This window comes from Colletotrichum gloeosporioides (assembly GCF_011800055.1).
Source record: "Colletotrichum gloeosporioides strain Lc1 chromosome Unknown consensus_95, whole genome shotgun sequence".
Classification (NCBI taxonomy): Eukaryota; Fungi; Ascomycota; class Sordariomycetes; order Glomerellales; family Glomerellaceae; genus Colletotrichum; species Colletotrichum gloeosporioides.
The window spans coordinates 1-461,929 of NW_025544740.1; the positions used below are offsets into that span (position 1 = coordinate 1).

Here is a 461,929-nt window from a genome sequence, read left to right on the forward strand (position 1 = left end):
TACTATAAAATATATCTCTTCCTATTAATAAATTAACTAAATATAGCTCCCTATTTTATATTACTAATATTAACTACTAAATAGATAATACCTCTATTAAGCCTATAGTTAAGTCTAATAAAAATTAGAGATAATATAAGCTTATATTTTAATTTATCTATAGCTTTTTATTAGTTAGAACCTTATATAAATTTAATATCTTTCTTTAAAAGCTTTATAAAGGGTTTAGTAATAGTTAAAAAGTAAATAACTTATATTTAGTAAAATGAAGTAATTCTAAAGAAGGTATATAGTTCTATAAGTCCTTTATAAACCTCCTATTTAGTTATTTTAATAATTTTTAACTATTCTAAGTATTAACTATTAGTACTATATATATATCTAATAATAGCTATAATAATTTAAGCCTATTAGGACTTATCTACTAAGACTAAACACTCTACTAACTTAAAGTTAAATAGTACTTTATTAATATTTTAGATATACTTAAAGATAAATTTTTATATTCCTAAGTAACTAAATATTTCTTTATTATTATACTATATTATAAAGCTTTTAATAGTAATATTATTAAAGAAAGCTTTATAATAGTAAGAGATTAAGTTATATAAGATTTTTATTATTACCCTTATAAACTAAGTAATAGAATTAGTAGTACCTTATAATAAAATATATATATATAGTAATCTAATTAATATAATAAATATTATAAAATTTTAGCTCTTTATATTTAATAGAACTTAGTTATACCTTAAGAAGAAGTTAAGTAGAAAGAGAAGCTAATATATAGTAAAATCTTCTAAAAACTTATCTCTTATTAGAGGTAAAGCTATATCTTAAAATATAACTTTATTAATCTAAGTAGCTAAATTAATTAAATATATTTTCTTATCCTTCTTTTTTATAAAGAAGAAGAGGTTTTAATATAATATATAACTTTCCTCTAGAATACCCTTCTATAAGTAATCTTTAAGTATCTAAATAACTTTAACTTTAAGTACTTTTAGGATTAGTATACTTTAAACTTATTATATTTTATATAGAATAATTTAAATAAACTATAGTAGAACTATTAATAAGTAGATAGATCTATAATAGGGGAATTCTTATACTATAGCTATCTCTTTATTCTTCTAAACTTATATAAATAAAGCTTTCTCTTAGTTAATTAAGTATAATATAATACTAAATAGCTTATTTAGTTATTCTTAAGTAAAATACTCTCTTATTAAAATATTAGAGAACTTAAATATAATTAAGTTTATAAAAAGGTTTTTAATATATATTTTAAGCTTTTCTTAAACTTTAGTTTATATTTTAAGTTTTTACTTAAAGTCTCTTTTTAAGATAGTACTATCTAATAGTATATTATTAATAGAGTAGATCTTCCTATCCTTAGTTTTATATATAATATTAACTTTAACTATATAAAGAGGGTTTTAACTTCTATTTAAAGTTTTATAGAAGAGTATTATTTTTACTTTTATAATAACTTTACTTAAAAAGTTCTTACCCTATTAAGAGTAATAGAAAACTTAAGTTTTCTCTTAAGTAAGTCTAATACCCTACTTATTATTAGACAACTCTCCTTCTTATATACTCTTCTTAGTAAGCGCTATTAGTATATACTACCTCCCTCTACTAACATCCTTAACAACCTTATTTCAGCTACTTCAATATATTCAGTATAGTAGCTGCCTATAGCGCGACCGCCCTACTAGTACCTAATCCCCCTAATCCTCTATTAACACCTTTCTAATTACTAATAAAAGTAATACTCTTCGCTATAAGATCTAAAGTTACTAAAAAGCGCTTACTAACTAAGAAGCAATATATAGAGGATTCACTAGAAGTAAATTAGCTTATAAGAGTAAGCTAGCCTAACTTTAATGCGCTTAGTATAAGCTAATAATAATAAGTTTAATATAATATAACTAACCTAATTTTTAATATAACTAAAATTAAAGAGATCTATTACTAATAATATAAAGTTAGTAATAAGATTTTTAAAATACTTAAGGCTACTATTAATAAACTCCTTATTAATCTAAGTAATACTAAAGCTATAAAACACTTTATATAGCCTCTTAAATAGATACTTTTTTACCTTCTAAATAGATAAAATAGTTACCCTTACTTAGATTATAACTCCCCCTAGGATGCTATATAAGATAGCTTTAATAATACCTCTATCCCCCCTAGTAACTATACTAAAGCAGTTAGTAATAGCCCCTATCTTAACTAAAGCTATATAAAGGCGTTAGATTAAGGAATTATAACTTACCTAAATAGCCTTTAAAAGGGAACTAGAGGGCTATAACACTTTAATAGAGATTACTAAGTCTTTATCTACTATAGAGAATCTAATAGGTCTAGAAAGGTTAACACTATAATACTCTATAGAAGACTTATAGAAGGTTATAATATTAATATCTTAGATATTAAAAAGATTACTTAAATTCTATCTAGTTTTATAGTTACACTAATAAATAAATAAATTAGATTAACTATACTTACTTATAATAATAAGCTTTTAGAATTACTTAATATAATAAGTATTAAAGAATCTATAGTTTAAGCTATATATACCTTCTATAAAGTTAAGAAGATAATATATAACTACTATACTAACTAATATAAGTTAGTAAAGGATTTAATATATAATAAGATATATACTAAAGCAAAATAGAAACTAGTTTAATACTTCTCTATAAAAAGTACTAAATACCTAGAAAAATATAAGGGTCTAGCTACCTAGACTAGAAGGGCTTAGGGATAGTTTAGCTAAACTAAGCTAAAAGGATAGAGAACCCTGTGGAGATAGGGTATAGAACCCTCTATAGCGAAGACTTAGTGAGTACTTACTAAAGAGTTAGAAAAGAAGATCTTAGAAGAAATAAGTAAAAATAGCATAATAATATTATACCTACTTTTTAGGTACTTCTTCTATTAGTTTAACCTAACTATAGCTTATAGCTTCTAAATACCTTTATAATTCTTTTGCTTCTACTCTACTTTAAGAAGGTTAGTAATAATAATAGCGCTATACACCTAAGTAACGCCTACTAATTAGGCTGAGGAACTTACGCCTAGTATTTACTGAGCGCTAAGTAAGATAGCCTATATAAGCTTATATAGGGAAGATAACCTTAGCAAATAATTAGAGGATAATATAAGTTAATAAGAGGAGGTAAGAAGCTATACTTTAAGTAAAGCTAGGGGCTTTAAAGAGGATAGGCCACCTATACTAAATATTCGCTAAAAGGATAATAAGTATATATAGGAGAATAGGGAATATAAGACCCCTCCCTATAGATTAGATAGGCTATAGGGCTAGATATCTATAGCTACTACTTATAGGCTAGCTTAAATTAGAGGGCTAGATAAAGCTACTAGCTAAATACTAATATAGCAGATTATAACTATAATAGCTAACTAGTATAAACTAATTATTATTATATTAAGTAACTAAGTGCCTACTAAATAGTTACTAAAGGTTTATAAGAAACCTTTAAACTATAATATAGCTTACCTCACTAGTAAATCTATTAGTATAAAAAGGGAAGATTAGCTTATTATAATAGAGGAGGCTTATAAGTACTACCCTAGCTACTCTAATAGCTAGTATATCTAATAAGCTTTAAGTGTAGTAGAGTATACCTTATAAATAGAATAGTAAACTTATTAGTAAATGCTTATAGATATATTAGGGAAGTAGGTTAACTTTATATAGGAAGACTTTAGAGTTTTCGTGAGAAGGTAGTATATAGCGCCTAAACTCTAAGAATAGAACTATTATAATACCTTAAGGTGGTGCTACTAGAAGGAGGATAAGAAACCTATTATATACTAAGCTTATTAGGAGTCTATTAACTAAGCCCTTAGTAAGCTAAATATAGGTAATATAAAGGCTTATATATTTTTTTAGGGTTTCACTAGGACCTTAAAAGATAAGCTTTTTAAGTAAGATATTAATTATACTAATATGTACACTATAGCCCTATATATATAGAGATTATAGGAGATTTTAGAAAGGAGATACATAAGAAGGCCTGCTAGCTATTCTAAGTTATATAAGTAACTATACTTAAGCTCTCTAAACCACCCTCATAAGAGCAGCTTATAACCCCCTTAGTTAATAAACCTAAGGGAGCGCTATCTAGAAACCTTATCTTAAAATAACTACTTAGTAAACCCCTATATAAAGTTTAGCTCTAATAGTAAGCCCCTTAATCTTTAGGGAACTTAATACTATAATTATAAGAAATATAGGTATATATCCTCTAATTACACTAAACTACATATATAGCCTATAAGTAGTAACTAAAACCTAAACTTAAGATAGGGTAGAATTAATACTATTACAGTCTCTTATATAAATAATACTAAAGACTTAGGAAATAAATAAGTATAGAGGTAACCTTAAGGGGTATTATACTAGAAATCACCTTAGTTCCTATAGGGCAGACTATTAAAAGTTAAGTAATTATACTCTAAGTATATAATAAAGTTGAACTATTAGTTAATATAGATACTTATACTATAGTAGACCTTATATAAGAAAACCTTATTAAGAAACTCTCACTAAAGGAGGCTACTAATGTTATAGCCTTAGAGCTAGTAGACTTTTAAAGAAGACTAACACTTACTAGTAAAGTTTATTAGCTTACTTTCTTCTTAATTAATAGCTAAAGCTATCTATAGAAGATTTAGAGAGCGTTTATAGCTAGCCTATATCCTAAAGGAGTAGGAGATATCCTTCTATCTAACGACTTAATAGGTAGAGAAGGCATCTATATAGATACTTACGCTTATACCTAGTTATATAATTATATCTCGCTTGCTAAGCTAGAGGTAATAGCATAAGAGATTATAGAAAACAGCTAGAAAACCTATATAATATACTTAATAGGAGCCTTAGCCCTAGACAAAAAAGATATTAATACCCTAAGCAAAGGCTTGCTAGATGAGGGGCATAAAAAGAATATCCCTAAAGAACTTAAACCCTTTACTAATATTTTTAATAAGGAAAATATAAAGAAGGTCCCTAAATTAAAGGGAGTAGTATATTACATTAAGCTAAAACCTAATAAAGAGCCCCTATATAGGCTAATATACCCTATATTAGTAGAATAGCTGCAAACTCTTACTAAATATATTTAAGAAATAGAGGTAGCTAGATATATCTACTACTTAACTAGCTCTACTAGAGCGCTAGTCTTATTTATACCTAAAAAGGATAGCAGCTTATAGTTATATGTGGATTATAGAGGACTAAATGAAATTATAGTGAAGAATTAATACCTTCTACTACTAATTAGTAAGCTCCTAGATAGGCTTACTAGCATAAAGTTTATTTCTAAGATTAATTTAAGTGAGGTATATTATAGAATTATAATTAATAAAGCAGATAGATAGAAGACTATATTTAAGATCTAATATAAGCACTTTAAGTATATAGTAATACTATTTAGGCTTATAAATACTCTAGCAACCTTCTAAGTATATATTTACTAAATACTTACTAACCTTCTAAATACTTATTATGTTATATACTTAGATAATATCTTAATCTATTTAGATACTAAGGAGTAATATACTAAAGACCTCTATGCAGTCTTATGTCGCCTAAGGGCTACTAAGCTATTTGTAAAACTAAAGAAGTGTAACTTTTACTAAATAGAAATAGATTTCCTTAGGTTCTATATTACCTAAGATAGTATTAAAATAGACTTAGATAGAGTCTAAGTAGTTGCTAAATAGCTAATACTAAAGTCCTTTAAGGATATCTAAGTTTTCCTCAGTTTTTATAACTTTTACTATAAATTTATTGCTAGATACTCCTATATTACAGCTCTTATAAATAGCGTACTAAAAAGAAGTTAAAATAGTATAAAGTTAGAAGCTTTTATTTAGATAGGGGAGATATAGATTATATTTAAGATACTTCAGAGAGTATTCACTAAAGCCCTAATATTAAGATATTATAACCTAGCGCTAGAAACTAGGGTTAAGACTAATATATCTACTTAGGTAGCGTTTAGTATGCTTTTATAGAAATATAGTACTATTTAGCACCTAGTAGCCTTCTAGTTAAGGAAGCTTTTAGATATAGAAAGATGCTAGGCTATAAGGTAATAAAAGCTCCTCGCTATTATAGAAAGCTTAGATCACTAGGCGTAATACTTCTAAAGGCTCCCTAAGAAATTCTTAGTACTTATAGATTATATAGCACTAAAGGGGGTGCTTATTATACCTATACGTAATATTTGCAGAAAGCTTATATAATAAGTCTACTACTTATTAGCGTTTAATTTTAAAATTTAGTATAGATTAAGAGTTATTAATTTAGTAGATAGACTGTTATAATACCTTAATTATGTAGTAGAAGACTTTAGGGTGGATAATATACTCCTTATTTTTAAGAAGAAACTAGGACTTATTAGCTAGCTATTAGTAATAACTTACTAATATATTACTAAGTTTAAAGGAACTATAGCTACTATAAGAACTTATATCTAGGCTATTTAGCAAAATATATAAGAACCTTACTAGAGGGCTAGCTTTAAGGTTAAGGGATCCTTACCTTTAGGTTAGCACTACCTTATAAAAGGTACTAATAAGTTATTATATTAAAGTATATATATTAGTGTTATCACCTGCTTAAAATTATATATAGATGCTATACTAACTGCTCTATGAGAAGATAGTGATATGCTAGAGGACTTAAGGGGAGCTAGGATTATTATACTAGAGCAGTATATCCTATATACTATAATAAGGGAGCTTATTTAGGATGAAATAGTATATATACTATAACTAGGTGTAAATCTTAAATAGATAGTTAGAGGACTATAGGCTAAAGACTACTTCTATAGAGAACTTATAGTTAAGGTTTACTAAGACACTAGGGAATACTAAGGGTACTAACTTAATAAGAATAATATCCTTTAGTTTAGAAGAAGACTTATTATTTTAGAAGAGGGATCCCTCTACTATAAAATCCTAAAAAACCACTATAATATACTTAGATTAAGGTATATAGGGGTAAATAAGATAGTAGAGCTAATCTTATGAAAATTCTATTAGCTATACCTAATAGAGGATATATAGCGATATATTACTAAGTACTTATGTTACTAGGGAGCATATATATTATAGTATAAGCTATATAGACTACTATAAACACTAGAATTACTAGTATACCTATTTTAATAGATTTCCTTAGACTTCTTAACTAGCTTACTAGAGAGTTACTAAGATAATAGGATTATATATAATATAATCCTAGTGGTTATATATTAAATAACTAAAGTAGTATAATTTCTAGTGATAACTAAGTAACTAGATACTATAGGTTTAGTGAGGATCTTATACTAAGAGATTAAATACTAGTATAGTATACTTAAAGCTATTATTAGTAATTAAGATAAGTTAATTACTAGCTAGTTCTAGTGAGACTAAACTAAGGCTTAAGATATAGAAGGGTATATCTCTACTATATAGCATCTATAGATAGATAGCTAGACTAAGAGAATGCATTAAACCCTAACTATATACCTCTTAAAGTTTAGTAAAAGCTTATATAACTAGTAGGTAATACAGCTAGTTAAAGCTAAATTCTTATATAATAATAGTAGATATACTACTATTAGTATATTACTATTTAAGGCCCTTATAGGTTACTACTTTTAAATAATTAATTACTGCCTGCTAGGTGTTAAAATTAGAACCTAAGGGGTTAATAAAAAGCTTAAGAAGCTAATAGAGGTTTACTAAAAGATAGTTAAGAATTAGTAATATATAATAGAAGTATAAGCTAAAAACGTAAATACTAAAAGGAAGGTGTAATTATATAAGGTTAGAGATATTATAGGGCTCTTAATAAAGAACTTCTACTTTATAAAAGGTTAATAAAAACTTACCTTACGATTTATTTCTATACTAATTATAAAGGTTATAAGCCTTAACGCCTATAGAGTGCAGCTCCTAGAAAAATATAATAAGGTATATAATATCTTCTTAGTTACTTTACTAGAACTATAGTATAGCTAAAAGCTTACTAAAGGATAGCTTCTAGACCTAAAAGAGGACCTTAAAGAATAGGAAGTTAAGGATATTATATTATAAAGGGATATACTAGTAAGCCCCCTATATTTAGTTAAGTAGAAAGGCTAGCTAGTAGAATATAATACTTAGGAACCTAAAGAACACTTAGCGAACACTTTATGAATCTTTATAGGATTTAAGAAGTAATAGTATAAATTATACTATAAGTAGGATAATAAGTAGTATAGAGAAATAAGGAAAAGTTAATTAACTATAGAAAGACTTTAAAGAAAATTACTCTTAAAAGTAATATATAAACCTAGGGGTATCTAACTAAAAACTCTAAAGAAAAGCTATTATATACTTACTAAAGATCTACTAAAAACTACTAAGAATTATNTACTAAAGATCTACTAAAAACTATTAAGAATTATCCTCTAAGTTACTTAAATCCTCACTAGTATTATTACTATTAGGACTAATATCTATATTATTCTCACTATTATTACTCTCACCTTCTAATAACTTATCCTTCTCCTTAAAACTAATAAGATTTTTATAAATACTTATAGAGGAAGTACTAATATCTTTATAAGTATTAGGTTAGGGAGTAGGGCTAAAGCTAATATATTTAAGGATTATAACTAAGGTATACTTATAAGAATTATAAAGTATCTAAGAAGCTTAAACCTTAGAGGGATCCTAAATAGGTAGGCTAGATATATAAAGGTTATTACTTAAGAGATACTTCTCTAGGATATTATTAAGCTTATTAAGGAACTAAGCTTAGTTAAAGATATAGCTTTTATCTTAGAAGTACTAAGGTAGGGTATTCTTAAGCTGAAGATAAGTCTACTTAATAAGGTCCTTATCCTTCTTTTAGTAAGTATTTTATAAAGAAACTATTAGCTATTAAAGAAAAACCTAATCTAAGGGATTATATACCTTAAGCTGGATCTTAAGATATACCTAGGTGTAGTTAGTAGTAGTCTCCTCAGCATTTATCTATAGTAGTTAGTTATTATACTACTTAGAGTTAAGCTAAAGCTTAGTAAGGTTTACTAACTACTTATAGAGTAATAAGAGAAGCGCCTAACTATTTATAATTACAATATATATATAGTAGATCTTATACTAATAATACTTACTAGCTTTAATTTAAGTAGTATAATGCTTTACCTAGTTTTAGAAAATTTAAGTGCTATTAACTAAGTAGTTAAGGATCTAGTTATACTAATAGTTAGTCTAATACTTTAGTAAAAGGTTACTAAATACTTACTTTATAATACTTAACACTATATAAATAATATATCTAGTAGGTAGTATTACCTATATTAGCATAAATATATACCACTCTAGCAGTCTAGTAGAGCTATAAGGTATAAGAGATATAAGGCTTACTACTACCTAATTAGTTATACTAGTAGGTATTACTATTTTTTACTAAGTTATTAGGCTTATATAATACTAGAATATAGGCGATTAAGGTCTTAATACTTATAATAATTAGATATAAAAGTAGTATTAGAAAGGGAAGGCTTTATAAAGGCTTAATAAAGCCTTATAAAATATAAAAGCTATTATAATATAATATAATAAAGAGGAAGAAAAAAAACTAACCTTAAGTGGGAAAAAGGGTATTACTTTATAGATAGATATAAGGTATTATTAAATAGTTAGGGAGGTAGCTATAACTTTAGATAGTAAGAATAGTAGTTATTTATTATAATAAGTACTACTAAAAGTGAGAAGGTAAGTATAGTAAATTAATAATAGTAGTTACTATTTAACGTTCTAAATAGCCTTATAATACACTTATTTTAAAAGGGGGATAAATAGGATAAAAAAATAAAGTTATTATAAGGCTATTATTTAGAGAGGGTTTGCTAAGTAAAGAATAAAATATTTATAAGTAAAGAATATAAAACCTATTAAAGATAATTTCTTTCTTTAAGGAATAAGAGAGACCCCTAATAAAATCCTATTTAGTAAATAATAATAGCGCTAAGGGATGAGGAAGCCTTAGCGAATATGTAGTAGATAACTACTATATAGATAATAGAGACGACTTATAATAATAATAGTAACTATAAAAAAGCTTACTATAGATAATAGAGGTTCTCACCTACTACTAGTCTTATTCTATAGCAGGGACTACTATAATTAGAAAGGGGATAATTATAAAGGTCTAACTACCTAGACTAGAAGGGCTTAAGGATAGTTTAGCTAGACTAAGCTAAAAGGATAGAGAACCCTATAGAGATAGGGCATAGAACCCTCTATAGTAAGGACTTAGTGAGTACTTATTGAAGAGTTAGAAAAGAAGATCTTAGAAGAAACAAGCAAAAGTAGCGCAGTAATACTATACCTACCTTTTAGGTACTTCTTCTATCAGTTTGACCTAATTATAGCCTATAGCCCCTAAATACCTTTATATACTAAATACCTAGAAAAATAGACTTAAATTATTATATTTAAAAAAGAAATCCCCCCCTTTAAGGCTTTTAGCTCTACCTTTATAGAAAAAATAAAATAATACCTTATATTAAAGTAATATATAACTTACTTTAACTAGCACTACTATAAGGACTATAAGTATATATAGCTATATAGCTACTATAGGAAGCTAGAACATACTAATAATAATAAATATACTACCCTAAAGTAATATACTAACTATAAAATACCTCACTATAGTACTAACCTTAAATACCTATTAAAACCTAAGGTAGTTAGTAGTAAACTCTAAGCTATAGTAAAAGCTAATAGGCTTAAATACTACTATAAAGGTGTTAGACTCTTTAAAATATTATAACGTAATAGGTTATAGAGACCTAAGGAAAGGAACCTATTAACACCTATCCCCTCCCCCTCAAAATAGCTATAGAATATAGATATAGCTAGCCTATACTATAAAACAGCTATAAAACTCTCAGACTTTAACTACTACTCTAATAATAAGAGGTAAGCTAATAATAGCTTAGTAGCCTCCTCTCTATAATAGCTCTTAGATATAAAAACTACTCTATAGCTTAATATATACTAGAGGCTTTATAATTAAAATTACCTAAAAACCACTAATAAATAAATCACTTAATATCTTTTAAGTTAATATTTAGAAAGTAAAAGTAATATATAATATTACCTTTAGATTTATTAGTATAGCTAGCGCTAACGTTATCCTCATCTAGGAACCCTAGTATACTATACAAAAGAAGAAGAATAATAAGACTAAAATACACCTATAATACTATATATATATACCTATCTATAATTAAGATTTAAAGAAAACCTAACTATAAGTTATTACTTATATTAAAAAGACACTACTAACCTTAAGCTCCTTTGATATTACCTCTAAACTACACTATAACTTATTAGGGGTGAAGGTTAAAGGTTAATATATCCTTAATATATATTATAAAAAGGGTAACTAAATAGTGCCTAATACTATTATATTATAAGAACTACCTTATAGTACTCTAGTTATAAGTAACTTTAACTACCTCTATAAGATTTAGTAATTAGGGGTAGACCTTACTTTTAGTGCTACTACTTTTATAGACTAGCTTAACTAATCTTAACTTACTCTACTTAATAAACTAAGTATTCCTACTTATAAAGCAGGTAATACCCTTAACTTAGCGCTCTTAAATATCCCTTATACTAGATTATAAGTAGCTAAACACCTCTTTATAAGCTTAGACTACTATATTATTATTATAACCCTCCCTCATTTAGACTTTAGTAAGCCCCCTCTAATAGAGTAAGCTAAATATAAACTTAGGCCTAAAGAACTCCCTCTTTATACTAAATATATAGTAAAGTATATTTAGCTTCTCCTAGATACTATAGCTATATATAATAAGCTTAATAATATAGTAAGAGACCTCACTACCTTTCTATAGATTATACTTATAGTAAAAAGTAAACGCTATAGAAAGAGAGGTAGAGGTAAGACCTAATAAATAAAAAACTATAACACTACTTATAAGGATTAGAAATAATAATATAATATTACTTAGAACCTAAGAGACTTAGAGATAAAAGTAGTAAAGAAGATTTAAGATAAAATAGTTATAGACGTAAAAGTGAATATATAGACTAGCTAAGTTAAGGGTATTAACTTAGTAAAAGTATTATATAATATTATAAGCTAGCTGAACTCTAGGAGCTAGTTTTAGTCCCCTCCTCTTTAAGGTAATAACAGTTTTATTACTAACCCTAATAAGAAGACCTTATATCTCAGGTAGAAACTATTAGAGGTTTATATAGTAGATAATAATATTTAGCTATAAGCCTCTACTATCTCCTACTAAATAATCCCCTTTAACTTAAAGGTCTACCTAGAGGAGGTATAAAGTACTATCCTAAGAGTAAGTAATACTACCCTAAGTGCTAATAGTATTACTATCTTAATACTTTCTATAGCCTAGCTATATATTAAGTTATATATCTATAGACTTTTTTAAGCCTACCTAATAATAAGATACTACCCTTACTTATAGTAAGAAGCTGAGGTATTATTAATACTAAAGCTAAATAAGGATACTAGTACCTATAAAGGCTAGTAGCTTATCTTACTACTCTTAACTATAAGAAAAGGGCTTAAGAGACTTATTATAAAATATATAGTGTAACTTAGTATAAAGTATAGAGTACTTCACCTATAAGTTATAAGCACCTTACTAAAACGCTCTTTAATAGATATTACTAGCGTAGTAATATATAACATTAAGGTAGCGCTTAATAGGGGATAAATAGTAACCCTTATTACTATAGATATAAAGGGCGCTTTTAATACTATCCTAAAGAATAAGTTATACTAGTAGCTTTACTACCTTAGCTAGCTAGAGAATCTTATATCTTAGGTCTACTACCTAAATAATATACACCTAATAAGTATCTACTATAAGGAATATAAGACTCTAATAGCGCTATTAGCCTATAGGCTACCTTAAAGCTCCCTAGCCTTACTAATACTTTACCTTAATTATATTAATAGGCTTTACTATATTAACCCTACTAAAACCTAATTTAGATATATAGATAACTATAGTATCCTCTATATTAGAAATAACTTAGAGGAAATAACTTAGGCTATATAGAAGATCCTAAATAATATAATTACCTAGGGAAAAGAGAATACTACTAACTTTAATCCCTTAAAGACTAAACTAATCTACTTCACGTAAAAATATAATTAGCCTACCCCTACTATTTAGTATAAAGACCTAACTATCTAGCTAAAAGAGGTTATAAGATAGCTTAATATATACTTTAATAAGAACCTCTAATTTTATTACTATATTTAGAAATAGAAGAGTATAGCTAAAGTAATAGTAAGATACCTAAAAAGCCTAAATAAGGTCTATAAGGGCGCCCTACTAGTATAGATATATAAAGTAGTCTATACTATAATACTCCTTAAAGTATATTTTAGTTTTAAGATTTAGTACCTTAGCCTTATTTAGCTAGGTGTGAAGTTATAAAGGGATAATTACTTAAAAGTTAGTACTAAATAAAAAGGACTACTAGAGGGACTTTAGGTTACAATTAATATTATACTAAGAGGAGCTATACTAGCGTAGTATATAATATTAATAAAGGCTTATACTAGAGAGACTAACACCCTACTAATATACCTCCTTCTTAATACTATAAAGATAAAATTTATACTTTATTTAAGAACGCTAGATAGGAATTACCCCCTTATTATATAAGTGTAGAACTATAACCCCCTATATTAAGCTAAGAGGCTTATTAGGCTAACTATACTTATAGAGATAATATTAAGTATTCTACAAATTATAAGATTAGTACTATCTCTAAAGGATTTCAGCTTTATAGCACTACTAATAGAGGTAGTTAATAAGAAGATAGCTACAAAGTAGCATATAGAATAGCTTAAAAGCCTACTACTAAGATAATTAGTAGTTTATACTAATAGCTTATAACTATCCCTAGAGAAGATAAGCTTTAGCTTTATAGTTTTCTATAATAATATAAGTATCTATAATAATAGTTATAAACTCCCTAAAATAGAAGTCTTTAATATTAAGGTAGAAGGAGCTAAAGCTAGCTTAGCTATAGCACTCTACTTACTAAATAATAAAACTACTACTATTATAGTATACCTAAATAACTAAGCTATAATCTATTACTTATAAGGGGTGCTACTAACCTTATTATAGGAAGCTATTCTAAACTTTAGATAACTAGTAAAGATTACTCTAATACCTATAGAGATCTAATAAACCTTTAAGCATAAGGATATACTAAGTAATAAATATACTAACTTCCTAGTGAAGTAAAAGTCTACCTAACCCTCTTTAGACTTATATATATAGCTACCTATAGTAGCTTATATAAAGTAGAGATTATAAGAATAGTAGCTTAAAGCCTTTAAAGAATAATAAGCCTAAAATTAGCCTAAATATTATATTAAGTTTAAACTTAACGTCTCACTTAAACTAACCTAAAAGCTTAAGACTCTAGTAAGAAAAGAACTCTACTAGCTTATAGTAGTATAAAGTAGCTATAAGGACTTTATAGCTTACTATAAGCGCTTCAACTACTAAGATACTTATCTCTACTACTTATATAGAAAGGAGAAAACTCCCTCACACCTACTTTTCTACTATAAAACAAGTAAGTTTAAACCTTAAGTTACTAAGGCTAAATATACTACTATAAAGTTAGGATAAGAATAGCCTAATTTCATAACGCTACTCTATTACTCTTAATTCTTTACTGAAATCTATCTAAGATATAGATTAGTTATAGATAATATTTAGCTAAGGCTAACTTCTAATCTCTAGCCTATACTTATAACGTAATAAACCCCTATAAATATTTATTAGACCTTTATATCCCTACTAACAAAATGCTTATTAGGGGTAGATATCTTAAGGGTTCTATTAGTTTAGTTATACTACACCACCTCTTAAACTATAAGACTTTAGTAATAGTAGTTAGTATCTTAACCTTAGAGGGTATTAATATTAGTTTACTATCACCTTTAACCTAATAAAATAGTGCCTACTATTAATATCTTAACCCTAAGGAGGTATTAGTATTAAGCATAAATATTACTATTCTAGGAACGCTAGCGTTATAGAATCCTACCTTAAAGTTAATTTAGTATATACTTCTAAAGGAGATAAAGCATCCTATATAGTCTTAAGCAACCTAGAGACTACTCTATACGTAATAACACTACAATAAGTCCTTTAGGCAGTTTTACTTTACTAAACTTACTATAACACTACTATAATATAAACCTTCTACCCCCTTCTATATAACCTATATATTTACACTTCCTCAGATTATACCCACTAGAACCTTAATATTATAGTTAGCTATCTAACAGTAAGGTCTACTAATAGAAGCTAGAGATTAATATATTATAACAGTATATAGAGGTTATAGTTTAAGTTATAGGTTATAGGCTTATAGTAGATTAAGTCTTCAGAGGCTAAAGTGATTAGTCTTAAACTTAATAAATAGTTTATAGTAAAAATAAGCTAAAAGTATCTATAAAGATAAATACTAAGTTAATTACTAAAGAGCTATAAAAGTCTAACTATAAGCTAAGCTTAAGTTATACTATATATAAATCCTAAATAGCCCTCTTATCCTTATTACTATTCCTTAGTTTAGTAGAGTCTATCTTATTAAGTATAGCCTCTATATCTTTAGTATATAAATCTAATCTCTTATCTTATTATTATATAACTTATACTATAGTTCTTCTATTTCTAAGTAAGTCCCTACTATTTCTATAATTCTATAGTATAAATATCCTATCCTAGCTGCCTAACACCTAAGTAGGTTAGTCAACTATTATCTATATATAACAGGTCGTAACACTTAAATAAAGCTAGTAGAACTATAAGACTTACTTTATATATTAAATTACAGGAGTTCTTAATATACTATTACTTATTCTCTTTTCTAGTTACCTATTTTCTTTTCTTATCTTTCCTTAGAACCTATCTAAGCCAGTATAGCTAGGACTTATATATATATAAGTAGCAAGCAAGATCGCCAGCACAAACGCCCTATACCCAAAAAGGGACGTAACAGGCGTTAAATAATAAAAGAAAAAAAAATACTTATTATTAGATTTAGAAATAGCTATTAGTTTATAAACTTTAATTAATAAGAGCTATTCTAAAAGTTTAAGGCTAAACTTAAATTTAGTAAAAGTTACTTTATATAGAACCTTTTCTTAGTATTTATCTTATTTAGATCTATTTATAAAATTAAAATAGTAAGTAGTATATTGAACTTTTTAGACTATCTAAGAAGCTTTAATAATATCTATTATAATAAAGTCTTTATATTAAAAAGCTTTATAGTAGAGTATAATATATTCTATAGTTTTAAACTATATAATAATATTATTTTAAAGAAATAAAATATTTACTAAATTACTACTCTATTAATTTAAAAACTATTTATAAGACTTCTCTAGCTTATTAAAGAATATAATATTATTTAGTACTCTTACTATATTTAAGATCCTTTTAGTTATAGTTAATATATTAAAACTAGCTTTATATACTTCCTCTATTTATAATAAAACTTTTTTCTTTTTTAAACTTACTTTAGATCTATAATAGTTTATTAATATCCTCTAATTCTTATAGGTATAGTTTAAGCTATAGTTCCTAAGTTTAATAAATTTAGTAATTATAAAAATAACTTTAGAGGTAATAGCTTATTAGATTAATATCTTAAGAATCTACTAAAAGAGTTTATTCTTATAATTAAAAGTACCTTTAATCTTATCTCTATTTTTAAGTTTAGTTTATATTACTATATCTAAAGATAACTACTTAATATTAAATATCTAAATATCTTCTTAGCTATTAATCTTATAATCCTCCTCTATAATAAGATTTAAAGTTCTATCTATTCTTAATTCTAATAAACTAATTATTATATTAAGTATAGTAGTAATAGCTTTTAGTTTCCCTCCTTTTTTAAAATATAATAGAAGTTCTAAATCTTATTAAATATATCTAAGTTAGGGATAATATAGAAAAAGAGGGCTATAAACTAATTAGTAAAGAAACTAAAGGTATATTTTAATAAATACTAAGTAGTATAATAGTAAAAATTACTATTAATCTATCTATCTATATAACTAAGCTCTATCTTAATATAATAGATAAAAAGGCTACTAAAAATTAAGCTTTTTAAGGTCTTATTAGATAAAGTAATAAAGAAACTTATATTAAGTATATAATAGTTACTAATATATATATCCTCTATAATAATACTTATAAACTATAGTTTTAATATAATATCTATAAAGTCTCTAATTATAACTAAAGTTAATATAACTCTATTTTAAAGTCTATTAAGGTTAATATAATCTTTAGATATAATATTTACTATAAAGCTAATATTAATAATTCCTAATTATTCCTTAGCTAAGTAATATCTAATTTAAATAGCTACTTAGAAGTAAAATATAATAAAGTTATATATAGTAACTATATACCTTTTATTAGAGTAAGGTATAACTCTAAATTAAAGTTATTAGAAGTTTTCTATAGCTAAAACCTTAATATTAATTAGTTTAAAGCTTTATAGTATTAAGATATCTACTATATTTATATTAATATAATAGCTTTTTCTAATAAGTTATAGCTTTTCTATTAGTATATTAGTACTACTTTTTATAAATCTAAGATTACTATTTTTAGGTTACTATAAATTTATAAAGGTATTTAGGAGCTATAGGCTATAGTTAGGTTAAACTAATAGAAGAAGCACCTAAAGGGTAGGTATAATATTACTGCGCTACTTTTATTTACTTCTTCTAAGATCTTCTTTTCTAACTCTTTAGTAAGTACTTACTAAGTCCTCGCTATAGAGGGTTTTATACCCTATCTCTATAGAGTTCTCTATCCTTTTAGCTTAGTCTAGCTAAACTATCCCTAAGCCCTTCTAGTCTAAATAGCTAAACTTTTATAATTATCCCCTTTCTAATTATAGTAGTCCCTATTATAGAATAGGACTAGTAATAAGTAAGAACCTCTATTATCTATAGTAGGCTTTTTTATAGTTACTATTATTATTATAAGTTATCTCTATTATCTATATAGTAGTTATCTACTATATATTTACTAAAGCTTCCTTATCCTTTAGTACTATTATTATCTACTAAATAAGATTTTATTAGGGGTCTCTCTTATTCCTTAAAAAAAGAAATTATTTTTAGTAGGTTTTATATTCTTTATTTATAGACGTTTTATTTTTTACTTAGTAAGCTTTCTCTAAATAATAGCTTTATAATAACTTTATTTTTTTATCCTATTTATCCCTTTTCTAAAATAAGTATATTATAAAGCTATTTAAAACGTTAAATAGTAACTACTATTATTAATTCACTATATTTACCTTCTTACTTTTAGTAGTACTTACTATAATAAATAACTACTATTCTTTTTATTTAAAGTTATAGCTACCTCCCTAACTATTTAATAATACTTTATATCTATCTATAAAGTAATACCCTTTTTCCTACTTAAGGTTAGTTTTTTTTTCTTCTTCTTTATTATATTATATTATAATAACTTTTATATTTTATAAAGCTTTATTAAGCCTTTATAGAGCCTTCCCCTTTTAATACTACTTTTATATCTAATTATTATAAGTACTAAGACTCTAATTACCTATATTCTAGCGTTATATAAGCCTAATAACTTAGTAAAGAATAATAGTACCTACTAATATAACTAATTAGGTAGTAGTAAGCTCTATATCTCTTACGCTCTATAGCTCTATTAGACTACTAGAGTAATATATACTTACGCTAATATAAGTAATACTACCTACTAAATATATCGTTTATATAGTGTTAAGTATTACAAAATAAGTATTTAGTAACCTTTTACTAAAGTATTAGACTAACTATTAGTATAACTAGATCTTTAATTACCTAGTTAATAGTATTTAAATCTTTTAGAACTAAGTGAAGTGCTATACTACCTAAATTAAAGCTAATAAGTATTATTAGTATAAGATCTACTATATATATACTATAATTATAAATAGTTAAGTACTTCTCTTATTACTCTATAAGTAGTTAATAAACCTTATTAAGTTTTAGCTTAACTCTAAGTAGTATAATAATTAATTACTATAGATAAACGCTAAGGAGACTACTACTAACTATACCTAAGTATATCTTAAGATCTAGCTTAAAGTATATAATCCTTTAAATTAAGTTTTTCTTTAATAGCTAATAGTTTCTTTATAGAATACTTATTAAAAAAAGGATAAAAACCTTATTAAGTAGACTTATCTTTAGCTTAAGAATACCCTACCTTAATACCTCTAAGATAAGAGCTATATCTTTAACTAAGCTTAGTTCCTTAATAAGTTTAATAATATCTTAGAGAAGTATCTCTTAAGTAATAACCCTTATATATCTAATCTACTTACTTAAGATCCCTCTAAGGTTTAAGCTTCTTAGATACTTTATAATTCTTATAAGTATACCTTAATTATAATCCTTAAATATATTAGCTCTAGCCTTACTCCCTAACTTAATACTTATAAGGATATTAGTACCTCCTCTATAAGTATTTATAAAAATCTTATTAGCTTTAGGGAGGAGGATAAGTTATTAGAAAGTAAGAGTAATAATAGTGAGAATAATATAGATATTAATCCTAATAGTAATAGTATTAATAAAGATTTAAGTAACTTAGAGAATAATTCTTAGTAGTTTTTAGTAGATCTTTAGTAAGTATATAATAGCTTTTCTTTAGAGTTCTTAGTTAGATACCTTTAAGTTTATATATTACTTTTAAGAGTAGTTTTCTTTAGAGTCTTTCTATAATTAATTAACTTTTCCTTATTTCTCTATACTACTTATTATCCTACTTATAGTANTAATTAACTTTTCCTTATTTCTCTATACTACTTATTATCCTATTTATAGTATAACTTATATTATTACTTCTTAAATCCTATAAAGATTTATAAAGTATTTACTAAGTATTCTTTAAGTTCCTAAGTATTATATTCTACTAGCTAGCCTTTCTACTTAACTAAATATAAGGGGCTTATTAATATATCCCTTTATAATATAATATCTTTAACTTCTTATTCTTTAAAGTTCTCTTCTAAGTTTAGAAGCTATCCTTTAGTAAGCTTTTAGCTATACTATAGTTTTAGTAAAGTAACTAAGAAGATATTATACGCCCTATTATATTTTTCTAAGAACTACACTTTATAGGTATTAAAGCTTATAACCTCTATAATTAATATAGGAATAAATTATAAAGTAAGTTTTTACTAACCTTTTATAAAATAGAAGTTCTTTATTAAAAACCTTATAATATCTCTAACTTTATATAATTATACCTTCTTTTTAGTATTTATATTTTTAGCTTATACTTCTATTATATATTACTAATTCTTAGCTATCCTTTAGTAAACCTCTATTAACTTCTTAAGCTTTTTATTAACCTCTTAAGTTCTAATTTTAATACTTAGTAAGTAGTAATTAATTATTTAAAAGTAGTAACCTATAAAAGCTTTAAATAGTAATATACTAATAATAATATATCTACTATTATTATATAAGAATTTAGCTTTAACTAGCTATATTACCTATTAGTTATATAAGCTTTTACTAAACTTTAAGAGGTATATAGTTAGGGTTTAGTATATTCTCTTAATCTAGCTATCTATCTATAGATACTATATAATAAAGATATACCCTTCTATATCTTAAGCCTTAGTCTAATCTTATTAGAACTAACTAGTAATTAACTTATCTTAATTACTAATAATAGCTTTAGGCGTACTATACTAATATTTAATCTCTTAGTATAAAATCCTCACTAAATCTATAGTATTTAGTTACTTAGTTATCACTAGAAATTATACTACTTTAGTTATTTAATATATAACTACTAGGATTATATTATATATAATTCTATTATCTTAGTAATTCTCTAATAAGCTAGTTAAGAAGTCTAAAGAAATCTATTAAAATAGGTATACTAGTAATTTTAGTATTTATAGTAGTCTATATAGCTTATATTATAGTATATATACTCCCTAATAATATAAATACTTAGCGATATATTACTATATATCCTCTATTAAGTATAACTAATAGAATTTTTATAAGATTAGCTCTACTATCTTATTTACCCCTATATACCCTAATCTAAATATATTATAGTAGTTTTTTAAGATTTTATAGTAAAAAGATCCTTCTTTTAGGATAATAAGTCTTCTTCTAAACTAAAAGATATTATTCTTATTAAGTTAGTACCTTTAGTATTCCCTAATATCTTAGTAAACCTTAGCTATAAGTTCTCTATAGAAGTAGTTTTTAGCTTATAGTCCTCTAACTATCTATTTAAGATTTATACTTAGTTATAATATATATACTATTTTATTCTAAATAAGCTCCCTTATTATAGTATATAAGATATACTACTCTAGTATAATAATCCTAGCTCCCCCTAAGTCCTCTAGTATATTACTATCTTCTTATAGAGCAGTTAGTATAGTATCTATATATAATTTTAAGTAAGTAATAACACTAATATATATACTTTAATATAATAACTTATTAGTACCTTTTATAAGGTAGTACTAACCTAAAAGTAAGGATCCCTTAACCTTAGAGCTAGCTTTCTAATAAGGTTTTTATATACTTCACTAAATAGCTTAAATATAAGTTTTCATAATAGCTATAGTTCCTTTAAGCTTAGTAATATATTAGTAAGTTATTACTAATAGCTAGCTAATAAGTCTTAGCTTCTTCCTAAAGGTAAAGAGTATATTATTTACCTTAAAGTCTTCTACTATATAGTTAGGGCGTTATAATAGTCTATCTACTAGATTAATAACTCCTAATCTATACTAGATTTTAAAATTAAACGCTAATAAGTAGTAAACCTATTATATAAACCTTTTATAAATATTACGTATAGATATAATAAGCACCCCCTTTAGTACTATATAGTTTATAAGTACTAAGAATTTCTTAAGGAGCTTTTAGAGGTATTACGCTTAATAATCTAAGTTTTCTATAATAATAAGGAGCTCTTATTACCCTATAGCTTAGTATCTTTCTATATCTAAAAGCTTCTTTAACTAGAAGGCTACTAAGTACTAAATAGTACTATATTTCTATAAAAGTATATTAAATACTACTTAAATAAATATATTAGTCTTAACCTTAGTTTCTAGCACTAAGTTATAATATCTTAATATTAGAGCTTTAGTAAATACTCTCTAAAATATCTTAAATATAGTCTATATCTCCCCTATCTAAATAAAAGCTTCTAATTTTATACTATTTTAACTTCCTTTTAGCGCGCTATTTATAGAAACTATAATATAGGAGTATTTAGTAATAAATTTATAGTAAAAGTTATAAAAACTAAAGAAAACTTAGATATCCCTAAAGGATTTTAGTACTAGTTATTTAGTAACTACTTAAACTCTATTTAGGTCTATTTTAATACTATTTTAGGTAATATAGAACTTAAGGAAATCTACTTCTATCTAATAGAAGTTATACTTCTTTAGTTTTATAAATAGCTTAGTAGCCCTTAGGTAATATAGGATTATATAGAGGTCTTTAGTATATTACTCCTTAGTATTTAAATAGATTAGGATATTATCTAAGTATATAATATAGTAAGTATTTAGAAAGTTAGTAAGTATTTAGTAAATATATACTTAGAAGGTTATTAGAGTATTTATAAGTCTAAATAGTATTACTATATACTTAAAGTACTTATATTAGGTCTTAAATATAATCTTCTATCTATCTACTTTATTAATTATAATTCTATAATATATTTTATTTAAATTAATCTTAGAAATAAACTTTATACTAATAAGCTTATCTAAAAGCTTATTAATTAGTAGTAGAAAATATTAGTTCTTTATTATAATTTTATTTAGTCCTCTATAATCTATATATAACTATAAGCTACTATCTTTTTTAAGTATAAATAAGACTAATACTCTAATAGAGCTAGTTAAGTAATAAATATATCTAGCTACTTCTATTTCTTAAATATATTTAGTGAGGGTTTATAGCTATTCTACTAATATAGAGTATATTAACCTATATAGAAGTTCTTTACTAAGTTTTAGTTTAATATAATATATTACTCCCTTTAATTTAGAGACCTTTTTTACGTTTTCTTTATTAAAAACGTTAGTAAAAGGTTTAAGTTCTTTAAGGATATTCTTCTTATACCCCTTATCTAATAAGCCTTTACCTAAAGTATTAATATCTTTTTTATCTAAAGCTAAAACTTCTATTAAGTATATTATATAAACTTTCTAGCTATTTTCTATAATTTTTTATACTATTACCTCTAGTTTAGTAAGTAAGATATAATTATATAACTAGGTATAAGTATAAGTATTTATATAGATACTTTCTCTATTTATTAAATTATTAGATAGAAGGATATCTCCTACTCCTTTAAGATATAAACTAGCTATAAATACTCTCTAAATCTTCTATAGATAGCTTTAGCTATTAATTAAGAAGAGGGTAAGCTAATAAACTTTATTAGTAGGTATTAGTTTTCTTTAAAAGTTTACTAGCTTTAAGGCTATAACGCTAATAGCCTCCTTTAGTAAAAGTTTCTTAATAAGATTTTCTTATATAAGGTTTACTATAGTATAAGTATCTATATTAATTAATAGTTTAACCTTATTATATACTTAGAGTATAATTACTTAACTTTTAATAGTCTACTTTATAGGAACTAAAGTAATTTCTAGTATAATACCCCTTAAGGTTACTTTTATACTTACTTATTTCCTAAGTCTTTAGTATTATTTATATAAGAAACTATAATAATATTAATCCTACCCTATCTTAAATTTAGGTTCTAGTTATTACTTATAGGTTATATATATAGTTTAATATAATTAGGAGATATATATCTATATTTCTTATAATTATAGTATTAAGTTCCCTAAAGATTAGGGGGCTTACTATTAAAGCTAAGCCTTATATAGAGGTTTATTAAGTAGTTATTCTAAGATAGGGTCTCTAGATAGTACTCCTTTAGGTTTATTAATTAAGGGGGTTATAAGCTACTCTTATAAAAGTAGTCTAAAGAGCTTAAGTATAGTTACTTATATAACTTAGAATAGCTAGTAGGCCTTCTTATATATCTCCCTTCTAAAATCTCTTATAGTCTCTATATATATAAGGCTATAGTATATATATTAGTATAATTAATATCTTATTTAAAAAGCTTATCTTTTAAGGTTTTAGTAAAACCCTAAAAGAATATATAAGCCTTTATATTACTTATATTTAGTTTACTAAAAACTTAGTTAATAAACTCCTAATAAGCTTAATATATAATAGGTTTCTTATCCTCCTTCTAATAGTATTACCTTAAGGTATTATAGTAGTTCTATTCTTAGAATTTAGGTACTATATACTACTTTCTTATAAAAACTCTAAAGTCTTCTTATATAAGGTTAACCTACTTCCCTAATATATCTATAAGTATTTACTAATAAGTCTACTATTTTATTTATAAGGTATACTTTATTATACTTAAGGCTTATTAGATATATTAGTTATTAGAGTAGCTAAGGTAGTACTTATAAGCCTCCTCTATTATAATAAGCTAATCTTCCCTTTTTATATTAATAGATTTATTAGTAAGGTAAGCTATATTATAGTTTAGAGGTTTCTTATAAACCTTTAGTAACTATTTAGTAGGTATTTAGTTATTTAATATAATAGTAATTAGTTTATACTAGTTAGCTATTATAGTTATAATCTACTATATTAGTACTTAGCTAGTAGCTTTATCTAGCCCTCTAGTTTAAGCTAGTCTATAAGTAGTAGCTATAGATATTTAGCCTTATAGCCTATTTAATCTATAGGGAGGGGTCTTATATTCCCTATTCTCTTATATATACTTATTATCCTTTTAATAAATATTTAGTATAGGTAGCTTATCCTCTTTAAAGCCCTTAGCTTTACTTAAAGTATAGCTTCTTACCTCCTCTTATTAACTTATATTATCTTTTAATTATTCACTAAGGTTATCTTCCTTATATAGGCTTATATAAGCTATTTTACTTAATACTTAATAAATACTAAGTATAAGTTCTTTAGTTTAATTAATAAGTATTACTTAGGTATATAGTACTATTATTATTACTAACCTTCTTAAAATAGGGTAGAAGCAAAAGAATTATAAAGGTATTTAGGAGCTATAGGCTATAGTTAGGTTAAACTAATAGAAGAAGTACTTAAAAGGTAGGTATAGTATTACTATACTACTTTTACTTACTTCTTCTAAGATCTTCTTTTCTAACTCTTTAGTAAGTACTTACTAAGTCCTCGCTATAGAGGGTTCTATACCTTATCTCTATAAAGTTCTCTATCCTTTTAGCTTAGTCTAGCCGAACTATCCCTAAGCCCTTCTAGTTTAGGTAGCTAGACCCTTACAAAATTAGCTTTATATTCTTTATCTTATTTCCTTATAAGTTCTTTAATACTTACTTCTTAGCTTTTAACTTATATATAAGTATTAGCTAAAGTTAAATTAATAGTAACTATATTATTATTATATATTTAGTCTTAATATTACTTTATATATACTATTATATACTAAAACTTAAACTATCTATATTCTAGCTAGTTATCTAAGAGAAACTATTTTAGTAGAGTAATATTACTTATCTACTTTTTACTATAAAAAGCTATAGTTTAAGAGTAAGTTTCTTTTAAGTCTAAGAAAAAAGTTATTTAGTATAGCTCCTTAGTTTCTTTATAATAAGTAGGTCCTTATAGCTAAAGTTATAAAAAAACCTATATAATTATTTTATCTTTAATTACTTTTTTAACTTAAGTACTTCCTATAAATATAATACCTTATTAAATTAAAATCTAATTTATAAAGTAAACCTTTTTTACTAAAGAGTTATTATATAAAATATATTAGAAGTTATTATTCTTTATTTTAGTAATAATATTAACTTCTACTAGTTTCTTATCTCTTATATAGTTAATATTAATTATATAGCTATATATATACCTAATATTAATATAATTAATAGTAGTTATTAATACTTATTATTTAACTTCTTCTTATTCTCTCTAAGCTTTATTTACTATAACTATAACCTCCTAATAATAAATAGATAATTTTAAACTAAATACTTACTCTAAGTAGTACTTATTATAGAAGTACTTTATTATTACCTCTAGTTAGAAGTATACCTTACTTTAGAAGATATAAGTCTAAATAGTTACTAAGTTAGATATTAAGTTCTTCTATTCTTTATTAATAATACTATCCTAAATAATATTATAATTAATATAAAAGCTAATATATTATCCTCTTAGGTAATATACTACTTTAGTATTCCTTAATTTATTTATAATATTATATTTAGTTATATAATATCTATTTATTCTATAAAAGTAGTAACTTTTAATTTTAAATATATTATATTATATTTAGTTTATAATAATTAAGTTTATAAATTAACTAGCCTCTCTTTACTATTTATAACTCCTTTATACTATAAATACTTAGTTTATATCTATAATATAACTATTCTATACTAATTTAAACTACTAACTAATATTTATACTTAGTTTCTAAATACTAGCTATAAGTACCTTTATCTATTCCTTAATATCTTTACTATTAAGAAATATTTAGTATATCTACTCTTAAAAAATAGTAACTTTATTAAAGTCTACTACTTTTAAATTACTATATTACTACTAAATATAAGTAATTTATATAAACTAGTTAATAAGTTTAATAAAACTAATAATTAAAAGAGGAGTAGTTACTTTTATAGCTTTCTTTCTATTAATATATATATAAGAGGTCTCTCTAGTTACCTATTTAATAATTATATACTTAATACTTAGCTAAAACTTCTAGAGTAGGTTTATAATATTATAAAAAAGAGCTTTTATAATAACCTTAATAGCTCCCTTTAGTAGATACCTATAAATAAAGTAAATAAAATCTTAATCTTAATATTTTAAGAGTTCCTTTATAATAACTTTATAGTATAAACCCTTAATATAATTAAAGAGAGCTATAATATTAATAATATCTATCTTAAAAAGGGGGAGCTTATCCTTAATTACTTAAAGTTCTTTATTAAGGTCTTAATAAAAGCTTTTATCTATAATATTATATTAGTTAATAAAAGTAGCTTTAGTAACTTCCTAATTATTAAGGTCCTTAACTAGTAATTTAATACCTTACCTTAAGTCCTTAAAACTATAGAGGTAGACTTTTATTAACTTATCCTTATTAATCTAATAAGTATTATAAAACTAAAAATTATAAATTTTAATAAAATCTATAATATTATTACCTATAAATATAAGAGTATTCTTATTTAGAAAGGGATTTATTATAATTAATATAAGATATTAAAAGTATAACTCTATTAGTTACTTAATAATTCCTATTAACTAATCTATAGAAATAAAATAAGTATTACTAATAGAAACTATAGGTTATTACTAAACTCTATAGGTATTATTATTTAAAGTATAATAGGGATTAATACTAAAAGCTTATTCTTTACCTCTATTAACTCTAATATAGAGGTAAATACTATTAGTAGTATAGTTAATTTTAGTAAAGTTAATATTAGTAGTTTAAGTTTATAAACTAAAAAAGCTATTAAATAAGCTATCTTTAGAAACTAAAGTTACTTTAGCTTAATCCTAAATATTCTTAAATACTCTAGTTTAAATATTAAATATATTAATAAACTTACTTTTAGTAATAAGGTTATAAGGAGTTAAGATATCTTTATATAATATTTCCTTAGTTATTTTAAACTATATTTTAATTATAATAGTTATTAATAATTAAAATAGTAAATATATAAGTTATTATTTTTAAATAATTAAAGGTATTAGTTTTTTTAATTNTTATTTTTAAATAATTAAAGGTATTAGTTTTTTTAATTTTAAGTATTATTATTACTTTTTCTAAAAATATAATAAAAAAAAAGGAGATAAGAGAAAAAAGTATAACTAAATAAGTAGGTATTATACTTCTATTTTTATTAGTTTTAAACCTAATTAGCTATATTATCTTAGATCTTTATAATTAACTTTATATTCCTTTTTTTAAACCTCTATTAATTAATCTATTAAGAGTTATATAAACTACTAATAGTTTTATAGTAGATTTATTCTATTTTTTTATAATAAACTTATTAATTCTTAAAAACTATTTTATCTAAATATTATAAAGNGCTTTATATTCTTATTAGTTTAAAAAGCTTATTAAGTAGATCTAATTTAATTTTAATAGCTTATAATATTAAAGAGTAATAAGAGTAAAAATAAATAAAAATCTAATACTCCCTATTATATAAGCTATAATACTTTTAAGGTCTTTTTTAAAGTCTTTTTATATCCTTATATTCTTATTACTAAAGTTATACTTAGCTATTATACTTCTCTACTTATTATAAATTAAGTCTATAAATAACTACTTAACTCCTATTAATATATTATATTTCTTAGTATTATATAGTTAGTAATAATAGTTATAGTTATTATATATATTATATTAATCTATTTATTTAATATAAGAGTAAGCTTTTCTCTAATACCTCCTATAAATATCTAAAAGAAAAAAAAATCTACCTCTAAGTACTATTAAAATAGTTATAAGCTTAATAGCTAAAAATTATATAATATAGTAGTATATATATACTTAAAAGTATATAAAGCTACTATAGCTATATAACTCTATAGTTTTAAAGTTTATAATCTTAAAAAAAAAAAAAAAAANTATATAACTCTATAGTTTTAAAGTTTATAATCTTAAAAAAAAAAAAAAAAAACTTCTTATTTATTTTATAGGTCTAAAATAAAAAGAATAAAATTAAAAATTTAAAAATCTACTAAAAAATAAGTAAATTCTACCTCTAATCTATAAGGATTAATAATAATATCTAAGCTAACTTCTTACCTCTTAAAGGAGACTAGTAATCTGACCTCTAAATGCTAAAAACGCTGAAAAATCCAGTGGGCCTACTAAACCCCATTCTAGTACAAAACATATTTCTTTACCGTTGTATCTGGCTGACAGAAACCAGGAGCTATAACACCGATCCCTGGAACTACGAAGGTGTGATTAGATCCGCAGTTGCCTTGATTGACAATGAAGCGTCGTAACTCCATTGTCCCGCCAGCATTGGAGTTCGTTACCTCCATCGACTTCAGAAGTTGGGTCTGGATGGGGGTGTTTGGAGTCTCCTGGCAGGTCACGTCGGCCGAGAGACCCTGCTGTATGAGGGAGTAGTTGAATTGTTGGGACCGGTTTGCCATGGATGAGTCCCAGGACTTGAATTTGACATTGCTGAAGGCTGAGATGCCCCCAAATCCAAGCGGGAGCACACCGCCTGTTGACCCCTTGAACAAACTTTCCACGACTCGGACAGAGGCATTGTGAACCCCGAAAGACTCCTGCGCAGCGGAAACTCCAGCAGAGATGACAGCAATCGGATCATCCGCGATGGGGCATGTTGGAAAACGAATTGAGCCGGTCGACGAGTTGTACGTATACCTGGTGCAGCCGTAGACCTTCCTTTTTGGTATACCTTTGGAGTCAAAAGAGTTGTACCATTTCCAAAACTCAGGTGCGGTAAAGTCGAGTTCATCTCCCACAAGAGAATCACTGACAAGAACTCTGGTTGGGGTTAGAAGGGCTGTAAAGGCGGTAGTAAGAAGCAGCGCAATGACTCAGTTCACCGTGGTGAAGCCAGATAACCAAAGACGTTTGATGTCCAAAAGAGGTTTCTGATTCGCGCACTTGTTCCATCTTAGAAGCAGCATGGTTAGCAAGCCATACGTCAGCCGAGTGCAGGAAGAAACCCTGCCTTCAATAGTAGACAAAGTTGATCCCACGCGGGCCTTCTGCCTAGCCATCAGAAACAGAACACTATTGAGAAGGAAAATGAGGATCGCCGCGTCAATGGTCCCACACGCAGTTCAAATAATAGTGCTCTTCTTTGGGTTCGCCAATAACCATTGGCCAAAATTGAAAGAGTACAGGAGAGGGGCATGGGCACTGAAGCCCCAGAAAGCAATTGCTAAAATGCTTAGAGCTATGAGAAGAGAGTTGTAGATCAGGTACCAGAGAGGGGCGTTGGTTGTGGATCCTGGACGAGAAGCCTGAGTGACAAGCTCTGTCTCTGTTGTGACAGGATACAGGGAGCCAGCCATCATCTGAAGTACACCCGATATCTGAATTGTGAGCCTGCTTGAAATTGAAAAACCGCCTTCGTTTCTATGCATACTAATACTGAAGTACCAAGGGAGCGCTAATCTGCGGCTGAATCGTTCTGGCTGAAGCTGAGCATCAATTCCGCTTTAGTTGTCGACGCCCTTGCCCAGAAAGAGCCAAGTCTCGGACATTTCGATCACCTTATCATGGCACAGACCCTAGCCAGATCGCTTGGGACGCCACAACGGCACTAAGATCTCGGTCAAGAATGCAAACGCAGACACATGCAAGGTTCATCTACCATTGACGGCCAGACGTGACCTGAACTCAATTTGTGTTCGTCTATATGGTGAATGTTCTCTGATTTACAGGGTAGCTGTCCTTCTCATGTCCAAGCCGGCTCGGCGAGTCTTTCAACGCATAAGTACCTAGCCGTGAGTATAACTTTACCAGCTGGACGATGTTCCATAATAGTCGATGAATACATACATGAATCTTGGAACCCCCGATTCTTCGGACATAAATCTCAAGCCGTCAGCTTCCCAAACTCGAGCTCCATGGTTATCAGTTAGGCCGTGGGGGTTGCCATGGCAGGAACAGCCATATCGGCAATGGGTGCAGCAGTGCGCTTCATGCCCGTGGGACCACAAGTGCTGACCTTCAAGCCAGCGTAGATAGACGAGTATGCCGCCGGCAGAAGCTCATCAGGCTGACCAGCCGGAATGGTTCCAACATAGGGGTTGAAGTTGTAGATGCCGCAGGGGCAGTGGTCGAGAATCTGCATGCCAGCTGTTCCAGAGAGCACCGTAGATCCACCACGAGCGAGGCTGAATGAGATAGTGCCGGGCTTCATGTCAACGGAGAACTTGGCTGCGCCAGCGGGTGCTTGTACTGTTACGCTGGTGCCTCCGACATTGATGGACACAGAGCCTGCCTCCTTCAGAAGGGTGACAACGAAGACCTTATCCTGCATAGTCTCCCAGCCATACGGACGACCCTTGAAGTAGTTGCCAGAGACGTTGTTAGCGTCCGCCATGGTGGTATCTGTGGCATCGCAGTTGAGGCTTCTGAGGGTAGGTCGGAACCAGTAGACAATCTGGTCTTCTGATATGTACGGCTTGACGTCACTTCCACCGTTGTGGAATGCATTGATGAATGGCTTTGCCATGTCGAGCCAGCCGTTGTGGGGAAATCCGTAAACCCATTTCGAGTTGCCATCATCCCCGTGGGGACTGTCAAGACGACCTACGTAGTGGCTCTCGCCGTAGTCGTTCCAGGTGACGATCTCAAGAAAGCGAGGCTCAAGGGTTAGGATTTCCTGCCAGCGGTCATACCAGAGGGTGTCGGATGGGAAGACCCAGTTTTTTGAGTAGGGGACCTCTGGACCGAAGTGGGTGAAGAACCAAGGGGATACTGGCGCAATGTAAGGCTTTCCCTTAAGTGCAGCGATGTAAGCTTGATCTCCCTGCTGGACGCTGACATTTCCGTAGCCATCGGGTGCCTTGTTTCTGCCATTGTTGGGCCACCCAAGCCAGTTCAAGGCGCCATCGATAGCGCTGAAGTCCGTGCCGTACTCTGGGTGGTAGTTGGGTGCCCAGAAGACACTGACACCAGCAGCGCTGCGCATGGCTGCGACATCCATACCGTCTCCGGCAAAGGATGAAGCGAAGACCTTGCCATCAACGATAAGTTGTGCCGGCCGGGACGCGTACTTGGCAATCATTTGACCAACGCGTGTCGCCTCACTGGTTCCGTACCAGTTGAAGTCGAAGGAGATGAAGACCTTCATGCCATTGTTGGCAGCTGATTGGTAGGCGAGGTCCAGTTGAGCTTCGCTGTAAGAGTCTGTGCCAATGTTGAGAGCAAAGGCGTCAATACCAGCTGCCTTGGCGTGCTGCATGTCGGCATCATACTCGCTGGGAGAGCTTCGAGCACCGACGATACCAATCTGTGGACGGCGGTTAGTACCACTGAAGACAACTGAGACTTGAGAGAATTACCATGAAGTGACAGAAAACCAGCTTATCGCCACCAGATTGGCGCTGAATGAGGACATCATCCGAGGAGGGTGGGACAGCAAGGCCGATCACCGGAGCAACGGCTGTTGCTGCCAATACGGCTTTCAGGATACCTCTGAGGAACATCATCTTGGCTGATGTGTGCACTCAAATGAGAATGAGAGAGAAGACAGTGGTATGTACAAAATGGCTTCCAAGACAGCTTTGATATCAGAGTCTGAGGACCTACAAACCTTTCTTTCGCTATTCCTTCAACTCCTTCTTTATACAATGCAAACAGTCATGATAGAAACCTGCCTTCGAACCGCCTTCGGCAAGATCTGCAACAAACAGGACTGCCGACATGTAAAGGTCCGATGACAAGCCGTTGTAGGCCCGGTTGAATCATGCCGCTGGCCTTGGTCCTCCATTTTCGCAACAAAGTGTTCATGAGACAGCAGGATCTTGCTTCATTCGTCTTTGTCTGATCATGCTTCGCAGAATCACTATACCAATAGGAAGTTCTATATGCTACGTTGCTTGCAGGCAATACATATCGCATGCAGCCTTAAGAGAGTTGAAGCCATGAACAAAAGTCCACCGGTTGAAAGGATGAAACTCGGATGAGGCACTTTGACGGTTGCGAACAGCGCCAACGTGTTTGTCATCCGTGTGCAACATCACGGCCCACACAACAAATCAAATAAACCCCTGTTTGTCACACGGTCTCGTTGAGGCCCTCATGCCAGTGCCTTTGTTGTCTCGAGATGCTGAATGGACCTTCTAACATGCATGACATTCGGGCCGTGGGGTCAACCAGTCTCCGAATACAACCCTACCGCCGGCCCATATGTTTTCTCCCTTCGGGAGTTGGGCAGGTCATATATCTGGGGTGCATATGCAGAGCTCGGTATGCTGTGGCCAGACCCGTGCCGCATATTAGCGAGTACCACATGACGGCTGTCTCATCTCCTGCCACATGGTGTCGAGACCCGACAGTGCGGAGTAGGCCCAATAGCACGTCAATCTCATTCTCTGTTCCGACGCAGCCTCCAATCAGACATCTGAAGCAGAAGCTTAGTAGAAGAAAAACGGGCCATGTGCATGTCGCATCATTCCGACGTCTAGTGCCACGTAGATGAGATGACAGCGTCGGCGAAAGTCGGGGTCCCTTTAAACCGACGTCAACGAGCTCACCGAGTGTAAGACCAACGTAGTAACCCTGAACCAATATTAGTCTTGGCCAGCCGGATGCAGCCCAGCTCCACTATGTATTTGTTTATGACATGACGAGGAGAAAACCAAGGGATGTCGGCCCACGAAAACGAGACATTCGTCCGTACGCATACGGCCATTGCTGATTCATCGCATCGCAACTGAATTGTAATAAGCAGCAGGGCTAACCCGCCACTCATCGTACAAGTCTAAACCGCCCTTTAGCAAATGAGGTTGTGTCATGGGATGGTTGTGGAGGGTGCATCTGGTTTGGGGAAATCACCCGTTTTTGCATCCATTTCTCCTGGTTGGTCGTCAAGTCTAATGCTGGGACCCAATCACTACTGCCACCCACCATCCTACAAATTTTGCAGATTCCAGCCATTCAGCAGTGAAGTAGCCTTGAGTCGTGCACCTCATTGCGCTCACCTGGATCTCTCATATGATCTTGAAGTGACGAAGGCCGATCTTCACAAGCAATAATCACTGTCCCGGGTCCAAGTCAGGAAACTGAACCTAGATCTCGTTGTTCGGTCCTATTAACGTCACATCAAGAATGATTGATTTCATTCACTGCCAAGACGTATGTAAACGCGGCAGTGGCGGTCTGGGAATCACATATGCAGTCAGCTGCTTCGTCAAGCCACCTCAGGGACAAGATCTGCGCATTCAAGTTCAGCCAATAAAGAAGTCATTCTGCTTCCCTCGGCATCACTAAGGAATGTTCTGGCACCCCTCAAGGCGGTAAGGTCGTCGTCGGCTTTACCCATTCTGGAGCAATATCCTATTGGCTGTGATGGTTCACAGATTGAACATACTGTAGAATAACTCCGTAATTCAAAGCCTGGTAGCAGGAGGAGCAATACGAGGAAGGTAGATATCAATCTACCTCCGCTTCTCCTTTTCATCCCATAGGTGGAACAGTACCATGTCGTGTGCGTGATTTCAATTAGTGCTGCAATACATCAATATACAGGACAGGCTACTCGATCTCCAAGGCGGAGTCGATGCCCTACTGAACATTTGATTAAATACATTGCACTTGGCTCCTTTTGTTTTCCCAGGAATGAACTACCTCGGCTTTTAAAGTGTATCCGAAACTGGGGCAGAGTGTTACTGCGCCTATCGCAACCCGAACATCTTACCTAGCTTCTTCGTCTTGGACTTATGACTCAGTGTGGGCGTTGGGCTCTGTGGGAATGATAGTGCCCGGGGCACTGGGTCTGGAGACGAGCATGAAGGGTCTTGAGAATCCAGTTGTGGGTCAATGCTGCCGACGATGAGTGAGTCGGCATCATTTGAATCCCAGGGCTTCCAATCAATAACATCTTCCCTGTACAACGAGATGATGTTAGCCAAAAGTCTAACGATAGGAGATGAGAGTAGTTGAGCTTACCCTGCCGACTTTCCAAGTTCATCGTCAAGTGACTGCAAACGTTGCAGCGCCCTATCATCGTACCCAAAAGACACGAATTGAATTGTAAACCATCGAAGCTGCGACTTTTTCAAGTCCTTCTTGAGGTTCTTGATAAATTCGGAGATGGTGGTCTCAACGTCGTTTAGTGTGTCAGATCCCTCCCATAACCCGTCCGTGAGAATTATGAGTGTTTGCTTCTTGCGGTGATTGTCGTACTTGTCGAAGATTTTCAACAAGGTCGTGGCCATGTTAGTCTTGTTACGAGGATGCATGCTCTGCTCAGCCGCTTGCAAGGACTTGCGAAACTTTTCGGGTATGCTCCATTCTGTGGCGCCAAGAACATTGTGCCTTTCGCCGGCGGTGAACATCAAGTCTAGTCCATCCTTATCCAGGGTACCGATTTTCATCGCTAATGCCAGAAGCGTCGTGGTGACATTATTCCAGTGGAAACTCATGCTCGCAGCATTGTCTACCACGAATATCTATGTGGTCGCTGGTTAGTAGATGATGAGCATTTGTGGCCCAAAAGGCTGGCTTACAACGTCCCTATCTTCAATAAAATTTGCAAGAAAGGTTTCTTGAGGAACTTCTCGTTGCAAAGTAAACCATGAACCTCTAGCTTTGTTCCATAACCCAAGTAGACGGTCATATTCCTGAACGATTGGGATTTCTTGTCGGCTTCGAAACGTGTGTCTGCGTGGCACTGGGCCAGGAGAATGGGTGTTGGAGTGAAGTGGTCCTTGTATTGGTGATACCGGAGTTATCGGACTGACAAGGTCTGGGATTCCGAAGGACGTTCCTGATGCTGATTCACTTGGAATAATGGGCCGAATGGCGGAAGACGCAGCATCGAGCTCGACTGTTTGGAACGGGAAGGACCCTTCTACCTCTAGAGCGCCACGTTGCGCTCGGGAGCTGCGTGTTTTGAGGGGCGGAGGCACAGGTGATGGCTCTTCATACAAGGCGTTGATCTGTGTCCATTTCTCAGTTGTCATAGGATTGACAGTACTCCTCCTCTGATAATGACTTTGATCTGAGCCCAATAGCCCCGATGTCACCAGATCAAAATTTTCTGCACCTTCCGCTTCGGGATGTATGATGGTTGGTATTGGTGATGCTGATCCCTGGCTGATCGGTACGGCGTTCGATGAAGCTGCGATTCGGGGGACCTCGGATGAGGTTATGGGTGTCAAACTGGGCGCAAGAGGCCGAGGTTCCGTTTTGTTGACTCTATGCCATGTAGTCTCATCATTTCCAGAGAGCTCGTGAATGGTTTCAGTATTGTAGCCGGATCCAATGACCTCTTCTCGATTTGCGATCTTGCCGCGAAGAATCTTGTCAATGCGCTCTGACTTCTTCACGCGACTGCTTCTCGCAACTCCAAGCCGTGAACCGTTGGCCGGCCCTGAGGCCGTGTCTTCCTTTCTGCTGCCATGGTCATTCGCTGTAGACCGGGATCGTGGCTCTGCGGACTTCGGTGCTCGTTTATCAAGCTCAAGAAGAGCGCTGAGCGTTTCAGGTGATTGACGTCTGAGAGCACCGACGTTTAGCTCGTTTTGATATTCGGTCTTAGCATCGATTATGACTCGATCCAACCTCTGACACAGGGCGGCTGATTCCAACCGCTTGTCGGGGTCCTTGTCCAGCATCCCGCTTTCGACAAGGTCAAGCACGCGACAGGTGATGGTGTCTGCTTTTCGCGAAGAACTCCGAAGATATTCGTGCCAGTTGATAACGGCAGGCAGGACTTGGATGCCATCGTGGAATGCGTCGCTGCAGTTGGAAACGTTCACACTAGAGTCTTGACTGTGGCGCTGGCGAAGTCTTTTGTGGGCCATCGCTCGCATCTCACCATAATTTTCATACCCTTGGGAGCCGAGGACCACCCAAGTCGCTACCGCAGAGAAGACACACCCTAAAGACCATGTGTCAATTGTTGTTGAATGAAGCCTCTTCGCCTCTCCGGCTGGCTTGTCTCGCTCAGGTGCCCCTAGAACGCTCAATTAGCTCCTGCCTATCAAAGTTATCAAACGTATCAGGGTGACCTGTACCATACGTTCTGGTGCCCCCCAACATATGTGTTGTTTGAGGCTTCCCAATAACACTCTTTTCGAATCGCGTGAAACCGAAGTCGGCGAGCTTGAATTCGCCTCGCACGCGCAGAATGTTATCTGGCTTTATGTCTCCATGCCATCTGCGAAGCTGAAATGTCAACTACAAGCTATGAAACATGATGATTTTGGGAGGTGCCTCTGGGAGGTTTACATACCCTACGTATTTCTGGACCTTGTCTCCACGTACACGCTCTAGCTGGTGGATTCGTCCCAGAGTTTTCGCGATTTCAAACAGACTCCCCCAAAAGGCAATAATCTCCTCATTAAGAACAGGGGGTAACGTAGCTGCCAAGTACTCATCGAGGTCTTGCTCTCCGAACTCCAGCATTATGTGGCGTGTGACACCTTGTGCAGATACGCCGTCGTCTCCTCGATCATGGCGAGTGTATTCTCCCAGATAGGTGACCACACCGAGAGACCTCGGGTCTTTGGTGCCGTTGAACCCCTTGAACGCGTCACTCTCCAACTTGTAAATGTCATCAAAACCTTTGAGATATGTCTTGACAGCAAATTCATAGTACTTCAAGTATGTCAGGCTGAAACTCGGATCGTAAGCTTGGGACCCAGACTCACTTCTATGCCTGTTTTGTGATCTTGCTTCCTGGGCTCCAAGATCTGCCGCAAGTTGTCGGACTCCACCAGGTCAACATGAATCTTGTGGTGATGTACTTCGGCAGTTCCTCCCTCGTTTATGATCTCGCAGCCAAAGAATGGCAAGATGCTTTTCCCTTCGATGCCTACCTCGACCATGTCCAGGACATTGAGTGCTGGGTGGAAGGCCCAACGTTGGCGTTCAAAGTCTCTGGTGACACCTGCGTAGCCTGCGCTTTTGTATCGTTTCGGGAGTGTGACTTTGTCCTCCTTCAAAGCCTGCTCGATGTCGGTGTATAGATGAGACAAGTTGTGGAAACCGAGGTGGCTGTCCGCTATTGAGTTGCGGAATATATGAAGCATATGGCCACACTCCAATTGCACCAAGATTGCGAATAAGATGGGGTCGCGTTCAACATCTTTGTCTTTCAGAGTAGGAAAGAATTTCCCAGTAGAACTTTCTCGATTGTCGTAAATCGCGGAAAACAACCGCGCAGCTCTACTCGATGTTGCGTTGCTCCCTTTCTGAAGGAGCCATCGGGAAATTTGCCTTGGAAAGTAGAATTCTTTCCCCTCGAAGTTCGTTCTGCGAATACCATCACTCTGAAGATAATAGAGAAACTCTGTGTGGATGTCGTTTGGCAGCGGTGTGCCATCCATGCTTACTAAACTTCTCAGGGAGCGTTGAGAAAACGGCTTGTAAAGCTAGGTGAAACTAGTCGAAATGCCCAACATTGACAACCTGACAAGCGTTCGATGACTTCTCGATAATAAAGAGGTGAGACGAAGTGGAAGGACAGACATAACTAGGACAGATGAATTGGCCGGCAGTGCAGCGCTCTACTCAGACGATATTGAGGCTGAGGCGGAAATGGGAATGTTGGGGAGGGGGCTGAGCTGGTCGCGCTTCACCATGGTCATGACCGGTTCTCTGTGTTGTTAGTGGTCTCAAAGTGCACGCGAACCACCCGTGACTGGTTTGCGCTTCACCGCTACACAATCAGGCGTACAAGGCAGAGACCTTCTGCCTGCTTCAGGCCACCACCATGTTTGATCCCAGAATTGCCTTGCGGCTACTGTCTCCATGGAAAATGAACGATTGGTCAACCGCATGCGTGCCTATGCAGCCGTTCGATAAATGCTGTGAGACAAAATTGCTGACATGCAGCGCCGCGACCGTCACCATCGTGCTTGACAACGTGCCTAACAACACGGAGGCTGATCAGCTCAGAATGTATCGTTTGGGATGCCGGCCTGCAGCCTCACTTATTTGCCTACGCCTCCACTTCAATCGCGTCTCATTCTTGTGACCATTGGATGCGCCAATGCCGGATAGTATTTTTGTCACAAACGCACCCAGGCGCAATACTTCATGTAAGGTGACACAGCATGTCCAAATTGTACATTTACAAAAATAAGCCTGAAGCGAATGGCAGTACGTTCAGTGTGAGATGTCTAATATCTTAGATCCCCAATCTTTGTAATCTCGCCCCCCTCATGGGCATCCACTGTTTCCGGTGCATGCCATACCAGCGTCTTGATCTTTACACGAGTGGCTCCAAAGACGGCCCTTTCGCAACTGAATTTCCTTCACACGATTTGAGACGGACTAAAGGAAGTGCTTTTGATCGGTACTAGCGGGATTGAACGTGGCCTCCAGCTCTTAGGTCGCCATGCTCGATTGACCCATGTGGGGCGTGCCGGCGTACTCATGAATGGTGTTGTGGGACCGATTCCGGCCCCGGTATGCCCGAACTCCCCGGTGCTGCTGCTCTCCTCCTGGTCCCTGGACGAAACGACGCGGGCAGTGGGAAGCATCCTCCCTCGAGATTTGCTATCCGCCCATTTGTTTCCGTAGTATGCGACCAAGAGCGTCAGAGAGGTGAGCGGAAGAGTCACTTGCAGCCATCGTTCCATTGCAATCGGCGAGAAAGTGCCCTTGGGCGAATCTGAATCTTGATACTTGATGATGTCCGTACTGAAAAAGGTCTGCGATTGACGTCAGTAAGGCAACAGCGTTGCACGCATGGTTAGGTTTTCCTTCAGCTTACCGACACAAATGTTGCTGGCAGGTAAATTAAGGTCACGATAGTGACAATTCTCACCAAGATTGCTTCTTTCTCCATGTTGTGATTCAGCCGCTCTAGCCGGTGTTGTTTGATCAGCTCGCCCCGGTCTCCAGTTAACTTCACTAGTGCTTTCGCTCGACTAATTTGTAGGGTGAAATCATTGACCATGTTGTATAGCTGTGTGCAGAACTCGTCAATATCATCTGTGCAAAATGAGCGTAGGTCGAAGTCTTGATTCTCATCCAATTTTGTATAAAACCGCATGAGAGACTTCATGACCTCGATGTTCGACTCAAGCACCGTGATAGACTCGCTGATCTTCTCCTGCCATATCAGAAAACGTTGGATGTCTGCAGCTGTGTAGATCGTGTAGTGATATCCACCTGTTGTTGGCGCCAGCAGAGCCATCTTGGTCTGAGACGTGTCCATGAGCTTGCGAGCCTTTGAGTCGTATGCTTCAGAGATATGACTAACCTCAGTATCAACAACCTGTTCAAGCCACTTGATGTATGCTCTCCAGTCTTCTGTGGACCAACGACAGAACATCAAATGAGCTGAGAGGCTTGATCGGAAGCATTCTATTGCATCACCGAACGACTTGTCTTCTGGCCGAGCGTTATTCCCTGTCAACTCTTTGAATCGTTCTTGTACATCTAGCCCTCCCTTGACAACAATCCAAAGGGCATTTCCGCCTACGACGTCGAACTTATGGTAAAAGGCAGCTGGGCGAATAGAAAAGTCTGGATTCTCGGGATCTTTGGATTTGGCCGTCACTCCTTTCAGGTTGTAGCATATTTGGTACTGTCTTCCAGAGCGACCGAGGCTACTGATGCAAGATCTCCCGTAGGACTGCTTCAGACAACGTTGCTCTCGGAAACTGCTGAAACTGAGATCGCGAGGTTCACTCTGGAGTCCATAAACAAGCAAGAACTCCAGGATATCCGGCATTACCTGATGAAAGGTGAGAATTTCCGTCAACATTGACCGAGTGATATTGAGACGCGCGCGCGAATTGCGGCCATAGATGTAGCTATCAGATTATTAATCCTGCCAATAAGAAAGAAACATGAAGGTTAAATGCAGGTTTGTTACGCACATAAATCGGCACTTTGGGTCTTTCTTAGCCACGCCCAGTAGCTGATTCGACGACCCACGTCCGATTTGCCGGACTCCTAGCCATTGTGTAAGAGTGGTTGGGGAGTGAATATTTCGCTTCGACACGTCTGCCAATTTTGTCAGTTTATACGCCCCATCCGACAAGCACTCGGGAGATGGCCATGTCAAACCTTCTCCAGCCCCATCATTAGTCTTGAGGTCTCGGAAGCATACGTCCACCTTCTCAACGTCTCTTTCACAGAGATCGTCTGAGGCCTTATCCAGTCTCTCTAGGTATCTCGATAGTGCAATTGGGTAGGTGCTAATACTTCTTTGAAGGAGATTTTGCGGGTATCTGTCTCTTTCGTCGTAAGATGCTTGAAATTCCGCCGGTAGGGGATTCACAGGGTCCATTGAAGAGAACGATAATGAGCTAAGTTGACGAAGAATTCAATGAGATCCAGACTTTTTCGATGCTTCAATGATCCCCTGTGTTGTAGTTATGGCATCAACTTTGATAGCGCAGCCGCATAGTCGCAGTTGTTACGGTATCTTCACTGCCAGGGAAGGGTGCATCACCGAGTCGCTGGCTTATCTTTGGCGCACGCATTTGCGCAAATCCCATGTCTAGGACTTCTGAGAATGCCCCGTAGGACCCCTCCACGTATGTGTGCCATAAGCTGCGGACGCCGCTTAAAGTGCACTTTGCCTACTCAACAAGGCGCATGACCATCACATTCCGTGTCTTGCACCACATCATCTGCATCCGCCCCAGTCAGGCGCTTTTAGACGTGGCTAGGCTGACTCTGTGTGGGGCATCCCCAATCATCCCATTGCCACATGCAGTCTTGGCATCCATGAATACATACAGCCTGCGTGGTTCCTGTCCCAGAGCCTGATCTCCCTACGGCCCGATTTAGGCAACTAGAGGCTGCCTTGTTTCAATACATCTTTACAACCTCGTTGTCGTATGATCGGCTACTTTTGGGGCACCTATTTCTGTATGTCTACCCAAAAAAAGAAGAACAAGGAAAAAACAAAACTCGGCTTTGGCGTTGGAAGTCTAGATAATTACAGTGGGCGCACATGGTGTCGGTCTTGTCTGTCGCATAGATAATGCAAGGTTCTTTTCTTTCCGATCGCATGCCACCGCCATTGGTTCCAGGGCACCATCACTTGAGGAGCGGTAAACCAATCAATGGATTCAACAACTCAAGGCCCGCCCATATGATGAGCCCGCCCCTTGTCTTAAAAACTTATTCAACCTTCGGAGTCCGAAAATGAGGGTTTCCGTTGAGCTGATTTTTGATTAACATCTCGCAAGGCGGCAAGTTCGTTTCGATCTTCCTGTAAGCTCTCAGCGTCACTCTTTCATAGATAAGCAATTGGAGTATCATGGACATACCTTCGTGAGCCTTTCTGGTACTTCGAAAACCCACCGGTCACCCTTCTAGCAAGGCACAACGTAGTCAGCAATAGTAAACGGCCAGTTCGATGAAATTTACCTTTTCACCATCGTCTGGAAATTGCCGTTCCGGCCATTTTGTTTGCAAAAATGCCTTCAAAGTATCCCATGTAATCTCGTAGGATGAATAGTAATCATACAATGAGCTAGAAACAGTGGTATCTTGAGACTGTGTACTCTTTCCGCTGTACATGGTGTCCGCTCTATGTTTCTTTCGACTAAGCCGTGATATGAACGAAGATTGGTGCGAATTATGGGTATGCCGGCGTGGAAGTTCAGCAGGATGCTGTGAGGAAGACATGGCGCCGGCCTATCAACGGTATGCCTTAGAAGGGGTATGGAATCCCACTGAAGACAGTGAATGGAGGAGTCGTATGTTACGCGGAAACGCTCAGTAAGGTTGATTGACGCTGAGGTAGTCAGAACTGAAATGAGTGCGATGGCGAAGTCAGTTCTTTATGGTATTTCGGCTATGCTAAGTCTAGTGGGACGCGACCTGTCACCGAGCACCGGGCGAGGCTGCCGAAGGGTGCCTAGCCGCCTCACTTATTCGCCTTGTGTGGCGTTTAAACAGACCGAGAGCCCTTGTCCGCCATCTGAGCTGTCACGTAGACAACCATTAAACCATCTTCCCAGTCGCAGAGCCGCATACGAATGCATTTTGGGGGATTTTTGTGTTTGATGACACTTCCTTCTGAAATGTGCGTCGGCCAGAATTTACTGTAGGTAAAAGCGGTATGTATCAAACCATTCCGTCCGGGCTCTTGGCTATGTATAATTCGATTTTCTTACCGAACGGAGCACTGGCTGAAGTACCTCCACTGGATCTATCCGCTTTGTAGATATGATAGTACGTGAATCTAGTATGAATGTGTCACGGAACAAATTCCATGAGAGTCGGCTAAATATCATGTGATGCTTCTGACAAGAAGTTGCCCTCCCAAGGTACGACCGAGTTCAGATTTTCGATTAATCTGATTCAGCTGATAATGTATTCCAGGTACTCACAGAAGAAGTGACTGAATTCTACACAGTTAATCCGATGCACGCGATATCTCTTTTGGGGCACTTTTGGGGCACTTTTGGGTGTACCATCTAGTGCCTGTATTGGTGTTGATGCCAGTGCTGCCATTTAGAGGGAGCGCTTATTGCCTCTTGTAGCATGCGCCGTCTCCGTAGCGGAACCTCGCGGAAAGCCCAGTTAACCAGTTCAATGACACTCATAGAGGACAAAACTGATGCGTGCCTTAAACCTTCATCATGCTGAAGAGTTGCTTTTGAGGATCCACGCCACAGGCTTATGCAAGGAAAGTCATGTGTAAGTTCATTATTCTTGAAATGTAGTCCCCGGTTGTTGTTGGATGAAGCCGCAAGAGATTCATGGACATCAATGGGATACGGCTGAAAGCACGAGGGCGGGTTCATTTATGATCACGAGATTTGTAACGATACATTTTTGCACATGTTTAATCAGTCTCGGACCGAGTAACAACAACCACTTGTCATCAGCTAGCCCAGGCTGAGATCAAATGTTAGTACTGCACCCATTGAATGAGCACACCCGGCCCGATGGGAACTCTGCTCCCTGTTTATTTCCCATACAACATTCCACAGTTACGTCCGAAGTAAGCGGGGCATTCGGGTCCGTCTCCTTTCGTGGCGTTTCGTGAGACTGTCTTGGGCTCCCTGCGCCTTCTTCTCGGCAAGACCCATTCTAGCAGATTCAAACCTGGCTGTCGACCAATCACAGTATACGAAGTATTGATCAACCAGTCGATTTAAAACATGACAGCACTGCAATAAGCCCCCTTGTTATGAAGATCTCACGCACGAAACTCCCTTACTTTCCCCACATATCCCCAGGTTAACTGTATTTGTATTTTGCTGGACCGTCGCCATCCAGCCATAATGATTTGACTCGTTTTGGAGCTGTGAGGTTCCAGTCTGTTCGCAATGAAGCCTCTATTGCTCGCCGGTTCCCTGGTAATACCAAAGATCATTGCAAGTGCTATTGCACCTCAGGTGGATCAGGATGATCCATCGACAGTGTGCTTTACATATTTCTCGACTTATCTAGAGCCAGTGTTGAGTTCAGTCTGCTCTAATAGCACCACAACATCATCGGTTGGGACGGGAATTGAAGCGTCCACCAATCTCTCAGATGGCGTCTCCGAGACTTTGTCTGCGTCGTTGGGTCCTTCGCTCTCAGCATCGCCATCCACGATACTGACGGGCATATCGACAAGGCCATTTTCGACAGGAACATCTCCACCTCTGCAACCGCCTTCTTTCCTTCTCTCATCGCCATCATCCTTCACCGCCTTGACATTCTCACCTTCCACACTGCTTACCGATACATCCAGGGCAACGTCAACAGGACCAGCTCTATCTCAACAACCCTCTGCTCTCGCCTCCTCATCAGGACTTCTCTCATCGTCATTCACATCTAGATCCAACGTCCCAGCTTCGTCAAATCCACCCCAATTCAGTACCACCAGCTCCAACTCTGTTCCCTTATCGTCAGAGTCGGCCGCGACCGTTCAACCCTTGATTTTTCTCGTTGTTCCAGGCCCAACACTTGTAAAGCGAAGCCTGAGAAGGAGAGTCCTAGGGGGCTTTGTGGTCGAGAATACCAATGAAGATAGCAAAAATTGCAACAACGCAAAACCCTACGACTTGGCCTTTGGACAGCTCTCAGTCGATGGTGTACCTGTTTTCTATGCTGGCGAGAGCTATAAACCTCTCAATGTGGGAGGAACACCGCCAGAAGATTCCGTGACAACTACATTCAGTGTTTCCGAAGGGGTTCTTCGGTTCTCAAACCCGATCCTGCCCGTCGATCAGGCAAGCTTCTGCCAGGATCGAACTGCACAGGTCTATATAGCCTTTGCTTCGAGGCCGCCTAACTGCGACCCAGTTTCTCTTGTAGCATACACAGGTGAGATTGATTAAAGCCCGAAATTTCTGGACGATCACCGAAGTGCTAATTGCAGAAATCTCTTAGTCGAACAATGTCAAAACGGCCAGATCGTTGTCCCCAGCTCGTCTAGTCAGGACATGGACAGTTCGAGATTGTCGGCCACGACCTCAAGCCTGATAGGATCCTCGAGCAGCCCAACAGTCAGTTTAATTACCATAGACCCAACCAGTGGGCCTCCAGGCAGCTTCGCATCACCTAGCACACAGTCGTCAGTCTCAATCACTACATTAGGTTCGATGGCGACGCGGAGCCCGCCCTCAAGCCTTTCATCGTCATCGCCCGTTCGGAGTGCTTCGCTGTCCTCTTTTTCGGCGTCACATTCCCTGTCAACATCGCCTTCCTCATCTCTATTCTCGTCGTCGTCGTCGACAGCGAGCTCTCTTACTAAAGCGTCAACAGCATTCACCTCGGAGAGTGGCGTAAACCCCACCTCTACCGCAATATCAACACCGCCTTCGGCAATTGTTTCTAACCCCCCTTCAATTAATTCATCTACATCAAGCCTCAACAACAGATCTTCACTCCTTACGATGAGTCCATCCAGTACTATCATCGGCTCTTCGTCCATCATGAGCGATTTCTCTTCAGCAAGTCAAACAACACTAATCTCGCCCTCATCACCTGTATCGAGCCTGTCGACCGTATCGAGCTCTTTCACACTATCAAGCTCCTCCGCCACAGTGACTCCTTCACCAGTCTCGAATCCCTCTGGGGCGTCTACATTGAGTGTATTGCCTACGGAAAGCTCTCCGTCTAGTACGGGTTCTTTGCCTGCCTCGACATCATCGCCAGAATCAAGTTCTTCGCTCGTACCGAGTTCCTCGCCCACAATAGATTCTTTGCCTGGTTCGACTTCCTTCCCAACGACAAGTTCGCCAGCCGTCACAAGTCCTTCAGTCACATCTACTTCCTTGCCTTTCACTAGTTTCTCGAACACAACGGTTTCTTTGCCCATTTCGAGTTCTGTACCCTTCTCAAGTTATTCAAACACGACGAGTTTGCCACCTATATCCAGCTCTCTGTCCGCCACGAGTTCTGCCTCCTCTTCGATGAGCTCAACTTCTTCATCCACAGGACCTGGAAAAACCTTTTGCGCTACCGGGAACATGATGATCAGACGAGCTAATGCTTACAAAAAGCGGAATCCGTCTTCCAACTTGCCAGAAACGCTTCAAAAATATTTTCTGTGGGTTCAACCACGTAAAAAGCTCGGATTCTGGATAAAGTGGCTCAGATGATAAGGTTCCGAAAGAATGCGACCCGAAAATATTAAAATAAATCACGTACAAAGAATACCCGACAACCGTTGGGAACTTAGTAGTAATAGTACAAAGATAGAAACGTCGTACGAATTGATATCGTCCTATAGCGGCCGTGCCGTAGGCTGTTCTGGAAATTCCACATGCATGCATAAGAAACTCTTTTCTCCCTTTTTTTTCTTTTCTTTCAAAGATCGCTTTTCACCAGCGCTAGCCGGTCATCAAATTAGGGAACTAACCCTCTTTGTTATGATGATGGTTTTAGTTTGCGTATTGATGTCCTTGGCCGCCTTGTGCAGCTCGTCCTACAAGGATACCAAATGATTCCGAATTTGAGCATGACTGAGAATTTATGTTCTGGCGCCCAATCCAGCCGCATGCTATAGAGAGCAGGGTGAGCCAGGCAGGAAATCGACTTGTGGAACAGGTCATTGTTATCGATACTTACATGGCCGTAAGAAGAGCTAGTGGAACGAAGTGCAACAGGGAGTTTGGCACTGTGTTGCTCTAGTGGAGCGAGCAAGAACATACGGGCAAAAAGAAGTGTGCGAGTGTTCGTCGACAATCATTCTTCTCGCTTTAGATGCACTGAGATGTCGAAAAGAAAACCGTCTCAGGAAATGTGGTCTGTTCCATTTCGTCTTTTCCTCTTCTCCTTTCCTGTTCTCCATCATCCCATTGTGAATCTCGTTTGTCCGATCACCCTTGTCGACAGAGCATGCAGGGAGGAGGGGTTGCGTGGACTATTAGCGGCCACCCTGCATGAACCCCGCTTCCTTCTTGCCGCCTAGGAGTAAGCTTATCTTAAGAACTGCCTCTTCCCCCGTTTTCAGACTTAAAGAACAGCAATTTACCCACTCATCCTCTTTTCAATCTGCGCAACAATGTTCCGTCGCAAGAAGAAGACGCCTGCTCGAGAGCCTGCCCAAGCTTTCGGCTACGACCGAGATACCGTCGTCTCACTCGTGAAGGGCCACTACCGCCTGCTCGTGGACATGGGCCATCTGCACCCGGAAGCCCTTCAGGCGCCACCCGAAACGGGATGGGCCGATGAGGAGCTTAACGTCGACGCGCTGCGGACCCTGGGCCGCTCTGACAAGGTCATTGACCTTTTACGACATCTTCCGTATCCACGAGCGGGACCCCCCAGTACTGACGAAGCGGGCGACGACGCGGTGGTCTACTATGAAACGAAGGTACTGTCCTACCTCAGAAACAAGTGGCAGCCGGAAAAGGACCCAGACCCAAATTGGCATGAACGGCCTTTTGCCATGCTTGGGTTGGCGCCTTTTGACAAACCATTGCCGCCGCATATGGTATCCTTGACATATGACGAAGCTGCAATCGGAGTGATTTGGCTCATCGATACGGAAAGAGGTTTGGCTTCTTAATATTCATCTTTTCTGCTGTATAGTATACTAAGAGAAGTGCAGGATGTGTCTATCCTCAGGGCGACGATTACTACCTGTATGATGACGCCCCTGCCGAGGCCGAAGGAGACGCGCCATGGCTCAGCGCAAAGGCGGTCTCATTCCAGACCTTCTTCGAAAAGATGCACAAGGATATCTCAAATCTGAAGCTGGTCCCGGCACCTGCTGCGGGAAACTTTGGGGCTGCTATTCGAGCGGTGAATGACCCGGATGCCAAGGTGAGCCCCAATCGCGAATACACAGCTCTACCCTGCTGCGTGTGACATCCAAAGGCATTGATTACTGATGAATTTCAGGCAATGAAGAAGTTGTACCGTGATTACGGCTGGCCGGACGCCTTCAGAAAAGATGACTTTCTCAGGGCTGCCGTTCCTGCTCGCGCAGCCATCTTGGACGACGAGTACGACTGGTCAGACGCGTAAATCAGGTTTTCTGCTCAAACAGAACATGCACTAGCGTACTTTCGCATCGATGTAGATAACCTCATGGTAAAATTCAGGTTGCAAAGAAGCAGATAGAAATTCATGTTACAGCGAATCCTCATACTTGAATCCGTGCAGTGTCCAGATTATCAACTAACAGCAATACAATAGTAATACGTCGGCCAAATCTGCGACCCGCAGTTCTCTCCGGCTGGTCCAAGGACAGGGTTCAACGCGAACAGAACCGACATCTCGATGCCGTTGTCAGTTGCTAGCTGCCAGCAAGAAGCGCCGTCCCCAGCCTGGGCGAATTTGCTGCAATTGTCCGGAATGCCTGCCTGCGTGTTCGAAGGCTTGGCCGGAGCGGTGGTGGTCGCCGGCGGCGCCACCGTCGTCGTCGGCGTTCCTGAGCCGGTAGCCACGCCGACGCAGTAGTAGTACGTAGGCCAGATCATGGTACCGCAATTCTCACCCGCGGCGCCCAGCACGGGGTTCCAGCTGTAGAACAGCGCCAGGTCGATGCCCGCGTCGGTGGCGAGCTGCCAGCACCCAGCACCGTCGCCGGCCTGCGTCCACTTGTTGCAATTGGGGTCTGTTCCCTCGTGTTGCGGTGTCGGTTTTGGAATGGACGAGGCTGTCGCGGATGCGGTCGTTGCCGGGAGACTTTGCGTGGTGGTTGGGCCGGTGGTGCCGTCGCCCGGGACGCCGACGCAGTAGTAATACCCGAGCCAAATCTGGGTCCCGCAGTGCTCGCCGTCGGTGCCCAAGGCCGGGTTGAGTTCCCATAACCTGGTCTGCGTGATCTGCGCGTCGTTGGCGATCTTCCAACATGAAGCAGCGGTGTTCTCCGCCTTGACGAAGCGGTTGCAGTTCGCCGGGACGCCCTCTTGTTTGCGATCGGCCGGGACGGTGGAGGGGTCTGTGATAATGGGGAGAAGCTCGGTGCTCCCCGGACCACCGCGGACAGGCCCGTTGGAGTCGTCGGGGATCTGGTCGTCAGGCGGCTTCACCCAAGTGCCGCCAGGTCGTCTGGAAGGTCAAGAGTTTCAGCGGCCGAGCGCCAAACGGTTGCAAGCTCATGGGTTCTAGAAGTACGGGATACTTACGAGATGCATAGGTACTGGCTTTCAGTCAGATGATCACAGGCACCCATCAGGTTAGGATTCCAGGTCATAAGCTGTGCAACGCTGATCGGCTCCGTGTCATTTGATATGGCTTTCGAGATGGTATCACTGTTTCAGCGATGAAAAAGTTAGCAACCCGTCAAATGGATCTGGTGTTAAGATGCAAGATCATGGTACAGACCAAGTATCTCCGGTGTTGACGCGGAGTAGCTCGCAGGCTTCCGGTACACAGACAAAGTCGTATGAGTAGCAATCTTCCGCATTTGTTGCGAACATGAGCTGGCCCGTTGCGACACCGTACTCCTCAGCGAGTTCATTGCAAGCCTCGATACCGTCTAGGCTAGCGTACCGAGCATCGACTGCCCGCCCGGTGCAGTTTGTCGGCACCACCGGTTCGACTGGCTCCGGCTCCGGTTCGGCTTCGTCCGGATCCTCTTCTCCGTCGGGGATCTCTTCATCAATGCCGGGGTCCTCGGTGTCTTCTTCAGGGTCCCACGGGGACCCGTCATCGCCGACGATGGGAGCGCCCGTGGACGGAATATCCGTGGGCTCCGGGGCCGTCTCGTTGAGCTCCGTGGCGTAGGGGTACAACGGGACGGCGCGCGTGGCCAAGGGGCCGATGCTTGTCTGGCAGACCGATTGGATGTCCTGGAATTCGCCAACGAGATAGTCAGAGTGGTCGGTGTCTGGGAGGAACTCTGACGTGACGCGGCGATAGAGCATGTTGAGGAAACACTCGGAACAGAGCAAATCATCATCGTATAACGTTGAGATGCGGCTGTTCTCAGCGGACACGTTGGCCGGGTTAATGCACCACGGGTCCGCCGGACTTGCTGCGCAGTCGACTTGGACGACGTCCGAGCCGGTCCAGTTGTAAGACGCCGGCAGGCACCATTTGTTGTTCGTATCTCGGAGGCAGGCCATCTCCAGACCCTCTGCAAAGCGGAGACTGAGCGTCTCAGCCGGCACGGCACGGTCGCCGACAACGAGCCAATCTTCTGCGCAAGCGGAGGCCACGGTCTCTGTCCATGTCCGGACGTTGGTCTCGCAGCCTGGGACGCACAGGGTGCTAGCATCCTGTTCAGTCCAGTAGACATCGTCGACTTTGACGGTCCACCCGAACAGGTCCTTGTCGCATGGCAAGGTGGCATTGCTGGCGGTATTAGTGTCGTCTGGACCGACGTAGGCATTTTTAGGGGGAGACTCACAGAGCCTTGACGCAGTTTTCGCTGATACCGAGCATCTCAGCCATCGGCTGGGCAGGAACGAGCGGATACAGTTGGAAACCCAGCTCGCCCAAGGCGAATGGCAAAAATGCCAGCCTAGTAAGGCCTCGCTGAATTGACCACATCATCACAGACGAAAGAGTGACAGCTTGTGATAGATGAAAGGTGGGCAGGGCAACGACTGGTAGGTTAAAATGGGTAGGCTACCCAAGTTTTAATAAGACTCTTCTTGTCGCCATTGACAATAGTTTTGATATTCCCGCTCGCGCTGGAAGCGTGGAAATGCGTTGGGCATGTCCCTGGGTCTCCGTCAACCCTTGCCTCGGCTGAGCAGATTGAGACATTTCTCGCCGAGAGTCTAGATCTGGCCCCAAATAGGCACCGATATCATCCTTGTGCCCTCAAATACCACATGTGACCCATGTGTGTCTCGTTAGACGGACGCAATGGTAAGGGGTTTCTGTCCGTGACTTGTTTTCTGGATGATAGCCATGCTGTATCTTGGTCATGAACCACGAGCTCGCATATCAAGCTCATTGCCAAGGACATCTGGGCCGACCAAAACCAATACCAAGCCCATGGATTCGAATCCTGCTCGCACCCTGCATTTAGAAGCATGTGCAACCCGTCGGTAAGAAAGCGAGCGCAGGGCTGGACCGGGTTGCATTGAGCTGATTCGACAATTTTAACTATAAGCACTAGGCGCTGCAGGTCAGATTTGACTCGTCCGAAGCTTCTGCAAGGGTGTCAGACATCGCAAGGGCATTCCCGCCCCTAGAGCTGCGGGAACCGATTCACCTGCCGATTAAGGCGCATGAACCCCTGCATTCGGGCGCCGCCGGCAGACGACCAAACGGAAAATCGTGACCGACCGAGGGAGATGGGTTCTTCATCTTCAAGTAGAGGATGAATAACATGAGAAAACAGATGGAAAGCTCTTAAATGACCATGAACATCCGCACGAGTGACGAAACTCTTGACGTGCGCCCATCCACAGTCATTGCCGAGTTTCATTCATTTTACATTTTCTCTGTAATCTCTTCTGCTGGGTAACCTCTACAACCATGCGGTTCCTCCAGGTTTCATGGGTCACTTTGGTCCTGTCCACTCTTTCACGCCATGTCGTCGCAGAATCTTATTTCGCCCTCAACTCAGCTTACGGTCTTTTGCAGGACACTGTCGCTGCTGAGGACCTAGAGCTTCCCGTGGGAACTTGCAACGCTAACACGCCATGTGTGAACGGTGCCTGCTGTAGTGGTGTAAGTTATTGGTCTTCTTTATGCCTATCTCCGGTATGTTAACTAACTCTTCTGTCTTCCCACGTAGAACGGCAGCGGTCTGTGTGGCTACTCTCCAGCGGAATGCGGTGCTGCCAACTGCACTTCCAACTGCGATGCCAAAGCCGAGTGTGGCCAGTATGGCAAGCCTGGGAAACAGATTTGTCCCCTTGGAGTATGTTGCTCCGAATTTGGGTAAGCCATTCTGTCGTCATATCCTTCGGATTGAGTCTGGAGGTGGGTTAACATCGCTTGCGATAGCTTCTGTGGCTCAACCTCGGAGTTCTGCGATGCCGGCTGCCAAAAGGGCTTCGGCGGTTGTGGTGATGTGAAGCGGCCCTCCTGCAGCAAAGACGGCGGCAGCATCAACAAGCGCTCTATAGGTTACTACGAGTCCTGGGCCAACACCAGAGCCTGCAGCGCTGTCTCCCCCGAGGACCTCAACTTAGACGGTCTCACGCATATTAACTTCGCCTTCGTCTTCTTCGACCCGTCTTCATTTCAGATCGTCCCCATGGACAAGAACGCCGGCACCCTCTTGAATCGGTTCACCAAGCTCAAGGAAAAGAAGGCTGGCTTACAGACCTGGGTCAGCGTCGGCGGATGGTCATTTAATGATCGTATGTGCAATTGCTTCTTCTTATTCGTCCCCCTCATCCAAGACTTCTGCCTCTCGGTTCCATTCCCAAGCAGGTTTCATTCCAAAGCAACCATCCTGACTTGATTCTCTCTCATAGCTGGCCCTTACCAAAAAGCCTTCAGTACAATGGCATCGAGTGCTGGGAACAGGAAGATGTTCATCGATGGCCTCATCAAATTCATGGAGGTGAGAGTGTAGTCTGCCCGAATAGCAAGTTGGCGCTAATACTCTTTATTACCCAGAGCTATGGCTTCGACGGCATGGATCTGGATTGGGAATACCCAACCGCTGGTGAGCTTTCCCAGTCGTAAAGGCCCGAGCAACCTCATCAAACTAATTCAATGCAACAGATGACCGTGGTGGCACCGCAGATGACACCGCCAACTTCGTGTTGTTGTGCAAAGAGATCAAGGCGGCGTTCGGCACTCGCTTTGGCTACTCCATCACTCTGCCAGCATCTTACTGGTACCTGCAGAACTTTGACCTTGCCGGCATGCAGCCATTTGTTGATTGGTTCAACATAATGTCTTATGATATTCACGGCGTGTGGGATGCCGCCTCGAAATTCGTTGGTCCTATCGTTGCTCCGCACACTAATCTCACGGAGATCGATTTGGGCTTAGATCTTCTCTGGCGCGCGGGCCTCAAACCCGAGAAAGTTGTTCTCGGTCAAGGGTGTATGTATTTCTGGTTATTGAAGACTTCCATAAACTGACCTCGATGTAGATTACGGTCGCTCGTTCACCTTGAAGGATCCCAATTGCAACAAGCCCAATGGCGTTTGCCAGTTCTCAGGCGGAGCCAAGGAAGGCCCGTGTTCCAAGGCGTCTGGCATTCTCACCTTGCAAGAAATCTTTGATATCATCAAGGAAAAGAATCTGAAGCCTCAGTTCGATGAGAAGGCAGGAGTGAAATGTGATTATATCCCCGGCGTATGCGACGAGGTTTGATATCCATTCTGACAGGAGGACAGGGATTCATTGGGACAGTGATCAGTGGGTGTCATATGATGATTCTCAGACTCTAATGATGAAGAAGTCATTTGCAAACTCTCGTTGTCTAGGTAAGTAAAACAGATGGAAGGTGGCCTGCGCTGTTGGTGAGATGAACAGAGCTGATTGGGTCAATATTATTGTAGGCGGCTCCATGATTTGGGCTCTGGACCAAGTCGATCAATCGAGCAAGAGTCTGCAGTATCCCGAAGACTGGTCGGACGAAGAAATCTCTTTTTCGGAAGACATGATCGCCGACGAAGAAGTCAAGGGTGTCTGCTACACCACCAAGTGCGGCGAGTCTTGCCGAAAGGGTGACCATGAAGCATCGCAGATGAACGGGCAGCCAGGGCTTTCCACCATGGATCGATGCCCCAAGAACAAGTTTCGCCGACTCTGTTGCAACAAGGGTACCACCATGGGCAAGTGCCGCTGGAGAGGCTACCGAGGACTTGGCCTTGCGTGCACTGGAGGCTGCGCTGATCTAGAGACCGAAATTACACAGAACACCAACCATCACAGCGACAAGGAGGACCAGACCTGCAGCGGAGGCACCCAGAGCTACTGCTGTGCAGGCTTCATGCCACCCATCAGCAAGGAGCAGATGGAAGAGAAGATCAAGGACGAAGCAGCTGACGCTGCAATTGCCGCGGCTGAAGCGTTGGCTCTAGAAGTCGCCGCCAAGGCATTCTGCCGAATCGCGATCACGGCGGCCCTCACGCCCTTGACCTTCATTCCTATCGTCGGTAAGTTCAACAGTCCACTTCCGTTGCGCCGAATATGTTTCTCCGCGGAATTGCCTGCTAACGACTTCGCTCTTCGTTAGGCTGGATCATCCGTCTGGCAATTCAGGCTGCCGTTCCTGCACTTGCCAACCTCTGTGCCAAGGGCATCGTTAAGGGTGGCAAGTCTGTCTTCAAATTCCGAGGCAAGGACTACGACGTCAAGCTGGATAAGCCACTCACCACCAAAAACGACCGCGGCGACCGAGGCAAGTCAGACAAGGCGGATGAGAAGGATGGCCACTGCGACCTGAAAGACAGCAAGCGTCTGGCCAAGCGCGCAGCTCTCCGTCCCAAATCGGAGACGTCGACACGAACTATCCAGATGCGTCAGACAGTCACGAAGACGTGCAACGGCGCGTTATATCCCCAGCCTTGTCTGCACTATCAGTCCGTTATCCAGAACCAGAACGGCATGGCCGCCCTGACCTGCACGACAGCGGCCGGCGGCGGCGGCATCAGGCCCGTCGTTGAAAAGTACAGCAAGGACCATCATACTAAGTGGATCAATGGGTGGATGCAGTCTGCAAACATCAACTGCCAACGCGACGAGTACCCTCCGGCCGCTATCTGGCAAGGCCGCGACATGAGACAATGGATCCGCCTCGTGCCCGGAGCACAAAACGGAGGTGCCGGTCAGCTCTTCAGGGGCGTCTGTCCCGCCAAGTACAAAATGTCGCCCGAGCAGAACAAACGCCTCCTCAAGGTCGTCCGCAATTGCAAGCGCCTTGTCTCCAAGTATGTGGTGACCCGGACGGCGACGACGAAGGTGATGAAGATGAAATTCATCAATATGCCGAATCTCGCAGACGACGGTATCCCTGACAACCCGTGCTATCCCAAGACCCTCATTGATGACCCGGGATTCGCGCTGATGACCAACGACCCCTGGTACAACGCCCACCCGGCCAGCAAGCGAAACACCCGCTTGTATCGAAATGCGCCTGGGGCCAATATCATCGCTGGCAAGACCAACCGCCCGGGCTACAACAAGAGAGACGACGAGGAAGACTTTGACCCGGAAAACTTCAATCCCGAGGATGTGTGGGTGGACGAAGGTAACTCTACGCGGAAGGCGACCGATGGGGAACTGCTTGATCACCTTGGCTTTTTGCGCTGCGAGAACGGCGACTGCGAGGCGGAGCTTGGCGATCTCGGGGTCAAGTCCCTGCCGTTCATCAATCCCAGCTCTACTGTGCCTATTGAGGTTGTGGCGTATGCTACGCCGGCGGACGCTCTTCCTACATCACTCGCCAACGTGCTAGAGACGGCATCATCGATCCATGAGGAGGCAAGGTCACTGATCACCCCAGCACCGCAATTGGAGTACGAGTACGAGGTGGAATATGAGGACTGATTTATCTCAGTCGAATGTGGGTGTATATTGCACATGTGTATTGTCATGACAGATCTACCTGCCTGGCCACTTCTACCTGAACTGCTGTTTGCTCTTATAATCACCACTTTCCTATCATCATGAGTCCGTGTTAAGAGTTTAGTTGAGATTAACAAAGGTCTCGATACGATCACCACTACGACTGGGATAAAATGACTCTTCAGGGAAACCGTGTAGCCACATTCATGATGTATCTCACTTACCGACTCGTGCAGCCGCGGGTGAACCAACTTTCCCAGCATTAGCAAGGCTGTTGAACAGCGATGGTGTGGCATTATAGACTGCCGGGAGATCGAATACGAGGGAACGGCTTTCAAAGCAGTTGCTGGTTCGGCGGTCTGCTGGGAGAACATGCATGCCAATGACAGCTTTCATCGTGACGTTCGACATGCATCTCTGCCGGTGAACCTGGTGAGAAATTTTGATTGAATTTTTGGTTTTGGGATATGGACTGGAGGCCCTTTTGAGTAGTCAGTCTAGTGCGAATGGTATTCTCATATATGACGTGCTCCAACGTTTTGATTACTCCCTTGCCTATCATGCAATGCCCATGAGCAGCGTCTTAGAAGCGCCATGCTTCCATTTGATGCATAATAACCGCGGAAACCTGACTGGAGATGTGCGACTTTTACTCGATAAACCAGCAATACATTCATCTCATGCAGCTATACACTGACAGAATCTCACTCTCACAACATTTGCATAGCTACAAGTGATGGTCAGATGTCACGGTTAACAAGGGAGTGATGACCCGATTCAAAATGATTTCATTTGCTACAAAACCTATTCCAATCAAACTCTTGATCGTTCCTTTCCCTGATAGTTGTGTGAAACACAGTTCGAACTTCCAGCCCGTTAGAATCCACACACGTGTTGCTGGTTCAACCCATTTCTCAGCTGCTCAGCCATGATGACCTCCTTTGGCTGCTGCTTCTTTCTTTGCTCTCGATACCTTCGATGCCTTCGAATTGGCGGATTCTACTGAATGCCACGAGTCGAGGGACTTCTTACCATTTGGACCTATGTCACCTCTGTCCTGACGCAGGTGATTCAGATCGTGATTGTAGTCATCCTTTTTAGTGTTGACTTCTCCTCTTGATGCTCTGGAGCCGGGGAGCTTTGGTTGGCCCTCCTTCGCTTTTAGTGCCTTGCTCTGCCTGGAGCGTTGAGAGTCTAGGGAGTTTTGGCAGTTTCCACCACATTTTTTAGCATTGAGTCTGTCGAGGTTGTTGATGTATTTTGCGTCGTTTGGTTTCAGTTGATCCCTGTGAAACTTCTTGTCGTCGGCCTTGATCTGAGCTTTCGAGGGCTTTTTGTCCCTTGGGGCGATGGAAACGGCATTGTTGAGAGGGACGTCAGTTATCTCCTTGTCGTACTGCTGATTGGACATCCCGGCATCTTGATCATCTAAGCCAAGCACGGCCTCGTCCCTAGGTTGAAGGTCGGGCTCATCTGTGACTAGGTAGGACGTCAGAACCAGTTGCACAGGTCTTGAGGCTCTTTAAACTTTACCTTCGTCCCCTGCTATAATATCAACAGCAATGGGGAGTTTGCCATGTCTGAACACTGGCGCCCAGTCGTAAGGGACGTCAGGGGAGACGACGGGGGAAACGTCGGGGGAGACGACAATAGGACGTGCAGCTACAGAAGCTGCAAGAGCCTCCGAGAGGACAATGATAGTGAAGAGCATTTTGTAGAGTTGGATTTCACCTGATCGTGAAATGGCAATGTAAGGTAGCAGACGGGTAAGATACTTTGCAGAGACAGCAAACTAATACGATTAACCGGGTGGGTTCAATGCTGCTTAAATCTGTTATACCCAGATTCCTTTCTGTTGAGAAAAGGATAAGCTTCATTTCATGCATGACTCGCTCCCACGCGACCGAGGAAAGCAACGACTTGAAGAACAGCTAACCATCCGGTTAAGATTCTTATTAGCGCGGATATTGAGTTAAGCTAGGGCTTTTGCGTTGTTCCTGACATAGAGTTACGCTAGAGCAGCGAGGACAAAATGCGGCATTTCTAACGAGCAAAACCTGGCGAAATAGCATGTTCAGAAAGAAAATCAGTTCCCTAGCAAGCTTTCAGCCAGCTGTGGTGGGGTGGCTGGTCTCGCCCGCCCAGAGTCGAAACTTTAAGGGATGAGCTGGTATTTGAGAAGACCATAGAAGCCGAGATAGGCGTATTACCCCTCTCCATCCCCTCATTCACCAATGATCCTCGTTGGCCCAATTCTCCGCAGTCCGCCTCAAAGCAGTCGACATCACAGAATTCAACGACATCCCTACCCTCACTCCGCACGCCGTCAATGCCATCACAGACGGGGGAGGACACCCCACGTAAGATATGACGCGGTCGATAACTTTGTAAGCAGCGGGCTGGTCCGGTATGGCGCCGAACAGGCGATGGGCCGATAGATCGCAACGTGCGGCCTTGAACGATGACTCGGAGCTTGGCTTTCGCTATCATAGTGGGGTTCATGGATGTGCGGGGGATTTCCGATCTGAACTTCAGGCTTTTATCACCCCGCAAACAAGAAAGGCATATCAAACTTACGCCTGTCCAGAGAACAGTAAGCCCATCTGGATTTCTTGATCGGCCGCCGAAAAACGGCCGTCGGAAATCCAGATCAGTACCTAGGCTCGAACTCTTGTTTTAAGCCTTACCAGCCATATGGCCTCAACTGTGAGCTTATCATTCTTGCATGATCCACTAGCACAACCTGAGTTCGCGGGCACATGTGTGGAAATCTCCGAACAATGCTTACTTCCTGAATACTGCAATCTAATTTGTAGGCAAGAAGATGTGGGCCAGCGTGGTGTAGTGACATGTACATGGCAAGGTTTCGAGAGCCCAGAGTCGCTAGTTCAATTCCAGCCACTGGCACACAAAGTCCATGCCTCATGAATCTATGGCCTGTAACGACTCTCGGCCCACGCTGCTTACCCTGATCGCACGATCTGGGGGCGGCGGACTCGGCTGCACCTGAACGACAGAGTAGCAAACTGAAAAAGACGAGATTACTCGGAAAAGGGGCCGGCATGGCGACAAGCCAGCAATTGATCATGGGCATATCTAACGGTTTAATGATTGCTTCCAGTTCAGGAAGCACCTCCCAAAACGAGGCATGTACTCTAAGCTGCGTAGAACTCCTCGCAGCTGACTCTAACCCGAGTGACATTCGAATATAGGTGGGGAGACAACTTGTATTATTGACGAAATCTGAGATCGACCAGTTCGCAGCCGCATGTACCTGAACAGAAGCTGCTCCGTTTTCTTGAGCACATATTGTTGACCATTTCCTCACGAACGAGCCTGAACATCCACTCTTTTCTACCGGTGAAGTTCCCATCCCCAGTCCACATCATGCACGCTAAGCTGCCTTGTGTGGGTTATTGATGGTGATAACGATTTACTCCTCGTTGACAGGGATCGCTCGGCGGTTGCCAGAGGGTGATTCCGGGGCTTTACTCGTCAGTATGCTATCTGTACTGGCGGATAATGCGTAACCTACGACCGTGGAACTCATTGCCAGAGTGGGCCTTAGGATCAGCCAATTTGACCACTTCGGGGGCGGCAAGAACAAGGCTGAGACCGCTCAAGAGAGCAAAGAGGGTGAAAGTCTTGTAGTTGTAAGAGTGTGTGCCGGGTGACGAGTAAGTTGCTCGGGGTGAGATTGTGATGAGGAGAAGAAGTCTTGGAGTCATGGAAGCTTTTGAGGGTCTTTTATATCAATCAAAGGATACGTGTCTCGATAGTTCTGAGAAGTCGGCATGGGTTTCTAGGCTTTGACTGGAATTTCGCCTTCTCAGTTGTAGCATAGAGCCATCAGCTATCTCGACTGTCAATGGGATAGATGCCGGGTTTGTGGTACCTCCCTCAACGAGCACCCATTCATCGTCGGGTGATGACTTCGAGCTGATCGTGAAGAGCTCCTGCTGGACCCAAGGTTCAAATTGCCACCTCTATATTGCAGCATTCGTGGCCGAACGCTCTTAGAGACAAAGACCGGGAATTGCGCCATGTTACCAACAGGCAGTACTACAACTGGATCGAACCGCGCGCATAAACACAAATACGAAGTTGTGGGTCTAACTGCGACGCAAACCTCATGGCACGAAGCAAGACGCGCGTCCTGGTCAGGACCCTCGTATCCAAAAGCTACTGTTGCTGATAGCGTTGGACCTTCGCAAACAACTCATTCAGGTGTTTATTGTCTTCACAGGGGTCTTTTGCAACCCTCTAAGCAAGATAACGCAGCCTGAAGATGAGAATCAACATCACACAGCAAGCGTTGTCACATGCATTGTGTCAAGTATCAAACTCTCATCGTAACCGATAAGATGGTGATGTTGACATGCACCAATGACGAAACAGGCTTCAGGCAGCACACGGTGACACAACATAGGCCTCTGTGACTCAAGCCCTGTTGCCGTTCAAACATGACTTGGCAAGAGTTCGATTTGCCACTTCATCGCTCTTGAAACGCGAAGTTAGCACTATCAGGAAAGATACGACAATGCAGAGTCGCTGCTGGCCCAATCAAAAATCTCATGCGGTCTGAATAACACCGCTCAAAATCGGTTTTGCACGCCTTCGGGGGTTTAGAACAAAGGAGCCTGTTTTCTCATAGAATACTCATGCACAGAGACGGCGTTGAGAGGAATTCACGGCCGCAACCTCCCATCTACATATTCTGCTTGCCGCTGTAAGTGTGAAACTTAGTAAATGCACCCTCTTCATAGAATGATTCGATGGAGTTCAACAACTCAGCAGTCAGTGCCTTAGATTATGTTGTGGTGGATTCGGTAAACGTGGGGAACCGAGTTTTTCGTAGTGTATGGTGGCAACATTATTACTCCCTGAGACACTCACGATTCTCGTCGCGTCTCCAAAAAGGCCATGTTTTCAGATCTCGAGCGACCAGTCCATTAGAAAGCCGAAGTTTTGGCTGTAGACTTTCACTAGTTCCCCGCAACAATCGGAGAATCAGGGTAATAGTAGCTAAATAGGTTTAAGCCAATTTTCTGCCTTGGACGAACAGGCAATCCATCATGCAACGCAGGCAATTTGGGAACACAGCCGCCAGGACAAAAGCCAGCAATGGCAATAAGTGAACATGTCATAGTTTTCCAGCGCAAGTGGAATTTTCTGCTTGAGCTTCAAAGAAACTGTTGCAAAAGTGGAACCACAATTGCTAAGCAGCAATTGCGCCTTATCCTTCGCAACAGAAACTGAGCCTTTCCATTTGATGCCAGACCTTATCCTTCCAAACATGCGAATTTTTGCTTACCAAAACAGATAGACCTCGATCAGAGTTTGGTTCCATGTTCCATTCTTTGAAGGAGGCGTTGACTCATGCGGGTCTCAACGGGTGTTGGGAGATCACCTCGTCGAAAATAACCTTCAGAAGTTTCTATTGACATGGCCAACTATTGAGAGGCAACTCGATGTCGCAAATGACATCGCGCCTGGTCTCGATACATAGAGAGTCTTCGCCCCCACGGACCCGTTCCGCAAGGCCTTCTCGACCTGCGCGTACAGTGGGACGGGGGTTTCGTCAGCGGGCGCTTGAGCAAACGCTGGCAGGGGCTACCTGCAGATAATCCACCGGTCTCCAGTGCACACAGCCAATGTCACAGGTGTCCAGGCATTGAACTACCTCGCACTGTTGTTCGCGTTTGGCACGCATATTCAAGGCGCAATCGAGGATGTTGGACGGCAGGTGACTTTGCGAAAACAAAGAGGGCTGTAACTGATTGGTAACACCGTGCTATAGCCTCCACACATCGATTTGTGCCCTCAGCTCAGTGTTCATATTCTTCTCGGTTTTCTGGTGATCAGGCGCGAAAAGAGCGAAGGCAGGCTTGAAAGGCCAAATGCCGACCTCATGCCATTCCAATTGTTGGTGTTGATGAAGTAGGTTTGAGGGACAGGCCATGGCTGGAAAGGGCAAACCCTTTGGTATGGAACGTACGCCGAGGAATATGGAAAGTATGTAGGTTGAATCAATACTTCATCTTCGTTGATCTCCCCGTTCACCTGCACATAAATCGCCGCTCGCCCGTCGCAGGAGGAAAGTAAGGTGTGCAAATTTCAGTACGGATGGTAGTAATTGAAAACTGAAAAAAGTTTCTGTTGTAAACAAGAGAAATTGGGCATCAGACACCGCCTCTGATGCAATACAGATCAGATCTAAACATTCCACGGCATACACAGTCCGGTATTGGGGTCGGGGACTTGTTTGGGCCCGTGGATGCAGTCAACGTCCTTCCTACCCCAACATGTAGCGCCTTTGAAATTGTCCCATGCCACGAATGTCCCCTTGTATTTTGTCTGGACGTTGTTCCACGCACGCCATACTCTTAGGTCTCCTCTGAAGAGTTGTAGGCCAGCAGGGCACGATGTGTCGCCATCAACCACCGAAGGGCTTCCCTTGGCCCATCCCGCGCAGTCCGGTCCCAGAATGAGACTCACGCCCTGAGAGGCTACGGCAAGAGCATCGGTCGGATCCTTGGCGCACACTGATGTGTCACAGCCAACTTGAAGGCACTCAGCGCTGCCGGAGTCGTCATGGTAGGCGTCTCGGGCTGTCAGCTTTGTTGGATCGATAGCGGTCGCATTGCAAAGATGCAAGAAAGCCAGACAGGCTAGTGTGATTCTGGTGACTTTTTGTGAGCAGAGAATGTCTTTCGCTAATGAATTGTCAAATAGTCTGGGGAAGCCTTACGACTGAAACGGAGACAACATTGGTAAGTTTTTTTTCGTGTTTCTCAAGCAAAAGATGCCACAATTGCAGGAGACGAAACAGAAACAGGAACGTTCGCCATTTCAGTTATTCTGGTCCCAGATTTCGTTGGCATCGTGTGTCAGTCAAGATTCCTTGCTTTTCGTCGGCAAAACCGAGCATTTGCGCAACATTCTGTCTCTCAATTTGTCAAGGTTTTCGGGTTGCCAGATCAATACGCCATTTTTGTCTTGATTCATTTGTAGACTGGAGTATTGTTAGGCGAAGACCCACAGAGGCCAAGATTTACAGTATTTACATGACCTGAGCACCCTGATGGTCGAGGCCCAGGCGCTGGTTAGCTTCTGCAGTGCATTGACTTTACGGATTGCCCCGAGAGATTTTCTTGTAGGCGATAGCCAACGGTGATATAACCTTACGTCGTAAAGAGGTTGAAAATTCTGTCTGCTATATGAATAGATGTTTGCTGCGGAGCCGCAAACGAACTATTGGCTGCTATTTACGCCGAGGATGTGAAGATCTGATAATCTAATCTCGTCTGATTGAGTTTTCGGATTTGTCCGTTACTAAGTCATGTTATGAGGGAGTTTCTTACGCGAGAAAGCCGAATTCGCCGGATATGAATGATTTGGTAACGTTTTTCCGCAAGATCGACGGCGATGAAGAGGGTTACTCCTTGTTCTAGCAATGAAGAATGAAGTGGCTTTCAGCGACCCAATTCCAGAACAGACACAACGCTGGCGTTAAATCATGTAGTCAGCCCGTCACTACACCCAATGAATTTTCAGTCGACCACAGTTTGGCCGGCTCTCTTCTTTCTTTGACTCGTCAATTTTCCTTCCATCATGCAGTTGACGCGCTTTGTTGTTTGGTGCGCCTCAGTCACAGCTGTCGCTGCGGCAGTGGATTGGAGGAATACCACTTGCACGGGCACCACTGTCGACGCAAAAGCCCTTCCCAATGAAAGATGGGCAGCAGCAGGTGCCACTGAGGCTTTACGTGAGGTCCTTGACGAGTGGAAGAAATACAACTCCGGCCCAAATGAGGTCAAATTCGAATTCAGCCAGTTTGTGTCTTGGTATTTTGGCGGCCCGGAGCTGTGGAGGTGCTCTAAGTTACTAGATGTGCCCTGTTCTACGTCGTTGACTTGCGAGGCAACCAAGTATCCCGCTGGCCATCTGATTCTCAACTCCTTCTCCAAACTTCACCAAGTAAGCTGAGCTATCCTCCAATGCTTTCCGAACTGCGGGATGTCGAATGAGTAGATGCTGACCAGAAGCGCAAGTTTCATCGAAGATACTATGAAGGTCTCGATCAAGCACAGCTTGACATTCAGTCTGAGATGGATCTCTTCGCTGAGAAATTCTCAGTTCCTCCCAAGGAGAGCGACTCTACGGCTAGGATGCAAAGAATCATGCTCAATGTAATCTATGGAGTTGTAGGCATCGCACAGTCCTACACAAACAATATTTGTGAGCAGTCTTCCTTCAATCTTCATAAACCTCTTTTAGTTATTTCAGTCCTTCTGACTAACCTTGCGCCAGTCGTCTACTCGACGATGTTCCAAGGTTTCCTTACGCAAACCATGCGTTCCCAGATTACTACCACAAGTAGTTACACCATTTTCACTGGCTGGGCGGTTGGCAAAGATTATCTTCTTCCGTGAGTGGTCCACGACTCCACCAGCAAAGCCAGAGAATACTCTTTGTCATGGATTGACACTGACCAAATGGAAACAGTGGCGGCCAGCCCACACCTGCTTACGGCACATTGTCTGCAACGATGGGTGACGTGTTCGACGCCTGGAAGGCGGCTGAGATAGAGTACCTCAAGACTATCTTCACACCGCAAGATAATGACACCACGGAATACATCATTGCGGCGCTTGACAATGGGTTGATGTCCGCCGCGCCCGATGACATTGATTTCAGAGAAATGTCGAAAGTGATCAAGAAGCTGTTCTACCCCAACCTGATGCTGGCCGCATGGCAAAGTACACCTTCAGCTCGCAGGCCCTTCATCTTGTGGGTCGCACACGTTTCCTCCCTGCGTCTTACCATTGCTGACGAAAGTGACAGGAAAACAAACCTCCCCTGCAAGATGGGCAAGGGTGAGAGAGATGACGCTCTCTGGCCATTTCTGCCCGCAGACGCCCATGAGAGGGCTGCCGCATGCTACAATGGCGCGCTGTTCTACCTGCTCGATATTAGGAACGAGGGCGTTGAGTTGAGCATAGGTCAGCCCTCCATCAAGCCCAGCGAGAACAACCCTCTCACGGCTTTGTTCGGTACTGATACCATGGATGGAAAGCAATGGGGAGGTGTGACCAAGGAGGACATTGTGGCTGCAGTCTACGGTGGGTGGCTTGAGGGTGGCCGAATGAACAACAACTTCAGTCCTAACTACACCAACATCCAGCCGAGTGAGGGGTCACCCTTGTGGTTTGGCAACGGCATCAGGCTTCCAGGGTATGTAAAAATGCCTCTGTGCAACAACCTATACACGATTATGGCCAACGTCGCTGTTGGTAAGCCGGAGAGCGACCCATCGTGGCCTTGCGCCGCGCTGCCTGTCATCAAGCCGTCATAGAGGTTATTGAAGAAGAGCCCTCGGCAGCTGTTGTGTAACATTAGCAGTACCTTCATACCCATCCCAAAGTCTTAGTCTTAGCTTTTTCTTCAAAATGATTAAAAGTAAATGATGATCTTTAGCGAATATCTAGTATGCTCTTGTGCTACATCGATGTGTTTTTAAGCTTGCTTATTCGGCAAACGAAGGATGATTAATGCTACTATCCCCCGAAGTCACTTTTCCCGGTCATGGAACTAGACGACGACGACTAGTTTGTGGGGTAGATGGTACGCTTCATCGGTCAAATCAACGAAACTTTATGGCTGAATCCTTCTGCTTTGCCCGGCTCTGGTATGCTGACGCCGAATCTGACGATTTCCATTCCATGGTCTGAGACATGTCAGCCCTCTCCTCGGCCCTTCTCCCGAGAGGCTGCTTATGCGATATAATATTCCGGAAGCAGTAAAACCCTACTCCGACTACCCTCGCGGATAAAAAGTTCAAGCCTTCCGCAAGCCACTTGAGCCTAGGCCGAGACTCCTGGGACCGAGTTAATTGGTACCTTTGGGATTGGTATTTTAGGGCGGCTGTCATTGTCATTGCGGGGGAAGTCGTACAAAGTGTATAGCGGTTTGCTTCTTCAAGACATATCCGTCATTCTTGTGTCCGCCAAGGGAGCGAATGGCTATTCTGTCTTACGCCCGTGACTATGGCGGTGAGGCTGGCACTTGGCGAGGTGGCGAGGCATACGACCTGTCGACACCCGACAGCTACCCAATAGGGCCAAAAAGATGGCATCATGAGTTGTGTTACCATGTTTGTGAAAACGCCACCAATCCATGCCCTATGACAGGTACCTTGTGGGATACAAGTGCGACGTCTATAAAGCCAAACAGGTATCTACCCACAAGAAGAGAAGAAATCATCACAAACACAAAATTATTACCTTCACAATTTCATCAATCTCAATCAGACTCCGTCTCGCACAAAATGCAGTTCTCATCGGTTGTTCTCACTCTCATTGCTGCTGCGGCAAAAGTCCAGGCGTCCCCCCTTGCAGAACGCCAAAGCCCAGGAAGACCCAACGCCGACTGCTGCGGCTGTGACTTCAACAACAAGTCTCATGTCTGCACGGTCCCTCCTCCAGGCGGTTGCTTTACCGCTGCCGTCATCTGCCCCTTCAACCCGAACCCTGAAACAGAGGAGATGTGCTGCTGCTGCGACCCGAGCATCCCCGCCATGAGGTGTAAGCCAGTCGCCAAGAACCAATGCTTCTGTCCAGCAGTGGCGTGTCCTTTCTCATGGGATCCCATTTTCTTGCCCGCAAACTCTCAGGTTTCGGCCTCTTCCTAAGCGTTCACAGTCTCTAGCAAGTTGTGGAAGAATGCAGCAAATCCTTCGGCGTGGTTCTCTAGTTGGATACAAGTACTTTAGGGTAGTTTCTTTCGAAACTTTGGTTCAGCTTTTCTCAAGGTTGGCTTGGGGATCGGTTTGACGAGGATGGGGCGGGCTCTTCGTACTGAGCCCGTGGGCTTCCTTGTATCGAAAAAGCAGTGCCTCAAGCTGTTATCTGACGGAGAATTTTCCTTACTCATTATTTTCAATGACAAGCTAAACACAAGCTCTGAAGTAAAGACTGAAGTCAGCTTGCAATCATACTTATAGAAGTAAACCTTTCATCCTCTGGTGGCCCTCGTGTGCGTGAAAATCCATCTAAGTGGTCGTTTTGAGGCGTTTGACGCACAGCGGGTTCATCAGACCAAATGAAGGAGGTAAATCAACTTGATCTAATGAAGACTATCATGTACGTACGTCAGAAGGACATCAAAAAGCATCTTTTCGGGCTGCCGTAACGTAAGAATTGTTAGAATGGGTGATATGCAATCCCTTTTGGCTCTATCATGCTAAATATCGTATGGACGTTTGAGAAGCAAAATCCGGATCCTGGGCATTCATAAAATAAAACCTCAATCCACAAGGAACTCAAATTAAGAAAATCCTTTTCTGGTTGTCTGCCGCTCATTTCTCACAGCCTAATTCCGATGTCACTGACTTTTCCAAGACTTCGGGAACCATCGGGGACTTGGCATGAAATGCCAAGTTGACGAGATCAGCGCCTGGACAACTTGTACGAGCTTTCTCTCAAACAGGCAAAAGTGTCGAAATGTCTAAGACATCCTCTCATCATAACACGGACTGCAAGAGATGGGATCGGATAAGAAATGGCTGTTTAAGCATAGTGAACTCCTGATACGGATTTCAACGTTCGCAATTTCTGTTCATATTTCCATAGCCTCGATTCTTCCGCTACATCTGCCCCTTGCTCAATCACAGTTCTACTTCATCAACACCATGCAACTTTCAAAGTTCCTCGTTGTTGCCACCACCATCATGGGCAATATTCAAGCCGCATCCCTTGGAGGCCGTCAAGACGTTTGGCCAGACGCAGACTGCTGCAGTTGCAGCTACGATATTGAAGGATGGATTTGCAAAGTTTCTGGTGCAGATGGCTGCAGTGCCATACCGGATATTCGCTGTCCTTTCAGACCCAATGAGGAGAAGATGCTGTGCTGCTGCTGCGATCCTACTCCAGGGAACGAGTCAACCAAATGCTCGCTCGTTGACCGAGATGCGGGATGCAACTGCCCGGAAGTCAGGTGCCTGCATAACTTCGGCAAATACATGCTTCCGCCCTGGGTCCAGGGTTGATGTTACGTGGCTCTGGATAGTGGCATCTTTGAAGCCACAGGTCGAAGACGCAAGAAATGATATTTTGAACGTTTAAGTCTTGTTTCTTCTTAAGAAAGCTGGTATCAGAGGGCTGGCTTTTCACCTTGTATAGCCTACGACAATCCAATCTTTCTTCCCTTATTATTGTCTATGGCATAGACTTTCCAGTCCCATCGGTCTTGCATTAGTCAACCTGTAGCACTCGCTATACGAAATCACTCACATTCCTTAAGGTGCCGTGTGTTACTGTGTTGCGTTTTTACGCGGGCTTTGACAATGTCTTTGAAGATTACTAGGTCCAGAATCACCACCTTCTGCGTTTTGAAATGCACACGTTAGTTATAGGATATGTGTCGTGCGATAGTGAAATTGATGACTGGCAGATTTCGCGGAGATTACCATTCACGACTGTTAGTTTACACCGGACGGATCGAATGTTGCACACTGTTTTGTGTACGACTTCGATTTGCTCATTTGGGCTAGATCTTACTCAGCCTGTAAATCAAAAGTTGATTGTCTGACAATAGCTCTAGTAGCCTATAGGTTTATCGGCGCTGAAGGATTCGAAGGGGGCAGTGCTCGAGGCTTCCAAGACATGAACCTTGAACGACCTCGGCCTTCGGGACTCCAGCAGTAAAGTTGACGGATTAGGTTATTCGTTGCAATACGATCGTTCCCACTCGATGGATGTTTACACGAGATTGACGAATCCAGTATAATGAATCAAGCAACTAAACGAGAGCACTTGTGGGACTTCTGGCTGGGGAAAGCTTTCCTGATAGCCTGTTCAAGAGGCTATATAAACCCGAGCAAGCATACCAATTCGTCAAGATCAAATGTCAACAAACACAGCTTCGCAAAATATCAACAAAATCACAACCTCCGCTGAAAGTTCCCTCTTTACGTACCCAGCTTGAACGAAACTCCGACACCATGCACTTCTCACGCATCGTTCTCGCCATCACTGCAGCTGCTAGCAGCATTCAAGCCTCCGCCATCGCAGGCCGTCAAACCGAGGTCAAGCCAGACGCAGACTGTTGTACTTGCGACTACGACCTCAAGCTCATCACCTGCAAAGTCTCCGACGCGCCTATCTGCAATGTTCCTGACACTCGCTGTCCATTCCGACCCAGCCAGACGGAAGAGCTCTGCTGTTGCTGCGACCCGAACGCGAACGGACCCGCTATGAAGTGCGTGGCTCAGGAGAAAGGTGCAGGTTGCATCTGTCCGGCAGTTGTATGCCCTTTCAACTTCAATCAGTACATGCTTCCGAGCTGGTTTCAAACTTGATCTGCTTCGTCGTCGGCCAGCGGAATCATGCTAGGCGCGGGAGGTCCTTCAATAATATCCGACCACACTGAAGTATGGTTCCTCAACGCTCAGTATCCGGGATTATCAGACAATTCCAGAAAACACTGGCTACAATAGATGCATATATCAGGCAAAGAGATGAATAAGTCTAAGTCACTACCTGGGATTCTTCTCTCGATTCACTTATCAAAACAATTTTGCACTTATATGGAGTAACAATTTCGGGCCTCATGATATTGACATTGGATGCCGTACACAAGCCGTGTCTGATTGAATACTTTCTTCAGTCGACCTGTCTACTACTAAGTGTGCAATTGACATGATTCTCGCACTAACAACCTTGGTCCTACCCAACTTACTCAACACAGGCCCATGAATTCTCGTTCTTGTAGTCTCCGCCTTGGAAAACGTTTCGACGGGGCCATCTGCAGTGTCTGCGCTTGAAGTCAACACCTGCACTCTGCGTGCCATTGACGAATGCAGTGCCCAAAATAGCCTCCGGAGCAACACCCTCTTCTACCCAGCGAACGATTGCCATTAGGACATTCTGCTCGGGGTCAAGGCCTGCATTGCTCTGTGCCTGATTACCGATAAAAGTGGCACCCGGACCGCCGCCGCAGTGGGCCATGCCCGTAATACGGAAGAAGCGGTAGAACTCATCGAGGGCTGAAGGCTCAAGGCCCATGCTCTTCGAAACGTGCTCATAGTATCTGGGGGAGTTGTCGCTCGAAATCGTGCCGTCGACCAGACCGTGGTAATGCAAGAGCTTTCCGCCCCGTTTCTGGAAGGGAGAGAGATCGCGGTCAAAGGTCTCGATGTTGAAGAGGTTCAATGTGGAGGAGGTAACGTAGTCTTCGGGCTTAAGGGTCATGGGATCCCAGTTGGAATCGTTGAAGATGGCGTATTTGAACCAGTCCGCAGCGCCGAAAGGCTGCCCGGTGAAGTAAGTTTGCGGGGCACCCGTGAGCTCGGCGCCGGGCTGCATCCGGGGATAGATCAGGCTACCGGCGGCATCAAGAAGGGGCGAATAGATAGCACGCAGGGTTTCGATTTGTTTTTGAGTAAGGCAGTCTGTTGAGTTGTATCCCTCGCAGAGCAGACCATCCGGCTTGTAGTCGCACAAGTCAGGCGATTCAAGAATGCCATCGGCAACGCCATCGAGCTTGTCGCACTGCTTGAGAATGTCGTCGTGGATTGTGGGCCACATCGTCATTGGGATGAAGGTATCGGCCCCTTCAAGTCCGGTGAGGGGGAGGAAATGGCAGGACCACGAGGTAAGGTTGTTAAAAGAGAACGCGGGAGCACCAGCTACAATGCCGTCAAAGTCCTCGGGGAATGCTTGTGCTTCCTTCATGCCCTGGCGGCCACCGGTTGAGCAGCCCAGGTAATAGCTCTTCGTGTGAGCTTTTCCGTAGAACGACTTGCTGACATCTTTCCCAACGACGACGCCCGTGTGGAGCGCTCGGTAGGCAAAATCCTCGATCACGTCGGGATTGTTCAGAAATGAAGCGCCACTTGCGCCGTCATGGCCGTTGTTGGTAGCGACAGAAGCAAAGCCCAAGGAGCTAGCGTAGTCGAGATCCTCATACTGGATACATCCACCAAGGCCACCATTGCCAGTGCTGAGAAAGCGGCCAGTCCAGTTCTGAGGAAGCCAGGCCTCAAACTTGAAGCCGGATCGATTCGAAGTGGCGATCTGAGCCGTAAGACGGCATAGATCCGCTGACACGGTTTGGGAGGGGCGACTACAGCTAGCATCAGCGTTGGGAAATTTCAGCGTTGTTCCCGCCGCGACAAACTCTGTCGAGACAGAAGCGGCTCCGGGGATGGAGGTAGCGTTGGCGAAAGAAAGACATTGTTGACGGAAAGGGAATGTGCTGTTAACGGGGCTGGCTACCAGCCCTTGAGCTAGGACGCTGAGAAGAAAGAGAGACAGCATCCTGAACAATAGTAATGACTGTGAGATGAACGAATCAGAATGATGAAGGTCTTCAAGCTGATGATCGACAAGAAGGCAAGCCACGACTGTTGTATATAAACCTCCAGCCGCTAGGGCTGTATTCACCAGACATCGGGCGGAACAATATGGCCATGAAGGACAACGCCCCATTTTCGGGGAAACCGACACTTGGCATACATCTCATGGTGCCACAGCTAGTACCTCGACATCACGCTCCAAGTGCGCCAGGATATTTACCCTGCCCATCCCATCGGCTATCTTAAGGACTGAGCCACAATAGTGCCCACTTGTGAGCCAAATTCAGAGTAACCAAAGTCTTGTCGATGAACATACTACGCGGCGCATGTGTGTTCGTTCGGCCCGTACCGGGGTTATTGCGTCATATGTCAGCCGACGGGATACCTGATAAGAAGTACGTAAGGTATTCAACGGTGGAAGCTTGATGGGGCAGGTGGCTCCGACAGGTGGTCCTCAAGATTGATAATCATGGAATAGACCTGAAAGATGTTGCCAGCCTATACATTCACCAGGAAGCATTGACTAGTTGATGAAAGGTGCAGTAATATCCCCGAGGAAATGATAAGTCAGATAAGACTCTATTCTGGCCTGTTTCATATCAAATCGTCTCCAAGAAGACGGCTTTACTGGACAGTATTGAGAAAAACACTCAGACTTCTCAACATCAACGAGTATGGGTGGCTAAACTTTCTGCCCTCGGCTGCTCTGCGTTTAAGTCTTGGGTATGCATCGGGTCTTTTTTAGACCCGTGAGATCGTGCTAGAGGCCTGGACCCCAGCATAAATGAGGGGATCCTTCAAGGGGATTTAACCTCACTGACACAAGCTTAAATCCGCCTGCATTGCCGCCGGCAGGTCAGCCTCTTTCGGGAGCCGCCGGCAGCGGGGTTACGTGGGTCACTACTCCGTACGCCCCGTAACATTCTACGTTGTGCGGAAATTACCAGTTTGCAATCATAAGGCATAAAGGGGGTGTCAGCCACCTGCAGATGGACGATCGACACGGATATGGGTCGCCATTAAGGGCAGGTCCTTGCTATTTCGCTTTCGGAATGCTGTGTCATTGGGCTAAGTTTAGAAACACTATGTCTACCACGCAATACAATTTTCACGTTGGGTGAAAAAAGAAAAAAAGAGGAGAGCGTACAGATTCTAAAGGATGATGAATCCGTATTTGGTATTGAGAAGTTGCTTCTGGGTTTGAGTGATGGTCGGATATATAGCAGGAAGCCTTTCTTTGCCGCGAGAATTCCACCTATTCAGCTCGTCAAATGAATGTGTCACCCAAACTGTGAAATGCCGTCTAGATAGCTAAGCAATGTTGCGATCGACTGGTAAAATTCCCTAATTTTGGCATTTGTATACCATTCCTAGGAGGATACCCTATCGGGTATGCGGCTAAATCTGAATAATCCCAGTATCTGTGCAGATTCTTCAAAGGCTGGACTGAAAATACTATGCGATATGACGTAGAATATCAAGACGTTACCTTCGAGGCCTCTACAGCCAGACGATATTTGTGAAGGTTGATCGCGGACGCCGTATACTCCAGCTTCCGAGCACGAGTTGGACGAAGACCATGTTAATATTCTAGGTATTTCAGAAAGTATTCATGGACAAACGTCACGAATATGATTCGCAAGACAAAACGTCAACGTTAAGATATGTACACGCAAATCGAAGATGCTTTCCGAGTCCTGACCCGTCGCGCATCCAGTGTTGTACAGCCGCCCACAACCTAGAAATTAGATCTTACACATTACACCGCGCATTCGCTGAGAAAACCCAATTTTGTCCCCTCCGTCTATCATTCAGTCTCATCCATGACGATCTCTGCCCTTTTGACCCGCCTCATTTTAACACCACCCATCTTAGTCGCGCTCTCCTTGGCTCCGTCCTTTTTGGGCGTGTCCTTCTTGGCTGCCTCCTGAGCTCCCTTTTTCTTGGCTACTTCATCGTTGACTATGCCAGGGTTCTGGTGGAGTCCGCCTCGAGAAGCCCAGTATTGGTCCAGCTTTCGTACAATGTCGCCGACATCACCGTAGGGCTGGAGCTTTGCCATCATGACAATCTTCTTCGTGATGGCGTCCACGGTGAAATCGGCCTTGGTGATTGGCACGGCGCGCCACCTGCCTTCCATGGGATCATTGAACGCCGTCTCCTTGTACCCAAAGTCACTCAATGTCGTCACGTCGAAGGCAGCCATCATCTGATGGTCTTCGTGGATGAGATTGTGGCAATGGAACATGTAGACGCCATCCCACGGCGCATAGTGGGCTTCGACACGGACGACCTCGCCGACGCCGACCCAAACGACATCCTTCAAGCCGGCTTCCTCGTACGGCAGCACACCGCGGTCGGTTGCCCACTTGCCAGTGCTGGTGCGACTTAGGATTCGGAAGTCGACCATGTGGACGTGGACGGGATGCAGGAAGCCGCCGCCGGCACCGTTCTCAATCTCCCATATCTCAACCGTGCCGCGAGGGACGTTTGCCAAGATGCGGTTGGCCTTGTCGCTGAAGACCACGTCGTTGATTTTCCAGAGCTCGTCTTCTTGGTGGAACAAGTAGTAGTGGTCAATGAGGTCTGGTAGCTGAGGCGGGAACGGAACGGCGCGCAGCTCCCCAGGTACAAGGGCCTTGTCGACGACAGGCGTGGGGCTAACCACAAACTGCATGACTGGCGTCAAGTAGTCTTCGTCTTTGCCCTTGCCTTTCCTGCCTTTCTTGTGTCTTGATTGCGCTCCGATGTTGCGTTCGTCTTCCGTCATCATGGTGATTTTCTGCCCGGCAAAGGGGGTGAAATCGAAAATGACTTCCCAGCGCTCGGCCATGGCTTGGGCGAGGTTCTTGGTAGTGACGGGGCTCGTAAGCAAACCAGAGTCCGAGGCGATGACCTGAAACGGGATTGGGATAGGTTCTTCGTCCTCGTCTCCCAGTTTGTAGAATGAGTAGATAAACGCCCTTGAGATTGCGGAATTGAGGAGGCGAAGGCGATATTTGCGAGGCTCTACAGCGAGGAACGGCCACGGCTGGCCATTGACGTGGATGACGTCTCCCAGTAGACCTTCCGTCTCCCCAGCCGGGGAAAATAGCTGACCATCATCCCCGTATTGTTTTGACGTGATGATGAGCGGGATGTCATTGACGCCGTATTCATTGGGAAGGCCCAGCGCGTCCTCCGCAGGGTCATGGATGATCCACATGCCTTCCTGACCAAAGTAATCGTTCACGGCTGTCTTGGGGGCGTATTAGCCCTGCTACTTAGTATTGCTTGTCAGAACTACTTACGACGTCGACCGCATGGTCATGATACCACAGGGTACGGCCGTTCTGGCTGTTGGGGTAGTAGTAGTCTTTGTACTGTCCTGGGATGATAGTGTCCTCTGCCCAACCATCCCACGGCGATCGCTGCGTGGGGGATTAACATTGCTACCGGAATTCCGGGTCGCAGTTCACTCACCGTGTAGGATCCATGAAGATGCATCACACTTGGGTTGACTGCCTTGTTGGACAACCTCACCACCGTTTCCCGCCCTCTTGGAATTATGTACGTTGGTCCAGGCGACATGCCATCATATCCTATGAGCGAGACCGGCCCTCTGTCGGGATAAATCTTCTGCGTAAACGGAAGGATTTCCATCTCGTAATAGTCAATTGGCTTGTTCGTGACTGGATTGTTGACCGAGCTGCCGTGATGTCAGTGATGTCCAGCCAGCAACGAAGCTATACCTACAACTTTGGCTGCTTTACCGGAGGAATCGGTAAAGGGAGCTGGAAGAAGGTCGTATACTCGGGGCTGATCCAGTCTGCCAACGAGCCCCCAACCAGCGCCATCAAGGCCGCGGCACGAGAGGTTCTGACAAGCATCTTGGAGGGCAATTTGCAAAAGCTGGCGACAGGGAAAGGCAAACCGAAACGCCGCAATAAGATCTGCGCCTACCTGAAGATCCGCACTAAAATCATGGGGCGGCGACCTGGTTATAAGGCGAATCCATTGCACAAAATTTGGACGACCGTTTCTAATCAAGCAGGATGACATCTGCCCAGTGGCGTCGCGACGGCTTCCATGGTATGGTCGCCTTGGCCTACACGAGCGGGCCAGTCCGAACATACATGGCTGTGGTAGTATAGATGAACTCTTTATGTGCTGCGCTTAGACATCGTGACTCGATGTTCAGGACGGAATCTCAAGTGGCCGGAAGCCTTTATTCGTATTCGAAAAGTCGGCAGTCCGACGCTCCTTTCCTGATAGGTGCAGGGGGTGCCGAGAGACCTGTCGGCAGGGGGGCACGGGTTACGAGGGACCTACTTTAATGGTTCAGATACGCTGAGGCTTTTGAAGCTTGCTCTCCTCAAATTCGATATCTTGGATGATTTTCGGAGTTTGGTCAAGTACGGACTGCCGTATTACTGCGAAAGCCGTCTCTCGCTCGACAGAGAGCTTTCATGCAGCATTCAGAGAAGTTGTAGGGCTGTCGAGCAACCCGAAAAGATGGTCCAACTGCCATTCCCGCAGACTGCATTGCATTGCTTCCCGCACCGGGTATGCGACAATATGCCTGGTGACGTTGGGTGTTTCCTAGAAAACAACCGGAGTGGGCAACCCGAGGCAGCCGTTGTCGTTCATCTGAAAAGTCTGCCGGGAGATCGCCTGTAGGCTGGGGCACTTCCCTGTCCGCACGTGCCCGCACTTGAGGTATCCCCGAAGACAAGACATTAGACGCTATTTCAGAACCTTCTTTGCGTGCGGTTTTTATCCAAGACGGGTGTGCCGCTGTAAGAACTCGGGCCTCCTGGAAGCGCCGGAGGGGACGTGTGCTGGCCCACTGACCAGAAAGACGTTGGTTATTGCTGACTTGGGCTGCTTCTGGTAATCCAAAGACACGGCATCCTGGACATTTCCTTGAACACATATGTACGTTTCGGCGAGGAGACAAACGGCATTTCGTCACTGTGGTTCTGGAAGTATTCGGTTGCATACAGCCTCGAGAGCCGTCGGTCAGTTGACAGGGGGTGACAGCAATCTGACATGATGACAGCCCTCGTCAATTGAGATCCACGACTGAACGACCTTGAATGAAGCGCTTGCGGCGGTTAACAGACCTTCATGCATCGAAAATTGAAAAATCAAAAGCCTCAAAGACAGTTGCAAACTCAGACGGTCCCTTCAAGCTGGGCAGATCGGCGGCCTCGTGAGGAACTGTCGGCTTCAGAGAAAAGGCCCCGGACTGGCGTGTTTGCTGATCTGGCGCAACTCTGCTCGCAAGCTGCCCCAACCTACCCAAGCAAGCCTTGACCGTTTTGAGAAACGTGTTGATAGCGAAGCAAGAAAGGTTGCTGAGCTTCGGAGTCGGTGAGGACGAGCCATCACCTTAAAAAAAAAAAAAAGAGCAGGACGCGGACCAAACCCAAAAGTGTCGCGGGGGGAAACGAGGAAAACAAAGACCCAGCTCGGGCCCCCCTTTCTCCACACCTCCGGGGCCCACATGTTTTCCGCGCCGTCGCCGTTCCTGGTCCGATGTTTAAAAATGTCAGGAAACGTCAATACGCAGCCACTTTGGCCTCCTATTTCGACCTCAGATGGTTCCCGCGAGCAAAAAGCAAAAGAAGGGCCTGACCGGGGATTGAACCCGGGACCTCTCGCACCCAAAGCGAGAATCATACCTCTAGACCATCAGGCCAGTTCCAACACCATCACAAGCGGAAGTGGGTTTGCTGTTGCCCAGCAGAAACCAGTTTAAGATCTGTTAGAGACGGAACAGAATCCGAGCTTCCTATTCCGGAGAAGGCGACTCACCTGCAGTGTTGTCTTAGGTAAAAGTTACCCAACCCGTAGAGCGGGCATCATTATGTCTCTACAGGCCTGTTTGCAGCTGAGTCTGTTCCTCAATCAAGCTGGCTGAGCCCAACGCCAACCTGGATGGACTCAACGTCTTAGCGCGTCCTGACGTCGTCTGGGGAATTTTGACTAACAATGGAGCCGTCCTTCTCAAAGAGAGGACCAGATCAACCCCCAGATTCAACAACCGACGTTAGCGGCAACCGGCGTGACCGAAAATAACTCCATTCGCCGATTGACGACGCAGGAGCCGTCCGTGGAAAGGGCCGACTGCCGGGGCGAGACATGGGGCTCTTATCTAGCCGTGCCAGCAGCAGCAAGCAGCAGTCGACCGGCGACTTCTCATCCAGCCGTGGTCGACGCGCGCTGCCTCGCTCGAATCATGCAGTCGGCAAGTCTCCGACAACGGGTGCGACGACATGTTGCTGACGTGTTGCCAACCCCCCGTCTCACACGAGCCGCATTGAAAGAAACATCGGAAACGCGCCGCTGGAGTGGTTGCATACAGCATGATGGAAAAGTTTCTCCCCCCGAGGCAGGGGAGCCTGGACCCCATCAGTCCCCGACAAACGGGGCCGAGGCCGTCCTCCTGCGTGGATCCAGCGCCGATACCCGCCCGGACCGGCTGTCGGCGCTCCGGAGAAGAACACCCACCACCGACCCGACCTGCCACCCTGCCTCCCTATCATCCACTTCGCCGACAAAGAGCCAAGTTTGCGATCCACCGCAAGCCATCGTGGATCCACTCCTAGGGCATTAGAGTAGTATTTTCTTGGTCCCCGAGCGCTGAAGCTCGTGCCGGCATCATGGGGAGTCCCCATTGGGGACATCTAGCGCGCCCCGTTCCCCGCGAGATCGTGCTCACTGCCGCGATGTTTTGCGCTCCAGATCGCCGAGATGTGCCCTGTATGTGTTTTGCTTTTCTCCTGCGCTTCTGACATGGAGGGACCCGGGCTAGAGATGAACAGCGGTTCAAAGTAACTTATCGTCCCGTCCAAGAGCAAACTCGAATCTGAGGTCTAGATCGCCGTGCCACCCCAACAAACGTAAGCATTACCTTCCCCGACCTGCTGCCAAGTTAGCGCCCCCCTTGTCTCCCCGATAACACGGGCGCCAAGGCGGCTGGCGGTGCGGCTTCTAGAGCGGTATGCCCTCGAGACAGCCGTTGCTCCATCTTATAACCAGCCCAAGTCACCTTCAGATCATACGCAAACCGGCACACCGCCTCGCTGCTCATCTGAAAGAAAAAGCCTTTTGAGAACAGACTCGTTCCTATCATCGTTTTGTGTGATTACTGACAGCCTCCCATGAGGTTCTATCTGGTATTTCGAAACCAACCTTCGGTACAAGGCACGCGGAAAACTTTGCCACTTAGAGAAGAGAGTCATGGCAGCGAGCAAAGCCGGCTCGCTGGTAGCGAAGGTCCTCGGCATCGACCTAGAAGCCAGCACCCGACATCAAACACGAGAACTACACGAACATGTCACAAACGACATCTCACCATACGAGCCATATTATGAGGAGGACCCGACAGTAAAGGAATGGCTACTGGAGCACGTGCCCACAAAGGATGGATCGGTCCGTTACGTCAAGAGCCTGTTTCCTTTCACGAGGTGGATTCTGAGGTATAACACTCGTTGGCTTATATCGGATGCTATTGCAGGTAAGTAGCACTACGGCAACTCTATGACCGTCAACTTATACCCAGTAGGTGTGACACTTGGACTTGTGGTCATCCCACAAGCAATGGCATATGCCCTTCTCGCACGACTCAGCCCAGAATATGGTCTCTACACCTCCTTCACCGGCGCAGCCCTATACTGGCTGTTCGGGACATCGAAAGACATTGCAATAGGAGTAAGTCCCAATGCCAACATCCTTTTCGTCAGACCATACCTAACAACCATCTAGGCAACAGCTGTAGTTTCCCTCCTAGTTGGCAAGGTCAGCGCCAAAGTCCTCGAAGAACACCCCGGCGAGTTCGCCCCCGAAGAAATCTCCAAGACCCTCGCCTTTCTCGCCGGCGCTGTCCTTCTAGTCTTCGGTCTTCTGAGACTTGACTGGATCATCGAATTCATACCCCACGTCGCCATCTCCGCTTTCGTCACCGGTGCCGCTATCACGATTACACTCAGCCAGATACCGTCTCTTTTGGGGATTGATGGCGTCAACTCTAAAGCCGCCGCATACCGAGTCTTCGTCGATACAGCACGTGGTCTGCCCCGCGTCAAGCTTGATGCCGCCATTGGATTGACAGCGTTGGTGTTGCTTGCCCTTATCAAGTGGTACACCGAGCGTATGGCGAAGACGCAGCCGAAGCGCCGAAGGATGTGGGAGATGCTGTGTTCCCTTCGCATGACCTTCACCATTCTACTATACACTCTCATCAGCTTCTTGGTAAACCGAGGACTGGGCGACGGCGAACACAAATTTCGCATCACCGGTACTCTCCCAAGAGGCTTCACCCATGCTGGTCCGCCGTCACTTAACCCAAAATTAATCTCTGCACTCCTCCCGGACCTCCCTGCCACCGTGATAATCCTCGTAATCGAGCACATCGCGATTGGGAAGTCATTCGGTCGCATTAACAACTACACAGTCCAGCCTTCACAAGAGCTCATCTCGATTGGCTGCACTAACCTCTTCGGCCCCTTCCTCGGGGCCTACTCTTCGACCGGGTCATTCGGAGGCACTGCTATTCTCTCCAAAGCCGGTGTCAGAACGCCTTTGGCCGGCGTCTTCAACGGATTCATTCTCCTCCTCGCTCTTTACGCTCTCACCTCCGTACTTTACTATATCCCCATGGCAAGCCTGGCTGCCCTGATCATCCACGCTGTGATCAATCTCGTCACCTCACCTGACCACATCTTCAAGTCATGGCTCATGTCCCCTCCCGACGTGTTCATCTACTTCATCGGCGTATTCATCTCCATCTTCACCAGTCTGGAAGACGGCATCTACGTCACCGTCGCCCTCTCAGCCGCTCTGCTCCTCCTGCGCCTCGCTCGCGCAAGGGGCCGCTTCCTCGGTCGCGTCCGCACCTACCGCCATCCCGACCGAAGCCCTGCCGAACACCACGACGTCGACCGTCACTCAGTGAGCAGTTCACAAACTCTTCACCACAGCCGGTCTCCCCCGTCCCCTCAACTCCCTGCGCGAGACGTCTTCCTTCCTCTTGATCGCAAAGACGGTACAAACCCAGAGGTACATGTGGGAGAGCTCTACCCAGGCGTGTTCATCTACCGGTTCACGGAGGGCTTCAACTACCTCAACCAAGCACAATACGTCGACCGGGTAATTGAGCACGTTACCCAATCCACCCGTCGCACGACGATCCCTCACTACGATCACCCCGGCGACAGGCCGTGGAACGAGCCCGTCCCTGCTGCGACTGTCGAGACCGACTCAGAGTCTGCGGCCCTAACAAAACCTTTACTACGAGCCGTTATCCTGGACTGCTCCGCCGTCAACAACATGGACTCCGGGGCCGTCGAAGGTCTTATCGACCTCCGCAACCAGCTCGATCGCTGGGCCGCGCCGGAACCTGTCGAATGGCACTTTACAGGCTTGCAAAACCGGTGGACACGCCGAGCCCTGTCAGTGTCAGGTTTCGGTTGCCCTGCGCCAGGGCACTTGAGTCGCTGGGAGCCCGTGTTCACCCTGGCAGAACTTGCCGGCCAGCCCCCGATGATGTGCGATGGTGCATCGACTGCGAGGAGCTCAAGGGCCGTTTGTGTGACCAGCGACTCGGAGCAGTCATCTTCGACCTTGGAGGAAGGAAGCTTGGCTTACAAGGAGATTGGGGGCCGACTTTTGGGTCTAATTACTGGGATCAATCGTCCTTTCTTCCACCTTGATCTTGCCTCGGCTGTTGAGAACGCAGTTAAGAGTGCGGCTGGGAAGGACCGCCATCTTAGAGAATTGGGTCATTGATGTTTAGAATCACGGGTGTGTTGCAGGAGTTGGGAGTTATTGAGGCGAACGTAGCTATATTCCAGCAAGGTCGGCTTCATCATCCTATTTTCGATTCATTTTTAGAGATACTCCATTAGCGACAATTACATGGATTGAAATAATGATCATTGCCTCACACCGAATATTTGTGACAACATGAAGGAAGCATCCGAATGATTCCTTTCGAAAACAGATTCGTCTCTTCATAACATCATACTTATAGAACTTCTACACAAAAAACCTAGACCACAGTCGTAAACACCTGGATTTTACTCTTGCTTCCCCATTTCGCCTCGATGCCAGGAGCAATGAAGTAGATGTGTCCAGCCTTGACCTGGAACTGCTTTCCATCCGCCTCCAGGACGCCTTCACCCTCGGTAACGATAGCGACAGCAGGTCCCTCGCCCGGCTTAAGAACCTCGCTTGGGTTCTTCTCGTCCAAATCCGTCCGCAGCATATCAAACTCGCTCAGCGGCGGGCGGTACACCACCGTCCGACCCTGCCCACCCCTGGAGCTCTTCTCCCCAGGCAACATGACATCGCTCTTACTGTGAGCCTTGAAGGTCAAAGTCTTGCTGAACAAGTCCACATTGTTCCGGTCGCCGGGTGGACAAAAGCCAGTGTTGAGAACGTTGTTCGACCGCGCCATGCACTCGACGATGTCTCCGGACAAATACGCGTGGATGCCATCTGCGGGGATGTACAACGCCTCACCCGCCTCCAACGTCAGGAAGTTCATGCACAGTAATGCGACGAGCGTTCCCGGGTCGCCCTTACCGTACTGCTCCTGCAGCCTTGGCAATAGGTCTAGCACGTATGCGTTGCCGCCGAGCTCGTCGCGGGGCGTGTCGGCCAGTGCTTTTGATGCCTTCTCGACGGTCGATTCTTCGGCCAAAAGGATGCGCCGAGTTACTTCCCGCAGCGTCTCATCAGACCAGGTCTTTGTGCCGTCTGGGATGAAGTCCCTGAGCGCGGGGATGTTGAAGATGGGGGAGATTTGGTCGAGGGGCTTGAAGCCAGCGAAGACTTCAAATTTGCCCAAAGCTACAGCGATCTCGGGCTTGTGGTTGGAGTCGGTAAAGTTTTCCGGGTCTTGCTCGTGAAGCTTGCTGGCGAGAGATTTGTTGGGGTGGATTTGCAGCGGGAGGGCCTTGGCGATTGAGAGGATCTGAGTCGCGTGTCAGCGTGTGCCAATTGCAATGGCCTCATGGGTAAAGGGAGCCGACCTTTGGCAGATATGGCAGCTGGCCATCAAGCTGCTCAATGACCTTCTTTCCCAACAGCTTCTCCTTGTTCTTTTTCAAGACGTCGCTGAGCAGCTCCTGTGACTCGAGAACCCGGGCAGGGAAGTCCGGGTAATCACCAAACCACATCTCTGAGTAGGCCTCACCATCCTTGATCTTGAAGCCGGTAGGGGTGTTTTCACACAAGCGCGCGGCGAGGGAATCATGGCCCTTCTTTCCCCAATCGTAGTTGTTGCATGTGCCGCTCAGCTGGAAAACGGTGCCGTGTGAACTCATGATGGCGGTATTTGATGTCCTTGCTTTGTCTAATGATGTAGTGGGATATTCTACACAGAAAATCGTTTACTGCCCAGATGACAATTTCGTCCGCGAGGTTCTATCGGCTCCGAAAACATCGCATCACCCAGACGCGTTCTAGAATTCCACATGAGTGACCGGCCTGTGACGTCGGGAGGATTGACGCAAGAGGCTCGTCATAGACGACGCCCGGCGCGCGCCCGGTCCCACCGCCCTGGATCTCGGCGGGCCGTGGCGAACTTGCACCCGAATGGGCCTTCTCAGCCCACCGCTGCACGCCGAAAGCGCGTTTCTTAGTGGGACAGATGTATGCACCTCATCGTGATCTTGAACGATCTAATCACAACATCATCGTGAAATTAAAGTCCCAATGATTAATTCGAATCAAGCTAAACATGTTCGCAATTGTTTCTTTGCATTACACTTGCTCTGATTGGCTCATCCTAGACAGGGGGGGCATACGTCGAGCTGAGCGGAGAAAGTCAAGTCTGACGTTAAAGCCGTCCAAGTTCAGATGAAGCCGAAACTCTCTCCAAGTGATTGACAGGGGCTTCCCCATATCGGCTCATCTGTTTCCGTTCTATTTTTTTATGATTCTGGCCAGTGTAACCCCTGATCATCACGCTTCATTCAACGACCAGACAATCGACTCTACACTAAGACTACACTACACGTGGACTGTTGCCGAGACGGAGAAAACCCACAGAGAAGAGCCGATCTTGTCTCATTCTGAGGTGAAGTCATCACAAGATTTCGCAGAGCCAGTGAAAGTCACATGAGCAATTCGTCAACACAATCACTCGTTGAATTATAATACAGTAAAGACAGACTTTCTTCTCCACTATTTTTTTGTTCGCGAAGGAACTGAATGCCAGTAGAAGTAATAATAAAGTTTTCACTCATCACATCGAATCTCATAGTAATCCAACAAGTCCGGGAAACCCATTCCAGCTTCAGGGTCCTGATGATCGCCCGTCTCATCAACGTTGTTCTCCCCAGAATTGTTCTCGCCGCTGAACTGGCCATCCTGACCACCTTGCCCGTTGTGATCATCCTGTGAAGATGATTTGGCATTGTTCCCATTCCCCTTCTGAGCTCTATCATTATTAGAATCTTTCATATTAAACACCGCACTGGCAGAGTTGTTGCTGAATGGAAAGGGGGACCTAAAAGATCCTGTGGAGAAAACGGCGCGCTTGAGCGTTCTTGGCGGCCTTGTTCGCCGCCTTGCCGTTGGCTCCAGCGTTGGCGTTGGCGGCATTGCCAGCAGCGCCGTCCTGGTTCTCGCCTTGTTGCTCGTTGTTGCCCTGCTGCTCGTTGTTGGTGCCCGCGTTTCCACCGGCAGCACCGCCGGCAGCATCATCCGCGGCGTCCTCTCCGTTAGCAGCACCACCGGCAGCATCGTCTGCGGCGTCGTCTGCGGCACCGTTGTTGGCGTTGTTCTGGTTGCCGGCGTTCTTGTTCTTCTTGCCACCGGCAGCGTTTCCGGCATTGCCTCCAGCAGCGTTGTCAGCAGCGTTGTCCGCGTTGTCAGCAGCGTTGTCCGCGTTGTCCGCGTTGTCTGCATTGTCTGCGTTGTCTGCGTTGTCTGCGTTGTCTGCGTTGTCTGCGTTGTCTGCGTTGTCTGCGTTGTCTGCGTTGTCTGCGTTGTCTGCGTTGTCTGCGTTGTCTGCGGCACCGTCCTGGGCATCGTTGGCGTTACCACCAGCAGCACCATCGGCGGCGTTGCCATCAGCAGCATCATCAGCAGCGTTTCCAGCGTCCGCAGCGTTACCAGCGTTGTTGTTGTTGTTGTTCTTGCCGGCCTTCTTGTTCTTCTTGCCTCCCGCGTTGGCGTTGTCAGCGTTGCCAGCGTTGCCAGCAGCGTCATCGGCGGCGTCATCAGCAGCATCATCAGCAGCATCATCAGCGGCGTTACCAGCATCCGCGTTTCCAGCGTTTCCGGCATTGCCACCAGCGTTCGCGGTACCGTTGCCTGCAGCTGCGTTGCCGGCGTCGGCAGCAGCTCCGCCATTTGCAGCCGCGTTCTTGCCGGCGGCCTTCGCGCCCTTTGCCTTTGCTGCCTTCGCGGCCTTGGCCTTCTGCTTCTTGCCTCCAGCAGCGGCACCGCCGGCGTTTGCGGTACCGTTGCCGGCGGCTGCGTTGCCGGCGTTGCCAGCATCCGCAGCGTTGTCCGCATTGCCGTTAGCAGCATCAGCGTTGTCAGCGTTGCCAGCGGCGTCCGCAGCATCGTTGCCATCAGCGGCATCGGCGGCATCGTCGTCGTTGCCCGCGGCCTGCTGCTTCTTGCCCTTTCCGCGTCTGAGCTTGAGCCTGCTGGCCTGAGCACCGGCCTCGAAGACGTTGATCACGCCATCTCCGTTGAGGTCTGCGGGATCTCCGGCGGCGGCGGGGGTGCCGTTCGGGTTGTTCCTGTCAAAGGTGCTCTGGAGCTGGGCGATGAGGTCGCTGCCCTGACCACCGTTGGCTCTTCGCTGGCGCTGGTGGCCGCGGAGGGCGTCAGAAGTAGTGGGTGCGGCTGCGGCGAAGCCGGCCAGGAGGAGGACGGCTGCTTGAGAGAACTTCATGTTGTCTGGGGTGTAGAGAGTATGAAGAGATAATAACAAGAGAAGGTGAAAAAGAATGGAAATAGAAAATTGCTAACACGAACTAGACTACTACCCGAGTAGTTGAAAGAATGAGACTGGCTCAACTCAAGAGAAAGAAAAAGGGAGAAGAGGAAGAAGTAGTTGTTGAGGCGTGAGAGGTAGAGAGGAGAAGCAATTCATTGATTGTCGGCCAAGAGCCCAATCTTTATATTTCTTCTTCGCACCCGTCATCTGCCATCTGACCTCAACCCCCCAAGTCCCGGCCTCTTCACGCCATTCATCCGTTGTCATTGCGCCAAAGTCTCAACTCCCAACAACAATTCAGCCATGTACAGCCATGGTGGGCCCAAATCCAGGCCCATCTCACTCGGGATACAACCCCCCCGTGAAACATTACATCGAATCCTCAGACCGGTGGCATGTGCCAAGCAACCCGACCGTAAAGAGAGTTGTAAAAGGCCTTGGACCTGCAGTTCTTCCCATCAGCTGGGTGTTGCTGCCAAGTTCTCCGCGTATCCATGCTGGATCCATGATGGCTGTGTGTGTGTCTAGGATGTCAAGGATCCTCCGCACTCCACCACTCGCCTCGGAGCCAAGTCTGACGGGACAGGGCACATCAACCATCCAAAACGTCAAAAAGTCCCCACAAAAGTTTCGACGAGTCGCATCAGTCTCAGAGACCTCCGTCGTCTCATCGTACAAAAAAGTCTTGGCTCCGTACCACGCCCCCAATCACTCAATCTTTCTTACCCTTACCGCGTCTTGGGGCCAAACTTCACAGCGAAGAAATGGCCCCCCACTCTCGGGTTGACTGCCCACTCCTTCTAGATCAGTTTTGGTAGACAAGCAACAGGCCAGGATGATCGTGGCGGCTTTCAATTTTCATCTGTTCTCCTTCTTAACTAATCCCGTCACTAAAATAATCACGTCATCTGTCATCCGTAACCGGGCGTCAAGCTCTTGAAACACTTCCAGACGTGATGAACACTGGGCCCCTAGCAGCAGCGCAAATCGTGCAATAGCACGGCGCCTAGGTACGAGCCCAGAATAAAGCTCAGGATAAGCTTGATTGCCATTAACGAAACGGGGAACCAAGGCTCTGGGCCCCGGGGGATGTGTTAGCACATCGGAAAGTGGAGAGTTTGATCGGCCTGTGAGCAACTCGTGAATGGCGCTGACGGCTCGACTTTCTGTCTTTCCCGCGCAGCCGTGTCGCAGGCGCCAGGTGAGGGCTACCCCTGTGTGTTTTCCCCCGTGAGCCAAGCTCCTTTTTCTCGCCAAACCAAGCTTGTCCCTTCCCCGTGATTCTAATATTGGAAGCAATGTACGGCGTATAGAGTAGGCGAGTGCTCATCATTGTCGCTCACAGTGAAAATCAGCGATCGTCATCCCACAAGTCCCGGTTGATCATGTTCATGGTGCGACAAGTCAAGTATGGTCGAGACCCATCGTTGCATTTGCCATTATGGTTGCGAATAAGCTTGAGAGGGCCTAAGACGGCAGAGTTTGTGTATTTGAATCAAAGGGGGGGTTTTCTTCAGCGGATAATACAATTCGCTCATTCCCTTCCCTTTTGAAATAGACATTATGAAATAGTATTGTACAATCATGAAGAGGTAATTCGTCAAGGTGTGTAAGTGAAATACACGTAGTGGGGGGCAGTCTCTTAGACTTGGACTCTCAACACTTAGAAACTGTAGCAAAGATCCCAAAGAGGCACGCGGGTGTGGTACAACTCGGCACTCCAGAACTTAGTCGCGAACGCTGTGAGATTGAAATAGAAGTCGGTCGCAAGCTCGACACCATTCTTCTCGGCACAGATGAGCCCGTCCGAGGGGACCTCAGCGCTAGCTGCCGGCGCGCTGGTGAAGTTGCCCGCCGCACCCAGGTTCTGCTGTCCGCGCAGCTTGAAGTGGTTGTCAAAGCCAGGCGTAGCAGTCAAACCAGAGCTAAGGTCGACGAGGCCACCGAGCAGCTTGATGGCCAGCTCCACAGTCACGTCCGCCGAGGCGTCGACACGCACGTCCGCGGCCTCGGTGATGTTGGCGTAGCTGCTGTACTTGGGTTCCCAGCCTGTGGCGCTGGACTTGCTGCTGTCGAGCAAGTCGAGATGGACGTTGCCGTCGGGCAAGTTGACGCTCAGCCCAGCAGTGACACCTACAGCCGCAGAGACGTCGAAGTCGAGGCCGACGGCGAAGGCGACGCCCGGGCCGAGCTGGACGACCCCTGGAACTGAGACGAGGGAGTAGGCGAGCTCGTCGGGGGCGTACTTGAGCTGGTGGCTGTACGCGGCAGCAACATCGACGGAGAGGCCCACGGCGGAGTCGAAGGTGGTGTCCAGGTCGAAGTACAGCGCCTCGAGCTTGAAACCCCAGAAGTTGTACTTGAGGTAGCCTGAAAAGGTAATGGAGGAGGAGAACCACGCCTCGTCGGCGGTCACGTTGATGTACTGGCCGTCGCTGAAGAGGACGGTGTTATCGGCGAGACCCTCGGAGAAGGAGATAGAGACGCTCGGATCTAGGGTCAGGCGTTTGGAGAGCGTGGCCGCGGGCAGGGAGGAGAAGGACATTTCGCATTGGCCGGCAATGTTAGTCAGCTCCTCCTTGGAGGCGGCGACGGTGATGGAGAGGTCATCCCTGCTCGGCGTGAGGCCCGTGGCCATAAAGAAGCCGCGTTCAAACTCGGCGTCACAGTTGCCCATATGATTCGTGATGAGAATGAAACCCTCTTCAGACTCGGACCAGTCCTTGACCGCCTGGTCGAAGGCGTCGGCGCCAGAGAAAGAAACAGTGAGCTCGTTGTCGTCGCAGACGACGCTCTTTACGGCGTCAACCTGCTCCAAGACCACGGCAGGGTTGTTGAGGGCGAGGGTCATGTTGATGGAGCCCTGCTCCTCGGTCTCGGTGGCAGAGTAGTAGAGCGAGATATTTTTGGCCGGGACGATGTTGACGGGGTCCTTTGTGTCGATGCCCGGCGCGATGGTGGGACCGAAGGTGTGTGTGGTGTTTTCGGCGGGCCGGAGAGTCTCGGGCTTCGCGGCGACGGGCTCATAGGCCGGGATGTCTTCAATAACATGGGCGGCTTGGGCAGTGACCTTTCCAGTTGGGACAGGTGTGGCGATGGTCTGGAGGGTCGTGGAAGGGGGAAGAGTAGAGTACACCGGGAAGTTCTCGGGCTCTTGCTCGGGCATCTCGACGACGATGTAAGTGACGCGCACAACACCGTCGTCGTGGCAGCTGCATCCCTCCGCATGAGCGGCTACGCCGGAGGCCAGGAAGAAGGCGGCCAGCAGGCGGCCGATGATGTTTGAGCGGGCCATTGATAATGAGTGTGGGTATCTAAAATAAAGAAAATAAAGAGGGTATTCGAATTGTTGCTGAGGGTATCAAGAAAAGAGAGGACGCTCAGAATCTGAGCTGGCTTGGCAAGGGTCAACGAGTGACTGGAGGATCGCGAGATCACCAACAAACAGGTGCTGCTGCTTCTTCAACATCAAGGGGATTTACGGGAGAGGCGGCCACTAGGCCTTATATGAGCACTCGCAGGATGCACATTGTCTGCCCCTTCCACCCTCCATGTTCTCACGACCACCCCCCTTTCAGATGATGGACACATGGTAACTGAGATTGAGCTGCCGCTAACGGCGCATGGCGCCGGCAATCAGAGCCGCGCATTCTCTGCTCCAAGAGCTCAAAAGGCGTGTGGCTCACATCAATGGACGGCTGAATGGGGATAAGACGCGGTAGGAGATGGCGTGAGGCCCAGTCAGGACCACGAGTTTATCTGGTACCCTTCCCACGAGACCGGGGTTTTCAGGGCAAAGAGGAGGGGAAGAGGAGGATTGGTAGATGACGAATGCAACGTTCCTGCATTAGCTTCTCATGATTTTGGGGTGTCGTGATGGGCGCAAGGTCGACGACAAGACGGATACTGGCCGCGGGCGGGACTTGGTGCCAACTCGGCGGACGATTTGAGATGTGATTCAGACGGGGAATACCGTCCATCTGCTCAATCGGTAACAAATTGGCACCAAAAGGGTCTTTTTGGGCAGAAGACGAGGGGTTCGAGGGTTGGTGATGGAGTTGTGACGATTGCGCCGCCGCCGCCGTCAGGTAGGAATCAGGTGGACGAAGAGGGCGACTTACATCTCGAGCTAGACTGCACCAGGGGTCCTTCCCGAAGAAGACGTCGTCAGCGGCCAGGGATGGCATCTTTCATACCTTCACAGCACATCATTGGCCCATGATTCTAGCATATCGTGGGCTGTAGATTGAATCAATGTGAATCCCGCGCATCCCGCTGTCTTGGACGTGACGATTGGGGCAGCTCCCATTACCACTTGAGCCAATTAGGGGACAAACGGCCGCGATGGAGTGCCGCTTCGCCCCGTGTTCCCTGCAGAAAGCGTGGCTTCTGCGTGCTCTTTGGTCCATTCGGGCCATGAGGACCCCTCAGCTGTCAGCGATAGCCCCCAATAACGGCGCATTATCGGCGTTGCTGACAGGAGAGGCCCCTGGAGGCAGCATGTGAGTTTGTGTGTGGTGTTGCAGGGGGGGCTCGGACGCAGGAACACAGGGAGGACCCGCTGGATGTCCATTCAGGGTGTTTAGGCCGCCTCTTAATTCTCTAGAAGAGGATGGCCGATGCTTGGACGGCGGTTTTTGAAGGGAGTTTTCCTGGCGTCTTTTGAGTTGCGAAATCTAATTGGTTGTCAGCGAGGAGAAAGAGGGGAAGGGTATCATCTATGGGGAAATATTGGCCACCGATGCGGCGATTTACCCTCGGTGATAGAGTCCGAATGCCACTCTTTCATTTCCCGCCCTCACCAACACGTGTTGGGACTTTATCGTTTCTCACAAAGCTTCACGACTCGCTGGTCATGCTCTATCACATCACAACTCACAGGGGGAGAAGAAGACGACATTGCCGGCTGCCGACCACATTTCGCCCTCGCGTTCTTCCCAAAAGCATTCATCGTCTTCCCAATCCGTCTTTTGAAAAATCAATAGCTTCCTTCGGCCTCTTCCGAGGCCCCAGTGGCCCGCATAATAAAGCCAAGCAACCGTGGAGCTGGCAATTCTCACCTGACGGTTGATGTGCGAGTCCGAGTGCTTCGCACCCAGACAAAATCATTCACAAGGGGCGACGATGGACAGGGAAAAGACGTCTTGGATGCAAAATGCTCCCGACAACCGGTGATGAACTGAGTTGGTTCAATTGCTGAAAATCGGCCACTGGCCTTGACTCGCGTCACTACGTCCTCCGTCTTCATCCAAGCGGACGAAGACAGAGACTGCAGGACGCAAGTTGGAAAAATTGTGTACAAATCGTACATAGTATGTACATGAATCTCATTCAAGCCCAATCCTTTCACCTTTTTTTCAAAGAGTGTTGTGCTTTTTGCGGCGTCTTTCTCTTCATCTTACAATCCTCCGGGAAGCAAGGTAGGCCTCACCACGGCAGCTAGTGACGCGTAGCCTCTCCCCCACATCCCTTCTCCTAACCCCTCATCTTCCTTCTCCTCGCTCCTCGATGCGAGTACCACTTAACGTCTGGTAACGTAGACGGTGTGGATGGTGGTGCGGTTGACGCAACCCGAGCCGCTGGGCTTGCCAGCGCCCTTCGTAGGCTTGGGGCCCTTGCGAGTCTTGGTGCGGTGCTTGCGGGTCTTGGTCTTGGAGGCACCGGCAGAGGACGGGGCCTGGGTGGCGACGGGGTCGGCAGAGGCGGCGGAGGTGGCGGGCGCGTCGGGGATGGTCTCGACGGGCAGGCCGGTGCCGGCGGGAGCCGAGGAGACAACGGGGTCAGCCGAGACGGTCACGAAGGAAGGCTCGGGGGCGCCGGCGGGCGCGGAGAAGGAAGAGGAGGCGGCAGCCTGGGTCTCAGCGGGGACGGAAGCGGCGGGCTCGGAGGAGGGAACGACGGCCGGAGCAGAGGCGGCGGGAGCGCTGGAGCTGGGGAGGGCGGAGCCGGAGATGGTGGAGAAGATAGGCTCGGGGGCGGCGCCGGAGGCGAACGTGGGGTCAGCGGAGCCGGCGGAGGTGGCAACGGCGTCCACGGCCTCGGTGGAGGAGATGGCGGGAGCGGAAGAGGCAACAGGGGCAGCAGTGGAAGCGGCCGCGGAGGAGGCAGGGGCGGCGGAAGCGCTGCCGCCGGAGCCAGAGCCACCGCTCATGCAGGCGAAGGACATCTTGGAGACGGGAGAGCCGGTGACGGGGCCGTCGAGCTTCCAGTCCATGGAGACGTAGGGCCAGCAGATGCGGCCGTCGGACATGGTGACCATGTCACCGGCGACGTAGGTGTCGTCAGCGGAGACGGCCTCGCCGACCTTCTTACCGTCGCTGCCGACCATCTGGAACTTGGTGCCGGCGAAGGTACCCTTGCAGCCCATGGCGTCGAAGTCGCAGATGGGGTTGGAGATCTCCTCCCAGGTGACGAGGGCCTTGGAGCTGTCGAAGGCGGCGGCGTGGGCGTTGGAGCAGTCGTTGGTGCCGGAGGTCATCCAGTTGACCTGCTTGTCACCGTCAGCGGCACCGACCTCGGAGGTGGCCTGGTCGCCGACGAGGGTGTTCTTGTCGGAGAAGAGGGCGATGGCGACGTTGCGGTTGTTGGTGCGGTTCTTGGAGGTGGTGTAGCCGCTGCCCATCCACTCGTTGGCGGTCAGGTCCTTGGCACCGCGGGAAACCCAGGAGAAGATGTAGGAGTCGGCGCCGATGAAGCGGGCCAGGACACTGTAGGAGCCGGACATGCCTCCCATAGCCTCGTTGGCACCTCCGTTGATGACATGCTCGTTGGAAACCTTGACGCCGTCGCTGGTCATGCCCTGGGTCTTGGTGTTGAGCCAGATGGCACCCTGGTCCTCAGCGCAGAGGGACGCGAAGGGGGCCTCGTCGGCGGCCTCGAAGGCGATACCGGTGTTGTGGGAGCAGCCCCATGAGGAAGAAGCACCGGCGATGTTGGTGAGCTTGCCGGTGGTGTCGACGTAGCGGATGGCATCGCCGAAGTGGCCGGTGGCAGAACCCTCGTAGGCGGTGACGACGATGTAAGCAGCGTAGTAACCGGCCTTCTCGGAGAAGACGAGGTCACCGTTCATGTCCGGGGACATCATAGCCTGGCCCTGGTCGACGTCGGGGCCGCCGAGGTAGGTCTTGAAGGTCTCCTTGCCGTTGGTGTAGCGGTAGAGGACGGCAACGGGGTCAGTGACGCCGGACAGCGCCTCGTTGGTGAGGATGGCGAAACCATCGTTGTGGGCAACGAGACCGCCAGCCTCCTTTCCGCCGGAGATGGTCACCAGGTCGCCGGTGGCGGCGAAGGTGGTCGGGTCGATGGGCTGGACGTGGACACCGGTCTCGGAGGAGTCGAGGTAGGCGAGGTAGGCCGACTTTCCATCGGGGGAGACGGCGAAGGGGGTGCGGCGGTGGTGGGGGTAGCCGGTCCAGTACGCCTCCTTGATGGGGTTGAAGGACTTGCTGAGCGTGACGGAGTCGACGTGCTTCTCGAGGGAAGACGAGGTGAGCTGGCCGACGGCCACGGCCGCGAGACCGAGAATGGAGAGGAAGTGCATGTTGCTGATCGCTTGCAAAAGCAGGAACTTTCAAAGTCACCCTAGAAAAAAAGAATGGAAATCGGTCGGATGGTTGGTTGGCAGTCGGATACTGTTTTCGTGATGTTTCGTTTGGTTTGCTGCGATAGGAACTAAGCCTATTGGAAAGAATGAATGAACGAATGTGAAAAAAAGAGTGTCGGTTGGGCAAGGATGGTCAACAATCCCTTGAGGCAGAGAAGAAGAGAGAGAGTCCTATCTGCGAACGAAAGGTGTGGTGTTTCCCTCCATTTAATAAGTCGCCAACAAGTGAAATGGAGCCTCCCATCAACATCCACAAATGTGTGGGCGGACCGCCTCGTCGGACAGTGACAGCGACCGACAAGGCAAGGCATCGGGAGGGGAGCAAGGCAAAGCCGGGTCCAGGGCCCGTCCGTATTGCTGCTGGCGCAGCCGAGTTGTGCCCCCTCTCTGTGAATAAAGTGAGTTGTAAGTCAAGATAGCACGATCCTGGGCTGGTCAAATCTCCCTGGTCGTTTCACCACCACAAACGCGGCGGAGGGTGCAATTTCGCCTCTCCCCACCAGTAGCCCGGGGTGGCTTCGAGGTCTCTGCCATCTGGGCTTCTTTGGGCTTGGGGCTTGTCTGCCAGAAATACCAACCGAGAATGGCTTTAGCTCGGAAACCGGGGGTCGGGTCATTGTCAGAACATCAGGTGGTGGTGCTTGCTTGCTGACTTGACATTGACATTGACAAGCGATGGCTGTTGATGTTGGGGATCCCTCATGCTGACTTCATCTCTACTTTGTGTTAAACTCCCGCTGTTTCTCTGATGGCGACGGCTGTCTCGTTTCCCTCTGACCGGGTCTGGGTATCGAGGGACCTTATTAGAGTACAGAGTAAAGTTCTGTTCCCTGAGTTGCATCAATCGCGGCATTGCACATCGCCGGCGCCATCCCGAGGCCTTAACACCCGATCTTAATTCCTCAACTTCAGACGATTAGGCCCGGAGCAACGCGGTGGTAGGGGCCGGCCAGGCGAGTTGTCCAGGCTCTTGAGTGTCCTCGCTTGCGCTGTAGCGCCCCCTCGCGGTCCCTGTTTTTACCAAGAGCTGCAGAGCTTCAGAAAAAGCAGAAAAGAGAGCGCCTCCCGTCCCTCCTTAATTCATGTCAAACGGGTGGATTGGCGCCGTCGTTTTCCACCAATGGGTCACCCCAGCACTTGGGTCTCGTTTCAAGCCCTGGCCCGACTCTGCTGCTGTTCGTGCTGTTCGTGTACCTAGGCTTGCTGTAGCTTCTACAGGTTAAACCGATTGAAGATGATTTCCTAGTATTTTCCGGAAATCTGGGGAAAGAGATACTGTAGCATCATCCAAGCCCGGCTCATTGAAGATGCTGCTTCCTGTTCATCAGGCGTCGTTGATAGAACAGCATCTTGTATCTGTTCTCACAGTCATGTCGTTCGATCCTCTGCTCCTGACGGGAGGAACCATGAGAGGAATCGCGGTAGGAATCACCCTTGTCGCGGCTGTCAGCGCCGCCCGGGGTCGCCTGGGCGGTTGGCTTTACCGAGTCGCATCTTAATTGGCGTTCGTTATTGGCGCTATGCACATTGGGATGATGACTGATTTTCTCGTTTGGCTACGAAATTCTGGAGGAGCCCATCGCAAATCGAAATGATGATTCGAGATTGACCGTGACCCGATTCCGCGGATGCTACGGATATGCCTCAACGAACGCCGTTGAACACGGCGATGTTGTTCTAGGAGGATTCCACTGCGTCCTCTTGATGTCTGTCATGAGAGAATGACAGCTGCATGCATCGTGTCACAGCACGGCACTGCCCAAGACAGACGCGCACTCTCCTGTCTCTCTCAAACTGCTAAGCGCCGCCCTTGATGCTTTTTCCAGCACTCTTCATATATCACCAACACGCCTCCGACGCAACCCCGGATTCCTGACATCAAAATCCACAGACAAGACCAGACGCCAAAAACTTCCCGAACCATTCTCTGTGATTCCATGGGTCATCCTGCAGGTAGCCGCTGCGCTCATTCTCTCAGCTAACCGCACTACGGAGCAATTCGCCTTGCAAATCATCCCCAATCAAAAGAAACCCATCAGCCCAGGTCCCCAATCTACACAATCTAATTGGCATCAGCATTCTCGCGCTCCCAACAATCAAAAATCCCCGAAAATCTAGACCGTCACGTCGACCCCGTCCCTCTTGTCAGCTCTCAGTGCAATGATCCTCTTCTTCCAGACAAGACCCCTGCATCATGTCCATCCAACGACAGGACGAACCTGCAAGCAGGGATCTGAGAGAAGCCCATCCCGCCCCTGACGCTAATCCCGAATCATTTTAAAAATTTCCCGCCAAGCGACTCCAGTCTCTCCACCATCAACAAAGTTGTAACGTCTCCGTGGCCACTCCCACGGCTCCTTTTCCGTCGCAGGGCTTGGCGCCATGAGGAGCGTGCATCGTGAGCCTTTTGCCCTCCATGGAACGTCATTGTTCCTTACGTCGCATTCTCCCGGTCGATCAACCATTTTCGTATTGGTGTGCAGTTGCATTTTGGGTTATCCCATGATCGGCCGGCCGGTGATGATTATCGCAAGGAGCACTCCTCCTGCACGGCCTTCCGAACTTCATGCTTTCTGGGAGATGCCGGATTACCCAGTGATTCAGCTTCCTTTTGCCGGAATGGCGGGGGCTTTTCCAGACCCGGAGGCCATCAGCATCCCGTTGCTCATCTCACCGCTGCTCCCGGTATCCCAACTGTCCAATCTTAGGAAACATATTAGAGTTTCTCCGCAGGCTTCATTTGCCCTCAGCAGATGTGGAATCAGTAAGAAAATGTCAGCAAACAACTTGACCTGCTCTTCGGGGCGAGAGGAGGAAAGTCGCTCCGTAGACTTGCGTAGGCCCCCCGTCGGTTTCGTGTTTGTGGCTTCTCTAACCGAGACGGGTGGGAACGTCAGCCCGGCTAAGAGCAACTCCAGGCGAGCCACTGTACTTCTCCCACTCCACGCTCCAGCCCGACTCAATCTCTGTAGGCAACCGAGGGTATGGAAGATATTCCCGCGAATCAAGAGCTCAATTCCAAGTACGGGCCTCATAGTGGATGATTATGTCCTCAACTTCGTCGGTCAGTTGTTGCTTGAATCAGTCGACGATGCCAAAACCCACCGCGAGAGATTGCTTCGCAAGTTGCCCGCTAAGCAACGAAAGCTCTCGATTCACTCATAAAGACTTGGCTTTCGATCTTCGGGATGTTCCCGTAGTTCCGCACATCAACTGAGTTGGGTGTAAGCGAGACAATGGGTTCCCCGCTCCCCCCTTATTGCTGCGTCCGTCCTTCAAGCTGCAACACGGCCTATCCTAGTCTCGCCATCTTGGATATCAGTCATGGTTTCAGCGAGAAAGGCCCGTCTTAGCTAATATTCGTATAGCTGCAAGGCGAAGCCCGGGTGATTTGCAACTTTTGACGACATCGAAACGCGGAGGGACCTTTAGCATGATGAGCTTTGGAAGAATATCCGATTCACAGACGTTGCTGCAAATGATCGCCCATCAAGCCGTTTGACTCGGTTTCTAGTTGACTTCATAGGCTGTTGTATATCTCCTTCGATCCAAGTCTAGAATGTATTGCGTTTAATGCCATCAGTTCCAAGATATGTCAGCCAAAAACTTGCACGCAACCGGGCATTCTGGTAGCTCTTGTGATCCAGAACCGTAAGCGACCTTTCTTCTAGTTAGATGACGGGGCATCAATCCCGGTCACCGGGCTCCCACCAGTCTGATAGCCTCATGGATGCCCCGCGTATCCCCGAGTCAGCGAATCTAGAAAATCATCACATTGCAATGATGAGAGTGGTGCTTCCAAAAGTCCCGCAATCTTAAGCCGCATGGCCTGTTCTAGATTTCTTCTGCTGCAAATCCCCATGTCATTGCGCTGATTTCTACTCCGGCTGAACGGCAAATTCTTCAGTTGTGTGTTGTAGATGGCATTTAGTACCCACGCATTGTTGCCTAATCATGGCTTGTCGTCATGTGATAATATACGCTGTGAGGGAAGGCACGCAAATTTCAAGAGCAATAGTATTATTGATCAGTATGCTTACCTATTGTCTTTGTTTCCTTTATTCACCCAGTTGCAATTGAATTTCAAGCAGAATATGTGATTATCTTCACGTTGAGTTTTAACATCCAGCAAGAATTCCGTAGCCCAACTTGCGAATATAGAACGTGTTATGTTTATCGTAAAAGTTCGAGAGAAATAGGCAGCATGGTTGTTGACTACCGTCCTAATGAAGCAGTTTCCCTTGATTTACCAACTAAAGGTTCAACTTCAACCGAGTCAACAAACTTACGTCATGGAAGCACGATAGACAAGAAGATGTTATGGCAGGATTCTACATCCTTAAGAGTTCACCGATCCTATCCAATTGATTATGACTAGTCCATCCACTGAATGACAATTCTCCGTTAAATGCTATACTCAGTCCGTGGCCAAAAGCCAGGTGCAATCCCAACTTCCTCCTCCTCTTTGTCCTCTGCCAATTTCTCCGGTGACACATGCGCAGATGAGGCGGTGTAGCTACATGTCACTTCTGAAGCCTTGCTCATGATAGTGGAGAACCTGTCTCACTCAGAACGATTTCAGGTTCTAATGTTGACAGGGCTCCTCCGCATGAGATCGTATTGCTGGTCTCCTAGTACTTTGATGGATGAATGACCTTTGAGTCGTGCCGGAAAAATTGCAGATCTGTTGAATAGCGGTTGATAGAGGTAAAGACTGAAGAAGCCTGCGCGTCGTCTAAACCTGATCTGATTAGACTTCTATCTTCGTTATTAAGTTTCCTGAAATCGTCCGGACGATTTAACCGAACGCCTTCTTGGTTTTCACTTCTTATTATCATCATATTGAACACTTTGCTTCCCCTGCTTTCGGCCCCAGGTCATGATCAGCGACGATGGCAGACGATCTGCCAGATTTTTAATGGCCACTTCACAATGACGGCTTGGTGTCAGTAATATCGACACGCAGCCTCGATAAGGATGTGTAGCCAAGTCGCAGAGCTTTCCGTTTCAAGGCACAGTTGCAGAAAAGCTGCAATATTCCTGCAGTGCGACGCTTGTTCTCTATACCAAAGCCAAGTGATGCAGCTTTTCAGCAATTGATTGCCATTCTGTCCAATCAATGATTGGACAGAAGGCTTATGTGGTGCAGCTTGGTGCATAACACGAGGCTCTCGCGTTCACTAACGACGCATGGCATCGTGCCACAGAGCTATCTCCAACAGCACGTGTCGGTCTGATATTGGGTATATTGATCAAAGGCCCGCAAATGCGACAACTAGGCAGGCTGGATCACGCCATTTCTCGCCATCAGAACTCGGCTGTTGCAACTCCGCGAAGAGAGAATGAAGGGATGGGGTTAACTGGTGAGGTATATTTAAAGCCCGCTTGGTTACTGAAACGCAAAGCCTGCAGTAAAAGACCTCTTCCACAGCTTTCACTTAGACTACTTCATTCGAACTTTGGTCTTTCTTCATACTCTTCCAATTCAAGCAGGGCGAATTCGTTGACCCTCCGGTGTTGTTGTGTTCATCCACGATGGCCGACGAGCAGGCAGAAAATCTTTTTCATGCACCAGACCAGGATGGTATTGGCAACGGGGATGGTTCGTCACACTATGATGCAATTACGCTCAAAGCTGACGGCACAGTAGCTCAAACAGCCGAGAACTCCGAAGGCCATGATACCAACAATAACGACGGAAGCCCTAGCACGGCAAGCAATATCACTGACCATGCCGAGCGATGGTGGATGCAGACCAGTGATAAGAAGCGCTTGTTCATCTGCTGTGATGGCACATGGCAGAATGCTTCCGGCACAACTACTCCATTGACAAATGTCGCCAAGTTGGCACGCGCTGTGTTTCGTTTGGGCGAGGACGACTACGAACACGCCGATCCTGAAGAAGAGGCAAGTGTGCGCCAACTGGCGAAAACTGACCCGGACGAGCTTGGCAATAAAGAGCCCAGAGACGATGAAGCACATGTCGGTCTTGTTCGCCAAGTCATATACTACTCCGGTGGTATCGGTGGCCAAGCCGCGCTGAACGTCGAACGTGGCTATTCGGGACTGACAGGGAAAGGTATGTTTTCCGTATACAGGCTGCTGCCAACGATCAGTCATTCACTTGCTAACATTAATCGCATAGGTCTGGAAGCGAACATTCTGAATGCCTATTGCTTTATCTGCAACAACTATAACGGCTCTTCTGGGAAGGATGAAATCGTTCTTGTCGGATTTTCTCGTGGTGCCTTCGCCGTCCGATGTCTGGCTAACTTCATCGATAAGGTTGGCCTGCTTCGTCGTAAAGGCCTGACATTTCTTCGACCTCTTTTTGATTCTTGGAAGAGGTGGGGCCGGGCTAATGGAGACGATACAACCCTCGAGTCGCAAATGAACGCGCTTAGAGAGCTTCTCATACCGGATGTGAAGATTCATATACTTGCTGAATGGGACTCGGTCAGCGCTATTGGTTTGCCTCTTGGCCTGTGGAGAGAGAAGTTTTCGTTCGTTAACAAGAAAGTACCTGGATGCGTCAAGCATGCCTTGTTTGCCCTGGCCCTAGATGAAAAGAGGCGAAGCTTTAAGCCGCGGCAGTGGACCGCAAAGGCTAGTCCTCAAACAGAGGTCCAACAGTGTGCATTCGTTGGCTGCCACTCGGATATTGGAGGAGGGAATGCTGATCCCGGTCTCTCCTTGATCTCATTATTCTGGATGATTTCAAAGATCCAGGCTACCAGCCACGCGGCATTCGACGACAGGACTCTGCTGCAATTTATGTTTCCGCATCAACCCAAACGCTCTCTACTGGATTGGAGAACCCCAAAGATGGAGTTGAAGAACTTCGCTGGAAGTACAGGTGAGCCAGATAAAGTCGCTGAAGAATGTGACAACAGGCTGACCTTTATGCAAGGACCGGTCCACAAATCACTCCGTAGGTGGTGGTGTATTCCTTGGGCCTTATCACTCGGGCTGTTGAATGGAAAGCGTGACAAAATCCTCCATAAGGGTGAGGATGAATGCAAGTTGGAAGTGCATTTCACGGTGAATCTTCTTGGCAAAAGTAGACTGAACAACGTATATCGATACGACAACAGCAGTCCGCCTGCATCTTGGTTGAAGAAAACCAACAACGAAACAGTGCTCAAAGAGGCTGTCATATCCAGCCAGGAATCTAAGCTCTTGAAGGATTGAAATCGGCTCGCCAATCGTTTTCAAAATAGCATGCCTTTGGAAGATGAAGACGATGATGTGAACTGGACACAAGTGGCCATAGATCTGGGATGGAAGGAACCTGTTGAAAATATTGCGAATGAAGCGCTTGTTACTCTCATTGAGAGTGAGTTGGAAGCGAGGGGAATATAACGAAGGTGGTTTGCAACAAGTATGGTCAGCAACCAAGACAATCACCAAGAGAAACCACGATGTTCTTATTATTGTCCAATTTCTACCCCCCCTCCCCCCTTCTTAACGTACACCTTCTTTCTGCATCTTATGTCTGCAGTCTCTAGCTGCAGTGGTCTAATACGGCAGCGAAGCACACGTTAAGTACGTATGAAGTATAACGCCGAGCAGCTGCGTGAAGGGCTATTACCGGACGATAGAATGCCCGTTAGTTGAGCCTACGCACTCGATGAGCTGATATCACCGAGAGAGGGCCGCATCTCGGGCGCGAGAAGACAAGACCTGCTTTGGGGATATGCCATGATCCAAGTTTTGTTTCCCGTGGCAGAAAATATCCAAGGAAAGAAGACGGCGCGTGGTGATGCCCAATTAAAGAAGGACGCCGAATAACACCGCAACCAGTCAAAACCTAGAACATCTCATACCATACTGTCAGCCGCAATGTAGCCCTCTCTCCTAAGCTTGTGATTCTTCTCACGCAGCCTATCGCCGGGACCGCGGCGACCTTTCGCCCCGAACGGGATGGTCTCCTGCGTGAAGGATTGGTACGTTAAGCAACTCACTTTCTATTCCTGCTTCTGTGTCAGGGGGAACACACACACACACACACACACACACAATCGATAACCAAACTGACACATCCTTGACATCACCGACCCAACCCACTACGCACAGTACCAAGTCTTCACCAGCCCCGTCTCCCCCTTCTCCCCGTCCGGCGTGTTCAACGCCTCCTTCCCCGACTACGGCTTCGGCTCGACCAGCACCACCGACGGCATCTCCGAACAGCGCACCTAGAGCGCCAGACCCGAGGACGGGGTGGAATTCGACCTCACCTTCTCCACCTCCGCGCCCATCCTCCTCAAACGGCGGCCTCGGCTTCTTCAAGTCCCGCAACAGCACCGTCTATGAGTGGAGCATGCCCGCAGGCCTCACGCTCGGCTGGATCGCCGTCAACGGGACCCGGCTCGCCGTCGACCCGGCGCGCTCACTGACCTGGTACGACCGGCAGTGGGGCGGCGCGCCCCCCAGGTCGGTCGTGGTTCGAACTTCACCTCGAGAACCCCGCCTAGGAGGCCTACGACGTGCCCATGTCCGTGTGGGTGTGGGTGGAAGCCGGCGCCGCATCCGGGCTAGCGACGATCAGAGACGAGCGTGACGTGCGGAAAGTCGTGCCCGTCACGTCGCTGGTGCCGTCGAGCAGGACGTACACCTCGCATTCGTCGGGGGCCGTGTACCCCCTGGACTGGACGCTTGAGCTGGGCGACGCGACGAGGCTGTCCATCTCGAGCGTGAGGCCGGACCAGGAGATGGTTGCCGAGGGCGGGCTTTTGCCGACGCATGGGGGATATGTTACCGTCTCCGGCGTGTATCATGGAACCCAGACCATCAAGGGGTATGGACTCGTTGAGTTGGAGATTGTCACTTCCGACGCTTTGTGAACGGTTGGGCCATGATGCCGCATGACGAGTAGCTCCCTGAGTCGACCTGTATTTCAATCGGCTCGAAGTACATACGGTAGCATTTGCTACGTGAAGCCATGCTTTTCAAGTCTATCGTATTGTTGCGTCTTTGACCTATCGACGGTCGATAGACATTATCCGACTCACCCACACTAACCATTCATGATGCTATCAAATTAATTCGACTTCAAGCAAATGAAAACCAGAGTATGAAAAGGCGAACGATGCACTGAAACCATCATCTTACATTTCTCCGTTTGCATAGACCAGAATGCTACGACACGCCACACCTGCGAACCAATTACCCCGTCTAGATATTCGAATGTACTCCCCGATCTGACTCCCAGTTCCTACCAACTCCTAATTGGAATGGAAGGCACTGCCTGAGGGCACTCGCTCAGCAATTCCGAGCGCCTCTGAGTCCAGTTGGACTCGATAGTCCTCAAGTCCATGTACATAAATGGGGCCTTTGGTACTCTCAAACCCATCTTGTATCCGGCCCGGCACAAACATCCAATCGTATAATTACTCTGGCCCGTCGCGCAAGCCCAATCAAGCGTGGTCGGCAGGTCGTCGGTGGGATCTTGACGAAAGCGGCTCGGGTCTCGGGCTACGTCAAACTGGGGCATCCTCGGAAGCAACATATCCACGAGTATCTTCTTGCGTTCAGTCATCCTTCTCTGCAGCTCCGGGAGCAAATGCTGGGCCTTCATGTGAGCTGAGGGCTCAGAGCTTTCAAAGGCATACTTTGGGTTCAGCTCATAATTTGGAAGAGCGCACATTGGCAGCTGGTTTCCATCATCCCAACGACGGATGGCGTCTCCCAGACCGTAGATGTCCTCTTCTTCCTGATCAACGCGTCTTACCATTGTCTTCCAGGCACTGTCAAAGCTGTCGTGGAACGGTTCTTGCAAGGCATCTCGCTGGTGCCTATTGTAAACGCCACCGAGGACAACGTCAAGGGGCGAGAGGCATTCGGCCGTATACTTGGTCTCAGTTTTGGCGCCAAATTCAAGGAGAATCTTGATGGCTATCTTATCAAGCCAGAATGCTGCGTAGTGAAGCGGGGTGAAGCCTTCAAAGTCAGCCTCGTCGGGGTCAGCACCGTGTGTGAGCAGCCACCGGAGCAGCTTGTGGCGGTAGAAGTTCAGGTCTCCAACTCGGTGGTCGAAGCGGTGGCTCAGGAGGGCGACGAGGGGACTGACACAAAAAGGCTCAATCAGACTGTTAATTTGGTCCTTGATGTCACATGCGTTCCACATTGCTTCCGGTATAGACGGGTCGTCAACGAGGGGCTGCATGAAAAAGAGCTGAAGCGGGGTGTATTTTGCGATAACTCTTGTGTGGCTTTTGTGCTGTATCATGTACCAGAACTCTCGGTCTATCTTGCCAATACGATGAGAGTTGCGTGTGACTTTGTCTCGGTTGGCAACCCAGTGCTCCCGCTGAAGAGCCGCCTGGCCATGGCGGGTGAAGAGATATTCAATGGCGCCCCTGATGGCTCCGCTGATCTTGGCCTTGTCCCCTATCACGGGGTTCTTGTGCAGACTTTCTGGAAGGAAGAGGTCGTGAAGTGGCGATGCCTGGAAGTATTCGCCTGTAAGTTCGTCCTTGTAGTCCTCAATGTTGTGATTTGTGCCCATGGCATTGGCACCGTTATCGAGGAGGATCTTAATATGAGCAAGATTAAGCTGTCGGCAAGCTAGGTTCAATGCCGTCTGAGGAATCGAATCCTGCAGGACGCGGCTGACAGAGTCACCGATATCAATCAGAGTGTTGCGCTCAGGGCCGCCGCCAGTGATCTCGTTGACATCGATTCCCTTGTTGATTAGTTCCTGTACAGCTGATCCACAATTCTTTTGGCGAAGACACACGGCGTGTAACGCGTTGAGGCCGACTCTGCGAGGTGTCTGTACGGAAGCACCGACCTGTAAAAGCTTGCGAATCATTTGCGCAGAGACGGCATGATGGAGGACGGGAATGTTCGGACCGTGGGAGGTTTGGCCTCCATGGTCTAATTGCGCCCCAGACTGTATTAGGGTGTCTACTAAATCGACGTGATCCTGGGCAACGGCATGAGCGAACATTCTTGTGTCGGGGTTGGCGATGTACTGGTCTTGGGATTGAGGCCGGGCTTCTTGAAGTATCAAACGGAAAATTTCTACTGCGTTTTCGGGTGCCAGCAAAGCCAAATGAAGAGGTGACCTGACGCAAAAACGGTTGACGCTCATCGCATTACGGAGTTGCGTGGTGAAGCTTTCGACCAGGGGAGCAACTTGCCACCTTTGTTCCAACCCCTCGAGGTCTCTGACATTAGCGCCGGCATCGAGGAGTAGCTGGACGCTCTTCAAGTGGCCCATGTATGTCGCGGCCATGACGGGGGACAATGCAGCGTGACCGAAGCCTGTTGGAGTGTAGTTTGGATCCGCACCCGGTTGCTTCAAGGCGTTACTCAGTAACGTCGCATATCCTCTCGAGGCAGCGAAGTGGATGGCCAACGGATTCTCGCTGGCAGCATCCCATCTGAGAGCGATGGATAGAATCTTTTCGCGAAAGTACCGGGAAACTGTGCTGGCCCGGAGCATGGACAGAGTAGGACATTCCTGCAGGCAGACTGTTACTTGCCTCACCGCATGATCGATGTTTTGCTCAGCATCGTCCTCGGCCAGAGAGCCGTTAGCTTCATCTTGAACCAACTGATTTTGAAACGAATCGCTCATGATAATTAATCCTAATTCTTCGGCGATGCGCAGAAAAAGTTCGGGAGGTAATCTGACTTGGAGATCGCCCATCGCGCCATTGAGGTCCCGGACCCTTGTCATAATGTTGTATGACATTGTGTGGGTTGGTCAAGTGCGTTCTAGTTGGTTTTGGATAGTCGAGTCCGAAATTCTGTTGTCGTTAATGCTGTTGCCCGACTGTAAGATGGGGTAAAGGCAGAGGTTATATGTTTAGCTGTCCTCAGACACCGTTCAACATGCTTGGAGACTTCAAAGAGCATTGTACAATGACCAGCGTATTGTGTTGGTCGACGATTGATCAAAGAACGCCTTGTCCGAGTTTCGACGGCGTGATTCATTTCTAGGCTGCGTGAACTGGCTCGTAGCTGACGATGTACTCGCACCGCAGCGGAGACCGACATGTTGCTTCTTACATCATATCGCGATTGATATCCTTATTTTGTTTTCATTGTTTCCTTTCTCTTTATGTTCATATCAAAGAGTTACATGTATTTTTTACCACTTGGCGTCCTTGCTGGCGAGGAAGCCCTTGAGGATGCCGACAATCTTCTCGAGGGCGGCGAGGTAGACGCGGAGCTGGGAGGCGACCTTGTCCTGGTCGTCACCGAGCTTGGCGTAGAAGTCCTTGCGGTAGGGGCAGGCGCTCATGGCAGCGCTGAAGATGGGCTTGACGAGGAAGCTGTGGTGGGGCTTGAGGGTGGTGCTGTAGGCGTTGCGGAAGGACTCGGAGAGCTCCTCAGACTCCTTGGCGACGTTCTGGCTGAGGGCAATGCAGGTGAACTCGAGGCCACTGCGAACAATGCCGTTAGCTTCTGTCTTTCTCCTTTTGTCATGGGTTGCGCAGGGAGGCTTACCGAGTCAACCAGAGGAGACCCTCGGTGGCGACGTGCTTCTTAGTGGCCAGCTCGTTCTTGACAAGCTCCTGGAGGTTGGCGGACTCGCCGGGAGCGGCGAGCTGACGGTCACGGATCTTCTGTACGTCGGAAATAGGTCAGCCATTGTTTGTTTCGACTCGGAGGTGTTGTCGGATGTGTAGAGGCTTGGAGACAGGGAGACGGCAGGGAGAGCGTCGTCAAAGAGGGGTGCTCCGTACCTTGATGTTGCCGCCCATGTCGCTCTTAACGGGGCCGAAAGCGACACCACCGAGGGCATCTGTGGAACAGCTCGTCAGAAAAAGGAAGCATTGAGCGCGAAGTGATTGTTGGACTTACCGAAGATGGTGGTCAGAGACTCGGCGGCATCGAGGAACTCGGAGGTAGCAATGGCATTCTCCTTGTCGGCGTCGACAGGGACGTCGACAAAGGACTTCTTGAAGGTGTCGAGGTAGGTGCCTCCGGGGGGGATCTGAGCAGTGGCCATTGTGTCTGTTTGATTGTTTGGATCTTGTTTGTTGGAAAGAAGGAAGTAAGAAAGAAAGAAGCAAGACGGAAGGGAGAGAGAGCGGAGGGAGGTTGTTGAGGTCAATGGAATCGGGAAAGTTCAAGCTGTCCCTTGAAACTGCACCGGCACCGGGAATCGAGGGGCGGTCAAGCAAGCCTGCGGAAGCCACGCACCACCACAACCAGCAGCAGCTCACCTCATAGCGGGGAGCGGGGACCTCAGACACCCTGGACGATGGAGGTGCTGCCATGTCCAGGGCCTGGCGACCCCACTGGAGCAATGCAGCAATGCCACTGGACTGGCATCCGGTGTCTCTCTGCTGTGAACAGTGGACATTGGACAGTGGACTCGCCTGGCCTGGGCCGCTGGGGCCATTGGAGAAGGGCGCTAGCGACCGAACTGCAGCTGCTGGAGTGGGGCGAGGGGGCCAATAGTCGCTGTCCAGCGTCCCTGATACACCGTACAGTGCCAGCTAGATTACCCCTCATTCCTGCTCATCTGCGTAGAAGCACCTCTCTGAGAAACAGGCCACTGTGCATGGACGCATACGACACGGTGCAGCGCGGGGTCGCGGAAAAAGGAGACTGCGGAGCTCCGGCCAGTCGGGCGGCTTCCCTCTGCCGTGCCGCCGGCCCAGATCAGGGTCTCCCCTCGCAGTCTCCAGTCCCGATCATGAACTCACCATCGTGTTCCTGAGATTCCCCTTGCGTGGCTTCGTCTGATTTAGCGTTCGTTTCTGCGAAGCTCGCGGGTCCTCGCTGTGAACCTACCTTTCGAACAATTGAACTCTGCTTGCACTGCGGGACGAACCGCTACAGCTCCCACTTCGCTACCACCTCACATCACAGCGCGATTACACTGACATTCGAGACTCGATAAACGCAGACATCGCATCGTTCACCATGGCGGTGGGGTCGACGCTCCCATCTGTGCCAGACACGGCGCAGATTAAATCCACAGAAATTGGGGGACGGGCACCGCGAAACATCGTCACCAGCATCAACTACTACGACGACCCTGGCGACGGATCCTCTCCGCCCCCAGTCGTCGTTGGGGGGTAAGACGCTTTTCGTCGTCTCCCCGAACTCTCTCAGTGGTCTCATGCATACACTTGTGCGGTACGGATAACTCATGTCTCGTCACCAGCCAGAAAGTCACAAATGAGCGGAAAATGATCCCTCACACCATGACCGTCACCGACGTCACCGGCAACGAGGACACCTTCACCCTCGACTCCCACGGCTTCCAGTACCTCCGCCACGCAAGTGTCGAGACGGAGTTCACAGACGAGGAGCGCATCAAGAATGTCTACTATCCCGAGGCCGAGAAGCTCTACAAGGAAATGTAAGTCCATATTTTTTTCACGTCTTCCCTTGCGAACCCTTCCTTCTAAGTGGACGGAACGGTGGGAGCGGTGTAAGGAACACCGGTGGGCCGCAATCAAGTCGCAATCAAGAGAAGATACCCCCATGCTCACCAGGGTGGTTCCTCGTCCGAACCATGCAGCACGGGTGCCAGCAGAGTCGTCATCTTCAACCACCAGATCCGCCGCGGGCCGGCCAACTGGCACTCCCTCGGCGAGCGCAACACGGAGCAGCGCGGGCCGCTGCACAAGGCCCACGTCGACCAGTCCTACGACGGCGCCCTCATGATGGCCCGGCACCACCTCGGCGCCGAGGCCGACGAGTTGCTCGCGCCCGGGCGCCACCGCTTCCAGATCATCAACCTCTGGCGGCCCATCAAGCCCGTCCGCAAGGACCCGCTGGCCGTCGCCGACGGCAACTCGGTCGCCGAGGCGGACCTCGTCGCGGGCGCCATCATCTACCCCCGCCACCGCGCCGAGACGTGGACCATCAAGGCAAACCCCGCGCACCGGTGGTACTACAAGGACCAGCAGCGGCCGGACGAGCCGCTGCTCATCAAGTGTTTTGACTCGGACACGTCGGTGGTCAGGCGGGCGGCGCATTGCGCTTTCCGGGACCCGGAGATGGACGGCGAGGAGCACCGGCAGAGCATCGACATACGGGCGCTGGTGTTTCACTGAAGTTGCGTGTTGACTGGATTACATGGCCATGGCAATGAAGTGAACAGAGAGCGACTTAGACCTGTCTTACTTTTTTACCGTTGAAGCAAACGGATGACAACGGTGTTTCCTGTGAGACGCTGGCGGAAACGAGGCGTCCACGTGGGAAAGAATACACGATTTCAAGACACCCCTGTTTGACCAGCACGTGGAATGGGCTACAACGGCGATGGCCGATCTGCCCGCGATGATGTTCAACTAGGGTGTTTGCGCTAACCGGGCAGGTCTCAGACCTCGCGTTCCCCAGGTTTAGAGAGTTTGACTCTGCGTCGGAAGCTACGAGTGCCCGCCTGAGATGACAGGAGCTTGGCGAGAGCCTCATTTTAACAAAGCTGTGATGCATCACACCTGGGCCACCTTGAAGCAAAATCCAAGTATTCGAGACGTATCTTGTGACGGACATGATCAAGAGACGTGCTTCCTGATAAATCCCCATCATCCAATAGATTGCGCTTTGCGACAACCACATCAACATCTGCCGAGTTGAAGCCAGCACCCCATCCGAGCGTGCATGGATAGCCTCCCCAAATTGAGCCGCCGCTGGATAAGCTTGTATTTCGGCAAATTTTGCCTCATCGAAAAGAACTAGAGCCTTGCCATCCAGAGTGCCGGTGACTTCACAAGCCAGGATGGCAAGGGCGATGGTGTCGCCGAGGCCAGTTCGTTTGGTGATGTGACGTCAGAGAGCCTCGTCAATCAAGTTCGGAGAGGCTCCGTCGTGCTAACCTCTCCTTCAGGCAATTGAGATGGCACCATCGCTTGCCACGCTGTGCGATGACTAGGACAAGCCGGTACTCGGCACCTGCAATTCTTTCTGTGCTCTTTCTTTTCTTGGGAAATGCTTGGAAGGACCGGTGGAAGCTGCACATGCCGGGAAGGTACCTTCTTACCACAACAGCAGCTGGTCCTTCCTCAGCTCAGCTCGGGTCGCTGCCTTATCGATATGTCGTGGTGCCCCGCTTATCCTGTCTCATCAGCCAACCGGTGTCTGCCGTTGACAAATGACGTCAAGACGAAAATAGAGCAGCAGCCCACCTGCCTTCCCACTCTGCCACCAGTGACGGCGTTGCTCTGACCAATTCCAATTTGGGTTCGGCTGCTCTTCCCTGCCACCGGCGCATCGAGCGCGGGGCTCTTGTTTTTTACGTTAATTTTGTTTGACAGCTGTTCCGATATTTGGTTTTTCTCTCGGCTCAGTGCGAATGCGGCAGGTCCAATGACTTTGGCCTAACGTCTGGCCAAAGCTATGCCACGAACAACTGGAGCACGCGAGCCTTTGCTGGGCTGAGAAACGCTGCAAATGCACGACGAAAAGCCCCGCCGCTGCTGTCACCCGTCACACTCACCCCTCCTTCAGCTGCGAACTGCGACCTGCGACCTGTCCCAATCCCTCTTGGAGTCCGAGTCTGTTCTCTCAGCAGAATGCCCAGCCACCAATTGCCATCGCCAATGGCCCTGGAGGAGGCGCAAGACGCGCGGCTTCGCATCCCGCCGGGGCAATCCGTACCACCCCTCGGGATCCTGCCCTACCGCACTCTGCCCTTTTGCCTTCCCAGTCTTGGCCCGATGGAGGGTGAGCTTCCAGGTTTGTGGCCCAGGTGGGAGCCTCTTGGTTGGTGGTGTTCCTGAGCACAGCGTGGCATCGAGGCCAGGGGCCAAGACCACCACCTTGGTCGAATCTTGCATCGGATCACCGCGGCTCTGTTTGGCCTGCTTCATATCGAGAGAGAAGCAAGCAGGCAATGCTTCCTCAAAACATGACAAGAATCGACCCAGCGGATCGTCAGATGCCCCGCCTCTAGCTCGTCAAATGGCACTCTAGCCTTGTCGCCAGCGTCGCCCTGTCTCACCACCAAAACCGTCCCGGTCCCAGCCCAGTCCCAGCGCCGCCCACACTTTTAGCCCTTCTGCGTGCCCTTCCAAAGTGGAATCCTGCTTTTCTTCCTTGCCTTGCTGCAGTCCGCTCCTCCTGCTTCCGGCCGAGCTATCTGACCTCACTCCCGCCCACCTGGACTAGACTCTCCGCCGTCCCCGTATGACATAGCCCTTTGGTTTCAAGCTTTCCCATAAGCTTTCGTCGCGCGCCCTCCTCCATTCCCTCTTCCGTCTTCCCGTCTTGTCTACTCTTCTCTGCCATCTCAAGCCTCACCCAAGCTCCAGCCCAAGCTTGCCGTTATCCCGTGTTGGCTGGAATGCAACGGCTTGCTCACTCCACCGCCCCTCGCTATACCCCGCGAACCCTGTGATACCCCTCCATACCAGTACGAATTCATGATCTAGACACTAGCCAACGCCCATTGATACCCGTTTGCCGCCGTTCTACCCGTCGCCAAGATGTTTACCACCGATCACAAGGACGACAACCCTGAAAATGAGAGCTTCTTCCACAAATTGAAGAAGCCCTTCCGCGAGCTCGAGGAGAAGCTCGAGGGAACCCACCTCCACGACGCCAAAGTCCACCTAACCCACAAGAAGCACCAAATCGGCAAGTTTGCCAACCTCGTAAGCTTCCATCCCCGTTTCGGCCTGCTCAATTCGCAAGCGCCAGGCACGAATTAACCCGTGCGCGCACCAGTTCAACGCGAACCACCGCCACGACGAGGAGCACGAAAAGGCGACCGACGACAAGCGAGCCAAGATCGCCGAGGAGCACCGCTTCAAGTCCTTCTTCCCCGAGCGCGACGGTAACCTCATCAAGTGGTATGTCGATGGCCGCAACTACTTCTGGGCCGTCTCCGAGGCCCTCGAGCAGGCCAAGGAGACAATTTACATTGCCGACTGGTGGCTGTCGCCCGAGCTGTTCCTCCGCCGCCCACCGCACTACAACCAGGAATGGAGACTGGACAAGGTCCTGAAGCGCCGCGCCGAGGCGGGAGTCAAGATCTTCATCATTGTATACCGTGAGGTTGAGGCTGCACTGACGTGCAACTCGGCGCACACCAAGCACGCCCTGCAGGCCCTCTGTCCCGAGGGTACCCCTGGCTATGGAAACATCAGAATCATGCGCCACCCTGACCATAACGTCTTTGAGAACGCCGCCGACATGACCTTTTACTGGGCCCATCACGAGAAGTTCATTGTCATTGACTATGCGATGGCTTTCATTGGAGGCCTCGATCTCTGCTTCGGTCGCTGGGATACTAACGACCACCCGCTTGCCGACGTGCACCCCGAAGGTGTGCAGAATGAGGTCTGGCCTGGCCAGGATTTCAACAACAACAGAATTATGGACTTCCAGAATGTGCAGGACTGGAAGCAGAATGAGCTGAGCAAGGCGCAGTACGGACGCATGCCATGGCACGACGTCTCAATGGGTGTCGTTGGACCCTGCGTCTACGATATTGCCGAGCACTTCGTCCTGCGCTGGAACTTTGTGAAGCGTGACAAGTACAAGCGCGACGAACGATTCGACTGGATCCAGCTTCAGAACCGGCTGGATGAGGATGAGGATCTTGTGGGAGTCCAGAGGCCTAAGCACCCGGTGGGCGACTACGTCACTCATCCTCTCAGCGACCTCAGCTCCAAGAATTTGGAAAACCGCGGCACCATGCATGCCCAGGTTGTCCGCTCAAGCGCCGACTGGTCCAGCGGTATCCTGACGGATCACTCCATCCAGAACGCCTACTCTGAGATCATCCGCAAGGCCGAGCACTTTGTCTACATTGAGAACCAGTTCTTCATCACGGCCACTGGAGACCAGCAATCGCCTATCCACAACACCATCGGCCGCGCTATTGTCGATGCAGTTGTCAGAGCTGGCAAGGAAAACCGCAAGTTCCGCGTCATCATTCTCATCCCTGCCATCCCCGGTTTCGCCGGTGACCTCCGTGACGATGCTGCTACCGGTACCCGTGCCATCATGGACTACCAATTCAAGTCGATTTGCCGTGGGGAGCACTCCATTTTTGAGCAGTGCCGAGCCCAAGGCGTCGACCCGAGGAACCACATCTTCTTTTTCAACCTGCGCTCGTACGATCGATTGAGCAGAACCTCGGCGGTCGAGAAGAGAGAGAAGGACACTGGCGTTAAGTATTTGGAGGTCCAACGCGCTCAGGCCGAGGAGGTCATGGGTGCTGGGATTCACGGCACCAAGGACCCAGTCGCGAACGAACGCGATACACACATGGGCTCCGTGAAGGACCAGTCTGCAAACGGGCGCCCTCAAGAGGCTAAAGACGCGCTGGATGCCAAGAAGAAGTTCGAGGCAAGCTTGGGCGAGGACGGACACAAGACCGTCTACTCAGTTGCTCATCATGCCATGGCCAACTCGGGCTCAATTGAGGAGGAAATCTGGGACGACGAGGACCCCGAGACTGAGATCCGCAACTGGATCCAGGAAGAGCTCTACATCCACTCCAAGTTGCTCATCGCCGATGATCGTATCGTGGTATGCGGTTCCAGCAACCTGAACGATCGCAGTCAGGTTGGCCACCACGACAGCGAGCTGAGTATCGTCATGGAGGACACAAAGCATGTGACCAGCACGATGAACGGCCAGCCGTACGAAGCGGGATGGCACGCAACATCCCTGCGACGCTATCTATGGCGCGAGCACCTCGGTCTCCTCCCTTCCCAGGAGTTGGACGGCAGCAAAGACATCAACGCACGGCCTCCCGGCAAGGACTCGCCCAACGACCCATGGGACCGCGACGACAGCTGGAAGTTTACCGAAGATCCCCTCAGTGACGAGTTGTGGGATATGTGGACGACGAGAGCCACCAAGAACACCGAGATGTTCAGGCACCTGTTCCACGCTGACCCCGATGACCACAGTAAGTACACGGAATCTATCACTCTCAAGGCAAATCTAACTCGGTCACAGTCAAAACCTTTGAGGACTACGACAGATACCTGCCTCCCAAGGGACTCAAGTCGGGCCACATTTTCGACCAGTTCATGCCCGCCGCTGACGCGCGAAAGAAGATCGACCAGATCAAGGGTCACCTCGTGTGGTTCCCGCTCGACTTCTTGCGAGACGCCGAGATGGCTGAGAAGGGTCTGCAAGTCAACCAGTTCACAGAGAGTGTGTACACGTAAAAGTCGCGGCTTTACACAGGGACAGATTTGGGAGGAAAGAGATGGACACAATATTACTACGACTTATGGCTTAATGTATAAATATGAGCGTCGGTTGACGCTTCGGCTGGTTCTTTGGAGCCATCAATGCAAAACAAATTTCTTCAAGAACTCGTCCTTAGTTTGGGAAAACTAAATGCTGCTTCTCAACATGAGCAGCCTTTGTCACCCCATCCAAACCCTCCACCATCCGAGCGATACTCTGATAACTAGGATAGAGTCGGCCCATCTCAATGCCAGCTTTGCATCCCCATCGGTAGAAGATATACAGGTTGAAGTCAACCACGGTCAAACCCTCACCCACAGCGAACTCCCTCCCCACCAACCTCTCATCAATCCTTGCATAACACTCATTGATGACCTCCTGCGCTCTCGCAACAACCTCGGCCTTCGCCTCCTCCCCGTGTACAAACCTCTCAGGCCGCAACACACCAGCGTAACCTAGGCTATGCAGCGTCCCCGAGAGCCAGCACACCCACTCGTACGCCTTGGCCCGCTGCACCGCCGTCCGGCCGAAGAGGTTCTGTTCCGGGACGAGGGAGGCGATGTAGGTGAGCACGGCGGGCATCTCTGTGATGACCGTTTCATCAACGACGAGACACGGGACGTAGCCCGTTGGGTTGATACGGCGGTACTCCTCGTGAGTGAGCGAGCCGTCGGCGGCGCGGTAGCGGCCTCCGATGCCGTCGGTGCCGCCTGGCGTGGGCTCCATCTCGACTGCGACGAAGGGGATGGCGAAGTGGGTTAGAATGCTGTGCGGGACGAGGGAGCAGGCACCGTTGGTGCGGTAGAGGATGATCTTGGGGATGGGCATTTTGGCGGCGTGTTTGATTTGGGATTGGTGAGGGTGGTTCAATGAGTTTTGGACTGGCATTCAGTATCATCTTTCCTCTCATAATTGCAGATTTTGACTTCTCTAAATACACATCAATACATCCTCAGCCATCGCCTGCACATTGCGCCCTTCACAAATCAAATTGTGACGAGATGATTTGTTGTTGAATAAGCTGGACGCAAATAAGATCCGTCGTGTCTTTGTACTACAAAACCCAAAGAGATGACAAAATCAGCAAGACGGAAAAAGGGTCCGACCCGGAAGGATCGTAGACTATTTTAGTTCCAGTTTACTTACAATAAAGGCGAGCTCTTCACCGAGAACTCACCGAGATCCTTACCGGCATCCCTCGGTGTATGCGGGGTAGCGGGGGAGCCCACACCGATCCCACACTGCACAGTGCCACTTTAGCCGCAACTGAGCGGAGGAGTCAACGGAACCCCTCCATTGACTCACTTTTTGGGTGAAATTTGGCCATAAGTCGACCACGCCGCACCCTCCACCGTCCGCCCCCGACGACCACGAATCCTCGATTACGAACGTTCACGAAGCGATCGGGCACTACTGCAGAAACAACAATGGCCTCCGCACCCGAAGCGCCGACCGCCGCGGTCCCCGTCGAGGCCGTGGAGCCTGCCGCCGCCAGCACCGGCGGACAGAAAGTCGATCCCTGGAACGTGTCCGGCGAGGTGGGCGAGGATGGAAAGGTCAAGGCGATTGACTACAAGGTATGCAACAACGTCTGCGGGAGTGTGTCGATTGGGCATTTTGTGCTCTTGTCGCGACTTCCGGCGGCTTCGTTCAACCGTCAATTGTCTGCAATGTCAGAAGCCAGCCAACTGACGAGGGGCCACGCGACAGAAAATCGTCGACGAGTTCGGCACGAAACTGATTGACGACGCCCTCCTCGAGCGCTTCGAGCGCGTCACCGGACACAAGCCGCACCACTTCCTGCGCCGCCAGATTGTCTTCTCCCACCGCGACCTCGACCTCATCCTCGACCGCTACGAGAAGAAGGAGCCCTTCTTTATCTACACTGGTTCGTTTGGAGCTTGGGGAAGACAAGGGAGGCAAATATGAGGAGGGGTAGTTGCTGACGAGGCGGTAGGCCGTGGACCGAGTTCCGACAGCATGCACATTGGACACGTCATCCCTTTCCAGTTGACAAAGTGGTTGTCGGATGTTCTTGATGCGCCGCTGGTGGTATGTTGTACTCCTGTTCTTGAGGATTGGAATTGGTTACTGACGTGGGGCAGATTATGATGACTGATGGTACGAGGTCCAATGGCTAGCGAGGGAAGTTGTCTAACTCTGTGTGTAGACGAGAAGTTCCTGTTCTCTGAGAAGAGGACAGTCGAGGAGGTCATGCACTACACGAGAGAGAACGCCAAGGACATGTGAGACGGAAAGCCATCTTCTCCTCGTACGGACACTGATAGCAACAGCATCGCCATCGGCTTCAACCCCGAGCGCACCTTCATCTTCTCCGACTACGACTACATGGGCGGCGCCTTCTACAAGAACATCACCCGCGTCGCCAAGCGCATCACCGTCAACACTGCAAAGGCCGTCTTCGGCTTCGACGACTCCTCCAACATCGGCAAGGTTCACTTCGCCTCCATCCAGGCCTCCTCGTCCTTCGCCAACTCCTTCCCTCACATCTTCGGTGACGACGAGGCGCGCACCACCCAGATCCCCTGCCTGATCCCCTGCGCCATCGACCAGGACCCCTACTTTCGCGTCACCAGAGACTGCGCCGCCGGCCTGCGCTACGCTAAGCCCTCGCTCGTGCACTCCCGCTTCCTCGACGCCCTGCAGGGCCCCGGGTCCAAGATGTCCGCGTCGATCGAGAGCAGCGCCATCTTCATGAAGGACACGCCCAAGCAGATCCAGAACAAGATGAACAAGTACGCCTTCAGCGGTGGCAAGGTCACGGCTGAGGAGCAGCGTGCCGAGGGCGCTGACCCCGATGGTTTGCTCCACCCTCCCCATTTTCCGTAACCTTGTGTCTAACAGAAACCGCAGTCGATGTCTCCTACCAATACCTCCGCTTCTTCCTCGAAGACGACGCCGAGCTCGCCCAGATCCGCGAGGACTACCGCACCGGCAAGATGCTCACGGGCGAGATCAAGAAGCGCTGCGCCGAGGAGCTGGCCAAGTACTGCACCGCCTTCCAGGAGCGCCGCGCCAAGGTCAACGAGGACACGGTGGACCTCTTCATGGCGCGCCGGCCGCTGGTCTGGGCCGGGGCTGAGAGCCTCAAGAGCCTGCCCATCCGCCCTGCGGAGGGTGCTGGTGCGCCCGCGGAAGGCAGCGACGGCAAGATGACCAAGAACCAGCTCAAGAAGCTTGAGAAGCAGAAGCAGATTGAGGAGAAGAAGGCGAAGAAGGCGCAGGAGAAGGAGGCTGCCAAGGCGACTGCCGAGGGGGCGTAGAAGTGAGAGATTAAACGGTTAGAAGGTGCAAAATATACCCAACAAGATTTGAGTTCTTGCGAGTTTGGTTCTTGGATTGTGATTTTGATCTTGCAGCTCTTTAGAATGTCAGATGACGCATCTTGACACTCGAAGGATCACGTTCCCAGTCACTTACAAGCCAACCCTCCTACAATTACAACAGTACGGACGTCTCTGCAAAATCGCCGACGCATATCATCGTAGGCGTTAAGATTCGTCCGTCGGCGTTTAGCCATCTCACCCCGGATCGCCGATGAGACGTCCGTCACGGTGTAAGTCGTGTATGACAATGCATAAGAGCAGTGAGTTACTGTAAGACAAGATACCTTCTCTGCCTGAATCCGGTTGCAAGTGCCCTATATAAATATAGCCCGTATGATAGGTGGTCAGAACATGAAATAATCTCGTCTTCGCAGCATCCACCTTGAACCACGACCACGACCATCAAAACACCACAGCAATGTCTCTCAAAGGCAAAGTCGCAATCGTCACAGGCGCCTCCCGCGGTCTCGGAGCCGGCATGGCCCTCGAACTCGCTCAAAAAGGCGCATCCGTAAGCTTCCCCCTTCCCATATCCCTCATCATCACTCACCAAAACACCAGGTAATGCTCCTCTACACCTCCGACTCCAGCACCCCCAAAGTCACCGCCCTCCTCGCCCAAATCGCATCCCTTCCACACTCTCCCCCCGCCACATCCTGCCAAGCAGATCTCTGCCTCCCCTCTGCCCCGTCCACCGCCGTCGCCGCGCTCGCCGCCTGGCCCGCAGCCTCAGGCAAACTCGACATCCTAGTCAACAACGCCGGCACCGAGCTCAACGCCCCTCTCGGCTCCATCACGCCGTCCGACTTCGCCGCCGTCTACGACCTTAACGTCCGCGCCCCACTCCTCCTCACCCAAGCCCTGCTGCCGCACCTTAACCCGCCCGCGCGCATCATCAACATCTCCTCCGTCGGGGCGCGCGCGGGATTCGCTGGGCTGGGGCTGTACTGCTCGTCTAAGGCGGCGCTGGAGGGGTTGACGCGGTGCTGGGCTAGGGAGTTAGGGGGCAACGGCACGACGGTGAATTGTGTGGCGCCCGGGCCGGTGCAGAGCGACATGCTGGAGAATATACCGAGGGAGATTGTGGAGATGCAGATGGCGCAGACGCCGGTGGAGGGGAGGGTGGGCAGCGTGGAGGAGGTGGCGAGGATCGTGGGATGGTTGGCGGGGGAGGAGGCGGCGTGGGTTAGTGGGCAGGTTGTGAGTGCTAGTGGGGGGTGGGCGATGTATTGAGGTTTATGTTTTGAGGCTGGTGGTGTAGCACACACAAGATTGTTGCTTGTCTTGCGTGACTACGACGGCAAAGCCTCGTTGGTTGGGACTGGAGGAGAAAATTTTACTCTATTTGGGCAAGGTGCGTGAAGCATTAATGAGATACCATGTGGGCGAAGGAAAGTTGGCTACGTTCGTGGTGGGATTCCTGACAATGTGTGGATTCCTGACGCCAGGCCTTTGGTGAGAAACCACGAGTTCGCTCTATAGTTCACTGCCCTGACATGGCGATAATGGCAATTCAGGTATAAAGGCCAGACGTTGTAGAGAGTGTAAGCCTTTTAGTCTCTCTCCCTCAGAGTCCTAACAGTAATCCCATTGTAGACAAAGCAGATGATAGCCATAGAATCTCAGCTATTCAGATTACAAGCTACCATGTTGATCAATATGGCCAGACAAAGATTTGCATAACTACAAATAACCACACCTAATACGCTCTCAGAGAAGAAACTGACGAAGAACGAAATTCATGTTCAACGTTTCGTGAACAAGCATACAGTCGCGCATTGCTGCTCAGGAGCACTTAAACACAAGGTTGCTCATTGTAGCCTGATGCATATGCACCACCGCGAGAATACAATCCTTTGCGTCTGGCATGTCTTGTGATTGAGTTTATTTCGTACGTTACTAATATGATGATCAGGGCGTTACGCATAAGGAGGGCAGATGGCTGGGAAAGTCAGACATTCAAAGAGCTGGACAAGGTGGCTGTATTGAGCCAGTTCACCTGGAAAATTGCAAAAGCCCCAGCATCCAAAGATGTTCATTTCTGGGGGAAGTTGAACGTAAAAGTCGTACTGACAACTCCTGTCTCAGTTAGAAGGCAAACCAAAGCAGCCCTGGAGCGAATCGGTAAGGACTCATGATATATTTTGTTCCAGTCAAAGCTCAAATTTATAAAGCGATTTGATTTCATGTCGCATTGCTTAGATAGCCAGGCAGTGATGTTCTTCCGCGATATGATGTTATGAAGCGCCAAGAATCGTTTACTGTGTGTCTAAAGCTTGCGAGAAGACTGGCTTGAAATAGTTCTCATACCTTGGAAAGTATTGGAACACCGGCACTGATCATTTTCGCCCGTTTATTCTTTTAGTGACGATTTTCTGCTTTTTTTCATCAAATTTTAGGGGTATTGAATGCGTCTAACAGTGCAAGTAATAAGGTTTGGCCAGCCATTCAGAAGTTTACAAAGGCGTTAGATGTCCGCCGTAAATTTCCTGGGTTTGAAAATACAGTCCACGATGTCTCTGTTACGCAACAGCAGATTAGATCAAATTCAAACGCTGAGTTTTAACTTCAGAATAGTTGCTGAGCCTCAAAGCAACTGTATCTTCAATCTCTTAAGCATTCAGCCGGAAGTAATAAGGGGAAGAGGCTATGGCGGAAATCAATGAAACCTGGAAGGCGGTTAGCCATGAGGCATTCGAGGCTGCACACACCCACGTCGTGCCAAAGTTGGAAGAGTCTCGATATGTTGTGCTAATACCTGACACCAAGAAGCCGTACATTCGCACGGGCGGTTCAAGATAAACGACAAAGCCTCATGGCCCTTGAGTAGTCGTAATTCAGACACAGTCGGTCCTGTTCTCGGCATATAAAATCTCTTGTAGCACGAAGGAGAGCATGAACCAGACTCTTGTCAGCTTTCTTACCCGTGAGGGGAGCTCTGTTCTTCGCGAGACTGGCAGGATGACAGCTGACAAAGTCTATGTCTCTTTCCTGGCTATTTGTTTTCTCGGGAGCCTCCCGTCACCTTGTCTGAGGTATCAATCCGAAGTTGGCGTCAGTGTTAAGGGCTGAAGATCATGGCGCTGATTGTTCCAATACGACCTGATGAAAAGAGTTCAGGAATCAGGCTTGATGGCGAGACGTCTAGTATTCCGAGGGAGACTGGGTTGTTGCGGCTGCTGTTGAGGCAGCTTGTGTTACTCAGCTTGTGGTATTTGTTACAGATCCGCAGCTCGATGTCCTTCTTTGCGTTGAAGACGCTAGGGCAGCTTTCCTTAAGGTATATTTATAAAAAGGCCGGTTTCATAATTCCCCCGAACTTTCAACTCACCGCAATACTTCCTGTCTGAACACGTGCATAATTGCGTCGAAGTTTTCACTTAGAGGAATAACATACATCATTCATCTCGTCATGCAAATCCTAAATGAAGCATACTGAATTAAAGGCATACTATGATCCTTTTTAGGGCATTTTGAAGAATACTCTGGAGAGGGAAATAGTGCACAAAAGCGGGAACATATCTGGAAACAACATAAAACATATACTTATTTATTACTCTGCACGAACACTAGAACATGAGCGGACTTTCGTGCTATATCCTAGAGATAATTGTATTGTCTGCGTTATAGATACCTTCCATCTTAACAGGATGCTTTTCTATTAATCTGCCGTCTGAGATACATCTATTCTTAATGTGAAGCGCAGGTATAAAAGGTGTCCCATCATCATATCATTCAAGATTTGTTGCTAAGAATAATACTGATACTTAAGCGGAGGTCATTAAGCTGTATGCTTACCGTTATTAATAGGTCTTGGATTTTCAGTCTTCAGAGGAATATCAGTTGTACGCATTGCCCAGCCTTAGGTCCTGATGTTGTGTATGTGATCTTGAATGTTCTTTCTGAGACTTGATGCCCATCATTTTCCGTCTCTTTCGTCATCCTACAAGTATTCAAGGCATTATGGTTCGACATATAGAGTCTCACGCAGCCAAAGAGCGACGTACTCTGAGTCGACGGTAGCACTTGTGTTGCTTTATGTTCGAAGTCTGTCCAACGATTTTGTCCACTCAGAGATGCTGTAACGCTACTGTGGCAGAAGACACTGTAGCATTCCTCAAGGGCTTTGCTTTATAGTCAGATTGTCAAGCTTGCTTGGAAAAGTCCCAAGTAATCAAATAGCCATCTTGGAATGAAGGGCCCCAGAACAGGCTGAGCACTACACATGAATACTGGCGTGATTCAACAGAACAAACTAGAGGCAGAGAAGAAAACGAACGCCCGCAACCCATTCATAGAAGTTCAGACATAGAATCTCAGGACAGGTTTATGTCACGGCAGCGATGGGAAGGCTTTTGCAAGCAAACGAAGAGATGAACATTGGTACAGAACCAGGAAGTTCGAAGCGTTCGATTGCCTTGTCCAAAACCAAAGACGAACGACTGTCGGGGCGAACAATTGAATTGAAGCCTAGAATTGGTTCGGCGCCTTCAATGAAGCATGGCCTGAAGACAAGCACATCGTGGAGGCATGTAAAGCATACCTGAATTGTGTATAAAAGGAGGGCCGCCGTGAGATTCAAATGGGCTTCCACGCGGAGCAATTAGCCAGTCAGAAACGACATCTTCATCGTGTGCAATGATTGAGCGGATGTTTGGCCTTGCAACACTTCCAAAATTACTTGTTGCAAGTTGTTGTAACTTCAATGCTGTCTTCCCCTTGCTGTCCATATCCATCCTGTCCGAGGTATTGTGGAAGAATAATGCTGCACCATGCATTCATCGAGCGCTGGTGCCTGTCCGGTGACTCAGGTCAACGGCGTAGGAAACAGAAGCGGCTATAAATGACAGACTATAGAAATGATCGCAATCTCCTGGAGGAGATCATTGGCAAAGCAGCCGTCAGGATCGCTCCGTGTCGGCCAATATAAATATGTACCTAGGCTCCCTGTTCCATGTACTGCTGTGCGGGACCTGTCACGGAAGCCCTCCTGAATGTCACTGTTATTCATGCCAAGAGACTCCGGATCTGCGATTACAGCTACACCTACGCCATCTGCACATTACCTCTGAAAACGAGGCTGTAATATATTACATCCCGTCCGATACTGTATTAGATGCGGTCTCTCAACATCTCAGAGCGGTTAAATATTATTCTAGATAGTGGGAGTAAACGGGACAACAACATCGGCGCCCTGGCGTCACCTTCTAATGCCTTCGCCAGCACCTATGCAAGGGTTCATTTACCCTGATTGAAGTTCATGCTGTAGCCACCGGTGGCCTCGTCCTTGACCATCTGAAAGTTGTCGGTGCTGAGCCCAAACGGCTTGAGAATGCCGTTACCCAACTGCATCCCGGTTAGCCTCGTTCACAATCTGGAGCCATCAACACTTACGTCCTTGAGCTTCCCCCACATCTCCGCTGTCTCCTTCTCCTGTGCGGCCTTCGTCCTCGGCGGCAGCACCCTCAGCTGCGTCTGCACAATCTTCCGATCCGCAGGCGCCAGATTCGTCATCCTGGAAAGCGCCTTGTAATCCTCCTCGGCGCCCGCCAGGTTCTGCCACCCGCCCTCCTCGCTCCGCGCCCGCGCCCGCCTCATCAGCGCCTTGGCCCGGATCCGCAGCACATCCTCCTGGCGCTTCTTCCTCGCGGCCTCCTCGGGGTCGTCAGCCCCCACCGGCGCGGGGGCGGCCTTGCTCGCGCCGGAGCTGACAATCTCCTCCTCGACGTCCTCCTCCTCGGCGCGTTCCTTCTCGCGGCGCTCCTGCTCGAGGGCAGCCTCCCTGTCGATCCTGTCGAGGCCGTCGAGGGCGGCGGTGGCGCTGGAGATGGCGTCTTTCCACTGCTCGAGCTTGAGGTGGCAGGCGGAGATGTTGGAGCGCAGGACGGCGAGGTCGTAGTCGAGGTAGTTGGGGCAGACGGCGACTGCCTCGTCGTACTTGTTGATGGCGGCCTCGTATTTTGAGGAGGCGAAGAGGGCGTTTGCTTCCGCCTTGTTTGCGTTGGCCTCGGCGAGGAGGGACTGGGGGTGTTAGCTGAGATGTTCACGAGGTTGGATGAGTGTCTGAAGTTTACCGCCTCCTCTTCAGGTGAGAACTTCTCAATTTTTTCCTCCTCGTCCTCCTTTTCGACCGTCTTGCCCTTGTCCTGGGCCTTGGCCTCAGCTTCCTTTGGCGGCATCCTGGAATATTCTCACCCGTGTGGCTGGCTCGTGAGGGCGAGAAGTGCTGAGTGAGAGAGGCCGGTTTTAGGCGGAGTACAGCGACAGAAAGAAGACGGTGGAAATGTCGTCACTGTCTCGCCGGATCTCCACGTGGAACGGGGCGTTGGACGTTGGAACCAGTGGGGGCAGCACACTGAGGCTGTTCACATGTTTTGGGGCGCAACCAGCCACTAAAATCGACCCCTCTGTCAGCGGCCCTTCTGGAATCTCAGCAGCTCAGCCTTTGGGGAACGGGGCGCCGTACCCGCTGTCTCGCGGGATCTTTTAGCGAATGAAGTCGCCAGATGGTGGCAGGTGGACAGTGTGCGCCGGCGCATAGACTGTGTCTCTCACGAAGAAGTCAAGAATAGTGTTGTCTCATTGCAGTTTTCTTCAATTTTAACATAGAAAGCTTGAGTGATTCTAATTTTGAATTCAAGTGTGACATGAGGAAGGGAGGAAAATAATAAATGCACTCAAGAAAATAAAGGTAAGAGCAGAGTGACACAGCGCAGTTGCTGCATCTGCATCCATCTGCCCCACTTTGGTCCCTTTGGCGATTCATATTTTTTTTTTAGGAAAGAGCTGGGTGGGCTGGATTCAATTGACCCCTCCATCCTCCATTGTCGGTGCCTTCCGTCCCGCTCCTCACCCCGCTGTTCCTTCCTGCCGGCCCTGGACCTGACCTGCACCCGCACCTGCCTTTGTGACTCTCCATTGTTCCCGGTGCCTGCCTTCCTCAATTCACCGTTGCGCCCTTTCCCAGAGAAGGAACCAAACAAACGGCCTCCTCAGATTTTTTTTTATCCAGCCTCACCTCACCTTCTTCCACTACAAAAACCCCCACCTCCAACCCAAACCCACCACAACTTCTTCCTGCTCCTACCCCTCCATCACCAACAACTTCCTTTCGCGCGACAACAATCCGCCTTCCATCTTCCACCTCGCGCAACCCAATTGCACTCCTCCGTCTCTTCTCTCTACCTTCACGCACCTTCACATTCACAAAAGCCTTCCTCAACCGTCACAATGGCTCCCCGCACCGAGTAAGTCCCATCTCCCTCCTGCGCGCGCTCCTCCCCTACCCATCCTTTGCGATCCGCGACAATGGCAATGGCTGACATCCCCTCCCCTCCAGCTTCCCTCCCATCCGGGCCTGCCTCTTCGACATGGACGGCCTCCTCCTCGACACCGAGGACCTCTACACGGCCTGCATCAACATCATCCTCGAGCAGCAGGGCCGCCCCCTCCTCCCCTGGTCCATCAAGGCCAAGCTCCAGGGCCGCCCCGGCCCCGACGCCACCCGCCTCTTCCACGAGTGGGCTCAGCTCTCCATCTCCGAGCAGGAGTACCACCAGCAGCTCTCCGCCCTCCAGCGCCAGATCTTCCCCACCACCAAGCCCCTCCCCGGCGTCCCGGCCCTGCTCGCCAACCTCGGCCGCACCCGCTACTGGGACCTCAAGCCCGCCTCCGCCTCCAACGGCGCCGACAAGGAGAACCCCCACCGCGTCCACATCGCCCTCGCCACCTCCTCCCACCTCGCCAACTTCAAGCTCAAGTCCGACCACCTCACCGAGCTCTTCTCCATCTTCCCCTCCCACCGCCGCGTCCTCGGCGACGACAAGCGCATCGCCCCCGGCCGCGGCAAGCCCAACCCGGACATCTTCCTCCTCGCCCTCAAGACCATCAACGACTCCCTCCCCGCCGGCGAGACGCCCATCACCCCCGAGGAGTGCCTCGTCTTCGAGGACTCCGTCCCCGGCGTCGAGGCCGGCCGCCGCGCCGGCATGCGCGTCGTCTGGTGCCCCCACAAGATGCTCCTCAACGAGTACAAGGGCCGCGAGAAGGACGTCCTCGCCGGCCGCACCGGCGAGGCCGGCCAGGTCGACATGCACCAGGTCGGCGAGGTCGACGACGGCTGGGCCGAGTACATGGACACCCTCGAGAACTTCCCCTACGACAAGTTCGGCATCACCATCCCCCCCGTCGAGGTCGACGACGAGCCCTTCATGAAGGAGAACGTCGGCGAGGTCCTCGTCGAGAAGGCCAACGGCTCTGCTTAGATTCGCTTTGCGCAACATTCTTCATCCAACGAATACCAGGACTCTGGCAAGATCTGGCTTGGCATAGCAACAACATGGCAGGCTTGGGTCACCGCCGTCTTGGCTCGACTTTTTCCTACTTCTTTCCTTTTTGAGCAAGCTTTTTTTTTTTTACGAGAAAACGGCATTAGACAGGGCACGGATTACGATGATAATGGGGCGAATGAAAGACAGAAGGTCTGGCATGGGATTTCCAATAGAGAAGAGGATTCTGGGAAAGGGAACCACTTTTTTTCTTCATAGACTTGGCTTCTTCGATCACGATCAAGGACGAAAAAAGCATTTGGCATTGCGATAGAATTCTCCCAGTGGATTAGAGAAAGCAGGCACGAGAAAGAACCAAGCCCACCCGCATCCGAATGATACCACAAGATATATGCATACAAAATAAACAAAGACCCTTTCTGCCTAGATTTTCGTGAAAAAGACAGTAGCAAACAAACACAGCCCCGGGTCCCTTTTGTCATTCGAATTTGATGACATGAAAACGAATCCTGATGGTATCGATGCCCCTTTGGAGCATTGTTCCTCCTCCCTCCATCCCTTAGTATGCCGGAGCGAAAGTCCACAGCTCACTCCTCAAGAGCATATCTTTCCTCCCCATTGTCCAGTTTGCCGGAACGCCAGATGCTACGATTGAGGGGATTCCTTTTAGATTCCGCCCCGTAGGAGATAAAAATCTCATCCACACCGCCCCCCTTTTTCGCCGCAATGATGCCGGCCGTCCTGTAAAGCCGTATCCCCCGCCTTTGTAAAAAAAAAGAAGAAGCCTGTATGGAGATGTAGAAGATGGAATGAGTGGTAGAGAGGTCGGGAAAAGACGAGCGGTTGAAGATAAAATGTGTGGTGGGCTTCGGCCGTGATCATGAACCAGGCATCCAGTGCCGTTTTTGTAGTTTAGTATACTTGTCATCCGCAGGTTGAAATGTGAGATCCCGCTCGTCTTTTCCGCGTCGCTCTCCAAGAAGATTATGTAGATATAAAAAGGGTTAGACACGCCCTGGGGTCGGGTTGTTGCCTTGTGTAAATAAAGATGCGCTGGAAGAGAAAGGTAAGCAAGAAAAGGAAAACCCCAATCAGAGGAAGGTCTGCGAGCTGTACGAGTTGGACCGGTTCGGCGGCTCGTACCAGTTCTGGTACGGGTGATTCGGCAGCGAAAAGTCCGCGAAGCTGAGCGGGTTCACGAGCGCCTTCATCGGCGCCGCGGGCGGCTGGCTGCTCGCCGCCGTCATCGCGGGCGGTGCGCCGCCGCTCGTGCTGCTCGCGTAGTACTTCCCGCCGCCGCCGCTTCCTCCTCTGGGGTCCGGGTGCGCCATGACGGGCGTGCTGCCCCCCGCGGGCGAGGGCCAGCCCCACGACTTCTTGAGCTCCGAGTGGATCTTGCCGAGGCGCCAGCCGGAGGCGGCGTGGATCTTGTCGAGGATCTCGAGGACCTCTTCCTGCTCGCGCGGGTCGGTGAGCACGGCGGAGGCGATGGCGAGGGAGCGGATGGCGACGGAGGCGACGCCGCGGTCCTTTGTGTGCGCGACGATGCCGCAGACCTGGTGCGCGTGGTGCAGCTGCAGGGCGCGCATTTCCTCCGAGGCCTTGCCGGGCTCCATGGGGTTGGTTTGCGCGAGGAGGCATTGGGCGGTGTGGTAGAAGAGGCGGCCGATGATGGCGGCGCGTTTGATGAGCCTGGAAGAGTGGGTGTTAGTACATGGGTTAGTTAGAGGAGGGGAGGGGCAGATACGCACCAGACGTTGGGGAAGGCAGACTTGGAGTTGGTCTGCGAGGGGTAGAGGTAGCCGAAGGGGTGCATCGTGCGCGGGCACGCGTTGTTCCACTTGTCGCACAGCCGCTTGAGGTCCTGCCACTGCGCGAGCCGGTTGCCGAGGCGGATCTGCTCGTCGTGCGGGCTCGGCTCCTGGAAGCGCGGGATCGTGGCGCGGAAGTTGGCGATCTTGGCCACGATGTACAGGATGCGATGGACCCACAGCTCCTCCGATCCGAAGCCGTCGCCCGACGCTGCCGCGGCAGCAGTCGCAGCACCGGCACCGTTGCTCTCGGCGGCGAAGTCCACGTCCAGCCCCCACGAGTCCGGGTCCCACGATGTCTGCCAGTTGAAGGCCAGACAGGAAAGCACCTCCATGCCGATGTTGAGCCAGAAGCACGCCGCCCCAATACCGCTGGAGCGCGCGTCCCACTTGCACTCGCGGATCAGCGCGCGGGCGCCGGCGATGTGGTTCATGCGCTGGGCGGGCTTCTCGGACATGATCTCGTAGACGTTGAGGACGACGGCGGTGGTGGCGCACTCGCCGGTGTTGCGGTCGGGGTTCTGCAGCGAGCGCAGCAGCTGGGTGGTGGCGGTGTCGTAGTAGAAGAGGGCCTTGTCGTCCTGGTAGGCCGGGTTGACGAGGGTGAGGTGCTTGACGCCGCAGGCGAGGAAGGCGTTGAGCAGCATGGGGGACTTGAGGGCGTGGTAGGGGATGAGGCGGGAGAAGTGTTTTTCTTTGTCGAGCGAGTCCATCCAGACGCCGACCTCCTCGACGAAGACCTGCATGTAGAGGATCTCCTCGGGCGAGTTGAGGTACTCGCGCTCGCCGGCGGTGGCCTTCTCGCTGGGCGGCGGGGTCATCATGCCGTCGGGCGCGAGGGCGTTGGCGCCGTTGGCGGCATTGGGGCCGGCGGCGGCGCTGTGTCGGTAGGACGGCGGCGGGGCGGTTGGTTGCGGGACGATGGACGCGGCGGAGGAGGCGTCGCTGTCGCGGTGGGTGTGGGAGCGAGAGTGCGAGTGGTGGTGAGAGTGGGAGTGGTGGGCGTTGTCGCGGAGGGCGGCGAAGTGCTCGTAGCCGGCGTACGGGTGAGGGCCCGGGTGCGCCGAGTTCTGGGGGGTGAGGTAGGCGGTGGCGGACTCGCTCTCGCGGCGGTGAGGAGGGTAGTCTGCGGCGCGAGGGGGCTCCGGGGGCCGATGGGCGGCGTGTGGCGGGTAGGGGGCGTAGGAGGGCGGCAGCGAGGGCGGCGGCGGGTGGTGTTGGAGGTGAGTCCGGGGGGAGACGGAGGCGTCCGGGCCCGGGGCGGCGCGGGCGTGGGGGAGGAGGTGGCTCTGGTGCCGGAGGGTCTGCTCTAGATGGCTCGGCTCAGGCCGGGGGGCGGCGGCGACGGCGACCTTGTCGAGGTGCGCGTACCGGCCGAGTCCGCCGACGTATTCTGAGGCGATTTGCCTTGACTCATCTTGGAATTGCACTGTGGGTTGAGTCGCGTTAGCCTGTGTCTGCCATGAAGCTTACGATTCCCTCACACCACCCCGAGTGAGGTGAGGGGATCGGCTGTGGGGTGAGTGAGAGGTAAGATGGGGGTTCCGAACTTACCCGACCACTCGACGGTGGGAGGCATGTAGGGCGGTTTCTTGACCTGGACGTCTATGAAGTTGAGCCGCACGCCGCGTTTGCATTCTCGATTGCTCTTGCGACAATTTAGACAGTCTGGTAAGCCTTCGTCACATTTTAGATGCCGTTCCCTACACGTTAGACAGCCCGTCCGTACTCGTTTGGACTTTGTGGCGGTCGCGGCAGCGGCGGCGGCGGATTTCTCGGGGGACTTTGCGGCGACGACGAGGTCGCGCGAGGGGGTGAGGGAGTGGATGCTCGCGCTGCGGCGGGGCGGGATGTGGGAGCTGGGCAAATTCATGGTGTCGTATGTTTGGTGGTGGTGATGGGAAGAGTACTGGTGGTTTTGGTGGTCTTGGTGGTGGTGATGGGAAGAGTACTGGTGGTTTTGGTGGTCTTGGTGGTGGTGGTGGTGATGGTGCTTGAGATAAGAAGACTGCTGCTGTTGCTGGTGGTGGTGGAGTGGTGCTGCTACTTCGTTGCCGAGGCTAAAGTCGGTGGTGAAGTCGGAGGAGAAGCCAAAGGAGAGAGAAGAGACCTGGTCGTCGTTGTCGTCAATGTCCTGGGGGCCGTCGAGGTACGGGTCGTGGACAAAGTCGAGGGGCGGATGATGCTCAAAGGGGTGCAGCACCGCCGGACCAAGGCCAAAGCCTGGCACGAGGACGCCTGCAGAGGCGTCGTATGCCTCCAGGGCTACCGAAAGGCCCGTCTCTGGTGAGTAGAGACGGTGGGGGGATTCAACGAGGGCTGGGGACACCCAACGGCTTGGGCGACGTGGAGGGCGATGCGGGCGTCGTTGTGGGCATTAACTTGGTGGAGGCTGAGAGGTGAGTTTGCCGTCGGAAGGAGAGAGAGCGAGAGACTCTGACTCGTCGCTATCGTCGTCGTGATGGTCGTCGTTGTCGAGGTCGCTGTCGTCGGGTCACTCACGATGAGAGTGAGTGTGCGTGTGTGAGAGAGAAAGAAAGCGGATGCGCGCGCGCGAGCGGGGGGCCGATGTGCGAATGAGCGGCGAGAATGATCCGCTGTGCTGTTTGCTGATTGAAGGACGGGCTGCTGGCTCAATGGCGGGCAACTGACTGGGAACACTGATCCCGTTGCGTGAGAGACGTCGTCGTCGGGTGGTGATGAGATGCCAGATGCGGCTTGTCGATGAAATGGGATGCGCAAGCGATGAGTTTCCCTCCTCTCAATGCGGTCGCTGCTGTGCTGTCGTCGTCGTTGAAGTCTTCTTCGTCGTCGTCGTCGGGGGCGCGATCGGAGAGCGACACAGATTCACTCACAGGGGGCGGATGCGTTGCGGATGCGGTGCGCGCGATGTCGGTTGTCGGTGAGAAGCGGAGAAGAAACGGTTGGTTGGTTGGTTGGTTTTAGTGAGCGAAAAGGCGAGTCGAGATGCAAAGTGCAGTGGGAGGGAGAAAAATGAAAAGTCACAAGCTTCCGCGCTGGATGGAGTAAGGTGAGGTAAGTCGAGACCAGACACCAGAAAGCAGAAAGCAGTAGCTGGATGGATGGATGGAGGGAAAGACTGAGCGGCAGTGGCCCAGATTGACTTGACTAGCGCAAGATGGCCGAGGCGTGTGGTAGTGTGTACTAAGTAGTCTTTGTGTGTGTGTGTGTGTGTGTGTCCAGTGGGTGTCTCCAGTGGGTGTCTCCAGTTGTTGTAGGCAGTGTGTGTGCTGCTGAGAGTGAGTGTGGTGGCCCGTCCTGGGAGGTACCCTCTTCCAGGCCTTGGCCCTTGGTTTGGTTGGTGGCTATGTCTTGAAGGTAAGGTACTTTGCTGTAGGATGTAGGTAATGGATGTACCTCTTCCCGACGAGGACAAGGACGAGGGAGGGGGTGAGCCTTGGTCCGTTCTCGAGGCCGCTAAAGGCACCGTTTACACATGCAGGAATCCCGGCCGGGGGAGGTGTGGGTAGAGACCGAGAGCATGTACCTTCTTCTGTACCCAACACAACAGAGTTCCTCCTGTTCTCTTTTCGGATGTGTCCATGTATCGTCTTCTCGTTGTATGTGTGTGTGCATGTGTTATGTGCTGTGTGCTGTGTATTGTGTGTCCCTTGTAATTCAGGTAACAACCAGACGAGATGGACGCAAAGGGAAGAAAAGACGAAGAAGACTGCTGTTGCGTCGAGTGTGTGATGTCGGGAGTTTGTGTGGTGGGTGCTAGAAGTGGTGGTGCGCACCCGTCTTCTATCTCCGCGGTTGATGGCGGGGATGTGATGTCCAGGCAGATGCAGCAGTATTAGGCGAGGAACGGAACGACGGCAGAGAGAGAGAGAGTCAAGAGAGAAGAACATGAGAACCGTGAACGGCTCGCGTGTTAATATGGAGCAGAAGAAAGCGCCAAAGACGATGGATCTGTCTGTCCATCTCTCGGCCGCGCGGATTCCCTCCCCCCAGGTCAGGTTCAGGGGTCTGCTGCTTCTGGGGTTATGGATGTGAGCAAGACACCGAGCATCAGAGAGGGCCAAGACACGTCTTGCTGCTCGAGAGTACACGGAATAAGTGTACGTGTATATGTCGCAGACAGCAAGAGATGTGATGCAGAACTGGTACACGGCCGCCAGGATGAACGTCCTCTGCTTCTCGATGTTATCGTCGAGTCTTCATGTGGACAGCAGTGCAAATGTTCGGGCGTGGAAAACAAAGTCGTCCAAGATTCAAATTCCAGGAAAAGCATTCAGCCAATGCCGGTTCTCGGGCGGCAGCGGGTAGACCAGCGGTCACCAACCGATGGACGTCGTCGGAATTGAGTGAGTCCAGAACTTTTTTTAACAACCAGGCACGCAGCACGCAGCAGCAACGGAACAGCAGATCAGGGCAGGCAGGCCAGACAGATCCAAGGTCGGGTCGAGCTCGGGTCCTTTTTTGAGGCGACGACGGGGCGTGTCCCTCGTCCCTTGCACCCTCAGTCTTCCTCAGCGCCTTTCAGGTCGTCGTCAGGTACCTCTCCAGGGGGATGGATGGATGGCAGACGGGCGCGCATGTGGGGAGGCTGAAGAATTGGCAAAGAGGATGGGGAAAAGGGAAACGAGGCGCCGATGGCGGGTGACATAGGGAGGGATAGATCGGCAACGACAGCGTCGCTTGCCGCAACTCTACGGGTGCGAGAGCGACTGAAGAAACTCTGAACGGCTGAGAGGCACAGAGGGAAGGAGATTCCGGGGGCCAAGGTTGAGGCGACGGCGTTGCGAGGAATGATGGGGTGTAGTTGTGGGCGTTGTGGGTGTCTGTGTGGCTGTGAGCAGAGAAAAAAGGGGAGACAGAGAGAGGGCGGAAGATACCTCTTGAGACTCACTCACACACACACTTGTGCTGTGGAAGGACGAGAAGAGAGAGTGAGTGATGCAACCACACAGGGGCGTGATCGCAGCAGACGGCCTCTCGCTTGATTTAGCACTTTTGGCGGGAATCTTCTAAAACCGGAGCGGTCCCCTGGGTTCCACTTTTTAAGATGGAAGAAGCGTTTGCCGATGGGTGACAGACGGGCTCGAGTCTCTTGTCTGTGGCTGGAATCGTTGCATGTACCTGTTGACGATGGGAGGGCTTGTGTGTTGATGCTGGACCCCTGGACCGTTGTCGATATCTGCACTTCTATTAGATATTCGCTGTCTTTCTCGACATGAATAGAAACTCTACTTCAAAAGAAACATCAAGAGAGAAGCTGTGAAAGTGGCGATGACCACCATCGTTCGATTGCTCCATAACAATGGCCAGAGCACCGGAAAACCCGCCATCGGAGCCGATATCCGAGAGTGAATGGCCCTCGACCGGCAACGCTGCGCCGCGCCGACCTGTTCAGGGTACAGCGCCGAGATGGCGACGGTATCCCGATACTCCGTTCGGCCACACAAAAGAGACACCTACAAGAGGGCTGTCTCCGTGAACACCAAATCGCCAACAACTACATCGCCATTGTCAATGATGCGTAATTGTTGTATCCAAAGAAAAGGGAAGCACGACAACAGAAACAGATCCCCCCGCGATCCCATGTTCCTCGGACAGCACACAGCCACACAGCACACACACTCTGTCTCTTCTAATCCTCGATGTACCTCGATACATCCCGCTCCCACACGCCCGTACCTTGCGCGGGACGTGTTGCAGATCCGCCTTTCCGGGGTTCCAGGTGCCGCTAGAATTGCGCTCGAAGGAACGCAGTGCCACACACCACACCGCACAAACGCCAGCCATCGTCAAGCCAGTACTGACTTTCTACCAAGACGTAAAGTGACTTGGGCCCTGACATTCACCACCCCCCGGACCCGTCACAGTCACAGAAAGGCTTCCTTCCTTCGCTGTGAAGTTGCTTTTAGCATCCGCCCTCCTTTTCAGCCGCCTCCCTTGCCCGTCGGAGATGCCTCGCCGTTGGCAGCGCCCGACAGAGCGGCACACTTTCACAGCGGCCCGAGGCAAGCCAGCAGGCAAAAATATACTAGCAAAACACTCTGCTGCTGGGGGTCTGGCTTGAGGGATCATCCGTCCGTGTATCCGCCCTCTAGGACATTCTTGTCAGAGACCTGCTTCGGCTTCTCTTGCTTCCCCAAGATCCCGCCGAGCTCATTCGCCGCATACTCTTTCCCTGCTTCGGGCCCCAGAACGCCCAGGGAATATCAGACGCAAGAAAGCAAGCAAGCAGGCGGCCTTCCTTACTACCATCGTCAGTGCGTCCCTTGACAATGCCCAGGCGTGTAATAGCCACTGCTGCATGGTAAATGCACTGCATCATGAGCCAAGTCTTTCCCGCCTTCAGGTAGCATTCGCCGAGCGCCATCACAGTCGCAAGTACAGCAGCATGCAACTCTTGGCCTTCCTTCAGACCTTCCTCAGCGCTTGGCCTTGAACCCCCTTTCTTGCGCGTCTCTCTTTTCAGGGTATTAGCGGTTGTGGATTTTCCTCTGATAATCTGCGCGTCGATGATGGGGCTCATCTGTGGCATCTGTTGCCGGCCTCGCCCAGTTCCTTTTGCTCTGCTTCCCCACACGCAGAGGCCGCGCAATAACGTGCTCCAGGCCCCTGTCACGATCCAAGCGCCACGAACCTCGCCCATAGTTGCATTTCTGCTCTTCCAACGCAATTGACGCTCGCTTGGTGCTGCTTCCGAGAGGAAGAGAGCAAAAAACAATGGACGCCAAGTTGGATGATCATCAGAAATCGGTCGGCTCCTGTTGCGCATTTCGTTTCCGCGTGGGGCGCTCAGCTGGCTGAGGTTCACTCACCCATCCACACTTGATGTATCGTGTTTTGTACCTTGCCTGAAAGTGCCCATTCATTACGCCAGCAGGACAAAACAATATACCCGGTCAGTAGCTTATTTGGCCCGGAAGAACGACGGCTGCCCACAACACGAAGAGTGCCTCCACTTCTCCCTCCCAATCATGCCACAGACGTCTCCTCCCCGTGCCATTATCTCCCCGCCAGTCCTCCCCCCGTAAGCCGTCGTCGTGCTCCAGGCCCCGGCCGCTCCGCCGCCGCTCGGCGCGGTTTGATCGTCACGGTTCCCGGTAACGGGCACACGCGGTCTGTCGTCAATGTTTGTTCCTCGTCCCCCCTCCCTCACTTCTGCCGGGTGGAGGGGCACGTTGGTTCGATCGCCCAAAAAGCAAAGCGAACAAAACCGGCAATTGTTAACTCTCGCTTCTTACTTTTAGTCAGAAGTGTTTCTGGAACGTCCACACTCTGGTAACTATAGCCCATATATGACAAGGTTCCCGCGACAGGATTAGCAAGCCCGAGCGAGAGGAAAGGTCAAGCAGAAGGCAAATGTAAAATGCAGACGGCTCGGCCGATGAGGCAGGATCGTCGCGGCGGGTGAGTTGAGCCGAGCAAGGTCGCACGTCTCGACTCTACTAGATTTTTTATCACCATGCCACACCATACACCGTCGCAGTAGCATCGGACCTTAAAACCATTACCTGTCAACGAAGATGCCCAATAAGCATCCAGACACGCACTAAGCGTAGGGCCAACAGAGCCTCCGACGTAATAATCGCCAACGTTTCGGCTTTGAATCTCGCTACCTTTTGCCCTGCCCACACACGTCCTGCTGTCTGTCTGCTCGGCTGTCGCTCATATCGAGTATCAGCCTTCGCGGATATAGGTCTGGGCGAACAAGGTTTGTTCCCCGGGGAAGCTTTTGCCCATGTTTCGTTTGGTCCTGCATTCGACGACGGCCCCCTCCATCCACTCTTTGCGCGGGATCCTTTTTTTTTCTTTTCTTTTTTTGATCTTCCAAGAATAAACTGAAGTAAGGTTGAGGCCTTACGTCGGCTGTCGTTGCCCTTTCTCTGGAGACTGTTTTGGGGATGCATGCTTAGGTAGAACCCCTGCATCCCTCTTTGTGCCCCCGTCTGCTACAGTCTGGCCTAGAAGAGGAAGAGGTCGTGTGCACCTCACCATCACCCCTTGCTGTTGCTGTCAGAAAGATTAAGCAGCGTATCCGTACCGAGGCGACAACTCGTCGTCCCATCAAGGCCCGGCTGTCCACTCTGCCGAGGACAGTCCCCTTAAATGCCAAGAGAAATGATGTTACTGGATGGGCCAAGCGCCGCGCCGCCCAGCACCCAGAGGGGCCGCAGCAGCAGCAGCAGCCAGCGCCGCCCCAAAAGTGCGAAACGCCGCACCAGACGAACCGGAATGAAACATCAAGCAGCGGCGGGTGCCGTCATTACTTTTTCTTTACTGTAGTGTGCTGCTGTAGCTGGCCTCGCATCTTGACACTCAGAGTCAATCTGCGCCCTGATCCGAGCTTATGGGTGGCTTCCAAAGTTCGGCAAAAGGAGGAAGGGAGCTGGGCAACGCTGTGCATTCTAGCTTTCGTTCTGTAGCTTATTTTGGTGTGCTTTTCTTGGCAGGCTGGAATGGTAGCACTACTTCGTAGAGGATGTGGTGCAAGCAAAAGCGAGATCGTCGTCTGATGACACGGGCAAAAGGTAGACATGCAGACAGACGGACATGTTACCGACAGCCTGAAAGCGAATGCGTGCTAGCCAATGAAGACGGGTGATTCAACTTCGCTGGCTGCAATTTGGTGAGAGAACCCTTCGTGCCCACCCGGTTGACAAAAAAACCCGCACACTGTAAGCTACTTACACAGAAGACTAAAGATACTATCGTTCTTTTATACGTAGTATACTAGTATAGAACTAGAAATAAAATCTTTTAAAATAACGATTCTACAGAATTCCTTCTAAAATATTTTCATAGATTTATTCTATTATTTTTATACGTTATTATAGTAGTGACTCTAGTGGTGTACTTAGATAGCTGGTACAGTGTGCGGGTTTTTTTGTCAACCGGGTGCCCTTCTCATCCAGCGAGTTTCTTAGAATCAAGAGACGTGGTACAAGTAAAAGCCTGTCTCAGGTGTGCAGATTCAAGCATAACCAAGAACAACAGCTATTTTCAGTCGTAGAATAGTACCATCAGCAGCCAGGTCTCTGTCCCACCGCCGCCGTACACCGCGGACCGCGGGCCGCAACCAACAAAACACCAGTTCCTCAGCATGCCAACTCGTTCCAGGCCGCGACCGTGACTCCCACCAGAACAAGCGCCAGATGCGATGCGATGGAGATGCGATTGCGATACACGGCCGTCGTCATGCCTTGTTCCGCGATGTTGCTCTTCCATGGGGGGCCCGTAGGCTGGTACCTTGTTCTTCCCCACCCCACGCCCAAGCACGACCAGACAGACGAAAAGAGAGTCCGCCACAGGGGTCTCATTCACTCACAACATGGGGTGGGTGGTGGTGGGTTGAAGCTGACACTTCTTCTGATTCTCAGCGGGAAAGGATAAGCTTCTCGGGAAGTTTTTGCCTTGCGCTCACGGGTAGCATTTCTGGGGCCTTCCCGACGACGACGGTCGGGATGGATGGCGGAGGGGTCTAACCCCCCATGTCTTGTTGCAAGATTTGACGTCGGCTCCGGACTTCGCCTCTGCAGCAACGATGCGACTTGCCTTGCCTTCTTGAGGGTGCCGAAGCTTGGAAGGGGAGACGCCAAGTTTTGCTTGGACGTTTTCTTGAGATTGTGTTATCCCAGGGCCAAGCTGTCAACGGGGGCGCAGAGTCAGAGAGGGAGAAGAAGAAGAGAGAGAAGCCAGCTGCAACCGACGCCCAGGCTGATCGGGCAGCTTGGCGGGACAAGTCGAGACTGCCCTTTCTCGTGACACTCGTTCTCGCACAGGATCGTGACTTGGCAACTGGAGGAGGACTCTGGATCACCAGCAATCAGCTGGGGCTGGGGCTGTGCTGTTCCTGTGCAGAGTTACAATGCATACAAGTCTTCTTCCTCACGAGTGTTTCTCGACTCTACCCTTCGCTGGGTGTATGTAGCACAGATTATCGGCCGGGAGATTGGCTGTCATCCCCCCGTGGATGCAGCCACCTGCAACGACCCGGGCGCCTTCTTTCGATCTGCTGCGTGCTTTCGTCTGAAGTAACCCAGGGAGAGGGTAGCAGGGTGGACGCCACCACCACCCCATTTTCTCATGGGGTGGTGGGCTGGAGCTGGGAAAGTGGGAAGTGGGCGCGAGGCGCGAAGCAGCACATTTTGTCAACATCTGCTACATCTCAGCCTGTCCGCCAAGAAAGTGTCTCCAGGCGTGAAACAGGAGATTTGACAAATCGTTTCCATAGTCGCAAGAGAGAGACAGAGGACGACAGATACTGAGGGAGTTGAGAATCGGATCTTGATGTCTCCTTCTCACTCATGCCTCAGTGAACACACAAGCTAGAGAAACACGATCACGTCGGAGGGAGGGAGTGAAGAGGGGGGCGTGGGATCGCGACCTTGGCCAAATCGTGCAAAGAGGGCCACGGCAATCTCGCATGCCTCGCGTCACACGGGGATTCTCTGGTGCCATGTCGTACGAGGGATTGACCTGGCATCATTGCTGTGTATCCGTAGCCCGCTGAGAAGGGCAATGACTACGTGCTTACTCGCAAGACACACAGTAATGTTGTGCGGGCTGGTAAAGAAGCAATCAAGTGGACAACTCGGGGGAAGATAGTCGGCATGGGGAGCCTGGGAAAGGGGAAGGGTAGTGACAGCGGGAAGTATGGCGAGGTTATTCAGTGGATAAGGTAACCGCTGGAAATCTCCGACCAGACCTTCACCGAGCTCACCGAGACGGGGCTGGTCCGAGGGGGTGAGCCTCGGTGAGAAGCCGGAGAAACCTCTGGGTGAACCATCTTCCGCGTTGGCCGATTAGATAAGATACTGCCTGCCCCCCACGTGCCGGCCCCACAGGAGCTCCCTCACCGAGCCCCTCACCGATACCGCCGAGGACCACGACCTCACAGCCATCTCCACCAAACCTCCCTCCGTCCCCAAAAATCCGCCGCAGAAACCATCACAGCGTCGCCGACTCTATAAGCCATTGCGCCTCCACAATGGCCGCAAATCCCCTCTTCCCCCCGTAACCACCGTAATCGCCAGCTCCTCACAATTCCAACAACCCAAAAATCATCCAAAATGCTCGCCCGCACCCTCCGCGCCGCGGGCAGCACAAGCCCATCCCGCAGCTCCAGCATATCCTCCCAGCTCCGAACAGCCTGCTCCTCCTCCTCCGCCTCCTCGGCGCCAGAAACGGTCCCCTCCTCCCCGATCCGCGTCTTCCGCAACGTCTCCGCCCTGCGCACCTGGCGCCGCCCGCACCTCCTCAACTACCGCTCCGTCGGCCTCGTGCCCACCATGGGCGCCCTGCACGACGGCCACCTCTCCCTCATCCGCGCCGCCGCCCGCGAGAACCACCACGTCGTCGTCTCCATCTACGTCAACCCCGCCCAGTTCGGCGTCGCCGAGGACCTCGCCTCCTACCCGCAGACCTGGGCCCGCGACACCGCCGTCCTGCGCGACCTCGACCGCGAGCTCGCCGGCGACGGCGCCAACCTCGGCCGCGTCAGCGCCGTCTTCGCCCCCACCACCGCCGACATGTACCCCGCCGGCTTCCCGGGGCAGGAACCCTCCAGCAAGGGCAGCTTCGTGACCATCACGCCCGTCGGCGAGGTCCTCGAGGGCGCCTCCCGGCCGACCTTCTTCCGCGGGGTAGCTACTGTCTGCATGAAGCTGTTCAACATCGTGCAGCCCGAGCGGGTGTACTTCGGCCAGAAGGACGTGCAGCAGACGGTCGTGATCCGGCGCATGGTCGAGGACTTCATGCTGCCGACAGAAGTCGTCGTCGGCGAGACGATGCGCGAGCCCGACGGGCTGGCGCTCTCCTCGCGCAACGTGTACCTCGGCGCACGGCGGCGCGCGGTCGCCACGGTGCTGTCCCGCGCGCTGCGGGCGGCCGAGGAGGCGTACACGCAGGGCGGCGCGCTGGACCGGGACGCGATCCTCGGCGCGGCGAACCAGGTCGCCGCGGGCGTGCTCTCGCAGCAGGCGAAGCTGGCGCCGGCGGAGCGGGTCATGTTCGAGGTGGACTACATCTCGCTGGCGGACCCGGACTCGATGCAGGAGATCAACACGGTGGTGCCGACGAAGGGGGCCATCCTCAGCGGCGCGGTCAAGATGTTGCCTGTGGAGGAGCCGCAGCCTGGGGAGGATCTCGGACACAGCGGCGGCCCTTCGGTGCGACTTATTGACAACATTATTTTGAAGCCAAATACCCAGTAGGAGTTCAAAGATTGGTGCGGAAAGAGCGTGGGAAAGCGCGGGGTGCAATGGACACTTATATAGACTCGACGACCAAGAATGCCATTTTTGAGGACTAGGAACACATTACCGCAGCCAAGCACCTTCCGGCGCAGCTTATTATGCTAGCCAGTCTCGGCAACAAGTCATATATGACTCACTGACGCGACCGCCCAGCCTAATATGCTGCGCCAGCAGAGGTCAAACGCTCAAGCCGGCCATCTAAGAGGAAAACAAAGGACAGGATGAGAACATCGTAATCATATCATACCCGCTTTACACGTTTACAGTAATACAAAATTTACAAATGTGCCCGGTTCTCCAGTGACCTACGCCTCCTCTGCTCCTTGACGCTCTTCTTAAGTTGTCTTGCGTCCTCCATACTAAGGGTCGGCGACGCCCCCTTTTTATCCCCAGTCTTGGCGGCCTCAAACAGCTTGCTGCCAAGGAGGTCCGTCAGGCGAAGCACACGGGTGCTAACGGTGGCCCCGTCGCGACGGTTCTTGCCTTCACGGCGGCTGGAGGCGATCTTCTCGGTAAAGTCCCAGAGACGACCCGAGGCGTTGAGGGCACCCGTCTCTGGGTCGCGTGTAGGACACCATTCGGGGTCGAGACGCAGGCGGGGTGGGACCTTTGGGTCCTTGGATTTGACAACTTGCAGGATACCTTCTTCCTCGAATCGCTGGTAAGCGTTCTTGAGGGTCTCCTTATTCACGGCTTCGAAGTAGCTCAAGTCGCCCTGATGGTAAAGTGTCTTGCCGAGCTGAAAGTGGGTTAGTTGATGGTTCCATGCTTGCCTGAATTTGACTTACCACTTGTGCACTGCTCTGGGCTTTGCCAACCTCAATCCAGATGTCGTCCTTCTGGCCGAGAGGTGTTGCCAGGCCCATGAGAGAAACCGCGGCGAGCCAGCTGGCCTCGATAAATGGCCAGATCAGGAAACAGTAGAAGTCGTAGTTTTCCCGTCCGACCATTCTCTCGTGATCCGATAGGCCAACTACCACAACCTTGCCCTCCTCGTCTCGGTGAAGCTTGAGCACCTTGTCCGCCTCGAGGTCGCGCAACGTCTTTTCCAAGTTCGCTGCGAGACCATCGCTGGGGAAGATAAACTCGCCGCGGAACAGAGAGGAGAGGAATTGGATCTGGTCCTGAAGCTCCTTGAACGAGATATCCTGCATGGTTGGGCCACCTCCCTGCTTGACCTTCATATACATCGCGGCGCTCACTATAGCTTCCGAGATGAACAGATGAATGGTCATGTTTCGATAGAATGAGAGCTGGAACCTGTCGACGGCATAGTAGGTAGGCTCTGGAAGGTCTGTCACGACGCCAACCAGATCCTTGCCCAATACCTCCAGCCCACGCTCGATAATGTCAGAGAGGGGTGCGTTTCCAAAGTGAGCAACACGGCCGCCCTTTGCCCGGACTCGGTCAGTGAGCCAGTTGACGCGACGTTCAAGCTCCGTCTTGCCTACGCCTCTACCTCTAAGGGTGAGCAGCACGGTACCGATTAGAGCAGTGGGCATGACTACGGAAACATCGTTGATGTCTGACAACACCTTGTAACCGAGTGTGCGCAGGAGCTTCTGGCGGATTGCGGTGTTCTCGGGGTTCTTCGTATCCAGGTTGAGACCGGTAGGTAATCTGGACAGCCTTACGAGCTGCTCATTGATGAACCCACGCAAACTCCAAGGCTCATGGAATCGGACATCGACTCTGCCGAGCCTTAGGGACAAAACAGATGAGCCTCCAGAGACGAAATCTGCGAGATTTTCCTTCTTCTTGGGCACGCCAAGCAACTCAGTCACATAGCCCTCCGTCTCAATGACCTTGTCGTACTGTGTGCTGACCGGGCAGATGACGGCATCTTCCACTCGCCCAGACAGGATACTGTCGAGGATGAAGTTGAGAATACCAAACTTTGGAGGCAACAGCTTGCCTGTCCTTGAACGGCCACCCTCAATAAAACACTCAAAGTTGTAGCCTCCCTGCAGCAGAGTGTCGATATACGTCTGCACCAAGGTCGTGTAAAGAATATCATCGCCGAACGATCTCCGAATCCACATGGCACCGGCATGTTGCAGGAAGCTTCCGACTAGAGGAAAGTTGAGGTTGTCTCCAGCCACGACAACCGGCAGGCCGAGTCCTAAGCGGTAGCAGATGAGCTGCAGCGAAACATAGTCGACATGCGATCGATGGCAGGGCAAGAAGATGATGCTCTGCTTCTTCCTCTCGGCCTCCTCCGCCACCTTTCGTAGCCTCAGAACCTCTTCGCTAGAGACGTGGATGCCTTGGTGATATGCGCGCAGAGTCAATTGCGTGACCAGGTAATATGCGCTTCGGATAAAGGTCTTGCTTTCGAACTTGCAAATCATATCGTCCGTCATTTTCTCGGCCACCTCCTGAATTCCAGTCTCGATGGCGGCCCGTCTCCGCGCGCGCTTCAACTCGAAGTCCTTGTCATTCTTGTTCAGCAGGCCCTCCTTCTCCTCGACAGCGATGCGCTTCTCGGCTAGGTCGGTGATGCGCGACTGCAATAGTGGCGCCGACAGCACGGCATCCTTGATCTTGTCGCTGAAGCCCGAGTAGAAGATGGGCTGGCCGATGGCATTGTCGTAGGCGCGCCAGCCGGTGCCGGAGACATATAGGGAAACTTCGCGAAGGAATCTGGCGCATCGGCTAGTTAGTGTTGTTCCTGGATTCACAAGGGGCCAAACTACATGTGGACATACTGCAGAGGTTCGGAGCGGAAGCGGGCCATGTGCTTCATCAGGGCCTCCTCCTTCTCGTCGTCGCGTTGGGTTTTGATGTAGCCGCTGGGCTGCAGGGTGATTTGGTCGCCGAGGATCTTCAGATCCGGCGCGGAGTCGTCGTTTTTAGCCATTGCGGTGGCGGCTTGGGGTATCGTGGGGCAAATCGGGTATCGTCAAGTCGTGTCGAGTGCGTGGAATGGAATTGGTTCTATGTGGTCCGAAGCAGTCCGTTCAAGGTCCTTGCCATTGCCGAGTGTCGGTCGAGGAAGACGGGATCCCTTTTCTCGAACAGGACTGACTGCAAATGACGTTGGAGATTGACGGGCTACCCAAGTGAGTGTGGTAGTAGTGGGAAATGGCGGAGGAAGAGCGTGGGAAGTGTTTTGATCGTCTCTCCTCCCAGCAGCTCCTTGCTCCTTGCGCCGAGCGTAGCCAGAACCAAAGAGTCGCAGTGTCATGCCGCGGGACATTGGGTGGACCGTTGAGGTCAAGTGCCACCCACCCGGACCACTGATCCGCGTCCGCGCTTGCTGCCTCCCACCTGCTCCCACGCTGTCTCCAAGCCGAGCTCGAAGCCCTTGGGCGGCTTTAGCGTTTTCGGCATGTGAAGACAGCACTGCCAATCCTTGCCGCTGCTGCAGGTGCCACTGATGGATGAGCCAAGCAGCGGGCAGTGACAGCAGCAGCAGCAGCAACGGCAACAGTGACTGGCCAGCACATTGCCAGCCGGCAGGCCATCCTGGTTCCCGCCCCACCACCCAATGGAAATGGAACCTGGAGGCACTAACATTTAATTTTATTTTCCGCAGCTTCTCCGGGAAATCGCATGCGCCTGGGTCTGCAGAAGCAGCCTCGTCACAGTCATCAGTCGCAAACGACGCCAACCGACTCTTCGCCAGAACAGCAACTGCCGGAGCGTTGTCGCGAGGGCACAGAGACATCATGGCTCCCTCAAATCAGCCCATGACCCAGGCCCTCCTCGCCCGAGCGCACTCGCCCGATACCGTCAACCGCATCTTCACAGACAAGATCCAATACCGACCCCTCTACCTCAGACCAAGCTCCCCGCCCCCGTCCAACCCGAGATCAGCCCGCCGAAAAGCCCGCGAAGAGGCTAAGAGAAAACAAAAGCTCAAACCCAAGCCGCTCTCCGCGCGCGACCGACGGAGACGCGGCCTGCACGACGTGCCCCGCGATGGCCAGAAATACGCCGTCTTCGAGCCCCTCCACCGCTTGTGGCTGGGATACATTGAGGAGATACTGGGATCCGAACTCTACGGCGGAGGAAGCGGCGCCGCTGCGAAGCTGAGCGCCGCCGAGTTCCACGGCGCCGAGGTCGAGGTCTCTCGCAGCTCGTGCCCGAGCCGTGTCGGCATCAAGGGCATCGTCATCAAGGACTCCAAGTTTTCGTTCGAGGTCATCACACGCAAGAACGAGATGAAGATTGTGCCGAAAGAGGGGACCTGGTTCAAGGTCGAGATACCGGTGAAGGAGCCTAGCCTCGGAGTTGATGCCGATGCGACGCCTGAGGAGGGAACCCCAAGGCGATTTGTCTTCGAGGTTCTCGGCGACCAATTTCTCATGCGTGGCGCGGATCGGGCCAACAAGAAGTTCAAGAACCACTACTTGAAGAACATCTGACGCAACGCCGGAATTCCTCATTGCACGAGATACGATATACCCATACAACAGCTACGGCTGAGCCGATAACGAGGATGCGGGCAGCGATACGTCTGCGGCCTAGGAGCCGAACAGATACCGTTGCAGCATCCACGATTGGTCAAGAAGGCAGCGCGCCAGTCAATCATGACGTGCTAGCTCTCACGGGACCTTGGACTGGGCCATCAGCCAAGAAGCATCAGCCCGAGATGGGAGGACAGACTGCGCTGAGGATTAAATGGGGGAGAAATTTCACGACATCGATACTCCCTACCTTTAAGAGGAAGTAGATAGATGCCTCATTGGAGGATTAGCAAATAAGCTTACCACCGGTGACGGTGAGAATTCAGACCACGAAGGCTTTTGATAGTCCTATCCTAATACGGCATGCACAAATCTATGGAGTGAAGTATTGTGTCGGATGTGATGACCTGGGTACCGTTTTCCTGCTACTCAACGGATTCGCAGTAGGTGAAGGTGAAAACGCAGTCCACACCTTGGAGAGTGCTATGCCTAAAGGGACTAGGTAACAGTGGACGGAGAGGCACAGAGACCATATTATCCCATGTTCAGCACCGCGAAACTCAAGGTGCGATGCTACTGCATTACTGAAAATTATATCAATCAGAGACAAATGTCCGAGAGAGGGTAGGCAATTTGCAGCATTTTATCTATTCTTGAGTTTTACAAATTATTTTGAAAGAGCAATTAACAGGTGAGATGTCACTCAGACCGCACGAGCTTCACCATTTCAAAGTCTCTAACGCCCAATGGAAACGGTTCCCAGCCAAATCCAGCGAAGTTTCGACTAGAATGAACGTAGCCAAGATAATAAATAGCAAGCAAAAGTTCATCTGCAAAGACAACGCAGGTCAACAGGACCAACATTGGGGGAAAAGGCAGAGACTCAAAAATATATGCGCTCGCGTGTACGGAATTTAACCGCCTTGACTCCCCGAGGTGGGCTCGAACCACCAACCTCCAGATTAACAGTCTGACGCGCTAGCCAATTGTGCCATCGGGGATGAGACGCTTCTTGTTCGATGGAGACGTTGTCACTGTGGGGTGCTAAGTTGGGCAGGCCGCTAAAGCCTGTGGTTGTTGGAGTTCTCAGCGGGTGCGAATCCTCTGTAGTGGAGCCATCTGCACCTCGCCGCGCGCAAAGTTAGTGGGCGCCCTTCCGTATCAGGAGCTCACCATGTGAAAGTAGCCAACGCGGTGTGTGTGTTTTCCTTCCGCATGCAGCAGATCATCAGCAGCTGCAGCATTCCGCATCGTGAAAACAAAGCTCTGCCAGGACCAAGTTCAATCGTCACCGTATTCACCAAGGGTCTTAAGGCATTTCCCTCGTGTTCCCTTTTCAAAACAAACCATTGGGGAAGGCAAGGAGCGAATCAGCCGAGGGAATACGACAAGGCCAAGTGCCGAGTACATCAAGCAGCGACAGACCCTAGACACGATGAAGCGCATCACTGAGACAGGAGAAGAATGTCCAGAGACAAAGGCAGCCAATTGCTCATTGAGACAGCGTGTGTCTTCGCGGGAAGGCACGCCAGGTTACCTAATGGCGGCTACCTGCCTCCAGAAAAAGCAACGCGACGCGTGCGACGCCGCCTATGACATCAGAACTCCTCAGACCTCTCCCCGTCCGCGCGCCTTCCTCTCTGCCGGCCAATTCCTCCCCAGCACTTGCTTCTCTTCCTTGTGTTTTCGTTTGGAGCATTCCATCTGACCATTCGACATCAATCGATACCCGCGGGCAATAACACGACACCCATACTACCATACCCTATCCATCGTCAACCCACCCACCCACGTCCAACATCATGGTCAGCACACGTGCAGGAGAGCACGCCAATGGCGAGGCTGAGGCCAATGGAAAGGCCCAGGAGACCGCTGAGGCTACCGCTGGAGAGAAGCGTGTCATCGATCAAGACACTGCCGAGGACCCGCCTGATGCTAAGCGGGCGAAGAAGTCCGACGATGGCGCCCGTCAGACCACCATCGAGGAGGCCCTCGAGAAGCAAGACGATGCCGAGTCAAAGAAGCCGGAGGAAAACAAGCCTGAGACAAAGCAGGAGAATGCTGACACTTCTGACACCGAGATGAAGGATCGAGATGAGACTGTTGCAGAAGACGCCAAAGAGGTTGCCGAGACCCAGGCGGCCAAGGACGTCGAGGAGGCGGCAGAGGAGTCCAAGGCGGAAGAGTCCAAGCCGGAGGAAGAGAAAAACACCGAGGAAAACAAGGAGGCTGTCCCGGCCAATGATTCCAAGGTGGAGGCAAAGAACGAGACCAAGGAAAAGGACGAGGTTGCCGGTTCCAAGAACAGGGAGGAGACAACAGAGGAGACCAAGGCTGACGAGAAGCCTGCAACCAAGGAAAGCAACGGAGACACTGCCGAAATTCCCCACGCGGACAACAAAGTTCCGTCCAACGTCCTCGAGAAGGGCATCATCTACTTCTTCATCCGCGCCCGGGTCAACCTTGACGAAGCCGAAGAAGTTGACGATATTGCTCGAAGCTACCTCATTCTTCGCCCCATCGCTCCCGACTCCAAGCTCGGTGACGGCCCGATTGGCGATGCCGGCAACACCCGTTTGATCGCCCTGCCCAAGAAGGTCTTCCCTGAGAGCGGCCGAGACCGCTTCATGATGTTCGTCGAGAAGGCAGGCGCTTCTTTCGCCGAGCTGAAGGAGCATTTCCTCTCCGGTGACCAGAACGAAACCAAGGCCGGCACGTCGCAGGTCCCTGCCGCCACTCCTGTTGGCGAGGGCGTCTATGTCATCACAACGACCGGCAGGGAGAGTCACCTGGCTTACATGCTCACTCTGCCTTCCAACATCGGCGAGGTCCAGGAGGAGCTTGGCCTCAAGGAGCAAGGCAGCTTCATCTTGAGCACCAAGAATCCCAACAAATCCGGACCTGCGAACGCGAGCATCCCAGAGAATCCTGACTACCCTGAGAAGTAAGTATTGGCTGGTTTTAACAGACACGAACGGCGCTGAAAGAAAGCTCTAGGATCAACAAGGAGTTCCGAGACCTCCGATGGATGCCTACCAAACCCGAACACCTTGACTATGCCAACGCCCAGATCCTCTTGATCGGCGAGTCATCGGGGATCAAGAAGGCAACAGAGCCTCGAAAGAAGGACGTGAAGGAGGGCAACGAGGAGCCCGAGAAGGTTCTTGAACAGATCGAGGATGAGGATACGAAGCGGATGGAGAACCTCGCGGAGGACGACTCTGGTGCCATCTTTGCTGACCTCCAGGCCCGCGCCAAGGACTACCCAAAGTTGCAGACAACATTCTGATTTGTCGTGGATTGTATCTGGTTTTACTTGACAAATGAGTATTCGGGTTTCGGGGTAGCATAGGGTTCGCTGCTCAAAGGAACGTTTACGCAGACCCTTTTACTGTTAAGCTTTTCAGTTATTCGGAGCGAGCTTGAAGGTAGCTGACTCAAAAGTTCGGTTCATCTCACTTACAACTTATATGCAGGTGATGAAATTGCCCCTCAGTCCCAGCTGAAGGCCACGAGACAGATGAGATGCCGAGGAAACCGTGAGGCGACATTCGCGAGGCCAGCTGAGTCCTCAGTCTGAACTTCAGTCGAAAGCATGCTGTTTACGGGGAAGAGAGGTCCACGCGACGTGCCTCATGGAGAAACTCTTGCTATCGGAAGCTCGTGACACACATTGACCACACATGTCGTCCGCGGAAAAGAGAGCTTCTCGAACTCTCAAACTATTCCAACTCAGTAACACACCGCCTCCTGAGCATCAACTCGCCATCATCAGAGACCGAAGCACGCGACCCGTGCTTACATACTTTTCCCAGCTTGACTCGCCCGCCATGTCCTGCATCGGAGCCGCTGAATAGAATTCGAGGCGGCATTGCCTCAGATCCCCGAAACCGCGTTCCCAGTTTTTTTTCTTCCCTGGTTCTGGACTCAACAACGATCAGACGAGATCTTTCAAGCGTGCAGCTGCCGCCGCCGCGGTCGGAGCACCCAACGCTTCGGCGAGCACGACATTTTCCCTTCTTTTCTCTTCCCTATCAAGCAGGCGAGCCAACAACCCTTAGTCACAACCGGTTAAGCGGATCGTCTCCAGACGGAGGGCAGACCAGCTTACCGCCCCCGAGACCTGTGACACTTCGTCGTCGTGCGTATCTTCTTCGGGACAAATGCTGTCTTACCAGTTGGGCAGATCTTTGTGGTCCCGGCTGTGTAGCGGCCCGGACGCCACATCGGAAAGGTGTCGACGAATGATTCGCGCTGCTGCGTGCCTTTCCGCATCCCGTGTTGGCCGAACCTCGTTTCCCCGGCGGTGCGGCATTATTCCAATCGACATCTGAACAAGACATGCGCCCGACTCAGCATTGTTTCTGGAAACGACCTCACCTGTCAAACGTGTTTTCCCCCATTTCGTAATGTTTCACCCTGCCAAAAACCTGGCACCTTCCCCCGGTGTACTAACACGCAACGGAATTCGTTCGTGGCACATCCCCGACAGCCGCCGTGCGAGCCGTTGCGTAACTCCCGCGTTCGCAGCTCGTGTTTCGTTTTGCCCTCGCTCTCATAAGCAGGACAGGCATATGGTAACTTCACGTGTGCTTGCATGACTTTTCTTGCGACGCGGAATTAGCTAAGTAGGATCTGCTCAACAAAAATATAAACCGGAACCTTCTTGCTCTTGGCTTTCTTCTCTGCAAATGCAGTCCGAGTTGTTAGATTCCCTCCCAATATTAGTCATCTCACAGGTTTCAGTCTCATAGTTGTTGCCCTTCAAAGATGCTCTCATACTTTTGGAAACAGCCTCCAAAGGGCTTCAACGCCCAAGAAGCGCTCCAGAGCCAGGCCCCCGGCCACTGGCTCCCAAAAGACCGCAGCCTCATCGCGCAATGGGTCGCGGAAAAGGCGAAGCAGGCGCGCGCGATCAAGCACCCGGAACCCCTCGACCCGACCCTCGAAGCCTTCAAGAAGCTCGTCCAAGACGACGCGCACCTCACCAAGCTCGCCAACAAAATGTTCACCGAGTCGTCCCGCAAGTACCCCCAGGACCCCGTCGGCCACAACGCCATCAAGAAGTTTGACGACTTCGTTGCCGTCATGAACCTGGTCCTGCGCTCCGGGCCCGAGTTCGTCACAAAGTCGTCCCCGTCGACCGCCATCGGCCTCGTCGGGTGCCCCATCAACGCGTTGCTCGACTGGCCGATGGGCACCATCTCGGGCTACGAGTTCTTCTTGCGGCCCGAGGTCAACGCCGCCATCGCGGCGATCCTCAACGCGTGGGGCAAGTTCCTCACGACGCCCGAGTCGCGGGGGTGCCTCGATGGGTGGCTGTCCAAGGACGCGCGCGAGATGATTGCGATGAAGGCCAACAACGGCAAGACGAGCCACACCTTCGAGGAGCTCTTCGAGTGCAACCCGAGCTGGGAGTACTTCGGCTTCGGGTCGTGGGACGACTTTTTCGTTCGGCGGTTCAGGGAGGGCGTGCGGCCGGTGGAGGCGCCGGAGCGCGGGGCACGAGATGCGCGGTTCCCGGACCCGACGCTGGTGGTCGCGAACGCGTGCGAGTCGGCGCCGCTGCAGGTGCGCACGGGGGTGAAGCTCTTCGACACGTTCTACCTCAAGGGCCAGCCGTACTCGCTGGGCAACATGCTCAACTGCCACAAGAAGACGGCGGAGTTCGTGGGCGGGACGGTGTACCAGGCGTTCCTGAGCGCGCTGAGCTACCACCGCTGGCACGCGCCGGTGAGCGGCAAGGTGGTCGGGATCGAGTACGTGCCCGGCACGTATTACAGCGAGAACTGGTCGGAGGGGCTGGCGGGGGCGAAGGGACAGGGCGGAGAGGACCCGGCGGCGCCGACGTATTCGCAGCCGTATCTGAGCGCGGTGGCGACGCGGAGTATTATGTTTATTCAGGCGGATAACCCGAGGATTGGGCTGATGGCGGTTGTGTTTATTGGTATGGTGGAGGTGTCGAGCTGCGATTTTGTGGTGAGGGAGGGGGAGAGGATCGAGAAGGGGCAGGAGATTGGGATGTTCCACTTTGGTGGGAGTTCGTATTGTATGGTGTTTAGACCGGGCGTAGAGTTACAGATGGTTAGGCCCGGGCCGTGGGATATGGATCGCGAGCACAACTTTGCGGTGAAGAGTGCGTTGGCTATTGTGTCATAGATGATAGATAGACCGTAATAGAGTGCTGGTTCTAGATTAACGATCCGCACACAGCTTGGATGACTTTGGTACACAATTTGGAATTATCACCGCTGCTTCTTTCGTGGTAGTCGTCGCTACACATATCCATGTCTCTATTCTTGTCGTCGTCGTTGTCGTCGTTGTCGTCGTTGTCGTCGTTGTCGTCGGTGTCGTCGTTTTATGTTGGACGGAGTGGCAACAAGGTCAAATCCGGCTCGGAAATTGAGACTGATAGTTAACCCTCCCTATAATGGAGTTGTTCGTACGTTAAGAAGTTCCTTTCATGTACGTGTCCATGATGTCTCTAATTACAAGCCTCTGGTAGACACTATCACGTAGCCAAGTTTCATTATCTTTTGAGTTTTGCTATCCGGGCGGGTAGAGGGCATAGCGGGCGACAGAGGCGCCGACAACGACGACGACGACGACGACAAGAATAGAGACATGGATATGTGTAGGGAGAGGATAGGGATAAGGATAAAAGGGACGGTGGGGAAAAAAGCAATAGTTAAATTTTAAAATATTAAAATACAATAGATAACTAGGCTCAGTATAGATACTACGTAGCTATCCGCACGGTTAGCTAGAGGTATCCGCCCGGATAGCAAAGCCGTATTCTTTTGGTAGAATCGACCCTGAAGTTGACAGGGTGAAGAGCGAGGAAAAGAATTTACGCGATTCTAGAATCTACTGGAGCTTGACTTCAATTTTGTCCAACTGCGAGACACAACTTTCAGGCATTCTGCCGACGCCCACTCTCTCAAAGACTGTCAAGCTTCCGGACGTCTTATTAACCTGTGGCGCAACAAGAAGGACGTAGCATCTTAGGTCGGTTGCTGTGGAACCAGGCTTAGGGCGTGCCAAGATCACGCACTTTAAACCTGGTGTTTGACTGTTGTATTGAGAAGGAATGTCGAAAAAAAGGTCGTCGCCAGCTTGATATGTATCAAAATCTCGCGCGATGGCATTAATGGAAATGATACTGCTGCCACCTCGGCTGCTGCTGTTGCTGCTGTTCCTCGTCGCGGTGGGGACGGCCATCATCCACGGAGAACGAATGTCATTCACCTCCCAGTCAACGCCGCCCCATGTGGGCTGCAAATAGTCGATTACTCCTTCATACGCCATCCACGACCAAGTCGGGACAAAAATCTGTCGATCAGACTGAAACCGAATCTTGTTGAGCGTTCCGCGATCTGGTCGATGCCAGAGAAGACTTCGGAAAAGAAGGCCCTTTCCGTCATCGAACACACCATATCCCCCTTGTGTACAAAAGAATCGCATAAGTATCTTCTCAAGACCTGCGATCGCAAACGGTCTGTCTTGGATCCTAGAAAGCTGTAAGCTTGAGTATTGCTTGTAAAGCGCCTGAGTGTGATAGATAATTTCTCCTCGGGAAAAGCTTTTAGAAGCTCTAGGAAACTTCGGATCTCCGAGAAACGACGCAACATCGCTTTGAATTTATGCTAAATTAGTTCAAATCATTTCTTGTGGCTGAACGCAAACGGTGCAACATACCTCTTCAACTTAGTAAACGTCTCGCATCGAACGCCAGCACCGCATTCCCAGTACGTCTGCGTTTCGGTGAAGTAAATCGTTCGCCGCGCCAGAACCCGCTCTTGCAATACCCAACCTCTTCGATTGAGCGAGCCATCAATGACGTCGGCTTGAAAATTATCGATTTCCTCGCATATGTGATACATGTCTTCACCGCGGTTGAACGTAATGTAATCTCGTTCGAGTCTCTTCCCCAGGAAGCCGTCACATTGACCAGTCGCCCGGCTCGCAGCAAGAACACAGTACGCCGAGCTGAAGATCTCATGCATGCTTTTGGACTGCTTATGGAAATCACCATCGGGACCTTGGACGATACATAGCGAATCTATCCAAAGATACCGAACGCCAAGCTTTCGTGTGGTGTAAATGGCGTCTCTGAACGTATTTGGAAGTTTGTCGTAGTCGATTCCCTCCATGTGCTGTGCAATGTTGCTGGTATTAGTGCAGAAATGTGAATGCTCTTCTGGGTCTCCCCATGGATGTGAAAGTGCAAAATATTTATCTTGCAAGTCCTTCGTTTCAACAAGGCGTACTTTGAAGTCTTGGACGTCAAGTAATTTATCAGGCAGATAATATGTCTCGGTCGATCGACAATTCTCATGTGCTGGACTAATGTCGCAGTCGTCAATCCATTGTCTGATTATTTCGAAATGTACCTCGTGGCGAGAAGGGAAAATATGAGGATATCCAACTTGAATTTTGCTCGACCTTCCTGAGACACCTCCTACAGCGCTGTCAGAATCTACCTTCGTCCTGATACATGTTCATGGGTCGACTGAGGACGGAACTAACCAGGATTGCGCACTAAGCTGAGAAGCGGCGTCGGGACATCATCAATCTTGAGGATAGATCCAATCCTATAAAGCCTCATGTGTTCAGAGGCACCTGCCTTTTCAGATGCTTTTAACAAGAGTCTGCAAAACCCGCAAACCTGTGCATCTCGTCTCAGATGGGATATTGTGTCGGATAAGCTGAAATCTGACGACAGAATGTCCAGTCTTTCACACCTGCGGCATAAGTCTCGTATTCGAGCGAGACTAAGATCCAGATCATGATTACCACAGTATCGAATGATGTGTTCCGCAAGTGTGTTGTCGACGTAAAAGTCCCAAGTGTGGTTGAGCTGGGGGCCAGAAGTTAACAAGAGATACCGCCAGCTCCCATCAGGTCATAGTTGTTTGGATAACTTACAGCCTATTCAATTTACATTAGTAATAATTCAGAAATGCAAGTGACTCGAACAATAGATAAGCTTCAAACTTACAAGCTTTGTTTGGAATAGAATTAGCCACATTTTGTGCTTGAGCTTCAAACCTCCCTCAAATTGGTAATACGCACTTACCTTCTGTATGGTATGTTAGTGAATATCGTTGGTAATCAGTTTAAGCTGCTATTCGAGAGTTCGATTTTTCATTTTTATTTCTATTTTCAACTTACGTACTTGGTATTGTGTTAGCGGATGTGTAGTTTGCCACTGGCTCTATCTATTTACTCACATCTTCCTTTTCAGTACATGTTAGTATAAGGACATTCAATGCTTCGCAATCTAGTAACAACAAATAAATAAAATTCTAGTTAAAACCACTCACTTTTCTACCAATTCCTACTGAGGGAAATCGAACTCCCAAGTTGTTTCTTTTGGCAAGAAAATAGTCGTCGTGACCAACTCCTCGGTTCATAATCTCCTGCAATAACGAGACTACAGCCGCAGCGCGGGCCCTGAGTGGCCCGACCGGAGTCGGGTTGGGGAAATCTGCTGTGACACTAACAAAACTTGTATCGATAGCGACCCTTGTGTCTTTGTCGCCTTGGAGAGAAACAACCAAAAGCTTTTCCCTCACAAGCGCAAGAAGATCTTGGATTGCTGTCCTAGCAGAACATTCCAAGTCGTTGCTGATATAATCCATCCAAGCAAGTACCATTGGATGAACTTCAGCTTTGGTCCTATTTTCCCCTCTTTGGATAAAATAGAAAGACCCTGTGTCGGCCAGAAGGCCGTCGATGAATGCCTCTAGCTCCTTGCAACCATAGAGAAGCCAGATAATGTATTCCAGAATGATACAGCCCAGTGACCATACATCGTAAAGGCGAGACCTGGCTTCCAGTGGGCTTGTGACCGTTTCGGGAGGTTCGTATCGAGTAGTCCCATACTTCGTGTCGGTTGGGGCCCTCCGAACGTCCGTTACTTCTGTATGGCGCTTTGCGAGACCCATATCGGCAATCTTCAAACGTCCAACAAATGTTCCGTCTTTGAATCTGAGGACATTTTCTGGCTTCAAATCGCCATGACGGTAATTACCCTCGCCCTTGAAATGGTGAAGTGCTGTCAATGCATCCGCGAGGCCACGCAGCTCGCTGATAGATTGTCGGACTATCGCAGGGGTGATATCGGGTCGAGGGTTTTCTTTCCAGAACTCTCTCAAGTTTCCCCCATCAGCCCATTGAAACATGAAGTAGTGTCTTGCGTCGAGCGAAATTGCAGCAATTCTTTCAATAATATGATCGTGCTGAAGGCTCGCAATGTCAGATAACGCATTCGCCTCGAGATGAAAATTCATCTCTATCTCTTGACGCAGATCCTCGTCATTGTCAGTCGTAAGAATCTCTTTGACAGCAACGCGAGCTGAAGTCCCATCGGCCTGGAGTATGTCAGACAACGCGTTACGAAAATAATAAGGTAAGTCGTCTATGTACCCTAGCGTCCAGCCTTTCTAGATGGCTTCTGTGAACTTCTACCTCGTAAACGCTGCTGAATCTGCCTCCTTTGACGACGTTGTTGACCCAAACGAACGGGAGAACAACGTCAACAGGCAAGATGTGATGGAAATGATCTCTGGTGAATATGGGCGCCAAAAACTTCCACTGGTGTTGATAAAAGTTGCGAACTCGCATTGGAGCCCATGTCCTGCTTATGATCCGAGGTCGGAGTTGATTGAAAGGGAATGGGAGCTGTGCTGGAGCATTTCTCATCGTTTGATCCGTCCGAAGATCTTTAATCGGCAGGCACTTGTCTGAGAATTCAAGAGACTGAAAGTACGCCATAGTCGCAACGAGCGTACTTTCGCTACCGCCCAAAGCGCAATAGGCCGTCGCGAAGACCTTTTTCGCATTCTTATTGATAAAATTGAGCAGACTTTCGTCTTTCGGATCAAGAATGTCTTTCTCATAAAAGAGTTCTTGTTTCAGGGCTTGGGGGTTGATGAGCTTGTCAAGACATCCTTCCGGCAGGAACTCCTGTTTCGTGTCAAACTTGCTGCGCTCTAAGCGTTCAAGAATCTTGTCTCCGAGACTCGGAGGGGGTTCCTCAAAGGCCGATTGAAAGTCACTGTGGGGTGGTAAGGGGCTTTCAATCGTCGCCATGTCGCTGAGTACGCTGGCCAGAAGGGCTGCTCATTCGTGTCCAAGAAAACAGTAGAAAGATGAAGAGGCAAAGTGAGGGGATTTCCGTCATGAATCTGGAGCGCGGGGCGGAAAACCGACGTCCGACGGGCATTATAACAGGCGTGACGCAATGCATAGCTTGCGTCTACACAGGCAGGCTATCGGTGTCTCAGAGCCGGCATGGGCGACGGATGATGCTATTGGTGGTCAACTACTAATGAACGTGGAGACGAATGGCCCACCCTCAACATGAGCCTTAGCCAAGAAGGAAAAGAAACACTACTCCCGCAAGAATCTGTCTTGCGGGAGCTCCTCCCACGTCGGAACTAGTTGGTGTGGGTAGGCGCTCTGCAGTCATCGCCGGACCGGGGCCTCTTGCATGATTAGCCGTCGTTCAGCGATTGGTCTACTGTAATTGTTTCCGAGAAAAGCGGATGCTGCCCAGAGAGCCATCGCATCACGCGTTTTTCGTCTGCACTTACTCTATGTTGTTGCCACTAGTAATGCTCCTACTTTTGTGACCTTTTGTTCCTTTTTCAGCCCCAGAGTGCAAAGAGGCTTGGCGCCTAATGAGTGCAACATAGTCACGATTGAAACATGTGCCACACTCCGCCTTGTCCTGGTTGGGTAGGCCAAGACAGCAAAGGCAAGCTGATGGTGTGATGTCGTTAGCATGTCAGGCTCGAGGCAGGAAAATGCTAGTGAAATGTAAGGCAGGCTACGAGATTCCACACCACCCAAACAAAGGCAGTGGGGATGGTTCGCCCACAAGGCGACCACAGCGAACCACTCTCGACCTCAGTCATCCCTGGGAACCCCCAGATCTCCAAGATGGCCTGTATGATGGTGTGTGTTTTCTTGACAGATCGACTTCTTCACAAATGGAGCAGTCGCACTTCCCATTTCACCCAGGTACTTAATGCATTAAAGGAAGAACCTAGGAATTGACACCGCAGCCTTTTGTGCCACTCCATTGTTGCTGGACCATTATGCCCATCGGCATATTAAAACACAAACATTCAACCCACGGTGACGCTTTCGACACAAAGTCTATGTCTTTGTCGCACCTCTTGTGCCATACGTCGAGTCATTGCGTCAACTGCATACATCCTATATTGCGACTGCCTTGGGACTCCGCTATGAGCATGTCTGTCATGATCACCTCCAATAAGGAATGCAATGATTCGCTATATTGGGGATGGGCGTGCAACTCTGACATAGTTTGTTCATAAATAATTTAAATACAATGGGATGGACAAACGCTTGTAGATGTACAGAGGATTCTGGATCTCGAATCTCATATCAACAGTTGTAATGATCCTCCCCTGAACCTATAGAACGTCTTCGACACTCAAATTCGTGAAGCAAGTCTCACCCACCTAGCATCCAAGCGACGAATTCGAGATAGAAACACGCAAGGGTCCATATGTCGTATGATTGTTTGATGAATTTCTTCCTCAAGTCGCACTAATGGGGGCGGTAGGTCGGGGGAATTCGGAACACGACTCCGCCTCTTCAACTTGCTAGAGCGACTGTTTACTTCGGACAGGCCGAAATCTGAGATTCTGAGGGTTCTCTTGTGGCCGAGTGTGGTGTGAGTAGGGAATCAAGGTATATTCTCAGGCTTGATGTCACCATGCCGCCCGTACAGTAGCCCAGGCCTTCCAGAGTCTTTACCATCGACCAGAACGACATTTGGCGCTAGACACTCATTCTTTGGGGGCTCTGTCTGATCCTTGGCCCCGGTCTCATACTGATGAAGTCTGGAGAGGCCGTCAACCAGTCCGCTACACCGGTCGATCATTTAGGTGACGGTGCTAGCGTTGAGTACCGGCCTTTGGTTCTCGTATTCCCAGTAAGTTTTCAAACCAGCTCCTGCCCAAGGGACTATGAGGTAGAACGTCCCATCTCGTTCGAACATCGCAAATAGAGAAACGAGATGTTGGTGGACATCTCCACTTAATCTTTTCAGGATCTGGACTTCTTTTTGGAATGCATGCCTCTTTGCTTTGAGAGTTTAGTTATTTGATGGTAAAAGTGTTCGGTGAAGGCTGGATGATATTAGATGGAGAAGAAGCATGTTAAGTTGGGGCTGATTTAACCTCTGATGTGTCAGGCACATTACTTACAGGACCATTGAGCTTGCGATGGATGGTTTAGATGGATGTCGGCTTGGTAAATTAAGTTACAACCGCCCCGATGTCTTTCTCACTGCAGCTTGGGAGGGCCAGTAAACAAGAGCCCCCGCGTCACAGAGTATCCAAAGGTTTTCAAAGGCCACCTTGTCCTCTTGACCAGACCTTAGTGTTTCATACAGCTCCAGGGATCCGCTCAGATAACGATCAACAAACTGGAGAACCACCCTGAAGTGTGGGAGCGCCGGTAGTCAAACGTAGGACCTTCCGAGCTGCTAGGTATCGGTTGCACCAGTATACGACGAGTCTGACTCCACAGGCCCTGTTGGATCAATTGATGGAAACTAACATGCTAAACATGGCTATCTCAAGACTTGAACGAAGGAAACGTTAAAGTTGTCACCAACGAGGCCAACGAAGAACGCGTTTGCAACGCCCTACACCGATTCTACGCAAACAACCCCCATTTCAACACCGTCAATGGAGGGCGTGAGTCCATACTGTTCCGTGACACTGATGAGCGAAGTCACTGACTATGCAAGTAGTAAAAGAGTCGTTTCCAAGAAGACGATAGGATGGCCTTGAGGTCAGAATTCCCGAGCAGAACAACAAGATTGTCGAAGAATGGTATGAATCTCTGCAAGAATTTGCTCTAGTTCAGAGAAACATGTCATAGAATGCATGCGCGCTGACGTTGGCCGGTTAACGCCCGAAGACAGAGAGAAAAGCCAATGGATCATGTCTACACCGAAGGTTTCCAACTGGCTGCGTCTCGATGAATCAAATATCCTAGGCGTCAGAGCCAAAAATGTACCAGATGCATTATATCACCCGTTGTCCTTTACGGCAGCTCTCCTAACGGAAACACTTCAAAGATCAACTGAGTTTCCGGTGTTGTCTTTCTTCTGTGAGATTCGGACGAATGAGAAGTTCGACCGAGTCCTGTGCGGAAAACAAGCGATTGATGAAGAAATCGACCGAGAAGCCAAATTATGCCATTAAACTGTTCCGTGGACTTCTTGAGCTTCTCGAGGATGATGATGTCGTCTTTACCATCCTTGATTCTTGGTCGCGATTGTTGGGGGATAGAATTGAAGCTGACAAGGTCATCGAAAAGCTGTCTCAGACCACGAAGATATTTCCTCGTTTGGCGATCAAAATCCTTGTCCTAGACCCTCTGCCATCAGATTCAATACACGAATCGGCTGATTCGGAGCTTTACCTCCCGGATGAAATCGACGGTTGGAAGAATCATGTATCGTTAAGCTTGTTGAAGGCAAGTAACGAGAGAATGTTGGAGGACTTGAAGGATGTCCGGAACAGGAAACGCGAGTTGGATGAATCCGACTCAGAGACTTATAATTAAGACTAGTAGAATAAGAAGTATTTATTTATGTCAACGTCACTCAACGGGGTCTTTGTGCGCAAATTATGTGTCTTTGCCGGTCAGCCAAATCGTCCACACCGTTTGCGCCGCAGACTGATGAAAGGGCACCTACATGTTCCAATATCCATGTATGTTCGTGTTCCTGACCTCCTTCTTGGCTTCATCACAAAGCGCCGATACCTCGGCTGGATCCCAGCCTTTTACCCGTGTCAAGAGAGCCATCGAAAACCCTTCGAGTCCCATTTCGAGATTCGTGCAATGCCAGCGACCGATCTCCTTCAGCTTCGGATGTTGTGGCCACGTATTGAATGGCCATCGGGCTGTTCGACGTCGGATGTCGACAAAACCTGCTCGTAGAAGGTCAGGAATGCATTTTGGAGCATAGTCGAGCGGCCGGCCTATGGATCTTGCGGCTTCAAAAACAGCAACATGCCACCGCCACAGAGCAGAGTCCGTCGTAATGGTACCGTCATTGCAAGACATGGGAAGCTCGAGGTCTTGCATTTCGAACCAGCCTCCTGGATTAAGGTTACTGCTCTTATGTCAGTGTCTCTTAAGCTTGTTCAGAAAATACAGAATGCCATGTCTTACTCAAATGCCTTCCGGATGATGGATGGAAAGTCAAAAAAGCTTCCCGCCATGGCTCGGCAGAATATAAAGTCGAACGGTCTTTTCCACTTCCAGTCTTTTTCTAGGTCATCGATTTCAAAGCTGCAATTTGATGGCAGACTTGGGTCACTACAATCAGTTTACCTGCGGGTTGGGAGGTTGGTACATCCGTAACCTACTATTCTGGTTGAATTGCACTTAGGTCAACACCGATGACCTTATGATTGTTAGTGGGGAAGATCATGCCACGTGAGAAGGGTGATTGAGATCACTTACCTCAGACCCAGGGTATGCATCGGCTTCAGATACTGTTAGTTATGGTCACTCACCTCGTACAGTTTGTAGAGCGAACTCACCGAAATCGATGGCCCACACGCCGGTGCCCGTCCCCATGTCCATTACCCTCTTCGCCTTATGCTTCTCAGGGTTGCAAGCCAGCTCTCCATTTAAAGTGATCAACCAGATGTGATGCTGTAGTTCTGTATGCAATCAGACATCTGCCTCGACAAACCAAAAAAGAGGAAATGTGATGCTCACTCAGCCGCTCAACTTCAAGCTGCCGAATGCTCTTGTTAGAACAGATCGGACTCAGAAAATAATCGAATGAAAAATCAAGATACATCGTCGTTTGGGTAAGCGTATTCTGTGTCTCGTCAGTGAATCGAGTGGTCATGCCATCGTCCATGAACATACTGCCTCGGCTCATGGAATGGTACGTCCGCCCATTCTCAAACTCGTAGTCAAAAATGCTAGAGCGCAATGATATCAGCGAAGGTGCAGTCTACGAAAAATTAGCAACGTCGACGAAAGTTTTGAACGATGAGCTCATGTCCGTCCCACCTCGCTGAAAGCCGAGTCAACGTCGGATGCGGCCTCATCGAAATCCGTGTCGCGCTCCTGAGCATGTACGTCATTATGCCGACCTGATGTGTTCATGATTCAGAACATGGAAGAACAGTAAGAAAGATACCATTGTTTCTTGGTCACCATCAGAGATATTCATTGTCACAATTGATCGGCTCTCGGCCGCGATCCGAAATGGGTGGTTTCACACGGTCGCATTAGGCGGTGTCGTCGATTTGAGAAGCATCAGTGCGGGGGGCTTTGGGAAAGTGTCGAAATTCGCGGACGGATCACCGGGTAAATGGGAAGGGCGTCCAGTATTCTGCGCCGCTGCCATGCGTGTAAAAACAAGGGTTGTGTGCTGCCGATGGCTCAATTAAGCCTCTAGTGGGTTGCATCATTGTGCTCTCTGCGTTGGTCGGGGTACTCAAATGTTCAACCTTGGCGTTGGGCGCTGGCTGAGAGGGCTGAAACTTCTGTTTGCAAGGGAGGCAATTGCTTCTTGGTTTATCTTTCTGTTTTCCTGGATACGCAAATGCTTTAGATGAACCAGAATTGGAGAGGAGCTGGGAGGAGGCAACTTGAAACTTAGCAAAGCCGAGCGTGTCTGAGGGAATATGACTTGCAACGTCCGCATCCTTCCCAACAGACGGGCACCTCAGGTGTTCTGAATTGTCTGGCCGGTTGGCCCAATGGCAAGGCGTCTGACTACGATATATCGTGGAATCAGGAGATTGTGGGTTCGACCCCCATGCTGGTCAAAATCTTTTGGCTGTTGTAGAGAAGAGCGCACGGCTCGGCTCTTTCCCCCCCCTTTTTTTTTTTTTTTTTTTTTTTTTTTTTTTTTTTTTTTTTTTTTTTTTTTTGAAAGTCCGAGGCCGGGTACATGCGGGCGCTAGACGGGGCATGAGCCGGCTTGGGCCCACATTGAGGACTTGAAGACTGCTGCTTGTGATCAACTTGGATAGCTTGTGATGACGTCTTATGTAGAATGTTTTGTTAAAAGGCTGCTTACGAATTTGGAGTTGTTTTCCAAGTGGATGAAATGCGAAGCAGTCTATTTAAATCAGTGAAACCAGCCGTATCTACGCAGTTAATCCCAAAAGCCACATCTATCTATTCTACGAATGCGCCCGGGAGTAACAGCCCGAGTTACAGCACCCCCTCGGTCAGAACGTGACATAACAGCTCACATCCCGTTCGCCTTGCATGGATCATCTACAACCATCTCATCAATGACCTGAACACCGGGACCTCCAGGCGCTCCGAGCATAAGCATCTTCCCACCGTTGGCCTCTTGCCAACCAGCCTTCTCTGGAGCATCCAGGTTCTGTGCGAACCCCAACCACAAGTCCTGCATCGCTTCGCTTGTCTGGACTTCATGATTCGAGGCAGCAGCTATGAAATCACCCCTCGTACCAAAGATCTGAGGCAGTTCAGTCATGTGGTACGCGCCGGCCCAGAAGTACGGACTGATATCGGTAAAGTTGCCGCTGTATAGGTACCGGTACGTCTTTCGCTTGGTGGCTTCTCTCATCCCAGCGGAGTGCGCAGCTGGGCATTGGAAAAGGGCGAGCGTAAGCATCTCGGAGAGAGTGTCGTTGACACCCATATGCTCAGGGTCCTTTGGGAACGGGACCATGATGTTTCCTTCGCGCAGGTTGGAGCCAAAGATTGCGGGACGAGCACTGAGAAACCCTTTGGCGTAGCGATCGGTGTAGTTGGAAAACACCCACTTCTCGTCCGGAGTTGCGATGAAATTCAGAGGTGGCGTTGTCATGGAGTCGGTGTAATGCGAGAGGAAGTTGATGATGCGCTCAGTTGGCTGAGAACGCATGCAAGCCAGCTCAGCATCCGGGACAGGAGGGCAGCCGAGTTCTTTCGCCACAAATGAGAAGTTGCTATGCGTGGGATCGAGTGTGGCAAGGCCAGTGGAAGGTGGAATCAAGACATTGCCGCTGTCTTGGATGAAACCCCTAACGATAGGATCCGTAGGGAACGCAAAGTTCTGCGCATCTGTAGACGCAGCACCGGAGGACTGGCCCCATAGAACCAACTTGTTCAGGTCACCACCAAATGCTTCAATGTTGTCCCTGACCCACTCGATGGCCATGCGCTGGTCCATGAGACCTAAGTTGGACTGCTTGAGGCCAGCGGCATTGGGGAAGCCAAAGATGTTCAGACGATACTGCACTGCCACAACAATGTGACTCTTGCTGCGCTGGATCCATGCCGGAGGTTGCTGCAGAGGCACAGACGAAGATCCGGTTTGCAGTCCGCCGCCATGGATCCAGATGAAGACCGGCAATTTGTCCCTCTTGTTGACGTCCTTCGGAGCCCAAACTGAGAGAGAGAGACAGTCTTCGCTGATCGGGGCGAAGATGTTGTATTCGGTGACAGCATCATTGATGATGTTATGCAAAGTGCTCACAAACTGAGGGCACGCGTCAGGCGTCTTGGTGGCGTTGAAGGGTGCGTTGCTTGTATATCGTTGAGGTGGGGAAAAGCGCAATTTGTGTACCGCCGGCTTCCCATAACGAATGCCTAAGAACTGGCGAACGTCGGGATATGTTGAGTTGATGAAGCCCGTGATTTGACCTGAAGTTGTCTTTACCACTATACCATTGCTTGGTGTTGGCGATGCGTTGGCAGCATCGAGTAAGAACCCTAGAAGACAGGCCGGAAAGTATGCGGAGATTCGCATGTTGGAATATCCGATTGTGATCAAATAATTTGAAGATGTAAGCTGTGGTCTGAGAAGCTACTAAATTTTGCTGAAAAGTAGTTCTGGTGTCTGCTGACCTCTTGATCTTCTTGTTTTGCAAAACCTAGCCCCCAAGATGCAACCCCAGTCTTCTTATATCCCGTTACCGCATTGTGGACACGGCGTGACAGATACTTCTGTTGTTCGTGATACCTCCATCGCGCATAGCCATAATCTGAATATCCGAAGGCAGCTGCGTACCGGACATAACGTCGGGAAGGTTGAATCGTGATTGGCTACTAGTCGAGGTGGTAAGAATTAAGAGAGCTTGTCGCAGATGGCGCCCTACTTTAGTGTCAAAGATCCTGAGTGGCTCAAAACCTTAGGTTGCTGACGCTGAAAATTTCATGGTTTGAGCCGCGCGGATAATACCAAAATCCTGCAAGTTGAGAGTGCGCAGCTCCTGCCTTTTGGCTGTGCCGATCTGCCGATTCCTAGACCTCGTGGCCGTGGCCGGGTTCACAGCCATCTGTCTCCGCGCCACTTTCGTCAAATGAAAGCAAATGCGCCGCGTTCTCCGATCCTTCTATCGGAGTTAAATTTCAAAAGGTTTGTCACCAAAAAGGTAGTCTCGTGGGTTTGATAGCGAGGCACTTAGGCGGTTTCACTTCGTCGAATCGAATTGGCTGTGTATTACGCAAAGGTATCCTTATAATTAGGTATTTTGTAGCACCGAAAGTTCTTGTGAAATTCATGCACCTGGTCTCGCTGCCGCGGAAGCAATCACTCGCCGCACATTGTTGCCTGGTAGCACTATAGATGAACGATACACTGCGTTCAATCACGATGTCCAAATTTGCTCTTAGCCGCACGGACGACAAAAGAACGCCTTCAAAAGAAAGATGTCCTGTCAATTATCTGGCGTATCATTCGATCACGTCGGGTTCGTCTCAATCACCGTCGCGGCCAATCGGGTAGATCTTCGGTGCCGGAGGTGACGGGATGACTGAAGTTAGCTGGAGTTTGGAGCAAGCAATACCCAACAACCAGAGTTGCGGGAACATCTTCGAGACACCGTCATGGCAAGTCCCGCCCTAAATTTCCTCATGGTGCTGCTGCTTGCGTCATTCAATCCATTCGGCCTCTTGTTGTGTCCCGTGGTGCAGTTAAGCTCCGGTCTCCACAAGCACAGCCGGCCCCAATTCTGGATTCAACCCAGGCCAATCAACGTCAATATTTGCAACACTTGCTTTCTTTTCGGCGTGTAGGAAAAGTTCGCAATAATTTGGGGGTCTGATATTGTATGTCACGTTGTAGACTGGAATAGTATTGGATCTGAACTCTAAGAAGTCGTATTGATGTTGGGCCCAGAACATCTGGCAACTAATGCGAGAGTGGTGAGTTGGAACCACATCGTGTTTTGTTTCTGTAGAAGGCCGAGTTGAGTCGTTATATTCCAATGAATAGACTCCAGAAAATTAATAGTTGTGTTCTTTCCGGCGGGAATACCAAATATCAACATCAATTGGGGAACTACCATCCCCAGGCTTCGGAGCAAACATCCGTCCTATTCTATGTAGGGATCGTTCTCAACCTTGCAAATTAATAAAGCTTAACCGGCTACTTCTAAGACCAGCCGTCCACTCCGTCCGAGTACAAAATTGCGACTTATGCCAAATCATTTAAACACGCATTTCCTGCCACTTATTCCAGTTTTCTCTTTGAAGACCTCTACGCAAAGAATCAAGGTATTGCATCGCCCGATCATCACCACAATGAAGTTCCTCCAGGTCGCCACCTTCATGGCGTTGAGCCTCAGCGGGGTTTACGGCGTTCCTCAGATGCGGTAAGTTTATATAACAACTACGTCCACGCTTGGCTTCTTGACTAACTCCGGGTCAGTTCCGGCAATGAGGTAACCGTCGAATCCCGAAGCCTGGGAAACTCCGACGCGACTCTATCTGGAGGTTCCCAATCGGCCGAAAACAAGGAGAAGAGAGACATCGAGGTCGTCAGCCGTCCCAATGGGCCGGCACCGCCCTCGAAGGGAGATCCACACGGACCCCCGAAGCGTTCCTTGGTCGGGCTTGTCAAGCGGCCTAATGGGCCAGCGCCGCCTTCCAAGGGCGATCCTTCAACTCCCCCTAAGCGAGATCTGGGACTTGTGAAGCGACCCAACGGCCCTGCTCCGCCGTCTAAGGGTGACCCGCACGGTCCGCCCAAACGAGATGTGACTGAAGAGGCTACCCAGGACGAGTGAGATAACTTGTCGTTTTCATGGGCCCTTCGGAAGCCAGAATGATAGCTTGAGGGTTCAAGAATGCTACTAGCAGCACGCGATCGAAATACAATTGTTGAAGCATGTTCCTGAGGAAAGCCGTGTGTCTCTAGTCATCTCTGTGTCAGTTATCAGTGATAGTAGGGGCTTCGTCAGTTTCACAGTCTGCACATGAGAGACTTTGACGTGATGATTCGACTTTTGTCTCGGTAAAGAACCCTGTATTGGGATTAAATTGGCTATCATATGTTCATAAAAATCAGAATATCTGGACTAGGGGCTGTTGGAAGCTGTTAAAAGCACATCCAACCAATTTTCAAGTTCAAACGGCCCCCCATTGTGAAGGTCTCTGAAAGCTGTGGATGCCTTAAGTCCGTTGATCCGGAGTAACAGGATACTGATCTTGTCCGTACGTTGAGTTTAGCGTAACAGACCCGACCACATCGCCGGACTCCAGCCGTATTGAAGTGTCCACAATACCATTTGACAAATTGTCTCGCGTCAAAGACAGTTGCCTCGACCCTCGAATCCAGTTTCCGTACCCTCCATAACCCGAGCGTTGACCGAAGCACAGATTTACACCGGTGCCCTCAACGCTTAGCCCGTTGACAGCGCCGCTCCACTTATAGCACCAGCTATTCCCGTGGTCGTGGCCGCTGAAGACTGCAAGCATACCCGGAGTCGCAGTAACGGCTTGCATGAAGGCCTTATCTTGGCCGCCGTAGCTGCACGTGTCCTTGTTGGTGCCATCGCTGCACCATCCTTCGGACTGTCGAGAGAGGGGGTTATCTTGGTTGATGCCGGGCTCCTTGGCCGGGTCGATGCCTTTCGCCTGCACGGCGCGTGAGGCATCTGGTGGAATATGTACGAACGCAAGTGAGGTAATGTTCTTCTTGTGTTTATTGACCAGGTCGGAATTGGTAGACTTGAACCATGAGACGACGCTCTCATCCACCCAGTTTGGGTTACCGACTTGGTTGCCTGACGAATCCTTTTGGAGATACTTGAAGCCACCCCTGCTATCGAAAAACCAAAGGAGAAGCTCTGGAGCGCAGCTGTCCTTGGTGCAATCCGACGCGTACACTGGGAGGTAGTAGTTGGAGACGCCAACATCGCCCGAGACCATCTTCTGAGTCCTGGAATTGACCCATTTTCCCTCTCGGGCGAGAATGTCACCGCCAGTCAGATTAAACTGATAGTCATGATTGCCATATGTACTGCTCCATGGAAGATTGCGATCTAGCATAGGCTGGACAATCTGGTCGAGAACGAATGAGGCATTTTCGAGAAATGCGTTCTCGCCAGTGATAAGATCGCCATTCAAAACAACGAAGTCTGGTTTGGCCTTGTCGAGAACATCGTTCATGACTTTCACAGTTTTCTTGTCTTGGGCTGGACCGAATGACCAGGCATCTGTATACTGTCAGCGATTGCAAATTCTTTATTGCCGCTCAATGAACAGTATAAGCTTACTCTCTCCAAAGTGAAGATCCTCAAAAATCGCAATCTTGAAGTTCCCATCACTGCTGAATTGAAGGGGCCTAGAAGCTTTGTCGTTCTGCCTCGTTTCCAGCACCGGAACCTGTGAAGACAGGCCTGCCCAGAGGGCTACTGACACCCAGAAGCTGAACATCGTGTCATGCACTCAGCGAAGGCCAATTTGAGAGCAGCCGAGTAAGCGAGTGATATCAGTCTAAAAACCTTCATCCTTCTCACAAGACCTCTCGGTATATATGTTGTCATCATCTGATGTTTTTGGTCGCTCGCACCTACAGAGTTGGTGAGCACTGTTTCACGAATGCAGCCCAAGGCCATACAGATGTACAGAACTGCAGGTGTGTACGGAAGGGAGGCTTGGGTTTTGAACATTCATGGAAGCCGTGGAACCCGCGACGTGGGGACCCTTTCGGATTTCCAGCCGCAAACGCCCAACATAAACTTTGACTGCCAGATATGGGGTCAATTCAATATCCCAACCGAGAAAGACACTCCGTGATCAATTGAGGGAGCTGTCAACTATCAAAACCTGATCTAACCTAAGATACCATCTGAAGTACGGACGTGCAGTCAGCAATGTCCGATCATCCGTCCTACGCTCGGGGCATTGGCAGCTTTCAAGTTGGCGTCCGACCCCGGTCAAAGAAAAGTGTGGACGCTCGGGGCCGAAGCGTGGGGTCCAGGCGCCGGCGCAGAGGGTGGGGAAACGGACATCCATTGTCAATTCATTCTCAGTCAATGAATAGGATTTGGGATAAAGCCAATCTTTGTTAAGCGGTCTAGGCAGTATGACTGCGGTGGAAACGAACCATTGTGTTTTCAGTTACTAGACGAACTAAGCTGCATGCGATTGCTCAGTTCATGTTGAAGACCTCCCTCAAGAAACCAGCAATCAACTCGGTGCTCTTCGCATCGTCGGGGGGCATGATGGCACTGGCGTAAAGCCCGCCGACTCCCTTTTCACGATTGACAAACCACACCAGATTTGGAATTCCTGTCATCACGAGAGTTCCACCGGGCAGACCTTGCGTATCTTTCTTGACAAAGTACGCTCCTGGAGCCTGCCCCACCTTCTCGGGATCATACGGCTCCCCAGTCAGGCGGCCATACATCATCTTTATTCCAATCATCAGCATTCAAATCGCTTCAATCCAAGCCCTGGGGAGAGACTTACCGCTCCGTATGAAAGCATCTTAGCTGCCGGTGAATCGGGGCTGACCTGGGACGAGAATAACTCCGCCAGGTTTTCTGGTCCAAGTAAGCTCGGCGTCTCTTTGAGGAGATCGGCTGTGAGCTTTGCGATGTCTGGGACCGTTGAGACGAGTCCCATGGCGCCACTGTCATCCTCAGTCACCCCGGGGTATGGTCCCGTCATCGGCACGAGTGTCCCATCTGAAATCCTCGTGCTGGTCTCAACAAGGTGCTTCTGAACATCCGGGCTCTTGTCCGGATGGAATGTTGTGCTAGTCATTCCCAGAGGATCAAAGATGTTCTTCTTCATATACTCTCCAAGCTTCATCTTGGTCAGTCTTTCAACAGCAATGCCGGCCCACTCGACACCGCCTCCATAGGCCCATCCTTGGCCAGGCTCAAACAGGAGGGGAATAGTGTAAGCTTTCTTGGAGTCTCCCGAAAAGGCTTGAGGGTGCTCATCGCGTGACATCCGCCATGCTTGAAGACGCGGATCAAACAGATCCACACCTACTCCGCTGGTGTGAGATAGCAAATGACGAAGGGTAATCTTTTCTTTGTGGGGTGTGAGAACAATGTTGCCTGTCTGGTCGTAGCCAAGCACACCGAAGTCCTTTAGCTCAGGAAGAATATCATAAATGGGCTCATCGAGTTGAACTTCGCCGCGCTCAACACATTGCAGGGCTGCAATAGCTGTGATAGTTTTGGTGATGGAGTAGATCCAAAAAGCACTATTGCTGTCGATCTTGTCAGACCCGATAGCGCTTCTTCTACCGTAATATTTCTCAATGAAGGGCACTCCTACAAGGAGTGAGTAAACAGTCCCCTCGATTGTGTTCTTGCTAGTCCATCGGATGGTCTTACCGGTGCTGTTAACAGCCAAAACGGCTAATCCCGTGACTCCGTCGGCGTCTGGGTGCGTCTCGGCAGCGCAGGTGTCCTCGAATGAGATTGACATGTTGATTGATGAGAAGGAAAGAAATCAAGCTAGTCTAGCTCAAGGATTTTCAAGTTCGCTGCGATCAGTGACAGTCAACTTATGACTTGCCTGGTTGATTCGCGACTTTTGGCATTGGCCTTGACTCCGCGGATCCATTAACGACAGCCCTCAGCAGTAGGCTGAAGTAACTTCACCATGTCAACGGCAATCCCGCTTAGTAAGTATTGTAGGTCAACCAAGATTGTAAATCTTGCCTTGGCCTAGGCATGGATTTATGAGGCGGTGCCGGAAAGTATCATGGTGCGAGTTCCGGCCGAAATCCGGGGCCGTGCAGCTTGCAGGCGGGGGTTCCACCTAACCGAATCATCGCCATGGAAATGACGATACGTGGGTCATGAATTGGCTAGAGCCATCCTTTTGTTGGGCCGGCGGAATTAAGTGGCACAAGTTTTCCGTGTAAGAGATGCTTGTTGGATCAACGATCGGAGCCGGCGGCTGCATCGGGGATGGACCATCCTCGATAGTCTATTTGGTCTTAGATATGTACCTCAACGACCAAGTGCTTGAATCTTGTGTCATTTTAGTATCAAAGACACTCAGCAAACCGTTTCTCAATCGATCTGCTTAAGTGAAAGCTTGTCTTCTACGTCCACGCCAAAACGCCGTCCACAAACAATATGGAAGCCATCGCGAGCCGCAAGCGTATTAACCCCCCTCGGGATGCAAGCCCAAACGCTCTCGCCGGGAAGGTGGCTCTCATCACCGGATCGTCCTCGGGCATTGGAGCTGCAGTAGCTAGAGAGCTATCAGCCCGAGGTGCCTCGGTAGTGATCAACTATGGTTGGCCAGATCTGCAGGGTGCCGCCAACGAAGTCGGAAACAGCCTAAACACCCCTTGGATAGCTGTTGAAGCAGATATATCCACTGTAGACGGACCTGCTAAACTCGTCAAAGCCGCCGTCGACAAGTTCGGCAAAATTGACATTATCGTCAACAATGCTGCCAAGGCGACGCTTGCCAAGGTCGAGGACACCACGGTCAATCTCTGGGATGCTACCATGAACACGAATGTTCGGGGCGCATTTCTTGTAACACAGGCCGCTTTGCCATACTTACCTCCGAAATCCGAGGGCGGCGGCGGCAGAATTATCAATATCACGTCCGAAGTTGCTACATCACCCGAGATCCTTCAGACGGCCTACGCAACTAGCAAGGGGGCTATCGCAACTCTCACCAGATGTCTCGCTAAGGATCTCCCGCCAACCTACGGTTGCACAGTCAACGCAGTGTCGCCCGGTATCGTTAAGACACCGCAATTCCTCGGCGAACTTCAGAAGATGGGCAACGCATTCCTGACTCAGATCTTTGATGCGCGGACTCCAGTAGATGGATGGATTGGGTTGCCTGAGGATGTTGCTTTCGCTGTCTCGTTTCTGGCCGAGGAGAGAGCCAGCTGGATCAACGGCGCGAGCATAAATGTTTCCGGTGGAATGTTTTTCGATTAGTTCCAGGTGTAGGTTAAGTCGAGTAGACCGACAGAGCAACGTCTTCGTACAAATGCCACAGACGCAAAGTTTAGACATGAAAATGTAATGCTGTGATTCAACCTCGTGAAAATAATTTTGATCGCAATTACGGATGACTTGCTGAAGGCCATGATGCATCGATCCACCCAATAGATGGCTGCGTGTTATACAACTCTGTTAGCAGATCATGTTCATCCAATGAGCTGAAGTCTGGAATGGCCCCCGAACTATGACCATTAGCGGAGCTCCATGCGTTGTCTGCATCCTCTTCAGCAATCGTTGCAAATGGATTTGTCCACCAGGGCACCGCAACTCTGTTTTGTTCCGATGCTTCCAGTACCTGTGAAGACCCTTGCGCTGAAAGTGGGCTTGTCCCTCTTGCTGTGGACTGTGTTGCCTCCTGTACTACATTTGAAGTCTGAGTCCGAGAGTCGTTCCTGAATGTTGGCTTACACAAAGCCATGAACCCCTCAAACAGCTTTTGAACGCCCATCAAAGCTGAGTTTTGTCCGCTGAATTCTCGAAGGCCATTTGTAACGTTTGCTAGTAGTTGATAATCCTGTGCGCTGGAGACACTGACTGCGTGGGTGAAAAGCACGAAGAAAGGATAGAGTGGATAAAAAAGCACAAGCCTAGTAGTGTTAATAAGGATTCAATTACCGCAGATTGATAACTCACCATGAAACAGAAACCCTAAAGTTATGAATGTCTGTAAGAGTTTTGGCATGCAACAGCATATCATTCAAAGACGACAGCGATGTTCGAGCGAACCCAAGGAGTTGTTGGTGCAACCCAACGTCTTCCGCTAGGTATGGATGGAGCTTAACCACAGAAGTCATGACGGAATGGTAGGCGAAGTCTACTCCCATCCACTCGCCTCTCAAGTAGCTATCTTTAGATTGGAGCTGTGTGTTGTGAAACTAGCGTCATGTCAGAACTTTGGCGTCTTCTGTGCCAGCAGTATAAAGAATCGTCTCACCTCTCGAATAGTTTCTTTGATCTTCCACATTTCCTGCTGCATGCCTTGAACCCTGGAGAGCATGTCCCTCGAGTTACTTCGTTCTCTGGAGCCATGAACGATTTCATTTTGGATTTCGGCAAGCCGTAAGTACACATGGAGCAGGTGTGTATGCGGTTTTGCTGGATCAGGGCCAAGTAGGTCTGTAGTATCGAGATTCATATCAGGCAGACATGCTGTACGATTCATGCTCAAAGCCAACGCTTTATCGAACATGTAACAAAGAGAAAGTCCGTATCGCGCTTCTTCAGACCCGAATTTGTCAGATGGTGCTGATATGAGTTGCGGGCCGCCAAGAGCCATGCATGTGCGACAGGCAGCAGTACTCAATTGCCAGCACTTCTCCAGCTTGCCAGAGAGTAGCATGTACATCGTCTATGCGCCGTCAGTCTTTGGTAACTATGTACATACTCACTGGCGCTTACCCCTGATAAAAGTGCCTGAAACAGCGACATACTTGGGGGGTCAAGAACCCCAATACGATGCAGGGCTATAAGTATGTTCTTCTCATACTGTTGCTGCCTTTTGAGCAGATGCGCATGCATCAGAGTGCCGGGCTCTGAGTTCGTTGCCCCGAGATAGATCCAAGCCAGAAAGTTGACATTGACTGTATAGTGGAGGTAAGTTGCACCTGATACGTTCTTCTCGATCAAGTCGAGACCCTGTTTCTCAAACGTTCTCGGTGAGATTACACTACCCATGTCGAGTATGAAACACAATCCAGCCTCCTTTCTCGGGCCTAGCAATTAGTCAGTCACCTGCTTCTTCCCATCGTCGTAACTTCCTTGAGGGAATGAACTTGCTGTTCAACATGAAATGAAGGGTCTCAACTGATGGATAGTGATTTTCATCGGAGAGGTCGGTGGGTTCCGACGTGTAGCCATCCGGGTCAATTGCGAGTGCAGGGAGGGTATTGTTTGTTGCGAAAGCCAGAGCCGACTCCAACACTTGCCGCTTGCTCTCGTCCAGTCCAGCTCGACTTTGAAGCTCTGTTTGAATATGATGCTGAGCCTGCACAGTTGCAGGCCCTCGTTCAGTGCTACTGGACGAAATTGACTGCCTCCCATGTTGAGATACCGGTGTCTTTTGACACTGTGGTTCGGTACTTAGATCCCTAGTAGGCTCTGGGGCTTTTTGTAGTCTTGCTGAAACGGTTGCAGGATTTGAAGTGATTGAAGGCGCTCTAGGTGACTGAGATCTGCGCCAATTGGGAAGATAGGCCGCGGTTTGAAATCTGCGTTGACTGTGATTGTACTAAATCAGAGACGGGTCGGGCTAATAACATGGGAGCCAAGCCTTCAAAGGTTAGGTTCATCACAAAACTGACATTGGATCGGCTGTGTGCTTGACTCTTCTTCTTGGTCGTCTTCGTAGACATGGAGAAGATGCTGCCACACAGTTGGCACAGGGGTCATCTCTATCACATTTGATCTTACACGGTAAGTTAGCCTGGTAGTTAGCCAAAGTCAGTATGACTGAGGCTCTAACTTACCTTCTTCGAGAAACACAAATCACACTAAGCCTGGAGTCAGCATGGGGTATCGTGGACCACGTCATTGGTGACTTACAGCCCGGTTCCTCGGCCCGGCTTCTTCAGCCACTTGTTCCAAGTCAGCCATCATTCGCGGGGAGGTTACCGGCAATCGCCGGAATGGTGGCTCGTTTCTGGAAATCCAGATCCGAGGGTGCCGCGATTACGGTAGATGCGGCACGGTACCTGCGGCGTGGACTGGATTGAGGAAGTTGGTGGGAGACACTGTCTCTTCCGGGAAGCTGAGCTGATGTGATGTCGGATTTCGGACGGAAAACAGTCCTGCAAGGGGAGATGCAGGAGTAAGTTGTCAAACGCTATGGCCTATGTGGGTCCATATGACCCGTCCATTCGCGGACCTGGTGTTGACGGGATCCGGTGTTCCGGTGGGATACGCTCATCATCATGTTGCAGGCGACCACCAAAGAGCTTCAAGCTCCTACGGGACAAGGGAACAATTTTTACTGCAGACCTTTTCCAGACAGACGAACGGTCTAGGTCAGGTTCCAATTGTCCATGAAATGTGGAGATTTTGAACAACGACGGTCTCAGGTACCACTAGAATCTATCAGCTGTATCATTCACATCAAAGACCGCCCTCGAGTGGCAGCAAATTCCAGCAAATTAGCCACACATGTAAACCGGATTTCTGCTGGTCCAAAGATATTGATACTATGTAGTTTGGTCTGTATGAATTATGCCAATTGTTTCAATTTCCCGCATGTGGCCAACTTAACACAGAACCTTCAGCATGAGCAAGTGCTTGCGTAGTCACACAAATGTTCCACGACGTTCCCGAATCAAAGATTGTGATTCGTCCAACCGGTACATCAGCCTGGACGCCTGACTACGGCGCGCCCGTTCGGAGTCATTCAGGTGCATCACAACGTAAGCTCTTCAGTTGTCAAGCGCTCCGACAGATGCACCTCAGGCAGCAGCTGCCAGTCTACTGCAGTTGCCCTGATCTGATCAAAAAGCTGATTACTATACGAAGCCTTGTTAGGTAAGAACTTGTATAGTTTTCAAGAAGCACAAGCAGCTCTGAAAGTCGATCAGTCACACGTCCTCCATTCTGCAATGACCTTGCAACCAATTGTTCTCGCAAACCTGCTGACCATGAGAAATAAGCTTGGATTTTTGAGATCCTTCTTTCAAAGAGACACTCCAGCAAGAATGAACGACGAGGGCTGATAATGGCGGGGGGCTGCTGCACGTGTAAGGGACGTGTCGAGGCAAAGACGAGCCACAGGGCAATTTGCTGGGAAGATGGATACGGCCGGAAATACTGTATAAACCCGAGGCCGATACGTTGAATCAATGTGCAGGAAACAGCGAGTAGGAGCGATCGATGGGTGAAGCCTCCATCAGGTCTTCGGTTTCGGTAATAAGGTTTGATGTTTCAATCGCCCGAATGCTTCCTCAGGATGCGTCGAGCTGTACTCGATGAGATTTCAAAAGGGAAGAAAGAAAGAGAATTCATGAGAGAAAACCGTTACACAGGGAGATGAAGCCTATAAAAGGGCAACATGACTGTCATACATACACGATCCTCAGTCCCTCACAGCGTGCAACCTAGCTCCTCTCATGCCAGTCGTTTATTAAGTATCTTGTCTCTTCCGCTTACGATCGTTTTGGTGACCGGTGGCAACCACGGCATAGGTATCAAAGTCGCCAAGATGTTGCCAGCCGAGAATTTAGCCGACCATGTAGTCATTACTGGGCGGCGAAAAGATGCGATTGAGGAAGCTGCCCAAGAGCTTCAACTTAAAGGAAACTCTGTCGAGCCGCTAGTTCTTGATTTAACCTCAGATACGTCCATTCATGAAGCAGTGGCTTACCTGTCCAACAAGTACGGCTTCCTCGATGTCTTGATCAAGAATGCAGGCATCAGCGGCAACTCGCCAATGGGACCATGGGCGCGCAACGAGTGGCTGAAGGTGATCGACACCAATGTATTTGGCACCTTCGCCGTGACCGACAGCTTCCTCCCGTTTCCTCCCACTGCTGGCTAAGTTGACAAAGACCAAGCGGATTGTATTTGTGTCGTCAGAACTCGATAGCCTCGCATTGAAGACCGAATTATCAAAGGCATTCGTGCTTCCGTACAAGGTATACGCCGCCAGCAATACAGCGCTGAACATGATGGCTGTCAATCTTGCCGCGCAGTATGCACAGGATCTCACATGGAAAACCAACCTTGTCGAGGCGATTGCGGGACCAGATTTCCCGACTTTCAAGGACCTCAAAGCGCCGCAGCGGGTGCTGTGAGCGTCTGCCGCTTAGCTATCTTGGGACCTGATTGGAAGACGGGGACGTTTTCGAATTGTGAGTGAACCATCTCATGGTGAATATTAGGAATCTAGTCGTTCAATACAAGATGAGCCGGTGGCCGTCACTCAATGGGCAAATGAGAAAAGGCGGTGTCTGTTTCGCAAATTATCCCCAGATGATCTTCAAATGCAAGAGTACGTGTAGCCATTTTCGCCGCACTCATGATATCAATTACTCTGTCTTGGATGTTTACATTGACATTCCTCTAGCTTCAAGTTGTTGTCCTTTGACTTTCTGTCGTTTACACACACTGTGCTGGTGTGAATCGGGATCAAGGTCTCATACACAGCCAGACAATTCAGGCCTGTACCGAGATGAACGTCACACAGATTCTGTGTTGAAACTAGTGGTTCAGTCACAAGATCTCCATGATGTTTCTACTTCATATCACGTCAGCCGTTCCGCATTCAGCGTGATAGAGATATGGATTAACTATAACACATACAAGGTCAGTACACCGACCGGTAAAAGATAAAACCTAGGACACCTTCAGAAGGTCAGGTTTGAGTCATCCAGATATAAACGAGACACCTCCCACCGGACGTGATGCGCCGTTTGATTGTCATTTTAGATACCGAGAGCTTTTTCATAGTACCATAAGAAGGAATAAATAACGAGGGATGAGTCAAATATCTTGTACTAAGAACATATTACCCATTCTCGAGGCCTCGAGTAGAAGATGACAGAGACATCTTAGACCACGCAAAAAGTCTGTCACCCTCTCGCGTGTAGATTTGACCGAGATTGGCAGCAGTTATCTGTCAATCGACAATACAGTCCCCTTCCATTAGTGTTTGCGTCCGCTTTGCATATAAGTATCAAGTCACCCAATAACAGGTTGCCGGCTAGCCAGCGGACATCGTCGATTTTCTCCGATCAATTGCCACAACCGCCAATGGCCCCGCCAGACACTCCATCAGTGTCCTTACCCGAACCTCTCGAATCTGCAAATCAACAAGACAAGAAAGACCACTTTTCGGAACTGATGCCTGTAGAATTTGGGGGCCTTGAGCTCTCTGGGCCTGTCAAGGGTACCCCTGGTCATGGCCAGCAATTCCTGAATGTCACAACTGGTGATAACAGTAATTGCTCAACCCACGTTCAATCGCAAGAGCGTAGAGAGAGTCTCGTCTGTGGCATCAGGAAACCATCGTTCTGGTTGGGTTTACTCTGCTTGGCGCTCTTGGCCGGTGTTGTGGCTGCATCCGCCATTGCAGGATCAAAAGCGAAGGATCTGGGCCTAATGGAGCAGAGTTACAAAGAGTACGGCCCCCATGTTGACTAATCTGACACCGATGTTTACGGTTGATACGCAGGCTCCAAGCTTCAGTGTCTTCGCCATGTTCACCCCTTTCAACAAGCGGAAACATAAGCTGCATTCCAGTGCCCAAGCAAGCTACACCAGTACCAGGAGAGGCCTTACCGAATTGTACAACGCTCACTCCTCGCGAATACAAAATACCAGACTTGAATATTACGTTCATACGCAAATGCTCGACCGACTATCCAGAACATGACATTGGCCAAGTGTCGCTCACAACAATGGAGGATTGTATGAATCTCTGCGCGGCATTCAAAATTTCTGTGCAAAGCGCGTCGGGGCCCTGCATTGGTGTCGCCTGAAAAACCAGTGGAAAAAGTTCAGATAGGCAGGGAGAGGATTATAACTTTTGCTACTTGAAGTCTAAGAAAGATCGCAGAGTTAAAGGGGGCGGCGTTCCGACCATTGAGTCGGCTTGGATAAAAGGGGCAGAGAAGAACAAAGTATAATAGGCGACTGCGTGTAGCTTTTGTAAAGAACACCTCAACCTCTTTCGGAAATGAACATCCTATATTTTCCCAATTTTTAGATTATCGATTTTCCCTCGCTGAATCTTTCGGATTAAGACCGGGTTCGACGGGTTAGGAAACACCTGGACATGTTGTTAATAATCGTGTGGTCAATGAACAGGACAGCGATCAGGCTTATCTCACCTGGTTCTCGAAGTGCACACTCTTGTGCCTTCCTTGGCCCTCTGGATTCTTGATATCATAGTTCAGAAGGATGAAGGCAACGATGAGCTTGATTTCGATATCGGCGAGAAATCGGCCGGGGCAAGCTGTCTTTCCGTAACCCCATCCCAACATATCTTTGCGAGCACTGACGTAGTGATGCTTGGCACTGGTCTCCTCATCCTCGTGACGCTTCCTCAGAAATCTGTATCCATCAAAGTTGGTTGCGTCTTCGTAGAAGTCGGTATCGCGGTGGATTGCAAAGGTGGGGAATTCTAGCTTGGTGCCCTTGGGAATGAATGTGCCATCTGATAAGGTGACATCTCTTGTTGCGCGTCGTTGCAGGGTAGCTGGAAACTTCAGTTAGTATTTGTCAATCGGGAAAACGTGAGCTTCCATACTCAGATTAGGTGAGTTTAGACGATGGGCTTCACGGATGAAGCTGTCAAGCCTGTGCATATCCCACAGAGCTGCCTTTGAGAGAACACCGTCAAACTTGCGCAGAGTATTAACAACCTCCTGCCTCAGCTCCGGAACATACTCGGGATGAGAAGAGAGTTCGAACAGAGTTTGTGTCAAAACGGCGGACGTAGTGTGAATGCCTCCAACTGCGAGATTCATCTGCTCCTTGAGGTGCATGTCGATGATCGACGAAGAGGTTCCGGCTGCCTTGCGCGACATATGATACAAGACACTCGTCGGCTGTGGTTCGGTTGATCCTTGGTTCTCTCTCTTGTTGAAGTTCCCAATGGCCTCCACTAAAATTGAGCGCCCGTCACTCAATTGTCGTTGAATCTCTGAGTATTCCGGCAGAAATCTGTGAACCAACGGTCTCATGAAGCCAGGCCAGAATTTCAGCTGATGAGCATATAATATGCCAGACTGGACATACTCCGTAGTTAGGGTAATCCATGTATCGTTGTGTGGTGCCTTGTTGTCAATCATAACTCTGGCGGTGAGAGTACCGAGCATGCGAAGCATCTTGGGATATATGTTCACCGGAGTCCAGTCTGTGAAGTATCAAACGTCAGAAAAAGCGTGCTTTACCAGAAATAGTAAGGCATTACCTTTGTTGTCTCCTAGAGCATCAGGAATGTAGCCTTGGATAAGTTCAGTGAACTCAGGAATGAACTTTGCTGTGTGAGTGTGACCATTAGCACATGCTGGCGTCATAAATCTCCATGCAAAGCCACTCACGCAGGTGGGGAATGATTTCTTTCTTGAAGGTAGTTAGAGAGAACTCCTTCAGCCCTCCCATGTAGGTGTAGTCGATAAGCAAATCCTAAATAGATTAATCTATCAGTCTTGCCTATTTGGATTTACCACAGCCACGCCACTTACATGATCAAGGGAGTTGTGGAAGCTCAACCCAGGCTCTTTGGAAATCTCTTCCACATACTGATGAGGGAATACAAGCTTAACGCCTGAAATTTGCTTGTAAGCCACACCGATTTTCAACTGCTTCACGGATATACACACCATCGGCAGTGTCGACACCGAAGATACGGTCTTTGAACTAAGGCAATCATTAGCTCAACCTTCCAAACCGGCAATTGCCTCCTACCTGCTCATATCCCTTCTGAACAATTCCTGGGGCATCAAAGCTGTATTGAGCTTTCCGTTTTTTGGCGTCTTTCACATCGAATCCTACGAGAGGAACGTTGGGTGTCTTCGGCATAGAGTTGCGGAAGGCTACCAGGGCGGCAACTCCGCAAAGGATTACCCAGGCCCAGACTGCTGGCGTAGCCGCCACGAAATCAGCCATGGAATGGTAGAAGGTTGAGATTGACATTTCAAAAGTCAGCTAAGTGTTGGAACTCATGGAAGATGCCGTGATCCTTAACATGGATTCTTTTCCTTTTAATCAAGTTTACATGGAGGATCATCGTGTCATTGACGACATGACAATTTTTCTCCTTTGGCGCAGCAACCTACTCTGTCGCAGAATTCTCATCGCCACCCCGGAGTCCGCAACTCGCCGTGACAATTACAGATCGTGAATCCCTCATTGGTGGGCAAGACCCTGGTTTCGATGACAATGCGGCCACCCTGGCCGGATGATCGACCACTTCTAACGGGAACGGAAGATCAACGAGCCAAGACACAATGCTAAATCTCCGGCCAGATTCCCGCGTGCAAGGGTGAGCAATTTCCATGGATGCGGTGTCAGCTTGTGAGTTCCGATTTCCGGAATCCGAAATCCGGGTGGGGCAACCGGAAAGGCCGGCGACACGAAGTTTAGCTTGGGCCATCAAAACTCACGGAAACAGATGGCTTCATTTTGACCGAGATGTATGAACTAGTTCATTCAAGCCGAGTGGGATGGAGGCCGATGAGAACTTTGAGTCATGAGATGTCAAATCTCGTCATTCTAAGTGTGGAACATGTGACCTCATCAAGCCCGTGTACTAGGCATCCCTCTCTACGCAAATGTCATCTTCAAGAAGTCAACCCAAACGCGACTGTTCTGCTTGAAACCAGAGTAATCAACAGATTTCACCAAAATGACTGAGCACACGCCTCTGCGAGTCGTCATAATTGGAGGCGGCATAGCCGGCCTTGCAGCGGCTCGAGTTCTCCGCGAGCAACATGATGTCACCGTCTACGAGCGCAACGCGTCCGACACAGCTGAGGCTGGAGCAGCCGTTGGTCTTGGACCTAACGGCACAAAGATGGCAAAGTCTTTGGGACTTACCAAGGAGTCTCTGAAGGCTGTTGTGTCAAGCGGCTTTCGCACTTTCGACCAAACTGGAGCTTTACTCAAAGAATCCCGAATGGACTGTGCCAAGGCTTTTGGTTCAGAATGGTGGATGGTTCACCGGCAGGATTTGAAAGACGCGCTTTTTGAGGCTGCGACCGGCGAGGGATTGGAATGGCCTGGGAAGCCAGCAAAGATCGTTCTTCAGTCACGTGTTGAAAATGTTGACCCTGAAAATGGTTTGATCCAGCTGGGGGACGGATCGATAGTTGAAGCTGACTTGATAATCGGTATGAATCACTCTCGCATTGTTTTATAGAGACTAACATGACTCGAAAAGGTGCTGATGGCATCCACTCAAAGACACGGGCAGCTGTTGTCGGGCTGGAACATCCACCGCCAGTGCCAGCCAACATCTCACTGTACCGTTTCACAGTTCCTCTCTCCCAGGTAACGGAACTTCTTGGAGAAATACCAGATGCTTTGAAGTCTGAAGAGGGAACATTCTTGGCCTCATTCATCGCGGCAGATGGGTCTAACAGGAATGCTGTGATCTATCCGTGCAGAAACAGAGAAATCATGAATTTCGCCTGTGCTGTCCCGGACTCTATTCTTAAACAACAAAGTCAAGAGTCATGGACTCAAAATGGCGACCTTGAAGAGATGATTCGCCATTTTGAAGACTTTCCGCCATGGTTGCACACCATAATGAGGTAAGAAAACAGCCAATTCTTCACTCTACACTGCAACCATGCGTCACGTGCTGACTTATGCGACCTTGAAGGAGTCTGTCAACTGTCAAGCTTTATCAGTTAAGAGACGCTGATCCTCTTCCTTCTTACACAAGAGGGCACGTGGCACTTATCGGAGATGCCGCTCATCCTATGGTACCTTACCAGGGTCAAGGTGCAAATCAAGCACTTGAGGATGCTGAAGCCTTTAGACTTTTCTTGCGACCAGGTCTTACGTCAAATGACCTCGCTGGGTTATTGAAGACATGGGATAGTGCGAGGCGACCGAGAGCTTCTCAAGTTCAACTGAACTCAAGGGTTGCAGCTGCCAAGGTTTCACCCGAAGTCATCTTGCAGAGAATGAGATTCAACTGGACGTATGATGGAATCGAGGAGTTACTCAAGTCCAAGGATCATTAAGTGCCATAAATTGTTGTGACAGCAGTTAGGTCTGTAATGTACTGGAATTACAGGGTCTGCAGATACGTCACAACCTTGTTTGTTCTTATACGTTGCAAACTGACTGGGCTTGGGACCAAGTCAATTAACGATTTCACTGGGGAGATTATTTGACTTTTGAGATCTTGTGATTAGATAAGTAGTCCTCTCTCACGTGGTGACTTTAGAACGTTGGTCGTTATTGTCGAAATCTCTGCCTAAGATGTTGTTCTAAAGCAGTCGGCCTACGAATATGTTCCAACGACACAGTATCCTTCATCTTCCAAAGCCCCTGATCAGCTATGAGTGCAGCCGTTTGAGGTAGATATTCAAAGTATCTTGCCCTGCCCTTCTCCCTGCGCTTGCCAGCGACCTCGTTCGCTAGATCCACCAAGTCACCCTGGCGCCTTACTTCGACATAGGTTCCAGTTGCTTCCTCGTATATCAACGCTAGGTCCTCGATGGTGTGCTCCCCGGATCGTATCCTGAAGAAACCTCCCTTGCCTTCCCTGACGCCCTCTCCGTTTAGGAGGATCTCGATGGTCCAAGCCGCTGCATCATCCTGCTCTGTCCAAGAGTGAAGCTGCTTGTTTCCATCTCCCCAATACTTCATGACGGGTATGTCTCCGGTAATATCAAATCCGCCGGGTCCGTATGGAGTGTATAGCAAGTCCGCAAACACCCCTGTAAAGATGTACACCGGGTTGATGGGGCTTGTCATTGCCGCTTGTTGCTCAAAAGCGATGTGCGAGTCGTAGTGCTCGAATTCTCCAAACTTGATTCTCGTCCAGTCATTGTTCCAAGAGGAAGCGATGAATATTTTGACCTTCGCACGCTCGGCAGCGCGCAGGAGTAAAAGATTCGCATCGAGGTCGAGCACAGGATTCGGTGTGTAAGCACAAATGACAGCATCAACTCCTGTGACGGCTGCGTCTAAGGCCGGAATGTCGTAGTAGTTCTGGCTTGTGACGAAAGACTCCAGATCCCGACGAAGGTCCGTCTCCAGTTTCGTGGGGTCACGGCCCAAACCCCGAACTGACAAGCCGCGCGCCCTAGCAGCTCTCGCCAAACGACGCCCTAGGCTGCCGGTGATTCCCGCAATGAGAACGACCATGACGAAACAGTCTGGCCTGAAAATGAGAGTGGCGCGCGACTTCGAAAGACTTCAACTCTGGACAAACCGACTTTCGACATAAATAGCTCCTCATTTGGTGAGGTCATCGGTTTCGCAGACGTGGATGGATGTGAGAACAACATCGGCATGGAACTCTCTCGGTGACCGCTCGGGCACTGTTGTTGTTGTCGGCGATCACAACGCAGAACTTTTCTGAGTCAAATTCTGCAAAAAAAAAACAGCGTCTTTGGTACATCAAATGGCCGTTTAGCTGTCCGAAACTCAACTATGCTGATAAAACGGTGCTGGCGATTTTCGTTGTGCACCCTCTGTTGCTCGATATGCGCCGTGGTTTCCGCGGAGCCCGCGGGCTTTGGATCCTTGGGCTTGCGGACGTGTGCTTTTTATCGCTTTCGTGTGGTCCGGCTTTGTTGAGTAATCGTCGTACCAGTTGGCTACCTAATGTACGAATTACGGTCGATTGACTTAGGCGAAAAGTGCCCCTTTGCATACGGGTACGAATAAGTCGTAATTCTCGGGTTTTCCAGTAATATCTCAGGCCCTTGACACAATTGAGACCCAGCTTGGCATTTAAAGACTCCACGACGCGACCCCTTCAGAGATTATGGCTTCGGTTTCGGTATCGGGAACCAAGTTCCGGCTCCCACACTGGGAGGTCGGCGATTTTAGCGGCCGTCGGACGGGACCTTTCGCCGATCGTCCCATGGCTTGTTCCAATGAGCAGAGAATCTCAAAACCAAGAACCGTCTTGTCAACAACGTAGACTGTTATTTTAGCGCGATCCCACGTGTGTTCGATCCCATTCGGCAAGACAACTATCGAGTTTATTCACACTGCGCTGCCAACAGGGCGCCATGTCACCCCGAGTGTAATGGAGCTTCACCCTTGCCATGCATGTACTGTTCATTAACCCGCTGCCGCAGATGTCTAGAAATCATCGAGACTATTAGGTGTCGTTTTCTCACACCTCGTAGAACACCTTAACATGAATCGAAACGCGCTGGCGGGCGCACAGAACCTCACTTCGACAAGACCAAAGACTTGGCAAGGGTGTGGAAGCACGGACATGCTGCCGGAGCATCCCCCGAAGAGATCCACTTGGACCACTGGATGGGGTCCAGCACCTCGCGGAGCTCCGCGGCCACTATGGGATCGGAGAATCGGTCTTTACACGGGAAAACATTTAAGTACAACACCAGGCGATGCTTTTTTTTTTTACTCTATAATCGTGAATGATCCTCTCTTTACCGGCCAAAAGCCGAATTTCCAGACATTGATACGCCAACAGAAGCGCTTCAATGCCCATAATGAGCCCGCTTGGGCAAGCTAGCGTCCCGCGCCAATTTGGAGCTAGGTCGCTCTGTCGTGATTACATCACCATTGAAACATGTGTTCATCCGATGTCATCGAGAGGGGTTGCTTGAGCTGCTAGCACACCTACTCTCTACTGCTATTTCGGACTTCTCATCTTCAAGGATTTGTGCAAATGAGCAGTTTAAATCATCATGTCCGAGATTCAAGACTTCAAAGTTGATATTCCGCGGGAAGAGGTTGACCGGCTGCGACGCAAGCTCAAGGACACACGACTACCAGGTCGACCAGTTGTTCCTGATGCTGGTAAAAACTACGGTAAAATCACTGCATATGTGAACATTGAACTTAAGCCTGACTGACTATGACTCCTAGGGCCTGAGTATGGCTGGGCTGAGAATCTGTACAATGCCTGGACCAACGATTTCGACTGGTATGAAGTCCAGGAAGAGATGAACAGGGTTCCACACCACATCACCACCATCGAAGACTTGAATATCCACTTCGTTCATGCCAAGTCGGACAATGCCAACGCGATTCCCCTCCTCACCATCCACGGCTGGCCTGGCTCGTTCTGGGAATTTAGCCAGGTCTGGGAGCCGCTCACACGCCCGAGCAACCCTGACGAACAGGCCTTCCATGTGGTCTCACCTAGCATGCCTGGCTTCTGCTGGTCGTCTTGGCCACCACGCGCTGGCTGGAAGCTTCAGGACAACGCGCGGGTCTTCGACAAGCTGATGAAAAAGTTGGGATACGACGAGTACATGGTTCAGTGCGGCGATTGGGGATCCTTTGTAGGTCGTGAATTGGGGGCCAAATACACCGACTCTTGCAAGCTCGTGCATCTCAACTTCGCCCCGAGCCCGATGCCTGAGGGCGTGGAATACTCTGAGCGAGAGAAGAAAGTAGCGGAGAGAAATGAGGATTGGCTCAAGAACCACATGGGCTATGCGGTTTGCATGAGAAGCCGAGTGAGTATTTGCAATGCAGGCCCTTTTCCATCGAGCTCCTAAAGCTCATTCTAACGCATGCATCTTAGCCTCATACCATCGGAATTGCATTGCACGACAACCCGATGGGTATCCTGATGTGGGTTGGCGAGAAGTACAACGAAGCAGCCAACCCTGAGAACCAGAAGAAGCCCTTCTGGACGAAGGCGATCCTAACGACGGCATCGCTGTACTTCTTCACCGGATGCATCCTTCCCTCGACCTTGCCTTACTTCGAGAGTCCGACTCATGACAAGTTCCCCGAGTTTGCACTCAAAGAAGAAAACCGGATCAAGGTTCCCTTTGGATACACTTCGTTCTTGTGGGACACCGAACCAGGTTCGAAGCGCGCTGTGGAAAGAACCGGCAACCTAGTTTTCTACAAAGGTGAGTAAAAAGAACAGGTCAGAAAGGCTATCATCTGGTTCTCTAACTATTCGCAGAACGCGATGATGCTGGCCACTTCGCTGCTCTGGAGCATCCTGAGGGTCTCATGCAGGACGTCCGGGAGCTGGCCTCGAAAGCCTGGCCTAACAAACCAGAGACAGAGTCGGTTAGTGGGGGCTTCAGGCCTTCTCGCAGGCTGGTAGACTCCCGGGTTCGACCTGAATATCTGCCTTGAGCGATGGTGCATGTTCATACTGATTTCTGGACCATGAAGAATGTCGGAACTTAGCTGAGATTAAAACAGCACCGAAACCAACGACAAAAATGCGTTTTTCTAGTCATCTCGCTTTTCTCAGAACACCTGGTTGTAACGTGTGGCGTTTCTTTTCAGTGCCCCAACCTCTGTACTCGGCAGCATCAACGCGGCTTTAGTTATTCCCGTGGCCACTAGCCCAGCCTGTTTTGTCTGTGAGGAACCTACTGAGACATCTGGGCTTGCCATACGTCATGAAATTTAAGCCAGTTGAGATAGGAATACACGCATTGCAAGACAGCCACAGAATTATCGGCCTGGGTCTCTTGAAAGTATCTATAAAAAGATAAATTGGTCAACTTTCAGCCGTCAATTTGATGTCTTTGGAACGCCATTGAGGGGCGGTAAAATCGCAAAGCTGTAGCAGACCTAGCATAGCCAAGCTCTGTGCCTCTCAATCCTTTGGCAGCTCTAGGCTGCCACAGTGCTGCCTGCAGACCCCTGAAGCTACACTCACGACTAAGTGGGGGCTGCCTTCTCATATATCAAGCCAGCTGAACTGCACTTCTGCGGATGACAGTGAGGTCGAGTTTCTTCTCCTTGTTTACACCTATCACAGCAATCACACCATGGAACTGAACGATTTCCCGACGGAGGTTCTGGGTCTCATCCTTCGATCGCTCTTCGACGAGAAGGGTGAATACGGCGAACTCACGTATGGCTACCATGACATCGCCAACGCCCGATTGGTGTGCCGGAAATGGAACACGCTTGCGACACCTCATCTCTTCGAGACAATCACACTCGTACACCATGATGCCCCGGAAGCCGACTTTGACGAAGACGAAGATGTAGAAGAAGCAGACAGCAGCGAATTCCGAATCTGGAACAAGATGGTCGACAACGACACCATCCGCAACGTGGCTCAGTGTGCGGTGATCAGGAGTGCCCCCGAAGATTTGGCAAACGACGGTGACTGGGAGATCTGGGAGGACTGGAAGAACAAGGGCGAGTTCCCACGATTCACTAATGCTGTGGCCCGCATCACTGAGTTGAAGAATTTGCGAATGTTGCATCTGCGCTTCTCCGACAAATGCCGAGGGGAAACGACAGACTCTAGGGGTTGGGATGATGGGTGGGAGGATGGCGTTGAGCCTCTTGGTGCTCGATTCGCAACTCTCAAGACGGTCTTCAACGCGATGGCAACCCGGGCTAAGGATTCAGATGCTACCAAGATCCGATGGCTGAGACTGGAGAACGTGCAAAATACTTCGCTTGAAAGCCTGGTTGCGCCGGCAATGGCAGACACCGTCAAACACATCAATCGACTGGATCTCCTGGTTCTGGAGGAATGCAACGAACACGGTCCCGACCACGACCTTAACTGCAAGGAGCGGTGGCTATTTGAACCTCACCTACAAAAGGAGATCTTGCCCAAATTTTCCGACTCTCTGACGACATTGACTCTTGGGTTTCAAGAGTACTGGGGAACTGCGCCTGGTCACTTTGATGGCAAGGGACTGCAATTCCCGCGTCTCAAGACGCTCAACCTCGTCAACTTTGTCATTTCTCACCATGACCACTTCGACTGGGTCTTGGCACAGACCTCCTTGACAACGCTGCGGTTGTTGAACTGCCGCATTGCCTCTCACCTGCGTATCTATGACGAACTACTGACTACGTCGGGCACGCCTACGCATGATTGGGAGCGATGCCCGGATGGCGCATTTGGTTTCACGTACAACGACGACCGTGTTTACACGTTCTCAGGGAGGTGGGAAACCATTTTCAACGGCATCCACACAAAGCTCACGAATCTCACCGACTTCTACTTCAATACTGTACAGTACTTGAATCACCCTTTCAGACGTTTGGAAAACATGGATGACATGAAAAACCGTTTGTTCCCCAACCGTTACATTGTCTTGGATGCTGGCCTCCTCCCTAGCCCGTGGATTGAGTCTTCTGAGGTCGACGGCAAGATGGAATTTGGGAATAACGACCCTACTCCAGTTGCGCCAGACAGCACGGATAACCGCTATATTACGAAATGCGAGCTTAATGTTGGGAAGGAGTTATCAATGTATGATTTTCGAGCGTTTGACTCGTTGATCAGAGCCACGTGGAACAGGAAGAATGGCTGGGATTGGTGGTCAAGAAAAAGCTCTCCACCGATCACTAGACCAACTGCAAAGCCACGTCCAGCGTTTGTGTTCGGTGCCTAAGTTCAGTAGGTTGGATTGCAAGGTACAGCAATAGTTGAATACAAGACTGTTTGTATTGATGAAGATCAAAGCGCTATGAAGATGCCTCATATATGACTTCCTCCACTAGTTAATGTCTGGCCACAACCCTATTTAGCTGTACCAAACAATGTTGGCCGGACCAGACGACAGGCCGAGGTGGGCAACAGCTGCTGCAGTCGTGGATGAGCCACTAGCATCAATCTTCCATACTTCCAGGAAGTTCGAGCCGCTGTCCGTGATGCCAAAGTAGTCCTCGCTGAACTTGGCAGGGGAAACTGCGTTGGCGGAACCACCGCTGTTCGTGGTGGGGATGAGGAAGAGCTGCTCGGCGATGGCGCCGGTGGAGCTGTCGAGGGCAAAGGCCGAGACGTATCCCGGGATACCAACAGTGCGGGATCGCGTGGCAGCGATGAGGTACTTGGGCGCGGTGGCGCTCGAATTGCTGCTGGGAACGGAGAACATGACCTCGTCGGCCCAGTAAGAGGAAGAGTTGGTGTATCCTGTGTTGGGATTAGCAAGCTTGTTCAGCAAAACCAAAGTGGATGAAACATACCGTCGGGCAGCAGAGGGTAGGTGGTGTTGGTGAAGGTCAGCTTGCCAGTAGTCGCGTCACGCTTGTAGGAAGCGATCGTGCTGGCCGCCTCGTAGACGACGTAGACCCAGCCTCCGTTGGGGTGAACAGCGAGATGGCGGGGATCAGAGCCCTCGGCAGCAGCAAGGTACTGAACCTCGGTGACTTCACCGGTGGTGTTGTCGTAGGAGTGAACCCAGACAGCGTTGCCCATGTCGTCGGCCGAGTAGATGAAGTCGTTGTTGGGGCTCATATCGGTTCCGTGGACGCCGGCGGCGCTGTCGTAAGTGACGTTCGCAGTAGCCTCCTGGAGGACACCATTGTCGTCGACTGTGATGGCCAAGGAAGAGCATCCGCCTCCGTAGGGGGTACCGAAGACGGTGTAGGGGGCGTCGGTGGACGAGGTGATGAAGTTGGCGTTGGAGCCTGCTGGGGGTCAGCTCAGGTTCTGGCGTCAAGTTCAAGACTGGACTCACAGTTTGACGATAAGCTAACGTTGCTAGCGTACTCCAAGCCAAGGTCGTCGGTGATAGTGTAGCTCTGGAAGTAACCTGTAGTACCGACGTAGAGGTTCTTCAGGCGGGACTAGACAAGTTGTTAGCCGTGCCGCTACACCAACATATGGAGCACCAGCTTACATCAAGATGGATCCACTTTGATCCCGATGACGCATCGGTGGTGATGTTGTTAACGAGGGTGAGAGAGGAGGTCTCATCGTCGAACTCGACGCCGACGATGGTGCTGCCTGAGAAGAAACCAGAGTAGAAGTAGTGAGTGTCAGCCAGAGCCGGGACGGCAGCCGCGGCCAGAGTCAGTAACGTAAACGAGCGCATGTTGATGTGTCTGGGGAGTTGGGATGAACAGGTCGGTCATGATCATCTGGGCATCTTGGCAACAAGCGAGATATATACAGAATCTGTCAAGATGTTTCTACCGTCGAAATGATGATTGCCGAGGGCTTCACACCGGGACAATCACTATCCCACATCACGGCGTAACTCAGCCCCATAGAATTAAGGGATGTTGCGCGGCTCAATAAGGTATACCAAGCTTTCCTACTTGGGGTGTACAAGTCTACCAGTCGGAAGATCCTTGTGGAGAACGCCCCTTTATTGTAAAGAAACAGAAACTAGAAGAAAAACATAGCAACAGGAAACATCCGCCTCCGCGTACAGCGCCTCCGCGTACAGCAGTAAAGGAGGCGCGTCCAGCCAACTAGACCGCCAAGAATAGACCAAGGTGTGGCTTCTCCCATGGTGACGAAATTCAAGGGGATTGGCCTATGATGGGGTTACGCTGCCTACTGACAGGCGCACGCGTAATCAGGATCTTCGCCCAATCTGATTGCAGTAAGGGGCCGGTAGGCATCCCACAATTCGGGCAGGGTAAACAGGTCGTCCCGCCGCTAGGAAATGCTTGTTTCAATCTAAGTGGCACTGCACGGCGTCGTCTGCGGTGGGCAATTCGTCAATTTCTTAGAGTTTTTGTTCCGGGGTGCCGCCCACATTCCGCAGCGGTCGGCCGGGGCGGATGGCACGGAGCTATCCCTTCGGGCCATTCGTCACGGTCATGCCGACTCCCGTCCGCTGCGCCTGATGGAGACAAAAGACAGCAGAGAAAAAAGAGAATGGCGAACAAAATCTACTTTAAGACGAAAGATCTTCCCGAAAACATCTGCATTCTGTGCCATAGCCACCATGTATGTTACCCAGGGTGCATGGCCCTCTGGATCCTCTAGAAGCTGGAAAGCTCAAACCAACTGTGCTTAAAGAACATCTTCTTGGCAACAGGTACCATTGAAGAAGCTTGATACAACAGTGGATATGAATTAGATAGAGGATACGTGGTACTGGACAGGTAAAACTTGCGTCCAATAGCTCTGGCCCAACCCCTGAAGCGACCCTAATTCACCACAAAGTATTGAACATACAAACAGCGGTCCACCATGTAACCATGGCACCACATGCTACTCTCGGGATCCCGTTCGCCTTCGCAGCTCCTGTCGCTGTGGTGCCTGTTGCAGAGGACGAGCTTGTCGTTGAAGTTGAGATGCCTTTGGCGGAGGATGTCGAGGTGCTTTCCGCGGAGGATGTTGGCCTCGCGAGAATCAATGTCGAATTTGTCACAACCGGGCATTGCGGAGCTCTTGTCTCCACCGCATCCTGCGCTTTGTGTACCAGTATGACTGGTTGAGTGGTGATCAAGGCATCCGGGTACGCTGTAGAGCCTGTCGAAGCAACATCTCCTACTGTGGTCGGATACGTAGTCTCAGTCCACGTGGTCCATGAAAACTCTTCAGTTGTTATCATCCTACCATGGTAGGTGTATGTAACGTTGACCTTTGTAGCAGCGGCAGGGCGGAGGATTACAGAACAGGCAGTATTTGCGGTGTACAGGCTCCTGGGTACTTCGGAATAGCAGCCAGGGCCGAACGGCTGTGCTGTGTAGCCGCTGTGTGACGTACATCAATCAGTCATACTGTCCAGACGATGAGACTCAGAACGAGTTTGGGCACTGCAAAAGAGACAAGTTATGGGAAAGCGCAATTCACTCACCATGGACAGCACCAAATTCCGGTTTCTCCAGGCTCGAGAGCAGACATGACCATATTGGGGACGGGGTTTATGTAGGGGGTCATCTGAGACAAAGTTTGGGTCTCGGTAGAGCTTGCAGTCTTGGTGATCGTTAGGGTCGGGTCGGCAAAGACGCCGCTTAGGTCGTACGAGGTGGTATCGTATCTGATGGCCGTTCCGGCAGGAGTCCATGCGGATGGGCAAGCAAGTCCTGGTGAGTGGTAAAGAACAAGACTGCTTGCAGCTGTGTCCGTGCCGTTGAAGAGTAGATCGATAAGCACACCAAGGACGTCGGGTGCACATTCATCGTAGGGGCCCGGATCTTCCAGAGCGCAGTTTTCTTGCCAAACCCCCCGACCAACATCAACGCCATTGCCAAGCTGGACAGTGACTGGTCTGGTGGCGCATGATGGTGGAGCGGTCCAAGTTGTTGTCACAGGGCCGGCATTCAAAAGAATACCGCCTTGAACGGTTGACGAAGGCATCGCCGCGGTAGAGTTGGGTGACCTGTTCAGCAAAGCTTCGAGAGGGGAAACATCCGTGGTTCAAACAAACGCGGTCATGATTTTCTGCCTCGACAGAGCACCCCTACTTAAAGGCTCTGAGTGAGGTTGTTGACTTTGCTGGCCGAAGGGACTGCTCAGTGCTGAAATGCTGAGATGCGGCACAGTCCACTCATGTTCGACCTGTAGGGCTTAGCCTGAATATCAGGGAGGCCCTCGATTGCTGAACGTGCTAAGCGAGTGCTGCACGCTATGCTTAAGTTGGTTATTGAGACGTCACTGGCTCTGCGTCACTTGAATTCCAAGGAAGTTGCCTATGAGACCTCACACCAATTGATTCCTACTGTGTCTTTGCACTAGACAAGGTAGGAAACACTGCGCACTTCGTATTGGTCAGCGTTCGAAAAGGTCAGCACCAAGTCGTCATGGTCTCATTTGATATTATCCTCAAGCGCCCAGTTCAGACGACCCGGATCGACTCGGGGCAATCGTCTGACATTGCGCCTCGGTTGCTTTCGCTGTGAACTCGAAACACTCAGTCGTCGGGCGTCTGCATTGTTTCGGTCCAGTCTCACGGGGAACTTTTGAGTCCATCCTTACTCGCCTCACGGTATCTACGAAATGGGTTTGCCCCTTATCATCACGGCATGCACCTCGACGGGTGGAAAGCATTTGATGTGCGTCGTGATAGGCCGATGCTGACATCACGTGTGATACCCCCGCCTCTGTCAACAGAGTACACGTCTCACCGCTTGCAAAATGTCGCAGTCTGGAGCCTCACCGTTGGACAGTAGGTCTGGAGCTTGAAGATGACTAGATCGACTGAAGATTTGGTTTACGATCTTATGCAGTTCGCTATGCAGTATGGAACAGAGAGTGTTTAAAAAGCACTTGGGCAAGTGCACCCACGTGCGCGAAGCCACAACTTACCTCGAAATTCTTAGCTATGCTGTAAGCCGGACGCAACCTGCCGCAGAATTTCCCGTTGATGCATGTCCAAAGACTGACTTTCTCTTTTAACACAGGGTGGACACAACGAAATCTTTAGGGGCACTCTTTCTGATGACCAATTAACGAGATTCTTTCGCGCAGAGGTTGGTGTCTCTTGCCGTTCACAGCTACTTAACTTTCCCGATATACACTCCATAAAGTTGGGAATACACGTCTGCTAACGTTTAGAGATATTATTAGGACGAATTCGACCCAAGTTCTCGCGTTGGCGATAAGCAACCATCAAGCAGCCTTCGCTTTGTGTGAGTGGGCTCAAGCCTGTCCATCAATCATTGACGCTGATTCGCGGGATACTCTCGCTATGTAGGTTGCAAATCGGTGCAAAAGACCCGGAAACATTCACTCCCTTGACTCTTTCATTACATCCCAGCCTCTTCGAGTCGATGCTTAGAGACATGAGGCTACCTCTACAGGCTGTGGAGCTAACGAGCATTGTTGGGCATCTTTTTTGGCATCGCTATACCATGCTGGATGGAGATGATCCCCATCTTCGTAAGCGTTTTGTCCTATGATACACTGCTGCAATTTTGATGCTATATTGACAGCATATTTCGCAGAAATCATCTGCGGCAAGCACGATATACGCAAACAAGGTACGAGAAGAGGCTGGCAATTGATCTTCTCCTACTCCTTCAAACGACGAGAAGTCACGGCATTTGTGAAAGGAACCCCGACGTCTGTCATTTCAGAAAGCATTGATGACCTCGAAAATTGCGTCAATGAGGCCTCACATCCTCTTTTGTTCCCAGTCATAATTCCTTCCCATCTCATCTCCATGCAGACCGAACTTAGTCAACGAGAGGCCCGCGACTGGATCAAACGACTGGAACGCGCTATCCGTATGGATGAAGCCACCACAAGACTCAGTTATTCTAAGGACGGCATGATTGATCTCAGGGCCATGGCAAGCGATCTAACGGAGTGCCACGTACAGGTCTTACTTAACCGCCCGGGCCCATACTTCAAGATACTCGGTGCGATGGATGACGCCATGCAATCGTTTTGGACTAATATCCCGACCAATGAAAAGACGGAAGACATGAAAAGGCTTCACTTCAGTTTTCAAGATCGTTTGAGCCTGCAAAGAGCTCGGCTCGTCGGTCTTGATAGCTATGCCTCCGTTTCGATTGAACGTCTGGACATCCAAAGGACCATGGTCAGTCCTCATAACTGAGAATGCTTGGGCTGTTAGCTGACAGGATGCTCATAATCAGGTTTCATTCATAACTGCTGAAATCGCCCAGAAGGACTCAAAACTCAACCTCAAGATTGCCGGCGATCAAAGGCAGCTGGCAAACGACAGCAAGAGCGATAGCAAGACCATGAAAGCATTATCACTGCTGGGGGCAACATTCCTGCCAGGCACTTTCCTGGCATCCATTTTCAGTATGACCTTCTTTGACTTTCAAGAAGGTAAGATAATCCAAGGCCAGTTACGACTCATGCAATTGGCATCGGACGCTAATGATGAAGTCACAGGATCTTCCCTGTCACCGAAGATATGGATCTACTTTGCTTTCACAATTCCCTTGACGGCGTTGGTTCTATTCGGTTGGTTCTTGTGGGAATACAACAGGAAGCAACCGAAAGTAAGTCGCTCGTTAATTTCTGACATAAGAAGAACCGATACCGAGTTGGCCATCTTGTCAGAGCTGAGGCAGGCATGATCGCTAGATAGAACTGTCAACGCATCACAGTAGGTTGGACACGATATTTTAGCTTCTTTCTAAACGCCAGCTCGCTTCGCGACTGCATTGAAGATCAGTGTCACCCTAAGACTGTTATATTCTTTTGTAGATAGACTATGAATCCAGACATGACTTTGTCGCCTGACGTCGCTATGAACTCCCTATGACTAAGTCAAGAATCGTCAGGTTGGGGCCAGTCCATGCCTTTCTACCACGGATCAACCAAAGAGCAACTGCTAGCAGTAACACAAGTACCATAACTGGGCCACAGTAGTTCATGTTCTCAGCGGTGACGGGGATGGTCGATGGGAACGGCAAGAACACTATGACGTAGAGGGTATAAGTCAATGCAAAAGCATTGATATACAAACCGAATGGGCCGAGATTCCATTCTCCAAGTTCCACGCCTCCAACCTTGGACACGCGAGCGTATATCATGCTGCTAATTGCGATGGCATAGCTGATGTATAGAGCCATGGACGACAACGAGGTAATTGCGCCAAATGCGACGTAACTAGAGCTGCCAATGTTGAGCAGACATAGAGCACAGACAATTAAAACGGTGACGATGATAGCCCGGACAGGTACGCGGTGCTTTGGGTTGACATAGGCGAGGTATGCCGGCATTCCGCCATCTCTCGACCAAGCCCATGTAAGACGGGAGACCGAGGCGATGTTGGCGAGGTTTACGCTGAAGGAAACGACGAAAAGACCTATGATCATTGCCGTTGTAGCCCCTTTTGATCCGGTGGTAGTCAGGAGAATGGCGAGGATAGGGGAGGAGGCGTTGAGGGCATCATCGACAGAACCCACGGAGACCAAGATGACACAGACCATGATGAAGCCCAAGCAACCGTTCATGAAAATGGACCAGAACATAGCGCGAGGGACGGCCGACTTGGCCTTGCGAGTCTCTTCACTCATGTGGATTGCACTGTCAAATCCTGAAGCACCTGTCAGTTCAACTTCCTCAAGACCGTGTACAAGGAACTTTACCAGTGAAACTCCAAACGCAGGTTAACATTCCCAGGTTCCATGCAACGTAGTTGTCCGTCCAACCAGACGCGAAATTGGTTTCGAGGAAAAAGCTGCTGTCATGTCGGGTGCCCATAACAGACAAGACAACGACGAAGACAACAAAGAGACAGACGTGGAGCACACCAGCGACGAGCTCGACCCAGGGGATGACCTTGAAGCAGTACGTGTTCATCAGCCCCTGCATGACGCACATGGCAATGACGAGCACTGATGTGTGCCAGCCGCCAGGAACGTAGTTCTCGTGATTGAGTTGGATCATAGATTCCAGCAGTATTATAGTGACGTTCGCAATCCCGGCTAGTAGTGAGACGTAGCCAAACCACGTCGACCATCCTTGGATCCAAGTGGCAAACCTCTTCACTCTCGCCGGCGCCAGATGATATGTCCAGTGGTACTGGGCCCCAGCAACCGGCTGGATAGAAGCCATTTCACCGAGTGAGGCCGCCTGGGATATAGCGCCGAAGAAAACGATGATGAAGCTGAAGATGAATGTCTGTGGGCCTCCGTTATACAAGGCGAAGTACATGTTCCTAAATAGTTCAGCCACGTCCAAAACTCGTTGAGTGGGTAAGACCTACGTGCACATGCCCTCCCATAAGGCCATGTATGTTAGGGAGAAGGCGAACAGCTGCGAGAATGAAAACACCCTCCGCGTTCTCGTCTGATTGTACACATCGGATCCATGCTTCGACTCGGTCGTATTGATCTTGGTTGCGTCCTTGCCGGTCGGCTGCATCTCGATGCCTTCCGTTGAAGACATGTTGAGTGAGTGACGTTCAGCAAACCAGATCCGAGTGTTGGGCTGGAAGAAAAAGTGTGTCAGACAGAGGTCGGTCAATCTCTGAGGCCTGGAGTTGCGAACCCTTTTCTGGGATGACAGGATCGGGCCGGGATAGCATGGGCGGACGAGAAAACTCAAACCAACTGCTGCGCCGTTCGCAGATAAATATCGCTGATGATTGAATGCAAGGGGGGCTGCAAGTCTGAGACCCAGCTACGTGCAGCATTGCAGAAGGGTTTGTCGAACCGGCGGAGGTGGTCCGAAGGCGAAGCCATTAATCGAACGACAGTAGTGCAGAAGCCAGCAAAGACCAATGACAGCAGTTCATCTATCACTTGTCTCCAATCATACGTTTTTTCTCAGTCTGCCGGCATCGGTCCTTCTCAAGCCTCTCAGGCTTCTCAGCCGATTGATTCATCTCTCGACGGGTAGTCATCCCCGCTAAGTGTAGCCTTGGTTGTGGGCTTCGGGCTGGGGGGTTACATGCGGGGGCAACCTTCTCATCTTCTCACGGGCCACGCCGGCTTGCCGAGACCCATCCTGATCATCGCCTTCGAAGGACCCTGGATCGCCGGGAACAAGGAGACTGCACCGCGAGCGAGATTCTCATTTCAGATCATCTGTTTGACACGATTCACCAGCTCAGATGCGCGACTAAAGATTTCCGCAATCGCTGAGGCAGCATGAACTAGCACCATGCCGATGCATGTTTTCTCTTGCATAGCCGAGGGAATGCCACGACTCGTTCCTCACTGGAAACATAGCGATTTTTGAATATACCTCATCCAAGCAGGAGGTTGGCACGAGCCGACTCTTGAAAGCGCATCGGCCGCTCTAACGACTTACAACACGCTGGATCTGCGAAGGCACGACATTATCAAGTGCGAAGGCAAGCATATTTGTCGTGCTGTAGATCATAGAAGCTGTCTGCCGATGGTGCCGGGCCAAGACTATGACCGAAATGAAGAAGCCCTGTTCCAACAGCTGTTGTTTGTTTCTCCAACTCCACCTGCGTACATATCTTCATCATTCTTCGACCCACTCGGGAAACTTCTTCTTCAACCTTGTCGAATACAAATGGTACAGAACCGAAATTTCAGATGGCATGGTTTACGTGTCCAACACTTGAACTTCCGCTCCCAAGATCATGGGCAACCTGCCTGTAAGGAGAGTTAAAATAAGTCATCCAAACAAGCAGATCGGATCGAAGAAAGTCAGAGTGAGACCTGACCAGACAATCCGTACAACCCTTGTCAGGACATGAAGGAACCCTGGCGTGGTTTCTCCCACTGTTGTGGAACTTTCCACTAAACGAATCATCCATCCCCTCGGGACGGCGAACAGAGTTCGTATGGTACCGGGATGCAGAAGCCTTACGATCCATGGGGCACACTTATCTCGATTCGTGTCGAAAACTCTCTCCGATAGCTCAGTAGAAACGTCTCAAGGCACCATCAGTAGCCGGCCTTGCAGCTACTCTGATCCTATGCTGTAATCTGCCCAACAATCACAAGCTGGGGACACCTTGTAGCCAGCACATCTCCCGGAGTAAACTGTCCACTGTTCAAAGTTTAATGGGCAGAAATTTCGTCCCAATATCTGCACCACCGGCGATGAACTTTATGACAAAGATTCCAGGTGGGGGCGGTGGAAACTGAGAGGGAATTCACTATCTGAAGTAATCGCGTTCTCCCCGTGCCAACGTCATGTCGTAGCAGCGTGCAACATCATGCAGTTCGATCACCTGCCAGCGCCGCCCTTCTACGCGTTGAAGGAAGACGACAAGGCTGCACTCGCCGTCGTCGCTGCCTTGGTATTCCTCATCTACGCCATCATCGGCATTACACTCAAGCTCATCATCCGTCTCAACATCACATCCCTCAAAGCCCACGATGTGCTTTTATTGATATCTGTAGCCCTGCTACTTGTACAAACCACATTCGTCATCACGGCCTGTAACCACGGGCTAGGACGTCACCAAAATGTTCTTCACTCCACCGAGCTCAAAGCATTCTACAAGGTAAAAGAGTCCCCAAGTGTGCAGACCGTTGAATCTAACAGTTTTCTGATCTAGTTATTCTACGCATCGTCCATCTTCGCAACTGCCACAGCAGCGACGACCAAACTGTCGTTGTGTCTGCTCATTCAGTCAATCAATAACCATGGCAAATTCAACATTGCCAATCACCTACTCTTCGGTGTAGTTATCGCCTGGATGGTGTCTGGTATTACAGCCGAAGCTCTTCAGTGCTCACTTCCGAGACCATGGCTTGCCATCAGCCTGGAAAACTGTCCTAGGCGAGAAGTTGTCTACCTCTACAATGGAATAATGGACTTAACCACCGACGTTGTGCTCTGCTTCCTTCCAGTCGCAATGATGTGGAAAGTCCAGACCACCCTGAAGAGAAAGCTGCTGGTCATTGCTTTGTTTGGGACTCGGATCATGCATGTTCATCACCCAACTCTTAACTGCGACATTTGCTAACTCTGTCGTCTTCAGTGTTCCTATTCTATCAATCCCAGGACTCATCAGCACGCACAATCTCGTCACGGACTACACAGACAGCACTTGGCACGCTGTACCGCACGTCATCTGGCTGCAGTGCACACTGGGCCTTTCAGTGATGACAGCCTGCATCCCGAGCCTGAAAGGAGTCATCGACAGTCTCATGGGCTCGACGTCTGTGGCCACGATTCAGGCGCCTTACCAACTGACCTCGTCAGGCGGGGGTGAGAGTGGCAGGCTCCACGCCACAGCGATCGGCGGAGGAACCAACTCGCGATATGGATCACATCTGACCAGTGGAGCAGCGAACTCAAGAGCTACACGAAGCAAATACCTACGTCCATCCGATTGGCCAGTTGCGGCACAAGGACATGTCCACGAAAGTCGGAAAGACAAGGAGGAGGGGGCTTACAGAACCGAGAGTAATGAGGATCTGGTACCACAACGGCATGAGAGCCGATCAAGTTCTCATGGGGGATCATACAAGTCCTCAGAGGCTGGCTATCAGTTGTAAAATCTCTGCTGTTCCAACTGGAGAAAAAGATCGCTTAGGAGTTCCTTCAATTGAGTCTGCTACTTCCACCATGTTTAGGGAGCGGACACGAGGCCACACCGGTGTAGAAACTGGCGTGATATTTCAAAGGCAACCCCAGATCCCAGAGTCCTGTCGGAACCAACATCATTCGCAGCTTTTACCGCAATGAGAAAGTGGAGAGATCGTCGTTCATTTGATAAGATTTAATACAAACCCCGGGATTATGTAACAGTCGTCCGAGGCAGGCCTTCCGTGAGGACTCACGCCCGAGAGACCCCGAAGTTTTTATTCAATTAGTCTTCGCACATACCCAGATAGCTCCCCGGCGGATAAAAGTGGTGACTATTCTTATTTGTCTCATTTATCAACCATCTCCGTTCGACAGGCCTGAGAGCAAATGAGATGCGCGGCGCATTTGGTGACCCTTAGTAAGTGGTGCGATCTTGGTGGATCACCAGCGGGTCGCTTGTCCCAGCCATCAGTTCTCTGCCGTCGGGTGAACGGCTGTTTGTGTAATTGAGGGGGCTTTTTGTATCTTCTTCCAGTGTGAAATGCCTTTTGTTTTGTAAGCCCGGTTTTTTTTTTAGGTTTTTTTTTTTGGGCTGTGCTTTGCTGTGATCTTTGGCGCAGTGAAGTAATTGACAACCGATTTTCCATGAGGTAAGAGGCCACAGGGGTTGGAGCTCAGCCTTACTAAGTACATCGCAATGAAACCAATCACCAACCACCAACTTGCAAAGACCCTGAATCACAGAAACTCTTATAAATGGAGTATCAGGCGACTCATCAATGACATCATTATCAATAAATAATAATTAGGTGTTGCCTGCGCTGAGTGGTGAACAGTGGTTCTCAGATTCATGATGTTGTGGCTGTTGATACAGCACCATGTCAACAAGCATGAGAGCTTCAATATCCATCTTCAAATGAGTCTCTCTCTCTACTAACTCGGAATCGCTTTCAACGACTCCTCATCGTGTTCCCTGCTACACTATTCGATGCATTCTTCACAACATCTTACATAACATCCCCCTCACATTCCATCTCTGACGCAGCGGCCATCATGCGTCCACCAGTCGGGTTCGGATCTCGGAATGCATGGCGTTGTGGCACACAGCATCTGAGGCGTTTTTAGTGGAGATGGGAGACCCCACAGACCCGGTCCGTTCACAGCTGTGAGCAAAACTTTTTCTCGTCCGGCTTCATCAGCCGCTGTGACCGGAACTCTGTTTCTCAATTTGTCCCCATCAAACACATCTTCTCTCCCTTCAATTCGCACGGATTTACCATTCCGGCGACGTCGACCACATGTACCAGCACACCCTCTCCTAGAATTAAGCACATGCGCGTAGCGGTTTAGCCGTCCATCAACCTAATTTCATCTGCGTTGCTTGTCTGTCCCCCTTTGCTCTTCAATCCCAGTCAAGCCAGCCACGTCCCTTTTCTTTTCCACCAATCTTCTTACCTCCGATCCGCTCCGTTACCCCACGCCCGTCTGCCGCCCTATTACGGTGCTGCTAATCGGGTCGCCCGTCATGGACCACCGCGATCGCGACCGCGACCGCGATGAGGACGAGTACCGGACCGGCGAGACAACGCCGCTGCTGGCGGACCAGCCGATCCCCAAGTCGGAGCCCGTCACCAGTAGCTGGCTGACCGAGTCACGGCTGCTGTGTCAGTACTCACTGCCGCTCATCGCCACGTATCTACTTCAGTACTCCTTCACGGTCATCACCACCTTCGTGGCAGGTCATCTTAGCGCCGATGACCTCGCCGCCGCAAGTATTGGTCTGACGACCATGAACATCATTGGACTGGCCATCTATGAGGGTATGGCTACCGCTCTCGACACTCTCTGCGCCCAAGCCCACGGCTCCGGGCGTCTCACTGCTGTCGGACTTCATGTCCAGCGCATGCTCATCCTGATGGCTATCGCCACCATTCCCATCGGCGCTTTTTGGATATTTTCTCCGAGTATCCTCTCGGCATTCGTTAAGCAGCATCATTTGGCTATCAAGGCCGGTTCCTTCCTGCGAGTCAGCTTGATCGGAATTCCCGGATACGCCGCGTTCGAGGCTCTGAAGCGCTTTCTCCAGGCTCAAGGCGACTTCAAGAGTGCTATGATCGTCCTCATCATCTGCGCCCCGGTAAACGCCCTGCTCAGCTGGCTCTTCGCTTTCAAGTTGGACATGGGCCTAGAAGGTGCCGCTCTCGGCCAGGCCCTTGCCAATGACCTCCGACCTATTCTCCTGCTCATGTACATCGTCTTCTTCGGCCAATGGTCTCACCAATGCTGGGGCGGCTTCTCCCGGAAAGCTTTCCAGGAATGGGGCACGCCCGTCAAGCTGTCAATCGCAGGCTCGCTCGTTAACGTCGGCGAATGGGCTGCTTTTGAGATCTTGACCCTCAGCACTTCATACCTCAGCACCGAACATCTCGCCGCCCAGACGATCTTGACCACGATCTCGGTCGTCATGTGGCACATCCCCTTCTCCATCTCCGTCGCCATCTCAACTAGGATAGGCCACCTCATCGGCGCCGGTCACGTTTCCATCGCCCGCCGGGCAAGCAGCCTCTACGCCGCCGTCTTCACCATCGTCGGTATGATCGATGGCGTCATCCTCTTCCTCTTCCGAAACCAACTCGGACTCGTCTTTTCCGAGGATGCCGCCGTCCAGGAGCTGGCCACGAAGTCCATGCTGGCCGTCGGCGCCTTCCAACTCATCGACTCAATCATCTGCGGATGCAACGGCGTCCTCCGCGGTCTTGGTCGACAGTCTGTTGCGGCCTGTGTTGTCTTCGCCGTCAACTACATCGGGGCTGTGCCCCTGGCGGTATGGCTCGAGCTGGGATCCCCTGCGATGGAGCTTGACGGTGCCTGGATCGGTCTCGGCGGCGGTATGGTGCTCATTGCCATCATAGAGTGCATCTACATGAAGGTCATCAGATGGCAGGATTGCGTCGAGAGCGTCCGCGCCAGAGAAGGGATTTAATATGGTGCCATTTGCGATAGAATAGCGCTGTTTTTCATAGACCAGATAGTTACAAATCAGATACCCGCAAGCAATAGACAAATCAAAAGTTGAGTAATCAATCTAGAACCGTCTGAGAACCTGTATGATCGGTGAAGTCGACCACCGGCATCAATCATGATCCCAAGGGGTCATTACATAAGCGAGCATAGACAGCGATGAAGGTGGGTCCAACTGATTCAACCTGCATCATTTGATTACCTCATTGGCTCCTCTTTGTATCTTTACTGCCTGTCCTTTTTTGGCATTCGACCATCACACCGACCGAAGCCTCACCAACCTCACAAGGTGCCAATACCCACCGTGACCTCTTGCCGAAACAAGGAGTTTCTTGGGCAAGCTTCTTGAGGCCATGGCAGGTATCCAGGACTCAAGTCAGGCGGTTGTGCCGTCGAAACCCCCATGCATCGTATGTCACAACCTAGACCCGAACCAGTTCCCCAATCTTCAAGATGACTACCCCGGCTTCAAGCCCGAAGCCGCTAAACATTGGTTCCGGGTATGGGCTTCGATCGTGAAGCGATCGAGTAAGGCTGGCTGCCACTTTTGCTACATCATCTACCAAGCTTATCGACGATTTGGGCTTGACAAGATGCAGAGTCTGGACCCAGACTGGGATCAAGAGACGAGGATCTCGATCTACTTTTACAAAGTCCTCATGGTAACCTTCGTCTCCGAGGCTGTCCAAGGGCCCGATGGTATGATAGACGTTTCTCAGCCGATTCTTCGGGGCCGATGCGACCTTTTCGTCAAGCCAGGTAGGTGATATTCTGACGGCTTGACCATGACATATTGGTAACATTAAACCCAGATAAACCATCTCCCTGGCCATTGTTTAAACCTGCATATGAAGTCGCTCCGGTGCTTCACTCCAACCGGCGACAAAAGGTCGTTAAGGGGTGGCTTTCGTCCTGTCTCGCACAACACGAGCGTTGCAGCAAGCCGTTTTGCGGTGGTAAATACGACACGGCGATTGCCCCAAAGAGACTCTTGGATCTCGGAAAGAATCCTCGAATGGGAGTGAGATTAGTAGACGCATCCTTGGACACGAGGCCGTATGCAGCAGTCGTGCACTCCTGCGTTGAACAATTGGAACCACCCCTGGCACCTACGCGGCGGGAGAATCTGGAGGAGAGAAAGCAAAAGATCCAATGGTGGCAGATCCCAAAGGGGATTCAGGAAACCCTTATCGTGGCTCATGAACAGGGCATAAGATACGTCTGGGTCAAGGACTTTTGCGTTTTGCAAGACGATGACGATGACGGCTACTGGCACATTTATCGAGAGGACATAATCTTTCGCGGCTCTTTACTCACCATTGCCATCACTGGCCTCAAGGATCTTCGCCATAGCAGCTTTGGCCCTCGGACAGTTATCTCTAACGATGTGGATCCCAAGAAGACGCCCGAGTGCTTCCCAATCCCGGTAAACCATCGCGGCCGCGACTACACCATTTACGCTCGAGACTCCATGTATCATGCTCACCAACTTCTCAGGGAAGAGCGCCATTACTACGGTCGCCGCACTCTGGATGAGATGATTTCGATATTTGGCAACGATTCTTCCTTTCAAGGCATCGCCCTGTCCCCGAGAGTTCTCCATCTTCGAAATTCCGAGATGGTGTGGGAATGCCAGGAAGACCAGCGTTGCGAGTGTATGGCGGAAACCCACAATCATCAACGAGATAGAAAGATGCAATGTACCTGGGATAAAATCCCAGGGCACTTGATGTTGAATGGCCTGATGGTTGATGAGGTTTTCCGCGGTGTCATGCACCTGCCTTATGAGAGAGAAGACAGACAGTTGACGTTAAGCGCTTTCTTCCGTCTTCTTTCTCAATTATCTGCCGAAGAAGAGGATCCGAAGTCGCGTGTTCATTGGGTTGCCGGCATCTCAATGTCCGAGGACAATGCTGCCAAGTTACCGTACGACCTTCTTTGGAGCGTCGGTCGCCTTCATGATGATAGCGGATGGCCCATACAACATAGGTATTCGCCAAAAGCGCCACCGAGCTACTCTCCGATGAGGTCCACGCCTTTCAACGCACCCTCATGGTCGTGGACAAGCATGAAGTTCAGCAAGGGCGAGAAACTGTTGACTGCAAAAGATATCTGCTGGCCAAGCTCGGCCGGGGCGCTGAGCCCGGACAGAGATTTCAGATTCAACAGCGTGGACCTAGTTTCGCGCAATGCGACAGTTCGACATCATGTCATTGGATCCACAACATACTTCACAGACATGCCCTTGCCTTCAGACGAAGTGTTCAAGCCTCATCTTCTTCACTTGCAGGGAAAGATCATGCCCGTGGAGCTTGACTCGGAGTATGTGACAGAAACTAGCCATGAAGACGCGAAGATACCGTCGTTCAATATGTCGACAAAGCACATAGGACTTTACCGGCCCGACTCTAAGCCCTTGCCGGGTGCGGAATTCCGACCAGATTGCGACAGGTTGGCTGAGTTATACCTCTCTCATTTACGCGCAAGGCAGCATTTGGACCTGGTGATCCTGCTCCTCGGCAGCGTAAGGGCCTTCTTCGACGGACGTGATCCTCCATCAGATGATGTCTCCGGTGAGGGCCAAGGCATGGATGTTGGGCTTGTTCTCTCTGAAATTTGTGATCCCGAATCTGGGCAGCCTGTGAGGAAACGTCTCGGCGTGTTCACGGTGCCACATACAATAGAGGGGAGGAGTTGGTTTGAAATTCTCAACATCAAGCCAACGGCCGTAAGCATAGAATAAAACCTATCAGGCCGATGTACCTAGACCTCGCTTGATATACCAAACCCTTATTGCCAATGCAGCCCTTGGTGGTCAAGTTCATTTTCATACGACATATGTTCCTCAAGGCCCTGTCACACGCCACACTCAATTGGTAGTCATGCATGGTGTTATTGTTCGCTTTATACCGACTACCTGAAAACCAGGCCTTGTCGTATTTCCTCGGTATTGAAATCTCTCTTGTGTAGATTCTTAGCACTGTCGAGAGATGAGGCATTGACATTCTCTCCATCGTCATGGGGAACGTCTAACTCCTCTTCCTGCATGCGTGGTAGGCCATCTGGCCAGAGACTGATGCTTTCCCGCCCATCATCTGAGATGCAGTCGAGCTGCAGTTTTGTCAAGGGGTTGGTGATTTTACTCATAAATGATTCCCAGGAGCCCTGTCTGATGTGCACGAACCGCAAGCTCAGGTCCTCGATGTCTGGACTGTTGGCCAAAAACTTGAGAAAAGACGCTTCGCTGACCGGAACCATGTCGAGAGTCAGCTGCCTCAGATTCTGTAACTTTACTTGGTCTGCAACCAAGTCAAACAGTTCGCTGTATGCAAATGTCTTCCCCTTCAACGTGTTGTGCAGATGTATCTCCAGCGTCTTGAGATTATGCATGTACCCAAGCAATCCAGCGAGACCAGGAAAGTTCTCTTTGGCAAGTGCCCTGCGGTCGGTGGCACTCAAATATGGAATGATTGGGTAACTACCCAGTCGGAGCGGGACCTCTTTGGGGTTTCTCCTCGTACCCAGGCTAATTGACAATTTCTCCACGTCTTTGACGGCCGCTTCGAATTTCGAATTTTTTTCGCTTAGCTTTGGCAGAAGATTGGTCAAGAAAACAGTCTGTACCACACTTCCGTACGACACCGGGGAACAAAAGACTTTCAGCTCGTTGATGGACACACCGCTGCGGGCAACCGCAGACATGACGATTGTAAGACCCACCCCAGCCCGCGCAGTTTCCGACTGAAACTCCCGAGCGTCCGCCGGTTGCCACTCTGGGCGTCGTTGCTTCGTTCCGCATTTACGAAAGCGTCTCTCTTGGGGGCTGATTTCTAGGCAGCCCAAAGCGCCAACGTTTCTCAAAGCTGTGGCCAGCTCAGCAACAAGCCTTTCGTCGTCATTGCCGCAATCCATAGCAGCGAACTTTGTGGCATGGACTGTGATATGTTTGACGGCTCGAGAGACGGTCTTGCTGGACGTCCGTTCGATGAGATGCTCTAGGTCCCGGGGCGTCAAGCTTGTAGACTGATTGGAGTAGAAGCGCAAGAAAGGCGGTATCAGACATTGTGCAGCGGTGAAACGACCCGCGAGGCGAAAGCTTTTAATCGAGTCGAGGTCGAGGTTCTCGACTATTCTCGCAATGAGCTCTGAGGGGAGGCATCGTAGTTGTCCGTTACTCGGCGCCCTGCGTGCGACGATGCGCGCAGTTTGCCCTTGCGTTCTGACCATGCTGTCGCTCTATGTGTAGACTTGGTCTACAGAAACCAAATTTCTTCCTTCAGGAATGATTTTCGAACTTTTATATCGCCGTCGTTTGAACGGTGACTCAACATAGACGATCTGCGACTAACAATAACGTGAGATTTTAGGCGAGCTGTAGGCAAACTTGTCACCGAATAGGAATAGTGCTGTTAACCTACAAACACCGGATTCCTGCCAATGCGCTCGTCCGTGCCGCCCCTGCGGCCCAGCAGCCTTGCTGTTGCCTGGGCTAGGGCGGTCTGCCACAGTCACTTCACGATGTCGAACGACTCCTCTACTCAGGGGAACTGGCTGGACTCAAAAGCCAAAAGACGTTTTTTTAACTGCCAAATTGAATCAATAGCGTCACTATCACACTCATTTGTCGTTCGCATGGCGATGCCTTCCATCCATTCCAGCCCTATCGAGTTCACACATGAGCGTTGGCCGCGAGAGGAACTTACTCGGAGGTCTTGAATGAAGCCGAAGCCAGCATCAAGAAGTGCTCGAAACGCAGTAGTATGCCGCGAGCACTGGACCTCCGATTCAAGCCTAGGCCACTTTCATCCTTGCTCCGATAGCAAACATGTGTGAATGACGATGATGAAACCCGCGGAACGCTCGTCGTCTTTATTTACCAGCTTCTACCGTCCTTATCAGGACCGCCATCGGGGTGCGGGGCCGATGCTCGGACGATAGCAGACCCTTGTCCGAAAACCGATGTCAGCCCCGGCCACCCCATGTTCCATGTTCCGACGGCTGTCATTCTTTAGATCTTACTTATCTTAGACATGTTAATGCTGGCGAACCATTTGCCGCTGATTGCGTAGTCATCCTCAGATTTTCCGTAATCTTTCTTACCATGGATCGGATGAACAGCGCCATCATCATGGACAAAAGTCAGGTAGAGGGAGCTAGGACGACAAGGTCGAGAGTTCGCGAGCAGCGGGAGGTTACACTGATAAGCCCCGACGTCTCCGGTCTTCAACCCCGCACTGCCAACACGCGGGGAACTATTGCCAGGCTCGAGGATAAACAACTAGGACAGCCTGTCGAACCGCGAATATCTCCGCCGCGAAAGTAGTAGGAAAATCGTCATCTCAAGCAATTACGTATGAGAAACACTCTTCTGTGTGATTTCGAAGAGGCTGGCCGCGCCGATAAGAGATCAGATGGCAGGATTATGTGCGTCTTACTATCCGTGGTTGCAGTCTGATAATGCAAGACAGCAGCGAGATGTCCATCAGAACTCTTGGCATGCAGATTAGATTAGATACCGCACTTTGGATCTACATGGACTCGGCAGGAAAGATGGGCTTAACGACACGAATTTTGCTAACTATTCCTCGTAGACACTCCGCCAAGGCACGTATCTTGACCCGGCCCGGGCGACTGGTGAAGTCCGTCCCAAGGGCATGGACCGGCAAAACTTCCGTAAGTATAGAGGCTTGGCAGCATTTCTCTCGTCAATACTTACTATCAGTAATAAAAGATCTCTGAGCCGAGTCTTCTGAAGGGCATTGCGACTTCGGACCACAATCGTTCATAAAAGCTACCATCTCTCGTTCAGTTCCCTGGTCTTCTCTAGTACGTACACCAACCTCGGTGTGGACAAAAAAGCTCGCGCAACTTTGCCATCACAATGTTCTTCAAGCAGCTTGCGCTAAGCCTCCTGGCTTTGGATGTTCTGCCAGCAACAGCCTCGTCTGGGCCAAGTCGACAGTTCAAACGAGCAGCCAATATCACTACCTGCAATGTCAACGAATCGGCACCCAAGGTTCAGGCGCCCAAGACTAACGTCTGGTCCCCAATCTCGCCTGAAGACAATCTGGCTGTCTGGAACCTCCTTCATGACCCAGCCGCGGGCCTAAATCTCACGGACCCTAGCATTGCAAATGTCACAGACAACTATGTCTACTGGATCGACACTCTTCACACCAACAAGTCTGACGTCCTGCCATACCTCAGTGGCTCAGCTCAGCCTCCGCCAAAATTTGCTCGCGTCGTCATCTTCGCAGGCGGAAAAGCAGAACCAGATTCGCAAGAGTACATGGTTGGGCCGCTCCCAGTCAGCAACACTACCAGGATAGAAAAGCTCGACTACATCTTCAACGGCGGAAGTGGTGGCAAGATCCCTTACAACAGTCGCTACTTTGACAACGCTCGCACGGTAGCGTCGGAGCCGCTCTTGATCTCTGTCATGAGCAACATCTCGGATATAACTACCAAGCTCATTGACGGAGTTTACTATGGCTCCTCAGATAACCGCACAACTCTCACTTCCACAAGCGGAACGCCGCTGTCATATGATGGCACGCAAGCCTTTCGCACAGTCATGTTCAGATATCCTAACACTGCTACGTACCTCACTCCTTTGGACTTCTTCGTCATTCTCGACGTCACTGGCACGGACTCCTCTCTCTACAAGTTGAAAGGCATTGTCACAAACGAAAAGTTCTTTGCCACCGTCTCCGACTTCAGAGCTGCTTGGGACGCAGGCGAGTTGAAGGAGACATTCAAGCAAACAAGGACTCCTGATTGGGGCCTTCTTGACCACAAGCCGGAAATGGGCGTCAGGGACCTCGAAGATAAGCTGGCGCCCCAGAGTCTCGAGGTTGGGGGCAAGCGCTACAAGGTCGACGAGCAAGAGAAGTACATTGAGTACATGGGGTGGTCATTCTACACATCCTACTCTAGGACTCTTGGACTGATGTACTATGACATCAAATTCAAGGGTGAGCGCGTCATCTACGAGCTCTCTCTTCAGGAGGCAGCTGCTCAATATGCCGGATTCACCCCGAAGGCTGCCGGAACTGTGTACCACGATACCTACTACAGCCTTGGTACGGACCTTGGCACCCTTGTGGAAGGATACGACTGTCCTTTTGGCAGCACCTTCTGGAACGTGACATACCACGAAGGTAACTCCTCAGTTGTGAATACCGACGCCATCTGCATCTTCGAGGCTGATGCCGGATACCCTGTCTCTCGCCATCGTTACGGAAGCAGCAACGATTACGGCTTCAGCTACCTCGGGACCGTCAAGGCGTCCGCGCTGACTATGCGATCCGTTGCGACTGTCGGCAACTACGACTACATGTTTGACTACTCATTCCACGTGGATGGCTCTCTCGAAGTCACTGTTCGTGCTTCAGGATTCCTGCAGTCGTCATTCTACTACGCAGACCAGGGCAACTTCGGTCCTAGAATCCAGGAAGCAACTATGGGATCACTCCACGACCACATTCTCACCTACAAAGCCGACTTTGACATTCTTGACACCAAGAACAGCCTAGAAGTCAGCCAACTCGTCGTCGTTAATCAAACTCAGCCTTGGTATCCCGAGCTCGGGTCTTTCGAGCAGATGGAGTTGCAGAAGTCAACCATGACTGAGGAGCAGCAGTTCAACTGGCAGCCGAATAATGCTGCCATGTACTGCATTGTCAACCCCAACGCCACGAACGCATGGGGTGAGAAGCGTGGCTACCGCGTGGTGCCAGGCAAGTCCAACATCCACCTCACGCCGCTGAACTCTCCTTGGACCAAGAACCAAACACCATTTGCCAAGTCGCATCTTGCACTTTCTCGCCAGCATGACAATGAGCCATACGCAAACAGCCATGCGAACGTCAACCTTCCCATGAAGCCTCAGCAAGACTTCCTCAAGTTCTTTGACGGCGAGGGTACCGACAACGAGGACATCGTCTTGTGGTTCAACTTGGGAATGCATCACTTTACTAGAGCTGAGGATATTCCTGTCACTCTTTACAGTGAAGCGGTTAGCAGCATTGTGTTCGCCCCACAAAACTTCAACGACAGGGCTCAGGATGGAGACCTTCTCAACAGGAGATGGGTAGCCGTTAATGAGACAACAGGACAGTTGGAATACAACTCATACGGAGTAGCTTTGCCTGGACAGTGCGAGGTCGATTTCTCTGAGCCTGTTCTGAGCATCAAGAAGAATGACGAGCTATAGAGGTTAACCGTCAAGCTAGATGTTTTCTTAATGCTTTTCCACCTAGACATCGATAACCATTGCGCTAAGAGCGTCACCAGTACAGTAGAATTTTGAGATATTGACTGATGAATATTTGCTATTTCTTCAACATGAAATGTACATAACACAAAAATCAGGCTCCATTTGGCATCCAATCCGGGTCTGCGAGTTCAACTCCGTCGGGTATAAACCCAGGGGCAACTTCTCTAGATCAGAATTTGATGTTTCATACGCGGGAGGAGAGTTTACCAGTTGTTCCCACAAGAGTCCAGCTTCCATGACTCGTTGCCCTTTGCCATTGATTCTTTGCAATGACGTACTGGGGCTGTTGATTGTCGAATACGTCAGGACCGATTACTATCTCTTTCACCGGGTTTCCATCATCGTATGACAGGAACAAAGTGAGAGGAGCTCCTGCGTAATGGTGCCAGGCTTCTGCCGCATCAACCCGGTGCCAGATTGAAGGTCCAACTGACCCTTCCAGAAGGTAGTAAATAGCCGTGCTGACTGAGCGGTTGCTGCTGTCCGTATCAGGATCCTGAAAGGTCTGGATATAGTAGCCCTTCTCTTCATTCGGGATAAGGCCGAGCTTCTGCACAACTTCCTGGGCCGATCGCTTGTCAATTGGACATGGCTTCTTGGGCGACGCGAATGCACCCGGCGTCAGGGCAGTAAGAACCCAGAGGAGCGTTGCAGTGCGATGAAGATGCATCATGAACGTGTGTCGGAATGCTCGGACATCAAGCTTCGCAAGCCATGCATCAAAGACTTTAGACCAGTCGCTCTTTATATATCGGTGACTTTGGGGAGTAAGCACTACTGTATTTAGGCGGCGTGACGCAGAGGCGTTGTTCAGGGATCGCGCTTACTTACAGCTTAGGTTGTGGCGCTGTTCCTCCGAGTGTAACACAAGACAAGAAAGGTGCTGCACTAATACCGGGTATCACATCCCATTTGACTATGCTGACAAGAGTCCATTGTCGATGTTGATTTCAACTTAGCTAAGCACTTGGTCTACGAAAACGCCCCGAAAGCATATCAGCACTTTACATAGATGGAGCTTTCAGGCTCTACTACAAGTCTGAGGGAATGAATAAATCTCCCTGGAAGATATATCTTGCAGTGCGCATAAAACCCAGTGTTTCAAAACTTGGTGCACCATTGCAATCTTCGCAGTCATCAGTCTTGACAGAGAGTGGAAGATGTCCTGCCGGGTGCTGAATGACGAACTCATGTTCCGCTAGCGTCTCGGGGGTTAGAAGTTAGTTGACCACGGACTCCTTGATGCGACTGGCAGCATTTGTGCATACGCCTCCTGTGCCTGCCATGCTCGGATGACAGAGACTGTCGAGAAAAAGGCATGGCTGAACGTGGCCCTCAGACGAGGTCGGCTTAGACACCACGACAACCATTGGCAACATAGGAGACTGTTCATCAACATTCTCCCACTCCTTACACCTGCCCGACTTCTGAGAAATTCTTCCGCGGATGTCTCAAATTCGTTTCACAAGCTCTCTATCAGAATCAACAACGTCGACTGGTTCATCCCCTGCAATACCCACGCTTCCTGCGATGACAAAGGCGATTGGGTTTTCAACTTCACAAAATGTGGCGTCAACAGCTCCGAACGTACAATCGAGGCGATCAATTACATTGCCAGTCAGAAGCATTCTCTTAGGCAAGGCGGTCTATTTCAAGGGTTACATTTCTGCTGCGTACGAAATTGGAGATCATACCTACTTACCTAGGAGTAGCCCATCAAAATAAGCGCACCCGTGCCTTGAGAGCCGGCGATAGCATAATAGCCCTTCTGCAGAGCACGTCCGGTTACTGAATCAACAGGTGTGGGAAGTCTTTGGTTCCGGCTGGGGATGACTCTGAATGGCGAGAGCATAGCCCCTACGGCAAATGCCATGGAGTTATTAACCATTCAACCAGACACGCCAGGTTGCTTAAGACATTGGCAACGACGACGGAGGCGTAGATGCTACACAGCAATGCGGCTAGGTGGATGAATCGATCAGCTCACTAGTCTCCTTTCAATTGCTGTGGCTTGATTTTGGTATCTCATAATTCTTTTTTGATTACGTGCGACGACCGAAAAAACCAGGCCGATTCATATTGCACAACTCATTGACATAACTAACCATTCATGCAGGTGAGCAGAGCGTGAAGCTCCGTGTAGCTTAGTACTATGTAATGGAAAAGAATCCACAGGCAAAAAGTTACAATATGTCCCGAAACCGAGAATCGAACTCGGGGCTATGCCTGCCTCTCGAAGATGAGAGGGCATCATGTTAGCCACTACACCATATCGGATTGGTTGCTGAAAATGTGTGTGAATGATCGTTTGAAAAATGGCTCGGTGCAGAATTTTCCCAAACCCACGGTGCCCTTCCGATGGTGGATACGCCAGCGGGGACAATTGCCCATTGTCAAGACTGGACCTTTTCTAAGAGAGTTGCAGCCAGGCTAAGTCGAAATCGCGTTGTATTCTGGCCATGGAATACTATTCAAGTTTCCAGAACTGTGTTTGATGGTCTCTCGAGTTGCATCATTTGATATTTGTTTGCAATTGACTGGCCTGGATGGTTACTACGGCCCAGCCCAACTAGGTTTCGTGAAAATGATGAGAATGATAACCCCCCCCGCGCTTCTTTCCCTGAGCTAATTAGAAATCAACTCCTGAAGTACGACGGACTGCCCCGTCAGAAGATTCGTTGAGTCAGCTTCAAGTTGCAAAACCAGTGATAAACAACGTTGAAGTGCTGTTGACCTAGCGCCTATACCCTCCTGGGTAGATGACTTGGAGTTACTGTCGATAGTGGACAATCCCACCTGAAAGACCGTGTGAGATGTCACCCAGCTAATCGGAAAAACCAGAATTGGTGCGTCATCCTGGAAAACCGAAAACAATCGCCCGAACAACTGTTGTTGCCTCGTGAGTTGCAAACCCGCGTCGGACAGAGCGCTGCAGACACGAGCAGCATGTCCTCCTGCAGTAGGCCAAAGAAGGGATATCATGAAGATTCCATGGTGGTAACTGAACTTCACCCAAGAAATCAATCCGGCATAGGGCTCTCTTGCCACCTCTGGAACGGAGTTCATTCTTTCTTTCCAACGCACGAACCACTCGTCTAGGACCCGACGATGCTCTTGACAGGCTCTTTGGAGGTCGTCTTTTTTCACTTTTAGACTGTTCGCATCATTTGCTAAAAGAGTGTTGTGAATTTTCATCTTTAGAAATGCAATCAAATACGACGATACGGAAATCTGCTCTCTGATCGTGCCAGTAGTTTGATTGGTAAGCTCCTAAAAGAAGGTCAGACGAGATCATGAATGCACTTGAACGGTATCATGCTCACCTTGCGAAGCCCATCGCCGATTGCCAGGAGGCTGGGTCGTCCGAAGGCGATGGAAACTTGACTAAGGCAACATCAGACGTCTTATCAGATGTAGGCTGGAAAATTTGGGGGCATACCTTTCTAGACAATACAATGTCCTCGTTAGAGTGCAAAACAAATCATGACCCTCGTCCAACTCCTCCGTAGAGGGACGATGGGAAAGGTCCAGATAGTGTCTGATTGCGAAACCCAGATGTCGCCAAATGTCACCTGCCTGTGGATTTAGGAGGAGATAGATGCAAATTAGCAAGGTCCTTTCAAAGAGGAGAACATTTGATGGGCGAGAGCCGTGGTCGCAGTCAGTGTGTAAGACTTCAATAGCCTTTGCATATGATGACTCCGCCCATACGACCAGCCTAGGGTCGCTTTTTGTGCCAACCGAAGATGCTATTGCCACCACCAGATAGAATAACTCAGCGTCTGTACTTGGCTGCGACCTTGAGAAGTCAAAGAATCCAGTTACAATGCGGTCAAGGGTTGAAGATTCCAACACAGGAAAAAAGGCATTCGCAGATCGGTTGAACAGTTGAAAAAGACCTTCAGCTAACGGCTTAGTGATGTCGCCGTTCCAAGGCAGTCTCGTCGGCGAAACATTGTGGGAGTTCCAATGGGTGGCAGTTCGCAGAATCTCGGGAATTGTGACTGGACGCTTCTGAAGTAGGTTCCGAAGACAACCGAAAGCACTCCGCGTCCCAAAGAACGAATCGCTGTGATTGCGTTGCGAGTAACTACTTAGTGGCTCCTCCTGTGGACCAGGTCTCACTGGCAGCAGGACACCCATTGTACGTCTTCTCAAATGCTCTTCATTCGTTTGGAATGTAGGAGCTGGCAAACTAGTTGAAGCTTTATGTCGGATTTGTTCCAGAAGAGAGTGTATGCGCCTATCAAACTTAATCATTAGCAATCCGGCAAGATCCAAGGAGATCCCTTTCGGACATACTTCAACGGTACATTGCTTCCCAGGATTGGGTCATATACCACGCAATTACGTGAAGTGCGATGGCATTCCTTGCAAGCTGGTAATTGGAGACGACACTTGATCCGCCTGTCTCTACAAAAGCTACATGAAGGTAGAGCCTCGATGATTGGTTGTAGTTGCTTCTCTAGATCGGAAAGATCTTGTCTTGGGTCGGGCGGATGTTGAATTCTCTCGTGCGGGTGGATAGAAACAGAACTCTGTACGGCATCTGGTGAAATCAGTGAAAAGGGACTGTCGTTCGTAACTAAATCATCGTTGATGAAGTCCCGCCACCAGTTTTCGTCATCAAACAGATCTTCACCCATCTGCTGACCACAATCCTTCGGTTGAGTGGCAGCAGCGGCTGGTTTCTTCTGCTGTGGCAACACAACGTTACGATGGCGAATGCTGTGTATTCGTCGTTGGGTAACGAGACAGTCTAGCTCCTCAAGGACATTCATGTCGTAAGCGCTACCGCTGTGACCGACTGGATTGCGGAGATTCGTATCGATTAGCTCGTTGATATATGCAGCAGTGTCTGCCAATGGTGGCCATCTCGACGACAACAGTTTCTGGCCCATGTCAGGCCCCGTCCCGGAGTGGAAAGGCAAACACATGAAGTACGTACGAATAGTTGTACAAGATCTGAAAGCGCTCTCTCCGCTGCAGCCGTAAATGAAGCTTCCTCCAGCTTTGCAGAGTGGTTCCGGAGAGCGTAAAGCAAAACCATCCCGGCTTGAAAATCCCGATTGGCAATCTCGAATGCCATCACGAGACCCCCTGCTTTAGCGACATTCATGTCGAGAGCAATCAGATTGGTCGCCGCAATTACAACGGCCAGCAACGACTCGTCAGAGACCACAATGTTTCTAGAACATGGCCGATGGAGTAGAACACGACATTGATAAGGCACTGAAATTAGCCATGGATCAACCAAAGGTCCAGGCGTGGCTTCGTTTGCAAGTCTTTGAACGGCTTCGTTGGTTTTATTGATCCAGTCGGCGTGGTCCTTGACGGAGTCTGGGAGGGCTTGATCGAAGAACTGGGTGGCGTGTATTTCCGACTGTAAGACGCAGGCACGCGTTCTCATGAGGAACCGTCTTTTTGTGAGGCTCTCAATAATCCCGGAGTGATTTTCATCTGGACCACCATGGAATGGACTGCCCCCTCCAAACGGAAGCTGGGTTGTGATGTGTTCGTCACCAAGGGCGACAGGACATCCTGCAGATATGGAAACGATCCTATCAAGTTGGTAGATCTGATTTAGATGTTAGAACGTGCTGCGGAATCATGTATCATACTACACCTACGACCCAAAAAAGCTTGCGTCGCTCTTCGCAGAGTTTGTGGTCCCTCATAATTCTGTCATCAGGCTCCTGGTGTAGTCCCAGACTCACTGCTACCCGCATAGCCTCCCCGGTCGAATGCCATAAGTTAGCGGTATGCGGGAGTAACAGCGCGAGTTGAATGATGAGAAGCAGACATTTCAATGACTGTATGGATGCATGCTGCAAAACCCGCTCTGTGTCACGCAGAGCATCAGATTGTAGAGCCTCGCTCAGGGCAGCAACCTTTTCGAAGTCGTTGGTCCTGGACGTCAGTGAACATATCGCCAGCACCATTGGAACTACAAAATCTGCGATGTCTGGCAGGCTTTCTTCGTTGGTTTTGGGTAGTTCCTGTTCATAGAATAAGTTGAAATATTTGCCAATTTCATCTTCTTCAAAGCAGGGGAATCTAGGGAGGATGTCCATTTTGTAATTCTCAAAAAGCCGTTTTGCCACATGCTTAGGTAGTCTCCGAGCGTTGAACTTGGCAAATTGAGATGCGTATGCATGCCCGGCCGTTCTTGGACTGAGCTCATGATAGATACCACCTATTGGAATTTTGAGTGGAGGTCTTTCAGAACCGTAAAAAAGCTTCGCCTTATGCTGAATTTTGTCGCTGCATTCGAAGCCACTTGCTGATAAGGAACGAATGACAGATATTCCGGCGATCTGTTGGACATCCTTTTCTACAGTGTTGATACTCAAGTTGTCTTGTGTTGGCAACGCCGCATTTGTAACACCCTCTCTTGTGGTAGCAAAGGCTTCGAGTTCGGCCAGCTTTTGCTCAAGATATTGAACAGCGCTATCATGGAAGTCAGCAATCCCATAGTTTTCTCCCTCAAGGCGTCTTCTAATGTGTGAATCAGAGGATGTTGCGAACCTTCGAGGAACTTCGCTCGAATTTTGTCGATTGATTGCGGTACATTCCACGCCGGCTGAAACGCATCGCAAGCATCTCGGCGTTCCTCTATCACACTGAAATACACAGCTTAGACTAAATGTCATCTATTGCCGTTCCCCACAAACTTTACCTTTTGCTTTGACTTGTGACATCTAGCACATGCCGGGATGGATTTGTGCCTCTTGGACTTTGGGCCTGCAACTATGTGCATTGCTTATCCCATTCTTCAGGCGGGGCAGACTGGTTGACTGTTGCAATCGAGTGAAAATACCGAGATGGACAGGTTGCTGCGGTTGTCTGGTTTACGTCCCAAAGGCTGTTCCAACGAGAACTGGGAGTGGGAAAGAATTGGTCACTCAGCCCGCCAGTGCGGGGAGTAATATCTGTAGATCACACGTGACCTAGACCCAACACACCCACTTCCATCTTCCAAGCATAAAGCATCTGTAGAACCATTTCGAAATGGACATACGACCCAAAGAGCAAGCAGAATTTCGCAGTCAGTCTAAATTTGCAATAATTATGTCACGTTGCCTTTCTTTCGCCATGCTGCGTCTTCGCCTTGGCCATGTTGAATTTTGAAGACATGAGAATAATATTTACGTAAGGTGTGAGAGGAATCATGGATGTGCCTTGTAATATGATGAACTCCAGTCACAGAGCTTGAACACAGACGACTTTGACATTGGGTTCGTCTATGTACCTGATGACGCCCACTTAGCAACAGAAAGCCTTCAGCGTAACAAGACCGGAACGTTTTGTGGGTCTCGGTACCGGTTTATTGAGGGAGTGCAGTCCGATTCCGGTGTACTTAATCATTGCACCCCTTCTTCGAGCATAAGTAGGAGGAGAAGCTCCATCAAACGTGATTGCCCATATTTTGGTTTTTGAACCTGGCCAACCTCCGACATTACAACACGCTATTCCCCAACACCTTCCGAGCCAAAGACATGCCGTCTCAAGCTGTTAAACGCATCAGCATCCGCTGGCTTCCTGAACCAGCGTACGAGGACACCGACACGATCGCCCTCAACGTTGGTGGCTACTTCATTGACTTACGAGTAACGAAAGAAGATCACACCATTCAATGGAGCCGCGCCGGTGAACGCATCATGTTAAAACAATCTCCCCGTATGCCAAAACTCGCACCAGGCTCTCTTTCATGCTGTCCCTCGGGTGCAGGTAACTGACTGCAACTTTCTTCAGCAACTTTTCGGTGGACGCATATCATTGATTCGCTTGATCTAACCGTTCCCGATGACGCTTACTTCAACAAATCACCTAACGGAGACGATTTGGAAATTGGAACGACCCCCTGCCCGCACAAAGGCGGTGCGCCAACAGACTATGAAGAGGTTTGGCGGGACATCACATCGAAGAGTGCACCGAGCGAGATATCGTGGATTCTTCAGAGTGAAGATGGATTGATCTTCATTGGGAAGGTTGGGGGCATATTTCTGGCTATTCAAAAGTTCCCCAGCGGCTCGTTCGCGGCTCGCCGGGAGAATCGCGACGTTTCTAGCGCCGGCTGGGAGGTTTCTTTCGAGTCTGGGGATGTCTCAAGACTTCTGCGGGCTTTCCAAGTTGTCGAGGTTTTGGAAAAAGACAGCCAGATTTGGGCTGAAAATCAAGAGATTACTATAAATGGAGGGATTTATGTTTTCAGGGGCGTTAATTCCGACTGAGTTTCTTGCTAGTTCCCAGATTTGTCAAAAGAATTTGAATTATCACGCTTTGCGTTAATTTCTCAAAATGCAATATTCCTGATGAACCCTTCTGCCGATGTCGCCAGAGCCGGTAGCCAGCATGTGGGATTTGGCATCGCACTAGGTCGTGTGCTATTCGAGGACATTCACCGGTAGAGCTGACAATCTTCCAACACACTTGAGGTCACTCCGCGGCATGGCTTCGCTATCGGAAATCTGCTAGCGTCGGGAATCCGCGAGGTGGAACCCGCTCTATCTATTGTGGGTGTTGGGGGCTTTATCTCCATGGCGTTACCCAAGCAATCTCCCCCGCAAATAGGACTAGATCTGCACTCACCTCTGTTTAGCGTTATCTTGCACTTGCCAATGAATTCATGGCCGGTTGATAACCTTGCAGCCAGGCCTTGGGGTAGATGGCATGCTTTGCTAACAGCCACAGAATGCTGTGTCCTAGACCCACGCTCAGTGGAACATGCAGATATCAGATGCCCACGTTCTTTGCATGTCCCAACACCTCCAACGTTCAAGGGTTCTCCGCATGTTTGAGGGGTAATTTGCCCTGGTCATGAACCCCGGCATTTGGAGACAAGAAGAGTCTGTGATAGGGAGTCGTTGACCGACCTCTGGTCTTTATAAACACTCTGCCCCCTTCCGTGATCCGTCGTAAGATAGCGTGCAGTCATTGCGCATTTGAGCTTGGGCACCGAGCTACTTCGATTTTCTAGTTCATCGGCTCTATTTGGCCTCCAACCTGTCCAACTGAGTCCTTGCAGGGCAAACGTCCGCCACAATGCCCTCTTCCTACGAAACAAGTTCAGGTCCGAATTTGTCCGAAAAGCCAGACTTAACTGCCCCGAACAATGCTGTTCCGGGTGACAGTAGTCAGACCGGATCCGTCGATATTGAAGATGTTGGTGAGGTCTTCCAACAAGCCCAATACCGGGCTCTCGGCTGGTATGCGTAACGCGATTGCGTGACTGTCTCCCTGTAGAGAGATCTTATTAAGGCATAATCACAGGAAACGTACAGTCATCATCTTGATGAAGCTCTGTTTCGCGACTGGCGTTTTAACTATTCCGTCTGCATTTAGCGCAGTAGGGTATGGGCCGGGGATTATTCTCCTTGTGAGCTGGGGAACCCTTACGACTTGTGAGTTCTCAACAATGCTCTTCGGTCTTGGCCCTTGTCTGCACTTTGTAGTCACTTACAATATGGGTAACTTGCAGATTACGCCTACGTCATGTACGCCTTCAGAATGCGGTATCCCGGTGTACACAATATCGCCGATGCCGCTGCCCTAATGGGTGGTCCCGTGGCTCGTGAAGTTGCAGGCGGTCTGTTCCTTTTGACCTGGGTGTAAGCTTCTATCCGACTCCAATGCGGTTCAGGTTTAGTTGACCATGGGTCTAGGCTAGCTTCTGGCTCTGGCTTCGTTGGCCTGGCGGAAGGATTCAAGACACTCTCTAACCGACCAGTCTGCAACATCGTTTGGACTCTCGTCGCAGCAACGTGTACGGCACTAATCTCCAGCATTCCAACGCTTGGAAGATTGTCGATCTTGGCATGGATTGGGTTTGCCTCGATATTCACGGCCGTATTCATTGTAGTGTAAGACTCAACCTTCTCTGTCACGTAGACCCTGCTGGATACTGACAGTTGACTACAGAGTTGGCGTTACTCAGGTCGATAGACCAGCCGCTGCTCCTCAGGAGGGTCCCTATGACATGGAGGTTCACTCCATTGGTGCTCCTGCGTTTGTTCCCGGGGTAGTTGCCACCATCAATCTCTTCGGTAAGAACTGCGATGCTACGCTTGTCGGCTCTATTTCTTACAATATCCTAGTTGGCTACGGATCGACACCTACATTTATGCCAGTCATTGCAGAAATGAAAAGCCCTAAATCGTTCACGAAATCGCTTTTCTCGTCTCAGCTTTTCTTGGGGGCATGCTATGTCTCTTTTGGGACCGTTGTCTACATGTGAGTTATTTTGCGGTCCTTCTAGATGCCACGGATGCTGAAGGCTACGAAGGTATTGTGGCAAATATGTCGCAAGTCCATCACTGGGGAGCGCAGGCGGAACGCTGGAGAAGATAGCCTACGGCATTTCCATCCCCGGCTTCATCATGACTACCACGCTGTGGGTGCATCTGGCCGCCAAGTTTGTGAGTCGTCTTTGCCACTACAATGACAGAATTGACCCATTAACTGCTTCTAGTTACTTGTTCGCATTCTCCGCAACTCGGTTCATCTGCAGAACAAAAGTGTCGTTCATTGGGTTACATGGCTGTGAGTGCCCGCAGACTTCATGAGGACATATGGAACTGACATCACAAGCGGATCAACTTTGGGAATCAGTGCACTTGCCTTTGTCATTGCTGAAGCAGTGCCATTTTTCAGTTACCTGGTTGGTCTCATCGGCTCTATCTGCTGCATGCCAACGTGTGTAAGTTCACCAAAGCATAGTCAAGACCACAGCCCAGTTCTGACTTTGCATCTTCTTGTGCCACAGCTCATTATTCCTGCGTTTATGGGTCTGTACATGGATTGGGAAGTACGATCCTTGAGTAAAGCAAAGATGGGTCTGTGTCTATTGCATTGCTTCACGGTTGTTTTGGCATCTTTCATGACGGTGGTTGGAACGTATACCACTATTCAGAGCATCGTTGATGCCTACAGATCCGGTGACGTTGGCTCGGCATTCACATGCTGAGGAGAAATATGCTACGTGGTACTCCGATTAGTGTAGAGACTGTAAAAAGACGGTCTTCAACTCACATTTAAGCAGCACAATACTCTTGTGGGACAACTGGCCCCGATCTTCTAATTATTTCTGCTGCATTAATCATCCATGTTTCCCATCATATCCGTCTCATCACCTTTTCTCTATGGTCTATGACGGCTTCCATAGGTAGTTCATGTTCTAATACGGTCTCGTCTGTCCTCGCTTGCGTGTAAAACCAAAATAATCCTCCCCGAAGCCTCAAATGTAATTTTCCGCCTTTGTGTTGTTTTCGATTTGTTCGATCCAAATGCTTAGAAGTTGCGTAGCCCGCTTCACAGTTGTCTGCGTATTCTGCAACTGTTTCCTCACGTCCGTCGAAAGATATAGAACCTTTCTCAGTGCCATCATTCCCTTACCGAGGTCTGCCCAGCTATTCAAAAATCTAGAGGACAACTCGATAAACACCGATGGATCGTTCGCAGCGTATGCTTTGGGGGTGTAAAGATGCAGACAGCTCCTGAGAATCGAAGCAGCCTCTTCAGTCTTTGAGCAGGAGGCGCAGGCTTGGCTCCAAGACCTGACTGGACACATCCTAGGCTCTCGCGCATCATCTTTGCGCCAACTTGCAGAGATCTGTCCCCGGAGCTGATCATGAAGATCCTTGTACGCTTTGCAAGCCTCCAAGAGAGACAGCACGACTGAGTCCAAGGATTGATCATGGTTATCGCTATTGGTGTTGGCTCCATGGGTCAACAGCGACTTCTGTTCTTGTGCGGCAGAGAGAATATCTGCAGCGGCTATACCAGGTTGAGCAGTCAAAGGCATACTCGTCGCTGGATCTTCAGTCTCGCAAGACTTATTAGGGGTAAATGCTTGAAGCGCAAACCTCAGGTCCCGACAGGTGCTATGCAGGAGGCTCAGAAGAGGCAGAACGTCTTGGACTCCAGCCTGGTCAACTATTATATCGGAATTACTCCCGATCTCGAGACACACTCGCGACATGGATCTCACAAGCCGGACACAAGCTTTTGACAGACCCTCCTGGGCACTTTCATCACCTTCAGAAGCGAATTGGATGTACAATTGCATTTCTCGCAGATGCAATCCACTGCGCGACACCAAGCGCTCCAAGTTTGACACCGTGCTAAATTGATGCCGCGTCAACCTAGCAAAGCGGTCGATTGAGAGGAGTCTTTGTAAACGAGGCAGACAGCTGGCCACAGCATCCGCGGCATCGATGAGATCGAGATTGCCAGTTGGGATGAGAAGCTGAGGGTACGCATCACACCTGAAGAAACTCATGATCCGTGCGGTGACGATGGCATCTGCTTCTTCTGCATGGTTGGGTACGTTTAGGACCTCCGGCGGGGGGTACTCAATGGGGTTTCCGCTGATCTTGATGAGCTGCAATGACTCCATCAACCCGATACTGAGTGGCAATGAACCAATCTGATTGCCCTGAAGAAAGAGTGCTTTGAGTGATGAAAGTAAAACAATCTGATCAGGGATGTTCCCGAGTGAATTATGAGCAACATTTAAGATCTCTAGAGACTTCAGCTGGCAGATCTGCAATAGCGTTAGGACGAGTCTGGGGAGAACATGACGGGTTCATTACAGATAATGGGAACTCGTTGAGATCATTGTTGCTAATATCCAGATATCGGAGATTCATGCAGGCTCCAAACCGAGTCGGCAGACAGGTCAAAAGATTGTGGGAGATCGTGAGCCTATCACGCACATTGGCGTAAGCTTGTCACCCTTTCATTCAAGATAAGCGATAATTTCTACGAACCATTCTAGGTCCTCCTTGGTCAGATCAACGACGTCTTCGGGAATATGCTGCATCCCCTGGAAGCTAAGATCGAGGGTGAGTGCTGGCCGTTTCCCGGCTGCATCGCCGTGAGGTGCCGCATGCTCGCCCGAACGCACGCCCCTGAGAGCGCGGTTGACTATGTGTATAATTCGGTCGTGTGCTCCTCCGCCAGGATGCCGAATTACAGACTGGTGGATTTGGAAGCCCCTATTTGAGAACGATGACTTCTGAGTGGACATTGCAACTATGCGGTTCCTTGGCGCAAGGATCCAGCGGTGAGGACTGGTGGATTGGGTGATTACAGAAAATATGTTGTTGGCCTGTTCTGAGACAGGGGCCATCGCTGGACTCAAAGTCATGTGATACTTCGGGTGCTCATGTTTCGCCGTGGGCCGAATCGTCGTGACGGTGCTTATGTAAGTGACTCCTTGTATGGATCATGATGTCACGAATATGGCCGAATTCTCGCGATCTTTCCTTCAGCGGAAACCTAGGTTGGCGATGGTTGGACGTTTGCTGAGAATCCGTCCGCGCGGCACGATATGAACGTCTCAATTTCCGGGGGATTCATGTGGTAACCACATGCACGATTAACCTCCAGCCGGACAGCTTTGCCTACATGGAATACCCCTGTTGATCTACGATATGTGCCCACATCTCTAGCTCCTCAAAAGACTGATTGATGAATTTCTCATTGTCATTTCCTTTGAGACATAGTCCGAAGGGCAAGAAGAGAAAAAAAGAGCCCTGACGGCGCAGGCATGTCTCACTACGTGCAGCGAAACGAGACCCCTGGGTCGGGGGCGATAACGCCATAACCCGGGCCTAGCGAATTCCCGCGGCTCTCGGGAACCCACATCTGCCACACGCGTCGATGGAGATACTGTACCTCAACTTCAAGATCGAGTCAAAGAGGACATGTCAGTATTCATTTTCGAGCGAACAGCATTCTCAAAAGAGAAAAAACTTCGCCGCCATGACCTCGGCCGCGCGGGACTGTCCGACGGGCGGAAATACGTATCCGAATGGTCTGAACTTCCCCCGCTTGGGATTGGCGGGGAAGGGAGGAACTACATCATAGATTCCGGGAACATCAGGTCAAACTCAAAACTCGTTTCTAGTTCACCAACTACAGTCCATTATCGCCAGATAGAAACAATTATTCATAGAAGAGCCCAAAGACCATCAAGATGGACACGCACAAAGCCGCCGTTCTGACTGTATGTTCATCTCACCACCAGAGACTCAGATTGCGTCAAGGATGTCAACTGACACTTCGTAGTCAACCCAAGCATCCGACGCTACGCCAACATTCTCAGTACGCGATGAACCACGGCCAGTACCCGGTCCAAATGAGGTTCTCGTCAAGCTCTCCGTGACGGGTCTCTGTGCTTCAGACCTCGCCATGGCTCTAGGTCATTTTGGACCCGTCGGAAACATCCTCGGCCACGAAGGCGTTGGCAAAATTGCTGCTCTTGGTTCCAATGTCTCCTCACTCGACCCCTCAGTCGAGGTTGGCCAACGAGTTGGCATCGCTTGGACCCGCGACATCTGTGGGAGTTGCGATGCCTGCACGGATCTTGTCAATGAAGGAGAGACTCGATGCGTCAAGGCGATGCATTCCGGAAAGACTTACGACGGTACCTTTGCCCAATACTCGCTCGTCCCGTATCGATATCTAGCTAGACTGCCGCCACATTTCGACGATCTTCCTGACGAGGAGATTGCGCCGATTCTATGTGCTGGCGTGACGGCCTACAAGGCCGTCAAGGGCTGCCACGTCACCCCCGGACAGTATTTTGCAATCTCTGGAGCCGCCGGTGGCGTTGGTGCCCTAGCTGTTGCGTATGCCCATGCAATGGGATACCGTGTCATTGCAATTGATGCTGGGGAGGAGAAGGCCAAAATCTGCAAAGAGCAGGGTGCTGAGCACTACGTTGACGTGACCGAACCCGGAACTCTGGGGGAGAAGGTGATGAAGGTAACGGGAGGAAAGGGAGCAAAAGCTATTGTGGTTGCCGCCACCTCACTGGCCGCATATCAACAGGCATTCGAGGTACTTGCGCCGTTTGGGACACTGATGTGCGTGGCAGTCCTGGGTCATGAGGCTCTGGTGAACTTCCACCCTCTCTGGCTGATTGCGAAGGGTTGGAAGATTCTGAGCTCCTCAGTTGGAACGCGAGCCGATATTCTGGAGGCGTTGGAGTTCGTAAAGCGACGAGCCGTCGTTCCAAAGGTTCAGAAGGCAAAGCTAAGCGACGTGGAAAGGCTGGTGCAGACAATGTCTGCTGGAAAGGTAAGAAATTTCCAAAACCATATCACGCCATCAATACTAACTACTTCTCCTCAGCTGCAAGGAAAATGGGTTTTGACTTTGGATGATTGATCCCAACCAGGCACCAGACCAGCCTGTAACTCTAAGTAGACAGTCACTTTTGGGGTCTCAACACTCGATTCGGACTTTCAGAAACATGAAGAAATCGCCACAGCGGAAGTGGTGGTTGGGCCAGAACAGCATCATGTGACATCGTTGGCGAAGCTATCAATTTGAGTTTCAGAAAACATAACCCATTTTGATTGAGTCATTTTCAAACAACCGTATCTTCCGACCATCTACGACAAGTACAAAGAGTTCTTTCAAGTCTGTTTAACCTTGTTCAGAGTGAGAGCCTAGACTAACTTGACTGTCGACGCATGGTTCAACCTAGCCCTACGGGGCAAATTTTCTCAGCTAAGCTGAGTCTTTGGTACTTGAGACAGTGTATCCACCGGCATTGAATTGTCCGTAATTACGTGATTATCACACAAAAAGTCACCGGACGAGGGAAACCACTGGAGTTCGAGATGTTCAGCTCTGGTATCATGTCAGATAAGACGACGTGAGCAACTCGTCATCACAGTGTTCCATCGAGTATAGTCAACCTCAGCATCAATAACCATTTTCAGCAGTACTCAGCCGCAGCATTAGTCGTGCACAGGGAAGGACGTCAATCTCTCGAGGGCTGCTCGGTTGCGAATAATCTTGCATGGCTTGCAAGTCGGTTGCAGCCGCTGGGATAACGTGGCTAAGGTTACATCATCCGGGTCTGCCTCGTTCTGTCAGGAAACTTCGGTTGAACGAGTCCATGACTCCATACTTTAGTCTTTTCTTCCGATTGAACACAAACCGTGAACGCTTCAGTGTTCTGTAATGACGAAGGATGCGCCAAGCCACGCCAATAGCAGCTTCAAAAAAAGTCTCTGTCCTGCGCTAAGCTCGATCCGCGATCGCTATCATACGCGTCAAATGCCTTGCAACATTTCCGGCCGTGACGTGTGAATTTCCGAAACGTTAAAGGTTCTGAACGCACTGCCACGCGTGATGTTCCTAGAGATGCAGGGAGGAGCCTTATCTTCAAGAAGAATCCCATTCTCAGCCATAAGGGGGAAATTTTGGCGATCAGGGGCCAGTTCCAGAGACGACAGGCCGGCAACTTTTTCAATCCGAACTTATCCGTGCGGATTATCACGTCGGGAGTAATAGCAGGGCACATTCGTTGTTTCGGACACATGGTGGTTGAACATCATACACTCACACGACTCATGTCAAACTCCGCGCACCACGACACAATCCTCGCGTACGTCGCGATGTGCTCTGTGCTTTTCTTGTCCGCCACGCTTCGCCCCTCTGCAGAGCGGAGCCAACAATGAACAAACTCGGGGATTAATTTCTCTCAACTTTAACCGTGGGCCAGAACCACGAGGAAAGACAGAACGGGGCCAAACAACATTCCGTTTTCAGTCAGGAGATGGATCACTTGAGACAAAAAGTCTGGGGGAGCCAAGAGCGAAAGGTGCGAGATTTTCATCAGACGAGGACTTTGAAGGCATCGTCGGCCTCACTCGGCACAGTCTCGCTCTTGGCGTGCCGATTACTGATATCGACACCGAACGCAATTCTTTTGGCATCACGCTAAGTATATTGCTTGCAACCCTCCTGTTGCCGCGTCTGGCGAGATGGTTGGTCTAGCTCGGCTGGGCGGGCTCGCTCGCCTTCCGATTCCCGCGCGGTTCAGTCGGCCCCAGACCAAAATAGAACTTTGCGTTATTGCGGCATATGAGAACATCCGCGCCAGAGCAGGTCCTGTGCGGGAGGGTGGCGAAATCTTTCCAGGAGAGGTAAGTTGGCCTGGGTTTCAGTTTACCCATGCCGTCCGCGTGTGGAGGGTCAGCAAGAGGGGGACGAAAAATTGCCCAAGTGCACGACCGGGGGCCTGAGCCTTCAGCCGGCCTTCAACCAAGGAACAACATCCGGCTTGTGGGGTTGAGAACTTGCGGAGTTGAGGAAATTGGTCAGAAGACTGGTTCTCGATAGGCCAGAATCGTTGTCATTCGTCAGGAACGGCTGGCCGCGAGGCGGGATGATGCCCCCGAACCACATGGGATCCTGTCTTTGAATTACGTGACAGGGCTAGCCGCTGCGGAAGGACTCCAAAATCCGACTGTGCCGGTGGAACATTCTGCTCGCATTCTCCATGAACCCAAGAGGAAGCTGCTCGTGAGATAGGAATACCCTGCCACCTATCAGTCCAAGACAGCATAAGCGAGCAGGGAGACCCAATGTATTTTCAGGGGTACATGGTTTGAAGTGCCACCGGCTCCAAACCTTGATATTGACATCCACCGACAACAGGGCTGTCCGCGGGATATAACGGCTCGGTGTCTTGGTTTGTGCTTGCACGGCGCCGACATTTAGTGTTTTCATATACATGCTGGACTCCTATTGAGCAGATCATAAAAATTTTGCAGCCGCCAAGCCAAGCGATAACGAAGTCGATAACGGACGGCATTATAGCCGCCGAATTGAGCTCGGACACTCAGAGATCAACAGTGAAGTTGCCTCTCGCGTAACAATAATCAGAAGACTCTGAATTGAATGCGACATGAGGAGAAAAAAAGCCGCTTCAACGAATGCAACATGCGGTAAATAACCTCAACTTCGCGAAGTGAGGGATGTCCATTCTGATGCCCACCCCAAAGGCCTGGTAAGTTGGCGACAGACGCGCGCCCAGCTCAGTGCCCACAGACTTGGGACGACGGATGAACCCTTCAACATGCACATCTGCGGTTAGATCGGGGTGCCGCATGCGCTTTCTGACACAAGAATCCACGTGGAACTGCGCCTTCGCCTAACGGTTTTGAGCATCAGCTAACGATTTCCGGGTTATGCAGCGGGTCCAGACGCTGGATGCTACATTCCAAAACGCCAAGTGTTGATTAAGGGGGACCTTGTCTTAGTTCACAATGGGCACGCCTTCGTCCCTTGACCCTTGCAACCTCAGCGTGTTGTCTTTGCAACTCTCTGAGGCGTATCACCAGCCTCATGTCGTGCTTCAATGGCATCGATTTCCCAGAGCGTCCTGTCCTGCAAGACATCCTGACATCGTAAGGTGCACCTTGGGGTAAAGACAGGCATTTTAGACTCGCGTCGGGTGGCTCTCGACTTCAGATGGCATCGCGTATGTCAATCACTCAATAAATAGAAAAGCTTCAGGGGATGAAGACCCACGTCGCAACGACTTCATGACTCGCACCGCTGACCCGTGACTCCATCCGTGTAACGGATAACCAATATCGCCCAGCCCACGGTCCTGGAAGACGTGCGCACTGGCTTTCGTACAAGACGATACCCATTTCCCACTTTGAGACCACCGCGAAGTCGTCGCGCGTGGATGCTAACCAACATCTACGGCGTGCGGGTTCACGATGGCCTTTGATGCGGCAGTCGCATCCGTTACCCTCACGGGTAGCATCCTCTCTTTTCTAGCAACTACGGGCGTGTTAATTTCCTTCATTTTCTACCACGATCAACAACGCTCTTTCCGCCATGCTCTCGTCCTCAACCTGACGTTGGCCGGTAAGTTATTGATCGCCAGTTGTGGCTTCCCTTGGTGGAGGATGCTGACTCGAGCCTCTTTCCAAAAGAGTTCATCAACTCTCTCAACAATACCGTATCAGGAATCATCTTCATCAAAGACAAAGATCTGAGGCCCGGCGCGGCATGCGTGCTGAACGGCATGATTGGGCAGCTATCTGTCCAGGCCTCCGACTTCTCCATCCTGGCCATAGCCGTTGTCACTTTCCTGACCATTACACGGAAGACGTACATGCCCAATACTTCGACATTCAGGAAGTTCATCATTTGCGCTTCCGTATGGGTTGTCCCGATTATCACGAGCGCCACGGCGACCGGCATGGGCCAGATGGAACCCGTTAGCGGCAACTGGTGTTGGATCTCCCGCAACCGCCCCGACCTTCGATACTCCCTTACACACGGATGGCGCTTCGCCATCATCTTTACTACGATACTCATCTACCTCTACGTCTGGTGGTACCTCGGCCGCCACTTCCGCTCCATGGTCGACACATCAGATCCCCTCTACGATTCAACCAACTCTGGCTCTAGCGTCGGCAACGTTATGACCTCTTCGATTCGCAAGAAGCAAGGATTTGAGATCATCCCAACACCCGAGTTTGAAATGGACCAGTTCGAACGACCGAAGCCAACCTTCAAGGAACCGTTCAAGACGACATCGACACCGGACGACGACGAATTGAAGGAATGGTCGAACAAGGTCAGCGGTGGTGTTGGTCCGACCGATCGAACTGTCTCCTTTGAATCAGACGAAGGAGTCGAGCCTATCACAAAGCCAGCGAGAGCTTCTGTTACCGCTGATGACGTGGAGGGTCAGAGAAAAATGTCGTCAAGGATATCCCGCTTCGACGACAACGAGATGGACTTGAGCCAGGCTTCCGAGGCCAGGTTCTCATACCTTGAGCAGGAGGATAAGCTGCAACAAAGCCAGTTCGGAGGGCCGTCTGCCTACCATCGCGACATGCGAAGGCCATCGGCCATGTCAGCACGGTTTTCCAAGTACGGGTTCCCAGACCTGTCCTCCAAGCGCAAGGGATCCAGGAGCAGAAGTTCAACACTGGAGTGGCGCATGCCACCCAAAAGGGACTTCTCCGCAAGAGATTTCCCCCAAAACCCAAGCCTCAAGAACGTCGCCAGCAAGCAGCCCGCTCCTGAGAACGTAACGGCCACGATGATGAGCGACTTCCCGATCCGGTCACAGACGAGAAAGGTCGAGCGCGAGATCAAGCGCATGATGCTTCTTAACGCGTACCCGGTCATGTACGTTCTGCTATGGATTCCCGGCCTCGTCAACCGTCTTATGGAGGCCTCTGGCAATACATCTCAAAGTCGGGTTCTGGCCGCCCTCCAGAGCTCAAGTCAATTTATTGGTTTTGCAAACGCAATCACTTATGGATTCAACCAACACGTCCGACATAGGATAAAGGGCGATGTATGGGGTTGGATACGGCGACATAGCAGGTAGCCGCCAGTAGTGTTGGATGAGTTATGAATCAGATGAAATAATATAGTTCGAGAATACCCTACCATAGCATTTAGTCAATCAAGAAGGATATGCATTGACTGTTACAACTGTCTCTCTCTCCGCTCCGAGCCCCTAATACATTGAACTTGCTTACACAATGGCTGAGAGTAGGCGTGGGCTTTGACAGGTTTGATGGTAACCTACCTGCTAACCTTTTCCCGTTTAAACTTTCGAGTTACAATACGAAATCTCCAGCAGTTGACCTATGGCTAGGACACCCTTGGGAGTTAGCAGTGAAAAGGGGAAATTATTACCCAACCAATTGGCCCCACAAAAACTTACTTTCGCAAGAGCGAAAGCAACTCAGCTTTCGGGTGCAACGACCTTGTACCCCCCTCTCTCCATACTGTCTTGAAGTGCCACAAATTGACCTTCCAAAGCCCATTTTTCTCGTCTTCACTGAGCTCCATGACATGTTTTGATCCTCCGAGCAGCCTTCTCTCGCTCGAGCGAAGTCTATTTCCACGAAGGTAATGCTGAGCCAGGGTATTTGCGGTCAACGTCGCAATGGCGGCGTCATTGTCCGCAACGTCAATGCGAATGTTGGTTACAAAATGGATCGTATCCATCGGGCCCACAGTGTTGAGGCTGTGGGCCTGAACGTGTTCGAAGCCCGACTCATCATTACCGTTGATAGTTAGAGCGACATCCGGGGTCATAGCGGAGGCGAGCAGAGACGCCTCGTTCTCGTCAAAGGCAGACATGGTGCCGTGCGGAGCATCGGTGATTGCTTCACGAGTCGTCGAACCGTTGAGCTGGATGGCGTTGTAGAAAGACGTGAGCTGAGGATGAGGAGTGTGAATCGACGATATGTTTTACATCTCGACACATGCAATGGGTTCGGGTTCAAGATACATGCTGGTTTGGACAGTGTTTATAGAATTAATTCCAGATCGCCATCTATTGATCACATTCGTCCGTAATCCGACCGTAAGTACTAGCCCGAATTCATTTGTTATCCCCAGGCCGTCAGAGCTGAGAAATGTTTTTGTTTTAACTGTGAGCTCCCCTTCTTCCCTCCTAATTTTGTCCTTTGCAGTTTGCCGCCTGGAGGCGTACGTTTCTGACTGCCGTATGTTAATCTGTGGGTTACCAGCAGCCGAAGTGCCGGTGTCGACTCGCAAAGTTTTCGTTTCGCTGTAACCTTACTAGTGCTCATACACGGTTAGACTATTAGTCATTCTGGAATTTTAGTTGAAAGTCAGGTGGTTGAACAGAGGCTGTACTCCCGCTGCACGGAACTAAAGTCTTTTCAGTGGGTTTGAACGAACCTGGAGCTGGGGAAGTGTAGAGAGTAGCATCGTAGAAGTCTCAGGCCCGCTGGGTGGCCCCGCCTCTCCGGCAAAGGCGGGGGCTGATGGGGGATACGGAAAGCTCGGCCGACGACCCGAGCCCAGTCTTTTGCCCAGTATCTTCAATCTCTGAGTATAATTCTTGTAATCGTCGGTGTTCGGCTATGTTCGGAATGCCGAAGCATAGGACTCTTGGCATTATGTACTTCCGTATCGTTCGGCCGGTGGCTTACACAAATTAGCAGTAGCCAGGGCCGGTTGTAGAATGGATTTGAAGCTCCAATCTAATTGCAAGCTCTAAAAGAACTCAATTTACAGGGTGTGCTATTGTAGAACCAGTAATTCTAGAACTTAGGCTAGCCTCGAGCACATCACAAATCGATCAATATGCAGAGCACACTTCCAGCCTCTTGGTACCGCGAGCCAGGGTTCTATCAGTTGGAACGGCGAGCGATATTCAGCAAATCATGGATCCTCGTTTCTCATATTCACCAGTTCAATGAGCCTGGGAAATACGCCCGCTATGAGATGGCCGGCTACCCTTTCTTCATCATCAAGGACCGAGCGGGGAACATCAACGCATTTCTCAATATCTGCCGCCACAGGGCTTTCCCGATTGTCCACGAAAACGAAGGCAAAGCATTCGTGTTGTCTTGTAAATATCATGGTAAGGCTCCTCGCATTGACAAGCAAAACTTCAAGGTAGTCCTGACCGCTTCACAGGCTGGTCATACAGCATGAACGGGAACCTAGCCAAGGCTCCCCGCTTCGATCACGTTGAGGACTTCGACAAGGAGGAGTACAAGTTGTACAAGGTTCACAGTCATGTGGATCGCCTGGGGTTCTTCTGGGTGAACCTGGACGCCGCCGAAAAACCCACATTGAGCTGGGAGGAGCAATTTGGCGGCGTTGACACCCAGCCTCGACTGGAGAATTTTGACATGAGTGATTATGAGTACGACCACACCTGGTCCATGGAGGGCAAGTTCAACTGGAAGACATTGATTGAGAACTACAACGAGGTTAGTCACTCAAAGCGGAACACCTCGGTATTGTACTGGATAGTTGTTGACAGTTCTTAGTGCTACCATTGTCCCACGGCGCACCCTGGACTTGCGCCGTTTTTCAAGGGCAATAAGCAGATGAACTACGGTCTCGAAAAGTATTGGGTTGCGCATTTGGGCGCAAAGGGAGAAGAGCGCTCGGGCTCAGTCAGCCCGACGTACATGTTTCCCAACGCCTCTGTCACTTTGACGTGAGTCTTATGTCTCGTCACATTGAGCAAAGGCTTGATTACAGGCCTGGGATTCTGACTTTTATCACAGCCCGGTCTTCTTCTACATGATGTCCATCGTCCCAACATCTGCAACCACCAGTCTGATGCGATACGAGGTTTATCGATCTAAATCAGCGACCCCGGAGCAAGTTAAGGAGAAGCTCGACTTCTTCAGTCAGGTTGAGTCAGAGGACAAATGGCTGGCCAATGGATCCCAGGCAAATCTCAACAGCGATACTTACATGACCGGGCCGTTCCATCCTGATGTAGAGGAAGCCGTTGTCTATGTCATTGGCAGAGTCAAAGGAATGCTTCATGAGCACGTGGATGAGGAGAAGAAACGTGGAGCAGAGTGGTGGCCTGCTCGCAGAGGCCCTGTTCAGGCAACTAAGTCCTCCGCAGAACAGGATGAAGCCTTTTGCCGAGGTGTCTGTGAGAACTCCGCACTCCGTGGAGGCTCTGCCCCGGAAGGATTGGCATGGTAAAGGAGTATCGAGAAGCAATATTGTGTAGAAGTCTGTAAAGAATTCCATGAACTTGTGTCTGCTACAGAGACTGAGATTCTAAGGATTGTTTTTCGCTATTGATTTTGGACTAGTTGCCGAAGAGGGTTTTGGCAGTCCTGGTCCTATGACCACTCAGGTTGAAGTATGTCAAGGCCGATTGCTGACGATTTCTATCACCTAACTGCGGGAAAAGGTCTACATTTTGTTTATATAAGTAGTTTACACACACAGCCTAATCCTCGTCGCTGTAAATCACAATGTCATGTGAATGAAATCTGAAACTTCGACGGCCTTGATGTACATATCTACATAAGCCTTGGAAATGGGAAGGTCTAGTCAAGTGAAAAACAACCATAAGATCGCCAGTCAGACCGGTTTCTGTGGAATGTCTGTCTATATAGACAATCGCTCTCGTTTTCCTGGATGCGTGCGCGCGCAAGGTGAACACTACAAACTCGAGGCCATTTCTGCCTTAGAGATAGGCATATCGAGAGAAATCGACTGGGCGCTTTCAAACGTGACAGTGGTGTCAGCATCGTAGGCCCGAAGCTGCAGTCTGGCCTCCTGCGCCTCTTGTTTAATAAGTCTCGTAATAGACTCCGACCTAGGCAATAGTCGCAACTTGAAGGGCATTGGTCGGTTCACCTGAGAAGTTGTGTAGGCGTCAGGGTCCGGCACAATCTCTTTGCCCTGTGTGATGTATTAGCACGAGGTTTGAGATGGAACAGCCACGGCTCTCCAGTAACACGAAGAACTCACCTGATCGTCCAGGCCCGGAAGGATTCGGAAAGCCCAGAGTAGGGACACAATCGTGAAGTAAAGACTTTGTTGCGCAAGAGCCTCTCCACTGCAAACTCGACGTCCCCAGCCAAACGTGTTGTGGCCTCTCTTGTTTGGATAAGCCGGTCTATCGAAGCCGTCTAGGAATCGCTCTGGCCAAAACCTGTCGGGCTGGGGGTACTCCCGAGGATTGCGTTGAATGGCGTAAAGATTACCGATGATGGCAGTTCCTTTCGGGAAGAGATATCCGTCGTAGACATTATCCTCAATGGGAGCATGCGCAGGGCCCCCCAGCGCAAAAGGCGGCCGCCAACGAAGAGTCTCGTTGATGATAGCCGCAACGTACGGTAGATTGTCCTCGTCCGACCAATCAGGGTATCGGTCTTGGCCGATGACGCGGTCAATTTCCTCCTGGGCTTTGATCTGAACATCTTGATTCAGACACATGGCCAGGATGAATGTCAACATTGCACTAGTTGTCGTGTCAACACCGGCGCCAATGAAGTTGCCCGTCAAGTTCGAGATCTCGACCTTGCTTAGGCCATGTTCTTCCTTCTCCCTGAGGAGCCTCTTTGCGAAGTTGTCTCGCGATGCCTCCGCGCCCTCTGCAGACAAGGCATAGAAGTACTTGTTGGAGGTCTCGGCGAGTTTTTTGAGTTGGTTTGGGAGCGGATTCAGCCACGGAGGCATCTTGGTAAGAAATGGGATAGCCTCTGTGTACGTTTTTCCCGGGAAACCAAGGTTCGCGCTGCCGACAAAGGCTTGCGCAACCTTCAGAACTGTGTCATTCTCACTGCTGATACGCCTGCCCCAAGCAATGACGGACACAATGGAGACGGTGAATCGCAAAGCACTCGAGACGAATCTCTCAGAGTCCTCTAGGCAATCCTTGATTAATAGCTTGGCTTCATTTGCTTGCATCTGACGATATGTTTGCACAACTTGGGCATTTGCGGCCGAGTGCTATTTGATAAGAGGATGATCAGCCTTGAAAGATGAAAATGTCGACCCGTTTTATTTCTTTTTGTCCTTAGAAAGGGTTGCTTACGGTAAGTCGACGATGTATACGCCACTGCTCCCCGTACTGAAGGCCGGCTTGATTGAACTTGTGGAGACCAAACACCTTGCCGGTCAGTGTCTTCACGGCTCTGGAAGAGTAAATATTTGCGCGCTTATCACAAAGCTCGGACATCGACCAAGCATCATTGCAGATCATGATGGGGGTATGGCCATCCCAAAAGGTAATGATTGGAGAGTGATACTTCAAGGACCATTCCTCGAACTTTTTCCATTGTCTGACAGGTGGGATGTGAAAGATGTTGCCAAACAGGGGCAGTGGAAAAGGCCCTGGAGCCATTTTCTGCCTGAGTCGAAGAACGCGAACATAGTCAACAAAAACGTAAATGATGCCAAAGGCGATAGTAGCCAAAGAGCATACAACAATAAGCCCCAACAGGGCCATTGTGTTTGGCCTTGAGTAGTTAGGATATGGAGAAAGTGAAGTAAATGTTTTGAATGTGTGCTGACGCGGAGTTACTGCCCGTCAGAGAAGAGGTCTGGATGGGAGGCCATTGATATGCCTACATACGTTTTCAATCACCTACCATACGCTTGCGTCCCAGTATGCTCAATTTTCTCGGCCGGATTCGCCCAACCCGTGCCTTGTCCCACGAAAGGTGCCGTCGGTCACGTACGCGGGGGTTCAATGCGGGACAAACCGGTGGCCAATGAGCGAATCTGAAAAACAAATGCGACGTCCGCTGCCCGCCGGCCGAAACTCCGTGTCCTGCATACGCTAGCCCAAACAAATCTAAGATAAGCGTCCCACAGCGATACCGATGTTGGGTCGAAGGTTGCCATGTTTGAGATAGGTGTACTTGATATGATGGGATGAGAGAGGCCACACGACACGTCGTTCGTTTGCTATTCGAGCGTGGGCGGAAAGTGATCACAGCAAGTTGTCAGCAACGATAAGGGCTATGACGATATGGACAAGAACGCACAGCGATAGAAGCGATGATGAGAGGGACAATGGCGATGGCAACCATGTCAAAAAGAACCATTGTAAGAATCGATGGAATACAAATATAAATGAAGCCCCTAGAATAAAAGAATGAGGTAGTAAATAACGTCGACCCTTGGAGAGTAAAAGTCAGAGAATAAAAGTCCTCGTCGAACCATCATAGTAAACAACGAGCGGACTGAGAAGAATTTCTGAGGACGAAATCACGCGTCACTGTGGTTTAAGAATGCGACCGTTTATTGACGGCTTTGGTGATAGATCAAATGACTCGATGCAGCTTCTTGACTATCTTCTGACTATTTCTTTTCCATGTACTTGCGAGGCACCGGGATTGTGGCATAGTTTGACATTGCATCCAGATGCTCTTTCGGCGAAATCGGCTTTCCTTCCTTCACGTAGGTTCCTAGCAACTTGAAGTAATTGATGTAGTAGGCGGGCGTGTACGTGTTGTAAAACTTGGCCTCTTGGTCGGTTGGGTTGCTGAACGTGTGCGGAGCCCGGACGGGCACCGTCACATAATCACCTTCCTTTGCGTCAATGATATCCTCGGTGCCATCAGGCTTAGGAATATGGTAGCGAATGGTTCCTTTCGTCGTCAGAAAAGTTTCGTCGTGCATTTCATGCCAGTGCGGCGGCGGTCCCTTGAGGCCTGGTGGAAGGGTGAACTCAGCCGCGCCGATACGATTGTCTTTTGACGCGGAATATCCTCGTCAGCATGTAACTTGGAAAATGTCTTCAATCGGAAAACTTCATGGCGCAAGTTCGTTTGGATTCGTCGGAGGTGTCTTACTGGTTCGCGACCCGTCTTCCAGCACACGACAGGTTATCAGTCCCAACTTGAAAGTTTCGCCTGCTTTGGCCGGCACGAAATTGACTGGAATCCCGTCCGTGGGGATGTCACGGCCGGGACCAATCTCAACATCGTCATCCTCCATGATTGAAAGGATGATTTGGAACCTTTCGGGAAAATGGATTACAGATGATATTCCTCAGGAGGTAGAGGTTGGACACAGTGCTGCTGAACGGAATATGATACAGCAGAAAAGGAAACCGAGAGGATTGTGTATGAACTTGCAGACGTTCTTATTCAATTACTGCCTACATCGGACTGGCCGAGGTACAATAAACTCCGGAACTCGAAAAAGTACAGCTTGCTGACCCAAGTTCTGTATCGTCGGGGTTCGTTTCTTCGGCCGGGTTTTCCATCCGATGCTGCGGAGCGTGCTCCACCCCCGCATTGAACAAGCCGTGTCTGGGCCGAGCTCAATGATGGAAAGCGAAACGACTACTGCGGCTTGTCGATATATTGTATAACGTAGACGGCCAATCGTCCCGGAGTTGTGAGATATGGATATGCCTTATTTTTATTTACACTGACAGGCCATCGACATCAGAATTCCTCACTCAAATTTGGCAATCGCCACTGCAAGACCGCAACTATGTACTACGAGCCAGGCAAAACTGCACACAACCTTCCGCATGATCCCTTCAAAGCCTGCGTCGTTCCACGTCCAATCGGCTGGATCTCAACCGTTTCGGCCACGGACTCAACCGTACATAATCTTGCACCCTATTCGCAGTTCAACAACCTGACATTTGATCCTCCTTACGTCATGTTTTCGGCCAACCAGAAGCCAGACATGCAAAGAAAAGATACGGTCCGTAATGTCGAGTCGACCGGAAAGTTCTGCTGGAATCTTGCAACATGGGACTTGCGCGAAGCCGTCAACATTTCCGCAGAACAGGTTGGATACGCAGTGGACGAGTTTGAGCGCGCCGGGCTGCGTAAGGAATACAGCCATTCACTGCCTGGAGACCCCGTTCCCATGATTAAAGACAGTCCAGTGAAGTTTGAGTGCGTCTATCACTCGACTATCAGGTTGCCTGCCAACCCACCAATGGGAACTGTCGACGTCGTCATCGGCAGAGTTGTAGCTGTTCACATCCACGATGACGTGCTTACAGACGGAAAATTGGATGTCAGGAAAACGCAACCAATCGCTCGTTGTGGTTACTTCCAGTATGCGGTCATTCGGGACACTTTTGACATGGTAATTCCCGGTATGGACGACGCCACTTACGCTGGGTTGGAAGGGAACAGCGGGATACACAAAGAGATTAGAGAGGGCAAACTGGGACAGAACGGCTTGAAGTAGATCATGTTCCATAGAAGATTACGTAAACTAATTGACATCTGGAACTGGGATAGCTATAAGAATGTGCTTGGATAGTGAAGTTATTTCATGTCTAATTTGTTCCTCAAAGGACTAGCTAGCGTTCTGGAAAATGCTTTGGAGGAACAAGAAGTCGGGCAAACTCTGAAATTCATCAGTTGAAAATTCCTCATCGATCATCATCGTATCTGAAGGTGCCATCATTTCTGACATATCGCCGTAGTTGAAGCTGGGAATTGAGTTCTTCGACTGGTGGTCTCCTAATCCCGACATCATGGCGTCTGGCGACATGTACACATCTTCGGTAGCATCAAGGGCGGCATTGCGCGGGCCAACCGTCTGATCCGATGCCTTTTGTGGTGAGAGATGGGGCTGCTGTTGGATAGGTTGAGGAAAGGTCTGCGCAGCTGACGGACGTCTGGCGGCCATGCCGCCATTCGATGGGGCTGCTGAAGGTGCATCCGTGAGCTGGGATGCACGGGATGCTCGTCTTTTTCTCTTTCCAAGAGCATCTTGCCGTATAGAACGTGCCCTCCCAAGCTGCCTTATGATCGATCGCCATTGCTGGGGCTTTTTGCCGCCCAGGAGCGAAAGGGGATGCTCCCATCTGAGAACAATAGCCTTTTCAATTGCTTCCCATGCCCGTCGTGACCCCTTGCAGAGAGGGTCCTGTTGTAACCAGACGAGGACTAATGAGAAAGAATGCCATTGAGTGTATGAGCTGAAGAGCCAGGCCCAGGGGCGTGTTCGCGGATCCGTTCTGAGCTTGTAGTTCAACTCAATCACCTCAACGGCGACAAGGAAAAGTCTTTTACGAATAGTTTCTGACAAATCGTCTGGTTCCTGCAGTGGATTACATCCGTGCAATCTGACTTTGTGGAAAAGCATGCGCGTAAGAATCACCGTGACCTGTAGGCTCAATCCTCAGTCTTGATTCATTTGGCTGAAGTTACCCAGCCAAAGAAGGAGACTACTTACCCAATGGAAAGCGACTGTGGGGGAACATTCTCTCAGGTACTTTTGCGAAAACGCTGCCTCACAACCATCGATCCAGTCGGATCGTTCCTGAAAAGATAATTGCGAGTAGGGTTTCCCTGTAGCTCCGCAAGTCCTCCTCGAGTCAATCATGCAACGATACATGCTAGTTATCTGGCACCGCGCCAAGGTAAACGTCATTTCTGTGATCCCTCTCGTTTCGGGTGGGTACTCCATCATGGCTGGATTCAGTTGAGCATCATTGAGATTGCGAGGCATTTGTGTATCGCAACTGCTCATCTCGAGTCTGTTTCTTTACGTTAGACAGGAAACTGTAATGACACGTTGGTCTCGCGTAAAGGTACTAACAGATTGTACTCGCCCGAGTAGTCCTCTGCAGAAGGTGTGTCGAGGACCGCGATTTGCCACCACAGTCTTCGCCGCATCTCGATGTCGAACTTCGAAAGTCGGAACAAAGAACCTTCTCGATGAATTCCAAAGTTCTGAGCAAGTCTGACCGCCAAGCCCGTGAGATTCCAAGACAGTCTCGGCTCATGGTGCCGGAGAAAGATGATGTATAAGACCAGTGCCTGTAGTGGTTGTATGTCTCCAGTATGAATGAGCATGGCGTCCGAGAACATTTGACCCAGTATTTCGCGCATGAATGAGAGTACCTGCGCCTGTGACAAACTGAAGATCTCACCGCACTCTTCCTCGCTGAGACTTGTTACAGCACCATATTGGAGAGACAGCAGTATGCACGGCGAACTCTGTCTGGGATCCGAGGTAGAAGGACTGGGTGGCGCGATCGTCGATTGTTCCAGTGAAGGCAAATGAAGTAATTTGGTGAGAGGCTCAACTCTTTCTTTGTATACCTTCCATAAATGGTGTTTGTGCGAGTTGAGCACCGCCATCACGCGCTGTTTGCTCCCGGTCTGTTGTATTGATGCGTGTGTAGGATCTGCGTTTCCACATTTCGATGTCGTCGGTAAGAAATCGCTACACTCTTCCACATCTGAGCGTTCGTCGTCTGTTGCAGAATCACTGCTAGCCTGTAAAACCGCGGTGAGAAACTGTAAACACAACAATATGTGGCAGAATAGTGCTCACCTCAGCATTAAGAGTCTCCCAAAACCATCGTCTGACGTATGTGTCTCTCCCAGCATCGACAATTATTCTGCCGCCGGTCTCACCATCTTTGGTCTTCGGACGAATATCCTTCAAAGGCTCCAAAACTTGATCCTGAGTTTCAAAGCAGACTGTGTCATCTTGTACAGGAGGCTCAGCGTCGACTTCAGTCGCAGGAATCTCGATGGCCGGTGCAGAAGCAGGGGGAGATAGGTGATTGTGCTCGCGGGTCCCTTCAGGCTGAGAACGTGGAGGTGCTGAACTGCCTTGTCGCTGCTCAGGTCCCTTTGGTTCAAGAGTCTGAACCACTTTCTCCAGCCGCTGTAACATCGCGACAAGCTCAGGCGCTACAGCAACTTCAGTCTGGGCTGTCTTTCCTGCCGGGAAAATACACTCCCCGCCATACTTGACGCAGTTTCTGCATGGCTTTTGTTTATCGCACTTGACTTTGCGTCGGCTGCAAAGATCGCAAGATCGCCTTTTTCTCCCGGCATTGCTTGTCGAGGCTGGCGCTGATGTCACTGCTGGCGCTGCCGGCGCAGGGTCGGGATTAGACGGCTGCTGAGAAGACGAAGCATTTGAATCCGCCATATTGAGAATAACACGCCGGTCCTATGGTCGAGAACAAGTGGCGGTAGAGGAAATGCCGAACGTCACGCAAAATTGGGATGAGCAACTAGGCAAGCAATCTAAGGGGCGAAGCAGAGCCTCCGATGACTTACAGGATCCATAGAGGAGCTTTCTGAGGCTAACAGATCAAATTCCTAGGCAAAGACAACCCTTGTCGGCTGTCGGCCGAAGTGGCCGACAATGGCCGCCAAAAAGGCAGAGCCCTCTCATGTCAAAGTAATTTTTGCTTCGAACCGTGTCTAGTATATGAGCATGCAATTCATCTGGCAATCGAGTATGAAAGAATTACGAAGATCCTGAGACATATTGACCGAAGAAACCTTCTTCACCGTCCTGCTAAATTTGAGAAGATGAAGCTAGCCTGCGAGGAGACGCTGGCTTCTTTGACCAAAGACTCGACTACGGGCCTCCCAGGTGTTACACTCGCCGTATTCAACCAAAACGGTACCCAAACCTCCTCCGAATGTAACCAGTATCTCCTCTAAACCCTCTTGCCAGGTATTGTATTCAGCAGATGCCTCGGCCGAGCTCAGAAAGACAGCGACGAGGAGATCACACTCGAAACCTTATTCTCTGGGTTTTCTTGCACCAAGCTGTTAACCACGATTTGCGTCCTGCAACTCACCGAAAAGGGTTTAATAAACCTAGACAATGGGGTCGGAAGCATTTTGCCTGAGCTGAAAGACCCAGATATCATCTCTGAAGGTCCTCGGGGATCTTTCCAACTGAAACCAGCTACAAACAAAATCACCTTGCGCCACCTGATAACACACACAAGCGGGCTTTCCTACGATGCTATGCACCCGCTTTTGGTTGCTTGGCGGAAGTCTCGCGGAGAGGAGCCGTTGGTAATGAGTGGGAGAGTGTGCGAAGCCTTTTCTCTTCCCCTGCTATTCGAACCCGGCACTAGTTGGGTTTATGGCGCGGGCCTCGACTGGGCCGGAATTTTGATCGAGAGAGTGAGCGGCAAGGCTTTGAACATTTACATGGACGAAAATATTTTCAACCCTCTCGGCCTAAGACGATCAACCTTCCACCTGCGGCAGCGACCAGACATTGAGAAGGACGCCGCTCAGATGTGGCTTCGCAATGACACAGGAAAGCTGGTGCCTATCCTTTCACCATACCCAGTCGACGCGCAAGATGATTCAGGCGGCATGGGTTTGATAACCTCTACCTCTGATTTGACATCGGTTTTGAGGGACCTCTTGCGTGATACACCGCTACTCCTGAAAGCAGAGACGGTGGAAACGATGTTCACTCCGCAGTTCCAGCACGGATCACCTATGTACGATGGCTTACTCAAGCAAAAGGTACGCCTCTTTCTGCATCCAATGAGAGTTTCAATTCTGACGCGGAATCTTTCAGTCACTGCATGAACAGTTGACTGGGGATAGCTCGGGATGTCCTCAGGTCGCATTTGGTCTAGGGGGTCTTGTTACCCAAGGGACCGTGCCTAACTTGCCCGCAAAGACCTTGACTTGGAATGGCATGCCCAATATTGGATGGTTCATTAATCGCGAGCAGCGAATGGGAGCCATATTTGTTACCCAATTGTTGCCTCCAGGTGACCCTAAGAGTGTTGGCATTCTAGGCGAGTTCTGGAGAGAGCTTTGGGCCCGACATGCAGACTTTGAGGCGCCTTCTTGATTGTTTGAGACATGCATATGCGACGTTTGGGTGCATGAGATGATCTTGGCTGTGGCTTAGCATACAAAGTTGTATAGTTACTAGCAATTGCCTGATTATCAACACCGTACAGTTGTCCTCATCTGCAGCCATTATATGACATTTGTATATCGCATATGCCCATCAACATTCTCATACAGGAACTCTCTTGGGGCGAAAGAAAGGGTAAATCTGAACATTTCTGATGTCCCAAACGCCCTCCTTGGTCAACGGGTCGTTCTTGAGCCGGTCCAGGACGTCTTCTCGTGTGGGTGCAAAGATCAACATGGCGCTGCCGGTGATGTGCGGGGGCCGGCCGGGGTCCACGGGCTCCGCCAGAGTGGCTCCTGCACCGCCCCGAGTGTTAGCTTGATGCATCCCTGTTCGGCCGGCGGCATACGGGTAGCCCACCTCCTAACACCCAAAACTGGGCGGGATCTGTTTTCAACTTCTCAATGTGTTGGCTGTTGTCAGCGTTCGTCAGCTTTCATGTTTCATGTACGATACCCATATTAGCAGCCTGTGCGCTATGTGATCGACTTACGGGAACACGGCTGCTCTCCGCTCCGCGACACCTGGAAAGTCAGGGACGCGGACGAGCCACTCTGAACACTCTGTCCCTGTGGTTGAAGATGTAGCCATAGCTGGATTCACAAATGTGGTTATGTCAAATGAATCGTCGAAGTATGAAGCGTTGTATCGAGAGTTCAAGAAAAGGTCACCGTCCCTTAACGTGTCTGATAACAAAAAAGGTCATGGGCCATTGCCTTGAACTCTGGCCACGGAATGCCTGGGCCGGAGGTGTCGGCCGAGCTACGCGGCTAGCCATCACGGCCAAGATGGACAGGGATGAGACGCCTCCACTCGGTCAAGCGCTGTTCGTTTGTTTTCAAGTCTTGGTCACAAGATCGGCCTTGTTTCGATGAACCTAATTACTAAGACTTTGGCTTGTCCCTGCTCTTCATTGCATTCCGGATGGAGTCGTAGGCGCGAACCAGGTTCCTCTGAAATCATCCCGTCTACGTACGTCTCAACTAGGCAAAACGATCCACATCCCACTCGCCTTGCACCAAATTGTTTTAGAACAGCCAGACAGATCGACGACGGCTCATCAACAAGTGCCGGCTTTTCAGCACGTCGCTAGGAGGGTGAGGGTGGTAATCAGGTGTGCCTCGATTCGTTCACCCCCGCATTATGCCTGCTCCACTACCCGCGTACCTTATCGCTTGGCTAGCATTGCGCCCCCTTCTGCCGTTGAGTTCCTTGCACATGGCTGGTGATAGTGAGACCCCTTTTTCAGAGGGAGAGGGAGGGGGTTCGTCATTGTTATCTTTGTCAACATCCCAACCTTCCGATTGCTCCCTTATCCACCGGAGCTGTGCAGGTGACGGACGACCCCTCTTAATGCTTTTGGGGTGGAAGCCATAGAGTGGTTTAACTGCGGCTTCCTTCCCTTCATCCCAAAACCCGCCGCTGGAGGCTCGCAGATTCGATTTCGTGCGTTGTAATTTGAGAGCAATCATGAATTCTCCAGACACCATCCAATCCCGACCATACCCCGGCAATCACGAGACGGCAGATTCCATCGTGTCTGCTTGGAATCCTGCACAACTAGGAGACCAGAGCCAGTCACAGCAGCAGACACAAGATGCCACCCAGCCTCGCATTCAGGCACTTCCACGTCGGGTCTGCATGGCATGTCGTCGTCGAAAGGTTGGATGCGATAAGAAGCAGCCATGTCATAATTGCAAGAAGTTCGGCGCCGAATGCGTTTATCCATCTGACAGCGCGTCGGCTGGGCGCCAGATGTTGACCGATTCCCAACTTTGGGAACAGCTCCATCGCCTGGAGCCCATGTTCAAGACGCTGGCCGATTGTGTACAACAAGGATCTTTCTTGCCTTTCTCTTCCATTTCATCTTCGTCTACCACAGCTCGCGACACCAATCTTTCCACCGACGTATCTTCGGCCCAAGCTCAAGAGCAGCGGCCAGGGACCGTGGCTGAGCATCCATCTCCGGCGCCCCCGACGCCGCCCTATTCTGTAGGATCTACAGGTGCCGTCCATCGTGAGAAGCAGGTACCAGCGACTACGCTCAGTGCGCCGAATAATGCAAATGTCTTGACTGGACAATCGCCACCGAGAGAAGCAGAGTCCCTAGCCAGCACCTCTTCCAGTACTCATGCATCTAGAATGAATGGGGATAAGGTTGAGGCCGAATCGAATCTATCTTGGTCACCGTACGGAGTCTCGACGGGCAAGTTGGTCAAGGATGATGGTCGGGATAGATACGTGAGTGGAACCTTTTGGGAAGCCTTGCATACCGAGGTAAGTTATCAGGTCTTCGTGCCAATGCTGCGTGTTACTCATATTTCGATAACAGGACGACATGAGTGACGGTATAATGAGCGAAGAAGAATCGGATTACGAGGACACGCGCGCAGCCTTGGCACCAAATATCTCACAGTATTCTTTCATCTTCAGTACCAGCACTCGAGAGACGGAGAGTCCTTCATCACACCCACCACAACATCACAGACTCAAGGCCTGGAACCTTTTCAAGTCAAACATTCACCCCGTGGCTACTGTTTTACATATACCGTCTGTCGAACAGATGGTGCTGGGCGCCATACAAAACCCGAAAGACCTAGCTCCCAATGTGGAAGCATTGATGTTTGTCATTTACTTTGGCGCCGTGAACAGTTTGCCAGAGGATGACACCCCACTCCAGTTTGGAGAGGAGCAGTCGGTGTTACTGGCTAGATTTAGGCGCGACGCAGACGCGGCGTTTACCCGATCTAGATTGATGGAAACGGACGACATGCTCACCCTCCAAACGTTTGTTGTCTATCTGATTCTACTTCGTTGCCGCGACCCCACGTACTCTTGGACTATGACAGGCTTGGCTGTCCGATTATCACAGTCTCTCGGCATGCACCGAGATGGAAGCACACTTAATTTACCGCCGTTCGAAGCAGAGATGCGCCGTCGTCTTTGGTGGAACCTATGCGTTCTAGATACTCCAGCGTCGGAGGACTATTCGTGTTCCTCTGGACTGTAAGTCAATCCTCAACCCTCGCCGAATTGTTACTCCCACTGACATAGGACGATGCTTTAGCTTAGAGCTCAGTAGCTTTAACTCTAGGCGGCCAATGAATGTGAACGACTCCGCTTTGTATCCGGGCATGACAGAATACCCAAGGGAACAAGATGGCATCACAGACATGTCTTTCACAGCTGCTCGCTGCTGGGCGTCAAATTTGTGGCGGACCATGATTGACACACGCCACCTGGACTCAGATACAGGATTAAGCTTCGCGTCAATGACAACCGCTGATAAAGAAGCGTGGGTTGAGAAGCAGCGAAAGATCATATATGCTCGCTTTCCTGAAGACCCAACATCTCGGGAGCCTCTTTACTGTGTAAGCGCGCTTTCTATGATGCTTGTGAAGTCGGTTGCTTACACGATCCGGCCAGCTTACAATGTCCTTTATCGGAACCATCATTGCCAATCTTCGAATCATGGTGCTCAACCCGTTAGGTACTGGAGTATCTTTAACCGAGGAACAAAAGCGCCACGTCTTCCAGGGGGCCATGGAGTGCATGGTGCATTCGTACAGACTACGGACTGACCCTTTGCTGGCAAATTGGTCATGGCTGACGAAGTGCTACAATGAGTGGCATGCGTTTGCCATCATATTGTCTGAACTTTGCAACCAGCCGTTGAGTAGGGACGCCGATAAGGCCTGGAGAGTCGTAGAACAGAGTGCGGTGCTCCGCTGGGACTCTTCAACGAAGCATAGTCGAGTGCACCAGTGGCGCTCTGTCATGAAAACCATCGAGATAGCTCGGAGACGAAGAAAGAACGGAATGAGGCGTCGGAAGTCGTCATCTCTGTCAGCCAAGCATTCTAACCCTGCTGCATACAGAGGAGGAGACTCCACCATTGGAGGGCCGACAAGGGCAGGGGGTTTCTCGACAAGGCAAAACTCCATCTACACACAAGGCAACCAAGCTCCGCTGGAGACGTTCTCCAATACTGGCCCGCATTTGCAGGAGTTTCAAAGTGCGATGTCTCAGGCCGACCAGATGATGAGGCAGTTGGAAGAAGCTGATGACATGTGCGACTTCACTAGCGAAGATGGCAGATTATATTTCGCTGAGAGCTAACGCTACATACGTGTGGGTACATGTCTATGATCGTACCGAGAGGAAGCAACAGGGAGAAAGGAGAGATGCACATTCTCAGTTGTATAAATGAAAATCTTACACTATTTCCGTAGGCGCCATCCCAATTCAACATTTAAACTAAGAGTCTAGACTTCAATGCGTTTTCGAGGTCACCCTTCGCAATATCCTTGATTCCAAGAAGGTCGTTGTCATCGCCGTACTGTCCGGCCAACCCCGGCGCAAATGTGGCTCTCATCGCGAAAGCGGCGAAGGCCTTCGGACTAAATTTCCCCGAAGCTAGCTCGGCTTGTGCTCCTTGGACGAGGTTCCCAGTGTCAATGGCGACAGAAGTCCAGTCAGCATTTTTGTCGAGTCCTTGGATGACCTTCAGCAGTTCCTTAGGCGTCATGGAGACGTCTCGAATGCGGACGGCTTTGTTTTTGGTGGCCTCGAGCTTGTTCAAAACAGCCACAACAGCGTCAGCGACTGTAACGCTTCTTGTTGCGTTGAATGTTGTTGCACCCCCATCAAAAAAGTTGACCTTCTTGGCCCGAAAGTCTGCAAATGCACCCAAATCCAGACCCTCGTCGAATAGTGCGCTGCAGTATATGAATGTGTACGTGAGATTGGTCTCCCTGGACTTCTTCTCAAGATATTCTTCAACTTCGATCTTGGTTTGGTACGTCGGAAAGGTGCGGACCTCTTTGTGTTGAAGATCGGCGCCGAACTCAGATGGAATGAACCGATTCACTCCCTCCACGACCGCCGCGTCGATGAGGCGAAATTGGCTTTCGAGCCCGTTCCGCTTGCCAACCGTGGAGATGACGGCATCGATGCCGCGAAGAGCCCCTCGTAGTGAGTCAACTGAGTCGTAGTCTATCTCACGGACCCGAACACCAGGTGGGTAGCTAGAGGGGATGCTCTGGCGGCGTACCAATACCGTCACGTCGAAGCCTGCGTCAACAAGAGCGTCAAGAACTCGCTTGCCAAGCTTTCCGCCAGCCTAGGAACGTAGGTTTGATCAGCAAAGAGGTCTGGTATAGAAATCAATCAGGCGCTGCTGGTAATTACCCCAGCCAAGGCTACTGCCTTCACAGTTGACTTTTCGGTTGTTGTCATTGCGGCTGGAACAATTTTGAGTGGTTGGGTCAGGTGGAAAAGCAAAACAAATTAAGACACAGAGAACGATGCTAGGAAGCAAACATAGAAGCCACAGCGGGATATACGAAGGCAATGAGCAAGAAGTATCTGATTTTATTCTAATGCGGACTTCTACGTCAAGGCGTAAACTTTGACCCTAGCTAGGGGCTCCCGGTATCCTCATCAAACCATAGACTCACGTGTCGGAATACTCAGCTTTAAGAGCTGCTCGGCATTTCGGTGCGCGACCATCTCGAGCTGATCCGGGGTAACTAGCCCACTTTCCTGCAATTCTTTCATCCAGGTCAAGCCGGTCTCATTCTTCTCGAACGGGTAGTCAACGCTATAGAGAATGTGACTTAAGGATGTGTTTCTGAGGATGCAAGCCATAGGCGCTAGCTCCCACACCCCGCTCGTAGTAATCCAGATGTTTTCCCTCCATACTTGTCGCCATGGTCGCAGCCGAGTCCCCCATCGAACCGAGAGCTTGGCTATCCGCTCGATCATAAATGGCAGCATCTCTCCGAAATGACCGATGATAATTTTGAGGGACGGAAGCTCGTCAAAAAGTCCGGCAGCAAATAACTTCAGCACTGCTAGCCCTGTCTCCTGGTGCCAGCCGAAGCCACTGCTGCCAAGGCTTCGCGCCGCACCTTGCTCGTATTGACCCTCGTAAGCAGACGACTGTAACGGTGTTGGATATGTCGGATGAAGATAAATCGGCACATCAAGGTCGGCTGCGGCTTCGAACACCGGCCAGAACCTTCTGTCATCATAGTGAACGCCGTCGACATGGGCGTCCACAAGAGCGCCAACGAATCCCATTCCGACGCATCTCCGAAGCTCTGCAGCGGCCGCCTGGGGCTCCGCCATGGGAAGCACGGCAAATGCGGCGAACCGGTCCGGACGTGCTTTTACTGCCCTAGCGAGCTCGTCATTGGCCAAGGAGCTGTATCTTGTCGGCTTCGGCCCTAGACCCGGCGCATGCGATATGACCTGGAAGGAAATGCCATTTTTGTCCATACTGGCCAGTCGAAGCCGGCTGACATCTAACAGTTTATCAGCAACCTCGGGCAGATGCTTGAGCTGTTCGGCGTACAGCTCAGAAAGAGCATTGAAATTATCCTGCGAGACAAAGTGCTCCTCAAGTGTGATCAGTGGTGGAATTGGGCTGGTCATGTTCGTGTTACTTGGTGGATGTCGAAAATTATTCAGCGGAAAGTTGCAGGACTAGATGATTGCGCAAAGAGATGTTAAATGTCTATGAAGAAATTTGAACCAGAAGCTACGGCACCTAGGCAGGACAGGTCTTATATATTCGCGGAGACCTTGCCGAACCCCTCTCTCCGAAAGAGAGGCACATTTGTAGGCCTTTTGACTCTCAAACCTGGAATCCCGGATGAGAAGTATGAGACGATACGAAGTTGTGAACTCATCCTGGGTTTCAAGTTGCCGTCACTTGGTCTACCTGATTACTTGAAGGGTAGTTGACTACATGTATGGTCGAGATCTTCAAAATCAAGATTTCACAAGCTTGCTTTTATCAATCTGAAACATAGCAACAAGTGCTTCCTTCGCTTTGTCGACATTCAGATTCTTTTGCCTCTCCTGGATGTCGCGTTGGCTCGCCAGTAGATTTTTCCTGATAGCCGGCCATGCCAGGCTAGCCCCTGTCTCTTCAACGGTCACTGGACACAACTTGCCGTCCCTCTTCCTCCAGATTCCGTCAATCATGACGGCCTCAATGTCGCGGCTGTCGCTGTGGCGCACAACTGCAGTCAGGGGATCTGATTCAGAGACACAGCTCATGCCTACGCTTCCCAAGGCATCGAAGATGACGAGATCAGCCAGTTTCCCCTCCTTGATTGACCCGATCTCGTTCCCCAAAAGGACTGCGCGTGCGCCTCTGATAGTAGCTGCATTGAATGCATCTTCAGTGCTGCCCGTTGGGCGCAGGTCCATGCGCTGAGGAGCGCCCTCTCCGCCGTTCATTGCCTTCACGGTGTTCCTCTGACGTGCGAGCTGCAGCGCAGTCCGGGCAAGAGATAGAATAGAGGAGGTATTGTTAGTGTGACAGTCAACGCCCAGTGTGTAGTTGATACCGGGTGTAAAGGCCAGCGGCCAGCCGAATCCCATCTGTGCCTCTGTATCAGGCGTGCTGGATACGGGGACCTGAGTCTCTGCTAGCTTGGCCTTCTCATGTTCATCGAGGCCTGTAGCATGTGACAATAAGATGTCACTTGGTGTCTTGATGAGGTCATACGCCGCCAATGTGTGAATGAGCGGGTGGTTCCCTGGAAGACGGTTAGCTCACATCCAGGCGCCCCAGCAGACTTGCAACAATAGAAAGGGGCTGGATGTACCAAAAGTGGGGTTTTTGGCGTAATGAGACGTGAAAAGCTTGATGCCTGCACCACGAAGCTGGGAAAAGATGCCGACGACAGCTTCCTTGGGCAAGAACCAGTAGTCGAAGCCGAATCCAATGTGAACTCTCCCGTTGCCAAACGGCTGCTGCTGGGCAAGCTCAAAGATATGAGCCATACTGGACTCTGGCATGATGTCTCGAGAGAGCTCACAGCTCTTTGAATCCCATTTGGTGAAGTAAGGGGCATGAGAATATGCAAATATGGAGCGAATCCCAGACGCAATGGTTGCGGACAAGGCTTGACGGGCTATCCAATGCATCAGAAAAACGATCAAAATCTTTCTCTAGGCTGCCCCTGCTCATTGGTGTTGAGCACTTACCATGATCATTAGACTGGTTCCCGTGAGCATGATCTAGGACAAAGGTCGTGCCACAGTCGATGGCCTCTAACGCGCCTCCCAGCTGACCCCAGAACATATCCTTGGGAGTGTACACAAAGCTTTGCCAAAAGCCTATGATGTTGCGAATGTACGCATCCATCAGCCATTTTATTCCGAATACCGACACATTCACAGATATACTAACGTACCGGTCGGTATGTAATCAAACACTGATTGGTCCGCATGGCAACCCTTCAATTGCGTTTGCCAAAGATGATGGTGCGTGTCCACGAAGCCAGGGGTGATGATCTTGCCTCTGCAGTCGACCAGTTCCGCATCAACTGGGGCGGCAATGCTCTTTCCAACCTTGGCGATCCGGTTGTTCCTTACAAGGATATCGGTATCCCGTAGCGGTTCCACATGGTCTTGATCACCATGATAGAGGAGGGTGCCGCCTCTCAGGAGGATGGCACCACTAGCGGTCGCTGTGAGTCCTCGGGACATGATTTCGCGCCACAGAGATTGGCCAATATGATGAAAGTGCTACAGTGTACGGACCTGGAAGTCTTCCTCGGTTCCTTTTTAAGGCGATTTGAGAGGATAGAATTGAATTAGCCCAATCGGACCACCCCTAACAGGGATCATTCGACAGTGTCGGGAAATTCGGCCGAGAGGCCCGAACCCTTGTTATTGCAATTTACCCGAATATGCACAATACGATGGCCTCTTCCCAGCAGTAAGGGCCTCGGAGGTCTCTTGGCCCTTGCCTATCGTCTCGGATCCTCTCGCTCCTCATGATTGAGATGTAATAAAGGAATAGTGGCTGAGATATATCTAGCTCACATACGGGGAGATTTGGCCGTAGCGCGACGCTTGAACCCTGGATGTTAACTGCTGCTGGCATGTCAAGGCGTCAAGCAGCATACAACAAGGCGCTGGGGAAGGTTTGGGGGGTTCACTAATTGTGTCTATTACACACAATTGTTCTTGATTCGATCATAGACTCCATGTTATGATGTCGACCGTCAGGGCCTGTAAGATCCAGACGAAACTTCTACAATACAAACACGTTTCCACAAGTCTCTCGAAACAATGAGGAGGGTCGACAGCATTCTAAGATACGAATTACTCCTTCTTCTGAAACAACATTTTGTTCTTGGTGTAACCAAGTTGTCCAATCTCTACCTTCACAACATCCCCATCCTTGAGGCAGCCGTTCGTGTGCCATCCGACGCCCTCGGGCGTCCCAGTCATAATGATAGTACCTTGGCGAAGCGTCCTTCCACGGGAAGCGAAAGAGATTAGCTGCCGACATGACCATATCATCTGCGACGTGTCGCTACTCTGCCGGACATCACCGTTCACATAGGTCGTCAACTTCAGAACCTGAGGGTCTGACACCAGAGTCGGTGACACCACATAAGGTCCTATCGGCCCAAACTTGTCAAAGGACTTGGCATAGCCCATCTGGTAGCCAGAAACATCGGGAGCGTGTAGGCTGCGGGCGGAAACATCGTTGCTGACGGTGTATCCGAGGACGTAGTCTAACGCTTCTGCTTCGCTTACGTCATATGCGTCCTTTCCAATGACAACACTGAGTTCTCCTTCGTAGTCGAGGAGCTCTTGTGCATCCGGGTGAATGTGAATATCATCAAATGGTCCCGCAAGCCGGTCAGGAGGGGTTGCGAAAATGACGGGCTTCTTAGGCGGCGGAAACTACAGCACACGTAAGTAGGAGAATTGTTGAAAATTATGCCTTCACTGCAGTTCAAAACTCACCTTTGTCTCTTTGGCATGAGACTTGTAGTTAACACCAGCGCATATTATGATGGGCGTTTCCGGCAGTGGTGATAGCAGCTAGAGGGTCATGTTTAGCTTCGCCCAAACGCATTGATCAATCGCATATCAGTACCTTGGCAACCTTCGCTTTCTGATCAGACTTATGAAACCCGGAATTGATATTACCAGTCAAGAGCGGCACGATGCTACCTTCCAAATGCTCTACTGGCGTTTCATCTCTGACGTCTCCGTACTTCTCCTGCCCATCTTCGTCAAGAAATCGAATGAGTCGATGAAACGACATTGTCAGTGGATATCAGCTGTGGTGCGATAAAGTCCTGGCAGTATCTGGGAAAGAGTTAGGTCCGTAACGCTGATTTCTATTGTAGTCTCGATGAGGCTTGATAGAAATACGAATTTGTCCTCAAAGGCCATGACATAAGCTATCTCTCTTGAAGTTTAGGTCTGATGGGACAGCCGGCCGAGGGTTCCGTGATGAAACATGCTACACCGAAAGATGCCGAAGGAATCTCGGACAACCCCAAATCTTTCAGCTGTTGCATTTATAATAGTATATGCGGGGAAGTAGTTCTTGACTCCATCTGGAAAATCACAATTGTCTCTGTGCTCTGAATCGCATATTGCTTTGACTGCTTCAGTTACGCTCCAAAACTTCCAACCTCGTTTTAACAGTGATACCACCTGAAATGGACCCGAGAATCCTTCTTGATCGATTGTCTCATGTGCGCTACGGTCACCCCGATCTGCAAAAGGCTAAGGAGTTCTTCACCGACTTCGGCCTGACGCCTGTGCGCGAGACAGAAACCAAGATTTACTTCCGAGGCTTTGGTGTTGATCAATTTTGCTACGTGGCAGAGAAGACCAGCGATGGGAAGAGAAAGTTCAGGGGAGGCGCCTGGATTGTGCAGTCTATGGCAGAGCTAGAGAAAGCGGCCAAGCTTCCGGGATCCACGCCCATAGCTGATTACGATGCCCCGGGTGGAGGGAAGGTGGTGATCGTGAAGGATATCGTGGGGGAGGAGATCACTCTCATTTACGGGCAGCAGGACCGAGTACCAGAGCCAAGGGAGGTACCAAAACCGGTGATGTGGAACACTTGGGAAGACAAGCGACGGCTCGGAGAGTTCCAGCGACCGGACCGGGACCAACCGTCCAAGGTCCACAAGCTGGGTCACTACGGGTTCGAAGTGAATGTCGATAGACTTCACGAAGTGTTCGACTGGTACGCCAAGACCTTCAATCTCAAGAAGACAGATTGCCTGTACCACCCCCAAAACAACAAGACCATCATGATTTTCATCCACCTAGACAAGGGCAAAGAGTTTGTAGACCATCATGTTTGTCACCTCCGCCGCCCAAAGCTGTTATAGTCTGCTAATGATCTGGTTTCTTCCTAGAATATCTTCATCGCAGGATCTCCCGAGGTCAAGGAGGGAATCAAAGCGCACCATAGCAGCTTCGAAGTTGATGATGTCGACAGTCAAGTGGTTGGACATCACTATCTCATTCGCAAGGGCCATATCAACGTCTTTGGAGTCGGACGACATGTTCTAGGCAGCCAGATCTTTGATTATTGGTGAGAGGGAGCAGCGATCACCAAGTGAATTGCCAGTTTCTAATTCTTCTATAGGTTTGATCCCTCTGGATTCGTAGTTGAGCATTATGTGGATGGAGACCTGGTCAACGAGGACTCCAAACACGCCAATGAACCGGCTGTTGCGGCAGTCGTTTCGAGCTGGGGTCCAGATATTCCGCGTGCGTTTTTCACAAAGAAATATGAGGATCTTCCTGGTCTGAAGGACGCCCCCGAAATGCCAATTGAGGCGTGATCTATTGACTTCGAGGAAGGTCGGGATTGATGGAAACCGCGCGAGGCCAAAACAGCAGAAACAGCTGAATGGAAGCTGGTAGCTATGTATGACATTCTATAGTAAGATTTGCGTCCCTTTGCAAAGAAGACGGTAGCTTTGAAGTGTGCAGTTGGATGCAGCTTCAGTGCGTACTGCGTTTCGGTCGTCTTCGGCGACAATTTGCCGAGCGTGAGCTCCTGCGGGTCGCGCAAGATTCAACCCAGCGATGGCAAAACATACATCAGAACATGCACGTACCAATGCAAGAAGATGAACGTACGGCCACAAGTTCGGACTTTTCCTTTCTTTGTAATTCATCTCTTCAATCTGCTTATTGCTGTGCCTTTAGTCAGCCCAAAGCCATCCCCCCCCCCCAGCACCTCCGTCAACTCCACCACAACTGACACGGCTTTTTGGTCTTTTCGGACGGCCATGGTCAACATATTTCAGCCCCGAGGAACCATGCATGGTAAAACAGCACTGATTTCCGGTTCTTCGAGAGGTATCGGAGCCGGTATTGCTACGGAGCTATCGGCTCGGGGCGCAAACATCGTTCTCAACTATCCTTCGGCATCGCTGAAAGAAGAATGCGAGGACATCGGGTCGAAACTCAACACTGAATGGATCGCGGTTCTCGCGGATATTGCGTCGGACGATGGACCTGCCGAACTTGTCCGCCAAGCTGTTGAGAGATTCGGGCACATCGATATCCTTATCAGCAACGCAGGCTTGGTTCCTATTGCATATCTCTGGGATTCTCATTTGAGTGCATGGGATCAAGCAATGAATCTGAACGCTCGCGGGGCTTTCGCTCTGGTTCAAGCAGTCCTACCACATCTTACGCCGTATCATCCTTCGGAGCCTCCAAATATGTCAGGCACGATTGGTGGCTCTAGGATCATTATGGTGGGGTCGGTCGCATCTCGAGTGCCAAAGCCTACGCAAGGTATCTATGCAGCTACGAAAGGCGCTCTCGATGCCATTTTGCGGGTTTGGGCGCAGGAGCTCCCGCCCAGATATGGCTGTACAGTCAACATGGTGGCGCCGGGTCCGGTACTTACGGAAAGCTTTCTGGACCATTTCACTCCTGATGAATGGGAGACAACAAAGGAAGCTCTCATTCGGCAGACACCGGTGGAGGGTGGTGCAGCATCTGTCGAAGATGTTGCATGGGCGGTGGCGTTCCTGGCTGAAGAACGGTCCAGGTATATAAACGGTGAATACATGTTTGTGAATGGTGGTGTTTCCATGAAATAGACAGGAGCTTGATTGTCACATGAATTGTCATGGACTGGTGCGAAGCTCTCAGATAGACGTATACATCATACATGTTGGATTTGACAGCCAATTCGTAATATGCAAATCTGTCTGAAAGTGATGATTAGATGCTATACTTTCAATACCTACGACGCAATTCTATCGATTTCATAATTACCGTCTGCAGATGTGATCGGGTCTCGTGGTGTAAGCGGTTGCAGCCAACATCAAAGTCTTATTGTTTCTACTTCGTCTGGGATAATGCGGCTTTTAAACCGGGTAAAACATCACACATTCCGTCTTCGTAAGATCACACTTTTCTCGTCTCAATAAACAATCATTGAGTCGAACCTTGCCTTCCGCAGCCCATGCATTTACCGACTTTGGAAAATCAGCTCCCAGTTGGGGTCTGGTATGACCTGCCGTGGTTTAGCAACTCCAATCACTAACCAGGTGATTTGAGATACTCACCAGCCCTTCAAATTCGATGTTCTTTGGACGCTTTTTGATACCAGCAGGTAGACTGATATCATAACGTGCGACGTACTCAATGATGAGCAGCTTCATAGCCACTTCAGCAACATACCGACCCGGACAGGCGTGCCTGCCATAGCCCCATGTCAAATCTTTCTTTCCCACTGTCACCATCTGGCTACTCTTCCGGGCCTCCTCACTTTCCATCCGAAGCTTGTAGTACCGGAAGCCGTCAAAGGTTTCGGGGTCCTCAAAGAACTGACTGTCCATGTTGATTGCCCCTGTCGGTAGAGCAATGCGCGCCCCTTTTGGGATTCGAAGACCATTTGACAAAGTGATGTCTGACATAACCTTACGCTGGAAGCTTGCTGCGGGTAGGTTTGTATGTTGTTAAACCAAAACTCGTGATTGCCTCAATCATGCAGGTGGGCACTCACCGAGATCTGGAGGATTCAATCTCTGAGTCTCTTTGATGAAGCTGTCCAACTTCATCATACCTGCTAGAGACTGCCTGTCAAGGACCCCATTCTTCTTCGCAATCATTGAAGACATCTCTTCACGAAGCTCAGGCAGATAGTGTGGATACGTTGCAAGGTCCATGAGACACTGAGTCACTGTCGAAGCCATGGACTGAATGGCAGCGACACACAGGTTGATCTGCGCGACAGTGTGTGCTTCGACATCGTCTGCACCCAGTTCACCATCGGCAAGGTAATCCAAAAGCGATGGGGGATTGCTTAGATGGCCACCCTTCCTCGCCTTCCTCTTCCTGAGCGTCTCAGTCACCACAGCTTCACCTTCGGCAAAGCGCTGTGTCATTATTCCTCGACCCTGGACAAATCGATAGACCCAGGGACGAAGCATTGCAGGCCACTTCTTTAAGTTCTCTGTCCACACGACCGTGGAGTGAACATGTTCACTGGCAATGTCCAACCAATGGTCATCTTCGGCTGCGTCAGAACTGTGAAAGATTCGAGCAGATACGCGCGATACTTGACGCATCACATGCGACCAGGGCTTGACAGTGACGGAGCCTTCTTTGAATGATGATTAGCATGGTTATGGTAGCTCCCCGATGTCATAGGAAAAGACACAACATTCTTTGCGCCATCAATTGAGCTGGACCGACTGCATTGTTGCTGATATTGGTGACGCTTTTGATTGACTTACCATCATACTCATTCAATGGCCAGTGGTGTCGAATTAGCTTGACTAGCACCGGAACATATTCATCTGGGAAAACTCAGCGCTGCCCCAATCTGACTTTCCTTAGCAGGTTGATTGGTTGCAACTCACTTAGACTAGGATTGAGCTTTTTGTTTAGGATGGCAATTTGCTTCTCGTCAAGGTTCCCGACTTTGGTGTACCTTTTCATGCTGAACTGCGGCTATTCAGAACACAGCGACCTTCAATATCATTGCATCACTGACCTCTTCCTCAAGAAACGCTGCGAAACTCAAAGACTTTGTGCTTCCAAGCCCAGGGAGGAGGTCGAGGGGGATCATGATGTTGGTGCCTAAGCCTTAGTTAGAATGGAGTCATAGTTTTCATGTTGCTCCAACTAGCCTTCCGTTGTTGTTATCCCGAAGACTTGGTTTTGAAACTAATGTGGTTGAACTGTCAGCTTTGGATTGCTGTCGACACTGATGTGACCTCGCTTCACCTTGTTATAGCTGCTTATCAGTAAGTTCCGAGTGTCTTTTATGAACATGTCGATTCTTTCCTGTTGATTCGGTAATTCTTCTCCCATCGCAATTGGAAGCTTTGGCATCTTGGTGCCCACCGCCACCGACCAAATCAGCAAGGCCGCCAAGGTCCCGGCGCTGAGCAAAGTCCATCCTGCCACTGCGATGGCATTCTGCTGCAGCTTGGCCCGCACGATAGGATAGTAAATCTCAAATGGAACCGCCATTGAAGCCATCGAAAGCTGCAGAGTCAGATGCTGGTAAAAGATCAGAGTAACATGATTCAGAGTCTTCCGACAGTTCCATGAAAGGGAATGTAGCATTGATGCCAGAAGGTCGTCAAACGTGCCCAAAGCTGTGACTGGTCGGCGTACACCGGTGTGTGTTAAGAAGCGGACTTTCGGCCGATGAGTGAAACCTGCCCTCGGACGAATCGGTCTTCCTACTTTCGCGACATAGCTATGTCCAAATATTGAAATGAACGCAGATTAGCGTGATACATGGTACGTTCTGTGATCTAGGTACCGATAGCGTACACCGCGTACTTTACCTCATTTTCCGAGTAGCACCTAGGTTCACCGAGCCAGGAGATCGAACTTCCGTCCCTTATCACGTCTTCAGGATCTCCACCAACGTAGTCTAGCTTTCTGCCCCTGGCCTGATTCTTATCGAGGCTTATCTAGAGAACCATTCATTGGACGACTGCTCGTGCTGGCCAACCACAGACCCTGAACACCCAACCCTCAAACAACCAACTCACTATTACCTTGGACGATATGACTTCAAGCGACTTCGATCTGGCAATTGTCGGTGGCGGTATCGGTGGTCTTTGCTTGGCTCTCTGTGTTACCAGCCAAACAAGTATTCCAGTCACCATATACGAAAATGCCCCGAAGTTTGGTGAAATCGGTGCAGGTGTCGCATTTGGGCCAAATGTCGTGAGAGCGCTTCGGCAAATTTCAAAGCCATTGGCTTCTGCAGTTGAAGCCCGCGCAAACAAAAACATTTTCAATGACAAACGAAACACTTGGTTTGACTTCCGAGTTGGCATGGACGGTCCCGATGCAGCAGCGAAGGCTCGTGGTGTTGTTGCCGGGACTTATCTCTGCTCCGTTGAGCATCCCGCCCCCGGCAGCTGGATGGTCAATCGCTCTCACCTGGTTGAAGAGTTGGAGAAACTCCTCCCCCCAGGACTCGCTAAATTTGGAAAGACTGTCATTGATGTTGAGGATAACGAGAAAGGAGGTGTTATTCTCAAATTTGCGGATGGATCAGCAGCCCACCATAGTGCCGCCATTGGATGTGATGGTATCAAGAGTCGAGTCCGAAGCGTCATCTTCGATAAGGACCACACCCTCGCCAAACCAGTCTACACCGGCAAGTACTGCTACAGGGGAATGGTACCAATGGATAAGGCAGTGGAGCTTCTCGGCGAGGAGAAGGCGAAGAACTGTCAAGCCTACCTCGGATACCACGGCCACATGCTCACATTTCCGGTGGCAGGAGGTAGGATGATGAACGTTGTCGCATTTCAGTCATACAAAGAATGGAAACACGACACCATGGTTATTCCAGCCACCAAGACACAGATGTTGGAAAGCTTCGATGGCTGGGGCGAGGATGTGCTCAACATCGTCCGGCTAATGGGGCAGTCAGACATCTGGGCTCTCTTCGACATGCCACCTACCAGTGCCTATCACAAAGGCCGACTGTGTCTCCTTGGCGACGCTGCACATGCTTCTACTCCTTTTCAGGGAGCAGGCGCCGGAATGGCAGTAGAGGATGCATACGTCTTGGGAAGGATTCTCCGACACATTGAGAAAGCAGAGGATTTGCCCACGGCTTTTGAAGCATTCAGTGCTGCTAGAGTAGATCGCACCGAAAGAGTAGTGTCTACGAGCAGAGAGGCTGGACATCTCTGGCATTTTGAAGCGGCTGGGGATGATCTTGAAAAGATCAAAGAGAACCTGCAAGGCAGAATGAATTGGATTTGGAATAACGATCTGGAAGAAGATATTACAGAGGTGGTTTCTAGGTGGCTCAAATCTTAAGACTGTTTCTCCTACTGCAAGTCGTTTGATTTTGTTCTTTGACGGATCGATGCCAAGCGACAATCTCCCGCTCTTGAAAAAGAAGAGAGGGACACGAAAAAGACAAAAAGAACATACAACAACGGGCATTCGCCGGTCGTCACCGACCCGACTACTACTCCGTCCCTCACTGGCTTATCTATGGGAGAGCGGACGGGATCCCGAGTTTTCCAGTGGGTATGGTCGTATGTGATGGTTATCATGCTTGAGTGAGTTCATCAAGGCATTGCCAGTGCCCTCGACGATGTATCACTGAGATGGATTTCGTGATAGCATGCTAGTTAATGGAAGTCACAAAAGGTCACTTCTTGGTTTCGAGAAGTTCCATACAATGAGTAGACAGATACATCAGTTAATTTGATCCTAACTTGACTGCCTCTTGATCATTTATCGCCTTTTGCCACGGCAGGGCTAGCCCGCATGCTCTGTTCAATATCGTACATGATGTCGTCCAAATGTTCAATCCCCACCGAAACTCGGACCATCTCAGGGGCAACACCTAAATCAATCTTTTCATGAGGCAACATTGGCTTGTGTGTGGTAGACCATGGGTGCATCGCAGTCGTTTTGGCATCGCCGTATCTGAAGGAATTAGCTAAGGAACGATGGGTGGGAGACAAAACGCGAGTTCTTTACCCTGGATTATTCGAGATCATTTTGAAATTGTCAACCAGCTGCTCTCCTGCGTCTGCCCCACCTTTAACGCCAAACATGAGCACCGCGCCCGCTCCCCTGGGCAAATACTTTTGGGCAAGGTCGTAGTGCGGGTGACTAGGGAGCCCAGGGTAGGAAACCCACAGAACGTTGTCGTGCTTCTCCAGCCACTTGGCCAGGGCAATGGTATTCTGCGCGTGTCTCTCGCAACGCAGGCTGAGCGTCTCGATTCCCAGAATAAACTGCTGGCTGTTGAAAGGAGAGAGGCATGAGCCTACGTCTCGCAGAATCTGGCCTCTGATGCGCATAATGAAGGCTTCTCTGCCAAACCTCTCAGAGAAGTTCAGTCCGTGAAACCCTGGGCAAGGCTTGTTGAACTGTGGAAAGTGTGTAGAGCTTTTCCAGTCGAAGTTGCCGGAGTCGACAATGATGCCACCTGTGGCGCTGCCATGGCCTCCGATCCATTTACTCATGCTGGCAACAACGATATCAGCCCCGTGTTGGATGGGTTGACAGAAATAAGCACACCCAACCGTATTTTCAACCACGAGGGGCACGCCGTTGTCGTGTGCTACTTTTGCAATGGCTTGGATGTCGGGCACGTTGAAGTTTGGATGCCCCACAGTTTCGATATAGACGGCTTTCGTGCGCCCGTCAATGGCCGCTCGAAAGGCTTCGGCTGTTTCCTCTACCACCCTGGTTTCAACACCAAACTCTGGCAGCAAGAAGGAGAACTGGTTGTAAGCACCATGATAGTAGTGTTTGGTCGCTACAATATTGTCCCCTTGCCCAGCTAAGGCAACCATAGTCATGAAGACTGCTGACTGGCCGGATGACACTGCTACTGCCGCAACGCCGCCCTCAAGCGCCGCCACCCGACGCTCAACAACAGCGGTGGTGGGATTGCCAGTGCGTGTGGCGATCTCGCCCTCTTCCTCTAGGTTGAAAAGTCTCGCAGCATGGGCTGAGCTGCGGAAGTTGAAAACGTAGGTTTGGTATATCGGCACACCGCGGGCCAACGTCGTAGAGTCAGGAGTTTGACCCGCGTGCACCTGCAGAGTTTCAAAGCGTGACACATGCTTCGTGACATGACCCGTCGATTCAGAAGAAGGTGCGTCTGCAGCCTGGTTTGGAGTGGTATTAGACACCATAGCTGATTCTGTGGCTGGATTTGGTTGCATGAATCTGGCAGTTTCTGTGAAGGCCTAGTCGAATCTGGGCACGGTAGAGACGGATTGCGTAGAAACGAGGTCAATGGATGTTGGCACAATACTAAGGTCTTTGAGCTATATTCCATACAAGACAAGTTTGCGCATAGAAGATGGATACTGTTGCAGATCTGCATTGAAATCCAACGAGGATAGCGCCAAGTTTCCTGCTAGACTGCATGTTCGGCTTTTCGGGGGAGATCCCGAACGAAGAGCAGCTTGGACCTCGGCCACAACCCTCCTGTCCGGAACCAGTCAGGCTTGGCGTTTTTGCAGAATAATGCCTAGATAGGCAGATATGGGCTCATGGCCGGAATCAAAAAGTCTTATATACCTTGATAATTCATGAGTAAGATCCAACGCCGTCAAGTGTAACACGATAACACCACCTCACTCATCTCGTCTTTATACCGGAATCCAGTACCCACAGCCAATATGACAGTGAACAACAAATTAGAGGTGATTATCGTTGGCGCCGGCTTTGGCGGGCTTGGTGCGGCTATTGAATGTGCTCAACGCGGCATGAATGTTACCGTGATTGAGAAGTATCCTGACTCAAACAGCCAAGGCGGTAAGTCGGCTCCTTCATCACGCCCAATCCTCAGATGATAATAAGAATGTTCCATTACATAGATATTCTGGACTTTTTCCCGAATGCCGGACGAATTATTCATCGATGGGATGATGGGAAGATTGGCCAGCAGATTCACGACACTGGGTGCAGTCGCATCCGAACCATGGAGCTCCATAAGTTCGACGGCAAATTTATTGTCAACGTTCCATGGGCAAGAGATGACAAAGAGCACAACATTACGTATGCCGGTCACCGCGGCAAGATCCACTCTATTTTCCTCGCCTACGCGAAGACTATTGTCAAGGACGTCAGAATTGGCGTCGCTGTCAGTGAATACCTGGAGGAAGATCGACGTGCTGGTGTGCGGCTGTCCACGGGAGAAACATTGTGGGCCGATTGTGTCATAGCAGCCGACGGCCCTCGATCTATTGCTCGTGGGCAGATTTTGCAACTGGACGACGAGAAGATAGATGGCACCAGTAGTGGATGGGCTGTGTTCAGAAGCTTTTTCAAAACCGACGAGGCCATGAGAAGCCACCCTGGATTGAAGGATCTCTACCGCGAGGACAGGGACACTGTGAGATTCTGGATGTATGACAACTTGAGCCTCATGGCGTTTGTCTGGAACAAGGGTCAAGATATTGCTTGGGTATTGATCCATCCGGTAAGCAGCTTCCACACCTTTAATCGGCATTAACTAGACTGCTAACATATTCACAATATCAGGATGACAAAGAATCCTCCGAATCTTGGTCAAACATAGCTGAACGGGAGCATGTTGTCAAGTGGATGAACTACTTTCCTGGAAGGGATGCCCAGGCGCTTCTCGATGTGACCCCAGTTGGGAAGACTATCGATTTCAAACTTGTTTACCGACCTACCATAGATACCTGGGTCAGCAAAGGAGGCCGCACCATTCTCATCGGAGACGCAGCTCACGCCAACTTACCCACCGCTGGTCAAGGAGCATCTCAAGCACTGGAGGATGCTGTGACGGTGGCCGAGTGTCTTGAGTTGTCTAAGGGTGACGTCAAGCTGGCTTTGGAGGCTGCCCAGCGGATTCGTTTTCATCGTTCCAACGCGGTACACGAAAGCGGCCAGAAGAATCGCGATGCATTTTACAAGATTCCCTGGGACGAAATTGAAGCGGCCCCTGAGGAATGGGCGCAGAAGAGATTTCCGAAGCTGAAGCCATGGGACCCGCTGGATTTCGCGAAGAGCAACTTTGACAAGGTGGCGAAGGATATCAAGAACGGGGTCAATGGACACCTGAAGGACGTTGCTGTACCTCCACCTCCCGGTGGATATTGGTGATGTATTATGTTTTGGGGTGCCGGTGGATGCACATGTTTCATTGCGTTTAGAGATTCATTGCTTATTAGAGTAGAAGGTTTGAAGCTACCATATCAGAAATATCCAAGGATACTGTTTACGTCGGTCAGTGGGTTTAGCTGCTTGAACCCAAACCTGGTCACCAGTGAAAATTGATGTTCGTCAATTACGTATGGTGTAGCCTAATCTTGTCGTAAAGAAGCGTGCCGTCGAGACCCAAGATGCACTTGAACATATTCACAGGGTGCACCTTTAATCCAGCGCATTTACCCTTGCTTTGCAGATGGTTGTAGTTTAAGCTTCAATTCAGTATGTTTTATTCCAGCTTCCAAGGCTATGTGCTAATGGTCTCGTGGGAGCTTTTCGTACGAACAAGTGTGTCCACCAGATTTCGCCCTCCACATGACACCGAAACATGAGCATCTCCCACAGTCATCTCACAGTTAGGCATTTCGTCGGGACAAAGTCAATTTCTAATCCTCCTGAACCTCCTGTCACTTTCATTGGTCAATTATCCCCGTCGCTATCCTTTTGTGCGTGCCAAGTGAGAGGGCACAGCCTTTGCGTAAATGTATTACTACGGGCACCAGTGGCGAATACCATAACGCTCTACTCAACAGCCCACAGCATCTGCCGGCTAATGAACACTATAGTCCGAAAATGTCGTTGACTTTTTGAGATTGACATGACGGCAAGATGAAACTTCAATGATAACAGACGGGACACCAACCAAAAAGCCCGGCCGAGGTTTTCCGTGGGGCTCGGCATGCTCGGGAAATACGCGCGTCGATTTGGACTTGCCATGCAATTCTGTGCTGGCACTGTGACATTGCCTGAATCAACTCTTGTCGGGATAGAATGGCCCGGAGAAAATGTGCGATAGCAAGTGGCCAAGATTCAGCGATCTAACCCAACGCGTCTTATCTCACCCCAGTAGTGCCTCGAGATAGTTGGAGTGTTATCGCATGGAGGGTGAGGCAAGCATCTGTCCAATGCACAGTTCACCGAGATATAATTGAACGCATGCGTGTCCAAGAAGTCGTCAGTCTTCAACTGAATTGCTATCAGTTTCGGTGAGGCAGCGACATACATAGCGCCTCCACTCTATCATTCTTTGCACCATCAACACAGAGCCAATACCTTATCCATCTTGAAGTTTGAACTCGATTTCACCATGGCGGCGCTTAGTCTTGGGCCCGTCTTTTCACACATTCTTATTGTCTTAGTTGCTATGCTGAATATTTGTATTCTTTCTTACGATGCCGGCATGATCAATAACTTGAACGCGGTCAAGCCGTACAACGATTGTTTGTCTTCTTCTTGAACTGGGTTGCTTTTCTAATGCTTCGAAACAGATTTCAACCTCAATAGCGATCTGATCGGTCTAAACGTTGCGATTATCAGCGCCGGTTCGGTCTTGGGAGCCCCGGTGGTGGGGCCGGCAGTTGACCGTTGGGGACGGAAGATGGGCCTTGCCGCTGGGTCCATCTGCATCATTGTTGGAGTTATCCTACAAGCTTCCGCATCAGCTGGTACGTGGCGTTGGCCGAAAAGCTTTCAAATCAAAAACTGACAACAGCGTCAAACAGTGCCGCAACTCATTGTCGGTCGGTTCATTATCGGATTCGCTTCTCTAGTCAACGGCTCCATTGCCCCTATGTGGGTGATGGAGCTGGCTTCGCCAAAGCACAGAACCATCTGCTCTAGCACAGTACTCGTTTCTGTGCCATTCACCTCCTTCTTGGTTGCCTGTATCGTACTTGGAATCTTCGACAAGGATTCTAACTGGGTATGGAGAGGCATCATGCTAGTGAGTGTCATCGAAAGTTCCTCAACTACGTCGATTTGTCTAACCTTTCTGTCAAGGGCGAGGCAGTCCCTTCCATCATTTCACTCTGTCTCTTGCCATTCGTTGATGAGAGTCCTCGATGGCTGTTTTCCAAAGGACGTGCTGAAGAGGTAAGGTACAACTAATGCATAACCATATCAATTGCTGACCACTCATAGGCAACCGAGATTCTTGCCCGCCTGCATGCTGACGGCGACGTACATAACGTTGAGGTACTTACCGAAGCGCAGGAGATTGTTGCTTCTCTCAATCAGGAGAAGGACGGTCAAGGGGCATGGCGCGAACTCATTACACCTGGTGAGCCGATTATATACCATTCTCTAGGTCTTGACTAACCTGATGTTTTCTGTAGCCTCTAACATGAAAAGATTTACCATTGCTGTTTTGACGAACATATTCTATCAAATCCTTGGAGGGAACATGATTCTGTAGGCTCCTCGGTGTCTTCGCAACGTAGACGAAAGGCTAACCTTCCGCTCAGGTACTTCTCGTCATACATCATTTCGAGCCTAGGTGTTTCCAGCAGGAGATCCATCATCACTATTAACATCGCCCTCTTGCTGTGGAAGGCCTTTTGCAGTATCCTTGGCGTATTCCTTATCGATCGGGTCGGCGCTCGGAAGCCATTGCGTATGTATCCAGAATAGTGAGAATTCGGTATTGTTTCGCAAAGCTAACATGCCATTTTAGTTGCCGGCACATCAGCAACTGTGATTCTTTTTGGTCTTTTATCTGGCTTGTCCCACCTCACGGAAGTCCACCCGGACACCAACTCATACGCCATTGGTTCAATTGTCGTTGTTGCACTTTTCTTGCTTGCAGTCTCTACCAGTTGGTAAGATAGCTTTTCGGCGTTCACTTTCTATTCGTGACTAACTTCGCTGCAGGATGATCTTGGCATACACTTACCCACCCGAAATACTCCGATACTCACAGCGAGCCAAGGGTGTGGTGGTCGCCCAAGCCATCGGTTACGCATTCAGCTTCCTTAATCTCTACACCGCTCCTTTGGCGATCGAACGAATCTCCTGGCGGTACTACGCGATCAATGGTGGTTGGAATCTGGGAATTCTGGCTGTGGTATACTGTTTGTTTGTTGAGACGAAAGGCAGAACATTGGAGGAAATTGACGAGGTTTTTGATGGCGTGGTATATTCCAACGATGTTATCATCGACGCTCAAGGCTCGAAAGGCACCCTAGAGCAAGATGGAGAAGACAACAAGAGTCTTACGAAGCGAAAGCTTCGAAAAGTTAACTCTGCGAATTGAAGTAGCGGTATTGAAGTGATTATCTTGGCATGGAAAGACATCTGGTTTCTGTTTGGATCGATAGCTCAGTGGTAGAGCGAGAGATTGCAGTCCCTCTGTTTGCAGGTATCTCTAGGCCCCGCGTTCGAACCGCGGTCGGTCCTACAAATGATTGGTTTTGCTGTACTGTGATCCTTTTTGTGTGTCTCCGCAAATGCGGGCTTTCCCTACACAACCGTTCAGCCCCATTCTTGTCCCGAACCACCTCGCTTTCAGACATCCACTTGACCACCAACGTATACTGCCCTGATAATTGGCTACAAAGTGAGCAATGGATACGCAATCGCCCTCGTTGATAATGGTTTTTGTATCTAGGGCATGTGCGTCGCCTATGGAAACTTGAAGAAAAGCTTTCAACCGCGATTTCGGTTACGCGGCTACCAGACCCCGAGCTAGCGACAGCCCCTTAGCTAGCCGTCTCAAGCTCATCTTCCTTGAAGACACGGCGCCTGATGTGCTGGTTGGAGATGTCCTTCCTGTGGGTGGTATGTACATCACTCTGTTTGTGTACTAGAGTTACGGCAGGCGTGGTGACTGATCCTGTATAAATTTTAACCACGCGATACTAAGAACGATACTCGTGGCCTCTGGCCGTTCACAGTGATTTTTACCTGCTTAGAGCGACAGACCTCCTAACTCCGCGCCTCCTGACAATACACACAGCCTTTGGTCACGTGATCGTAACCTGACGACCTCCCAAGTCTCCGACCACGTCCCTCTCCTAACCTCAGCCGCACTTACATGTGCACGGTTGGTGAGGAAGAGGAAAGGGATGGGTAGAAGGCCCTGCGCGCAGAGCTTTTGATGCTTCTGGCTGTGAGAACCTCTCTGACGACCTCTTTGGTTGAGGAGTTATCTCTCGTTTAGTGGCGTTCGCAGCACCTCGCTAGAAGGTTCAGCGAAGCTGTCGCTATGAGAGCCTATAGAGATAGCACTACCACTACCACCACTAGCCACTAATTAGCTAATCAGCTAGAAGGCTTTAGAGGCATACTATAGGGCGTAGTTAGAACTTAGATTAATTAAGCATAATTATCACTACTTAATAATAATGCCTAGAGGTGGATTTTTCGTTAATATTAACTTAACGATCCTACGATTATTTATCTTCTATTTTAAATTAATTTATTTCTCTCTATATATAATAATTTTCTCCTCTAAATAAACACATATATAATAAGCTAAATTTTCTATACATAAAGAGGTAATTATAGTGATATAATTCCTAACTAAAGATTTCTAATATTACCTCTGAGAAGACTATAAATTAAGCCCTAACGCGATAAATATTTCTCCTCTTAAACTATACTAATAATTTTGCACTATAGTAGAAGATTACTTAGTGAGGAAAGTATAATAAGGATAGCCTTAATTAATACTAATTAGACTATAAGTGAAATTATTTCTCCCTCTAATAACTATATAATTTTATCCTATAATAAATAAACTATAAACTAATTATAAGAGCTACATAAGGAGTACTTAGCTAGATAGGAAAGTAGTAGGATAAAGTAACTATAAATTTTCTATATAAAGTATCTTAAAGTAGACCTTAACCTCTCCTAAATATTCCTAAGTAACTAATTAAAACTAGGAAGTAAGAGTAAGCTAATAAGAAGGAGCAGGGAGCAAGTAGAGTAAATAGAACTAATATAAGAGTAATTAGCTATATTATCCTACTAAGGAGTAAATATAAGATAAGTAAAAGCAACTTAGGAGTAGTAATAATAAAGCAGTAATTATAAGGAAAAAAGAATATAAATATAACTATAGCTATAATAATAAGCTAAATAAAAATAAGACTAAAAGAAATAAATATATATAGAGTATTAATATAGAATAAGCAAAAATATATAATTAGAAAACTAATATAAGTATTTAGTATAAGTAGTAAGAGAAAAAGCAGAAGACCTAAAGTAGCTAAAAGGAATAGAGGTAATATAATAGGCTAAACCTAAGAAAATAACTATATTATTTAAACTATAATATAGATATATAAGTTTAATATACCTAAAGGTAATAAGAGAAATTATATAAGTTAAATAAGTAGCAGTAAGGTAGAAAAGAATATATATCCCTAAATAACACCTAGTGAAACTTAGACTATATATACTAAAGTATAAGGATAGATAATAACAGCAAATAATTAGAAATATTCTATTTAGTAATAAAAATAGCTAATATTTATATTAAAGTAATTAATATAATAATATAACTTAAAAGAAAATAGCCTAAAATTTACTATTAAGGAACTTTAAAGTATAATATCTATAAAAGTTACACTTAAGGGGTTTTCTACTCTAAAAACCTCTAAATCCCTATAAAAACCTCTAAAAACTACTAAGTCCCTAAGATAACTTATATCTAAAAGACTACCCACCCTAAGCATACTATATAAATAAAAACCTATTAGAGGAGTAAGGAAGATTTTATAATAATAAAATAATAATAAGAGAGAAGGATTTAAAGATTCCTATTTAGGTATAAACAGCTTACTTAGAAATAGTAGGAATAGCACTTCTTATAGTAGAATATAGGAAGAAGACCTAAAAAAGACTTTAAGGGAGGAATATATATCCTAAGATATAGTATAATAGATAAGCCCCTTCTATAAGGAATATAAAGTAGAAATCTAAAAAAGATACTCCTATAAGATAACTTAGATATAAACCTAAAAAGGATCACCTAAGGATAAAGAAGGGATAAATAGAGAAATATCTAGAAGGATACCTAAGAGAGAAGGAAGATTTCCCTAAGGGGAAGGGAAGATTTATAATTACCTACTATAATAGTAGTAATAGTAATATTTTAGGAAAGGAGAAGTTACCCCTTTAGTTTAGAAGCTAGTTATATATAATACCTTAGTAACCTACCTAACTTAGAGTAGAAAGAGTAATAATAGAAAAGAAAGGATAGATATAGCTAAATAGAAAGTATTTTAGCTAGGGGATAAGTATAGCTTATAGACTCCCCTCTTTTAACTTTATATTAGAATTTAAACTTTATAACTAAGAGGTTATTAGTATTAATTAATTACTTTAACCTATTAATCTTTCTTATTCCCTTTAATATATATTTAGATAAAACCTTACTAACCTTCTCTATTTTCTCCTAACCTACTACTCTTTATTTACTAAAGTTATCCTTTAGCTACTAAATACTAAACTTAGAGGAAATTAATAATAAATAACCCTAATAGATAAAACTATATTTAATATCACCCTAAAAGATCTAAAGAAGTTAGTAGCTAACTATAAGATAGCTTTAGTTAGTAGATAGACTGATTTAACTTTTATCCTTTTCTTCTTAAATACTACTATTAATTATACTAACTAATTAGAAGAATTTTCTATCTATATCAAAAGACTTTATATTCCTAAAACTACTAAGAACTCCTCTACTTATTATTAACTTAGATCCTTCCTCTACTATTATATCTCTATTCCTATTAAAACCTCTATCCCTATCTTTAGTACTTTAGATATCTCTAAAAATATAACTAAGATCTACTTTCTAACTTAGACTAATTAGGATAAACCCTTTCTAAATAGATAGGCTATAAAACCTTACTTTCTTAAGATATAGTTAAGCTTTTATAGCTAAAGAATTCCTTAATTATATTAAGGCTTTAGTTAACTAAATAAACCTTAATTCTAATAATAAGGTTAATTACTAACACTTAATAATCTTTTATATATACCTCTATAGAGAAGTATAAGAGTAACTTAAAACTTAAGAGAAAGATAACTATAAAAATTAAAATAAGCTTAGCTAACTCTTTATATAAAGATTTACTAAGGAAGATAATACTTAAAGATATATTATAGTTATCTAAATTATAATATCTTTTAAGTGAAAACCTAGAGAAATAATATTAAGTTTCCTAAAGCAAGCTATAAATATTAGATATAAAATCTTAGCTAAGTATAATAAGATATTTATCTATAAGGTCTTTAAATCTATTCTAAATAGTAATAAAAACTAAGATATTTAAGGTTATATATCTAATAGACTATACTTTAAGAATATGCTCTCTAATTATAGATATCCTATAAAATATATATTTAATATCCTAAAGAAGATAATTAAAGGATACTATACTCTAAACTATATCTTAAACTTTAATAACTTAAGCTTAGAGGGAGATTCTTATAATAATCCTATAATAAAACTTATTAAGTCTATAGAATATAGTTAAGAGAAGATAGTAGAAAAGCTTAGCAAGATAATATTATAAATCTCTATATAAAACACCTACTAAAACAGTTAGTAGAACTACCCTCCCTATAATATATAATATAATATAAATCTAACCTAGAGGCTAAATATAATACTAAAGTATAAATATTAGTACTTTAACTATAAGTATTAGGGATACTATACTTTAGACTACCTACTAATAAGGAACTATTAAGAATTTACTAAGAATAAATCTATATAGGAGCAGAATAGAACTAAGATAATCTATTAATATAGAGAGCAGTTTAAGCTTAAAACAGAAAAGGGAAAAATAAACTTTATATCTACACCTACTAAAATACTTATAAAATCTCCTAATATCACCTACTAGCTACTAAAAGGCTTAAATATAATAATAAACACTAGCTCTTCTAATATTATTAGTAACTATAATAGTAGCATAATCCCAGCCTTATACTATAATCTTAACTAATATCTAAAGCTATCTAAGTATAATAGATATTCTATCCTATAAACTATAAAACCTACCTCCTCTATCTTTATAGTATAAAGTAATCTAAACTTTAAGGCCTTTATAGCAAAAAGAAACTATAGAGAAGCTTTTCTTAAAGTAAATAATAAGGACAACTAATATATAAGATATCTAATATACCTCAAAAACTAAAAAGCTACATAAAACTATATCCTTAATAGAGACTAAGATAGAATACTAATAAGAGAGGTAATATAAGAATACTAACAGTAGTAACATAATAAAGAAAGTATAGCTTATAAAGGTAAAGATCCTACTAGATATAATTCTAAAGATAACACTAATTAAAGCTATTAATAAGAGGATACTTTTATTCTATTAATATATTAAAACAGATTATCCACCCTACTAACTTAAACCTAGCGAAGTAAATAGAGCTATAACCTAATTCTCTTAAGTAATAACTTAGACTATAATTATTATAACTTTAATAAAAAGAAGCCTACTAAGAAGCTTACTACTAAAAAAGTTTATAGACTTAATCTAATTAAAAGAATAAGAATAAGTAAGATTTTAAACTTCAACCTCTATTAAGTTTTAAGTAATATAGAAATTAAGATAAACGCTATATAACTCTTTTAATACTCCCTAAGTATATATACTAAAATTATCTACTTTCTTCAGTAAGACCTAACTAAAGTAAAAAAAGGGAAATTAAAGAAGCTAACTTAGAACTTCTATTAATACTCCTTAGTTATAAATATATCTACTAATCTTAAACATTAACTTTAAGACTAAAGAGATAATAGCTATTTATACCTTAATATCACCTATAAGCTAAGTAATAGAGTTCCCTTAAGCCTAAAATACCTAAATAAAACTATAAACTATATTTAGACTAAAAATATCCTCCTTAACTTAAGTTCTACTTTAGATATTATTAGCTTAACTTTTATAGAGAAGAATAACTTTATATAGATACTTATAGTCTAACTAATAATAGTTCGCCTAGCTAATAATAATATAGCTATAATTTAAAAATATAGTATACTTAAAGTTATAGTTAGAAATATCTTAACTTATATTTAGGTAATTATTATTAGAAGGTCTAATAAGTAAGATTTACTCCTCAGCAAATAATAGTATTACTAAAATAGCATTATTATAAACTATTAGTCTAAGATAATCACTTTAAGAGGTTAATATAAATTAATTTTAACTATCTATATTAATCCCTCTCCTAAACTTATTAAGTTTTAATAAAGATATAGAAGCTACTACTCTAAACTATAAGAATAAGATAATAATAAAGAATCCTACTTTAATAATAAAGACCTAGAGATACTATAAGAAATAAACTATATCTTAAAAGAGGTATATAAAGAGACTTACTACTAAACTTAAAGTAGAAAAAACTAATTTCCTCTTAAGATAGCTAGAGTCTTAAGAGTAGAGATATCTTTATAACTAGTATAAGCAATAATATATAAGATAGATATTTAAATAATATTTTTATTTACACTAGATAAGATTTTAGACCTAAATAAATACTAAGAGGTATTTAGCTTAAATAAGAGGGTATTAAGAATTCTTTTATAAAGTTAATTTTAAACTTATACTTTTCACTTTTTATAACTCTTTATAATAATAATTATTTTTCTCTTAATACTAAACTTTTATTTATTAAAGTTTTATTCTAAGTAATAGATTTTTCTTCTAATATAAAATTTTCTCCTAAAAATAAATCAACCTTTTCCTATATAGAGTTTTCTTCTATTACTAATTTTTCACATAAATAAAATTTTCACTATAATATAATTTTCTCTTTAGTAAATTAATCTAACCTAAATAAGCTACTACCTATATTATAACTTCCTTCTTAAAATACACCTTCTAAGCGTAAGATAGAGAAGTATAATAAAAATTTCTTCTTAGTAGCTAAATAATAAGATATTTCTCCCCTTAATAAACTATTTTATAACTATAATATAGAATTAGAATAAGTAAGAGCAGTAAATAAATAACAAGAAGAAGTAGGATAAGATAAAGTAATAAAAAATTTCTTCAGTAAAAAATCCCAAAATAAATATTAACCTCTCTATAATATTCTAACTATAACTAAAAGTAATAATAAAGTAAAAGTAGTAAAGAGTAAAAAAGCATAAATAAGGAAAATAAATATAAACTAAATATTATATAATAGCTTACTTAATAAACTTAAGCAGGATAAGAAAGGAGTAAATATAGTATAAGCAACTATAGAGTATAAACTACTTAGAGTAAGAAAAAAAGAGAATACCTCCTATAATAATAAGCATACTATAAAGTAACTAAGGAAAAGTTTACATAATACTTATAAATATTAGCATAAGTAATATATAAGAAATTAAATCTATAAACTAAACCTTAAGGTATAAGTAGGAGGAGAGAGTAATATTAAACTACTTAGAATAGCATAAAGTAATATAAGCAATATAATAAGCAGATCTAAGATAAGCACCTAGCTTAAGCACACCACTATACAAATCATAGAGATCTAAGTTAAAAATAATAATTTAGCTAGAAAGGAATTAATAAAACTTAAGGAATAAGCTAAATAGATCTTTAAGAAAACTTTAGATATTCCTAGAGTAAATATAACTAGCTATAATAACATCACACTAAAATAAACTATTAAACAGAAATTAAATATTATTTTCCCCTATAAAGATCTAAATATTATAACTAAGGATATAATTATATAAAGCTAATTAAATAGATAAAAGTAATTTATCCACCCTAACTAAGAAAATAAAGCCTATATATATTTTAAATAAGTATTAATTAATATTTATACTAAGGTAGCAGAAGAGTAACTTAAGTCTAAAAATAATAAAGAGGATAATAAGAGTACTATAGATAATTAAGAGAGTATTAACTAGGAAAAAGTAGAAGAAGAAGTCTAAGTAAAGATACTCTAGCTAGCTATAGTAGGAATAGATCCCTATAGTAAGGAGAAGAACAAAAGTATTAAAAGTAAACTTAAAGGAGATAAATAACTATTAACATCTTTAGAGATATACCTATATATAAACAATCTAAACTTTTATAAACACCTAATTAAGAAATTAAAAATACCTATTATCTAGGATATAAGCATAAAAAGCTAAGAGAAGATTAATAAGTAGTTTAAAAAGTCTAATATATAAATTAGATATATAGTAGATACTAAAGAAAGAAAAGATAAAGTAAAACAATTAGTTTATACTTATAGAGATTATTTCACTAAGACTCTATAAGATATTAAGAGAATAACGCTAGTAGAATATATAATTAACTTACTTCTAAGAGTTTAACTAAAGAATTATAATTAGCTTAAATATATAAGAGTAGAATAAGAATTTATAGCTATAGCTTTTATAAATATAGATAGAGTAGGTATAATTTAAAGGTTAGATAGATAGGGCGCTTAGGTAGTTAATACTTTATTTAGGAAGAAGATAATTTATAATCTAAAGATATTATAAATAGTTTATAACTTTCGCCTAGTTAATACTACAATAGTTAAATCTAATTACCTATATTACTACTTAGAGATAAATATTAACTTAATCTTTTATAGCTATCCTAAAGTTTACTTATAGTCTAATATATCTAATAGGTTTTAAGGTATACCTATTAGAGATAGAGACTAATAAAAAGTAGTAATTATTAGACTAAGTAGAATATAAGAATACCTCAATATAGCCTAAAGCCTTAAAAGTACTCTATTAATATATACCTAGTTTAAAGACCTAGTATTTAGACATCATAACTTTAAAGACTAACATATCCTATCTATTATAAGTTACTCACTATATATCAAAACCACACTATTTATTTATATTAACAATTATAATATTACTAATAAGATATTTAATAATCACTTCTACTACCTTACTAACTACTACTTCCTAAGAATTACTTAAGCTCCTATCCTACTAACCCTTATAAAGATAATCTTATTTACTAATTAACTTAGCACTATTAGATTTAAAATTTCTAATAAGAAGATCTAACCTTCTATTAAATATAGAGAAAAATTCACTTAATAGAAAGCTTAATTCTAAGAGAAGCCTCCTTTAACCTAAGAAGAGGTATATCTATTACTCTACTTAACTCCCTTTATAAAGAAGTATATTCTAAAGTAAATAGATCTTAAGATAATAATTAAAAAGGTATTCTTTAAAGATACCTAAAAGATAACTAGCTAAAGTAGGAAAAATATCTAATGTAAATAGACTCTAAGAGAAAAGCTAGAATAAGGTGAAATATAAGTAAAAGCACTTAACAATATTTATAATTATATTTAGAATAATATAACCTTTAGTACTTCTTTAACTTTATAATTCTATATTATAGCTAACTCCTCAAACTATATAACTAAAGTAATACTTCTCTAATTACTAGAGATATATCTACTAAATACCTAAATCATAGATAAGAACTTTAGAGAGGCTATAATTATTATATAGCTAAGCTATAGACTAAGCGACTAAAAATATAGGTATTTAGTACTAGAGAGAGAGATATTAATAATTATAAGAGCTCTATTTAAAGTCTAATAGCTTATTAATATAAGCCTATATCCTATCTTTATCTATACTAATTATAAAAGTATAGAATAATCCTAAAGAAATTATAAAGAAATATATAGGAAGCTTACAAAATAGATTAAAGTCCTCACTAAGCATAACTTAGATATTATCTATTAGCTAAACACTATAAAGATTATATAAATAGCAGATAGCCTAAGTAGATTATATTAAAGAATATAAGATAAACTAATAACTCTATTAAAACAACTTACTTTTAAAGGATAAACTAAGAACTAAGTACTTATAAAAGATATAAACCCCTAGAGTAACACACTTATATTAACTAGGTTAGCTAAACTAAAAGAAAAAAGGTAAGAAAAAAGTATTACTATAAAAGAAAACTTCTAGAGATATATAAGAAAGCTAGTAAAGAAGATTATAATAGAATATAAGTACTTTTAAATCTTTCTATACTTATTAGAGTTAATTTTAGCCTTCTCCCTTAAAACTAAGTAGGAAATTTAAAATATATTTTATAATATAAAGAACCTCAGAAACTAGTATAAAGATATAATAAACTTCTTACTTAGTAGTATTAAAACTATTAATAATCTATTTAGAAATAAGAAATATTTAGTCTAAGTAAAGGTAATATACTACTATATAGAAGACTTTAAACTACTTAAAACTAAAATTAATAGTAGCCTTATAGAATATATTTTAGAGAATAATATACTAATAGTATTTATATTTATATATAACTAGAACAGACATTTTAGACTAAATATTATACTATACTACCTTAGAGGAAGGAAGTTTTAGCTATAAAGAAGATAAAATATAGATATATTTATAAAATTATATAAAGTTTACGCACGCTATAGTCTTAAACTAGTAAAAGTAAGTCTAAAGAAAATAAATATCTTAGCTCCTTAAGGTATAGTAGACTTAAACTTCCTTAGAGGTATAATACCTATAGGAGCTAATAGAAGTATATATATTTTAGTCTCTATTAATTTTATAACTAAGTTTATAATCCTCATATAATATATCATAGTAGATATAAAAGCAGTATAATTAACCTAAACTTAGTATATTTTTAATATCTTTAGATAGCTTAAGATTATATATACTAATAATAGATCCCACTTTAAGAATACCTTACTATCTATAATTACTATATACTATAGGATACACCTTATCTATAGACTAGTTTTATATCCTACTTCTACTAAGTAAGTTAAAAGGATAATTTAACTTATTAAATATCTTATAATATAATAGGCAGCTACTACCCTAAAAGAAAACTAATTAAAATAGGTTTATAAAGTTCTATAATAGATAAGAATCCTAAATTTAAGATTTATTTCTTTAATTAGAACCTTACTAATAAAGGTGATATTTAACTTTAATATTACTAATACTAACCCTTATATTAAAGGACTAGACGACCTTAATAACCTCATCCCTACTATTAAGGCAGAAGGATACACTATACTAAAATCTAAGAGTAGCCTAATAAATTTCAAACTTATAATTAGACACTACGCATCTATAGACGCCTAAAAGGAAACCTAAGATAAAATCTAAGAACTTTCTACTAAAATCGCTAAGATATAGAATATTAAGCTAAATCCCTACTAAAAATTCTAAGTTAAAGATATAATATAAGAAAAGGTAAATAAAGATAGATAGATAAAGTTAAAGTTTAAATTATTATAGTTTAATCCCCTTAAGATTATTAAGAGAGCCTCTAACATTTCTTATTAAACTATTAACTTAAAGTTACCTCCTACTAAAATACCTTATAAGATCTATATTTTAGACCTAAAAGCTTTTACCCTAAGACTAGCTCACCTCACCCTATAAGAATTACCCCTACTTCTAACTTCAAACTTTATTAGTAATAATATATAGTATCCTATAAATTACTATAAAGCCTAAGAGGTACTAAGAGCTATTAAAGTAACTATAAGAAGATATCCCTTAAATTAGGATTTAAATACTAAATTAAATAAGAATAAAGAAGAGACTTACCTACTTAAGAAAAGAGAAAATATTTAGACGCCCTAAGTTTAAGGAGAGAAAGATATAACTATAATAGTATTAGTATAGATAAATAAGATAAATTTTTAAACTATATTATTATAGGTAGTAAATAGGATTTAGGTATATAGCGTATATCAGTTAGGTTATAGCTTAGGTTAAGACCTTTATAGAAAAGGCTAGTCTATAGAGATAGTACTACTACTACTACTACTAGCTACTAATTAGCTAATCAGCTAGAAGGCTTTAGAGGTACACCATAGGGCGCAGTTAGAACTTAGATTAATTAAGCATAATTATCACCACTTAATAAGCCTCAGTGACCTATTCAGCCTTAATATAATCAGCCCTGCTATACTACTGCTAGCCCTACGCTGCGCGGCTGGTGCTGTTACTATTTCGCTGGTCTATTCGGCCAGGGCGCGCGTTCGACTTTATACGAGGGTTTGCCTACTAGTAGGAACGTATAGGGTTTCTATACTATTTTTCTTAATTAGTAGAGGGTATAAGTTAAAGTACCTATACAGCATTTCTAGAATTATGCCCGCGTATAGGGTAAATTTTGCCGTAGTCTTTTTGCGGGATCCATTTCTCGTCTACCAGATGCTTTCCCAAAAGTGCGGGGAACTTTCCTAATAAGAGTAGTTTGGGCAACTCGGATCCGGGTAATATCATTCTCAGCGTTGTATCCCACGTTTCAGTTGAACCACGAGCGCCGGTTTGATGGAATGATACATAATAGAATCTCACCCAAGACGTTGGACGACTATACGGACATATCAAACTGCGACAATGCTTCTCATCACCTCGACTGCCTGTGGTCGTGCATGTGAGAACGCGGGGTTGCCTAGTGGCAGCTGGATACGAGAACCACTCAAGCTTCAAATTGACATGCACATCTGTCCATAACAAATGCAGATATTCCGTGACAAATGGATACTTGCTCCATTTGTCGACTCCTCACGGCACAAGAGTCCTGATTCCAATCGTGGTGGGGGAATTGCCTTGAGTATAAAGGGAGCTCCTATCCTAAGGATGATTATCTGTTGGACAGCCTCAGCAGCCAACTCTGGACATCTATCTCCTGAACCACACAGCTTAATACTTTATTTGCGTCAATTCACCGTTCAGTCCATTACGCATATACCTGAACCCATTCAGCGAGACATATAACATGCATTTCCCTTCGGATCTTGTCGCCGCTGCGCTTCTGTTCGTGGGAACTAATGCGGCCAACATTCGTCGTCAGGACGAGTATGTCGGCGACTTCCGCATCTGGAGCGAGCAAGTCTGTGCTGGCAGCGGCAATCGGGGCATCTGGGCCATCACCAAAGGCTTAACGGAGACATGCCAGTCTTCATTCAAGGCGGCAGACAACATTGTCAAGGCTGTTGAACTGAACTACATAGTTGAAGGATGCAGTTGTAAGATCATGCTCTCTCATGTGGCGTCTATTACTGTGCCCACTTGCTAATAAGTTCCTGGCAGTGACTGTGTATTCTTCGAATGATTGCGGAGAAGGAGCCCGCGAGGTCAAGATTGGATCGTGCGAGGAGACATCTGATATTGAGGACAACTTCTTAAGCTTCAAGGTTACGTGCTCGGCCTGATATCAAAGCACAGCACGAGGCAGAAATGAAGCGCTTCGGCCCTATACTTGTGCGAGTAGAGCTAGTTTGCATTGACACATGCCATGCGAGAGCTTTCGAATTCAAGACACCGACGAGACCACCTGCACAGTGACTAGACCATGTTGCCGCAATGGATTGCTATGTATAGACGGAGTAGTTGTATATGTAGGTTGAGATCAAAGTATGTACATTGAAACCGCCAGTCCCCTTACTACTCAGCACAGCCAATCTCAATGCCCTTGGCGAACAGATCACCTCCGACAGGGATGAATCCAGCGAGAAATCCGGCAACCTCCCCGACAAGACCACAGCCGCCGGGCTCCTGGTTCTTCGTCGCACCAAACTCGATGATCAGGTCATCAGGCTGTAGGCGTCCATCAATGTAAGCTGTGACACGCAGAGTCGAAGGGACCTTGTGACCCCACGTCTGGTTCTCGCATTGGGCCAAGCCAGGGGAGTTCTCGTTACGGCAAGCGTATTCGCAGTTACGCGCGCTCTTGGGTCCACATGCGGCATCCTCATGGTATCCCACACTTTCCATCCAGGTCAGACCGCGGCAGCCGTTGAAGACCTCGTAACCGTAAGGGTCCGAGACAGTGCGAAGAACCTCCCACATAGACTGGACAAGGCCGTCACGCATTTGGTTGTCGGAGAGGCCAGGAGTCCGACCCCAAGCGCCATTCATCTTGACCTGGACGGTCAGGTCTGGGTCGTAGTCTTCGGCCCAGGTACAAGTGTTCGTCTGGGAGCCGAAGGATCGGTCGGTCATGATGGCTCGGGTGTTGCCTGTTTCGCCGTATACGGCTTGCCACGTGACGGCGAAGAGATCGAGGTTGCCCACGTCGACCATTCGGTCGCTGTAGCGAACTTCCATCTGAACCAGTGCCGTAGCCTGGGCTGCCATCGTGGCGAGAATAGTCTTCTTTGAGAACTTCATCATCTTTTTGAAGAGGTCAGCACACTAGGCGATCAAGATTTCTTGGTGTCTGGCGACATACAACGTGATCAAATTAGGTCGAGGCTGACAAGAAACTGGCGCTTGAGTTGTGTCCAGGAGAAGGCCGATAATGAAGAAGCTTGATGTGGAAGAGATGTCGAACAATAGATCCTCTTGGCCTCGCAGACAGACCTGTATATATACACTCATTCTCAAAGATCACGACCACGCGACAGGCGACTTTTGTCGGTATTACAGTCCGAAACCCGTTCTCGTTTCTGCCGCCTGATTGAGTCTATCCTCAACCTGCAGCCCGTCGCCAAGATACTCATTTCATCCGGCTCCAAAGAATTGGGACTCGAAGCAAAAGTTCGCGCCGAGAATGCGACATATCAACCTCCCTCCTGTGCTCGCATGATGTTGTAACCCATGATGTGGTCGGGGCCCGCCTCTAATGCTTCCTCAAAAGGAAGTTATCCGTTCCATTGACATACCGAACAGGAAGTGAGGGTCCCTATGAGCCACTCTTTGCCGAACTATTGGCGACCTTTCCAACAAGCCATTACCAAATGCCAGGGCAGCCAAGAGCGTCTGTCCATCTTTTCATGTTTCAGCTCCAGCGGCACAGCGATATATCCACCTCTTCCTACTCCGCGTCATTTCCAGCTCCTAAGGTGGTCATCCCAAGGGTATTGCCTTGTTCTGCTCAGCAAGGCTTTGGAGCTCATTGGTACCAAGCATCTCCTTCCCCAGTGTCTTGCATTGTGCAACTCCTATATAGTGGCACCTAGCCCATCTCTATCCCGGTCTCTGTCCCCATGACCCGTCAGTGACGCTTTTCTATTCTCGGCCTGAACACTCTTCGATTCAACCGATGGGATCACAAACTGCATGAGCGGGCCGAAGAAAGTTGAAAGAAAATCCGAACAAGTGATATGAATGCTTGGTGACACGATAAGTACGCTCGGGTCATCTTATGCCTCCAAAGCCCAACGTAGGTCCTTCCAGTCCGAGGCCTCCAGATGGCTGAGGTTTATGGCCCCCTATCGAGTCGGTTGCATTCCACAAGTTTCAATTTCGGAAGCAGCCGACCTGTGCGTCTGATCAGTCAAGCCCCACGACCCAGTTCATCCTATTCCGTTCGAGTTTTACGCTTACTTGTCTCAATCAGGGAGTTAAAGTGGTGACAGCGTGGGAATAACATGTCGCACACCCTGCAAAAGGCTACCGACCATTCCGAGCCGCCGGCGCTGCTCCCCCGGGCGCGCTATCCTCAGGGGTATTGCGATGCGAGTCATTCGCAGTTCCACAAGGCTGACTCGCGCAAACAGTCGAGGAACCTTTGCTCAAGGGCCTTTTAAAGACGCCCAGAACTCCTCAATTCGCCCACTCAAAACTTGACATGTTTGTTTTTCAGCTAGATAATAGGCTATTCTGACCCATGCTTGACCCTCACTTCGAAAGTTGATGACCGGAATCTCGTACGAGGCCTGGGCGCCAAGACTAATTTTGAAAGAGCGAATTCTTTGCAGAAAGGCCGTCTGCTAGTTGAAGGCCTAGAACACGAAGTTTGTAAAAACCCGCTTAGCTATCAACACGGATCAATTTGAGGCTATAAAGGCCGATGCCTGAGTTCAATTCCTGTTGCCTTTTGCAACAATCAGCGGCAATAAACTACGTGCCCATGAGAACTTTCTGAGAACGTAGACTAATCATTGATGCCTGGGAAGACTATGGTACAAGGTGACTTCTGCGTGGAAGAACTCTTAAGGTCTCCCAGATCCTGATACGCAAGTATGCGAAACTTGGCATGCTCTCTCAGAAACCGCTCTCCCGCGCTTGCTGAAAACATACACTGCCGTCCTCTCTCGATGCCACCATGGGACCAAGTTAACTTGCGAATAACATCGCTAGTCGTTTCATTCTTGATCCTCGTGCGCCGGTATTCTCGATGCAGCGGAATGTCCCCATACAATAAGGTCGCTTTGCCGTACTTGTCAAAAAGCCCAGAAGGACTGGAACTCAATCCCTTGCGACACTCCCAAACAAATCTTAGCCAATCCAGACCCGAAAGACTGAGGGCTTTACCGCTGGCTTTCAGTCGCCAGTACTCTTGGAATGACACGAAAACACACAAAATTGCAACGCTGGCGCCCCCTGCCCTACGCTTCGCATATCTTGCGTGCAGCTCGGCCAGCTTCAACTGGTGGATGAAATAGAAGCAACCGCGTGAGCCGCTGAAGTCCGATGCACCAGTGGTTCGTAGCTGATCCAGATTGTCGAGATTGCCCTGCTCATCGAATACATGATGAATACGATCCTCATCCACAACCATATACAGCGGTATGTACCCTGGATGCTTTGGACGAAACTCGTAGTCATCGCAAAATTTCGTTCCCTCTTTTGGCTTCAAAAACAGCTGTGTACTCATCGCTCTCTCTGGTTCGAATGCGCGTCGTTGAAGCCATTTATAGTACATATCCATGGTATCCTTGATCCAGTGTCGACAGGATTGGGACAGTCAAAGATAGCTGAACACGGGATCCATGATTGCATCCTTCAAATCCTGTTTGATGCCATAGGCATCAAGAGACCGGCTCCACTCTTCGTCGCTGTCTCCGGAGGGCTCCTTCTCGTCTGTGTCGAGTTCCTTGGTGCAAAAGTCCCACTATACCTTCTGCATTTCCTTGGTTTCCAGCCCAACGGCAGGCATAGGTGGCTTATCAGAAATATCGCACCATGAGTTCCAAAGCTGTTCTGCCTTCTCTTTGGAAAATCCCATGTTTACGAGCCAGTATTTTTGGATCAAACTGTATCGGCGAGTCGGCGGGACCATGATGATTGTGACAAGAAAACAGCCCGTTGACGATGTTTGAATGCGATGCAAGGAAAAGATAGCGAACAATCAATTGTCTCTGCTCTCAATACTTCGAATAGTGTACTTTGCAAGGCTCCATTTGGGTTTAAAGATCCAAAGCATCGCCGGGACTTTTATTAGTTTGCTAACAGATATCTTTTGTTACTTTCAGCTGGTCACTTTCTGCGACCATCTGAATATATTAATGGCCTCTTGTTTCCATCTCACTCAACAAGGTTCCGGGAACTGACGGTTGTCATCCAGTCAGGCAACCTACCCGGTTGAGGAAGCCTTCAGGGTTCCTAATCAGTCAGGCTGCAGGCGGCGAGGAGTCATCAAATCGATCGTCCTTGCCCCCTCCATCCACCGTGCTTCCTCGACAAAACAAGACAACAGTCTGGAAGTCGTCGATAGATTACATTTTCTCCTACAAATGCAACCTTCGGAGCCATAAACTAAGCCCCGATGTCACCCGCCAAGACCAAAAAGCCAAAGAAGCCTAACCAAGGCAACAAACCTCACCGAACCGAGGCACCTACACACGACATTTCAGAATCAATATCCGAAGACAGTCCTGTCTTTTTCTTCATGCCCCAAGAAAAGTTTAAGTACTGTCAGTTCTGCCAATGGTACCCGTCAACTTTCACCGTCTCGAAGCCGCAAATGTCACAGCTGGTGGGGCGAGCCGTAGATGAGAACGACCCTTTCGGCAGCGTCACGTTCAATTGCGCCGAACAGTACATGATGTACTGCAAGGCGGCCCGCTTCAGCGACACTGAACGGCAGGCGCGAATCATGTGCGAGAAGGACCCGAAGACGCAAAAGGCTTTGGGGAAAGAGATAGTCGGGTTCACGGATAAGAGCTGGGATGAAGTCAAGAGTGCGGTTGTCGAAGCGGGCAATGTGGCCAAGTTTGGGCAAAACCCACAGCTGAAGAAAATCCTAATGGAAACTGGTAATCGCGTGCTTGCCGAGGCGTCGCCCAAGGACCGCGTTTGGGGCATTGGGTTCAACGAGAATCAGGCGATGGTGAATCAGAGAAATTGGGGAGAGAATCGCCTTGGCAAGGCACTCATGGCCGCGAGAGAGCAGCTGAAAAATGAAGATGCGCAGGGATTGGGGGTAGAGGGTAACACAGTCGAACCCTCAGGGGACCGGTCAAATGAGCCCGGGGAAGGGGAAGGACAGAGTGCATAGGCATCCATTCCAATTGCGATATCGACCTTGAAAGGCCACCTGAACATGGAAGATCAAACCGCATGGCTTGGTAGAACGATAGAGGCGCCGAAGATAGCTCGGGTACTGAACCAGCAACATAGATATTGGGTTAAAACTTCCAGAACCGAGTCTGGATGCATTAGCACACTATTCTGTCTCTATGCATGTCTGACTGCACGCCTCCCACCTACTTCGACCAAGTCTATAGAGATGATTCCTCATCATCCCCGAATCCAACGATACCTGACTGGTTTCCTCTCCGTCTGACATATATCCGCTTGGCCCACTTGTACGCCTCAGCACCGACCATGAAAACAAAAACGTCGATGAAGACCACAGCCCACTCCCAGCTGATGCCGTGATGCATGAAAACGACATGATCCAAAACAGGGATATACAGCGTCGGGAACACGACGAAGAAGACGATCGTGACTGAAAAGAAGAGGAACTTGTTGCCCCACAAGTGTTGACCCCAAGCCTTGAAGCCTTCAGGCATGTAGAAAAGCGACCGGCGCGAGTCGATCAGTTCCCAAGCAAACAGCAAAAATATCCAAGTCATCGTCGTATAGCATGTAGCCCGAGCACGGAATACGGGCTCGCAGGCTTCTGAGAAGGCATTGTTGCACTCCAAGCCTAGGTTGCCGTCATTGAACCCGAACACAACAATTGTGAAGGAGCCGAGAACGCAGCCCGCCATGAGAACGCCGTAAAGGAATGTCAAATAGAAATTCAGGGGTGAAGACGCCGTATTTGAGCTGTTGATCTCGTCAGCGCTAAGTATTCTTTGAGTCAGTTCATGATGGGTAATTTACATTTTGGGGAGGGCGATTGAGAATATCCGGCACCGCTTTCTCGAAACCAAGACCGGTTTCGCAGAATGCGCCAGTTCCAAGAAGCATCCACAGGATCTCCACGGGAGATAGTTGAAAGACTGAAACACCAGACTGATCTTTGAAGGCCAACCCTGTCAGCAAAGCGCATACAAATCCGATGTTGGCTGCTAGAACGTGGAGGATAAACTTTTGAATGTTGTCAAAGATTCGCCTGCCCTCCTCGATGGCGTTGAGAATCGAGGCAAAGTTATCGTCCGTCAAGACGATATCAGAAGATTCTTTGGCGACGTCCGACCCAGATCCCATGGCAATACCGATGTCAGCGCGTTTCAAGCTCGGGCTGTCATTTACGCCGTCCCCAGTCATACCGACGTATCGGCCGCGACGATGAAGCGCCTCGATCATCCTCACCTTAGTACTAGGTGCGCATCGTGCCACGACTAGAGGGAGCTGAGGCAGCTCATCGATCTGATCATTCGTCAAAGCATCAAAATCGTGAGCAGGCATCACCATCGTTTGAGCGACGTCGGCCGGCAGCATCTTGAACTTCTCAGGCGACGGCAAGATGCCAACTTCGGTCGCGATAGCCCTTGCTGTTTGCGGATGGTCGCCGGTGAGCATGTGCACGACGATTCCGGCACCTTGGCATGCCTTCACACTGGGCTTCGACTCTGGACGGGGTGGATCGTAGATGCCGACGAGGCCGCGGAAGGTCAGGTTGTGCTCGATAGTGTTGCGGTTGGGGGCAACCTTGCCCTCGGCAAATTGGGCTGCTGACATGGTGATCTCGAGGTTTCGGTGCGCCAGAGCGAGAACACGAAGGCCTTGGCCAGCGAGAGTCTCCATGTTGGCGTGGATGTTGTCTTTGTCTGCCTCGTTCAGGGGTCGAGTAGCGGTACCGAGAGCGATGGTGTCGCAGGTTTCAAGGACACGTTCGACGGCGCCCTGGAATCAGTATGTCAGTAATAACAACTACAAGAAGACATAGGTCTTTCGATAGCGTACCTTGGTGAAGAGATGCATCTCCTGAGACTCGAGATTCTGGAAAATCACGGACATCTTCTTGACATCAGAGTCAAAGGGAAACTCTGCAATTTCCTTCCATGCGGCCTCAGAGCCTTGGGTCAACTGGAGTCTATTCCACCCGAACCTAGAAGCAAAGACCTCAAGAGCAATCTCTGTGGGTGCCCCAGTCGCCTTCCATTCTCCCGGGTTCGCAGAGCTGTCGTCGCTTTGCTTCAGAGTGGCCAGGTTCGCCAGCGACGCAATGTTGAGGTACCATTGGAGAGCCGGGTTGCTTGCAGATTCGTGGTGTGGCTCGATGGGATCGGAGGTATCATCATGTGGCTTTTCGGCTTCCGCGCTAATATCTCTCGGCTGGACGGCGGTGAACTGAACCGAGCCGGAGAACGGGTTGTATACATCGTTCGTCGTCTGCACGGAGTAAGTGCCAACTCCAGGGAGCCAGGCCTTGCGGACAACCATGCGTCCCTGCGTGATCGTGCCGGTCTTGTCGGAGCAAATGTCTGAGGTGCTTGCGATCAGCAACATGTTGCTAATAGGATTTTGGATTCCAGTCAAAAACTTACTCGTCACTCCGCCTAGTGCTTCCAGGCTGGAAAGGTTCCGAACAATAACGTGACGCTCGAGCATCTTCTTTGTACCAGCAGCCATGGTGACTGTCAATACGAGCAGCAGCGAAACAGGAATGGTTCCGATGGCAGTTGTTACAGCGTAGATAATGACATCCTTGCGTGAATCAAATTTGTTGGCGCCCATGACAACGATGGCACAGATGATGGCGAATGCAAAAAGCCACAGAAACAGCTGCGACAGCTTCTTCTGCAAGGGTGTGCCAATGGTCAGTCCCAAGAACTCGCCGACCCAATCGCGAGTCATCATCCACGCTGCCATGATATATGCAAACACGGAAACTCTACCGTTCTCGCTGCGCTTCAGGTACGACTTTGCTTTCGAGCCTCCGTTCAGGGCACCGGCAATAAGACCAATCTCGGTGCACATGCCAGTCGCAAATACAACGCCGCGGCCACGACCTTTCGTGATCACCGTTGAACTGTAGACCACATTCAGTCGATCACCTGGGCCGGTATCGTCGTCGAAAGTCGAGTTCGGGATTTTCGAGACAGGCGCGGACTCGCCGGTAAGCAAGGCTTCGTCGGCCTCGAGGTTAACAGCTTCGACAAGGCGTATGTCTGCGGGGACGGAGTCTCCGGTGATCAGGTCGATGATGTCGCCGGGTACAACTTCGGCTGTCTGTATCTCGATAGTCTTGCCGTTGCGAAACACTTTGCAGATTGGGGAACCGAGGTTCTTGAGCGAATTGATCGTCTTCTCGGCCTGAAGGGTCTGGGCGAAACCAATGAAGATGTTGAGAACGATTATGCCTCCTAAGATTCCACCTTCAATCCAGGCTTGGATGCCGAAACTTGCACCAAGAGCCAGAAGAAGCACCTGGTATCAAGCGTCAGTCGAGCCGAGCAATTGCACATCCCCTTGGGCAGCAGAAAGCAAGCTTCTTCGAGAATACCAAGAACACATATCTAACTTACCAAAGTCATTGCGTTGAAAATTTGCTCCAGAAAGATCTTCACCGGTTGCACACCCTTGTTCTGACGAAGCTCGTTGCGGCCGAGCTCCTCAAGCCGGCGACAGGCCTCGTCGGTGGTCAGTCCCTGCGCGGCATCAACTTCGAGCTCTGTGACAACCTGGCCAACATCTAGAGCATGAGGCGGTCGTGATAGTGGCTTGTTAGCTTGTCCAGAGATATGTTCGCTCTCGGAGTCATCTGGAGAGTTGACCCGGAAGGAGTCGTGACCTTTCTCCTTGGTGCCAGTCATGGTGCCTGGATGTGCGAAGAGGGCGGTTCGTATTGTTACAAAATTTGACGTTTCCGGTGTAGTGAGTCCATGAGTGGTTATTAAAGGCGTACCATAAGTCGAATAGATGCGGTTGGAAGAAGACCATTGCAAAATATTTGTACTGGTTCAGCGGCAAACCTAGAAAAAGCCCGCCTCAAACTCTACAAATGACGACTTGGCGGGCAGTTTGGATCGGACGAATTAACGTGTCCAATTCAATCCGAAAATGGCAACCAAGACTCCTTCTTGCGACTCTAGGTAATTCCATCCTCGAATCTTTACCTTTCGGGGTCTGCGGGTTTGCGCGTAGCGGCCGTTGGCTTGGTAAGGCGGTCATCTAGAACAGTGGTCTGGCGGAAATCGTTACGCGAAATGTACGTAACAAAATGCATGGTGTCAACGGCAAACATTGAGCTTGATTTGATGCAATGAATATGAATGGTCAAAGACACGCTTGAGTGGCAGGGTATGGAACTTGAGACGGTTGCGAAGAACTTGCCAGAACACACAAACCTCGATGGTCCGCGGACGCAAGAGTTTAAGGGCAGCAGCATGGACCAGGCGCTCATATGCACGGCTTGCTCTTGAACTTCCTAATCGGGTAATAAAATGGAATCTGGGGTCGAAGGCGGCTGACTCGAGTGGAACCCCCGCCCGTTAACTTGAAGTACGTATTTCGACGGAGCCACCCGGAGGTTATAGCTTCCCGGACTCTCGATGTTTCCGGAATTCCAGATTCCACGTGTATATTTTCGAAGTTCGCAGAGTTGAGATTCTCCAGGTAGACTAAACGACAAAGGGCAGCCAAGACTCACTTCAAAGACACGGTCAGGGCGGAGCAGGTTGATGTCACTATCCAGGACTGCATTTCTCAATCCTGGCCAAGCCTTCAGAATCATGCGATGGGAAATTATAGGCAATATTTGTGTCCTCGGAATCATATCTTCTCGTCGATTATTTGTAGTACTTCCATTACGTCTTCATCAGGAGCCTCATGAGTGGCGTAAACTGGCCTTTATCATCCATCAACTGCGCCGCTGGGCTGACAAAATCGTCGGCGCAGTGTGCCATGCACCCGAACCAGCCGTACTCATCGATCCATTCTTGTGCATCCATCCATTCGCTCAGCTTCTCTGTGAACCTCTCAACCTCTTTTCCGTCGCGGCTAATGGACGCGATCTCGGAAACATTGAGTGGGAGGCAGTACTTCTCGTGCATAGAGGTGATGTACCGTTTTGCATGTTCCAAATCACCGCTGTAGTAGTGGACACCAAGAAAGTCTGGATTCCCGTTGCCTGAATTTCCCACGAGGTCCATGAACGTGGCAAGCCACTTGTCTCCCGCCTCGTCACTCGCGCAAGCAGGTCCGACAAGTTTCTTCCCACGTTTGTCCCGCAACTCCGGGACAACCTTCTTCAGCCACCAGTCAGCGGCGTCTTCAGGCGAGATTCCTTGCCGTTCTGGTTCGTTGAGGTAATGCACCATCTCCGCGTCCGAGTCACGGATCCAATCCCACTCTTCCGTGTCGATCTGCGCACGTGTGCGAATCATGGGCCGCAAAGGGAGCCGACCCTTCAACTCCGGCGGGTACCATGCGTTCCAGTTATGCACCGACTTGAATGGCAATGTATTTTCTGGAGTCTGTGTTTCGCCGGAGTCATTGAAGAGTTGGTTGATGGCGGTTGGCCGGTCGCGCGTGTTTGTCCAGTCCCATAATAAACATCGCTTTTGGACGATTGGGCTCGTGGTGTTTTGACTCATAGTTCAATCGCACGTCCTGCTTGACAGCTGGCCTGGAGATTGTATTTGCTGGATCACGGGTGAAGGAGACATCGAGAGTTTCTGGAAACGAACTCATGGGTTGTTGTGGAAGCAGTCGCTGTCATATCCCTGACGTCACCCTCGCCAAAACAAGGAACTATTTGCCCGGTGGTCGGTAGATGTGGGGCCGAACCCGGACTGCAGCTCCGGGGTGCCACTTTCAGTGACAAAGTATTAGACAGGGCTTAGCGAGTAGGGAGACTCCTAATGATAATGGACGCGATTCTTTGCTTGGAGCTGTTTGCGACAAAGAACATCTTAGTGTACATCTCTATCCATGGATGTTGCCTATCAATTACCACCCCAATTAAGCCCGTGAAGGAGGTTATGGAAATCCGCCCCGTAATGTAATGGCGGTCGTTTCTATTCATTGACCGAGACAACATCTCAGTCCAACTCAACTCTCTCCTAGACGTTGAACATTTAGAACTTCTAAATGTGAGTTTTCCTATCCCAGGGATATTCCTAGGTATCAGGGCGGGTAGTAGGTATGCCTCAGACAATGTTAGGGACGATGACAACGACGACGACTACATACGTTATTAATCACAATGGCAGGGATAGGTAGAAGAGGGGTAGGAACAGGGACGACAGAGATGACAGGGAAAAAGGTTACTAGAATGAATAAACTATCAGAACTAATATAGGTAGTTATCTGCTCGGTTATCTAAGCGCATTCGCCCGGATAGCAAAACTCCTAAATTTTCCATCCAAGGATGCTTAAGCAGAAGACGTCCTCAAGATTCAGCCCCACTTCCCGCATTATCATGACTGAACACTGGACCCGTCAGGCGTTCCAGCTGACACGAAGTTGGTCGTGAATTACTGCAAACGGTGCTTTTCCCACACTTGGAAGTTTGATACTAGACGCTCAAGGTATGCCATGTGACTGCTTTATGGCTGGCACAATGGATGTGTACGTGTAGGCCTCACTTTTCCGGTCAGACGACGACGCCACAAGAACTCTCAAGGTGATACGTAGCATCAAAGTCTCCTTCGGGACGGTACACCCAAAGGTTTATAATCAGAGGTTCCTTCCAGAGATATAGCTTTCGTGAGTAGAATTCTCACAAAAGTAAAGGCGAGACAATTTTGAGACTACAGGTCTTGGACCGCGCGACTAAATCCACCACGTCCTTCAACACCTGAAGTAGGATGGCCCCCACTAGCAGTGGCAAATCAGATCTGCCCAAATCACACGCTTCAAAAGATGAGGATCCCATCGGAAATCCGAAAGGCCCCTGCCTGAGGAGCTGGGTACGAACCCACCCTACTACGGTTTCTCGAATATCAAAGCATTTTGACTCATTTGACGGAAAACTCGGCAAGGGGGAATCTTCGACAGATCACAAAACAATGGTTGAAGGTCTAGGAAAGTCAATTACCAAGTTACAGAACCGACTCACCCGTCGTGAAACGAGGCCGATCGAGTACCATCATTACCCTACGAGCGGCCCAGCTCGCTTCGTACGGATAACTGATGGTGCTGAGAGAGATGAAACGATACGTCATATAATACAGGGTCCATCTTCATGGTCCGATGGTTATAAATGGAGGCTGGCCAGCAAGCATAAGAATGCAGACAAGCCTACCGCGTATGCTTACATATATCTAAAGGACTTCCCGCAACAAGTGCAGCGCGGCATTCCATGGGCGGACGGTGATCAACGGGTATGTTACCAAAAGCTTGTACGATGGGGAACTTCATACTGGGAAGGGACAACGCACTGGCAAGATCGCGAGCTAGGCAGCATGTGGTATGCCACAGTAACATTGCGACATCAAGATGCAGACCGCCTACTCGCCGATTGTCGCAAGCACATTCAGCCTGAAACTCTTCATTTGTGAGACCCCTTCTAACTATTCTGGAGTTCGACTGACGACTTGTGACACTGCTTAAGGCTCTCTCTACACCAGCGACTTGGTCCTGATACCTACAAAGAGGTCGTGAGGTTCGATGCACTCAACGCTTACGGCAACGACCTTTTAGGTCAAAAGCTCACAGTCTGGAGTGCTGGCAAAAAGGTACCGAAAGAGCTCAAGAGATTCATTTGCTCTTTGTATCCAAGTTGAAGCCCCGGGTGAGGTCAATTGCGCACTTCTATTGACCTGATGCCTAATGGAAGTAAAGACACCGAACATTAACAAGATTCACGGGTGTTTTTGTCTGGACGCAAGCTAAGTTGGAGCTTATGTGATCTACTATCATATCATCCCCGTAGATGGTGTCATATTCGAAGTTTGACAGCGGTCGAGGGCTGATGTGGGCATCTGCGGATATGGGGCGGAGAACCGGCGGACATGATGCGGAGGGAGGTGGGGCTCGACTACCAGTCTCAACGGCATGTGTATCTGCACTTCGGTCGTTCGGGGATGTAAATAATGCCGACACGGTGCAGTCAGTTTCAGTTGCCATGCCTAGATTCAGTTTGTCGGAGTGCTTGGAAATCATGAATTGCACGGTTCTGTTGAGATGTCCGGCTACCCGGTACCGCATCTACACGGAGACTTGCCGCGATTATAAGTGCGGAACCGTCTGCTACGCGATCTGTATTCTGGACCTTGCCAATCACAACAGTACAATAAATATTTTCTACAAATTTCAGATCACTTTTCAAATTTCATCATGTCTTCATCTGAAAACGCTAGCGCCATTCAGCCTTGGTCCCTCAGCGGCAAGACGGCCCTCATCACCGGCGCCTCAAGGGGCATCGGGAAGGCTATTGCAATCTACCTAGCTCGTAAAGGGCTTGCCAACATCGCCATCACTTACGCATCAAACAAGGCCGCGGCTGAGGATACTCTTGAGCAATGCCGTGCTCACGGTACCAAGAATGCAATCGCGCTACAAGCCGACGCCCTTGATCCAACCGCGTGGCCCAGAGTCGTTACAGACTCAATGAACGCCCTCGGCGTCTCTGAAATCGACATCCTCGTCAACAACGCCATCTGGGGATCTTTCCAAGACTTCAAGCCTGTGGGAGAAACCACCGCAGAAGACTTCACAAAGGCGATGATCGCCAACGTGTACTCCCCGATTGCAACGATCGTTGAGTTCATGAAACACGGGCCGAAGATGGGCGGTCGCGTCATCAATATCTCCAGCGTCGCCGCCAGGGAAGCGAACAACGACCCAATCATCACGTATGGCGCCTGTAAAGCGACTCTCGATAGCTACACGAGGTCCTTAGCGGGTTCCTTCGCCATCGACACCGGCATTACGTTCAATACAGTCGTCGTGGGCCCGACCGCTACGGATGCGCTGGTCAATACGATGAGCGCGCTTCCTGCTGAGTTCGAGGAAAAGCTGAAAGCGAGTGCTTCAGCTGCATACCGCATGGGAGTCCCTGATGATGTTGCATACATTGTCGGTTTCCTTGCTAGCGACGAGAGCAAGTGGGTTAATGGAGCCGCGGTCAGTGCCAACGGTGGCTACAGGTCGCTTCTTGCGGCCCTTGGTTAGGTCACTCGGGGTCAACAAATTACGTGCATGTTTTATAGTTCACAATAGATTCAAGTTGCCTCAGTAACGCGGATAAGTTGCAGATATTCATTAAACAAAGTAAACTAATCTTTTCCACCAATCGTACTATCCTTGCCATTCTTTCTTTCTTGTTAGCGTTCACGCCATGATTAGGAGTCTTGCTATCCGGGCGGACAAGTAACTACCTTTATTAGGTCAAGTACTTTATTCTATCTCAATTAACTTTTGCTACTATCGTTATCCCTATTCCTCTCTCCATCCCTATCGTTACCGTCGTTTTTATCGTTATCAGTGTTGTCATTGTCGTCGTCGTCGTCGTCGTCGTCGTCGTCGTCGCCGCCGCATCATCCCCATCGGTGTACATTTACTACATAACCCACCCGGTTAGCTAGAAGTATTCGTCCGGATAGCAAACCTCTTATCAAGTTAGTTTTTTGTTCTTTGTCGTTCTTTTATATCTTGGTTTCTCCTCTTCTCTGTCACTAGTCTTTCTGTCGCTTCTTAACATCTCGAAACGAAGCTTTCTAGATGCTTCAGAATATATCCAATTATGCTGACTCTTTCTCCACTAGAGATTGAATACAGTTCAGGCAATATCATAAATGGGGTCCCGCCAAAGTTTCAGTTACCGAGTATTTGCAACGGTCGTGGAATGGCTCGACGATCCACCCAGCTGCAAGATAGAGGGTGCAAAATATGATCTTTGTATGCCCATCAGGGTTAAATCATCAGGACGCCCAGGTGTCATATTGAGGTTGTCCATATACATACCTTGAGAGTTCGACATCAATTCATATGAGAGAACAGCTTGAGAAGGATTCTACAAAACTATCGAAATCCAATCCTCAGCCCCGCTGACTCGAACGTCTTCCTCATTATCATTTTTCCCCACCGACCTAGTGTCTCGCCAATTCCTTCGTTAGCCGTTAGACACGATGTTGAAACTCCGGGCTCAAATCAAGGCGTTCGTCAAAGCCACACTCGGTTTGGGCAGGCGACCTGACGCATCCAAATTTCCGCTCCTTCAACTTCCTCCTGAACTGATATACGACCTCGCCGACTACCTAGAACTGCACGAAGCATATTTTCTCAGTCAAACTTGCGGAGCCCTCCGGCGTCTGACCCATGGGCGTGTGGAGAAAGAACTCCGCGCGCTTGGAATTTTCCCCGAGCCCGGGGGTTGTGCAGATTGCACTAGATCGAAGACCTGTCCCTCGTGCATCACAGCACTAGAGGTGAGAACAGTAAAGGCTGCTACTCACTCCAATGCGAGGTTCAAATTTTGGGCTGGGCTCTCCAATTTCGTTCCCGACAGATGGGTATGTCGGTATTGCGAGGCCCTCCACCCGATCAACCAAAACAACCTGCAGGATTTCCGAGACGCGCCCCATCGCTCGTGTTTCCTTCGAAGCGAACTCAGGCCATATACACTAGCATGCTTCTATGCCGTTCGCGAAGGGGAAATACAGCTCGCCCTCAAGCGCACGCGTTTCGGTGACTTCTACCATAAGCACCTTGAGACCTTGATGGGGCCATCTTCACAGGTATTCGGCGGTTTCCCGCACCGGCGGTGGGATGAATACTGCACATGGGTATATGAAGCTACGCCTAAGGTGGTCAACGGACGGTCCATGTTGCAAGAGAGGTGGACAATCGGAATGAGTCCAGCGATGCGCGTGACGCTCCATTCGCTCTGGTTTCTTGAGCTGTGCCCTCACATGGCCGCCGTGGACGGGGGGATATTGTCGGGGATCTCTCCAAGACAGCATGGCCTTACGGCTTTTCGAGAACATGCCCAGTATGCATACAGAAAGAGTGATAATTCGCCGTATTATGATAGCTTCGGACACTGCTCGCTTTGTCTGACGGATTTCAGTGTCTCATTTGATGGGCACCAGGCGCATGTTGCTGCCTGGTACGACTTTGGCTCCTACAACTCTCCAACAGATGATGCTTGGATGGCTCACATCAGGTTTCAAGAGTCAAAGGGGAGGCCTTGTCAGAGAGGTCGAGAATTTTCACATGATAATGGAGACGTTCGACGGATGTTTCTTACAGGAAGGCCTTACAATTACGAGGTGCAACCCAATCAGACGAGATAGAATTCAATATAAATTTCAGAATCAGTATGCCATCATCAGATTATTGAGGCTTTGTTGCAAGCTGTTCAGTTTTCCGAGTAGCACTTGACACTGCATCACAACAGTCCCCCTCCCCTCCCGCGCGTTATGATGCGGTATCAGTCGATCAATGACTAATGAAAACAAAGTGAAAACCGAAAACCAATCTCAAATGTCAAGTCTTCTGTCCGGCTCAGTGGTCAATGTCAGTACCTCAGTCATCATCGGAAGGAATTGAGTACGCAGCAAGATGCTCCATATGCCGTGCTATATGATTCCCTGCGCTTTCGATACGACGAAAGCACATTGGGCATTCCTCACTATCATTGAAGGAGATTCCCGGAAATATATTGCCTTGATGTGCTTCCAGGTTGTGGTTAATCCAGTCATGTCGCTGATGGAAGAACTTTGGTGGATCTTGGCAAGAATCATGGAGGCAGATGTAAGGTTGCACATCTTGGAGCAAATGAAACTTCCTACAGACCAGCGGACATTGATAAGCGTTGCTCTTTTCTTCTCGACGTATGTGGGTAAGTTACCTGTGAAGTCCCAAGAGCTGCGGCATGGATCTGAAGCAAATTACGCAATCGACACAGCGGGTGCAATCCGATCGCAGTTTGAAGAGGTTGGCATAGGCGCCTGCCAATGCTCCATGGATTCCCACCACCATATCAAAGGAACATATGTCACTGCTTCGCTTCTTTCCGGATAACTCGATGGCCTGCGTGATCATCTCTGCGGAATCGCCACATGCATGGCTTGAAGGTGGAGATTTCGCCTGTGTCGCCCAATATCTGAAGACCCGACGTCTCAAGCTGTTTGCTTTCCCTAGTCGAAGACAAATTCGATCAGGGAGCCGGGGGTATTTGCTCTTCACTCGTTGGATGTCGAACTCCTCGAACGGGTGTGTCCTGCTAATGCGAGCCATAACCGACCACAAGTTTTCGAACCTCGGGAAGATTCGAGAAAACATGACCTCTTCACTCTCCTTTTCGAATTTTTCGACTTGTTCAAATATTCTTGCATCTCTTTTGAGGTCTTCGGAGATGTTCGCTGGCCGTAGTCGTGTGGGAGGCTGACGTGTTTTCAGCTGGTGCAGCTGTGAAGAACACTGAGCGGGACCACTGCTGAAAGGATCGGTCTTCAGACGCTCTTTAATCTTGGCCGCTTCTTGTGGGCAAGGACTACAGAAGAAGTTCTTTTCGCACCGTGGGCTGTATTTGCTTATTAGTGTATCGTCCTCGCTCGAGCTCCGTCCAGTTAGCAATGCACGTACCATGCTTGCCATCCTGGAGAGATCTTAATCAGTCGAGCACCTCCACAGAGCTTTCGGGGGCATATTTGTAGCCTGTATGACTTTAGGCCCCTCTCAAAAGTTCTAAAGATGACAGACATCGCAATCTTGCTTCCAGGAACGACGCTAGCTCGCCAGTTGGTCTCGTCCAGGACTCGACCATTCTCCTCGAGTATCAGGTATTGGTGGCGAGATACTAGTTGGATGGTGCCAAATTCGCTTTGGATGAAAGCCCGCAAGGTCTATTTCGAAGAGGGACGGTTAGCTGGAAGGCGACTTGCCATTGCTATCTTAGTCCGTGGCTCACTCCTATGTGCTAAGAATTACCTCAAAGCTCCGGAAAGCATCGTATTGCAGCACCCGAGGGGCACCGCCTACAGCGTCGAAGAACGTAAGGTGGAACTTGGCCACGAGGTCTGGCACGAGCTGCTTTGTGGGCCGCACAATCCGTGAGAGTAGGATACTGTGCATGGGTGTTGTAAATAAACGTCAATAACATGACGAGTTGTAACAGTGGACATACAATAAATCTCGTAGAAAGTGGCCAAGGTAAACCAGTACAAGATAGTACCTTGAAATCGTAAGCTTTCCTATACCTCTAAATTTGTTGTCGAAAGCGCTTACAGCTCTTCGAGACAGTCCCGAGAATGGCCGTTTATTATAGTAGAGTTAGGGAGGCCGATGGCTCGACTATGATACGACTTGGTGTCTACCGCATGTGGAGGTCTGGCAGTAGCAGCTGCAGACACATCAACAATCCGAGCATGCATAATAGAGCTGGCGAAAGGCTCAAAACTCTTCTTCATGTCCTGTAAGTCTCCAAGGATGCTTTGTTCGAGCTTCTGGTTCTCTTCCTTTTGCGCTTTCAGCAATGCGACAAAGTCTTGCTGTAAAGCATCCGTCAAAGTGGCTGTGAGCTCAGGTCTAATTGCATCCTGAAAGACAGATCGACATAGTTCTGGTAAACCTTTCTGAGTCTTGATGACGACATCACTTCCAACCCAACTGTCAGTGGCCAACATCTGAGCCTATTTCATATGTGCTCAAATGCATATGTTTGATCTAATCCTCGACGACAGAAAGGAATTTGGGTTGTGTTTAGGATCAGAAGTGCGACAAAATCGAAGGAAAGTAGTACATTTGCGACGACAAAGATCAATTGAGACGATGAAAACATTCAGAACTATGAATGTAACGGGAATGCAATGAAAAGATCGCCTAGGGAGGGGGAGGGGGTGTGAGATAAATGATGCGGGAGTATGGACTCACATCGCTAGCCTATGCATAACAATGTTCAACACACTCATGTGCGACTGGATCCGGCTTTTGAGGACGAGGGTTTGCTTTGCACAGAGCATATGCCACTTCAGCTTTGGAGCAAACTGCCTCAATCTTCCGCTCTTTGCACTACGTCCCAGTGACGACTCATACTTTTCGATGCTCTGAAGGAATTCCGTGACTGGGCTTCTGATAAGCTCAACTTGCCGCTTTATATCCTCACGGTATGCCGGGTACGCTTCCCAGTCAGCCAGACCTGTGAGCGTATTCAGCGTATGGATGAGTGATTTCAGAAAAGTAACAGCGTCCCGATAGTCGCGAGAAGCCCCGGCAGAGCTATCGAGGGCCTCGTAGACGTTGTACACTAGTTTTATCGCTGCGGCGATGTCGCCTGCCGACCAACCGAAAGACACTTTCTCTCAGCAAGCTGTTCGAGAGCGAGGGATTTTCAGAAAAATTGAAGTTGAGGTCCCAAGGCTAGCTTCAGTGGCGAGGTTGTCAGCTTTAGTACGGGCAATATGGTGTGTGGCGTTAGGCAGACAAGCAGGCTGTCCGCCAACGGCATGAGCGGTCTACCAAGACATGCAGCAGCTTGCAAGCCACCAATAGTAGGACCACATCAGAAGAAGCCACAATCACTCGGCTGCGAGAACTCCTGCCGTAGACGAGAGCGATGGTAGAGTCCCTTCCCGCCCGAATAAAGTGGGGCCGAAACCGAAGGTCGCCGTCCTCAAACCGCGACAGCCGCACAGTGCCCATCCCCCGCCCGCACATGCTTCGTCTCCCCCAAGTTCACCCGGGTCTACACAGTGCTCAAATCACCTCATACATGGCGCTTGTGACCAAATCCAGCACCATGATTTTCCTCCCAAGATTCTCTTCACTTGAACCTTCAACGGGCTTCATTCCCTCAGCCCACCACCATCGCAAACACTGAAATCCCCATTCCTTCAAGATGTCCGCAGCGCACATAGACGACGAAGACCTCACCTTCACCTGCTGCGCGCCCCTCCGGCCCTTAAGCCTCCTGCGGCCGGTCGAGGTCGGCGAGATCGGGTACGTCCAAGTCCTCTCCAGCCCGCGTTCATCCCATGACACCTCCCCCGCGACGTCATCTCAAGAAACTCTTGCGAAAATGTTCAACCACACCACAGACATGAAGCCACGCTCCGAACACCAGGCTAACCAAGACTTCCCACCACAGCGGCTACGGCCACGCAGGCACCTCAACATTCCTCGCCTGGCCCATCCTCGGCCCGCTGCTTTTCCAGAATGAGTCCAGCGACGCGCGGGACCACTGCGCGAATGAGAGAAGTAACCCCCCCTTCATCCCAATCCGCTTTTCCGCCTCTTCATGTTTTTCATGGCCTCAAGTCCTCAACTTTTTGGTGACCCAAACTGACAAAACCTCACAGCATTCCTCTCGTACCTCCGCCTCTCAGTCTACATGTCCATCGTCTCCGTCGCAATCGTCCTCTCCTTCCACCTCAAATCAGAGCCCAGCGATCTCGAGCTGCGCATGGCAAAGCCGCTCGGCGTCATCTTCTGGTGCCTCGCCGTCTCGTGCCTGTGTCTCGGCATAGGAAACTACATTAGTCAGTTTCCTTCCTCTTTCTCTCTCCCCGTCTCTCACACACACACTCTCTATCTCTCTGTCGCTCCCTCTTCGTTTTCTTCACATCAACCGTCCCTCACCCCAAATGACGGGACCAAAACTGACCAAATCATCAGAAACGGTAAACAAATACAGCCGCAAAGCAGCCATCGTGCAGACCGGCTGGAGAACACAGCTCGTCCTCTCCTTCGTGGCCCTGAGCATCGTGGGCACGTGCATAGTCCTCCTGGTCATCACCAAGCTCGCCAGCAATGACAAAAACACCTCAGACAACACGCTGAAGTCAGACTTCACTACATCGCATATTTTGTGAAAATAGAGAAACAGTTAATTCAAAAAGTTCTTTTTTTCTCCTAGCGCCTATTATGCTTCCCAATGCCAACCCCAGTCTTTTGCTCGCGCCGCGCATCAGTCCTTGCTGATGTGTTTTATCCATCCCCCGTGGGTATATATCGAAATGCAGTCTATATATGTGAAATACACACGGCCTGCGTCTTGCGCATTCTTCTTTCTTTTCTTAACCCTTCAGCTTGCCGTCAGGCGTGCAGAACAGGTCCCTCGCGGAACCGTCAATGTGATCGCTCTGCTTCGCTTCCGCGTTGCACCCGCCGACGACCTCGCGCCATGCAAACATGTACTCCACCGCGCGCTGATACACGTCCCTCAGGCCCATGCTATCGCCCTCCCAGCCAAGCATCGGCAGATCCTTGCAGGGGGTAAGGGTGCCGTTGTTCGGGAGGGTGTCCAGCGTGCGCACGAGCGACTCGGAGGTGTGCATTGACTCTGCCAGATTCGCCCTGAGCTTCTTTCGCTCGTCGGCCTCCATTTCGTACTCTTCGGGGCCCCGGTACAGCTCGTTGTGTACCTTGGCTACTGTGGCGCCCGTCTCGGCGCTGGGATAGACCGTGAAGTAACCTCGCAATCGCGACAGCCGCAAGACGTGTTCCAGCCAAGAGGGGAACATCTTGCTGACTTCCTTGGTGGTCACCATCTCTGGAATCTTCTCAGGAGCGCGCGAGCTCTTCAACGCGTCCACCTGAGATACCAGACCGTGAAGCTCGACCCACTTCTCGCCGAATATTAGCATGGCGTTGCTGCTGGGCGCCTGCCACATGTAGGAGGTGCCCATCTCGTCTGGGCCATCAGAAATTGGCTCCACAAACGCCTTCTTGCCATTCAAGTAGACTGACGGGGCGGTCAGACTGATGCCGAGGAGACGTTGGTCCCATTTCTGGACTACCGAGTATCCGGAGTAGCGGTACTCCAGAAGAGAGTATTTCAGATCTAGGGCCAGTCAGTTAGGTAACCCAAACGCAAGCACAAGTAACTCACAATGAAAGAAACCAGGTGCCAACTCCGCCTGCGGTGAGAGAACAAGAATATGAGAAAACCTAGGCGTCGTTGGCCAGAACGACTCTAGAAACCGGATGGAGCTCTCCTCTTCCGTCATCCGCTGCCGCGGTATCCTATGTCTCAGTGACAACATCTGCGTCCTGCCGGGGTTTGCCACGTGCGAGGGCGGCCAGTGGAAATCCTCGAGGAACTTGGCCGTTGCGGGCTCAATGTCTTGCGGCAGCTCGATGGTAAGGTGGGGGATCGTGAAAGCGGTAAAATCGACCTCGTTCAGTGACCTCAGCAGTCGCAGCAGGCTGCCGGAGCCGCTGGCCGGGGCTTGGATGAGAATATCGACGCTGACCTTGTTCCAAGCTGCGAGCGACGGACTATCGAGCTTCGACAACCACCAGAGCTGCTTAGACGCCTCCTTGGGAAGCTCGATCAGCGGGATCTTCAGCGCACCGGCCTCTTGTCGCATGCCCTTCAGGAACGGGAAGAGCTCGTCGTCGGTGCCATCCACCATGATCGCCTGCGGGTGCATAAAGGTATTGATGTTTCGAAGTCCGCGGACGACGGACAGCTCTAGGCGGGCGTCGGTCGAAAGGGAGGAGAAGTCGGCGCGGGCATCGTGCCAGATGATGTAGCAGCTGTCGTCTATTCCGTTGATCTTCTTGATCTCGTCGAGCTCGAGCTCACTCCGTCCCATAACCGCAAAGTGCACGTAGTTCCTCAGCTCCATGCCCATCTTGCAGGCGAATGGCAGCAACGTCGACGCGCTGTGCAGACTCGATGCCGCAAAAAGCACGTTCTGGTTGATCGTCTGTCCGCCCTTAGTCGCAGCGATTGCGTGCAGCGAAGACGCCAGACGGTGGAACTTGACCGGGCCGTTGTAGTCGTGTTCGGCGATCGGGGGCATGGGCGTTCCAGGCTTGGCCTTGCGACCGCCGCCGCTCCTCCGAGGAGGACCATCGCGGATCGGGGAGGGGATGTAGTCTCGGGGGCCGTCGGTATACGGGTAGATGTAGTTGGGGCGTCGTTCGGCGAAGGAAAGGTCGCCGAGGAAGTACCAGATACCAGCGGCGATTAGGAAGAGGTAGGCGAGGCGTCGGAATAGACGGCGGGATGGCATCTTGGCGGCCGGCTGCCATTGGGTATTTCTGTTTCGAAGCAGCATGGGGTTCACGTTGCTGCTGCCGCCGCGGTAGTGGTCGTCGTCCTTCTTGCCCATCTCTTCATCGCTGAGGAACACGAGGGAGCGCAGTTGTCGCCATGGTTCCGGCATGCTTCTCTATCTGGGAGGCGGAACTGCAGCACAGCAGGGGAGGGAAAGAAGAAGGCAAGAAAGGAAGAAGGCAGAAGAGAAGTGACAGCAAAGCGTCGATGACAGGGCGACTGTAATGACTGGTGGTGCAGCTGCAAGGGAGGGGACGAGGTGATCCGAGGGTTGGTTGGGCGTCTCACATCTTCCCGTCAACGGATTCGTAGATGCAGCTAGCTGGATGTCGAGCTCCGAGCAAGAGGACAAGTCAGGACGTACGTCGACTCGACTTGACGTGGACTTGGACTTGGCCAGGTAAAAGGTGTGTGGAACGAAACAACAAGTGGTCCCTTCGCCCTTCCCTCTGCTCCGACCTGGACTGGACCTGCCCGACCTGTGACTGTGACGGGCGGTTCCCTGGTGCCGGCAATTGCGCACCTTATTGCGCAGTAGCGTGTCCCTGACCTGAAAGTGCGTCTCGTCTGGCCAGGGTTGCTTTTCCCTTGCTCCTTGCGCCGGCGTCCCTGCTGCTGGGCTGTGCAAGCGGGTGTCGTGCTGCAGCTTTGTGGGTTCAAGTGTCGGACGGTGGATCTGTGGAGCTTGGCCGGACCGCAACGGGGAGACGGGACCTCGGGAAGGGGGAGCTTCGATTGCGATGAGAGCTCCAGAGGCGGCGATCAGCGACGTGGTTCATGCGCGAGGAAACACGGCTTGCTGAGGAGAAGCTGGCCCCGTCGTGCAGAGTTGGAGAAAGGTGGCGTTTCCAAGGGCCCTGTTCTGCTGTTCTGCAAAGGATCCGGGGTACGGACGCGCGGGACCTGGGTGCCGTTGAAGGATCGAGTGAGGTGTCCGTCCGGCTTGGACAATGGCCGGTCAGATCGTCCAAAAATGGCAACGGAGAGCAGTGGCCTCGCAGCGGTGTTGCTTGTTGGCGAAGAAAGCCGTGCAGTTTGTCGCAGTAAGTTGTGTCACTCGAATCATGAATTGAAGAGACGGACTGATGAGCTTGTACTGCGGTGGTGTAAAACAGCAAGGAGCTGGAGGGGACTTGACCTGGGCCAAAGTACCGTTCCTGAATTTAGCGTGGTACAGCTTAATGACTAGTGGGGAAAGGTACTTCTCAGTCCGGCCCGACAGCTGTGCGCCCACGTTTCCTTCAGTGAGGCGTTGCAATGTCACCGGTGTGGTGGTGCACCACGATGCGGGGCGCCTCTCGAGCCACAATGTGGCTGCCCCGAGCAACCGTTTTCTAATTTTTTTTTTTCTTCTGAAGCGCAATCGCGGGGCGACTTTTAGAGGTCGGTCACGAAGAAATTCCAACACAAATAACGCCCCTCACTTTCAGCTAAAGTCTCATATTTTTCACCTCATAGGTCACTCATTCATTTTAATCATTGTCTCAAGCTACTTATTCACCCATAAACCCCGCCACAATGGGAAAGTCCAGACGAAACAGAGGCGGCCAGGGCCATCGCAAGGACCCCATCGCCAAAACCGTCAAGCCGCCCTCTGACCCCGAGCTGGCCGCCCTCAGGGAAAAGTCCATTCTGCCCGTCATCAAGGACCTCAAGAGCTCCGACCCAAAGTCCCGCACCGCCGCCGCCGCCGCCGTCTCCAACATCGTCACCGACGAAAAGTGCCGGAAGCTGCTGCTGCGCGAGCAGATCGTCCACATCGTCCTCAATGAGACGCTGACCGACGCAAACCTCGACAGCCGCGCCGCTGGCTGGGACATTTTGAGGGTCATTGCCGAGGAGGAAGAGGCCGACTTTTGTATTCACCTGTACCGCCTGGATGTCCTCAGTGCCATCGGCTTTGCCTCTCAGGCTGTTAGTCCCCATTCCCATTCGCATAATCCTCAAGTGAGTTCTTTGGTTAACATTCATCAGATCCTGGAGAACCTGGCCAAGGGCTCCGCTGTGAGCAAGGGCGAGGCCAAGGTTACATGGGCCATTGCTGAGTCCGTCGTCGCACTCCTGTCTGCCCTCGCCGAGGCTCAGGATGAGATCCTCGAGGCCATTGTGGGAATCGAGGGCATCAAGAACCTCCTTTTCACTCTTGTAGCTCACGCCGACTCACCGTCAAGCATCTGCCTCGAGGCGCTGGCTGCTCTCCTTACCTTATCTGAGGACAACCGTCGTCTGGCTGAGGATGTCGTGGCCGACGAGAACCCCAAGCCCCTCACGACCCTAACGAAGTTGCAAGCCACTGCCGATGCCAAGGGCGTCCTGGCTTGTGGTGTTCTGCACAACATCTTCACAACTTTGGAGTGGTTCGACAGCACACCGGGTCAGAAAAACCTCTCCGACGCCGCACTCATCCCGACTCTGTCATCGGCACTCCAGGGCTCCGAGCCGGCAGCTGACTTGCCACCCAAGAGCCAATGGTCCAACCCGACCGAGGTCCTCCAGCTCGCACTGGAAATCCTAGCCGACATTGGCACCACCCTCCAAGTATCCATGCAGGGCGGCAACAAGAAGGGAGGCGAGGAATGGAACGGAATTGGAGACGACACCGCCATGGAGGAGGACATCGACGACAAGGCTTCAGGGGAGGAAGACAACGTCGGCGGCGACGACGACGACTCCTCAATGGACGAGGACGACATGGCCGACATGGAGATGGTGACCGGCGCCGACGACGAGGTCGAGGGCGAGGCGAACATGGACGACTTCCCCACGCTCCGCGAACTCATCCAACAAGCCATCCCGAGACTCATCGAGCTCGCGACCACCGCCGCACAGTCCGACGACGCCCTCCGAATCCAGGGCCACGCGCTGTCCGCCCTGAACAACATCGCCTGGTCCATCTCCGTCTTCGACTTCGCCGACGACCACAACGCCGGCATCCTCAAGGCGTGGACGCCCTCCGGCAAGGCCGTCTGGGGCAAGGTCATCGTCCCCATCCTCGCCGCCAACACCGCCGACGTCGACCTCGCCACCCAGGTCACCAGCCTCGCCTGGGCCGTCTCACGCAGCCTGCCCGGCCGCGCGCCCCTCACCGGCGACGAGCACAAGAAGTTCATGGCGCTCTACCATGCCACCAAGAGCTTGCCCAAGAAGGGAGCGAACGGAGCAGCAAACGGCGAGAAGGCCAAGGACGAAGAGCCCGAGGACCCTTTCCAGGGTCTGGGAGTGAAGTGCATCGGCGTGCTGGGCCAGCTCGCGCGGGACCCCGCCCCCGTCGAGCTCAACCGCGAGATCGGCGTCTTCCTCATCACGGTCATCACGGCTCTGCCCGAGACCCCGGCCGCCGACGCGGTCGAGGCGCTCAACCAGCTTTTCGACATCTACGGCGACGAGGACTTTGCATGCGACAAGGAGGTCTTCTGGAAGGACGGCTTCCTGCAGCATCTTGAGGCGGCCCAGCCCAAGGTCAAGGCCCTTGTCAAGACGATCGACAAGAGGACGCTTCCCGAGCTCCGCTCGCGCGCGGACGAGGTTGTTCTCAACCTCGCGCGTTTCCTCTCGTACAAGAAGAAGCACCAGCCTTGAATTGGACCTGCCGGTGATAGTACAGGGATGGCATAGAGGCAAAGTGCATCAAAAGTTCATGTTTTTTTAGGATCATAATGCGAGCATACCACGACGTGATGAGGAAGAAAAGGGGGGTGTGCTTACCTGGCTAGATGCGCCTCGCAAACAGCGAATGAAAAGTTTTTTGGGAACATGGGCATTGCACTTCTGACATAGTTAGGGACATAACCGCGATGGTCAATCATAAACTCACTGGCTCTCTTGATGTAAACCGTGCCATGCTTGTGTGTGATCGTGTATCCGTAAGCCGAGACCTGTGTAGTTATAATGGAATTATCCCTCCAAACCCCCATAAACACCTCCCAGCTGCCTGCCCATTTTAGGCGGCGGAAAAAAACAGAAATGGAATCCCCAACCAAACTTCCACAATCAACCGATGGGCTTCATCTTCTTCTTCTTCTTCCCGTCCCCGGACTTGCCCTTCTGAAAGCTCCGCCAGCTGTCGATGCGCTGGTCCCGCGTGGCCTCCCAGTCCTGCTCGTGCTGCCTCTTGCGCTTGCGCTGCTCGGTCTCCTCGTCCTGCTTCTTCTGCTCGCGGCCCTCCTCCTGCATCTGCGCCTTCACCTGCCGCCGCCGGCGGTGCTCGTTGTCGATGAGCACCTCGCGCGTCTTGTCGCGCCACTTCTTGGCGAACTCGTCCGTCTTGAGCTCGGGGCTGTCGACGGTCCACTTGTTCTCGCGGATGAGGAGCATGCGCGCGTCCGCGATGGCCTCGTCGAGGCGCTCGCGGTGCTTCTCGTCCATCAGCTCCGTCTGCGCCTTCTTCAGCCGGTCGAAGGCGTCGGGCGCCAGCGGGTTCTTGGTCTTGTCCGGATGGATGAGGAGCGACTTCTTGCGGTAGCAGATCTTGATGTCGGACTCGGGCACGCCGGGCTGCAGGTCGAGGACGGCGTAGGCGTCTAACCTGAAGGCCTTGAGGATTCTGTCGATTTCGGCATCCTGGAAAAGGGGTCAGTTAGCTATGCTCCGAGATATCGAGAGGGATGGGTTCCGTTTGCGGGTTGACGTACCTTGTCGAACTCCTTCGCCTCTAACTCGAGCGCGTCGAGGGCATCCTTCTCCTCTTTGACGTCTTCACTGGCCATGGTGTAGATGCGCAGAGCTCGTTATCAAAACTTTCAATACGGAAAACTTGGAAAGCTACGGCGGTTTGTGTAGGTGTGAGACCTGCAGAGGTTGAGGGAGGTTCGAAGGGCACGAGGCTGCCCGCGTGCGCAGCAGCCACACACGCCCGGACCCACTGTGTATCCCTGTCTATTTGGCGCCCCACGAACGCTAAGATAAGACACTGGATAGCGATAAGAAATTTTTCGATGGGTCTCGCCCGCCAGCTCTTGGGACTTTTTTGGAGGCGTCTCCAAACCGGCGTTTCTTCCAACACGACAGGACAAGGGCCCAGTTGTCGACAAGAGTCTTTCCACGAAACCAGCTTGTCGCATATCTGTCAGAATGCCCCGTCGCGCAGTATCACCGACTCCGTCCGACGGCGAAGTCGACATTGCCGACGCCCTCTTCAACACCAATGCCGACGACAGCGGAAGCGAAGGCGGACAGGATGCGGGCTTCGACTTTGACGGGATCTTGAACGGAGGGGGCGAGGATGAGGGCGAAGAGGATGGCGACGCCGCCTTCATTGCGCTGCAGCAGGCAGCTTCGTTCCGAAAGAGCTCCAATCTGAAGGGAAAGTCTGTGAAGAAGGGCGGTGGTTTCCAGGCCATGGGTATGTCAGGCATTGCATGAAACCAGCATCTTCGGCCAAGCTAACTAGTTCTCAAGGTCTCAACGCAAACCTCCTCCGCGCGATCACGAAGAAGGGATTCTCCGTCCCCACGCCGATTCAGCGAAAGACGATCCCCATCATCCTCGACCGCAAAGATGTCGTCGGTATGGCGCGAACGGGTTCCGGAAAGACGGCCGCCTTCGTCATCCCCATGATCGAGCGTCTGCGCGCCCACAGCGCAAAGATCGGCACCCGCGCGCTGATTCTGTCGCCGTCCCGTGAATTGGCGCTGCAGACGTTGAAGGTTGTCAAGGAGTTCAGCAAGGGCACGGATCTGAAGTGTGTGTTGCTTGTCGGTGGTGACAGCATGGAGGAGCAGTTCGGCTTCATGTCCTCGAACCCGGATATTGTCATTGCGACCCCTGGTCGTTTCCTGCATTTGAAGGTTGAGATGGGTCTGGACCTGTCTTCGATCAAGTATGTGGTCTTTGACGAGGCTGATCGTCTGTTCGAAATGGGTTTCGCTGCCCAGCTCACCGAGATTCTTCACGCCCTCCCGCCGTCGAGGCAAAGTCTGCTGTTCTCTGCCACGCTGCCAGCGTCTTTGGTGGAGTTTGCCAGAGCCGGTCTGCAGGACCCGAGTCTAGTAAGATTGGACGCCGAGACCAAGGTTTCCCCGGATCTCGAAAGCGCATTCTTCTCTGTCAAGGGTGCCGAGAAGGAGGCGGCTTTGTTGCATATCTTGCACGACATCATCAAGATGCCAATGGGCACGCCCGATGGAGTTCCCTTGGATATTGCGCCGTCGAAGAAGCGGAAGCGCAGCGAGGGTGACGGAAGGGGAAAGCCAACAGAACACTCTACCATTATCTTCGCTGCCACCAAGCACCACGTCGAGTATCTGGCGCAAATGCTTATCAAGGCCGGTTTTGCGGTCTCATACGTCTATGGCTCCTTGGATCAAGAGGCGCGTCGTATCAACACCGAAAACTTCCGTCAGGGTCGCGCAAATATCCTGGTAGTCACCGATGTCGCTGCCAGAGGTATCGATATCCCCGTCCTGGCCAATGTTATCAACTACGACTTCCCCCCTCAGCCCAAGGTCTTTGTTCACCGTGTCGGTCGTACGGCCCGTGCCGGTCAAAGAGGTTGGGCCTACAGCATTGTCCGCGAACTCGATACTCCCTACCTGCTGGATCTGCAGCTCTTCCTCGGTCGTAAGCTTGTCATAGGTCATGAAAGCGAGAAGCCGTCCTTCGCCGAGGACGTCGTCGTCGGTGGACTTTCACGTGACAGGATTGAGATGAACATGGAGTGGATGAACAAGATCTTGAAGGAGGAGTCCGACATCGAAGCTCTTCGCAGTGTCTCCGTCAAGGCCGAGAAGCTCTATCTCAAGACACGACACTCGGCTTCCTACGAGAGCGCAAAGCGCGCTCGCGAGATTGTGGGCTCCGAGGGCTGGAACCAGCTACATCCGCTATTCGGCGCCGCCGCCAACAACGCCCAACAGGCTCGCAATGATATGATGGCCAAGATCAGTGGCTTCAGGCCAGCCGAGACCATCTTCGAGATTGGACGAGGAGGAAAGGGCTCCAACAGCGAGGCAGTGGAAGTTATGAAGCAGCTACGCAAACGCATCACGCCGCACCGTGGCAACAAGAAGGACGACAAAGACTCGGACGCGGAGATGGGCGACTTTGGCGCCGACAAACAGGACGACGACGAAAACTCGGACGAAGAAGCAGACTACGCCGACGCCATGGAGGCCTACAACTCTGACGACTCAGACGACAACGACGGTCTCGAGGTCACAATCTCCAACGCAGACGAGGGAAAAGGCAAGAAGAAGAAGAACAAGCAGCTCGACTCCTGGCGCGACTCGGACGTGTACATGTCCTATACGCCGCGCACGATCAACGCGGCCGAGGAGCGCGGCTACGGCGTCACGACAGGCGCGCAGACGTCGAGCTTCGTTGAGGCGGCGCGCGACGCGACGATGGACCTGACCAACGACGAGACGGCCAAGGGCTTCGGCGAGCCGACCAAGACGCGCGGCATGCGCTGGGACAAGAAGCAGAACAAGTACGTCGCGCGCGCCAACGACGAGGACGGCTCCAAGGGCTCCAAGTTCATCCGCGGCGAGTCGGGCGTCAAGATCGCCGCCACGTTCCAGAGCGGCCGCTTCGACAAGTGGCGCAAGGCCAACAGGCTGGGCCGCATGCAGGTCGGCGGGCTGGAGAGGCCGAACATGCCCGGCGCGGTGGACCAGTCCGGGCCGAGGTACAAGCACAAGCTGGAGAAGGCGCCGAAGCAGGCGGACAAGTACCGCGACGACTACCAGGTGCGGAAGAAGAGGGTTGCGGAGGCGAAGGAGAAGAGAATTGGCAAGTTCAAGGACGGCGCGGGCAGCAGGAAGGAGATCAAGGGGGCGGAGGATATTCGCAAGGCGAGAGTGGAGAAGCAGAAGAAGATGGAGAAGAATGCCAGACCTTCGAAGAAGAGGTAGAACATGTCTGGATAGTTTATTCTGTGGATGTGGACTTCGGAGATTTAATCAAAAAGCGTTTGCTGTCTTCCATTTCTCAATTCCTCGATGACTTCTTCTCCTGCAGTGCGCCAGTGGTCCACAACAACGGCTATTTCACCCTCAACTTATACAGGAGAGATGCCGGACACAGAGTGAGTTGCCTTTCCCTTGATACGAGGCAGGAAACTGCACATCTGAACTGCAAAAGCGGATGTAGGCAGATTAATCATCGGTTACTACCCAGTGATCTAGGTCAGGCAAGATTGCCCGTTCCGCTGTCAGCTTACCTGGGCGTATATGCCAAGGCGCTTCGTATGTATTCCCCCACCCTGCTCCTACAGCCAGCAGCCCTGGTCAGATTGCACATTCGGACTCTTGTCATACGTTCAGCGGGGTAGAGCCTGCTGGACTGGGGATGAGTCTGGCACAAAAGGTCCCAGCTGCCTGATTGAGGTAAGTCCAAGTCTGAAAATGAATGGAAGTTAGGCTGATTTGCTTGTGCCGCCGCGTCGTTTCTGGCATTAGCTTCCCATATCTATCCATGGATCGCGGGAGGGGTTCGACTTTCATGCCGAGAAGAAGACAAGGGTTCTGAAATGCTTATTTAAACACATCAGCATCGCGTACAACACCTTTTGGCGTACTCGTCTCCAAGCCTGGTTGTTTCCTATCCCCAATCATCGCAATGAAGTTCCAAGTTTCCTGGGCTCCGACGCTCTGTCTGTTGGCGTCGCTCACCCTTCCGGTTCTCGGAGAACCCATCCCCGCTCCTACGGGCGAGTACAATGTCGGCGCCCAACGTTTTGTCGTTCCTTTCTTAGAAGAGGAGGACGTCGTTTGGCCCAACGGCGTGTCAACCGAGTATCTCGTCACGTTGTACTATCCTACTTCAGATGAGAAGCCTTGCCCAAAGCCGTATCTCGAGCCCGAACTTGTTCAGTTGTACGAGGATTTATGGAATTACAACATCTCCCACCTGACTTCGACTTTGCGGTGGAATGCCTCTTATCTTGAAGAGGGAACAGGCCCGACGCTCCTTTTCGGGCCCGGCGGTTGGGGTCCTCCGACTGATGGCAGCTACATTGCCATTTCTGACCTCGTCTCCCATGGTAAGCCCACGATTTCTTGAATATTCCTTGCTCACACTGACATGACTTCGAAGGATACGTCGTGGCTGCATTCGACCATGTCTACGAGCAACCTTTCGTGCGATATCCCAATGGCACAGGTGTCTACGGCCTCTCTCCAGCTTTCAACAATTACACCCTTGCTTGGGTAGAAAAGCTGCATGCCGTCAGGGTCAGACAGCAACTTCACTTCATTGACTACTTTCCATCTCTCGTGGCAGAGCTCGACGCGCCCTTCAAGACCACCGACCTCGGCACGTTTGGTGTGTCTCTCGGAGGCTCCGCTGCTCTTACCTTGGCACTTGAGAGCGATGCTGTTGCCGCTGCGATCAATGTGGACGGTACCAACTGGGGTCGATTGAACAGCACTTCCGACTCCGACCTGAAAAAGCCATCGATGATTCTGGGCTTCGGCGGTCACAATGCAAACTCTGACCGCACTTGGAGCAATTACCGAGCCTGGCAGACTGGCTGGTGGCGCCTGTTCTCGGTAGATGGAAGCGTGCATGCCGACTGGGAGGACCGGACATATTGGAAGATTTTCGGCACCACGGCTACAATGGGGCCTATTGACGGCAACAGAATGGTCAATATCACGAGGACGTTCATTAGAGCCTTCTTTGATGAGGTTCTTCTGGATATTAAACAGCCTCTTTTGGATACTCCTTCGGAAGATTTCACTGAAGTACACTGGGACGAGATTCATAACGGACAGTAACTCGAACGAGTATCTCCTACAACTTGATCGGACATTTCGGATACATCATGGACTTGGAGTCGCTCAGCAATGAACCGACAAAGGATTTCAACTCTATATGGCTGGTAATCTTGTAAGACATGATCTCGGTGTTTAGTGGTGCATACGGAGTTTCACCCTATGATAATTTAAGAAGCATACTGGCTGCCACGTCCATGGAAACCTCGGTTACGTTGAAATCTCCGGTCCCGTAGCAATACCCAAAAATACTCCCTAGAATCAGAAATTCCAGAAGGGGCCAAAACAACTCACCCCATTTGGCTCCAGAAACAACGGGTGCCATCTCCGCGAACGATGCCTCGCAAAGTCGTGGGTCTTTTGGTAGTCCATTCGTGTGGCACCAGGTGACGAATGCTTGCTGCATCTCTAAAGTTTCGTTCCTCCACAGAGTTTCATAGACTGCGAGACTAGGTCCTGGTGTATACCAACAAATCAGGACCACAGCCAAACCCACAGTCCACCCTGCACAGACAAGGAACAAAGTCCGCTGTCTAACTTCAACCAATAGCGCGAGTAGACAGCCTCCCCAGAGTATTCCCAGAGCCAAGATGTCTACACCGTCTATAACCCGAACTTCAAGACAGGTAGATTCTTCGAAACATTCTATCGTTATTTCGGTACTCCTTAAGATACCCCAACCTATTGTCGCCAGCAGCAAGAGCGGCATCATGAAGATTTGGGTTCCGGGTGAGGGTGTGTGCAACATCAATGTTGATGTCCAGTTGTGGTTCCTAAGTTTGGGAGAGTCCCATAGCGTAAGCGAGCTGCTTGGTCCCATTATAGCTTCAGAGATACCGAAGAATCCGACAGCTACCGCGCGCAAAGTGACCAAAACCCCGAATTCTACCCATCTTCTTTTCAGGCACAGAGTAGCCACACTAAGCGTTGCGCAGACTTCGATGGCATAGATCAACATGTGCTTTGACTTCCAATATTGTCCCTGTTTCTGAGAGGACAGGACAACAGGCTCATGTTTGTCGCCCTCTTCGTCGCCTTCTTCTTTGACTTGTATCTCAATCTCACCACAATCTGCAAAATCGAGTTCCAACTCAGGTTGGGGGAGGCCGACATTTTGTGGAAGTAATTTCAATGTTGTTGCGATATCCTCCATGATGTCTGTGAAAGATACCATATATCCGCTGTGAGATGATCGGGCAATCAGTGCACCCATAAGAGTGTTATCGTACTTGTGAACAACCCAGGAGCCAGAGTCGCCAGCTTCGAAATCTTCCACTCTATTAGTATTTCCCCATAATGTCAAAGTTTGGTCCGCTACTCACTATTGTTTCCCAAATCTATCGACCAAACCTTTTGTAGACTCCGTGTTTGGGATAGTAAGAAGGTCCTTCTGTTGGAGATGAAGCCCTGCTTCCAGCCGCTTTTCCCACAAGCAATCAAGACCTCCCGAGAGTCCAAAAACACTCGAGAGTCCATGTAAAAAGAGTAGTAGTCTTTGACAACCCCTAGCTCACTTCGCTCAACGGTAGACTCAGGAGGGCGGTTCGCAATAACGTTCGGGAGTCGGTCAGATGGCTGGATCAGGGCAAGCGTCCAATCCCCAGCCGTAACAATCTTTCCTGGCTTCATCATAGGTTGTTCTATAGTCTCCTTTTCTTGTTCGCATTCTCTTCTCGGAGCTTCTCTTGGTTGTTCTTCAGGGTTATGGTTTGTTGTCAAGGCATATGTTTGACCGTCAACTAATATCAATCCTCCCACAGTCGATATAGAGACCGAGCCATCTTCAAGTTGATAACTCATCAATCTGCCACAATATGTCTGGTGCTGGCTGGCTGGTATGGGGGATATCTCCAAGGTTGCTGAACGAAGAATAGGGTTCAAGAGATAACATAACTGAAGCCGATAATGTTTGAAATTGAAGCTTGCCCGATTCAGAGCGTTTTCGAACTTGACGATATCTTCTTCCGTATTCAAGCCTATGATGCATATGTATGTTTCTAGTGGGCGACATTTATTATTGACAGGGTGCAATGATATCAAGTCCGTTGACAAAGTGGGCAAGTTGCAACCGCATGAAATCAAAGCCGTATGTGCCAATGCGGTGAACTCGTCGATAGTATCCATTTCATCTGAAGTAAAGTCGGCTCCAGGAGAAGTGTCAACTTTGTCGAACTTGGGCTTCAGCCCCCAAAGCCAGTGTCTTTTTCTGACCATGACAGTCTTCGATGTTTCTGGTGTTGTCTGAGAGCTTTGTACAGATTCAAAACCTGATTCTGTGACAGCCTCAGGGTCTCGGGCAGAACTGTCGAAAGATTTAGACGATGTAGACTGAGAAGGAATATGAAGCCGATCATCACTGCTTGATAAAGCCATGTGTCTGGCAGTTGTGTTTTCCTTGATAGCCATGTCTTCTTTGACGTTGGCGTTGTTTTCTTGAGGGGCATGGTCCTCTCGCGCGGAAACATCTTGTTTGATTCTACCATCATCTCCTTCAGGAGTGGCTTCGATATCGATGACTTGAGTGGTAGCGACCTCTGTTCCAGTGGTCGCTGTTTGCAACACTTGAACATGTCTCCGCCCTGGATAACTCAGGTCCCGGTTCCCAATGCTCGTGGAGAGCAAGCCCGCGTAGCTTTCAGACGGGCATTTAAACATGGTAACGCTATTATCTCCGCGGTATTCCAATTGCGATGATGTCTCTGATATGAGGCGTTTTGTCAGGTGCGTGGCCGTATGGATTGAACTCCTGATTGAATCGTCCTCAGGTACAGAGCATGTGGGCCTGTGAGTGTTGTCATCGGCTGCCTTAGAGATGATCGGCCTGGCTCCATAATGTTCTTCTTTCTTCAATTTCCGGGCCCTTCCGAGGCCTCCCCGTTTCCAGGGCTCGTCTCTACAGAGATCCAAGGCATTGCCCATCACATGATAGATGAACTCGCCTGACATGAGCTTTTCAAAGCTGAAAGTCAGCAGCAGTACCCCCTCAAACGCAATCAAGATCGGTGATACTGTCGCTTGCACCGAGAGTGTGAAGTATTCGAAGCGTCTGTTCATGTTTACCGAGTCGCAGTGGGAGGACAAGTTGCGCAACATATCCTGTCGGTCATTTTCTAGGACAGCTTGTCAGATTCGTTAGAAATCAAGGTGGTTCAGAACCCAAGGCTGATCAGAAGTCAACTTCAATTCTCCTCGATAGAAATCAACCCTTTCAAAATGGCAATGACGTCGTGCTGACACGTCAGCCAGAAATCCCAAGTCAGAAATCAGCCCAACGCTTACCCCGCAGGGGGGGGGGGGGGGGGGGGGGAGACANGCGGGGGGGGGGGGGGGGGGGGGTGTGTGAGACAGATGACTTGTACAATCATGAAAACTGCGCCTCTCAAGGGGGGAATTCTGTCCAACCAAACATGCAGCGACAAAATTACGTGGTGCCAAAAGGCCACCCAAACATGCCGGATGTGTTTATGTGGCTTGGGTCGCATGGCGCAACAGATCGGTACCAAGACAATCGAATTCGCCTTGCCAGATGCCTTACAGAAACAAGGCTGTATCGAAACACAAAAAGACAGAGGTTCGCCATCCAAGCATTCCAATGATGCATATGAGTCTTTTGCGACAACGGCTTCGAAATGTCGGCACAGCCCATCCAAAATATCATTATAGAGTCAATTTGGGGGCGCTGTCGGCAGGAGGATCAAGACAACTGCCTGGCTACTTTTCTCAATCAATGTGCACATGAGCATTACGTCTTTAGCACGAAGAAACGAGGGGCGGCATGCTCGGCAGAAGTTATAGCATCCATCATCAGCAGGATTAAGTCTGAATCTCCGGTCTCCAAATCACAACTGATACCGAGCTCAATAGAAGGCAGCCATGAAGATACTGCAGTCCTTGACTGCGTCGTACGCATGATGTTCATGACTACTGCGCAGACTGACTACGCACTCGGCGGGGGTTCTATCAGCTTCAAGTGGAAGAACAACGAAACAATTGTCGATTTTCTGGACCGCGTTTACAGCCGAGTTCCCCTCAGTTCCACGTCAGATCAGCCTATAAATGTAAGGAACCTCAGGGCCGCCAATCTAACGAGAGAAACTGGGATCCAAATCAAAGGAACAAACAAGCTATCAGATCACCTGTACCTAAGTTATGGAGATGATTCCAAGACTCTTTTCGTCTTCCACCATCGCTTCTTTCTCGAATATAGTCTGAAAATATTAGAGGACGACCGGAACGACTTGGATCATTCTACGCTGGACGCCTTGAAATTGTGAGTTGATTGTGCAATCGAAAGGCTTGAATGCTGATCAATGCAAAGCGGTTGTTTAAATCCCCAGCTCTTGGGTGAGACCTTACAAACCTTGGATCTTTTGTTTCCAGTATTTGGCGATAAAAAGTCAAAGAGAATTCTGAAAGACTGGGCGAAAAGAGAAGAGCTTGACGAACGCTTACTGGATCCATCTCTCAAACCGTCTACATCCATTTTCAACCAGCCTCCAAAAGACCTACATGGACTGTACGAGCAGTATCCTTACTGGGGACGACAGCTGTCTAGGTTGTTGAGAGAATTCGATGATCCGACGCCAATCACTTGGTGGCAAAAGTACACTGAACGGGGGAGGTCTCCTCGACGGATGTTTGAATGCGCAATCGCCGCCCTTGTTGTGACGGCGTTCTCTGCCTTGACTGCCACCGCCTTAGCAGCAGTCCAGGTATGGATTACCTATTGCGACTGGGATGATGCGCCGTCGAGGTCGTGGTGTTCGTCTAAGAATGGAACCAAGGGGAAGTAGAAGTCGAACTGTTGCGACATATACTCTACGAAGTTCACTGGCTGCTGCAGACCCCTGGCGCGCAAGACAGCACACGAACGCTTTCGTACATCTCGATCTATGAAATCGACGGCTGGGACTCGGGCACCCTCTGCGTTGTAATATGAAGTAGCCAGATCAGGCTGTGGGATCAAGTCAAATACCCACCTGCAGCCGGTCTAGCAATAGTCTGCCGCTTAGATGAATGGATGGCATGGGTTGATGCAAGTCAGCATTAAGCGAGCCTGCCCGGCATAGATAGCGATTTCTACCTACAGACAAGTGTGTCCACCCAGGAAACAAGCTTCATTCTTTCTACTCAAAATTTATCAATCACGGAAATCACAAATGGCGCCAGAAGTCTCGGGGGTCACGTTGCCCCTGGATCATATCGCAAAGGTCCCAATCGAACATACCCGGATCATAATCGACGACGACTCAGAACATGAGCACGAGATCGACAACCCCGCTCTCACTCTGATAAGCGTGGGTAGGCAGATCAAGCTGGAAGCTCCGCCATTCATGGTCCGACCGAAGGCGTACACGAAGAAATTGGATTTCACGGTCCTGGGGTCAAGCAACAGTTACTCCGTCACAAGGGCACTCAGACATTGCTGCCGAGCTCCCCAACGCACTCCAAATCCGAATGGCCAATGGTGGAATTACGATTTCAAGATTCTCAACATTTCGTTTCAGTCCAAGAATCACCGCCTGGTTTACGAAAGAGAATGTGTTCCTGCGAATCACAAGTTCGAGACATTGAAATACATTGCGGTCGGTATAAGAGGCCCGAATGTGATGCCCAAGGAGAAGCTTTTGCCAATTCACACTGGAGATGATCAAGGAATGTTCAAGCAGATATACAAGGCTTCGCATAGCCTCAGGCCGTGGCCACGACGCCTTCTTTCGCTCAAAAGTATTTCTGGCTTCGGCATTTATCGGTGCTTCCCCAAGGTTGGCTACCATGCCCCTGTTCAGCTACACCCAGAAACGCAGGGTACGCTCGCGTTGCTTTTTGCAGACTATCAGGCAGATTATATCGAGCCTGGTGGGCAGAGATGGATTCAGTGGATGCACAGGGAGTTCAACGCCGGATCTACTGATCCGGAAGAGGGCATATATGCTCTTGAACTCATCTTAAGTTGGTCAGCACCGAAATTCATCTTCTGGGGCATGTCGCCCATTCTTCTCAGCTTGGCCATCGGGATTTGGTACATGCAGCGGCGACTAAGTGACGGAGATGACTTTAATTCAGTTGTCCAGACAGCTTGGTCAATCTCCTCATATATAGTTACTGCTGCTACCGGTGAGTTATGGTTCTCTTTCGTAGCTCTAGATCCAGCCATGGTGTTCTAAGTCTTGAGCTAACATGATGACAGTCTTCCTCGGAGTTTTGGCGGCGATAACTCAGTTTGGAAACATTTGAGGTTCCACCAAAAAACAAAAATTATAAGAGAGTGCCTTTGTATAGTCGCAGATTTGTCCGGGTAGGGCTTCTCAGTCTCGAGAGAATATCTGCATTTTCATCACAGTTCAAGCGTATCGAGCAAGACGAAAGGGAAAATGGGCATGCATTACTGAGGATTTTAGAGATAAAAAGAATGAATGTTATGATAACAACGAGAAAAGTCACATGGGCGGTAAGAGCGAGGACGACAGCGAGGACGACAACGAGGACGAAATACATGGATGATAGGTAGTGTAGTATTCGACTAAACGCATGGAAGACCATATCTTCCGTCTTCGACACTTCAAGTTTAAATCGATTTTCCATTATCCCAAAGAATGAATCAAAAGGGGTTGGCAACAGATGAGATTTATTCGCGTGGAGCAAAATGTTTGAACCTAAAAAGAGAGCCCGGCATCAGCACCGTGCTCCCCCGGTTTCACCCCGGCCCATCCCGGTCTAGACCCGGCCGCTCCCCCGACCCCTGACTCTTCCAAGTGAGCAGCAAATCCAGGTCCTGCAACTCCACACTTTCCCCATGTTCAGTTCTCCACTTTCCCCCGCGTCAGCTCCCTCGAAATTTCCCACCCAAGTCTCCTCCCAAAAGTCACCTCACCCTTCCATTCTTCAACCCACATTTCCTCTTCCATCCACCTCATTTGCAGAGCGTGCGGCCATCCTTTCCACCTCTCCCGCCGTAATAACATCAGCCTCCGCATACCCCAAATGTGCCCCGGCCCAATTGGTGTCGTTGCAGCTGCTTGCCGAGGGGCCGTATAAGTGCCGATCGCAACCGCCGCAGCGGCGGCGATCTCGGCAATGTTTCACTCCTTCAACAGCCGAAGCCCGCCAGCCTCGGCGGTAGGCTCCGCAACGCCGTCCCGCAAGGTGAACAGGTCATGCCAGGAATGTACGAGGCGCAAAGTCAAATGCGACGGCGGCCATCCGTGTGCGAGTTGCGAGTACTACAAAGTTGCAGATACTTGCGAGTACAGGCAACGCAGTAAACGGCATGCCGTTAGCCGGAGGTGAGCCTCACGGTTGAATCTCGTCTCACTCCACCTCGGGTCACGATTTTCATGCTAATCTGATCACAGTACACTTGAAAGGGCATCTGAACAACTTCAGGCTCAGTCCCGCATTCTCAATGAACTATTCCCCGATATCCCGGTAGAAGACCTCGTCGGAAAGACTCGCTCACAGCTTCTCGCCCTCATCCCTCGCGACTCACTCTACAACCTACCACCCACAACTCAAGATCCTTCACCGACTGACATCTCCGCCGTTGATGAGGACGACGATGATAATGACCCGAATGACTCGACTCAGATCTCGGAGAACGGCGAGCCCGCCAACGACAGGCGATGGGATGAATCCGCTGCCGCTCATCAGCCCACAGCGACTATCCGTGCAAGCGACGACATCAACGCCATATCCCTTGCAACAGACCAGCATCGCCGCTCATATCTGGGTGTCACCTCCATGAGTGCTGTTCTCAGAGCCATCTTCCGTCTCTGCCCAGCCGCCAAAGAGCACACTGCCCAACGCGCAAAGTCATGGACCGAGTCCTCGTCGTTACCCCATTACCAGCAAAGCCTGCCCCCTCTCTCTATTCTCAACGCAGCCAGTCAAGGAATGAATCCCCTCCGCGAGCAACGCTGCATCGAGTTCTACTTTGAGCACATCCACCCCATAACGCCAATCCTGAATGAGGACGACTTTCGCACCACCTACGCCGCAGGCAACCGCCACGATGACTCCTGGCTCGCACTACTGAATATGGTCTTCACTCTCGGCTCCGTCGCGTCAGGTAGTGACACACTACACGTGCAGTATTATAAACAAGCACGCGCCCATCTCGGTCTTGACTCTCTGGGGTCAGGGAACATGGAGAGTCTTCAGGCTTTGTGCCTTCTCGGCGGCTACTACCTTCACTACCGCAACTCACCCAACATGGCATACGCAGTCCTTGGTGCTGCTCATCGCGTGGCCATCGCTCTTGGCTTACATCGCGAACCAGTCCGGAGTCACCGCCACGCAGCCGAGCACACCGCCGAACACCACAGCATCCGTACCGAGACCCGGCGACGGACATGGTGGAGCCTCTTCTGCCTGGATACGTGGGCCAGCATGACCCTAGGCCGGCCGACATGCGGCAGATGGGACAGCAGCACCATGGACACGCTTCTACCAACTCCTCTCACCCCGGACGACCACGTCGCAGCTTCCTTGAGAGCCAGCTGTCACTTCTGCCACATCTGCGACCGCATACAACATCGTTTCGCCCAACCCGCGCGGCTCTCCGCCCACGAAGCCCTGTCCTTCGACCGCGAGCTCCATGATTGGCACGCCTCTCTTCCTGAAGCCCTCAAGAACCCAGCCAACTCCCCTCCGAGGTTGACCGTCGCCCGGGAGTTTATGCGGAACAGATACCTCAACGTCCGACTAATCCTGTCTCGCTGCTTCTTACTCTACCTCGCCCACGACCACAGCCTCAAACGAGGTAGCACTTCCGCAACCAGCGACATCGCCTCAAATATCTCCCAAGAGGAGCTCTCCCTCGTCGAATCATGCCGTACTGTTGCATCAGAAGCAATCGACGCCATCACGCTCTACTGGACACCCAACCGTGTCCACGTCTGGAACTCGGCATGGTATCTCTTCCAAGCATGCATGGTTCCCTTATTATCCATCGCGATTGAAACACATCGGGCAACAGCAGCTCGCAAACATCAACACCAAAACGCCCAAAGACGAACATCAGGCGCATCGACCTCGGTCCCGATTACCTCAATAACAACACCTAATCATCCGCCTCCAGCAGTCGCAAGCTCTCCGGATACCGTAGCCTCCGTCGCCTTGCAAACATGGTGCGCAAGTTTAACCAAGGCCCTCGAACTCTTTGGCGAGATGCGCCCCTGGATGCGTGCCTCGGACAGGGCTCCGGACATCGTGGCAGCGCTGTATGAAGCCGTTACCGCGGAGGTCGAGGGCGGGTCAAACGCGGGGTCCACGATTCGGACACCTTCTGCGACCACGGACGGAGGGATGGATCTGTTCGGATGGTGCGATGAGCAGCTCACAGAGCTAGACTGGAGTACATTCCTCGGAGGCGGGAGTGGAGGCGGGCTCTCATCTGGGGACGACCATTTGATGTTTTGAGATCTTCTGCGATTTAAGCAACAATACCAAGCTCTTTGATCGGGATTCTCGCATGTGTGAGCGGAGGGAGTCTCCCATTCTCACGGTCGGCTTCGAAGGGAGGAATTGATGTGTAGCATGCATATGCGGCATGCACAATAGGTGGGAAGCCGCAGGCAACTAAGACACATCACGCAGTGAGAAATTCGCCCTTCGTACTCAGCACAAGGCTGCGTGCATACACCCTAGACTTGTCCAGTCGTTTTTGAGATCTCCATGATGATGGCTTCAGCTGAAAAGCCGTCCCGTCAGAAACGGCTGAAACCCCTCCTCGCCAAGCAGCCACCAGACCGGGTTCTTGCATCCCTTCTGCAGGCTGGGACGAGAGGAGGCTCACAACGAATGGCATTCCTGGGCCAGCCTGATTTGACTTATCAGCAATACAATATGTTACGACATTTATGCAGAGCGTTACACTAAATCATGCTTACAGTGGCTTTCTCTGTGTCTTGAAAATACGAAGATAACGGCCCAGCCTTTCTCGCCGCTTAAAATATCAGAGCAGCAGTACCCCCTGACTTGGCGTCAGGCAAAGGTATTTAGTGATGGGCCGTCCCATAGATTCATGGCATTAAGGCCTGAGCTATCTTTCTTTCCAAGTCTCCCTGGGAACTTTTCGATATTCGAGAGTACCTGGCCTCCGACAATGCGTCTTCCATGGGCCGTGGTCATAGTCACGGGAATGTTTTACAAAGCTCTGGCCATGAGCAATTTAGGTCACGAGAACTCCCTTCCACAACGAACGCCTTCCTCCGAACAGGATGCGCTCCTGGGCCTACCTGTAGCACCTGCACCGACACCTGCTCCAAAATTACGGTTCAGAAATGCTGCTTTAGCTGTACGCGCTGCAGATACGTGTGGTTTCGTATCTGACCCCTTTAATTGTGAGCTTCTTGCCCGACTACATCATATTCCGTACGGAACTAACCTTACATACCTACATCAGCTGAGGCTCGTGCATATGCTTGTGCAGGCACTACCATCTGTACGTCCTATGGGGCATATCTCGGCTGCGGAACGGAAAACGACGCGCTCATCACAGAGTGTCTCGACGGGTGGGCATGCAGGGGCACATCCGTAGGGGAAAGTACTCGTTGCTGGTATGATGATTCCAATCTCACGAGTCCCATGTTTATTGTCATATATCGGTAGCTAACAATACCGTCGCTAGCACCGACACTACAAGTGGCTGGCTGCCATCTTGTGTGGACTACGTCAAAAAGACCACGTCGGAAAAATACCTAACGAGGAAGGGATGTTACAAGGACTACTGGGCAATCAACGGCACGTTCGCGAGACAGGTGTTCTTGGTTAATGACCCAAGCGACATTGTCAGGCCTTCAACGACTAGCAGCTCGTCAACAGGGTCCGATTCCTCCTCTTCCACTGCCACTACCTCGACATCTACACCAGCAACAACATCCTCAGCCTCAGATCAATCGAACACAAACATCGGAGCGATAGTCGGCGGCGCGATCGGTGGCGTAGCAGTGATCGCGCTGGCAGTATGTGTGATCGTGTGGCTGGTGCTACGCCGGAGGAAGTCAGCCCACAAAGACGATCCATCACCTATGTCAGATCATCCCGAGACAAGCCAACCATTCATCCAGCCCTACGAGACCTCTCAAGTCAGCCCTGGCAGCCATGACAAGAGGCTGAGCCAACAGCAGGTTCAGCAGAGACCTGACTCAATGTCCCCTGTTCCGCAGTATAGTCCGGGACCTTACTTAGCCGGTGGTCATAATGGGAACAACACGGTTGAGTTGGGTCGATAGTGGTGTGAGGAGCTAAATTCCCCAGTATTGAGTGCCCAAGCCGTCCATGAGTAGTTCCCTAATACGATTAGAATATCCAAGATTCTCTTACGTCGCTTCCCAAAGAGGAAGTAGCATGTAGTACCTCTTGATATGCGACAGATAGAGTGACCTGAAGCATAGTGAGACATCTCCCTCTCAGCAGCCTTGCAATATGCCTCAAGGCGCTCTCCATAATCACTTCTTCATCTGGAAGTGAGCTTCTATTGGTGAGATGTTTCCAGCGCTCGGCTCCTATCCTGAAAGATCCTCAAAAAGTCTGTCCTTCGGGAACGCTTGAGTGTCATGAAGGAAGCCTCACGCCAAGTATGTGTACGACAGTTCCGAGGGAAACGAACACAAGAAAGCAATGACTTCCCCACTCGTCCAAGATAGGCAGCATTTTTCGACTTGGCACCCAGCTCGTTCGATAAAAGACGTACCTGCGCCCCATGCTGAAAATTGGCATGCTTCATTCATACCAAGAGCTCCCAACATACGACATGTTAGTTGCGGATGATGGTCTCCCTGCCCGACGTACGGTGGCCGAAGAGGACTATGCAGACCAACGTCTCCGTCGGATACCTACTCCCACTACAGGCCCAGCAGTTCATCTAAAGAATGTTGCATTAGCAAAGCGATCTGGAGATACCTGCGGTTTCATATCTGGCCCTTCTTTTCAAGGTTTGAACGTCTTTCTGCACGGGAACCCTACTCATTCTAACGAAGCTAACCTCAAATTTTCGTAGGTTCGCCTGTGCCGTATACATGTGATAGCAGTACCAGCTGTCATACATCGGGTCCATGGATGCAATGTTCCTTGGCTATCACATTATGCTACAACAGCACGGCATCGATATGTCTCAGCACATCCATGCTGGGCAGTGCCGAACATTGCTGGTACGAGGACTGAGCCCTTGCCAACATACTTGGACTGACAGTTCCTTTTGAGCACTAATTCACAGGACGGATGGCTGCCTTCATGTGTCGATTACATCAAAAAAACCGCCTCAGGTGGCTTCGTCACACGTAGAGGATGTTACAGGACTGACTATGGGGTCGGCTTCAGCTATACAAACCTGGTGTTCTTGGTAGATGACCCTACTGACATCGTCAGGGTCACGGCCAGTACCTCTTCCGCTCCCGTACCATCTGAGCCTTCCAAACCTGAATCAGCGCCTAATAACAACATTGGAGCTATCATAGGAGGAGTAGTGAGCGGTATATCAGTCATCGCCCTCGCATTGCTGTGCGTGGTCATCTGGCTCATACTACGTCGAAGGAGACAGACTCGCGCCGGAAAATCAAGAAAACAGTCCAATACAAGCCGACTTCAAGCGCAGCCACCCGCAAATACGGCGGCCCAGGCTTAGAAACATGGTCAACAACAGACTCAGCGCACTATAACACCTCATTTTGTGAGACACGAGCTGCCGGCGAATAGTATGGTTGAGTTGGAGTGATCCCGAGGGCAGCTCATGGCTCTGGCCTACCATATGTCTTTGCCGTCGTCCTCCAAGCCTGAAGTGTAGCCTCGGCTGCGAATTACGGTCCCGTCAGCGTGAAAAGGATATTCATACGCTGAGTTTTGCCATCTAAGCACACATCTTCAGCTAAGTGGATGGACTACTGCCTACAAGGTACCTAAGTTATTGTTTCGTTTTTGTTTCCATCGTTATTCTCGTCATTATTATTATCTTTGTAGTCGTGTTCGTCCTCATTATCGCCGTTGCATTCGTCGTCTTTGTCGTTCATATTATTATCACTATGCTATCATCACTACTCGCCCAGGAAGCCAGGAATGAAGTACGGGTCAACCGAAGCGTCAGTTCACGAGATGTCACAATGTCAACCACCAAGCTCTCTACAGCGGATGGGTCAGTCACTTCTCTTCTGTAATAATACCCAGTAGGGGGGCAGTAGTCGGGGGTGTTGTCACGGGAGTCGTTATCTTTGTCACATATGATACTGCTATTGTCATTTCTCAAGGTACATCCGCACAGGGACAAGAACAAAGAGTGCTTCAAAGCTTCCCCCTGTGTTTTGATACGAGATCAGGGCTCCTCTCCTCTGAGTATAAATGCAGCAGCTGTGCAGATCTACCTGTGCGCAATAGACAGGGTGTTTCAGGGGGGAAAGGCATCATAATCTCTATTCTAGCATGTCATACATGATCTCGTTACGGTTCCCAGACATCCCAGCTTGCGCCGGCTGTCTTTCTATATCCCAAGTCCCAAATCCAAATCGCTAAGTGGTCCCATCCGTCGATACTCCCTGGGTATAACTCACACTCGAAACTCCTAAAGGAATGTTTTCCAAGTCCATTTCCAACCCCTTAGACCGAACCCATCAAAAGAACACGAGGTGAAGACCATGTAAACGGGTACTAGCCCCTCCTGGTTGCTAACCCCTCACTCCACATCAGCATGGTCCGCTTCATCATCCACAGCTTTTCTCCGCTGCACCCTGCTGAGCCTTGCCATGGCTCTTTGCTTAGCCTTGGCCTCCTTTCTTAGTCGAATCGCCGTCCTGACGTCGACCTTTTCTTCTCTCTCTTCTTCGATACTCTGGTACACCGTCCCGATGGCCGAGATCCTCCTGGTGCCCCGCCTGCCAAGGGCTAGGTCTGCCCGAGCAGGCAGGATGTCATAGTCACCAGGGCCATCATCCTCTTCATCAAGTGAGAAGATGGGTGCCTCCACCCTCGGGTCCAGAGACAGTCTCCTTTGGAAGCGCACAGGGCTGCCGAAGCTGTGGGACTGCCGCATGCTGGGACGCGAAGGCGATACATAACTGGGCTCCGGAACAGCAGACAGGCTGTCAAATAGGCCTGGCAGCTGCAGACCTGCTTCGCCGTAGCCACTGTCGCTAAACAGCAACTCCTCCTCTTGAGTCGCACCAAGACCTGAGTCGCGATGGCGCGTTGTAATGAACGAGTCCGCGTCAACGTCATCGTCTGACGAGAGGTAGTCGTCAATGTTGAAACCTGCGCCTGGAGTGGCCGCGTCCACTGGCGATGGTAGCGCGCTCTCGAGAGCGGTGCAGAACGAGGTGTGGTCGGCAGTCCCGCTGTGCAATGAGCTGCAGCTATCGTTCATGAACGAGGACATGGTTGCCAGATCGACAGATGTCGTGGCTGTATGTCTAGACTGCGGTCGCGGGAATGAGCTGGTGCTTGACATGGTCGGCGTCGCGGAGGATATCGACCAGTGGCGCAGGCTACTGGTCCGGATCGGCACATGCTCGCAAATCTCGTCGAGCTTATTGTTCTTCCGCGGCGACCCGTTGTTTTTCAACCGCTCGTCTTGGCTCTCACGCCACGAGGGGCCATTTCTCATCACATCTGCCACAGATTAAAGTCAGCAAATCTCTCCATACAATGCACACAATGGTAGAAATCGACGGTCAAACTAACGAGGTGAAGGCGCCGGTGAGGATCCATCCCCAGAATCAACAAAGCTCTCAACCTCAACCCGGCCGACCCGCCCTCTTGCGTCGTTGTCATCGTCGGGAATCACATTCCGTGACGACAACTCGCCGTTGCGGAAGGACGGCACACCTGTCGCGGACAGTGACAGAGTATGTCGTTTTGAGGGCGTTTTCTGGGTTGGGGAGGAGAAGGTGGAATTGGCTACTGACCCTCCGCGGGATGGCGGCCTCACCGCTTGATAAGTCTCGGGCTGCGCGTGGCCGGAGGTCTTTGGTCGCTGCTGGACTGGCAGCGAGTAGTTGTGCTTGACCACGTAAACCGGCTTCTGCGATGTCTTTGGCGACGATGGCGATTCGGTCGGTCGTGTGCTGAAGATACCCAATTCGTTGAGTGGTGCCTCGCCACCGGTCGTTGATCGCCGTTTCTGTCTCCTGGTGCTAGGCGAGACGGATGAATCGGCTATTTTGTGGACGTCAAGCGGCCCGTTCGATGGGGTAGTCGGGATGAAGGATCCAAGGGAGTAGGACCCAAGAGATTGTCTTCGTCGGCTGCGGGCCGATTCGGGAACGTCTTCCATGATCGTCTCGTGCCTCTGCGATCGATCGGGATTAAAAATGGTGGTTCGGAAGGGGATTTGGCCGACGCTCGCCGAAGTCAGAGACTTCGTTCGGCCGCCCATATCGAGTGAGTCGTGGCGTCGGGGAGGCTTGAACGGTTGGTCTTTGTCTCCAAACTGGGCGATTGAGACAGACGGTGCGGGCGCGCCATCTTGCCGATCATGAGGGCTACCGCCGTTGATGGCATAGAATGCCTGGACCTTCTCAGACGCCAAGTCGACTCCATTTTCACCAATGTTCCTGTCAGCAACATCCTCTCCATAATCCCGAACGCCGGCCGCTTTAACCCGATTCTGGAATCCGGAAGGTTTGATCTCAGACTGGGCGTCCAAGATATCGATGAAACCTCGGGCCATGGAGCTATTGCTCTGTATCGAGAAATGGCGATTGTGTGCGAATGGGGCTGTTGGCGGACGGAAAGGCTCGCCCTCGAAGGGGATCGCCGGCGATTGGCTTCCACGTCGCGGTGCCGGGGACCCCGTCGACGTCACAGAACCGAGACGCGGTTTCCTAAATGACAGCGGTGGGCCCTTCGAAGAATCTCTTCCTCTACGACTCGATGGCGACGATGAACTCGGTCCGGCACCGTTCGGGGCGGAACTGGGACGTTCAACGCTGGCATCGCGGAATCGTGGTACGGGCGGAGCGGGTGCCGATGCTTCGGATCCGGCTATAAGAGAAAGATTGGATTCGCTCATCTTGTGGTGAGACCGTTGCAGGTCCTCAAAGACGTTGGTTGGGCCATTTCCGGCGACGGGGTAGGTTCCTGAAGGTGTTAGTTGTATTCGCAAAGCGACTCAAGGTGGGATGGAATCCTACCAAGAAGTGGGGGTAGAGAGGCCGTGGTAGCATCGTAGGCTTGCGCTTTAATGTTGTTCGCTGACTTTTCCGATGATCTTTTGGACGAGAAGAACTTCAAGAGGCCCATGGTCACAGTTTCTCGCCCGCCATGTGGCGGTTGTCTTGGGCAGACACGCCGTCTGTTTGTTGCGTGATGCTATGGCTGTCGAAGATACGACGATACGACAAATTGCGGTGTTGGAGGGGAGTTTTGAGAGTGTCACGGCCCAGGACGACTCGAAGATACAAGGCTACTGTGACCACGGCAACAGTGACGAAGGCAAAGCTGTCGGGAGAGAAGGTGTAGAGGAAGAGGATGGGTGCTGAGAGGAGGGGGGTCGGGGAGTCTAAAAGTTGCGTGGACAAGCAGGAATAGCGTCAGTTCTAGGCGGGCGATGGAAAAAGAAAAGGAGGGACCATGCGACGGGATGAGTCGTGTAAGGGTGCTAAGGCTGATGAAGTGCATACATGATGGAGCGGAGCGACTGAGCAAGATAGAGCCCACGCTAGAGCGACTGTTAGACCGGGTTGAAGGCTTCGTGCATGCGAGGCAAGACGCGATACAAGAATCCATGTACCTGAGCGTGGCTGCTTCATGTTGCATGGGGTAGCACACCCTCCTTCATCGAGAGCCACTGGCGTAGCCTCCACCAAGGGATCAGACGGGATAAGAGGATTTCTAGTAAGGCGAGGTACGAAGCACGCGGAGCTGGGCCAAGCATTTGCGACGCCAGCTACTACCCAGCTTTCCTGCGCTTGCCCTGCTGTGACCCGATATCCAGGCAACTTTGCCTAGTTCCTCTGTCCGGATGCCAAGTTCAGTCTCCCATTGGCGGTTGACTTGTGCGTATTTGCCCAAACGGAAGAGAGACATGGTAATGGAAGCGGCCCGTCGACCGTGTCCAAATCCATGGCCAAGTCAAACGATTCCAACACGCAGGCCGCCTCCCTGTCAAGTCCTCGTTTACGTGTTTGTATGATGAGCCGGGCACCTGGTCGTCTACAATTCATGAGGGGTCGGCAAAACCTGGAGAAAACAAGCTGGCGCAGCAGTGACATGACTTACTGCTCGGACGAAATTGAGGCCCCGAAGTTTCGAAAACAGGTCAGCAAACGGAGGGCAGAGTCGGATGGGATGGGACATGAATGGGACGGATGGGATGGCCCGCGGCCCGTGCGAAAGTGACAACAAAGATGTAAGCAGAACGAAACAGCTTTTCCGCCAGTCTCGCTGCCTTAGCTTTCGTTAGCATGTGTGAGGCTTCAAGCTGGCTCTGCCTTTGCATCACTCAGGTCAGCTTCAGGTCTGAGACGGATGTCGATAGAGTTCTGCAACCCTGGTGCTGGGGTCCTGATCAGGACAGCGCATGCCGTGATCCCCTCGTCATTGACAGACAATGTACCAAGACAGAAACCGAGATTGTGGATGTCGAGAGGCAGCCCCCGGAGCACCCTGGGCAGAGGCGGCACAGTGTTTGTTGTCGTCCAGATGGAAAATTTCTGAGCGATCGAAAAGCCGTGGGAAAAGCAAACAGGCAAGGAGGTCTCTGTTCCCAAGAGATGAACTACGTACGTGTGTCTCCACGATGACAGCCATTGCGGCCAGTAAAAGAAAACATGGACGGCCAGGTCAGGGGTAGCAATCGTAATTTAGCGCAGCTCTCGGAGAAAAAGCAATCGAACAGGGTTGGAAAGAAGCCCATTTGCCAGCTTCTTTTATTGGCAGCGCCAGCTGACCGGACTCGCGACTAGCGATCTAGTGTGTCCCAGGGACAAAGTCAAAGAAGGCCCTGTTGAGTTCTGAAGCAGCACCGGTCGGTAGCGTATGGCTTTGTTCCATTGAACCTGCGACGAAACGACTTTTGAAAGGAACCGAAATAACGGGAAACGCAGTCGAGGGCTTGAGCTGATGCTATCCGCCATCTTTCTGCTGTAACAATGGGTTGTTGAGCCCCTCTTTGAGTCTCTGAGGTAGGAGTGCAGCGGCATTGCAGTGCAGTACTGGGTCAGGACCAACCATACGCGCAAATCGAACGATATTGACGACAGTTATTTCTCCGCTAGTGGGCTGAAGGCGCTGGCCGCCCCGTCAATGCCGTGTCCATCTTGAGTATATCTCTGCCATTGTTTATCTTCCCCGGGAAGGAAACCCCTGCGTCAGATGCAAGCGCTGCAAGTGGGTGAGAGTGAGACACCTGCGATCCTGGTGATTGGAGGCAGACAGAGGCAGATCGTTCAGGGATTCTCCCCTGCTGTCCCGCGAATGTGGCGGCTCTGGTGGATGATGGACGATCAATTTCGGCCAAGCTGAATGACGTTCAGAGTCAATTGAAGACGCGTCGAGCATTGATTGTCGTCAATGGCTCCGTCCATTGCTTCCGTGTGAAACTAGATCGAAAATATGGCGTCTTGAACGAGGATGCGAGTCAATCTCATTGACGGATGCTGAATTGTTCAGGTCACCACCGTCTGTAATTTTATCGAGAGGCCGGCGCTAGCAGAGCCAAGTCGCGGTCCATGGTCCATGGCCATCAGCGTGCGTGCACAACCGCAGCGCTTGTCGGTTGGTCGCGGTGTGCCACCCGTTGGTCCCAGCTGAGTGGACGGAGAGACGAGGTGGCCGAGAATAGCCTCGTAGCTCCGGAGCAGTGCCATGTTTTGCAGCATTGGCTAAGCACGATGGAGCTGGTGCAACTCGACAGGAGATTAAACCGATGTTCTGTTGGCGGACTCTTAGGAATTCGGCGGAGTTGGATGCATGAAGTTCGGACGACCACAGCAGATGCTTAGTCATTTCGTTCGTAACTTCTCAGTGTTGTTCCTTTTTCTGCTTTTCTTCTCTCGCGACAAACATACTCGCCCACGAATCATGTCATCTTCACAGACGTACCAGCCTGGTTTGGCTCTCGTTATCTGAAGGAATTGTTGTCTCGAAGGGTCGAGGATGGACCGCCAGCCACCGACATGACGCGACAAGAACCTCCATCATCTTTCGGCCGAATGCAGGTCGGGCCTGCAGCAGCATCCATTGAGAAACGTCTACTCCGCCGCGCCAAAGCGTATCATCACTTCTCATCGCAGTCCATCCCGCATCCGCAGGTTTCTTGGGCGCACAAACAAGCGAAGTTTTCCTCGGCCTCCCCCGTCAGCCTGCTTGCCAGCTGTAGGTGTCCGTTGTAGCACGGAGCAGGGCGGCCTCTCCCCGCCAGCTTCCAAATCGCTCAACGGCAAACGCCTCGCCTCAGGGGGCAGTTTCGTCTCGGCCTTTGCTTTCAACTGGATTTTGCCGGAAGCAGGTAAGCATTCAGCGTTGCACGCAACGATCCGGTTAGCCTGGTAGGCCTGTTAGCGGCGATCAGCCACCACGTGGAACACCGTCGTCAGGCTTTATCCGAATTCTGAATGCCTCCGCTTTTCCACCCCCTGACCGTTCTTCTCGGACCTCCCGGCTCGGATCTTGGCTTACCTCCAGCCATGGCCTCATTATGCGAGTGATCCGGCCGCACGACAAACAACTTCCTCCCGGGGCGCGGGGCAGCAACGTTGCTTTTCCTGCCAACCCCTCCTGCTTCCTTCTGTCTCGATGAGCGGGACTGGCCAGGCCAGGATGACTTGGAAGAGAATCATCCAGACCCTGGGTCCAAAGATGAAAGGCCAGAAAATGGGCAGACGAGGGGCGCTACCACGCGCCGTCTTTTCCGCCATTCCTTGAACAGTGAAGACCGCCATGGCTCTTCAGATTCAAGCGCTTCCCCCGGTGCCGCTCGGACGGTGCTCTGTGCTGCCGGCGTCCAAACGTTGAACACTGCAGCGTCCGAGCGGACTTGTCAAACTGCAAGTAGTGGCCGCCCTCCGCTTGGGATTTGGGATGTTGCGAAGGGGTCCTTCGTCTTGCAGGTCGTCCTTGGTTCGCGGAGTCCATGGGGAAACAAGCTTCAGAGACGTGACGAACCAGCCAGTGCTCAATCCGCGACCAAACGGCCCGACAAGCTCTGTTAGGTTTTGAGAGGCTGAAGAATGCAAGGAATACTGTCAGGAAGCACTCGCAAAGACAGTCTGGTCCCAAAGCATGCGGGCGTTCGAGACTCTATTGCAGGCAGATGTCGTGGCGCCGCCTCACGAACGACTGTCGTGTGGCCGCTCAGCCCTAAGCTCAATTTCGAGCATGAGTCTGGATAGTCCTTTGGTGGCGGCTACTGCCAAAAGGACATGAGCTGCATTTGAGGACGCCATTCGTTAAGGTAGTCCCAGATGGCTATGAGCTTCCCCGGGATCCTTCGAGACGGCTGTCAGCTTGCTTGTTGTCGGGGCAGCTTCCTCCCATGTGCCATCTGCCACGTGCCCGGCCAGTCGGAACATCTGAGCAGCCATGAGCACCCACGAGCGTACCCCTGCAGATTGCTGCAGAAAAGTGAATGTCTCTCCCTGAAATTCGGATGTCTCCTGTGGCGCAGTCCGATGCGTGTGTTGGTTCTAGGGCTGTTGCGTTTCATAACCGAAGCTGGTTGATGGCTCCTGGGCGGGAGCAGAGTGATGCTTGGAAGCGAGTTGATTGTGTGTAGGTAGGCAGGGCAGGTGGCCCTCAGGTCGACTGCAGGATCCGACAAGACTCCTCGAGAGAGATGCTTGCGGACATAAAGGAGTGACATGTTAAAAGTAAAGCATTGAGGATGCAGCTTCTTCTGCGTGGGCACAGTACTGCTGGGAAGGAGCGATGCTTGGATCAATAAGGCAGGCCCACGGGGGCTGGCTGCCTCCCAACCACAACGCGGATTGGAAAGAGACAATATGTGAAGGTTCCATTTGTGGAAGGAAGGTACTCTTTTGGAAAGCAACCCCAAGTATCAGTGTGCCTCTGTTGGATTCCATTCCTCTCGACGACAAAACCGACCTCCATCCTAGACTTGTGCGCATTGCCCAAATTGCTTCATCATCCGAGACCTTTTCTCTGATAGTCCTACAACTACTTCGGTATTTCTTTTCTCGTTTTTCTTCTTTTTTGGAACCTCCTCTGAGTCCCATCGCTTCTTGAACCACGCACGCAACATTCCTTCAACACCAATGTCTAACCCTCAAGCATCCGGTCAGACTCCCCAGGGTCTTGACAAGCAGCATCCAGACAAACAGCAGGGCTAGGTCCCCTTCTTTACCGAGCATGACGGTGCTCCCCTTGTCGACAGCAAGAAGAAGCCAACGCCAGCTGCTAGCAGACCTCCCACCCAGGCCAACAGCAGCCAAAACCCTTTTGGTTACACCGAGCCAGTGCCCACTCCCACGGAAGACCAAGATCAATTCATCGAGTTAACTTTGAGCAAGCCTGCTGCTACTGTGGAGACTTCCAACGACAACAACTTCGACGGAAAGCCGTCCGAGGAGCCTTCCTCCCGGGCTGGCGGTAGACAGCATGCTGTCGATACGTTGATGGATTCAGCTCCCCAAAGCACTGAGCCACACACTGCCCCTGAGATGACTATCTGTGGCAATGAACTGTCTGAAGAACAGTACAGACAAGCCAAAGACGCACAGAAGGGCCTCTTCGACCAACACAGGAAATCTTCCACGGAGTTCAAGTCCATGCCTGACAATTTTGGCGGTGACGGTATGAAGGAGATGTCTGACGGTCTGAAGGAGAAGTCTGGTGATCTGAGGGATAAGTCTGGTGATGCATTTACGACTGCCAAAGGCAGAGCGAAGGAGACGTCTGGTGATGCAGTTACTACTTTCAAGGCCATCGGTAGAGAGGAGTTCCAAACCCAGAAGAAGGTGGCGCGAATGTTCAAGGGTCTCCTGCAGAGATGTAAGTCACCGCGGCTCCGTTGATGAGATTGATATCTAACGGCATTATCAGCTTCTGGGTCCAAGTCTGAGTCGGACTCTACCGTAGCTGGAAGCGCCCGTCCAGACCGCAATACGCGCAAGGATCAGAAGGGACGCAAGCCGACAAGTGGCAAAATGCCCCAAAATTCGCAGCGAGTGCAGAAACGGAGCTCGAAACGCGGGAAGCCGTCCTCTGATTTCTCGAAGTTGAGCCCTCTCGTACCGACTGAGAAGCAAGGAGACGACGTACCGAGACAGGGCCAAGAAGACAAAGGCCAGAAGACAGTCGACAAGTGTCAAGATAAGTGTCCAGAGAAAACCGATCCCCACCACGCACCAACGCCACCTTGCGAATCCCCGAAGGAGTAGATGACACCCACCGAGGCCCAAGAATGCATGGGATGAGGAGGAAATACCTATGATTCGAATAGTCTTTCCCTAGTACCAATACAACAAACAATGCTATTCACCCTTAGCGTGCCTTTTTGCGTGAGACTGCGTGCCGTGACCTGGTCAACTCGATTCCTAAACGCCATATCCGATTTACCATTCCACTCTAGCTCTTTACCATCCTTGCCAACGTCGTGCTCCAAGCCAGATACCGCTTAATCCATAGAACCAGCCAGCGCAACAGCACTAAACCGCAAATCGGCACCCTCTCTCTCCAAGAACTTCAACGGTCCCCAGGTAAGCGCCTTCTCGCTCAACACATCCTCGCCCTCCTCCAACTGGCCCCTCGCGAGGGGTCCCTTGCGCCGTCCATCAAGCTCCCACAGCGTGCCGTCGTTGCCGCGCACAAAGCAGACGTAGTGCAGATCGATATCGTCCGCGGCCTGCGGGGCCTCCGTCGCTCCCTGTGAAGCCGCCTCGCGGTGCGCCGTGGCCAGCGCAGGCGTTTTCTCGAGGAGCTGTGCGCGGGCAACGGGGTCGAGGGGTTCGGCGTTCTCGAGCAGTGTGTTTAAATCGGAGGGCTTCTCTGTTGCCATCACGAGCATTCATCAGCACATCTGTTTCTTTCCAACTCGCGCAGCAGATATCGAGAAGAACTTACGGATATACTCCCTCGCAGGCCCGTTGCTAACCGCATGCAGCAGCCCCATCAGCCCGCACGCGTTGCGAATCGTCTGGCGGAACCAGAGCACCGGCTCCTGCGGGCCCTTACCCTGGTACTCCTCGAGCAGCGCGTCCTCGGCCAGGCGGTGGCTCTCGTAGGCGGCGCTGACGGGGAAGACGAGCAGCACGGCGAGGGCGGGCCGCGGGATGAAGGAGAGCATGTCGGCGTCCGTGAGGGAGAAGACGTCGTGGATCGCGAGCGCGGGGGACAGGCCCAGCTTGTGGAGGAGCGTCGTCATGAGCTCGGGGTTGGCTTCGAGGGGGATGAAGGCCGGGGCGGAGGCGGAGGGGTCTGGGTTTGTGGACGACATTTTGGGCGGTCTTTTCTTTTGCTCTGAGGTTCTGATGTCTGGAGGTTTACGATGGTTTGGAAAGCGGGTTTCGAGGGGTTGTGAAGGTGCGTTTGGAGGTGTAGATTGGAGAATGGGAAAGCTGTTTGCCCCTCCAAGAACCAAGGTCTAAGAGCCGAAAGGTATGGTGGGGTCGGTGAGATAACCGCTGCAGCCTGAGCTTTGAGTGCGGGGTGTTGGAGCTTGGGGTACCTCACCTCCGGCTTAATGGAGACCCTCCCCTGTCAACAAACGAACATGATGACACAGCGCATTCAAGGAGGCGAGCAGTTGTCATGAACATGTTCTATTCTAGAGCGGCGCTTGTTCCTTCATATGGCCAGCGTTGATTTAAAGTTCTTGCGTACCGTACCCAAAAGGCGTCCCCATCCCTTTTTTGCGCCGTTGAATGCCACTCGTCCGCTCCCCGTCTATGTGATTTATATGGATGGTTTTACAGTATGATTTACAGAAGGATCTCAACCGGCTGACGGTGATTCTCTCCGGTCGTGACTTTCTGAGTCGTGCAGCTTCTCGTCCACTTTGTCCCAGTTCTCGTCGCTCGTCGCCTGCTCGTCGAGCTGTTCGTACTCCTTCTCGTCGCCGACGAGGGGCTCCTCCTCCGGCGTGGGCTCAACCCACGAGTCAACCTCCACAGCGGGCGTCTTAACCTTGGCCTTCTCCATGGCCTCAAGCTCGTCGCGCTCCATGCGCAGCCTGTCCTTCTCCGACTGGTTCTTCAGCGCCCGCCTGCGCTGGTTGTCGCGCAGCTGCTGGTTCATGTCGGTCTGGAAGACGGTGTTGGTCGCGAGGTAGTGCGCAATCTTCTCCTCGACGAAGTCCTTCATGTGGAACGCCAGCGTCTGGCTGACGAAGATGCTCGGGAAGCGGTAGCTGACCCACAGGTACAGCGTGATGGCCTGGTGCAGCGTCTCGATGGCGCGCAGGTACTTCCTGCCGTCCTGCTGGCCAATGTCGTCGATGGAGGCGTCGAGCAGCTCGAGCGGGATCTCCTTGATGTCGTAGAGCGCGCCGTTGCGGCGCGTGGCGATGCGCTTGGCGATGGCGCGCACGATCTCCTTCTGGCCCTTGTCCTTGTTGACGGGCGCGTTGAGGATCGTGATGCGCTCCTGGACGGTCATGGGGAATTCCTGGATGGTGTCGGCGATCTCGATGGACCGCTCGTTGACGTGGACGGAGTAGCGCTCCGAGACGGGGGCGAGTTCGCGGAGGCGGAGGAGGATGAAGCTGAGGGGCGTGTCGGGCGGGAAGTACTCGGAGAAGCGTTCGATGACGAAGGCTGGCGGGTGAATGACCGCCGTCTCCAGGGGTTCGGCTTCGTTTTGGAAGGCTTGGCGGATCGTCTGCAAGTCGTCAGGGTCTAGTGTTGTCACGTAGCCCATCTTCTTCTCTTCTACTGGAGCAACCGCAGTCGTATCTGTGCCGGCGTCGTTGGTAGTGGCTTGTCTGGCAGTCTTGTATCGGCCTGCTCTGCCGCCAATCTGCTTGATTTCAGACGTGTTCAACACACGGAACTGTGTTCCATCGTGCTTGGTTGCGGTTTCAAAGATGACTCGCTTGATCTCGAGGTTGAGACCCATGCCGATAGCGTCACTGGCCACGAGGAAGTCGTAGTCGTTGTCCGGGTCGTTGAACAGGGCGGCTTGCTGGGCTCGGGTCTCGGGTGGCAGGGAGCCGTACACAATAGCACAGCGTCGCCCGGTCTTCTCTTCAATGGCATTCTTCAGACCGTGCAGGTTGACTCGGGTGAATGCCACGACAGCATCTCCCTTTTGCAGCTTGGACAGGTCGTTGTCGAGACTCTGTTTCATTGTCTCGAGTGGGCTCAACCTCTGATACCTGTGGACGATGCATTCGTCGCCGATGCTGGCGCAGATCGACTTGACCAGGTCAACAACACGCTCTTCACCGCAGAGATGGACCTCCTTGGCCATGACGCCGAGCAAAGCTTGCGTCCACGCCCAGCCTCGATCCATGTCGCCAATCATCTGGATCTCGTCAATGACCGCCACGTCGACCATTCGGTTCAGCGGCGTCATCTCGACCGTGCAGCTGATGAAGTAGTTGTCCTCGTCCTCCGGAATGCGCTGTTCCTCTCCCGTGACCATAGCGCATGGCTTCCCCTTGTTCTGGAACCGCATGTAGATCTCGTGAGCCAGCAGACGCAAAGGCCCGCCGTAGATTCCAGAGTTTGCGTTCTCCAGCGCCTTCAACGCCCTGTACGTCTTTCCAGAGTTCGTCGGTCCAACGTGAAGGTGGATGGTGCGCTGCATCGCGCGCGTGGCGGGAAACCACTCCATGGGGAAGCGCATGTCGGCCAGCTTCTTCTGCCTCGGCGTCACCTTGGTCAACTTTTGACGCATCATGAAGCTCTGAAACGAGTACTTCAGCTCTGACGTGAGCCCCTTGACGTCTGATCTGACGAATGCATTCCGCAGCGTCCAGAACAGAGGGTTCTCCTTGCGCAACGTCGAGCCCTTGTTCGCCATGTGTATTGACTTCTGTATCGTCTCGCGGAATAGCTGAACTTCGTTGTTGAGCCCAGTCTCGCTTTTGATGCCAAAGTCGCGGTACTCGGGATTCGTGTCCGAGTAGGGGCCCATGTTCCTCAAGACAACGTTGAACTGGGACTGGATCATGGTCCTGAAAGTTTCGTAGTTCTTGCTCCTGTTGGCCTGGTATTTGTTGTGTTGCCGGGCAGATCTTAGATTCGGAAGCGATTGCTTCTCAGAAGTCAGCCTGGGGAATATGAAGGAGTATGATAGGGTGTGTTGTCTTTCTTACCTTGAATGCGGCCGGGCAAGACGTTGCGAAGCCATGGCTGGGCGCAACACGACTCCTCGCCGCGGAGAGAGTCGCGCTTCGCAAAATCGCTCTCATGGTGGCTTATCTTCTACCCAAAGAAGCATGGCCGGCGACATGCAAAGAACATGCCGCGGTTTTTGGATGTTGTTGGTGCAGAGAGGCAAAATCGGAGACGGCAGACAGCCCACCTTCGCCTCCACGCCAGAAAGCTCTGACTGAATGGAACCCGCGTACGAAGTGGTGATGGAAATTTTGGGAGCGATAACCAATGCGCCCCCTGCCGCTGTGCCTTATCAACCAGCGCTCTGATTCGCCCTGTGTTGAAGGTTACGGGGCGCCCCACTTCGGTCTAGCGCATCCGCCTCCGATTGACCGTCGTCATCACGCATTCCATTCCCTCGTCGTCGCTGCCATTCTGCGACAAGCGCCCATCACCGTCCCGTTCCCCGACGCCCGACTCTCGCTTCCTATCCACCACCTACGTACGCATCCCACCCCGTCGCATCGAATACAGCTGCCTGGACCCTTTTCGCGGCACTACAAAGCTCGAAGAATACCCTGAAGATAACGTCCAAGGATTCTCCGGGTCGCCCCGTATCAATCGCCATGGCTTCTTCGTCGACGCCCATCACCCCTTTGCTCTAGTGAGTCGCCGACAACCGCAATTCCTGCGACACAGCTACCACCAAGCATTCAAGCTGACCACAATCAAATCCAGCTCGTGCATAGCGCACAACAACACGATCCTCTCCGAATGCACGACGTCGGCCTCGTCGCAGACCTCCTCCCTCGCCTCCCTCATCCTTCCCAAGATCGAGCACAGCAGCCCCCAGAAGCTGACCTACACCCACGGCTCCCACCACATCCACTACATCGCCGAGGCCCCCTCCGACCACCCGGACCACCCCTCCGCCGGCGGGCTCACCTTCCTCGTCATCGCCGACGCCTCCCTCGGCCGCCGCATCCCCTTCGGCTTCCTCTTCGAGATCCGCCGCCGCTTCCTCGAGCAGTTCCCGGCCGACTCCACCGACTATGCCGAGCTGCCCAACTACGGCGCCGCCAGCTACAACGGCCAGCTCAAGAAGTTCATGGTCGACTACGGCACCACCTCGGGCGGCAAGGACGACGCCATCTCCAACGTCCAGCGCGAGATCGACGATGTCAGGGGCATCATGACCCGCAACATCGAGGGCCTGCTCGAGCGCGGCGAGCGCATCGACCTGCTCGTCGACAAGACGGACCGCCTCGGCGGCAGCGCGCGCGAGTTCCGCGTGCGCAGCCGCGGCCTCAAGAGGAAGATGTGGTGGAAGAACGTCAAGCTGATGGCGCTGCTCGCACTGGTCGTCATCCTCATCGTCATGGCGATTGTCATTGCGGTGAAGAATTGAGGGGTACTAGGGGGGTAACGCGCGCGATTGCGTGTATGCGCGGTGTGAATGGCGCTTGTTTCGATGGTGTTAGAGAATTGTATCCTCTCCAGATTGGGCACATGGTTTGAATGGCGAAAACGGGAAGCAACACTACTTTTTTTTGGGAAGCAAAACAGGGAGGCTCTAATTTCTTTTTTTATCCTTACTACCACCTCGAGGGCGCTACCTGTGGTAATGATTCCCTGGGTCTGTCGTTTGTGGCTTTGCTGGACCACATCCGAATACATATGATTTTCTATGCTTACCATGTTGAAGTTTGCTTCGTGAGGATTTTAAGAGCGTGGCCCGGCAAATGAAAAATTGCACCATTGCTACAAAAGTACTAGATAAACAAGACCCTGGTTTCGGCAGATACACCAAGGCAAACTGGCCACGCGGATTACGCGGATTGCTCCCATCAGAATTGGCAGTGTCAATGCAGCTGTGGGCTCATCACGACTTGGCGCAATAGGCATCAACATTGAACAGACCAGCCAGCAGATATGCGGCAGAAAATTGACCCCATGTGTGCTCTCGAATGGTAAGCTTGAGAAAGTGGGCGCTCCTATAACAGACGTCTATGTACGATGACAGTACGTGGACGATGAAGAAGACGAATACAGCAAGAACAACGACTGGTTGAGTTTACATGTGACAACAACCCGGCCCAAACCCCAACGCCAAACATTGACCCTGTATGAGCATCGCCATATGAACTCATCAGGCCACGATACACTTCACAGCCCTTCCATTGAGTCCCTTTGATCAGTTGATCAACTCCACGATGCCCTCGACCTATAGCCGGATGAAAGGTAGGCTAGCCGGGCATTCCTCATCCACTCTCAAGTCTCTCGATGATGGTGATGAGCTCTGCCAGCCGGATCAACGGCACAGTCAATTTAACAGCCCCCTCTTCGCATCCTGGATTGACTTACACACATCTCGCCTGACTTATCGTTCATCAAAACCTCTCACAACTTCGGCCCCGACGTTCCGTCCGCCCTCCTGCCATCCTGGTAGACATACCCGTGCGCCACCGGACTCATCCCCATCCCGGGGCTCAGAACTAATGGCGGCCGCCGCAGCTTCTCAGTGAAAAAGACGGGATGCCTGACGGACGCGTTGTGCTGCGCTGGTGGCTGGAGATGCAGCAGCGCTGGCGGAGGCAGCAGCCGCGATATCGTTGCGGTGTGGTTCGTCATGGCTGGCGGCGTGGCAGAGTTCGACATGCTCCGCAAATCATGTGTGTAACTATGTTGAATCTAGGATATTTCGCAAATTCGACGTCGGCATGAAGAACCCCTTGATAGGGTCTGTCGTCATCTTTCATGTTGCGGGGAAAGGTTGCGCCCCCCTTACCCCAACCCAACCCCCCGGATCGGCCGTGCGATAGCTCGCTGAGAAAGCCGACGCTTCGGCTTCGGTGGGGCCGCGGGTTTTGGAGAACGGGTGAGCAGCCGAGGCACGCGACACACAGGTCTGCAGCGACAAAGTCCATGCTCAGTACGTAGCCAGACAATCATAGCTCTAATATTTTGTCATTAATTGGATCTAATATAGTCTTGAGCGCCAGTTCCTTCATGTCTCCTTCTTGGTCTTCTTCTTGCCCTTGGACTTTTGCGCCTCCTTGCCCTTCTTGATGGCATTCACGAGGTCCTCCACCTCCTGCACCTTCTCCGCCTCCTTTGCTTCCTTGGCCTTCGCCTCCTCCGCCGCCTTCTGCCTCGCCCTGACGAGCGCCTGCTCCTTCTCCGTCTTCTCAATCAGCTTGTCGCTCTCCTCCCACAGCTTCTTCGCCACCTCCTCGTCGTGGACGTCCTTCCGCGCAAAGTCCACCTCGCGGCACTCCTTGATCAGTCTCCCGCCCTTCCCGCGCGCCAGGCCCGGCTCCATCGCCGCGAACAGCAACGACTGCGCGCCCTGGTCAGGGCTCTTGAGCAGCAGCCACGGCACAAAATACGCCGCCAGGTACACGAACAGGCCCCAGAGCGAGCCCCGCGACAGCCACCGCCGCATGCCCGGCGTGCGCGCGTATCCCGGGTCCACAAACACCACCCGCGAGTTCATCGGCAGCTCGTCCGGCCGCTTGTACGCGTCGAGGTGCTTCTGGAACGCCTGGCCGAAGACCATCAGCGCCATCTTGCTCCGCTTGTACGCCGCGCCGGGCGACCAGGCCGTCTTGCTCAGGGCGGCGCCGTCGGTCAGCGGCGGCGAGCCGATGTAGGAGGGACACGTCGTGAAGAGGATGCGCACGTCGCGGTCGAAGGGCTGCGCCTTGAGGGCCGGGCTGAGGATGGAGAGCAGGTGGAAGTTGGCGAGGTAGTTCACCATCCAGGTCTCCTCGAGGCCCTCGGGGGTCAGGCGCGGCTTCGCGGTGCCGGGCGGGGTGACGGTGGCGGCGCAGAGAACGATCATGTCGAGGCGGCGGGGCGGGGAGTTGTCGATCCACTTGGTTGCGAACTTGCGGATGCTGTGGAGGGAGGCGAGGTCGACGTGCTCGGCGTAGATGAGCTCGTTGCCGGTGCGGGCGCGCAGGTCGCCGACGTACTCGACGAGGAAGGGGTCCGAGACGGGCGTGTGCGTGAGTAGGACAAGCTGGGCGCCGCGCCGGCCGAGCTCGTAGGCGGTGCTGGCCCCTATGCCTGACGTACCGCCCGTGATCATGACCACCCGCCCGTGCATGTCCCGCTCCGAGGGGTTGCTGGCGCCGGAGCAGTACAGCTTGATGAAGGTGAGGACGGCGACGGCGGTGGTCGTCTTGAGGATGAACCACCAGTTCTCCACGGCCCAGGCCGGGGGCCCGGCGGCGAAGACGTAGCCGATGTAGTCGATGGGCATGGCGAACGAGTGGGCTTTCGGAGGTGAGGTTGGTCGTAAAGGGTTCAGAAGTTGAGCATCGCACCCAAAGCTTCGTTGTGGAAGCTAGGCAAAGGCTTGTGACGAGGCCACTTTGCTGGGCTTCCTTGGTTTCTAGAAAAAGTGGAATTATTGACGTGCCCTCAGGGGAGTCAGGGGAAGCCTCCGAATTGCAGCAGGGGCAGGCCCGCCCCTGCCGGCAGCTGCAGGGGATGGATGGACGGCACATCAGCCGGCTTACGTAACCTTTGCCCCTAGGCTTCGATATGGACTGGCCTCAACGACAACCTTTTCCCCATCTACACCCTCTCATCTTATATCCCCAGCACCAGCACATTCAAGTCCATCACCTTTGACAGTGATTTCTGGGTAGGAGTGAGACTCATTAGTGCGATGGCGGCGCAGATGCAGAGACCGGACGATGTAGACGAAGAATACGATGAAGACTACGATGTGCCGCTCCACCACAAAAAGCCGTTTGGCGCAGGCATCCCGCGGAAGCCTATCCAGTTCGTCAAGGCATCAGACCCGACACTGAATACGACAAAACCTGAGAAGAAAACAAAGTCAGGCTCATCAATAGGGGATTTCTACCTCAGCCTAGTTCTTCCCAAGAAGTCCGAGGAAACTCCAGCACCGGAGGCGCAGGTGTGCGCCGTGTGCGATTTGCCCCTCGAAGAAGAAGCCGTGAAGCAACTAAATAAAGAAACAAACGGGAAGAAGGATGTTACGGCACGACAGAAGCATGAGTCATCTATCGCTCATCAGGTGTGCCTTACCCACTCACATCCGCCGTCCGCGCTGGACCGCACGCGCATGGGCTTGACGTACCTCTCTTCGCACGGCTGGGATCCAGACTCACGGAAGGGCCTTGGTGCAGCGGGACAGGGTATGCAATATCCTATCAAGACTAAACAGAAGGAAGACAAGTACGGCTTGGGACTAGAGATTCCGAAGACGCTAGCGGGGAGAGTCGAGAAGAAGAAGCCCCAGACGCTGGATGCGAAGAAGTGTCGAAAGCAGGCGGATGAAGACACAAAGAAAGCCGAGAAGTTGAGGCAGATGTTTTATGGAAGCGAAGATATGGATCGATATCTTGGAACTGGTCGATGAATGATACCCAATAGACAAATTCAGCTCAGGCAAATGAAATACTGTATGAACTTGATGCGGCGATGAGCAGATCGCCTAATTCTCCTGGTTATGCGCTGCTACATTTCTTATCTACTTGATTACTTCAATCGAGGACGGCAATACCTAGTAGAAATTTGATAGTATAGGGGACGGGGTAAACATGATAATAGAGCGGGTAACGACGACGACGATGATGACGACGACAGCGATAATGACAGTGACATTAAGAGAGAGTATGTATAAGCCGACAGGAAAATCAAGTAGTCGCTTTAGCACGGGACAACAAATAGAGGGTCTCGTGATGACATAGGTTGTCCTCTTAATCAGTGACAGTGATGCCGACTCTTAGCTTGTCCCATAACTGCGGGAAGCCCTCAAACTTTGCAACATCTTTGAGCTGCAAGTGATTCGCCACGCCGTCAACATTTGCACCACGCTCGATCAACAAAGAGGCAATTTCCGACCTTCCCTTGTCCAATTCGACGCTTGCACCACGTTCAAAAGGGGAAAACACAGGCCATCTCCCGTCCAATTCGTACCACTTCCGACCCCTACAGCTCTGCGTGCCAAGAGCGATATGCAATGCCGTAGGGCCAAGTTTGGGTGTGTTTGTGGGTTGACCTTTTTCATCCTCATTGTCAAAAGAGTTCGTCCTTGCGTTAACGTCAACCTTTTCTTGCAGTATCAGTCGAACCATCTCAACGCTGCCAGCCATGGCCGCAAGGTGAAGAGGTGTTCCAGCCCAAGCCACATCCTGGTGTCTGAAAAACCCTATTTCGAAGGCTTCAAAAAATCTCAAAGTAGCCGCCCCTACATCAGCTCCAGCCTGTAGCAGTAACTGGGCAGCTTCCGTATGGCCACGCCATGCCGCGGCATGAAGTGGCCTCCACCCTTGGTGGTTAGCTGCATCGGGATCAGCGCCGCATGATAGTAGTAAGCCCACTATTCCCTGGTATCCTGTGTATGCGGCAAGGTGGAGGGGCGTGTTTTGCAACTTGTCTGTAACATCCAGACCAGCGCCATAGTCTATCAAAACCTTGACGACGGATGTGTGCCCGTTCTTCGCGGCAAGATGAAGCGGTGTCTGCACTTGCTCATTGAGTATACTGGCACAATTACCAGAGTCTATCAGGAGCTTGACGACAGATTCGCATCCTTTTTCAGCTGCAGATTGGAGTATTAGTGCTTCCGAATCCGCACCACATATCAGCAGCTCTTCGACAAAGGCCCAGTTCTCCAAATTTGCAGCTGTCCAAAGCATGGTTTCATTTCCACATCGTTTATTCATCTGCCCAGCACATTTGAGGGCTTTACTGACTGCAGCATAAAGATCGCAGTTCCGTTCAATTGCTGGTATACCAAGATGCTGTCGCCAGTGGCTCGCGGGGGTGTGTTTCTCAGTATACCTAAGCAGGTATTCCAGACAAGCAAGCTGTTGGCCTATACAAGCCAACAAGAATGAGTCAACTCCGTCTTTGTTTTCGCAGTAGGGGTTGGCTCCAATATCCAGGAGGCATTCGACGAGCTCAGGCGATCCTTTCTGAATAGCGTGATGTAGAAGCGTGCAATTATCACTGCCAGTTGTGTTGATATTGAATCCATGCGATATGAGCATCTCCATGGTTCCCCTGAATCGATCAATCTCATCGTGCGTGATCTCGTGATCCTTGGAGAAAAGAAACACTGTACGAATCCATTCACAGCTTGTGGCTGATGACCCGGACGCCTCGTCACCAGATGAAACACAGGCACCGTTCTCTATTAGTATCACTGCCGCTTGCAAGTGTAACTCACGAAGCGCTTTACCTAGACAATCTCCGAGAGGGGTGTTCGTCTCAAAACTTGCTCCCATGGAGTGAAGTGTCTGGAAGATCTCCCAGTCTCCGTGTACTGCAGCAAAAGAGAGCGCATGTTGATTGAAAAATGCTCGACCAAAGTTTTGGACCAGAATATGAAAGCATTTTGCGCGCCTCCCCGGAATGCAATGTCCCCTCAGATCAAAGGACGCCATTGGGACATCAGAGCTTTTGAAGAGGAGTTGGTATACTCGCATTTTTCCAGCTTCTTCAAGACCTTTGCCACGACCGCCAACATTGGTATCAGCATCGAAAAGCAGCTCTAAAATAGTGGGGTTTCTTGCCCGAGCCGCACAGTGGAAGGCGGTCATGTTTTCGCCTATGTTGCCCTCGACATTTGGATCGGCTCCATATTCGAGGAGCAACTGCACCATCCGAACTGGGAGGTCAGGATCGCTTTCGTTTGGACTGAGACCACAAGCGAGCATCAAAGGAGTCTTTGCGGCAGCATAGGGGTCCCTCCTTATGCTACCTCTGTTCTGTAGACGCATGAACACTTCTGTTGGATCGCCCATGCATACGACGTTCGCATTTGCGCCGTTCGATAGCAGAAGCCTAGTGACTTCCACGAAGCCATTCATAACTGCCTGTTGCAACGGTGTTAACTTGTCGTGGTTCTGGGCTTCCATATGAGCTCCGTGCTGAATGAGTATCTCCGCGAAACGGGTATCCTTTTTGAATGTCGCCGCATGCAAAGGTGTTTGCCTAGCCTCCTGATTTACCTCCGCGCCGGCTTCTAGTAGGAGCCGTACAGCGAGAAGCTTCCCATCTCTGATAGCGGATTGTAACATTCCTGACTTCCACAGCTTTGACATCTCGCTTTCCGATTCAGATTCATCGTAGTCACAAGAATGCCTTGTACTTCTACGCAAGTGTTCTTTCATCCGACATCTCCATGGGTTTCCAGTAGGGGGATCAAAGCGTCCACTTCTCCACAAGTGCTGTCGAAGGATGTTTCTTGGAAAATAGGGAGAAGGTCGTCATACTCATTTGCGTATCCATCTGAATCTGCAAAGGTGGCCTCTAATTCATCAATTATGTCCCGCTTGCTGTATTGGGGATATGAAGCAATATGAGCGCGTGCCTCGTCGAGGCTGAGGTGCTTGATGATGGACAAGCTGTCGTTGGATTGCGACGTCAGCTTGGTGTGATGCTTGAGCAAAATCTTGACAATATCAATCTGTAGACTTGCCACTGCCCACCTCAAAGCTGTCCAATCGTGGATGTCGCGTTCAGTGTATCTTGCCTGGTGTTGAAGCAAACAGTTTACCGCCCTTATGTCGCCGTTTAGGACTGCCCAAAAAAGGGGGGTCCATCCGACTGAATCTTTTGCATTAGCGTCGGCTCCATGCGAAATTAGAGTCTCAACAGCTTCCTGACTTTGAGCAAAATAAGCCCAATGCAGCGGGGTCCATGACTGTGTGTCCATGGCATTCTTTTCCTCTCCGTTCAACAGAAGCCTCTCAGCCATCTCGGTCAGGTTCCAGTACGAAGCAAAGTGCAGGGCTGAGTGACCTTGAGGCATTGTCTCAAGCACTGCCTCTCTGATGACTGGGCATTTGAAATTATTCTTATAATTTGCGCCCTGGAAAGCAGCGGACCGAAGTCCGGAATCATTTAGTAATTGGTCAATGGACTTGACAACTCTGGCATCTTTTGCCTTGGTGAGATGCCTTCTCCAACACTGAGCGGCGTAAGAGAAAAAGGGGAAGGTGCTCAAGCGTTTGTCCATCTCATTTAAGCTTTGAGCAGCTCCGCTTGAGAACGAGGTCATGGTGAGATATGTCAAACATGATTCTGCGAGGTCTTTGTGATATAGGCCATCGTATCGGTTGCGCAGCCAAGTATGAACGGTGATGTGCACCATGCTGACTGCGCTTCCTTGAAGAACAACAAGTCCTCCGCAAACCTTGAGGATAGTTTTGGATGATACCAAGTTCTCTTCGTCGATCACATCAAAACCTTCTTCAGTGGCGAGGCCGTGAGCGAGCTCTGGCATCTGAAGCTTCCTCTCGGCAGAGACGATCCACCCCATGACCCGATTTGCGAGAGCGCTGTGTGATTGAGACTGGGCGTTGATTCTCTGAAGACTCGATTCGAAGGCCTCGTCGAGGTGGGTCGGGAACACCTGCAGGGCTTTTCGCATTTCTTTCACAGTACTGAGGTCGACAAGTTGGTCGACCAGAAGCCGGACAAGCAGGAAGCTGAGATCTGTTAGAGCCTTCTGGAACCAGGTCGTGCCTTCACTTACATTCCTTGAGATTTCTCGAGAATCTCTTTCTCCAGCCCGGAGTGTTTCTCGATCAAATCATCCAAATCGTGCTCCTCGAGTCGAGAGGCTACATAGGCCCTCATGTCGTCAGCATCAGCTCTCACCTCCATCGCCGTAGCTTGACTCAACGTGGAACGTATCTCTGGCGTGTCTCTGCTGGTGACTAGAAGGCTAGCATTGGCAAAGGGCACCAAAATGGTCTTGAGTTCTCTCGAGGTTTCCATTTCATCGGAACCGTCGAGAACCAGAACAAATTGCTGATCCGCGCAGGCGATCTTCAAGGCATCGGAGAAGTCTTTCGAGCTGGCGGGGCGATGAAGACCCAACTCCTTTCGAAAACTGACGAGCTTCTGGACCGTAGAGGCGTTTCCCTTGGCGATGACCTGTCGCAGCAGGTCCTTCCAAATCGTTTCCCTTGTCTGCTCTTTTCGGTTCCCAAAGTCGAAGAAGTAATGCAAAACTGGTACAGGGCCTGCACGAGCGCCCAGATCTTGAATAGCCACAGCCGCGAGCATCGACTTCCCGACGCCGGGAGGGCCATGACACCAAAGGAGCGATGGCTTGCTTCCATCTACCCACTGCTTGTAAGCTTCCGAGTTCAAGAACCAGGTTCCAGTATCGATCAGGGGGCTGGGAACGGGTTTAGAGGTTTCTGTAGGATTGCCGAGCCATTCCAGGAGATCTGTCTGGTCTTGATGACTAGCAAGGCGTGAGACGTTTCGGTGCGTTGCAGTTGCAATGGTGAGCGACTGCGCTGACAGGAAGCTGTCGAAGATGCCGCGAAACCGATGAAGATCTTCCACGTGTTTCTTCAGAGTTCTTTCATGGATCGGCCAGAATATGCTGGGTGACGGCTTTTGGAGCTCGGAGCATAGCTTCCCCAACTTTTCAGCACACTCTGCCAGTTCGGTCTTGAACAAGTCGTTCGGTCGGTTGAAGGCAATGTTATCTTTCTCGAGGTTTTGGGAGACTTCTTCAATTCGTAGAAGTACTTCGGTCAGCAGATTGACTTCGCGAAGATACTGCTTCTGTGCGCTGTGTGCGGAACGGGTGTCGGCGATGTAGCTGCAGCTAAGTCCGGTGATCTTCACGGCCAGGGCGACCAGACTGGCGATGCCAGATACCAGTCCCACCACTTCTGCCATGATAAGCTGAACGATTAGATGGGCTCAAGGTGATGCTAGCGTTGTTGCTGCTGCCGTTGTGGTCATCAACATGGAAGGATAAGAGGCTGGTGGGATGCATAGGATTAGGCAGCCTGCTGAGGGGTTGGTCCTCCACCCAACGAGGCTACCCAATCAACAAATCGCAGGAGTACCATCGCTTTTGCCAAATAAGGCTCTATACGGCCCTATCAGTGATTCCTGGAACCCGCATGGTGGAATATGAGTTAACGGACGGTGAAAAATGGGTTCATAGTAGCAAATCGGCAACGGTCTGTAAGGTTTGGCTTGCATGTACAGGCTAAACCGTGAACATGAAGTATATCGCGAAAAAGAAAGTGTATGGCTAAACATATGGACTGACTACGAAATCTACAATTCCCGCAATTTAACCAGGGGGGAAAACAACGACGTACAATATTCCGGAGCTAGACCCGTGCTCCGGTGTCCGTGCCGTGCCGATCGGTGCGGTTGGCGGACCGGCGATCGTGCCCGTTTGTTAGCTTTTTGGAGGCAAAGCGTAAAGTAAGGGCGTGAAGAGATGCGACAGAGAGTGGTAGGCTAGGGGAGGTGGACTCTCATGTGTGCAAGTTTCATTCATACAATAGCAATCAAGCATAAGGAGAATGATCGAGAGAGCATCGGTAGCGGACCGTCGTGAAACATACAGGGGACTGTCGGGCGTAAACAGCATCATCCATGCGAAGACAAGAATATCTCCCGAGGCCTACGGTATTGCTTAAATTCTTCAAAAGGAGTAGTTGTGAGGAATGCAAAGGCGGTGACCTCATTCGTTCTGGCCTTGGGGGCCGAAGGTGGGGGAAAGCCGCTAAATCGAATTGCATAGGGACCACTTTAGCGAGGGGCCTGTTCGGTGGCCCCGCCAATCCGGCGGCTGCACACTCAATTTGAAGCGCGTGGGCAAGTAGCGGTAGCGCGGCTGCTGCGATCAGGTCACCCTATCCTTATCCTCACTGGGACACCTTCCTTGCTCTGTGCCCGTCTTTGCTACCTGACCTTGACCTGAACTTCCTTACCTGACCTCAAGGTGTGTCCCGCCGCAGGTGCATACTTGGTACCTTACCTACTTTACCTTACCTTACTCACCTCACCCACCACCACTATTTGAGAGGGTACTTTAGACCACCCTCCCCTACCTTTTCGCAGAACGTGCAGGAATCGCCCCGACGGCATAGCACCTTACCGGACCTGACCCTGCCTCGTCGCTGCTGCTGGTCCGGAGCATTGAGGGTCCCACCGCTGTGACCGGTTCTCCCTCCATCTTGAAACCCCGCCAGACCAAAGAAACGTCCGCTTTGCTGGCTCGACACCGCAACGCAACAGAAACAGACAATCCACGCCAGCGACACAGACACTGACGATCGCAACTCCTACCAGTTGGACAGAAACTCACCTCCTCGCCCGGACGTCCATCCTCCTGCCACCACCGAATCCCAAGCAGCAACCCAGCGCAGCACCGCGCATTCCAGCCTCGCCCGTCTGTCAACCCGTCAACCTGCTTGCTCTACGCCAGCCTGTCGACCTGCGCACTGCAACCACTTCGTCGCTCTGCACCGCGTGCGAGCTCACGACGATCCGCCTTGTAGCGACCGCGACTCACCTCGCTCGCCCGCTCAGCATCCCGCCTCGAGCCGCTGCCCACGCGGCAAGTCGCCACAATGGGTGCCTCCACGCTTCATGAGCTCCACGACGGTACGCATTTTCTCATGATCGGCTTGATCTCCCCCGCGCGCAGCTGCCGCTACGCTGTCCAGGAACTAATCCCTCCAAATAGTTGTCATCGACACCATCAAGAACATCACCCGAGGCGACGTGAGCTACCCCTCCTCTAGATCCATCCCCAACAAGCCACCCGAAGCTAACGACGCCTGCAGTGGAAAGTCCTAGTACTCGACGAAGATTCCAAGAGAGTCATTGACAATGTCGTCAAGGAAGATGACATCCTCAACCACAATATCGCCAGTATGCTGCTCCATGATCCGCCCGCCCTGTCTCTTTGCGACGAGCCCTGCCTGACCTCTGCCCCCAGACATTGAGCGCATCGAACAAAAGAGGGACATGAACCCCGAGATGGACGCCATCTACATTCTGTCCCCCAAGGAGAACATCGCCGAGATCCTCGTCAACGATATCGAGCGACGCAGATACAAGAAGTCTTTCCTAGTTTGGATCGGTGTTCTTGAGCCCCGAGTCCGCCACCTGATTGATAATTGTCCGGGCGCCAAACAGAGCATCGCCGGCTTCGAGACCTTGTCGATCGACTTCTTCCCCCGCGAGTCGCACCTCGTTACCTTTAGAGACCCTTGGAGCTTCCCGATCCTGTTTCACCCCGGGTGCAACAATCTCGTTGCACGTCACATGAAGATTCTCGCGCAAAAGGTAGGTTGATTGGGACACCAGAAGTTGTGCACTTGGCTCACGAGCCCAACCAGATCACCGGCGTCTGCGTCACTCTGGGCGAATACCCGAAAGTTCGTTACTACAGACCGAAGAACCCCCTTCACGAGGCCAGCGTGCTCTGCGCTCATCTTGCTCGTTTCGTCCAAGAGGAGTTGGACGAGTATGCGCAATGGAACCAGAACTTCCCGCCGCAAACATCGAGACCGACGGGTACCCTTATCATCACGGACAGATCGATGGATTTGATGGCCCCTCTGGTACACGAGTTTACCTACCAGGCAATGGCCCACGACCTCTTGGATATTAAAGACGGCGACAAGGTGACATACCACATGGTCACCAACGAAGGAACGGCAGACGTGGAGGAAAAGGACATGGAGCTGTCCGACAAAGACACTGTATGGGTGGACAACCGACACCGACACATGAAGGACACCATCGACAAGCTCATGGGAGACTTCAGAAAGTTCTTGGAGGCCAACCCTCATTTCGTCAACGACGAACAGGACACGACGAGTTTGAACGCCATCAGAGACATGCTGGCTGGCCTGCCGCAATTCCAGGAAATGAAGGAGGCTTACTCGCTCCATCTGAACATGGCGCAAGAAGCCATGAACATTTTCCAGCACCACAAGCTGCCGGACATCGCCTCTGTTGAACAAAGTCTTGCGACGGGCTTGGACGAGGATTTTAAGAAGCCCAAGAACATCTTGGATCAGGTTGTGCGACTCTTGGACGATGATGCCGTTACGCCCAGCGACCGACTGCGACTCATCATGCTCTATGTCATGTACCGCGATGGTGTCATTCAGGAAGATATCAACCGACTTCTGGCACACTGTGGTCTGCCACAAAGGGACGGCGAGGTGGTGGTCAACCTTGAAATGTTGGGAGGACGTCCCGTGCATGCTTTGAAAGATACCCGACCTCCCCCGCCGCCTCTATTCCCGAAGAACACCAAGTCTGCAGAGGTCAGCGAAGAATATTCGCTCTCCCGTTTCGAAACCGCAATGCAGACGATGTTGGAAGAGCTCTGCCGCGGCACACTGGATCAGACGACGTTCCCCTACGTGAAACCGCCATTGGACCCTAATGAGGACCTTTTGGCTTCGCAGCAGGGATCGCTTCGTGCAGGCAGGCCAAACTGGGCATCATCAGGACGTCGGCCGCCGGAAAACAGGCAGCGCTTCATCGTCTTCATGGCTGGTGGTGCGACGTTCAGTGAGAGTCGTGCATGTTACGAGGTCTCTGCCCGCCAGAGCAAGGACATCTTCCTGGCGACAAGCCACATGCTCACCCCTCAACTCTTCATCCGCCAGGTAGGTGATCTCACTAAGGATAAGCGCGCACTCGACATTCCCATGGAACGGCCTACACCCCGCGCTCCCGCATGGGTTTACGAGCGACCCGCTCCGCCGCCGAATCCCATGGCTAACCGCCCTGGGCCCGGCATGGCGCCACCACCACAGCAAGGCCTGCCCGCTGGCGGTCGGAGGCCACCCCCGACAGGTGGCTTGCCAGGGCGCCCGGTCGCGCCGCCGACGGCTCAGATGAGCCAAATGAGCCTCAACCAGCCTTCGCCGGTATCGAACGGGGCAGCCTCGCCAGCGCCGATGGACGGAGGAAAGCCCCATAAGGGCGAGAAGGAGAAGAAGAAGCGCAACTTTTTGGGAATGAAGAAGAGCCACAAGGACAAGAGCTAAAAGAGTAGCAAGCAAATTCAGGATGCAAAAGCAAGAAGGCAGGCAGTCCCCTCCGTCCTTGGTAGCGTGGCGTTTCTGTGGAGTTGAAACTACGCGCGCGTTCATGCAAGGAGTAAACACACAATTATACGATACGTTTTGACACTGTCTTTTCTCACCAGCTCAAGTGTTTGTATAGCTGTGACCAACTGTTTGGATAACTCATCAGAGTGGTCAGAAGCAGAATGTGCGTGCGTGCAGTCTGATGAAAATACTCCAGACAAAGGAGAGGTGAAAAGTCCACGCGCGCCATCATCTGAAAGGCTGTTTTTGTAGAACCTGGACAAGTTTAGCCACTCATGTAGGGGTCTTGAAGAATTGGTGTTGGAAAGTGGAAAAGAAAGACTTATTCTACTTCCTCTAGTCCTTGTCACTCGAGGGTGTATTATATGCTTGGAAACCCTCCTCCCAAGTCATGGCTTTATGTGTTCAAGGAAACAAAGGTCATCACGCATCAGTCACTCGCATCACAGGCAATCAGAACTAGGCCGTGTTATGGAAGCGAGGGAACAAGACATCCATTTCATTTCATTCATATCTACCATGGTAGAGAATCCAACGCCTCCTATCCCATCCTCCTCCGGAAATTCATCAATCCGGTTTTTGTTCTCAGTTACTTTCCAGCCGAAAGTACCATCAAAGTCATGAGCAGGGCCAGGCTATTGCCCCGCACTGATATTGCATGTTTCGCGACCATGAAGCGTGCTTGCCGTGCAAGGCATTGTGCTTCGTGGACACGAGACCAATGGGCTCAAAAGAGATCGGCCACCCCAGTTCTTCTAGGGAGGCAATGATTACGGAGGATTAGAGATGAGGTTTGCTGGTAGTTGAGCAATTCGACGAGCAAGAGGTCGCTCGTACCGACATTTGTTGTAGTGTTGGTTCAAATCTGTTCCTCACAGGAAACACATTTGGATGTTTGTTGTAGACTCAGACAAGGTAGATGCAGCAATTGATGTGCTGCGACAGTGCGGCTTTGCGTTGAAGCCGAGATTGATTTCAGGTTTGTTTACTGCCTGCGGAACGCCTGCGCGGCGCCCGGAGGAGGCATACGTCCGTCGAAGGGAAAGCCATGGGCCTCGGGTCCCGGGGGTCCAGGGAAGCCAGGCATGCCCGGGGGTGGAATGAATCCAGGAGGAGGGCCGCCAAAGAAGCCCGGAGGAGGCGGCATGTTGCGAGAAGGAGGACCGCCCATTGCGTCGGGCGGGAAAGCTCCAGGAGGGAAGTTGGGCGGGAACATGCCACCCATGGGGTGGTTGCGACCCGGGCCACCAGCAAGGCCGGGAGGAGGAATCATGGATCGCTGTTGGGGAGGGGGGATAGGTCCAGGTCCGCCACCTTGCATCCAGTTGGGGTTCATCTGGTCAAGGCCAGGGGGCGGGGGAGGGCGCTGGAGGATTTGCGTAGGCTGCATGCGGGCCTCGGGCTCAGGGTGATGGAAGCCATCATCCATGAAGCCGGGGGGAGCTTGGCCACGCATCTGGCGTTGAGAGCCACGGCCGCCCTGAATGAAATCGGGCTCACGATCTTGAGCGTGGGGGATCTGAGCAGCACGCTGAGGTTGCGGCATGCGCATGAGAAGTTGCTGCTCGGTGCGAGGAGGCTCGGGTTGAGCTCTCATCAGGTTCATCAAGAACTCAGTGTTACTGAGGTTGCGGCCTTGGTTCGGCTCCATTCTGCCAGATCCTGAGCTAGACGCCTGGTGACGCTGTCCGACAAGTTCTTGCAGCAATTGGTCCTGGCGCGCAGCAGGCTGCTGGCCAGGCATCATGGGGCGGGGAGCAAGGATATCCGACATGGACATGGAGCCTTGAGGCATGGGAGGACGAACGTTCGGAGGACGTTCTCCACCATATTGCTGGAAGGGCTCAGGAGACGCGACAGCGCTGGAGTGAGTCTGCTCGCGGGAAAGCGAGGGAGGCTCCTGGAAAGGCTGCTGGGCAGGAGGCGTGGACTGAATGTTGGACCGCTGCAGCTTCATGAGCAGTGCCTGGAAAGCTTCCTTCTCTCCGTCGTGGGCTTGACCAGGCATGCTGGGGCCGCCAATGGGCAGGCCGGCCATCGGAGTTGGTGGCTCAGTGTGAAGCTTGCGGTTAGGGTCTTCCTGAGGAGCGTTGAAGAAGGACGTGAAGCGAGAAGATTTACCACCTCCAGTCTTGGGCTTGGCGGCAGGAGCTTCCTTCTTGGGCTCACTCGGGGAGCCAGCAACGTCGAGTCCAGCGGTCGAAGCGAACTTGAGGAAGAACTGATCGGGGCCAATTTCGACGGCAGGGGCCGATGCGACAGCTGGTTGCTCGGCCTTGATTGCAGCTTCAGCGAGAGCTGGTGCCTTGTCCTCAGCCGGGGCTTTACGGCTTGCCTTCATGCTCTCCATGAACTTCTTGAAGTCCTCCTCGGTATGGCCTCCAGCCTTCTCTCCAGCCGGTTCGTCAAACCATTCCGGCTCGCGCTCGGCCCGATGATCACCGCGGTCCCAGCGACGCTCGTAGTTACGGCCGCTAGGCTTCTCCTCAGGCGGCGCAGAATCCCTGTCCCGATCTCTCCAGCTCTTGGCGCGGTCGATGCGCTCGCGAGCCGTCATGGGGGGCTTTTCACTGGCAGCGGGGGTATCATTCTTGAACCAGGGCTCCGACTTGCCCCTGCTAAGACCATTTCGGGGTCGCGGTTCAGCCTCGTCGTGGTCCTTGTCTTTTTCATGGTGGTCGAGGTTACGCTGGGGTCGCTCTCTGTTGCCTTCAGCATCGCGGTCACGGGTTCGCCTGTCGTTGGGGAGCCTATCGCCACCACCGGCACCCATGCGACCATGGAAGCGCTCAGCGCCCTCATGTCCGAAGCTCTTGCGGGGCTTCACCGTGCTCCATCCCTCGTTGTCCTGGTCATTGTCGCCACGACGACGGAAGTTGCTGTTTCTCGAGTCGCGGAATCGCTCAGTCTCGGGGGTATCACCGTTACGGTTGCGGAAATTGAAGCGGCCTGGGGAATCGGCGGTCTTGAGGTCTTTGTCGTTGTCAAAGGGCTTGCCACCGTTGTTGCGCAGGGTCGCCGAAGCAAAGGCAGTCCGTGGGGGGCCAAGTATGATCTCGTCTGGGTCTGCGATTGAAGGATGGGTCAGTAACTGCAATTAAAAGCGCTCGTGGAAGACCAAGACGGGGATGGCAGGTGGCATACTTGCGCTGTTTCGCGGGGCGTGTCGGTCAGTGGCCGGGCGGCGATTCGTCTGGTCGAGGAGGGGGTTATCGTGGCTTCTTCGGTTGTCGGTGGTCTTTGTGTTGTTGTTCTGGGTGCGAGTGTTGTCGGGAGGCGGTCTGTTGAGCGGGTTAGAGAAGGCAGCATGGTGAAGAGAGATTGGTTTGGCGGAAGCATACCCCATCCAATCCTCTGCGGGTGGCAGGTTAGGCGGCTTGACGCATAGTGGTGATTCGCGCAGATGAACAAGGAACTCTGCGGTATATTGGAGTGCCATCGCAGTGTGATGGTGCGAGGCGCATCCGAGAAGTGCTGGGGAAAAGTATTGATGCTAAGCCGTGGGCAATGATATTTGCATGGGCAGATTGTAGGGGGAATCGATCCACCGAGTGGAAGGGAGTCGCGCGATGGTGTTGCACCAGTCGGGTGGAGGAGATGAAGGGATGGGTTTTATTTGGCGGGTGGGCGGTCGAGGCAGGCGATCGACGGCAGGCTGAAGTTGTACGTTACACGATGAGTAGTAGGGCAGGAGCAGTGGTGGTGGTGGTGGTGGTGTTGTTGTGTGGTAGGTAAGTGGGAAGGCGAGGTAATGAGAGAAGAGAGGTGAGGTAGGAGGTGGTGTCGAGGACGGTGTCAAGTCAGTCGGCTGTCGTCAGTCCAATCCAGTCCAATCCGGTCGGTGGAGGAGGAGGATGGAGACCGAATGGGCTCCAATCGGGCTGCGCTGCAGAGTGCGGAAGGCGTTCGTGTCGGTGCGGATCGGCAATCGAGGCTGACGAGTTGGAAGTTGCGATGGGGGATTGTTTGGGGTCGAGGAGTGCAGTAGAGATGCGGTCGAGAACGAAGAATATTACGATGGAAGGTGGATTGTGGTAGTGAACTGTCAGGGCGTGTTGAGATGGTGGTCAAAGGAGGTTTTGGCACTTCGGACGAAACCTGGTGGAGGAGGTGCTGTGCTGTGCTCAGGTTGGGTCAAGTCAGGCAGGTCACAGGCGCCAACCATCCAGCCATACGTACTTTACTACTTAGGTACCTCCTAGAGGTGCAGGGCAGGTGCAGCCATGCACCAACAGTGCGGCAATGGAAGGAGAAGCTGCCACCCGCTGCGCTCCTTCCTTCCACTGAGGCAGGTAGTGGAGGCAGGTAAGGTAGTGCGTACCTCCCGGTCGTGGATAGCAGTCCAGCTGCGTGGCAGCAAGGAAGACGCTAGGGACGCCCAAGCGCAGGGATACGTACCTGCCGACCTCATGCTACCTTACCTTCACCCTGCCTTGGCTCACCTACCTCACCTTACTTTACCTTGTCACCACCCTTTTACCTACCTAAGGTAGGTAGGTACCTTCCACCTCCTCACCTTGGGCCATGCCTCCTTCCCGTGCTGCTCCCGTCAGGTCCTTCCCCATGAACAGAGCAGCAGCTTTGCCATAGAACAGAAGGTATTCGGGGGCAGGTACGGAAGGCATGAACGCGGTGACTAACTGGGCTCACCTCGGACAGTCACCGGTCTTAGGTAACCAGAACTCTCTCACCCTTGCCAGTCGCCTGCTTCTGCTGGCAACAGCTCAGGTGACAATATATTATTTTCCACGTCGCCGCCGTCGCCTCCTCCATCCCCGTTGCCCAGGGCAGAATGTTCCAGTGAGAAAAACTTCAGTGGGGTTTCTTCGAGGGGCCACTGCACTGCTGGCCAGGGCGCCCGGGCCCAAGAACGGACGGCATGGAGGCCTGCAGAGCCAGCCTGGCCACCTGCCGCGACCTGCGCTGCCGGGTCGGGGTTCGTAGGTCCCACTTCGGCTGAGAAGGAGAGGAGAGCGCCAGATCACATCGAGGGGACCCAGCATCGTCATTGTGCCCCACACTTTCCCTCCTGGAGCTTAACCGAATCGCCCAATATCGCTTAGCGTCGAATCTTTGAATCACGGGCTGGGGGGGCCAAGCAATGGAACATGAACCTCCTGCTTCGACCTCAATCACATTTCCATGCGAATCTTCATGCAAAACTTGGCTGACTGGCATATCCCGTAATAATCCTGCATTTTGGTTGTCGAAACACCCAGGAGACACTACCCACAAAAGACAATTGAGTTTTACAGCTTCTCGTCTTTGCTTTTTCTCCATCCAAGCTAACCATCTCCTGACTGACACTGTAATCTCCTTCAACACAAGTCAGGAACGAGGTGTGACACAGTCCAAGTAACGTCGGCTTCTGATCGATTCCATTCTTGCATATATTATTCTACTAACTCCAAAGGCGCCTGGCAATCCTCACTTATATCTGTGTACTAACTTGCCAAAAAATGAAAATACCGAGTCGAACTGTGTTTGCCGTGCATCTATTTAATAGTTGCATGCTATCAAGATAACTTCAAGTTGCAGTACCAGCAGGTAGCAGAAATAAATCAGAGAACGGAACAACAAATTCAACAATGCCATGTGATATGTTGTATATTTCTTACGCGTAAGATACGCTTGTAGCAATCTTGCTGTTGAAACACTTCAGCCGTAGGTATCTGTCAGAAAACTGAGGAACAGTAACCTGTTACTTTGACGAGTGCAGAAACCATAAGCCGGATATGCAGGTAGAGATGCATATGAAAGCCACTGCTAAAATAGGCAGTTACAATAATAGTAAACCCAGATAAACTCTTACTTCAGTACCTACAGGGAACACTTACAAGCTACTTGATAAACATTACATCCAACACAAACAGTGGAAACAGTAGGGGACATATACAAGCAGGATGAACAACGTCGAACCAAACAAATTCAAAAGGAGAGCAGAAGGATATGCGAATTACTCGTGGTTGAACCCATATACCATCTTGTTTTGATTTCTCTGCCCTAGACCTCCTTAATTTAATACATTAACCTCTACCCTCCCTCCCATCATGTTCCCTATCTCAACCCTCCAAAGCCGCAACAACACCACCGCGACTCCACTCGCCAACCCTCTCCCGATCACAAGTCTCCCAAACCCGCTTCCTCAATGCCCTAAACACCTTAGCCACCTCCTCGTCCCCAGCCGCAACATACCGCGCCTCCTGCGCCTCCAGCCAGCTCACAATCCCAAACCGCGTCGCCAACGTCGTGCTCCCGCCCTCGACGCACGTCGCGCGGTACAGCACCCTCAGTATCCGCGTCCGCAGGTTCGCCCGCAGGTACGGGTTCGCCGCCAACGCAAACACCTTCTCGAACCACTTCTTCTGGTGGAACACGGCCAGGTCCGCCGGGCCCCGGAGCCCCTCCAGCAGGTACGCCAGCAGCCAGCTCACCTCCGTGTAGTAGCGGTCGTCGTCCGACGGCGCGCCGTGCAGGATGTCGTGCGCGAGCGGCACCTTGTCCGCCTGCCAGACGGGCCCGCGCGTGAGGAACGTGTTGACCTTGGCGTAGAGGCAGTGCAGCGGGTTGCGGAGCACGTCGAGCGCCGCGATCGCGAAGGCGACGAGCGGCGAGGCGACGGGCCCACGAGGTACCAGCGCGCGCGCCGACTCGGCCAGCTCCGAGAGGAGGAGCCAGATCTGGTCCTTCTCCTCGTACGACGACTCCTTGATCCGGGCGGCCATCTTCATGATGTTGGTCAGCGCTTCCTGGCGGATGCTGGCGTGCTCAGACCAGAGGAGGCGGATGAGAGCTGCGGCGTAGCCGTCGTCGACGAGATCCTCGACGCTCTTGGAGTTCCACTTCAGGAGAGCCGAGTTATCCTCGTCGTCGGCGAAGGGCACGTCGAGGATGGCTTCGAGGGACGAGTCGTCCAGCTCGCCGCCGGTGGCCGTCTGTTGCCGTTCTGGCTTGGAAGTATCTTTAGAATCGTCCGCCTCCTCTGAGGCGTCGTCGAGTAGACTCTTGTCTGATTTGGGTACAACAGCCGGGGCGCGGCCATCGAGTGTTGCCGACATCTTCTTCGCCAGCGCATCAATCGCCCCCGACGTCTCCCCCTTTGTCTTTGCGCAACTCAGCACAAGCACCAGGAACTTCGACAGCAGCTCCAACTCCTTCTTGTCCGTCGTCTTGTCAGCGATGAACGGGAGCTGCTCCACCATGGCAGCCAGTATCAAGCTCGCAGAAACATCGTCCTCGACGCTCTCCTGCATCAAGTCCACATACTTCAGGGCTGACGCAGCGCACCGTCCGGCACAGTTGTCAACATACCCCCAAATGAAGTCGATATCCCTCGCCTTGCCCTTCTTCACACCCTTCGAAGCACGGATGAACGGAGCGAGCCCCGTCTCCGGCAAGACGAGCTGGTGCTGCACCGCAACGGACTCCAGCACCTGCTTCAGCTTCGTCCTGCCCTGCGCGTTCTCCACGTACAGCTTGAGCAGCGCGACAAACGGCGACGCCGCCAGCCCCTCCGCCTTGGCGAACCACCTCATGCCGGGCGAGTATCCCGCGATCGCAATCAGGTTCTCCAGCTCCATGAGCGCGAGCGCCTGGTTCTGCGGCTCCTCTGCCCTGCCGTCGAGGCGGTTGAGCGCGTTGACGAGGAACGGCGACACGTCAAAGTTGGCGCGCAGTGCGACTTGCGGGATGACCTCGTAGTACAGCAGCAGCAGCCGACTGGCCGCCTCGCGCTGGAGCACGTTCTCTTCCGCCATGGCCTTATAGCACTTCGTGACCTCCTTCATGTCGGGGATCTTTTGGCAGAACTCGTCAATCAGCTTGCGAGAGGCCGTGTCCCACGTGGACTTGGCCGACTCGGCCGCCTCGCGGTGCATCTTGAGCGCGACTTCCAGCTTTTGCAGCGCCAGGACGAGAATGCGGACGGCAAAGAAGGAGACCAGCGTCGACTTGTGCGAAAGACATCGCACCAAATCACGCTGCTTCAGGGGTAGCGGCAGGATGTTGTCGAGCAGGATTGACGTTGGCGGGGGCACACGGCGGTACCCGTTTACCGGCCCGAAATGCGGCGGTAGCGGTAGGTGAACGGTGTTGAAGAGGAACGCGGCGTACCCGATCCACGTCATGGACAGCTTGGGCTCGAAGGAGAAGGACTTGTTGCCAATAAAGTAGCTCGCAACCAGCTCCGGCGCCGCCTGGAAGATGGCGACGATGAGCTCGCTGTGTTTTAGACTCGACCACGGCCGCAACTTCTGAATGAACTCGGACAGCACAAAGTTGGCAACGGCGACCTCGTCCTTGTACTTGTCCATCCACGCGACGCGCTCCAGCCCAAAGTCGTCTGAGCTCTTGACATCCTGCGCCGCCTCGTCCTCCAGCTCCTTGGGATATAGCCCCGTGCCGGAGTACAACACGCCAGCGCCTGGGGACGTACACGCATAAACCAAGAACTCGTGCACCTTCTCCTTCACCTCCCCCTCGCCATCATGCCTGTATGCATACAACCCCGCCAGCCGGTCCAGGGTCTTGGTGTTGAACGCGCGAAACTTGACCTCCCTCGGCAGCTTCTCGTCTAGCAACACGTGCTTCTTCAACGCATCCAGCATCTCCGAGATCAAAAACGGCGGGTCGTCCTTCAACAGAAACGTCAAGTGCGAAAACACCTCCTTCAACATCAACAGCTCCTTCTTCGCCTCGGACGGCAGGTACTTGAGACAGCTCAGAAACAGCTTGATCGCGTTCGTCCGCACCGACGGCTTCGACGGGTCCTCGAGCCCTTCGGACCCCAGGTGCCGGATCTCGAGGTTCCGCGCAAAGCTCGCAAACGTCGAGTCCCGCGCCCGGAACACCCGCCGCGCCAGCGCCCCGCCGTCGATCGTGACGACCTCGCGCAGCAGCCGCAGCGTCGGCGAGATGACGTACCCGCTACCCTTGGGCGCCGACAGGTTGCGCGCGACGAGCTTGAGCTGGCGCTCCTGCAGAAGCGTGCGCGCCAGGTCCAGCGCGCGCGGGAGCAGCTCCAGCGACGAGGAGGCCACCTGCAGCAGCAGCGCCAGCACGGCGGGTACCGCCGACATGAGCCCCTCGTTGTTGGCCTGCGCGCCGAACGCCCACATCTCCATTAGGTCGGGGAGGTACACGGCGTCCTCGCTCGTGTCACGGGGCTGCGCAGCGACGAGGTACTCCCGGAGGAGGGCGAAGCGGTCGCTGTTGTCGGCGTCGGGGGTGTTGAAGCCGTCGAGGAAGACTTTGAGGGATTGAATGCCTTTGGGGTAGGTGTATGGTCAGCCAAGATGAGTTCCCAAGGAATATGCGCAAGCAATTGGGAAAAGGATGAACCAAACTCACCATGTCTCGCACGCTTCTGATCCTGGTCGAAGGTCAAGAGGCCCTGCAGCTGCCTCGCAGTGTTCACCTCCTCAAAAGTCGGCGCTTCGTGCACGACCTTCTGCCTCTTGCGCGCCGCATCGTCGGGTCCGCGCGACGGTCGTTTGGGCATGATTTCGGTGGTGTTGGATTGAGATTTTGCGAATGTCGAGATCTCCTCTCTCTCACATTCCTGCTCTCTCACTGGCTTCACGGCGAGAGCGAGCCAGTGGATAGACCCTTCAAGAAATAAAAAGTTCTGCCAGCACCCACCGCTCCATCTTATCTACCGCATCAGGATTAGCGCGGGGACCAATCTAGCGGGGCCGTGGACCCGCAATGACATTTCGCCGTGCGGCGCGCCTAAACTCAACCAACCAAACTCTCGTCCAAATTTCTAGAAACACCATACTCTTCATCGCGACTCTTCCATCCTCAATCTCAATAACCACCTCTCAAACGCGACACACCCACCACGAACCACATCCCACGCATACATACGAACATCTCTCCCACTAAAAACCGAATCTGAACCCAACACAATACAGAAAATGGGCTCCATCGTCATCCCCCACCTCAACTCCGGCTGGCACGTCGACCAGGCCATCCTCTCCGAGGAGGAGCGCCTCGTCGTCATCCGCTTCGGCCGCGACTACGACCCGGACTGCATGCGCCAGGACGAGGTCCTCTACCGCATCTCCGACCGCGTCAAGAACTTCGCCTCCATCTACGTCTGCGACATCGACCAGGTCCCCGACTTCAACCAGATGTACGAGCTCTACGACCCCTGCACCATCATGTTCTTCTTCCGCAACAAGCACATGATGGTCGACTTCGGCACGGGTAACAACAACAAGCTCAACTGGGTCCTCGAGGACAAGCAGGAGCTCATCGACATCATCGAGACCGTCTACCGCGGCGCAAAGAAGGGCCGCGGTCTGGTCGTCAGTCCCAAGGACTACTCTACGAGGCACCGATACTAAAGAATACCATACACGGGATTTTCAAGGGAATCCCCATCATTGGGCGGCGCGGACACCAGCTTCAGATTTGCATCGCGACTGCGGGAGGGAGAGAGACAGGAATGATATCCCCGGGACAAAAGTTATAGGGTTGGTCTCACAAAATTTCAAGAATCACGCTTGAACCAGAAGATGCTAATACTGTGTGATTCCCCAAAGAATCATGTAAACTTTTTCTTACTTCTTTTTCGTCATTAGGTAAGGTAAGGTACGCCCCCCTCCAGTCGCCTCTTCTCCTCTATTCATCATTCGTCGTGATATGAAGATACGTAAGGTTCGTCTGTTTACATGCAATCGCACGCTCCATGTCCAACGTAGTTAAAATGCTTCGCCTCTCCGTTTACTTTCTTACATCTTCCTCCCAAAGGGGACGCGTGTGATACCCGCCCCTGATTACGTAGTAATAGAATCACAAAATATGAATCTCACATGCTCATCCCCAAACCTCTACAACATCTCTCCCTGAGGAGGCATCTTCGTCAAATAGTTGGTAGGCACCTTCGGGACCGCCTGCGCGGCCGCGGCTCGTTCGGCTCGGAACAGCTCCTGCTGTCGGTCGCTCTCGCGCGATCGGCCGCCCGTCAGACGGCGCATCCTCGACCTCGTGCTCTGCGCGAGCGGCTTGATCATGTTCTCCAGCGAGAAGGACCCCTCGCCGCCGTGCCCCGTGCTCGGCCGCTCGTCGTCCGCGTCCGAGAAAACGTCTTCGGGGAACTCGTCGTCCGACGCGAACTCGCTAATGTGCGGCTGGTACGACGCCGGCGCGGACGGAGACGTGATTGACCGTAGGTGCAGACCCGGCCGCGAGCCGTTGCCCGCCATCAACCCGCCCGCCGACGCGCTAAAGGCTCCAGGATTCATCGTGTTGGAGCTGCTCGGATCCCTTGCCGTAGCTGGTGGCCTGTCAGTAAATCCATTCTGGAACGTGCTGTTGTTGGAGGCCTGGTGCAAAATTGGCAGGATTTGCTCATCATACAGCTGCGCCCCGGACTCGAAGCTGTCCGGCGAGAACTCGGTGATGGTCTTTGACGAGCGGCCGTCGCTAGGCGGGCTCGTGCCGAGGTCGTCGAAGAAGTCGTCGAGGCTGTCCAGCTTCGTCACGAGGTCGCCAAGGTGGCCGTCGCCGCGGCCCTCGTCCGACAACATCGTCTCGGTGCGGTCGGGCATCTGGTGGAAGTAGCTGTAGGGGAAGTCGTCCGTGTGGAACTCGACGTCCGGCGTCGGCGTCGCCTCCGTCATGATACCCTCCGCGGTCTGGCACATGTAGAACGCCGCGTGAATGTTGGCACGCGTGAGGTCCGTCTTCTTGGCGGGGATGGGGATGGCCCAGCCGGATGCCTCCGGAATGCCGAACAGGCTCTGGGTGCGCTCATATTCCTTGCGGATCGTCTTGGATGTCGAGCGCGTCATGCTCATACGCAAGTGCTGTTTGTCCATGGCGCTGCCTGACATTGTCATGATGTTGTCGAGGACCTCCAGCGCCTCCATGCAGAACTCGGTCTGCAGCAGACGCAGCAGAGGCGAAATAAGGTCCGACCCGTGTCCGGCAAGCTCGGGCTTGCGCATGTCAATCTCGGGTATGACAATGCTGAGGATGTTCATCGTCTTCAGCTTGACCCAGGCAGTGGAGTTGGTAAGCAGACCCATTAGGAAGATGACCATCTTGAAGTCCAGCTTGGGCAGGAAGTGGTCCTTCAAAGCCCCAAAGAGACGGCTTTGAAATTCTCTGCTGTTGCCCTGGTATTTGAAGGCAACGTACTCCTCGAGGACAACAGAGATGTTGCCGAGACCCTGAGCTTCCGCAACCGCACATAGGATCTCGGCGGACTGCAGCACGGACTCACTAGGCTCATCCAGCTCCATCTCGTGCAGGAAACGGGGAAAGTTGGCCAGGATGGCAAAGAAGACCCTGCTGTCATCTCCAATAAGACCGTCACTGGGCAGCTGGACCAGCTTGTCGATGGTGCTGAGGGTCGCCTCCATACACACCGAAGACCTTAAGCCCTTGTATAGAAGAGATTGCAGACCCTCATATTGCCCATCCCATCTCGACGGCTGGCCGTCAAGTAACATACGGCGAACGTGCGGCAGCTGGAAGTCAACCTTGGAGAGGAACTCGTTGAGCATCTCCACGGCCTCCAAGAACTCGCGCTCGTTGATGGACTCTAGACAAGCACAGGTCGTCCAGAACAGCTGAGGGAAGGTGAGCAACTTGTCAGCATCGAGCTTGAGGATGAGTGTCTTAAGGGTCGTGAGAATCTCCATGGCGAAGGTCTGGATCTCGGTGTCTTCGTCGGCAATCGTATTGGACAAGCGAGCGAGCATGTCGCCCAGCATGAACTGGTCCAACGAGGTGAGGATGCATCGGAAAATCTGGAAAGAGCGGCAGGCAAGGTGTCTCACGGGACAGGAGGTCGCCCATGTCAACGACAGTCTGCCCCACTGGTCCTTGATGCCGGGATAAGTCATCTCAAAGGTCTTGACAACTTCAGCTGTGAGGAACTCCATGCTTGGGGGAACCTTGTTGTCGTGGTCGTCGGCTTTACCGTTGCTGTCCTCGTAGCCCCAGACGACCGAGCGATCGTGACGGCGGATGAGGTCGATGAGATCCTCGATCGACGCTCGAGCCGTGGGGGGCGTCTGGTCGTCGAGCTGCGAGATGACGAGCTCGTGGATCAGGTGGACTAGCATTTCCCTGGCTTGCTCTTGTACAAGAGGCGTGTAGTGGTCCCAGAGAACTGTGACGACTTGGAGTAGCACTGGGACGTTGTCCGGGGTCAAGTGCACGGGTGACACCATAAGGTCCACCAAGAGGATGAGCGACAGCTGTCCCAAAGAGAACCCAGCTTGCTTAGTGCCGACAGGGAGGGCCTCTCCGAGGTCTGCACAATAAGGCAGCAGACCGATGTCGGGTGGCGGCGGCATGGCGTCCTTCTTCTCATTTGGCACCATGGCCTTGGGGGTAATCTGCATAAGAAGGAACTCGACAACCTTCATCCCAGGGGTGCTTGTCGTACTGGAGAGGAAGACCACGATCTGCTTGGCATATTCAACAAAGTTCTGCTCTCGGCGCTCGAGGCACAGCGAAATGATGAAGTCCAGAATCAAACGCACGTTTCCGGGGTATGGCCCCGTAGCGAGAGCCTGCCACAAGGCCTGGACTTCGTTGTGCAAAGCGCCGCTGGACTTGATGGTGATTTCCAGCAGATTGGCCAGGAGAACGTATGACTGAGCGATCGGGCCGCCATTCGGATCGACCTTGAGCTCGATAGACTGAATCCAGGGTAAGATGACAGCGACAACGTTGCGTTGAGATGCCGCTTGGAGATCCTTAAAGTAGAGACTAAACTCGGAGAAGATATGGAAGGCCAACTCCGTGTGTTGCTTGGCGAGTCGCTTGGAGATTTCGAATTGAGCGAGCTTGTACACGGCCTTGGTCTTGTCCGAGATACTGATGTCGTAGTCTTGGATCTTGGAAGTGCGGCCTGGCTGTTGTCGCTCTTCGAGTGCCCTCAGAACGCGGGCGGACTTTGATCGGATCTCGCTTTCATCGTTGCCCAAGGTAAAGAGGCAGAGGCCGAGCAACTTCCAAAAGGGGCACGAGTAGTCGAGGTGCTCCAGGAGGACCTGAGTGACCACTGCAAAGTAGCTCTCCTGAACCTTGGAAACGTCCGTCAGGTAGCAGCGCGCAATGCAATGTTCCAACAGATATGGGTACTCTTGGTTGTGAACGATGAGGTTTTGCAGAGCTCTCCTTCCAATTACGTTCATTCGGTCGCTGCCCGAGTTGAAAATGGCCTCGATCCACGCCAGCATCCTCCGGACATCGAACTGGAGCGTGTTCCCGCTCTCCGTGGTGATACTCATGGGGCCGCCGCAGAGGGCTGCCATGGCACTCAGAGCTGCCGTGCGCAGATTGCGCTTCTCAATTTCCATGGCCGCGGTGACTGTACCCCTCTCGCCCAGGGACTGCTGGTCTATGAGGGACTGTCTCATGGTATCCTCGCGGACCCGGATCTGTGTCTGGTTCGGCGAGAAGCCGCACCAGTCTTCCATCAAAGAGAATGCAGACTTTCTGGATTCAAACGTCATCCAGCGCGAAGGGTCCTTAGTCCTGTTGATGCCTTCGAAGAGCTCCTCCATGAGCCCGCAGTAGTGTCGCCTCAGCTTCTGGAACTCCCAGTCCATCTGCACCTCGCCGTCCATGAGGAACAGCTTCAGGTCTCTCGTGTATGTAACAAGATTGGTCAGAACCCACTCGTCGTTGTAGACATCTTCTTGCTTGAGGAAGTGGCAGGTCAGCTTGTACACGTGCGTAATCTCCGTCCTGAGCAGGTCCATCTTGCGGTTGCGTCGCGGGCTGCTGTTGGTACGTTGATGGATGCGGGCGCGGGCTTCGTCGTTGCAGCGCGACACTTGCCCGGCCAGCTCCTCCAGAAGTGTGCGGTAGATGTGGATGTTGATAGAACCCATGGCGAGAACCACTGCGTCTCGCACAGAAGCCGAGGAGACGGAGAGGAGGGGGATGAGGTATTTAAATAGGACCCGAGCTGAGACAATCTTGTCTGCCGAGGTGGGCTTGGACGTCTTTCGGGTATGCTGTGTCCCTTGCGGGTTGGCGGGAACGACAGCTCCCGGGTCGGCCAAGGTCGTACAGGCGAAGATGAGGTAGAGCTTCCACTGTTCCACAAGGATCTCGGGCTGTGTCGTGGGTGTCCTACCGGCGATGCGGGCGCTGCCAGGATCAGATCCGTAGTAGAGACCCCTGGAAGGCTCCGAGAGAAGCACAATGGCCTTGTACATCTGCAGGATTCGGTTGCAGATCAGGTCCCGGCCAATGGTGACTGTGAATGGGCATTTTTCGTACGCAATGCGGATGAGATTGGGGAAGAGCTTGAACCACAGCGTGGTGTCGTATGACACATCGCTGGTGCACAGCTCCACGAGTGCGCCGCGGTTGTTGCTGTTCTGCATTCCTCTCTGAAGTCTGCTGCGTTCCGCAACCGACAGACCCTCGTCTTTGAAGTTCATCACCTGCATCGAGTCGTTCTCGAGGATGTCAATGACTCTCAGCGTATCCTTGTCTTGGTTCTGCAAGGCCTTGTCGAAATCGGTGATAAGCCGGAGAACGGTAATGGCAAAGTATCGCACCCTCCGAGACTGCGAGCACAGGAAGAACAGTCCGTGGGCCTCGGCTTGGTCTACTTCTGCCCAAATACCAGACAGATCGAGTTTGGCCCCCCGCTTGTCGCTGGCCTCAAGCTGGTCAATCGAGGCATCTCGAGTCTTTCGCCGAATTTCCTCGATCCAGATTTGTAGTAGCTCAACGTATAGGCGGAGAGTGCTTTCGATATGGCCAGGGCCGAGCATTCCCCCATCGGACATGGTAGAATATCGGTCGTCAAAGTTGAATATGAACCGCGCAAAGCCCATGGTGACTTGCTGCGCGTGGGCCTGTCTCGCAATGGCCTTGAGCGACTGGGCCGACGAGAACGCGACGTTGGACTGCACGTGTGCAGTTCCGGTACAGAGAAGGTTGATTAATGAGTTGAAGGGTATATCGACAGAGAGACAACGGGGCAACGCTTGAACCGCAACATGCAATAGCTCGTAGAACGCCTGTTTGTGATCTGCGGGAGACTGATGGTCGTCTCGCCGCGAAAAGTTAAATGTGTCCGCAATGGGAGTCTTGGGGCCGGGGCTGTTGAACTTTTCGTCCAACACAGCCTGGCCGCCAAAGGTATTGTCGCAAATAATGGTGATTTTTCCGAGTATCTCGCAAAATTTATGGTAGTATTCCCTGACCACGTCGCTGAGAGCTGACGTGCGCACAGGGCGAGACAGTTGTTCGCCTTCTCCAGGCGCGGAGGCACCCAGAGAATTATGTGGTGATGCCATGACGGGTGATGTAGGGACGCGTTCTGGCGGCGATGGTGGTGGGAATGCGACTGGGAAGGGTGGTCGTCCCTGATCCCCCTTTTCGAGGTCGGCCATGATGGCGAGGAAAGCTCTGATGCCAATGACCATCCGATCCGGGTCCAGCTGCTCGACCTTGAGCTCTTTGTTCGTCACAAACACCTCGGCGTTGATGAGAGGGAAAATGACGTGCTTGAAGCAGTATTCTGGCTGCTTGTAGCCGATGATTCGGATGATTTGGATAATGGGCTCTGCAACAGCTGAATCGGCGGCAATCAGACTTCGCTTCGTGGGCGGCAGGACCAACTTCATCACCTCGTCCAGTTTCCTCGTCGTGTTTGGTAGGGAATCGTTTGTTCGGTAAAGATATGTCCACAACAGCCTCGAAATGACCTGCAGACAGAGCGGGCGGGTGAAGCGATCCTTCAGCTTCGGCTGCAGTGGTAAGATCAGTTGGAGCCATTGGGATCCGAAAGTCTCAGGCGTGGATACGCAGAGCATGGTCGCCGTCAAGGGGAACGCAAAACCCCAGTGCCGGGGCTTGATGAACATTTGCGCCAGTCGAGGGCCGATGGCACCGAGAACCTCGATCCATTTCGGATGAGCTAGGTCCTGGTTTGTGGCCTTGGACGCCACAGAGAGTAGTAGCACTTCGAGTACCTGGCAGAAAGCTGTCTTTACGCGCTGGCCGTGGGAGCGGTGAAAAAGCCGTCCAACGATGACGAGAAATTCGCAACACTGCTCCCAAGCTTCCTGCGGGACCATGTTGACCTTGAGGTGCTTCATTCCTCCCAGAACCAGCTCAATCTTGCCCTCGGCATCGCGGCCAGCTGGAGAAGTCGGGCTCTTCACCACCAGCTCCTGGAGGGTTCGTTCGATGTCGCCGAGAAACCTGTCCGTGACCCCCTTGAAGTTGATCTCACTCATTACGCCCAGCAGCTGGGCGAAGAGATTCCAATTGGCGAGCTTTAAGGGGCTAACCATGAGTTGGTCGGTATCGGCGATCTTGAGCTGTCCAAAAATAATGCCCTCCAGCTTCTCCTCCATCTCCAACGTCAAAAACGGCAGACTCGTCTGGCTGATGACCTCCAACAAGACCCGACACAGGATGTAGATCGAGACCGTCGAGCGGCGTTCGGCGTGGGCGACGAATTCTTGTCTGGCAGCAAGGGAGGTCTGCGGACTCGTGAGCCCGTTGTCCATCTGTCCTCCGCCGGACAGGGGCTGGAGCGGTTCGGTGTTTCTGCGCTGGAGCGGCACGGGGGCAGCTCCTCCCCTCGACTGCTGCAGCTGGCTTCGGGCTTCGTTGGCGGCGTCGCTCTTGCTTTTCCTCCACAGCATCATGGAATCTATCAGGGGTTTCGGTCGTGGTCGGGCGATGTGGCCTAAGGCGGTAATGATCTGATCGAAGGAGGGATCGACTCCGGGACCGCAGATCTGCTCGACCTGCGGCTCGGGCTCGAACGGTACTGTAATGCAGTCATTGAGCTTTTCCTCGGCTTGGGCGATGAACTAGAACACACAGTAACCATCAGTGACTGCGATTGCACAAAGTGTCAGGCGCAAGGGGCAAAGGGCCATACGGATGTGAAGAGCACATGCAGCGCGTATTCCCCAACGGTTTTCTGCTCGTCCTTGTGGTGCCTCGAGGAGTGTGAGTGGTGGTGCGCGTGGTCGCGTCTCGACTTGCTGTGCATTCGTTCCATCTTCCTCTGCGTAAGGGAAGGGTTCGTGAAGTCGGTCGCGGAAGAGGTCCTTTCGGGGACGTGAGGGCCGCCGGATGAGTTCACGGTGGTGCCGGAGAGGGCGGTGCCGGGACGCGGCCCCGGGGGCGCGTCCGGATCCAATCGCCCGACGGCATGCATGTCGGGACGGTCTGAGGAGGCTGAGGTGAGGCTCGCGCCGGCAGCGGCAATCATCTGCGGGCTGAGGGGGCTCGAAGAAGAGCTGGCGTGACTTCCATTTCTAGAGTGTTGGATGCCGTGGACTATGGAGGTCTGGCGATGATGGCCGTAGGAGGCGCTCTTGGGGTCGACAACTCGCTCGATGACGCCGCCGATGGCAGAGCGCGACTGGGAGTGGTTGTGTATGATCCGAGGCGAAGTTAGGTTCGAGCCGGCGACCGGGGGCAGCGGTTGGGAGAGCTTTTCGATGGAGGACTCGCGGGAGTGGGTGACGGAGCGAGGATGCGGTTCCAGGGCGGCGGGCCTCAGGGTTCGGTCCCAACCGTCGTCCTCCTCGTCTTCTTCGTCGAGTGTGGTGACGGATCGCGGAGAGAACTTTAACGGCGGTTCCTGCAAAAGATCGGGCAGCGTCGTCTGGGACGGAGCTAGACGAGACGACGTCTTATGGTCAGTGACAGGCCTTTCCCCTCTCTTGTGAAACAACTGGCTGCGCGTAGGGACGGAGACGGGGTGGAGGTTTGGATGCGTTAGACGTTTTGAAGGTGCACAGATGTAAGGCCCGGCACACACCAACGCAAGCCTAGGGCCGGGAGAAGGGGGACGGGGGGCCTTAGAGGGAGGAGAAGGGGATGTCGATGGAGTAGAAGGGGGGACAATGGTATGTAGGGCGCAAGGCAAGCGAGAGGCCAGAGCCGGGGAGAAGGGCAGAGGAGGCAGAGAGGAAGAGAGAGCGGCGCACACACGGCACACGGCACAGCAACGCCAACAATAACAACAGTAACCCGGTGGTGTTGGTGGTCGAAATGTGCAGAGCCGGGAGCACAGCACAGCAAGCGCCCACCAACGGTACAGAGCGAGGCAAGAAGCAGAGCAAAGCGGCGCGAGGCTGGTTTAGACCCGTGTCTGTGTGCCCTTAGATCGGGTGTGCTGCGCGTGTGTGGATGCGGCGGATCAGGGTAGCGGCGGTGGTGGTGTAGTGTACTCCCGATCAGTAGTCGAAGGAGGACGACGGCTCACAGGTAATCGGGTGAGGCGAGGCCAGACCAGACCACGGCGGGCCGGAGAAGAGACGACACGAGACGAGATGGAGGGCAGCGAAACGCCCATGTATCCATCATCCACCGCCGCCGCCGCGGCCCGTCAAGGTATCAGGGAAAGGCGCGGTACGTAAGGCATGACGGACAGTATGCGCATACGCTTGTATGTTTGTGGTGTGTGATGTATGGTGCGGCATATGGGGGAGGTGAGGTAATGTGTGTAATGCAGGCTTATACTACTCACCCATTGTCGCGTCGGATCGAGTCCCATGATCCGGGTCTTACGACATTCGAGGTTCGTGTTACCGTCACTGGCGGCCGGCAGGAGGAGGAAAGATGGACGTGAGGGACGGAGTCGGAGGGCGGAGGATGACGATAGAAGGTTTAGAAAAAAAATATTAAGAGGCGGCGGGAAAAAAGGGATTCGGAGTGGGTGTGCTGGATGGATGAATGACGGATGGGAAAAAGGAGACAGAAGCTGAACGGGAGGAACCTCACTCAGTCAAAAAGGCTGAAGTGAAGAGGCAGGCAAATGGTGGCAGCGAGGCCGAGTAGTCCAGTCAATCAACAGCCAGAATCGGTTTTAATCAATCAATTCAATCAATAAAACGAAGCAAGCACCACCACTTGACGTCGGCCTCTGCCTTATTTGACAGAGTCCTCAAAGGTGGTTGGTGAGCGGGTGAGAGACACTCGCACATCGGTACCGGGAGTGCTACATTAACGGGCACAAGGCAAGGCCACCATGTGCTTGCTCCTCACTTACGGGCTCCTCCATACGCAGCAAGTGACCTGGCAAGGGCCATTCATCATTTCTGTGGACGGGACTGCTGGATATGACCAGCAAGTAGCATCCGGGCCAGGGGAGGAAAAGAAGCATAAGGCAAGGTATCCGTAAGGGGAGGCTCAGTAGTCAGTACCCCCAAGCGAGCCTGTAAGGTCCTGGATACCTCTGGTTCTTGCGTCAATACGCCTGTCAACAGCCCTGTAGGCGCAGCGGCGCAAGTACCTCGTCCTGATGGTCCTGCTGTCGGTTGGGTAGGGATAACCTGCGGTACACACCTCACAGGGTAAGTCATCCGATCCGAACTCCGTGCTTTTCTTCTGCTCAGGGTCCCCGTTCGATGCCCTCATTCGTCGTCGACAGGCCTCACAAGACCACCGTGAGCAGAATGCCAGGAGCCCAACCCATGCCGATGTCATGCTTCTTGCTGTCGTCTCCTTCTCTTGACTTTCTGTCCTCTGTCCTGTGGGTGGGACAATCGAAAACAAGACTCCCATCTTGTCTGACAAAAGATGAGATCACACTCTGTACCATCGATTGGGACTTTGGGGGGGAACGAAGCCTGGGCCATCATCCTTCATCCTTGGCCGGCGCGTCTCCCGCTGCACGCTTCCCGCTGCTGGTTCCTGGGCCGTTGCGCTGCTGCTGCTGCTGCTGCTTCGGCGTCCGCTCCTGTCCACTCAGGCCCATTTTCAGGTGTCAAGCCAGAGCCAAACCCGCCCCTAATAACCATCCTTCCTCGCCCACAGTCCGCACTCCGCAGCCCAATTCAAGGATCATCACATTTTTCAGAGAGGCATTGGCCACGCGACAAGGGCTGTCTATGCAAAGGCAGCAACCAATCAAGAGCCTCCATCAGCGGGTGGACGAGGGGCAGTCAAGGGAAGCATTGGTCCCCGAGGGTCAAGAACCAAAAAGCCAAGAGGGAAGGGAGGGGGCCACCATTGACAACGGATGGACCCTCACCCCTTTCGAGTGGCCCTGAATGCTTGCTGGGAGTGACCTGGGGCGGCAACTTTGGCCGATTCCATCCAATCCAGCCGGGCCATCTCGTGTTGCGCATCAGCTTGCAAAGTGAAGATGAAGTCACAGGCCCAATCATCAATGCCCGCCCTGAAGGGGAATGGTCCAAGAGATATCCGGGGCTAACGCAAGGGGCAAAAGAGCGCGGCGCACTGGCTATCGCACCCTCCCCCCACCCTGGGGTGTGAGTGGCCTGTCATTTGTTTGAATTTCTTGTATTGGTCTTGGTACACTGCTTTATCCCTCAACTCTTCATCCTGCCCTCCTTACGCGATCTGAGCGATCGACAAGGCCCTCAGCAGAGCGGCTCTGTAGGCAGCATATTCATCGTGAGTACACTGGACTCTACAACTCATGGTGCTGTCTAACATGCTGAAGGCCCTGGAGAATCGTGGCGAGATTCCAATCCGTCTGATCCAGCCCCCCCTGTCGACAGCTCCTGTAGGCGCGGTATAGAGCTTGCGTCTCTGAGTCTGTTAGCCGCAATCCAGCCTGCTTCTGGAGGCGGGCACCGAAGATGAATATGGCGATGGTATCCCTGTTGCTGAGCCTAGTGGTGCCTGCAAGGAACCCTTGCACTCTTCCCAACCGTAGCCTTCGCATACCTCGAGCAGCCGCTCGAGGGTCGGCATACACGGCGCCCTCTGGGTCGAATTGTTGAAGTTATTAAGTTGTTGGTCTGCCATTATGTTATTTGATGGATGCAGAGTACTGGCTACTTACCTCACTGCTGCTCTCCTTATATAAGGCAAGGTTCCTGTAACCTTGGTGGCCGAGGCTGCCATGGCAGAGGAAAAGTTATTCGTACCTTGTTTACCTCGTCTTCGTCTCTCTCGAGACCTCTGTGTCTTCTAGTACTGAGTATAGTACTTCTGTGTTCACACCTTAGGTTATATCTATTAGGGTTGCTTGGTCCTTTTCCATATCTGCACCTTGCTGTATATTGTACCTCGGCACTGGCTATCGCTTGGCGGGAATTTTCTCGACCTCTGCGATGCGATCTGAGCTTCTAGGCCGTGGCTTTTTTGAAGTGCTCGGGGCCCGTGTCGGCGGCCATGCAGACGGCCACGCAGCATTGCAGATTTGACCTGATGCGCGGCCTTCGGTAGTGGCCGCTCCCGCCGGCCGACGATGAACTCTAGAAACAGGCCCGCGTCTCATCGCCAATCAGCCGATCCGACCGAATGGGATGTGCAGTGGTTCATCTCTGCCGCTGAAGATCAACTCTGCCGAAGAAGGGACGAGATTGAGAACAGCGAGAGTTCGTCGCACGCGAGACGAGGCTGCGAAGCTCACACTTGACAGCCACAAGCTGAAGACGGATAGCGGCACCTGCAGGACGATTATCATTTCTCGGAGGATAGTCCGCAGCAGCGCCTCATACATGTGGGCTGGAAATAAAATATCCGAACAGTATCGACCCCGGCTTGGATGAAATGAGCCAAGGGCAATTATTGGCATCGCCAATTCTAGACTCGATCATCACGACCGTCGATTGCACCTGACCTGCGCCGGTTCGCTGCTGGAGCTCCTCGGACCTCACCTGCAGTTGCGAGGAGTCGAATATAGTAGTGCGCAGCGTGCAGCTCGCGCAACATGACGACACCTTTTTCGATCATGGTATGTCCGTACCCAATGGTGACCGTTACATGCCATGAGACGCACGCTGTCGAACAGAGAAAAGAAACGAAAACGTTCGATCGTCGCAGCGGAGAGACCAACCGAAAAAATGAACGACTTGTCTAGAACTTTTCGTTGGGGGCCAGGGAGAAGAAAAACGTGCGACAGCGAGCGGATGGTATGCTGCATCGCGATGGCAGCGGCTGGCGATGGCTCCTTTTAATAGATGCCCCTGGGCTTGCCTGTCAGCCCTTTCTCATGCAAGACATGCGATCTTCTCAGGGTCTGCCGCCTCGTGTGCCTGAATGCAATGGTGATGTCGCTTCCAATTCGCAATCCCGTCGACGGCACAGAGGCGTGTGCTTAATCGGCGATAGACGAAAGCGAGAGGATGGCTGGGGTGGGATCCAGGTGGGCATTCACCGGCGGAGGGTAGCGAGAGGACTGTGTGAAGGTCCGAGACCGAAGTCGAAGAAATGCGGTGAAACCGATGTTGGACAGGCCGGAGTGGCCAGGTGGCCCGAATCCCAGGTCCATAATTTTCAACGAAGCAAGGCACGAATGCCGCCGATGGGAGTCCGGTTTCACGGCGGATTATTCGGGTTGGGCCAGCAGGCGATCTAGCTGGATGAAGGCAGACAGTGACGATCTGCAAAGGTCCTTTAGCGACTGCCGACCGGCCCGGCATCATGGGAAGAGCGGACTCGAGTATTCGTCCGGGGCGCCGACTCCACCAGGCGGACAATCGTGGAAATCGCTCGGCCGAGAGTTAGAGGAGTACATGCCGACGCAGGTCCGCTGTGGTTCATGCAGCACGCGTATTCGTGTTCGGGCATGTACCCTCTACCAGTCCGATGTCCCTGTCTCTGCCATTTCGACGACAGCCTTGAACTAGACGGACGGTGGTGATGCCGCAGCCAAGAAGCGGGATTACCGTTCAGAAACAGGCGCAGAGGGTAGGGTGGTGGCATGGCCCGCGCCGACGGTGCTGCGCCTGACACGGTGTCTGGAACCGGGGCGGCCCTCCATGCTTGAGTGGTGCGCCGATCGCCGCGAGGAATCAGGGACGTAGGTAAGGTGAGTAGAGTTCGCGGTTCGTACGCCAGAGGCGGCAGTACGTAATCGAAAGTGTGGCTGTCATTGGTTGAGGCCGCTGACGCTGGAACTTGATGCCGGCGTTGTGGATGGGGAGGCGGACGCAGACGGGACGAAACCATGTGGTGGCCCGGAATGGAATACCGGTGGTCCCTGCGACGGAATCCGAGGACGCGGAAAGTGATGGAAATAAGACGTTCGAGTAAGGCGAGGGAGGGGGGAGGTGAGGCTGGGTAAGGTAGCGGGCCAGGCACGACACGGCAACCCCCACGACGGAGAGTGTTCCTTGGCTTTGCCCGTGGCTAATCACTCTGAGGCACAGCATTCGCAACTGCCGTGGGCGTGGCCGTGCTCGTGGTCCGCGGGATGGCCTCATGTAATTAGCAGCAGAAGCAGCAGCAGCAGAAGCAGAAGCAGAAGCAGGCTGACAGCAGCGACAAGACGAGGCAAGACAGACACACAAGACACAAACGACGGCAAGCATGGCAGGTGCTCGTTATCGGTCTCGCGGGGTCCCCTTGGCTCGCTTTCCTCAACCCAATCGACGTCGGCTGGCAGACGGGATCCATCATGATCTCCATCCAGACATGCATCGTCTGCCAGTCGGCTGCGCTGTCATTGATGATTCAACGAGCTGCCCGAGTCAGATGTGCGGTTGCATTGCTTGAGTGCCTGCTTCACCAGTCAGACCCGACCAAGGCTGTCAGAAACAAACCATCTGTAGTACCTCAGCAGGTAGCAAATCCCCGTTGGCTGGCAAACTGCCCGAGAAAAGAGTTGTTACTCGACTGCGTAAGGTAAAAAGAGTCGCGCTTCTGGGCTTTCCATGCGCTTCTGTTGCTCTCGCCAAGTGCAAGTGTCATTGCCATTGACCGTTGCCGCACCACGCAGACAATGGAAAGCGTAAACTTTTTTGGCGGCAGCGGCCTGGCGTGGCTCCATTCCGGCTTAGACCCCTCGAGACCCACTCGAAGCTGCCCAAAAGTCCGTCTGTCCCACCTGAGTGGTCCAATCAGCACCTGACTAAGCCATCGGACTGGGGACGGACCGGCGGAGGCGTGGACAGAGCGAGGGCGGGGGTGGGCAGAATGGATGACTGTCAGGGTACGTACCGCACCTTTTCGCAGGTGGCAGTGATGGTGAGGGAAGTGGAGGAAAGTAGAAGCTGGAGACAGTCCGCTGCGGGAAATTAGCGTACCGCGCGTGGGAAGCAAGCCACCATGACCATGGAAGTGATCACTGAACGCCTGGAGTCTGTAGTCTGTAGTCTGGAGTCTGTAGTCTGGGCTGAATCCCGCGCGCCCTCGCCAGAATAGACGCAACGTTCGGAACGCTGGCGGTGTATTTCCATTCCGAATCAGCCCAGTTCCAGCTTCCAATCTGCCAGACACCCCGTACGCTGCAACTACTTGGCACAATACGGCGTACTCGGTTCCATTCCCAGGTCCCAAGATCCCAAGTCCCGGCCAGACCCTTATCTCACTTTCCAACTGCTCCCGATCTGCAGTCCGTCCCGTCCTCCCAGTCAGTCCCGTCGCATCAATCCAATACGCCCATCCATCCATCCTCGCTGTCTTCTTCGGCCGGCGCACAAACAAGCTCTTTAAACTTTTTCTATTCCTCTTCAGCCTTTCTTCCAAATCTTTTTCTTTCCCATTCTTCTCTTCAACCAAACCACCCATCCATCGGTTGTTGCGTTTCTTTTCTGGCCAAGACACACCTCTGTGTTCTTCATCTGCTACATCATCGACCACCCACCTACACGAAAAAAGGTACAACACCCACCTACCTATCTAGGTAACGGGAACAAGTACACACGTCCCCTTCCTGACCGTACGACACTTAGTTCGCGTAGAGCACTAAAAGCGTAAGTACCTCCTCCTGCTCCTCCTGGTCCCCCCAGCCCAAGCCAAAAGAGAAAGTACCCGCCCGTCCACCGTAAGTTCAGCACTGCTGTTTGCTGTTGCGCTGGCGCTGGACCCGTCATCCACCGCACCTCGACCTGGAACCCACCCGACTGCCTCAGGCGGCGCCGTCCAGTGTCCGAAACTCGGCATCTCTTTTTGGGGGTTGGGGGCAGGCTTCAGTGTGCTGGAGACCACCACACGGGCAATTGTCGAATCACCCCCGCTGATCCCATGTGAACACGATTGCAGTATTCCCTTCCCCGAACGAGGTTTGGGCTTGTTTTCCCCAACTCCCTCCAACAACCGCCACTGCCCGCGGCTACCTAAATTCGACCCGACTCCAAACCGCCCAGAGAGGTCATTTTTCGTCCACGGCTGCCAGCTCGGCAATTGTTGCGCTCTGGTGATCCTCTGCCTGGCGCACGTCCGCTGAGGTTTTTGTCGTTGCTGCCTCGCTTCTCTCACCTCTCTGTCCACTACACCTCTCCCAACAACCCCGCCGAACCACTCTCGGTCTACGACGATCCTCCCCACGAGAGGAAAAAAACCCAAAAAAAAACCACGTTTCCCTCGGACTTGTCGTCGGTCTTCACGACCTGCCTCACCTGAGTCCGACGGCCCAACATGGCGGAACTCGATACGCTGGACATCGTTGTCCTGGCCGTTATCCTCCTCGGGACGGCGGCCTACTTCACAAAGGGCAAGTATTGGGGTGTCGTCAAGGACCCCTACGCCAACGCCTTCGCCAACGCCAATGGAGCAAAGGCCGGCAAGACGAGAAACATCTTGGAGAAGATGGATGAGTCTGGAAAGAACTGCATCGTCTTCTATGGTTCGCAGACTGGTACCGCCGAGGACTACGCCTCGAGACTCGCAAAGGAGGGCAAGAGCCGCTTCGGCCTCGAGACCATGGTCGCCGACCTCGAGGACTACGACTACGACAACCTCGACTCCATCCCCTCTGACAAGGTCGTCATGTTCGTGCTCGCCACCTACGGCGAGGGCGAGCCTACCGACAACGCTGTTGACTTCTACGAGTTCATCACCGGCGAGGACGTCTCCTTCTCCGAGGGCAACGATCCCGCTCTGAGCAACCTCAACTTCGTCGCTTTCGGTCTCGGCAACAACACCTACGAACACTACAACTCCATGGTCCGCAACGTCACCAAGGCTCTCGAGAAGCTTGGTGCCAACAGAATCGGCGAGGCTGGCGAGGGTGACGACGGCGCTGGCACCATGGAAGAGGACTTCCTCGCCTGGAAGGACCCCATGTGGGCTGCCCTGGCCGAGAAGATGGGTCTGGAGGAGCGCGAGGCTGTCTACGAGCCCACCTTCAGCATTCTTGAGCGCGAGGGCCTCGACCCCTCTTCGCCCGAGGTCTACGTCGGAGAGCCCAACAAGATGCACCTCGAGGGTACCGCCAAGGGTCCCTTCAACGCCCATAACCCCTACATTGCCCCCATCGCCGAGTCCAAGGAGCTGTTCAGCGTCAAGGACCGCAACTGCCTGCACCTGGAAGTCGACATCAGCGGATCCAACCTGTCCTACCAGACTGGTGACCACATTGCTATCTGGCCCACGAACCCCGGTGAGGAGGTTGACAGCTTCCTCGAGCTCGTCGGACTTACGGAGAAGAGACACTCGGTCATCAGCGTCAAGGCTCTCGAGCCCACCGCCAAGGTTCCTTTCCCCACGCCCACCACCTACGATGCCATCATCCGCTACCACCTCGAGATCTGCGCCCCTGTTTCCCGTCAGTTCGTGTCTACGCTCGCTGCGTTTGCTCCCTCCGAGGAGATCAAGGCCGAGATGATCAAGCTTGGAGGCGACAAGGACTACTTCCACGAAAAGACCGGCACCCACTTCTACAACATCACACGATTCCTCGACTCCGTCAGCGGCGGCCAGAAGTGGACCAACATCCCCTTCTCCGCCTGGATTGAAGGCCTCACCAAGCTCCAGCCCCGCTACTACTCCATCTCCTCGTCCTCTTTGGTCCAGCCTAAGAAGATCTCTATCACCGCCGTCGTCGAAAACCAGATGGTCCCTGGCCGCGAGACCCCCTTCCGCGGTGTCGCCACCAACTACCTCCTGGCCCTCAAGCAGAAGCAGAACAACGACCCCGAGCCCACCGCCTTCGGCCTCACCTACGAGATCACCGGTCCCCGCAACAAGTACGACGGCATCCACGTCCCCGTCCACGTTCGCCACTCCAACTTCAAGCTGCCCTCGGATCCCTCCAAGCCCATCGTCTGCATCGGTCCCGGAACCGGTGTTGCCCCCTTCCGCGGCTTCATCCAGGAGCGCGCCAAGCTCGCTCAGGACGGTGCCGATGTTGGCAAGACCATTCTCTTCTTTGGATGCAGGAAACAGTCCGAGGACTTTATGTACAAGGACGAGTGGGAGGTAAGACACCCCGCACACAAGACAGTCCCCATTCGTAATGCAAGGGACAACCAAGCTGACACACTTTCGCACAGCAATACAAGCAAGCTCTCGGCGATAAGTTCGAGCTCGTTACCGCCTTCTCCCGCGAGGGTCCCAAGAAGGTCTACGTCCAGCACCGCCTCAAGGAGCGCGCCGAGGAAATCAACCAGCTGCTCGAGAAGAAGGCCTACTTCTACGTGTGCGGTGACGCCGCCAACATGGCCCGCGAGGTTAACACCGTCCTTGGCCAGATCCTCTCGGAGCAGCGCGGCATTTCCGAGGCTAAGGCGGAGGAGATTGTCAAGAACATGAGGGCAGCCAACCAGTACCAGGTACGTTCATGCCCCACACACCCTTCGGTGACGAAAGCTCTTCTAATGTTTTGCAACAGGAGGATGTCTGGTCATAGACTCGGTCGCACACAGTACGCGGAGAGGTGTTGCGTTAGAAGAAAAGAAGATGTTTGCTTGCGTATGACTGGACGGCATAGGTCCTCTATTAGGATATATGGTGGTTGGTTCTGGTATGGGATGTGTGCGCACGTCTTCTAAGCATAGGGCGGCGTATGTTATTGCATGTTGGAACAGGGAAATGACGGGAGTAATTTTTTTTCTCGGGATAAAGGGCTCTTTGCTCCCAGTCCTTTTTGTGTGTTGTCTGTCCCTCGTATCCTTCGGGATCGAAAGCGAGAAGAGAGCGGGTGCGGCTAATTGGTTCAATTTGGCATATAACCTTTTTTATTTCCTGAACTCTTTCCCGTTGCTCCCCCCGCTGCTGTTGCTCATCTTCACATGCAGGTTCATCTTTTTCTTTTCTCGTGGGCCGTGGAGTATGTACTGAGAGATGACTTCGTTCAGAGTATAGACATTCATGAGTACACACATTTCCACTGGGATGAGGCAACTTTGCATGTGACGAGTGAACTTCTTCTCCCCAAGAACATGAAAAGAGAGAACATTTTCCTATTTTGGCATCCGCGAGCAGATAAGCTGGTTTGGTGATGGGTGGATCAGTGGGTGCTTGCAGCAGCCTCTCTTTTTTCAAGGCGTTGAGACCTTGATTCGCTCGCTCATGGACCAGGTCACGTTGAAGAGACCAAAAAAATAGCTCCCAACCATGATAATGTGCTTCTCTTCCTGTTACATTAGAATACATCTCACTACGCCATTGGGATGGGTATGCGTTAAGACTGACAAACAAGCTTGTTCGAGTCGTCTCCCCCGCCTTGGGTTGCTTCTGGTTCGCATGTTGGCAAACATTCCCTCATCTCTTGGTTTCTTGATGTTTGGTCAGATATCAGTCCAGATGTGACGGTCCACAATGCAACACACGGGTGACGCGATGGGATTCCTGTCGTTAACCGGTGTGAGGAGCGAGTTGAGCAACCGGAGAGCGAGTGACTGGGACGAAAAAGGCCAGACCCGGGCGCGGGACGGGACGGGGATCCGATCGCCCCCGCAACCTTAGCATGGCCTCGATGCCAAGAGATGGGTGTCGGGGGAATTGTCCATTGCCGGGTCTTAATCCCGGTCTTCCTGGGAAGCAAACTACCTCGAGTCTGGCTCCTCCCCTCCCTCCCCGATGTGAACATCGCACATAAGCGAGGCGGCCCCCTTCATGAAGCCTGCCCAACCGGGCCAGAAGGGATCAAGAAAGCTCCCCCCAGCATAGCAGGCTGCCGACAATGTGAGATCGCACCTCGATCCGATCAGATGCGTCGCCAGAGCCCCTGGGGCAACAACAAACAAGACACTGGGGGGACAAGAAAGAAAGTGAAAGGGCATTACCCCGACCTGAGCCTGGTTGTGATCGGAGACGGGCTTCCCTGCCGTCCCGTACGAGATGCCGCCCACTATCTCGCAGCAATTTTGTGCGACACTGTTCTGGTGTCTCTGGCAATGGTAAAGGCCCGGGACTGCCGGCCTATCTTGGCTGTGGAGCTTCGAGGAAATGCCCAAGACATGGCGACTCGGGCGTCGCTGCAAGACGGCCGAAGCAACATATTGTTCCATCACCCCCCTCATGCCGCCAACCAGTCCAACCAAACTGGGCATCATCATTGTCCAATGAGCCCACACATCTAGGCCCCTTCAGATAGAGACAGCGGTGCTGTCATCTTCTCTGGCAGCTGTTGTGATATGTCTGGACGACTTTTTGGCATAGAGGCAAGGGGTACGAATGCCTGACATAATGCACCAACACCAAAAGGACAACCTGCAGTAAACTGCATCACACAGGCCGACGATTGCCTTGAGCGCTGATTGCCGCTGCGAGATCGATCTCCGCCCCAGCCAATCTGCAATCTTTGCACCTGACAGCCCGGATCTTCCTTACCGCCACTTTGGACAAGTTCAGGGCCACCCACCTGTCATCTTGTCTGTCTCTTTGCAGAAGGGTGGCTGCCCAACTATCCAGCCAACGACGCCGCTGAAGGTGACAGGTCTTTCGATAGACAGTCCACACCGTCGCCTGAGCCAGATTAACTAGTTGACAGACTTCTCTCAGTCTTGTGCCTAATATGGCCTGGACCGCAGGTTAGCGGGATGGAGAAAGGTGCCCTGGGGCAGCGTGGAGTGTATAGATCGTGCTTTAACGTCGTTCTCGTCGGATTTCAGCCTCAAAAACTTTCTTGTGACTTCACGAAAAGCTTGCCTCGCATCAGGTAGACGACGAGCAGCCGATAAAAGAAAACCGAGCAGGGTTCAATGAGAATCCTACAGCTGGGTTCGTCTCATGGAGTGCGTGAAAAAAAATGAGCGGCACGGCTTCCTCCATCCCACCCCACGTCGTTTCTTTTTCCTGGCGCCGGCTTAAGCAGGGAAGACGCATGTTTGGTCTTCAGGTCTCAGCCAAACACAGTGAATTCGCTGGGATGGAGGGCTCGTCTGCTCTCTTCGGTTCGGTTGGTTTGGACTCGAAATTGGAATAGCCATACGGCAAGACTCGTGGCTCGACTGGGTTGTGCTCCGCAGAGTTGTTCTGGAACCGCGTCGAGGTTCTGACGCACAACCACTTTGATCTGCTAAATGTGACTACCCTTTCAGAGACCGGGTATTATTGCCAACCTGTTGTCCTCTCGAGACGCAGCATGACCGGAGAAGGCCATCTTGCAGGATTCGTCGAGCCATGTGCCTCGAGAGAGGTCTCAGGTACCCGCTTCGCCACGTCCGACAGCTCTTGTCTTCCTTCAGAACCAGTGCGCCAGATCACGCCAGCCCCAGACTATCGTGAAGTGCAAGCCGCATGCCTCCTATTCCAAAGGTGGCTAGGGCCTGTTTCGTCTCCGAGTGAAAGGTTCTCAACAAAAAATAAGAAAGCGCGGATTCGGCCAATCTGGACAAACCACCTTCCACCCATCTTCCGCACTGCAGATTGCCTCTACCTGGCACTCAACGTCTCGTTTGGCAAGTCGGTTCGGCTTCGGCTGCCTCAATGCAATGATTTACACCCTTGATCCTGGTGTTCAAGACTGCCAGATGTCAGGTGGCCAGTCGTCTTCCAGCAACAATGTGGGCTGGAGTGGTGGGCTGTGAGGTGCTTTGCCTGCGAAAGCAGATGCAGCATGCCCAGTGATCTCTGCCAGCCATTGGCTTGCATCTGAACACTGATGTCGATGGGGATCAACTGCAGGTCGCAGACTTCAGGCTGGCCCTTTGCAGGAGAGACACCACAGACAGCCCGAATTTCCTGAATCTCTGTGATCCGACAGCCACCTCTCTCTCTGCTTCTTGACGCTAACCCTGTCTCAGAAGCCAGTGATCAGAAAAGCAACGAGGCGGGTGGACCATCACTCTATGACAACCACGCTTGGCTGCAGGGCAAGGGCTCCAGTCCGCAAAGCAGCGTGACTTGGATGCGTAGCATCCCATATAGAAGGGCAGATATCCCTCCTGCCCGCCCAGGTGTCCCCTATTTGTTCGGAAGATGGCACCCAGATAAACTTTTCTTCGCTTGCTTGACAAATCGTTCGTGGTTGAGCGGCTATTGGTATTCTTAGGACAAACGGACGGTGCATGGCGGTTGCTTTTTGATATCGGGATTTCCTTGTCGGTTTGGGTACTTGCAGCCTCGTCTTTGGGGGCATTTCTTGGATATCGGACCGACGCAGGCCACCAGTTGCGGACACGCGTGTCGCCAACAGCATCACCGTGGCATTCGGACGACTTAAAGAAGACACTCGGCCGAGATCATAGGCCAAGGTTGGTTGCCTCTGACTTATGATTCCGGGGAGAAACTGACGGCGTCTGCAGACATCAACATTATTAGGAACTGGTCGACATCATCCGTCATCAATTGACAAGATTGACAAGATACTGAGGAGAGAGTTCAAATACCTTCACTGCTGCGAGGGATTTGATCTGATCGAAGAACTCGCCGTGTTCATCCTCAGGACGTCCATAAGCCAACCGCGGCAGCACCCATTCATTCTCTCCCGACTCTCTCGTTGCGCACCAGGAGGAGCTTCGGCACCGAGACGTCATCCAAGAACGAGGCAGTCGAACTCCTGGCCCTGCTGGCTGTCGCCACCAAGGAGACAAGTCGAGATTTCCGGAGTCGCTCCTTTCTTTCTCTTGCCCTCGATATTGTCAGCAAACATCTCGTCGAGAAGGAATCAGCTAGTCTGGTCCTACCAAGCCATCCTTATCACTATTGCTTGCTTGTGTGAAAGTGGGAAGTCGAGAAGGATCTGAGCACATTGCCTCGAGGAAAGGAGGGCAGCCGGTGACATACTTCAAGGCAGGTAAGTCCATGCTCCTCAGGGGGTCCCGCCAACTTGGGAAAGCATCAGACCCGCGGGGACAATGCTGATGGGAAGGTGACAGGCAGGAACAGCATCTGTGAAGGAAGTCAGGCCCCGCAAGGAGCTCCCGCCCTGGTCGTCTGGGAAAGAATCACCTTCCGGTGTCTCCGCTGACATCGTCACCCCCTTCTGTGTCTTCCTCCCAACAACATCATCTCCTTCCCAGCCAAGCATCAAAATACGTTAGGTTGCCTTCCAGAAAGACCATTCTGGCAGCTTCCTCCTCTTCAAAGGGGCCTTGACTGGAAAGGAAGCAAGTATCCTTAGGTATGGAGTACAGCATCCGTCGCCCCTTTATTATCTCCTCGTCTCCCGTCGTCCCCCCTCCTCCATCTCTTCTCCCGGCCACAGCATCACCACCACTCTTGTTCCAACCATTCTCCCACAGTCTCTTTGACTCAGTTGCTCCCGATAGCTTGTTCCATCTTTTTTACTGATCACTCGCTTCTCCACAGAGTCTTTGGTAACAACATTTGCCATTGTCGGCGTCGATCGAGCTCGTCCTGGTTCCAAGGCCTTGATTCATCCCCAGACAACAAAGGTGAGTGGCGATGATGTCTGACGTTGGTCGACTTTACACTTCAAGGGCTTTCCCCGTGTCCTGGACCTCATCTGCATCCATGTCTGCGTCAAGCGCCCCCAATGCCAGGTCCAGGAAAACGGGCGTCCATTTCCTGTCATCATGCCCCAAATCGGAGCCACACTGGTCCTCACCTTCGTTGACCTCCGCTGGTCAATGCATCGTTAATATTGACTGAGTTCCCCCTCCAGGTTCCCCCAATTAACCACTCTCCCCGCTTCTTGGAAGCATCTGGCATCGTTCGAAGTAAGTTGCTCTCGGAACACCTCCCTGTCATACCACCGTCCACGGGCGTCGTCTCCTCGCAGTCACAGAGTCGCTGACAGCAGCCTTTCCAGACCTCGGACATGACTATGTCTTATCAGACTCACGCCATGGACTCCAAGCACTCCGTTGCCTTCGCCGGAGCCGGCAACCACCACGTCCCTCAGTATCCCGAGAACCAGCTTCCCGGCATGGTATCTAACGTCGACTCCTTGACCGGTGCCATGAGCTCGTTCCAGGGCATGTCTCTGGGCCATAGCATGGGTCACAATGGCACCGGCATGGGCCAGATGAGCGCCCATACGTACATGGTTCCTCAGGATTACATCCTCGCTCCCCATCTGCCCGGTGCCGCCATGGGCATGGACCAGCTCTCTCAAGGTCCCTATGGCCCCGCCGCCGGCGGCTATCTGGCTGCCCCTGGACAGTTCAATCCTTACGTTCCCTATGGCATGATGCCGTTCACACCTGGTCGTGCAGTCAGCGGCAATGCGGTCCTCCAGGATCGTACGAACCGCAACCACAACGACGTTCCTGGTCTTGAGAACCGCCGTCACAGTGGTGGTTCTTACAGCACCACAGAGTCAGCCCCCACGACTCCATTCTACAACGGTGCCAAGAATGACAAGGGCCCTCGCGTCGCTGCTCTCGACCGTTCTACTTACACCACCCCATCTCCCCAACAGATCGTTGGTCCCAACATGTTCGTTGAACCTGCTGCCAAGCACGGCGTCATCAGCATTCCGGTTGACCGCAACCTGGAGGAGATGCTCAAGCAAGAGCCTCCTATCCCCAAGGCTGTCCCCGCCGTCTTCACTCCTGCTGCTCAGATGAAGACTTTGGACCAGAGCCTGGAGAACCGCATCCCCGGCAACCGCAATGTCTACATTCGTGGTCTTCACCCCACCACTGATGACGAGCTCTTGTACCGCTTTGCATCTCGTTTCGGTGAGGTCGAGACTTCCAAGGCCATCATCGATACCGCAACTGGTGCTTGCAAGGGCTTTGGTTTCGCCAAGTTCTTCGACGTTCGCGACTCGGAGATGTGCATTCGGGGCTTCCATCGTCTGGGATACGAGGTCGGCTTCGCTCGTGTAAGTCATTCGTCACTCCTCCATGCAAGCACATCGTCTGACATTTCTTCTAGGAATCTTTCAACTCTCGTCTCAAGGCCGAGGGTGACGAGGGATCTACCAACTTGTACATCTCGAACCTCCCCAAGAGTCTCACCGAGAACGTGAGTGCCACCACTCACACAGACAAGATTGACTTGGCTGACTTTCCCAGGACCTCGGCGACATTTTCAGGGGCTACCATATCATGTCCTCCAAAATCCTTCGTGACAGCATGGGCAACAGCCGTGGCGTTGGCTTCGCTCGGTATGGTTGCTCTCGTCTCTGATGCTTTGGGCTTTGGCACTGACAACATCACCAGCTTCGAGTCTAGAGACGTCTGCGACGCTGTCATCAAGCAGTTCAACGGCATCCCCATCGGCGAAGAGGGAATGGTCATGAACATCCGCTATGCCGATACTCCTGGTCAGAAGGAGTTGAAGCGTGTCACTGCCGAACGTCGCCAGTTCCGAACCAATGAGTACAACATTGGTGCCTATGGCACTCCTCTTGTTGGCATCCAGCCCAACATGTACAACCAGCCAGCTTGGAAGCGTGCCTTGCATGCAACCGCCCACACGTGAGTGTTTCTTCGGTCTGCCTCGGAAGACATATACTGACCTTGCACAGCGCATATGCGCCTCGCTCTTTGACTAGCGGTTTGGATCGCATGGGCAAGGGCGTCAAGTCTGAGGGCTACCAGGCGGGCAACACTGTTCAGGGAAAACCCCAGTACTGTGACCACCCTCGCCATTGGAGCGTTCTTCTTGACTAACTTGCTTTTGCAGATCGGCCGTTGAGGTCTCCGTCGAGGCCAGCAATGCCGACGATAGCGACGAGGGCGTGACAATCCATGCCGACGCGACCACACCGGTCATTGTCAGCACCCAGTCTTCGCCCGTTGTGAAGAAGGAGAGAAAGGAGCAAAAGGAGCAGAAGTGAGAGAATTGTCAGGAGCATTTGCATTTTCGGGGTACATCATTCACGTTTTGCCGCACAGTCTTCGGGTATTCTGGGCGCCGCAACAAATGGCAGTATCGGTTTTTGATCAGGGAACATGTTATGCTCTGAGGTAGCTGATACTCTTGCCGCATTCAGCCCGGTTGGGCCAGCTCTAATTCTTCTTGTACTTTAGCTTTTTTGGGGGCAATTCAATTGGGACGGAGCTTTGTCCTTTGCCATACTTATGTCTAATGTTTTGTTGTGACATGCCATCCAACGAAGTTTCAACCTGCTTGGCGGTGGCACGAAGAAGAACGGACGAATTTCAATCGTGTTTATTTTTCAAGTGATGTGTCATGTCTACGTTACCGTCAACTTCGAAAACTTTTGGGTATCTATTTGTTCCTGTCCCTCGCCAGCCTTGTCGTCATGGCCACCGACAACAGGCTCTTCGTCCTCCGCCTCGTCCTCCTCCTCCTCCTCCTCATCATCATCATCTTCCTCGTCTTCATCATCGTAGTCCTCTCCAGCCTCACCGTCCAGGCCATTGTCTTTGGATGAGGCCTGCTCTTGAATGGCCTTCTCCAGATCTTTGGCCATTTTCTTGGTAAAGCCAGATGCCTCGACGGTTGCGTCGAGTCGGGTCGCACCATCCTTCCCAACCGTCTTCTTCGCATCCTTATAAAAGGGGCCCGGGGTGGTGGGTGTGAAGTGGAATCTCTTTTGGAAGAATCGCTTGATGCAGTTGACATCTCGGTCAAAGTACATTTCGGCGTTAGTGTGCTCCATGGAAACCATCTGTGGGAAGTCAATGACGATGGGAACTAGCTTGATTGTTTCCTCCTCGCCTTCCTCTGTCTTCGTGGTGGTCGTCTCTTCCTTGATCAGGATGTTAAATTCGTTGAAATCACCGTGGATGAGTCCGTGCTTGGCCAGACGCAGGATCAGATCGATCAGCTCGGCGTACAACGGAGCCGGGTCCGGAACCGCAGATATCTGGCGAAGGGGAAAGGAGTCGATGAAGGACATGACGATGGTGTGTCGGTTCTGGGCAATGGGATCGGGTACGGGAAAGCCCTCTGCCTTGAGCGCCTTCATAAAGGCAAACTCCTTCATGGCAGCTAAGCGCGAGAGGTACATCCATGATCCCGACTGGTTCTTCTTGAGATAGTCTCGGTTGGACTTGACGGTACGGAAAGAAATGCGACCCAACCTGTGGATCTTGAGGATGAGCTGCTTGCCCTTGTCGTCGGCAACCATCATGATGTCGCTCTCCTTTCCAACACCGACTCTGCTTCCCACGCTGTAGACCTCCTTTCGCGTCGAGTAGGTGTGCATGGCAAGGTAGTCGAGACCTCCATAGGACAATCGGTAACCGTCGTACTTGGCCTCCTTGACGCGGGCAATGAGGCCGACCTTGGCGAGGTTGGAGATTGACTTATGCACGCCATTTGCGCCACCACGGAGTCGCGACAGCTTCTCGATTAACACAGTCGGAACCAGCTCGTGATTTTTGCTGCCTTGCTCAACCTGGGGCACCTGTAAGTGGGCTGCGAGGGGTCATGGAGGGGTAGAATTCGTACAGCTGCGAGGACTTTCCAGTCCTCGGAGGCCAGATGGCGCAGCGCCTTGGTATCCAAATGCATCTTTCCGAGTTTGCGATTGTCCTAGTTGGGTTTGATGGGGTTTCTCTGGCCGAAAATAGACGCTTGCACGGGGAACCGAGATATCACACCTCGTTTCGCGGCCCAAGTCAAACGAAAAGTTCGATATTTTGCCCACCATCAAGGTGGGATGGCTTATCGATAAGACCCGGCCCCGGGGTACTTGCGACGGAACCGGCAGGACGATTGATGACAAGTCCGGGTCACGTGTATCGAAGGTCTGTGCACAGCAAGCAGGCTGCAAGGCTGCTCGCGTAACCAGGGACGGGAGCTTCGATGCTGCTTAGCTTTACAACAAAGCTCTCCCACCTTCCATCCCTCTCGATTTGAACCACTCACGACCTCAACCTCTCCCGACAGCAATCATCGACCGGTGTATTATTTCCTATCGATACTTCCATCTCCGCGCCCATTCTTGACCAAAATCCCGAGGACGTATCCCGCCCGCCCAGAGTCCACAACACTACGTCAAGATGGCGCAGGACAGTGAGAAGCCCACCGCCGCCGACAAGGGCAAGGGCAAGGCCGTGGAGGACGGCAAGAAGGACAAGACCCAGGTCAACGGCAAGAATGAGGATGAGAAAATCATCGATTGTGAGAGCATCTCAGGACGAGCTGGAAGGTGCAGGTGGCTAACCGTTTGCAGCCGCGGAGGAGCTCAGCGAAGAGGATCAACAGCTCAAGAACGAGCTGGACATGCTTGTCGAGCGTCTGACGGTGTGTGCAGTCTCACCAAGAAGGGTCTTATTGAACAATATGCTGATAATTGAACCCAGGAATCCGACTCCTCCCTCTACAAGCCGGCCTTGGAGGCCATGAAGAACTTCATCAAGACGTCGACCTCCTCAATGACGGCCGTGCCGAAGCCCCTCAAGTTCCTCAGACCACACTACGAGACGATGACAAAACTGTACGAGGACTGGCCAGAGGGCGACAACAAGGTCTCACTCGCGGATGTCCTGTCAGTGATTGGCATGACGTATTCAGACGAAGACCGACAAGATACCCTCAAGTACCGCCTGCTGGCACCGTCATCCGATATTGGCTCCTGGGGTCACGAATACACCAGGCATCTGGCCCTTGAGATTGGCGAGGTTTACGGAAAGAGGATAAACGCCGACGAGCCCACAAAGGACCTGGTCGATCTCGCCCTGATCCTCATTCCTCTGTTCCTCCAGAGCAACGCCGAGGCCGATGCCGTAGACCTGATGAGCGAACTCGAGATCATGGACCAGATCCCCAACTACCTCGACAAGGACACCTACGGACGTGTGTGCCTGTACATGGTCAGCATGGTCAACCTCCTCACCTACCCCGACAACGAGCTCTTCCTTAGGACCGCCCACGACATCTACCTCAAGTACAAGGAGTACACTCTGGCAATGACTCTGGCTATCCGTCTGAACGATGTCGATCTGATCAAGGATGATTTCGAGAAGGCTGGTGACCCCGCCCTCAAGAAGCAGCTTGCATTTTTGATTGCGCGCCAACGGATCGTGCTGGACTTGCCCACCGATGAGGGCGACAATGCGATCGTCGAGTGCTTGTCCAACCTCAAGCTCTCTGACCACTTCAAGTCTCTGGGTAAGGAGCTCAACATTCTTGACCCCAAGACGACCGAGGACATCTACAAGAGCCATCTCGAGAGCAGCCGTGTTGCTGGAATGACCAACCTGGATTCCGCCAGGCACAACTTGGCCGCCGCCTTTGTGAACGCTTTCGTTAACGCCGGCTTTGGCAACGACAAGATGATGCTGGTGGAGCAGGACAAGGAAAGCTGGGTGTGGAAGACGAAGGGTGACGGCATGATGTCGACGGTGGCTTCCCTGGGTACTCTGCTCTTGTGGGATGTCGAGGCCGGCTTGGACAAGATCGACAAGTACACGTACGCTGCAGAGCCCGAGATCCTGGCTGGTTCCATGCTTGCTATTGGTATCATGAACTCCGGAGCCCGCGTTGACTCTGAGCCCGCATTGGCTCTGCTGGGTGACGAGGACAAGCTGCACCACAAGAACCCCCTCGTCCGGACGGCCTCCATCATGGGCCTGGGTCTCTCCTACGCGGGTTCCAACAACGAGATGCTGCTGGAGCTCTTGCTGCCCATCATCACCGACTCTTCCCAAGAGATGCAGATCTCCGCCATGGCCGCGTTGTCCTGCGGTCTCATCTTCACGGGCTCTTCTAACCCCGAAGTCAGCGAGGCGATCGTCACCACGCTACTGGACGACGAGCGCAAGAACCAGCTCACCGACAAGTGGACCCGATTCCTTGCCCTTGGTCTTGGTCTGCTCTTCTTCGGCCGCCAAGAGGAGGTAGATGTCATTCTTGAGACGCTTAAGGCTGTTGATCACCCCATGGCTAAGCCCACAGCCGTTCTGGCGGAGATTTGCGCCTGGGCAGGCACTGGTGCCGTTCTGAAGATTCAGGAGCTTCTGCACATCTGCAACGAGCACATTGAGGACTCTGACGAGAAGAAGGGCGACGAGCTCCTCCAGTCGTATGCCGTCCTCGGTATCGCCCTCGTTGCGATGGGCGAGGATGTCGGCCAGGAGATGGTTTTGCGCCAGTTTGGTCATCTCATGCACTACGGCGAGCCCAATATCAGGAGGGCAGTTCCCCTGGCCATGGGTCTCATTAGCCCCAGCAACCCCCAGATGAAGGTCTACGACACGCTCTCAAGATACAGTCACGACAACGACAACGATGTTGCCATTAACGCCATCTTCGCCATGGGTCTGTTGGGTGCTGGCACCAACAACGCCAGATTGGCTCAGCTACTCCGCCAGCTGGCCAGCTTCTACCACCGCGACCAGGAGTCTCTCTTCATGGTGCGCATCGCGCAGGGTCTTCTGCACATGGGCAAGGGAACCATGTCTGTCAACCCCTTCCACACGGACCGCAACGTCCTCTCCCGTGTTGCCGCGTCCGGTCTGCTCTCAGTGCTGGTTGCCATGATCGACGCGAAGCAGTTCATCACATCAAACTCGCACTACCTGCTTTACTTCTTGGTCACGGCGATGCACCCTCGTTTCCTGGTGACGCTGGACGAGGACCTCAAGCCCCTCAAGGTCAACGTCCGCGTTGGTCAAGCGGTGGACGTTGTCGGCCAGGCCGGTCGCCCCAAGACGATCACGGGCTGGCAAACACAGAGCACGCCGGTCGTCCTGGCGTACGGAGAGCGTGCCGAGCTTGAAGATGAGCAGTACATCAGCTTGAACAGCACACTAGAGGGACTGGTCATTCTGAAGAAGGTGAGCTAATTCTAATTCCGTGGATGTGTTTGAGGAATGTTGCTAACGAATGATAGAACCCCGACTGGGAGGCGGACAAATAGAGCGTTATGACTGATTTGGGGTCTTGGGATCGTTGGTTCAGGCTCGGGGCTGGGACACGATACACTGTATAGTAATTCTACATCTGCGAGTGGCATGAGGAACAGCATCAGACAGATGGGATCCCACGAATAGACGGATCGATATTGCAATGACACGGCGTTGTTTACCCTTTCTAAAGGGAGTTCTTTGATTGTCATGTTGTGAATGGTGTTTTTGTCCACGATATGCTGCCTACTGCTCGATTTCTGGAAAAGGTTGGTACAGAAGCAGGCGAGTAGGCCAGCCCAGGATGCTCAGGTCACGGAAACCTACCCATTGAGTCACAGAACGAGAGTGTGAGAGAGAGAGGGAGATAATGGCGGCCACGATGAATTGTCGTTCGTCTTCCCTGTACGTAATACACGTCACAATGGTTGGTAGTGGGATATTGCCTGTTCGCGATACGGGGAACGGGGAAGACGGGATAGATAGGCATAGGGGGGACCCTTGACGGGGGACGGAGAGACAGGCATGCAGACCCTCCAGTGTCCACTGCAAACTGCACCACCAAGCCGAGCGAGTGATTGGGGACGGGACGGCGTAGGACGCCGATTTGCGGGTTGCGACAGTGGTGTTCGCCCCTGCTGGGTGTCGTTCGGCTTCGCTAGTGCGTGTTGGTGGGAGGGTCGGCCATCCAGATGTGGGCAACGACAAGCATCGGGTGCGTGGCGGGGGGACCGGGGGTCGGGGTTAGGAGGGAGGGGCGATGGGCAAGCAGGCATCGCCTCGGATGGTGTACTTTTTTTGTATGTGGCTAGGTGAGAGAAGAAGGAAAAGGCGACGAAAAGGCGATGGGCTGGTCGGGCCGTTGGGCAGTGCTTGAATCCGGGGTCCCGGTCGGTTTGCGCGGCGGAGTCGGAGGATGGCCGTGTTCGTGTTATCTCTGGGGTGTGTTTGGGTGGTGGATTTTTTGGGTGATGGGTGACGGTGCATGGTATGGACGGGAAAGCGAACAGCTGAACGTGAGGTTGGGGGAGATGGTGAGAGACATGCTTAATGCAGCATTTCAGCGGCCTTTCCCTGTTATGTCATTGGTTGGTGAGTCAGGCGATTCCAAGATTGATTGCATGGCAGATCAGTTGCGGAGAGCGTGCGTGCGCCCTGTGTGTGCGCCCTGTAAGTGACACGCTTGTATCCGTACTCTGTGAGGTAGGCAAGTTCTCACAATGGCGACTAAGGCAGGCCGAGGAGGATGACAGGACAACCCGTGGACGGGACGGCTTGGCGAGGTAGTGGGCAGCCCAGTAGCGCAATTGCAGGCGGGCAGACAGGCAGGACTGAGTGGGTATGGCGACATGGGAAGCACCAACCGCCATGTTCTAGCCGCACTTTCCCATGACAGATCAGAGAGACACGGCGGGCAATGGCGACCGCCGGGGAGGCAAGCAGGGTCGGATGGAGGGGGGGACCCTGGGAAACGCAGCTCCCGTCCTTGTCGGCCGGCGCGATCTTGCTCACAATTATTACGGGCGCGTCTTAAGATGGTCAGATTCCCCAGCTTTTGCCTCGGGAACCACTCATACTGCATCGTCCAATATCAACCAACCTTGCTGGAGGTGTGCCACGCCGTGGGCAGCGAGCCGCGCTTACTTGCCTATCTTTCTATCTAGTCTGCCCGGTACCCTCCTCCGACTCCTTTTCTCCCCGAGTTTCCTCCTATCGTTGTTTACTTCCTGGCATTGTCGTCGCCGCTGCTGACCTGCTGACAGACGAAGAAAAAAAAGAAACGAATCATACGACGAGGTTTCACGGGCCATTGGTACGCCTGCGACGTTGTGTCCGTCTCTGCTGGCGCATAAGAGTAATACATCGGGAGCGCAACCGGCCCTTTTGGAGAAGTGAGCACACCGGTCTCGGCACACCACGCCGCTCATCGCCTTGTTTATATCGCCGCCGTCTCACCAAACATTCAAGACACGAGCTTCTGGTCGGATTGGAACTGGCTTGGCGATCACTTACATCATTGCGCCGGAATCTCGACCGTTGAAAAACAAAGATCTAGAGAGAAAACGTCGGCTGGCTGAATAGGGACAAGAAGGAAACCTTCAACGATCAACATCAACCACCGAAAACATGGGCGACGACCGCTCAATCCCAATCAAGGCGGCATCCTCAAGCCGCGACTTCGTCTCGCAGCTCAGCTCCTCTTTCCGCTCAGGAACACCAACCGCCCAAGAACTCCTGGCCAGGGATCTGGCAGAGTGCTCAGACGAAGAATATGTCAACGAGAACGAGGATGCTGTCGGCTCCGCCTCAGAGTCCGACGAGCAGGAAGGACCTCTTTTCTACCGCCGGCCCAGCGGTGTCGCCTTTGGCACATCGCGCCCGGTCATGAACCCGCAGACTGTCGACTTGGAGGAGCCGCCATTCCTGACCCGCGTCGAGAAGAAGCAGTCACGCGATGCCGAGCGGAGTCTACTCCGCGACAACCACGTCCTCCCGCCAAAACACCCCCGACCACCACACGAGCCTTTCTACCGCCGCGCATACCGTCGTCTCTTCAGTACAAAGGTCCCGCTTGAGCCTCACGACGAGGAAGCCCCGCAGATTGTCGTTCGTCGTCCGACCGAGTCAACTCCCCTGCTGGCCGGTACCACCCCCGCGCCCGGAGCCCCGGAGGACGGCCACGAGCACCTCAACGAGCAGTGGGAAGCTGCCGTCGCGACGGGTCATCTCCGCACGACATGGCAGCGCGAGTCCAAGACTATAGTTCAGTATGCGGCTCCCCTGGTTGTTACTTTTATGTTGCAGTACTCTATCAACGTCGTGTCCATCTTCACCGTTGGCCGCATCGGCAAGATGGAGCTCGGAGCCGTCAGTCTGGCGTCCATGACCGCGACTATTACCTGCTACGCTCCTTTCCAGGGTCTCGCAACCAGTCTCGACACTCTCTGCGCCCAGGCGTACGGCTCTGGGCACCGTCACTTGGTCGGTCTACAGCTGCAGCGCATGACGTACTTCCTGCTCATGTGCTTCCTGCCGTTGGCCGTGTTGTGGTTCTTCGGAGACGCGGTCCTGGGCGCCATCATCCCGGAGCCTGAATCCGCGCGGCTCGCTGGCATCTACCTGCGCGTGCTGATTCTGGGCGGTCCAGCTTTCGTCTGCTTCGAAGGCGGGAAGCGGTTCGTGCAAGCGCAGGGTCTGTTTCAGGCAACGACGTGGGTGCTCCTGATTGCGGCGCCCATCAATGTCTTTGTCAACTGGTTTCTGGTCTGGCATCTCAACTGGGGCTACATTGGCGCGCCCGTCGCCGTCGTCTTCACCCAGAATCTGCTCCCGCTGCTGCTATTCCTCTACGTGCGCTTCGTCAACGGCTCTCAATGCTGGGGCGGTTTCAGCAGTCGCGCCCTGTCCAACTGGGGACCCATGCTGCGCCTGGCGCTGCCGGGTATGATCATGATTGAGGCCGAGTACATGGCGTTCGAGGTCCTGACGCTGTTCTCGAGCCACTTTGGAGCGGAGTACCTGGCGGCGCAAAGCATCGTGCTCACGCTGACAGCCATCACGTACCAGATCCCATTCCCAGTCAGCATCGCCGCGTCCACCAGAATCGCCAACCTCATCGGTGCAGGGTTGGTGGATGCGGCAAAGACTACCGCCAGAGTGGTAAGTTTTCACTAGCCTTCCCGCTTGAATCGTCTGAATTTCTGCCACTTGTTTCGGGATTTAAAGTAGGACAAGCTAACGTGCTGTGCCAGGCATTCGCCGCAGCTCTCATCGTGGGCCTGTTCAACTTCACGGTGTTCAGTAGTCTGCGTTTCCAGGTGCCCAAGCTATTCACGAGCGATGAGGAGGTCATCGCCATCGTGGCGGACGTGCTGCCGCTGTGCGCGCTGATGCAGGTCTTTGACGGCCTCACCGCGGGTGCCCACGGGCTGTTGCGCGGCATCGGGCGGCCCGCTATTGGCGGGTACACCAACCTGGTCGTGTACTACCTCATTGCGCTGCCGGTGTCTTTCGGGACCGGGTTCGGGCTCGACTGGAAGCTCAAAGGGTTGTGGATCGGCGTCACGGGCGGTCTTGCGCTGTAAGTGTTTTTTGCTACATTGGTCTTTGGACAATGAAGCGGGTCTTCTCCCCCTCGGCGATGAAACGAATGCTGACGGGTGTGAATGCAGTGTATCTGTCATTGAGTACGCCTTCGTCGTCCTCTTTGACTGGAACCAGGCGGCGAGGGAAGCGGAGTCGAGGAACAGCGCCCAGTGAAACGAAGGGGCTCCTTGGCCGTTGAGGGAAATGTTGCTTTATGACAAAAAGTCCTTACCGGATGGCATATACGATAACTTTGCTGTTGGTTTCTTTTGAGCTATCGGATCGCTTTAGGCAAGAAAAGTTCTGCTTTAGCATATGCATACACACATGAAGGGGGAAAGTTGCCTAAGAAAGGAGGAGGTCTTGTTTTAATCATAATGCGCGACGATGATGTCCATGATGCATTCTGTAGCGTCTCAAATTTGTAGTCGTTCTTTTGGTCCTTAATGAGTAGCACAGCAAGCAAGTTTATGTCCCATTGGATTGGTTACCTTGATGCAGTTTTACGTGGGATCAAATCTAATCAGCAGAAGTTCTCGAATGAAGGATTGCGTTTCAAGTCCGTTTTTTTACCACTTCAGCGGTGCCTTTGGAGGCGTGCTGCTTGGTGTAAGGAAGTTTCCTGCGACTGCAACATGGAAAAGCTCAGACGATGACGGACGTCCGTGGTTTTCTTCCCTCGTTTGGTAGGTTCGTTCAAGATGGTGGGAGGGTTCCTAAAGGGCTTGGCCGGTGCGAGAGCGATGCGGAGGTCGGGCTTGGAGAGCTTTGGATATCTGAGGACGTGTGGCGAGGAACTGTTTTCTATCTTTGAGGGGGTTTTAAGATAGACGACAGATGTTAGTATAGGTTAATTTAAGTGTTATTACCAAAGCTTAAGAAAACACTCAAGGCGAAGATAGGTTGAGGTGAGGCTCTATGAGTTGAGACCGCGGAAACATTTTGAATGTTTCCGTAGGCCTTTTGTGTCCGAATACCCGCAACACGCTCGCTGCAGAAAAGTATCCGTGTTGGGCTTGGTCTTGCAAGGGTCGATACCTTATGACATGGCAGCAGCCCCCAAGAGTGAAGGTTGGTTGGCTCGGTGGGGAGGGCACCGGGGCCTCGACCAACCCCTCCGTTCAGCAGCTTGCACCACCTCGTGGCCGAAGCGAGGCGGTGATTTCCCCAAACAGCTTGCCCAAATGCTTGCTGCTTACATCCATGTGGCCGCCGTCGTGTAAAGTGGGTGTTGGAGGGAAAGCAAACAGTGAATGATAGCTCCAACTCCAGCTCCAGTGCCTATTTTGCCGCTTACCGCGCTACCGCCGCGGGTCATTTAATCAGTGCAGGGGCAGGGAGTGAGGGGCACTTTTTTTTTTTCTTCTTCTTGCCTTGGTGCTGTCGAGTAGCCAGACCAACCAGGAACACCAATCAGTGTCCCAACGAAGCTTGAACCCCTCCTTTTTTTTTCTCTGCTCGCCGCCATTTTAAACTTGAGAGGGGCGTGTGTGGGAAAACTGTCCGATCTTCAAACACACCCACCCTAGGTATCCTCGCACTTTCGCACTTTTGGGGGGGGGAAGCTCCGACCGCGGCTGCTTGTGTGTTTGATTCTATATATTGCACGGCAATCTCCCGGGACCTTGCTGTCTGACTCCTGCTCGATTCTGTTATTACGGTAAATTTGTACCTTTGTGTATAGCAACAAGCCAGCTTTGCGCGCGCGGAAGCCACTCATCATACCACGAAACGAAACGGAAAAGGGCTAGAGAAAGAAACAGCTGCAACAATGTCGACCACGACAACGACGACCGGTACCGAGGCCATCACGGCCGAGTCGATCCTGCGCCTGTTCCCCGACATCGACACGAGCACCGAGGCGCTGAGCGGTCACGATGCCGAGCAGATTCGCCTGATGGACGAGGTCTGCATTGTCCTTGACGAGAACGACAAGCCCATTGGCAACGCGAGCAAGAAGGCTTGTAAGTTTGGAGCCCCTTCTCTTCCCCCTTCCTAGCTTGCCTTGGTCTGGGAGGCATTTAGCGTACTCGTCAAGGAAGAACAAGGGCTGATCTTCCATGGAACAGGCCACCTCATGACCAACATCGACAAGGGCCTCCTGCACCGCGCCTTCTCCGTCTTCCTCTTCGACGCGGACAACAAGTTGCTGCTGCAGCAGCGCGCGACGGAGAAGATCACGTTCCCGGACATGTGGACCAACACGTGCTGCTCGCACCCGCTGGGCATCCCCGGCGAGACGGGCAGCAACCTGGAGGACTCGGTGGCGGGCGTCAAGAACGCGGCGCGGCGCAAGCTCGAGCACGAGCTCGGCATCGACCCCAAGCAGGTGCCGTTCGACGACTTCCACTTCCTGACGCGCATTCACTACAAGGCGCCTAGTGACGGCAAGTGGGGAGAGCACGAGAGTGAGTTTGAGAGCCTGGGTGTGTGATTGAACAACGCTGACGTGGACGAAACAACAGTCGACTACATCCTCTTCATCAAGGCCAAGGTCGACCTCAACCCCAACAAGAACGAGGTCCAGGCGACGCAGTACGTCAGCGCCGACGAGCTCAAGAACCTGTTTAAGCAGCCCGACCTCAAATTCACGCCGTGGTTCAAGCTTATTTGCGAGAGCATGCTGTTCGAGTGGTGGGGCAGCCTCGAGTCCGGGCTGGACAAGTACACCAACGAGCAGGAGATTCGCCGCATGTAAAAGGTGGAGAAACAAACGCTTCAATGAGAAAACAGGATATGGGTATGCCCAGTGCTTCAAGAAGCATTTAGACGCGGGAGTTTCTTGTTATGTCGAGGTGTGGCTGCGGTTCATGTTGATGTTTTTTTTTCTTCTTGATTTATGATAACCTAGATATCCAAACACGCCGCCTTGTCTTTCCCTACATCATGAAAACGGGACTTGAGCTGTACGTTCAGCCTTGTTGAAGACAAGCTGAAAAAGAGCATTGAGGCAGAGGAGGTTTGTGTCATTTTGGAATGCGCAGTGGATGTTTCGCGAAACCGCAGGTAACGTACGGATAGATTCAGGCCGTAGAGACCTCTACATTGCGGATCCTGCCGCAAAATGGGCGTGTTTCAACCGAGTTGTCGAAAGGCGGCAGTATGGGCATTTTGAAGAAGAAGCTGCCAAGACAATGGCCGCCCATTACCATCACTGCATTGCATGGTCACTTACCTCGTGCTAGGAGTGAAATGATAGGAAAGAACATGTTGATTAGGATGGTGTATGAACCTGGGCTATGGGTCCAGATACTTGCCTTCTGTCAGCGGCTTGCCACGCCATCCAATGTTGCCCAGCTTTCGGAAGCAGCTCCGGGATACACCCTTCCCAGCAAACGGGCAACGACGAAGCAAGCACACCCGCAAGCCGCACGCAATTCCTTGGTTCACTCGAATTTTGCTGCAAGATTTCCTTCTCTATTCTTCATTCTCCACCCAACCGCAAAAGTACAACCAATGTGCGTCTGCGTCAGTCCGACTTGGCGATTCTTGTTCGTGGCCCATCAGATCTCACTCGTCTTCTTAGCAGCCGTCGTCGCTGCATGCCCGACGAAAAGCCATGATCTTCACGCAGCCCAATCCCGCATCCGATGCCCAACATCCCGTACCTAGACGTCGTGCAATCCCACGTCGTACAGCTGCTTCACAGGAGCGCCAAAGGACCCTATGCCACCAGGCTCCCACGCATCACTGCTGGCCCAGAGACGACCCGGCTCGGTGTTTTCCACGATCAACCGAGATACCAGCGGAAGCTCATCTGGTGTGATTACGGTCTAGATGATGGAATTCCAGTCAAGTAGGCTAACTTGGCATTCGCTGCAGATAGCCCCAGTGTATCTACGGCTGCGAGACCCGGTTCAAGGGCCAAGATGTTTACACAATATTGCCAACGTCCATGACCCCCATTCCACCATTCCTCCTGCCGACGTAAGACAAGATCGATCCGCCACCCACAAAACACCACGACAAATCCAGAGAGTATTTCGTCTGACACGGCAACGGTAAGGCGATCCTCGTCTATGGGCTTGGCGTATGCACCCCACGTGTGAAGCTGCGATGTCAACGACTCGTCACATCGCATACCTTGTTGGTGCAGCGCTGCCTTATCTGAGCATTCCTCGGGACAATCGGGCGCTTCGGCGAGCCTATGCCGTACAGAGCCTCTGGCATGCCAAGAACGCTCACCTGACAAAGCTGCAGACCGTCCTCAGCGGAGGCTTCGTTGGGGCCGGCCTGGATTTCGCCTTGCTTCGATTCGCCCGCTCAGAGCTGGGGGCGGAACGGAGCACACGGTGCGGTACGCCCGGACACCGCCCGGGACGGCCGTGGCTCCACGTCGGAGCTGATAGGCACAGTGGAACGCCTTGGCCGCGTCAGGTTTCACAGCGAACTATGCCGTTGTTGGCATGTGCATCCGCACCGATTGGGCGGGCTCTTGGACCATAGGGTGTTTGGTCCAAGATACGGGGCACAGAGAGCAGCCCAACTGATGAACCCTGGGATTTGCGTCCCTATCTCTGGGTCCAGCTGGCCAACCTTTCCCCGCACACCCCACTCCATCCTCCCGTCACCAAGACACAAGCAAGACTCAGGATCCATCCGTTGTGCGCCGTTCACTCCTCAACCACTTGACTTCTGCATAGTCGAGCAACACGGCGGTCATCCCTTCACGCTAGAGGGGCAAACGGCGTTGGCTGGACTTGCATACCCGTCCACGCCGGTTTGCTCAGTAGACCACCAGTGCTGATGCGGCACACGAACACATGCTCCATTCCGACACAGCTAGCAATCTTCTCCTGAGCTCTAAACCCAGGTCATCCTGGTCTGCCTACCCCCCATGAGCTTATACGGCGCTGTCCTCGTGCCTTTCATTACGGCATATCTGGATGGTATCGAATCCCATCAGCATGGTTTTGGCTAGTGTTGAGGCAAGCCAAGGCGGATACCAGAGGCAAAGCTGCCCGCATACTGTCGGTGCAACCGGCATAACTCCCCACGACTCAGTGTATCGTTGGTGTCCATCACCCGTTCTCGTCTTGCTCGGCTTCTGTTCTACAGCAGATAACAGCATACCTGCGAGCATTCCTCTGCAGACGGGTTGTACCGTGTAGACGCTCAGCAACGGCCGATCCAGCTGTTCGACACTTCCTCTCAACATCCCGCTACCCACAGCCGCCACTGTCTGAGTCCTCGCCCCAATCCCAGCTCCATCCCGCGCAAGGCTCCTTGTCCCTCCACTTCCTCCACACACCTCCCTAGTCCGCTGTCTTACTCTCCCTTCGTCTCATCCCTACCCTGTACGGTTGGTCCAGTGACACCCCGAACTACATAATCCTCTTTCTTCTCCGCTCTTCAAACGAGATGCCTTTCTGACACTCTCTTCTTCATATCATTACACTTTGGATAGGTTCGCTCTCGTACAGTTTTCACCTAGGTTTCTACCTGGTCAAGGACAAGGATCAAGTCCTTTCTGTATCGAGAGTTCCTCGTCTCAAGGCCCCACGTTTCTGGGGGCAGATCTCTGGACAAGAACACAGCTGCGGGCTGTGCTTTGTTGCTAGACTGCTGCTCACTCGACTTCAATCGAACACAGCACTTACTCAAGACCTCTCAAACTATCTCTCTTTCTCGCCCATACATCTTCATCTGAATATCTGCTTGACAACGCACCGCCAGTCCCATATCTTCTCGTTCATCGCACCTCGTGAAGGCGTCGTTTACAGCATCGCGCTAACGACCCTCTATCGTTGCTTCGATCCAACACCCATCCAAAGGATCTGACCCGTCAAATCATTATTGATGTCGGTTGACCTTCGCACTAGCCTCAATTGCCTTCGCCATCCATCCAGATTTATGCCCGTCTCGAGAACACAACTCTCGAGAGTACACACGGGCGACAGTATACAGAATTTAAGTACGTCTCACAGTACAGAGACGACGACGCATCACGGTGACTGTGGCTGACCACGTCCAGATTCGTGAACAAGACAGGCTCTCTGGAAAGAAGCCCGTCATGGAGCACGTAAGCAAAAGCGTCACCCTCGTCGAGCTCAAACGCTCTCTCGTTCCCCCGAAATGGGAGGATACCGTGCGTGTTATTGGCATGTCGGAGTGCAAGGAGGCCGGCCTCTCGCTGGCCCATGCCTTTGCTGCTGATGAACTTAGCCAATACCTCCTCGACGCCGATGACATGGCCAGCTACTCGGCAGAACACAAGTGGAAGCTACATGTCGACATCATGACTTACATCACAGCTTCTCACTGTTACGATGGACTTGTTACCACCATAGGTCCCGACCACGACGGCGTCGCGCTCTGGTGAGTAATCTTGATGCTTCACATCCTGGGCCCTACCATCTGCAGAACTACATGTCTTCATGATTGGTGATGCTCCGACTTTGACATCGTGGTAACTCTGAGCTAACATCAGACGGATACATACAGGATGCCTCCCGGATCGGTCGACAATGGTTGGCTGACTATCCTTCGAAGTGGTATGTGGCGGCTCTACTACCAGCTCACCGCGGAAGGCAGGAGTCGGTACTATGACGAGTTAATGCCTCTGCTACACGACACGAAGCATGAGGTTATGGGAGAGCGGGACAATGACTGTTACTATCTGGTCTATCTAGGGACCAAGCCCAGTGCCCGAGGCAGGGGGTATGCGCGGAAGTTGCTTAACGACATGATTGAGAGGGTACGTCTCGGCTATCGCTTCCTTCTGACCATGACTCTGCGTCCGCCACGAGGACTGCCTCTGTACTTTGTTCATGCAAATCCCACTAACAAGCACAGGCCGACGCGGAAAACCGCGCCGTGTACCTAGAGTCGAGCTCTCTCTCCAACAACGTCTACTACAGCAAGTTCGGTTTCGAGTACAAGCGTGAGATCCGCTTGACCCGTGGAAACACCCCCGTCAGTTTGTTCGTCATGGTCCGCGAACCGATCCCCCGCAAAACGGGGGTCTACTCGGCCGTGGTGGCTAGCAACATCAAGATGCAAGTCAACACGGCCATGAAGGAAGTGGCACTGGTGTGATTGCGCGGTGCAAGGCCTGTCAGTCACCTTTCCCCTGAAATGGAACAAGTGATGTGATGATGTCAGATCGTATGGTTGTTTTCTTCTTGACAAATTAGGGAATTGTTCTTGGGTGTTTTTCTCGGTCCTTTCGGGCTTGCGCCTGCGTCCAGTCTGCTACTGACCTACGCTCAAGTGTTCAACCTCCCCTGAGGGGCGTGCCCGATCCAACATCGGCGCAGATTTGATTGACCCGCACGCAGTCTCGCCCGCAGCGGGCGATGAACATGTGACCCGGTTTTGCGAATGTTTTTAATTTGGTTTCTTGCTTCGCTTGTATTTACCAACTAGCTGTAGACATTCATTAGAATACCGACCAATTCACTCATTTCATTCATACAACTGGGTAACGGACGGGTTGTTGTGTGTTTCCGTCCACTTTGCCAACTCTTTTTCTCTCATGCTGGGATATCAGCCCTCCGCCGACGCGTTCTGCGTTCTTTGCAAACCACACCCACACACTCATCTATTCCGTTCGATTTTCAACCGCCATCCGTTTGATATAGGTAAGCCACTGGATCAGTAATCGAGGATGGCCCACGTCTCGTCGTCGATGGTGGTGTAGATCAGACCCTGGCCCAGCAGCTCGTCCGCGGCACCCATGACGTCGCGTATGCTCAGGCCCGCACCCGTCGAGATCTGGTTGATATGCACACCCTCGTTGCCGCCGGGCGCGTTGTTGATGAAGTTGAACATCTTTTGCGCGGCGACGGAGCACCCCCTCAGCTTGCCCGCGTGCGCAGACCCGCCACCGGCACCGGCACCGCCGGCACCGCCATCGTTCCCGTAGCTGTCGTTGCCGTCGACAAACATGCCATCGCCACCAGCGCCGTTCGCAGCGCCGTTGGCGCCCAGGGGGCCCTTGGTGAAGTAGAGGTGGACGTAGGTGGACTCGAGGAGGTGGTAGTTGACCTCGTTGAAGTCGGTGACGGGGCGGATGAAGTGGGCGCCGACGTGGCGCTTGCCGTTGAAGGACTTGATGCGGCCCCAGACGCGGACGTGGCCCTCGAGGTCGAGGCCGGCGGCGTCGTCGTCCTTCTTGTCCGTGTCGACCCACTTCTTGGCCTCGATGAGGCCGGTGCCGTCGTCGAGCTTGAGGGTGATGTTTGTTGGTTGCGGGGAGATCTGGCGGATCTGGGCGACGAAGGTTACCTGTTTGAATGGAGAATTAGCAAAAGAAGTGATTTAGGGGAAAGGGGAGGCGCAAGAAAGGGAAAGGGGCAAAGACGAACTTGTGTGACGGTTGCTCCGTCGATTTTGAAGTCGGCGCCGGGGTAGGCCTCCTCCGCGTCGATGATCTGCTTGATTGTGACGGGGCGGAGGGATTCTTCGCTGTACGCCTTGCCGCCGCCGCCGCCCTGGCTGTTCTGCTGCGAGCCGCCGTAGACGAAGCCGCCCGCGTCGTCGCCTCCCTGGGCGCCGTATGATGTTTTTTGGTATCCGCCGTACGCAGCTATTTAGGTTAGCAAGACAAGATCTTTTCTTTTTCTTATGTTTCCTTGAAGATAACAGAGACAGTCGGTTGGACGTACCCATCGTATCTGTGGTTATGGTATGAAGGATTGGTGACGTGGGAGATGGAGGAGGCGGTCGAGGAGGAGGGGTGATTTTTTGTCGAGATGCGTGAAAGGGCGGTTTGGTGCTGGGGACGCGTCTTTACGCGTTAATTGATGACTGGACTTTGAACGGCGGACCCGGCGGCGGGCGGTGGGTGCCTGTGCCATTGCATGGTTGCCCCGCGTTGGGAATGTTGCTGGCCTGCGACTGGATGGAATGCTGAGGTGTGTGGATGTGGGGATGATTAAGTAAGATAGACGGCATATGGTCCGTGCGTCCGAGTGCCGGGATGCAGTTGATGTCACCCTCGTTTTGTTGAAGTGAGAAGAAATACCTACTGGTTGATGAAGGTCCAAGATACAGTTAGTTGAACAGCAAGTTGTATTGTTGCATGGCTGGAATTACGCAGACATTGATTTGATTCTAACCAAAACGTGAATATTGTATTCGTACTTTTCGCGTTGTTTATCCCCATAAATACCTGTTAAACGTAAGTACACATTTGATTGAGCGGACGCTGCTCAAGACATGCGCAGCGACTCTTTACATCAAGATACAGTAATGAATGGACCGTGACAGCTGTTCCCGGGAGCCTACTCTTCAGTCTTTGCTTTAGTCTAATTCATATGTCGCGTACAACTTCAAGTGTTTACTATAAGACGGAATGCGAGTTCCCCGATTCAGGGTCTTGGACTGGCAGATGGAGGTTCAAATTCCGCTCGGTGTCACATGATGGAAGAACAATCGAGTCCTCAATGACCACCAGAACACTCAATGTTGGGCCTAATTTCTTGTTTGAGTCCAGCATTGGAGTCGAATCTAACATCGATGTGAGTGATAGCCGACTGAAGTCCAGGCAGCTCAAACACCACCCTTGTTGTTTTCATCCGAATATTGAGGCGGGATCATGGTGACAGCCACGGTTGATGGATCTTGAAGGACTCCATCAGACAATGGATGCATTGGACGAACAGACTGACCTCAACGAACAATATAGGCTTGACACAGCATCAAATTGGCAAAATCATTCGCAAGGCTCATGAACAAGCACGGACAAACTGGGCAATGTTCCACGAGTTTCTCCCCATGTTCGGCGGTCGGTGTGGCGGCAGGGTCCCGAGCCAAAGATTAGCCTCGGCTGATGGCGCTGTGGAGGCTCCCGCACCCCGGCTTTGACAACGACTGGCCCGCTGCAGTGACGCTGCACCGCTATCACTGGACAGTGGGCGTGGACGCTTCGCGGGCAGTCTGGAGACATTGGACCACCTGCCGCGACCGGGGAGCTCTCTCCTCTCTCTCCGCCGCCGGCTCCCCCATGCCGATGCTTCTGACATCAACCATCCCAGCACCATCAAACCCAAACTCCCTTTTCCTTCCGCCACTGCCACCCGACCGACGCTGTTCGACTGCGACATTCTCACCGTCACGTTCTTCTTCCATCCAGCAAGCCACTTCGATTGCATTCTACGTACATTCTTGGCGCAACGTTAATACAAACACCACTGCCAACGCCTTTACCGATCTCTCAATCGCCCCATCGTCACCACTCCTGGTGTACGTGAACCGATAGATAACAACAGCCCATCCACGATATCCGAACCCCCCTTTTTACGGCTTCCACATGGCGCGATCACAAACCAAGACCCTCCCCGTCATCCCCCTCGCCCGCGGCACCATCCTGCTGCCCGGTGTCACTCAGCGCATTCCCGTCACCGCCGCCCGACCCGATATCCCCGCCCTCCTCGCAAACGTCTACGAGCGCGCAGCCTCCGCCGCCCCCAACGAGCGCATCGACTCCGTCCCCATCGCCTGCGTTCCCGTCTCCTCCCCCTTCGTCGGCCCCAACGGCCAACTTCTCATTCAGGATGCCGACCAGGTAGACGAGGCTCTCATCAAGGAGGTCGATCCCGGTACCGCCCGCAAGGCCGACCTCTTTAACTACGGCGTCGCCGCTCGCATCACCGGCATCGAGGGTAGAGGAACTGCCGAGTTTGCGTTGCGCGTGGAGGGCGTCGCGAGAGTCCGCGTCGAGAAGGTGACACAGGAGAGGCCGCACTTCGAGGCCAAGGTTAAGTACTTCCACGATGAAGGTCAGTACTCATAACCCACCGTCAACAATTGCGTCACATGCTGACACGCCCGGCCGCAGTCTCTGCAGATGCCCAGATGCAGGAACTCTTCTCCCTCCTGAAATTGCGATCAAGAGAGCTCGTTACCATTCTCCGCATATCCGCCCTCCTCCCTAGAAGCCCCGACAGCCCCGGCGGCCTGTCGCCCCTGCTGACTCGACGCCTCGAACTGTTCATCAACAAGAAGGAGCTCAAGGACGCCGGAAACCTGGCAGATTTCATGGCCAACATCGTCGAGGCTTCGTACGAGGAGAAGCTGGAGGTGCTTGCGGCCCTGGATGTTAAGGTCCGCCTGGCCAAGGTCATTGAGCTGCTGGATCGTCAGGTCGGGGGTATTAAGAACAACTTCAAGATCACAACGTTTACCAGCGTGCCCGTCCAATTCCTGGACAAGATCAATGACCGCTCATCGCGCCGCGTCGGTCCCAATGGCATCCCGATGCCGCCGAACACCATGTTCCCTCCTGGTCCTAACGGCGTCATGGGCCCCAACCAAGACGAGGATCAGGAACCCAACGAGTTGGAGGAGCTCAAGAAGAAGCTGGATAAGGCGCAGCTGCCGCCGGAGGCTGCCAAGATGGCCGACAGGGAGTTGAGGAGATTGAAGAAGATGATGCCCGGGAACCAGGAGTACCAGGTCACTCGCACATGGCTCGACGTGCTCGCCGAGATCCCCTGGACCGTGACAACAGACGACAGACTGGGGCCCGACACTCTGGCGAGAGCGCGTAAGCAGCTTGACGAAGACCACTACGGCTTGGACAAGGTCAAGAAGCGCCTCGTCGAGTACCTGGCCGTCCTAAGACTCAAGCAGTCCATCAACGATGATGTCGAGGAGCAGATCAAGAAGGCCGAGCAGGAGCTGGTCCCGCCGGAGTCGGACAAGGACAAGGAGGGCGACACCAAGGAAGAGGAGAAGGTCGATGCGGAACAGGAAGAGCGGACGAAGCTGGCCAACACAAAGCTCGAGGTTCTCCGGTCAAGGCGCATGGTTGATAGGTCACCCATCATGCTTCTGGCTGGACCACCGGGTGTCGGCAAGACTAGCTTGGCGAGGTCTGTAGCCACCGCGTTGGGCAGAAAGTTCCACCGAATCTCACTGGGTGGTGTCAGAGATGAAGCCGAGATTCGTGGTCACCGACGGACATATGTCGCGGCCATGCCCGGCTTGATTGTGCAAGGCTTGAGGAAGGTTGGAGTGGCGAACCCTGTGTTCTTGTTGGACGAGATTGACAAGTTGGGCATGTCCAACTTCCATGGCGACCCTTCCGCAGCGATGCTTGAGGTCCTCGATCCGGAGCAAAACAACTCGTTCACGGATCACTACGTGGGGTTGCCCATTGATTTGAGCAAGGTACTGTTCATCGCCACCGCCAACGATCTGAACACCATCCCGGCGCCCCTCCTAGACCGTATGGAAACCATCTACCTGCCAGGCTACACGACGCTTGAGAAACGGCACATTGCAATGCAGCACCTTGTTCCCAAGCAGATCCGGGTCAACGGTCTGTCGGAAGACCAGGTCCACTTCGACAAGGACGTGGTTTCCAAGATTATCGAGTCGTACACCCGTGAGTCAGGGGTTCGCAACCTGGAGCGCGAGATTGGCTCCGTCTGCCGTCACAAGGCGGTCGAGTTCGCCGAGGCCAAGGATGGTGGACAGCTTGAGACATACAAAGCACAACTGACGGTTGAGGACATTGAGGACATCCTGGGTAGCGAACGGTTTGAGGAGGAAATTGCCGAGAAGACGAGTCGACCCGGCATCGTGACCGGCCTGGTGGCGTACAGCTCGGGCGGCAACGGCAGTATCCTATTCATCGAGGTTGCCGACATGCCTGGAAACGGCAGCGTGCAGCTTACCGGCAAGCTGGGAGATGTGCTCAAGGAGAGCGTCGAGGTTGCCCTCTCTTGGGTCAAGGCACACGCTTATGAACTGGGCCTGACGGCGGAGCCGACGACCAACATCATGAAGGAGCGCAGCATCCATGTCCACTGCCCCTCGGGCGCCATTCCCAAGGATGGACCTAGCAGTGGCATTGGCCAAGCCATCGCCCTCATCTCTCTCTTCTCTGGAAAGACAGTTCCCCCGACCATGGCCATGACCGTAAGTCTTCATCTACCAACATCCTCCCTGATAAGCTGTGTACTGACACAACATGCTCGTGCGACAGGGTGAAATATCCTTGCGAGGCCGTGTGACTGCCGTCGGAGGCATCAAGGAGAAGCTCATCGGCGCTCTCCGGGCGGGTGTCAAGACGGTGCTACTCCCCGCGCAGAATCGGAAGGATGTGAAAGATCTCCCGCAGGAGGTCAAGGACGGTCTCGAAATTCTCCACGTCAGGTAAGTCCGACCTCAAACACTCCCACCCCCTTACCTTGTACTCTCTGCCCCCTCGCTTCCTGAAGTCCTCCCATTCCACCAACAAGCCCTCCCATCCGTCCCGTGGCGTTGTGTCTCCCCGACGCGGTGCGACTCGAGGCAAACCTCGCAACCCACTCATCACCCCCTGGTCCTGGAACCGTTCCCTTTGATCAGGCAGTGTAACTGACGTTTGTCCTACTTCAGCCACATCTGGGAGGCCATCCGGCTCGTCTGGCCCGATTCCCAGTGGCCCGGCGCCGAGCCGTTCCCTCCCATCGAGAGCCGTTTGTAAATCAACAGAGGGGGAAAACGTACCATTTTCCAGGATAAGGAGACGCAGCAGCCGCGGTTTTGTACTACCCAACTCAACACCACCATCTTCATCGGAACCGAGGCCTCGCCGCTTTTTCTCCCACGCAAACCAGAGTGTATCTATCGACAAGTGGAAGCGGCATAGCACGGCAGACGCGGACAAGAGGTCTCGGTTTCATTCGGCGTTTTATCGAAAGTATGGCTTTTATTTCTTGCATCTTATTTTGTTTGGGTCTCAGGGCATGTGAGAGGGAGAATGAGGGGCGCCCCGTCAGTGAGAAGCGGCGGCCTTCATAGCCATGATATGGAGCCGCTCTGCATGTAACCATTTTTGATAGCTTCGCAGACGCGGAAGAATTTGTGCTCTACTCTGAGATGAGTTTGCGACATGGCCTAAGTGATTATGTTTTTTCAAAAACTTGAGATGTATTGTGTACACGTATGGAAACTAGGTCCCTAACCGGGAGAGTTGATCCTCCCCGAGAGTTTTCAGCGCAGGGTCACTGGCCCAGTGTTCATGCACCTCGGACGGATGTTCGTCAGATCAAGCTGAGGGTGTAGCAGATTGACTGCACCCGCTCAAAGGTCGCGGATTTATTTCTCGATAGCCATGTCGTGCTACAACGCTTGATGCGGCGACCCGCAAGTAGTCTGCCAAGGTGGCCCAGGGAGGAGGGTACTGTTGCCGAGTCTATGCGTTTCCCGAATTTTGTCTTTGCTATCAACAGACGGACTGACGGGCTTTGGTGCAGGTTGGATGGGCTAATGACGGGCGATGAAGCCGCCGAAGTTCAGCTGGACATCGACCGGTCCAAGTGGTATGAACCAGCGTTGGCAACCTTCTCGGTCTACTGATTAGCCCCGGCAAGAGGAGAGGCGGGATTCCTCTATATACAAATCCATACCGAGAGATTCAGCAGACGGATGTCATCCTTTTATTTTCTTTGTTTTCTTGAGATGTTAAATTTATACTTATGTCTTGTGCTCCTGTGTCTGGAAGACATGTCATCTCGGGGCTAGGAGCTTGGATCGACTATGGATTAGGAAGGGGGAATTCTTGTATGATTTCACGTAGGCATCGATGCCAAAGACGTTATTCTAAATTGTGCTAAGATAGTAGATTCGTCCGCAGAAGGCACGCGTGAAAGAGACACAGAAGCCGATGAAGAAGACGGGCCAGGCTCTCGGCTTGAAGTGGTCAAGAGGTGGGATTGGGATAGTGGGCTTCGTCAAATGACGAGCTTTGAATCTCATGCGTTTCTGTGCTTTCGGGGCTAATTCACGAATGGGAATGGCGAAGATCAGATACGTTTTTATTTGCTATATCCGTACCACCAGCATGAAATAACGAAGATCTCACAAAGGACAATACCCGTAGAAGGGTTTTTCGTTTTTCCTTTTGCACAGTTGAATTGCAACATGGATATCTCAATGTTCAGCCCTCAATATCGAGAGTCGAAAAGGACGTCCCTTCACCGCCCGTTCTGAATTCGCAACAGAATCTAAGAATATTACTTGTAATACCAGCTCAACGCGCCGATATTGTATATCTGCGGGAAGGTACCACGTGTCATTACCAGAGTGTACTCGCTTTCGCATCCCAACATCCTTCGTCTCCCGTGGGTGAATTGTGCGTCATTCGAAGTCGGAGCATGCGAAACATGCCCGTAGGTTTTCTCTTAATCCGGTTATCTCAAATGCCCTGCCGGTATGCTTCCGCTCTTCAAACGGCTGCCCGCAGCCAGAGCAGGCCGCGGCAACATTCGGGAACCCAATCATTATCTTCCCAAGTTTCCTGTCCAATGGATCGTGGCTCCATCACTCCAGCCCCTACCTTCCAAGCGTGCGGGAAGGGGAAGTGGTAGTCATAGTAGTTGGCTTGAATCAAAGTAAATCGGATGATGTGAGGGTTGACGATGTTTTCCGGCGTGCGCTGCCTCCCCCCCCCNNCCCCCAATTAATTGGCCTCTCTGGGGTAAGTAATCATGAGGCTATCGGGTGAAAGTGTTGTCCCTTGTGAGAGCTTCATGGCCCGGTTCTGCTGAAGTATAAGGAGGGCGTAGATTGAAGCAAATCTAACCCTGTAGATGAGAAAGAGAGGCAAGGTTGTGCCTGTGGGGACCCTTTCCGCTGCCATTGTCGAGGAAGTACCCGAAGTGTCCGCGAGCACCAGATAGACAGTCATCTCCGACTAACATAGCACAGGACCTCTTCTTCTTCTTCTTCTTCAGCTGGCATGGACACATACGACATGGCCATGGCCGTCATCCGAGCCCTTCACACACCAGCCGGATGCACACGCCCCCCTTCCCTTTTGTCGATATCCCCGTGCTACAGCATGAACCAGAAATCTACTGGGACTCGATAAGCGACATCTCCCCCGGTAGGTCTGGTGTAGCAAGGAAGAGGGGGGAGGGCCATGGTGTCACGGGGACTTTTTCTTCTCCCTCTCTCTTTCTCCTACGCATGATGTCTTTTGTGTCACGGTCCCTCTCAACCTTCGCGGGAAGGCTGCAGTGTGGTTCAGAGGAAGGGGGTGAAGTGTAGATCCCCACGGGGAAGAAACGCAGATGGATATCTCGGCGGGCATTGCTGAGGGGCACGCCGGACCGGTGATAGTCTGCAGGGCGGAGATTCCAATGTTCCCCACGCTATTGTCTCTGGCGTTCACGTCGTCAATGATGGCAGGCGGCGGCGGCGGCTCGACGGCGAAATAAAGAGGCTCTTGTTTACTCACCGCTTCGCGAGCCCGTCCGTTCGTCGCTGCTTAGCTCTGTAGATCGAAAATCCCCCGTTCGGAGAGAAGATCAGGAGAAAGAGGAAGTCTCCTGGGAAAAGTTCCGGCCCCTCCTCCCCCCCGCCAGAGACTCTGCGATCTCCAGCCACAAATCTCCTTAATTGGGAGTCGGCTCCTCCCACTTTTGAGAAGATCCGGGAGGCTATTGGCAGAATCCCAACGAGGGGAATGATGGGGCCGGGAGCAGCCTTCTTTCGCGCCGGCGCGGGCGGAACATATCTTCCCACTTCCCCCTCCATCTCTCCGAAATTACGGAATACGGGGGATTCTTTTTCATGAATGGGCTGTGCCGGCTCCAAAGGCAAAAGGAAGAGAGAGAAGTCGGGGCCTTCTAGAGCTAGTGAATGCAAGGGCAATCTCGTGTTTGGAGATGAGTTTTCCGAACTCTTTGACACCGGGCAGCCAGGAGAGGCTCAATAGTCATCTTTTGGACTAGAACCTTGACAGTATCAAGCCCATCGTGGCTTGAAATCGCAATTTTGACATCGGATGAACTTCCTTAGCTTGGCGTCTTGTTTGTGCGTGCCAGTTTAAACTTGGGTCGTTACACACTACACGCCCCATCCGCCATTGCGCCTCTGCTCAGACGCTAAGAGAACGGCGTCGACGCCCACGAGCCATAAAAGTCGCTGACGGGCGTCTAGCGGCAGATCTAGGAGCGCCTTCGTACAAAGTGCCGGGGGCCATGTGGCTGTAGATATTCAGTAGTGTGGTCTCTCGGGCTATTTTCCCGCAGATGATAGCATGAACGAGGCGGTTTGTCTTTGAGGAGACTTTTTGGCGCTTGTAGTCAAATCAACGGCATCAAAGACCCGACGATGTTATGATGGGGGGCGGAAGCTTCAGCCTCCTCGTCAAGGGTTTACAGCCTAACGCTATTGCGATGACGTCGAAGCTAAGCAGCTTCATTCCGCAAGTCTTTGTAGGAAATCTGATGAGTCTCGGAGCAAAGTTGCGATTTCACCAGCCTGCTCAAAAGTCAATCAACGCGACCTTGAGGCTCCATCATCTTGCACCCCATTTCCACATTGCGGGAAAATGGCCTCGGTCTGTCGAGTCGTTGAAGCTGATTGCTGATTGACAATTCGCCCGACTTCATTTGCCGCGTACGCAGTGCAGCTGCCCAACAAGATCAACATCAAAAGTTGCCAAGTTTGCGCCTGGTCCATTAACCAAGTGGGCTCCTCGGGGACGTGGTTCAGCAGTGTTGACAAGTGACAAACAAAAGGGAAATGATCAGGGTCGCCCTGAACGCCATTGTCGGCCCCCCTCAAGTGTCACAAAGAGGCTTTGTGGGAGGCATATTGACCTGATGGCTCGCGAGCTTCCTTGTGCTGCATTGACCTCCGAGTATGCCACCAAATCGTTGGAAACACTCAATGATACTGATATTGGCGGACATGCGTTCCAGCTGCCGTGCAGCCGCGGCGACCCACGGTCGTTCGTATATCCGTGGCAACACAAGATCCTTTGACAATGCGCAAATTGCCCTTCTCCATCTAATCCGATATGGTAACGTTCTGAACGATCATGAGGGGGATTGCTTGACCGGACGGGGCGCGTCATTTTGTGATGCCGGGGCTGAGGGTGAATTCGAAGAGGGGTAAGCATGGCCTCTCACGACCGAGCAAGGCGCCAATCTTCGCCAGCCGGACATGCTGTCATGTCTGGAGTGTGCGCGACCAAGCAAGCTTTGTGCGGGTACAGTTGAGAGAGGTACGTGAGGCTTAGGAAGTAAGAGAGTATGTACAGGTACGGTCTCTGTACACGGAACACAATACCAAGTGCCAGGGGTCGGTAGGTGGTTTGCCGTCCCTGTCATCCATCTGCGAGCCCTTCACAGCGGCTCGGGTGAATCTGCGGCCTGGGACAGGGGCCTGAAAAGTTCGTCTGATGTCTGTCAGAACTCCACGCTGAACATGCAGCCGGCCACACGGGCACATGCAGCGCAGGCCATCAGAATCGGATGTGCTCGTCAGGTTGGTGGAGCCGTCACAGGCCTTCGTAACGACTCCACCGCCAATGCGCGCGGGATGATAATCACCGAGTGGCCCAGAGACCCTTGGCCGATGCGATGATGGTACGGATGGAATCGTCCCAGGCAAAGGCGTGGCCTGTCTCTTTTGGCTGGCCGGCGAAGACATGGCAGTTGCATCCGTTGTCGTGCCGCAACCCATCATGGTTTTCCGAGTGAGTCTAGACGTTGGTGAAGTCGGCTGTGCGTCATGTCTCCAGATCTGGAGCCGTCGTGCCGTCTGTCAAGACACCCCCAACTTCCAAGTAGCCTCTGCCCTGGCCATTTTTGTGAGCATTGTCACCGCCTGTCTCCTCCTGTTAAGCTTGATGGCCTTGTCCTTGCTGCTGATTTGTCGCCACATTGTGTCCCGTACCGCGAACCTACGACGTGCTAACGCAGCCAAAGCCCGCGCGAGTCCTTGCATTTCGGCACAACCGCTTTGCTCCAGTGCAACAGCAGGCGACTGACACATGCGAGTCCAAACGGCGCCTGATATGCGCGCGTTTCTTTCGTAGCCCCGCGAATTGATTTATCTGAAGAATCAATGAGTCCATTGTGACCGGCTTTTGGCGCGCTCGCAAACCAGCGGTGACGCCGAGCATCCACGGCGGGGGGGCCCGTTCCGGATGCACCACCTCTGGGTACTTAGTGGCTGGAAATAGTAACGGGCTTTCAGAATCGATCACGAATCTTCAGAGTGATCTTTGGGCTATACAGTCAACAGCGTCTCGTCGACGCCGAATTTTTCCGGATGTTCATCACTGTTGATACTCACTTCTTGGTGAGTATTCCTGGTGTTCCTCTGCTGCCCGTCCCATGTGGCAGCAACCGAATCTGGCACACCCAGCTATATTATGATCAGGGTGAGATCAGATATAGGGCTCCGGGACTCAGGATTCCGCTGCAGGACAGCAGGCACGACGATCGGCCCAAACCACCCTGGAGCCAGACACGGGGCCACATTCGGTACCAGTCCGTCCCATGGTCCCCTGTCGCCCAATTTTAAATTCGTCCCATCTTCTCAGCCAATCAACCTTGCAAGGATGGTTGCGAATGCCCATGGTTGAGGCTCATCCACGCCTTCCGCGGCCCAGACTCTGACCAGTGGGAATCGCTGCCATCATTGATTTAGCCCATGTTGACTTGCGTTTATTCTCATTACGAAGACCGACTGCTGCCGACAAGCTATTGTAGCATGGTCTCGGACTGATTCTGGCATGTATCTTTGTGCATTGAATAATGAGGGGCTGGGTCAACCTCCTGGCGATCTGCAGGATGATACACCAGACAGGCAGGGCCTTGTAAGACTGACCATATTCCCAACTGGCTGGTACTGTTGAGGACTAGGCGAACGCCCTTTTCGGTAGCTCGCCCGTACGGTGGTATCGCCGCTTATGATCTGACATCACGGTAGCTAATGCTGGGGATGTCGCAAGGCCCTAGCGCCTCGCATCAACGGGTTTGCGACAATGTTGGCACGACTTGACCGCTGAAGGTTCATGCAGCGCAGCCCAGAAGTGTTATGCGTACGCAGTTTTTGCGTGGCCCCCGTCCCGTCCGCGCCTGGAACAAGTCTTGGACTTATTGCGCTAAGAGCAATACCCGATCCGACGAACGGCGTTGGGACATCGTGTCCCAGGTTGAAAGGTTCCTGGGACGAGGGAAATTTCTCCGGGTTGACACGATTGGGCAATACATGAGGTTGGTTAAGACAGCGCTTGTCTGGATCGCGTGCGCTGATTGAGGACTTTCGGGATCGCAAGGAGGTCCGTGAGAAACGAAGATATTCCCGAGCGCATCTGTCAAGTCCCGACCAGATCAGGGTCCTCTACCCTGTCATACCGTTTTTCGGGGTGCAATAGCAGCATCGTGACAGGCGGGGCCTTTTCTTGAATGCAGTTGACGACATGGTTGGCAAAAGGAAGCGCAGGCCTCGTGACGTTGGTACTTTTCGGCAGACGTGGACAATAAGGCCGACGTAAATGCCCCGGTTTCGTGCTTGAGTCAGTACGTACGAATGGCGGTCAAGCAAAACGACAATCTGACGGTGAGCAAGTTACCATTCAGACCCAGTCGCAGGCTCGGGCTTGGAGCTTGTCGTTAAAGTCGACGCATGTCTCAAATGCCGCTCACTGACATCAACTAGTGTCATGCCGTTGAGACTGGCTGCAGGAATGAATCGACAGGTAGGCCGACTCGTCAATTTCAAGAACTGAACGTGCCTCTTCCATGTGCCTCCTTAATGCGTCAGAAGCCAACAGACAGGTACCCTGTAAGAGAGGGAAAACTGATAAGTGAGATGCGTGTGTCATGCCGATTTGGGAAGAAGTCGAATCGAGACAGTATCCGTCCTTGCTCTCGGAAAGTTGGCGAGTGCAACTTTGGCCCCGAATAATCGCATTGCAGCAGATGGCCGTGCTGGGAAAACCACTATATCAGTACATTGCCATTACTTCAATGAGCGAATGGGGAGTTTCGTCGAGTTCCTGTGCGATGGAAGTGGGGTGGAAAGTCGTCAAGTCGGGGGAAATGGAGGCGAGGTGTTCATCTGAATGGAGCCATTCGTCTGTAGTCTTTGCATCTGAATCCCCATCTTGTCTCCTCCCGCCATTTCAGCATTGATAGCTGCTTCAGCAGAGTTGCACTCGGAGTTCTTTTGCGGTTGACATGGATGCTGGGGTCGGCGTATGGATGCATATAGAAAGAATTGGAGACCCGTTGCGTCGTTGTCGGTTAGCGCAGAGTGGGTAAGGTGAGGAGGTATCATTCATGTGGTTCTGAGTAGTATCTGTCGGTGAAGGTGCTCGGTCGGGACTCAACAGCCATATGAAAGGCCGCCAAAGTCCTGTGCAATTTGGACCTGGAGAGTGGTAGAGCAGCCAGCGGGGAAGAGAGATGGGGAACGCAGACGCAGATGGAACCGATGAATTTGGGTCGAACTTGGTAGGCAAGGATGCTTGGCGACGATCGTCACAGGCTGCGACTCGTTATGCCGCGGGTCGGGGAAATCGTGAGCCGGAGAAAAGATGGAATGACAAGTTTGACATGCTCGCATCGGGTGCGGTACGGAAGCAGAGCTCGGAGTTTGTGAGCCTGAACCCAGCGCTGGAACTGCAGCTGGGCACTTGTGCGGGGGCCTTGACCTTGTGCCGTTGTTGGGTCATTGTCGTTCCCTGGCCTCGTCACCAACCAGTTTGAATTGATGCCGAAGGTGTGGCAGTGTGGCAGATGACGTTCGAGGTGGAATCTGTGGTTGAAGGACACACAGAGAGCGAGGCGAGAGAGATTGGTCTCAATCAATCTACTTGGGCCTGCCCTGCTTGCCGTCGGGTTCGGTGACGGTTGACAGATGTTTCTGCGGGCAGACAAGAGGAGGTAAGTAATTAGGTACTCTGTGTTCGCAGAGGTGTTCGTTTTTTGGGGGGTTGCCGGTTGATAATTTGATTGATTGCAGGATGTGAGCCGGGCGCATCCCTTGTCGTGCAGATAATTCAGTACTCGGCCGAGTGATGAGGTCTGTTAGGAATTCAGGTGAAGTGGAGCAGATTTGGGGGTGAAGCTGTTGGCGCGCGATTCAGAGAGCGTTCTGAGAGGGACTTGAAATTGCACAAATTGGTCCTTCCCAGCAGGCCGCCTTAGGCTGCCTTAGTTCCTCGTAGGGATATTGGCGTGTGCCAGGGAGGTGCTTGCGAGGAAGGGATGCGGCTTTGACTTTGGGCGGTCTTGGGGTCCTGTCCTGTTATTTTTTACAGGCAAGTGACATTGGCGGAGGACACTAGATAGCCCTTCCAGGCGTCATCGAAATGCACCTCAGTGACAAGCTTGGAAGGCTCAAGGCTCAACCCTCAAGGCGCGAGACGGCGAGTGCGGGCTTCGAACAGCGGGCAACGCAACGCAACGCGACGGGGGAGCAGGGGCAGGGGATGGGCCTTCGCAGCTCCCCTCCCCTCCGCCCCTCCACCATTCTCGTTTAACATATCCAAGGCTGGGAATGCGCGCCGGGGAGTTTTTGTCTGATGTTTGCCCCTGTCGACCGCAGATTGTGCCCGAGATACCCTGGGTCTGGGGTGTTTCTGTCGGAGCATTTCATTAAGTTGGATGATGATGTCCGACTTGCGAAAGGAAAGACCTGGCCTGCTTTGAGTCCTTCAGACTCTGTACCCGTCCTTCTGCGTCGTTTCGTTAGCCGTTGGTTGGTGGTATCCATCGATATGGCATGTATTCTGTACTCTACGTGCCTAGACACCAACAAGTAAGTACGAATTTTCAAGTGAACACGGGGACAGAAGAAAAACAGGCCCCTCAAACCAGTCCACATGCGGCTGGCATGCCGCTGTGGAGATATCGGTAATACGCCGTCATCTTGCCTGCCGCGTGGTGCGCGAGACGACTGACAAGAGCGAAGTGAGGCTGGAGTATCTGTAGGTAGCGATTGGGTTCATTGTTGATGGCAGCGAACGGCAGGAAAAGAAGAGGGCAAAATCACAGGTACAAAAAAAAAAAAAAAAAGTTCCGAGCGCCGTTGCAGCTTCCCGCCCGCCTTCACGCAGTGGGGTCTTTCCGGGAGTGGGGATATCTGTGAGCAAATTGTCATGATTGGCCAAGGTCACTCAAACTGCCAGATCTGGCAGGCACAGTCGTTGAAAGAAGGAGCCACACCTCACTCACCTGTGTGTACCTTACCTTACCTCATGAGGTAGAGTACTTTAGGTATATGGTACCTTATCTCATCATCAGCAGGTGACCTCCTAAGCCAAGGTACTTAGGTACTTAGGTACGGTAGCTATCGCCAACGCAAAGAGCGAACTTCCTTCCAGAATACTGCTTTGGAACATTAGAAGTTACTGATAGAGGTGGTGTTGATGTTCAGGACCACCAGATGACGTTGTGAGGTGGGTTGTTCTCGTCCACCACCTGAAGTGACCTTACTTTCCCTCAGTCGAGTGACGCCTTCCTTACCAGCACTATCCGTCCGCAGTATCCGTACGTCGTAGAATGGAAGGCGTCAAAGGTGCTACGGACCTCACTACGGATACCTACCCGCTGCTTGCTTCCTTATTCGGCCCCAGCTGTGAGATCGTATTCTTGATTGCCTCATCTGCTCCATCTGGCGTGGCTTCTTCCTTCTGCAAGCTTGGCACGATGCATGCCCCCATCCCGTCCCATCCCGTCCCACGTTCGTCCGATATCCATGGGTGGTCATGATGCTGGCGCCGCACCACCACCACAACCCACCCCGCCTCTCTCACCGAACGCAACTGGGGCCATGCCATCGTCAACCTTGCCCACGTCGACGGGACTGGGCTTCTTCTCTTCTCGGCGCTCGCGTCCACCTTCACCGCTGCCCACCGCAACCCAGCCACTGCCGCCGACCTCTTTGAATATGGCATCTCCGAATAACCTCGTCTTCTACGCAACCCCCGTCCAATATTGCTGCGCATCTTGCCACCCACCCTGGCCTTCCGCTCTGGCCCCATGCCCGTCATCCTCCTGGTCTACGTTAGCTCTGGGTCCAGACCTGCTGCTTTTTTTTTTTTTTTTTTTCCCCTCCCACGCGCAGATACGATGGAGTTCAGTCCTTCCAGTCTTCCGTCCAAGCCCTTGGTCCACCACGACACAATTGCGGCTTGCTACAGCAGACGGCACACGGCACGCCATACCTACACCATCAAACCGCAACGGAACCCCTCGGAGCTCCATCATCTATCTCCTATCTGCCCGGCAATCAGCCTTACACTTGCCTACACGGATACTGTCCTGCCAGAATCGGCACTGTCGCAGATGACCTCGACAATACTCGCTGTCACTTACAACCATCACCTGCTCTGTATCCGTATTTGTACAGTACCACCGCTTGCCCTTGCAACCATTGGCCCCTGCCATGCCGTCTCTCACACCCGCCGCTCCTTTCATACGGCCCCCGCGCCTAGCGAGCCTCAACACGAGTCGCTTCCTCCGCCTCTTTCTTCAATTACTTGAGCGCCCAAAAGCTTCAAGCTTGGCACTGTTGGCAGCGTCTCGTTGTTTAACCCAGACACTGCGTCACCCAAATATCAAAAGGCCCTCGGTCGGCACCAATTCATCATGGATAGACATGGTGCATGCCTGGACCTAGCCGCTGCTGTGGGCACTGGCGGCACTTCCGACCGATGACTGCGCCTCCTCTGGATGCCGCACATGGGCCTCTCGGAACGAGAGGACAAAAAAAAAAAAAAGGTAAAAAAACCTCCGGGCGGAATCAAACAAGCGACCAAGCATCAACGCAGGGAGTCGGGGCTCCCGGCATGTTTTGCGCCTTTCCTCCGCAACGCATCGCGGCCGCCGACCCTGAGCTTAACCCGCCGTCAGGATGTTGACTCATTCACTGTTGCTTCGATGCTTGAGCGACGTTTCCAGCGCATTGCGAAGCTGGCTTTCCCCTGACTTATATTAACCCAAATTACACGTAACACTTCGACTTGTGCTGTGGCAGTTGGCCAGGTTGCGACCCGGCTTTGGCACAACCTTTCTCTTCCACAGCGTTGCAACGACCCGCGCCCAAACCTCCCGCAACTTGACGAACGTGCCAGGGCATGTCCCGTTCTACCCCTGCCCCCTCCGTCTCTCCACCCCGAGCTTCGTGGGAGGGGTTGCTTTTAGACACGAGCAGAGGGGTGTGTGTGAGACCTGGCCTCCAAGATCCGACCGAATCCACGGTCATTCCATACAACCGTCCCCAGAGCACGAGGGGCTCCGAGCCGTAGCACGTCGACGCATTGCATGCGTCTTCTCTAGTGGCTGTAGAGCCCTCTTCCCTGTAGTTCGGCGACTATCGTCTACAACCGACCTCGGAAAATCGATTAACGACTTCAATTTTACGAGCTAACTTTCGTTGAGAAAGCGCCAAAGTTCTACAAAGGCGTCGAGAACGGCAGGAGATGACTCAAGGATTTCAGTGGCCCGGTCGTTCCCTCTGAGCATGATCCCAGGCTCATGTGGATGGCGACGTTGACGTGCTGAGGTCAGACGAAATATGCGTCAGAATGTCTGGGAAGAAACCTGGCCGCATTGACCAGAGGCAATGGATTATCGCAGTGACAGCTGTCGCGGGGAGTATTCTGAGACATACATCGACACGAACTTGATACGATGCGGCAACTTCGCCCAATGTGCGAGCCAAACCATCTACCGTCTGTCCTTGAACCTGTCCCTGGGCATCTCATAGCCCCTAAGTTCGCAAACCCAGCACGGAAGGGCCGTCTGGGAGTGATGCAGACAAGTACCAAGCTCTCGGGAACCTGCGACAAGTCAAAACTGATGTGCCACGTCAAATTCGAAGCATTGCCGAGAGCTCTGCATCCCATGAGAACACATCGAATAAGGTTCTCCCTCCTCGGACGATTTTGACTATATGGGTGAGGACACGGGGGAACCGCAGCAGATCAAACATTACATGGGGACTTCAGACGAGCAGGTGCAGCAGATCTTCGGGCGATTGAGCAAGCACAGGTCCCGTCAGAAGGCAAATCGTCAGAAACCTCGATTTCTAGCAAGCGAAGGATCAAAAAAATGCGCGACGTCGTTGGCTTTCATCGCTTGAAGTCATCTGGTCATGCCTGTTGTAACGGCACAAGCCGAGCGACGCAATTTATCGTTCCTGGAAAGCTGGACCTGATGATCTACTACGTGGCTGCAGGTGGATGGAACCAGGGATCTGGACAGGGCATGATCAGACGAAAGTCAGCAGTGTCCACATTGAGCTTTGGAGACCGGGGCCAGGGTGGAGAAGGCCTTCTGTGGCGCTGCCTACCTGTTGACGGCGCGGACGACTGGGTCCAGGCCAGCGGTCGAAGAGCCCAGAAGTCAGCCGAGCAGTTGCTGATCGATACTGGGGCCGGCTGGTGTTTGCTTAACTCTGACACCTCTCTAGTGCATAATCTACTTGGAGAGTAGACCGAGAACACCACCAATGCAGACGCGCACTCTTGTGGCTAGGACACGAATCTTCGAAATGGGTTCCAGAGCCGCGCATGGGCGTGCAAAACCAGGAACAGAGACTCACTAAGGTGACGTGACGACCGCTGGCATCTGCATCTTGTCACGGCGAAGCTAATCCCACACGGGCAACTTCAAATTCTGGCTCGATACCGAGTGGCTTTGATGTGCCCCACATCGGCATGGTCGTCAGCGTGGCACTAAGCAAAGAACCCTGTCGTTAGGCTTCCCGGCTTCCGACCATGTCGACAGGACGGACAGGACGTTGACGAAGACAATCTTAACGGGCTACCTGGAGCTCATTTCGCTGCGAGACAACAGCCACGATCGTTGGTAGGACGCGTTACAATCACGTCTACAATCAAGGGTGGACCTTGCAAATACTGAGCACATGCCAACGGCCTAAGTGGACAGAACATTAGCCGCCGTCAGTGGAAAGAACAACAAAATGGCGTCGCACATGCCAAGAGGCGTGGGCGGGCATGTGGCTTTCAGATGAACGACGAAGTCTATGAAGACAGACGAACAGCTTTGCAATCTCGGGGTAATAGTGCTGCATGACGGTAACAGACTCTCAGACAACTTGCACGACAGCTGCGGGGTGCGCGACGAGCTTGAATAGGGAATTAAGTCGATCATATTATTGACAATCAAGCCCTACGGAATGAAACTCTAAACCCGACAGGACCAAAAGAAAGCGGTTGGTTCTTATCGGGTTTCGTCCCTCGAAAGGCTTAACCTTCTCGATGATCTGGAACCCACGGAAAGGCCTTCCGCTTCGCGTCATTTCGATGAACCATGGCTTGAGCGGTGCATCCAATGACCATGGTAACGTCACGCCTCCTCCAACGCACTCGGCTTGCCACGAACTCAATCGCAGCGTCCCACTGCATGCTCATCTGGAGGCAGACCTGGGGATATCGTTCGTCATCTTGCTGGCGGGGTAGTCAACCCGGGGCCTAGACACGAGCGCTTGCGATTTAGAGAGAGGGACTGTGACTGCGAACGAAGAATGATGCTCAGTTCGCTGATATGACTGTCAATGGTGCCTGAGCTCACCGAATCCTGGGCATACACACAGATGCTACAGAGCGGGCGTGGGTGGGATCCAATGATCCAATGGCGGTTGTAACAACGGAAGAAACGAGAAGACGGGTGCGGCCATGACGTGAACAACCCGCATGCCTGCTGCCGCCGCATGGACGCTTCGTCTCGCCCCAAAGATGGTGGTGAGGTCTCTTGCATGAGGAGAGCCGGTACTCGATTAACTAACCCCTGTCGCCAGCATCCTTCCAATTCAAGACTTCACGCTTGGAGACGCTTGGAAGGTCGGGTGTATTATGCAGAAGGACAACTTTAGCTGGGCATCCCCATCGCAATGCTTTCGCGATGCCGGTACTTTTTAATTACCTACTCCGCAGCATGGCACTGTTGCATAGATAACGGTCCTGGGACATCTACGACTGGCCAAAACCAGCATCGTCTTCCGTCAACAACCGAAAGGAATGATTTGACAAACAATATGGTTCCCCCCCTTAAGAAAACAGTCTGCGAAGAAGCGAACATTGGAGACTGGAAGATGATGGGGCAAGTACTGCGGGAGCAACATCAAAAGCAGAAGCAATGACAGCGAAGCCATGAAGGGTCATCGAGCAAAGCCACCTGAAGGTCACAGCTGGCCCTGGCCCTGCCATCGGTGAATGGGGGAACAAATTAGTGGTGAGGGGAATGCGTGAGGAGGAGACCACACCACACCCCTCTGTACGCACTGCAGCGCTACAGGGCACCGGACACCCAGGCCCAATGTCAACCAGCCAAGTGTATCCGTATCTGTCGAAAGCACTGGCTGGCGATGGCATCGACCTCGGTGCCTAGTACGTATCTGGCCTCCCAGCCCAAGCTGTGCCAGCCCGAGTTGGGCCGTTCCCGCATGACGTGGGGCGCGGCGCAACACTTGGGCCAGCACTAAGGCAGATGGATGGATGGCTGGAGATTGGAGTTGCATATTCAGCACCTTGCCGTCAGGTCGCTGGTACTGGAAGTTATTGGAGACGACCGGGGTGGAGACAACTTTTTTCTTCTCCCATCTGCTCTTTTCATTCCGCCTTCACGACAGCTTGATGACCGCGGTTGGCGAGACCAAACCCTTGACGTAAAAAATCTCGGGACGGCTCTACTGTGTTGGCGGATGATAGCCGGGGCCAGCCTACCTATTCTGATGCGGACGGCTCAACTGAGAGGGAAATGGTGCGATTCATGACCGTTGAGCGCTGGCGGGGGTTGACGTCTTAGCTCCCGCAAGTACCTATGCGAGAGTGCTCTTGATTGGAGACGACAAATGGACCTTGCAAGGAAAGAGACAGCGGCAGCCATTTGAATTTTCATGCGCACCAGAAGAGGAGCGACGGAATCGTTGGGCAGGTCTTGCTGTGGTCAGCATGTTGCTTGCAAGTTGCAACGGGCATACAACGAGGAGAAACGCCGACACTGATGCAGATGGTTTAGCCCGAATCGACCAAGGCCCAAAGCCAGTATTTTGGCTGCAACACGTTCAATAACAGCCGCAACAGCTCTGCCCTCTCGACCGAGACCTCGAGCCAGACTCTTCCGGTTTCAGTCGACTCAACTAAACGTCACAAAATCTCGTCCAAGCTGTAGCTTAGCCTCAATTGCGGCCGTTGAACTTCAGCGACGAACCCGAAGACCAAACCTGGGGACCGTTGTTGAGAATTGCTTCAAGCCGACGGTACGTTGGTGAAAGATTCAGAGTCAAGCGCCGAGCCAGCACAACGGCAGGAAGGAAGCCTACCAAGTCTTTGTTGAGCGAGATGCTTTGGTGAATGATCCAAGCAACCGAAGCCGGTGTCTTGCGGATACCTGGCGCCGGAGAGAAAAGGCGGTAGTGATGGCGATGGCCATGATCAAGGTGCCCGGGGACTTACCAGAAGGAGACTGGGCAACCCCATCGATGCAGCAAGGAAGCCAATCGGCCGTTGAGGCGGATCCTTTGTCGAACCGGAGTCTTTACTAATACTGGCATCCGTGGACGGGAAAGCACCCCATCTGAACGGATGAGACCCTGTTTGAACCGCCAACGCACGCACGGAAACGGCCAGAACCTGGCGAAGGAGGCAAGCCTAGGAGAGGCAAGGAAGGAGAATGTCAAGAGGGCGAGACAAAAGACTGCAGATACCTCGAGACTGGGCGACTACGCCGGTAGCTCCCAGGACTGATCGAACGCCTTAAATTGGTCATCCCATCCTCCCCGACGGAGAACATTGAGGTGACGAGTACGTACCGCATCACGCGTCACGCTTCTTTTCTTTCCCTTGCAGCTGGAACACGGGTGTCCTTGACATGCCTGCTTGCACTGCATTTTGGACGGAAAATGGCACTCGCCTGGCCAGGTGCCAACTAAGTGGCGCCTTGGGTTAGGGGAGGTCATGTCAAGGAATCGTGGACAACCTTCGCATTTGAATTCCACCTCACCCACCGCCGCCGCCACCACCAATCTCTTACCGGCCTGGTGGAAGAACCGGCATCAGGATCTGCGTTTCCTCCTCCGCCGTGTCCTTGGCTTCAATCTCAATGAACCGACACGGAAGCCACAATTCCCGCCAAAAATACGGATAGTACCAGAATGACCAGCCGAGGCTTGAAGATCCCTTACCTAAGCTTGATTGGTTTGTGTCGCCTACATTACGTCCTCTCGGAACATTCTCCGGGATTCGGCCCTTGGAAGATGGCAGATGGGCATGCGGATCTCAGTCTCGGAGTCTAAGAGTCTTGGTGCGAATATTCGTACGCAGAAAGAAAAAAAAGGCAAGAAAAGGAAGCATGGGTGTGTCCCTGTGTACTTTTTGTCTCACAGCTGCGAAATGTTCTACCTACGAGCGGCGTACCTTACCTACCTAAAGAAGTACTTCTCTGTTTCTCAACCACCTGGCTAGGCCTCCGCCCACTCAGTGCCTGGTCAAGGAAGCGATTGTCTCTGCCGCCCGAGCCCTAGTCATTGAGCTAGGCGTTGGTATTCAACGGCCCTATCTTACAACGAGAAAAAGCTTCGACACGACTAACCGCCGCCGGCGCCTCTGTCAATCTCCGTCTCAGGTGCACGTCCTTCACCCGCAATTCTCCATGACCGAGGCCACGGATGGCCACAGCCATCCTCAAGCTCACAATACCAATCGCGCTCGCACGTAGAGCCTGCAGGGTGTCAAGTCAAAGTCAGCCACAGCCAGGTTGCTGGAGACGTCAGCGTGATGGCGGCAACAGCCATGGAGCGACGGGGACAGCGACGGCGGCTTCAAGGGCCTTCGCCAACGGCCGCTGATCCTGGTCCATGCTGTCCTCTCGTCTCCTCCTTCCTTACGTCCCTCGTGTCTACGGAGTACTCTATGTACGTAGGTACTCTCCCCATCTCCAGGTCTGGGTTCAGGCCCAGATCCTGTTCCAGGGCGACAAGCTCCATTTCCAGCTCCAGCTACAGCCCTAGCTCCATTTCCGTCTCCGTGTCCGTCTCCATTTTCTCATCCCATCTCAGCCCCCTTCTTCCCGTTCGTTTGCTCGCCTTGCCCGCCCGGCCAGCCCGTCAGCCACGGGTTGGTTAGTGGCTACCGCTCGTTAGCTAAACTTCATCTTGGCCGATGACCAGGCACAGGACGGGCCATCCATGGATAGCGGCTGAAGCATGCCAGGGCAGCCAGGCACATGCTGGTTTTCTTCAGTGCCTTCATCTGCGCCTTCGCCAACCGCCCAGTAAGAGTCGTGATCCAGGACCGACGCAATGGCACACCACGTTACGACGCAGAGGGACTTCTCCTTTTCGGGATGCGTTCATACCGAGAACGAGAAGCCCGAGTTCGCTTTGGGTTGCAACCACTCAATCTCCATCGCCATGACAGGCTTTCCTCGCTTTACAGGAGCAACACAGCAGCGCTGCTGCATGTGTCTCTCGCCCAGGTGTGGCACATTGCACTTTGTACTGCGGATCGTTCAGCTCGACTCGACGCAGGCACGAATGCTGACAGGCCTAACCAACTATGCGTCAAGTTGAGCTGCAACTGGCTCCTATCGTCGTGAAGCAAGACAGGCGAGATAGGACGATATCAAGACATCTCGCACCCGCCCGTACCGACGACGCCCGGCCTCGGCCTGGCATGCTCGTCGGCATGTCATCCATATCGGCGCCCACATTTACATGTCCCGGCCACGCGCTAGGGCGCAACGTGCCGCTTGCCTTTCTCGAGGTCCCGTACCACCATTTCCCTCCCTAAGACACCCCCTCTCTTCCCGGTCTACCTTAATCGTGCATCACTGTCTCGTGGTGCATCGAAATCTCAGAAGACATCCGAGACAAATACACGCATGTCCGCACAGAGCCACCGAACCCTACAGAGCCAGGCACGTCAGGCCAAGACAAGGCATGGGAGAATTGCAAAACGGCAGCGGCGGATCTCTGCGGCTCCAGGCGAGGCAAGCCTGCACCCAGCATGCTGCGAATATCTCCTCTTCCGTAGGGACTTAACCAATGCCCAGCATCGCTTCCCTTACCTACCTTACCGAGCAGCTAGGTACGGCAGTGTAAGCCTCCTTGCCCTGCAACGTTGGGCAGGGTCTCCGGAGATGGAAACCAATGAGCGGATACCGCCCATGGATAACGACCTTGCTTGCCTCACCTCGACGAGTGCTGCAGTACGGATATCGGATGTACAGATGTACACACAACACACTGGACGCTTCCTTACCTGCGCGCGGCCTTCCTTGCCTGCCCAAAGAAAGCTATCCGTACCTATCTGGCCCTATTCGTACCCACCTTGCCTACCCTCGAGCATCCGTCGAAGGTACGTACGCATACGGGCCCCTTGCCTCATGTTCCATTCTATTCTGATCCCATTTCCATCTTTCATCCTACCTTACCTGGCCTCATCCCATCTCCATCTCCATCTGCATTCCAAGAATCGGACGGCGAATGGCCCTCGACTCCCGCCTCCTGCGTATTCGCAGACCGCAGACCGGCTTGGCGATTAATAACAGGTGTCGGTTCCTTTTCATCCAATGCCACCACCTCAAACCCGTCATCTCATCTCTCTGCGCTCGCAGGTCGATCCCTCCGCTCGCCTCTCCACACATCCCACAACCTTCTTTCGACCCCAATCAGTCATGATTCATTCACGCCCCCCTCTTCTGCTTCCCTTTTCCTTTCTTCCCCCCATGTCCCCCGTGGCCCCTCGTTCCACGCACCCACGTCCGCTCATCTGCTTCTCTCCCCCTCCTCCCTGGACCCTGGACGACCACGGCCACGGCCAGGAGTCCCCACCACCCATAATTACCACGAGCAGCAACAAGAGCGACACCCGTGGCAGGCATACTGTGCTGCGGCGGCGGCACACCATCATTTCTGCGTGCCCTCCCTGTTGGCTGGAGCTTGGCCGCCACGCTTGCCATGCTTTGTGCAGCTACGTACCGCTTTCTGGCTGTCTTACCTCGCCTGCTAAGACGCCCTGAGCTCCAGGAACACCTCGATGACAGCTGCCAACCGATTCTGGCTCATTCGAGCCTATCGAGTCCGGCACTGTCATCCATCACCAAATTGGAAGACAAGATGCCACGGCTGCCACCTTTGAACAAGACATCGTCGTCGTTTTTCGAGCACAACTGTCCCGTCTCTTTTCGTGTCCGGGAGAAGAAGCCAGGAAGGAGAAGAGGGGGAAAAACCAAACCCCCACCCAAGCCCCCAATTTAACACACTCTTCGTACCGTGGACTCTCTGCCACGATTCCATCATATCAATTTCGCAGGCCCTCCACTCACTCCGGCGGCTTGTATCGATCCTGGCCTGGCCTCTCTCTCTCTGGCCTTTTCTACATGCGTAACTGTATCTACCTTAGCTGCCTTCCACTCAGCGGGCAGCTCCTCACCGTACAGTGAGCGTGCGGCGATGCAGAGTAGCACCCCTAGGTGTTGGCCTGTCATCCATTCACTCATCATCATTCATCCATCCTTCTATGCATCCCATCCCATCCGTCCCATTTCACCCCAGGCGCCGTGCAGGAGTACTCTGCAGTGTGCGATGTCCTTTTTCCATCCATCCACCAGTCAGTCTGGTTTTCCCTCTTCCTGGCTCCCGGCTACATGTACACTTACTACGCACTACTCAGACGCAGTACATACACACATACCCATACAGCCATCTGCCATCTGCTACCGGCTCCGACATGCGAGACAACGTGCACCCCTCCCTGCCCACTCCCACCTGAACCATCCCTCCTTCGCCTCCCCAATCAAATTTGGAGCGCTGCACGCTGCACATCCAATTGCTCCCGCTGCTGAGAGCTCTCTCGTTCGCTCGCAAGTCGCAACCACTCACTGTACACGCAGGCACAGGCACAGGCAGACAGGCACCCGCACACACATACACCACACCACCACCACCACCACCACAACCAAAGGGGGAGACGGGGAGGAAGCTGTCTTTATGATTTCCTTATTTTATTTTTCTGCCCGCTGTTGTCTTTGGCGATTGGCTTCTTGGCCACCACGGCCACGGTTCCGTCCCGTCCACCTACCTAACACAACCTAACCTACTTTACCTTACTTATTCCATCAAGCCCGTACCTTGCCCGTGGATGATGTACTTCCCTCCCGTTCACTGACTCTTGTCTCCCCCACTGTCTTATTACGTTGTGGCTTCATACGTACCTGGTTAATCTCACCCAGGGACACTCAGACCCAGCGCTACCATCGCTACCGCCTACCACGACCGCGTTGAACACGCCTCTCTGTCTGTCGCTCCGCGCCTCTCCCTCGCCCTCCTACCAGACAGATATCTGCAGATTGACCATCGTCCATCGGGCTGCAGGCTATTGTGACTACGCCTGCTGCTCTCCATCTAACTATACAGGCACGGGCTGGTCAGCTCGAGCTCCCACTCACACTACCACCCGCTGTCTCTCCGCCCACAGACCGCGGGCTAGTCCTGGTCCTGTCGAGCCGACCAGACCAGGCCACGGTTCACAAACCACACACCCTTACTTACACCTTACACCACTCCTCGCTGTTCTCTGGCTCTCACACACAGACGCGCGGAGAATTGTCGTCAGGCAGGGGATCGTGATGGCATAGCCCTCTACCCTTGATTAGCAGCCACTCTAAAGACGTGGACCAGGGTATTCCTTGAGCTACCTGTCCCTCGTCCAGATCAACCCTGAACCACCCTAGCTTCATCTCAATTGCCCCCCTTCCCAGGCCCAGCACGCCTGTCTCCAGTCGCACAAAAACCGACCGGGAGCCACCGATCGACTGCTCCCAAAAAAAAGTCTACGGGGCCCCTTCTCCAACATCCAGCCCTCGACAAATAACGCTCACTCTTCACTCCGGCCACCGAGAAAAGAGAGACAAATTCAGATCTCGGAGCGGGACAGACTTATTTTGTCTCTTCTTCCCTCTCCCTTTTCTACACCTGCCTTCTCTCTCTCTCTATCTCTCTCTCACGCTCTCTTTCTGTCTCGTCAACCAATCCATCCAACCTCCCACCATCGACGACTGAACTGACTGACACTTGGCCGCCAGTCCCAAGTATATTCACCTACCACCGCCTCCGCATCCCGTGCCTGAGGTTCCGCCGTGGTACATCCTGCAGCCGCCCGCATCACCCATCTTTCTCGACGAACCACCATAACCACCGCATGGTAGCTTCATTGGAGCCCGAAGCATTGTTGTGCGAGTATCACTCTGCAGCATCGTCGTCCTCGTCTCACCGCAGTAGCTAGCAGCTGCATCCCTCCATCGCTCGCTTGTCGTTCTCTGGACCCGACGATTCGGCATCCTCTCCGTGGCCTAGCCTTCTCGCGCGCCTCGCACACACGGGTCTCATCGGCACCCTTTTTAAGCCCTCGTGAGCTTGCCACCTTCGATTGTGAGAATCGCGAACCGACCTTGGGGCCTTCCATCTCTTTCTGGAAAGGTAGAGACTCTGTGGAAAACCTGTCCGCAGGCAGATCGCTTCTCCCAAGCCACCAGACATCGTGCATCTTCGTTCCCGAGTTGAACCGAGCACAACGGGGCCAACCACACCGAACGCCAAAGCGCATAAGAGCAGCAGCTATACTGTCTTCTGACGGATTGAAGCGCAAGCAGTAGCATCTGGACTAATCAGCAATTCTCGAGGATTACCTGTTTGGAGATATCGACTTCACGGGAGGCAAGAGATTGGAAACGTTGGGCAAGAGAACCGGTCTTGTCTTGAAAGAGTCTGGGAAAACGGGCCCTCGTCTGGAATAAGACGCGGAGAGCCTCTCGACCTGGACGCTCGCTCAAGCCGGCATCATAACATCCATGCAAGCCACCAGCAGCGATTGCGATACGTCGTCTAACTCGCTCGGCCAGCGCCGAGGCATATCCGATCTGGCGCGATTCGCCCTCGACCTGACTTGGGCATCTCCTCCAAGAGCAGAGTTCGCAACTCCTGCTCAACCCAGAGACTACCCTTCTCCGCCCATGTCAGGGTCTCCTCCACTCCCGCCCAAAGCAAACCAAGAGGTTGGTGACCGAGGGCAACAACCGCATGGCAGCTATCCGTCCGTCAACCCACAAGATGCCTACAGGGGAGGACCACCACCACCACCGACCACACAGCAGGGCGACATCCGAGGACATCCGCCGCCGCAGACCCTCCCGCCCCCTCCAACACGACCTTATCACACCGAGCAGCCAGACAGAATGGCCTACTCCTACCCACGCCCTGACGACCACTTGCGAAATCCGCCATCCGGATATGCCCACATGGCAAGCCAGGCATTGCAACAACGGCCGCCGCCGTATATGCAGATGCCCGGCCCTCCGCCGCCTCCGTCCCAACATCCACACTACCCGGCACCGATGCCGCAGCAGCCTCCCCAGGAGAACGCCCCCTACACGTCTCCCAAGACGCAACGAAAGACAAAGGGCCATGTGGCATCAGCCTGCGTGCCATGTAAGAGAGCCCATCTGCGGTAAGGCGATCTTGTTCCTCCCCTCCGCATAACGGCGCTGAAACGGGCCGGTGTTGTCTTGATACGGTGACGCTAACATTTCTTAGATGTGACGGTATGTACGGCCCGTGGGCACTAATTTTCTTTCGTTCTCGTTGTGCTATTTCCGCATCTTTCTTTTATCTTGTTTTGGGATAGGCATGCGATACCAATAGGAACTGCTGCAAGGGCACGGCACCGCGACCCGCGTGTGTGGGTGCGTGCATGCGGCTGGGAGGGGACTCACACTCTTCTTGGGTCCTCCGGGGGAAGGATAATTGACATCATTATCGGTCGTTGAGATTGCAGGTGTCATTTTAGACGCGGCATTAACCTAGCAGTTGGCCGGAGCGTGCGACACTCGACGCGGAGCAGGGATCAACCCCCGGACCTGAGACTGATCCTGAGGGGAAGACGATCCCGTTCGGGCGGATCATTCGCAGAAACTCGGACGGAAGTTGAGATGGTGGTTGCATGGCGATGGGATGGCGCCGCCGTCAACGCGAAGGTTGTCTGGTCTGGTCTGGTCCACGGCGTGTCCGTGGTTTTGGGTTTCTAGGACGAACGAGGAACGTTTGTCGTCGGCGTCATACCTACCAGCACCAGCGCCTTGACGGTTATCTTCAGCTCCCATCCCAAGCAGTCAGCAGCGAACAGTCGGGGAATCTCGCATTCGACTGTCTGGCCACGGTAGCTTGGCTTTTGGTTCCTGATGCGCCGCCCGGCCGGCAGTTCGGCCCGGCTGGCTGGGAGACTGGCGGGTTACAAACCGGGCCCCCCGGGAGCGACCCTCGAACCGTCGAATCTTGATTACGGTTGGGATCTGGGTGAACTCGCCAATCGCAAGGCGGCAGGTTTTTGGTGTGGTTGCTATCGAACGCTATCGCGTGCGCCATGTCTGAAACAGAAGCGGAGGAGATTCCCCTTGAGCAGGAGTTCTTTTTGGTGGATTCCGCCAGCCGATCGCTGTTGTGTCTGCTGTGGTTCGCGGGATGATCCAAGTGGATTGAGCTAGCGTGTCATTGACGTGTCGGATGCGACGCAGCAGGCGGATGGGGACAACGTCGTCCGCGCAAACGTCTAAGCCACGCGGGTTTACAGGCACGAGCAAGCGCTTCGCGTCTGGGGCAGTTTGCAAGACATCATGCACGTCTTTCTGACTTGCACTTGCAGCGATCATTCTTCATGGAGCGGTTGTCTTGGTTTTGAGTACTTACTCAGTTCTGTTTGCTGACTTGCGTGTTCGCGACAATTAGCTCAACGACCCTGCTCACGATGCACGAGCAACGGCAAGGAAGACGCCTGCGTCGACGTGCAGCACAAGAAGCGTGGCCGCCCACGCTTGAGGGACGACCGAGAGGGCCGGTACGGGCCCTCGACATATCCGCATCCGCAGGATGCAGCTGCAGCAAGGAGGCCGTTGAGTCTGTACTCTTCTGGCGGTCCTATCTCAGGGTACGATGACCCCATCCGACGTAGTCAGTCCTATCGCGTTCTAAAGTCTCAACCAAGCGAACCCCTTGCGCCTCGATACCTAGAACGGGCCTCGCCGGCTGATGCGAACCTCTACGCACCTCCCCTGTCCGCCGCGCCGGGTGCGCCTGAGCCGGTCGTGTATTTGACAATGGAATTGGATATTGCACGAGTTTCGCAGACGTTCTCAGATGCCGTCGGCATCGTCAGCGTTCGAGGTCGAAAACTCTTCGACATCGTCGTGCCCTCGGATCGAGAAAAGGTGCAGAGCCACCAACGGCAGATGCAGGACGAGCGGGCGAGGAAAGATCCGGTGTACCTGCCACCCATCTTTGGCCAGCACGAGCAGGAGCGTGTCTTCGAGTCGTTGCGGTTTGAGGCGGATGAGCTGTCGCGGTTCCAACTGGATCGTCAAGACTTCTTCGTCTTCGCATCGAGCGATGGCCAGCCCCGGTCGTTCTCGGTCCGCATGGGTCTTGCGAAGCGGGAGTCGATATACTTTATCGTGCTCCTATTGAACGCTGCGCCCAGATATCCGTATCCCTCACCTTCACCTCACGCCAGAGACATTCCGTACTCGTACCAGCAACAGGCTCCGCCGCCGCCACCACAGTCACAGACGTATGCCCAACATACGCCGATGTCTGCGACGTTTGAGCCTTCTCGGACTCGGTTCGGGGAGAGCACACTAGCGCCCCGGCCGTCTCCGGGACAGCCTCCGCACATGGCATCCGGATTGAGTCCGGGCGTCAGCCCTGGCATGCCATCATACGCGGCCTCACCTAGCCGTCCTGACTACGCTGTCGGACCGTCCTCCTACCAGATCCCCCGCAGTGAGTTACCGCCGACCACTCGGCCGCCGCAACCCTCATTCCAGCTCCCTCCGATCCGCGCTGGCCCGCATCAGCCTCCTCAACCGGAACCATCATGGCAAAGAGATGAGCGGTCTTCCGGTCGTGTCGACATCGGCGGCTTGCTTGAACAACCGGACCCGCAGCAGCGCCGTCCGCAATGATTGATGACTTCTTCCTCCGCCCTAGCGGTTCGTTGTCGATAATGATTCGCTTCTTTCCGGCCCGGTGCCTTCCCTCCGTCGCAGTGTCGATCGAGTCTCGTCCGGGTCGAGTTCCCCCTTCGCTGGTCCCTCTTGGCCGCCTTTAAAACTATACGGGATGGGCGTCGTGCGTCTGTCTCTTGTATTTGTACCAAGCTTCGCTTCCTTCACCTTTCAAGACCATCGTTCCATTTTCCCCGGCGGTCACAAGCCGTCAAATGAGATACCACCTGTACAACCACTTTTTTCAGCCCGGCCGTTGTCAAACATAACTGTCTGTTCTCTTGTTGTCTTTTTCCAAAATGTCCTTTGCGGGGGACAGTGTGGCACCCGTCGGTGGCGTTCGTTCTTGTTTTCAACCTCTTTGGGGGCTGCTTGGTTATCTGCATGAAAGATGTTGAAAGAGCTGTAGGAATATTCCGGCTACTGTCTTGTTTTCCGGCAGTGGGTGATAAATGGTAGTGAATGATTTAGGGCGGTCATCATGCGTCGCTGTCTTGTTTCTCATGGGTTCTAGCCCCTTGTCGTTTGCCGTGTTGAAAACAGAGGAGATCAGCCGGTGCGTTTTGCCGGCTGTCTTGCATGTTGCTCTCGTGTCCGATGTTTCGTGTTTGCTCTCGATCGAGGTCTTGCGTGTTCCTTGCTGTCCAAGAGAAGCCCCCTGTTTGGCTCTAGTCTTAGTCGTCCATGTCGTTCGAGTGCCGGAACCCCATGGAGGGAGGGGTGGTCGAAGGCGAAAGGGAATCCGAACTACGCGGTCGGGCCACCTCCTTCTGTTCGTGTCCCTGGTTTCGGCCCGCGTGGTCGATACTGCTCGGTGTCGCTGCAAATTGGCTGGCACTAGCTGAAGGAAAAATTCCTGGGGACGGCCCGTGTCGATGTCGATGATGCGGGCTGAGAGGCAAACAAGTCCGTTCAGTGGATGAACGACGCGCGGGCGGGAGGCGTCATCATCTAAGCCCCGGAATGTGACCACCTTTGAGAGCCGACAGCTAGAATCCCCCTTGTCCGACAACCACAACCTTTCGTCATTCCGGTTCGATTCTCGAAAGAGCGGTCTAATGCGGCCAGACCGTGGGCGGGCGAGATGACGGGTGGGAGAGCGAGCGCTTTTTGAAGTTGGCCTTAATAATTGCTCAGTGTTCAGGGTCCGGCAAATGCGGAGCCCTGGAGACCGGAAGTGGGGGGTCAATGCGGCGAAACATCTACCGTCGAGGCCCGGTTGATGATCCCGGGGGCTTCGGACGGTGTCCACAGCTTGTTGCTGTACGTGTATGTTCCATGGTCCCGGGTGGAGGCTGATGTCCTTCTCGCTGTCGACGTGTGCGGCCGTAATGTAGCATACTACCTCAAAAGAGGAGCCTCCATACGCATAGCACTGGGCTGGGCTAGGCCAGGACGGAGGAGTAATGCAGGCGAGGGTGGGAACAACGCTGCGTAGAGAGGGAAAAAGTGAAGGGAAAAGTGAAAGTGAGGGAGGGGAATGAACGTAATAGAGCCAAGGGAGTGGAGGTACATAAGAGAGAGAAGCAGAGGAGGGAGACGAAAGGAGAAAGATTCTCCTGCGAGCAGGCCCGTAGATGATTTAACACCTGGTTCATAAGAGAGAGGGAAAAGGCTTTGGCCACTCACACGTAGTCTGCTGTCAAGTCTGTCAAAGCCCTTCATCCATCCAGTAGGCGCCCAGCCGGGCGGCCGGCGGACGCGGATGCGTGCGTCTAATGTACTCCATCGACGTGCGTGCCCAATGCAAGTGGTGCATGGCATGGCCAGCCCTCCTCCTCTGGCGTGGGTGGTGTGTGGTCATTTCGCGTGGCCCCTTGGACGAGCCCTTAGTGTAGAGTTGCATCCGCATTGGAAGGTATAATCCGGGTCTGGTATTGGACTCATTGGAAGCGGGCTCGCGCCTTGATCTCCGCTCGCGTTTGCCGACGAACCATTTTACGCAAGATCCATGATCTTAATAGAAGGAAGCGAAAGGAGAGGCAGATGGGGCGATCTGGGAGCGAAAGGCGGTTGAGTGACGACGGCTGTCTGACTTGCTGCTTGGGAATGTCCCCTCGGCGACCCATGAATGTTTTCTGTGAAGTTCAGGATGTGTTGGTCATGCCATTGGTTCCATATGCTGCCCGGCGGATTTCGTGTTTCCCATGTTCTTTCTGTATTCCCTCCTTCGTGGCTGATTCTTGAAGTTCCGCATCTGTGTATGGGCCAGAACGGTAGTATACTATGGCGCAGGCTGATGGGCACGTTCTCCGTTTCTTTGGGTGGGAAGAGCGTCGTCCGCAGATCGTTCCTCTGCTTGGGTAGCCGTGAAGTGGGAGCCATGCCCAACAAAGGAAGAAGCCGTGAAATGAAGCGGGACTGCGAGATGAGATGAGATGGAATGTGAGAAAGATGCGATGTTCAGGGGGACAGTGGGCGGGAGGTAGGGGGGAGCAACATCGTCTTCTTGGGAAGTTGGGAGACCGTTAGTATACGTAGGTAGGTAGGTCAAGCCGTTTCTCACCTCGGTCTCCTCTGTTTATTACCCCAGAGCCAACCGAGAGCAAGGAGCGGAAAACGAACGAGGAAACGAAACGAAACGAAACAAAACGGATTTTAGCGGCGGGCGTGGGGCATTCCAGAGGAACCAGCCAGGGGGATGGGATGAAGACTGCAGGGGATGAGCCCTTTACGGTGGTGAAAAATCTCCGAGACGGAGCGGGACAGCAAGTTTGTGGCCCGAAGAGTTTTCGTTCGGTCATTGTGCATGCAGGGCGGGCGCTTGTCATTTCTGAATGCGGTAGTGCCCCCTTGACGTTGCAAAGATGAGGAATCAGGGAGCTGTAATTGAGGCCTGCAAACCACGGTTGTCTGTCTCATGATTGACGTCGATGGGCAGAGAACAGAAGACTGCAGCGCCTTGGAATGAGGATAGGGGGGGAGGTCGGGAAGACGAGACACCGTAATGTTCGCATTCGTCCGAGCAACGGAGACAGAATGCCAGAGTTGAAACGCTGACAGACACATTAGGAAAGCTGGTGGATGCGAGACGCTGGAAACGGCAAGAGGCGACAGGGGTCTGTAATTGTCTATTTGCTATTCGGGCATGGGCCGACGGCAAACACGAAGTCTTGTCTTGATTGAGCGAGCAAGAATGCGAGGCGGAAGAAGAAAGCAAACGAAGACGAAGAGGAGGGAAGAAAGATCAGAAAAGAACAAAAATACGGCGACAAGAATGACCTGAAACAAAAGAGGCGCGGCCGAGAGATCTTCATGATGTTGGCTATTTCTGGGCTTCTGCCGTTTTGGTGTGTTCAACTCCAGCGCGCTAAGCTGCCCAGATGCCCCGAGGGGGAGGCGATGCTTGCTGAACTGGGCACCGTGGCACGTTGTTTAGTTGGGGGTCGCACCTCCAACAGGAAAGGCGTCGAGCGTTAAGGTTGTTTCGAAACGGACCTCGCATGGCGAACACGTCCTGTGGCCGCCTGTTTGCCGGGGAGGGAAATGAGGGAGGGGCGCCGGACGGTGGCGGTGCCGACCGCTGGACCTCGACCACACACGTGGGTTGGCTGGCCTGCTGCAGCGAGCAACGTGCGCTATACGCCTGCCCAAACAGCTTCATGTCCTCTTGCTCAGCGTCTGGCGAGTTGAACAAGATGAGGGAGGGTCTCTCTGGATGCTGCGTCGCTGGTGAGTCTTGTTGGGACATAGTGTGTGGCTTGCTGCGGACGGTGAATCCCGCACCAAGAAGGCCAGGCCGCCAGACAAGCGAGGGTGACGGCCCTGTTGGGGGCCAAGGTTGCCGTTAGACCACCAGTTAGTCGAGTCTGATAAGAGAGGGGCGATGTTGCGCTGCCGGTGGACGTTAGACGGTAGGTAGGTCGTCCTGCTACTGCAAGCATGGCATCATGAGATGGGGTTGGGTGGGTGGACGGCAACTGAAATTTGCTCCTCAATCTCAACCCTTTTGCTGCTCTGGGCTCGAGCTTGACTGGTAGGGTCGTCTGTTCGACTTGCCGTTGCCGCCGCTGTCAGTCGTTTGAGCCGCGGATGTCGGTGCTGCCTTGGGCGTAGGGTTGCTGCCACGAATAGGCAGTCTTCTCTGCCTCTTGCTGTCCTGGCCCTCGACAACGACTTCTTCAGGTTTGGGGTCTCGGTGTGAGACGGGGGTAGTAGGTCTGGCCCTCTTAGCCTCTTCATGCTGCTCGTCTAGCTCGAGAAACATCTTGTCTGGCGATGGAGGCAAGCTACCACTGACGACTTGGTCGATGCCCCGTTTCATTCTAGGTCGAGGAGACGACGGGCTTGCTCGAGGTGGAAGACGCATGTCTATCAAGCTGTCGGCGAGAAAAGTGCGAGCAACACGGCGGCCGTCTGGGTCCTGGAGGAGAGATTCCGGCGTGGGCAGTCTTGAGCTCCGTCCGCTGCGTCCGCTAAGGCGGCTGTCAGACGTGACACCCAGCGGTGGACCCGACGGCATCAGGGACTCACCTTGTACTCGGCGGGTGGACGCGAGACGAGGTCGCCCCGGCCTCTGCTGTGGCTTCTGATTTGCCGTCTTCGCACATTGTCAGGAACGATTTGGTGGGGGGATTTTAGTTGACGACTGGTGATCAGAGTTGTAGCAATTTCGGTAGTGCAGGTTGCAAGTCGTGGTGTTGCAACGTGGGCGACCCGTCAACTTTGAACAAGAGGGCCGTCCGTGGCAGATCAGATGGGCGGCAGCCCAGATTCAGAGGAAGCCTCGGGAGACCCAAGGCCGTGCTGCTGGCGTAGAGCTCTGTTCGCGAATTTCATGCGAAATGCGGATTGCCGAGATGTCTCGCAAGAAGCTGCATCATGGGGCCAAGAGCATCTGGCTGTGTGAGGCGTGGTTCTGTGGCTGCAGCATTGTAAGGTGCACTTTGCGCCTGTGAAATGAATCGCGGAGGGGAGGCAGAGTCATGGATACGAGATGTCTTGGAAAAGCCTGACGTCGTCAACGGTTCCAACGATGCGTCGGTCAAACGGTGGCTTGGAATGACCAAAGATGGAAGACTCATAGGTATTCGCCAGTCCACCAAGGCACCTACTGCCTGCATTGGCAGCAATGGACGGGATGGCCCCTGCAGTAGCTGGCAGGTGGAGGGCAAACCTTAAGTGGTTTTGCTGATTAAGGATGTGCTCACGTGATGACGTATCTGAAGACGCGACGCAGGCCCCACCCGGGCACGCTCTGAGTACCTACCGGTGCTGTGGCCGAGGCAAGACACGACTCACAGCTGGACCTACACTTCACTACACTACGACGGACAGGCGGACCTGTGATTGCACTTGTCCACGGCGACGAAACATAGTCAGGAGATTACCCGTCTACCTATCGTGGGGACTCCGTCCTCGCCTCACTTCCATTGCTGCGAATACTGGACGCCACCCAGAATACCACCAGGATACCACACGACACCACAACACACCACACCTCCCCGTCTCAGTTCAATGCCCGCACCTACAAGACCCAACCTCCCGCGCTAGATCGAGAGGAAATCTCCGACGTGATGGATACCGATTCCCCTGTCGGCACGAAACGAAAGGCGGAGGAAGATCCCGATGAGTCTCGTGCGCCCCGCCGCATTCGCGTGAGCTGCACTTTTGCGCCTCGTTTGATGTGTCATTTTCTGACCCCCGCCGCTAGGCCCTTGACCCCAATGTCGTCAACAAAATCGCTGCTGGAGAAATCATCGTCGCTCCCGTCAATGCCCTGAAGGAGCTGATTGAGAATGCCGTCGATGCAGGCGCCACCTCAGTAGAGGTCCTTGTCAAGGAGGGCGGCCTTAAACTTCTGCAGATCACCGACAATGGCTGTGGTATCCAAGTAAGCTCAGCTCTGTGTCTTTGACCCTCAAGCTTGCTCTGATCTCTGTCCAGAAAGATGATCTCGAGATTCTGTGCGAGCGTCACACCACTTCCAAAATTACCTCATTCGAGGACCTCACCTCCATCGCCACATATGGCTTTCGAGGCGAGGCGCTGGCAAGTATTAGCCACATCGCACACCTCTCCGTCACCACCAAAACCAGTGATTCCAACTGCGCATGGCGTGCTCATTACCTCGATGGCAAGCTGGCGCCTGCAAAGCCCGGTCAGCCCGCCGAGCCAAAGCCAACCGCCGGTCGCCAGGGCACCCAGATCAGTGTCGAAGACCTGTTCTTCAACGTCCCGACCCGTAGAAGAGCTTTCAGATCCCCCGCAGAAGAGTACAACAAAATCATTGACGTCGTAGGCCGCTACGCCATCCACTGTAAGGGAGTGGGCTTCTCCTGCAAGAAGCATGGCGAGTCGGGCACAAGTATCTCCATACAAGCACTTGCCACCGAGGTCGATCGCATTCGCCAAATCTATGGATCAAGCGTTGCCAACGAGTTGATGGAGTTTGACACCTCTGAAGACCGTTGGGGTTTCAAAGCGAACGGCTGGGCAACCAATGCCAACTATCACATCAAGAAGACTACTCTACTCCTCTTCATCAATCACCGGTCTGTAGACTCTAACAACATCAAGAAGGCCCTCGAGCAGCTGTACGCCACATTTCTGCCAAAGGGGGGCCGCCCCTTCATCTACCTCAGTCTGGAGATTGACCCTTCCCGCGTTGATGTCAATGTGCATCCCACCAAAAGGGAAGTGCACTTTCTCAACGAGGATGACATCATCCAGTCCATCTGTGAACACATCCGGTCGAAACTCGCCGAGGTGGACACAAGCCGTACCTTCATGACACAGAGCCTGCTGCCAGGTAGCCAACTGATGCACATATCGAACCAGGAGGAAACTGAAGGCAGCCCAAGTACCCCGGACAAACAAACGCCAGGCTTCAAACGGCCACGGAGGAACTCCAACAACCTCGTCCGTACCGATACAAGCTCGCGAAAAATTACCAGCATGCTCCCTGCTGCGGCAGTTGCTGCAACACCATCCAAAGCGCCGCCATCCGCCGGTGAGAATGCGTTGTCCGTCTCAGAAAACATTCAGTATGAGATTGTGGATAAGCCTTTCGCTCAGATGAAGCTTACTAGCGTCAAAGAGCTTCGTGCTGAGGTCAGAGAAGACATGCACAATGACCTCACCGAAATATTTGCCAACCACACTTTTGTGGGCGTCGTCGACGAGCGGCGGCGCTTAGCAGCTATCCAGGGCGGCGTGAAGCTGTACTTGATTGACTACGGCCGCGCCTGTTTCGAGTACTGCTATCAAGTCGGCCTCACTGACTTTGGCAACTTCGGCACAATTCGCTTCACTCCCCCGCTTGACCTACGAGATGTCCTTCGTATTGGGGCCGAGATGGAAAAGAATAACGTCGAGTCAGAGGAAGAAGACTTTGAGGTGGACGTGGTCGTCGAAAAGGTCGCCGCACAGCTCATTGAGCGGCGTGAGATGATTGGGGAGTACTTTTCCCTCGAAGTCAGCCCTGCGGGAGAGCTACTCAGCATTCCCCTCTTGATCAAGGGTTACACTCCGCCCATGGTCAAGCTGCCCCGCTTCCTGCTCCGCCTTGGGCCATGCGTCAACTGGAATGACGAAAAGCCGTGCTTCGAGCTTTTTTTGAAGGAACTTGCGACCTTTTACGTACCCGAGCAGCTGCCCCCAACCATCGGAGGCGCCGGGGACAACGAGGAGACGGCGAACATGGACGAGGAGATCGCAATGCGGCGGAGAAACGTGCGTTGGGCCGTCGAGCATGTCTTCTTTCCAGCTTTCAAGGCAAGGTTAGTTGCGACAACATCGATGATGAAGGCGGCTGTGTTGGAGGTTGCTGATCTAAAGGGATTGTATCGCGTATTTGAGCGATGTTGACGAGCGTTTGGGATGAGCTTGACATTGATGAGTGTAACTACTGGCAACTACTAACGAATATAACCCGGAGCTCGAGAGCTGTGAATGATCATGCTTTCTGAAGCTCCCCAGCCACACATGGCACCGTCTTCCACTTCCACGCGTTGGAGCCGTAAATTTTCTCGTGGTTGGAATTCCACTAGTGAGTGCCCTCAGTCATTCTTGCATTGTCTTTATCCTCTAGATCGTGCACATTTGCATCGCCACAGAAAGCCGTACGTAGCGGCCATGCAGAGCTACAACCAGGCAGTCGCCTACTTCATAGCTGAGCGAGACCGCTGCCGATGAATCTTCATCAACCCAACTCAGCTGCGTTACTCCCCGTACCTCTCGCGTTCACAGCCGAGGCCTCATGCCGAGCTCCCTCCCCGCTCACACCACTGAAGTGCGATACTGGGGTGTACTGTGGAACAGGAGACATCGAGACGGGCCGCTGATGGGCGTTTTGTTGATTCCAGGCCTTGGCTTGGCTGTCGGGACTTGTAGGTTGCTGGACCGGGGATGCGACGGCATATGGCTGGATCGGAGGCTGGCTGGTATCGGGCGCGTTTGTCGGGGTAAGTGGCTCGTTGGAGCGAGCTCCCCTTCTTCGACGGACGATGAGCCAGACGATGACGCATACCGCGAGTGCGATGACGGCAACGCCGCCCACGACTCCGCCGACGATGGCACCAGTGTTGCTGTGTGATTGGTTTGAAGTGGAGGATGATGCGTCCGCAGTGGTTGAGGCAAGGGCTGAGGATGGCGAAGAGTCGGATGCAGGAGTTATCATTGGAACTGAGGGTGTCGAAATAACCGCCGTCACAGCACGGGTGGTACCTTGCGTCGATGAAGTGGTCGACGAGGTGGTCGACGAGGCGGACAAGACCACATCCGCCATAACGAACGCAGTCCTCGACGTGCCGAGCGCATAGTCTTCATTATAGCAACCTTTCAATACCGCCCAAGTGGGGGACACCCATTTACTATAAGTCACGCATCTCGCCGAATACCCATCAGTGGTGACCACGCTGAAGAAGTCCCCTTCCACGTTAGCGTTTGGCCTTTTCTAATCGGGTATCGCAAGGTGAATGCAAGCCGGGGAGTTAGCACAGAGACATCGTGGCACATACCAGCACCGAGTTCCCACCCCTAGCGACGAGCCAGACCGACACTGGGTCGCTGTGCCATCGTAGCATGCGGTTACGGGGTCGGTGGCGGACCCGCACCCGAACCACGAACCGGAGGTCTGGCAGGGAAACGAGGATTGGCATATGTAAGGGCGTTTAGCTTTCTGATGGTTAGCAACCTATCTGCAGAATTGGATGTGAAGGGTCTCACTCGTGTATAAATCACGCACAACACCGCAGGTCAATGAAAGGTCTCTGGGAGCTAATGCGGCGTTTCTGAACCGCACTCTTGGTGCAGGTATTGGGACCGGAGTGATGCCGCCAAGGGGTGTACGATATGCAGTGGTGTGGTGGCCACCATGCTCCTCCATGGTGATGCAAGTGAGAGCTAGATTTTTGAAAAGCAACCCGTTGGTGCAATATAGTACTGCACGAAGGTCAAAGTTGAACGAATAACCATGATGGGCTAGCAAGGATTGAGGGAAATTCGATTGTCTAAATAGCTTCACCCACTGCCAAGTCTACTGCGGCTGATCATATGTCTCGGAAACAGATGCCTCCATTTCATGTTTGCATTTCTTCAGGGTTTCGAACAACATTGCATTCATACGTGGCTTAGGCTCGGCGGGCAGTCTCCAGACCGAGCGGGCTCAACACTCAACCCAAAGGCAGCTCAAGTGTCATGCCCCAGTAACGTCCAAGCCCAGATCAAGAACATAAGACAAACCACCCTAGGACCCAAGCAGACAGGCATCCGAGGGATGTACAGCCGACCACTTAGAGTCACTCCAACGCGGAATCAAGCCGCGAGTCGGGCGTCGGCGCAAGCGACCACCAATGAGACAGGCCTTGGAGCCCAGCTCTTAAGACAAATGACTAGGTCAAAATCATAGTTGAAATCAGCAGAGCAGAGCCGCAAAGTTTGCCCTGAATGCCTCCGAGACTCCTCGCAAGGCTGAGTCGAGTGCGCAACATTCCGATCGCGTGAGCTGTCTCGGTTGCCTTACGCCACCTCGCCCGTTGTGAACGTTGACTATACGTTACTTCCCCTTACGAAAGCCGCATGTGGTATGTAAAGGCGAGAAAAACGGCTGAAACCGAGAGCATGGACGATTGAGAGACTTGGCACCAGCTTATGTTGCTTAAGATTTCGAAACATCACTACGTGGAGGACCTTGGGCCAGATGCATGGCAGACTGCATGGCTTTCGCGTGTGTGCGGAATGACTGCGTCCAAGTAAGTTTTGTTGTGCCGCAGTACTTACGTTGTTGAAGTTGACCAAGCGACTCAGAGCTCTAGGCTTAGCGTTAATGTTGTGGTAGCAAGACGGGTAAGAGAGACGCTGGGGTACAAAGTCCCCCGAGATCAGGTACTAAAGTCACTTTATCAAAAATGATATCTGCTGGGTTAATATATCGATGCCTTGAGGCGGGACTTTCCAAATCGGCAAGCAACCTTCTTGATGTTGCATGAAAGACCATCCCGCGGTTAAGTGAGGCTCCATGTATGAGACGCATCTTTGTGTTGCATACCAGGTCAGAGTGATGTTAGAACTGAAGCCAACTACAGCATCAACTATATCAGACAAGAACATATGATTCATCAGGAAGTCCTGTCGTTCTCGAACGACACAGTCACGTTCACGCGGGAGTCGTCGGCAAGATGAGGAGCCGAGGACATCGGCCCCGGAGGGACCCCTGCACCTGGAGAGCGGTGCAATTCGGAGAAGGAGACCCACTTGGGGTAAGGAGACTCACATCCCCGCATCCGAATGAGGCAGTTGGGGATTTAAAAGCCCGTATTAGCATCCCTGCGAGGGATTGGGGAAATTTCACCATGTGGAGGACCGAGGCGGCGGGGAATCGTGCTGTTCTGGCAAATAGACGAGCCGACTTGGCCACGGGGTAAAGCCGTGTCACGAAGAACTCCGTGACTTATTCTTGCGTCTTGTTGGTGAGACGGCGAGAGATATGCATGAGGAGACCGTTGAGATCCAGTACTTCGTCACGATGGATCGGATGTTGAGTCTCGCTGAGGGTATGTCGCCGCGATTGCTCAGAGTCTGAAGCCTTGCTAACTTGCTGCAGTACAGAAGCATCAGACTGTCGACGACTGCTGGATTGCATTGCACGGCAAGGTGTATGATGTGAGAATATGGAACCAACAACAGTTCTGAACATTGTGGCGCTAGCGAGGATGAGATTGTTGACTTGATTCTGGCAGATCACCGCGTTCCTCGCAGAGCACCCCGGGGGCAAGGCCATTCTCCTGAAGAACGCCGGGAAAGATGCGTCTTACGCATTCGACTCGTTCCACCCCGTGGAGATCATCGATGAGTATCTCAAAAAAGACCAGATTATTGGAAGTTTCACGGTGGAACAAATGGAGAAGACTTCGGACAGTGAAGGCGCTTCCAATGGCTCGCCAGAATCCACATCTCAGGGGCTCGACGCAGCAGCCCCCCCAGTATCACAAATTCTCAGCATATCAGAGATGGAACGTTATGCGATGAAAAAGCTGAGCCCAAAGGCCATTTCGTACTACGCGTCCGGCACCGACGACGAAGTGACGAAAGTCGGAAACGGCACCATCTTCAGGTCTATCCTCCTGAGGCCGCGCGTATTTGTCGACTGCACACGGTGCTCATTATCAACCACGATCCTAGGGAACAAAGTCGGCATGCCAATCTACGTGTCTCCCGCCGCCATGGCAAAGCTTGCGCATCCGGTGGGTGAAGCAGGTATCGCAGCAGCCTGCTCAAAGCTCCAGGCGCTCCAGATCATCAGCAAGAATGCCTCAATGTCCCCCTCAGCAATTGTCAAAGCGGGCTCAGACGCGATTTTTGCCTGGCAACTGTACGTTCTGAAAGACATCGAGGCAACCGAGAGGACTCTGGCCCAGATCCGCGCCATCCCGCAGATCAAGTTCATCGTGCTCACCCTCGATGCGCCCTTCCCGGGCAAACGAGAGGCCGATGAACGGTTCAAGATGGCGGAGGTTGCTGGAGGAGCGCCACCCCAGGTCTGGGGCACGGAGTCGGGCCTGACATGGAAAAAGACCTTGGCATGGCTCAGCAAGCATACGTCGCTTCCGATTGTTTTGAAAGGAATCCAGACGCACGAAGATGCGTATGCGGCTACGCTATTCCCGAGTGTCAAGGGCATCATCATCTCTAACCACGGCGGACGCGCGCTGGACACGACAATGACGCCAATTCAAGTACTACTGGAGATTCGCAAATTTTGCCCGCAGGTGTTTGACAAGATCGACGTATTAATCGACGGAGGTGTCAAGAGAGGGACGGACGTTGTCAAAGCTCTGGCTCTGGGGGCCAAGGGTGTTGGAATCGGCAGAGCTGCGCTTTATAGCTTGGCTGTTGGAGGCCAGGCGGGAGTTGAGAGAGCATTGCAAAGTGAGTTTCCTTCGTAAACAAGGACTTTCTTTATGAAAGATACTGACGAGGTGTTGTGCAGTTCTTGCAGACGAAACAGTCACTACAATGAGGTTGCTCGGGGTCGAGCGTGTTGATCAACTCAATCCAAGACATGTGAGTTGTGTTTCTATGAAGATTGAAAGTAATACACTAATGCCAGGGCTCTCAGATCAACACAGCGGGGCTGCAGGCGCAGTTGTTCAGCGGAAGTTCTGGCCTCGAGGAGGTAGAGAGGGAATTGAGACCTAAGCTGTGAGGGATACTTGAAATGAGGCTCTTGTAGACTTTGTAGTAGCATTATGCATGTAGAAACTGGACGAGTTGACTCATACTGGTACCTGCAAGATAAAGAGTTCAAACCAATGATGCATGCCACCATAACACAATAATTGCAACATGAACATGAGATGGAGGCCTGCATATCCAACCTCGGCAGCAACAGGCCAGGTTCTCAGAGAATCATGCCAGATAACTCGCCACTTTGGAGGCTCAAGTTCCACATGCTCTCAATAGAGCTCAAATGGATGGCAAAAGCCCATATCCACAGCTGCATGGTTGGCTCACCTCCCAGAAAACGGCTAGTCTAGACTGAAACCAAGTGGTGCGATAGATCATAGCCCCGTAGTTCCCCTCAAGCAGAGCGAGGATATATAACCCCGTGTGGGACTGAGTCGCACGCGCACCGGAGAGTCTCCGGGGATGCAAATCTGGGGCCCCAACTTCTTGCAGGGAGCCAGCTGGGGGCGGAATTGGCCGGCGATGGATCCAAGCACCTGGGCCTATTTAGAGGAGTCACGTCCCAATTTTTGAAGCACCCATGCGCCAGTGTCGAGGGCAGATGCGTTCGATTCCAACGTTCGTTACCTAGCTTCACGTCTCTGGAAAGTGTCGCTCTTTCTTCCCTCGTCGGAGTCACATATTGAGAAACGGCGGTTGATTTCGTAGCCGCGCATGATGGACCGAGATCGGGCAAAGGACGACCCTGTCCTCAAGCACATTGACGATGCGGACACGGGCGCCGACTCATACGCGGCCATCATGGCGACGCAAAAGCCTGATCCTCGGGGACCTGGGTACATGAAGCTGTATCTTCTTGCCTCCATGGTGTTTCTCTGTTCGACTATGAACGGTACGTGCAGCTGCATGAGATCTGAATCTAAACTAATGACAATACTCCGAAGGTTTCGACAGTTCTCTCATGGGTTCCATCAACGCATTGCCCAACTACACCGCGTATTTCGGATTGCCTTCCAATGGCAACACAAGCACTGGCATAGTATTTGCTATTTTCCAGGTACTTGCTATTGGTGGTGTCTTCCCACAAGCAGATAGTAGTCTGACGTTTGATCGCAGGTCGGCCAAATGTGCGGCGCCCTCTTCATCTGGATGGCAGACTGGTATGGCAGAACATGGCACATCTTCTTTGGCTGCTTGGGAGTCTGTATTGGAACCATCGTGACCTCCTTAGCCACCAGTCTCCCCATGTTCATCGGCGGACGGTTCATCTTGTCTTTCGCAGCAACCTGCGCGCATACCTCAGCGCCTCTATATCTGGTCGAGATCTCCCCTGCCGCGTACCGAGGCACCATCGCCGGCATGTACAACACCTTCTACAACGTGGTACGTAGACCTTCCACGAAGAATGGTAGTCAAAAGATGGTTGGCCCTAATGTACAAAATGACAGGGCTCGATCTTGGCGACGTCAGCAGTCTACGCATGCCACTTGCACCTTGGCGACAAGGGGGACTTGGATTGGAGAATCCCGCTTTGGCTGCAGATGGTCTGCCCTGGACTTGTCTGTCTCCTGATCAAGTTCTTCCCAGAGTCTCCGCGTTGGTGAGTTGGGCTATCTCAACCGTCTTCTTTCCCCCGCCTTTTACAACTGTTGTTCTAACATGGACAGGCTTGTTGCGAAGGATCGTCATGATGAAGCTAAGAACATCATCGCAACCTACCACACCAATGGCGATCTCGACCACCCTCTCGTCGACTTGCAAATAAAAGAGATGATCAACTCAGTTGACCCAGCACATGTTCCATCTTGGAGGGACCTTTTCGATCTAAGGGTCCTTGTTGAGACTCGCTCGAGCCGGTACCGACTCATGCTCAACGTTGCGTTCTCATGGTTTGGACAGTTCAGCGGAAACAACATCAGTAAGCTCATGATCCTTGCCCTTGAAGGCGATGAAAGCTAATCTTCTGCCTCTTTTAGTCTCGTATTATCTCCCGATCATGCTTTCCGGCGTGGGTATCACCGATACCAACACAAAACTGATCTTGAACATCGTGTACTCCGTCATTGGATGGGTCTTCTCCACCGCCGGATCTCGTTTGCATGACGTTGTTGGCCGCCGCAAGATGCTTATCACCACTACGGCAGGCATGACCGTCTGTTTGGCCATTGTTGCTGGCTGCTCCGCCGGCTACACTGACTATGGCAACACAACTGCATCTACCGTCAGCATCGTCTTCATCTTCGTCTTTGGCGCCGTCTTCTCCGCGGGTTTCACGCCCATGCAGCCCATTTACCCCGCTGAAGTGGTCAGCAACAAGATGCGAGCCAAGGCGATGGGCACATTCAAGCTGACGGCTGGCGCTGCCGGGTTTCTCAACACCTTTGTTGGGCCGATTGCTCTCTCCAGTGTGAGTTTTCCTACTCCTTTCATGATTGGGGGTGTCGAGTGAGATGCTGATGTATCTGCATAGATTGGTTACTGGTTCTACGTGTTCTTCGTGGCGTGGGATAGTTTCGAAATCGCCTTCATGTACCTTTTCTTCGTCGAGACTAAAGGTTTCACGCTGGAAGAGTTGGACGAGATCTTTGAAGCTAAGAATCCGAGGGATGCATCTCTGCAGGCGAAGAAGCGGCAGACACAGATCATGAGGGAAGGTGCAGGGCCCGCTTAAGCTTGAGCTAAATCTACATGCGGAAAACCCGATTACACAAGAGCAATAGAAAGTCCTAGTGAAGTGGTTGGCTCCCAAGGCTAAATAATATTATCAGAATTGCAATCGTAGCAACAAATTCGACACTGTGGAAAGACACTCTCAGTCGTTCAGAGAACATATCTGAAGTCAGGGTTCTCCAGATCGGTCTTGTCATGCATTCCAAGTCTAACTCCGTCCACATGCTGAGCTCCATCAACACCTCCGTACTTTTTGTCCCGCCGCCTGTTCTCCCAGGTCATGTACAGCCTCAGAACAACAGCTGTCAAGAGCGCAGCACAGAAGCACACCAAAATGATGGCGATGGCCAGCACATACTTCGGGGCGTCCTGGCTGCGGAAGAAGAACGGTCCAGCGATATTTCCGGCGGCGAAGACCATGAGAAGTAGAGTGTTGGTGAAGGCACGCTTCGTGTGCCCCGCGATATTCTGTCCGACGATCGTGAGAATGAATGGCCACTGCGGGGAAGTTAGCACAGTCCTTCTTCTGCCAATACGAAGCTAACTTACCGTCACTGCGTAAGAGTTGATCAGCCAGTAAGCCACCACACGGCCATACTTGTTCGCCCCCGTGTCCATAGTTCCATAGACTGCGGCAATGCCAGCGATCGCGGGAAGAAGAGGGACGATCATGCCCCAGGTTCGCAAATTTCCGTACTTGATGGAGATTGTGCCCCACACGATCATGCTACCGGCACTAACCACGGATGACGGAAGACCAATCAAGAGAGTCCTGAAAGAGTCGAAACCGAAGCCCGAGATGACTAGACTTCCGAACGATGTCAGACCGCCGTTGGGAAGCTGAGTGAAGAGAACGAACGCCAAGATGAGCCATGTCTTGACGTCAATCAGGGTGTGCCACATCTGGTAGTACTTCCACTCATAACCCTTGATACCGGTCATATTCTGGGCCACACGCTGGACGGCGATGACCTGCTCCTCGTGAGTGAGGAAGCGCGCTTTGTTAGGCGTCTCGGGCATGAACAGAAGCCAGAGGACTCCGACGATGATGCTAAGGATTCCGAGGACGAGGAAGATGTACATCCACGGCTTGAGGGCCGTGTTTGTGATGTGACCCAGGCCGTAGGATAGCAAGCTGCAGACGATGGAGAAGGCGCCCTGCATGGCGGCCCACAGCATCGTCCGAAGAACTTGCTCCTTTCTGGTGTACCAGATGGAGGTGTACAAGACGAATCCAGGGGTGACCACACTTTCCGTGACGCCAAGGAGGAAGCGGACAACCATGAGTCCGGCGAAGTTTTTCAAACCGAGATGCCTGCCCATCTTATTAGATAAAATGGATGATGAGGTCAACCGCGGTGCAGCACACGAAAAGAGCACGCAACAAGATTCAGATCGTCACTTACGCAAGCATCAAGATCCCCCAAGCAATGACTGCGCCAGACAGAATCTGGACAGTCTTGCAACGCTGCAGCAAGTAGTTGGCAGGGTACTGAGCAGCAAGATAGCCGCTGGCAAAGACGTCAGCTGCAGTTCCTCTAACAACCTAGATTTTCGAGGAACTCACAAGTAGAACATGGAACTGGCCCACGAGTATTCGTCACCAACAAGCCCAAGATCCCCTCTGAAATTGAAAAGGACTGCCCATCCCATAGCCACTTTATCGACGTAATTGAGGCCATAAAGTGCGCACATGAGCACCAGAAGATGCATGTCGATCTTGCGTCGTACTGCATCGGCAACATCCTGCGGAATTGACTGCGAAATGCCCTCTTCGAAGATTTCGTAGCCCTCGTCGGCCTTCTGGTCCTTCAAAACACCCTTTTCCTCCAAGACGGAGTCTCGTGCCTCTGGGGCCGCCTCGATATTGTCCTTCATCGCCGTTGGTGGCCGTGTCGGCAAGAGGATTGTTCTGACGCAGAGTCGTGCGCTTTTCTTTCGCTGCTCGTGACCGAAAATTGGTTCACATATTCAACGGTTTCCCTTTCTCCCTAGACAAGGATCCCGATAGTAGATATGCGGCATCATTCGAGTACCATTTGCACTCGGATCATAGGTGCCGAACTGCGTATCAATTGTGGTGCCGTGTGCGGAGATAAACCGCAGACTCCGTCAATTAGAGTCAGCATTTTGGCGGTGCTTATCTTGAGGCAACTGGGGATTTAATCCTTCTTCCGGGTTATCGGAGCCGGTCCGACGACGTCGGCAATTCGTATTCAGTCTCGCTTGATAAGACTGCACTCGGTAACAGTTAGATCGTCTTGACGGAAATCCACCCCGATCTACGTATAGTTAAACAGCCTGTGGCAGGATTGAAGCTAATAGGAGTTACGGCGTGGACCTTCCGTGACTGAATATTCGGGTCCCACGCCAACATCAGGGGGCCTAGGCTAAGTGACACCTTTATTGGACAGTAGAGAAGGATTGATTCTAAGATCCTATCCGTATAGACTTTTGGGTTGTCTGATAAGAGAATCGCGAATGGATTCGCGCTAAAGAACCCCAGGTCCGGGGTTGTTAGAGTTATCCTCGGGGAACCATAGCGATCTGCGGTGGATTCGGCGGTTACCGATATCCGGCTTATCGCGACGATTCGTAATTCGCAAACATCATCGAATTGTACAGTTCGTACGAACAGAGAGACATCAGCTCGAAGCTTTGGACGGGATTCTGTCGAATACTAAGTATTGCAGGTTGATTAGCAAGAGTGCCACCCGATGCAATACTACGACACCTACGACGACATCGAAAATCACGACAAAATCCCAAGATGCAGGTACCAGAGATAGACCAAGAGCACTGTCTGGACCTTCTTTCCAGGCTCATCCAGATCAAGAGCTATTCTCAGACTGATGGAGAACTGGAGGCAACAAGATTTATGGCGAACCAGATGAAAAGCATCGGCCTGGAAGCAGACGTCTTTCCTTTTGACGAAGGCCGGAGACAAAATGCTATTGGAATCTGGAAAGGAAAGGGGGTTGCTGGAGGTTCACAAGCTCCCAAAACCTTACTTTTCAATGGCCATCTGGACACGAACCCTGTCTCTGAAGGATGGACGGTGGACCCCTGGGAAGGCAAAATCGATGAGGAATTCATTTACGGCATCGGAGTCAGCAACATGAAGTCTGGCTGTGCAGCCTACTTTTGTGCCGTCGAGGCCCTCCTTCAGAGCGGATGGCGACCCAAGGGAGACGTGGTCTTGACATATGTCGTGGGAGAGCTCCAAGGAGGCGTCGGTACTATGGCTTTGATTGATCAGGGCCGGGTACAAAGGGCTGACTATTTCGTCAACTGCGAGCCTTCAGACATCAAAGCTGTTACCATGCATGCAGAAGCATTGGTCTTTGAGATCGAAATCATCGGGGTTACGCGGCACATGTCCGCGAAAGAGGAGGCTTCCGACGCTATTCTGGCTGGATGCGAGCTGATCTTGCAGATGGACAAGATGAAGTTCCGCGGGGCAAAGAGCAGCGAACATGAGAAGTGCAACCGGTGTTCGGTGGGCGTTGTTCATGGTGCTCTTGGCAAGGACTTGGTTGAATGGCGGCCGGCTCAAGTTGCGGACGTTTGCAGGCTCGCCGGGAGCGCGAGATATGCTCCCGGCCAAACCCAAGACAGCGTCATGACCGACATCCGGGAACTGGTCGACAAGATCATTGAGAAGTATCCCGGGATGTCGGCGACGGTCAGCCAAAGATTTGAGCCGACAATGCCTGCGTTCGAGGTTTCACCTGAGTCGCGCATTGTGACGTCTTTGAATAAGGCTTACCGTGAAATTCGGAATCAAGAGCAACCAACTGGTGTTCTTGCGCCGACTTGTTTCTACGGGTCTGACGCCGGGCATCTCTTCAAAACTCTGGGTATGGAGGGGATAGTCTGTGGTCCCGGAGGGAAGTACAACACCCGGCCGGACGAAAAGGTCGACATTGTGGACTATATTGATTGTATCAAAATGTTTATGCGTTTGATCGTAGATATATGTGGTTGAAACACACAAATTGAACCAAAACAATTTCCATCTTCATCTCATTATGTATACATTTTAAGCTGTCTCAAGTCACCGGAACACCTATTTGTCTTATCTCTGACTGGGTCTCCGAGGTCCCCGCGTTGGGTGGGGCAGGAATTAGACTGCTACAAGCAGATCCTTTACATATATAGAGCCAACTCTGGACGACCTTTGAACGTCGCGTTTCCCCATGCGGGGATTTATCGTTTCTCATAACGTGAACACCAACCATGGAGATCAAGGTGGCCCAAAAAGAGGCAGAACAGCTGATGCTGGAGACACCTACAACGGCCAACCTGCGTCATTGGTCCAAAGAATACAGCGCGGAACCCCATCTCGCCGGCGATCTGGCCCACGCCACACGCATCCGAGATCTTTGGAGATCATACGGCATTCCCACGGAACTGGAACAGTACGATGTGCTTCAAAACTTTCCCGTGTCACAAAGCCTTCAACTCCTCGACTCTGACGGAGAAGTCGCATTCGAAGCGTCGTTGACAGAAGACGAGGTTCCTGAAGATCCCACGTCATCACCCAAGAATGGTCTCCCAGCATTCCACGGTTTCAGTGCCAATGGCGAGACCTGCGCCGAGCTAGTTTACGCAAACTTTGGCGAGTTGAGAGACTTTGAGCTTCTCGAGTCGAAGGGGGTCTCAATTAAAGGGAAAATTGTCATCTGCAAGTACGCCAAAGTCTTCAGAGGCTTGAAGGTTCGGGCGGCTGAGCAGTACGGCGCTGCTGCTGTTATATTGTACAACGATCCACAAGAAGACGGGCAGTACACCGAGGCCAATGGTTACAAGCCTTTTCCACATGGACCAGCTAGGCATCCCAAGTCTATTCAGAGAGGAAGCGTCGACTTCTTCTCGATAGCTGTCGGAGACCCTACGACCCCTGGGTACCCAAGCTTGCCTGGAACTGACGTCGAACGCCAAGATCCTGGACACGCAACCCCGAAGATACCATCTCTTCCGATATCCTATGCCGACGCTGTTCCATTCTTGAAGGCCCTGAATGGACAGGGTTTGAGTCCCTTTTCCATGGGCGGCGAAGGGAGTGATTGGAAAGGGTGCCTTACTGACGTACACTACTTCACGGGACCAAGCAAAGTGCGAGTCTCATTAGCCAACCATGGTAAGGGGCCTTTCCTGTCAGAGATGGTCAACCTTGAATCCATCCCGCTTGAAGTGCATCTGCATTTATCCCGACCCTTCATGATGCTTCTAGCAAGTTTTCAATGCAGACTTAATGACTGGAGACGCAAGAGTTGCTAATGCTGATTGATGTTGGGTAGGAACTTACAAATACGCTCCGATCTACAATGTCATAGGAACGATTCGAGGACTGACGGACGAAAGCATTGTTCTTGGAAATCACCACGATTCCTGGTGTTGCGGTGCCATCGACCCTGTCAGCGGAACATCTGCTATGAATGAGGTCGCCCGCGCTTTGGGAGAGCTGTGCCAGAGAGGTTGGAGACCATATCGCAAGATGTAAGTGTTCAAAAAGTGGAATGGTATTTGACTATTTCTGCTGAATCTGACAGCTAATACGAACGTAGAATACTGGCAAATTGGGATAATGAAGAGTACGGCTTGGTGGGCTCCACCGAATGGGGTGAGCATCACCAAGAAGAATTGAGCAAGAATTGCGTAGCATGTAAGTCTAGCAAGCTGTTGTCACTTGAAGCCATGACTGACTCCCGTTCAGACCTCAACGTCGATGAGGCTACAAATGGCGGCCAAGTACTCGGCGTCACAGGTAGCCCCCTGCTGACCAGCGTCCTCATGGATGTTACCCAATTGATCCGGTCACCAATTCACGAAGGCAAGACTGTCTACGATGATTGGCTTGGTGACCAACGTCGGACTGACCCTGGGCGTTCAACCCCAGTGCTTGACCTCATGGGAACCGGGAGTGACTACACAGTCTTCTTCAACCATCTTGGCATTCCCTCCGTCGACCTACTGTTCAATCGCCAGGGCCAAGGAGTTTATCCTTATCACTCCAACTATGACAGCTTCTACTGGGTTGAGAAGTTTGGTGACGTGGGCTTCAAGAAGCATCTTGCCATGGCTCAGCTATGGGGACTTCTGACAGTTCGGCTCGCTGGCACCGGAAACATCTTATTTGAGGCTGTGGAGTATTCAAAGGTTCTAGCACATCACTCAAAAATGCTGAAGACCGAATATGGGAGTTTGCTTGAACTCTCGGCCCTTGACGGAGCGATAAGTCGATTTCACGCTGCTGCTCTTGAAGTAGACGCGAGATCGAACACCAAAGCTTCTGTCACAAACCTACAACCCGATAGCGGTGTAAACAAGACGTACCTCAACCTTGAACGCCATTTCTTACTGCCTAAAGGGGAAGGTTTGCCAGGGAGAGAGTGGTATCGACACATGGCAAGTCCCATTCTTACTAGATCAAACAGCAGTTCGCTGACAATTTATCAGATCTTTGCTCCAGGACTCTGGTACGGATACGATGGAGTTATCTTTCCCGGGGCCATAGAATGCATGGAGGCGGGGGACACGAAAGGTGCGACTCAGTGGATCGCGAAGATTGTTGAAGCCATTGAGAAAGTGTCAAAGTTCATTGTGAATGACACTGAGCTCTGATGAAATGGTTGTACCATTGTATCGAATTCATGTATCAAATTAATCTAATCTGTCTGTCGACTTGGCTATTCAACCACGAAACTCTTCCTAAAATAAATGACCCAACTCGACTCCACTGATCTCCCTGCTTGATCAACATCAGCCCTTCTCTGTCAATGACATTCAAACACCAGAACACCTTTGTAGCCTCTTCGAGCACAAAAAAAAAAAAAAAAAAAAAAACGTTTTTTAAAAAATTTTTTTNTCGAACAAAAAAAAAAAAAAAAAAAAAAAAACGTTTTATGAAGAATTCTTTTGTGAATACTTATATGACCAGGGATATATAAGAGGACCCCCCTACTCTAACTACCCCCTATATATCTAGTAAACTGCTCTATTAACTACTACTACGTTATAGTAATTATATATATATCCTCAAGTTCCTTTAATAGGGTACTATACTTTAATAATATAAGATACTTAATTTAATTAACGTTATATAGCTTATTTATCTTAAATTTCGTTTTAATTTACTTAAAATATCTTTATACTTTAGTTTAAAAATATATCGTCTTATTAAGGTATACTAATAGAAAGTAGTAGTATATTTAATATATTATTAAACTTTATATTAAGGGATTAGGTTATATATATAAAAATCTATATACTTTATCCTAGTTATTTTAAGTAATTATAAAGAGGCTATTACTATTCTTAAAGTAATAGTAATAAATAGTATTAATATAGTATAGTAATAATATCTTAATATTAAAGGAGTAATAAGTTATAGTAGTATAAAGAGGGAGATACCTACTCCTTAATAATTCGCACTCTCTTTATATACCCCTATAGGTAGCTATAGAGGTTTCTCTATAAGCTATCCTAGCCCTCAAATATTTCCCTATAAAAGTTATACAGCAGTTAATAAGGTACGCCTCTAGGCAGCAAACTGCTATTATAATCAGCTATCTAACAGTTAGGTCTACTAATAGAAGCTAAGGATTAATATATTATAATAGTATACTGAGGTTATAATCTAAGTTATAAGTAGTAAGCTTATTATAACCTATTATATATAGATAATAGTTAACTAACCTACTTAGGTAATAAGTAACTAAGATAGGATATTTATACTATAGGATTATAGGAATAATAAGGACTTACTTAGAAAATAGAAGAACTATAATATAAGTTATATAATAATAAAATAAGACTAAGTAGATAGTATAGATTACTAAGTACTTAGTAAAGATTACTAAGTACTTATTAGTAATTACTAAGTACTTATTAATACTTAGTTAGGAATTAGTAAACTAAATAAAGGAACTATTTAAGACTTATATATAATATAACCTTAAGCTTAGTTTATAGTTAGACTTTTATAACTCTTTAGTAATTAACTTAGTATTTATCCTTATAGATATTCTTAGCTTATTTTTATTATAAATTACTTATTAAACTTAAGATTAATTACTTTAGACTCTAAAAGACCTAATCTACTATAATTTATAACTTATAACCTTAATATATTATTATAATATATTAATCTTTAGTTTCTATTAATAAACCTTACTATTAAATAGCTAATTATAATACTTTAATTACTCTTATTTAGTAAGTTAATTATTAATACCTATTAATAGTAAAATAGTAAATATATCTTTATATACCTCTACTAAGTTACTTATTCTAAGAACCTCCTCTTTATTATAGTAACTAGTTTAGAACCTAATTAAAGAACTTAAAAAAGCCCCTATAGTAGTAAATTCTAATAATAAAATAATTTTAAAGAAAGATATTTATAAATACTTTTAAACTAAAATTAAGAAAGGAGATAATAATATTACTAAAATCTAAACTATATATAATAATATTACTATAGAACTTTAAAATTTTAAAGAAATAATATAATAACTAAGAAATAGTTCTTAATATATTATAGANTATAGACCTAGAAAATAAAGTTATCTAACTTAGAGGATAAAATAGTAATATTAATATTAAGGAACTTTAAGAAGAAATCTATACCTTATATATAGCTACTAATATTATTATAACCTCTACTAGAAGATANATAATAAAAGCTTAAACTTAATATTTTAATTACTTATAATAGTATCTCTAAATAACTTAAGTTATTTCTAATTTAAGTTAAAAACTACTAGAATTTCTATTATAAAGACTTTACTAATTAGATTAAAAAAGTTATTTATATTATTACTTATTTATAAAAATAAGTTTTTAAATAGTTTAAATTTATTTAGAAAGAGTTTCTTAAGTATAAAACCTTAGATAAATACTTTACTAAGATTTATAATATCTATAGTAGTTTTAAAGGATTTAAAAATATCTTTTACTCTCTTTTTTAAGACCTTAATAAGAAATAATAAACTAAAAGAGACCTTATATAACTATAATAAATAAAATTAACTAAAGAATATACTATTATATTTAGATAACTTAGTATTTAACTTAATTTTATTAAAGAAATTAAGATCTTTATATTTTATTAGGGATTTAAAAATAAAATTAAAAATAAAATTATTAAGATTAATTATCTAAAAGACTTTCTTTAGTATATTAACCTTACTATTAAGATTAATAATTAACTTTTGAAATACTAAAAAGAAAAAGACAAAAAATAATAAAAACTAAACTTTAAATATAAATACTAATAGTAGCTTTAGTAGAAGTTTAACCCCTAATAGAATAATAATAAACCTTATAATAACTAGAATAACACTTATTAAAATACTACTTATAGATAATATAGTAAACCTATAGATCTTAATATAATAACTAAACCTAATAATAAAAAGCTTTAAAACCTTAAGTATTATAATTATAATAAATAAGAATATATTACTAGAGATTATAAGTAACTTAAGAAGCTCCTTTAGAAGTTAGTAGCTAAATAACCCTAATAAGTTAATATTATTACTAAAATCCTATATATATCTTAATTTTAAACTAGATATTATAATAATAATTATTAAATCTACTTTAAAAATAAGAAAATATTAGGATATTACTTAAGGGATAGTAACTTTAAATAGTTTAAATATAATATAACTACTTTAGATATATATCTAAGAACCTTAGTAATAATATATATTAATAATAATAAGATCTAAAGAAAAACTAAAGAATAACTAAATAAGATATTATAAGTATAATAACTCTAACTAATTTCTAGTTCTACTTTAAAAATAACTAATAGTTAAAGTTAAACTAACTATAAACTTTTAAACTAAAATACCTATATAATACCTAAAGAGTAAATAGAGAAAAAATCTAATAATAAGTTAGATTACTAATATAACCTCTTAGAAGAATAGTAACTATTTAATCTTATAAATAACTAAACTTTTAAGAAAAGAGAAAGCTCTTTTTATAACTTAAATAAACTTTATAATATTATATACTATTATACTTAAGTAGAGATTACCTATAAACTTATATTTAGTATAGATAGAACTAATTTTAAAAAGGAATTTAAAAAAGATAATATACCTAAGCGAATTATATAGAAGTAAATTAACCTATATAATAATAAATAATTTATTAAACTTTATAGTATACCTAATATAGGGCTAAGAATATATTATACTTTATAACTTAGAACTAAAGATTACTCTTATTTTAGAATTACTAACCCTAATTATTAATACCTCTTTTAAATATAGTATTTTTTTAATTATTATAAAATCTATATAAGAAATAAATATAACTACTATTTCTAACCTAAGTAATATAATAATAGTCCTCTATAAAATATCTATACTATATATACCTTTATTAAATAGGAACTTAGAAAATTTAATAGTAATATTATTATATTTACCTCTAGTTAATAATTTCTTATAAAATACCTCTATAATAAATAAATAAAATAGNTCTTATAAAATACCTCTATAATAAATAAATAAAATAGGATAAATACTAATATAATAAATATTAAACCTACTATAAAGAAAAAGTATATACCTAGAGAATTATAAAGAATAAACCTTAACTTCCTTAGATTAAATATTATAAAAATAGCTTTATAAAAATATAATAAAAAGGAAAATAAATTACCTATTTAAGATACTTAGAATAATTAAAAAACTAAATTTACTTATTAAAAAAGGATTATAATAGGTATATAGTAAAAAATCCCTCTACTAAATATTATAAAAATATTAAGAGAACTTTAAAATTAAGGTAATTATTAATTAATAAATTATATTTACTCTAATAAATAATAAAATAGAAGTAAATTTTATTACTTCTTAAACT

General features: G+C 50.3%; 136 protein-coding genes and 1 pseudogene across 137 annotated transcripts; 71 read left to right on the top strand and 66 right to left on the bottom strand.

The window, feature by feature from the left end:
* Window positions 1-19,504: 19,504 nt before the first annotated feature.
* Window positions 19,505-29,918, bottom strand: GCG54_00013142 (uncharacterized protein; the record flags this gene model as incomplete). The annotated part of the gene is made up of 3 exons (XM_045413002.1): window positions 19,505-19,507; window positions 29,306-29,805; window positions 29,849-29,918. 3 exons carry the CDS (start codon window positions 29,916-29,918, stop codon window positions 19,505-19,507), a joined length of 573 nt encoding a protein of 190 aa, XP_045257563.1.
* Window positions 29,919-30,891: 973 nt separating this feature from the next.
* On the bottom strand, window positions 30,892-32,470 carry GCG54_00013143 (Mutanase; the record flags this gene model as incomplete). Its single annotated transcript, XM_045413003.1, has 2 exons — window positions 30,892-32,271; window positions 32,324-32,470. 2 exons carry the CDS (start codon window positions 32,468-32,470, stop codon window positions 30,892-30,894), a joined length of 1,527 nt encoding a protein of 508 aa, XP_045257564.1.
* A 2,148-nt stretch (window positions 32,471-34,618) lies between these two features.
* Window positions 34,619-38,317, bottom strand: GCG54_00013144 (uncharacterized protein; the record flags this gene model as incomplete). Its single annotated transcript, XM_045413004.1, has 7 exons — window positions 34,619-34,635; window positions 34,681-34,898; window positions 34,932-35,434; window positions 35,492-36,942; window positions 37,004-37,146; window positions 37,222-37,586; window positions 37,640-38,317. The coding sequence occupies 7 exons, from the start codon at window positions 38,315-38,317 to the stop codon at window positions 34,619-34,621; spliced, it is 3,375 nt and encodes a 1,124-aa protein (XP_045257565.1).
* A 930-nt stretch (window positions 38,318-39,247) lies between these two features.
* Window positions 39,248-41,235, bottom strand: GCG54_00013145 (uncharacterized protein; the record flags this gene model as incomplete). Its single annotated transcript, XM_045413005.1, has 3 exons — window positions 39,248-39,646; window positions 39,709-40,756; window positions 40,823-41,235. 3 exons carry the CDS (start codon window positions 41,233-41,235, stop codon window positions 39,248-39,250), a joined length of 1,860 nt encoding a protein of 619 aa, XP_045257566.1.
* Window positions 41,236-47,409: 6,174 nt separating this feature from the next.
* GCG54_00013146 (uncharacterized protein) lies at window positions 47,410-48,377 on the top strand (the record flags this gene model as incomplete). Its single annotated transcript, XM_045413006.1, has 3 exons — window positions 47,410-47,902; window positions 47,959-48,173; window positions 48,252-48,377. 3 exons carry the CDS (start codon window positions 47,410-47,412, stop codon window positions 48,375-48,377), a joined length of 834 nt encoding a protein of 277 aa, XP_045257567.1.
* Window positions 48,378-48,526: 149 nt separating this feature from the next.
* Window positions 48,527-50,852, bottom strand: GCG54_00013147 (LysM domain-containing protein; the record flags this gene model as incomplete). Its single annotated transcript, XM_045413007.1, has 4 exons — window positions 48,527-49,406; window positions 49,484-49,609; window positions 49,683-50,654; window positions 50,710-50,852. The coding sequence occupies 4 exons, from the start codon at window positions 50,850-50,852 to the stop codon at window positions 48,527-48,529; spliced, it is 2,121 nt and encodes a 706-aa protein (XP_045257568.1).
* A 939-nt stretch (window positions 50,853-51,791) lies between these two features.
* Window positions 51,792-55,775, top strand: GCG54_00013148 (Acidic mammalian chitinase; the record flags this gene model as incomplete). Its single annotated transcript, XM_045413008.1, has 10 exons — window positions 51,792-51,986; window positions 52,054-52,199; window positions 52,266-52,624; window positions 52,742-52,830; window positions 52,887-52,935; window positions 52,995-53,321; window positions 53,371-53,559; window positions 53,618-53,707; window positions 53,783-54,382; window positions 54,463-55,775. The coding sequence occupies 10 exons, from the start codon at window positions 51,792-51,794 to the stop codon at window positions 55,773-55,775; spliced, it is 3,357 nt and encodes a 1,118-aa protein (XP_045257569.1).
* A 191-nt stretch (window positions 55,776-55,966) lies between these two features.
* GCG54_00013149 (uncharacterized protein) lies at window positions 55,967-56,243 on the top strand (the record flags this gene model as incomplete). The annotated part of the gene is made up of 2 exons (XM_045413009.1): window positions 55,967-56,035; window positions 56,064-56,243. 2 exons carry the CDS (start codon window positions 55,967-55,969, stop codon window positions 56,241-56,243), a joined length of 249 nt encoding a protein of 82 aa, XP_045257570.1.
* Window positions 56,244-56,715: 472 nt separating this feature from the next.
* On the bottom strand, window positions 56,716-57,504 carry GCG54_00013150 (uncharacterized protein; the record flags this gene model as incomplete). The annotated part of the gene is made up of 2 exons (XM_045413010.1): window positions 56,716-57,272; window positions 57,327-57,504. The coding sequence occupies 2 exons, from the start codon at window positions 57,502-57,504 to the stop codon at window positions 56,716-56,718; spliced, it is 735 nt and encodes a 244-aa protein (XP_045257571.1).
* Window positions 57,505-62,009: 4,505 nt separating this feature from the next.
* On the bottom strand, window positions 62,010-62,489 carry GCG54_00013151 (uncharacterized protein; the record flags this gene model as incomplete). Its single annotated transcript, XM_045413011.1, has 1 exon — window positions 62,010-62,489. A coding segment is annotated over one exon (480 nt), but the record flags the coding sequence as incomplete, so codon positions are not given.
* Window positions 62,490-63,407: 918 nt separating this feature from the next.
* GCG54_00013152 (uncharacterized protein) lies at window positions 63,408-65,151 on the top strand (the record flags this gene model as incomplete). The annotated part of the gene is made up of 4 exons (XM_045413012.1): window positions 63,408-63,773; window positions 63,842-64,034; window positions 64,107-64,224; window positions 64,302-65,151. The coding sequence occupies 4 exons, from the start codon at window positions 63,408-63,410 to the stop codon at window positions 65,149-65,151; spliced, it is 1,527 nt and encodes a 508-aa protein (XP_045257573.1).
* A 3,645-nt stretch (window positions 65,152-68,796) lies between these two features.
* On the top strand, window positions 68,797-69,153 carry GCG54_00013154 (uncharacterized protein; the record flags this gene model as incomplete). Its single annotated transcript, XM_045413013.1, has 1 exon — window positions 68,797-69,153. One exon carries the CDS (start codon window positions 68,797-68,799, stop codon window positions 69,151-69,153), a length of 357 nt encoding a protein of 118 aa, XP_045257574.1.
* A 376-nt stretch (window positions 69,154-69,529) lies between these two features.
* GCG54_00013155 (putative feruloyl esterase B-2) lies at window positions 69,530-71,113 on the bottom strand (the record flags this gene model as incomplete). The annotated part of the gene is made up of 1 exon (XM_045413014.1): window positions 69,530-71,113. The coding sequence occupies one exon, from the start codon at window positions 71,111-71,113 to the stop codon at window positions 69,530-69,532; it is 1,584 nt and encodes a 527-aa protein (XP_045257575.1).
* A 1,845-nt stretch (window positions 71,114-72,958) lies between these two features.
* GCG54_00013156 (Bilirubin oxidase) lies at window positions 72,959-75,020 on the bottom strand (the record flags this gene model as incomplete). The annotated part of the gene is made up of 4 exons (XM_045413015.1): window positions 72,959-74,389; window positions 74,442-74,561; window positions 74,614-74,839; window positions 74,887-75,020. The coding sequence occupies 4 exons, from the start codon at window positions 75,018-75,020 to the stop codon at window positions 72,959-72,961; spliced, it is 1,911 nt and encodes a 636-aa protein (XP_045257576.1).
* Window positions 75,021-78,378: 3,358 nt separating this feature from the next.
* On the top strand, window positions 78,379-80,925 carry GCG54_00013157 (Sulfate permease 2; the record flags this gene model as incomplete). The annotated part of the gene is made up of 3 exons (XM_045413016.1): window positions 78,379-78,655; window positions 78,704-78,849; window positions 78,904-80,925. 3 exons carry the CDS (start codon window positions 78,379-78,381, stop codon window positions 80,923-80,925), a joined length of 2,445 nt encoding a protein of 814 aa, XP_045257577.1.
* Window positions 80,926-81,187: 262 nt separating this feature from the next.
* Window positions 81,188-82,466, bottom strand: GCG54_00013158 (Mannose-6-phosphate isomerase; the record flags this gene model as incomplete). The annotated part of the gene is made up of 2 exons (XM_045413017.1): window positions 81,188-82,114; window positions 82,173-82,466. 2 exons carry the CDS (start codon window positions 82,464-82,466, stop codon window positions 81,188-81,190), a joined length of 1,221 nt encoding a protein of 406 aa, XP_045257578.1.
* A 1,187-nt stretch (window positions 82,467-83,653) lies between these two features.
* On the bottom strand, window positions 83,654-85,054 carry GCG54_00013159 (uncharacterized protein; the record flags this gene model as incomplete). Its single annotated transcript, XM_045413018.1, has 1 exon — window positions 83,654-85,054. The coding sequence occupies one exon, from the start codon at window positions 85,052-85,054 to the stop codon at window positions 83,654-83,656; it is 1,401 nt and encodes a 466-aa protein (XP_045257579.1).
* Window positions 85,055-86,762: 1,708 nt separating this feature from the next.
* Window positions 86,763-88,394, bottom strand: GCG54_00013160 (uncharacterized protein; the record flags this gene model as incomplete). The annotated part of the gene is made up of 1 exon (XM_045413019.1): window positions 86,763-88,394. One exon carries the CDS (start codon window positions 88,392-88,394, stop codon window positions 86,763-86,765), a length of 1,632 nt encoding a protein of 543 aa, XP_045257580.1.
* Window positions 88,395-90,620: 2,226 nt separating this feature from the next.
* Window positions 90,621-92,639, bottom strand: GCG54_00013161 (uncharacterized protein; the record flags this gene model as incomplete). The annotated part of the gene is made up of 1 exon (XM_045413020.1): window positions 90,621-92,639. One exon carries the CDS (start codon window positions 92,637-92,639, stop codon window positions 90,621-90,623), a length of 2,019 nt encoding a protein of 672 aa, XP_045257581.1.
* Window positions 92,640-98,237: 5,598 nt separating this feature from the next.
* GCG54_00013162 (uncharacterized protein) lies at window positions 98,238-99,893 on the top strand (the record flags this gene model as incomplete). The annotated part of the gene is made up of 2 exons (XM_045413021.1): window positions 98,238-98,781; window positions 98,848-99,893. The coding sequence occupies 2 exons, from the start codon at window positions 98,238-98,240 to the stop codon at window positions 99,891-99,893; spliced, it is 1,590 nt and encodes a 529-aa protein (XP_045257582.1).
* A 623-nt stretch (window positions 99,894-100,516) lies between these two features.
* On the top strand, window positions 100,517-100,901 carry GCG54_00013163 (uncharacterized protein; the record flags this gene model as incomplete). The annotated part of the gene is made up of 2 exons (XM_045413022.1): window positions 100,517-100,648; window positions 100,779-100,901. Coding segments are annotated over 2 exons (255 nt in total), but the record flags the coding sequence as incomplete, so codon positions are not given.
* A 121-nt stretch (window positions 100,902-101,022) lies between these two features.
* On the top strand, window positions 101,023-101,545 carry GCG54_00013164 (Kievitone hydratase; the record flags this gene model as incomplete). The annotated part of the gene is made up of 2 exons (XM_045413023.1): window positions 101,023-101,145; window positions 101,177-101,545. The coding sequence occupies 2 exons, from the start codon at window positions 101,023-101,025 to the stop codon at window positions 101,543-101,545; spliced, it is 492 nt and encodes a 163-aa protein (XP_045257584.1).
* A 371-nt stretch (window positions 101,546-101,916) lies between these two features.
* On the bottom strand, window positions 101,917-104,403 carry GCG54_00013165 (uncharacterized protein; the record flags this gene model as incomplete). The annotated part of the gene is made up of 1 exon (XM_045413024.1): window positions 101,917-104,403. One exon carries the CDS (start codon window positions 104,401-104,403, stop codon window positions 101,917-101,919), a length of 2,487 nt encoding a protein of 828 aa, XP_045257585.1.
* Window positions 104,404-104,802: 399 nt separating this feature from the next.
* On the bottom strand, window positions 104,803-105,666 carry GCG54_00013166 (Glycolipid transfer protein 1; the record flags this gene model as incomplete). Its single annotated transcript, XM_045413025.1, has 4 exons — window positions 104,803-105,097; window positions 105,162-105,280; window positions 105,401-105,459; window positions 105,519-105,666. The coding sequence occupies 4 exons, from the start codon at window positions 105,664-105,666 to the stop codon at window positions 104,803-104,805; spliced, it is 621 nt and encodes a 206-aa protein (XP_045257586.1).
* Window positions 105,667-106,574: 908 nt separating this feature from the next.
* Window positions 106,575-107,731, top strand: GCG54_00013167 (Gibberellin cluster GA4 desaturase; the record flags this gene model as incomplete). The annotated part of the gene is made up of 3 exons (XM_045413026.1): window positions 106,575-106,744; window positions 106,834-107,031; window positions 107,194-107,731. Coding segments are annotated over 3 exons (906 nt in total), but the record flags the coding sequence as incomplete, so codon positions are not given.
* A 2,373-nt stretch (window positions 107,732-110,104) lies between these two features.
* On the top strand, window positions 110,105-112,807 carry GCG54_00013168 (Phospholipase D1; the record flags this gene model as incomplete). Its single annotated transcript, XM_045413027.1, has 3 exons — window positions 110,105-110,272; window positions 110,319-112,542; window positions 112,593-112,807. The coding sequence occupies 3 exons, from the start codon at window positions 110,105-110,107 to the stop codon at window positions 112,805-112,807; spliced, it is 2,607 nt and encodes an 868-aa protein (XP_045257588.1).
* A 157-nt stretch (window positions 112,808-112,964) lies between these two features.
* Window positions 112,965-113,660, bottom strand: GCG54_00013169 (uncharacterized protein; the record flags this gene model as incomplete). Its single annotated transcript, XM_045413028.1, has 1 exon — window positions 112,965-113,660. The coding sequence occupies one exon, from the start codon at window positions 113,658-113,660 to the stop codon at window positions 112,965-112,967; it is 696 nt and encodes a 231-aa protein (XP_045257589.1).
* A 599-nt stretch (window positions 113,661-114,259) lies between these two features.
* GCG54_00013170 (Tryptophan--tRNA ligase cytoplasmic) lies at window positions 114,260-116,116 on the top strand (the record flags this gene model as incomplete). Its single annotated transcript, XM_045413029.1, has 7 exons — window positions 114,260-114,409; window positions 114,543-114,720; window positions 114,790-114,884; window positions 114,938-114,953; window positions 115,003-115,078; window positions 115,127-115,653; window positions 115,707-116,116. 7 exons carry the CDS (start codon window positions 114,260-114,262, stop codon window positions 116,114-116,116), a joined length of 1,452 nt encoding a protein of 483 aa, XP_045257590.1.
* Window positions 116,117-116,597: 481 nt separating this feature from the next.
* GCG54_00013171 (L-xylo-3-hexulose reductase) lies at window positions 116,598-117,412 on the top strand (the record flags this gene model as incomplete). The annotated part of the gene is made up of 2 exons (XM_045413030.1): window positions 116,598-116,690; window positions 116,741-117,412. The coding sequence occupies 2 exons, from the start codon at window positions 116,598-116,600 to the stop codon at window positions 117,410-117,412; spliced, it is 765 nt and encodes a 254-aa protein (XP_045257591.1).
* A 4,005-nt stretch (window positions 117,413-121,417) lies between these two features.
* Window positions 121,418-122,358, bottom strand: GCG54_00013172 (Tetratricopeptide repeat protein 1; the record flags this gene model as incomplete). Its single annotated transcript, XM_045413031.1, has 3 exons — window positions 121,418-121,525; window positions 121,574-122,200; window positions 122,254-122,358. 3 exons carry the CDS (start codon window positions 122,356-122,358, stop codon window positions 121,418-121,420), a joined length of 840 nt encoding a protein of 279 aa, XP_045257592.1.
* A 1,051-nt stretch (window positions 122,359-123,409) lies between these two features.
* GCG54_00013173 (putative uncharacterized hydrolase) lies at window positions 123,410-124,443 on the top strand (the record flags this gene model as incomplete). Its single annotated transcript, XM_045413032.1, has 2 exons — window positions 123,410-123,426; window positions 123,519-124,443. 2 exons carry the CDS (start codon window positions 123,410-123,412, stop codon window positions 124,441-124,443), a joined length of 942 nt encoding a protein of 313 aa, XP_045257593.1.
* A 1,115-nt stretch (window positions 124,444-125,558) lies between these two features.
* On the bottom strand, window positions 125,559-128,656 carry GCG54_00013174 (uncharacterized protein; the record flags this gene model as incomplete). Its single annotated transcript, XM_045413033.1, has 4 exons — window positions 125,559-126,159; window positions 126,219-127,707; window positions 127,833-128,543; window positions 128,608-128,656. The coding sequence occupies 4 exons, from the start codon at window positions 128,654-128,656 to the stop codon at window positions 125,559-125,561; spliced, it is 2,850 nt and encodes a 949-aa protein (XP_045257594.1).
* Window positions 128,657-137,326: 8,670 nt separating this feature from the next.
* On the top strand, window positions 137,327-138,469 carry GCG54_00013175 (Pantothenate synthetase; the record flags this gene model as incomplete). Its single annotated transcript, XM_045413034.1, has 1 exon — window positions 137,327-138,469. The coding sequence occupies one exon, from the start codon at window positions 137,327-137,329 to the stop codon at window positions 138,467-138,469; it is 1,143 nt and encodes a 380-aa protein (XP_045257595.1).
* A 319-nt stretch (window positions 138,470-138,788) lies between these two features.
* GCG54_00013176 (Glycerol-3-phosphate acyltransferase) lies at window positions 138,789-141,371 on the bottom strand (the record flags this gene model as incomplete). Its single annotated transcript, XM_045413035.1, has 3 exons — window positions 138,789-139,250; window positions 139,300-141,166; window positions 141,220-141,371. 3 exons carry the CDS (start codon window positions 141,369-141,371, stop codon window positions 138,789-138,791), a joined length of 2,481 nt encoding a protein of 826 aa, XP_045257596.1.
* Window positions 141,372-142,182: 811 nt separating this feature from the next.
* Window positions 142,183-142,881, top strand: GCG54_00013177 (Ribonuclease P protein subunit p29; the record flags this gene model as incomplete). The annotated part of the gene is made up of 1 exon (XM_045413036.1): window positions 142,183-142,881. The coding sequence occupies one exon, from the start codon at window positions 142,183-142,185 to the stop codon at window positions 142,879-142,881; it is 699 nt and encodes a 232-aa protein (XP_045257597.1).
* Window positions 142,882-144,725: 1,844 nt separating this feature from the next.
* GCG54_00013178 (uncharacterized protein) lies at window positions 144,726-146,212 on the top strand (the record flags this gene model as incomplete). Its single annotated transcript, XM_045413037.1, has 2 exons — window positions 144,726-145,867; window positions 145,921-146,212. 2 exons carry the CDS (start codon window positions 144,726-144,728, stop codon window positions 146,210-146,212), a joined length of 1,434 nt encoding a protein of 477 aa, XP_045257598.1.
* A 1,481-nt stretch (window positions 146,213-147,693) lies between these two features.
* On the top strand, window positions 147,694-149,082 carry GCG54_00013179 (L-tryptophan decarboxylase psiD; the record flags this gene model as incomplete). The annotated part of the gene is made up of 1 exon (XM_045413038.1): window positions 147,694-149,082. One exon carries the CDS (start codon window positions 147,694-147,696, stop codon window positions 149,080-149,082), a length of 1,389 nt encoding a protein of 462 aa, XP_045257599.1.
* A 708-nt stretch (window positions 149,083-149,790) lies between these two features.
* GCG54_00013180 (uncharacterized protein) lies at window positions 149,791-154,020 on the bottom strand (the record flags this gene model as incomplete). The annotated part of the gene is made up of 5 exons (XM_045413039.1): window positions 149,791-150,556; window positions 150,622-151,384; window positions 151,453-151,783; window positions 152,250-153,299; window positions 153,355-154,020. The coding sequence occupies 5 exons, from the start codon at window positions 154,018-154,020 to the stop codon at window positions 149,791-149,793; spliced, it is 3,576 nt and encodes a 1,191-aa protein (XP_045257600.1).
* Window positions 154,021-155,267: 1,247 nt separating this feature from the next.
* On the bottom strand, window positions 155,268-155,845 carry GCG54_00013181 (uncharacterized protein; the record flags this gene model as incomplete). The annotated part of the gene is made up of 3 exons (XM_045413040.1): window positions 155,268-155,372; window positions 155,417-155,598; window positions 155,677-155,845. 3 exons carry the CDS (start codon window positions 155,843-155,845, stop codon window positions 155,268-155,270), a joined length of 456 nt encoding a protein of 151 aa, XP_045257601.1.
* Window positions 155,846-156,178, bottom strand: GCG54_00013182 (uncharacterized protein; the record flags this gene model as incomplete). Its single annotated transcript, XM_045413041.1, has 2 exons — window positions 155,846-156,041; window positions 156,171-156,178. The coding sequence occupies 2 exons, from the start codon at window positions 156,176-156,178 to the stop codon at window positions 155,846-155,848; spliced, it is 204 nt and encodes a 67-aa protein (XP_045257602.1).
* Window positions 156,179-156,550: 372 nt separating this feature from the next.
* GCG54_00013183 (uncharacterized protein) lies at window positions 156,551-157,542 on the top strand (the record flags this gene model as incomplete). Its single annotated transcript, XM_045413042.1, has 4 exons — window positions 156,551-156,665; window positions 156,741-156,803; window positions 156,853-157,072; window positions 157,107-157,542. The coding sequence occupies 4 exons, from the start codon at window positions 156,551-156,553 to the stop codon at window positions 157,540-157,542; spliced, it is 834 nt and encodes a 277-aa protein (XP_045257603.1).
* Window positions 157,543-157,671: 129 nt separating this feature from the next.
* GCG54_00013184 (Secondary metabolism regulator LAE1) lies at window positions 157,672-159,108 on the bottom strand (the record flags this gene model as incomplete). Its single annotated transcript, XM_045413043.1, has 7 exons — window positions 157,672-158,095; window positions 158,155-158,274; window positions 158,352-158,389; window positions 158,449-158,471; window positions 158,529-158,651; window positions 158,866-158,953; window positions 159,013-159,108. 7 exons carry the CDS (start codon window positions 159,106-159,108, stop codon window positions 157,672-157,674), a joined length of 912 nt encoding a protein of 303 aa, XP_045257604.1.
* Window positions 159,109-160,204: 1,096 nt separating this feature from the next.
* Window positions 160,205-161,719, bottom strand: GCG54_00013185 (putative secreted lipase; the record flags this gene model as incomplete). The annotated part of the gene is made up of 1 exon (XM_045413044.1): window positions 160,205-161,719. One exon carries the CDS (start codon window positions 161,717-161,719, stop codon window positions 160,205-160,207), a length of 1,515 nt encoding a protein of 504 aa, XP_045257605.1.
* Window positions 161,720-163,494: 1,775 nt separating this feature from the next.
* GCG54_00013186 (uncharacterized protein) lies at window positions 163,495-163,979 on the top strand (the record flags this gene model as incomplete). The annotated part of the gene is made up of 2 exons (XM_045413045.1): window positions 163,495-163,565; window positions 163,622-163,979. 2 exons carry the CDS (start codon window positions 163,495-163,497, stop codon window positions 163,977-163,979), a joined length of 429 nt encoding a protein of 142 aa, XP_045257606.1.
* A 385-nt stretch (window positions 163,980-164,364) lies between these two features.
* Window positions 164,365-165,630, bottom strand: GCG54_00013187 (putative inactive purple acid phosphatase 16; the record flags this gene model as incomplete). The annotated part of the gene is made up of 2 exons (XM_045413046.1): window positions 164,365-165,410; window positions 165,471-165,630. 2 exons carry the CDS (start codon window positions 165,628-165,630, stop codon window positions 164,365-164,367), a joined length of 1,206 nt encoding a protein of 401 aa, XP_045257607.1.
* Window positions 165,631-166,348: 718 nt separating this feature from the next.
* GCG54_00013188 (Acyltransferase LovD) lies at window positions 166,349-167,643 on the bottom strand (the record flags this gene model as incomplete). The annotated part of the gene is made up of 3 exons (XM_045413047.1): window positions 166,349-166,609; window positions 166,669-167,486; window positions 167,550-167,643. The coding sequence occupies 3 exons, from the start codon at window positions 167,641-167,643 to the stop codon at window positions 166,349-166,351; spliced, it is 1,173 nt and encodes a 390-aa protein (XP_045257608.1).
* Window positions 167,644-168,302: 659 nt separating this feature from the next.
* Window positions 168,303-169,130, top strand: GCG54_00013189 (putative oxidoreductase; the record flags this gene model as incomplete). The annotated part of the gene is made up of 1 exon (XM_045413048.1): window positions 168,303-169,130. The coding sequence occupies one exon, from the start codon at window positions 168,303-168,305 to the stop codon at window positions 169,128-169,130; it is 828 nt and encodes a 275-aa protein (XP_045257609.1).
* Window positions 169,131-169,257: 127 nt separating this feature from the next.
* GCG54_00013190 (uncharacterized protein) lies at window positions 169,258-171,236 on the bottom strand (the record flags this gene model as incomplete). Its single annotated transcript, XM_045413049.1, has 5 exons — window positions 169,258-169,783; window positions 169,830-170,056; window positions 170,131-170,544; window positions 170,595-170,908; window positions 170,981-171,236. 5 exons carry the CDS (start codon window positions 171,234-171,236, stop codon window positions 169,258-169,260), a joined length of 1,737 nt encoding a protein of 578 aa, XP_045257610.1.
* A 1,990-nt stretch (window positions 171,237-173,226) lies between these two features.
* On the top strand, window positions 173,227-173,968 carry GCG54_00013191 (3alpha-hydroxy bile acid-CoA-ester 3-dehydrogenase 1/3; the record flags this gene model as incomplete). The annotated part of the gene is made up of 2 exons (XM_045413050.1): window positions 173,227-173,670; window positions 173,723-173,968. The coding sequence occupies 2 exons, from the start codon at window positions 173,227-173,229 to the stop codon at window positions 173,966-173,968; spliced, it is 690 nt and encodes a 229-aa protein (XP_045257611.1).
* Window positions 173,969-175,860: 1,892 nt separating this feature from the next.
* GCG54_00013192 (Cytochrome P450 monooxygenase 2) lies at window positions 175,861-177,815 on the bottom strand (the record flags this gene model as incomplete). The annotated part of the gene is made up of 8 exons (XM_045413051.1): window positions 175,861-175,944; window positions 176,006-176,373; window positions 176,425-177,033; window positions 177,091-177,159; window positions 177,221-177,305; window positions 177,365-177,447; window positions 177,503-177,539; window positions 177,588-177,815. The coding sequence occupies 8 exons, from the start codon at window positions 177,813-177,815 to the stop codon at window positions 175,861-175,863; spliced, it is 1,563 nt and encodes a 520-aa protein (XP_045257612.1).
* A 712-nt stretch (window positions 177,816-178,527) lies between these two features.
* GCG54_00013193 (6-hydroxynicotinate 3-monooxygenase) lies at window positions 178,528-179,872 on the top strand (the record flags this gene model as incomplete). The annotated part of the gene is made up of 3 exons (XM_045413052.1): window positions 178,528-179,011; window positions 179,062-179,434; window positions 179,506-179,872. The coding sequence occupies 3 exons, from the start codon at window positions 178,528-178,530 to the stop codon at window positions 179,870-179,872; spliced, it is 1,224 nt and encodes a 407-aa protein (XP_045257613.1).
* A 217-nt stretch (window positions 179,873-180,089) lies between these two features.
* GCG54_00013194 (uncharacterized protein) lies at window positions 180,090-181,004 on the bottom strand (the record flags this gene model as incomplete). The annotated part of the gene is made up of 1 exon (XM_045413053.1): window positions 180,090-181,004. The coding sequence occupies one exon, from the start codon at window positions 181,002-181,004 to the stop codon at window positions 180,090-180,092; it is 915 nt and encodes a 304-aa protein (XP_045257614.1).
* A 1,526-nt stretch (window positions 181,005-182,530) lies between these two features.
* Window positions 182,531-183,947, top strand: GCG54_00013195 (Epoxide hydrolase 1; the record flags this gene model as incomplete). The annotated part of the gene is made up of 4 exons (XM_045413054.1): window positions 182,531-182,654; window positions 182,712-183,307; window positions 183,376-183,712; window positions 183,769-183,947. The coding sequence occupies 4 exons, from the start codon at window positions 182,531-182,533 to the stop codon at window positions 183,945-183,947; spliced, it is 1,236 nt and encodes a 411-aa protein (XP_045257615.1).
* Window positions 183,948-184,594: 647 nt separating this feature from the next.
* On the top strand, window positions 184,595-186,190 carry GCG54_00013196 (uncharacterized protein; the record flags this gene model as incomplete). The annotated part of the gene is made up of 1 exon (XM_045413055.1): window positions 184,595-186,190. The coding sequence occupies one exon, from the start codon at window positions 184,595-184,597 to the stop codon at window positions 186,188-186,190; it is 1,596 nt and encodes a 531-aa protein (XP_045257616.1).
* Window positions 186,191-186,322: 132 nt separating this feature from the next.
* Window positions 186,323-187,615, bottom strand: GCG54_00013197 (uncharacterized protein; the record flags this gene model as incomplete). The annotated part of the gene is made up of 4 exons (XM_045413056.1): window positions 186,323-186,711; window positions 186,765-187,208; window positions 187,259-187,367; window positions 187,421-187,615. 4 exons carry the CDS (start codon window positions 187,613-187,615, stop codon window positions 186,323-186,325), a joined length of 1,137 nt encoding a protein of 378 aa, XP_045257617.1.
* Window positions 187,616-188,684: 1,069 nt separating this feature from the next.
* Window positions 188,685-189,840, bottom strand: GCG54_00013198 (uncharacterized protein; the record flags this gene model as incomplete). Its single annotated transcript, XM_045413057.1, has 3 exons — window positions 188,685-188,944; window positions 189,097-189,233; window positions 189,338-189,840. 3 exons carry the CDS (start codon window positions 189,838-189,840, stop codon window positions 188,685-188,687), a joined length of 900 nt encoding a protein of 299 aa, XP_045257618.1.
* Window positions 189,841-190,722: 882 nt separating this feature from the next.
* GCG54_00013199 lies at window positions 190,723-192,536 on the top strand (annotated as a pseudogene). The gene is made up of 4 exons: window positions 190,723-190,809; window positions 191,100-192,025; window positions 192,069-192,282; window positions 192,349-192,536. Coding segments are annotated over exons 1-4 (1,415 nt in total).
* A 171-nt stretch (window positions 192,537-192,707) lies between these two features.
* Window positions 192,708-194,355, bottom strand: GCG54_00013200 (7-keto 8-aminopelargonic acid transporter; the record flags this gene model as incomplete). The annotated part of the gene is made up of 3 exons (XM_045413058.1): window positions 192,708-193,501; window positions 193,554-194,125; window positions 194,174-194,355. 3 exons carry the CDS (start codon window positions 194,353-194,355, stop codon window positions 192,708-192,710), a joined length of 1,548 nt encoding a protein of 515 aa, XP_045257619.1.
* Window positions 194,356-196,105: 1,750 nt separating this feature from the next.
* On the top strand, window positions 196,106-197,396 carry GCG54_00013201 (uncharacterized protein; the record flags this gene model as incomplete). Its single annotated transcript, XM_045413059.1, has 3 exons — window positions 196,106-196,396; window positions 196,451-196,803; window positions 196,877-197,396. 3 exons carry the CDS (start codon window positions 196,106-196,108, stop codon window positions 197,394-197,396), a joined length of 1,164 nt encoding a protein of 387 aa, XP_045257620.1.
* Window positions 197,397-198,952: 1,556 nt separating this feature from the next.
* Window positions 198,953-200,410, top strand: GCG54_00013202 (putative transporter; the record flags this gene model as incomplete). Its single annotated transcript, XM_045413060.1, has 1 exon — window positions 198,953-200,410. One exon carries the CDS (start codon window positions 198,953-198,955, stop codon window positions 200,408-200,410), a length of 1,458 nt encoding a protein of 485 aa, XP_045257621.1.
* Window positions 200,411-200,801: 391 nt separating this feature from the next.
* Window positions 200,802-203,191, top strand: GCG54_00013203 (uncharacterized protein; the record flags this gene model as incomplete). The annotated part of the gene is made up of 2 exons (XM_045413061.1): window positions 200,802-201,207; window positions 201,261-203,191. The coding sequence occupies 2 exons, from the start codon at window positions 200,802-200,804 to the stop codon at window positions 203,189-203,191; spliced, it is 2,337 nt and encodes a 778-aa protein (XP_045257622.1).
* A 170-nt stretch (window positions 203,192-203,361) lies between these two features.
* On the bottom strand, window positions 203,362-204,675 carry GCG54_00013204 (uncharacterized protein; the record flags this gene model as incomplete). Its single annotated transcript, XM_045413062.1, has 1 exon — window positions 203,362-204,675. The coding sequence occupies one exon, from the start codon at window positions 204,673-204,675 to the stop codon at window positions 203,362-203,364; it is 1,314 nt and encodes a 437-aa protein (XP_045257623.1).
* A 1,654-nt stretch (window positions 204,676-206,329) lies between these two features.
* On the top strand, window positions 206,330-208,663 carry GCG54_00013205 (Membrane primary amine oxidase; the record flags this gene model as incomplete). Its single annotated transcript, XM_045413063.1, has 1 exon — window positions 206,330-208,663. The coding sequence occupies one exon, from the start codon at window positions 206,330-206,332 to the stop codon at window positions 208,661-208,663; it is 2,334 nt and encodes a 777-aa protein (XP_045257624.1).
* A 247-nt stretch (window positions 208,664-208,910) lies between these two features.
* Window positions 208,911-209,396, bottom strand: GCG54_00013206 (uncharacterized protein; the record flags this gene model as incomplete). Its single annotated transcript, XM_045413064.1, has 1 exon — window positions 208,911-209,396. The coding sequence occupies one exon, from the start codon at window positions 209,394-209,396 to the stop codon at window positions 208,911-208,913; it is 486 nt and encodes a 161-aa protein (XP_045257625.1).
* A 361-nt stretch (window positions 209,397-209,757) lies between these two features.
* GCG54_00013207 (uncharacterized protein) lies at window positions 209,758-210,354 on the bottom strand (the record flags this gene model as incomplete). Its single annotated transcript, XM_045413065.1, has 3 exons — window positions 209,758-209,931; window positions 209,956-210,153; window positions 210,193-210,354. The coding sequence occupies 3 exons, from the start codon at window positions 210,352-210,354 to the stop codon at window positions 209,758-209,760; spliced, it is 534 nt and encodes a 177-aa protein (XP_045257626.1).
* Window positions 210,355-211,351: 997 nt separating this feature from the next.
* On the bottom strand, window positions 211,352-215,329 carry GCG54_00013208 (putative transcriptional regulatory protein; the record flags this gene model as incomplete). The annotated part of the gene is made up of 7 exons (XM_045413066.1): window positions 211,352-211,996; window positions 212,050-212,110; window positions 212,166-212,969; window positions 213,029-213,618; window positions 213,675-214,304; window positions 214,357-215,264; window positions 215,305-215,329. 7 exons carry the CDS (start codon window positions 215,327-215,329, stop codon window positions 211,352-211,354), a joined length of 3,663 nt encoding a protein of 1,220 aa, XP_045257627.1.
* An 896-nt stretch (window positions 215,330-216,225) lies between these two features.
* Window positions 216,226-216,960, top strand: GCG54_00013209 (uncharacterized protein; the record flags this gene model as incomplete). The annotated part of the gene is made up of 2 exons (XM_045413067.1): window positions 216,226-216,406; window positions 216,482-216,960. The coding sequence occupies 2 exons, from the start codon at window positions 216,226-216,228 to the stop codon at window positions 216,958-216,960; spliced, it is 660 nt and encodes a 219-aa protein (XP_045257628.1).
* Window positions 216,961-217,771: 811 nt separating this feature from the next.
* GCG54_00013210 (N amino acid transport system protein) lies at window positions 217,772-219,692 on the top strand (the record flags this gene model as incomplete). Its single annotated transcript, XM_045413068.1, is given in 10 exon segments — window positions 217,772-217,935; window positions 218,000-218,196; window positions 218,208-218,337; window positions 218,392-218,589; window positions 218,648-218,772; window positions 218,824-218,959; window positions 219,012-219,144; window positions 219,198-219,268; window positions 219,317-219,425; window positions 219,492-219,692. 10 exon segments carry the CDS (start codon window positions 217,772-217,774, stop codon window positions 219,690-219,692), a joined length of 1,464 nt encoding a protein of 487 aa, XP_045257629.1.
* Window positions 219,693-220,823: 1,131 nt separating this feature from the next.
* GCG54_00013211 (uncharacterized protein) lies at window positions 220,824-221,756 on the bottom strand (the record flags this gene model as incomplete). Its single annotated transcript, XM_045413069.1, has 3 exons — window positions 220,824-221,270; window positions 221,320-221,431; window positions 221,497-221,756. Coding segments are annotated over 3 exons (819 nt in total), but the record flags the coding sequence as incomplete, so codon positions are not given.
* Window positions 221,757-222,707: 951 nt separating this feature from the next.
* Window positions 222,708-223,903, top strand: GCG54_00013212 (Alcohol dehydrogenase 1; the record flags this gene model as incomplete). Its single annotated transcript, XM_045413070.1, has 3 exons — window positions 222,708-222,737; window positions 222,800-223,813; window positions 223,868-223,903. 3 exons carry the CDS (start codon window positions 222,708-222,710, stop codon window positions 223,901-223,903), a joined length of 1,080 nt encoding a protein of 359 aa, XP_045257631.1.
* A 3,359-nt stretch (window positions 223,904-227,262) lies between these two features.
* GCG54_00013213 (uncharacterized protein) lies at window positions 227,263-228,896 on the top strand (the record flags this gene model as incomplete). The annotated part of the gene is made up of 2 exons (XM_045413071.1): window positions 227,263-227,413; window positions 227,482-228,896. The coding sequence occupies 2 exons, from the start codon at window positions 227,263-227,265 to the stop codon at window positions 228,894-228,896; spliced, it is 1,566 nt and encodes a 521-aa protein (XP_045257632.1).
* A 338-nt stretch (window positions 228,897-229,234) lies between these two features.
* Window positions 229,235-229,660, bottom strand: GCG54_00013214 (uncharacterized protein; the record flags this gene model as incomplete). The annotated part of the gene is made up of 1 exon (XM_045413072.1): window positions 229,235-229,660. The coding sequence occupies one exon, from the start codon at window positions 229,658-229,660 to the stop codon at window positions 229,235-229,237; it is 426 nt and encodes a 141-aa protein (XP_045257633.1).
* Window positions 229,661-230,608: 948 nt separating this feature from the next.
* GCG54_00013215 (putative dioxygenase subunit alpha YeaW) lies at window positions 230,609-232,009 on the top strand (the record flags this gene model as incomplete). Its single annotated transcript, XM_045413073.1, has 4 exons — window positions 230,609-230,915; window positions 230,972-231,270; window positions 231,331-231,503; window positions 231,574-232,009. Coding segments are annotated over 4 exons (1,215 nt in total), but the record flags the coding sequence as incomplete, so codon positions are not given.
* Window positions 232,010-232,477: 468 nt separating this feature from the next.
* Window positions 232,478-234,272, bottom strand: GCG54_00013216 (Multifunctional cytochrome P450 monooxygenase; the record flags this gene model as incomplete). Its single annotated transcript, XM_045413074.1, has 3 exons — window positions 232,478-232,720; window positions 232,790-233,773; window positions 233,859-234,272. The coding sequence occupies 3 exons, from the start codon at window positions 234,270-234,272 to the stop codon at window positions 232,478-232,480; spliced, it is 1,641 nt and encodes a 546-aa protein (XP_045257635.1).
* Window positions 234,273-235,129: 857 nt separating this feature from the next.
* GCG54_00013217 (uncharacterized protein) lies at window positions 235,130-235,768 on the bottom strand (the record flags this gene model as incomplete). The annotated part of the gene is made up of 2 exons (XM_045413075.1): window positions 235,130-235,521; window positions 235,624-235,768. 2 exons carry the CDS (start codon window positions 235,766-235,768, stop codon window positions 235,130-235,132), a joined length of 537 nt encoding a protein of 178 aa, XP_045257636.1.
* A 504-nt stretch (window positions 235,769-236,272) lies between these two features.
* GCG54_00013218 (uncharacterized protein) lies at window positions 236,273-236,989 on the top strand (the record flags this gene model as incomplete). Its single annotated transcript, XM_045413076.1, has 1 exon — window positions 236,273-236,989. One exon carries the CDS (start codon window positions 236,273-236,275, stop codon window positions 236,987-236,989), a length of 717 nt encoding a protein of 238 aa, XP_045257637.1.
* Window positions 236,990-237,100: 111 nt separating this feature from the next.
* Window positions 237,101-238,282, bottom strand: GCG54_00013219 (uncharacterized protein; the record flags this gene model as incomplete). Its single annotated transcript, XM_045413077.1, has 2 exons — window positions 237,101-237,916; window positions 237,986-238,282. The coding sequence occupies 2 exons, from the start codon at window positions 238,280-238,282 to the stop codon at window positions 237,101-237,103; spliced, it is 1,113 nt and encodes a 370-aa protein (XP_045257638.1).
* A 20-nt stretch (window positions 238,283-238,302) lies between these two features.
* On the bottom strand, window positions 238,303-239,701 carry GCG54_00013220 (Bikaverin cluster transcription factor bik5; the record flags this gene model as incomplete). Its single annotated transcript, XM_045413078.1, has 2 exons — window positions 238,303-239,034; window positions 239,093-239,701. 2 exons carry the CDS (start codon window positions 239,699-239,701, stop codon window positions 238,303-238,305), a joined length of 1,341 nt encoding a protein of 446 aa, XP_045257639.1.
* Window positions 239,702-240,090: 389 nt separating this feature from the next.
* GCG54_00013221 (Acyltransferase mlcH) lies at window positions 240,091-241,390 on the top strand (the record flags this gene model as incomplete). The annotated part of the gene is made up of 3 exons (XM_045413079.1): window positions 240,091-240,205; window positions 240,239-241,053; window positions 241,109-241,390. The coding sequence occupies 3 exons, from the start codon at window positions 240,091-240,093 to the stop codon at window positions 241,388-241,390; spliced, it is 1,212 nt and encodes a 403-aa protein (XP_045257640.1).
* A 171-nt stretch (window positions 241,391-241,561) lies between these two features.
* On the bottom strand, window positions 241,562-242,050 carry GCG54_00013222 (uncharacterized protein; the record flags this gene model as incomplete). Its single annotated transcript, XM_045413080.1, has 3 exons — window positions 241,562-241,755; window positions 241,820-241,872; window positions 241,953-242,050. 3 exons carry the CDS (start codon window positions 242,048-242,050, stop codon window positions 241,562-241,564), a joined length of 345 nt encoding a protein of 114 aa, XP_045257641.1.
* An 879-nt stretch (window positions 242,051-242,929) lies between these two features.
* GCG54_00013223 (Transcription factor vrtR1) lies at window positions 242,930-245,578 on the top strand (the record flags this gene model as incomplete). Its single annotated transcript, XM_045413081.1, has 4 exons — window positions 242,930-243,736; window positions 243,792-244,465; window positions 244,527-244,830; window positions 244,886-245,578. The coding sequence occupies 4 exons, from the start codon at window positions 242,930-242,932 to the stop codon at window positions 245,576-245,578; spliced, it is 2,478 nt and encodes an 825-aa protein (XP_045257642.1).
* Window positions 245,579-245,711: 133 nt separating this feature from the next.
* GCG54_00013224 (Decarboxylase orsB) lies at window positions 245,712-247,897 on the bottom strand (the record flags this gene model as incomplete). The annotated part of the gene is made up of 2 exons (XM_045413082.1): window positions 245,712-246,581; window positions 246,908-247,897. 2 exons carry the CDS (start codon window positions 247,895-247,897, stop codon window positions 245,712-245,714), a joined length of 1,860 nt encoding a protein of 619 aa, XP_045257643.1.
* A 339-nt stretch (window positions 247,898-248,236) lies between these two features.
* GCG54_00013225 (5-methylthioadenosine/S-adenosylhomocysteine deaminase) lies at window positions 248,237-249,967 on the bottom strand (the record flags this gene model as incomplete). The annotated part of the gene is made up of 4 exons (XM_045413083.1): window positions 248,237-249,012; window positions 249,082-249,390; window positions 249,464-249,595; window positions 249,673-249,967. 4 exons carry the CDS (start codon window positions 249,965-249,967, stop codon window positions 248,237-248,239), a joined length of 1,512 nt encoding a protein of 503 aa, XP_045257644.1.
* Window positions 249,968-250,588: 621 nt separating this feature from the next.
* GCG54_00013226 (uncharacterized protein) lies at window positions 250,589-251,546 on the bottom strand (the record flags this gene model as incomplete). Its single annotated transcript, XM_045413084.1, has 3 exons — window positions 250,589-251,179; window positions 251,243-251,320; window positions 251,376-251,546. 3 exons carry the CDS (start codon window positions 251,544-251,546, stop codon window positions 250,589-250,591), a joined length of 840 nt encoding a protein of 279 aa, XP_045257645.1.
* A 403-nt stretch (window positions 251,547-251,949) lies between these two features.
* On the top strand, window positions 251,950-253,092 carry GCG54_00013227 (uncharacterized protein; the record flags this gene model as incomplete). Its single annotated transcript, XM_045413085.1, has 3 exons — window positions 251,950-252,600; window positions 252,661-252,839; window positions 252,894-253,092. The coding sequence occupies 3 exons, from the start codon at window positions 251,950-251,952 to the stop codon at window positions 253,090-253,092; spliced, it is 1,029 nt and encodes a 342-aa protein (XP_045257646.1).
* Window positions 253,093-253,575: 483 nt separating this feature from the next.
* Window positions 253,576-254,370, top strand: GCG54_00013228 (Versicolorin reductase; the record flags this gene model as incomplete). Its single annotated transcript, XM_045413086.1, has 1 exon — window positions 253,576-254,370. The coding sequence occupies one exon, from the start codon at window positions 253,576-253,578 to the stop codon at window positions 254,368-254,370; it is 795 nt and encodes a 264-aa protein (XP_045257647.1).
* A 374-nt stretch (window positions 254,371-254,744) lies between these two features.
* GCG54_00013229 (Cytochrome P450 monooxygenase AtmP) lies at window positions 254,745-256,349 on the bottom strand (the record flags this gene model as incomplete). Its single annotated transcript, XM_045413087.1, has 6 exons — window positions 254,745-254,789; window positions 254,842-255,212; window positions 255,282-255,881; window positions 256,015-256,077; window positions 256,141-256,225; window positions 256,275-256,349. The coding sequence occupies 6 exons, from the start codon at window positions 256,347-256,349 to the stop codon at window positions 254,745-254,747; spliced, it is 1,239 nt and encodes a 412-aa protein (XP_045257648.1).
* A 956-nt stretch (window positions 256,350-257,305) lies between these two features.
* On the top strand, window positions 257,306-258,580 carry GCG54_00013230 (6-methylsalicylic acid decarboxylase atA; the record flags this gene model as incomplete). Its single annotated transcript, XM_045413088.1, has 1 exon — window positions 257,306-258,580. The coding sequence occupies one exon, from the start codon at window positions 257,306-257,308 to the stop codon at window positions 258,578-258,580; it is 1,275 nt and encodes a 424-aa protein (XP_045257649.1).
* A 671-nt stretch (window positions 258,581-259,251) lies between these two features.
* GCG54_00013231 (Homocysteine synthase) lies at window positions 259,252-260,424 on the bottom strand (the record flags this gene model as incomplete). The annotated part of the gene is made up of 1 exon (XM_045413089.1): window positions 259,252-260,424. One exon carries the CDS (start codon window positions 260,422-260,424, stop codon window positions 259,252-259,254), a length of 1,173 nt encoding a protein of 390 aa, XP_045257650.1.
* A 492-nt stretch (window positions 260,425-260,916) lies between these two features.
* Window positions 260,917-262,369, top strand: GCG54_00013232 (FAD-dependent monooxygenase roqM; the record flags this gene model as incomplete). Its single annotated transcript, XM_045413090.1, has 3 exons — window positions 260,917-261,052; window positions 261,115-261,719; window positions 261,782-262,369. The coding sequence occupies 3 exons, from the start codon at window positions 260,917-260,919 to the stop codon at window positions 262,367-262,369; spliced, it is 1,329 nt and encodes a 442-aa protein (XP_045257651.1).
* Window positions 262,370-263,561: 1,192 nt separating this feature from the next.
* Window positions 263,562-265,505, top strand: GCG54_00013233 (High-affinity glucose transporter; the record flags this gene model as incomplete). The annotated part of the gene is made up of 9 exons (XM_045413091.1): window positions 263,562-263,694; window positions 263,743-263,919; window positions 263,977-264,197; window positions 264,254-264,346; window positions 264,395-264,533; window positions 264,589-264,664; window positions 264,718-264,866; window positions 264,927-265,071; window positions 265,124-265,505. The coding sequence occupies 9 exons, from the start codon at window positions 263,562-263,564 to the stop codon at window positions 265,503-265,505; spliced, it is 1,515 nt and encodes a 504-aa protein (XP_045257652.1).
* A 12,487-nt stretch (window positions 265,506-277,992) lies between these two features.
* Window positions 277,993-278,428, top strand: GCG54_00013234 (uncharacterized protein; the record flags this gene model as incomplete). The annotated part of the gene is made up of 2 exons (XM_045413092.1): window positions 277,993-278,242; window positions 278,307-278,428. The coding sequence occupies 2 exons, from the start codon at window positions 277,993-277,995 to the stop codon at window positions 278,426-278,428; spliced, it is 372 nt and encodes a 123-aa protein (XP_045257653.1).
* Window positions 278,429-278,660: 232 nt separating this feature from the next.
* On the bottom strand, window positions 278,661-279,389 carry GCG54_00013235 (uncharacterized protein; the record flags this gene model as incomplete). Its single annotated transcript, XM_045413093.1, has 1 exon — window positions 278,661-279,389. The coding sequence occupies one exon, from the start codon at window positions 279,387-279,389 to the stop codon at window positions 278,661-278,663; it is 729 nt and encodes a 242-aa protein (XP_045257654.1).
* A 3,319-nt stretch (window positions 279,390-282,708) lies between these two features.
* On the top strand, window positions 282,709-283,440 carry GCG54_00013236 (N-glycosidase; the record flags this gene model as incomplete). Its single annotated transcript, XM_045413094.1, has 1 exon — window positions 282,709-283,440. One exon carries the CDS (start codon window positions 282,709-282,711, stop codon window positions 283,438-283,440), a length of 732 nt encoding a protein of 243 aa, XP_045257655.1.
* Window positions 283,441-283,663: 223 nt separating this feature from the next.
* On the bottom strand, window positions 283,664-287,152 carry GCG54_00013237 (Sodium transport ATPase 5; the record flags this gene model as incomplete). Its single annotated transcript, XM_045413095.1, has 5 exons — window positions 283,664-284,224; window positions 284,274-285,239; window positions 285,300-285,820; window positions 285,884-286,766; window positions 286,865-287,152. The coding sequence occupies 5 exons, from the start codon at window positions 287,150-287,152 to the stop codon at window positions 283,664-283,666; spliced, it is 3,219 nt and encodes a 1,072-aa protein (XP_045257656.1).
* Window positions 287,153-288,145: 993 nt separating this feature from the next.
* On the bottom strand, window positions 288,146-288,934 carry GCG54_00013238 (uncharacterized protein; the record flags this gene model as incomplete). Its single annotated transcript, XM_045413096.1, has 1 exon — window positions 288,146-288,934. The coding sequence occupies one exon, from the start codon at window positions 288,932-288,934 to the stop codon at window positions 288,146-288,148; it is 789 nt and encodes a 262-aa protein (XP_045257657.1).
* A 2,686-nt stretch (window positions 288,935-291,620) lies between these two features.
* Window positions 291,621-292,457, top strand: GCG54_00013239 (Short chain dehydrogenase asqE; the record flags this gene model as incomplete). The annotated part of the gene is made up of 1 exon (XM_045413097.1): window positions 291,621-292,457. One exon carries the CDS (start codon window positions 291,621-291,623, stop codon window positions 292,455-292,457), a length of 837 nt encoding a protein of 278 aa, XP_045257658.1.
* Window positions 292,458-298,125: 5,668 nt separating this feature from the next.
* GCG54_00013240 (uncharacterized protein) lies at window positions 298,126-299,098 on the top strand (the record flags this gene model as incomplete). Its single annotated transcript, XM_045413098.1, has 4 exons — window positions 298,126-298,226; window positions 298,375-298,484; window positions 298,586-298,765; window positions 298,902-299,098. 4 exons carry the CDS (start codon window positions 298,126-298,128, stop codon window positions 299,096-299,098), a joined length of 588 nt encoding a protein of 195 aa, XP_045257659.1.
* A 204-nt stretch (window positions 299,099-299,302) lies between these two features.
* GCG54_00013241 (uncharacterized protein) lies at window positions 299,303-301,402 on the bottom strand (the record flags this gene model as incomplete). The annotated part of the gene is made up of 2 exons (XM_045413099.1): window positions 299,303-300,069; window positions 300,118-301,402. 2 exons carry the CDS (start codon window positions 301,400-301,402, stop codon window positions 299,303-299,305), a joined length of 2,052 nt encoding a protein of 683 aa, XP_045257660.1.
* A 1,409-nt stretch (window positions 301,403-302,811) lies between these two features.
* Window positions 302,812-304,872, top strand: GCG54_00013242 (putative ARM-like repeat-containing protein; the record flags this gene model as incomplete). Its single annotated transcript, XM_045413100.1, has 1 exon — window positions 302,812-304,872. One exon carries the CDS (start codon window positions 302,812-302,814, stop codon window positions 304,870-304,872), a length of 2,061 nt encoding a protein of 686 aa, XP_045257661.1.
* Window positions 304,873-305,283: 411 nt separating this feature from the next.
* GCG54_00013243 (J domain-containing protein spf31) lies at window positions 305,284-305,999 on the bottom strand (the record flags this gene model as incomplete). Its single annotated transcript, XM_045413101.1, has 2 exons — window positions 305,284-305,853; window positions 305,925-305,999. 2 exons carry the CDS (start codon window positions 305,997-305,999, stop codon window positions 305,284-305,286), a joined length of 645 nt encoding a protein of 214 aa, XP_045257662.1.
* A 364-nt stretch (window positions 306,000-306,363) lies between these two features.
* Window positions 306,364-309,143, top strand: GCG54_00013244 (ATP-dependent RNA helicase DBP10; the record flags this gene model as incomplete). Its single annotated transcript, XM_045413102.1, has 2 exons — window positions 306,364-306,634; window positions 306,691-309,143. The coding sequence occupies 2 exons, from the start codon at window positions 306,364-306,366 to the stop codon at window positions 309,141-309,143; spliced, it is 2,724 nt and encodes a 907-aa protein (XP_045257663.1).
* Window positions 309,144-309,849: 706 nt separating this feature from the next.
* Window positions 309,850-311,009, top strand: GCG54_00013245 (uncharacterized protein; the record flags this gene model as incomplete). The annotated part of the gene is made up of 2 exons (XM_045413103.1): window positions 309,850-310,273; window positions 310,327-311,009. The coding sequence occupies 2 exons, from the start codon at window positions 309,850-309,852 to the stop codon at window positions 311,007-311,009; spliced, it is 1,107 nt and encodes a 368-aa protein (XP_045257664.1).
* A 3,626-nt stretch (window positions 311,010-314,635) lies between these two features.
* GCG54_00013246 (uncharacterized protein) lies at window positions 314,636-315,799 on the top strand (the record flags this gene model as incomplete). Its single annotated transcript, XM_045413104.1, has 2 exons — window positions 314,636-315,276; window positions 315,325-315,799. 2 exons carry the CDS (start codon window positions 314,636-314,638, stop codon window positions 315,797-315,799), a joined length of 1,116 nt encoding a protein of 371 aa, XP_045257665.1.
* Window positions 315,800-316,165: 366 nt separating this feature from the next.
* GCG54_00013247 (uncharacterized protein) lies at window positions 316,166-317,243 on the top strand (the record flags this gene model as incomplete). Its single annotated transcript, XM_045413105.1, has 2 exons — window positions 316,166-317,123; window positions 317,197-317,243. 2 exons carry the CDS (start codon window positions 316,166-316,168, stop codon window positions 317,241-317,243), a joined length of 1,005 nt encoding a protein of 334 aa, XP_045257666.1.
* An 840-nt stretch (window positions 317,244-318,083) lies between these two features.
* GCG54_00013248 (uncharacterized protein) lies at window positions 318,084-322,240 on the top strand (the record flags this gene model as incomplete). The annotated part of the gene is made up of 3 exons (XM_045413106.1): window positions 318,084-318,292; window positions 318,362-320,320; window positions 321,637-322,240. The coding sequence occupies 3 exons, from the start codon at window positions 318,084-318,086 to the stop codon at window positions 322,238-322,240; spliced, it is 2,772 nt and encodes a 923-aa protein (XP_045257667.1).
* Window positions 322,241-323,071: 831 nt separating this feature from the next.
* Window positions 323,072-323,631, top strand: GCG54_00013249 (uncharacterized protein; the record flags this gene model as incomplete). The annotated part of the gene is made up of 2 exons (XM_045413107.1): window positions 323,072-323,158; window positions 323,224-323,631. 2 exons carry the CDS (start codon window positions 323,072-323,074, stop codon window positions 323,629-323,631), a joined length of 495 nt encoding a protein of 164 aa, XP_045257668.1.
* A 1,038-nt stretch (window positions 323,632-324,669) lies between these two features.
* GCG54_00013250 (uncharacterized protein) lies at window positions 324,670-327,233 on the bottom strand (the record flags this gene model as incomplete). The annotated part of the gene is made up of 3 exons (XM_045413108.1): window positions 324,670-325,601; window positions 325,674-327,071; window positions 327,125-327,233. 3 exons carry the CDS (start codon window positions 327,231-327,233, stop codon window positions 324,670-324,672), a joined length of 2,439 nt encoding a protein of 812 aa, XP_045257669.1.
* Window positions 327,234-332,300: 5,067 nt separating this feature from the next.
* Window positions 332,301-333,331, top strand: GCG54_00013251 (uncharacterized protein; the record flags this gene model as incomplete). The annotated part of the gene is made up of 3 exons (XM_045413109.1): window positions 332,301-332,306; window positions 332,369-332,942; window positions 332,994-333,331. The coding sequence occupies 3 exons, from the start codon at window positions 332,301-332,303 to the stop codon at window positions 333,329-333,331; spliced, it is 918 nt and encodes a 305-aa protein (XP_045257670.1).
* A 236-nt stretch (window positions 333,332-333,567) lies between these two features.
* GCG54_00013252 (Ubiquitin carboxyl-terminal hydrolase isozyme L3) lies at window positions 333,568-334,386 on the bottom strand (the record flags this gene model as incomplete). Its single annotated transcript, XM_045413110.1, has 2 exons — window positions 333,568-333,938; window positions 334,014-334,386. 2 exons carry the CDS (start codon window positions 334,384-334,386, stop codon window positions 333,568-333,570), a joined length of 744 nt encoding a protein of 247 aa, XP_045257671.1.
* Window positions 334,387-334,883: 497 nt separating this feature from the next.
* On the bottom strand, window positions 334,884-337,305 carry GCG54_00013253 (ATP-dependent RNA helicase suv3; the record flags this gene model as incomplete). The annotated part of the gene is made up of 2 exons (XM_045413111.1): window positions 334,884-337,151; window positions 337,210-337,305. The coding sequence occupies 2 exons, from the start codon at window positions 337,303-337,305 to the stop codon at window positions 334,884-334,886; spliced, it is 2,364 nt and encodes a 787-aa protein (XP_045257672.1).
* A 531-nt stretch (window positions 337,306-337,836) lies between these two features.
* On the top strand, window positions 337,837-339,890 carry GCG54_00013254 (Vesicle-associated membrane protein; the record flags this gene model as incomplete). Its single annotated transcript, XM_045413112.1, has 3 exons — window positions 337,837-337,874; window positions 337,949-338,606; window positions 339,660-339,890. 3 exons carry the CDS (start codon window positions 337,837-337,839, stop codon window positions 339,888-339,890), a joined length of 927 nt encoding a protein of 308 aa, XP_045257673.1.
* Window positions 339,891-340,217: 327 nt separating this feature from the next.
* Window positions 340,218-341,477, bottom strand: GCG54_00013255 (putative oxidoreductase C19A8.06; the record flags this gene model as incomplete). Its single annotated transcript, XM_045413113.1, has 1 exon — window positions 340,218-341,477. One exon carries the CDS (start codon window positions 341,475-341,477, stop codon window positions 340,218-340,220), a length of 1,260 nt encoding a protein of 419 aa, XP_045257674.1.
* A 411-nt stretch (window positions 341,478-341,888) lies between these two features.
* GCG54_00013256 (uncharacterized protein) lies at window positions 341,889-342,608 on the top strand (the record flags this gene model as incomplete). Its single annotated transcript, XM_045413114.1, has 1 exon — window positions 341,889-342,608. The coding sequence occupies one exon, from the start codon at window positions 341,889-341,891 to the stop codon at window positions 342,606-342,608; it is 720 nt and encodes a 239-aa protein (XP_045257675.1).
* Window positions 342,609-342,948: 340 nt separating this feature from the next.
* Window positions 342,949-345,300, bottom strand: GCG54_00013257 (uncharacterized protein; the record flags this gene model as incomplete). Its single annotated transcript, XM_045413115.1, has 2 exons — window positions 342,949-343,917; window positions 344,575-345,300. 2 exons carry the CDS (start codon window positions 345,298-345,300, stop codon window positions 342,949-342,951), a joined length of 1,695 nt encoding a protein of 564 aa, XP_045257676.1.
* Window positions 345,301-345,365: 65 nt separating this feature from the next.
* GCG54_00013258 (uncharacterized protein) lies at window positions 345,366-347,902 on the bottom strand (the record flags this gene model as incomplete). Its single annotated transcript, XM_045413116.1, has 2 exons — window positions 345,366-346,689; window positions 346,737-347,902. 2 exons carry the CDS (start codon window positions 347,900-347,902, stop codon window positions 345,366-345,368), a joined length of 2,490 nt encoding a protein of 829 aa, XP_045257677.1.
* A 1,697-nt stretch (window positions 347,903-349,599) lies between these two features.
* On the top strand, window positions 349,600-352,044 carry GCG54_00013259 (Protein transport protein sec1; the record flags this gene model as incomplete). Its single annotated transcript, XM_045413117.1, has 5 exons — window positions 349,600-349,633; window positions 349,716-349,753; window positions 349,816-349,903; window positions 349,971-350,320; window positions 350,374-352,044. The coding sequence occupies 5 exons, from the start codon at window positions 349,600-349,602 to the stop codon at window positions 352,042-352,044; spliced, it is 2,181 nt and encodes a 726-aa protein (XP_045257678.1).
* A 1,048-nt stretch (window positions 352,045-353,092) lies between these two features.
* Window positions 353,093-355,546, bottom strand: GCG54_00013260 (uncharacterized protein; the record flags this gene model as incomplete). The annotated part of the gene is made up of 3 exons (XM_045413118.1): window positions 353,093-355,173; window positions 355,252-355,388; window positions 355,449-355,546. 3 exons carry the CDS (start codon window positions 355,544-355,546, stop codon window positions 353,093-353,095), a joined length of 2,316 nt encoding a protein of 771 aa, XP_045257679.1.
* A 2,623-nt stretch (window positions 355,547-358,169) lies between these two features.
* GCG54_00013261 (uncharacterized protein) lies at window positions 358,170-361,606 on the bottom strand (the record flags this gene model as incomplete). Its single annotated transcript, XM_045413119.1, has 2 exons — window positions 358,170-361,372; window positions 361,456-361,606. The coding sequence occupies 2 exons, from the start codon at window positions 361,604-361,606 to the stop codon at window positions 358,170-358,172; spliced, it is 3,354 nt and encodes a 1,117-aa protein (XP_045257680.1).
* A 418-nt stretch (window positions 361,607-362,024) lies between these two features.
* Window positions 362,025-362,456, top strand: GCG54_00013262 (Thioredoxin-like protein 4A; the record flags this gene model as incomplete). The annotated part of the gene is made up of 1 exon (XM_045413120.1): window positions 362,025-362,456. The coding sequence occupies one exon, from the start codon at window positions 362,025-362,027 to the stop codon at window positions 362,454-362,456; it is 432 nt and encodes a 143-aa protein (XP_045257681.1).
* A 486-nt stretch (window positions 362,457-362,942) lies between these two features.
* Window positions 362,943-371,600, bottom strand: GCG54_00013263 (Cell morphogenesis protein PAG1; the record flags this gene model as incomplete). Its single annotated transcript, XM_045413121.1, has 3 exons — window positions 362,943-369,923; window positions 369,995-370,895; window positions 371,593-371,600. 3 exons carry the CDS (start codon window positions 371,598-371,600, stop codon window positions 362,943-362,945), a joined length of 7,890 nt encoding a protein of 2,629 aa, XP_045257682.1.
* Window positions 371,601-378,405: 6,805 nt separating this feature from the next.
* On the top strand, window positions 378,406-380,617 carry GCG54_00013264 (NADPH--cytochrome P450 reductase; the record flags this gene model as incomplete). The annotated part of the gene is made up of 3 exons (XM_045413122.1): window positions 378,406-380,187; window positions 380,262-380,540; window positions 380,600-380,617. The coding sequence occupies 3 exons, from the start codon at window positions 378,406-378,408 to the stop codon at window positions 380,615-380,617; spliced, it is 2,079 nt and encodes a 692-aa protein (XP_045257683.1).
* A 5,319-nt stretch (window positions 380,618-385,936) lies between these two features.
* GCG54_00013265 (RNA-binding motif single-stranded-interacting protein 3) lies at window positions 385,937-387,907 on the top strand (the record flags this gene model as incomplete). Its single annotated transcript, XM_045413123.1, has 6 exons — window positions 385,937-386,947; window positions 387,001-387,090; window positions 387,141-387,232; window positions 387,288-387,545; window positions 387,596-387,697; window positions 387,754-387,907. The coding sequence occupies 6 exons, from the start codon at window positions 385,937-385,939 to the stop codon at window positions 387,905-387,907; spliced, it is 1,707 nt and encodes a 568-aa protein (XP_045257684.1).
* A 360-nt stretch (window positions 387,908-388,267) lies between these two features.
* On the bottom strand, window positions 388,268-389,553 carry GCG54_00013266 (Serine/threonine-protein kinase rio2; the record flags this gene model as incomplete). Its single annotated transcript, XM_045413124.1, has 2 exons — window positions 388,268-389,446; window positions 389,491-389,553. The coding sequence occupies 2 exons, from the start codon at window positions 389,551-389,553 to the stop codon at window positions 388,268-388,270; spliced, it is 1,242 nt and encodes a 413-aa protein (XP_045257685.1).
* A 491-nt stretch (window positions 389,554-390,044) lies between these two features.
* On the top strand, window positions 390,045-392,905 carry GCG54_00013267 (26S proteasome regulatory subunit rpn-1; the record flags this gene model as incomplete). Its single annotated transcript, XM_045413125.1, has 4 exons — window positions 390,045-390,165; window positions 390,218-390,288; window positions 390,348-392,822; window positions 392,879-392,905. The coding sequence occupies 4 exons, from the start codon at window positions 390,045-390,047 to the stop codon at window positions 392,903-392,905; spliced, it is 2,694 nt and encodes an 897-aa protein (XP_045257686.1).
* A 2,113-nt stretch (window positions 392,906-395,018) lies between these two features.
* Window positions 395,019-397,151, top strand: GCG54_00013268 (putative transporter; the record flags this gene model as incomplete). Its single annotated transcript, XM_045413126.1, has 3 exons — window positions 395,019-396,551; window positions 396,644-396,972; window positions 397,064-397,151. 3 exons carry the CDS (start codon window positions 395,019-395,021, stop codon window positions 397,149-397,151), a joined length of 1,950 nt encoding a protein of 649 aa, XP_045257687.1.
* A 1,597-nt stretch (window positions 397,152-398,748) lies between these two features.
* GCG54_00013269 (Isopentenyl-diphosphate Delta-isomerase) lies at window positions 398,749-399,675 on the top strand (the record flags this gene model as incomplete). The annotated part of the gene is made up of 3 exons (XM_045413127.1): window positions 398,749-398,941; window positions 399,047-399,385; window positions 399,443-399,675. 3 exons carry the CDS (start codon window positions 398,749-398,751, stop codon window positions 399,673-399,675), a joined length of 765 nt encoding a protein of 254 aa, XP_045257688.1.
* A 3,315-nt stretch (window positions 399,676-402,990) lies between these two features.
* GCG54_00013270 (putative N-acetyltransferase) lies at window positions 402,991-404,015 on the top strand (the record flags this gene model as incomplete). Its single annotated transcript, XM_045413128.1, has 3 exons — window positions 402,991-403,295; window positions 403,422-403,674; window positions 403,773-404,015. 3 exons carry the CDS (start codon window positions 402,991-402,993, stop codon window positions 404,013-404,015), a joined length of 801 nt encoding a protein of 266 aa, XP_045257689.1.
* Window positions 404,016-404,573: 558 nt separating this feature from the next.
* On the bottom strand, window positions 404,574-405,590 carry GCG54_00013271 (Replication factor A protein 2; the record flags this gene model as incomplete). The annotated part of the gene is made up of 3 exons (XM_045413129.1): window positions 404,574-405,206; window positions 405,287-405,507; window positions 405,587-405,590. 3 exons carry the CDS (start codon window positions 405,588-405,590, stop codon window positions 404,574-404,576), a joined length of 858 nt encoding a protein of 285 aa, XP_045257690.1.
* Window positions 405,591-407,232: 1,642 nt separating this feature from the next.
* GCG54_00013272 (Lon protease-like 2 peroxisomal) lies at window positions 407,233-410,397 on the top strand (the record flags this gene model as incomplete). The annotated part of the gene is made up of 4 exons (XM_045413130.1): window positions 407,233-407,701; window positions 407,761-409,847; window positions 409,915-410,084; window positions 410,310-410,397. The coding sequence occupies 4 exons, from the start codon at window positions 407,233-407,235 to the stop codon at window positions 410,395-410,397; spliced, it is 2,814 nt and encodes a 937-aa protein (XP_045257691.1).
* Window positions 410,398-432,541: 22,144 nt separating this feature from the next.
* On the top strand, window positions 432,542-435,703 carry GCG54_00013273 (uncharacterized protein; the record flags this gene model as incomplete). The annotated part of the gene is made up of 3 exons (XM_045413131.1): window positions 432,542-433,178; window positions 433,284-433,291; window positions 434,510-435,703. The coding sequence occupies 3 exons, from the start codon at window positions 432,542-432,544 to the stop codon at window positions 435,701-435,703; spliced, it is 1,839 nt and encodes a 612-aa protein (XP_045257692.1).
* Window positions 435,704-439,685: 3,982 nt separating this feature from the next.
* Window positions 439,686-440,295, bottom strand: GCG54_00013274 (uncharacterized protein; the record flags this gene model as incomplete). Its single annotated transcript, XM_045413132.1, has 2 exons — window positions 439,686-440,160; window positions 440,219-440,295. 2 exons carry the CDS (start codon window positions 440,293-440,295, stop codon window positions 439,686-439,688), a joined length of 552 nt encoding a protein of 183 aa, XP_045257693.1.
* A 966-nt stretch (window positions 440,296-441,261) lies between these two features.
* Window positions 441,262-443,554, top strand: GCG54_00013275 (DNA mismatch repair protein MLH1; the record flags this gene model as incomplete). The annotated part of the gene is made up of 3 exons (XM_045413133.1): window positions 441,262-441,342; window positions 441,399-441,578; window positions 441,632-443,554. The coding sequence occupies 3 exons, from the start codon at window positions 441,262-441,264 to the stop codon at window positions 443,552-443,554; spliced, it is 2,184 nt and encodes a 727-aa protein (XP_045257694.1).
* Window positions 443,555-446,711: 3,157 nt separating this feature from the next.
* GCG54_00013276 (Cytochrome b2) lies at window positions 446,712-448,391 on the top strand (the record flags this gene model as incomplete). Its single annotated transcript, XM_045413134.1, has 5 exons — window positions 446,712-446,739; window positions 446,790-446,848; window positions 446,926-448,114; window positions 448,176-448,249; window positions 448,305-448,391. The coding sequence occupies 5 exons, from the start codon at window positions 446,712-446,714 to the stop codon at window positions 448,389-448,391; spliced, it is 1,437 nt and encodes a 478-aa protein (XP_045257695.1).
* A 698-nt stretch (window positions 448,392-449,089) lies between these two features.
* Window positions 449,090-451,043, top strand: GCG54_00013277 (Lactose permease; the record flags this gene model as incomplete). Its single annotated transcript, XM_045413135.1, has 7 exons — window positions 449,090-449,264; window positions 449,317-449,429; window positions 449,489-449,755; window positions 449,821-449,972; window positions 450,040-450,290; window positions 450,349-450,779; window positions 450,843-451,043. 7 exons carry the CDS (start codon window positions 449,090-449,092, stop codon window positions 451,041-451,043), a joined length of 1,590 nt encoding a protein of 529 aa, XP_045257696.1.
* A 149-nt stretch (window positions 451,044-451,192) lies between these two features.
* GCG54_00013278 (Allantoate permease) lies at window positions 451,193-452,920 on the bottom strand (the record flags this gene model as incomplete). Its single annotated transcript, XM_045413136.1, has 4 exons — window positions 451,193-451,540; window positions 451,592-452,357; window positions 452,449-452,580; window positions 452,610-452,920. 4 exons carry the CDS (start codon window positions 452,918-452,920, stop codon window positions 451,193-451,195), a joined length of 1,557 nt encoding a protein of 518 aa, XP_045257697.1.
* Window positions 452,921-453,812: 892 nt separating this feature from the next.
* On the top strand, window positions 453,813-457,669 carry GCG54_00013279 (putative glutamate carboxypeptidase; the record flags this gene model as incomplete). The annotated part of the gene is made up of 6 exons (XM_045413137.1): window positions 453,813-455,012; window positions 455,288-456,185; window positions 456,346-456,544; window positions 456,613-456,710; window positions 456,762-457,366; window positions 457,505-457,669. 6 exons carry the CDS (start codon window positions 453,813-453,815, stop codon window positions 457,667-457,669), a joined length of 3,165 nt encoding a protein of 1,054 aa, XP_045257698.1.
* Window positions 457,670-461,929: the final 4,260 nt, after the last annotated feature.